The 576,716-nt window shown below is 42.9% G+C and overlaps 2 protein-coding genes across 2 annotated transcripts; one reads left to right on the top strand and one right to left on the bottom strand.

Annotated features, from left to right (window-relative positions):
- The first annotated feature begins 121,559 nt into the window (after nt 1-121,559).
- LOC119660509 (ichor) lies at nt 121,560-124,722 on the top strand. Its single transcript, XM_038069106.1, has one exon. It carries the CDS (start codon nt 121,651-121,653, stop codon nt 123,184-123,186), a length of 1,536 nt encoding a protein of 511 aa, XP_037925034.1. The 5' UTR covers nt 121,560-121,650; the 3' UTR covers nt 123,187-124,722.
- A 66,365-nt stretch (nt 124,723-191,087) lies between these two features.
- Nucleotides 191,088-552,624, bottom strand: LOC119658862. Its single transcript, XM_038066618.1, has 7 exons — nt 551,757-552,624; nt 470,464-470,516; nt 414,334-414,354; nt 320,949-320,979; nt 270,015-270,928; nt 203,333-203,634; nt 191,088-193,789 (listed from the first exon to the last, which is right to left on the bottom strand). The coding sequence occupies exons 5-7, from the start codon at nt 270,742-270,744 to the stop codon at nt 192,461-192,463; spliced, it is 2,361 nt and encodes a 786-aa protein (XP_037922546.1). The 5' UTR covers nt 270,745-270,928; nt 320,949-320,979; nt 414,334-414,354; nt 470,464-470,516; nt 551,757-552,624; the 3' UTR covers nt 191,088-192,460.
- Nucleotides 552,625-576,716: the final 24,092 nt, after the last annotated feature.

Raw genomic sequence — 576,716 nt, 5'->3', positions numbered from 1 at the left:
TGTAGGATGTGGATCATGGTGCTTGACTTTTTGCTTTCTCTAATTCATTTTTTAAGACCTGGGAACGCTCAGAACTAGGACCATGACCCACATCGTCTTCTGAAGACCACGGTCTTTGCACAGGACATAGTACTTTGCTAACTCACAAGTCTTTCGACCTATTCTGAAAATAGTCCACCCAATCTTTATTTTTCTGCAATAGAGAAGTTGGCTCGTTGTCTTCTCAGGGACAGGGACAATGACCAATTTTTGTCCTCTGGAGTTGACCTTGCTCACATCTGATTAATCAGTTTTTATCGTCTCCTCAACCTCTTCCGTATTAGTGAGGCAATGCACATGGGTTCTTAGCTGGAAACTACTGTTTCTGCGCCTATAACTTCTCTAAGAAGTTCCGTGGAAGATCTCGCTTAATTCGGCTTGATAAGAATGGTTTTCGGCCATGGTTTACCCCCCCCCCCTCTCTTTTTCTTTGGTGCTGATATACCGTCATCATCAACTTCACCTTTGCTGTAATGGAGCACTGTTGTGGCTACCCAAGTTAGGTTGTTGTTGCGGAATTTTCTCGTTTTTTGACGTTGCTTGGTCCACTTGGTTATTACCTTGCGGAATTCTTCTTGCTGAGTCCTCGTCGGCAGAACCACGCTGTTTTTCCCGCCGCCTCCTTTTGTCGATTATTTTTCCTCCTCTGGTGGGTAGAAGGCACTTTTTACGCAACTAGAGGCTGCACTAGCGATTTGCTTTTTTTCTCTGCTTCACTTCGCCTGACTTTCAGGAGCTGCCGTGCTATAAGGTTCAGCAGTTCTTCCATCTTGATTATGCGATTTTTGGCATCCATAGAGATTTATTTATTCATTTATCTCTTCCTCTTTCCTTCTCTTTCCGGTGAGGTCCATCCTCTCCAGGAGAGATGACTTGCATTTTTGCCTGATTGGGGAGTTCGTGACCTTTTTTTCCCGACAAGGGTCATGCAACTTGGACTTTCATCTTTTTTCTCCTTTTCCGAACTTGAATTCTATCTCGTCTCTCCGTTTTGGCCACCAGCATCTTCTACGGTGTCCCTCCCTTTTTCACTTCCAGCCGTCTTCACTAATAGGACAGGGGGTCTTTTTACTTTTTCAGTAGGTGACCATCGTAACTTCGAGCTTCTTGCAAAGGGATTTATAGTGGAATCTCTCATGATAACTGCCAGAAGCGGTAAGCGTGTTGTATTGTTGCATCTTCTGAAAATTTCGGCTTTTGCCGGTTCTGTCGTCATGTTTGTTGGTGCTGTTGTTGTTATTGGTGTTGTCATTTTAATTTGAGTCCTAGCCGCAACCCGCTATCTCCGCTAGAAAGTACAGTCACCTTAAATGATCAACATGATTGTCTATGCGAGCAGGGAGGTCACGCGTGGCTGACACAAATCTTTATCGAACTTTGTGTTCGGACCCGGAATTAGGCGCTATTCAGGAGTCCATCTTAACTGAGCCCACAACTTAATGGTGTCATAGCTTTGAACATACTTTCAGCCTTGCCAACGTTATAATCCGGACGGAGAGAACTGTAACATTACCCTTGAAAGTCGTTTCCACAAGATGCCATTTCCGCATACTAAGGAAAGGAAATGCCACAGCTGTCATATCATTTGCAAACTATTCCGAATCATTTGCCAAATCATAAATTAATGCCATCCTGGGTCGTCGTCGATGTTGCCGCTCACGTTAGTTCCTCACCAGGTTGACTGGGTGTTATCCGGGGCTACCAAGTGATGTACGTCGACTTGGTTCGAAAATAGCAAGGATCATTGGCATAATAAAGTTAACCATAGGAAATGGGATTTGACAGAAGTTATAAGGAATACCACATAATGGTACTCAATGTGACTGTTTTAATAAAGGGGAAAGTACAACAAGCGGCTTAACAAACTTGACGCGATTTCAATGCTTATCCTAAATACTTTTGATCTTCACATTCATTTCATTTTACGCACTTACTAATAAACACCCTTATCTCCTTAAGATTAAACTGTCATCCGTACAAACTATAGGCCCGATTCGAAAGTATGAAACATTTTCCATTGAAAAGTGGACAAGTGAACATGTATCCCACATAACTCGCAAGCTTAAGATTTTTTCCTCATTAAACGACAGTGAGAGGAGCCACTTTCTAGGAATTATCTGCTTTTTTACCAGCTTGCAAGTACAAGAGATACACATAGGCATATGTAACTGTCGTGAGCACAAAACTATTCTAACTATACTTGAGAAAAACGTATTTGAACTTGACAATTGATTGGAAACCATTGTGGGTAAAGTTACACACCGTGAATGCTTTTTCGAGTGTTCTTCTAGTCTTGGATCGAAATTTGAGGTCAAGCATGTTCACTGGAACGATTTGAGCATTCAGCCCTTGCTTTCAGCTGCCGAACAAACTTATCAAAACTAGCCCTACTTCCGAGCATGTGCGCTGTCTGGCAATTTTTCCATGTTGGCTTCAATTAAAGTAATACACGAGTAACATTGATATATGCCACACAGTCAGAGAGCGATTCATCATATGTTACGCGGAAAAATTAAATGAAGTTTATATAGCTCCACTTCTTAGAAATTATTTGAGTGACTAGAATGTGCAACACACGAAAATTGAAAATGTCTTTTGTTCTGAACAGTTTTGCTTAAATATTGGGGATAGTTCTATAGAATTATAGTTACGAAAGTCACGTTTGATTCAAACGTGATCGACTACCGTTGAATTTCATATTTCTATTAAAAGAGAGAAGTGATTTTTCAAAGAAAATTACATAAAAGAGCATGCAAGTCAACACCTGCCTATCTCTGCCCCAATAAACACATTCCTCAAGTCCGCACTCCCCAAGTCCCAGAGTTATATTTCCTTACTTAATCCACACTGCAATCCCTCGATCAAATTCCATACCTTAAAGAACAAATTCAAGTAAATTCTCCAAGCGCTCATTTCAGCGGATTGAATAACGATCTGCAATTTGGGGTGTTGAAGGACTTTTTGGACATCAACGTGATCCACACCGCAGTAGTCCCGACAAAACCAAATAAGAAACCATCAAAAGTTGAAGACCAAAAAGGATTACCCGGAGGATCCAGAATGATGCTGAAACCAGTCAATTTCATGTAAGCCACCGCATTTATTGCAGCGATTAGGAATGGTGCTCCGAGCTCGAATAACAATACCACCTAGAATCCCCTCTGACAATCAGGTGAGAGTTAACACTGAAGCCATCCACAACACAGCCCTCCGCGACACCTATAAGAGGGAAATGGATACCGCAAAAACCGCAGTCAACAGAAATGCTGGTGATGAAGCATCTACAAACGATCTTCACAACCACCTGAAGAATGTTATCATGGATACGGCCACAAACATACTTGGCCCCAGCCGCAAAAGGAGTCGGAACGGCTGGTTTGACGATGAATGTAAGCCAGCAACGGAACGGAAGAATGCTGCATTCTCTAAGAACGTGGGCACGCGCAGAGACTTATCACGAACTTCGTCGAGCGGAGAAGCGACTTCACAGACGTAAAAGGAAGCTTGGCAGAACCAACAAGTCTATGAACTAGAAAAGTACACCTCGATGCTCATCCTGCCGAGACAAAGAGGGAAATCTGATTTCCGAAAGAATGGGCGTATTGGAGCGATGGGTTGAGTGCTTTGATGAGCTATTGAACAACCAGAACATCGGAGAGTTGGAGGTCCCGCTAACTGAAGACAACGGACAAATACTACCAGCACCAAGTTTAGGAGAAACAGTCCGTGGAATTCATCGGCGAAAAAATCATAAGTCGCCAGGAGCCGATGGAATTACAGCCAAATTGGTTAAATATGGAGGCGACCAGTTACACCAAGGAGTTCATTAAATTGTGCTCAAGGTATGGGACAGCGAATCAATGCCTGACGATTGGCAACGAGGCATTATCTATCTCATACATAAAAAGGGAGATATCACACAGTGCAGCAATTATAGAGGTATCACGTTGCTGAGTACCATCTATAAGATATTCTCCTCTATCTTGCTAGGCCGGATAGCCCCATATGCCCAGAGCATCATTGGCCCATACCAAAGAGGCTTCACTCCAGACAAATCAGCAACAGATCAGATTTTCTCTGTGCGGCAAGCGATGGAAAAACTGTTGGAATATGGACAACAGTTCCACCATCTCTTGATCGACTTTAAAGCCGCCTATGATAGCATAGCCAGGGTAAAACTGTACACGGCCATGAGAGAATTCGGTATTCCGGCGAAACTAATGAGACTGACTAGGCTGACCCTGACCAATGTGCGAGGCCAGATAAAAGCAGCAGGATCACTCTCAAGACCATTCGACATCAACAACGGTCTACGACAAGGGGATGCCCTATGATGCGTCCTCTTTCACCTGCCCCCCGAGAAAGTGATCCGTTTTGCTGATGTAAATGCAAGAGGTACGATCCTCTCTAAGTCCACCCAACTAGTGGCCTATGCTGGCGATATCGACATCATGGGAAGAACCACCCGAGACGTACAAACTGCCTTCATCCAGATCGAGCAAGCAGCGAATAGCGCGAGATCTTGGGCTGCACATCAATGAAGGCAAGACAAAATATATGGTGGCAACTTCAGCACCGAAGATGAATCAACCAACAACATCAAACCGCACTGGTCAAACAGGTAGAATAAGGATAGGAGAATACAACTTTGAGACCGTTGACAATTTCTCCTATCTAGGGTCGAAAATCACAACCGATAACAGTTACGATGATGAACTCCGCGCACGGTTGTTGGCTGCCAACAGAGCCTATTACAGCAAACTGTTCCGCTCGAAATGTCTCACCATAGGGTCAAAGCTCTTACTGTACAAGACAATGATCTTGCCAGTCCTCATGTATTCCTCGGAGACTTGGGTTCTTAGCAAGAAGAATTGCGAACTCTTGACCGCGTTCGAAAGAAGAATCCTCCAAAGAATTTTTGGTCCCCTACATGAAGATGGACGATTGCGTAGCCTACACAATGACGAAATCTATTAGCGATACCGTGACCGGCTCAATAGGTTACGGTGGGCGGATCACTTAATCCGTATGGATGAGGATGATCCCACCCGGAAGGTCTATAAGGGCAATATCTATGGTAGGAAAAGAAGACGAGGCAGACCCTGCCTAAGATGGAGCGATTGCGTATTGCGTATTGCGTACACCAGACAGCTTTTAGGGATATCGAATTGGTGGACCTCGGCGCGAAAACGGGATGTCTGGAGTTCCTTATTAAGGCAGACCTAGACCGGATACCGGTTGTTGCGCCGTTGATGATGATGATGATGATTAGGAATTAGATTTGAATTTAAAATTTTTATAAAGAAAGTGATTCATTGTGTGATTTATTATGACCATTATCCAATCTGTATAGCAGGGGAAATTGTGTTTTTTAATTGTGCAACAATTTGGATTTCTGCCTTTTTTGAGAGTGTTTCGCTTAAAGTATTAAGCCCAAGCCAGTTTCTCCAATTCGGTTGCTATAACAACATTGGTGCAATTCATAGGTGCGGTTAATGCTCAAAGCAGAGCAAGTTAAGAAATTGGAGGCAAGATTAGGAATCATTGAAAATAAAACTGAGGGTTGTCTTCAGCAGATTACTCCCAAACGACAACCGACCCTACTACGCCCTAAAAGAGAACAGCTCAAAAAGCTCTCTGATTCTGTAAGAGACTTGCAAATCTTTGACGGCAACCCGGTCCAGTACCTGGCTTGGGTACACAGTGTGGAGGCAATATTAACTGACTATAGTTTTGTACGAGATGAACCCATTAGGCACATACGTCAAAAAAAAAGGGGATCAGCAGATGCTGCACTTACCTCCTATAGCATCTTTGACGATGATTGGCCTAGTATCAACAAATGCCTGTCGCTACACTACGCCGATAAACGCCATGTAAGAACTTTGGAGCATCAACTCCATGGCATGACTCAAGGAAGCATGAGTGTTGACATGGCGACCGTGAACCATCAACTCTCGCTTCTAATAAATAAAATAAAAAAACAGAAGATTATTTTTAAGAAACATTTATTTTCTTGGCAGAAAATTATCTTAACAGGGTTTTAGACGTGTTTAGCAGGGGACTTAATGGCGATTTGTTCAAAGTGCTGGTCATACAAAAACCAAAAACCTTGCCCGAAGAATATGCCTCTTGTCTTGAGTTCCAAAATCTGAAATCTGAAATATTTCTCTATACAACAGGAACTTCAAGAACACCATATCTTCGTCCATTAATCAGATATTTCCACCAAGCATCATTTCACCAATCGCCACCTATATTTTTCGGATAGAAATAAAATATAATATATAATGCCCAACGCAACACCCCGCGTCGTGATTTCCCTCTTGGTGACACGCCGCCACCAAAATCAACACCACCCAAACCACCAGTTCCAATGGATATAGAAAAGTCCATCCAAACGCGGCAGGTGGATTACATAAATAAATCATTTTTTCCCCAAACAAGCAAGCGACCAGACGGCTCCTTGCAATATCCTAGGAACCAGCAACAACTGTACAATCTTTAAACTCGTGAAGATTATGAGTATCTGAGTACCATTCGGAAGAATATTAACCCGAAACCGAGCATGTTGAAAATCTCCAAGACGAGTTCGACATAGATTTTATGACGAAAGCCTCTCTAGCGTTCCACACCTAGAGTATGACCACTAGAGATGCACAGGCGCTAAGATTCCTTATAGACGAGGGGGCTAACAAAAATTTCATTTCTTCCAAATAAGCTCTAAACGCAAAACAAATTGACCCCCCTTTTTATATTCAGTCTACAGCAGGAAGCATTAAAATCACCGCAAAAGTCAGTGGTCCCTTTTTTAAAAGCGTTGGCAATAATAAAATCTTGGATTTTTTCGTCCTCTCTGGACTAACGTCCTTCGACGGTATTATAGGTGATGATACTTTGAAATACCTAGAAGCTATTATATATAAGAAAGACAATGTTCTCAGAATAAAGCCTGGCATTAAGATTCCCCTAAAATCTCATTTATCAAGACAGATAAATATCATATAGATAAATATCATAGAGTTCAAATGCAATCACCTAAGCGAGGATATAAAAGAAAAGCTCCAAAGGTTGCTCAGCAAACACTCACAAATTTTTGACGCATTGGAGACAGCGAAATTGTCGAGACTAACTCTAAGCGGAGATTGGAACGTCAACACTGGAGCCGGAGAGAGATATACGAAATCGTATGCCTACCCTGTGAATTTAAGATCGAAAATCGACAATCAGATATCGAAGATGCTTCAGGACAGTATCATTCGTTCTTCTAAAAGCCCGTATAATTCACTCCTTTGGATAGTACCCAAAAAATCCAACTTAGCGGGCGAGAAGCAGTATTGACTGGTAATAGATTTCAAGAGACGCAACGCAGTAACCATCCCGGACACATATCCGATCCCGGACATAACGAACACTTTAGCAATTTTTGGAAAGTCGAAATATTTCGCGACCATCGATCTTACTTCTGGGTTTCATAAAATAAGATTGAAAAACGAAGAGATCCCAAAAACTGCGTTCTCCACATCTAATGGAAAATACGAATTTACGAGACGCCCTTTCGGTCTTAAAAATGCTCCAGCAATTTTCCAGCGGATGATTGACGATATCTTGAAACCGCTCATTGGCAAAATTTGCTACGTCTATATTGACGATATCATCATCCTTGGCAAAACGGAGGAGGAACATTTACGTAATCTTCCAACTATTTTAATCAAACTCGAGTAGGCAAACCTGAAAGGGAACCGACTTTCATGAAAACTCAAGTTGAATTTCTCGGCTACATCATCAACCAAAACGGAATCCTCCCAGATCCCCAAAAAGTTGCTGCGATTAGCAAAATTAAGGCTCCTGACAACTTAAAGGATCTAAAAGCATTTCTCAGATTGGCATCCTACTATCAGAAGTTCATCAAAGATTTCGCGAAAATTGTTAAACCGTTGACACAACTAACCCGAGAAGAAAATGCACAAATAAGAGCAAACCAATCCAAGAGGAAAAAAATCGAATTCGGAGAAAGGGAAATCAAGGCTTTCAACATTCTGAGGGAACTTGTAACATCTTTTGAAATCCTGGCATTTCCCGATTTTGAAAAACCTTTTATCCTAACGGCAGACACGTCCGATTATGCCATCGGTTGTGTCTTGTCGCAAGGAGAAATAGGGAAACTTTAAATCTGACCGAGGAAAATTATTCTCCGGGGGAGAAAGAAATACTTGCCATTGTGTGGGCTCTCGATAAGCTGCGGACGTACCTAAACGGTGCGAAAAAAGGAAGAATTCCTACCGATCATCAACCCTTGACTTTTGCTCTGAGCAACAAAAATCATAACGCCAAACTCAAGAGGTGGAAATCACGAATAGAAGATTTCAATTATGAACTCCTATATAAACCAGGCAAAGCTAATGTTGTTGCGGACGTTCTATCAAGGCTACCATTAGAGGTGTATACTCTCATAAACGCTTCTGAAACGGTGCATAGCGCAAATGAGGATAACAGCGACCTTATACCGTGCTGAGGAGCCCCGATCATTGGTTTTAGGAGGAAGTTGGTAATCTCATCGTGCGCGGGCTATCGCGAACAAAAGGACCTCGTTATACATGAGGAACCACACCCAAATTACCATAGGTACTATATTCGAATGCGAGAAATCACCAAGTACAAACTAATAAAGATGCCCGAACAATAAATCGATAGGACTGACTACGCGGACATTGACCAATGTGCGAGGCCAGATAAAAGCAGCAGGATCACTTTTAAGACCATTCGACATCAACAACGCTCTCAGACAAGGGGATGCCCTATCATACGTCCACTTTAACCTGGCCCTCGAGAAAGTGATTCGTGATGCTGAGGTAAATGCCAGGGCTACGATCTTCTTTAAGTTCACCATGACGACATCATGGCGTACAAACTGCCTTTATCCAGATCGAGCAGGCGGCGCGAGATCTTGGGCTGCACATCAATGAAGGAAAGAGAAAGTACATGGTGGCAACGTCAGCACCGAAAACTAACCAACCAACAACATCAAACCGCACTGGTCAAACGGGTTGTTGGTAGCAAACAGAGCCTATTTCAGCTTACAAAAACTATTCCGCTCGAAACGTCCCACCATAGGGTCAAAGCTCTTACTGTACAAGACAATGATCTTGCCAGTCCTCATGTATTCCTCGGATACTTGGTTTCTTAGCAAGAAAAATTGCGAACTCTTGGCGTCGTTCGAGAGAAGAATCCTCCGAAGAATTTTTGGCCCCCTACATGACGATGGACGATTCCGTAGCCTACATAACGACGAAATCTATGAGCGATAACATTACTGTCAGGTTGTGAATAAAATCCGGTTCAATAGGTTACGGTGGGCGGGTCACTTAATCCGTATGGATGAGGATGATCCCACCCGGAAAGTCTATAAGGGCAATATCAGACCGTACCTGAGATGGAGCGATGGCGTAGGTTAGGATGCCAGACAGCCTCGGCGCAAAACCGGGATGTCTGGAGTTCCTAATTAAGGCAGGCCTAGACCGGATACCGGTTGTTGCGCCGTTGATGATGATGATTATTTCCCACAAATAAACAGCCAAATAAAGAAGTACACCTCTGCATGCAATACGTGCAACACATGCAAAGACCAGACCTGCAGGAAACTCCAATACTGGATTACCCAACAGAAATTATGCACATGGACCTGCTAACGATAAATGGCGAGAAATTCCTCACCTACATCGACAAGATCAGAAAATTTGCTAAGTATTTTCGGATCAAAAGCAAATCCGCCTTACATCTCCGGGATAAAATAACAAAACTAGTTCATTACTTCACAGTTCCTAGAGTCTTAGTTTCAGGTAATGAAGGAGGTTTCATTAGTCCCATCATTCTGAACTACATCAAGTGGATGGGAATATCTGTATATTTGGTTCCTCCTCAAAAAAGTGAGGTAAACGGCCCGATTTAACGAGTCCATTCCACTGTGTTGGAGATAATTCGTTGCCTTCAGCGAGAAAATAAAAACTACTCTCTTATGGAAATCGTGGATATAGCTGTAGACAAATATAATAAAACATTCCACTCCGTCACCAAACGCAAACCGGTGGTGGTTTTTCTCGCAAGATCTCAACGAATCAATTATCAGGACATAGTTGATTTTAAATCAGAAGATCACGCAAATGTGAAGTGTGAGATCCTGTGGAAGCAAAAGAACCAGATAAAAATTCATAATGCCAAGAGGAAGACACCCAAGCGTTATAAGACAGATGATGTTGTCTATAAGAAGAATAAGCAAATTAAAAGTAAGGATAAACACTTATTTGAGAAGGAAACAGTTGCTAAAAATAACCGAATAACCATCACTACAACTTCAGGCAAAGGATTCATAACGAATGTCTCCTCTGTTGCAGTTTAACGCTTTTGCAAGTTACGGCTCTACTCAATATCTACGAACTCAATGGTCCGCTTATGACAATGCACCTAGGTCTTGGGAAAATCGTTAATGGAAATTTTAAAACCATACATTGGATCAATTTGAGCAACAATGACAAAATTCTAACTAACATCGACTCTGAGATCCAGCATCATAGTTTCCCAGCTGCTTCATCAAGTATCATAGTAAAAAAGTCTTCTAGCGAAACTTGAAGCAACTACAAACAAGCGGTCTATAAACTGACTAGGTTCCGCTTGGAAATGGATTGCGGGAAATCCAGACGCAACAGATTGGCATAACAACCAGCAGTACAAAATCAATAAACACCTTACAAGCGTAACAGCCCACCTCATCAACCACTACAACAGGATCGTTAACGACATCGACGTCCATAAAACCGGCAAGTATGAACAAATGCTCATCAACAAACTAACAATTCTGAAAGATGCGTTCTCGCGGTCAGCTCGCAAAACGCGGAATTGTTAATTCAAACCTACTCAGCGCTGAGAAAGTTAAAGAGGTTCATTCCCAGATCGATAACCTGCCCTATGAGATCGCCAAGCCATGGAGTATGCGAATCCAATAATGCTTATTAAGGACTCGTTACTCTTGTACGTGATCTGTTTACCAAAAACGGAGATGAAAATTTTAAGGGAGAAGTTCTGTATAAAAACACGTTTGAGATCCTTGCTGGAACTTTTATTATTGATTCCTCCAATGACACGATCCGCATAAACGATGCTGAGTATACAAGCAAGGAAATCCAAACACTTCAGCTTGTACCATTCGCCCTACAAGGTAACCTGATGGAAAGGGATATCAAACTCTACTTAGAATACTTGCATAAACTCCATTTGAACAATGTTAAAAAATTAGAATACGTCTCATTTCACAACATCGCATCAATCGCAACCGACGCAATAATTGTCATCCTTATTGCAACCCTCGTTTTGCTATTTCTTTACTTCCGGTTAGCAATCTTTTCTGTAAGGTAAAGTACTCCATCCTATACTTACCTAGACACATTCCTCAAGTCCGCACTCCCCAATTCCCAGAGTTATATTTCCTTACTTAATCCCCAGTACCATCATCATTATCATGAAGGGCTCAACAACCGGTATCTGGTCTAGGCCTGCCTTAATAAGTTTTCGGTGCTGACGTTGCCACCATGTATTTTGTCTTGCCTTTATTGATGTGCAGCGCAAGATCTCGCGCCAGTTGCCGCCTGCTCGATCTGGATGAAGGCAGTTTGTACGTCTCGGATCGTTCTTCCCATGATGTCGATATCGTCGACACAGACCAATAGTTGGGTGGACTTAAAGCGGATCGTACCTCTTGTATTTACCTCAGCATCACGGATCACTATCTCCAGGGCCAGGTTGAAGAGGACGCATGATAGGGCATCTCCTTGTCGTAGACCGTTGTTGATGTTGAATGGTCTTGAGAGTGATCCTGCTGCTTTTATCTGACCTCGCACATTGGTCAGGATCAGCCTAGTCAGTCTTATTAGTTTCGTCGGGATACCGAATTCTCTCATGGCCGTGTACATTTTTACCCTTGCTATGCTATCATAGGCGGCTTTAAAGTCGATGAATAGATGGTGCAACTGTTGTCCATATTCCTACAGTGTTCCATCGCTTGCGGCACAGAGAAAATCTGATCTGTTGCTGATTTACCTGGAGTGAAGCATCTTTGGCATTGACCAATGATGCTCTGGGCATATGGGTCTATCCGGCCTAGCAGGATAGCGGAGAATATCTTATAGATGGTACTCAGCAACGTGATACCTCTATAATTGCTGCACTGTGTGATATCCCCTTTTTTATGTATGAGACAGATAATGCATCGTTGCCAATCGTCAGGCATCGATTCGCTGTCCCATACCTTGAGCACAAGCTGATGAACTACTTGGTGTAACTGGTCGCTTCCATATTTAACCAATTTGGCTGTAATTCCGTCGGCTCCTGGCGACTTATGATTTTTTAGCCGATGAATTGGACGGACTGTTTCTCCTATACTTGGTGGTGGCAATATTTGTCTGTCGTCTTCAGTTGGCGGGACCTCCAGCTAGCCAATGTTCTGGTTGTTCAGTAGCTCATCAAAGTACTCAACCCATCGTTCCAATATGCCCATTCTGTCGGAAATCAGATTTCCCTCTTTGTCTCGGCAGGATGAGCATCGAGGTGTATAAGGCTTCATCCTGCTGACTTGTTGGTAAAACTTGCGGACCTGGTGCGGTTGCTCCCTGTACTTTTCTAGTTCACAGACTTGTTGGTTCTCCCAGGCTTCCTTTTTTCGTCTGTGAAGTCGCTTCTCCGCTCGACGGAGTTCGGGGTAAGTCTCTGCGCGTGCCCGCGTTGTTTGAGAAGGCAACATTACTCTGTATGCAGCATTCTTCCATTCCGTTGCTAGCTTACATTCATCGTCAAACCAGCTGTTCCGACTCCTTTGGCGGCTGGGGCCAAGTATGTTTGTGGCCGTATCCATGATAACGTTCTTGAGTTGATTGTGATGATCATTTGTTGATGCTCCATCTCCTGGTCCTTTGTGGACTGCGGTTATTGCGGCATCCATTTCCCTCTTATAGGTGTCGCGGAGGACTGTGTTGTGGATGGCTTCAGTGTTCACTCTCACCTGATTGTCAGAGGGGATTCTAGGTGGTATTGTTATTCGAGCTCGGAGCACCATACCAACGAGATAGTGATCCGAGTCTATATTGGCCCCCCTATATGATCTGACATTCATCAAGGCTGAGAGGTGGCGGCGTTCGATCAACACGTGGTCAATTTGGTTGAAAGTGGTCCCGTCTGGGGAGGCCCGCGTATGTTTGTGGACTGCTTTCCGCGCAAACCAGGTACTTCCAACAACCATTTCGTGTGACCCTGCTAATTGAATAATCTGCAGTCCGTTATCATTTGTTTTTTCGTGTAAGCTATGGGAGCCAACGTATCGCCTGAATACAGGCTCCTTCCCTACTTGACTGCTAAAATCCCCATGTATGATTTTAATATCATATCTGGGATAGGCTTCGAGGGTTCGTTCTACTGCCTCGTAGAAGGTATCCTTCTCCGACTCTGCAGTCTCCTCTGTAGGGGCGTGAACGTTAATGAGGCTTATATTTCTAAATTTGCCTCGCAAGCGCAGGGTGCATAGCCGTTCGCTTATGTTTCCAAAGCCGATAACAGCATGTTCCATTTTTTGGCTGACTAAGAAACCTACTCCGAGCACATGGTTTATTGGATGACCGCTATAATATGTGGTGTAACGCCTCTTCTCCAGGAAACCGGTTCCTGTCCATCGCATCTCTTGTAACGCTGTTATATTAGCCCTATATTGAGACAGGGTATCGGCTAGTTGCTCATCAGCTTTATCTCTGTACAGGGAACGCACGTTCCATGAGAAAATGTCGTTGCCGGGTTCGTCGTTGTAAAGTCCACCCTGTCGGAGGCTCCTTTCGTGGCTCCGTAACATCGGTTTTCCGTGTAAGGTTGTCAGCCCTACCCAACCCCCAACTTGGAGGACCAGTTGGTACAGTTTGTCCCGTTTTTAGGCGCGGGAGACTCGCCTTCAACCTTCTCCGTTTGCAGCTTTTCATTACGAAAGAGCTCCTAGCGGTCACCACGTGGAGGTGGAGATAGGGTTTGGTAGTAGAGCTGTTGGTGTTGGTTCAGCAGGCATTTCCCAGGTTTTATGGTCCATCGTGGGTACCAATCCACGTTTCGTCCTGGGACCTATACTACCCTGTGACCACCATACGTAAAATTATTCACTGCAAACATTCAAAACTTCACTAAGATTAAATAAAATTAATCGGGTTACTGGCTTAAGTCTTTTGTTTTGGTCCAAAATGTTTCCATGCTTGGAATTCCTATATATTCAGTGGCAAAGAGTTGATTCGCTGGAATTCTGGAATATTTGGAAACAAAGTCCAAGTAATGAAAATTCTCAAATCTGTCTATCTGCACTATTAATCAATCCTTACGGAAGAACGTAAGTATGAAAAGTCTCTTGAGCAAATCAGCACTTCGCTTACGCAAAATGTTTGCAGAAAGTATTGTTGGCTTGTATTTTCTTAATTCTTACATTTCACACCGTGACTAATAATATAACAAACCGTGTACGAATCGATGCAAAATATTTTGACCCGTCACTACATAGCCATGCGACCTTTCCCAATATCACAAACTGCAAATTGTTGTGATTTTTTACGCAACAATGTTCGCATGATACATTGCCGCCATAAATTCCACACTAAGAGCAAAAACCTGCCTGGATTTGCGAATATCGCCAAAAAATTTAATTCGTCAAGGTGCGTAAATCACCTGTCGCCGTCTCAGGTATGTTCCAGCAGCCGGAGCCGGAGTACGGAGGAACTAAAAAGAGACAGTTCCCACAGATTTTATATGGAGTGAAGTTGTCATAAAAGCGTTGTTACTTTTGGCCACCAGAAACGTTTAAAAGAGGTCCTTTGCCATTGCGTATTGCTATATTGGTAGGAAAATTTAGCGATGGCTCAAATGGTTGGGAAACGGAAGATAAGGGTCTTTTTTTTCGTTCCGACTTTTTGGTCTTATGTTTTGTGGAGCATTGATAACTTACCTAAGCTACGGACAATGGGAGGGAAGAATAATAGTTGCCCTTCATATTCTAATCTCGTCTGTCATCAGACAGACATAGATATTCCGAATTAGAGCTAAGAACCCAATGTACATATTTTAATTAGCCTGAAGCACCAACATGCTCTGAAACCATTCCCATACAACCGGTAACACTTGCAGCTATTTCGGTAACTAGGTAATCTCATGTGCTGCCGAATTCGGTGCTGTTACTATTTGTTTTTGCTTAATTTTTCTCCTCTGGTTACCGTGCGCCATTACAATTTGATAATGGTCAGTAGCACTAGTGGCCGCGTCCACTTGGCCAAAAACAATGTTACGATTCGCATTTATATTGAAAACTTAGGCTAGTTGGCGCAGATATTTCCCGCAAGTACGGGAGATGTAAACGGTACAAAGTGTTTAATGGACGGTACCGAAAGATTTTGCTGTCTGGGTCCATGTTAATGATGAGCGCTATTTTTATCGTCGCTTTGGTGCTTTGCTGATGACTGAGTAATGTAACCAAATTCGGAAATGCTCAAACTTTTTGCTTGGGCGGGGCAAACCATTTCTTGGGTTTTTTAATACCAGAAAGAGTTTTTAGGTGACAATGATTATTCAGAGATTTTATGAGTGATTTTGCTTTTTGAGGTTTTACATCGGCCACCGTTCTTTAACACCTCAACATTTTTTGGTGTCTTATTTATATAGCCGGGAATTTGGCAGGTTATCCGATTGAGAGCGTACTAGTTTCTGAAGCTGATTGTTTCAATGCACAGTTAATGTTCCACACAGATGTTTGGTCATGTCTTAAGTATTCCGTGGGTATGACTGGGTCTGATGATTGAGTGGCGTAAACTCACGCTCTATTGATTACATCAAAATGAATTAGAGGAAATGGTAAAACTGATAGCTGGATATTTCTTTTGCATAATTAATTTATAAATAATTTAAAATATGTAGCTTGAAAGCTCATCTACAGAAAGACAAACAAGTCTATTCACAATTATCGTATACTCCATCCAATTAAGGATCATTTGAACACTGTTGGGAAAATTTCCGACCTGACCACTGTACCATCACTCTCGAAGTTAGTCAACAATAATACTTAATGGGGAATTGAGGAAAATTCGCAATGTTATGCGTATAGCATGCTAGCCCCAAATCCAGAGGGAAGGATAGGAACAACTTATTACAATTTTCAGTGAAAAATAAACCTTAATGAGAAAAACTGAGAAAACCGTAGAGGACGATGTTCAGCTTAGTTAGGATAACTCCACCATATTGCGTTCAACATGATCACACCCTTTCGTCAAGGATTGTAATGTAAGTGACCTGTTCCTTCAGGCTTAGAATTGGGAGCGACGAGCTTACAAGCCGTCATCAACCAAAAACCATTCAATGATACCACGAGAAACACTGAAATTTTTGGATCCTGGAATGTTAGATTACTGAGCAAATCTGTCACTTGTAATAACCAAATGAAATGGGCGATGATCAATAGTCATTTGGGTGGCCGGAGACGACCAAGAGGGAAAAGCTATCCTATAACTGGCAAGATCTCCCCGTAAATATTGAAGCTTTGCTAGCCAGGCTCGGGAATGTGGAGCTGCATTTTGAGCATTTCGATCGTTTATACGTCATCATACAAAAATTCCGGTACATGCGTGTGCGGCGGATCCTAAAAAATATATGGACAAGGGGAGCCTACTTATCAACATGCGAGCTTAAACTGAAAGCCGAAGCTAAACAAAAAAAAATAACCGTTCGACCACGCGCGTGGAGCCGTAACACCCGAGTACCAAGATCAAAAAAATGATTCACGACGGATCGCCTCCTCAATCGGTAGTTCTCCTATATGTTGCCATTCATTCCTTGGTGGGGTATAGTATGTCCACCAGACTTACGCGCAGTTACCTGAAATGTGCTTCAGTTTCCCCCACGACATCCCAAAATACCCGCACTCGTCCTCTACTGTTCTACGTCAAGCGCTATTTGCAATGCAATTCTCGCCCCTTCTCAATACGTAACGTATCCACTGCCATTTCCGACCTCTTATCACATTGCGTACGAGTGCCAAGTCTGTACGCTGACCAAATTATTGGTTTAAAATATGTTCAGGTAAGTGTACTCCGGTGACACGACTGAGTTTGAGCGAGTCACGTCCGCCAACACTCGCAGTGATTAGTAGTGCTTCAACTAATTCCGTGCATTGATCCGCTTCCACAATTTCCCAGTCAGCCAGATCTTATAACGGCCCTTCCAGATTTGGCCGATGACCTGCACAACACCCGAGAAAAGAGGACTTTTGATGAGGGCCCAGTAGTCATTGATGTTCTCAAGCCGGTTACTCAGCATATCTACCGTTTGATCAGCGAGATAGCTCTCCACTGTCGAGCAACAACTGGGTCATACAAGCGGTCGATGTAGAACTTAGGGAGCCGTAGCTACGAAGGTCAACTCTGCGAGTAGTGGCGGATGCAGCACGCAAGCGAACGTAAGCGACCATCAGACATTGACCCCTTTCGATGCTAGTGCCTCTCTTGTTACACACATCCACATCGCGAACTGGACGATTTGATTACTCGTACGGAGTCAATCAGTTGAAACCGAACTGAACCTTAGGCGGTAGAAGCTGGAGCAATCCATGAACCGTTACAATCGCCAAAATTCCCCTAAACATGCCTGAGTAAGATGTTGTCAAATCTCACCTTGGCAGTCAGGTCACCCATCATGACCACGCTTAGGCTCAGAAAGTCCAGTTTTTGTCATTAGAATTCCCGCTCAAGTTGGAGAAAGCGCCCACCTCACAAGGCATCCGGGCCGGAAATGTAAGATTCGGTACAAATAGCCAGCGGGAGTCGTCTGGTTTGGTGACTGGGTGGGGATCCCGTAATGGGCAGCACGGCGTTGAAACTGCTAATCTTGAGGTGGTTCAACATCTAGGAGCTACGATGACCAGGAGCATTGCTCCGCCTGATGCAAATGTTTCGCCACAACCTGTGGCGACCAATTCAGTAGGTTCGCGTAGGCAGCGGATGAAATGGACTGAGGAAATGAACCACTTCATCCTTCACTACTACTATGAAATAACGGCGGGAGCAGGTATAACATCTCACCGCTCCTTGTTGCATCCGAGATTCGTCGAGCACTTCCCGCACTACGCGCAGACCTGTGCCGCTTCATTACTCGCAGCGACACAATTTCGGCTGCCATCAGGGAACTGGAGGTCATCGCGGAAACTGGTGACCGAGAGTCGATGGGAGCAGAGGCGGTGGCATAAATAATACCATGATGCACTGCAGGTAACAATTTCAGCACTCGCCGAAGCACTCTCCTTCGTCGTCCGGCTGAACTCTCGCAAAGGTTCGGGACGAATTCAAAGGAGCATGTATAGACTTCTCGAAAATGGATCCTTTTCATAGATCAGCTATTCCCAAGCTCTATCCATCTCCAGCAACTCCGATAATCAATGATGAGATTATATATCGACTGTGACAACTAAAATCACTTGTGTAGTCTGGTTCAGTGGCGGCTGTCAGAAAATTCGTCTGGAACGTCGGCGGGACTCGCTAAGGCACGACAATGCTGGCTGATTCAAATCAGCTCTAGCAATGCCAGCAGACAGCTGAGTAATAAAGTGCAGAGGGTTTATCTGAATTATGCCATCCCCAATGGAACACCGGTAGTTGAAATTCTTAACATACTAAAACTGAAACTTTCTGCCGTATGTAGTCGGTTGCGACGGTATGTGGGAGCCACTCAAGACGTGTCCAGAATACAAAGTACGCGAGGACCCAGTGAAGCTTTCTTAAATCTCTTAACGGATCCCAATATAATATCCAGACAGCGCAGCTTTCGGTAAGAGAAGGGACAGAATATTGGGGTGGACTTTGGGGGTTGGCGGCCAATAAGCTGCAAAGCATGCAAAGTAGATCAATTTTGCCGATTTTGACGAGCCGTAAGCAGCTTGAAAAACTGGAGAGACCTGGTCTGGATCGGGAGCATAATTTCTGATATAAAGAATTTACCATTATACACAGTCGGATGGCATGTAGCATAAATCAGGCCATTAGTCGGGCTGAAGAATTTCCACCCTTCCTCACTGCGGGAATTACCTACTTTGTCTCTACAAAGGACACGGTGCAGGACCCGCGACCCCTTTACAAATTCATAACTTTCACTATTAGTGCAAGGGTCAATGCGCACCTCGAGATCAACAACATTCTGTCCGAGTAGCAGAAGGGCTGCCGATTTGGGTAAAGTGTTTGGAAAGAGCAACTTGTTATCGACTGAGTAGTTGCAGGACAAGAAACTAGAGGCCAAAGAAACCTTTTTAGTTGCTATATCGATTATCCCAAGGCTTTCAACAACGCCCCCGATACCAGGCTAATCGATGTCCTATATCTGTGTCGCATTGACCTGAAAATAATAAAATTTTTGATGACAGTCATGGAAGAGTGGCATGCCATCTTATCAGTGTGTTAACCTGAGGGTCCCAATAGCCCATCCATATACGGAGAGGCATCTTCCAGAGGGACTCATGGCTACTGAATGTTGCTAGAGAATGTGGCTTCGCAATCAAATATGGCCTACATCCTAAGTGCGAGCTGACACATTTGATGTACTTAGATGGCATCAAGCTGTATGCTGGTACTGATGACCACCTGAGAAGTCTGTTGCGAATAGTAGATCTGGTTAGCCGTGATATTTGGATGGAATTCGGATTAGGCAATCCAATCCATCCATCCAAGCCATCCGCAAAGGTCGTCACGGGCCGCATGACGGACATAGCATAGGCAAACCTCTAAAGGCATATAGGAATTCTGCAAGGAACCTATGTTCGAGTTGGTTATCTAAAGGATGTTCTACTGTCCGAATTCCTGCGACGTTACAGGTCGATGGTAATGAAATCGGATCTCTTGGGAAAGAATAAAATAAACCCACCGAATGTATTCGCGATCTTTTCACTGGCATATCATCATCATCATCAACGGCGCAACAACCGGTATCCGGTCTAAGCCTGCCTTAATAAGGAACTCATCATGGTCACGGTATCGCTCATAGATTTCGTCGTTATATAGGTTACGGAATCGTCCATCCTCATGTAGGGGCCCAAAAATTCTTTGGAGGATTCTTCTCTCAAACGCGGCCAAGAGTTCGCAATTTTTCTTGCTAAGAACCCAAGTCTCCGAGGAATACATGAGGACTCGCAAGATCATTGTCTTGTACAATAAGAGCTTTGACCCTATGGTGAGACGTTTCGAGCGGAACAGTTTTTTTAAACTGAAATAGACTCAGTTGGCTGTGATTTTCAACCCTAGATAGGAGAAATTATCAACGGTCTCAAAGTTGTATTCTCCTATCCTTATTCTTCCTGTTTGACCAGTGCGGTTTGATGTTGTTGGTTGGTTCACTTTCGGTGTTGACGTTGCCACCATATATTTTGTCTTGCCTTCATTGATGTGCAGCCCAAGATCTCGCGCCAATAACCGCCTGCTCGATCTGGATGAATGCAGTTTGTACGTCTTGCGTGGTTCTTCCCATGATGTCGATATCGTCAGCATAGGCCAGTAGTTAGGTGGACTTAAAGAGGATCGTACCTCTTGCATTTACCTCAGCATCATTTTCTCAAGGACCAGGTTAAAAAGGACGCATGATAGTGCATCCTCTTGTCGTAGACCGTTGTCGATGTCGAATGGTCTTGAGAGTGATCCTGTTACTTTTATCTGGCCTCGCACATTGGTCAGGGTCAGCCTAGTCAGTCTTATTAGTTTCGTCGTGATACCGTGTCTCATGGTCGTGTACAGTTTTACCCTGGCTATGCTATCATAGGCGGCTTTAAAGTCGATGAATAGATGGTGCAACTGTTGCCCATATTACAACAGTTTTTCCATCGCTTGCCGCAGAGTAGAGAATCTGATCTGTTGCTGATTTGTCTGGAGTGAAGCCTCTTTGGTATTGGCCAATGGTGTTCTAGGCATATGGGGCTATCCGGCTGGCATATGCAATCGGAACATTGTCTTTGACGAAAACCGAACCTGGAAAATATCCCAAGGTAGGTACGGACAACTATGAGTAAATTTCGAATGCATCACTTCAATTGTGGCGTTGAGCGGGTAAACCTGCCTCGTGACATCGGAGGGAGGGGCGTGGTTGACGTGGCGGCACAACATCACCGCCAAGTTGACTCGCTCCGCGCTTATTTTTACAGAAAAGAGCAGACGAGTCCCTTACATGCGGCTGTTTGTAAAACAGACTTTTCTGATTCCACTTAATTTGAAGGATCGATCTTTCAGTCCTCTGAATGGAGTAAAGTTGGACCAAGAGCGGATTGATGAATAGAAGTCGGAGGCAATGCACGGTAAACATGTGAGTTGTTTTTGTCATTTGTCGATTTGCATATGTCGAACAGATAGCTGTGTGCTGGGGAGTTCTTTGCTGAGATGAAGGGATTCGTATGTGCCATTCACGACGACGTTATTGGGACCGGCAAGTTCCAATTGATTGCCACATTCCGCACAATGAAATACGTGAAGGAGAAGGTGAATTGTGAGCCACTGGCTCGGGCAAGAAAAAAATGGCGTTCTAATAGTGTGGTTGTAGTTCCCTAGGAAGTGAGTAAAGTGCAGGAATTTTACAGTGTACCCACTGAACATACCTGGCAGTTAGGTATACAATGGAAATCCATCGAATGAAAAGAAGGAGAAATTTGAGATCCAATACGGATAACTGGCGGAGTTGTCTGACTTGGTGACTGGGATGGGTTCGCGTAATTAGCAGCACGGCATGGAAACCGCTAGTTGTGGGCGGTTCGACATCTAGAGGCTCTGTGCTTCTTTAGTCACTCCGAGAATTCTATCTCAAATCAATGATGAGAATGCAACTCGATTATGTGCTGATATTTTACTGCTGCAACTGCGATCACTTGTGCATTGTGGTGCAGTTACGGCTGCCAGATTGCACGGTCAGGAGATTCATTTTCGGCTTATTGGTCTGGATGACCAAAGAGACCACCATGGAAAATTCGTCTGGAAAGGTGGCGTGACTTATTAAGGCATGACATAGCTAGGCTGATTCAAATTAGTTCTGCCAGTGCTAGCAGACGGTCGAAGAATAAAGTGCAGAAGGTTTACAGGAACTATGCCATCCCCAATGAGACACCCGTAGTTGAAATTGGGGACACAGTAAAGGAGAAAACTTCTATCGTATGCAGTCGGTTACAACGGTATGTCGTAAGTCACTCCAGACGTGTCCAGAATGCAACGCACACCAGCGGAGTTTTTTTCAGAACACTCAATGATTCCAAAAGAGAGCATCCAGATAGTGTAGCTTTCGGTCACGGAAGCGAAAGTGTATTCGGGTGGATTTTGCGGGTTACCAAGCATGCTGAGTGGATAACCGCAGTTCGACGAGCCATAAACAGTTTGAAGAAGGGTTCTGGTCTGGATGCGTGCGAAATTTCTGATAAAAAAGCTCTTCCAATATGCAATATATGCATGTCAATTGGCACATAGCATAAACAAAGTCATTAGTCGGCCTAAGGAATTTCTACCCTTCTTCACTGCGGGAATTACCAACCTTGTCCCTTAGAAGGATACGGTGCCGGACCCCGCAGGTGCAAGGTCGATTACTTGCTTATCGTCCATTATTAGTGAAAGAGGTAATGCGCACCTGAAGACCAATAACATTCTATCCAAAGAGCATATGTGTTGCCGAGTCGGATCAAGGAGTTGCAAAGAACAATTCATTATAGAGTCGGTAGTTGTAGAAAAAGCAACAGAGGCCAAAGAAATCTACATCCAGGACATCCTGTACACTTGACTAATCGATTTCAAACGTCTTTGTCGCACTGATTCCAAACTAATAAAGTTTCTGGCGACATTGATGGAAGGGTGGCATACTACTTTATCAGCGCATTCATCTGAGGGTGCCAACTCTTCAGAGAAAATCCACATACAGAGAGGCATTTTTAAGTGCCCTTTGGTTTTGTAGCACGCTGAAGGGTATGGTTTCGCAATAAAATAAGGTTTATATACCAAGTGCGAGCTGTCACATCTGAGGCACTTTGATAACATCAAGATGCTGGTACAAATGACCACTTTAGAAATTTGTTACGAATATTAGACATGTGTAGCCTTGATATTCGGATGGAATTTGGATTAGACAAGTGTCGAATTTAAGCTATCAGCAAAGATCATCATAAGCCGCATGCCGGACAGAATTCTACAAATACCTAGGAATTCTGCAAGGAACCCTGTGCTCCTGCTGGTGATGAAAAGGATGCTCTACTGTCCGAATTCCTGCGATGTGTGAAGCTGGTGCTGAAATTGCATCTCACGGGGAAGAATAAAATATGTGCATTGAATGTATTCGCTATCCTTCACTGCCTTATGCAATCGGAATATTGCGTGAATGAAAACCGATCTGGAAAATGTATCAAGGCAGGTACGGGCGCAAATTTCGAGCGCATCCTCCAAACTCTGGCATATGGCTATTTGTAAGGAAGATTGTGGGCTTACTCCGCTTCACTTGTCCGAGGGTGTTCATCCTATTTCTGTGCATGTTGCTTAATTTTTTCGTTTTAGGCTCATCGCTCCAAACCGCCAAGCGGGAGGATGACCTCCTTGGCGGAGGGTGTGATCAGGTAGAATGCAGTATGGAGAAGTTATTCCTACTAAGCTGGTCGTCCACCTTTACTTTTTACTGGTTTTTCCCGATCACTGGTTCTCTTACTGAGGATTGTACTAAATATTTTTCGCAAAACCCTGGCAAAACATTGGCGGATAATTCCTGTACCGAATGGAACAAAGTGTGGCGTACTTTACTGCATTTAAAATAGCGCACGTTACTATTGCTCAGAAGAAGATAGTATAACTTACCTATGAAAGGGCTCATTTTATTTCCCTTGACGGATTTTTTAAAGTGGCGTGTATGTGTGTTAATGGTGGGGGAGAAGCTACAGCTTCTGAGCACTCAGGCCGTGTTGGCCCATTGTACTCGCAACTGGCAGAGAGTCTTATGGTCAACTTTCCGCGTGATAATTTTGGACTATCATATTGGGGTCGCACTGAATTTCGTCTTGATGTCCTCTTGTACCGCTAAGTAGGGGTCTTCCGGGTGTAACAGGCGTTGCTGCTTCCGGCGATTTGCTCGAAAATTGCACACCACGTTTTCCAGATTGTGTGGTTTTTTTGCCAGATAGCGTGAGGACCTTCTCGCAGATTCATCCTTTCTTAAGTTTTCCTCAAAAGTTTCGGTGGTCTCCGTAATGTCGCTTTGTTCTTTCGGAATGGTTTCTGCCATCCTTTATCTGCTACGCTTGGAGGAGACTTGGAATTTATAGGAGATGGGAAGTAAGATTTCCTGGTTAGGAGGTGCAAAAGAGATTTGTTTCAACGGGCCAAATGCTAGACAAACTTCCGGTCAGACATCTCCACTTGGAGAGGCCGTTTTTTTAAGGATGGGCTAACTTTCGATGTTAATCAAGAATAATACCATATAAATGTCTTCTAGCCAAACAAATTTAGCGTAGAGAAGCCTCTTTGTTAAAGCATTTTAACAATACTAAAACAAGAGTGGCGATTTTGCTATGGTAAAAATGTTTACTACATATTCTCGCTTTTCCTCTAATTTCTAATCCATCCAAACCTTGAAAAGAAGTTATTTAGTATGGCTAATTTTTAATTTTTTAATCAAGAACTGCCTATACATAATAGCCCCATTCAAAAAGAAAAACTTTAGACCAGACTTCAAAATGTGCCCGAAATTACTTGGAATCTAAGACTTCTGCTGCACTATTGCCCAATATCTCTTAGTTATGTATGGTCTACCAGCTTCAGCATCCATATCTAATGGTTTAGCTGCAAGTCACTGACAAGAAAAGAACAGCAGAAATGATCAAAGGTCTTTTTGACCCATCTGACTATTGAATATTGGGAGCGTACTTAACCCAATCTGACTGTCAGCCTGCCATTATCTATTTTATCTCGACCTAAGTCATTCAGCGTCATCCAAACAAAGCAATAAAGTTCCGTTAATCGGAGTTACATATTGATTATGAATGCAAAGACGAATTTTAAGATACTTTTATGTGGAATGTTTATGTGTGCATCAGTTGTGAGGTGGCTTTGGATGGGTTTAATGGTCCAAGATGAGATTAGTAAGTAGTTGACGATTATGTTATTTTTTTCTCTTTGTATAGAAAAAGCGTACAAATATATTCTTGTATGCACTTTGAAGAAACCCGGATTAGGAAGGCTTGCTTGAATTTTAAAACAAGAGGTTTTCTGCAAGTATATTCATTAGACGAAGCCAAACAGTGGACTGCAACATAGATTCATGCGGAATATAGCTCTTTGGGAGCAAATTTACCTCTTTCCGATTGTATGTAGCTCTCCAAGGGTCAACCCTCTAGTCTGCCAAGACTGTAAGTGTGTACTATTTTACACCTCGCCATTGACAAAACGCTATTGATCTAGGCTACGGAATCAAAATACACCACCCCAATCCAGGGTAATATGCGAAACATGTCGATTGGACTGCATTCAAACGGCGACTCACGAATACCTAGACGCCTCAGTGAGTAAGCTTGACCTTATAGTGCTACGGGAGGTTATAGTATGGCGGACCTTCAAACTTCATACATGTGGGAACCAAATTAAAGAACAAATTAATTAAAACAAATAAATAATCCCGAATCCGTACCGCTTACAAATTAGTCTATTATGTAGGGGCACATCTCCGCAATACTGCTAACCAAGTAACTACACCCAAGGAGAGAGAAATTGGGAAGTTAGCTAGTGGAACCAAGGTCAACAATGGTCTACTGCGAAGACAGCAACCAACTAAGATCTTCGATCAGAAAGCAAGGATCAGCAAAAGTATGTGTGCGACCAGCATATCAGTCCTCAAAAAGGAAATTATTTGGATAACTTAAGAAGAGCTCCAAGCATTAATGGTACCAATGGCAAGCACTAGGAGAGTCCAAGTAAACCTCGAACATCTAAAAGCTTCAATTGCAGTAATTCCAAAGACAAATTTACAATAGCCTAGCTGAAAAACTATGAGTCTGTCGGAGCCACAAGTATGGTCTGCAGAAGGAAGCAGGTGATTTGCAATTCCCCCTGTTAAAAACCAAGAGCTAGCACCACTCTTAAACCTAATCTAAAATATATGTATATGTCTCTCAGAGTTCTTGACTAGAGACCTCGTACTTGTCAGGATTTCATTGGAAGCTGGGAGAAAGACTCAGGAGGCAGTCGTGGCATCAAGCTACTTACTATTATACAAAACGATACCCGGATCCCACCAGAGCAAATCGTTAGACTGGTGGAATTTTGCAAAATTAAATCAGTGCCACTTCTCCTCAGCTGCGATCCCAACGTCCATAATAAGATCTAGTGGAGTAGCGACACCAGTAGAAGTGAGTACCTTCTTCAATTTACCCTTAACCATAGTTTAGAGATATATGACGTTAGGATTACGCCAACATTCGTGACCAGTACCAGGCAAGAGATGCTAGATATAACTCTTAATCTCTGCTCTTAAAAATGGGTTGGGTTGAATTGGGGCAATGCTAAAGTAAAAAGAATAGGTAAGCATTGAGGAGATAGATTTCATATCATAGAATAGATGGAACTTCTATATAAGGCATTTAAGCAATAACGTCGCTAATCTAAAGGTGTGGGGTGATATTAGGAACGAACTGGTCCTAGAGATAGCAGTGTAATACATCAATAGAGTCACTTCATTAAGTCATGTACTCTGATAAAACAGCAATCATGACTAGAGCAGAGGTGCGAAGATTCTACACCCGGAGAAAATAAACCGGGAACTGACAGAGGTACAAAAAAGCACTGACCACGAATAGTAAAGCGATCAGAGAAGCAAAGTCAAACAGCTTCAGAAAATTTCGTGACAGGAATGAATAAACCACAAAAGCATCTAGGCAAAGATATGGCAAAATCCTCTGTCTGGCTGAATATAGGAGAAAAGAAAGATGGGACATTTGCCGAGAAGGAGGCGGATAGGGTATTCTTGCTTGTTAAAACTCATTTCCTGGAATATATGTGACATCCAAATAACAGATCGAAGAGAAAAGTGAACAATTGGTAACAAGCAAAAGTGTCAGAAGGTTGGTTAAGGTGGGAAATTATCCGAAATGGATGACATTTTCGCAACCTTACTTCAGAGGGGCCTAGAAATCATGTTAGGTTTACTTCTAAGTGTGGTAAGGGGCCGCATAGCCTTAGGATATACCAAGCGCATAGAGGCTCGTAACCTTCAAATTTCGAAATTTGACAACTGTCGAATCATCAACAACGCCTCGGATAAAAACTGACCTCACAGTTACGAACTTTAATTAATGAAAATTTCTTATAACTGAAATAAGCAATGTGCGCAAGCTCCTTGAAAATGGTATCAGAATGCCCTCTATAGCCAAGTCGAACGCGAATTCCAGAAAAATAGCTGGATACTTTGGGCTTAAGCGAAGTGAGATGGGGGGAGGGCACTTTGGGACTTTGGAGAGTACTCCTATCCCTCTTTGGGTTCAGACGTGAAGCTGGTATCTGACTGTTACTGATGGCTACTGTATGGCGTGTTCACTTGTCCTGCGAGCCGGTTTTTCTACAGGATCTTGACTGCAAGATTTCGGCTAAGAAGGTTTCTGACGAACTCCGTCATGCTATTAGGAGGAGGGTGTGAGGCAACCTACTTTATACTATCCCCAGTAAAATAAAAATAAAATGCTGAGATCAGGGAACCAGATAAATTAAATACAGTTGGAGTTATTTCACTATGCTAAATCCTACCTGATCTCTCTTGGTGACAGGTCCCGCGACAGGTCGACCAAGAAAATGCATTCAATGTCATTAGAAGCAAGTTGATCGGATCGAGTAACAAGCCACGATAAAATGCTAAGGCATCCACCTCAATCGACGTGTTGGGACGGGCTCTGGTTCTGTCGAGAAATGGGCAAGGATTCTTGACGCATGGACGGCGTCAGGACGTAAAAAAGTTAGTCTGAGCAAAACAAATATATGTCTGCACGCTAAATGTTGGCACCCTAACTGGAAAGACCGAGGAATTAGCAAGAGCCCTTCCGAAAAAGCGCATTGATATCTGCGCTCTGCAAGAAACCCGATGGTTTGGTGCTAAAAGCTGGGACATTGAACGTGAGCGCTGTAAAAATGGCTATAAACTTCTCTATTTTGGGAGCATATACACTCAATACGGTGTTGGCATTACCACCTCACAGGGTTTCCGTAAAATCGAACGATTTGATGACCGGCTGATGAAGCTCACCATTATATCAACTGATCGCACTTTTCACTTCTTCATCGCGTACGCTCCACAGACAGGTCGACCTGGTGCCGAGGAAGATGACTTCTGTCGAGGATGAGCGCTTCCCTTACCGTTTTCAATACCTGCTGTAGATGCGCCCTGTTTGCAATATTTATAGCACCGTAGATGAGATAGTTGATGGCCGATTGATTGTGTGTCTGCATTGAATTTAGGCTTATGGCCTAAATACAACAGCAGAGTGACTGGGTCCGTCTGCAGTGAGAAAGCTGTCAAATGAAGTTCATTACACGGACCTGTAAGAGGCAATATGCAACCGATCCGCAATGCGGCACGCAGAAAAGTTCGGAAAATCGAACCTTCGCGATGCATGAGAGAGAATTTGTTGCGTCATTTGAAATATGGCGGCACTTTTCGTTTTCGGCTGTTACATTTCAATGGGATTAATTAGCATCAATTCGTTTAGGAAACTGTCGTAGGCACCAATTAAATTGCAAATGCGAATTAGGAATGTCACTAGCATTATTTCCGAATCTTCTATTAATAAAAATTGAATTTAAGCCGGAGGTGAGTGCGCTCTTGGCGGTATCAATTGCATGATTTAATTAACATAAAAAAGCGTGCAGGTCGATTTTCCGCGCACAAATTCACGGCATTGCAAATAATATTCACGTTTATGCAATTACCAAATGCATCTTGCTACTGGTTTGTCTGCGCCGCTTCCGCAGTTCTTCTTGTCCTCTGCTTCAGTCAGCGAACATTCGGCTGCGGCATGGCCTTTCCCGCACTTTACACATAGCAAGGTCATTTGGCAGTTCACTGCCACAGGACTTCTTCGGTACTGGGCTATTTTGCCCCTCAGCAGGCGCCCAAAACCGTACCTGATAACTCATCGACCTGATGCCGATCAGATCGCTTTCCGACTCTCCGGGCTTATCTGCACGAGGAAGTACGGTAGAATTCGCTTTTCCAAAACGGATCTCCTCGTATTGAAAGGCCACACTGAGAGGAACTTGATCGCAGTTCCCGTCTCCCGGAGAATGTTGAGCATGGAACCGAGCTCTTCCTCCCTTTCTTCGGGTGCTACTTGTAGGCTCGGTCGGACCATTTTTTAAATTTTCAATCCCACTTGTGTTATTCTTTTCATCAGTTGCCATTTTTTCTTCATTTTCGTTTTTCTTTTTTAATTTTTTTGATACATGCAAAAACTCACCTAGTTTTGCCTCTTCAGGGCTACCGTTGTAGCACTTGTCACTACTGCAACCAGTCTGGTTAGCACCTTATTCTGAGACATTTCCACCACCATCGTTGTCACTGTCTCTCGTTCTGTCAGCTTGATGGTTTTCTATGTCCTCCATATGGACAGATTCTCTGCCGAAAACTTGTTTGCCCTCCATGGCTGCAGAAGTATTGGAAGAAAACTTCACTTTTTTCCTGGCTACCTTTGGAGACGGCGGACCCGCCTCCCCAGCCATTAGCTGGTCCGTGAACTTTCTATTTTTCTTCATCAATATTGACATTTTATTAATAAGATCTTCAAGTGTCTTCGCCAGCTCGCCATTTCTTCTTTCAAGGTTGGCTATCCTTACTTTGGCTCCTTTGAGGCCTGAATCCTCCTCGCTACGGGCTCCACGAGCGATCTGACTGCCCCTAGGCCTTATGGTGGGAGACCGGTCTAGCCCACCACCCGTCCGCAGCTCGCCGCTCATTCCCGTCAACAACACACAAGTAAAAAAATCCAATTTTTTGACAAACATTTTTGGGGAAAAAGTAACTTAAATATCAAATCAAAAGTAAGCTAGTTTAAATTAAGTTTCAAATTATATTGTATCAATTTAGTAAATATAAATATCTTTTTATATTATTAATAAAATTTTATTTAATTTAAATTTTAAATTCTTTATACAGTGTTAATAATATTAATTTGTAGAAACATCCGTTCTCTCCGAAACTGCCTCTGTAATGTGTTAGACTGTCATTTGTGCGGAGATCAAGTTTGGAATTGAAAATGCCTAACCCATCTTTGTCCAAAATCAAATGCCTCCCTGCGATTCATAGCCATGAAACCATTTCCGATTACACAGAAGGGTTCTGGCCCGTGTAAAGGCGTCCCTGCTCCCTTCTTGGCTAGTTCGTCCGCTGCCTCGTTGCCTTCCAACCCAGCATGGCTTGGAACCCAAAGTATCCAGACCTTGTCTCTCAACGCATTCCCATACCAGTTTTGAATTCACCTGGTTGGACCTAAGTGCCTTGATCGCTGTTTGGCTATCGGTGAGAATAGCTATGTTCTGCCCCCTGTAGTTCCTTTGCAGATTAAAGGAGGCACATTTGTCTATGGCGTATATTTCCGCCTGGAATATGCTAGTGTACCTGCCGATTGGCTCAAAGTACATTTTCCTTGGACCAATGACACCAAAACCCTCTGCTGTGAAGGATCAGTTAGTGTACCAAGTAATCAGTTGCAGTTTTAAGCCGTATGTCGCAGCCTCGTCCTCCCAGTTTGCCTTGTTACTCCAACGTGTTTCAAACTTCTTATCGAATTGAAACCTCGCTGTCATGTTATCCCTTGGTATCAGTAATTCTGGATACCGCCTAGAAAGAATATCAATCTTCCTTCGATTTAGGCAGCTCCCCGCCTCACTCATACTACCGGCCATCCTGACTATTGCTCTCCTTGCCTGCATCTGGATGTGCAGATTGAGAGGGGTTAATCCCAGAAGGACCTCCCGGGATGCCGTTGGGCATGTCCTCATTGCCCCACTGATACACACGCAAGCCAGCCTTTGGAGCTTATATAATTCCCTGGCTTGTGTGCTGAGTTCGGTTCTTTCTGTCCAGATTACCGCTCCATAGGTAATCATTGGCCTTACTATTGCAGTATATATCCAAAGTAGTATCTTCGGGCTGCAACCCTATTTTTTTCTGCTAGGGATCTACAAGTCATCAGAGCCCTCGTGGCTTTCCGGTAAGTATTTCCGACATGTGTCTTCCAGAATAATTTTTGGTCTAGCGTAATTTCCAAATATTTGACTTCTGTTTCTCGTTTCACCTCCATATCATGTAATGTTATGGCTCTCAGGTGATCAAGCTTACGCTTCCTAGTGAATGGTACTATGGTGATTTTGGCTGGGTTGATCCACAGTCCCACCTTCCCTTAGTCCAGTTTGGATTCTATCACATAGGGTATCTTCATATTTGCCCCTACAGATTAAAACAATGTCGTCCGCGTAACCCTGGACTTGTATTTCAGTATTTGTTAACACGTCCAGGAGTTCATCCAATACCATACTCAACATCAGCGGCGATAGTACCCCACCCTATGGAGAGCCTTGAGTGGTGTTCATGATAATAGAATTTCTACCTGTCGGTACTTCAATTTGCCTGCTTTCTAGTATTTTGCCTATCCAGAATGCCAGGGTGTTTCCCACTCCTTTGCGGCTCAGGGCATCTTGCATCTCTGTGTGCGATGTGTTGTCGAATGCTCCTTCGATATCCAAAAACGCGCACAGTGCAATTTCTTTTGTTTCTATGGCATCCCGTAGTATCTCTGTCAGCTGATACAGAGCAGTTTCAGTTGACCGTCCTGCCCGGTAAGCGTGTTGACAGTGATGTAGGGGATTACGCTTTAGAACGTTAGTTCTAATATAGTTGTCTATGATCTTCTCCACCGTTTCGAGTACGAACGATGTTAGGCAAATTGGTCTGAAAAATTTAGGGTGAAAAGGATCCTTTTTACTCGGTTTCGGAATAAAGACCAGTTTTGTCCGACTCCATGCCCTGAGTATGTTTCCCAGTGCTATGCTTCCCCTTACGACCCTCAGTAGAGACTCTCAGATAATTCCCAGGCCTCTATGGATTAGTGATGGGAAAATGCCATCTACTCCGGCAGATTTCAGTGGTTTAGAAGTTCCCACTGCCCATCGTAGTCTAGCTTCTGAGCATACCTCTTTTGCTAGTTTCCAGCTCTCCTTCCTTTCCCTTTTATTCGTTAGCAGAATGTTGTCCCCTGGCACCGTGGGGTAGGATCCCGGGAAATGAGTTCTGGGAAGCAGGTGTACCCTGTCCTCCTCATTCTCGATAAATGTCCCATCTTCCTTCTTCAAACAAAAAGAGGATATTCCCTCGTCTTTAGCTACAGCCTTGTACAACCTGGTTGCTTCTGTGGTCTCTTCGATCCCGTCACAGAATTCCCTGAAGGTGTTCCGTTTCGATTCCCTGATCAGTGTATTTTTGTACCTCTGCCAGTCCCCGGTTTGTTTTGCCCGGTTGAAGAGTTTTCGTGCCTTTGTTCTTATTCTGGCCAGCTTCTTGTCCCACCATGGTACATCCCTTGATGACTTAACTGTCTCAGCCGGACAGCTGGCCTCATATGCGTCAATGACGACTGTGCTGAAGATTTCCACCACTGCTTCTAGTTCCAGTTCGCTACTGATGTCCCCGCCCCCTTGAAGGTGTTGTTGTTGTTGTTCAAGTGCGTTGCGTTGGACTCCCAAGAGAACGGATTGGGAGTCCTTATTATTCTTTATATTTCGGAGTTACCCTCAATGTCGAATCTAATTATCCTGTGATCGGACATAGAGGGTTGATCCGACACCCTCCAATTCCTGATCATTTCGTTCATTAGAGTATTTCCTAGAGTTATGTCTAGTACCTCCTGTCTGGTGCTGATCACAAATGTTGGAGTGTTCTCTAAGTTATATATTTGTAACTTATTGCCAAGAATAAATTCAAGGGGGTAGTCACCTCTACGATTGGTTTCGCTGCTACCCCAGACTTCGTGGTGGGCGTTGGCATCGCAGCCGAGAAGAAGTGGTAACGCCCTCTTCTCGCAATACTTCGTCAGTTTTGCGACTTATTACGGTGGAGCTCGGATTTCGTCTCCTAGGAAGTATCCCGATGCCACAACTGCCTCTCGAGTGCTCCTCCCGGCTTCCAACGAGACTCGGATAGCCACAAGGTCCCCGGTTAAGAACTCTGAAAGACATATGTATTTTAAATTACGTTTAAGAATTATGCAAGCTCTTAGTTTTTCACAAGAGGAGTCCCAAATTACCTGCATGCTTCCTCTTTGCAGAACACGAATCTGCCCCCGGTACATCCAGGGCACGTGAGCCGGCACTATTCCAATGTTCTCCTTGGAACTTGCCCTTGCAATTACTGCAGATGCAGATTTCGCATGGTAGAGGTTTATCTGGGCTATCTTAGTGCTGGTCATTGGCTCCGTTATTGTTTGGAGCTCTTCTCCACTATCGGAGTGTCGCCTTCCTCCTCCGACATGGCGCTTTCCTGCGCGCCGCTGTCCACCCTGAGCCCTAGGAGTCCTAGATCGTCCAGTTTCTGCTCTTCACTGGGCAGCAGGTCTATTTTCCTGGTTGATCCAGTCCTTTCCGCCTCTATGGCTTTCGAGACTTCTTCGGGGACCTCGGTATGTTTTTCACCCGGTGTCTCCTCCGAGGTATCTTTCCTCGGCTTTTCTCTGTGCACATGCACGGGTATGTTGCCAAATCGGTAGTTGATATGGCAACTCCGACGTTTGATTGCCTCCAGGGATCGGTCATCTACCCCGATCGTGAGGAGTTTACTCTTGCCCACCACCTTGCGTCTGAAGACTCTCGATAGTCGGGTATGGAGATCTTCATTCTGCGCTATTAGGAGGCCCATAAGGTCTTCCGTTTCTATTGTTACGACTTTTTCCAGATAAACTATCACCATGTGGCCTCCTGGTATATCATCCCCAGCACTTGTTGACAGTTCCACCCCTTCCCAGCTTGGCAATCTATGGTTATAATCCATCCAGTATAAGGGCTGGTCGGAAGCGTATCCTGGTGAACACCAGTTTCAAAGTCCAACTCTTGATCATCTGCCTGACGACAAGGTCCTCAATAGTTTCTTGCTCCTCACGAGTAAGTATTTACTCGGGAAACATTTTTGGCAGTATGGCCAGTCGAATGCCCTTGACCGCACTAGCAAAGCTAATGGCGGGCTTCCTGGGCCCTGCCTTCACTCCGGACCTGCCCGGCTTTTCTCCCCCCTTGGGTCCAGGTTTGGATTCATGGGGGCTGATCTCTGCTGCTCCCCGCTTTCTCGGGTCCGGTAGAGATGGCTTAGGTATGTCCTGAGCCTTCTTAAGGGCCTCTTCTGGTTTCAGGCCTTCCTTCAGATAGCGCAAGTACCTGTCTCCTTCCTAACGTCTGTTATATTTATCTCAGACGTGCTTTTGCTGGTCCCTGCTTTTTGAGCAGTGGCGTTCGTTGGCTGTTGTCCGCGCAGTATACCAATGTTTACCTTTGATCCACTGCTTGAAGTCCCAACTTCTCTCTTCTTGGGTGTAATCACCTGGCTCGCCTGATTAACCAGTTTTTGTGCGGTAGGGGACCCCGCTTGGTTGGTTTTCGTTTTCTTTTCTTTTTTTGTACTCATTTGATTCCCATGAGTATGGGGGTTAGCAGGTCCGCCGTTCCACAGCCCCCCGTAGCACGGTAAAGTCTAACTTACTCACTGAGGTGACCAGGTATCAGTGAGGTTTTACATTTGGTCCCTATTCATTTCTTAGCGAGGTTTAAAATATCATTCTAGGTTCCGACTTGAAATATTCGCATTATTGCGGTTCATCCCAACATTACAAGGATGAATAAGATAGACTGCTGGCTGCCGTAGAGCCTCTACAGAATTGATGCCCTAGGATAGTCACCAGTAAAGTGTAATTAGCTTCAGGAGGCTAATTTCTTGCCATAGTAACATACTAATCAATATCGTTCCAAATTATGACTCCTATAAACCTTGCAATCGATAATAGTAGATTTTTGCTGGATTTTCCTTAGTAATTGAAATGAAAAATATGTTCTTTTGCAAGATTAATGCTGATGATGATTAAAGTAGAAGAGCTTCAGGAATTACCTTACTAACAAAAAGATATATATGCTGGCCAATAAATTTACAGTCCGTTCATTACCGCTCCGTTGCATTACGCTATGCCAGAATCTATCTTTCTTGTTGCGCCATACCGGAATTCTTAAGCATTCTCTTTCAAGGAGTTCCACAATGAATTTTTGCACATTAATAAAATCCACATTACTAGCTCATAAGTCTAAGAATAGCGGCTACATATGTGGGAACTGGGTTACGACTTATTATCCATCTCGTTATTCATCTCCCAGGTGATCCGGACGTTTCACAAACATAAAGAATTCTTATGGCAAACGAAAATGGCAAGAGTAGAAAATGAGCTGCCAAAACCTCATAGCAAACAGTGATCTCTTAACGCTAAAAGGTTCTAACAAATAATTTCCGTTAATTGTTATTTCATCATAATCGCCATCTTCGTGTGTAAAAGATTTGATCCCAGCAAAGATGCTTGTATCATCTCTATCGTCTGCACGGGTCCATAGCGCACCACAGAAAGGCCAAGACAAGTCAAAAGAGCATGTAAATGGTAAACAAAAAAAAGTTTTTTTTTTCATTTTAGGCTAGCGGACTCCAGACGAATGGGCCGCGAAACGAGATCAAATATAGTAAGTACAGTCTTTGGGTTAGATGCAGAGTGCCCAACTGACTCTGAGTACATGACTTGCGGTACTCCGCGTTTAAATTAAATTGAGACCCACAATAAAGCCCCGAAAACTGCCAGAGCATACATAAATCTGCTGTTACTTAGAAGCACTCGTAGTACCCCCAAGCCTACGTCGTTTCGAGTACTTACTGCAAGAAAGCCATAAAAGTACGAGATGGGAAGAAATGGGCAATTGCATATGACTTGGTTCACTTTGGCCTGGATAACTAGATTAAGCAAAGTATGTCGGTGGACCAAAGGCATGGGATGCTTTCAGCTAAATGTGAATAGTTGGGTGTCTCTGCAGGTAAACTTATGGAGACTGATAAAAGCCTTCAGTATGTACTACAAATCTGGGATCAACCCTATGTGGGCGGCTGCTGCAAGCCTCTAAGATAGTCCATCTTAATTAGTGTAAACGTGTTTATATATGTTGGAGTTTTGACACGAAAATATACTTTGGTCCAAAAGAAAATCTTAGAGGGTTAAAATTATTTTAATGTGAGATATGTTAACATAACTAAGAATCTTTTCTTTCTACCTTTTTAAGATTTTTTTTGCAAAACAAAACCTTATTAAAATCGGTTCAATGTCTGTCTGTCTGTCTTTTTTTTTCAGGAGGTAGAAATGTTCAAAAGACACTGGTCTGGACACACCAGCGTGTGGGATTTTTACCCACTAAAATCAACCCCGACTCCCTCCCTACCCCGCGGAACCACCATGAGGTATTGCATCACGGGGCGGAGTCAGCTCATTCTAGCTTAGTCACCTTTCTTCTATACGCGGAGCACGCGACCGCATACTAGCAGTGGACGATCTATCGCAAACATACTGCACGTGTTGCTTATAGCTGAGTTTCCTGTCTATCACTACCCCCAAGTATTTGATGGTTGGCTTGGAAGTGATGGTATCATTCCCGATACTTATACAAGCGTAATTTCTCTTCCGGCGCTTAGTGATGAGGACCGCTTCTGTTTTTTCCTCCGCCAGTGTCAGACCAGAGCTCTCTAGCCAACTTTTAACAGCACTGATTGCCTTGCTTGAGTATAACTCAGCATTTTCGAGATGCTTTGCGGCAACAACCAGTGCTATGTCGTTAGCGTAACCCACTACTGTGGCTTCCTCCGGAAGGGGAAAATTAAGAACATTGTTGTACATGATGTTCCACAGTAGTGGGCCCAATACGGAGCCCTGCGAGACATCCTCGGAAGCAATGTACTCCTGGGGTCCGTCATCAGTGTCGTACCAGAGCCTCCTTTCAGTTAAATAACTATCGACAATTGCAGCGAAATAGGCGGGAATATCAACCTTGGCTAGGGATTTGCGTATTAGATGCCAATTGGTCGAATTGAATGCATTTTTCACGTCCAGGGTTACTACCACGCAATATTTGCTGGTACTAGCCTTTCCGTGGATAGCATCTTCGGCGAAGCCAGTAACCAATTTGATGGCATCAATAGTTGATCTGGCTTCACGGAACCCATACTGCCGATCTAAAAGGCCGCCTTGGCTCTCAACAACCGGGAGTTATCTATTATAGATTACCCGCTCTAACATTTTCCCCACAGTATCCAAAAGACATATGGGTCGGTATGAGGATGGTTCACCTGGAGATTTACCAGGCTTAGGCAGAAGTACCAACTTCTGCCGCTTCCATGCCGCTGGAAATATTCCCTCGGACATGCACGCTTCGAGCAATTCAGCGAACATGTCCGGCCTGGATTTTACGGCAAGCTTAAGGGTCTTATTCGGTACTCCGTCCAGACCCAGTGCTTTATTGTCTCCTATTCTGCCGCAGATCTCCAGCAGTTCGTCTCTGGTGACCGACTCTACCTACCGTCCTCTGAGCGGCTTTTATGGCTCGGTGGCAGGTTGATCGAAGCCCGGTCAGTCCATCAGTTCACCAGTAGTTTGGTCTTCTACTGGGGAACGAGCAACTCCTATGCATGGACGCGTCACATGCTTTGGCGATGCATTGAACCAGATGGACGGCTCTTTCTGTAGAGGCGCCTACTTTATCAGGTTGATCTGACCATACCTCTTTGAAGGTCTGCTCATTTAAAGTTTTTGCAGACCAGCCTGAAATCTTTCTCTGTTTCGGGCATGATAGGTCCTTGCCCTGTGGCTTAACACATGTCTCAAGAAAGATTGCCTGGTGGTCGATGTGGGTGTAGCATTCGCGTAGCGCATCAGGACATACCACGCGCCAGCGCAGGGTTGACAAAGGTCAGGTCTACAACCGAGCTGGACCTCCCTTTCTGAAAGGTGTTTCCAGCACCTTCGTTAGCCAAAAATATGTCCATCTGCGCAAAAGCTTCTAATAAACTCCGCCCCCTAGCATTTGATTCTCTGCTACCCGGCTCTAGAGCCGAAGCATTGAAATCACCAGCAATCACCTTTGGACTTTGTCCCCTTGCGTCGAGAACAAGATTATCAAGCATTTGCTCGAATTCAGACAGTATCAAACTTGGTGGGGCGTAGCAGCTGTACACCACTTATTTGCGTCCATACAAAGCCACTGGCTGCCTGACTTGCAGTACATTGTATGGCCTGTCGACCGCAAGCCCATATCGCCGTTCCAGTGGAACCTGTGACCCATATTCCGCCGTGGCGGTTTCTATACGGTTCACTTATGATGGCAACTTCTATCTCAGATTCGAACGTGGTCTGCTCAGGTAAATCCTGAGCGAGCCTGCAATGATTGAGGTTTATTTGAATAAACCTCATTTTCTCATTGCAGTGAGCACCGTCCTCAATTTCGGACATTTGCCACTTCCGGCAATGTGCCGGTTTTCTTGTCCCTCTTTTACTTCGCACAATAGGCATTTGGGGTCCCTATTGCACTATTTGGCAATATGGCCTTTCTCCCCACACCTTCTGCATCGATCGGATCGATCAATGCTGCTGGTGCATACCTTGGCGAAGTGCCCAAACATGAGGCACTTAAAGCACCTCTTTAGTGAAGTTTGTTCTTTTAAACGGCAGACAACCCATCCAATCCTAACCCTTCCGACAGCTAACAACATTTGCGCTGCCTCCGCTGGAACTCGTTTTGTGGCCGTTTGAGTATCACCATAGGCTTTTCGTAAGCCCACAATAGACTCCTCTGTAAGTTCTTTCAACTTGAATTTCAGTGGTATAAATTTGTCACTTCATCGAGATCCTTACATTGTGTATAGATCTCATGCTTTTGGGCAAGCACTGCGGCATTCTCCCTAAGTGAGTTTTTCACTCGACTGCGAAAATCATCAGTTTTGCCCACGCTGGATCTTTTCAGCTCGAACATGAGATCTCCTTTCTGGGTTCTTCGGATTCTGTACACATTTCCGCTCAGATCTTTTAGGTCGGGATCAGCTTCGACCTTTCTGAGTATCTCCGCGTAGGACAGATTGCCCTGACTAGAGATAACAATCGCATCTGGACGAGTTCGCACTGTTGCTTTTCGTTTCGCTTTTTTGCTGGTAACTTTAGCCCAGTCATTGTTTTCCTTCGACTTGGGCTTCGCAGCGCTGGTCAAGATTCTTACATTCGCTATACGCTTTCCTCTTTCTGAGCTGTTGGTGCTGGTTTTCATAATGTACTCTCCATCTTTGTTTCTCTCAGGCGCCTGCTGATTATTTATAGGATCCCCATCTTTTTCACTTACTCTTTTATTTCGCTGTGATTCGATAATAGTACTGCTAGGCGTCACTTGAGTCGCTTGTGATACTGTTGGCACAGCGGGGTTCGGCGTATCCTTATTATTCTTTTCCTCCGTTTGCGATCTATTATAGAGGACTCTAATAGCCCTCACCATATTCTTTATGGCTTGGTGCACGTTGTGCTTGTCCTTGATGAACTCAGACAGCTCAATTATTTTTGCCCCAAGCTGGGTGAAGGGTAATTGCTTCGGATCGGGACTCTGTTCCCTATAAGCCCCGGCAGGGTTACTCCTTTTATACACTCCTTCACTCCTGGTGTGTATTGACCTTGCCTGTACTTTATCCTTCATCGTCTTTGGCATTGGTGGAGATCTCAAATTTGACGAGCTTCTTTTGAATGGATATTTTCCTTGTTCCTGGAGCACTTCCTGCTATCGCGCATCTTGAACATATGCGGTGGGTGTTATTGCGGTTTTTGCGGTGCAACAATCTGCCTTCAGTTGATCTTTGTTTGGTTTTGTTACTGGTGTTCTCGGTAAGGATCCAAATCACTTGTAACATTATATGCCAAGGTGGCCAAGTTGTCCACCACCGAGGCACTACGGTCGAGGGATATCGACAACCGGGAGCCCGCTTGCTCACTCCCAAAAGCCGCCTGTACTGGGATTCCGAGCCCCTGCACCGTAAGTTTCCTCCTTCTCTCGTCTTCCATGGTGGTTTTATGCTCTGGGTATCCTTCCCATAGCCATTTTGGTCCACGCACCAGAGATGAGCAAACACTACCCCATGCACAGTCAGAAAAGAAAAGTGCATGAACACATATTTACACATCAATAGGTATGCCCCAATCCGCCAGCTGGGGTCGCGCCTGATGGGAGATCTGGCCACTCCTCACAGGAATGTCTGTCTGTCTGTCTGTCCGTCTGTCTTTTTTTTTTGTTGTGCGTACACGGAGGTGGAAAATCTTAGAAAGACACGTCCGCCGCAGCTCCGCCGCCCGAACGGCGGAACTACAGCGGGCGCGTGTGGGATTCTCACCCACTAAAAACCACCCCCGGTCTCTCCAGCCTCAGCCCCGCGGGACCACCATTGAGGTATTACTTCGCGGGGTAGGTTTGCTCTTAGGCACTCATCCTTCTCCTATTTGCGGCTTTCCTCCTTCTTTGTTCCTTCAGCAACTCCTCCTGCATTTGGATGATTGCGGAGCCAACCGCAAGCCACTTCTCCTCGGACTCCAGCATCTCAGTAACCAAACTCTCCGGGGTCCCGCTCCTGCCGAGCACCTGGTTTAAGCTCCGTCTCTCCATCGCAAATCGTGGGCAGTGAAACATCACATGCTCTGGATCCTCCGGTATGCCATCGCATCTGGGACAGTTCGGAGAATCATCCAACCCAAAGCGGTGCAGATACTGTCTGTAGCAACCACCGTGTCCCGTGAGGAACTGGGTAATGTGGTAGTTGGTCTCCCCATGTTTTTGCTCAAGCCACACCCTAATGTTGGGAATGAGCCTGTGCGTCCACCGACCTTTCGTAGACTCGTCCCATCTGCGTTGCCAGAGATCAAGCGACTCTGACCTTGCCGCATTTCTACGCTGTGCATGCCCCTCCATATGTCTTGCATTGTACAGGACACTCATTTCTTTGGCCAGAGTGTCAACCGGGATCATGCCTGCCACCACCAATACTGCCTCATCTGATGCCATCTGATGCATCAAAGCCATCCGCCGGTAAACCGAGTTCACCTGCTTCCGTCTCTAAGAGCTTGCAAGCGCCTCTGCCCACACAGGCGACGAGTAGAGCAGGATGGGGCGCACCACTTCGGCTAGCACCAACCTCCGGCAATGTTTCGGTCCACCAATATTTTGCAACATTTTTGCAAGCGCCGTGGTGGCACTGGCTGCCTTTTGGCATGCATACTCTAGGTGTTCCCTAAACTCAATTTGGTATCAATTATTACCCCCAGGTATTTGATAGCCGGCTTTGATACGACCGTATGTCCACCGGCCTCCACTTTTACAGTGTTATTTTTTCTGCGTTTCGTTATTAAGACCGCTTCCGTTTTCGCGTCCGCCAAGGTCAGCCCGGCCTTTTCTAGCCAGGACTTTACCGCTATCACTGTTTCCGTTGCGTAAACCTCCACATCTTCTGGGTGTTTTGCTGCAACAACCACAGCTAGGTCATCAGCAAAGCCGACAATCGTAGTCCCCTCTGGGCCGGGAGAGCAACCACCCCATTATACATGATATTCCACAACAGGGGAGCAAGTACCGATCCCTGTGGTACCCCGGCCGTGACAATGTACTCTTTGGGGCCCTCATCCGTCCCGTACCAGAGAGTCCTCTCTGAGAGGTAGTTTTCCACCAAATTCGCTAAGTATCTGGGGACACCTATGTCAGCCAACGCCCCTTTAATTCTATTCCAGTTGGCCGAGTTGAATGCGCTTTTGACATCCAACGTCACCACGGCACAGCAGCCGCCAGAAATCAGTGCACCTTTTGCCAGGTTTACCACCATGCCAATTGCGTCCATCGTAGAGTGGGCGCGTCGGAAACCAAACCGGCGTTCCGACAAACCATTGCTGGCTTCGACGATGGGCAGGAGTCTGTTGTAGATGACTCTCTCCATAATCTTCCCCATTGTATCCAACAGGCAGATAGGACGATACGACGCTGGGTTTCCAGGTGGCTTGCCAGGCTTCGGAAGCAACACCAACTTTTGCTTTTTCCATTGGAATATTCCCTTCCTTCTTTTAGCCACGCCTCGAAGCTGTTGGCGAAAAGGTCGGGCCTAATCTTCACTGCCAGTTTCAAAGCTCGGTTGGGGATGCCATCCAAACCTGGGGCCTTGTTGTCACCGAACCTACCACATATTTCCCGCAGCGCCTCCACAGTTACAGGCGGTATTATGCCGTCATTTAGCTGGACAAAAATTTGTCCTCCCCTATTTTCGTGGTGAGGGAACAGAGTGGTAACAATCTGTTTCAGGAGGCGCGGACAGGTCACCTGGGGTGATTTCCGCAGCCTTTTCATCACCACTCTGTAAGCCTCGCCCCAAGGGTTTATGTCGGCATGGTCGCACAGCTGTTTCAAGCAGTTCTTTTTGCTAAGTTTCCTCCTTCCCTCGTCTTCCATGGTGGTTTTATGTTCTGGGTATCCTTTCCCTAGCCATTTTGGTCCGCGCACCAGAGATGAGCAAACACTAGCCCATGCACAATCAGAAAAGAAAAGTGCATGAACACATATTTACACATCAATAGGTATGCCCCAATCCGCCAGCTGGGGTCGCGCCTGATGGGAGATCTGGCCACTCCTCACAGGAATGTCTGTCTGTCCGTCTGTCTGTCTGTCTGTCACAGGCACTTTTCTCAGAAACGGCTATATCGATTGAAACGAAATTTGGTGAGAACGTGGGAACTGTGGACCCCCAGACATGCTGTGAGTAATATCCTCCTACGTTGAGATTTAGGGGGTCCCCATACATGTAAAAGGGGGGTGTAAAAATTTTTTTCACCAAATATAGTCATGTGGGGTATCAAATGAAAGGTCTCGATTAGTACGAAGCCGGTCTTAGTTTTGAGATTTGTTAAAAAGGCGGGGAGTGGGAGGGGTGCAAAGTGATGATTTCTTTAACGGAGCCATTCGCAGAAACTACCCAACCGAAAAATCTGAAAAAAATCATGAAGCTGCCTCGATATGGTACCCAGGCCTCAAAATACTCTCCATATCGATATCTGTTCAAATTAAGTTAATAATAGTATAGTATTTCCCCTATCTACGGTCAAAAATCGCAACCGATAACAGCTACGATGATGAAATCCGCGCACGGTTGTTGTCAGCCAACAGAGCCTATTTCAGCTTTACAAAAACTGTTCCGCTCGAAACGTCTCATCATAGGGTCAAAATTCTTACTGTACAAGACAATGATCTTGCCAGTCCTCATGTATTTCTCGGAGACTTGGGTTCTTAACAAGAAGAATTGCGAACGTTTGACCGCGTTCGAGAGAAGAATCCTTCGAAAAATTTTTGGCACCCTACATGAGGATGGACGATTCCGTAGCCTACATAACGACGAAATCTATTAGCGATACCATGATCGCCAGATTGTGGATAAAATCCGTCTCAATAGGCTACGGCGGGCGGGTCACTTAATCCGTATGGATGTGGATGATCCACCTGGAAAATCTATAAGGGCAATATCTATGCTAGAAAAAGAAGACGACGCAGTCCCTGCCTGAGATGGAGCGATTCCGTAGGTTAGGACGCCAGACAGCTTTTAGGGATATCGAATTGGTGACCTCGGCGCAAAACCGGGATGTCTGGAGTTCCTTATTAAGGCAGGCCTAGTCCGGATACCGATTATTGCGCCGTTGATGATGAATAGTATATTTCCTTATTTTTGGGAAAATTGAGTAAGATCCCCCTTAGGTTTATCCTAGAGTTATAAAAGTTTATAGCAGTATAAAATATGATGTAAAGCATATTATCCTCAAGTTTGATTAAAATCGTACTATTAGTAACAAAGTTACAGTAGCTCAAAGTCGTCTTTACCGTGTAAATGGACAACCCGAAGTACTAAATTTAACATGCTAAATGCATATACTAAAATATATACTGCTACGTACAAATAGGATAGTTCTACACTCAAATATACTTACAGAAGAAGCAAACAAAACCTTTCATACCTGAAGCGTCTAGCTTCCGGGTTACCGATTTGTTTAGCAAGCAGATGGTATGAAACTTTATGTTCGCCTGATTGATTTATCAAATTTTAAAATTACAAATGAAGAATCATCAATCCACATCTTTTCATCTCTTTTACATAAAACCAGAATGCATCGCACCACAAGCCGAACATGCATTTATTGCTAAAACCATTCACCACCCACCCGATGTACTCATCTTGGAAACCAGTAGACCCAAATAAAAGTGAGCTCCCACTGAACAAAAAACTCCAAAACGAAAAAAATGGTGAATTTGTTAAAGAAATGCTTTCGCGTGGCTATTCAAGCTGCACCCAACCAATTTTGAACACATCAGCGTAGTGTGTAATTTGGTTAGTGCCCAATATTTTCGAGTTTGTTTCTATGAAATTTAGTAATCATCCTCCTTTCAACGCTCATCTCAAACACTCTCTAATTTGTGTCAAAACATTCAAAAGCAATTTGTTGTAAATCAAATACAAGAAGTGCATACTGGGGAGGCCACAACAAGCGATTTAATCGTTAGCACGTTTCTCTAACTAAACAAAGGAGTGAACTTTACAACTGACATGATAGTGCCAAGAAAATGATAGACCGGGATCTACTAACATGATTAAGACTGAAAAGGGTCAGATAATTGCATGAGGAGCAAACTCAAAATAAACTTTTTAATTAAGTTTGATTGTGTTAAATATGGTGCGGTCTTTGATTCTATTTCTTTAGAGCCTCTAATGGAACTAAACTGCACCTCGAAAACAGATTGTCCATGAAGTGTAAGAGCCTGAACTCTGGAATATTAGAGTGCAATTCCCCTGATTTTTTTCCATAAGTTTGCTTATTAAAGCAATGCATTTTTCGAATTATCTGGCCTAGGCCCGCCTTAATAGGGAAATTCAGACATCCCAATTTGGCGTCGAGGTACACCAATTCGATATCCTCAAAAACTGGCTGGCGCTTCAACTCTTCATCTGGTTGCGGAGCCTCTCGCAACAGCATGCTGTCGGACTACCAACTAAGTACTCCCTGTCATCCGAGAACTAGCCAGGAACCGTTGGACACATTACTTCGAGCTAGCCCTAGCTTCGAACTAGCTTTGCACTTTGCAACGGGGAAAACTCCCGCGATCATCCTCACAGCCGTTTCGGAGACGGTGCGATAAGCAAACGCCACTCGCAAAGCTCCCTGCCTCTGCACTTGAGCAAGGCGTTTACGATGCACCTCCTTGTCTAGGACATCAGCACCATAGAGTAGAACCAACTGCATTGCTCTCATAAGGAGACGGCTCGTAGTTGATATAGGGCCCCCGACATTCGCCATTAGCCGACTTAAGGCCGCGATTCCAGCTGCAGCCCTGCCTGCTGCTGCTTTGATTTGTTCAAAGAAGCTCATCTTCGAGTAGGGCATTCAACCAAGGTATTTAACCGCTGTTTTTGACTCTATAGTCAACTGGCCGATCGATATGGGACGCAGGGTCGGGATTTTCCTTTTGGTCAAGATGACTACTTCGGTTTTTTCCAGCGTAAGGCTGAAACTATGAGCAGTCATCCATCCGCTTACCCGTCACATCAATATGCCAAGTCTGGTTTGCGCCTGTTCAGCAGTGCGTCGAGCAACAAGTGCCGCAACGTCGTCTGCATAAACGACCAGGCGCGACTCTTCGGGCATATCGAGTCTCAGCAGGCTATTGTAGGAAGCGTTCCAGAGGTTCGGCCCTAGGATGAATCCCTGTGCTTCTCCCGACGAGATTTCCATCCTCCTTTGGCCCTCTAGCGCCTCATAGAGCAGGGAGCGCAATTTCAGATAATCCCTCAATATTCGCTAGAGATAACTTGGCACGTGAAAGTGTGCCTAGCATATCTGTCCATCTTACGGAATTGAAGGCATTTCTGACATCAAGCGTTATGAGGAGCACTATCCGTCGAGGTCGGCGGCTGTGTGGCTCGGCTCGATGAACCGTATCTACGACCTCCATAACACCATCCACTGTAGACTTCCCTGTTCTGAAACCGAACTGCCTTGGAGATAGATCCCCAGCAGCGCGGTTCGCTGCAGCGAGTCTACTCCTGATGAGTTTCTCGAGCACTTTTCCTTCCCGTGTCAAGTATACACAGCGGTCGGTATGCAGACGGCAGCTCCGGGTCTGCTTTACCCTTACTGATCAGCGCGAGTCCTTGAGTGTTTCAGGTAAGCACCTGTCTGGACGACTTAATCCCACGTTCTTCTTAAGACAAGGATTGATTTTGTGACCACAATCAGAGCCCCGCTGAAACAGGCAACAACAGTACCAGTCTATATCAAGTGTATGGCTTAGCATTCATACTGGTGGATGCAAGACCTACCTAAATCTCTACCGCAGTAAGGAGTACGGCACCCGTGTTGAATCGCAACACCACGCCGCTTGCACATAACCAACAATCCCCATGAAGCTCCTACTAGGGGGCCAACCGCAAATAACCGAGCTGTACTCACATACAACCGGAGTTCACCCGAAGTATGAGAGTCCAGGGACTAGCTCGGTTCCCATGGTGCCAGTATACCCCTGGTGAGGTTTCGTGACAATTTGGCACCTCAGATGAGTCCCCGTGCAGACTCGGGTCTGATCGCCCTGATTAGGCTTTTGGAGCATTTACCTACTGCATCACGGCCGGCAAGCCAAAGGAAGTACAGCGTCTCATGGTATCACCACTATGGAGGTTCTTCTCGGCCACATGGTTTTGATTTGGCTGACAGGGTTGCCGCCCCGTCTACCTCACCGCCACCTATGAGCACCATTTTCCAGCGACAAGGAAAAATGCCCTCCTTCAAGTAAGCGTTGAACACTTCAAGCAGCAATTCGGGCCGTTGGCGGAACTCCAGCCTATAAGCTTCTGCCGGGATGTCATCAGGGCCTGGCGCCTTCTTGTTTTTCATAATGAGAACCGCTCCTTCGAGCTCTCTCATTGTGAAAAGGGGGGAATCTTCGACGTTTTCCGCGCTGTTTACATCAACCTATACTGGGCGTCTGGGGAACAATTCCCGTACAATCCGGTCCATCTGATCGGTACTTAGTATGCAGGGCCTCCGTTGAGCCCCAATTTTCCTAGTAACAAACTTATTGCCAAGTCCCCACGGGTCCTCATTCACCTCGTTAACAACGTTCTGCCAACCGCGAGCTTTGCTTTTATTTATAGTGCTGCGGAGTCCCCTTTTTGCTGATCTATACTGTGCCTTTATGGCACCTCGTTGGCGTACCTCCGTAGGTCGGCAATTTCTGCCGTCCACCAGTACATAGAAAACTTGTCGCGCCTGAGGCCTCCCCGGGGCCTCATTTGCCATCGTTATCAGGTTCATCACTGAATTTACGACGGTGTTAGCTGCGACACGACCACCCCCGGCTTTGACGAACTTCCTGATATTTACCCTCACAACATTCCACAGGCAGGGAGAGCATCGCGTTAGTGCTCGCCGGCAAGTAGCGTCAACCACTTCGAATACAATGTACTGGTGATCACTTGCCGAGAAGTCTTCTAGGACTCGCCACCCGTCCACCGATGATGCCAGAGATTCCGATGAAAAAGAGATGTCAGGAATGCTTCACAGCCTGGGCGTCAAAATGTTGACGTGGATTCGGTGTTTAAAACTACGAGCCCGGTTCTCGCCGCCATTTCCAGAATCCGTTTCCCTCTGGAGTCTGACTGAGGCATGCCCTATTCGAAAGCCCTGACATTAAAATCACATCCTGCCAGAATTCGTCCCTCCGTGCTTGAAACGGCGTCCCCCAGAGCATCAATCCAGAGCATCGTCTCGCTCAGCGTCAGGTAAACACTATTCCTAAACACCGGATCCAGACAAATCCGTTCCCCCGGCCTTCGGCAAGAACACGAAGTCGAACGTCGTCCCGAACCCAGATGGCAACGGTGCCGGATAAATCGAAATACCATGAGGACGGGTCCTTGTTTCGGTATTGCTCGCTAGTCAACAACAACATTTACTTCTGCAGCGAACTGTGCTAGCAACCGGTGATCGGTTGCACTCCGGTGCATGTTAATTTGTAAAATGCGCCTGCAGAGAACGCAACTCTCGCTTTCATTGCAGGTCTTTGTTTGATGACCCACTTGGCCGCATCTCCGGCATGCTGTATTTCTGTTCGGACCCTTGCAAGCTGCTGACATGTGTCCATAGCCCAGACACCTGTAGCACTTGGTGGGGATTATCCGCATTCGCACCCTGCATACTACCCATCCAACTTTTGATTCTCCCGCTGCTAAGGAGTTTCCTCGCATATTGCTCGGGGACTTCCACCACGGCGGGCTTTTAACCTCGAGCATTTACAGGGGAGATTGATGCCTCTCCACTCGCACATACGGGCAAGGAGGGCGATTTTCAGAATGGCTGGGAGTACCAGTGAGGGAAGGAACTGCCTAAGTCGATGCAAAATTGTTATTCTCTCTAGGAGGTACTTCGAATTAATGATATCCAGGGATAACATGACAACGAGGTTTCATTTCGATAAGAAAGAAACGTTGAGCAACAAGGCAAACTAGGAGAGCGTGGCGGTGACATACCGCTTAGACTAACAACTGATTACCCGGTACAGTGATAGATCCGTCACAGTAGTCAGTCACGTACTCTGAACCAAAAGGCAAGCTCACTGGTATATCCCAGCCGGAAATATACGTCGTAGACAGAATGCCTCTTTCAACCCCCAAAAGAACTATAGGGGGCAAAACATTGAAATTCCAACCGACAGCCACGATCAAGGCAATGCATTGAGAGACTGAACACGCTCGACTCGTGCAATAAGGTCTGAATACTCTGGGTTCCTGGCCATTTTGGGTTAGAAGGCGTCTCACTACCTGTGGACAAAGGAGCCAGAAAGCGCAGGGACAACTCCCAGAACCCTTCTATGGAATTGTAAACAGGTTCATAGCTATAACATTGAAGAATGAAGAGGAGCGGCTACTGGATGAACCTACCAGGGATGGAGCAGTCCAGGGGGTATACAAACCCAAGCGCTTAAAGGCCTGTTTAAACGTCACCAAGAAGAGCTTCCGAATTACAGTGGAAATACTCACTAGGACAGTTGTCACCAAAAATTTTTCAAAATACAAAAAAAGGAATTAGTCAGCTTGTGGAGCATATCACGTGGGAACTAACGTATTAAGTTGGACGGCATCTGTTAATTTTGGGCAGCTTCACAGCAGCGAAAATCCGGTCTGCAATGTTTTTATAATCATAAAAACTTTACAGCCATTTACTGAATATTTCCCTGAAGAACTTTATTCACGAAGTATAAAAGCATTTCCTTCCACTACAGACGGCCCCTGACTCACATTTTATCTCAAGAGTGCAGTGCCCCCGGACTATAAAGATTACTGACCTATCCCGTGAATCAAAAACATTTCAGCACTCGAGGTCGTTATGCAACTCCTTCATTTTATGAATCAAAGTGAATATGTTGCTGTTCGATTTGTGACTCACGGAACAGGTCGGTCATGTCACATAATCGAAAAAGACTTCGGTATTTTGAGTCAATGGAATTCAAGTAAACACATTTCGCAATTTTTGTTTTTGCGTTAATGGTTGACGTCAACGTCGGCGCCAAATTAAATGCGTGTAAGAAATCGAGACGGTTTGAGCAATTTCCTATGATTATTGTTAGTAATGTCTGCAAGTTTCAAGCGAGTGTTAATGTTGCTATTACGGGGATTCCCCTTATAGGACACATGCAAGCAGCGTTACAGTAATTGATTATCCCAATATGTGCGCAGATACAAAACGATGTCTTGGCGCTTATGAAAGCCCTAAAAGTAAACTGACCTACAGAAGCCCACAACACGCTTAAGACCCCAAAAAATCTAGGTTGCTTCGAATCATATTCTTGGTATAAATTTAATCGAATCAGGCAGGCAAATCCGACAAGAATAGTGTCCGTACGTGCGTCGCAACAATAAAATGGAACAATCGAATTCATTTGACCAAATTTTGGGTTCACGTTGATTTCAGATAGATGTAAATACCTGTTCGACCGAAACAATCCAATCTTACATCACTTTGTACTCGTCTAGTGCTCAAGAGTTCAAGATTTTTTGCACTACTGTCGCGAAAAACACTAAGCCCAAGCAGAGAATGGAACACAATCGGAATAAGAATGTGACCAAGGAGCAGCGAACCGAACAAGGTGCCAAGTTCACGTGACAACATCCACAATCTGCATACCACTCAGGAGTAGATAGTAGTAAGCATTACAAAGCGCCAGATACAGAACTTGTATCGGATTTACTGCACGTTTCCATATGCAAAAGACTTGGTCGTTTCATATTCATATAGGTTGAATTCGCTCAAATGGCCGGAATTGATAGAGTCTATAGATCCGAGTCACAAATTCATGCTTTAGATGTACATATGGTGATGCATGAGTTGACTCAACAAAAATACATCATAAGGAAATCTGTTACTAAACTGCTTTTAAAGTATCTATTACTTGTAACCACCGGCTTTACGTGAATTAATAGGTAACTCTTCAGTTAGGATACCAGTTTTTTATCGATGCTAGGTTGGTAAATTTTCTTTGACTTTCAGAATAATAATTTGCAAATTCGGTCATACAAATTGAGTTTATCAAACTACCATATGACCCGTGCTACTACGCATATATCACTGATAAACATGGACTTTGGCTTAAGGCTCCATAAAGCCGAAATGATGAATATCATGACGATTGTCACCAGTTTCGACTCCCCGCAAGCATTGGAGTGTCACTAATTTCGACTCCCCAAGAACGTAGGCGTGTACGGGATTCCCCCCTCTTTATCTAGCCCCAGCTCGAAGCATTACTTCTGTTTCTTTCAGGTTTGCTCCTTGTAACTTCTTTCAGCAGTTCGTTTTGAAGTTTTACGATTGCAGAGGAAACCATAAACTAGTCGACTGACTCCAGCATCTCCGCAAATGTATATTTCCCGACTATGGAAGAGTGCGTACTCTGGATCCCCCGCTATGCCACTACATCCAGGAAAGTTCGACAAATTAAAGACCACAAAGTGGTACGTGTACTACCTAAAGCAATCACCGTGTCCCGTGAGGAACTGGGCAACGTGGTAATTGGTTCCCCGGTTTTTTTGCACAAGCCATGTTGTCATTGAGCCTTTGCGTTCAGCGATTCTTCGTAAACTCGCCATACAGGGATTGCTAGAGATCATGCGACTCTGACCTTACCGTATTTCTGCGTTCTGTGTGCACCTTCATAGAATTTACATGGTGCAGAACACTCCTTTCTTTAATCGAAATATCGACTGGCATCACAGTCGCCACCACCAGTACCCTCTCATCTAATGTGCTTCTGAAAGCGTTGCAAACCCTCAAAGGCATCAGCCGGTAAAACTTATTCACCTGCTTCCGGCTGTGAGAGTTTGAAAGCGCCTCTACCCACACTGATTCGAAAGCCACAATGGATCACATAAATCCAGTTAGAAGTACTGTGTGACAGCGTGACAGGGCCGCCAACATTTGGCAACATTTTTGCAAGTACCACAGTGGTATAAGCTACTTTTTGACATGTGTACTCTAGGTGTTATTCATTTTTGCAACAATCGACAACCTCAGGTATTTGATAGCCGGCCGTAAGATGACTGTATTCCGTATGCCTTTCGTCTTAACACTGTTTTCGTTTCTACGGTTGGAGATTAGCGGATTTCTAGACAGGGCCGCTGCGTAGACCTTCATATCCTCTGGATGGTCTGCTGTAATAACTACTCCTAAGTCATCTGTACAGCTGACACTGCTAGCCTCTTCTGGGGCAAGGAAAGCAAGCCAATATACACTACATATCTCAAGAAGGACCCCACCCCGAGTCCTGTGGTATCCCCGTTGTGATGACCTCTTTGGACCCCTCATCCGTTCTGTACCAGAAAAATCCCGCTGGGAGTGAGTTCTCAACCAGATATGCCAAATATAGTATAGTAGCCAACATTCCCTTTGATTTAGTTGCTGTTGGCCGAGTGTAATGCCTTCTTAACATCCACATTTGCGCAAATTTCCCCGCTACACTTAGTACATCCACTGTAAAGTGGGAGTACCGAAAACCATACTAACACTCCGACAAGCCGTTGCCACTTTCGACGATGGGTAACAACCTATGACTCTCTCCATCTTCTTCCCCATCGTATCAAACAGTCAAATCGGGCGATAAGATGCTGAATTTCCAAATGGCTTATCGGGTTCGGCAAGCACCCAGCTTTTACGTTGTTCACTAAGCAGCGAATATTAGGTAAGTCTCGAAGATATCGACGAAAGGGTCGGGCCTAGCCTTCATTGACAGTTTCAACGCTTTGTTGAGGATACCATCCAAACCTTCTTATCACCGATCCTGCCACTTATTTACTGCGGCTCCTTCTTGGTTATTGGAAGTGCGCATTCGTTAAGCTGCATCACTGTTTGCCTTCCGATTTTTGGTAGTAAGGAAATTTTTACAACCATTTTACTACCACCGTGTAGGTTCCAACCGTAGGGGTTCATATCGACATAGACGTACAACTGTTTGAAGCAGTTCTGTTTGCGCTTCCAAATTGCTGCTTTTATTCGCCCTTGCAGTTGTCCGTGTGCCTCCTTTCGGTCGTTGCAACTTGCTTTCCGATAAGTCATTGATAAAGCTTCATTGCCCGAAAATATGCCCGCGTAAAGTTGCGATTACGTTGTCCCACCAAAGCATTGGTTGCCAATTGGGAAGCAGTCACATTTTGGGTATAGCAATATTATATGTTTCAGTTATCCATTGCGTAACTTGGGTGACTTTTTCTTTGGCCTTGCCATTCAGGCGTTCGCACAGGAATGCTGACGAGAATGAACAACCCTCAGAAGCTTCTGCCTTCCTAGAGTAACCCAATAAAGCTTTTTTTCAATTCAATTCGCTGCTGATTTGTATGCATGGTAGTCACTACGAGTGTAGTTCCCACTAACTTACCACGCAACTCTGCTGACTAAAGTGTCAGGTACACTATAGACCCCAGGCCAGTATGTGTAATGTAGTGTATGAGGTTTTAGCATTCACAGGTATCATGTCTGGCTGTACGATTGCTTCAATCAGAACATCCTCCCTCACCTTCACTATCTCACTGCCTCATTAAAGAGCCCATGCGTTAAAATTCCCTGCTATGATTATCGACCAACGCGTCTCGCGTCTAGAATCATAGTGTTCAACATCTACTCATAATTGCCAGTGTAGCGTTGGGGGGATCATAGCAGCTATATATGTGAATTCCTTCCACTTTCGCTTTACTGAATCCTTCCTCCTCGTGCTTCGTTAACATATATCCGGAAAGGTTTGCTCTATGCAGGCCCATAGCGCTGTTTAGCCCGCTTCGTCTTTGACCCAAATGCCACCACCGTGATTTTGATATGGCTCACCAATATCTTTCTCGCAGGTAGTCAGGGAGAGTAGGTCTTGGGCAGCTTGGCCTATTGCCATTAATTTGTCTGTTCATCATCTGCAGTCTGTTCATCATCTGCAGTTTGAGTTGACGGCTTTCCTTTACTTCGTTTACTTGCTACTGCCTGCAATGTACAGATGATCCAGACCATCCTCTCCTTTGCACAGTGGGCAGTTTGGATCAGTTTCACAGTCGATGCTAGTATAACTTTCCGCTCCGTATTGCTTGTATTGCTTTCACCTGCCATTCGAATTGGAACATGCCTTAATAATATGTACAAGGCGTAATATAGGCAAGGCATCTAAAGTACGGTTTTAGTGCTACCTGCTCTCTAAGCCATCGTATTATGCAGCCTATTCTTATTCTCAATGCTGGCCATAGTTTGAATGCTGCCTTCTTTGGTAGGCTAACGGTAGCAGTTTCCTTCGTGTTGATCTCATCTATATCCGTGCAGACTTAGTGAACGACTTCCTGTTTTCGATCCTAAGGACCCTCCGATTTGGTTTAAGAATCTGACCGTAGTTAAATCTTTGGATTTTTTGAATTCGAACATAGCGCTTCTCTCTGGCATAATTTAATGCGGCTAACATTTTCTCCCTCATTGTTGAGTTCTAGGTATACCTTCGCTTTCGTAGGAATATAAACACCCCACTTGGAGATGGTGGTAACATACAATTCCATCCTCCTCCGATATTTCTTTTCCGAAGTGCCACTTTTCACCGGGTTTTTACGTCCTCCAACATAAGAACTACGGACGCTTCGCTAAAAATTTCATCCGTCCTTCTTACCTGGTGACGATCTCTTTGCGGAACTATACCTTCTAGCCTTCGCAGCTTCGGCAGAGTTGTCACTAGCAAGGAGCGGAAGAAGAGATCATTGCGGAGCTTCCCAAGGAAACATCAGGTGCAAACCATAACCAAATCCCCGAAGAAATCGCGGAGATCACAGAGACCACATGAGAAAAATCGAGGAAGGAAGTGCACCTGTTGCCCCTTGATGTAGAGAAGTTGGGCGATCTAAAGCTGAATTTTCTAGGGCTCAAGATGGGAAGTGAATCAGGTGCAACGTCGGAGGAGGAATACGATACTCCGACATTGAAAAAGAATGCCGGGCGTTAATTAAGCCAATCGGTAGCACTAAGGTAACCCAGGTAATCCTGCACCACCAAGTGCTACAAATTGCAAGATAAATTTTCAAAGACAAAAATAGAATAGTGTCGACTTAAGAAGGGTTCACATCTCCTAAACAGGGATACCGCGGCTATTCAAGTTTTATTGGGAACCGATAAGAAAGCTCAGAGGTCAGAGGTAGCATCAGGCCAGGAGATAACACCTGAATCCCATTGGAATTAGGCGTTAGGAAATCCTGCGAAAGGACAACGCGACAATATGATCTGGAGAAGGCACCAATAGAAAAGATAAGTACCTTCTTGCATTTATCCTTAGCAATATCTTAGAGCAAGCCCTGTGAACTAGGGTTCAGTCGTAAAAGACGACTAAAGGAATAGCAAAAAGGCGGGCTAGCAATCTGCAAATTTCGAAACTTTAAGGCTACGGAAATTTTAACGACATATCGGGTAGAAGCTGAGACAGCTACCTTTGATTATTCAAACGTCTGGGTTTCTAAAATGTGTGTACGATCCTCAGCAACCGTGTCGAGGGTCTTCAGAATGCCAGCTTTCACCAATTTAAATCGCTCAGTTCGGGCAATGGCAGTAACCTGCCCTTCGAGATATTTAAATCGCTCAGTTCTGGCAATGGCAGTAACCTGCCCAGAACAGCGCCTGCAGTGGTAAATGTTAACTCTAGTCTGGCGACAGGTGTCGCAACGCCTACTATCTTAAGAAGCGTTCCAGAGGTCCGGCCTAGGATGAATCCCTGTACCATCCCTACGTGATCTCCATTCTCCTCTGACAACGTCTCATAAAGACGGGAACGGTCCCTCAGATAATCCTTAATATCCGCCGGAGGCAGCTCGGCATGTAGAATGAGTTTTCTGATGTACCTTACTTAATTGAAGGTATTTCTGACATTAAGTTTCAAGCTTCATCAAGTTTTCTCCCCAAGAAGAGGTTGTCGAGCATTTCCCCGGCCGTGTCCAGCAGATACTCCGTTTCCTTTACTGATTAGCGCAAACCAACAAGGAAGGCGACAAGGAAAACCTAGCGATGAGTTTATTAATTAGTTGTTTTTTTTTCTGGCTGATTTTAGGTGACTGTGATCAATACAAACATTGCAATGCCCTGTAGTGATGGATGCCAGGTGCGGACACTGCATATACATCGCTTCTCTTTTGCTATATACTATTTTACTAAGTATTAAAGTAGGTGCTGTGAACTTACCCTTTCGGTTTTTAAAAATTCTTTTGAATAACGAGAACTCAAAATTAACGCTAAGTAAGGTATTATAGTTTCTGAGAATGGCTCTTTAATTTAAGTGACCCATTTATGACTCCCTTACTCTTGCTATCGGCTTCAAAACTAAAACTTGATTTGGAAAGAACTAATCGAAACCTTTCATTTGTACCTCACATGACTATATTCGGTGAAAAAAAAAGGACAAAAATAACACGCCCCTTTTGCGTATATGAGAATCCCCTTAAATTCCACATAGAACAATATAACCACCTTCTGACAAAATTTGGTGTCAGTCGGTACAACCCTTTCTGAGAAAAGCACGTATGCCAGACAGGCAGTAAATCGAATCTAATAAGGTTTTGTTTTCAAGAGAACCATAAAAATGATTAGCCTATAGGAAGATATTTGGAGTCAAAGATATGTAAATAAATGTGACCTCCGCTGAGTGCAATCTATAGTTCGAGGCGTTATGCACGTCCGCAAACAATTTAGGAGGATTCCCCGTGCACTTGTCAAATGATTTAAACATGAGAAATGAAGCATTCCATGCAAGCAAAACGTATTAATAACAATAGCAATCCATGGCTCCACAAAAATGCTCATTACTATGCTATTACCCTACCATCTATAAATCGTTAACATTAGGTTTGACCCTTCCACATAACTACATAGATGCGTAATTGTACACCTCCTTATCTACATATGTAACTCAACTTGAATAAAACTTAACCGTAAATTTAGAATATGACCAGCAATTAATAGTCAACGGTCATAAATGGAATAGTTGCTGTGCAATTACCCTATCCCAAATTCGAAATTACCTTGCGCCGGCCCATATCGTCTCAAATGTCTGGAACTTATGGATTCTAATTGCGGTAAAGCATTTCTTGCTGTAGGTATACAGATACAGCAAAAAGATTGATAGCTTGGCAAACATAAAATGAAGTAATTATGAGTTTAGTATGCGCCCTAGTGTTTCGTAAGTGAAGAGTAATTGTTGCAGTGCATACTTCTCAGTGGGTCAACAAATAACAGATTTCCAGCGTATCTAGAACACATGTCCATCATGCAGAGGATAGAGGAGAAGGAGGAGGAGGAAAGCATCTGAGATACATTTGCGCTGTAGAAATATGTATTTTTCAGTAAGGGGCCAAAAGAACTGTTGAGGGAGGAAAAATTGCACCTTGCCTAGGGAAGCAGACACATAAAGTATCGTATCTGATAGTAAACTTCGGAGATTTTCTGCGTAAAAAAAGTCTAGGAATAATTTCTTTAATATTAGAATAAACTTAACAACAGACTCCCTTGATCACATCAGGAAAAACCAACATAAAGAAAATGTACGGGGAACGTTAAACATAAATCAACGCCAAATTATTCTATCTTTTAGATTCTTTTAAACACCATTTCCAGATTACAGCGCATGTCTTTGATTCAACAAGTTTACCACCTTTAACTAATCCATTAAGAATATCAAGAAATCATCATCACCGAACATTAACTTCTCGAAGATATGTGACCTACAACAACTTTCTATGCTTGCATTTGTAATGATGCTGCCGATGTCCGTTTTCGGGCAACCAGAAACAAATAAATTCGCATTTTTGAAGATGGCCCTAATTCGTATCATTAATTCCGTTCACTTCCATTGAGACGCATTTTCATTTGATCGGCCGCATAAGCTGGCCATTAGAAGTGCAGCAAATGCTGAAAGCTTGAAAAAATGTAGAACAAATCTGTTTAACTGCTGGAAATTTTGCCCCCATCTTGAATTTCCGAAAAATGTATTTGGGACTAATTAATTGAAATGCGTAAACGCCACTGAACGTCATAGTATAATATTTAGGAATTAATTAAATTATGGATTCGTTCTGGAAATAGTAAGACAATGAAAGCCACGAATTTATTATCAATATATCTATTTTTATTGATAATAAATAAAATAAATAGGAGCCATTGAAAAGTCTGCGCTTCAAATGTTTTGGCCAAAATGCATGAAAAAAGTTTATATTATATATATGTCCCATGATAGGTCCATAAGAGATGCATCTCAAGCAAATTATGCATTGGAAAGTTGTATTTTAAATATACGTACAGTTACCAAGACGATACTATGGCTAATCAGACATAACTAATGTGTATGCGGGTATGCATTCAGTTCGGGTTTCTGGCTTAAGTCTTTCGTTTCCCTTCTCAGTGTTGAAACCAAATGTTCCTGGTCAATTTTGGGCATTTTAAATAATGTCAATTTTATTGATTTCAATTCACTTCACTTCAAACCATAAGTTTTGAAATTTTCAATCAGAAACTACTTTCATCAAAAATTTCCCAGTTCATCGAAATACATATTTTCGATGACGGGTGTTTATAAGGTTTTCTAGGAAAGAAAAGCTTATTAAAAGTAGTTTCCTGTCTGTCTGCGTTTTTTCTCTGACGTTGGAATGTGGAACGGTTCAAAACTTACCGTTCGCTCCTGCCATATGTGAGATTTTTAGTCACAAAAACTTCCTTCCAATTCCTTCTCTTTCGAATTCCCCGTGGGGCTGACATTTTGGTATTACATCGTGAGGCAGGATCAATTTCGAACCGAAGTACCTCTTTCCTTAGCATATCGTGGATTACCTTCATTAATTTTTCTCAGCTGACAACTGCATCCAGGTGACAATTTTTCCCACCACCCTGTGTACGACAATTAAAACTAATGTGTTCCACATCCTCCTGAACCATATCACATATCAGGCAAAATGGGAAGTTATCACGCCTAAAGTGATAAAGATATCCTCTGTGTTCACTTAGTATTTTTGTTAGGTCATTGCTATCCTTTTCATCATCATCATCAAAGGCGCAACAACCGGTATCCGGTCTAGGCCTGCCTTATTTATAAGGAACACCAAGCATCCCGGTTTTACGCCGTGGTCCATCAATTCGATATCCCTAAAAGCTGCCTAACGTCCTGACCTACACCATCGCTCCATCTCAGGCAAGGTCTGCCTCTCATCTTCCTTTTCTACCATAGATATTGCCCTTATAGACTTTCCGGGTGGGATCATCCTCATCCATACGAATTAAGTGATCCGCCCACCGTAACCTGTTGAGCCGGATTTTATCCACAACCTAACGGTCATGGTATCGCTCATAGATTTCGTCGTTATGTAGGCTACGGAATCGTCCATCCTCATCTAGGGGGGCAAAGATTCGTCGGAGGATTCTTCTCTCGAACGCGGTCAAGAGTTCGCAATTCTTCTTGCTAAGAACCCAAGTCTCCGAACAGTACAGTAAGAGCTTTGACCCTATGGTCAGTCGTTTCGAACGGAACAGTTTTTATAAACTGAAATAGGCTCTGTTGGTTAACAACAACAGTGCGCGGATTTCATCATCGTAGCTGCTATCGGTTCTGATTTTCGACCCTAGATAGGAGAAATTATCAACGGTCTCAAATTTGTAGTCCCCTATCTTTATTCTTCCCGTTTGACCAGTGCGGTTTCATGTTGTTGGTCGATTGGTTTTTGGTGTCGACGTTGTTACCATATACTTTGTTTTGCCTTCATTGATGTGTAGCCCAAGATTTCGCGCCAGTCACCGCCTGCACGATCTGGATGAAGGCACGTCTCGGGTCGTTCTTCCCAAGATATCGTCAGCATAGGCCAGTAGTTCGGTGGAATTCAAGATGATCGTAACTCTTGCATTTACCTCATCATCACGGATCATTTTCTCGCGAGCCAGGTTAAAGAGGGCGCATGATAGGGAATGCCCTTGTCGTAGACCGTTGTTGATGTCGAATGGTCTTGAGAGTGATCCTGCTGCTTTTATCTGGCCTCGCACATTGTTCAGGGTCAGCCTTGTCGATCACATCAATTTCGTCGGTATTCCGAATTCTCTCATGGCCATGTACAGTTTTACCCTGGCTATGCTATCATAGGCGGCTTTAAGGTCGATGAATAGATGGTGCAACTGGTGTCCATATTCCAACAGTTTTTCCATCGCTTGCCGCACACAGAAAATCTGATCTGTTGCTGATTTGCTTAAGTGAAGCCTCTTTGGTATGCGCCAATGATATTCTGGGCGTATCGGGTTATCTGGCCTAGCAAGATAGCGGATAATATCTTATAGATGGTACTTAGCAACGTAATACCTCTATAATTGCTGCACTGTGTTATATCTCCCCTTTTATGTATGAGACCGATAATGCCTCGTTGCCAGTCGTTAGGCATTGATTCGCTGTCCCACACCTTGAGCACAAGTTGATGAACCACTTGGTGTAATTAGTCACCCCCATATTTAACCAATTCGGCTATAATTCTATAGGCTACTGGCGACTTATGATTTTTAAGTCGATGAATTGCACAGATTGTTTCTTCTACATTTGATGGTGGCAGTATTTGTCCGTCGTCTTCAGTTGGCGGGACCTCCAACTCGCCGATGTTCTGGTTGTCCAGTAGTCCATCAAAGTACTCAACCCATCGCTCCAATATACCCATTCTGTCGGAAATCAGATTTCCCTCTTTGTCTCGCCAGGATGAGCATCGAGGTGTATAAGGCTTCATCCTGCTGACTTATTGGGAAAACTTCCGCGCCTGTTTCGGTTGCGTTCTGCAATTTTTGAGTTCACAGACCTGTTGGTTCTCCCAGGCTTTCTTTTTCCGTCTGCGAAGTTGCTTCTCCGCTCGCCGTAGTTCGTGATAAGTCTCTGCGCGTGTCCGTGTTCTTTGAGAATGCAGCACTACCCGGTATGCAGCATTCTTCCGTTCCATTGCTAGCTTACATTCGTAGTCAAACCGGCCGTTCCGACTCTTTTAGCGGCTGGGGCCAAGTAAATTTGTGGCCGTATTTATGATAACGTTCTTCAGATGATTGTGAAGATCATTTGTTGATGTTTCATCTCCAGGATCTCTGTTGACTGCGATTATTGCGGCATCCATTTCCCTCTTATAGGTGTTGCGGATAGCTGTGTTGTAGATGGCTTCAGTGTTAACCCTCACCTGATTATCGGAGGGGATTCTGGGTGGTGTTGTTATTCGAGCCCGGAGCACCATTCCAACCAGATAGTGATCCGAGTCTATATAGGCCCCCCCTATATGTTCTGAAACACATCGAGCCTGAGAGGTGTCGGTGTTCGATCAACACGTGGTTAATTTGGTTGAAAGTGGTCCCATCTAGAGAGGCCCACGTATGCTTGTGGACCGCTTTCCGCGCAAACCAGGTACAACAACAACCACTTCGTGTGACACTGCTAATTGAATAATTCGCAGTCCGTTATCATTTGTATTTTGGTGTAAGCTATGGGAGCCAACGTATCGCCTGAATATGGGCTTCGTCCCTACTTGGCTGTTAAAATTCCAAAGTATGATTTTGATGTCGTATCTGGGACAGGCTTCAAGGGTTCATTCTACTGCCTCATAGAAGGCATCCTTCTCCGACTTTGCAGTCTTTTCTGTAGGGGCGCGAACGTTAATGAGGCTTATGTTTCTAAACTTGGCAGTTCGCTTTTGTTCTCAAAGTCGATAACGTCATTTTTAATTTTTTGGCTGTCTAAGAAATTTATTCCGAGCAGTGGTTTACTGGATGGCCATTATAATACATGATGTAGCGGCTCTTCTCCAGGGAACCGGTCTCTGTCCAACGCATCTCCTGTAACGCTGTTACATCAGCCCTATATTGGGACAGGGTACCGGCACGTTCCATGAGAAAATGCACAAATCGTTATTCCTTTGTCATTGCCGGCTTCGTGGTTGTGTAATCCGTCCAGTCCGAGGCTCCTTCTGTGGCTTCATAACAAGTTGTTTTCCATGTAGGATTGTCAGCCCTACACAACTCCCAACGTGGAGGACCAGTTGGTGCAATTTGTCCCGTCTGCAACTTTTCGTTAAGAAAGAGCTCCCAGTAGTCACCACGTGGAGGTGAAGATAAGGTTTGGTAGTAGAGCTGTTGGTGTTGGTTCAGGAGGCGTTTCCCAAGTTTTATGCTCCATCGTGGGTTCCAATCCACTTTTCGCCTTGGGACCTATACCACGCTTTGACCACCATCCTTTTCATGCCGTCTTTTGATCCACTTTGTGACATCTGGAATAATTCCGTGAGTCTAGCGTCCTTTAAGAGAAACATCCCATATTTTCTGTCACCCCAGGATTGTTTCAGTTCGTGCCAACTGTCGAAGACAGATGTAGGGTTCGCTGATCGGGTATGTTGGGTCGTCGAAGCATCGACCCTCATGCCGATCGGACCCATGCTTGCTATCACACGTGGTGTTTTTCAGATGTTGTACTGTAGGCGCACGATATCTGCAATGCTTGCAATCTTTTTACAATTTGCGGTTGCATGTTACAATGCTAAGGCTTAGACAGGAACAGCATAAACCAAAATGAAGTTAACAAGTCTGGTGCAAAGGATCCGACGGTTTTACCTTGAGCTACCTATATAAGGTAACATTTTTGCCCATAATATTGTAACTCCGGATGCCTTTGTAGCTAAACTTTCAAGATGTGCCTTGAAGTGTGTTTAGTCAATCATGACTCCCAAGTATTTGAGCGCTGGTTGTGAGTATATGGTTTGTTGGCCATTTCTAATCTTATTCAAAACTTACTACCTTCGTTTGATGATTAGAACTATCTCCGTTTTATGCTCTTCGAGGGTTAGATCAGCGCCTTCTAACAGTTTGTCAAAATCTCTATCTCCTTGAAATTTAGTTCCACGTTAGTCACTCAGATATCATTTGGGGAGCTGTAACCTCAAGGTTCCATCGTATATTATTAGCCACAGAAGAAGATCTAGGACTGCTGCTTGTGGAGGTCCATCGTCCGGATCGTAACAAAATATCCCGTCACAGAGAAACTTTATGACGATGTCCGCCAGGTATTTGGGAGTGTCTAATGTGACTAAAGCCTCAATTATTTTACAGAAATCCGCATTTTGCAGAAATGACGTTGAGAATAACTATCGCGCAGAATTGATTGGCTTTGATTTCTGATTCTGAAATGTTCGTTACCTTGCGGATCGCATTGACAGTAGATCTGGGAATGCAAGAGAACACCCTCCTTTTCTGTGATAGGGACAAGCTGGTTGTAAATGACCCGTTTAGAAAGCTGGCAGATGCCGTTTAATAGGCATCTTATTCTTCTTCTTTTACTTCAACCTTTGCCTCCTTTACAAGTCGGTCGGCTCGTCGTGGTCGGTGTCGCCATCTTGTTTTATCAAGATCCTGATAGAGATGCTATCGCGACGCTGTCAAATACCCATCTAGCGTATTAAGCCGAAGACGAAGGATAGCCAAAAGACTTATTTGGAGTTTTATAAAAAAAAATTTTTTGGTCTTTTCGGTTTTGATCGTAAGGTAGAGGTAGCATCACCAGACGCTGCCTCAGTGTCTCTGCTCCGCGGAGCAACGTGACCGAAAGCGGTGGCATTTAGCTCTTTTTGTTTCAATTCAAAACCCGACAGGGTTTCAATTATGTTGATCGAAACCTCCTGATTTATGTAGATGGAGAGCTAAGGAGAACTCATTCCTAAACAAAAAGTTTATAATAGTTTTATTTTTGACCTTATTTTTCACAGCATCAAGTAATACGGTTACCTCGGGAATTTCATCGGGATCTAGTTGAACAGTGGATATGTTCTATTCACTTGGGACTATGAGAAAAGAGTACTAATGATATCTCGGAGCAAATCAGGGTTTGTGATCGGTAGTGAGCGTTTATATGCTTCCTTGCATAACCTCTTGAAGTGTTCGATTTTCCTTCTTGTAGTTCTATCCGCCCTTATATATCAGTTGTGGAACTTTTTAGACTCAGGTCGGTTGCTGCTACGTTATCTATGCCTCTTGCCTTTAAGGAAGGCTTTACATCATTCATCAATTACGGGATTTAACCAGAAGTTGGCTATTCATTTCTTGAATACAGTGCGGCATGACATGGAAGCGTCACATGCTTTCTGTATCTTTTCAAAACCCCGCGTAACCTTTTTTTAGCGCGTTTCCCATGGGCATCGTTTCTTAAAATACTATTGCTGCAAACATTTGATTATTGAGTTTCTTGGGTGTCCAGTCTACCACCACAGTTTAATTGGGTTGTGATGACTTAAATCGGTAACACGGCTTTCAACCATTAGTATGAATTCATCTTGCGTGAGGTTAAGCGCAGCCTATCTCAGCTCGTGTGAATTTATCTTGAGGGGCTATTGACAGTCTTTCTTTGGCAATTTGACCCCCCTGTCGGCACAACGATATGTCCAAATTCTATACATTTGGAAGGGCTATTGTGGCAGTCTGAGTACCACCGTATGCATTTTTTAACGTTATCACATAGGACTTATCTACTTGATTTATACCAAGCTTTGTTTTTAGAGCGTGACAGATCTCTGCCTTGGTGGGGATCTCGTCCAGGTCTTTGCATTCAAGTACCATTGAATTTTCACTCATTTGCATCTCCACTGCTTCACCTAAGAGCCTTTCTATTTTCTTATGGAGACCTTGTGATTTACTTTCGCCAGGGTTGCGTTCAAGTAAAAGTTCGCTCTATTTTTCTAAGTGCTTAGGTAAAATTTCCCATTTCAAATTCACCGGTTGCATCGATGGTATTTTCCCCTTCTTCCGCTTTGAAGTTCGTTGGAGCCCCATGCCATTTGCGGGGATTTAATGCTTCCTCTAGATTTTGGCAATGCTTAAATTCTGCCCCTTCACCACTCCTTTTGTTTTTTTGTTATGAACACGATGATTCGAGAAATCCTAAGTCCTGCACGCTACACACTGCTTTATGCAGATGATGTTTTCCTGGAGTCTAATAGCAAAGATAATATCGGGTCAATGCTATCAGCCAATGGAGAACTGCGCTATGAAATTGCTTGACGCATTACAGCAACCTGCATGAAGTGGTGTTCCACAATTGGACGACTATAAAAGGCATTGAATGACTCCCTGTGGTAATGGCGACGAAAATGTTGCATTGAATCAGTGGTGTAACTATATCCGACATGAAGCTACTCGCAATTTATGTGCGGTTACACTGATCGTCGAAAAATTGCGAGAGGGCTAAATAGAAGTCACTTGTCATGCTGCCCCAGTTTGACCACCACTAGGTCGCTGGAACTTAAGTCCGGACACAGAAAAGCGTGCAAACTCTTCCTCGCGAGAGTACATATTCAAGGCCTATCCGATCAACGTCTTTTGTGCTGTGAAGTAAATTAAAATATTTGCTTTGGAGCCTTTCGATGGTTCGGTCGCCTCCGATTCAGTGCTCCTGCGCTAATGTGACGTCGATGTCTTCCTGTAGGATGAGAACAAGCGGATTAGCAAGGCGCACTTCGAGTGCTGAAGATTAATCTGCGCTACCCTCAGCACAATCTGCGGCGCCGACTGGATCTAGGTCGTCGTCCGATTTTACGGAGCGTAGTACTTTCACTTTTGCGTTCCTGACTCCGAACCGCACTATGTAGTCTACCCTTTCTTAGTACCTATAGACACTCTCTATTTATACGGGGACGGTTGGCTGTTTGCGTGGTTTTTCTCCTCGTTAATAACTAACCAGTCGTTGGTGGGAACACTGGGACTTTGAAGGGGCAGGGACTGAGCGAGCTTGTTCTTATCCTTGCGAATCCTCAACCGATCTCCTGGGACGACGTTGCTCAAGGGTTTCGCAGTTCGTTGCTCATCAGTAGTCCGCTGCAGCTTGACTGATTTCCGAGCCCTTGCACACTCTGCTCTGCTTGTGAGGTCGATTGCGTTTGAGAGAGGTGGGCTTCGCCTTCTGCTCGTCTGCCTGTTATATTCTTTATAAATCGTCCCGAAATGCCCCGGACTTTGACGTTTTGGGTTTGTCAGTACTATGTCTGGTAGTCGCTACACCCAGCTCGATGCAGTAGATTCCAAGCTGGAAACCACTAGTCCGTCCGCCGCTGGGAGATCCCTGCGCTTGGTTTCATCACAGCGGTGCTACGGCTATCACCAATTGTACTGCCGTCGACGGCTACTGTCCCATAGTTGGATGCCAGCAGCTCGTCTTTCGATGATGCACATGGGATCATCAACTCTTTCCCTATCGCCGGTTTTTAAGGCTGTGTGAAATTAAATTATTAAAATCGTATCAATGTCTCCCTGTCTATCACAACCGATTTACTCGGAAACGACTGAACCAATTGTCACGAAATTTGGTGACAAAATGTGGTCTTTGAATCCCTTTACATATAATAAGTGGCACGATTTTAAGAGAGATTAGGGGGGGGGGGGGCTACTCATGCACGCGAAAGAGGACTGTAGTCTTTTTCCACAGAATATGGTCACTTCGGGCATAAAATGAAAAGGCTTGTACTAATCAATTGAATGAATTGATTTTATTGCTGACTGACTGAGGACTCAGAATGTATGTACCAAGGAGTCAATCAGATTTTGTTCTCAGAACCCATCCGGTCGAAAAATCTGAAAAAATCACAATGGTGCATCTATATGAAATCCGGGCCCCAAAATTAATCTTATTCCGATATCTGTTCAAATAAAGTCAATAAAAGCATATTGCTATGTTTTAGAAATTTACCCGAAAACCAGCTTATTTTAATGCTAAAAGTACAAGATTTATCGTTGGCATAAGAGGTACCAAAGATTAGTATAGGTTCCAGGGCGAAACGTGGATTGGTACCCACGATGGAGCATAAAACCTGGGAAACGCCTGCTCAACCAACACCAACAGCTCTACTCTATTTCCACCTCCACGTGGGGACCACTGGGAGCTCTTTTTTAACGAAAAGCTGCAGACGGAGAAGGATGAAGACGCCTGAAAACGGGACAAATTGTATCAACTGGTCCTCCAAGTTAGGGGTTGTGTAGGTCTGACAACCCTACACGGAAAACAACTTGTTACGAAGCCACAACAGGAGCCTCGGCATGGTTGGATGTTACAACGACGAACCCGGCAACGGAAACGGTACAACGATTTCCGCATTTTCTCGTGGAACGTGCACTCCCCGTATAGAGATGGAGCTGCCAAGCAGCTAGCCGATACCCTGCTCCAATATAAGGCTGATGTAATAGCGTTACAGGAAATACCTTGGACAGGCACCGGTTTCCTGGAGAAGAGTCACGACAACATATATTATTGTGGCCATTCAGTAAACCATGTACTCGCAGTATGTTTCTTAGTCAGCCAAAAATTGAAATCTGCTGTTATCGGCTTTGAAAACATAAGCGAACGGCTATGCACTCTGCGCTTCCGAGGCAAATTTAAAAATATAAGCCTCATTAACGTTCACGCCCCTACAGAGGAGGCTGTAGAGTCGGAGAAGGGTATCTTCTACGAGGCAGTAGAACGAACCCTCCAAGCCTGCCCTATATATGATATCAAAATCATACTTGGGGATTTTAACAGCTAAGTAGGCAAGCAGCCGGTATTCAGGCGATTCGTTGGCTTCCATAGCTTACATTAAAATACAAATGATAAAGGATTGCAGATTATTCAATTAGCAGGGTCACACGAAATGGTTGTTGGGAGTACCTGGTCTGCGTGAAAAGCGGTCAACAAAAAAAAGTGGGCCTCTCCAGACGGGACCACTTTCAATAAAATTGACCACGTGCAGATTGAACGTCGCCACCTCTCAGCATTGATGATGGTCAGAACATATAGGGGGCCAATATAGACTTGGATCACTATATCGTTGGCATGGTGTTTCGGTCTCGAATTACAACACCACCTACCCTCTGACCATCAGGTGAGAGTTAACACTGAAGCCATCCACAAAGCAGCCCTCCTCAACAACTATAAGAGGGAAATGGATGTCGCAATAACAGCAGTCAACAGAGGACCTGGAGATGAAGCATCAACAAATGATCTTAACAATCACCTGAAGAACGTTATCATAAATACGGCCACAAACTTCCTTGGCCTCAGTTGCAAAAATAGTCGGAACGGCTGGTTTGACGATGAATGCAAGCTAGCAACGGAACGGAAGAATGCTGCATACCTAGTAGTGTTGCATTCTCAAAGAACGTGGGCACGCGCAGAGACTTATCACGAACTCCGTCGAGCGGAGAAGCGACTTTACAGACGGCAAAAGGAAGCCTGGGAGAACCAACAAGTCTGTGAACTTGAAAAGTATAGAGAGCAACCGCACCAGGCGCGGAAGTTTTACCAACAAGTCAGCAGGATGAAGCCTTACACACCTCGATGTTCATCCTCTCGAGACAAAGAGGGAAATCTGATTTCCAGTAGAATGGGCATATTGGAGCGCTGAGTTGAGTACTTTGATGAGCTACTGAACAACCAGAACATCGGCGAGTTCGAGGTTGGAGGTCCCGCCAACTGAAGACGACGGACAAATACTGCCACCACCAAGTATAGGAGAAACAGTCCGTGCAATTCGTCGGCTTAAAAATCATAAGTCGCTAGGAGCCGATGGAATTATAGCCGAACTAGTTAAATATACGCTATCTTGCTAGGCCGGATAACCCCATACGCCCAGGACATCATTGGCCCATACCAAAGAGGCTCCACTCCAGGCAAATCAGCAACAAATTAGATTTTCTCTGTGCGGCGAGCGATGGAAAACTGTTTGAATATGGACATCAATTCCAGCATATCTTCATCGACTTTAAAGACGCCTATGATAGCATAGCCAGGGTGAAACTGTACATGGCCATGAGAGAATTCGGTATCCCGACGTAATTGATAAGAATGACTAGGCTGACCTCACCAATGTGCGAGGCCAGATAAAAGCAGCAGGATCACTGTCGAGACCATTCGACATCAACAACGGTCTACGACAGGGGGATGCCCTATCATGCGTCCTCTTTAACCTGGCCCTCGAGAAAGTGATCCGTGATGCTGAGGTAAATGCAAGAGGTACGATCCTCTTTAAGTCCACCCAAATACTGCCTATGCCTACGATATCGACATCATTACAAGAACGATCCGAGACATACAAGCTGCCTTTATCCAAATCGAGCAGGTGGCGCGAGATCTTGGAGTGCATATCAATGAAGGTAAGACAAAATATATGGTGGCAACGTCAGCATCGAAAACCAACCAACCAACAACATCAAACCGCACTGGCCAAACGGGGAGAATAAAGATAGAAGACTACAACTTTGAGACCGTCAATAATTTCTCCTATCTAGGGTCGAAAATCACAATCGATTACAGCTACGATGATGAAATCCGCGCACGATTATTGTTAACCAACAGAACCTATATCAACTTACAAAAACTGTTCCGCTCGAAACGTCTCACCATAGGGTCAAAGCTCTTAATGTACAAGACTATGATCTTGCCATTCCTCATGCATTCCTCGGAAACTTGGGTTCTTAGCAAGAAGAATTGCGAACTCTTGGCCGCGTTCGAGAGAAGAATCCTCCGAAGAATTTTTGGTCCCCTACATGAGGATAGACGATTCCCTAGCCTACATAACGACGAAATCTGTGAGCGATAGGTCACCATCAGGTTGTGGATAAAATCCGGCTCAATAGGTTACGGTGGGCCGGTCACTTAATCCGTATGGATGAGGATGATCCCACCCGGAAAGTCTACAAGGGCAATATATGTGGTAGAAAAAGAAGACGAGGCAGACCCTGCCTAAGATGGAACGATGGCGTCGGTCAGGACGCCAGACAGCTTTTAGGGATATCGAATTGGTGGACCTCGGCGCAAAACCGGGATGTCTGGAGTTCCTTATTAAGGCAGGCCTAGAACGGATACGGGTTATTGCGCCATTGATGATGATGATGATTGTATGCCTTCTGTTTAGTAGATGCTAATTTTGCATGTAGGTTTTTTTTACACTAGATCTAATAAAGGTTTCCTCCACTGATCTTGTGAGGTTAGAGGGAAGACCTAAACCTGAGTTAATACTTATCAGTGTGAAAAAATAAATGCAAACTTAACATCTACCACGCTGAAGACATGACGGTATTTGCAAAGCCAATAAATAATACTAACGAATAGAAAAAAAAAGTTTTAATTATTTCAAACACTCTTGGTTCGTCCGAAAACGGTTCTCGGCGGCCAACGCGAGGAGGTCGTGTGAGGCCTTCCGGAATTTTGCATCCTTTACCTCAAGCATAGTCAGACCAGGCCGCCCTGCCAATGGGAGTCATCGTCAAATTTGCAAAAAGCTACTAACGCCGCAGGCGGTAGGCTGCTAAATAGGCGATTCTAGGGGACAGTAAAATGGGCCTAATGAAAGTCCTGAGTGCTTGAAACTGCGGCTTCCACCGCTACACTAACCAAATCTAATCTAATCTTCTCAGAAAGCTTTCCAAATAGTTGAACATTAAAATCGAAGATTAACATCAAATTCCTCTTCGTTAGAGATATGCATTGGCCTTATCTAAACTTCAAATAAGTAGAGATACAATGAAATTCATAAGGCCTGTTCGAACTAGCCGCTATTTATCTATTGTCCAAGGCATCTAAAATGCGAGTGTATAAATCTTATTTGCTTTTCATTGAATGCGATGGAAACATCTAATAAGGACTGCAGAGTTCTATGTTCCTGCCGGGAGCATAATTTCGATGTGTATATAGAGTGGATGCATAAATTACGGAGAGGTGCCATAGTCGTCCCTTTGGCCACCACTTTTATGGAATTTAATTTAATATTAGCGCCACTAGAGAGACTTTCGGAGCCCCAAATCCCAAAAATAACCCACCGAATCTTCTTAAATAATGGTCGCGTAATGTCTGATCCATTACCTACTGGCATGCGATAAAAATAATTGAAATGCTGATTAATACGAAACGGCTCCCAATGCCAGTGGGGCGAGCGATCGCTCCATCGCATACTTCTGAATAACGTATTCACTGAATTTGTTTATTATAAATTACAATATCGTAGCAGACAAGGAAAGAAGTCGAATTCAGGTTTTTTTGTATGTCAGGCACGATTCGCGATCGCTAAGTAATTTCTCTTTGATCGCGAACTGATCGCCAGCCTAGCTTCCAACCATCGCAGTCATCAGCATCAGCCAAGCATCCACGATCGTCTGTGGTGCCTAATGTTTACCACAAATACTCAGGCAGCTCCGGTGAGGCTGATGTGTATTCGCGAAGAGTATATACGTACAATAGATACAATAGATACGGCAGATACACAGGTATCTATATAGAAACGTCTATTAACACTGGCACACCTTAGCTCACTAGGTCAACATACCATTTGGTGGAGAGGTGGCTGCGAGCCAGTCATCATGCCAACGTTTTTAGCAAACAGTGCCGCACTGATGCTCTATCTCTTTCCATTTCTCCAGATTGTAGGCACGGAGGGAGGAGACGGGCTCCTCTTTAAGGCCGTACAACAGTCCTCCCCGTGCTGCTTGAACCACCGAAGAAAGATGGTGGAGGATGGTATGTTATTTGCATGGTTTTTAATGGCAACATGGTTTCGGCTCGGCATTTCTCTTTTATTACGTCGACTTTTCTTTAGCGTAGATGTGTTGGGTGGTTTGGGCTTGACGTCATCATATCTACCGTACGGATAACGATACTGTGCAGCGGTTTTGTGTGTATTTAGATTTTTGAGTCTTTTCGCTGTCTTCTTGGACTTCTTGGATTTCTTGCTTATCTGCCGACTTCTTGTTGGATGGTTCATGGTTCGGTGGTTTGCGAGAGACTTTTTCGAGTTTTATTTTATTGGAATCTTTATGGTTAGGCCCTACCTACTCAACGCTAGAGATACTAACATTGGCTTAGCTTAAGATTTTTACCGGAGGTCTTCCTGAGGTCGCAGATCATACTTTTCCGTCTCAGTTAGATTTGTGCCGTGGTCGTGCGCGGATTTTTCGTACGTTTTTCAGATCGTTTTCGCTGTTTTTGCATATACACGTTAGATATCGATCGTTTCAGCTGCTTTAATTCGTATTCGTGTTAATGGAAATTCTGATTTGGAACGTATGACATTGATTCCTTCGAGGGTCCGGATTATTTAATGGTTTAGTGTGACTTTGAAGGATATTAAGCGCATTTTGATAGTTCCAAACTTTTTGATGGAATACTAAACAAACTTGATTGCAGTGAATGCCACGGCTGTACTGTAGCGGCTCAGTCCTTACAAATTTGGATACTAAACAACATCAGTTTTGTGATAAGCTAGAAATATCCTTCGTAATTGTGTGAAACAATCAAAGTTCCCCTGAATAGTGTGTGCAAGTTTTAGGATACACTTTGGACTAGCAGAAACCTGAAAAGCGAAATTCATGCGGTTGACCTACTTTATCCCAAATGGTTCGAAAAAAGAAAATGTTGAATACAACTGGATTATTTGAATGACCCGGATATTGTTCGCCGCTGAAATGAATAAGTGAGTGATTGAATGGATCTAAAGTGCCAATAATAATATATCAAATTCGAAACATGAAATTCACCTGCATAGATTCTGTGAGTGCTGTTAGATGAATTGTAATTTAGTTAAACTATTTCTAATGGTTTTGATGCAATTTTAATTTTATGCACTAAACTGGAGCAGAAAAGATTGATTTTGGTGACAATATGAAGTTTAGTGAGATACCTTGGAAGATATATTGAAGAAAGTGGATAACATAACCTACTTTGGCTAAATTTAGTGATCCTGAATTAAATAAGTTCTTGGGAGAATTGACAGCGAATTCTTGAAATAATAAGGATATGCTTGAGGATTTGATTTCGTGATACTTTCAAACTGTTGTTGATGTGTGACTTATCCGTTTTCATAATTGTACTCTTGTGGATTATTCGCATAATTAACAGAAGCTCGCCTTTTGGATTACTGAACATATTGGATTAATATATAATCAAGGGTAAGTATATTTGAAAACTTAGTATCAGTTTCAGGTGCGAATAGTTTATCGAAAACCTTTGAATCCTTAACGGAAATGTGTCTATATTTGAAATAGTTGTGGATATCTGTCACAGTACACAGTGCCATATATAAGTAGTTCAGTGAACTCGTTGTTTCAAATCACCATCCACATATAATATTAATTCCAGAAAATTGCATTATGCATTGTGGAAAAATTTTGAAATTCAAATGAACAAGCTCCACCGCACCTCACCCTTTGTTAACACCATGTCTCTATCGAGAAGGTTCCGGAAAAATACCCACACTTTCAAGTGTGCGAGGTATAAAGCTGGAATTTTTCCGACCCCTAGAGATGACGTTGAGTGTAAACAACAAAATTTTGCAACATTGTCAAAGGGGATATATATCAAACAAGTGAATGCTATGCGGATTCATTAGTGAAGTTAAAATCTCAGCAACAAGTGATTACCACTATCGTTACCAAAATCATTCAGTTTAGTGATGAGAAAGATAGTGGTAGGAAAGTATTATCTGGAGAAAAAAAGTTTCCTGGAAGTTAAGGAACAATTACTGTGAGTAAAAATCGACAGCATATTCCAGAATTGCCCTAAATTCGTTGTCCTTTGCTCTTTATCCTGTGTTATCTGAATCGACACTAACCAGTGCACCTTCAGCTCCCTCTCTGTACTTCAGTTGGAAAGTTTTCAAAGGATCTAACAAATAACAGTTTTCTAAGGATTCATCGCCGTTGAGAATGGAGTGCATTTGCTAGCTAACCAGTAGAATATATTTCCGTTTTTGGCTTAATTAAGGTTTTTTGTAAAACAAAACCTTATTAAAATCGGTTTACTGTCTGTCTGTTCGTCTGCCTGTCTGTCTGTCCGTCACATTTTTCTCGGAAACCGTTGTAGCGATTGACACCAAATTTGGTGGAAAGGTGGGAACTGTGAACACTCACATATACAGTGAAATATGGTGTAATTCACACTATTCTAGGTCAAACTTAAGGAGGCCCCCATATATGCAAAGGGGGGTGTACATTTTTTTTCACCAAATATAGTCATGTGGGGTATCAAATGAAAGGTCTCGATTAGTACTTTCGGATGCCGGAGTTTTGGCATCTTTTGGAGAGGTGGGCAGTGCGGCGGGCCGTAATTGATCATTTCTTTCACGGACCCATTCTCAGAAACTAACCAACACAAAAATCTGAAAAAAATCGAAAGTTTATCCTTGAGTCACCAATGCAACAATATGCGCTATAAGATAGAGCATAACTCTACCATGTTTGGTGGAAATCGCACTATTACCAACAAAGTTATAATAGGTCAAATCTATCACTTCTGTGCAAATCCAAGACTTTGAGTGTCAGTATCACGCGAAAGTGGGTGTTCTCATATAATATATGCATATATTACGTGCTAAGTTCTAATCGGACAAATGTCCACTCAAATATTTTTATATAAGAACTATACAAAACCTTTCGTACCTAAAGCGTCCGGGTTCCGGTTTCTCGACTTGTTTTTCTATTAACTCTATGCATAACGATGCGATTATCGAATTGATTGACCATAATCGTCTCAAATTGAGAGAGCGAATGGCTCCCGAAATACTATAAACGAAGAAAATCTCTTATTTTTTTGGCAGAAGAAGGTCTCGGTCCAAATCTCATCGATAGCAGAGGGACTTTGTATCGTACTACTCATCTCGAACCACGCCGAACATAATACAGACCGCATTGCCCCCTACAAGTAATGTAATCCAGTAGTGTATCCTTACGGTCTTGAATAAAGTGCTCTAGCACACTTCAAGGCCCTAATCCAATTATTATTATCATTTATTCAATTCGTGAAATTAAAGAAGGTTTTTTACTTTTCTCCTAAAAAATGACTTATTAGAAAAACACTCTATTTCGGGAATCAGTTTTTGCCTCCATGAGAAAAACAGAAAAGATGAGAGCAACTGATTGAAAAAGTATGGTATTTTTTTAAAAAAAAAAACTGTCAGTTCCTCACCCTTCTGATCACGAATTGATAGACCTCAGCGCAAAACCGGGGTGTCAGTTCCTTATTAAGGCAGGCCTTGACCGGATAACGGTTGTTGCGTCGATGATGACGGCGATAATTTATTTAAATCACTATGTAACCAAAAAAGGAAAACCTATCTTTAATTTCGTTACCAAAATATAGTTGTTTTGACAGTTGAGTCTTGCAAATATTCATTGAAAAAATTTGACCACTCACCTGATAAGTGTAAGTAACCCGAAACGAAATACTACAAGGAAGAAATTCTTCGAAATTACCCAGGATTTCTGTGAAGTATTTCCATATATTTAGGAATTGTAACTGGTGCCGGGGATCATACATGCATGCTTTTAATGTTTTATTTTAAATTACAAAATAATAATCCTTATGGACGTTTCTTCAAAATTGTCATGCCAGGCAATCATTGGTATTTTTTTATAGAAAAGATACTGAACTATAACGATACGTTGTACATTAATGAATCCCCTCTCCCTACTCTGGAAGAGGTTATGGGGGATTCAATGCTGAAATTCTTTTGTTGGGCACACCATGGATACCTTCTCCTTATTCAGATAAGGAAGGGAAAAGTTATTCATTATTGACAACTCAGGTACAAAGACGCTCAACAAATTTGAATGTTTCATTTTCGGACGCTCAAATAATTGTTGATGCGATTTCTTCACGGTTGAATACCAGCATTTCGACTTTCATACTCATAGTCTTGAATATCTACTTTATGGATTGACGGAGTCCTGAATTTACAACCATTTAATAATGGATTAGACCAAATGAAGAGACAATTTCTCTGACTTTTTTTCGTCCACGGTCTTCTATGCTTCCAAATTTTTGGAAAAATACGGCCGAGGCTTGCTCCACCTTAGGAGCAGCGTATCCACAATGGTTTCAGATATTTATATGCATCCATAAAACCTAAATAAATGCGAATTATACCCAACGTCAAAATCGTTTAAAGATTGTATGGGTATGTATGTATGAGGGTATGAATGTAGTAGATGGTGGGCTAAGGACAAGCTCATCTCAAAACAAAATTCATTTTTAATTGAAGAGGAACTTTTTCTCAGCTTTGTTGTCTACAGACCCATCTTTCTGGGCAATACAACAAAATGTTTGAAAAAGGACAACTGACAATTTCATCCAGGGCAAAGGCAGGATAACTTGCCGCCACTCGTCCATACCATGATTCTTTACATTACGTGTGATGGTAATAAAACAGAAAATTAAACCAGAGAAAGTATGACAATTACAGGCTAGAAGATCTAGAAGGTCCCTAGCTAGATTTGTTAGAATATACAGAAGCCTTCGTTGACATTAATACAGCTCTGATTAGAGTTGCCTTTTTAATGACTTCCTCTAGGGCATCTTAGGTTAGAAGCTTTTATTACAGATATTAGTTACATCGAAAAGGATATACTAGAGGAGCTAAACTGGACAACTTTTGCAATTTTTCAGGTTTTTTGGAATAGTCAAACCCTCGTGATTGATCTGGACGACCATCTTTGCTATCTATCTTTTAGAATTTGCCTTTTGTTTAGATGATGTGTTTAAGATCTGGGCGGATATTGGCAGATTTGGATCGGTATCGGTACCAGCACAACGGTACTTCTGTTATGGCAGGAAGAATTTTTGACTCTGTTCAAATTCGTAAAGGCTCTAAAGTAAAGTTTCAGTTTCCAGTATTTGCTTCTCCGCCAACTTCAGCTCGTGATTTCAGTTGTGACGCTTTTGTTTCAATGTGCTTTTTCTATGTCCAACGTTTGTCACCTACATTCTCATAAATTCTTTGATCCGACGAATTTGAACGTTGCTTAGAATTATTGAAAGGCAAGCATCCTTATTTAGGCTAAACGTTATCTCAACTAAATGAAAAGATTCTTTTTCTGATTCAGATAACCCTATTGTTTTTATTAGCATATATCGATATTTCGGGAGCCAGTTGCTTCTTTTTCCAGTACTTACAGTCTAGGAAGTCCTAGTCACCATTTTTATTTGATAAATTGCCCAGATACTTAAATTATGCGGTAATCAGTCTGTCGGAGTTATTTAATTAACTGGGGATTAGCCCAGGTGATTCCTAAATCAGGCTGAAGAGCCATGATGGAGCGTTCCCAAGATCTGTGTTCATCATATTTGCCTCCGGTAGTTTGGAGATTTCTAGACTTTCTTATGATGTCCAAGGACCGTGTTCCTCTTAATGTTTGCAGCATCTTGTTCCTGCTTGCCATATGCTAGGATACTGACGACTTTGCTTCCCTTGCTGTTCGTCCGTTTTTCAATGTAACCCGTGCTTCCCCTAAATGTTTTCTGATGCTTTTGGTTTGTCCAACGTAGACCTGGTTGCATTCCGATTCTTTTCCAGGAAATCTTTTGGGGAACCCAGTTATCTGTTGTCTCTGGGATTAATTGACTTTGATACGCCAAAACGGTGTTGCTAGGAGTTTTTCAAAGTCGAGGGTAGTTGCTGTCCGGGTTTTGCGTTTGCTAACCACTGCCATATCAACCCTAAAGTTGTCATAGATGTCTGATTGGTTATTGGCATACCACAACTGCAGATCAAATGAGACAATTGAGCAAGAAAACTTCCTTGGGAAACTCCGGCTTGAATCCTATTCCGGTTGGAATAATAGGATTTTTCCTAAGCAGTCTTTTTCCCTGGCATTGATGGTATTGAGCTTAATAGTTGCTTTGGAAAAGAGTTATACGCATTACTTTTCTAACACTTGTCAAAAATTTAGTCATGTGTAGTCCAAAATTTTTAAAAGGAATTTACTTATTTATTTGGGTGCCTTTTTCTTCGATCTTCCTTCTTTTTGAAATTTTCCGCCGAACCTGGCATCGCATCACTTGCCCAAAAAAGATATGACCATGTTAAACACTCGCTATCTGTATTTAGCCGGAATATCAACCCCAAAGCTGAATTTTCAATGATTTTCAATTATGTTGTCATAAATCCCAAAACCATGACAGTTAAGGGTGGGGAAAACAAGGTGCGCAAACTAAATTTTGGCAAGTTTTATTTCTCAGGTCCAATCCGTAGAGTTAATCTAAAATATTATATCTATTACCATGTAGTTGGAGATTTTCTCAAAACTCAAAAAGCGATTTTCCTAGTGTTGATTTCCTGCCAGATGTAACTGAATTCTACAAGGGTCTTGCTTCCGTAGCCTCAACAACGCATATTATAAGGTATCATGAGTTTAGAGTCATTTTCTTCCCAATAGGAGTCAATACCAATACCCCGTGCAGATCTAAATGATCCTGTAACGGTTTGCATATCAGGTAACATGTTTGCATTTTATTTGGGGGAATTAAGTGCGTCAGTAAAAAAAATACAAATGATGATGACACCGAGACAATTTGGCCAATCGTTGGAGGAATTAATACTTCTCCTAAACAAACTTTTTCGTTCCTAGTCTAAGCTCCAGTTAGTAGTGACCACACCTCCAGTTCCTTGAATACAGTTGAGTTATTCCCTCCTACTTCAGACCACCGAGTAACAAAGTCGATTAATAATAATAATAGTTAGTTCGGGAATGTGGCTGTCTACCTTTTGCATCTGAGATTCGTAATGGGGTATGTACTGAATCCGGTACTACTGGGGACTGTGATCACATCATGAAAAAAATCCATCAATCAAATCGCGCTTAAAGAGCACAAAAAATCTGGGCAATATCTTAACTTCGTTTGAAGCCTCATTAACTTTAGATGTCATGAGATGGGGCTGTCGATACTTTTTAGTTTTGACGTCCACCGTTTTGTGCTCGAATGTCCTAGCCGGTTTCCTATTTGAAGTATGGCTTTGCCCACGTACCTTGATTTCAGGATCTTAGGGCTTTGTTCTAGAAGAAAGATTAAAATCAGAGAAGCTGTTATCTGCGAGCATTTATTATCACCACCAGCGGAGCAACAACCTGCGTCCCTTAATAAGGAACCCCAAATACCCCATACCCCCATACCCCATCGCATTATATATGCCACTTTTTTAGGCAACTCTGGACGACACTTATGGGTAGACTCCTGGTCCAGCCATTGGACGTGACCAATTTAATAAAAAAGTTTGTTTTTGGATCAGGGAAGCTTCGGTTAAATGTTCGCTTATATATTGCCAGGAAAAATAGCTTATTTTTAAATTGTTTACTACCCTTGCTTGTAAAAGCAATTAATGAGAAATATCAAGAAGCAATAGTTCCAAGGCAAAGACAAAAATCGAGTACGTTATTTTCTGTTCCGATACCTTCCGACAGCGAAACTAAAACAGGTCGCCTAAAATTTGTCAATTCTCAAGTGAGACATCAGTGAGTAAGACCAGAGTTGAAAAATAAAATTGATAATAGATGCCAAACAAGATATGCTAGCGGATGTTACAGAAGAAAAGCATGCTGTATACATTAGATTGAAACCACTGAGGGAAACTGTTTCAGATTTTTTTGGTCCAAGAATTTCTAATTTGTGCAAAACAGCTTGAGCCGATTCGTCCATCCTTTCACAGACACAGATCCAACATTCTTACTAAATTTCTTGTGAACAAGTGGAACGGTTTCAGAGAAAAATGCGTGTGACAGACAGTTGGCCGGAGAGGGATCGCATATTTCACTTTTCTGTTCAAAACTGTCCAAAGGTTGTTCCCTAATTATAGAAGGACGCTGACCACTTCTGAAGGTCTCTAGGAGCAATAAAACTCTAACCCTGGATGGTATACTGAATAAGACCCTTAATCTCGTGGCAAACCCTAAACGGGAAGTGTTTGTTGAGCTGTCCGAGGTATACATATCTGAGAAGATGTTTCTCGCATCATGAAAATGGCAGGATATGATTCTGGTTCCTAAGGCTGATAAACTTGAAGGCGCTTCATTCTCTTATGGGCACAAAATCTTGTAGACACTATTTAACACTATGTGACACTATGGAGTGGATAATCTACAACATACGAGTATAGCTCGAAACTCTTGAAAGCCTTGTCGCTATAAAACTGATTACCAGATTTTTCAGTAATGTCATACACTGAAAGGGTGGTACCAGCGTAGTTGTAACCCTAGACGTGAGTAATGCATTAAATTCGACCAGTATACAGAAGTCCTTGGAGATTAGTGTTTCTACCTGTCTCACTGCTATTGTCGATAGCTACCTAGATAAATGAACATTCTGGTATAACACCAGTAATGGGCCCACCGATAGCTGTTTCCATGAATGTCGCACAGGACATCGTTCACGCTTAATGGTCCACTTAAGTTTCCGGTTTCGTGAAAGGCCACAGCTGCAGTTACGTCGACAACATAATGCTGGTTGTGGCAACAAAGTATCTCGAGAATGTTGAGTGTTAGGGAACGGCTAGAGAGAGCCGAGAGAAAGCGCGGGTGGCTCTTACCACCAACGAGAGGGAAATTAATCTCGAACCAGAATTGGGAATCAATCATCACCTCTAAGCCGCTTATCAGATATTTTGGAATGATTATAGGCGCAAAGGTAAGCTGTTGACAACATGTGCAGTATGCTTGCGACAACGCTTCCACAGTCCCAGTTTGGAAGACGGCTTCAATTTGAAAACATAACAATGCACATAAGTTGAGTATGCTCTACAAAAGGATAGTCTTAAAGGTGTATTCTGCATCTCGCAGATAATGCTGATTGACATTTCGGCAGACAAGGTGGGGAACATATATAATGTCCAAATTGCGATGGAGTCTCGAAGGACTGCGAGTACGTATTTTTCTCTGTACGAGATTCATAGATGAGAGGAAATATCTAGAAATAACTTCAGGTGAATGCTGATAAGTCAGGAGGGTTAGGATGCGATTAGCTAATAATGTAGCAGGCTAATGTTGTTAAATTTTCTAAACCCTATCTGAAATCTAATCTATCATACTGACCAGCTTCCGAAGACAATGATGCATTCAATCAGTGAGGTCAAAGCTATGATCACGTCCGAAATAAGGACATCTGCAATGTATTTGTAGAGTAGTAGTAGAGTTGCACTAATAGTCAAAATTTGGAGGGGGGTATCCTCGACGGTATATTTATATAATACGAGTTAATAAACTCACTAGTTTAGAATGGTCTCAATATGAAAATGATGGGCAACGATTAGAAGGCCCAACGAAATAGTAATGGTTTCATAAGTTGGACGTTGATTTGAGAACCCCTCGACTCTACTCGAATTACGTTTACGATAGAGAAAACAGGGTGAACCCTATCTAAACTAGCCGACGCTATTACCGAACGAGGCCGAAACTAAAGACAAAAGAGTTTTTTACTACTACAACCTACACATTAAAGTAATAGAGGATAATTTAAGGAGGATTTCAGCCTTCAATATTTAAAATAAAAACTTTTGTAGTTGATGTAAGTTCTCAAATTATTATAATTATAATGCTTGGATAATGGTACTTCTGCAATGAAATTGCGATGATCAAATGACCATCCTGAGTGGCCAATAAGGACCTAGAGGGAAGAGCTAATCCAAAAACCTAAAAAGTTGGCGAAATTGACCGTGAAGGTCCTCTCGCAAATACTGAAGCTCCATCGGAGCGCTCGGTTAACACGTGCTTGCACGCTTCTATGCTTCTGCTAGGGATTCGCGTAAGCCTAACGAGTTAAACCAAAACGCGAGCTAAAACGTGAAAAATGAAAATAAAAAAAAACGACGGCTCAACCGCAAAAATACGTGGTGACAATAAAGAAAATGAAAAAAAGTCCAAATAAATCCTTCTCCCACAACTCTGGTGAACATGCATTTTGTGTACCATTTGGTATTCTCGAATATGATTACACCTAATCGTTTTTAACCAAAATTATCAAAACACTGCTTCTTTCCTTTTTTACATATCCACAATATTAATAATAAAAAAAATATATAGTCCACAGATATTTCACGTTTTATGTGCTAGCATGAGCACAAATCAGGAATTCCGACCCCTCATTTGATATTTCAATTATCTGTCATTTCAATGGTTTTTCTCATTCACCCTTCTTAGTCCTTTCGCGTATTCTCTTCCATTTTTGGTACGCATTTTCAACACAAAACTTTTTCTATGACAAAAAAATCGAATCACCAGCAACCAGTTTTTCTTTCAAGCAAAAATCGCGTGCACCTCCAAGAAAAATCATCGAGATACTACCCGCATTTTTGTCAACACCCAACAATTTATATCAACTCGTGTCTCCCATCTTGTCGACCAACTTCATACCATCCGACCTTTCGGGTTTCCTCAAGCTCTTCCGCGCTCCAAAACCAACACCGATTCCCCTTTTTCTCACTGAAAAAGAAATTACTCTATATCTTGGAAAGCAGATTGTAACAAGAAAACTTTTACAACCTCATGACTCCTTGTTCAACTAAACAATTTCAAGCCAAACTGTAAGTGACCCTTTTGCGATTCAAATTTTCCACTCGACAAGGACAAAATTTGGTATTTTCAGTTTTCAGGCTATCAAATGCACAAAATTCTGAGAAAACTACAGGAAACAATGAACTACGGAAATCCGACGAGCTACAATGCCTCTAGATCAATTCTCCTTGATTGAAGAGGAAAACCGCAGAAAACAAAAGCACTCCTCCCGTTAGATCTGACTCCGTTGCCAAAAACTCGGGTTCTCCTAGTTTCTTTGTTCTCCCCTGCCCATCAGCCGCCTCTCGATCAGCCGGTCTCGCTAAACCTGGCCTTGAACTTCTTGAGTTCATGTTGTCAGCAACGTACGCAGTAGCGTTGACGAATGTGGCAGATCATTCTCCTCTCACAAGATCAATTGTCCCGAATGCATTTAATGATGTGCAATACGCGGCGAAACTTAAGGTAATTGCACACTATAGAATGCATTATTTGGTCAAATTAATCCCGAAAAGGCGAATAAAATCCCGCTCCCGTAGTGAAGCCGCGGCCACTTCTAATGACGACACTTAAACGTAGTAAGGCCATTGAGCTTGACGGTATCCCTGTAGAGTTGTTTATCGCTACACCTGCTGAGCTACTGATACTTTCACTCGTACAGAAATCTTGGGAATCCTGGACCTTTCCCAGAGACGGGGAAGAAGATCGTTAATATTCTGAAAAAGGGCACCTGTTTTGAGTGTGACATTTGAAGGGGTATCTGCGTGCTCCTTGTCGACGCAAAGATAATAGCTAAAATAATATTGTAACGCTTCAAAAAACATCTCGGAAGGTTGATCCACAGAGAGCAGGCTAATTTGCTCCGGATCTTCCTGTATTCACCACATCAAGACCCTGCGGATCATTTGGGAACAATGCAGGGAATTTAGTTGTTCACTGCAGCTGCTCTTCATCGATTTCTTGAGAGCTTTCGATAGCGTGAACAGGAAGTATATATGGAGTGCTCTACGCAGAAGGGGCATTGTAGAGAAACTAACAACTATTATCAGAGCAACATACACGTACTACACCGAGTTCAAATCTCGGAGGATTTTCGGATCCAAAGTCGAGTCCGCCAGGGCTGCATCTTGTCACCGATATTATTTCTTCATGCTGCCTTATCCGGAGTGGAGGAGTTCAATGGACAATGATATCTTTCCTCAAACACCTCGATTACGCTGAAGACATTTACTTGCTCTCACCCCGAGTCATGGACCTTGGCTCTGGATTTGAAAGGAGAGGCAAGTAAATACCGACAAAACCAAGATTCTTAGTCTGACGGGTCATCGCACTCTCCCTATCTGTGTTAATGAGCAGGGCATCGAAAGCGTTGATCAATTTGTATATCTAGAAAGCGTGGCTTCTGCTGACGGTCGCACCGAACTGAATGTTGCCCGACGTATAAAAAGCGCTAAATTCGCTTTCGCTCTCCAGTTTAACAATGCAATTGTTTCAACACTAGAACCAAGTTGAGACTGTTTTTGCTCTCTGCTTCTCTCTGAGTTGCTATATGGGAGTAGTATATGGAAAGTGAAATCCACTGTTACCCAAAAGCTCCAAGCTTTCGTCAATACCTAACTGCGTTCTATCATCGGAGTGCGCTGGCCTGACATTATCGCAAACGAAGAACTTGGTTGGTGCACAGGTCAGCCACTCGTACGGACTGTGATCGGAAGACGGAAGTGGCTGTGGATAGGTCACACTTTAGGAAGGGGCAACAATTGCATTCCAGGCTGCGCCATGCCGTGAAATCTACTCTTGTAAGATAGCTGACGAATGGGTCGCCCCAAGAGCACTTGGCGCAGAACAGCAGAGGAGGAGTGTTTGCGTTTTGGGAAGTCATGTGGGGAGCTGAGGCGCATTTCAGTTAACCGTCAGCAGTGGCGCGCAGGTGTGGTTAACGTGTTATACTCCACCAAGGAGCGAATAGATGCCATATACAAATATAATAACGGCTTTTTTTATATATGAATACAACTCCGGATTGAGCCAGATATACCCATTCTGGAGTACTTGTAACCTCCAATACTCATCTCCTCCTCAGATATTCTTGGGGGATCTCTTTGAAAAAAAGTTATGAAGGTGCAAAACAGTAATTATACAAAAGTGATTTTAAAATAATAAATTTTAGTTTTATAACCCTGATCTCCTGCCCGGAAAGCTAGCTCAGATAATTATATGCAAACACCGAAACACATAATATTTGTGTAAACAATTTTCCGAACAAGTGGACAACAAAAAATTAGGATTAACATTTAACTCCATGAACCCATAAGCCATAATTACCCTATCCTTCCGAGAATCTTTTGAACATCTTGAAGATATTTTACTGGACTGTCATAAAAGTATATTTTCCGGTTTTCAGACAACAGCATTACTATGTATGAATTGCGTAACCTTGTGGAAGGAAGTAATATTTCTGACCGTGGAGTCGTAAACTTTATGGCAGGCAACACAAGGACCTTCTCTTCTAACTATTCAGGATAATGGCTTCATTTAATATATGTAGCTACAGTGGTAGGGTGAGCGCAAGTAACGCCCAATCCAAGGTTTAGTAAAACCACTCTTTGGAATTCAATTACGCATTTCTTATCTTTTTGAAAACTAGTTCAAGCTACCACCATAATAAATAGTAACACTCGCTCCCTTCAGTTGACTGAAGCTTATAGTGTTCGAATTATACTGTCGGAATCCGCGGGTAATTTTTCATTCCACACGTTTCTCTCTCCAACTTATAAACAGTTGGCTGATATCTAACTAATTTCATTAATAAGGCCAGTCAGGTTACACACTTCTGCGTGCTTACCCATCTGAAGGCTGTCGATTATGTCTAGCGGAGACCGCTACTTTTTATGTGACCATTTATTAATTTATATGTAGATATGCCCAAATTAACATGGAATCATGCTCACCATTTATTCGGAATCATCTACCTACATAACTGTCTAGATAGTTTTTGGCTTTATTCTGCTGATTTTATGACGTTTTTAGTAACGCCTTCAGATAGAACTAAGTTTCGGGAAAAAGTACTTTAGTGACCGGTGAGCAAAGTAACTGAAATGTACCGAGATGAGAACAGACTACCAATAGGGTAATATCTTAATTACGGATTCCATTTAGTTACCGCCTTCAATTTTAACTCAACGGCCAGGGTTTAGGTCAAACTGCAACAAGATATGTACATCTTCAGATCACGTTTAGATAAATTTCACACGTGCCCGAAAGGAGATGCTGGAAAATCAGTCTTGAGATGCGCAAGATAGATTTCTGGTTAAGCAGCATCTATTCGGCATCATTTCTTTTCTATCCATGCCTGGTGATGAGATACTACCTCTGCATCTGCGAGTATGTACCTCACCTGAATATCTATGCCTGCTTCAATGTTCCGTGCTGCGATGGTTTTTCAGAAAGCGGAAACAGCGGAAGCAAAGAAAGGAGAATCTCTACCATTGCCGAAGATTGATTCTGCAGCGAAAAAAATTGCAGTGGGGAGGGTAAATTGGGCAAAATAATGTTGATTGGCCGCGTACATACAGGTATGCGTGTATAGAACATGCTGAGAGACTCATTTACCTGGACAACAGGTATGCAGCCAGTGCGAGTGTATTTGTGGTAACACAAGAGCTGAGTCTCCGTTGCGTCTTTCTTCTTCTGATCCATGGAGTACAACACGAGTCCGCGAACACTCTTCTATGCCCGCGATCTGGTGCTTGGAAGTGTGTCAGCAGGTCTCCAAAATAACGGTGAATTTGTTTAATGATGCCGCCTCATGTTAGTTTACAGCGGTGTGATTGGAAGCGCAGTGATCCAGGTAAAATTATTTTTATTATGAACTGAAAGCGAAACTTTTTAGCGTATTTTTATGTTTCTCTATTTATTTTTTTTCTTGAATGAGGTTTTCGTTACTCAGTAAAAACAGCACATTAAGTATGGTCTCTGGTCTGGTTAGCGTAGTGGAAATGATTCTTCTTTTAAAAAAAATGTTTGCCAGTCAAATTAGTGTCAGGAATGATAAAATATTTTTTGTCGAATGTCATCAATGTGCGAATAGATTAGATGGATTTTATAACGGCGATACACTCTAGATAATACGTGTTTAGGCCGGAGAGATGATAATCGTAACCAATAGCGATGTCATTGATTTCCTACTGCACATACATATATTAAATAAACCCATATCAAGTTTTCCACTTCGCTGTCACAGATATTTATTTTGGGCAAAGCTAGAATTCCACCGAAACTTTCCCACAGAGTTTCTTGTTAAACATGGTTTCATTTTTAATTCAGCATGAACATTTGTAGGACAAAATGTGAATATGTAACTTCACTAATAAACATGTACATATATCATTCAACCTTTACCTTTATCGCAGGAAAGAACTGACCAACAAAATATGTGTCATTTGATGAATTCTCACTTGTGAGGCAAATTTCGACCCCGTTGAGTGGAACGATTGACTGATCTGGATAACAAGGTCAATAAATTTTGTAAAATCTCATTCCATTGTAGAAAACTTAGACCTCATAGAATCGGATGAAATCAAAACTGTTTTGATTACGAACTGATACAATGAAAACTCCCTCTCTCACTCTCTCTGGGCGGACAATTTTTCTCTGATTATGAGTTTTCTTGTATATGTCCGAACAATTTGCCTCTCCTGAGTGAACACTCCTTTTGACTGGACGCGGACAGTAGATTTTATAATTTAAAAAAAGCACCCCTCATAGCCGGACACAAACCCCTTAAAAGCGTACACGATGCACAAAATTGTGCGTAGGAATTCAAACATAAAAGTCCACAAATTATTAGGTTGTTGCACATGAAATAGCCGATTTGGCAATAAAGTGAAGTTAGTTGCGATTTTGCCGTATCAAACCACCACCAGTTGGCGCTGTTGGTGTCGGATAATAAAGTACAAATACTCCTACATTTAATAAAGGAGGGATTTCAGTTGTGACCATCGTTGCGATAACAGTGATTAAAAAGGAAAAAAGGATGGAAAAGAGCCAAGAACGTATACTTTTTCTGTATGAGTTCAAACTCGATCATAAAGCAGCGGAGGCGACCAGGAATATTAACAGCGCATTTGGAGTTGATACGGTAAGCGAACGAGCCACACGGCGGTGGTTCGAAAAATTCCGGTAAGGCGACATAAACCTTGAAAGAGAACTACGTGGACATCTAGGACCATCGATTGACAACGGCGAGCTGCGTTTGTTAGCGGAATCCGACACACGTCAATCTGTGGGAGACATTGCAGAGAAACTGGGCGTACACTATTCCATAGCTTCCCGGCACTTGCGACAACTTGAAAAGGTGAAAAAGCTCGACAAATGGGTTCCGTATGCCCTTACGGAAAAAAACATGGCACTTCGAATGGAAATTTGCAGTTTTTTGCTCTCCCGCAATAGAAGCGATCTTTTTTTGCACAGAATAGTGACATGTGATGAAAATTGGAGATTATACGATAATCGTCGCGGATCAGTACAACGGCTAGATGCTGATGAGCCACCGAAGCATATGCCGAAACCGAGCCTCCATCCGAAGAAAGTAATGGTGACTGTTTGGTGAACTACAGCTAGCGTTATCCACTATTCTTTTTTGACACCTGGAGAAACGATAAATGCACAGAAATACTTTGCCCAACTCGAGGAAATGCACCAAAAATTGAGTATTCAACGGCCGAGATTAATCAACAGAGATGGTGTGATACTCCTTCACGACAATGCACGACCTCATGCATCCAGAACAACGGTTCAAAAGTTGAACGAATTGCAGTATGAGACGCAGTCTCATCCACCATATTCACCGGACCTTTCGCCAAACGCCTACCTCTTTTTTAAGCATAAGGATCATTTTTTGGCGGAAAAACAATTTAGGAACGGAGAGTCTGTCAAAATTGCCTTCGACGAATTTATCAACACACAACAGTTGGACTTCTTCGAAACTGGCATACCTGCTTTTGAATCTCGCTGCGAGAAGTGTTTAGAATCGACTGGCACCGACTTCAATTGTATCTAGATATAATGTAGAATATATGGGCAAAGTGATTTTTTGATATTTGGAGTCGTTCGGAAATTATAGTTTTAAACAAGTGATAAGTTACATGCCAGATTTATGTCGATGGCCGTAATAAAAGGTTTATTTCTCGGTCCGAATGACTTCGCTAAAAGGACAAAAATTGAAGTCAAGGCTGTACATATGTTCCTTAAAGAAGCCTACGATTTATAGACTAGGTATATAAGATTAATGGCCAGTTAAGGTTTTATGGCTAAAAATCGCATTCTACTTTTTAAATGCTTTTTTTTCGAAACTGTATGTTGAAAATCGGCTGCCACCAAAGCCAAAATCTGTCTAACGAAATTCTTTGAAATTTTCACCATTTATTCAGAACATATTTCTGTGGTCCGCATACTAGGATAATTGCGATTCATTTAGTAGTTTTTTTTATTCATTGAAGAAGCCGTGAAAAAACAACAAAGTTCACAAAAAAAAAGTTTAACACGCCACCAAAAATTTAGCTTTTAATACTTTTTAGTAATCCTAGTTTGCGGACTGTAGTTAAGTCTGTACGTTAAAATGCAGTTTACTTTTTTTCTTTAAGATAATCGCAGCGCCCTCTAGCGTGGTAGCAGAAAAACACCTTTTTTGGAGATGGGTGTATAAATTGCTCTGTATTTCAATAACAGACTCTGCGATCCGGCTAGAAAAATTACTATACACGCTCAAGATATTAATAAATATCTCTTGGAAAATTCGTATTTATATCTTTATCCAGTTCTTCACAAAAACTTCTAAAAAAAGCCAAAAAAACGGCCTTCACACGCGATGACCCCCTTAATTGCTGAAGTAGTTTGTGCACACCCCTCTGATCACTGCACGCAGGTCTCCCGCATTTTGTGCAGGCAGTTTTGACTTTTCTATCTTGATTTCTGGGACAAATGTGGCATCTGATCTGTTTCTACAATTTCGCAGGGAATTTCTGCATTTCTGCTTCTTCTAGTGACCATTTCTTCCCGAGATATTGCGTAATATCTTCAGTGGGTTTATGTGGCAAATTCTTGCTGAGGTTTGAAAAGCTCCAGAGCTAAACTTTTCAAAAAATTTTTCCTTGTGTTTTTTCTCAGGATACGGAAGCTTGTACAGGATTAACGCATTTGTGCTTGCCTGATCAAAAATACCATGCAACATACGAAGAGGCCAGCGCCTAGTACATCGTGAACCATTTTGTCGAAAGTATCTACTCCACCTTTGGTAGAATTGTAAAAGTCAATTATCTCTAGCTTCTTGGTGACCTTATTTACATCTTTCTGGTCATGCATTGTAGATATCAACATAACAGATTTGTTCTTCTTTGGGGTGAAAGAGACAATGGTAGTCTTCCCATCAAAAGCGAATTGACATGATAGGACTGGTTTATTTTTGTTCGGAAGAAAAAAAGGTGGAATTTCTCCCTTATTTTTGCGCATTGTTCCAACAAGTGTCCGACCAAATTTTTTTTGCATTTATTCTTCCAAGGGAACCGAAGTGAACCAGCTGCCACAAGTTATGTTCCGGTTGCTTCAAGGCACACACACCCTGAAAGGGCATTCCCCTTGAAAACCAAGAAGTTGTTCGTCAATCGTCAAATATGTACATGTGAGGGGTGTAGTTTATGCGACAGTTATTAATAAAAACAGACCAAAATTCACGAATGGGTGCAAACTTGTCAGACCTGTCACGTGTATTTCTGTCATCAAATCTCAAACAAACAACCAAAAATTTGAATCGCATTTCGCTCCTAACAAGTCTATATTCAGAAGATCCTGACCACATTTCTTCAGTGCTCATGAACGAATCGTTGGCCAGAATACTTTGCAGCCCGAATATCTATTTCAATGTTTGTGTACTGAACAATTATTTCAATTATGGTTTGGTCAATAAGCCAGCTTAGAAATCTGAGTTTGGATGAAACATTCAAAGTCGTCTTGGCTTTCGGTATTTTCACAAGGTTGCCAGCCTGTGTTCTGGATCATTTAGGTGGTAATAGTGACCATTTATAATCATTCTTACCTTTCACAATATTCGAAGCATATTCCGTTCCATCCTCATCATCATAACATTCCCCTTTAATTTCGTCTGAAGTTTCACTATCTGTCATCACTATGTCCTCTTCATCACCTGACGAATGTTCATCAGAGGGTTCATTTTGATCATCATCAAAACAACTTCTCACATAATCCACAAATTCCAGATCATTTACATTGATGGAACACAATGCAAACAAAAGCAATCAGGCAAATATCAATAGTATCAGGGGTGATGCGCCACCCCAAAGAGTATAATTCAAAGGACTGGCAGGTCGAGCACGCAAGTCAAGGTTATAAACAAACTACAGCTGATCTGATAAAAGATTAGCAGCAGCAACGTGAGTTTCAAGTCAAACATACCACACCAGTTACCAGCGGAAGGTTAAGGTCCAGATGAATTGCTGGAGAAAATATGAACAATAAAAGAAATCTGAGTATAATTACGCGGTATTTCTAGTGATTAATTATTTTAAATAATAAAACTCGTTTTTACTATTCGCTGGTGTTGACTTTTATTTTGCAAAACCGATATTTTGGGAACCACTTGTTCCCTTCATCAGTGCTAACAAGTAAAAGGGATTGTTGTGTAAGGTATCAAATGTAAGGCCTCAATTAGTACTGGTATTCATTTTGGTGTGAACTGCAAAGTCCGTGAGTGACGAGCCAAAATGTACGCCTTTAAAGTGAGGCGGCACTTATTTTCGGAAATTATCTAAACAGGAAATCCGAAAAAAATCAGGAAAGTGCGCTTCGATGAAATCTAGGCCTCAAAATATGTCCCATTCCGATATCTGCTCAAATAAACTTACCAATAGTATATTTCCAACTTTTAGAAATTGATGGAAAACTCCCCTTAAGTTCATCCTAGGAGAACTAAATTTTGCACCGGCATAGAGGGCAGAATCGTGCATGCCAAGTTTCATGAAAATCCAACTATTAGTGTCAAAGTTATAGCAGTTCAAACTTATCAATTTCGTGCCAATTAACAGCATCCTAAGCCATACATATAACGAGAATAATTGACATTTGAGTGAAATTTTAAAATTCCATTCATGAAGTTCTAGCCAGCCCTTTTTAAGGTTTTGTGTAAAACAAAACCTTATTAAAATCGATTCAATGTCTGTCTGTCTGTCTGTCACACGCATTTTTCTCCAAAACGGCTAAACCGATCCGAACGAAATTTGGTGGACAGATGGGAACTATGAAATCCCACGCATACAGTGAGTGGCATAAATTTAGGTGGAGTTTAAAGGGGGGCTCCCCATACATGCAAAGGGGGAATTCAAAAATTTTTTTCACCGGATATAGTTGTTTAGGGTATCAAATGAAAGGTCTCGATTTGTACTTTCCGAAACTGATATTAGTTTGTGCGTGAGTAATGAGTCAAAATGTACGCACTTGAAGTGAGACAGGACCCTTTTTCGGAAACTACCCAACCTAAAAATCCGGAAAAAATCGGAGTGGTGCGCCTAGATGAAATCTGCACCGACATAGAGGACAGCTTCGTGCATACACATGCCAACTTTCATGAAAATCCAACTATTATTGGGAAAGTTATAGCAGTTCAAACTCATCAATTTCGTGCTAATTAACAGCATCCTAAGCCATACATACATATGATGCTGACGTCATAATTAACGAGAATAATTGAAATTCGAGTGAAATATTAAAATTCCATTCAAGAAGAATCTAATTCTCCCTAGCCCTTTTTTATATTTGATGTTGGTTAAATTGTTGGCATTTGCTAATAATATTAAACTCAGAGCGTGAAGCGTATGATGTTGACCATTATCAATACGGAGCTTTCCATAACATGATTTATTTAAATCGCTTTCTAGAGAATTGAGGACAATGGAATTTTTCGCTATATTACAGGGAGCTGTCGTGCACTCGTCGTTCCTCACATCTTTTTCTTTTTCTTCAGCCTTCAGTTCGTCATTTTATTTTATCAAATGCCTGATCAGGGTATAATCGCGAGACCTTTAAATCCCCGTCCAGCGTATCAAGCCACCATTGTTTTGGCCGGCTTTTTGGTTGCTCACCATTGCTTTCGATGTTCTGACCAATACTGGTTGTTGAATTCTCGTTAGCGTGAATTACGTGACCACACCATCGGTAAACGCCTCTCTTGCAGTTTTTCCACGATCGATGCAAACCCATATCGATCGCGGATATTCTCACTTCAGACGTAATCAAAACGTGTCACGCCACCAGTGCAATGCAACATCTTCGTCCCCATTACCGCAAGACGCCGTTCATTCTCCTTTATAGTTGGCCAACATTCAGAACTATAGAGAGCGGCAGACAGACGCCATTGCAGGAACTTTTAGATTTGAGACGTGCGCTGATACGTCGATCACAAAGAACACCAGTTGGGGATGCCACTTCATCCAGGTTGCATTAATGCGTGAAACAATTTCATTACGCAGTTCTCCATTGGCTGATAGCATTGACTCGAGATATTTAAATCGCTGAGTTCTGGCAATGGCCAGAACCTGCCCTTCGAGATAGTTAAATCGCTCGACTCGAGATATTTAAATCGTTCAGTTCTGGCATGGCAGTAACCTGCCCTTCGAGATATTTAAATCGCTCAGTTCTGGAAATGGCAGTAACCTGCCCAGAACTGAGCGATTTCAATATCTCGGGTCAATGCTATAAGCCAATGGAGAACTACGTTATGCTCCTCACATAGGGAAACACAAAACCTTTTATACCTGAAGCGTCAAGCTTCCGGTTTCCCGACTTGTTTGTATCTGTTGTAGGTTAAGTTCTTCATATTTGCTAATAATATTAAATCCCGAGTGTGAAACGTATGAGGCTGACTATAATCAATACAGTGCTTTCCATCAAATGATTTATTTAAATCGCTTTCTAAAAAATGCAGACCAATAGAATTTTTTGCCACGGACACGGAACTGTCATGCACTCATCGCTTCTCAGATCTTCTTCTTTCTCGTCAGGCTTTGTCCCGTTTACAAGCGGAGTCAGTTCGTTGTGATCGGTTTCGCCATTTTATTTTATCAAATGCCTGACTTGGATGTAATGGCGAGGCTTTTAAATCCCCGTCCAGCGTATCAAGCCACCGTTGTTTCGGTCGGACTTTTGGTCGCTTCGATGTTCAAACCAATATTGGTAAGTGAATTCTCGTTAGCGCGAATTACGTGACCACACCATCGAAAACGCCTTACTCGCAGTTTTTCCACGATCGGTGCAACCCAATATCGATCGCGGATATCCTCATTTCCGATGTGATCAAAACGTGTTACGCCACTAGTCGAATGCAACATCTTAGTCTCCATTACTGTAAGACTCCGTTCATTGTTTTTTATAGTCGGCCAACACTCAGAACTATAGAGAGCGGCAGATGGACGACATTACGGTAAATTTTAGATTTGAGACGTTCACTGAAATGTTGATCACAAAGAACATCAGTTTTAGAATGCCACTTCAACCAGGTTGCGTTAATGCGTGAAGCAAGCTCATTATGTATAATAGTTATTTTAATTGCTCAGTTCTGGGCAGGTTACTGCCATTGAGCGATTTAAATATCTCGAGTCAATGCTATCAGCCAGGAGAACTGCGTTATACTCCTCACATAGGGAAACACAAAACCTTTTTTACCCGAAGCGTCAAGCTTCCAGTTTCCCGACTTGTTTTATTTCATGAGGGACATAGGTTTATATTTTGGTTTTTCTTCGACTAATCTTGAGTCCCTATTTTTTGAAAGTTGTATTGAAGTGAGAATAAAATATAACTGGCTGTTATCTGAATAAGGCATTGAATCAATTAAAATAATCTTTTAAATCTAGCTCTCTGGACACAACTGATCAGCCATGAGAATGTAGCTTTTTTTAAAACGAAATGCACTTTTCGGCATCATATTTTTTAATATTATTACACACAAAAAGATTTTTTTAAGTAGGACTAAATGCAGGAAGCCATCAGTCACAAAAAAAGTATCTACAATTTCGAAAAAAGGGCTCTTGGAAGAAGCTCCTTTTTTCCCTTAACTTGCAGCCATGGATGTAATGGCCAAGAGGCTGATTGTCCATGAGCATTAGGCTGGAAACGGGAAACTAGAGATAGGAGATAATGACAGGTTGACTGGAAAAGCAACAATGTAGCCTGAGGCGATCCCCGACTGTTCTCATTACTTCTGTAGCTTACAACTAACTGTTCGGCGACATATAATAAATTTTTGGTCGGATGATATGTAGAATCTCTGCAAAGTTCCAAAGTAGGTGCTTTTTCTGGCTTAACCCTCATTAAATTTTTTTCATTATTGCGTATTTCAATCTTGGTCATTACCCCAGCCTTTTCAGCGGTAATTCTTAGCAGCTCTTTTAGTACTTATGCTGTGGTAGGGTTATAGCCAGAATCCTTTTTGGAATTCATGTTCAATTTCATTTCATTCTTCAGTTTATTCAAACTAATTCGACATATTGCAAGTTGGCCTACACTACTTTTAAAAGAGACTTTTGGCTTTTTCCTTGGGCATTTAACTCATATTTCGTCACCTGCTTAATGGGTGGGATTGGTCACCTTGCGCTTTGCAGATCTTTTACATTTTTGCACAAGAACTATTCAGTGTCCTTTTGTGGAGTAAGACCAGTTCTGTATTCGCTGAATGCGTTGTTCCTAATTAGTATAATTAGAAATTTAGCTTTTTTATATATTTTAGCTTATTAGAACCTTCTGACACGAGTTGACTGCTGAAAAGCTAATAATGGTCTTTCGCACGCACCTAGGGTTGGAGATGAGCCTCGACGGGTTTTCTATTTGACAAGAGGTATTGATCTAGCCACCCGTATTAAAGTATGAAATTGTTAAAACATTCAAACCCAGGGAACTAGGAACATGCATAAGGTAAAGAGAAGACGAAAGCCCCAAATTTCAGTGAGCTAACTATGGAAATTGTAAAAGAATGCGTGAGAGGCCATCCTACATTAGATAGGCCATGAGACGTAAAGGTTGTGCGGGGATTCCGCAAAGCGCACTATCGCACGAGACAGAATAAGTATCCTTTTTTTGGGGTAGGGTAGGTGAATGCATTTACGCACACAGTATTGGACTCCCGATTTGGTATGTCGTCGGACTACCAACTAAACACCTCCCCATCGTCAGAGAGCTAGCCTGGAATGACGTGAGAGCAGAGGAAGTACTATCTATTCGAAGTGGCTACCTAAAATGAAAGCAAGTTCATGTCGTTGGTTGGTTCACTGCAGCTAGACTAAAGTGCTGACAGGCTTGAGAGGTTCAAATTTCCTACTTCTCCGATTTGTTAATAGTTCTGCCCTTGTGGCTGTCAATAATCAACTTAGGTTTTTTGTTTCGACATCGACAAATCTCTGGTCCGCTGCACATATCCTTGATCATCGAACAAAATCATCTTCAACGTCGAAGTGAGTTTTACACTGGGAGATTTCCTAATTTATGAATTTCGTCAGACGATTCATTAGCTGCAAAAAAACGGTAAAAATTTATTCCAGTGCTTCAGTGGAATTCGAGCTTGCCTACCCACATTGTCTTTTCCTTTTTAATTTATGCTATCAATAAATAAAATTCAAATTAATAGATGCTCAGTTGTTCCCTGTATTTGGTCCTATGCTCCTAAATAGTAGCTTTTTATGATTCTTCGGAAAACCTTTCTTTCGAACTGGGCCAAGAGCTAAATTGGGCTGGAATAGCACCTCGGTAAGGCATATGATAGGAAAGCATAGTTTTGGAGGTTTTTAAATTTCTGCAACGTACTGCGTTGTCATTGTTGTACCATCATCAGAGTCTGCCCTAAAATCAGATGGATTTCTACTGACCGGGGAAAAATATTTAGTCGGTTTGACAGAATTATGATCATTAGTCTTCTAAATGTGTATAACAAAAGAGGTGGTGATGCTGGCCACCATCTGATGGTCGCTTAACTTTATTTGGGAGTGTTAGCTCCATCTATTGGCAGTGAACAAGAGCGCTAGACCCCCAAATTTAATAAGGACCGTTTATGCGATTCCACTTGTCATCTAGTGGTGAAAAAACTTTACACCCCGAATGGCAAAAACTTTGACCAATTCGCCCGAGAATATTGTTGAACATCACACTGCTGTCAAAAGTGCGTTCATATTTGGCGCAGCTAAAGTGGTCGTCCAAGTCTAAAAATGGTGTCAAAAGAAGACTGACTACAGAAAGTAGCTAAGAGCTCTGTCGATCACTACAAGTGGAAAAATGGGATCATGGTTAAGATTCGGAAAGAGCCTCCGTCTTGAAGTCCTTTCTATTGTAGCAAAGATAATAGATAAAATACCTCTCGAAGGTATCAAAGAGCACATCATTGCCATGTATTGTGCGGAATACAAATAACCCCTTGACTAAATGGCTCCGGATTTGTAGATAAAGCCGAGCAGAGTCGGATTAAAGATAAAGATAAAAACAAGGTTCTGAGTCTGACAAATCATCGTACTCTTCTTGGCCAAAATATTGATTGCGTGAATATACAGGTAGTGTTGCTGTTGCTTATGGTGGGATGTGGTTGACGGGTTTTGACGTACATAGAGTTTTGTGGCAACCATACATGTATATACCAATGGTGTCGAATTTCGGCTGTATATTCGCCTACCAATTGGTGGTAGCAAGCACGTCGAAATAGGGGGAATGTTCTGTCGTCTGAGTTTGCATATGCCCAAAAAGTTTTCCAATGGAATATTAAGGATATTGTTTCCTAAAAACAAATAAAACATTATGTATATGAGTATATAAGCCTTTCTGTCTATGTAAACGGGGAGAATATGATTGTTATTTAATTTATTTCATATATCCTTCATTCCGCTAGTTGCGTCCCATTTCTTACAACTTGGGGACAGGGTTATCTAGTCTCTTAAACCCATTTTGAGCTTATCTGAAAACTTGGGCTCTTTGTCCAATTACTCAATAAATAATTCGAAGTGTCTCTAACATTCATTCGGTTTAAATGTGCTTCTCTCTGTAACTATTATAAAAGTTTGGATCAGCGTGTGTGTTAACAGTTCATATGGTTATCCTTTCCCATAGGGATGAAAATTGGTTTTAGGGGTCTTCCTATCGAAACTTTTTACATCTTCATGATTGTGTGACCATGCCCCGACATATACCATATATATAAGTTTATAGGCTAATCAAATAGGCACATATTCCAAGTAACTAATAAAGAAATAATGTTGAGAAGAGTGTTTATGGAGTCCTACCTATGTTTACTTGTAAAAGTGAGCAATCACTTAGGAAGTTTAGTGGATTGCTTACCGTTATTAACAAATTTGGAACTCTCATCGAGAAATTGATTTTCGATGTTTTCGGTCCCAGACTAACTCAAGTTGATATTTTATAATATAAAATCTAAATCTCAGGGTTCAATTGCAATTACAGAGTCCTCTTTTCATCTAACTTATTTTATTTTTGTTCCGAATAAGTTAGAGATATTTAGATGTAAATTACTATCAATATTTTCATATTTCATAAGTGTTACATTTGTGTCTTTTAACGTTTTCCAGGTATCTCTTGATATTGCCATGTTTTCCGAGGCTCTACAATTAGGTATATGTAGTTTATTATGATTATGCTTTGAAAGTATATTTCATGTTCCTCCAAATATCTATATTGTTATTTATTCTGGTACATGTACCTCTAATTAGAGCTGATATTTTTTGCTATATTCAACCTTCTCTCACAATGTTTTTCTTCTTCTTCCAATTCTTAATGAAGTCATTGGTTTTTAACTTTTTTCTGATATTCCAAAAATGTATCGATAGTTGTCTATTTTCGTCAATAATCTTATGGGAAATTATTACTTTCATTTGGCTTCCCTGTTACTCTTTAATTCTTTCCTTTTGATTTCCATGTGAATACTGTATGGTTTGTTTGGCTTAATATTAGTAGTTTCATTGCAATATTCACCTAAAACTTAAAGTTAAGTTAGATAGTAGGTTACTATATTTTTTTTTGAATATTCATTCTTAAAGTCTCTTAGTTCTCTATTCATTCTTCTTGCTAGCTACTCCACAGAAAAGTTATTGACTGCTTAAGCAGCAGAGCAGTTTCTCCAAGAAGTCCCCAGAAAAATTTGGATGGCTCTTCGTTTACATTAGGTCATTATTACATGCGACCTACATAAAAGTGACTTTTCACTTGCCTCCCGGCATTTATTTCATCGTAGGTGGCAATTATACATAAGGTGCCCAATGGCTAAGCCTTACATCTAGTTGACTATAATGCTAGCAATAGCAATAGTAAATGAGATGTAAACATTTAACTTTTACACACTTTTTAAATCGATCGTTGGAATGATAGGACCTTTTAATAACTGGGGATTGAAGTACGGAATAGCTAGACATTTGGGCTAAAATGTCTCAGAATAATGCTAGATTGTAGTTAAAGATCACTGTATGTGTGTTTCGAAAAAGAATCCTGAATACCATAGATTTACTGGACATACTGGTTTTGCATCGAGGACCACCTATCTAATATCGATAACTGCTCTTTGGCTTCCTAGTCTACACCATTGGTCTATCTGAGGCAGGGTCTACGTAGGTATTTCCAGGCTAGATCGTCCTCTCCCTTATGAATTAGCTCTCCTGCTCACGGCAGCTTGTTCATTATTAATCCACAACCATATGGTGGTATTATCGCCTATAAATTTGTGATTTATATAAATAATCAAAACAAAAAAAATTAACCGCCCAAATAACTTAGCGCAGCTTTTAACTAGTAACATGAATTTTATCAGCTCCTCGGGTAAGGATGAGCATTTCGGTTATGACCTTTGGTTATCGTCGACCAAAGAAAGGTTGCCTTTTGGACTGTCACTATTAGTCCATCGATTACATTTTGTATTCCTCTTGAACGAAACAGTTCAGCGAGGGACGGTTAGACGCCTCCTGACCTGCCTTGTCGTACTGTAAGAAGCCAGTGTGCGTTGAAAATCGTAATAATAACAACATCCGCGCAATTGTTTTGTCATTGTGATATTGCATATTAACAGAAAGTTCCGATATAGAGGATAAATAAGGGATTTCGCCATATCATCTTGGGGTGGCATGGAGGATCTGAATCCTAAACAATTAAAGACGAATTGTGCGAGTACAGAACCTGCTATAAGGTAAATTGGATTTAAAGTGACTAATACTGACGAGCGAGGCTCAGCTGAGTGGTTAGAGCACAAGGCTGTCGTACGGAAGGTCGCGGTTCAAATCTCTCTGGTGGCAGTAGGATTAGTATCGTGATTTGACGTCGGATACCAGTCGAATCAACTGTGAATGAGTACCTGAGTCAAATCAGGGTAATAATCTCAGGCGAGCGCAATGCTGACCACATTGCCTCCTGTAGGGTACTATAATCCTGTAGTGCCGCTGCCATTGGCGCCAAAAAGGACCACCACTTGGTGCTCAACCTCACTATTGTGCGGTGTTCGCATTTTCTCGCAAAACGGGAAAGCTTTAGCCAATCAAGTTTAATCTGAACCATTTTCATGATCCAACTTTAATATAGCAGTAGGAAACTTTTCCTGCTGTCCAGAAAGCAGAAATTTGGATCAAATTGGTGAAAATTAGATCGCTATCTAAATCGGTTTTATCTACAATTGAAGTGAAGTTATTGACCATGATCTGAAAAAGAACCATTAAACCTGGCACTACTCCCAGAGTAGTACGTAACCGTGAAGGCGGATTAACGAGTATAGGTAACTGAAGGTTTTGATTATCGCCAGGCTGTACTGCAAGACTCTTAAATAGTGACAAACCTCGTGAAATGAAGCTTACTCTGTGTGGTAAGAAATAATAATTTACTATTACTTTAGTTGCCGCAAATAACAATGATTTCGGTATGATATACCACATCAGGAAGGAGTTTCTAGGTGGTCCTAAATATTTCAGTAAAGATGGGTATCAATAAGATCTAAGGTTTAAGGAGAACTTCACCATGATTCTTAATTGTGTAATATCTGGTGAAGCGTGGCATAACATCCTCGTAAAATTGAACCTACTTATTCAAAAATATACTTTCAAGGAGTAAAGCCACCGCTCTACCTTTAAATTAATTATTAATTAAAGAAAATATCAAGAAGATATAACCATAGAGAGAGGAAACAATTGTTACAATAGCTATGGCGGTAAAAGACTAATAAATTAGAGAAGTATCATTAGGCATGCAGACAGAGCAAAGTGCTAAGGACCCAGCCAAACTTCCAGAACGGGCTAACACAGGTTTCCATAAATACATGCTGCAAGACGCGCTCATATTGACCATTTGATTTTCTTATCAGATCTTGACGTAGAATTTCAAAATGGTAAACGCTCGAAGGAATTGTCGAGTCAGCAAAGCGATATTTTGTTATCTTCTTGTAGTCAGTGATGTACTCCCACCGCATTTACTTCACAGAATGGCGGACAAGATTGCCTAAAACTACCTGCGGCAGCAAAATAGAGAAGTTCAAGGACATATTCAGAAACTGTCAAAGATAGGATCTAGATGCGTTTGTTGGTATATTTAAAGGGAACTAGAAGTTTCGATAGTAATAGAAGTAGTCAAAGCCGAACTGCAGATTCGGAAAAAATTTTTAGCTAATTCCTAACTACTGGGTGTATGCATAAGTTTTTTTTTTTGGTTTCCCCAAGTCTTGGAAGCAAAGAATTGTTGAGGTCATTGTAGGTTGAGAATAAATTAATTGCTGATGAGCTATCAGAGAGGTTCAAGGTACAACCATAAAAAAAGAATCAAATTCCTGGGTCATATTGTGGAACTTCATTCTTGGGCTCCTCACAAGTTATTCCTCAGGGAACCGCCTAAACAATTGCGTTTCACACCTGATAAACCCAAAAGATAGACAGGGGTTCCATTACATTTGGTCATTGAGGTTGGAAAGTGTATTCCTTACAAAACTGTAAAATCCCGAGGAACCATTTGCAAGGACGAAACACCGCTATCGACATCAAGAGGAGCATTTCACCACCGTAAGGTCTTATTAAGTATTTACTGGGATATGCGAAAGATTATTACCACGTAAAAAATTCCTAAGAAAAGATGAAACTCCGTGTCGTCCAGCTAGGAAGTAAAATTACCGGTGACAAGATGCAACCCTGGTGGACTCCGCTTTGGACTCACACTGCCCAAAATCCTTCTAATCGAAGAAGAGCGTATGGAGTGATGATCTAAACTACGTACAATATTCCACAGTAAAGAGTGTTGATATCAGAGCGCAAACCAATCTGTATCTGTCGATCATGCAATCGAGCGGTTCCATTATGCATTCGGCGAGTATTTCCTAATATTTTCCCGATAGCACGAAACACGCAACTACTCCCCAGTTGGAGCACTCTAATCCTTCTTCGAAATATTAATTATCGCTGTCGGGAAAAAACCCCAAATTCGCAGCGTTTACGTCTGAGTGAAAGTAACAGCTCCTCAGTGACTGAAGAGGATACCCGGAAAAGTTCGGCAGAGAGGCCTTACTTGGTGTGAGTGCATTGATGGTAACAATAATTTCGCTTCTAGAGCAGTCCGTATCAGCATGTTACGATGGATTGCCATACCGTACAGAAAAGGAGAACTTCACCAGATGCGACACAGTAGGTAGTGAAGTGCAGCTTCCCATCATTGGGGAGGAGAAGGCTATCCTTAATGTCCTTCATGGCACCATTGGAAGACTTTAAATTAAATGTAAGCTCTTTCTTGATGCGGGTTGTTTATAGTTTGTGTTGTGTCTGCCGCAAGACAGTTTTTCTACTGCAGGACGAAAGTCGGATTGCAGAGATAGCCCATATAAGAGCGACTCCAGATCAGAAGATTGCGTGTTCAGATCACGTCGGGATCACCACGTTGGTCGTAATTTCCAAAATATCCTTCCTGAACCTTTACGGTTAATGCTAGGCAGAACAAAGTTTCACGTTGTCTGCTTAGTTATAGTTGGGATCAATTGCTATACAATTTCAATTTAGTTCTAAGTCTGTTTATTTTCTCAGTTTAAATAAAACGGTACACCGAATTTAGCTAGTCACTAACTTTAATTGAATTTTATTTAGTTACACGGTGAAGGTTGAAAGTTATTTTAATTAATCGACGGCTTGAGAAAACGCCTATACTTCTTGGTGGTTGAGACTGAAGAGACCGGCTTATTTCCATGCGGTCTTTTCCTGTCCCAACCAACGGCACTTTCTCACCGCTAGTCCTCCACTCCCGTGGCGAGTTCTAAAAAGTGGAGAGTTCCGCGCCATCTATTTGTTCGCATTCGCAACATTCGAAATAAATTTCGAATGCTGCGAATCCTGCCACGCCACAGATATAGCAGCGATAAGCAAACGATGCCAGCACTTCTCTTGTTACGAAGATTCGGCAGACAAATAAACCCAAATCTACCGCTGATCGCAATATGGTTGATATGTTTTGACTTTCGTTACCAATTAGCCAAAACCCAAGTAACCTCGCATCAGGCACAGCGCTTGAATAGTATGTCGCAGATGACGAGGCGGTGAAAACTGTGAAAATATATCACTCTTTCACACGCTGTTATTCCATTCACTAGACCTGTGTCTCTCCACCATATTCAATTCTCCGAGTTTACCTTGGAATTTACGTCACCCATCACTATCGTAATGTCATATCTAGGCTACCTTACTTAAACTGCATGTAATTGCTTGTAGAAAGAATCCTTCGCTACTATATCGAGGATCTCTATTAGTGCATAGCGCTGCTCAAATTTTGATGTTTCTTGACCTGGACTGGTGTCTTGCTGTCAAGATTTTGTCAGAAATTGTTAGCGAGACTTCGTCACCTGGTGCGTGTGTGTTATTATTTGGCTTTCCTGAGTAGAAAAGCGAAGTGGCGCAAGCGGGAGAGGAGTACTCTTTAGGGTCCCAATATTTCAGTTCGCTTAAGGACAGAATATCCAGCTCATACCGCTGGAATTCTCGTTTGAGTTGGGAAAAGTTGTATCGTTGTCAAGGAGGGTGCGAACATTCTTGAAATATTTTAAATCATTTGCGGTTTTCGATAGACAAAGATCGTAGTGTAGAGATTAGCCCCAACCTAGTCACAATAAAAGTTTATAATTTAGAGGTTTCCATCGTTTTTAGTCGCCTTTTACGACAAGCAGGGGATAATTTGATTGAATGCTTAAACCACAACTTAAACGGTCAAGTTCAAGAAAGATTATCGTCTAATTAACTAGATTTTTTGAATCTCCGGAATATTTCTAGTTTCTCCTCAGGTAAGACTCTAGCATGTCCAGAATTATTTGACATCCCTTTACGCTCTGAATGCGATGGGTTTGGTACCCTGAAGCCTCATTAACTACAATTCGCTTTGCTTACTGGGGGCGGGGGGTCCTAATTTGTATCTTATCAATAGTTTGGTAAGCAGTTTTGGTTAAGGATTGCTAACCCATATTTCAACCAATTGTTTCAATTGTACCAGAAACCCTGGAATTTAGATGAAAAGAATTAATGTACTTGACACTTTTGGAACAGAGTTTGTGTACATATATATCATCAAATGAAATTGTACAATTAACAATAGTTAAATAAACAACACCATGGACGTCTACAGACTATTGAAAATTGGCAAGACATCGGTGTTGTAGATACATATCTCAAGTATTCTCAAATATAAACAAGTGTTATCAGTGCGGTCACATTTTATACTGGAGCAAATTCATTGTAGTGTAAAGTCTATTGGAAACAGTGGCATATTCTTAAGTATTCTAATTATGTGTATTCACGGGGACTATCTAAAGACCTATGGCATACATTAGCAGACTTGTTTGCTAAAAAATTTATGGAATCGATGACCATCCTCTCCCAGCATGACTAGATGTATTTGTTACCTAGCGGCAGAAGTAGAGCACGGGATTAATACAATGTGTGGATCGTTTTGATATATACATAAGTAAATCGATCAAAAGCATAAAATAAGTAGATTTTGTGTAGTTCCAGATGGAATATTCATAAGTGTGAAGATATAAAATGTTAATGTTAACAGTAAAATGTACTCTATGGTATATTTCAGCTGCGGATGTATGGATTTCACTCCAAACTTGGATATATATATACGAGCATAGCTTACTGTGCTTTTGCCTTCGGGAGAGGTTAACTGCATGGTTCTTAGCCATTGAGTTTGATGTAAGAACGTGGTAGGGTTAGTATAATTCCGAAAAGAGTAAAATTAAATCATTAACATTCCTGAAATTAATGTTGATCCACACTCACCCGCCTGTAGAATTCTGCAATACCTTGCACTTTCCAACTTCTAATTGCAGGTTGTTTTTATAAACTTCTGAAACCAATTTTGATGTGAAGGTACTCAATGAAGTGCGAAGGCGTTTAGTATTTCATGGATATCTGCTCATGGACTATTCACGTCTTAAGACTTATTCTAATACTTTTACGCTTGAGTTTGCTTCCAGGTTAATATTCACTTTTACAATATTAATCAAGAGTCATTAGAGGGCATTTTCAAAGTTTGTTGCATTAACTTCCTTCAAACAATTGAAGCGTTAAGTCAGCTTGAGTAAAAACTCATTGCGTTTTTTTTGTATGTCATTATTTCTCCAAAGAGCAAAAGTCGATCAAAGATATATTCTCCGTTTTATTTGACGTCCCTTTGTCATCTTTCGGAGAACTTTTCCCTTCGTTGAATCACCTGTCTTTATTGCCGAAAAACTTAAGAAGGTCCTGGTCTACCAGATCATCTCAGCTCAGTTAGATCATAGCCTTCCTTTGATGATGTTGCACTTTTGAAGTCGGGAAAGGACCATTTACTTTGCACATTCTTCAAAAAGATTCAATTTCAATCTTCTTTTGGACTTGTTTCTGCAATTTCTGGCATCGTGTAACGTGGGTTTGACTTTATTACTACCACAGTCTTGTCGTTATCAATCACGGTGGGTCTTTTTGACCGAGGAGCGTCTTTAAAATCAAATTCACATAGTGGCTTTTGTAACCAGCTTTTTTACTGACGTCTTTTTGAAACATTATCATGGTAAAGCTATTATGAAATCTTTGAAACTGAACTAAATTGATCAACTTTTTCTAAAGAATGAAGCTTAAACCGTCATCTATCAAACGACATATGGCAAGCATATATATGAAGGATCTCTGTAGTGCTATAACCATGATACTTTCTACTCAATCCACGAATACCAGCAAGTTTCCAACTTTGCGGTACTCTTTTGTGAACAGTGACTGAAGTGAATTTACATCATGGTGTCCTGATGAGCATGTACCTTGGTGATATCAGTCTACAGACTTTTGCTATCCAAGAACTGCACTCCAATATATAAGAAAATAATAAGTAAATAACATAATATACTATAAAAATATTGTTACTCATGCTTCTAGAAGATCTCTGCTCGGAATGGCTAATAAAAAGTGGAGGGTTGTCCTCAGAAAGCGGTCTACTTCTGCAGCCAGGTCAACCTTTGACTCCACATTTATACTATTTTATAGTGAACTAGACTGACTTTGAAAAATTATTAATAATAGTTCCGTGTTAGCTTATTAAGACGAAATAATGCTCGACATCAAGCATCCCATACCAATGGAGTTTCTCAACTCAAGCGATAGGACTGTAAATGTGACGAAGATTTTAAAAGTCACCTTTATCGAAGTTTTTCATTCCTTCCGGAAACAGGAAGAGATCTGGATATTCATAGAGGCCACGTTGTATTATACCACAGTTTAAAATGATTCAATCATTCCCTTCATGCCCGCCTATTTGCTTGTTGTGTTCCCAGTGAAGCAAATGTAGAAAGTTAGAGAGACGCCACCAAAGTTAACCCCTTGCTTTGTTGGAGCTCTCTGGATGATACTTTGGTTTCTTAGAATCAGGGTGTATGGTTATTATGCACAAAGTAATGCAACGGCTTTTGTTTCCAATTTCTTGCTTTACACAAATTAAAAACGGTTTGCTACATTTTTTAAGGAAAGTGGAAATCTTCAAAAAATGTTGGACTAAATACAGTGGTATATGAGGTTTTTATCCGCTAAAACAATGTCTTACTTTCTGCTTCTTCTGTGGAACCTAATAATACATCTTGGAATGAGTTACCTTGTTCTAGGTAAGTTCGCTATCTTCTATTCTCCCCTCGTATCTCTCCTTTCTTCTATTTGTGTACCAGCGCTTCCTTCCGTTTCTCCCAGTTTTCGTTGGATAGACCCAATGATAGAGTCGAGTTGGGCATCTAAATCTTTCTAATATGCTGGCAAATTCCCTAGATCTCCCACAATAGAAGGATTCTCTTTCTGCTTCCACTACGCCTTTATCGCCGCTTGGACAATCAGGTGAAGTATCTAATTTAAACCTGCAAAGGATGTTCCTTCTGTTATCTTCTTACATATCGCCATCAGTTTATTTGAGTTTCATTAGTTATATTGTATCCATTCCCACATGTGGTTGCAAAAAGCATAAAGAATTTCGTCTGCTTAATTGTAGGTATCCTACAGGTGTACCGAGGCCGAGTCTCTCTTAGATGATGCTTAGCCTAGAGGTTCACTAACCTGGAGTAGCAGTACCAACTGTCATAGTGCAGGAAATATATCTTCAAACATTCAACCTTTTGACTAACCCAGTGAATATGTACGGTCTAGACGGAGACGGAGCTTTGTTGTTCCCATTTTTAAAAAGCCATCATTGGTTCTCTTTTGGTGGTACACTAACTTCTAAATTCTTCCCAATAAAAAAGGGCACGTGAATTGCGAAGGGAAATGGCCTCTGAGTAATCCCATCACAATTTTATTGGCATTCCTCTATCTAAAATGGATTTCTTGAAATAATTTTCTCTTGCATCGCCAGATAATCCGCTTAAAGTTTCTAAGGGTTTTCTCACAGACCTACTCATTTTCCTCCTGATTGACCTTATCTTTCGCCTCCTGAGCTAGACGTCACCTAGGTGAGGTGCCAATCCGAGGTTAGACAGCACTATGGGTGTGCAGTAGATGGTTACCGGTGCATTATATGGGCTTGTGGATGTTTGTCTATATTAGCTCATTGCAAACCCGGTCGCAAGTGAACATCGAAGCTTCTGTAGGCTCCAGTTTTATTGAAAATTGGTACCACGGATTCGTAAGGGATTTGTGAAAGCAAATCATGAGTGACCCTGCAATGATTGGGGTTTATATGAGTTAATCTTATTTTCTCACTGTCGACTCCTGGCAATATGAACCGCGATTCTTCCTTCCCTTCATATAATATGACTTATCGTTTATTTGTCTTTTGTTGCGAACCCTTAGAAAATTTTTTGCAATTGAATCTTCTATGGTTTGCCCACATCAGATTATCTCCTTTTCGCATTCGAGTGCTGGCTGGCAAGTATGTCCTCAACTTTAACCAAAGAGAGACTTTGAGGAGTTAACTATATACCTAGAAAAACCAACCTACACATTGTTGCTAAGGATTTCAAGAGTAAAATTTGCGGATTGACTCAAAAATGGTCTCTAAGAACTACTCTTCCGCGATTCTATAGTGTTTGAAGTTAACATGAATTACTGCCGATAACTCCCTTTTTTAGTTTGGTGTCCTTGGGGTGTTTATCACAATCCCAAATAATATGAGGCTTTTCTCCGAACCTTCTGCATCGGTCAAATCAATCAATTGGTGGAGAGGCGGGGATTTTCTTTAGTTTTTCTGAGTCCTTTGAATATGTTATTCGGAACAGGATTTATTTCGCCTTTTGCAAATATATCTGCATGAAGCATTCATGTGGGGTATCAAATGAAAGGCCTCGGTTAGTACTTTTCGAAGCCGGTCTTAGTTTTGACATTTATTGGAGAGATGGAGAGTGCGGGGTCGAAAGTGATCATTTGTTAAACGGACTCATTCTCAGAAACTACCCAACCGAAAAATCTTAAAAAATCAAGAGGCTGCCATTATATGGTGTCTAAAACAAAACCTTATTAGAATCGATTCAGTGTCAGTTTTAATGGTATATTCTTCTCAATCTGTTCTCCCCACGGGATTACCATATGGTATTACGTCATGGAGCTGGATCAGTAGTTGACTGTTATTCGTGATGGTGTTCCTCTCTTTTTCTTTCTTCATTCTAAACTCCTCCTGGCGTAGTATTCCGTGGCTATTCTTTATTGTTTGTTTCATCGCTTATCACATCCCAATCGAACTCAACATATTCCCCATGATGTTTTACGCTGATAAGTGTATATTGGCTACCGTCTCCATTTGGTATGATGCGAACTTCGAGCAGTGGAAAAGTACCTGTTCCGTATCCTCTGTTACGAGATTAAATGGGACAGTTCGGAGAATCATCACAACCAAAACGGTGAAGATATCCTCGATAATCACCATGTCCGGCTTAAAACTGTGTTAAATCCTAACCCATATTACCATGCCTCCGTTTAGTCCAACTTTCGATATCAAATTATGAGTTCAGCGTCCTTTCTTGATCACGTCCCATCGTTTCTGCCATTCTACCAGTGACAGATCCCTTGCTGACTGGCGTGGAGCGGCGTTAGTTTCACCAGTTTCGTAAATCCGTAAGGTTTCAATTGTTTTGGCTTGGGCCTCCTATATTCGGTAGAGTTCTAGCAATCAACGATGTTAGATGCCTTATATTGCAGATGCTTCATGTGTTGTTCATACTCTGTAGTACATTATGTTCTACAATAAAGGGCCGAGAACTGATCCTTGTGGAAGGTTGCTCGGTATTCTTTTGGGCCCTTATCTGAGTCGCAACAAAACCGCCTTTCTATCAAAAATTCGTACGTATAAGGTACGTCGCGGCATCCAGCCCGGCAGCTACCTTCAATGATTTGTTTCCACCTCGCTGAGTTGAAGGCAGTTTTTACGTCGATGGTTAGCATCGCACGATAGCGGTTTGGAGTTTTTTTTTCTAGCAACCTTGTGTAATTGATGTAGCTCCTCATATTTTTTTCGCAGAACATGTGGGATATCTTATGAAAGGGCTCGATTAGTACTTTTCGAAACTGGTTTTGTTTTTCTCACTGGCTGAAACATAGAGGAGTGCGAAGTGCACATCAGGACCTGTATTGTAATATTTTTTCTAAATAGTATTCAAGGAGACTGTACTTGAGCTTCATTATTATTAAGCCAGTCATAAACTCACAGCAGCGGGACAACACAAAGCAAATCACAAACATCTGTGATCAACTGAGCCTCGAATACGGGATATTCAGATCGAGAGGCTGAAGCTCAACCTATTCGGCCATCGAACTATCCAGATAACAAATAACTATGAGAAGACTGAATCAGGGCGTAATGAATTTTTGGCCGCCAATTCAAAAGAATAGTACTTAAAGCACCCATTTTCAGAAACTATCCCCGTAAAAGTCTGAAAAAATATGGTTATCCATGCTCAAATGAAGTTAATAATTGTATATTATTATACTTTGAAAATTTACTGCAAACCACCCTTAAGGTTATCGTAGATTTGTCAATTGCAATAATATAGTTTTAATATGAGGCGTCATAATGGAAAGTTTTGTGGAAGTCTTACTATTATTAACAAAGTTATTGTAGGTTAAATTTGCCGAGCTTCTAGTTTTCGATTTGTTTTCTTTAATTTTAAGGCCAAAAAGCATATAATGATTAGATATTGTAAACTGAATCCCTTTTTTCGACAAAGTGGAAAGAACCAATTAGTCAGTACACCTCGGTTAAAAGTGGGTTCAGATTTTTTAATCTTCAATTTGTTCAATTTGTTGAATTACAATTTTCTGTGGAAAATGCTACTACACGATCATTGGCTAGAGTGGTGATCCTTATTGCCAATTCTATCTTATGCAGATGAAACTTGAAAAAGTAAAAGGAGACTAGTATCGAGTTCTTATTTTTTTACTGTATCTAAGACACTTTGTATATTCAACGCATGCAGGTTTTCTTAATAAAGATACTAAATAATTAGTTGCAAATATATTTGCAATGACACCGTCGTGTTGGGAAGCAAATTCAATCATGGTCCAGACGTAGCATCCAGTAGAATTTATAGGTTTATAGGCACACAAATTGCAAAGACTGTTGAATAAACGATAAACAGGGGTTGCCCTTCACTAACATACATAAGTCAGAGCAGCAGTTTCCTAGATATCTTATTGCCCAGAACGCTATTTAGTACAAGATCAACCCATTATTTTGAATTTGTACAATTTTTGTTCTGCTGAAAATTAAAAACAAATTCCATTGATTGGGTACACAGGTTACCTCCAATCAACATCTAACAAGATAAGAAAATCACGGTGACCTACAAACAGCCACTCCATTCCATCGAATACAACCTAACAAGCACTTTATGGAAATAAAATTACAGATAATCACCTCTTTACCTCAATTTACATCAAAAACTTAATTTCCGACTCTTGAGTAGGTAAAGAGGAAAAGAAAAGACCTACTTGCAAGAGATTAATATATTCATAAGAAGAAAATTCGGTGGGCGCCCATTGTTCGCCAGACTAGATAGAATATAATAATATCTTATGGAAAATCAGGGTAATTATTAACAAGTGTATTGTTGCCTCATTAGCATTCCCTTTAATGAAGTTGGGCTCGCTTGTGAATTTATCTGATAAGTGGGTACTTGTTATGAGGTCAGGCACAGACTGAAATTGTAGATTTATTGGAGTTTTTGGAAAATATCTTTTATCTTTGGTCAATATTGGTAAGAAAAGACAAGAGCAAATTAGTCCCGAATTGAAACATTCCTTCAGTGATGGAAGCCCACCTGAAAATTCAGCGATCATTTTCCAACTCAAAGGGACGAGAATCATCCAGGAGCCAATCTTGCAAAAGCTATCTTGGGAAACTGATCATAAAATACGTTACATTCGCGAAACGCTTTTTATGTTCTGCGCATCGTTTCACCTGTCAGTCGGGATGGAGTTAGACGGAACATTCATTATTACAAGGGTCGTTTGAAAAGTCCGTGCAAAGTCAAAGATCGAGGTCATGTTTAGCTAGTTGCATATCTTATAAGAAAATACACGTAGTTTTTGCCAGATTGCTCTATTTCGTTGTGTTTGGCATTCGTTTGAATCGAGGAAGTCGAGTGATCTTCAAGAAATGGATGAAAAAGAATTTCGTGTGGTGATAAAACATTACTTTAAGAAAGGCAAAATGCCTCAGGAGACTAAAGAGAAGCTAGATAAACGTTATCGTAACTCTGCACGTTTCATTAGAACAGTTTATAAGTGGTTTCAAAATTTTCGGAGTGGTCATACGGGCACAAGTGATGCTAAACGTTCTGAACACTCTGTTGGGGTTACTACTCAAGAAATCATTGATAAAATCCATTATATGGCGATGGATGACAGAAGAGTCAAGTTGCGTGAGATTGCTAATGTTGTGCGTATATCGAATGAATGGGTATATCATATTTTGCATATACATTTGGACATGAAAAACTAGCCACAAAATAGGTGCCGCGATTGCTCACGCTTCACTAAAAACGAAATTGTGCGAAGTGTTGCAAGTACGGCTTCCAGCTATTCCAGAGGAATCTGCAGGACTTTGAGTATCCTTTCACTGTGAATGATACTTGGATCTACCAGTACACTTTTAAGACCAAGGAGTAATCTAAACAATGAGTTGTCCAGGGAGAATCTGCGTCAAAAAATTCGAAAATCACCCTTCATAGCTTATTTCAAGGAGTCTTCTATGGGGCAATTTGACATATTCGCTTAATGGGCAGGCGTTGGAGGCATACGCGGTGATTATGTGTTGTTCATGATCCTTTAAATTGTTTTTTTGTCAGTCACATAGCTTGATTTGATCACTTGTTCATTATGTTTCGCTGCGACCGTTTCACCAGATCCAAATACTGGTATTCCTTCATATCCCAGAAGATGAAAAAAAATTTGCATCCAGGACCAACTCATGATTTTTTGTGCTTCGGGTTTTTGTAAAAGAAAACATTTGCCATCACTAAAAAAAATCCTGGTTTTTTAATTGAGAAAGCTAGGGGAAACTGTAATTGCTTGATAGATTCAATCAATTCGTATGGAACCCATTTTCTTCCCTTTCGCATTTTCTCAATGGAAATAAAAGCACGGGAAATGTTTGTGGGATAATATAACGTATGCATATCGTTAATATCAGCTCTGCGCTTAACACCGAAAAGCATAGCGAGTCCCAAAATTTAAATTAGAGTGGCATTCCACAGCTGGCCCTCTTTGTTATCGACGTTTCAACAAACGTCCCAAGCCGAAAATTTACTGCAGTGTTGCCTGCGCTACCGCCCTTTATGGTTCTGGGTGTTTGCCGACTATAAAAGACAATGAACGGTATCTCGCGGTAACGGAGACGAAGATGTTACTTTGATCCTGTGGCGTAACACATCATGATTACGTTCGAAATGAGGGTATTCGCACAACGAATATGGGGTTGCACCGATTGTGGAAAAATTTAACCTACTACTTTGCTAGTAATGTTAGAATTTCCACCAGACTTTTCAGTATTGCACCCTATGTTATAGCCTACATTACTGCAAAACTATCCACTTCTACACTGAATTTTATGGGGTTGGTTTTCAGTAAATTTCTAAAATTTAATAATATGTTATTAATTTTATTTGAGCAAGTATTGATATGGAAGTGTATTGAGAGCAGTGTTGTCGGACGGGAAAAAATTGTGCTATTATAAAATGTGACAACAAGGTACAAAATGGTAGTTTCATATGAGCCCAAAAGAAAAGATTTCCACTTCCGCTGTTGGTGCACTTTGTATCATGCCCATCTATATGCGCATTGTGACTGCTAAATGTGGTTGGTACACTGCAAAAAAAATGGTTTTAGAAGGGAGAAAGTTGAAGACCGTACATCTAAACAACAGATTACAATGCATCGAATTTGAAGGGTATTGGATCGCATAGAAAGAAATTTCGCTCCTAGCATTTTTTAATGAGATTTACCATTTATGGACCTAAAGTTCGAGCAAATGCTACAGACGTTCAATCAGGCTAAGCTATACCGATTGGTAAGGCATATAGAGTCAGCGGTGGATATTATGCAATAACTATTTTCATGTCGAAAAGGAAATGCGCTAAGCATTGTTGTCCTACGAGAAAACAAAGGATTGTTTAATACCTGTAATGAAATTTTGTCAAATAGCATAGCATAGCACAGCACAATAGAGTATACTTATGTTTCATATTTTAGTTAATAAATATCAGTGTGTTCACTCTGGTCGCATTGAAGCCCCAATTCTACTGATTTCCGTCACCAAGATTGACGGTAGCATGTATGTTGAGAGTTTTAAGCGCCATGACTTTTGTTTTTCTTTTCCTAGTTTTCTTTCTGGGGTCCTCACAGCGACGCACTCGCGGGGGGGGGGGGGTGTCTCGCAAACATTTCGACTAGAAATTCATTCATTCAATTCTACAAATGCGATATTCTATGTATGTCGCACACTCAATGGGGAAAGTCTCCCGCAGTTTGAAATTAAAACTTCACCACAAAATCACTACACGTTTGTGCCAGCGGGAAACTGAGAAAATTCACATTAGCGGCAGCAAAGCAAGCTGCTCTTTGACAAACATTTTGATGTTCGTTAATCACGTCCTCTTGGCAGACTAAGCTTTCTGTTGCTTTTCATCCTGCCGCCTCACTCTCATGCACAAATTTAACAAAACTTGATTAACGTCGTTACAACATCGAAAACTATGCACCGCTAGCTCTTCAAACTAATTCCCTGATTTTCCGACTACACGTCCACGGCACCGATCCCTTTGCTCGTCAACTTCCTTTCCGAATCCCAGCGTTTTTCAATTTCCGTCTTACAAAAAAAATCCACTGGGATCCACCTTTAACGAGGATGGCATGCATTCTTCAAGCCAGTATATTACTTGAAATGAAAACTTATCTTACTTAATGCCCGAAGCTGAAATTCCGGAGACCAAGAATCCAGCCAACTCCACCTTTCACGGCTCTAGCAAAAACGATGAAATTTGTTAAATCCCACCGGCCGTTGATCAGCTGTCCACCCACGAACCGGTCCCCATGCCGCTACGCTCGCCTTGAACTCAACTGAACTCTGAGAGCTTATGTTCCAGCCACATGCGCGTGCACCTACGGATGCGACAAATCATTCCCCTCTGTCAAGATCAATTCGCCCGAATGCATTCAATAATGCGCAATCTGCAAGCAGGGTCGGCTCGTCGTGATCGGTTGCTCCGTTGTATTCCATCAAAGGTCTGATCTGGATGCAGTTGCGAGGATTTTAAATCAGCATCCAACATATCAACCCACTATTCTTTCGGCCAATTTTTCGGTCGTTTCCCGTCGACTTCGATGGTCACACGATCTTGGCAAGTGAATTGTTACTAACGCAAATTACGTGACTATTCCATTGAATACGACTTTCTCGCAATTTTTCCACAATCGATGTAATCCCATATTGATCGCGCATATCCTCACTTCGGTTGTGATCAAGGCATGCTACGCGACTGCACCAGCGTACAACATTCGTCTCCATTACCAAGAGGCGCCGTTCATTGTCTGTTATATTTGACCAACACTCTAAATCATAAAAGGCAGCAGGGCGGACAAAACTGCAGTAAATTTTAAATTTGAAACGTTCGTTTATACGTCGGTTTGTAGAAATTCGTTACCTTAGTTGAACCTTCTTTAAAGTGAATAGAGCAAAAAATCTGCTTTGTCAATATCTAACGAGTGGAACTCCATCCTTAATACACGAATGGTGAATAAACTTTGTACCACTACGCACCAAATTGATAGAAGAGCAGCCACTGAGAAGATCTGTAGGATCTCCATACTAAAAGGAGTCATGACTAGGAGCGGGGTGGACTGGAAGTAGGAGGAAGTGGAATTGGTCTCTCTACTGACCAGTTGCTTTTTCAGCAAAAACGGCTGGAACTAAAAACTGTAAACAACTTTTTTGCGTAAATAAAAATATTCCTATATTCGCAAAATCGTCACATATATCTTCTCCTTCTTCAATGGCTTGTCAGAAAAAAATCGTTCAACGTTTACATTATCGCGTACATTTTAGGTCTGCTCAATACATAAAATGGATAACCACAAGGAGGTAAACTTTGCTAAGAAGGCACGACTGTTGGAAATACAAGCGCCTTTCAAATACATTCAGTTCCTCGACTAATTTTTACTCCACGGGAGTATTTTTAAGCGTTCTAGTAGGGTGATTTACTATAATACTCTGCTATTTATTAATACTTACTTATATTAACACTTACTATTTACTCTGGGGGAAAGAGTGGGGTCAAGTTTTTGAAGATATTTTATTTGTAAAATCAAGCCAAAAATGTTGAATGAAATTTTGAAAGAATGTCACTGTTAATATTGTAGATGCTGAGAGGGCTGTTGCAAATATGGAATGAAAAACTATGTGATACAAAAACAAGAAAGCTTTAAACAATTAAGTGCACTCCTCGTGCCAATCTGAGGCTAACACCGACGTTTTGCATGTCATGGGATCAGCGAACAGTACACGTCCTTAACTTTATCATAATAAATACGACCACTAATTAGGTTCGGATGATCCTGTCCATTAACATCGGCATTGCTGGTATACTCTATGGAGCTTATCATAAGACCCCGCAGCCTTGAACCCGTTTGTTGGATGATGTATTTGTGAAAGGTGATTTAAAACTTGCGAGTTTAGGGACATCTAGGGAAATTGCAACGGATTTTATTACAACCAAGGTACTGCCAATGTTACGTCAAAATTATTCATCCTTTCGAGTATCCAAATTCATAAGATGATAAAAAAAAGTTAGACAGATGGTTTTGTCCAGGACAGAGGCTACTCATCAGACGCTGCCTCACATCTGCCCTGGGAGCAGCTTGACAGACAGTGGCAACAGGTGGAAAACGCTCCTTTATATAATCGCATCGGTGTGAATTATGTCCAAGTTTGAGCCTAAGCTGGACTAAAGCTAGATTTTTATTTAAAATATGAGATATTCTAAGTCCACATCCACTGAATGTTAGACCGGACCAAATGGAGAGCAACTTACTCTCCCCCCGGCCCTTATCAGCCTTTTTTTTGTATACTAGGGTGCTATGGCCCAAACAAGGGGTCCGTGAACCAAAAAACGTGAGGGTAAGTTGCTCCTATCCAACATCAAATGGATGTGGACTTAGGATCCCTCATATTCCAAAGAAAATTCATTTGATGATATTCTGGGTCGCTTCATCACATATTTCTTTTCGATGTTGTTTTCTTGAAAAGGCTGGGTTTCGAGGTGTTTGCTTCCTTGACTTCATCGTCCTCAAAAGATTATTATAAAATATATTTATATGTATGCAGAGGATGCACTATCTCCATAATGTGAAAATAAGCATGTTTCGAGTCGACCTGAAGGTTGCAGTACCAGTTGCGCTTCTACTTATAATGTCAGTTGAAAGGCCATCCTATCCACTGCAGCTGGTGCATTTGAAACTTACACATATTAGTCTATTCCCGTCTACGATAATATTTGGAACGAATATGCTAGTGAAAAGCTGTCGAACTCTTCAATCCATTTGTTTTATTCTTCTTCCTCAGGAGGTGCGATTTTAGCATTAGCCTAAGACTTTTCTGGACTTCTTTCTGCATTGTTATCTGCACAACTTCTTCTTTTTCAGCCGCTGTTCCCTTCAGAAGCGAGGTCAACTCCTCTTGATCAGTTGTTAGTCAATGCGACATTAAAGGCGTTTTCTTGGTCGGTCTGTCGAGGGACCTATTGCCAAAAGTGATCAGGTAGAATTCAGTTGAATGGAGTGAATCCAATTATACTTTATTTATCTCTTTCCTTGATTTCTTGATGTTTTATTGAGGACAGTACAAAGTATATTGCCACAAGTCCCCTCTTTTATCAGAACTTGGGACCAGTATGCTATATATATATATAACATAGCAGAGTATATTATCTGTAAGAATCTTTGATGCATATAGTGGTGACATCATTTGGGAATTTCACCAAGCATCAAAGCGAAACATACCAATCATAAGAAGACGATATTTAATTGCTAGGTGATGCTCTCTACCTATCAGTAAACATGAAAGAAGGTTCATCATCATTGCAAGCCAAGGAAAATACCTCTTCATGTGCGAATAAGGTTTGGAAGGTTGCTACACTAAGATTAACGTAAAGCAGTACTATACGCCTTTTTTGCCTGAAGGCAGAAACTTGATTGAAGTCTAACCTGTAAGATATTCTTATTCTCAATTCAGAACTATACCCCTTACTAATAAGTGGCAAAAGGATTTGGTATTATCGTCAATGGTAGTTTATCGTTTTTTGAGCTGAGACTTTGCGAGAGTTCCATGAGTTTTAGCAAGCCCCTAAAGAATTCTGACATAATACCGTTTATTTCAAGTAAATTTTTCTGGCCTCTCTTCCATTGCGTTCAGAAGTCATAAGGCTAACTCTCTACTCTTCAACTAGGTTTGGTAGCCTAACCAGCCTTTGCTTATTCAGTTACTCTTTGCTATCTAGTTAGTTCTTAATCGCTAATACGAAAAATCATTTAATAACTGTGGATATCCAAAATACATTTATCAATATTTTAGACAGCTAGCTGGGCTGGCTGGGTGGGGTGCTATATTTCCGCGTAAGGCTAAATCAACATAAGTTTTTTCGTTTGTTTTCTTTTGCACTTTTTTTAGAATAAATTTTCACTTCGTAGCATTGTTTTCTAGCACCAGCCACTTCTTTACTCGGCTTCCGGCATCGAAGGTATTTGTGTTTTCTTTACAACCCAAGGCTTGTCGATTGCCCTCGCTAACGTGACTTCTCCGTTATCGTATTTTTGAAATAATTCCCAACTCTTGTCGCCAGCTGAAATGTCTTAAGGTTTTTTTTATTGCTGGAACGAAAACGTGGAAAATCGGAAGCTCGAAGCTTCAGGCATGAAAGGTTTTGTGTATTTCTTGTGTAGGTATAGTGGAGTGCAGAACCGTTCCATTTGTACGTATTCACTGTAGTCTGATATTGGTACAACTTTGATCTACCGTAACTTTGTCAGCAATAGTATGATTTCGATCAAACTTAGGGATATTATGCTACATCAAACTTGGGGATATCATGCCACAATTTCTCAAAGACAAAGTAGCATACTATTGATTAGTAAATATCGGCATGAAGGAGCTGGAGACCCTATAGCGGCACCTTTGTGATTTCGGTTGGATAGTTTCTGGGAATGGGTCCGTGAAAAGAATGATTACGCCGCATTTACCGCCTTTCCAACAAATGTCAAAACTAAGACCGGTTTCCCAAAGTACCAATTGGGATATTTGATATCCCTCGCGAGTATATTTGCTGAAAACAAATTTTACCCTCCTTACGCCCCTCAAATTCAGCGTAGAAGGATGCAATGCCCATCATATTTTCTACCAATCGGTGGAACCGTTTCTGATGGAAGAGCGTGTGACAGACAGACGGACAGATGGACAGACTCACACAGCCAGATATTGAACCGATTTTAAAAAGATTTTTCTCTATACAAAACCTCAAAATGACCACATTTTGTACAAGAATTGAGGGAGTTATCGACTTGATAGTGGACGGATTAAACTGACATCGTACATTTTGCAAATCGCAAAAAGCGGAAGTAACTTGCTTCAAAACTGGTCCGCTCCACAATCGAATGAATGACGGACTCAGGACCCTCTCAATTCTGAAACAAAATATAATTCATACCCACATCGTGTTCATCGATTTATATAAGGGAGCAAACACTACTTTGTAGCTATTTCCGCCACGTTGGTCTGATGGCAGAATTAAGGAATTGAGATTGCGGTGAACTTACCCTTGTGATTTTTAAAGCTTCTTGAAAATGAAAACTGCAGATAAGCTAGTGAACACTATTGTCTGATGCTTGGCTCGCGGCGGTGCTAAATGGTCAACAGTAGCTATGTTACATAGGTCGTTGCTTGGATGGTCTTTTCCCTCGAGTGTGAAAATGCATACCCATAAGAAGTTTGTGATCTGTCAATATCCAATTGCATATCCAATTTCTAAGATGCTGAGTGATTGAACAAGTCTGTGAATCTTGTAAAATTCATAAGAAATACAACTCTATCTTTGTTTAGGGATCGAATAGTCCTGAGTCGACCATCTACTTCCGATCTTCGCATCGAATTTCGTGTTTATGTATAAACGATTTCCGCGTAAAGTGTGTATGAGAGACATACAGACTGGAAGGCACACAGATAGACAGTGAGTCGATTTTAAGATGCTTATATTTTCACCGAAATCCTAAAAAGCCAATTCTGAAAGCAGAAAACTAAGCGCATTCCAAAAATATAGGGACAAACGGTTTCGTCCAGGGCAGAGGCAACTCGTCAGACGCTGCCTCACTCCTGCCCTAGGAGCAGCGTGACTGTGAGTGGCAACATATGGAAAATGCTTTTTGAAATCCTTGGGTGCCATGCCCCAAACGAAGGAACCGTGGACCAATAAACGTGAGAGTAAGTGGCTCTCCATTTGGTCCGGTCCAACATCAAGTGGATGTGGACTTAGGATCCCTCACTTATCCTATACAATAAGGGCATTTGTTTATAACCACAGGAACAGGAACTTCAGAATGCAATTTTTTTGTCCAACATTAGAGGCTAATGTATGATGGCTTGATGATGTGGACGCTTCATTGGAAAAGAATATATGCTACTTCTGTTCTTATAAAAGAACAGTTGAACCGTTTCGAGCAATGATGAATTACTTTCTCCTTGGCAAACAAAAAAAAAATGCTTAACGCCGTGCGTCATTTGCGAATAGTTGGACTCTTTAGGTTGCAGATCTCAGAGGTAACTGACAAGCACGAGGAACCTTGCGAAAATGATAGGGGCCAAGCTTAATGGTTACTCTTATGGTTGACGAAAGTCAACTCCAAGGTTGTATACCGTTCGTCGTTTTTTGGCTTTTTTTAGAATTTTTTGTGAAGAACTGGAGAAAGATACAAATACGAACTTTTCACCATAGATTTATTAATATCTTGAGCGTGAATAGTAATTTCTCCCGCCCGATCACATAGTTGGTTATTGAAATACAGGGCAATTTATACACCCATCTCCAAAAAAGTGTTTTTCTTTTGCCACGCCAGAGGGCGCTGTGATCATTTTAAAGAAAAAAGTACACGGCATTTTAATGTACAGACTTGACTACTGTCCGCAAACTAGGATTATTAAAAAATATTAAAAACTATAATAAATATTTTGTGCCGTGTTAAACTTTTTTTTTTGGATTTTGGGTGTTTTTTTACGGCTTCTTCAATTAATAAAAAAAACTACTGAATAAATCGCAATTATCCCAGTTTGCGGACCGTAGAAATATGTTCTGAATAAGTTTTGAAAATTTCAAAGAATTTCGTTTGATAGATTTTGCGCTATGATGGCAGCCGATTTTCAACATGCAATTTCGAGAAAAACGCATTTAAAAAGTAGAATGCAATTTTTAGCCATAAAGCCTTAACTGACCATTAATCTACTATACCTAGTCCATAAACCTTAGGTTTCCTGAAGAAACGCATGTACGGCCTTAAGAGAGAGAGCTTAATTAGATTGACTGAGCTATTCGTCCTTTGCTTCCTATGACTGGCATAGCGGCATCATCGTGTGTGATACCAATAGGTGCAAAAGAGCTTCCAATTGAAGTTTTCAAGCTAGCCTTTCTTTGAAGATCATTGCAACATTTGCGAATAATTTGGAATCGAAGTGATTTTACCCAACTCAAAAATGTTTAAAAAAAAATATATTGAAGCCATTTTATAAAATTACGGCTCGAAATCTATTGAATCTCTATTCAAGTGAAATTAGTAACAGTCTTTCATTGAATTTCCAAAATTTACTGTGGAACACTCTTTAAGTTCATTCTGTACACATAAATTTATACCTTATTACATACCACAATACTAGAAAATTTAGTGCGAACCTCACTACTATTAACAAAGATATAGTAAATCCTCTGCTATGCTGGCTAACATTATACAATGTTATAGCAACAACATTAGCTGATGATATCTACTATACTTGGCATATTGGCTACATAGAAACACCACGAAATTTATCTGCTTGAACCGATCAGCTTATTATCTCTGACTTGTTTTTAGATATTCTTAAAGTTTCAGTTATGCTGCCAATTTGAATATAAAAGAAAAAAATTCGGAACTATTGTAATTTTTCTTGCATCTATCACTTTTATGGGGTTGACTTATTTTTATATCTTTTGTCTTTATCTTTACAGATCGGAAAATGCCACCGCCAGTTCAAACGTTTACAAGAAAAGATAGTCAAATATTTTACATCGACTGACACAAGTTCCACTCACAATAGAATCCAAAATTTGAGTAAATAAAAAAGGGTGACAACACATCCCCAACAATCATCATAAGAAGCACAAAGTCAAGAAAAAGGAAAAAATTTTAAAACTTTTTGAAAAAAATTTAATTAATAAAATTTTCATATATAAGGTACAAGAGACTAAACACACACATTATCATAAAATGAAGTATTGCGGGTCAACAGCCACCATGAGCGCACAAAACGAATCAGAAGTTGAAAGCTTACTGATGAGTCCATGTTGGAATCAAGGAACAAATGGCGTTCAAGATCAATACCTACTGGACGGTCATAAGCTACTTCTGGAACACGACCTGGACTCACTTCCAAGTGATTCAGAACAGAAAAGTTCTATGGATGTACTGGATAATCTTCTAATGAATTCATCGTCGATTCCATCAAGTTTAGCTGACCTGAAGCCTTTGCCGCCATTTACAGGCTACACAGGACACTTATCAATTAATGGGATTTCAGGACATCACTATCATGCAATTGCTCAAAGGCTTCCTGAAGAAAACAATAATTATACTACACAGAACTCCTTTCAAAATGCTCAGTCAGCCGCACAACAATCTCAGCAAGGATCAGGGGATCATAATATAGTGTCTTCGTCCACATGCATACCAGATTCTGTGTTAAATCCAGATGGATCGACAGATGCATGCCTGCAAGATGTAAAACTTTTCTCAGATAGCGCCTTAGATAGTAAACTTTATTCAGTAGCCGATAGTTGTGTGATGAATGGACAAGGTCCTGACTCTATATCCGGCGTCCGGATCCTCGCTGATGCTAAAGAACTCAACGAATATGTCGATATGAGCTCAATTGAAGACATAGCCGCAATAATTGGGTCAGCTATAGCAGACACAACAGTTCCAAATCAGATAGACAACGAAGATGGAAACGATACAAGAGATTCATGGATGGATCTTGATGCGTGGATCGATGGTAACTGCATTCAGCAAGATGGAAAACTAATAGTGTCTCAGCAAGATGCAATCAACGAATTCATTCTTCCTCATTCACCTGCCCACACAAATAGTTCCACGCTTCAGAGTCTCCTCACCCATGGCTACATGCCTCTCCTTCAAAACAGACTGCAAAATGGACCGCCAATAAAGAGCGAAACTCCTAGTTCAACTTCATTCTGTGGCGAATTAAGTTCCACGTCCACCAGTCCACCGGGATCGGTAGTCTCAACAACAGATAACATCATGATAAGCGGTCGATATCTAACAAACCCTCACCACTACCAAGTGTCAATGTCTGGTCTGAAAGCAGATGGACTATGCAGTCCCGAGTTGATGGGGAACTTCCCCCACACCACCACAGTCACCCCAACTGCTTCGAAAAATAAACGCTCGCGGTCGCAAAAGAAGTCATCAATGGGATCTCAGCAACAGCACCAGCAACAACATCAACAGCAATCTGTCCAGATCAATGTGTCCAACTCGATTTCACCAACAGCGGTAAGTTTCAACGCAGCAAACGATCTAAGCAACCTGCTGGGCAAGGAGAAACCTGTACATCGGTGTAGCATCTGCAACCGGGGATTCCTCAATAAGAGTAATATAAAAGTACATCTAAGGACTCATACTGGTGAGAAACCATTTCGTTGTGATGTTTGCTCGAAAGCTTTCCGTCAGAAGGCACATTTGCTGAAACATCAACAGATACATAAGAGAATTGGGCGTGATTGACGATCATGCTTTTGATACATGACTATTTGTCATCACACCATTGGTGACGGGTGGTGATTTCAGTGATGTTTGCTCAGCGTCGCTGGGAAGTTCGCTTGAATTGTTGATATGCACTTCAGTTGCGTATTTAACGATTCGAATGGTTATTATCACTCGTGATTAATGGTCATTGAAGCATGACATCCTATCGGCGCTAGTGGCTCATTAAAATCATCAATGAAGTCATCATTGGTGTCTTACAAATTCCCAACAGATGAAAGTATCAACATAATCGCCGCGTATTGTTGTTCTTGGTTGCTTCTATCCACAAATATCGAACCAGCAAAGTGCTCCTCGTAAGTGGTCAATGAGGTAATTACTCTGAAACGGTTGTGGTGAACTCTTAGTCCCCCGCAACATTTCGGGTAATTACTCCGAGCACATACTATAGTGAATGCTTTCGTCTTCTACTGGCACAATTTGTATTCCTTCGGCATGTCAGGGTGCGAGTCTAGACACTGTGACTATGCCTCGAATGCAGAATGTACCATTAGAAGGCCAACTGAAATGAATCGATCGACAAGAGTGCGATAATGCTCTTCCGATAGAAGCAATCAAATAACAACGATTAGTCCAATTGTCTATTTGCATCTGTTTGCTTGTCGGATGCAACGTGCTATAAGAAAGGTACCTCAGAATGTAATCAAGAGTTTATAAATAGTAGTACGATGTATAGTAAATTTACATGAAATGGAATATTTATGCTGGACTGGGGCTGAAATTCTGAATGATGACAACAATTTCTTAGTAAAAATAAACAAATTCCCTTTACCGCGCCTAATTCTTGAAGGGTTTCCTCGTTGTTTTCGGCTTTCAGCGGAGGTTGTCAGCTAAATATTTTTACTTCTACTACAGTAAACATTCAGGACTCATTCCTCAGTGCAGCAGAAGTCGACAGTACTTCGTTTTTAAGGAAGACACCCCTTGTCCTTGTAAATATTGTGAATCGCCTGAGTATCGATGCAGGCGATCCACAAACCCCAGAACCAACCAGACATGAAACTGCCTTTTAAATATACGAAATAAACATTTTAATGTTCATTGCAAACAATACTTACGCTAAGTCCAGTTTGTTTATTTATATTTATATTTATTTATTCTATTGTTTATATTGAACTAATTTTTACTATTACATACTTCTACTATTTTGTTTTCTGAACCAGATGCAAATATCGCAATGATTGGAAATTCAATAAAATTAAAAATTTCATCGACTCCTTTCTTGTACAATTAAAAATTAAGTGAGACATTTTAAAATTTATTGGAATGTAGGAAAATTATGAGTAAATTTTGTCCTAAATTAAGACACGTGCAATTTCTTTCAAGTCCTGTAAATAATTATTTTCTAACATTTAAATAATTTCTAATTTTTGTATAATTTCTTATTTTGCTTTTTTACAAACACATTTAGATTTAAGTAAGTTAAGTGAGTTGCGTTAATTCTTAGTTAATTTATGTAATTTTTGTTTGACTTGTAAGTAAAGTGAGATATTAGCTAGTTAGATGTTTAATTTGAAACACAAAGAAAATAAAAATTAATTATTGTTGAAAATTTAAGACAGATTTTTTTTAGTCTCAAAAAGATACCATTTGAAGATTTTAATTGAGGAATCTATAAAACAGTCGTAATCTCCCCCAAGGGTGCAAAGAACAAACTAGTAAGTGTGCGACATGTGACTAGAAGTGCCGCCCCTTCATTGGATTTAAGGAGTTTAAGGAACAGTGTCCCGCTAAAAGTTGTGCTAAGGTTTTCTCATGAGTTTGTAAATCCAGGTAAGTAGAAGTGTCTGCCCCTCATTGCCTAATTCCCACCAGGTGTTATTAAGGAGTCAACTTGCGGTTCATTAGGTTAAAATCTTCGAGCTTATTATTACTATTCTGTTAAAGGGAAGTCTCACCGCGTCCTTCAAAAAAATGTATGCCCCTTTTGCTGGTTATAGTCTACCTATTAATCATAGTATCTCAAACAAGTCTATAACTGCAAGAAATTTTAGAATATTCCCTACTTCCAGATCTTTCAACTTTGCATCTGGTATTAAGTGATGCCACGACCTTTGTGGGCTTGGCTTTGTATCCCCCAATAAGCACCCTGGACTACTCCATTCTTGGTAGGCCCAACCAGTATAGTTCTCTCAACCTGTTTCCGATTCCACAAAAGAGTTCTGGTCCATGTAATGGCGTCCCTGCTTCCTTCTTGGCCAGTCCGCTGCCTCATTGCCTTCCAACCCAACATGGCCTGGAACCCAAAGTATCCAGACCTTGTTGAACGAATCGAGCATATTTAGTCTCTCAAAGCATTCCCATAACAGTTTAGAGTTCGCCTGGTTGGATCTAAGTGCCTTGATCGCTGCTTGGCTGTCGGTGGGAATATCGATGTTCTGCCCAATGTAGTTTGGAGGTTAAAGGAGGCATATATGTCTACGGCGTATATATGCAAGTGCACTTACCCATTGGCTCGAAGTACATTTTCCTTGGACCAAAGACATCGGCACCCGCTCCCTCTGTTGTGAGAGATTCGTCAGTATACCAAGTAATCAGTTGTCGGTTTAAGCCGTATGTCACAGCCACGCTCTCTCAATTTGCCTTGTTACTTCAACGTGTTTCAAACTTCTTACCGAAGTGAAACGTCGTTGTCATGGTACCCCTTTTTTAAGGTTTTGTGTAAACACAAAACCTTATTAAAATCGGTTTACTGTCTGTCTGTCTGTCTGTCTGTCTGTCTGTCCGTCACATGCATTTTTCTCGGAGACGGTTATAGCGATTGAGACCAAATTTGGTAGAAAGGTGGGAACTGTGAACGCTCACGCATATAGTGAGTTACATCCCTTTACGATGAATTTAAGGGGGGGTCCCCATACATGCAAAAGTGGGGTGTAAATTTTTTTTTCATCAAATATAGCCATGTGGGGTATCAGATTAAAGGTCTCGGTTAGTACTTTTCGAAGCCAGCCTTAGTTTTGAATTTCGTTGCAAAGGTGGGGAGTGCGGGGGGTTGAAAGTGGTCATTTTTTTAACGAACCCATTCTCAGGAACTGCCAAACCGAAAAATCTGAAAAAAATCAGGGGGCTGCTACTATATAGTGCCTAGGCTCCGAAATACCCTCCATACCGATACCTGTTCAAATAAATTTAATAATAGTATATTAGTATAAATTTTAGTTATTGACAGCAAAACCCCCCTTAAGTTCACCTCAGAATCGCAAAATTTTGCAGCAATATAGGCTACAGTATAGAGCATGATCTTACCAAATTTGGTGAAAATCGCAGTATTATTAACAAAGTCATACTAGGTCAAAGCTGTCGCTCCTCTGCAAATTCAAGACTATGAATGTCAATATCACTTGAAAGTGACTATTTTCACATAATATATGCATATTTTACGTGCTACATGCTAATGGGACAAATGCATACTCAAATCTCTTTATAAAAGAAATAAACAAAACCTTTCATACCTGAAGCATCTAGCTTCCGGTGTCCCGACTTGTTTTGCTTTTTTTGGGGTAAGGTAAGTGAATGCATTTACGCACACAGTGTTAGACTCCCGATTCGGTACGTCGTCGCACTACCAACTAAACACCTCCCCATCGTCAGAGAGCTAGCCTGGAACCGTTTGGCACATTACTTCGGGCTAGTCCCTGAACTCTCCCGCGTTGCGGAGCCTTCAAATCATGGAATTCCTTTCACCGACGGGAGGGGAGAGGAGGAAGGGAACTGTCAGTTCAAGGAACCCCCTGCCATCCGGCTCCACCGGTCGAGTTCTATCTTCTTAGCAACGAGAAGGGCCCGAACGTAATGGGCAACACGGTTCCACCTGTTAGCAGTCCTCAGCATCTCTTCGGTATCCCTTGGTATCAATAATTCGGGATACCGCCTAGAAAGAATATCAATTTTCCTTCGATTTAGACAGCTTCCCGCCTCACTGATACTCCCGCCATCCTGAATATTGCCCTCCTTGCCTGCATCTGAATGTGCAGATGAAGACGAGTTAATTCCAGAAGGACCTCATTGTCCTCATTGTCCCACTGATACACACGCAAGCCAGTCTTTTGAGTTTGTGTAATTCCCTGGCTTGTGTGCTGAGTTCAGTTCTTTCTGCCCGGATTACCGCCCCATAGGTAATCATCGACGTTACTACTGCAGTGTATATCCAAGTAGTATCTTCGTGCTGCAACTCCATTTTTTTGCAGCTATGGACCCACAAGTCATCAGAGCCCTCTTAGCTTTCCGACAAGTGTTTCCGACATGCATCTTCCAGAGCAATTTTTGGTCTAGCGTACTTCCCAAATATTTTACCTCTGCTTCCTGCTTCACCTCCATGTCATGTAACCTTATGGCTAGCAGGTGATCAAGCTTACATCACCTAGTGAATGGTACTATGGTGGTTTTGGCTGGATTGATACGCAGTCCCATCTTCCTGCATCAGGCACAAGTAACCCTTAGTCCAGTTTGGATTCTATCACATAGGGTATCCTCATATTTGTCCCTACAGATTAAAACAATGTCGTCCGCGTAACCCTGGACTTCCAGCATTTGTTAGCACGTCGACGAGTTCGTCCACTACAATACTCCACATAAGCGACGATAGTAAGCGGGGTAAGCATGTTGACACTAATGTAGGGGACTATTACATTTTAGAACTTTAGTTCTAATATAGTTGTCTATGATCTTCTCCACCGTTTTGAGTACGAACGATGTTAGTCAAATTGGTCTGAAAGATTTAAGGTGAAAAGTATCCTTTTGCCCCCCTTTGCCCTTCTCCACGCCCTTGGTATATATCCCAGTACTATGCTCGCCCTTATCACCCTCAGAAGAGATTCTAAGATGATTCCTAGGCCTCCCTGGGAAATGGCGGATTACTTCTGTGATTTGTTCGATCCCTTCACAGAATTCTCTGAAGTTAAAACGTTTTGCTTCCCTGATAATGTTCCTATATGCAATCAGTGCATTTTTGCACCTCACCCGTCCCCGGTTTGTTTTGATCGGTTAGAGAGTTTTCGTACCTCTATTCTCATTTTGGTTAGGTTCCTGTTCCACCATGATACATCCCTTGATGAAATAACTGTCTTAGCCTCACAGCTGGCCTCAAGTCTGTCAATGACAACTATGTTGAGGTTTTCCACCACTTTTTCTAGTTCCGGTTTGTTCCTAATGTCACCACCCCTTCACGGTAAGCCATGGAGGAATATTAATCCGTTCTCCTGGGATTCCTTATTATTCTTTTTATTTCGGAGTTACCATCAATGTTGAATCTGATTATTCTGTAATGAGACATAGAGGGCTCACCCGACACCCTCCAATTCCTGACTGATGAGTACGCGATCTGGGGTGTTCGTGGACATTGAAGGGGCGTTTAACTGTGCGCTTTTCAAAAACTTTGTGATGTCACCAGAACGTATCGTGCTGATGATGCTTTAATTAAGTGGATCCATGCTATGCTAACGCTGTGCGCTGAGGTGATGTCGATCGCTATCTAACAGCAGAAGCAACGAAAAGCTGCCCCCAAGGAGATGTGCTTTCGCTATTTCTGTGGAGTAAGCTGATCGACTCACTACAATGCGAACTGCAAAATTTGCCAATACACGCTCAAGCTTATGCTGATGTCGTGGCTGTGCTTGCTGTTGGTCGGGATCTTGGAACGGTGTGTAGAAATATACAACGTGCCGTTGATTTGATAGCCAGTTGGTGCCTCAGACATGGTGTTTCAGTAAATCAAAATGAAACCTCAATGGTATTATTCACAAAAGGGAGAAAGTTGGATGGACTTTCCCTCCTTGAGATGTGGGGTAGAAGAAATTAAATATATGGGAGTCACTCTAGATAAAAAATTTTTTTGGAACAAACATTTAGAGGTTTTCACCGTAAACTAGCTGGACTGCAAAGAACTGTGTGTCTGGGTATCACCGGTGCCATGAGCACGACATCCGGTGCAGTTTTAAATGCATTACCCAATTTGCAGTCCCTGGACATATTTATTCAAAGCACTGCAATGAGACCAGCTCATAGACTAATTCGATTAGATTAGAAACAACGGATGTGGGGAGCACAGAGCACCTGCCTTCCGATTCTCGCTTCCCCATACATCTGTTTGGTAAAAGACATGAAGTTACCCAGAAGCGTAGAGCGAACTGGAAAGTACCAGGCGTGGTGGGAATACGGAAGTCTTCTACACCGATGGCTCAAAAACAGAACAGGGTTCTGGAACCGGAGTCTATCTCTCGTATAAAAACGAGAAGTGGACTTTCCCTTTTGGGACAATATGCAACGGTTTTTCAAGCCGAAGTTTATGCAATCTAAGGGCGGCAGTCTGGGTGAGTGAGGAGCGGGTGAAGGGCAGGCGCATCGCCATTTGCAGTGATAGCCAGGCGTCGAGTAGTCCTTTGATCACCTCGAAAATCGTTCCGAAATGCAGAAACCCTTTGAACTCTATCTCTAGATTCAATACGGTGGAACTACTCAGGATACCTGGTCACTATGGCGTAGAGGAAGATGAAATCTCGGATGCCTTAGCGAAAGAGGGGTTAATCTCCCCCATGCCGGGACCAGAACCAGCAATTGGAGTATCAGTAGCATTGGGTAAGTTTATCTTAAAAAACTGGGAACAAGCTTCCCACAATGACAGGTGGCGGAGCCTAAATACTGCTCGACCCATAACTTTCCCTGTCACAATCGAATATGCATACTGCAAACTTAATACTGTCGAAAAGCAGGAGGACTTGCAGGAGTATTGTGGGCATTCTGACAGGCCATAATTGACTAGCTGGGCATATGTTCAGAATAGGAATTATTCAAGATGATACATGTCCCTCCGGTTATGAGGAAGCGGACTCCACGGAGCATTTCCTATGTGATATGGAGGCATCAGATCTTTGTTGCCGATGTTCTCCAGTTGCGACGGGTGGCATCGGAAATCTTGCGATACCTTAACGAATATTCAGTTAGATGGGGGTGGCGAGTACAATAGGCCAACACGGCCTGAGCGTTCAGAAGCTGTAGCTTCTCCCTCACCACAAACACAACACAGGGGATGAATTCTTCTCTTTCGTTTCTGGTGCCGGCGAAAACTTTGAACCCGGGGCTATTCACCTCTTCCCCTCTCTTCTCACAAACATGTGCCCAAATCACTAGTTCTTCGTCATGGCGTCGCGTGGCATCAGATACAAATATCATTAGACACGTTAACTGAAAACTTTGAATGGCCCGGAAATTTTTAGTTAATAGTATTATGGGGAAATATGAATATTGCAGATAAATTCGGAAATCAGTTATAGCGAATTCTTGAAGACTTTCGCTATGGAAATTAACACTCTTTATTATTTATTACTTACAATTTCATTTGAAATGAGACCAAGTTTGACATATTTCGTCATTCCATGCATCATGCATAACCTACAGTAGCAGGACAAGTACAGGGCCATATGCCCATGATGAAATCAGAATCCAAGGACAATCAAGAAACTGAAACTCAACCCCGGCAACAGTTGTACTGAACAATTTACATACAAAATGGCGGCGCGGTCTTATTATGCTTCAGGTTAAAGTTGCATAATTCACGTGGTGGCCGCTGGAAACCGTCTTCGGGCGGGACAAGAGTGTGGAGGCCCGGGCTGGGAGTAGGCTCATCCAACTGACGAGGATCTGCTTGTCTGATGATCATGTGTTAGGGACAAGTAGATCTGGTGGGGGGATGGGCTGAAGCAACAGCTCCGGGATCGTCCTCCCTGCACTGGTGAAGGTGCTAATAGGAACCCAAGCTAAGGTAGAACAGCATACGCTGAGGGCTGCGTGGCCAATGGGGAGCTTGGGCCTAAGTATGCGAACTCTGGATATCTTGGGCACCTTCAGTTTCAGATAGGGTGGACATTCTTCCCGGACTACTCGTGGGACCAAGACATAGACTCAATTATCAAAAAAACAAAAAACGACAATAGAAGAGGAGGCGATGATGCCAGGCGCATCACTCGGTGCCAGCCGTAGCACCGTTGTGCTGAAACCAACCGCAGGGACCTCCCGGAGCGAGGCGTCAGACGGACTAGTGGCTTCCAGCCTGGAACCCACTGCCGCCAAGCTGGGTGTAGCGAGTACCAGACATAGTACTCCTGACCCGAAGCGCTCAGCCTCGGGGATCCCTCGAAAGCGAAGACCGACAAGAATGGCGGTCGCTGGAAACCGGTCAAGAAGCAAGGGTTCACGGGTGTCCTGCTCAAGAGCCAGTACCAGAAGGCCATGCATATTCTCATCAAGATTGCTAAGAATAAGGAGGCCGGTACTGTCGACGAACGGGATGAAAAAGAACTCGCTAAATACCAGGCGATTGTTGATGAATACAATAGCAAACGCCTAGCTGACAGGCAGAAGGCGAAGCCCATCGCTCTCAAGACGAGGTCGAATAAGATAAGAAGCGGAGCAGATTGGGCAAGAGCGCACACGCTAAGCAACATCCGAAGGAAATCGTATAGCAACCGTCAGCCGGCAGTCCACGTACTGCGAAGCCCTTCAGGAGTCACTTACGTGAGGCGCTGGCGGATGGCAATTCTATAATAATAATAATAATCGTTGGCGCAACAATCCAATTGGATCAGGGCCTTGAAGTGTGTTAGAGCACTTCATTCAAGACCTTAACGGTACACTACAGTACGTCTGTAGGAGGCAATGTGGTCAACATTGCGCTCGCCCGAGATTATTACCCTGATTTGACTCAGCTGAGTCGACTGGTATCCGTCGTCAAATCACGATTCAAATTCCACTGCCACCAGTGAGATTTGAACCGCGACCTTCCGTATGATTGCCTTGTGCTCTAACCACTCGGCTATCCGGACACATGGCAATTCTGCTAGCGGAAAACTAGCGCTGGAGGTGTGAACCAGTGTTGAGGCTAGGCTGTCGGGCATGGTCTATGAGCATTTCCTGGACACCGGAGGCAAACACCCGGGACTCACCCTCCACTTTGATTCATCTCAGGTGGTCCGTGGGTTCCACCTAATAGCTTCCATGGACCAGTTCTCTAAGGACTTTCCCGGTTCGTGTGTCGCTAAGATCAGCGACGCCTGGGAGGGCGTTAAGCTCAAGACCAGCCCTTACGACGAGATTCCCAGTAGACCGGTCGCTCGCATCTGTTTGCCGAAGATCCGCATGGAGAAGGACAAACTCGTGGACGACTGGGTTGTTATCAAGGAGCTGGAACCTCAGATAAACAGCCAGCCTGTACTACTCCGCATAAACGAGGAGTCCCTGGAGGCACTGAAAAAGGCCGATTACAAAGTGTGCTTCGGAGTCAGGAATACCAAAGTAAAAGTGTTCCGCTTTGCAAAACCGGACGACGACCTAGACCCAATCGACGCCGCCAACGAGCTGTTGGAGGAGATGACGATCGACGGTCCGACGGGGGCTGACAAACCCCCCACGCAAGCAGATCATGCTCAGGGTAACGCAGATAAATCTGCAGTACTCGAAGTTCGCCTCGGCTAATCTGCTCGTCTTCCTCTTAGAGGAAGACATCGACATCGCATTAATACAGGAGCCCTGGGTCGGAAGCGACCGAACCATCAAAGGGCTCCAAAGCAAATATTTTAATTTATTCCACAGCACAGGAGACGCTGATCAGAATAGACCTAGAGCATGTATTCTTGCGAGGAAGAGTCTGCACGCTTTCCTGTGCCCGAACTTGAGTTCCACTGACCTAGTTGTGGTCAAGCTGGAACAGGCGGGGGCAGAGAAAGTGTATATTTCCTCGGCTTACATGGCTTATGACCGATCACCTCCGCCAGAAGAACTACAACATCTGCCGAACACCATAACAACAAAGAAAGCCAACCTGCTGATAGGCTGCGACGCGAATGCAAGGCATACGCTTTGGGGCAGCTCCGAAATCAACGAAAGAGGTGAGTCATTCTTTGATTTTATTATTACTTCAAATCTATCGGTGTGTAACAGGGGCAGTACACCAACCTTCCATTTCCCCTGCTCGGAGAACTGTGACGGTTGGGAGAAGGTCCTTGATATCACCCTAATAATCGACAATGGGATTCTTAGGGTGGAGGACTGGAGAGTGTCTGACCAGAGATCCTTCTCTGATCACGGTTGGATACTCTTCAGTCTAGATCTCGCCGCAGAGGTCTCAAAGCCCTTTAGAGATACCGCCTTTAAAGTCTCGTGCCCTACTAAGTACAGCAAAAAGACCCTGCGACCGGGGTGGAACGAAGATCTCTCTGGTCTCAGGAAACTGACCAGAGAAATCTTCAACATCTGCAGCAGCCAAAAATACTGGCAGCCATACAAGGACTGCCTGAAGAAGTACAAGTTGGCGCCTCTTGGCGGTCCTGATCGCCAAGAGGCGGTCTTGGCTGGACTATTGTCAGAACATCGAAAGCACTAGGGAATTCGCGAGGCTCAGCAAGATTTTGTCAAAGGAACATAATAGCCCATCCTTCCTTAAAAAGTCGGAAGGCTCCTGGACGGAATCTTCTAGCGAAACCTTGGAGCTGCTGGTTCAAACCCACTTTCCCTCCAGCGAGGAGGACTGTGAGTCAGAACCTTGCTTGGAGGGTTTACGGCAACCCCAGCTATGCGAGACTATCAAATCGGTAATTACCGAGGATAGCATCGGCTGGGCTATAAACAGGTTCCCCGCATAGAAATCCCCAGGCCTAGATGGCATTATGCCAGTCATGCTACAGAAGCAGCAGGAAAGGGTTGTGCCGTGGTTTGTTGAGATTTACCGGAGCTGCATGTCTTTAGCAGACGTACCGCAGTCCTGGAGGCGCGCACGAGTGGTTTTTATACCGAAAACGGGCAGGCGCGGTCATGAGTCCGCGAAGGACTTTCGACCAATCAGCCTCACCTCTTTCGTGCTGAAGACGCTAGACCGCATCCTGGACATTCACTTAAGGGCGATTATGGAGAGAACGCCTTTCTCTAAATCTTAGCATGCCTACCTCAAAGTAAAGTCCACTGAAACCGTCCTCCACGAGGTAATTGGCACGGTTGAGCGGTCGCTGCAGTACAAGCAGTATACCCTTGCTGCCTTCTTGGATATAGATGGAGCTTTCAACAACGTCAGTACCAACGCCAGCGGTCTTGATCGGTATTGGATTGGAGAGGTATCCCACGCATTGGATTATATCCACGCTAAGTACTAGGATAATCCAGCAGGATCTGGGAGGCAACCACTTGACCAGAGCTGTGAACAAAGGCACGCCCCAGGGTGGCGCCATCTCACCGGTGCTCTTACTATTAGTAAGGGACAAATTTTTACGTACATTGGACAGCAGTGGGGTGAAGGTGGTGGCGTATGCCGACGACTAGGTGATATTAGTATCAGGGATGTTTCTGTCTATTATGAGCGACATCATGGAAGAAGTGTCGCGAAAGGTGTGCCTGTGGACCGCAAGATGCGGACTCAGCATAAACCCAACCAAAACGCAACTGATGCTATTCACCACCAAGACAAGGATACCTGAATTCCATCTACCACGGCTGAATGAACAAAGATTGGTTCTTTCCTCTAATTTAAAGTATCGGGGTGTAACCCTGGATCCTAAGCTAAATTGGAGGTTGAACATAGAACTGAGGGTTAAGAGGACCTGTATAGCCTTCAATGCCTGTAAGAGAACCTTTCCAAAGAAATGGGGTATCCAGCCGAGGATGGTCCTCTGGATGTATACCGCTGTACCCGCTGCACCGATCCTGACGTACGGCTCTATTGTATGGTGGCAGGCTTTGAAGAAGAAATACAATAGAACGAAGCTTAATAGGATTCAAAGAACCGCGTGTCCAGGTGCTACGGGGGCTCTGCAGTCCTTCCCGGCAGATGCTCTCAATGTACACTTGCATCTCCTCCCCCTAGACCTCAAATATGTTGCAGCGTGCAGTGCCGTCCGACTACGTGAGTCCGGATGTTGGACAGCGAAGTCCTACGGCCACAGCAACATCCTAGATGAAATACCTCGATAAATCTGGGCATCCCCCACGGACTATGTCACACGTAAGCTGAACTTCACCAGAAACTTTGCTGTGGACCTTCCAACCAGGGCAAAGTGGAAGGCGGCGTGTTGCAAGACTATGACACATTATTCTTTACGGACGGATCAAAGATGGCCTATGGAGTCGGCGTGGGGGTTTTCTCGAATGCACACAGTGTATCCAAATTGTATGGTTTCCCAGGTTTCGCCAGTGTATTCTAGGCGGAAGTAATGGCGATATTGGAAGTCTGTCGATGGCTGGAGCGTGATTCGAGCCCCAAGCGTAACATAGCCATTCTGACCGACAGCCAAGCGGCCATCAAGGCCTTGTACTCTACGACGACATCTTCCTCGCTGGTGGAGCAGTGCAGAGACGCGCTCAACCATCTGGGCGGGCGTAGGAACATAGAGGGGAATGAGCGGGCTGACGGATTGGCCAGGCAAGGCTCTGCTCTTGGCAGTCCCTCGGCGAATGCAGTCGGTGTTCCGCTGGCGGCTGTCGAGTCTACTCGCACTACCTAGCAGCCGCGGGCCTGAGATGGCGAAGGCTTACAAGCTGCGCCAAGTCAAGGAAAATTTGACCCGCTTATAACATAGCCCGATCACGGGAGCTTCTGTGCCAGACGCGTGTAAATGCATTCAAGATTACGGCGGTCTGCACGGGGCATTGGCCCATAGAGGACCATGCCGCTAGGCTGGGCATACCCTACAACTCGCATTGCCGAAGCTGCGGAGAAGGAAGGGAAACCGTCATGCACTTTCTCTGCGATTGCCCAGCTCTGGCTAGAGTCAGGCTGCGGACACTGGGTAAACCATTCTTTGGGGACCTCAGATAGATTTCTAGCTGCAGGGTGGGAGAGCTGCTTTCCTTCGTGAATGCTGCGGGCTGGCTCTGAAGATCCGAGCCGGCTGGACTATGCATCCCTGCTCCCATAACAACAGTCACGGTCTTAGGAGTTTGTGGCATCAAAACGGTGCACCAAAGCGCTAATTAGGCTCCTCGGAGCGGCCACTGATACCTACCTACCTATCCTACATACAAAATGAAATGAAGCCCAATATGCGTGTCATCATACGGCTCAACTTTTTGGACTCACGCAGTCAAAATTCACTGGCATCTGCGAAAATGTGTATTTCATGATGTGGTCATATCTTTTTCCCTAAACATGTAATTACCTTGTCTTTAAAAAAGCATGCATAAATTCATATGATCCGGATCGCATATGAGAGTATCTTCAAGACTGCATTGAAATCTCAACATTTTACCTTTTGAAATATGCACCCATTTCCACTATAAAATTGGCTTCATTCCACCAACTGTTCCAAGTCTCGCAGGCATTCAGACCTACTACACTTCAGCCATCCCACTTTGTATGCAAAAGACATGACCGTTGCTGAAGGCCGATTTTTATAAGAAATAAGAGAATTCATTTCAACATTTCATCTGAAAATTCAAGTTCAATTTTTCACCATGCAATCGTTCAATGTCAGGGTGAAATGACTTTGATGAGATCACTTGTGAAAGAAGATAAAATTAAATTTTTTAAAATCTTTTTTTTGGATTCGAGGAAGCAATTATCGTGAATTAAATGAGAGATTACGGGGTGAGTACTGTTATATTTTAAATTTATCTGTGTTACAATCAGTTGATAATTTAGATACAGTATCAGATGTTTAAACAGATTCAGATGAATCTTTGAGTTGAAAATCTGTTTGAAAAGTAGTAAGTTGCTGGGATAATTCGATGTTTGTGCTCTAAAGACGATCCTTAGAAATTGTCACATTTACTCGATAATTACAAAAGTTTTTCCTATTTGGATTCTTATAAATTTTTTTCATATCTTCCAAGAATTTTCAATATTTCATATTAAATACTGACCGCTAGGAAGTCATTTATGAAAATAATTTCGAAAGCGCCGAGTGACCTTAATCATGATGTATAAATTCCACACATCTGGTCGAAATTCAATTAGATTCATTTGCACTGATTTCAAATTTTATCGTGAATAATCAAACACTTCAAATGTTACATTCCGTTCTTCTCTAAATGCGATTCCTCGATTCATCTAATTACGCCAAAGAACTAATTTAACATTTGTATTAATGGATTGTGCGTACACAAACGGAAGACGAGGTTGTGGCTTCGGAGCACATGTACCTAACGCTTCCCCATTAAGATACTGGGTTAAAGATCGCATTAATCACTTCTCAGTCAAAAAGAGATGTATGGCCGCCCAGTATCATTAGAGAATATGACTAATGATGTGGCATTTAAACCATAATTCTATTGATTAGAAGGGAATTATGTTATGTGAACAAGTAATTGAGATTTGATTAATTTGAGAAAAGTATCTAATATTACGAATTATACTCCATGCAAGCGTGAAATTCTGAACTTGGTGGAATACATGGGAATGTTATATTTTACTACGCTCAAAATTGAGAAAGTCTTTCAATGGCAATTCGCAGACGTACTATCAAAATCTTAGTAGTTTAGCTAACAAAAAATTTGTATCTAAGCTTACTTTTGTGAAAATATCTAGTTTTGGATAACCAACTTTTATCCGGCGATCAAAGGGTGCTCAAAGGGTAGTATGGGTCCCAGGGCGAAAGTTGGATTGCTACGAACGATGGAGCATAAAACCTGAGAAAGACCTGCTGAACCAACTCCAACAATTCTACTACCAAACCCTGTCTCCACCTCCACGTGGTGACCACTGGGAGCTCTTTCATAAGGAAAAACTGCAGACGGGGAAGGACGGCGGCGAGTCTCCCGCGCCCAAAACCGGGACAAACTGTACCAACTGGTCCTCCAGGTTGGGGGTTGGGACGGATAATACAACGACGAACCCGGCAACGACAAAGGAATAACGATTTGCGCATGGAACGGACGATCCCTGTACGAAGATAAAGCTGCTGAGCAGCTAGCCGATACCCTGTCCCAATATACGGCTGATGTTACAGCGTTACAGGAGATGCATTGGACAGGGACCGGTTTCCTGGAGAAGAGTCACTACACCATATATTATAGTGGCCATCCAGCAAACCATGTGCTCGGAGTAGGTCTCTTAGTCAACCAAAAAATAAAACCTGCTGTTATCGGCTTTGAAAACATAAGCGGCTCGCATAGCTTACACCAAAACACAAACGATAACGGACTGCGGATCATTCAATTAGCAGTGTCACATGAAATGGTTGTTGGAAGTACCCGGTATGCACGGTAAGCGGGTCAGAAACATACATGGGCCTCTCCAGACGGGACCACAACATATAGGGGGCCAATACAGACTTGGATCACTATCTCGTTGGTATGGTGCTCCGAGCTCGAATAACAACACCACCAAGAATCCCCTCTCACATTCAGGTGTGAGTTAACACTGAAGCCAACCACAACACAACCCTCCGCAACACCTATAAGAGGGAAATGGATGCCGCATTAACCGCAGTCAACAGAGATCCTGGAGATGAAGCTTCAACAAATGATCTTCGCAATCACCTGAAGAACGTTATCATAAATACGGCCACAAAGATACTTGACTCCAGCCGCAAAAAGAGTCGGAACGGGCGATTTGACGATGAATGTAAGCTACCAACGGAATGGAAGAATGCTGCATACCGAGTAATGTTGCATTCTAAAAGAACGCAGGCACGCGCAGAGACTTATCACGAATTCCGGCGAGCGAAGAAGCGACTTCACAGAAGGAAAAAGGAAGTCTGTGAGAACCAACAAGTCTGTGAACTCCAAAATTATAGGTAGCAACCGCACCAGGCACGGAAGTTTTGCCAATAAGTCAGCAGGTTGAAGCCTTATACACCCCGATGTTCACCCTGCCGAGACAAAGAGGGAAATCTGATTTCCTGCAGAATGGGCATATTGGAGTGATGGGTTGAATAGTTTGATGAGCTACTGAACAACCAGAACATCAACGAGTTGGAGGCCCCGCCAACTGAAGACAACGGGCAAATACTGCACCACCAAGTATAGAAGAAACAGTCAATTCATCGGCTTAAAAATCATAAGTCGCCAGGAGCCGATGGAATTACAGCCGAATTGGTTAAATATGGAGGCGACCAGTTACACCAAGTGGTTCATCAACTTGTGCTCAAGGTATGGGACATGCGAATCAATGCCTGACGATTGGCAATAAGGCATTATCTGTCTCATACATAAAAAGGAAGATATCACACAGTGCAGCAATTATAGAGGTATCACATTTCTAAGTATCATCAATAAGATATTCTCCTCTATATTGCTGGGCCGGATAGCCCCTTACGCCCTGAACATCATTGGCCCATGCCAAAGATGCTTCACTTCAGGCAAATCAGGAACATATCAGATTTTCTCTGTGCGGCAAGCGATGAAAAAGCTGTTGGAATATGGACATCATTTGCACCATCTATTCATCGACTTTAAAGCCACCTATGATAGCATAGCCAGGGTAAAACTGTACACGGCCACGGAATTCGGTATCCCGACGAAATTGATAAGGCTGACTAGGCTGACCCTGACCAATGTGCGAGCCCAGATAAAAGCAGCAGGATCACTCTCAAGACCATTCGACATCAACAACGGTCTACGACAAGGGGATGCCCTATTATGCGTCCTCTTTAACCTGGCCCTCGAGAAAGTGATCCGTGATGCTGAGGTAAATGCAAGAGGTACGATCCTCTTCAAGTCCACCCAACTAGTAGCCTATGCTGACGACGTCAAGGGAAGAACCACCCGAGACGTACAAACTGCCTTCAACCAGATCGAGCAAGCGGCGCAAGATCTTAGGCTGCATATCAATGAAGGCAAGACAAAGCATATGGTGGTAACGACAGCACAAACAATAATCTTGCCAGTCCTCATGTATTCCTCGGAGACTTGGGTTCTTAGCAAGAAGAATTGCGAAGTCTTGGCCGGGTTCGAGAGAAGAATCCCCCAAAGAATTTTTGGCCCCCTACATGAGGATGCACGATTCCCTAGCCTACATAACGACGAAATCTATGAGCGATGACCGTCCGGTTGTGGATAAAATCCGGCTCAATAGGTTACGGTGGGCGGGTCAGTTAATCCGTATGGTTGAAAATGATCACACCCGGAAAGTCTATAAGGCCAATATCTATGGTAGAAAAAGAAGACGAGGCTGACCCTGCCTAAGATGGAGCGATAGCGTAGGTCAGGATGCCAGACAGCTTTTAGGGATATGAAATTGGTGGACCTCGTCGCAAAAGCGGGATGTCAGGAGTTCCTTATTAAGGCAGGCCTAGACCGGATACCGGCTGTTGCGCCTTTGAAGATGATGATGAAGTATGTTTGACTAGCTGTCAAAAACGACGTTACTATTGCGAGAGGTACCATTTCTTCCTACCATGTTACACTGTTTTCATCTTGGCTGAAGGTACCACCTCCCCTCTATCAAGAAGCTATCACAGGTTTCCAAATTCGGCACCCCACCGGGAGTTGCAAGTGTACTATATTCCACTAGCAAAGCAAAATAGTTTGTGTCGTTTCTGAACCACTCTGCTTAACCCTATCTCATCCTCGATCCTTATTTTCAGTTCTTTTCGATCTCCCAAAACAAACAATAACGATTGAAGGAGTTATTACTACGCTGATATGGTTGCTGAATACTCATCAGTTTATATTAGGTGAGATTCACTATGTTTAACTTTTGATTAAATCTACTGTTGACGTTTCTCATAGCCTAAGTATCTTGGTAAATGCGATACACCATGTTTATAAACAAAATGTTATTTGAAAACATATGTAAGAAATATACCCTAAAAGGAGAATGGAGCGCGCATAGCGCCTAGACGCCATCGTTGCCGATCCAATGAAATGGCTTTAAGGTCTGTCCAGATCCTCTCGAGAAACTTACCCGTACCCCTTTCTAAGGCGACAGAGTCGTCCACTACTCTAGAATAGACAAGGCACCAATTCAGTTAACGTCAATTCTTAAAGTGTAACCTATCCATTGCTACTTTCGACCTCTACTTAACACGTCTACCGGCACATGCCCACACTTCGTTCACGATTTTCGCAGGCCATTGTAGATCAATGACAAGGAGGGGAAATGTTTTGACGACGGCTTGGAACCTTTGGACAACAGCGGTGATCCCTTTCCTTGTGCTTATAACAGCACAAAGAGAACATTGGCCTGGAACGACCTGATCTTGATGTTGGTGCTATGGTATCCGCATTTATAGATTATAAACAAAACGTCAAAGGCGTATCTAGCACTGTTAATGCGTCTGATGACATGAAGCTCGGCGCCACAAGCAGCGATACCATAATAGGCAAATTGGTCAACTGATCGGCACCCACCATGTTCTGCTGTTTAGAAGGATCGCGGTGACTAGCCTGACTGAGAACCTTAATTTTATTGGTCAAGCTCAATGACTCAGCTAGAGAGCAAACAAATTCCATCAACCTACTCGGAGTATTTGAGAATTGATGTAAAAAAAGAAATTTCATCGGTGATAGAGGCGACCTGGTCTGATTATGCTTGAAGTTAAGGTTCTATAATTTGCGATGCCCACTGGAAATCGTCTTCGGACGAACCAAAAGTCTGTAGGGCTGGGCTGGGAGTAGGCTTATCTAAGTGGCGAGGATCTGTTTACCTACTGGTCATGTGTTAGGGGTAAGTGGAAGCAACAGCCCGAGGATCGTCCTCCCTGCAAGAGGTCCTTCCTGGAGGAGGTGCTCACAGGATCCCAAGCCAAGGTAGGACAGCATACGCCGGGAGCTGTGTGGGCTTGGTCTTTAGTATGTAAACTCTGAATACCTTAGGCACTTTCTGTTTCAAATAACACCTTTACCCTGACGGTAGGACTAACCATGGTGGGCATTCTTCCCGGATTAGTTGGGGGACAAAGACATGGACTCCCAAAGTGAGGCGGCAGACAGACTAGTGGCTTTCATCTTGGAAACCATTGCCGCCGAGCAGGGTGTAGCGAATACCAGCCATAGTACTCCTAACCCCAAACCGTCGACATCGGGGTCCGCCTCGAAAGCAAGGATTGATAAGAATGTCCGTCAGCGGAAACCAGCTAAGGAGCGGACGTCCATTGGAATCCTCCTTAAGAGTCAGTACGAGAACCCCATACATATTCTGAACAAAACTGCAAAGAAAGAACCTCGTTAAATACCAGATGATCGTTGAAAAATATAACAACAAACGCCTGGCAAGCGAATTTAACGCCTTGGCTTCGCCAAGCCACCGCGCTCAAAGGCAATCGATCTCAAGACAAAGTCTTGAGATCGATTGATAGTGGAGCAGAGCATGTACGGGTTCAGCGATGTACGCAGAAGTCACTAGAGTGTAGCACAAAAATGAGGAGAAGTTTGTTTAATCCTTGCGCCTCCAAAACTCCAGGACTCCCATGGACGACTGGGTAGTTATCAAGGAGGTAGAACCGCAGGCGAACAGCCAACCTTTCATGATTTCTATAAACAGAGAGTGCTTATAGGAGCCAAGAACTCAAAACCCGCCGACCACCTGGATCCAGTCAACGTCAACAACGAGCTGTCGGAGTAGATGAGGATTGACGGTCCGAACTGACTGATCAACTAAGGTGAGGAAAGAATTGCAAGCAGCCATCTCTAGAAGTAAAACTGAACAATTCCAAAGGTTATGCAAGGAAGCGGACTTCGACCTATGGGGAGGTGCATATATAGCGTGAATCAAGAGTATGATCACCACCGATCACCAACCCTGATTTGCTGGGGGATATTATTAGCACTTTCTTCCCACAAGTTTCAAGTGAATCGAACCTGCCCCCTGTCCAGATACCAAATGTAGGCGAAGCCGTCGGCTCCTGATCTCGGGAGTTGCCAGCTCAATCTTGTTTTATGCAGCTCTAGCCTGGGCACCGTCTTTTAAGTTGGAAGCAAATAGAAGAAAAATTGCAGCCCCATACCGATTGAGCGTATTACAACATCAGAGGAAGCAGCATATATGATAGCAGGCATGATCCCCATCAATATCTTGGCGAACGAGGGTCATATCAAATCGGCGAGTCCTACACCTATCGTCGGTAATTAGCACGAAGTGAATCTATTTTGGAATAGGAATTGATAACAATAATAATCGTTGGCGTAACAATCCATATTGGTTCAGAGTCTTGAAACAGTCCAAGTTAGAACACTTCATTCAAAACCGTAACGGTACACTACAGGATTACAGTACCCTGTGGTAATCAATGCGGTCAGCATTGCCCACATCATCATCATCATCAACGGGGCAACAACCAGTATCCGGTCTAGGCCTACCTTAATAAGGAACTCCAGACATCCCGGTTTTGCGCCGAGGTCCACCAATTCGATATCCCCAAAAGCTGTCTGGCGTCCTGACCTACGCCAGGGCAGGGTCTGCCTCGTCTTCTTTTGCTACCATAGATATTGCCCTTATAGACTTTCCGGGCTGGATTATCCTCATCCATACGGATTAAGTAAATACATGAGGACTGGCGAGATCATTATCTTGTACAGCTTTGATCCTATGGTGATACGTTTCGAGCGGAACAGTTTTTGTAAGCTGAAATAGGCTCCATTGGCTGACAACAACCGTGCGCGGATTTCATCATCGTAGCTGTTATCGGTTGTGATTTTCGACCCTAAGTAGGATAAATTATCAACGGTACCAAATTTTTATTCTTCCCGTTTGACCAGTGCGGTTTGATGTTGTTGGTTGGTTGGTTGGTTTTCGGTGCTAACGTTACCACCATATATTTTGTTTTGCCTTCATTGGTGTGTAGCCCAAGATCTCGCACCACAAGCCTCGATCTGGATGAAGGCAGTTTGTACGTCTCGGGTGGTTCTTCCCATGATGTCGATATCGTCAGTATAGGCCAGTAGTTGCCTGGAGTGAAGCCTCTGGACCAATGATCTTCTGGGCGTATGGGGCTATCTGGCCTAGCCAGATAGTGGAAAATATCTTATAGATGGTACTCAGTAACGTGATACCTCTATAATTGTTGCACTGTGTGATATCTTCCTTTTTATGTATGACAGATATGACAGATAATACCTCTTTGCCAATCGTCAGGTATTGATTCGCTGTCCTATACCTTGAGCATAAGTTGATGAACCACTCGGTGTAACTGATCGCCTCCATATTTAACCAATTCGGCTGTAATCCCGTCGGCTCCTGGCGACTTATGATTTTTTAGCCGATGAATTGCACGGACTGTTTCTCCTAAACTTTGTGGTGGCAGTATTTGTCCATCGTCTTCAGTTGGCGGGACCTTCAACTCGCCGATGTTCTGATTGTTCAGTAGCTCATCAAAGTACTCAATCCATCGCTCCAATATGCCGATTCTGTCGTAAATCAGATTTCCCTCTTTGTCTCGGCAGGATGAGCATCGAGGTGTATAAGACTTCATCCTGCTGACTTATTGGTAAGCCTTCCGCAGCTGGTGCGGTCGTTTCCTGTACTTTTCGAGCTCACAGACTTGCTGGTTCTCCCAGGCTTCCTTTTTCCGTCTGTGAAGTCGCTTCTCCGCACAACGGAGTTTGTGATAAGTTTCCGCGTGTGTCCGTGTTCTTTGAGAATGCAACATTACTCGGTATGTGGCATTCTTCCGTTCCGTTGCTAGCTTACATTCATCGTCAAACCAGCCGTTCCGGCTCCTTTTAAGGTTGGAGCCAAGCATGTTTGTGGCCGAATTTATGATAACGTTCTTCAGGTGATTGTGAAGATCATTTGTTGGTGCTTCATCTTCAGGACCTCTGTTGACTGCGGTTATTGCGTCATCCATTTCGGTCTTATAGGTGGAGGGCTGTATTGTGGATGGCTTCAGTTTTAACTCTCACCTGATTGTCGGAGGGGATTCTTGGTGGTATTGTCATTCGAGCTCAGAGCACCATACCAACGAGATAGTGATCCGAGTCTATATTGGCCCCCCCCCTATATATTCTGACATTCATCAAGGCTGAGAGATGGCGGCGTTCGATCAACACGTGTGTATTTTGGTGCAAGCTATGGGAGCCAACGTATCGCTTGAATACGGGCTCCTTCCCTACTTGGCTATTAAAATCCTCAAGTATGATTTTGATATCATATCTGGGACAAGCTTCGAGAGTTCGTTCTATTGCCTCGTAGAAGGTATCCTTCTCCGACTCTGCAGTCTCCTCTGTAAGGGCGTGAACGTTAATGAGGTTTATATTTCTAAACTTGCCGCGCAAGCGCAGAGTGCATAGCCGTTCGCTTATGTTTTCAAAGCCGATAACAGCAGGTTTCATTGTTTGGCTGAATAAGAAACCTACTCCGAGAACATGGTTTACTGGATGGCCACTATAATATATGGTTTAGCGGCTCGTCTCCAGGTAACTGGTCCCTGTCCAACGCATCGCCTGTAACGCTGTTACATCAGCCCTATATTCGAACAGGGGTATCGGCCAGCTGCACATCAGCTTCATCTCTGTACAGGGAGTGCACGTTCCTTGAGAAAATGTGCAAATCGTTGGCAATCCGTTGGCGTTGTCAGATTCGTCGTTGTGTAATCCGTCCATTCCGAGGCTCCTGTTGTAGCTTTGTAACAAGTTGTTTTCCTTGTGGGGTTGTCAGCCTTACACAACCCCAACCTGGAGGACCAGTTGGTACAGTTTGTCTCGTTTTTAGGCGCGGGAGACTCGCCTTCATGCTTCTCCGTCTGCGGCTTTTCGTTAAAAAAGAGCTTCCAGCGGTCACCACGTGGAGGTAGAGATAGGGTTTGGTAGTAGAGCTGTTGGTTCAACAGGCATTCCTAGGTTTTGTACCCCATCGTGGGTACCAATCCACTTTTCGCCCTGGGACGTATACTACTCTTTGACCAGCATTGTTACCCCGGCTTGACTCAGGTACTCATTCACAGCTGAGTCGGCTTGTATCTAACGTCAAATCGCGATACAAATTGCACCAGTGAGATTTGAACCGCGACCTTGCATATGACGGCCTTGCGCTCTAGCCACTCAGCTTTCCGAACACTCAAAACACGCACCAAAAAGATAGGATAGGATTCACCTAAAGGACGCTGGACACACAGGATTATCCCAGATGTCTCTAAATGGTTCAAACGAAGGCACTGTGAGGTTAGTTACCATCTAACTCAATTTCTAAGCGGACACAGAACGTAGCATGCATACCTTTATCGCTTGGGGCGTGACGGCTCCCCGTATTGCCCGACATGCGCCCGACATCGCCGCACAAAGAGCGGAGACGGAAATTGACGTCGGGGCACGGCTGACACCCCAGAATATCGTGGACCACATGCTAGCCTCTGAAATATCTCGGAGGGCGGTGGGAAAATTAATGAAGGCGATCCACAATCTGCTGAGAGGGAGGAAAAGTTACAAATAACGACACGAGCCGCAGTTCGCAACTGATCCTGCCTCGCAACGTAATACCGAAATGGCAGTCCTGCAGGGTAAGCGAAGGAGAACGAGGTGGTTTTAGTGTGTAAAATTCTCACATAAGCGTTTGGTAAGAGCCAGCGGTAGGTTTTGAACCTTTTTCACCTTCCAACGTATAAAAAACAAAGACTTTAGTGACTCCACGCTCCTCCTTGGTTTGTCAAATATTGTTTGAGAAAATAGGACGCCAAATACATCAGAAAATTTGAATTTTGTTGGTTATGTTTTTAAAGATGAATTCAAACTGTCATTCTACAAAATTATTTGCTGATTTATAATTTGGGCTCAAAGAAAGACTAATTTAATTCAGGTTGCTGGCTTAAATCTTTTGTTTCGTCCAAATATTGTATTAATAATTTTTTAACTGCCAAGAGTGCAAGAGCGGTTTTCTGCGCTTACAGATAAAAACGTGATTTTCTTGAGATATGATACTTGGTAGATTTCCAGACAATTTGTAGATCCTGGTTGAATGTAGAGAAGCACGGGGGTAATGGTACATACATACATATTTCTATCAGGCTAAGGGAAACGAGCAAGTAGAGACGATCTTGTCTTGCGATTCCTTAGCTTTATACTTTGAAATTACCATAAACTTGCTAGATGGTACGCTAAATAATATAAAAAGACTTGCTGGCATCCTCTTTCGCACGTTGTAATTCCCATGAGCAGTTTGCCTATTGTTCGAATAGTTTCTTGCCCATGCAGCTCATAATATCATTCATCTTGACATGCCGGCGTAAATGGTTTATTTATGTTGATTTTTCAATAAAGCAAGTGTTCCACTTTCGGTTTCCAGTCAATCCGACAACAACGTTATTTCCACAGATCCGTAACAGTATATTGGCTACAAGTTCCGTTGAAATATATTTTCACTGCCAATGACTAAGATGCAACAAAAGCGACCAAGTAGCTTTGGAGAACAATTCTAGCTAATTTGCAAAATTTGCTTTCACTTGACCACAAACCATTTCCCCTGACGACGAAGTAAACAAAACCAAAACTACCGCTGCATTACTCATCGAATGTCCGAATAACGGCAGCCATGACTTGCTAATTAAAGAAAAGTGAATGAGATATGCTTTGCTAATTCCCCAAAAAAGATGCTGTGATTAGGATTTTCCTTCAATAGGTCTGAAAGTGCCAAAATATATCTTTTGAAGATGCGATTACCGTCAGTTCAGCCGCTCCTCGAGTATCATCCTCAGCATCACTAGCCTATCAGGGTGAACTCCGTCAAAAAATTCTTGCCTCAAATCCGGAGATGTTGTATTCCATCAAAAATGGCCGCAAGCCAAACATCGTTCTCAAATCTCAACTTGAAACCTGAATCTCTTGAATGTGGAGCCTTATGAAGACCTATACCTGTGCAAGCAGGTATGCATGAATGGGGGGCGAAAGCGGATTGAGTGCGTGAGTGTGCAGAAATGGGAGGACGAGGCAAAAAACATGCTGGCTGTTTGCGGCGGTCTTAAAGTAGCTCGAAATAGACACAGCCGCAACAACAACAAAAACAACAAGATAATAAAAGAAAAAAATCACGCAAGAAACCGAACCATCGCGGTATGGAGCAGCATAACTTAAGCTCCTCAAGATAGCCAAGTAGGTCACTGGCCCACTTTTGAGCGGCTTTCTTTTGCATTTCTCGTTTTTCCTTTCTTCGCGCCTCATTCCATCGGTTCCATGCTCATTATGCAGTTCTCGTACAATTGTGCTTTTCTTTCTGAGTGTTGTGAGTGTGGTGCTGTTGGTCTTCTTGTGTATGCTTGAATTTCTTGTTTTTCAAATGCTTCAGCTTCGTGGTCGCGCTGTCTTGATCGCATCTCGTTTTCATTTCTTTCTCGCTGGTCTTGGAGCCGCTTCCATGCCAAATGCTCATGTAAAGATATAAAGCCATTTTCAATGACAAAGTGTCAAAAGAAAAATTGTCCACTAGACTCAATGAGTCTTCTCCCATTGCAATTTAGGCCAACTCGTTATACACGAGTTGATTCTGACTCTACGAAAATTTGCGCTCAAAGGCTTCAAGATGGGGACGACAATAGTAATGGGCCTTTCTATGAAATCTGGAAATCTTTAAATTCTGTAAAATTTTCAGTGATGTCAGGTATGTCTATGAGATCAGGGGGTAAAGTCTGATATCATGGAATCAAAATACCAGCTCAGAATTCCTCTTAATATCTTAGCTGCACCGTTAGTAAGCGTACTAACAATTGCTTTCCTTTACAAAAGGAATTTTAATTCGAAAGGGTAGTAAGGTGATACTTGTTTTTGTTATGCTTGTCTATATTTAGGGACAAAAAATTGTATACTGACTCCAGTGGCGTTTACCATGTCGCAAATTCTCTATATTTCACCACCTAGGATACCTTAGATTATTGTAGTTGTCCATTGCGAATGGAAATAAATATTTTCCGATGAAAGTTATTTCGGCTTGTGGCGGGGTGGGGTCTCAAGAACACGTTATAATCCTTTTACTGTTTGTGGCAAACTGCCTAACTCGAATGATAAGAAAGCCATGGTATTTTGAAAATGCAGTTGAAATTAGTTACCATTTATTTTACTTAATTACTTGCTTTAATTTCCTCTCGCCTGCGGGGGAACATATTTTTCATTGAAATTAAGAGGGTGTCTCCATACATGCGAAAGGAGGGTGAACATTTTTTTTTCAGCGAATATAGTGATGTGGGGTAGCAAATTAAAGACCTCGATTAGTACTTTACGAATTCTATGTTAGCTTTGGCATCGTTTGCTAATGAGAGGATTGCGGGGGTCCGAAAAGGGTAAGTTATTTTAAAGGTCCTTTCTCAGAAACTTCTTCTTCTTCTTCAGCCTTTGTCCCGTTCACAAGCGGGGTCGACTCGTCGTGATCGGTTTCGCCATTTGGCCCTATTAAATGCCTGATCTAGATGCAATATCGAGGCTTTTAAATCCCCATCCAGCGTATCAAGCCACCGTTGTTTCGGTCGGACTTTTGGTCGTTTACCATCGACTTCTATGTTGAAATCAATCTTGGCAAGTGAATCCTTGTTAACACGAATTACGTGACCATAACATCGAAGATGCCCTTTCGCAATTTTTCCACGATCGGTGCAACCCCATTTCAATCGCAGATATCCTCATTTCAGATGTGATCAAAACGTGTCACGCCACTACTCCAACGCAACATCTGCGTCTTCATTACAGCAAGACGCTGGTCATCGTCTTTTACAGTCGGCCAACACTCAGAACCATAGAGAGCGACTGAACGGACGACATTGTGGTAAATTTTAAATTTGAGACGTTCGTTGATACGTCGATCACAAAGAACACCAATTGTGGAACGCCACTTCATCCAGGTTGCGTTAATGCGTGAAGCAATTTCATAATGCAGTTCTCCATTGACTGATAGCGTTGACCCGAGGTATTTAAATCGCTGAGTTCAGTGCAGATCACTGCCGCTGACAGTGATTGTGCCTGTTTCATAGGGATCGGTCGTCAAAAACTCAGTTTTATTTAGATTCAATCTGAGACCGTGTTGCATGAGTTGATCATTCCATTTTTAGACAAGTTGCTCGAAATCATTTTTGCTATTAGTTGCTAGGAAACCATCATCTGCATAAAGCAGTGTGTAGGGCGCTGGACGTTGGATGTCCCGTGTAACGGTGTCCATAACAAGGACAAAGAGGAGTGGTGAGAGAGCGCTTCCTTGATGAAAACCAACAGAGACAAGAAACTGTTTTGATACACCCGCCACACTTCGAACTTTACTTTTCGGATCGTGGTAGAGCAATTGAACCCAGCACACGAGTTCTTCTGGCACGAAGTGTTGTCGTAAAGCATACCAGATGAGTTCGTGTGGCACACGGTCAAACGCTTTCTCTAGATCCGGAAATGCAATTTATAGTGGGCGATGCTTCTCACGGTGTTTCTCCATGAGTAACCGCGCAGCGTGTATTACCTCAGTAGTTCCGCAGTTTTTGACAAATCCGGCTTGATTCACGGTTATTTCAACGATTTTGCTTATACAGTTGGCAAGTCGATACAGATCTTTCTCACTATCCTGAGTGTCTAGTTTATCGTAAAGATTTTTGTAATGGACCGCTTTCTTTGCTTCCGGGTTGGCATTCTTATAAATTTGCTAATTGGCCGGTGTTTCATCGTCGAGAAATTTGTGGTAGAGGCGTTTCTTTTCACGGACCTTCATTTCACCATCGTCGTTCCAAAGCCAAGTATCTCGGTTGATGTACTGCTAATCAGGCTTAGTGACCCCGAAGGTTGCAGAGACCGCTTTGTGGATCGTGTCTTTCATTTGGTTCCACGATTCTTCCACACTCGTAATGGTTGATAATAATTTTTTCTTTTTTCCCACGAAATCGCCATCATTTGATGCGTGGCGGGCCAGTGCGTTCCCCACGCTGTTTTATCGGTAGTTTGTGAAAATGGTAAAATGTCGGCATCTTATGAGAATATAATCGATTTGCGTTTTACTGTTCCCACTAAAAAAATGTAGGAAGATGAGACAATCGTTTGATGAACCATGTATTCATAAGTGCAAGGCCATGGGTGTCCGTAAATCGATTATACGCTCGCCATCCTCATTGCGCACTCCGAACCCCTTTCCCCCATGGCACCTGTTATCGTCTGCCTTTTCACCCACATGACCATTAAGGTCGCCGGCAATGATAATATAATCGTCAGCAGGCACGTGACAAGTCGTTTCATCGATAAATTGCCAGAAGACATCTTTCTCGGCATTAGGCCGACCTGTCTGTGTTGCGTACGCGATGAAGAAGTGAATAGTACGATTAACTGATATAATGATGAGCTTCATCAGCCAATCATCAAATCGTTCGACTTCTTTAATGGCATCACGGAAACCCTCCAAGATGGCAATGCTAACACTGTATTTAGTTTGTGAGCTACCAAAATAGAGAAGTTTATAGCCAATTTGATCGCGCATTCAATGTCCCAGCTTTTGGCACCAGACCATCGGGGTTCTTGCCGAGCGTAGATATCAATGCGTCTTTACCGAAGGGCCCCTGCGAGTTCCTCGGTCTTTCCAGTTAGGGTGCCAACATTTAGCGTGCAGACACGTATTTGTTTTGCTCGTATTAACTTGCTTACGTCCTGACGCCGTCCATGCCTCAAGAACCCTTGCCCATTTCTCGACATGACCGGGGCCCGTCCCGCCGCGTCGACTGGGGTGGACGCCCTAGCATTTTTCCGAGGCTTGTGGCTACAAACCAACTCAAAAATCTAAAATAAAATTTTGTCTGTATCACCTAATAAGTAACCTACCTAATACGTATATTTTTTTCAAAATTGAATGGGAGCTCCCCTTAAGCTTATTCTAAAATCATAAAATAATATAGGCTATACTACAGAGCATGACACTACCAAGTTTGGTGGAAATCGCCTTATTGTTAACGGAGGTCAAACATCATCAATTGTCACTTTTATGCAAGTTTATTGCATTCTAAGACTTTCATCACTGTTGACCATCATCATCAACGGCGCTACAACCGGTATGCAGTCTACGCCTGCCTTAGCAACTCCAGACACACCGATTTTGCGCCGAGGTACGCCAAGCTATTATCCGCCTTACCTTCTTTTCCTACCATATATATTGTCCTTATAGACTTTCCGAACTGGATCATCCCCATGCATACGGGTTAGCTGACCCTCCCATCGCAGCTTGTTGAGCCAGCTATGTAGGGGGGCAAAAATTCTTCGGATCTGTTATCTGTGATTTTCGACCCTAGATAGGAGAAATTTTCAACGGTCTCAAAGTTGTACTCTCCTATCTTTATTGTCTTTGTTTGATCAATGCAATTTGATGTTGTTCATTCTTTCGTTTTTGGCGCTGACGTTGTCACCATGTACTTCATACTGCTAAGAAATCGGACTGATTCAACCGTCCAGTTTTCCAGAGAGTACAGCTTAGCGAACTGATTCCGTTTCCATGTTATCAAGCCTGCTCTGAGAAAATCAATTATGCGAACCGATACAGGTGTGCATACACCGAAAAAATATATTTCCAAAGATATTTCATCAGGCAGTGTCAAGTGATAACGAACATCGCTCATCGAAAATCTCAACCTCGTTTCCATGCTATCCCATCAGCTCCAAATGACGATATATAATATGCATATGTAAATTGACAGAATTTACCAATCGAGAATCCGAAAGTGACCATAACTCAAACAGGAAATGCATATCGACTTGGGCTAAATTAATAATTGGCCGACATTTTTGTTTTCATTCATAGTAAGTTTGGGTACAAGATTGATCCGGTTTTTGGTCCACTGCCGTTAATTGACCCTTTTCCCATTGCTACTTTGGTGCTGACGCTTGTAGTCTCAGATCAATATGATCGGTTGTGAATTTATGACATTAAGGTCTTCTCAGGTTTCAGCTGGGAGATTCTTGTAGGTCGATTTAATGCATAGATTGATATCTTATGACACAGTTAATGACCTCATAGTTAGTGGAATCTGTTGTTCCGAAAAATATTGGTTCAGTAAAAGCGGTAGTACCGGGAGGTGTATAATTTATATTCGGATTTTTAGTTTTTGAGTTTCATGGTATACAAGTTTCCATGCTATTCTCAATAAAATAAAAATCGCAGATTACCAATATTTGGTTCTGTCAAATGCCTGACCTGGATGCAATCGCGGGGCTTTTAAATCCCCATCCAGCGTATCAAGCCACCGTTGTTTCGACCAGCCTTTTGGTCGTTCACAATCAACTTCGATGTTCAGGGCCTTTTTCTACGATCGGTGCAACCCTATATCGATCGTGGATATCCTCATTTCAAACGTGATGTAAGTGCTTCACGCCACTTGTCCTGCGGAACATCTTTGCCTCCATTACCGCAAGACGCTATTCATTGTCCTATGTAGTTGGTCAACACTCGCATTTGAAGCGTTCGTTGGTAAGTCGATCAAAAAGAACACCAGTTGAAAAACACCACTTCATCCAGGTTGCTTTAATGCGTGAAGCAATTTCATAATGATAAGGGTGGACTTCCTTATAAACCCCCTGCAGAATTCGCTGAATTGGAGTCGGAATCATGAACGTATCTACTAAAGAGTGATATTTCATAGATATTTCATTGAAGCTTCGTGTGCTCCTACGGAAAATGGAATTCCTAGCATCAATATGGCTAAACGGAAGGGCAAAGCTTGGATCTTCGACCATATCTCCGGGAGTGTTGGTAGGGGGTGGATGAAGGAAAAAGGTATATCTCTCAACGCGCTTTGCAAATCTCGACAAATTGCTTTCCCAATAAGTCTGTTGGTGGCATAAAAATATTTAGAGTTTCAAACTTTCCGAAGGAGATCTAGAGCCATCTGTTCATGCATACCTTCCTAAGCCTCTCCTTCCGAGAATATTTCCCAACCACACCAAATCATGTTCATATTAAAATAGCTCCCTTTTTAGGTACTATAACCTCTCACCTATACCGCCCACGTATAGGGCTTCAAAATTAAACTACACAATTGTTTTGTCATAAAAGAAGTATCACTTTGAGGTGCTACAGATAAATGGAGTGACCGCCGCAGTTCTTCAGCAGGATTAGAGGGAGCCTTGCTCGTCCTCTTGCATATCCTCTCCCTTCGTAGTTAATGCTGAAAATTCCACCTTCACCACGATGATGCAAAAAAAAAAAACACTTTAAGCCGCAATGTTTTTTCAAGGGTCACGAATTTTCATCCGGGCTGTAGGGAGGGAATCGTCCCCTTCCCCCATAACATCCCCATAGTCAGAAGGTTACCTACATACTAGAATAGAGGAAGATATATTTCATTGCCGGCAGGAAGTCAATTTAGTGTGTTAGGCGCCATTCGCAAATAGAATTTCTTCTACCATCATTGTGGCCACTGAAGACCTTACTATGGGTTTTGAGAAATGAGAGCGCCTTTGCGCAAGCACTTTCGGATGACATCATAATTTTATTTAACGAATATGAAAGTAGGAACTAGTGGCTTAGGCAGTACTGCTCCTCTTTCAACAATGTGTAGAAAGGTGCGCGACTGACTCCGTAGAGAGTTTCCGAGCTACCATCGTTTAGAAAATGCTTTCCCTGGCTTCCAGAAGAGTAGGGTAATTGTAGTGTGGTCTTGGAATAACCTGGAGTCCAGAATAACGTCGATACCTCCACCTGGATGCTACTAAGTTGCAAAGCAGGGAGAAGAGCCGATAGTCCGGGAACTTTCCTCACTATTGGCGTTTCTGGACCGGATTGAGAAAGTTCGAGAACAAACAGGGTACCGGCTCTACTGCGGGCTTGGAACCGTTACCTTACAAGTGTCGGCTCCTAAAATTAGAGAGAGGGGAGGTGCAGCCCACGGCACGTAAACGATAAATTTGCGGCATTGTAAAGCGGCGACTGCATTTATCAGTCTTCGGATCAATAGCTGCAAGACATGTATATACCTCATACAAGAACCATGGGTTGCTAGTAAAGAAATTAGGGGCATGCTGACTTGCTGTGAATGGAAGTGGAAGACTCTGCTCCTGCATGGTGGTTTCAAAAGACCTCCAAGCTATCTTGGTCAACGACCTTTGTGATTACGACACCACAACGATCAAATTGACCATAAAAAGCCAAGAGGAAGGTAAGGAGATTCTATGGTGCTGTGCCTATTTCCCTTATGACATAGACGAAGTTCCCGGTGGAACGTTCATCAGAGCTAATCAATATCCCAAGAGTAAAAGCATGGGAATAATAGGAGGATGTGATGATAACGCCTATCATATATGCTGGGGAATTTCCAACATCAACGTGAGAGGATCGAGACTACTGGAGTATCTTCTTCTTTTGTATCTGGTAGGAACTAAATTGCAGATCCTCAATTTGGGTAATGAATCTACTTTCCTCAACGTAGTCAAGCAAGAGGTCCTCTATATCACGATGGCATCCCCTGACATTGCGCCTTTTGTCTGAGAGTGGAGAGTATCAAACGATATCATGCTCTCGAATCACAGAAGCATTCATTTCGTAATGAGCATGGATCCACCTCCACTTCGGAATCCACGTAAGACAGCTTGGTCGACGTACAAAACAGTACTGAGCGCCCGAGTCACGATTCCTGCGAGATGCATTAAAAACATTGCTGGAATTGAGAAAACAATCCAGATGATCACTATCGGCATGAGAGAAGGTTTCGAGGAGAGCTGTTCACTCATGTTGCCAAAGAAGGGTAAAACTCCATGGTGGAATTCGGATTTTGCGAAACAGAGGAGAACGATCTTTTATTTCTACATACTTACATACTTACAAGGACAAATATCATCATAAAAATTATTCCTTCTACAATGACAGGTGAAATATTCATTTTCCCTTATCAATCTCAAACATCAATGTCAACTCAATTCAAAAGTGGAAAAACTGAAAAGCGGTCAGCGGCTGCTTGGAAGTCAATCTTTTTCTGAGTTGAAAATCCCAAATGAGATCCTAAATGGTTTGCTTTTCAGAAGAAAGGTAAGTATCAGTGGCCACTCCGAGGCACCCAATTAGCGCTGTGGTGCCCCGTTTTGATGCCACAAACTCCTAAGACTGTGACTGCTGTTATGAGACAGAATCTAGCCGGCTCGGATCTTCAGAGCCAGCCCGAAGGAAAGCAGAAATCCCAAAGAATGGTTTGTCCAGTGTCCGTGGCCTGAATCTAGCTAGAGCTGGGCAATCGCGGCGAAATTGCATGATGATTTCCCTTCCTTCTCCGCAGCTTCGCCAAAGCGAATTGTAGGGCATACCGGGCCTTGCGCCATGGTCCCCTATGGACCAGTGCCCTGTGCAGACCGCCGTAATCTTGAATGCATTTGCACGCATCTGGCACAGGAGCTCTTGTAATTGGGCTATATTATAAGCGGACCAAATTCTCCTTGACTTGGCACAGCTCGTAATCCTTCGCCATCTAAGGCGCGTGGCTGCCAGGTAGTGCGAGTAGACTGCGCCCCTGACAGCCGCCAACGAAACACCGACTGTATTCACCGAAGGACTGCTAAGAGCAGAGCAGAGGCTGGCCAATCCGTCAGCCCGCTCATTCCCCTCTATGTTCCTATGCCCGGGTACCTAGAGTAGGGTGACTTTGAGCGTGCACCCAGATGGTTCAGCGCGTCTCTGCATTGCCCCACCAGCCTAGAAGTTCTCGTTGCTGTGTACAAGGCATAAATGGCCGCTTGGCTGTCGGTCAGAATGACTATGTTACGCTTGGGGTTCGAATCTCGCTCTAGCTATCAACAGACTTCCAATATCGCCAGTACTTCCGTTTGGAACACACTGGCGAAACCTGGCAGACCATACGACTTGGATACACAGTATATATTCGAGAAAACCCCCGCGCCGACTCCATAGGCCATCTTTGATCCATCGGTAAAGAATACTGTGTCATAACCCTGCAACACCCCGCCGGCGCCGGTCTTCCACTTTGGTTGGAAAGTCCACAGAAAAATTTCTCATGAAGTTCAGTTTGTGTGTGGCATAGTCCGTGAGAAGTGCCCAGATTTCCCGAGATATTTCGTCTAGGATGTTACTGTGGCCGTAGGATTTCGCTACCCAGCATCCGGACTCATGTAGTCTGACGGCACTGCACGCTACAACGTATTTAATGTGGAGGTCTAGGGGGAGGAGGTGCAGGAGTACATTGAAACAATCTGCCAGGCGGGACTGCAGCGCTTCGGTAGCACGTGCGCACGAGGTTTTTTGAATCCTATTAAGCTTCATCCTATTGTATTTTTTGCTCAAAGCCTGCGACCATACACAGCTTTATTCGGTTGTATTTTTTGCTTAAAGCCTGCCACCATACAATAGAGCCGTATATTAGGATCGGGCGCACTGCAGCGGTGTACATCCAGAGAACCATCCTCGGCCGTAGACCCCATTTCTTTGCAAAGGTTCTGTTGCAGGCATAGAAGGCTATACAGCTTCTTAATCCTCAGTTCTATGTTCAATCTCCAATTTAACTTTGGATCCAGGATAACATCCAGATACTTTACATTAGTGGAATGAACCAATCTTTGTTGATTCAGCCGTGGTAGGTGGAATTCAGTTATCCTTGTCTTGGTGGTAAATAGCATCAGTTCCGTTTATGCTGAGTCCGCATCTTGCAGCCCACAGGCATACTTTTCGTAGTGCTCCTTCCATGATGTCGCTCATAATGGAGTGAAACATCCCTGATACCAATATCACCTAGTCGTCGGCATACGCCACCACCTTCACCCCGCTGCTATCCAATGTTCGTAAAATTTCGTCCATTACTATTAACCAGAGCACCGAAGAGATGGCGCCATCTTGAGGCGTACCTCTGTTTACAGCTCTGGTCAAGTGGTTGCCTCCCAGATCCGACTGGATTATCCTGGTACTTAGCATGGCTATAATCCAATGGGTAAGACACCCCTCCAATCCAATACTGGTCAAGGCTTCTTGATGGCGTTGGTATTAACGTTGTTGAAAGCTCCCTCTATATCCAAGGAGACAGCTAAAGTATACTGCTTGTACTGCAGCGACCGCTCAACCGTGCCAATTACCTCGTGAAGAGCGCTTTCTGTGGATTTGCCTTTGAGGTAGGCATGCTGGGACTTAGAGAAAGGTGTTCTCTCCATAACCGTTCTTAAGTGTATGTCCAGGACGCACTCTAGGATCTTCAGCATGAAAGAAATCGGGCTGATTGGTCGAAAGTCTTTCGCAGACTCATGACCCGCTATCGGTATGAAAACGACGCGAGCGCGTCTCCAGGACTGTGGTACGTATCCTAAAGAGACGCAGCCCCGGTAAATCTCAACAACCCACGGCACAACCCTTTCCTGCTGCTTCTGAAGCATGACTGGTATTATGCCATCTGGGCCTGGAGATTTATATGCAAAGAAACTGTTTACAGCCCAATCAACCTTATTTTCGGTAATAACCGATTTGATAGTCTCGCACAGCTGAGATGGCAGCAAACCCTCATAGTCCTCCTCGCTGGTGGGAAAGTAGGTTTGAACCAGCAGTTCCAAAGTTTCACTAAAATATTCCGTCCAGGAGCTTTTCAGAAAAAAGATGTGATTTTCCTAGGAAGGGGCTTTTGTGGTAACCAACTGAGGTGAGGGAGAAATTAAACCAACGAACTAATGGGATATTTCCAGATCAGTTCAAATAAACTTAGATTTCCTCCAACCTTCAATCTTTACTCACGCAAAAAGATCAATGAAAAATCAATTATACATTCTGCCCTCCTTTCAAGACTGATGACTGTGGTGACCCAGGGCAAGGAACTGAGTGTACATTACGATTTTGATATTAATTAAACGTTGTTTGATTAGCATCACTAATTGATAGTGCGAACATGCTCATCCGGTCCGTATTGCCTGCCTTACCCCGGAGCATACGTAGACCAAAGTTGCGAAACACATCCTCATTGGGGCGTTTGATTCGCGCAACACATGCACATTTATCAAGCTCGCTAATAACATTTTTAATAATTTATCAAGCTTTGCATGCACTAAAAACAATTGATTTCGTAACAAAGCACTTGGTGTAAAGTCTTGTACTCGCGCGATCACTTCTGCAATTTTATGGTGCAAAAGACGCGCAATCTTTTGCTGAGCACTCGAACGGGGCAGGATAAGTATATCATGTTGTGTTTCTTGGGTCTGGGATCTAACACCAAGCTATCGTGCTGATAGATATAGATCGTGGCGATCATAGTAATTATAAACTTGCAGTTTAAGTCGCATAATGTCTCGGCGTCCGTATCGGTACCAAGTTGTGCCATAGTTTTTTTTTGCGTGACCAACCTCGGATCCAGCAACCGAATCCAAGGAATGTTTTACGTTAGTGTTTATTTTGCAACGGAATTTATTGAAGTTTTGTGAGAAAGATGTTTACGTATCGCACTTAACCAGCAATGAGCTTGAAACACTTTTGAGTCATCCAATTCGCATGGTAGAAGGCTAATAACGCGCATGTACCCAGCCGGCTTATGCTGGAAAATCAGGATAGTGATTACCAACAGGATGCTATTCAATCTATCTTCTTTTCAGATTAATAATAATAATCCTCACTGAGGAAGCTATCCCAACACCTGGCAGTTAGGTATAAAATGCAAATCCATCCAATCAAAAGAAGGAGAAATTTGAGGTCCGGTACGGATAACTGGCGGGAGTCGTCTGACTTGGTGACTGGGTCGCACTCTCGTAATGGACAGCACGGCGTCGAAACCGCTAGTCGTGGGGCGGTTCGACGTCTAGGCGCCACGACGACCAGGAGCACAGCTCCGCTTGCTGCAGCTGTTTCGCAATCTGTGGCGACCACTTCAGTAGGTTCGTGTAGGCAGTGGATGAAAGGGAGTGAAAAAATGAACCTCTTCATCATCCGCTCCTACTACGAAATAACAGCGGGGACGGGTACAACATCTTACCGCCCCTTATTGTAACAGAGATTCGTCGAGCGTTTCCTGCAATTCCTGCACGTGACTGTGCAGCGAGTCGCAGACCAGTACCGCTTTATTACTCGCAGCGACACAATCCCAGCCACCATCAGGGAGCGTGTTCGACTTGAGGTCATCGGGGATACTGGTGACGAGAGTCGATGGGGGCAGAGGCGGCGGCATCAACAACACCACGCCGCACTGCAGGCAACAGGTTCAGTACTCACCGAAGCACTCTTCTCCATCGGGGATTCGTTGAGTCCCCTTTGGTGGCAATAAAGTATGGCCTACGTGCTAAGTGCGAACTGACACACTTGATGTACTTAGATGACATCAAGCTGTATACTGGGACTGATGACCATCTTAGAAGTCTGTTGCGGTGGTTCGGATGGAGTTTGGATTAGACAAGTGTCGAATCCAAGCCATCCGCAAAGGTCATCACGAGCCGCATGCCGGACATAGTATTGGTGACCTCCACATAGAAGCTATGACCGAGACAGAGTTCTACAAGTACCTAGGAATTCTGCAAGGAACCCATGCTCGGGTTGGTGATCTGAAGGATGCTCTGCTGTCCGAATTCCTACGACGTGTAAAGCTGGTGCTGAAATCGCATCTCTCGGGGAAGAATTAAATAAGCGCCTTGAATGTATTCGCTATCCCTTCACTGGCTTGTGCATTCGGAATATTGCCGTGGACGAAGACCGATCTGGAAAACGTCCAGCGGCGGATACGGACAACTATGACCAAATTCCGAATGGATCGTCCAAAGTCTGCCGTGTAGCGGATGAGCCTGCCACGTGACATCGGAGGTAGGGGCGTGGTTGACGTGGCGGCACAACACCATCGCCAAGTCGACTCGCTGCGCGCTTATTTTTAAAGCAAAGAGCAAGCGAGTCCCCTGCATGCGGCTGTCTGTAAGGCAGACTGTGGGGTGACTCCACTTAACTTGAAGGATCGATCTTTCAATCCTCTGAGTGGGGTGAAGTCGGACGGGGACGGAGCGGTTCATGTGTGCCATTCAGGATGGCGTGGTCGTGGTCCATCAAAACCTTGCATACAAGTATGGGCTGATCACGGGAACATGTCCGGTTTACCGATATGAGCCGCAAGCAGTACTTGATAGTTCTGCTTACAGCATGTATTGGGACCGGCAAGTTCTGACTGATCGCCACACTCTAAACAACAAACCTGACGTACTGTTAGTTGACAAGACGGGTCGCTCCGCGTATATTATTGATGTTGCTATCCCCCTTAATAGCAACATTCAACCGAAATACGTGGAGAAGGTGGTGAACTATGAGCCATTGGCTCGGGAAATCAATGAAATTTGGCATCTCGAGCGGGTGGTTGTAGTTCCCATAATATTTTCAGCTACAAGTATTGTACCTAAATCTCTCACGGCTTCCCTTGATGTCCTGGGGACTTTCGCACAGTCTGGTTCAAACCATGCAGAAGTACACCATTCTGCATACGTGCTCGATGTTGCGGGGAGTACTCGACGGATTCTCCCATTGACCTACCACTGGCCACCACCACCAGTGCCCCTTTAGTTTTTAAGTAGGTAGGATCGTCCGAGCCTAAATACTTGGCACCTAGTGCTAGTATTAGGTAAAATCCGGCATCTGCCGAGATTGTGATAACTCGGAAATAATAGTTGGCGCAACAATCCAATTGGATCAGGGGCTTAAAGTGTATTAGAGAACTTCATTTAAGATTGTAACGGTACACTACAGAATTACTGTACCCTGTAGTAATCAATGTGGTCAGCATTGCGCTCGCCCGAGATTATTACCCTGATTTCACCCAAGTACTCAATCACGACACAAATTCCACTGCCACAAGAACAGTGAACTTTTGCGCGACAGACTGTCCTTTTCCGATAAAAAGTCTTCTTCTTTTTCTTCAGCCTTTGTCCCGTTCTGATAAAAAGTGAGTGTCAGTATATCGTCGTACTTATTTCAGAAATGAGGAAACTTACATTTTAACATCCTATTTTACTTAGAGAGGCTACCGGCGTAGTAATCAGAGTGATATACTCGATGTCATTCCAGGGTTATATGGTTTCGTTTCACATATCTTGAACTGTTTCTTCACTCTAAAATTAGGATTAAAATGTTGGCTATGATCTCACACCTCTGGACATCTCCATCCATCTCACACGGAGTGGACATAGCTCTAGCCTCTCCCTTCACCCATCCGTTGCATACGCAACCGCGCCTTTCTCACCTCCTCTGCTTCTCTCAAGCACTGAATCGGCCCTATCATATCATTCACTGCATTCCAGTTCTCGTGGCACGCAAACATTTTCCCGATTATATTTTCCGGCACTACTGTTTCTCCCAATGTCTCCTCTAGACTCTTCCTTTCCTCTGTAAATCTAGGGCAACGGAAGAAAACATGCTCCGGGTCCTCCGGAATACCGTCGTAGCCGTCTAGTTTAAATCTGTAGAGATATTTACGGTAACTGCCATGTCCCGTGAGAAACTGCATGAGATCACAGTTTAGCTTAAAATGCGTTCTCTGTGTCCACACCTTGATCCTCGGAGTAAATCTGTGGGTCCATCGACCCTTTTTTGCCCGTTGTTGCCACCTGGTAAACGATTCCTCCTTTCGGCGTTTTTCACGTGACGATCAAAGGAAGAATCGGGTCCATCCATAGATACGTGCCATTTCATAAGCCAAAATGTTGATCCGCATCATTCCGACTACTGCATAGGTCGCTTCGGCTGAGATGGTTCTATAGCCACATCTCATCTTTTGAACATTGCATGCGGTATGCAATATAGTTGACGCTGCTTTGAGCCACGCTAGCTATAAGCAGTCTACGAGGGCGTCGCTGACCCGCAACATTTGGCATCATCCTTACCATTGCTGATTTTGAAGTGAGCGCAATGCTGACCACATTCCCTCCTACAGTGTACTGTAATCCTGTAGTGTACCGCTATGGTCTTGAATGAAGTGCTCTAACACACTTCAAGGCCCTGATTCAATTGAATTGTTGTGCCAACGATTATTATATTTGAGGTGATGATTTGCTTCCCCATTCTGGTATGGGCAGTGGTTTCCTTACCCCGCTTCGTGATAAGCACCGCTTCTATTTTATCCTCCTCGAGTGCCAGACCTGCATCTCTCAGCCACTTCTTTATAGCAGTAATTGATTCGGATGAATATAATTCCACATCTGCCAGAGCTTTTGCAACAACAATCACCGCAGTTAAGTAACTGGGTACACGAATCGCTCCCAATAACCTTATTATGAGGTTCCAATTGGCCGAGTTAAATACATTTTGCATGTCAAGGGTAATTACAGCACAATACTTGCTAGTGCCACTCCTTTCATGCATAGCATTTTCAGTTAAGCCATTGACCAGTTTGATGGCGTCGACGGTTAACTCTCTCCAGCCAAGAGCTATCTGTCGTAAATTATTCGCTCCAACATTTTCCCCATAGTGTCCAGTAGACAGATAGGTCTGCAGGAATATGATTCACCAGGAGGCTTACCAAGTTTAGGCAGCAAAGCACTAACCTTTGTCATTTCCATATCTCGCGAAAGATCCCATCCTCCAAGCGTGCTTCAAACGACTCCACGAATATGTCGACTTAATGGCCTTGACTTAATGGCCTCGACTTAATGGCCAGCTTAAGGGGAGTATTAGAGCCACATCTAAAGAGGTCTGTAGATAGACTGCAATCGCTTGTACTCTCCTAAGGGAATGAACCCTGAACGATTTTCAGTAGGAGAACGGAACATGTAATTTGTGGAACTGCCCGACCTCTAAATCTCCCCATCACAACCCTGTTGACGCTTCTCCATGAATCTATATTCGCCTCCGCGCAGAGTCGCTGGAAGCAGTCCTTCTTGCTTCGCTGTATCGCCAGCTTCAGGTTTCTTCGAACTTCCTTGTAAGCACCCTGCTTCACCACCTGGTCAATCTTACCCATAGCTCTCTGGGCCGCTCGCCTGGCCCGATGACAGACCCACCAAAGATCAGACAATTCACTATTCCACCATCTTTTGGGCCTTCTACTGGGGAAAGTATAACGTCTCGGCATCGATGCGTCACATGCCGTCGCGATACACTACGTGGTATGGAGGGATCTTTCCGAGGGTTTACCTGGTATAGTGTCCTGGTTCAACCACACATCTATGAATGTTTGTTCATCAATTGCTTTTGAAGACCAACCTGGCGTGCTTCTCATGCTTGGGTGAGCATATTTCCAACCACTTGTCTTACAGTTCACATCAAAGACTATTGCCTGGTGATCACTGTGGGTGTAGTGTCGCTGACGTTCCAGGACATATCGCGAGTTAGTGAAGGACTAACAAAAGTCAGATCCGCAACCGAACCAGATTCCCCTTTATAAATTCCTCTATGGCTGGTCCCCGCATACTCACAAGACCTCCGCACCTGTTGGATCGGCCACCCACACATTATTGTTAGGGTTTCTACAGGGTTCACCTATTATAGCCACTTGGACCTCTGATTCGTGGGTGGTCTACGAGAGCAGGTCTTGAGCGATTCTACAATGAATGATTTTGATTTGGATCAACCTCATTTTTTCACTACATTTAGCGCTGTCCAGGCCATCCTTTTCCTCACACAACATGCATTTGGGATCCTTGTTACATTCCCGGGCAATATGATCTATTTCTCTACAACCTCTGCATCGATCAGACCGATCAACCGTACTTCTGAATGCCCTCGCCAGATGTCCGTACAAGAGATAGTTGACGCATCTCTTCAATGAGATTTGCTCTCTAAATCGACAGACTACCCACTGAATATGGACGCGCCTACTGGTGGAATGGGTAAACTAGCGAAGAATAGGAGACAACAAAGCCCCGTCCTGGACGGAGTACTGAATAATGCCGTTACGCTTGGTATGAAATCCAGACCGGGTATGTTCGGTGTTTCCAGCGGCATGGAAATGACAGTATTAGTACTTCTGCCTAACTCTGGTAAGCATATACATATGAACCATCATCATACAGACTCATATGTTTTCTCGACACTGTGTTAGAGCGGGTAATCTGTAATAGATTACTTCTAGTTGTTGAGAGCCAAGGAGGCCTTTCAGATCGGCAGTATAGGTTCCGTAAAGCCAGATCAACCACTGATGCCATCGAATTGGTTACTGGCTTGGTCAAAGATGCAAATCACAAAAAGGTAGTACCAACAAATATTGCATAGTAGTATATATATCTCGCTGCTGTTGTCGATATTTATTCAGCTGCAAGGAGCCTCTAGTATGACACCAATGACGGAGTCCAGGAGTACGACGTTTCTGCGGATGTTGGACATTATGTACAATGATGTACCAAATCTTCCCCTTCTAGAGAAAGCCGCGGTGGTGGGTTACAAGCCAACCATCAAATACTTAGGAGTGATGACAGACAGGAAGCTCAGTTATAGACAACACCCACAGTATGTTTGCGAAAAATCATCCCTGGCGAGGATAGTGTCAAACGTGGAAGGGCCACAGAATACCTCTAGGTTGCTTACAGCCAAGGTGGTGGGCTCAATCATGCTCTATGTGACCCCGGTTTGGAGAATGGCATTGCGGATGTTAGTTATCGACTCGATGGACTTGCTGCCGAGCAAGTTGAATGGCTCAGCGAGTGATTGGTGGGTTTGATCAAGAGCAAATGCAGCATGTTTTTAAGGAAGCCCTCAAAAATCTCACTCTGGCTACCAAACGGAACAAGGGACAATGTTTTAACCAGTTTCGTTTGGAGGCAAACGTAAAATCGTAGAAGAACGCCTACATAATTGTAAAGGGGCGGTTCGGAGACCTCATACCTTTCCATCCTTTTGAAGATCATCTAGCGGTAGGACACTGACTGATTGATTGATGATAGATGCAAAACACAGAACAGTGGTAAACTTCCTGTATGGAGTCTCACTTTGGGGATGGGCATTGCAGATCTTACTATATTTTATTTAATGCCAATAAACTAAGTGCGGTCTTCAGAAGAACAGCCCTAAGGGTACGTTAAGCCTTCAGATCTGCTCCAGATGATGCGACATTCTTATCTCGGGAATGATGACGGTTGACATCTTAACAGAAGAGTTGGTGAACATTTATTACATAAATAAATTACGTAAAAGGAAAGAGCGGCTGCGAGCGCCATATAAAGACCGAGCTATTTAGAATGAGCGAACTCTGCCCTCTGGTGTAATGCCCGATGGTAGGCCCACAAGGGTAAAATCCCACTGACCAGTTCGAACCAGTGTGTTCCCAACTCCTAGAAAATGAACCTAGCGAAATCCTAGTGCCCTGGATTGAACAGCACAACTAAATGAAATAACATGTGAAAAACCGTAATTAAAAGACCATATCCTTTAGATACCTTGGATTTAATAGATAAAAAATGCACCTACGAAGCCGCACCATCCCCACTATAGCAAAAACCATTTCGAAGCTCCACATGCGAATTATAAACGAAAGCTCCATATCGGCCCAACTGGTGTTATGCATCTCTCCCTTAACCGTTCTCAAATGATCCTTGCTTTCCCCCTAATATCTATAATATTCACATCCGGCAATCAACAATCTTCCTGCTTCCTTTTCACATACAATTTCCGTAAAATCCTCATTCCCAATTGAAACCGAACCATCCGAATAATGGCTATTGAAAGAAAATAAGATAGTTCTTCACTGGTATCCAACTCAGATACAATGCTCAGAAATTACTTGATTACTTTGCGGCTCGAAATGAGTATCTTAATGAGTTCAAATTACGGTCATCAAAACAAATGTTTGCCGGAGCCAGCAATCAGGTTTACAAAGTACCGCGCCAACGCCACGCCACTGAGCCAAGAGCAGAAGAAAGTAAAAAACCCATCATGATTTCAAGTTGTAACGGTTTCGAGCAACTTTTACTTTTGCTGACACCCCAGACACCGAAAAACCTCAAGAAGATACACTGATAAAAAAGCGGAATTAGGTCTTCTCCTCAGCTAATTACGGTGGTTTTGGGAGACATCTTGATTGCCACTCGAAGCACTGATCTAGATCAGTCCTACGAAGATCCAGTGGGCGGGAGCCGCATGAAGCTACCAGACCCCCGATCTGGCTTGTTATTAGATACGTAATAAGAAAGGCCTAGATCTTTGGAAAGACCCATGACTAATTCATGGTTTTAATTGTGTGTCTAATTGGAGCCGCACACATGACAGTGATAAGAGTACCACAAGGTTTCCTGGCTAATTCGGAGCAGACGAATTTGAAACTGACGATAATATTGTCAGCAATTCGGTGCTCACACTGCACTGCAGGGGTACCTGCACAATGTATTCTTTCGCTAATTGCTGGCAAATTGCGTCGTCATCGCGCTTGCGGAGGTTTAAGTTGTACTTAATGACCAGGTAAGCGGAAACTTTCTTTTTCCAAAAGGCTGCACTGATCATAAATTGCACAGACTTGCTCAGTCCGCCTGCTATTTTTGACGCAGCCTGAGGTTGACGTGATTACCGGTCGCCAATCCAACTCCCAAACAACCCGAGCCCCAAGTGCATCAGGCCCATATGGTACTTGCGTCGTGCTGTCTTTTCCTCTTCAATTTGCAGTGCATGCTTGCAATTCCCATTGCGTCTTTTACAGCCAAAAGAGGAATTTCAAGTGTGAGGCCGTTCGTAAGAAAAGTGTGACTAAACCGAGAGCGGCTCAAAGAAATCCAGATTTATTTTGGGGTATGCGAGCTGTAGACGATTGCAAGTAGCACTCGGCTAAGGTTTTGATATCCCGTCGCAGGTAAATGACCCGGAGCTTATGATCTTGTTGAATATGACGATTTAATCTCAAAGTCTAGGAGGCAGGCAATGAATCATCTGAATATAGAAATTCTCAAGGTCCGTAGGTAACGCGAACAATATTAGTGTCGCCAGTTAATCTCATATAAATAGACCGCATATAAGCTGTAACGGATGCAATTTGGTTGAATGCTACAAGATATCAAATGAATCTTCTATCAGGTCTCTTTTTCAGGACTCCAAGATTAGTCTGCCTACAACCTTTCATCATCATCAACAGCACAACAACCGGTATTCGGTCCAAACCTGCCTATTATTATTATTCTGTTAAGGGAAATTCGCACCGCGTCCCTGAAGAACTATTGTGCCCCTTTTATTGGTTTTAGTGTACCTATTGATCATAGTATTTCAAGCAGGCCTATAACCGTTAGGAACTTTAGTATGTTCTCTACTTCTAGATCTTTCAGCCTTGCATCTGGTAGTAAGTGTTCTCCCAAATGCCTCGACCTACTTTGCACAAGCGCCGGACACTGTCCCAGGACGTGTATAGAGGTTTCGTCCTTCTCCTCACAAAACCTGCAGGCAGTGTCCGTAGATATCCCTAGCTTCCCTAGGTGATAGCTCAGCCGACAATGACCAGTGAGAATTCCCACTATGGAGGAGGAGGTTCTTTTTGGTGAGGTTTAAGCAATCCTTTGTGCGTATGGGTTCGTATCCCCCAATAAACACCCTGGACTGCTCCATCCTCGGTAGGCCCGCCCAGTATAGTTCCCTCAACCGTTCCTCTTCATTTCTTAGATTCATAGCCATGAAACCGTTTCCGATTCCACAGAAGGGTTCTGGCCCGTGTAAAGGCGTCCCTGCTCCCTTCTTGGCTAGTTCATCCGCTGCCTCGTTGCCTTCCCACCCAGCATGGCCTGGAACCCAAAGTATCCAGACCTTGTTGGACGAGCCGAATATATTCAGTCTCTCAACGCATTCCCATGCCAGTTTAGAGTTCACCTGGTTGGATCTAAGTGCCTTGATCGCTACTTGGCTATCAGTGAGAATAGCTATGTTCTTTCCCATATAGTTCCTTTCCAGATTAAAAGAGACACATTTGTCTATTGCGTATATTTCCGCCTGGAATATACTAGTGTGCCTGCCCATCGCTCAAAGTACATTTTCCTTGGACCAATGACACCGACACCCGCTCCCTCTGCTGTGAGGGATCCGTCAGTGTACCAAGTAATCAGTTGCTGGTTTAAGCCGTATGTCGCAGCCACGCTCTCCCAGTTTGCCTTGTTACTCCAACGTGTTTCAAACTTCGTATCGAAGTGAAACCTCGTTGTCATGTTGTCCCTCAGTATCAGTAATTCGGGATACCGCCCTAGAAAGGATATCAATCTTCCTTCGATTTAGGCAGCTCCCCGCCTCTGTATGTGCAGATGGAGAGGGGTTAATCCCAGAAGGACCTCCAGGGATGCCGTTGGGCATGTCCTCATTGCCCCACTGATACACACGCAAGCTAGCCTTTCGAGCTTATGTAATTCCCTGGCTTGTGTGCTGAGTTGGGTTCTTTCTGCCCAGATAACCGCTCCATAGGTAATCATAGGCCTTACTATTGCAGTATATATCCAAAGTAGTACCTTCGGACTGCAACCCCATTTTTTTCCTGCTATGGATCTGCAAGTCATCAGAGCCCTCGTAGCTTTCCGACAAGTGTTTCCGACATGTATCTTCCAGAGTAATTTTTAATCTAGCGTAATTCCCAAATATTAGACCTCTGTTTCTCGTTTCACCTCCATATCATGTAATGTAATGGCTCTCAGGTGATCAAGCTTACGCTTCCTAGTGAATGGTACTATGGTGGTTTTGGCAGGGTTGATCTGCAGTCCCACCTTCCTGCACCAAGAACTAGTAATCCTTAGTCCAGTTTGGATTCTACCACATAGGGTATCTTCATATTTGCCCCTACATATTAAAACAATGTCGTCCGCGTAACCCTGGATTTGTATGCCAGTATTTGTTAGCACGTCCAGGAGTTCATCCGCTACCATACTCCACATCAGCGGCGATAATACCCCACCCTGTGGACAGCCTTGAGTGGTATTCATGATAATAGAATCTGTGCCTGTCGGTACCTCTATTTGCCTACTTTCTAGCATTTTGCCCATCCAGAATGCCAGGATGTTTCCCACTACTTTGCGGCTCAGGACATCTTGCATCTCTGTGTGCGATGTGTTGTCGAATGCTCCTTCGATATCCAAAAATCCATAAAGCGCTATTTCTTTTGTTTCTATGGCATCCTGTAGTACCTCTGTCAGCTGATACAGAGCAGTTTCAGTTGACCGTCCTGCCCGGTAAGCGTGTTGACAGTAATGTAGGGGATTACGCTTTAGAACATTAGTTCTAATATAGTTGTCTACGACCTTCTCCACCCTTGGTGTGTATCCCAGTGCTATGCTCCCCCTTACCACCCTCAGAAGAGACTCTAAGATAATTCCTAGGCCTCTCTGGATAAGTACTGGGAAAATGCATCTACTCCGGGAGATTTCAGTGGTTTAAAAGTTCCCATTGCCCATCTTAGCCTAGTTTCTGAGCATACCTCTTTTGCTAGTTTCCAGCTCTCCTTCCTTCTCCTTCTATTCGTTGTTGGCGTGTCGGGCAGAATGTTGTCGCCTGCCACCGTGGGGTAGGACCCCGGGAAATGAGTTCTAAGAATCAGGTGCACCCTGTCCTCCTCATTGTCGGTAAATGTCCCATCTTCCTTTTTCAAGCAGATAGAGGAGATTCCCCCGTCTTTGGCTACAGGCTTGTACAGCCTGGTTGCTTCTGTGATCTGTTCGATCCCTTCACAGAATTCCCTGAAGCTGTTCCGTTTCGCTTCCCTAATCGCGTTGCTATACGCATTCTGGCTAGGTTCTTGTTCCACCATGGTATATCCCTTGACGACTTGACTGTCTTAGCGGGACAGCTGGCCTTACATGCGTCAATGACGATTGTGTTGAGGTTTTCCACCACCATTTCTAATTCCAGTTCGCTCCTGATGTCACCACCCCCTCGAAGGTGGGCAATGTTGTTGCTCAAGTGCGCTGCGTAGGATTCCCAATCCGTTCTTCTGGGATTCCTTATTATTCTTTCTATTTCGGAGTTACCCTCAATGTCGAATCTGATTATCCTGTGATCAGACATAGAGGGTTCATCCGACACCCTCCAATTCCTGACCATTCCGTTCATTAGGGTATTTCATGGAGTTATATCTAGTACCTCCTGGCTGGTGCTGGTCACAAATGTTGGAGTGTTCCCTACGTTGTATATTTCTAACTTATTGCTAAGAATAAATTCAAGAAGGTACTCATCTCTACGATTGGTGTCGCTGCTTCCCCAGACTTCGTGGTGGGCGTTGGCATCGCAGCCGAGAAGAAGTGGTAACGCCCTCTGCTCGCAATACTTCGTCAGGTTTGCGACTTGTTCCGGTGGCGCCCGGTTTTCGTCTCCTGGAAAGTATCCCAATGCCACAACTGCCTCTCGAGTGCTCCTCCCGGCTTCCAATGAGACTTGGATAGCCACAAGGTCCCCGGTTAAGAACTCTGAAAGACATATGTATTTTAAATTATCTTTGAGAATTATGCAAGCTCTTGGTTTTTCACAAGAGGAGTCCCAAATTACCTGCATGCTTCCTCCTTGCGGACCGCGAATCTGCCCCCGGTACACCCAGGGCTCCTGAGTCAGCACTATTCCAATGTTCTCCTTCGAACATGCCCTTGCAATCACTGCAGATGCAGCTCTCGCATGGTGGAGGTTTATCTGGGTTATCTTAGTGCTGGCCATTGGTTCCGTTAGTGTTTGGAGCTCTTCTCCACTGTCGGGGTGTCACCCTGCTCCTCCAACATGGCGCTTTGCTGCGCATCGCTCTCCACCCTAAGCCCTAGGAGTTCTAGGTCTAGGTCGTCCAGCTTCTGCTCTTCACTGGGCAGCAGGTCTATTTCCCTGGTCTTTTCCGCCTCTATGGCTTTCGAGACTTCTTCAGGGACCTCGGTATGTTTTCCACCCGGTGCCTCCTCCGAGGTACCTTTCCTCGGCTTTTCCCTGTGCACATGCACGGGTATGTTGCCAAATTGCCTCCAAGGATCGGTCATCTGCCCCGATCGTGAGGAGTTTACCCTTGCCCTCCATAGTCGGGTATGGAGATCTTCATTCTGAGCAATTAGGAGGCTCATGAGGTCTTCTGTTACTATTGCCGCGGCCTTTGGGAGAAAAACTGTCACCATGTGGGCTCCTGGTATATCATCTCCAGCACATGTTGACAGTTCCGCCCCTTCCCAGCCTGGCAATCTAGGAATTATGGTTCTGACCCATTCTGCGGTACCTTCCGTCGCGCAGTCCACCAGTATAAGGCCTGGTCGAAAGCGTATCCCGGTGAACACCAGTTTCGATGTCCATCCCTTGATCATCTGCTTGACGACCAGTTCTTCAATGGTTTCCTGTTCCTCCCGAGTGAGTATTTGCTCGGGAAACCTTTTTGGCAGTATGGCCAGCCGAATGCCCTTGACCGCACTAGCATAGCTAATGCCGGGCTTCCTGGGTCCTGCCTTCACTCCTGACCTGCCCGGGTTTTCTCCTCCCGTGGGTTCAGGTCTGGGTTTTTTGGGGGCATTCCCTTCATGCGGGCTGATCTCTGCTGCTCCCAGCTTTCTCGGCTCCGGTTGAGATGGCTTAGGTGTGTCCTGAGCCTTCTTAAGGGCCTCTTCTGGTTTCAGGCCTTCCTTCAAGTAGCGCAGGTACCATTTAACACCAGCGCCACTGAGACCTGTCTTCTTCCTGACGTCTGTTATATTTATCTCAAACGTGCTTTTGCTGGTCCCTGCTCATTGAGCAGTGGTGTTCGTTGGCTGTTGTCCACGCAGTATACCAATGTTGACCTTGGATCCACTGCTTGACGTCCCAATTTTTCCCTTCTTGGGTGTAATCACCTGGCTCTCAGTAATTCGGAGATGTGCCTCCGCCTGATTAACCAGTTTTTGTGCGGTACGGGGTCCCGCTTATTTGGCTTTCGTTTTCTTTTTTTTTTGTACTCATTTGATTCCCACGGATATGTGGGTTAAGTGGTCCGCCGTGCCATAGCCCCCCCGTAGCACGATAAGGTCTAACTTACTCACTGAGGCGACCAGGTATCAGTGAGGCTCCGTTCGAATACAGTCAGTTACCCCCGACTGCAAACTATCCAATGGGCACGGTTCGCATAACACCGTGGATTGGGGAGGTGTTTTTCGACTTGCCAGTCTAGATCCGTAGCGTTTTGTTAATAGTAGGGTCACCTCGTACAGGGTGTGGCTATCACCACTCGGTAACGGTCTTGGTAGACGAGAGGCTTAGCCCGTGAAAAGCTACGTACCGTCCCAGAGGAGAGACAGCTCATCCACAGAGAGAGATAGGTTAACCTCAGGGAGCTATGTTTCGCGTCAGTCTATCCTGCAGTACATTGCTTGACCCCTAATGTCTGGATGTCTTCCGTTACGTTGCTTGTATACTTTCATTCACGAACCCGTCATTCCAACATGTAGAGCATGTATTCTCGCGAGGAAGGGCCTGCACGCTTTTCTGTGTCCGGACCTGACCTCCAGCGACCTAGTCGTGATCAAGCTGCAGCAGGCGGGGGCAGAAAGCGTGTATATTTCCTCGGCTTACATGGCTCACGACCGATCAGCTCCGCCAGAAGAACTACAGGCTGCGACGCTAATGCAAGGCATACACTTTGGGGCAGCTCCGAAATCAACGAGAGACGTGAATCATTCTTTGATTTTATTATTACTTCAAACCTATCGGTGTATAACAGGTGCTCGGAGAACTGTAACGGTTGGGAGGAGGTCCTTGATATCACTCCAATAACCGACAATGGGATTCTTAGGGTGGAGAACTGAAGAGTGTCTGACCAGAGATCCTTCTCTGATCACACTTGGATACTTTTCTGTCTAGATCTCGCCGCAGAGGTCTCCAAACCCTTTAGAGACCGCAGGAGGATCGACTGAAAAAAGTTTGGTCAAGTAATTAAAAACAAACTCTCTGGTGCGCAAATTGGTAAGATTGACACGGCAGACGAACAGGAGTCAAAGGTCGGGGCTCTGGAAAAGGCATTCGATGTCGCCTTTAAAGTCTCGTGCCCTGCTAAGTACAGCAAAAACACCCTGCCCCCGTAGTGGAATGAAGATCTCTCTAGCCTCAGGAAGCTGACCACAGAAATCTTCCACATCTGCTACAGGCAAAAATACTGGCATACAAGGATTGCCTGAAGAAATACAAGTCGGCCATCAGGACCGCCAAGAGCCGGTCTTGGTTGGACTATTGTCAGAACATCGAAAGCACCAGTGAATCTGCGAGGCTCAGTAAGATTCTGTCCAGGGATCAAAAGAGGCCATCCTTTCTTAAAAAGTCCGAAGGTTCCTGGACGGGGGTAGAAAAGTGCTCGAGAAACTCATCAGGAGTAGACTTACTGAAGCGATCCGCGCTTCCAGGGACTTATCTACAAGGCCGTTCGGGTTCAGAACAAAGAGATTCACAGTGGATACTATTATGGCGGTCGTAGATGCGATTCATCGAGTCAAGGCACACAGCCGCCAATCTCGACGGATAGTGCTCCTCATAACGCTTGATGTCAGAAATGCCTTCAATTCCGTAAGATGGACAGATATGCTAGGCACATTAGAAAACTCATTCCACGTACCAAACTATCTCTTGCGGATATTGAAGGATTATCTGATAGACCGTTCCTTGCTCAATGAAGCGCTAGAGGGTCAGAGGAGGATGCAAATCATCTAGTGCCGGACTTGAGGAACGCTTCCTACAATAGTCTGCTGAGACTCGATATGCCCGAAGAGTTGCGCCTGGTCGGTTACGGAGACAACGTTGCCGCACTTGTTATATTACATACATATTGTTATACAGGGTGCGGCAGCGTAACTTCCTTTTTTAAAATGCACGCCACTCAGTTAGTTGATGTCATAGCGGAGGGCTAGTGGTCTCGTTCAAGAGGGGATACTGTAAAGTTGTGTCCCGACACGGTTCAGTCGCCATCATGCGTTGGAATAGTGAGGAGTGTGCCTTTGCCGTTGAGGTTTACTTTTCAAGCGAATGTTCGGTTATTACAACACAGCGTGCATTTCGGAATCATGCGCTACTGGGCTGACACCAACCCTCGAGAATTGCATCAAAAACCTTTGCATTCACCCAAAGTCACAGTGTGGTGTGCAATTTCCTCAGCTGGAATTATTCGTCCCTGGTTTTTTGAGGAAAATGACAGTGAATTCGGACCGGTATGTAAACATGCTACAGAATTTTTTTTCCCACGGCTAGAAAATTTGGATTTGGGGGACACTTGGTTCCAACAAGACGGTGCAACAGCACACACTTCAAGAGCATCGATGGCTGTTTTGAGGGAACACTTTCCAGAGCGCCTTATCTCAATTAGAGACGATTTGGAATGGCCGGCACGCTCTCCCGATCTGTCCCCTTGTGATTTTTTTCTATGGGGTTTTTTGAAATCCTGTGTTTATGTGAACCGTCCAAGAACCCTACAAGATTTGAAGACCAACATCCAAGAAGAAATTGCCAACATAACACCTGTTATGCTAACAAGAGTCATGACAAACGCCAGAAATCGGTTTACGCAATGTATGGAGAATGGGGGACGTCACCTAACAGATTTGATCTCCAAAACAATGTAAATAAAAACTTTAGACATGTACCTTCATTATAAAAAAAAAAATATTTTCCGATGCATACAATAGTTTTTATTGAGTTTTGAAAAAAGAAAGTTATGCTGCCGCACCCTGTATACATATTGATGCGATGGGTAAGCATTGCGTTGAAAAAAACTGAAGTAGTCATCTTGACCAGAAAGACAACCCCGACCCTGCGTCCCATATCGATGGGCGAATTGCCTATAGAGTCAAAATCAGCTGTTAAATATCTTAGTTTAATGCTCGACGCGAAGATGAGCTTTTCCGAGCAAATCAAAGCAGCAGCAGACAGGGCTGCAGCTGGAGTCTCGGCTTTGAGACACCTAATGGCGAATGTTGAGGACCCTATATCTACAAGGAGACGTCTCCTTATGAGACCAACACAGCCGGTTCTGCTCTATGGCGTGAAGATATGGGCTAATGCCCTTGACCAGGAGTCGTAAGCGTCGTAAGCGCCTTGCTCAAGTACAGAGACGGGAAGCTTTGCGAGCGACGTTTGTTTTTCACAGTGTCTCAGAACCGGCCCTGATGGTGATGAATGAAAGTCAACGCGCCGTTACCGAGTGGCAACTCTCTTAGCAAAATGAGCCAAGGGGCAAATGGACTGTGCGGTTCATCGAACCCGAACGCACGGTAAGATTGATTACTTTCTTACCCAAATAGGAACGGCAGACGACGAACACACATTTTTCTCCTGCGAGAGGTGGGACGGCTTTCGTCAGCAGCTTTATACAGATACAGGGGAGCTCTCTCAAGACAATATTGCCATAGAGATGCTGAAGAACGCTGGCTGCAGAAGTCGTGTTGCGTATTATATTCGGGCTCTTCTTATGGCGGAGTAGATTTAACTCGACCGGCGGAAGGACCGGAGAGCAAGGGGTTTCCTGATCTAAAATCTCCCTTCCTCCCCTCCCCTCTCGTTGATGAAAGGGATTCGCTAACTTGAATGCTCCCAAAGCCGGGGGCGGGCGGGCTAGCCCTAAGTAATGTGTCAAACGGTTCCAGGCTAGTTCTCTGATGACAAGGAGATGTTGAGTTGGTAGTCCGACAGCGTACTGTTGCGGGAGTCCAACACTCTGTGCGTAAACCTCGGATGTATATTAGACGCGGTTCCCTTTGCCTGCCTTGACATCCTTAGGTCATCATCTTGTTAGGTTCTTCGGGTAGTTCTTCCCTCTTGGTCGTTTCCGACCACTTAAAATGGCCTTCTGACTATCTCATTTTGATATTACACATTTACGCATGTATAACAAGACTTCTTCAAACATAACGCAAAATGATACTATTTGTTATATGTAAAAGACCACATGTTCTCACTTAAATTCGTGAAAATAGCTTCGGCCATTTGCAAGTAAATGCAACGTGACCGACAGTTTTAGATCTGAGAAAAGGGTGTTCAGACAAAGCAAGACCTTGCCAAAAACATCGATAACGAAGGCGAAAACTGATGGGCTGAATGGAAATCGCTGGCCCATGAAGGTGGTTTCGATACCCAGCAAAGGATGACCGCAGAATCTACTCCAAGATCAAGAGATTGACCCCTTCAAACTCCACCAATGCAAAAGATGCCAAAAAGTTTGGAAAGCACATTAAATGTTAAAAACGACGGAGTGTTTAAAAAGAGTGATTCAGTCAGGGCTCGTAAAGAACAAAGCCCTGACATGGACGAACTATCCTTCTTACAGGTTAAGAAAAAAGTAGTTGAGCTGTCCAAGTTTATCAGGCATAAGCTCAAACATGGTGAAAATCGTTAGGGTTCCCTATAATAGGTCTCAAGAGATGGAAACAGCACCCAGCAAAAACCTGAAGCCAGCCGTCCAAACAGTTTCACAGGCGACATCTAAACATAGTGGCATCGACTTGCTACCAAATAGATCGGCGCCAGAGAAAGATGGGGGTCCTTTGGGAAATCAGCAGGCGTCTAAGAGGAAAAAGAAGCACACTAGTAGTTCCGAAAAACGGAATTGAAAGTATGGAAAGCCGGAAGCCTGAGACCTTACTGTATCGTCGGCAACCGAACTGAAACCCGAATGAACCAAAAATGGTGAATGAACCAAGGTCATTCCAAGCTACGAATACACCCAGACACAAATTTTATCTCCAGCAAGGACAGTCTGGCTTACACGGAGATACTAAAAAAGGTGAAATCTGACGCCAAGCTTAAACTTCTAGGCTCATGCTAACGAAGTTTGAATGGCCCAGAAAGGGAATCTCATGTTTGCATTGGAAAAATCTAGCTTCGGCAAAACTAACGGCTTTCGTTACCAAATTAAGAACTCATATGGGGAGAATCTCACAGTACGGGCCCAAAAATATCAGATCTATATAGAGTGCAAGAATCTCGACGAAGTAACATGCAAAGAAGAAATTTACGCTGGTTGAAGAGCAATTTAAGCTGGCGGGACTGAGTGAAAAATCCATTATGACTCTCAGAAAGCCTATGATAGTACTCAAACGGATATTAGCGGCAGGGAAACACCGAATCGGATATGCCATCTGAGAGAGCAGACTTCATTAAAGCGGTGCTCCAAGCGCCTCATGTTAGAACATTTCGCGAAGGCATCCCCAAAGGAATCGATCGGTCCGATCGATGCAGAACTTGCGGGGAGAAAGGCTATATTGGCTAGGAATGGAATAGACACCCCATTGCCAGAAGTGCTTTTGGGAATTGCCAGGTTAGGTAGATAGCAGAAGTTGAATGAAAGCGGTGTTTATATACGTAATATGTTTATTTAAATCCAATTGATCCTGCTTATCATTGTGCTATCCACTACTACTGAGTAACCGTTCTACTAAACCCTCTAACAACTAGGTTAATTAACAGTTCTAATTCCAGATAAGAAACTGAAGTCATCCACAACACAGCCCTCCGCGACACCTATAAGAGGGAAATGGATACTGCAATGGCTGCAGTCAACAGAGATCCCGGAGATGAAGCATCAACAAATGATCTTCACAATCAGAAGAACGTTATCATAAATACAGCCATAAACATACTTAGCCCTAGCCGCAAAAAGAGTCGGAGCGGCTGGTTTGACGATGAATGTAAGCTAGCAACGGAACGGAACAATACTGCATACCGAGTAATGCTGCATCTCAAATGACGCGAGCACCTGCGGAAACTTATCATGAACTCCGGGGAGCGGAGAAGCGACTTCACAGACGGAAAAAGGGATCCTGGGAGGTCTAACAGGTCTGTGAACTCGAAAAGTACAGGGAGCAACCGTACCAGGTGCGGAAGTTTTACCAACAAGTCAGCAGGATGAAGCCTTATACACGTCGATGTCCATCCTGCCAAGACAAAGAAGGCAATTTGATTTCCGACAGAATGGACATATTGGAACGATGGGTTGAGTACTTTGATGAACTTCTGAACAACCAGAACATCGGCGAGTTGGAGGTCCCGCAAACTGAAGACGACGGACAAATACTGCCACCATCAAGTAAAGAAGAAACAGTCCGTGCAATTGATCGGCTTAAAACCCATAAGTCGCCAAGAGCCAATGGAATTACAGCCGAATTGGCTAAATATGGAGGCAACCAATTATATCAAGTTGTTCATCAACTGGTGCTCAAGGTATGGGACAGTGAATCAATGCCTGGCGACTGGCAAAGAGGCATTATCAGAACATCATTGGCCCATACCAAAGAGGCTTCACTCCAGGCAAATCCGCAACAGATCGGATTTTCTCTCTACGGCAAGCGATGGAAAAAATGTTGGAATATGGACATCAGTTGCATCATCTGTTCATCGACTTTAAAGCCGCCTATGATAGCATAGCCAGCGTAAAACTGTACATGGCCATGAGAGAATTCGGTATCTCGACGAAATTGATAAGACTGACTAGGCCGACCCTGACCAATGTGCGATGCCAGTTAAAAACAGCAGGATGCTTCTCAAGACCATTCGACATCAACAACGGTCTACGACAAGGGGATGCCCTATCATGCGTCCTCTTTAACCTGGCCCTCGAGAAAGTGATCCGTGATGCTGAGGTAAATGCAAGAAGTACGATACTCTTTAAGTCCACCAAAGTACTGGCCTATGCTGACGATATCGACATCATAGGAAGAACACCCGGAACGTACAAACTGCCTTTATCCAGATCAAGCAAGCGGCAATTGGCGCGAGATCTCGGGCTGCACATCAATGAAGGCAAGACAAACGTCAGCACAAAAAACCAACCAACCAACAAATCAAACTGCACTGGTCAAACGGGAAGAATAAAGATAGGAGACTACAACGTTAAGACCGTTGGTAATGTCTCCTAACTAGGGTCGGAAATCACAACCGATAACAGCTACGATGATGAAATCCGCCCACGGCTGTTGGCAGCCAACAGAGTCTATTTCACTTAACCCGTATGGATGAGGATGATCCAGCCCAGAAAGTCTATAAGGGCAATATCTATGGTAGAAAAAGAAGACGAGGCAGACCCTGCCTGAGATGGAACGATGACATAGGTTAGGACGCCAGAAATTAGGATGGTTCAGCTGGGCGTGACGCCAGCTGTGAGTCTGAGGTCTTGTTATTGTTAAATTATTGAAGGCCTGCCTGGTAACGATCAGGAAATGTAACCTGTTGCCAGATTTCGTTGAGTTTGCCACTTCAGGTTGTTGAACGAGAACTCGAACAATTTTTCGGATGTCCCTCTCGGGAGTGGGCATTGCCACAGAGGCTTCCTGTTGTTGATCTGCTCGTTGTTGGACTGTAAGTCAAAAAATTCGCCTGGGAGGCGTAATGACTGTCGATACACCATTTCTACTGCAGTTGCGCCGAGGTCTTCCTTCCAAACTGTGCGAATGCCTAGGAGCACAACAGGCAATGCTTCCATCCAGCGGCGATTGTGACATCTTATTGCTGCTTTGAGCTGACGATGAAAACGCTCGACCATGTCAGTAGCTGCCGGATGGTATGATGTAGTTCTGATGTGGGTAGCGTCGGTCAGGTGGCTGAGTTCTTGAAACAACCTCGATTCAAACTGTCTTCCTTGATCTGTGGTGATCCGAAGTGGTTTGCCGAACCCTAGAGATCCATGTGTCAAGGAACGCTCTGGCAACTGTGATGGCTTCTTGATTGGGGTTGGTGTTACTTCCGGGCAACGTGAAAACGGTCTACCATTGTTAGGCTGTAGCGTTGCCCCTCGCAATAAGGCATAACGATAAGATCCAGATGAACGTGCTCGAATCTAGATGATGATGGCGCAAAGGTCCCGGCTGGTGCAATCACATGGCGAGTCACTTTTGATCACTAAATGGAAACAACGCCAGCTGCCAATGCTGTGCTTATTTTTTCTTTAATGCTTGACCCTTGTTCTGTTCGGTGATTCCAAACGGGAGGATTCTATTCTTCACAAATTAATATTTTATTTATTTTATATTCTGCTGCGAACCCAACTCGGTATGTGCACGATACGTGAAGTTTGGTATATGACGCAAAGGAATTGATTTGCACGATCAATGCTCACCACTTTTTCTGCTCTTGGGATCTAACCGTCCCCGTGTTTGGCTGTATTGTATTCAGATGATCAAAATATGCAATCGTCTACCAACATGAACTTGCCAGGCTTACGATCCTCGAATTTTACATAACAACGCGGATATCGGCGTTCAAAGTTTTTCAACGGATTTCCCACTTTCCATCAAATCAACCAAATCCTGGAGTCCGAACCTACATAAGCTTTTCATCCTTTTCTTCTCCAAACTGATGAGCTTGAATTCGCATGAATACTCTGGAAAATTTTCCAAATTAAGTAAATCTTGTCTAGGAAATTATTCTGGTGCCATCTATGATTCCGTTCCAAGGAATGTATACATTTTACGACCATTCGACCACTACTCTCTGCCTCTGCTCAACACTGGATCGTGTACGTACTAAGAATACCAGATCCGTGTACCTAAAAAATTGGGTCGTATCTCCGCTAACTATTCACACCGAAACAGCGAGTGCCATCTGTACGTGGACTGCAATCACTTTCTTCAAACCTGGTATCTGAACAACTAGTTAAGCCCATTAAATTGTATTTGCTCAATATAAATACGTTTTCTTCCAATTTATTGCTTGTAATAATATGATCAGTTTTTGGTATTCGTGGAAGGGAATATGGATGGGAATATATATATCCATATACAGAAAATCCGATACCAAGTCTGAGAAATTAAGTGTTCGTCAAGATGCACCAAGACAATGGCCTGAAAAATAAATAACCAAAACACACATTTGGTTATTGTTGTTTAATTGTCCGATAGAGGAAACCCTTCCACAATCTTCAGATTGCAATATTATTGAGAACGGGAGGATTACGTCGACAATTGACATCGAAAAACAATTTTTGACAGAGTTATCGCTGCGTGAGATGCAGCAGTTGGGTGATGATAAAGTCGGCACCGAGCTGCTACTGTCTTTGTGGCTGCAGATGCTTCCGGAGAGCACAGAGGCCATCTTGATCTTTGCGGATTTGGGTTGTCTGGATATGTTATGTCTCCCGCGACAACTTTGATCAGGTGGCTTAGCTGCAGCCGATAGTAGCGGCATTAACAGCTACCGCCTCGGCAGAGGCCGTCGGTGCTTTGCACTCGAGGAGTTGGACTAGATCAAGGTCTATATGCGCTTCCCCAAACGGGCGATCGATTAGCAAGTCGTCGGGATCTTCGGAAAGTACCGGGGCATGATGGGACCACCAATCCAAATAAATCAGACTTGTCGGGAGTTCTGGCGGCTGCCACCCGAAACGTAGCAACACGTCGCCTCACAATCTATGACCCCTTGAGCCGGCGCAACTACCTGGTCGATACAAGCGCTGAAGTTTCGGTTCTTTCCGAATCCCGGCATAACAATTTAATACCACAAGCATTGAAACTCGCTGCAGCAAATTCTTCGTCGTTACGCACGTATGGCTATAGGCAAGTAGACAGCGCTTCATAATCGCGGACATCAGTATACCCATCTCAGGCGCGGATTTCCTGTGTCCCTATGGTTTGCTAGTGGATATTTAGAACAGGTCCCCCATTGACCCCACAGCTTCCCTTAAGTCATTAGGAAAAATTTCGTCCACTTCACCCAGCACTCTTTCCACCTTTTTGTAGAGTTTGCTGACGCACTTCTTCAAAAATATCTCAACATCACTACCGAGCGTAGTCTCTCTGAGCCCGTTAAGCACGATGTTCAGCACCACATCAACAATACTGGCTCCCCATTTTTCTCTAAGGCGCGTCTATTACCACCGCAGAAGCTCGCAATTGTGCGGAAAGAGTCCGAAGAACTTCTTAAGCAGGGTATTTGCAGACCTTCAGACAGTTGTTGGTCTTGGCTACTTCACACGGTCCGTAAACCTAATGGCGAATGCTCAGATCATTCCAGACCGCTATACCATACCACTCATTCACGACTTTGCGTGATTTACCGCAAACTGCGGTATTTTCTCGACCTTGGACCATACCATCAAATCCTTGTAACTTCCGAAGACATTCCGAAACCGGCAGTATGCATACCTTTCGGACTCTTTGCGTTCACTAGGATGATTTTTGAACTGTGCACGCGGCGGAAAACTTTCAGATTCATCCACTCTGTGCCACGAAACCTCAACTTTTGTTTCGTATATTTGGATGATGTTCTGGTCGTGCTTTCCTCTGAGCTCTAGAATCTACAACACTTCGAGTGCATTTTTCAACGTCTCCTTCAGGCCGGTCTAGTTCTTAATGTTGAGAAATGCAAATTTCTACAATCGCAGGTGAGATTCCTCGGCCACCTGAACACCCATGAAGGCATCCAACTGGACCCAGTCAAGGTGCAAACGATTTCGAGCTTCCCGCTTCCGAAAACCGTTAAAGCTCTCAGAATGTTCTTGGACATGTTCAACTTCTATGGTCGTTTCTTGTCCAAGGCCGCCCATCATCAATCAATCCTTAACGCCTTGTCTGGGCCGAAAACCAGAGGCAGCCCAGGCGTTTGAGACCACCAAGCAACAGCTGATGGACGCTACACTTTTGGCATTCCTCAGCAAGATGCACCACTAGTCGTATTGCTGCTCCTCTTTATCAAAAAATGAATCAAACCTGGCAGCCGTTGAGTTTCTTCTCCAAACAGCTCAATCCCGCTCAACGGAGCTACAGCACCTATGATCGTCAGTTCAATTAAATACTTCCGGTATTGCCCTGAAGGCAGGCATTCACATTTTTCACGAGCCACTCACTTTTGCTTTGAAGCCAATTTCGGCACTTGAGTTTTATCAGCCAGTTCACTTTCGACATTCAGGAAAAGATAACCTGATTGTTCACGCTTTATCACGTGTTGCAAAGGTCAAGATCTCCGCCAACGCCGATTTTCCGGCAACTGCCGAGGCTCAGAAGGCCGACGCAGTTCTTCAGAGCTTGAGGACCAACTCCAGATACACTTTTAGGGAGTTTCGGCTCAACATGCAGTATATACTGCGAGGCCTCATACAAAGGACCAAGACCGAATATTCTGGTCGATTTCCAAAAGGAAGTATTTCACGCCGTTCACGATCTGGCGCACCCAAGCAATCTGACATGGAATCGGTTAGTCATCGCAAAGTATCTCTGGCCATCCATGCCATGGCATCGCATGCTAGAAGTGCAAAACAACAAAGCATGTGACAACAGAGGTAGGAGTGTTCTGTCGGTTCACCAAGCGTTTCCACGCAATCCACCTCGAGATCATTGGCCCTTTGCCAGACTAGCACGGCTTCAGGTATTGCCGCACAATCATCGATAGGTTCACGCGGTCTCCTGAGGCAATACCTCTGAAAGACATTACTGCACAATCCTGTGCAGAGGGCCTCTGTCGAGAATGGATTCTACGCTTTGGTGTGCCAGCAATCACCGATCAGGGAATGCAGTTTGAGTCCCCTCTTTTCTCAGAATTGGGCAAACTCTTTGGCTTCAAACAGCATAGGACAACCGCTCACCACTCGCAGTCCAATGGGATGCTAGAAAGGTGCTGAAGGCCTCTATAATGGATCAAGACAGCCCCACTTGATCGCAGGTTCTGCCACTCGTTTTTCTTGGCCTCCGAATAGCCAATCGCGAAGACTTTGCTGCAATTCCCGCAAAGCTGGTATACGGTGAGTATCTGAGAGGAAACCTACTTCACTTTTAAAGTTGAGTGTCATAAACCACTAAAAGGAGCTCCCATGGGGAACCTCCTTTTCCCGTTCATTAGCGAAATATTCCGGAGCAGCCTGGAAGCAAAGTTTACTTAGGCAAATCGGATGCCAAGATTCTGGAGGAGATAATGTGGACGATATGTGGGCGATCATCAGGAAAAATGGTGGGAAAATAATGCACGACTTTCTTAATAAACTACACTCCAGTACCGAGTTCACTGTGGAGATGGAAAAGGAAGGTCAATTACCTTTCTTGGACATGCTGTTGAAGAGGAAGGAAAAGAAAGTAGACCGATAAATCTGCAGAAAACCGACGGATACCGAGCGTCCCAGCACATTCACGGCCTCGGCAAATGTACATAGTGAGAACAGCCGCTTCCAAATCTTTTATAGAGAAAGGTGGGGGATCCTCGGCTACTAGAGATAAATACAATGTCTTCAGCGTAACACTGGACCTGTATTCCAGTGTTCGCTATCTCTCCTAGGAGTTCATCAACTATCATACTCCATATTAACGGTGATTGTACCCCACCCTATGAAAAACCTTGAGTAGTGTTCATGGCAATAGAGTTTTGTACCTCTGAGCACTTCTATAATACTTGCTTCCTCTCTAACATCCTTCCCAGCCAGAAATCAGGGTATTTGCCATTATCTGACAAATTAGGGCGTTTAGTATCTCTGCATGTGATTTGTTTTCGAAACCTCATTCGACGTCCAAAAATTAGGACGCTAGTTACTTGAAGCTACAACCCGGTCCCCGAACAACGAAAGAGCAGAGGCTATACATGTACCTGTCTCACCACCTACATTCAATGAAATCAACGATGCCCTGGAGGTGCTCCGAAACAACAAAGAGTCGGTTGTGGATGGAATACTTACGCAGCAACTAAGGAGAAGAAATGTGGAGATGGCGATCAGCTTCATGAGTTCAGAAGTACTGGTCTGACGGAGTTGTGTCCAAACATTGACCCAAAACTTTAATTAATTATAAACAAGTCGGAAACCGGAAACTCGGCGCTTCAGGTATTACAGGTTTTGTTGATCTTTTACCTAAGAATATTCGGGTACACGATGGTTTGCACCTGACAGTCCAATGTGGTCCTGACATTTAATCTCTTAGGGCGCAGTGATTTGACACGACACAGGCAACCTTGTCTTGATTTGATTGATGTGCAACCGTCGGGATACCGTATATAGTTTTACCCTGACTATACTATCATAAGCGGCCTTAAAGTCGGTGAAAAGATGGTGCAATTGATGTCCATATTCCAACAGTTCCATCCCTTGCTGTAGAGAGAAAATCTGATCTGTTGCTGATTTGCCTGGAGTGAAGCCTCTTTGGTATGGGCCAACAATATTCTGGGCGAATGGGGCTATCCGTTCTAGCAAGATAGTGGAAAGTATCAGCAACGTGATATATCTATAATTGCTGCTCTGTGTGACATATCCCTTTCTATGTATGAGACAGATAATGCCTTGTTGCCAGCAATAGTTGATGAACCGCTTGATGTAATTGGTCGCCTCCATATTTAACCAATTCGGCTGTAATTCCATCGGGTCCTAGCGACTTATCATTTTAAGCCGGTAGATTGCACGGACTGTTTCTTCTATAGTTGGTGGTGGCAATATTTCTGCCTAGTCTTTAGTTGGCGGGACCCCCGATTCGCCGGTGTTCTGGCTGTTGAGCAGTTCATCAACATACTCAAACCATCGCTTCAATATGCCCATTTTATTGGAAATCTGATTTCTCCCTGTGTCTCGGCAGGGTGAACAGGTAGGCGGTTCATCAAGCAATATACTTGGCTTTGGAATGACGGTGTCCAAACGAAGGCCAGAAAAAAACTGCTTCCATAAGTTTCTCAACGATAAAACGCCTTATCTATAACAATGTGAATTAGGAAGCAAAAAAGCGAACGCTGTTACCCGAGCAGTCTATCAAAAAGATCCTTACGGTAAACTGGACACTGGATACTTGTCAAAAGTCGACCCTCACAAACAGACGGGATGTCGAACGCTTCTGACGCTTCTGAATGACAAGAAAGGTACTTTGGTTACTGGCCAGCAAGCTGCAACGCATAGGTGATGAGAAAGATTCGAGCAGGTTTCAATGGAAAAATTTCTCCATCCTCCACTTCATCAAGCACTGTTGACATTTAGAGCAATTCCACTTGTCGGCGCCGCTGAAGTCGAGGAAACAATCAAACGAATGAAATTGGGGAAAGCAATAGAACCTGGCGAGACGGCAGCTGAGCTCTGGACAGCGAAGAGCTGGGAGCTAACACTGTGGTTCAGTGAGTTCTACAATTGAGTTGAACGGGAAGATAGAACACCAGTTGACACAAGATTGCGCCGTAATGTTCTTCAGCGGTATTGCCTCAGGCCACCGCGTAAACCTGTCGATGATTGTGAGGCAATGCTTGAAACCGTGCGAGTCTCGAAAAGGGCCTACGATGTCGACGTGTACAGTGTGGAACCGAAATAGTTTTCGGTGACTAGCCGATTGTCTGTCGATTGAATGTCGTGAACCGCGTGGAACACTTCCTTGCGAAAGGTGGCCGGTATGTATGGCCGGGGTCCCTTTTCCGAGTCTTCGCAGCAGAGATAGCGGTTCGAGCCGAAGATGGTCACCTCCCGAAATTTATATTTGGGGTTGGATTTGAGGCTCTGAAGTTCTGCGTCATCATTCAGCGCCTTGGCGATAGCCGAGAAGTCGAGTGGGGTGGGGATGTTTACCTCGGAGACAAATGACAAAGCGTCAGCAACTATATTGTCCTTGCCGGACACGTACTGTATGTCGGACGTGAACTGGCTTATAAAGCTCAGGTATCGAAGCTGACGAGGGAACGCTTTGACGGGCTTTTGTTTCAAAGCATACGTTAAAAGCTTATGGTCCGCGAACACTGACAACGCCCTGCCTTCTAAGAAAAAACGGAATTATTTAATGCTCAAGTACGCGAAGAGCAGTTCTCGATTTTAGGTGCTGTAATTTCGTTGAGCGGGGTTCAACTGTTTAGAGAAGAAGCTCAACTGCTGCCAGACTTGGTTCATCTTTTGGTAGCATCTACTGCGATGTCAGAGGCGTCAACAAAAACGGCTAGGGGTGCATCTTGTAGAGGAAATGCCAAGAGTGTAGCGTCAGCCAGTTGTTGTCGGGATTTATCAAACGCGCGTACACCCTCTTCAGACCACACAATCTCTCGTGTGTCTTTTGTTTTGGGGCCAGACAAGTACGCGTTCAAAATGAACTGGTGTTGGGGGTCCTTGGGCAGAAAACGACGATAGAAGTTGCGCATGCCCAAGAACCTCCTCAACTCCTTCACTGTCTTCGGACGCGGGAAGCTTGTAATTGCTTTCACCTTGTCTGGGTTGGGCTGTATTCCTTCAGGGGAAATGAAGTGGCCGAGGAATCTCAGCTGTGTGTGAAGGAATTTGCATTTCTCAACGTTTAGGACTATCCCGGCCTCAAGAAGACGTTGAAAAATGCACTCGAGATGGGCTAAGTGCTCAGACTCTGAGGAAGAAGCGACCAAAACATCATCCAAATACACGAAATAGAAGTCGAGGTTTCGCAGGACCGAGTGAATGAACCTTTGAAAGGTTTGCGCCGCATTCCACAACCCGAAAGTCATCCGCGTGAACTCGAAGAGTCCAAAGGGTGTGCATATTGCCGTGTTTGGAATGTCTTCTGGAGCTCCAGGGATTTGGTTAAATCCAAGGTCAAAAATATAACGCCGTTTGCGAGATCATGCGCAAAGTCGTGGGTGAGTGGGATGGGATATCGGTCAGGAACAGTCTGTACGTTTAGCCTTCTATAATCCTCACACGGGCGCCATTCGCCATTTGGCTTAGGGACCAAATGGAATGGGGAAGACCAACAGCTGTCTGAAGATCTGTAGATACCCTGTTGCATAAGTTGTTCGAATTCTTTTCGTGCAATAGCCAGCTTCTGCAATGATAGTGAATGCACCTTTGAGAAGATAGGGGAACCAGTGGTGTTAATGTGGTGCTGCACATTGTGGTTCACTGGTTTAGAGAGACTACATTCGGTAGTAATCTGGCTGAACTTTTGGAGGAGTGCCCGAACACGAGAATCATTAATGTCCTCCAAAAGTACCGAAAGATTGTTGTTGGGGTGAGAGGAGACTAGCCGTGGTGTCTATAAGGGATCTGTTCTGCAAGTCTACTAGCACCGCGTAGTGACACCAGAAGCCTGCGCCTAAAATGGGGAAGCTGACATCCGCCAGGATGAATCGCCACGGGAACGTCCTAGGCAAGTAAAGAATCACGTCAACTTGCCTATAACCGTATGTATTAATACGCGAGGAGTTCGCCGCCACGAGTTTTAAGGGTTGCGGGAATAGTGGATGGAGCCGGGGTACGGGAAGAACTGAAACCTCCGCACCAGTATCAAACAGGTAACTGCGCCTGCTGAGAGGGTCATAAATTGTTAGGCGTCTTGGCGCTGCGTTCTGGACCCCCGCGGACCTAGTTTTTTTAGCAGACGCGAATTTACACGGGAGCGTACATCTGGTAGCAGTAGACACGAGCGAACTCGAGACCTGCCGCCCGAACGCTGCGCGTCCAGCGTCGCTCTCATCTCCGCCATGCTGGCCACAAAAGCGGCCATCACACACTTCAGCTCGCCTAATTCATCTGAAAGCTGCTGAACGGCCGCTATCGTGGGACGCGCGTGCAGCTCATGCACCTTTCAGCCGCAGCTGTCAGCGCCTCCAAAGAACCGGAGACGCCTGGTGCTCTCGGGAAGTCGTCGCAGCCACATCTGGAATTGCGCCTCCAGATGGACGAACCACAGCTCAGGGTTTCCTCACCAAAATGGGGGGACGCGTACAGCGAGGGCGGTCACCTGAGGGTCCGATGGACCTGCCGCGTCTTTGCTGACATGACAAAAGTTAAGTTTAACGATCTGAGTTGTGTCGAGGACGCGAATTTTATCAGACCCTAATTTAAGACAGCAGAGCGCACCCCCAAATGCCCGTACGAACGAGAAAAGAGAAACCACCGACGCCCCTCGGAGTGGAGGCCTGACACGCAAACCAAAATAAATAAAAAAAAACTCGCCAAGAGGGCGAAACTCCAACGATGAATTTTTAAAAAAGAATATCGTCGCCGTCTCTTGCGGCGGTTCTATAATGATTATTAATGTTAACAAAAAGTTACAAAAAGAATAATGACTTAACCTATTTAATAATATAAGTTGTTGTTGATGAGGCCCTTGTTGATTATGTTGCTGCTGGTGGTGTTGTTGGATGATACCTCGTTGTGGCCTTATTTCAGTTTTCCCTGCGGCGGCTTCCACTGATAAAGTTTTTTTAAAGGTTGGTGCTTCTTGACGGCGGCTCCAGCTCCCTGCGGCGACGTCGTCGAAGTCAGCTTCCGCTTCTTAGAGGCTGGCGGCTCAACGGTCTGGTTAATGTTTTCAGCACTAGACATCGGGGGCACACAATAACCAACGGAATTTTTCGCGTCTCTCCCAGCGAAATAAACGGCACGAACCTTCCAATCGGTGCTGATACGGAGCGTCCTCGGCAGAATTCCTTGCATTCACTCAATCGAAGCCACGTTCGGGGTTCTGCGTGTGGCTTCTTCTGGCGCAAGTTTTCGCTTATGGCCACTGTCAGACGGAACATCGAACGTCCACCGCCCTATACACTGTTTTGTTCAGATGACGTTTCCTGTCTAATAGTAAAGCTTATCTAGAGCAATTTGTTCAAAAATGAAATAATCGTCTTATGCAACATGGTCTCAGAATGAATCTAAATAAAACAGAATTTTTGACGACCGATCCTAATGAAACAGACACTACCATTGTCAGTGCCGGTAAACTACCTATGCTTACTGCGTTATGAAATTTTCTGATACCTTAGTACAACCTGGATGAAGTGGTGTTCCACAACTGCTGCTCTTTGTCTCGACGTATCAACGAAGTCCTCAAATCCAAAATTTACCTCGGTGTCGTTCGCGCTGTCAGCCTCTATGGTTCTGAGTATTGGACGACTAAAAAAGACAATGAACCGCGCCTCGTAGTAATGCAAATGAAAATGTTGCTTTGGATTAGTATTTTAACACGTTGCCGTCGATATGAGGTGCAAAAAAGCGAGTGAGGCGTTTTTGATGATATGGTCACGCATTTCAGGCTACCGAGAATTCGCTTGCCAAGATTGGTCTGAATAGCGACGTCGAGAAACAACCAAAAGGCCGGCCGAAACTGCGGTAGCTTGATACGCCGGATGGTAATTTGAAAGCCTCGTGATTGTGCATGCAGATCAACCCTTCAAGAGAACAAATTGGCGCAACCGATCAAGACGGGCCAACCCCGCTTCTGCGCGAGAGAAAGACTGACGAAGAGAAAGGAAATGTATTTACTCACTAAACGGGTGATCAGGAAATGCAAGAGCTTTTAAGCAACGCTTTTAGGAAAGGAAAATATCTCCGCGGAACCTCGCGGCCAATTGAAAATTGTCATCCTTCTGATTCCCTTGAGGGAGTTATCGTAAAAATTATGATAAAAATTCAGTCCTATTTATTTCAACATAATTTTATTTATATCTCTTGCAAGTAACTACACAATAGTGTACCATACAATGTAATTTATCTATTACATTTCTAATCAATAATAAATTTCAATAAAAAAGAAATACAATTTAGTCAACACAACACTTGCTTGCTTCTCTCTTTACCAAGTATTTAACAAATAAATACAACTTGAAAGTGTAACTTGTTTCCAGTTTTCTGGAATTAAACACGAATTACAACGAATAACATTTGCATTTAGTTTATAGTATGTAATCCAAGTTTAGCAAGTAAATAGTTTTATGGGTTCGTCTCAGCTATAAACAACACAATTATTAAATAGAACTAATTACAACATTCTAATTATCTGTGACTCAAGTTGGATATGTAGTACATGAACAAGTAAATAGTAGACAACAAGTTATATTCTCTAAGGGGGGTCCTATCATTTCTGCTAAATTTTCGATCACCGCCAATAAGGTGAACATTTTCACGAAACTGGATGAGTATCTGAGCTGAAATCCTGTCTGGAAAATTTGAATTTTTCGCTCCTGTAAACGTGGAATTCCAAATAAATATGGGTTTGTCTGTTTGATATATCTTGTAGGGCTCCTGGGGGTCGCTTTCTTGCTGCTGGTTCAGTGTTAAGTAATTTCTATTTTAATACTAAATTGGTTTCCTCTTTGGCTACGAGTAACGGTTAGTCTATTACTGGGGACGGAACTATCTAATGAAAACCGATTCTGAAAATTTACTTGTAATGACTTGCGGTGCAAAATGTTGACTTTGTTAAGAATCTTATTGTAAGGTCAATCCAGCGGGACATTGCCACCTGATGACACTGAATATCCAAAAATAGAAGTTTCCTTCTATCTCCTTTTACTATAGAACTAAGATTCCTGTGAAGATACTCCTCTTTCGCAACCTCGTTTGTACTTGTCTCACATGAGCTCATGTGTACGGGCCAGGGGACTTTATGAGTGTTTGCGGTAACCATTATTGGGACGGTTCAAAATATTTACTCGCACTCGCGTCAAACAATCAAATATCCAATTTATTATTCGCTTGCGTTCTTCACGATATACTTTAATACATATTCAATGTTGGTCATTTAAAATTCTTATTAACTCAACTCGCCTCGTCTTGCTCAATTATGGTATGGAAGTTGGTCCTCTTCACTTAGTTGGTCTCACGTGCCTAAATTCATTTGCATATTTCTCGTATGAGATCATAGAGCCATAAGTTCATAGTTTTAGGTCAATTGAGATGAGTTTTTCAATAGGTAGTCTCCATTTTCGAGTGTTACGACAATGGAGCCCATGTTAACTAAAATAATCACCTACAGTGAAAGCGTTCAACCAAGATAACATTAGGTTTATAGTTTACACAGCAACACTCTTGTGACGTAATAGTATGTTATCCTGGAATTCCACGTAGCCCGATTCGTCGCTGAACTCAGAGTCAGAGACTTCTTCTCCGTCTTTGCTTCTTTGATTGCGATTATGGCTCCTACCGTTACAATGCTTTGCATTAGAGTTTGGTAACTTGAAGGCGACGGTAGATTGTCGAACATTGCTCTGAATACTTAGCTTTTCTTGATTTTGGTCACCCTCTTTGAAAACAAGTTCTGCTCCTTTCTCGCTTAGACATTGGGTTCGACTTGGCTGTTGCTGCTGCGCTTCTTGGTCCTGACTTTGTATGTACCTCAAGGAGCTGTCGTCAACATTAGCTGTTACAGTACTTGCCGTTTCGCAGCCGCTTGAAATTGACCCTTCATCGCTATCAAAAAGAGGGCCCGAAACAGAGTTCCCGCCGACCGCAGACATTCCTCCCGATTTGAGAATAGACTCATTATGGAGCAAGTTTAGGATTGCTGTTTGGCGGAAGTAAGTATCATCACTTTCCTCGTCTTCGTCATCGTATTCATCTTCATTCTCTTCATCACTATAGCTGTCCAAATTGTCCAAACTCAAGGTAGCTCTCCGCCGAGCCTTGTCATTGGGTGTTGGTGTTGGCTCGAACATGATGTTTATGTCCTGCAAGTTTGTAAGACTTGCGGTCCTTGGTCTCATTTTCATGTCGAAATAGGAGAGCAATTCATTTGATAGTGGGGAATTGGTATCATAGTCGTTCCTGCTTAGTAATTTATCTACCTCGTCTTCTTCCGAAACCAAACTGGATACAGATTTTGCTCTGCAACATTCACTTAAAGTTTTACTTGGTTCCTCTTCCACATCTGTGATTTCACATCGCCTTTCGCAACACTGAGGTGATTCCAGGAATTCTGGTGATGTAGTCTCCTCTTCAGGACTTGTTTCTTTGGTTTCCACAATCCCCGCTTCAAAGCTTGGCATTTGTGGTTTCGATGGATACTTTCCGGTTCTTCGAATTGAATGTCCTCGTCGACACCTTCGCCGACCCAGAGTCATCGCGGGGTATAGAGAGTCCTTTACACAGCACGATGGCATCTCTGGCTCATTCGTTTCCTCCTCTTCACCTTCTTCTCCGATAGCCTCCTCAATAGCCATTAGTTTTGGTGCAGATTTAGATCTTTCCAGGGGTGGTCTGTAGTTGTTTCCTCCAACGCTGAGTAAGATTTTGCGACGAGGAAGACTGGGATTTTCATAAACAGCATTCGCCAAGCTCAGACGTGCATTCTGCTTGGATATTTTCTCACGCTTGAAGTCTCTTAAAGCACGATCCAGATTTTCCTAAAATGAAAATGAAATATTTTTTTAATGCCTTTTCATGATTGAAATTACGAATTGAATAAAATTCAAAAAAAGATAAAAGGGAAAGACAGAAGTAGATAAGATTTATTTTTAAGTTCAATATAGTCAAAAACTTCGTTGTTCGGGAAACACTTTTTTCTTCTATGAAAATTATTTGAAGGATCTTATAAGAGCAATTGCTATATCTATATATAAGGTTTTATGTAACATTCAGGGGTCAGGAAGGGATCAATAATTTCAAGGACTGATTCTCAGAAAGTACACAACCGAAAAATTGAAGAAAAGAAAATTATGATGACCGGTTCCCACCCCATCCGGGCCCCCAAAACACTCTACCCCCAAACGGGTTTCAACGAAGAACAAGAAGCACGGCTCCCTCAACTCGGCTGTCGCAAATCAAAATAGACCCGTCACGCGCCTCTCCTCCTTGTTGCGTTTTCTTTCTGAAAGAAGGGCTTTAGTCGAGCCAAGAAGACCCTCTTGGCTGTGCCCCGACGTTGAGGCTATAATCGTGTGAGCCTCGCTCGACAACTTCTAAGGGGCCCTCGTAAGGTGGTTTCCAAGAGTTCTAATTAGGACATGAGTGCAGGATTCAAGATACCTGGGCACGTCAGCGTCGGTTTTCGCGTGGTTGATGGGTGGTGGTGGCTTCAGGTCCGATACTGCGTCCCTGAGTACACGCAACAAACTGGTAGTGTTGAGTCCCGAAAAGTGAGGACTCAAACTGCATTCCCTGGTCGGTGATTATAATTGCTGGCACACTAAAATGTTGGAATCCATTCTCGACAGAGGGCCTCAGGACAAGATTATGCAGTAATGTCTTTCAGAGGTACCATCTCAGGCCACCGTGTGAGCCTATCGATGATTGTGCGACAATACATGAAGCCGTGTCTCGCAAAGGGCCAATTATGTCGAAGCGGATGCTGTGGAAACGCTTGCTGGCCCGAGAGAACACTCCTACCTCTTTTCTCACATGCTTTGTTGTTTTGTACTTCTGGCATGCGATGACCCAAGAATTAATGTGCTTGTTCATGGACGGCCAGAAATCGATTCGTTGTCTAAATGGCTAGCTGCGTTAGTTCGTGAACGCCGTGAAATATTTCTTTTCGCAAATCGGTTGGAATATATGGCATTGGTCGCTTGTCTGAGGTCTGATATAGGAAACTCGCTATATGTGTATTTGGAGTTGGTCCTCAAGCTCTGAAGAATTGCGGGGCGGAGATCTTGGCCTCTGCAACATGGGACAGCAACTACGTCATCTTTTCCAGAATCGTGTTGAATCGGAAGTGACTGGCCGTTTGCGATAGAGCGCGCAAAATCGTCAATGAGTTTGGTGTGGTATCCGTTTGGAATCGTCTGAGAATTTATAAATCTGTAGTCGCCACAAGGTCTCCATTCGCTATTTGGTTTAGGGATCATGAAAAACGACGAAGACCCACAGCTGTCTGAAAGTCTACAATTATCCTGCCTAAGAAGTTCTTTGAATTCTTTCCGCACAACTGCGAGCTTCTGCGGTGGTAATGGACGCACAAAAAATTGGGGAGCCGGTACTATTGATGTGGAAATCCGCGCCTAAGATGGGAATACTGTGATTTCCGCAATAACGAAGCGCGAAGAAAACGCTCGTCGAAGTCCTAAAGTCAAGTCTACCTACCTTCAGCCATATGTGCGGATCGAAGAAGAATTTGCTAATATAATGATGGCGACACCAGGATTCGGGAACATCCGAAACTTCAGCACCTGTATCGATTAGGTAGTTGCGTCAGCTTAAGGGGTTGTAGATTATGAGGCGACATGGTGCTACATTTCAGCTAGCAGTCCAAAGAGTTGTCTCGAGACACTTCGCCAACCAACGGGATGGTCGCTCACGTGTTCAGATACTCCGAATCTGCACATACCAGGATGGCCTGTGTACTCTCCAGGAGCCTCTGCAGCCTCAAAGATTGCAGTAGCTCGGTGCCGACTGTGTCACCCAACTGCTTCATATCGCACAGCGTTAGCTCTGCTAATTAGTGGTTAAGTTTAGCGGTCTCACTTACTGACAGGGGCTATATGAGCTGCTCATTTAGTCTCTTCTAAGAGCAGTCCTCCAGAATGTAGGAGACAAGCTGAACTGTCTCCCACGCTGCTGGATCCCTACGTCAAAACAGCGGCACCCGTACGGTCACGGCATTTACCAATGATCTTACCTCTATTCTGGAAGACATCGTGAGCGGAAACGACCAACCTTTAAGAGATAAAAAACAGCCAAGCGGATCGGCTGCAGAAAAGAACAGAACGAGAGAGTGAAAAAAAAATGATCCTGGGCAGTCTCTTGCGGCATTTTAAGTTGTATTTGAACAAAAACTAAAGAAAACTAAATTTAAGATTCGGCTCGTTCTTTCTCTTGTATCCTTTAGCTTTGCGAAGGTGAAGCAGATGTCCAAGGTTATTTGCGAGCTGTAGTTGGTTAGAGATTCTGTAGAAGTACGAAGTCCTATCGGTGATTGAGACGACGTAAAAGCCCAAGTGCCAACCGCTGCCAATTATTATAGTTCCAGATAACGCGGATATTCCGTTATTAAAAACAATTTTCGCTGTCAAAAATTGTGTTTTGATGTCATGGCCATAACGATTCGCACTTGCATGCGTCCGCTGCAAAGCCCTTCAAATTAAGGAAACAATTACATCATCATGTAAATCTTCCGGAGGCTAGACAAAAATCAGTCCATAACTCTAGAGTATTAAATTGAGCGATACCATGACCGTCAGGTTGTGGATAAAATCCGGCTCAATAGGTTACGGTGGGCGGGTCACTTAATCCATATGGATGAGGATAATCCAGCCCAGAAAGTCTATAAGGGCAATATCTATGGTAGGAAAAGAAGACGAGGCAGACGCTGCGTAAGATGGAGCGATGGCGTAGGTCAGGGCGCCAGACAGCTTTTAGGGATATCGAATTGGTGGACCTCGGCGCAAAACCGGGATGTTCCTTATTAAGGCAGGCCTAGACCGGATACCGATTGTTGCGCTGTTGGTGATGATGATGATGATTAAATTGAAATAATGACTCATTTCACGAAAAAAAATAAAACAAAATAATGCACAACTAGCCCAGCGATCACCTCGTACCACCGCTTTCTAAAAACTTTCTATCCTGTTTAAGTTTATCTTGTTTAGCAGGTATCTTTTTAAAGGCACTATCAATCTCATCTTTTTCAACGTGCTGCGCTCAAGTAACGCCCATTTTTCCGTAATTTTACTGAACTCTTATCCAATTTAGTTAACTCCAGAAACCCAGAAAATGGTGATTTCAAAGCACCGCGCTCTTTCGTGATTTTGATGGTGAATAAAGCCACTAAGTGGTGCGGAATAATAGTTAAAGGCACTGTAGAGAGAGGTAATTTTAATCTTTTCCAGTCTTACATTCATAGATCTCGCAAATCTGCCCAGTTTTTCTCCACCTTAGTCAAATTTCGTGGTTTTACTGTCAACTCCTTCTTCTCACTTCCAACTGGAAAACAAATCCCTTCCTGCCCGCTATCTGCGTGTAAATTATTTTGAATTGCTCTCCTTTTTCTCCCCCTCCCTTGGGTGAGTTCTTTATTGGCAAAATTATTACCAATATCGGTGTCAGTTCAGGCGGGCTTCCTAATGCTTTCCTCCTAAACACTAAACAGTACGTTTATCTGACTTTAAGTATCTATCCACTATATATAAGCCTTTTTCATGTTCACAAAAGCTCCTGAAAAATATCGCTCTTCTTCTCCTCCTACTCCAAAATCCTCGAGAGATGTGGCAATGACCGGCTGGCCGTGCTCTTTAGTCAACTCTTAGCGAAATGACAATATGGCTTTATAAGTTTACTGTCTCGAATCTAATCGAATCCACTGTTCTGAGTGTTCAACGGATGTTAGTTTGGGTGTTACGCGCTTAAATCTTTCTGAACTTCTCCTCCATCAATAAGATATTCTCCGCTATCTTGCTAGGTCGGATAACCCCATACGCCCAAAACATCACTGGCCCATCCCCCACCCATCAGCAACAGATCAGATTTTCTCTCTGCGGCAAGCGACGGAAAAACTGTTGGAATGGGCTCAGCTATGACGATGAAATCTGCGCACGGTTGTTGGCTGCCAACAGAGCCTATTTCAACTGTTTCGCTCGAAACGTCAAAGCTCTTACTGTACAAAACTTCGATCTTGCCCGTCCTTATGTACTCCTCGGAAACCTGGGTTTTTAACAAAAAAAAAACTGCGATACATGAGGATGGACGATTCCGTACCCAACATAACGACGAAATCTTTGAGCGGTACCACGGCCGTCCGGTTTTGAATAAAATTCGCCCAAGGAGTCTATAAGGGCAATATTTATGGTAGAAAAGAAGACGAGGCAGACTCTGCCTGAAATGAAACAATAGTGTAGGCCAGAACGCGAGAAGTCGATAGAGAATTGGTGGACCTCGGCGGAAAAACGGGGTGTCTGGGGTTCCGTATTAAGGCAGGCCTAGACCGGATACCGATTGTTGCGCCGCTGATAATTATGAAAAGCGAACCGGAGTTGTTTTCCGTAGTGTACCGTCTTCTCATGTTAGATAAAACGGAAAACTTTTCGAGAAGCTTTCAAGTTTCGCTAATGCGATAAGTACTGAAGGCCAGTCGCAAAGAGAACATAGTCCTTTAATAGAACGATTCAGGATTCATACAACTAAGGAAGTGGTTCAGATTTCTACATGAACTCCCCTTCGGACACCACCTTGTCGTAGTGGGGAGCCTCTGGTAGTTTACTACTACACTAAGGGTTTCTGAAAACATATGAAGATAGAAACAAAGTATTGTATTTTTATAAGTGGTAGGAAGTCACAGACTTCAAATCCACTTGCGATTTGAGAAATTAGTCATGGTCAAGGCACGGATTTTGGAAGCCTCACCAGATTCATGTTCCCCCAGGGCAAAATCTGTGGAAGACATGTTCTCCCATTCAGTGGAAAATCTACATCCGGCATCTACGGCGCGGTCAGTTAGAAAGGATAGTAAAGGAACTCCTTAATGAGAGGAACTGGACGGTGACGCTGTTGCCTAACTCTTCCTAAATCGGAAGAGGGAGGCGCGGCAAAAGCAAACTTTAGCCACAAAGAAGGAGGGACTACAGGCCCTGTCAGAACCTTCTTTTCCGCTACTACACCTGGAAAAGTTTCTTAGGAATGAGAACATGGGCATTGCTACACTATTGGGTATGGCGATATCCAGAGAAATTGGGCCAAAGGAAGCGGACCTTTCGGGTGAAAGTGAGAACAAGCTGGTAACCTCACTGGACGCAGCAAACTTCTCGACGGTTTTCATATTAGACTACACTTATGTCTTCAAACACAAGAGATCGACAAAGTAACTTACAGCATGCCAAAGCGTCTTCCTATCTACTGGTAGCAAGGCTGGCAAAGGTTAAGGGAACTAGCATCTTCTTCGATGGGAGATCCTCGAGACCGAGGGCCTGCGCGCTGATGTAAAAATTGTTAGAGGCAAACATGCTGAGATAATTTTGTTCCCAGAGCCTTATTGCGGTCAACTTACAATACCAAGTTAGTGGTAAGAGGAGAAACGTGATAGTTGCCTCTGCTTACTTACGATATGATTCTTTGTGTCCTCCACCAATGCAAGAACTAAAGTATCTGGTAGAGTATACAGAATCAAGTGGGCTTGGACTTTTAATAGGCTGTGATGCAAACGCTCAGCACATTTGTGGGGACTGTAGCAAATGCAATCTTAGAAGAGCGAAGCTGTTTGATTTGATCACGTCAGCTGCCCTGATGGCCGCGAGTGTAGTGTGCATCCCCGCGTTCGTGGGACCAAGGAGACGTTGGCTTCATAATCAACACTCCAAAGTTGTTAGATTTGCTTATAGACTGACGAATGCTAGATGAAGTCTCACTCTCAGATTACCATTCCTTAGAATTTAGTTTGACTATTGCAGGCGAACAGTGTGTAATCCAAAGGTGGAACCCTGGCAAAGCGGATTTCACAAAGTTCAATGAACTTCTTGGCAACACAGTGAAGCTCCCTAGTGGCCCAAGGACTACTTTGGCAATAGAAGATCAATTGGAAACTCTGAATAGCACACTTTCAGAGTGCTTTGAAGAGACTTGTGCAATTTTCCGAGACCAAAGCGGTAAAACGGTTCCATGGTGGAACTGAGAACTGCAAAGAGTTAGGAAATTAACCAGACGACTTCTAAATCATACTTACAAAAGTAATAAAAATGAAGATGGGTTAAACTTCGGGAACTCGCAGCGTGAATAAAAGAGGCTCGTAAAAAGTTCGAAACGAGCCTCTTTTAGAGCATACTGTGAAGAACTGGAAGGTGAAAGGGAGATTTCCAGGCTGTGAAGAGTCGTCAATAATGATGAGTCGGCCAAGTTGGACTCTCTTAGAAAACCCGATGGTACTTTCACGAGCTCAAAATTGAGTCTGTGCAGACTCCTTTGGAAGTACACAACCCGGGAGAACAGGGAGCAAGAAAATTGGCGATTTCTGCGAACCTTTCAACACGAAGGTGTTGCAACAGAACTTAGGACATAGCGAGTTGTTGTTACAAATAAAATAACGAGAGCTCCTATCTTATGCTTTGAACACTTTAAAGCACCTGGCATGGATGGAAGGAGGGTATGGAGCACTTAGAGCAATTTCTAAGAAATATTTTTCGAGGATGTCTTGCTCTGGGTTACATGGCTTCTTCTTGGCAGAAAGTCAAGGTAGTTTTCATACCTAAGCTTGGAAAAGATGACTATTCTACCCCAAAGAACTTCAGGCAAACCAGCTTAACATCATTTTCGCTGAAATGTCTGGAGAGACTGGTTGAGTGTCACATTCGTGGGAAAGTCGCACCAACTATGATAAATGGAAACCAACATCCTTACCAACGTAGAAAGTGAGTTGTGAGCCTGCCCTTCACTCTTTGGTTTTAAAGATAGAGGACGCAACTCTGGAGGGTGAGTATGACAGGAGGTGTTCGTGGACATTGAAGGGGCGTTTGACTGTGCGTCCTTCCAAAAGTTCTGTGATGCTGGCGAAGAGCATGGCGTTGATGAAACTTTAATTTAAAGATTTTACCCTATGCTAACGCAGAGATTGCTGTGTGCTGAAGTACATGTTGATCGCTACCTAACAACGGAAGTGACGAAAGGCTGCCCTCAAGAGGTGTGCTTTCGCCACTTCTGTGGAGTATCTTGATCGTCTCACTACAATACACATTCACGCTTATGCGGATGACCAGTTGTTGCTCGAGATCTCGGAATGGTGTGTAAAAATATACAACGCGACGCGATTTGATTGACGGTTGGTGTTTCAGGCATGGACTTTCAATAAATCCAAAGACTTTGTCTTTTAGAGATGAAGGATACAACCCCTTCAACTGTTCAAAGAAGTGAAATATCTGGGAGTTATCCTAGGCAAGAAGCTGCTTAGGAACGGACATGTAGAGGTAAAGATGAAACAGGCTCTCACAACTTATGGATTCTGTTGGCGGATGTTTGCCTCAACATGGGGACTTAGGCCTCAGGTAGTAATGTGGATATATATTGCTACCATTAGGCCAATGTTCGCTTATACATCCGTAGTGTGGTAGGTTAAGGTGGAACAAAAGGTTTTCGCTGTAAACTAGCCATACTACAAAGGACTATTTGTGTAAGTATAACCGGTGCCATGAACAGGACATCCGGCGCAGCTCTGAATCCATTACTCAATTTGCAGCCTTTGGATTTGCTTATTCAAACCACTCCAAGATGATACGTGACCATCCTGTAATGCGTCGTCTATGGACGCATCAGTCATCAGATTTTTGGTGTTGATGTGCTACAGCTGCAACGGGTAGCATCACATCCACTAACGGACATCCTGCGATACATAAACGAAACTGGGATCTTCTGTTACAAGGGAAAATCGAGTACAATGGACCACTAGAGTCTGAGTGCTCAGAGACTTTGCCTCTCCCCACCTCAAAAACACATACATATTCACATGAAAACAAACTCGCGAAGCAATACTCATCATTACCAAGTTCTGTAAGTTGAATTATGTTTTCATTAACATTGTCCAACATATAAGAGTGGTGTAAGTGCAACATTAAATTTTAATCAGCTTCTGTAGTATACTCGTTACAAAATATCCAACGACATGGGTCCGGAATTTCCTTATGGAACAGAAACAGAGACACACAACGAAATGGTTAAACCTAAAGAGATAAAAGTCCGGCCCCATAATTTTCACCCCAGGTCCAGATATTAACAATTAATTGTAAACCCTCATGTCCAAGGATGAGCTATTTCCGTATTTAAGGGGGTCATCCGGTGTGTCGGATCCGCGGATTCGAATTTTTTTTAGCATCAATTGTATCTAAATATAGTGTAAAATATATGAGCCAAATGATTTTTTACTATCCGGAGTCGTTCGGAAATTATAGTGTTAAAAATGTAATAAGTCACATGCCAGATTTATGTCGATAGCCGTAATAAAGCGCGTATTTATCGGTCCGAATGACATTCGAATGACTTCGCTAAAAGGACAAGAATTGAAGCTAAAGTTGTACATGTCTTTCTTGAAGAAACCGAAGCTTTATGGACCAAGTATAGCAGATTAATTATCAGTCAAGATTAATAATAATAATCGTTGGCGCAACAATCCATATTGGATCAGGGCCTTGAAGTGTGTTAGAGCACTTCATTCAAGACCGTAACGGTACACCACAGTACACTGTGGGAGGTAATGTGGTCAGCATTGCGCTCGCCCGAGATTATTACCCTGATTTGACTCAGGTACTCATTCACAGCTGAGTCGACTGGTGTCCGACATCCAATCACGATAACAAATTCCTCTGCCCCCAGCGAGATTTGAACCGCGACCTTCCGCTGCGACAGTCCAGCGCTCTAACCACTTGAGCCATCCGGATCAGTCAAGATTGTATGGTTAAAAATCACATTCTACCGTTTAAATGCGTTTTTCTCGAAACTGCATGTTCAAAATCGGCTGCCACCATAGCCCAAAATCTATCCAACGAAATTCTTTGAAATTTTCATGACTTATTCCGCAAACTAGGATAATTGTGATTTATTAAGTAGTTTTTTTGTTCATTGAAGCAGCCTCGAAAAAACACCAAAATTAAAAAAAAAAAGTGTTTAACACGGCACCAAAAATTTGGCTTTTAACATAGGATTATTAAATCCTAGTTTGCGGACTGTGTTAAGTCTGCACGTTAAAATGCCGTTTACTTCTTTTTCTTTAAGGCGGTCGCAACGTCCTCTAGCGTAGCAGCAGAAGAGCACCTTGTTTTGGAGATGGGTGTACAAATTGTCCTGTCTTTCAATAACGAACTATGCTATCGGGCTGGAAAAATTATTACGCATGCTCAAAATATTAATAAATATACGGTGAAAAATTCGTCTCTGTATCTTTATCCAGTTCTTCACAAAAAAAAAATCTAAAAAAAGCGAAAAAACGCCTTTCACACAGGATAGCCCCCTTAAGACTTAAATAACCAAAGATTACAACTCACCCTAAGCGTATTGCAAATCGCTTTTGCTATTGACTCCTTAGCGCATAGTACAGCATGACATCGCATCTCATGCTTCATTTTTCGTCCTTCATGCCTGTAGACCCAACAGAAGAGCCTTGGATAATTTTTCGGAGCACAACAATGCGTTATCCTATGAGCCCAGTATTCCGTGAGCCCGTGCTGTCGTGTCGTTGCCTTCAACCCCGAAGCGCATACTCGCATTCGCATAATAATGTCTGGCTTATGATTTTGTGTGTAATTTCTCCAAAGTGAGCTTAAAGGTTTCTCCACGCATCCGTCACCTGAAAAATAAGCAGAAAAGAAGAAAATCAATAAAAATAACGAAGAAAATTTAGAATAATCAGTTGCAAATCTAGATTTACATAGTCAAAGCTTGAAGCTTACATTTGTTGACAAAAGCTTGGATTAGGAAATGAATTCGAAATGATTGGATAAATATTTGAGATATTTTCAAATAAATGCGAGTGCAAAAGATATATTAAGTTGGCACTTTATTTATAGCTGGTAGACTTGTTGGAATGTTTGCCTTACCAATTGTCAAAGGCTGAACGGAGTTCTTTACCAACAAATTTGTATTTATTTTGAAATGTGGTCTTGGTATTTTTGGAATTTTCCCCCGATAAGAGAATCACACTAGGAATTAAATTAGCGGAACGTAAATACTCGTGCTTCAGTGGGAACCTACAGATCCAAGGTAGTTTGATATTGAAGTATTAATTACGGTTTGACTGTTTGCTGTATTCATACTGGTGGATGCAAGATCTACCTAAATCTCTACCGAACTAAGAAGTACGCCACCCGTGTTGAAACGCAACACCACGCCGAGGCCCGAAGGTATCTTCTCGCTTGAGCATAACCACAACCCCCATGAAACTCCCACTAGGGGGCCAACCGCAAACAACCGACCTGTACTCACATACAACGGGAATTCACCCGAAGTATGAGAGTCCAGGGGCTATCTTGGTTCCCAGTATACCCCTGGTAAGGTTTCGTGACCAAATTGCGACTTCAGATGAGTTACCGTGCAGACTCGGGTCTGATCGCCCTGATTAGGTCTTTGGAGCATTCGCCTACTGCATAACGGCCGGCAAGCCAAAGTGAATACAGCGTCTCCCGGTGCCAGCACTATGGAGGTTCTTCTCGGCCACTTGGTTTTGGTTTGGCCGGCAGGGTTGTCTTTCTCACCGCCACCTCTGAGCACCTCATTTCGGATGTGATCAAAACGTGTCACGCCACTAGTCCAACGCAACATTTTCGTTTCCATTAACGCAAGACGCCGTTCATTGTCTTTTATAGTCAGCCAACACACAGAACCATAGAGAGCGACAAGATATTCCGGTAAATTTCAGATTTGAGGTGTTCGTTGATACGTCATTCACAAAGAAGACCAGTTGTGGAACGCCACTTCATCCAGGTGGCGTTAATGCACGAAGCAATTTCATAACGCAGTTCTCCATTAGCTGATAGCGTTGACCCGAGGTATTTAAATAGCTCAGTTCTGGGCAGATCACTGCCGCTGACAGTGATTGTGCCTGTTTCATGGGGATCGATCGGTAAAAATTCAGTTTTGTTTAGATTCAATCTGAGACCGTGTTGCTCGAGACCATTTTTACTATTAGATCCTAGGAAAACATCATCTGCATAAAACAGTGCATAGGGCGCTGGACTTTGGATGTCCCGTGTGACAGTATCCATAACAAGAACAAAGAGGAGTGGTGAGAGGGCGCTTCCTTGATGAACACCAACAGAGACACGAAGCGGTTTTGATACAGCTGCCACATTTCGAACTTTACTTTTCGGATCGTGGTAGAGAAATTGAACCCAGCACACGAGTTCTTCTGGCACTAAGGGTTGTCGTAGAGCATGCCAGACGAGCTCGTGTGGCACACGGTCAAACGCTTTCTCTAGATCCAGAAATACAATGTAAAGAGGGCGATGCTTCTCACGGACTTTCTCCATGAATAACCGCGTAGCGTGCATTGCGTCAGTAGTTCCGCAGTTTTTTATAAATCCGGCTTGATTCACGGTTATTTGAACGATTTCGGGAATACGGTTGTCAAGAATCCAATCAAAAATCTTCATGGCATGGGAAAGTAACCGGATCGGATGGTAATTTGAACATTATGCTGGACTACCTTTCTTTTCTCATATTAGAACAGTGGTACTTCCTTGCCAGTCAGATGGTGTTCTTCCTTCCTGAATAGCCCGATTAAAGAAAGCACTGAGCCACAGTGTTGGGTCTCAGCTCTTCGCTTTCCAGAGCTCAGATGCAATGTGGTCAGGTCATGTGGCTTTCCCTGATTTCATTCGTTTTATTGCCTCCTCGCCTTCAGTTGCGCTGACAAGTGGAACTGCTCCAAATGTCGGCAATGAATGTGGAAGTGGAGGACGAACAAATTCTTCAGTTGAAATCTGCTCGAAGTATTCTCGTCATCTATCCGTTGCGGGTTGACAGTTGGCAAGGAAAGTATCGTTCTTGTCATTAACGCAACCGAAGCGTTCGATATCCTGTGTGCGTTCCTTTCGGCTTTTGCTAAGTCGATACAAATCTCTCTCGCCATCCCGAGTGTTCAGTTTATCATAAAGATTTTTGAAACGGTCCACCGGGGTGATGGCGATCGCTTTCTTTGCTTCCCGGTTGGCATTCTTATAAATTTGCCAAGTGGGGAGCGTTTTATCGTCGAGAAATTTGTGGTAGAGGCATTTCGTTTCACTGACCTTCATTTCAACATCGTCATTCGAAAGCCAAGTATCTCGGTTGATGTACCTCTTTCCTGGCTTAGTGACCTCGAGGGTTGCAGAGGTCGCTTTGTGGATAGTGTCTTTCATTTGGTAATCTCGTAAGTGAGATCATTTCTTCTTTCTTCTCACGAAATTTCCACCATTTAGTGCGCAGCGGGTCAGTGCGTTCCTCACGCTGTTTGTTGGCTTAATTCGCAGGATGCCGATGTTGAGGTGCAATGGTCTCATAGGGGACGGGTTTGCAATCAGTGACGGTGGTAAAATGTCGGCATATTATAAGAATATAGGCGATTTTCGTTTTACTGTTTCGACTATAAAATGTAGGAAGATGAGACCATCATTTGATGAACCATGTATTCATAAGTACAAGGTCATGGATGTCTGCAAAATCGATTATACGCTCGCCACCCTCATTGCGTGCTCTAAACCCCTTTCCCCCATGGCACATGTTAACGTCTGCCATTTCACCCACATGACAATTAAGGTCGCCGACAATGATGATATAGTCGTCAGCACGCACGTGACAAGTCTTTTCCTCGAGAAGTTGCCAAAAGGTATTTTGCTTGGCATCAGGTCGACCTGTCTGTGGTGCGTACGTGGTGAAGAAGTGAATAGTGCGATCAGCTGATATAATGGTGAGCTTCATCTCACTTTAATGGCATCACGGAAACCCTCTGTGATGACAATGCCAACACCATATTGAGTGTGTGGGCTACCAAAATAGAGAAGTTTATAACCATTTTTACCGCGTTTGCGTTCAATGTCGCAGCTTTTGGCACCAGATCATCGGATTTTTTTGCAGAGCGCAGATATCAATGCGCCTTTTCCGAAGGGCTCCTGCGAGCCCTCGGATTTTCCAGTTAGGGTGCCAAGATTTAGCGTGCAGAAACGCATTTGTTTTGTTCGGACTAACTTGCTTATGTGCTGATGCCGTCCATGCGTCAAGAACCCTTGCCCATTTCTCGACAGGACCGGGGCCCGTCCTGCGCGTCGATTAAGGTGGATGCCCTAGCATTTTTCCCAGGCGTATTACTCGATCCAATTATCTTGTTTCTAATGACAACGGCCTGTCGCGGGACCTACCACCAAGAGAGATCAGGTAGAGTTTAGCATAGTGGAATAACTCCAACTATACTTTATTTATCTCTTTCGCTGGTCTCAGGATTTTATTTTTGTTTTACTGAGGATAGTACAAAGTACGTTGCAGCAAACACTTCTGGGCTTGTTAATAGCATGGCGGAGTTAATCGTCGGCATCTATATACTAAAGTATCTATTGAGTAATTTAGAACGAAGGCCCACGATGTCCCTCCTACACTGCAAACTGCATAAGAATAGAAACCGCAGTACCAGCAAAAATTGTCACTTAGCCATAATTGAATTAATCACTCTAACATGCAGTCAGCTCCTCCTGTTCGGGTTGGCTTCACGCTAGTTAAAGAGTCGCCGCAAATCTAATTAAATTATATTAGCAACCTCCAGGCAAGCATTCCATTTATCTGTTTACATGCATCCACAAAATAATTAAGCATGAACAGAGTAACAACAATGTAAGAACTCATATTTATCTCGAAAAGTCGCCAACACACTGCCCTGGTACCTGTACCCCGACATATTGTGTGCAAAATCAGGTTAAAATTTGCATAACATGTTGCGAGGCTTTTCATACTTGGTCGGCTGAAAAGCTAATACGAATTACATCGCTTACAGCATTTTTACGAGCTAAGGAATATGCATGCACCCGTAATCATAATAAATACGTGCAGATATGTTGTGGCGATTTTCATATGATACATTGTTTGCGCGGCATTCCGCAGTCAGGTACCTCAGGTGTCTCAGGTGCAGACATGGAATGCGAGGTGGTTTTCGGTTGAATGGATAACTCAACTCAACAAGTGTAGATTTCATGGCTGTTGGTAAATATGGCGAAGTAATCGTAACCCAAAAATCAACAGGTGAAAAATTGAATTGCTAGTGGTTCACTATTTGCCAAATTAACGGATAATTGCTGTGGGTACGAGAAAATATTTTGGAGAATTGCCAATAATTTCGATGGCGGTAGAGACTAATCAATCGATTCGATTCGAGCAATTCACTAGAGAAAGCGGAAAATAATGATAATTATAAGATATAAAAAATGACATCAATCACGTAAGATATATAATTTTTCTGGGTCACAGATCATTGGACGGAGTAATTATAGTCATGGTGTCCTTTATCCAAAATTGTTTCAACTGTTAGTGTCCTATTTCCGAAAGAAGGCTTTCAATATTGTAGAGCTTTCCAAAGTACGTATCATTCAGCAATGTATAGGCCTCAAAACACTCTAATCAATTTACTATATGATTCGGTTTCACTTCAAACTTTGCGAATAGGGGTGGGAGGTCAAAGGATAGTATTGGTCCCAGGAAAACGTGGAGCATTAAACCTGAGAAACGCTTGCTGAACCAATACCAGGTCTACTACTAAACCTTATTTCCACCTCCACGTGGTGAACGTGGTAGTTCTTCCTTAATGCAAAACTGCAGACGAAGAAGGATGAACAGGAGTCTCCCACGCGTAAAAATAAGATAAATTGCACCAACTCCACACGGACAATCGAACTTACGAAGCCAAAAGAGGAGCCTAGGACTGGACAGATTTTACATCGGCAAACTCGGCAACCAAAACAGCCCAACGATTGGTGTATTTTCTGATGGAACGTGCGCTCCCTGTACAGAAAAGGAGCTGCCAAGGAGCTAGGCTATACCAAGTCCCAATATGAGGCTGATGTAACGCTAATAACGAACTGCGGAGTATTTCATTAGCAGTATCGCCCATTTGCGAAAATTAGCAAGCCATTCGTGCAGAATGCGATCTACAAAGATAAATGGCTTTTCCTAGTGTCGACCAAATTTACCAAATTTGAATTGAACGCCGAATCATCCTGAACCCTCCCTGGCAATCAAGTGAGAGTGAATACTGAAGACATACACAACAATCCTCCGTAACAGCGATAAGACGGAAAAGGATGTCCCAATAACAGCAGACAACAGAGGTCCTGGAGATGAAGCATCGACAAATGACCCTTACAATCACCTGAAGAACGTTATCTTTGATATGGCCACAAACATATGTTACTTGGCTCCAGTTGCAAAAACGGGTCAGAAAGACTGGTTCAACGATTAATGCAAGCTAGCAACGGAACGGAAGAATACTACATACCGGACAATCCTGCATTCTCAAAGAAAACGGACACGCACAGAGACCTACTATTAACTTTGTTGAGTGGAACAACAGAAAAAGGAAACCTGGCTGGGAGGGAGGGGGTACAGGAAGTAACCACACCATGCGCAGAAGTTTTACCAACAAATCAGCAGGATGAAGCCATACACCTTCATGCTTTTCCTGACGAGACAAAGAGGGAAATCTGATTTCCGACTGAATGGGCATATTGGCGAGCTGGGTTTAGTGCTTTGATGAACTGCTCAACAACCCAAATATCCGCAAATTGGAGGTTCCGCCAATTGAAGACGACAGACAAATGCTGCTACCACTAAGCAAGGAAGAAACAGTCCGTACAATTAATCAGCTGAAAAATTGTAAATATAGAGACGACCAACTACATCAACTGATGTCCAAGCTGTGGACCAGCGAATGAATGCCTGGCGATTGGGGCAATGAGGCATTATCTGTCCCATATATGCAAAAAGTGTCACGTTGCTAATTACCATATATAAGATACTCATTGCTCTCTTACAAGGCCAGATACTTTCGCTCAGAACATCTTCGGCCCATACCAAAGAGGCTTCACTCCAGGCAAATCAACAACAAATCAGACTTGTGGTTTCATTCAAGACAATAAAATCAGATTTACTCTCTACGAAAGGTGACTGAAATCCGTTCGAATATGGCCATCACATTAACAATTTTCATCGCATATTATAGCAAAGCCAGGGTAAAGTTGTGCACAGCCATGAGAGAATTCGGTGTCCCGGAAAAATTGATGGAACTGCTTAGGAGCACCCTAACCAAGTTTAGTTTAGTTTAGTTAATTGGGGGGAGCCGCAGCTCCGAGCACTCAGGCCATTATTAGGCCCATTGTACTATCCCCGTAAGTTGCCTATTCAATGGCTTCCCGCCTACGGTGTTCGCAGGCTTTAGCGAATCTGAGAACATTCTCAAGAGGCAGAGAGTGTGCAGATTCTTCATTGAAGAAAACCTTGCCAAGGTGTCTTCGTCTGAGATCTGAGGATGCCGGGCAGCTGCATAAAAAGTGCAGGGCAGTCTCCTCCTCCTCCTCACATTGGCTGCACACAGCCGAAACCACTACCCCAATCTTTTCCATATGGTAGTTTAAGGGGCAGTGTCCCGTCGAAAGCCCTACTAGGGTTTTCATGTCCCACTTCTTAAGGGACAACAGAAATGCCGCTCTGGTGTCCCTAGGCTCCTTCACAAGGATTTTCGCTTGGCGGCAGGTGTCCAAATTTCTCCACTCGGTTGCGTGAATCCTTGCAATTTCACCCTTCAAAGTAGACTTGACACTAGATGGTCGGATTCCAAGAGCTGGTTCTGGCCCCACCATTGTGGATTCAGACCCTCGGTGAGCCGGTCTATCAGCCTCCTCATTACCGGCGATGTTAGAGTGCCCCGGCACCCACATCAGGAATGTTTCGTTCAGTCGGCCAAGTTTCAGCAGCACCTGATGACAACTCCACACCAACTGACTTGATATGTTGTTGCCATTTAGTGCTGATAATGCCGCCCGACTGTCAGAACAGATTCGAATGGTGCGACCCCTCCAGTTTTGTCGCAGACATTCTTCTGTTGCCAATGAAATGGCATATATCTCCTTGGGCTGCATATTAATGAAAGTAAAACGAAGTACATGTTGGCAACTTCAGAACCAAAAACCAAAGAACTAGCAGTATCAAATGACACTGGTCAAACGAGAACAACAAAGATAGGAGAATATAACACTAAGGCCATTGCTAATTTCTCCTATCTAGGGTCGAAAATCATAACCGATAGCACCTGCGATGATGAAATCTGCGCTCGGTTCTCAGCCGAAAACTGTTTCGCTCGAAACGTCTCATCATAGGGTCAGAGCTCTTAATATGCAAGACAATGATTTTGCCAGGCTCTTGGCAGCTTTCGAGAGAAAAATCCCCCGAAGAATTTTTGGCCTCCTCCATGAGGAGGGACAATTCTGTCACCTCTGTAACGACGAAATTTATGAGCAATACTACGATTATGCTGTAGATAAAATCCGGCTCAATAGATTGCGGTGGATAAGTTACTTAATGTCTAGGGTGAGGATGAATCCATCCCGAAAGTCTATATAGGCAATATCTATGGTAGAAAAAGAAGACGTGGTAGACCTTTAGAGATATCGATATCGATATCGGTGGATCTCCGGGCAAAACTGGGATCTCTAGAGTCCCTTACTAAGGCAAGCCTAGCCCAGTTACCGGTTAGTGCGCCGAGTGCCGTTGATAATGATGATAGTCCAGTGAAATTCGAATAAATAAGGACTGATGGAAGAAGAATCAATACTTTCACACGATGTTTATGCTTGTATATACTGGCCAGTAACCAAGGCCACGTAATGCTCCCTACGTAATGCTTTACTTCGTTAACTAGTTCCGGAAATCAACAAGGGTCGTGAACGTTACGTTTCTTATTCAGTATATCAATTCAGCTTGTACAAAATATCTTCTTCTTTTTCTTCTTCAGTCTTTGTTCTGTTTAACAGTCTGATCTGGATGAAAGTCGAGATGCTTTCAAATCACCGTCCACCGTGTCAATCCGTCATTGTCTCTGCCGGCCTTTTGACCCTTCGAAGTTCAGACTGATCTTGGCAAGTGAATTCTCGTTAGCGTGAATTACGTGACCATACCATCGATCGCGGATATCCCCATTTTGGATGCCAACATGGAGTGTTACGCCACTGGTCCAACGCAACATCTTCGTTTCCATCACCGCGAGGCGTCCTGCGTTGTTTTTATAGTTGGCCAACACTCAAAACAATAGAGCGTGACAGGGCGGGCGGCACTGCGGTAAAGTTTGAATTTGAGACGTTCGTTAATTGGGATTAAACTGGAAGATGGGTCAACCCTAACCCCAACCTATACAACTAGAACTATACAACTTGCCTTCCATGATGTCAAGATATTGTTCGGTTATTTCAATGCCAAAGTTAGGAACGAAGAACGACTGGGATTCAGAGTCTCCATGAATATCAAATGACAACGGCTAACGTCTCATTGACTTTGTAAGAAGCAGAAATTTAATTATAAAATCGACCTCCTTCTCACAACAGCGTATTCACAAAAGGGCATGTGCGTCCCTAGATGGTATTGCCTCCTACCAGGTAGACAAGTTTCCCATAAAAAATGGTTCTCTAGCATCTACGAAGTGAGATGTAAAGAACAAACTTTGGTTCCGATATAGTAAAAAACATCTCCAGACCTGCGGACTAAAAACAAACCCATTTCGAAAATTTGAGGTAGAAAAGACCGAACGGTCCTATTGTCCAGAATCTAACGGGCAAGTCTAAAGATGACACCTGGTATGACCGATAGTAAATCGCCCTATCAAAACAGCGGAAGAAGTGGTTGGATATGAATTCCCTCGACGAAAAAATGATTAGCTTGATGAGGAATGCCAAGAGTCACTTCACAAGAAAAACGAGTCATTCAGATAATAGATAGAGCGAAATACAAGGGCAACATGAGAAAATAATGACAATCTCCAACGAGCGAAAACATTTTGACGAGGAATTAAAGAAAATTGTCGACAATATTGCGAACAAAAAGACGAGGCAAGTCTATAAAGTAGTGAAGAGCCTGAAACGTGGATATCCATTCAAAACCCTTTTTATTAAAGTGCGATGTAACTCGCCCCTCCCTCCCCTCCCGCATAGCTTTGTTAATAATAGTTGCAACAGTGGTAATTCAAATTATATGTAAGGGTTAGAATTAATAATAATTTCGTTGCCCAATTTTATACTTCTAGGCTGAACTTTAGGAATGCTTTCGGATAAATACGCACATACTGGTATACAGCTGACGAAACATGGGAATAAAATCAACGAAATAAAACGCTAAAATCAGCTCCCAAACAAAGCGTTGTGTTCTGTCTTGCGGATTTTAGCAGTCAGCTGCTTTTACAGGAAAGCAAACTTCGAGTACACGAAACCATAACTAAGGTCTGTACTAAGCTATGGCTACGAAACGTGGACCCTAACACACACTTCCGAAAAACTGCTCAAAACTTCGACAGGAGGCTTCTGAGCAGAATAGAAGGAACTAAGAGAGAACGACCAATGGCGAATGAGATTGAATAAAATTTTCGGTAACCGCGAAGTTTCCAAAGTACTCAAACTTTGAAAGCTAAAATCGGCTGGTCACGTTCAACGCATGGACGAAACTCGGATACCTAAAAGGATCTTCGAAGCAAGAACAGAAGGACGAAGACAAGTGGAAAGCAATGGATAGATTCTTTTGATCACTGCTCGGATTTCTAAATTGGAAAGCGCGATCGATTTTCGGATTGAAAACATCCTGAAGGCCAAAACCCGAAATAGCCTGTGGAGTCTCTACGATAACCAGATAATAGATAAGCTTCTTTAATTAATAAGTGGGGTTAAATGTCACGCTTGATTTAAGGCATGGCTTCTGACCTAACCTTTCGAAGGCTCCGTGATACCTTAAGCTTTAGATTCTAATGTAATCAGAGATAGTCGCCCTGCCTGCCCTTGTTCTAATGAACGCTTTTTCAATTTTGGGACTACGCAAAATGAACATCCGAATTGACTAATGGGAATCACGAGAACAGAGCTGTAAACAACTTAACATAATGAGGAAATCTTACCGCTCAAATCCGTCGAAACCTACGAGCAGCTCTACTTTACTACCCGTCGATACACGCTTGTATGCTTCTGAGCTAGCCAGTTCGGCAGCGAGAATAAGTCCTATCTCACTTCCATTTTCCGTTTTGTAATCCCTCACCTCCTATTTGGTAACCGCTGTTGAATCAATCAATATCTTTCATTTGATACCCCACGTGGTTATATTCGGAAACTTTCCGAGAAAAGTGCGCTTCGCAAACAAACAGACAAACTCCTAAATTGTGTTTAAACCAGACCTGACTGTTTCTTTGCTCGGTGGAAGAGGCGGAAAATAGTTTTGCTGGCGGTGCCAAACAAAGAATCGAGTGGTCCATCACTATACTTAATAGTCCGCCTTTTGGACACGAAAGGGTCATTTGTAACAAACTTTTCCCGATCGTAGAATATAGGGATGGTCTATCGGAGTAATTGAATTCAACTAGTTACTTGTCTAAGCTGATCGAAAGTTGACTCTTTATAAGGACATTTTGGAAGAGACACGGAAGCTGTGCACTCTCACGGCAGGAACACCACCAGGTTCAGCGTGAAAAAAAGCAGAAGACGTTAAATGTGTGCTAATAAGACCAGTACCACCAAAGCGTGGCCAGAGATGGCTAAACTTCTCCAAGGCGAGAGTTACTGAAAAAGTGACAACAATCGTGAGATTATTCGCTAGATCACCACCAGTTCTATACACTGGATTCAGCGAAACTAACTACCATGTGATGCAATTCCTGTCAAGACTTGGTGGTTAGAGGGAACACCGAGATCAAGTTGGATGATTCTACCATTTGTCTTCAGTGTGTCCGCATATCTGAGGACCCAGAGCATGTTATGTTCTCGAAAGATTCTCTGAAAGTCAGTAAAACATTGTAGGGGGAGTTGTTACTGGTGCACAGTAAACTCCGTAATAAGGAAGATTCAGGTGCTCGCAAGGCAAGTGTGGAGGGTAGAAAGCGTGGTTGTTTGAGAGCTGTCCCCCTCCGGAAATAATTTTTTGCGGAGTTCCGGGCGGAATAGGGGAGGCAAAAGTTGGTAACGATTGCATGTGAGAATCCTGGACTTTTAGCCGGAAGAAAAGATAGATTTGTGAAATCTATTTTTCCGTTCAGTCAAGTAAGACAAGTGAGCGTGAGTTTTCATAAAAGTTTGTTTTCTCAAGCTAGGAGCGGTAGCATTCAATTGTATATCAGTAGAAAGCTGGCAACGGTAAATATAGATTGCAATGAATTTGAATGAGAATAGCATTAGAATTCTAGCTTACATCGAAAATGTTTAACCTGAATTGTTTCAAGTTTCAGTGTAAAATGAATAACATTTTAGCCCAGATATTACTCTAAATTGAATAAACATTAATAAATAAATCTTAATAATAAATAACTCGGCAAACTAAAACAAACTTTCAGCCTAACTTATAAATTGAAAAAAAAATCTCAGCATAAATTTATTGAGATTCAGAATATTGAATAAAGATTTTTTGGCATGAATAAATATGAATTTAAACTATATTCAAGCTAACGATGGAGCTATCTAAACGGAAGCTCCAAAAGACTCGAATAAAAGTTTTAGCGTCTACTCATTAACATGGTATCTTTTGTACATAGATACTCGTATACGGTATGTGGGAACTTTTGCATAACATATCGGTTAAATCAAATTAGGGCAAATCGTACACAATATGTATGTCTTCGGTTTGTACATTGGTGCAGTAAAGAATACCCACACAATCTCTTCTTTCTCGACAACGGAGTAGAATCTATCTCAACACAGAAGCAGTTAAGTTCTAACTGGTGACGAAGCAAGAGGCTGACTCTGCGCACAAACAGAGAAGGTTACTGAACTCTTCTTTGATTTTGATTTTATTCCGATCTTGTCTTTCCTCAAATTCAATTCAGAAATCAAAAACATGAAAAATTACTAGGTGTAGTGATCGAAAAATTCACCCTTCCAAACGACAATTCAGAGGCGATAGAATTATCCAACAACGTTTCGAAAATAGAGATTGATATTTTTTCGCTTGGGTTGAGAGAATTGGTGATTAATCTCTTCCTGATAAAATAATATTAATTAGAGGATGAGTAACACACGAGCTTTTCTTGTCTCAATGAGAAGAACTCGCGAATTTCCACCTACCAGAATAAACTTGTGGTGCTGGATTTCAATCGCGACCAACGACTCCAAATATAATTGCCTTTCACCCCTTCGTGGGATATAGTGCACACCTCCACCCCACACGACTTCCCGAGACACGCGCACTCATCCTTAACTGTTCTGCGCCAAGTGTCCTTGGGGCACTGCCACTTCCGTCTTTCTATGGCATCGCATAGGAGTGCCCAGCCTGTGCGACAACCAAGTTCTTCGTTTGATATAGTCTTAGGCCAGCGAACTATGTGGATACACGTAGACAGGTGTTGACGGAAGCTTGGAGCTTTTGCGTAACAGGGGAGTTAATTTTCCATGTGCTACTCCCATATAGTAACACAGAAAGAACACTAGCAAAGAAGAGTCTCAATTTAATCTTAGTTTTGAGATAACTGCATTTTAAGATTTTAGACATGGCAGCGAAAGCGGATCTAGCGCTGTTAATGCGTCGGGAAAAATCCAGTTCGGTGCTATCGTCGGCAGTACTCTTCCTAAATATATACATTGATCGACCCCTTAGATGCTCTGCCCATTAATGCAGATAGGGAGAATGCGATAGCCTGTCCGATTGAGAACCTTGGGTTTATTGAGTTAATCTTCAGTCCAACTCTACTTGCCTGTCTTTCCAAATCCAGAGCCATTGGGCCAAGGTCTATAACCTGGTGAGAACGGCGAAAGAGCAAATAGATGCTATCAGCGTAGTCGCTGCGTTTGAGGAATGATGTCATCGTCCATTGAATTCCTCCACATCCTCCGGGCAAGGCAGCATGAAGAACGTCACTGATAACAAGAAGAAATAAAATCGGTGACGAGATGCAATCCTGGCGGACTTCGCTTTGGACCTCAAATTCCTCCGAAATTTACCTCACGTTTTGCGTCATCATATGTCGCTCTAATAATACGCCCATCCTGGGTAGAGCACTCCTAGTATACTCCGTGTTAACGCTATCGAAAGCTTCTTCAAAATCGATGAAGAGCAGGTGCAGCGAAGACCTAAATTCCGTGGACTGTTCCAAAATTATCAGTAGGGTGCTGATGTGGTCAATGCAGAAGCATTTGGAGCGGAAACCAGCCTTTTCTTTGTCGATCACCCTTTCGAGATGTTCTTTAATGCGTTCCAGAATAAACGAAAGCCTCTTTAAATCGATAAATAATAAATAATTTTCCTGGTTGATAATTGTGCTATAAAAGAGGTAGATTTGGAACACTTCAAGTTGGTTTTTCTGTTGTCAGAACAGCTGATGGAGTAGCAATCTATGGTTACCGTCAGAGACAGAGAAGCTCCTTATTTACCACGGGAAAAAGCTTTAGTGCATTATAACTCCGACATAATCTCAGGATCGGGAAATAGACTTCGGGTTCCGCGTAGGGCACACCGGAAATGTCAGCGTTACGTGTGTTATATGACGCGTTACGAGCAACGACATCACCAGAGGTGGAGCAGTTCATTAGTCCGCGTAGAGAGTTTAAAGAGGGTGCAAAGATCGAGGCAGATTCTACGTTGTTGGAGATAAGGGAGACGGAAGGTACGGAGGCGGGTGGGGTAGGCAACATGGGGGAGGTTCATCTTAAAAAAGAGCGAGCGATTGGATTTACGTTATATCTTCTCTAGGGGAAGACAATCACAATTACGGAAGGGGGACCAAATCACTAAACAATACTCAAGGATACCTCTCACTAGGGAGTTAAAAAACATTATGGAGGGTTGGGCCGAGGTGAAATCAGTACACGAATACAGTATGAAACCTGACATTTTGGAAGCACGGATATCAAAGTAGTAGCTGTCAAAACGAAGTTTATCGTCGAAGGTTATACCCAGGCCGATGATAAAGTTCAGATAGGACAGAGAGGAAATAGGAGAAAGGAGTGGGAGAGGTTCTAAGCGAGTAACACATCGAGTGGCATTTGCTGACATTAAGAGCTAACTTATTAACTATGCACCAATGGACCAAAGTATTCAGATTCACCTGCAGGGAAGCGCAATCCATTGGAGACGAAGCAGAGGAAAACAAATTGAGGTCATCGGTGTATAGCAAGCAAAGGTCTTTAATAAAGAATAGAAATAGAAGAGGTTCTAGAGTGGACCTTTATGGCCCACCAGAAGGGGGGGGGAGGACTAGGAGGACAACCATAAAAGGAAACGCTACAGAATCGGAATGAGGTATAAATGATGAAGGAATGTTGAGAAAGACTAGTTTGGACAATAGTATCTCGTGGTTAACGGACTCGAAGACCTTAGAAAAGTCCGTGTAAATGACATGGACTTCCTGCCGAAAGTTGAGGCATTTGGCCACAAAATTATTGATGTCCAGAAGATTAGTAACAGTGGATCGACGTTTTATCAAGTCGTGTTGCTCCTTAGCTATAAGGTGGCCGAAGCGGGTGGCCAGCAAGTCATTGACTTAGCTCTCGAGGAACTTGGAGCAAGATAAGAGGAGCGAAATAGGGCGGTAATTTTCAGCAAGAGTATGGTCACCGTCTTTGTGTATATTATCAGTAAGGGCTGGGAAAATGACACTCTTCGAGGCTCTTATTGAAAATAATGCAGAGAGCAAGAGAAATGAAAAGACCATCGGGGCAGTGTCCGGCATTGGCATCAAAGTTGTCAAAGAGGTACTCCACCAAAGAGGGAGTAAGGAGGGGAATGGCAGGAGAAACGGAGGAAGCTGTACTCAGAAGGGGGGAGAGGAGTTTTGCACCGAGGAGAAGTAACTGCAACGTAAATTACAGAATAGCTGAGGAGAAGTAGCAATGGAGCCAGAAAATTTGACGAAAGGGGGAAGATGTGAGACCAGAAAGGCTTCATGTTACCACGCGCCAATTTGATTCCAACACTGTCCAGATAATCCTTCCTGAACTTAACTGAAGTTCGCAGAGCGCTGCAATGGTCAAAGTCTGCACGGCTTCCGGTAGAGAAAAACTTTTTCCTCGCAGCTTGCTTGAGACGAAGTTTTTTATGGATTTCAGTGGTGAACCATAATGGGAGCTCAGGGATTTGGGGGAGGACGGAACGTAACTAGGAAGGAGGTGAGACAGAATGGAATAAAAGGAGAAGAGGACTTGGTCACAGATTACTGATGAGAGAATGGGAGTCTCGTTGATTGACAGCAGAGCTAAGTTCAAACCTTCAAAGTTGCCGTCACGAAAGTTGAGCTTAGAGGGCTTGCGCATAGTATGGGAGTTGAGGCGTAGCAGTTGCAGCTCGAACTCAAGAGCAGGATGATGGGCATCAGGAGCAACATAGAGAACAGCAAGAGAAGATTGAGAAAGGAGCCGTCCAGGTATGTTGGAGGGTATTAAATCGAGAGTGCGATTTAGATGATTTGAGGTGTAGTTGCACTGAAGAGCAGCACAGGTGTTCATGAAAGTCTATAAAGGTAGAGACAGATGAGAGGAACAATTTGGAAGTTGTGGCGGGCCGGGAATGTTAGGCCAGGAGAGCAAAGGGAGGTTGAAGTCACCACAGACAATGAAGGGAAGAGAGGGGAAGTTACAGCAAGGACTTCTGAAAGAGTGTTGAAGAATTCATCGTACACATAGGAAGGACTGAGGCAAGGGAAGTATATTCAACATATAATAAAAGCAGCTGTGTTGGGAGAGAAAGCACGTAAGGTAATACAATCATAGGGGTTAGAAGATGAAGAAAAAATGGAGTGGAGGAAAGGAACCAAACTATAGTGCGAGGATTTTGCTATTTAAGCGTCAAGCGTTTCAGTTCCTATGCATGAAGTAAGGATTTATGTACATAAAAAAGTAAACTGAACCATAGGAAGATGACCCGAAACATTCTGCGACTTATTTTGAAAACAGACAGGTGTAGACCTAATAAACGAACACTACACAAGATAACTGATACTTGCTCCCAAATTCTAGCAAGACATGCAAAACAATTCATAAATCTGAAAGTATAATTATTCGCAACATGAAACTCTTAACAACCAACCAACTGTTCTCATGCACAAGCGTTTTAGGTAAAAATTTAGGTCAAACAGTTTGTTCCGCATCTTAACCATACAAAATCTTATAACTTTCAATTTCGTTGAGTTAACAGCCGCAATTAACCTGAAGAGATTATACCTGAAGCCATCTCGAATCTGTATTTTGGATAAATGCTCGTAGCGAAAATGCGAAGTATCTTGCAGGGTAATCTAACGTAATAGATACGATTCAAGAGACGTTGAAAGAGTTCAAATCAAATTAATTAATTTCAACATATCCTCATAATTTACCACAATTGACTTCATGCGCGTTGAAGAACGGGAAATCTACCATGTCGAGATATAAATTTTATTGTAACTGGTGGAAACATTTTATATCTTAGGTATGGGTAATACTCGTATATTGAGGGTTGAGAGTTTAGTATTTTGTCCAAACCAACCGCAGACAAACTATTACTTGATAATATTCGTATGCTAAAAAGCATCGCGAAGGTACCTGTAAATCTGCAACTATAAAGATACATTTGCAAATTATCATTCCATGTGAACCAAATTGGTTCTAAGTTTTACGATTGGTATGGTTGGTTGGAGTTAATTATTTTAATTTTACTAGAAACTTTTTGTGTCAGTGGAAAGTTTGGTATTTGGTGTTGCGTCACTTGAAATACTTAGTTGTCGTCTGACAATGTATATAAATTTATGAATTCATATCTAAAGTATTTCCAGATTTTATTTACTTATTTTATTTATTGATTTACCAGCTAATTATTACATAAGTAGTGGTAATAGTAATTCCTACAGAGGCATAGTAATACCTGTGTGAAGGACTTGGTGTCTTACAAGTTAAAAAATTACTTATAAACTAAAAAATTATAAAATGTCATTTGATAAGAAAACATTTTCAAATTTCCACATAATTTCTACAATCCAGGATTTCATTTTACTCTTTTTATACTTGCTGTTCGATTTTTTCTTTAATATAACTATTTTTACTATTTTTTTACTATAATAGTTTTACAAATTTTTGGTAATGATGCTTATTTCCAGTTCTACTTGTTGATACTTCATAAATTATTTTAAGTGCATTATCGTGGTATAAATTTGCTTCTAAACAAAAGTACTGTGAATGCGCACATTTTACTAAATTACATTTGTTTACAATTTTTAATAATTTATTCTAAAGCCTTTGTAATAAATTAAGATGATTTAAATACTCCAAGCATTTATACCATAATTTATAATACTTTGAAAAATAGCATAATAAATTACTAAAAAAATTGTTCTTCCATAATTTTAGAAAGTTTGTAAAAAACAAACGTAAGATATTTGGTTTTATTTATTATGTCGTCAATATGTTTATTTCACTTGGAATTAACTATAATTTACAGTATTTACAGCTTTCAACCCTCTTTAGTGATTTACCCTTAATTTTTATTTCAATATTAGAAGGTACGCTAGTAGAATAATTACCAAGTGCCATGTAGACGGTTTTATCAACATTCAAACTAAGTTTATTAGCTGGAAGCCATGTATCTATCTTAGCCAGTAGTTTGTTAATTTTGTTGTTGGTTTTTTCTCAGGTCGCACCTTCAGTTATGGCTGCCGCATCGTTGGCATATGATATAATATCATTATCAGTTATTTCTGTAGATCATTTATTTTCAAGTGAAAAGTAAAGGACCTAATGTAGTACCTTTACTTCCTACTGTCTATTTGTTAGATAACTACATAGTAGTTTCAGGGCATTACCTCTTATTCCATAACAATAGATTTTATCTAATAATATTTCATGATTTACAGTATCAAACGCTTTTGCTAAATCAAGGAAAGCTACTATAATTGGTTTACTTCTATCCAAACAATTATATAAAATATTTATATTGTGAGCTAAGGCGTCTTTGGTTCCTACTCCTTTAATAAAACCAAATTGTTTTCTAGACAATATAGTATGTTGCTTTTTTTCAGACATTCATAAATGAGTTTTTTAAATATCTTTGCATTGTTAGAAATTAAAGAAATCCGCCTGTTGTTTTTAGCTTTGCTGCTATCATTGTCTTTAGAAATTGGAACTACTTCGGTTTTTTTCACAACATTTGGCCACACAGAAACTTCTACATATAAATTAAAAATGTTTGCTGAAGGTTCCGCTATAGATGCAGTTCAATTCTCACCAGCTTTATCTTTTAAATTATCAATCATATGTTGAATTTCATCTTTAGATGTTGGATTAAAGAAAATACCCATGTTGATTTGTAATTGGTCTTTTAACAACGTAATTGCGAGTAAAAATTATTTTATTACTTAAATTTATTCCAATTGACAGAAACATTTATTTAAGAATTCCACAACATCATTTAGATTATCAGTTTTTACATCGTCATCAGTTATTAGGTAGTCAATTACTTTACATTTTCTTGTATTTTTACCCAATTTTTTTTAATAATAATCTATAACTTTTTATTATTATTACTGTTTCGTTATATTAAATCTTTATGGTATTTTATCTTTGCATCTGGAATCACATCATCTAATATTTTGACATATTTTTTTTTATTTATTCTTTCCTCTGTCATTACTTGGGTTTAATTTTCAGATTTTATATAATTGTTCCTTACTTGGACATGGCATTATAATACCCTTAGTAATCCATAATATTCTAGGTATATTCTCAGAATTTGGAATCGAAAATGCAACATTTAATTTAATTTATTCAAATTCAATTGATATATTGAGATTACAAAGCAGAAATTAATTCCATTTGCTTTTATTTACAATTGTTCTTAGCTTTTTATAGTTAATATTATACCAAGAATTATTGACTTTCTCATCAATTCGTTCTTTAATTGCAACAGGAAGAGGATAATGATCAGAAAAAACAGTACTTTTTCTAATGGATTCAAGGACAACGATATCAGTTTTAACAAAAATATTATCAATGCAAGACCCTCCATTTTCATTATCAGAAGGTCTTGTTATATCTTGGAAACAGAGTATATAACCTTTTTACTAAAAGATTACTTAGATGTTCCTGGCTTATCAGATTTAATTCTAATTAATCGTTGTTGAAATTTCCAATAATAAAGTGATTTTCAAATACTCGTTTAGGTATTGTACAAATTCAGTTTTAGGTAAATCATGTGATCTATACAAAGCAGAGATGTTAACATAAATTTTATTGCACAGTTTAATTTTTGAATAAACAATCTTTAATCTGCCCGTTTCCCCGTTTCTTGTAGTCCCCGTTTTTTGTAGTCTCTTTTAAATTTTCTTTGATATATAATACAACACCGCCAGCTTGATTTATTTTACTACTATTATAAAAAAATTAAAACCAGGTAATTAGTAGTAATTATAGCATTTCAAATTCCAAGTTGTAATGAACTTAGAGGAAATGCTCTAAATAATGGTGCCCAAAGTGGGTTCAAACATTTCCTGGATTCAGGCCTAATTTCTTATTTACAGGTTTTCTGAATCAGTGGAAGATAGCCTATTCCGGCTCGCAACTTCGTTTGGTGGTGTCGAATAGAGAATCAACAGATTCTCAACATTGCTCCCGGCTAGGTTCCACGTACACTTGCCATCCATTTCTAGTTTTAGGTTTCACGCCTTTTTCCCCGGAAGCAAGTATTCCTAAGCCTCAATTTCCTTTCCCACCTTGTAACGTAGAGTTTCCTTCCCCATCCTTGGCAGAATACCACAAGAGCTAGTCGTTTGTTGCGTTTGTCTTTGAGACTTAACGTCTCGTAGGTGATTGCCTTCCAGAAGTCTCTTTCTCAACGAGCTGAAAGATATTGCTGTCCGAGCTTCTGAGGAATGTCCTTCCTTACCTTTATGTGAAACGGCTATCTCTTCGTTCCGGAATTTGAAAAACTAAATATTCTTTCTTCTTCGTAGGGATGAAGTGACGATCCTTGATGGAATACGGGGGTAGTCGGCTTACCTTTACTTTCTTCTTTGACTTCAGACGAGGAAGATTGAATTCTCGCGATCCCTTTTGTTTGTTTTCTTTTATTTAATACTCTGCGACGGGGAGAACATAAATGTTGAGTGTGAATTTTTAGTCGACAATTTAGGAAAGGAAAAGTCCTCGTAATTTATCATTATTTTTTTTTTTTTCTTTTCTCGAATGTCTGATTAGTTGATTGTCACTTTGGATTATTACATTATTTTATTTTTAAGGTTTTGTGTAAAACCTTATTAAAATCGATTCAATGTTTGTCTGTCTGTCTGTCTGTCACACGCTTTTTTCTCCAAAACGGCTAAAGCGATCCGAACGAAATTTGGTGGACAGATGGGAACTATGAAATCCCACGCATACAGTGAGTGGCATAAATTTAGGTGGAGTTTAAAGGGGGGCTCCCCATACATGCAAAGGGGGGATTCAAAAAATTTTTTCACCAGATATAGTTGTGTAGGGTATCAAATGAAAGGTCTCGATTTGTACTTTCCGAAACTGATATGAGTTTTGGCATAAATTGCAAAGTACGTGAGTAAGGAGTCAAAATATACGCACTTGAAGTGAGACAGGACTCATTTTTGGAAACTACCCAACCTAAAAATCCGAAAAAAATCAGGGTGGTGCGCCTAGATGAAATCTAGGCCTCAAAATATGTCCCATTCCGATATCTGCTCAAATAAACTTACTAATAGTATATTACTACTTTTTAGAAATTTACTGAAAAACCCCCCTTTAATTCATCCTAGGCCTTCCGAATTTTGTATCAGCATAGGGCTAAATTGTATGCATGCTAAATTTCATGGAAATCAGGCAATTAACGGCAAAGTTATAGCAGTTCAAACTTAGCAATTCCGCGCGAGTTTACTGCTTGCAAAGCCATGCAAATCAGATCCTGACGTCATAATTACCCGGAATAATTGACATTCGCGTGGAATGTTAAAGTCACATTTATGAAGAATCTATTTATCTGCAGCCCTTTTTAAGGTTTTGTGTAAAACACTTATGTGAAATCTAATCTTCGAGAGATGTCCCATTCCGGTATCTGCTCAAAAAATTTACTAATAGTATACTATCAACTTTTAGAAATAGACTAAAAAACTCTCCTTAAGTTCATCCTAAGTGTACTAAATTTTGCACCGACATAGAGGACAGCCTTGTGCATACACATGCCAGGTTTCATGAAAATCCAACTATTAGTGGGAAAGTTATAGCAGTTCAAACTTATCAATTTCGTGCTAATCAACAGCATTCTAAGCCATACAAATAAGATGCTGACGTCAAAATTAACGAGAATAATTGAAATTCGAGTGAAATATTAAAATTCCATTCAAGAAGAATCTAATTCTGCCTAGCCCTTTTGTTTTGTGTAAACACAAAACCTTATTAAAATCGGTTTACTGTCTGTCTGTCTGTCTGTCTGTCCGTCTGTCTGTCTGTCTGTCTGTCCGTCACACGCATTTTTCTCGGAGACGGTTATAGCGATTGACACCAAATTTGGTAGAAAGGTGGGAACTGTGAACGGTCACGCATACAGTGAATTACATTCTTTTACGTCGAATTTAAGGGGGGGGGTCCCCATACATGCAAAAGGGGGGTGTACAATTTTTTTTCATCAGATATAGTCATGTGGGGTATCAAATTAAAGATCTCGATTAGTACTTTTCAAAGCCGATCTTAGTTTTGACATTCGTTGGCAGGATGGGGAGCGCGGGGGGTTGAAAGTGATCACTTCTTTAAGGGGGCCATTCTCAGAAACTACCAAACCGAAAAATCTGAAAAAAAATCAGGAGGCTGCCACTATATGGTGCCTGGGCTCCGAAATACCTTCCATGCCGATATCTGTTTAAATAAAGTTAATAATAGTATATTACTACAATTTTTTGTAATTAGCTAGAAACCCCCCTTAAGTTCATGCTAGTACCATGCAATTGCAGTGATATAATATATAATATAGAGCATGATCTTACCAAGTTTGGTGGAAATCGCACTATTACTAACAAAGTTATAATACCTCAAATTTGCTGCTTCTTTGAAAATTGAAGACTATGAATGTCAATATCACCCGAAAGTGGATACTCTTGCATAATATATGGATATATTACGTGCTACGTACTAAGAAATGCACAAAACCTTTCGTACCTGAAGCGTCCAGCTTCCGGTTTCCCGACTTGTTTTTTAGTTATTTTCATCATTTTCTTTTCGCTTTATTCGAACATTATACCTTTTCTTTTATATACTTCGCTTCTGTTTTCTACTTTGATCCAATTTATCAGTTCTTTTTGCTTTAACTATTATCTTGATTTTTGTACCTTGGAATTTCGCTTCGTTTTCTCAGACTTCCTTTTGGTCGTTTCCAACTTTATTTAGTTAACCACATGTCACTTCATCGAGGTAACTTTTCACGCTACCTCCAGGTCGATGGAGCTCTGCTGAGCTTGATCCGCCAGCACACCGTGCCTTCAAGATATTGGCGTTGTCCAAAGACAAACGGTGTCCCTGCTCTATTATACGTCTGGCAGCCGCGGATCTTATGTGTGGGCTATTCTTATTTTTAGCGGATTCGGCCTCCTTTAAGTGTTCTAACACCCTGGTGTGAACTAGCCGTTTTGTGTGCCCTACGTAAATTTTGTCGCAATATGGGCAGAAAATCTTATAAATGCCGCTTTTTTCTGTGCACTCCTTTTTGTCCTTGATTGATTGTAACCAGGTCCTAAGTAGGTACCGTCTGCTGGTCTAGGTGACCCGAAATCCACGTTTATGTAGCCGGCTGTTGATGCTCTGCGTCCGACCTGAGTTGATTAATCTTATCCGTTGCATAGGTTCTGTGGTCACCTCCTGGAAGACTGTTGAAAGTTGTTGTCTTGAGGCCTGGCGTAGTTTCTTTTTGATCAGATTTTCGATGAGGTTCCTGTTATATCAGTTTTTCTTGGCTGTTTCCAGGATGTAATTCATTTCTTTGTTACTTCTCTCCTCATTGAGCGGTGCTGTGACCATCCTGTGTATCATAAAGCCGTATGCCGTCATCTTGGTTTGATGTGATGGTTCCTTGTGTCTGGGTTGGTTTCCTGTAGCTGTCGAAATCAAAATCCGCCCCTTCCCAGACTATTTTTGAATCTAAGAACGGTATCTCGCCTTCCTTTTCGATCTCCATAGTGAAATCGATGTTCCCGTGTGCCCGGTTGAGCTTCTCGAGGATTGTTCCTGCTTCTTCCCTTTTGATAATTACTAATACATCATCCACGTATTTGATCCAAAATCTCGGGAGTGCCCCAGCTTCCTCGAGTTCGTTCTCCAGGGTGTCCATAAATACCTCGCATAGCAGGGGTGAAAAGGGATTGCCTATTACTACCCCGCAGGTCGTTTTATAAAATTTATTCCTGAATGTGAAATAGGATTCACCCATGCACGTGAAAGCCTGTTTGTTATACAGTTTACCCTTCTTCCTGCATTCAGGTGAGTTTTCGTGTGTCATGATCCATTCCTCGAACAAGTGTAGGGCTTCCATCATCGGTACGCTCAGGAACAGCGCTTTTACGTCGAAGGATACTAGCATTTCATCACTTTGTATCCCCCCGGCCTTGTTGAGTATGGCAATGACTTCTCTGTCGTTTCCCACTGCTCGTTTTCCTATTTTTAGGTCTTACCTTTTGACCTCTTCCAAGAGCCACTTCGCAATATTTTGGGTAAATTTGTTGCTGCGATCATCTCTCTGACCTAGTTGCCTTCTTTTTGTATTTTGGAGAGGCATTTGATGAGATGGGGAGATGGGTTGGGTATTCCCAATTCGGCTGCTTTCTTAATAATGGGTTCGCATTCAGCCAGAATCTTTTCCACTCTTTTAACGGAGACTGGCAGAGGGTCCTCCCGGATGACGTGAAACTTACCTTCCTCTAATTTTTTACGTACTAAGTCGTCGTATGCTCCCTTGTCCATGACGACCACTGCGTTTCCTTTGCCTGCTGATAAGTAGAAAACGGGTTTTTCTTTCAATTCTTTAATGGTTTTGTGGTGGTTGGGCGATGCTCTTTTCCTTGTGGCCTTCGCTCGGTGGGGGTCACTAGTTGCCTCATTTCTTCTCGAGTGCCAGTTATTTCTTCTTGTGTTGTATATATATTTAATTCCTGCCACGATGTCCTTTTTGGGAAATGCGGGGTCTCGTATGATGAAGTTTAAGCCTTTATTGAGAAGTGAAAGCTGTTCCTGGGTAAAGTGTTCGTTGTATCTGTTGAAGACATAGTTGGGTATGAATTGTTCCTCCGGTTTCTCCACTGCACCCTGACCCGCTTATGTTGTGGCGAGCGCCTATAATTTCTTGTCCAGTATGCTCCTCTTTTTGGCCTTTTCGCAGGTGTAGGCCCTACTGATTTTCTTCCATATGTTGGTCATGTCACCCTTTCTTCCATGGATGTTCTTGCTGATTTTTAAGTGTGCAGAGTAAGCATGGAATGTGTTATCTTTTAGCCTCGTGTAAAGAAACACAAACAAATTATCATCGTAACTTTCTGTTTAGGATGATATTTAAAAGTTTTTGCACCATCCTTATCCGAAGGCATTCGATCCCGACGATATTGTTTGGGGATCTCCATAGATCCGCGTAGTAGTCCAAAGACATTCCAAATTCTTTACACTCAAAATTAAATAATACTTTTTAGAACTTTGCATTTCCAAAAATATGTTTTCTCATAAATTGTCGTCTAACTTATTTCACTTTTGTATAACTGCATTCAAGTACCAAATTCAATCCATATTCAAATGTAATTTCAAAACTATAGCAAATATTTGATAGTGATAGCGAATAATAGAATAATGCATAGGTTCAGCACGTTAGGTCTTATTTCAAGAACTGCCGAATCATTTGAAACTTGAAAACAAAGAAGTTCCATATTTAGAACCGAGCGTGGGAAAGACGCTTGGAAAATTGTAAAGCAAGAACTTCTGCGGAACGAGTTGCAATCCATCAAATATCATCTTAAATAGCCACTGTAATCCTAGACTTGATAGATAGATAGATACTGTTTAAGTCTTGCAACTTACTATCAAATTTTGGGATTTGTAAATTGTTATATTGCTGAATGATGATTAGAAGAAAAATTAGGCTCCTCAGCCCTCTTATCTTCTAGTGGAGGAGTGCAAGTTTGTAGTAGATGATTGCATCCTAGTCATAATCAGAATCATGATGGCGATGGATCTGGCATTCAGACAAAAAATAGATCAATTATGGTGACATTCATGTTTTTCCTCTCAGGCGGCTTCACTGTAAACACTTGCATCGGGAAACGTAGTGGGTGTTGGAACAATAACAAGCTCAGACTAAGTCCCAACTTAAGGCGCCTTGAAGACATCGCATTTACAAGAGAACTCAGTCAAATGGACAAATTAATTGTTAGTGGGCTTCTCCCGACTGGTAAAGTTGTCAATACAAGTCTTCAATTAATTCACGTGGAGGTGGACGTGTTCTTTGACGTTGATTGCAAAATAGTTCTTTGTTCATTTTGAATGTAAATAGATGGTTACATGCGGGGGGTACATGCGTTTGTTCTATGAAATAATTATTATGGGTTGCTTTTCGAAGCAGCGTTTTGAATGTGAAGAGAAAAAAGGTATAACATCCATCTATCCAAGCCATCAGAGTAATTATCTATAATAATAATCAGAAGGTATTATAAAGCGTTTTCCATTAGGAACGACATAATTTTTAAATATCATGGCAACCATTTTTGTCGGATAATGAATGGCAAATGGAAAAGCTATTAGCATATGAGCAAGCACATATGGTAATTCACTGCAACATTTGATAATTATTCAAAGATTTTATGAGAGTTAATTCTGCAGGGAGAGCTTAACAGGCACTTCGAAAATTTTATGATCCAGACAGTCGTACTTGCACTTGCTACTTGAGGAATTATTCAAAAATTCGAAAGTACCTAAAAATTTCATGGGACAGATCTGGAGGTAAGAAGGTCGATGCGCTTAAAATCTGTGCCAGAGAAGATATGAATATTTACATAAATTGCTACTCGTGTATAGTAAACTTTATTTGACCTTCACAAACGATAAAATGGGGAATTTGGGGTGAAACTTTATGTTCACAGTCAACCAATTATGTGTTTCCTTAAGAATTTACTTTATCATTGCTCAGTGTTGAGACACGAGCACCTGTTGCACCCACAAAAGATGGTCGCTTACTTTCTTGAGGACATCCTGAGATAAGAAGATATATTGTATTTCGGAATTCCACAACAAAAATTGTGTTTTATGGCCTCCTTGATAGTTTCTCCGATCTCGTTAAATTATGGTGTTAGGACCGTATTTTTGAAAACAGACCTGTAACACTGGAGGATGCTTCTCAAATATATATTGTACATTAAGGTGTGTGCAGCCAAACCATATGAAGTTCGATTCAATTTGTCTGTCTCCCTTTTTATAGAAAGGAGATGGAAACCTTCACAAGACATTGGTTCAGACATTCAAACATGTGAACTTTTTACCCATCAAAAACCACCACCGATTTGACCTCTTCCGTTTTTCACATCATCGAGGTAAACGTATTCCAAATTTAATGGCAGGCTAGCATTCCTCCCACAGAATTCTCCGATGACAGCATTCCACCTGGAGTTTCTTTTAGGCTTTGCCATTCTTCCACAAATTTTTGACAGTGAACGGATACGTGCGCTGAACCCTCCAGGATCCCATCTTAGTTAGGACAATCAAGTGAGGGGCCCAATTGACGACCCGTTCTCGAGTGGTCTCATTGCTGTAATATATATATGGTTGCCATTCACCCCTTGGTAAGGTATAGCGCGTCTGCCACACCTACGCGTCATCGCTCCCGGTTACCCGAAATGCACTTCAGTTCCTCCCACGGCTTCCCAAGACGGCCGCACTTCTCCTCTACTGTTCTGCGCCAAGCGTCAAGGGGCGACTCACTTGGCAGCCATCTTGGGAAAGTCGATTCTACTGCATGGCATAGCCCGCAATGCAATTGTCGCCCCTCTTTAAAGTGTGACTTATCCACTGTCACTTCCGCCTTCCGATCACAGTGCGTACGAGTGGCAGGCCTCTGCGCCGACCAAGTTCTTCGATTGAGATAGTGTCAGACCAGCGTATTCCGATGGCACAATGCAGACAGGTATGGATGAAAGCTTGAAGTTTTTGGGTAACAGTGGTGTTTAGAATAGAATAAGTCTTTAGGAAAAGAAATACAACTCATTGTGATCAATTTAACGGCATCTATATCTGAAGTATAATGTTAAGTAATTTAAAATTATTTACGAACTGGGCAATGACGCAAGGTTGACTTAGCGCTGATCTTTGTACTTTGCCTTTCTTTTCTTTGTACTTTCTGAATATCAGTCTACTACTACTAGCCCGTAACCAAAACTTGTGTATAAAATAAGTGTTCAATATAATAAACATTCAATATGGTTCAAGCACACAAGTCTTTTATTTCGTTTCAAGCTTAGGTGAGACTGTCTAAGCATTAGGCCACATTCGGTTTACACCTGGTTGATTTCAATAAGTGGAGCATGTGCTACTCCCATATAGCAACTTAAAAAGAAAGCTAGCACAGAACAGTCAACATAATCTTAGTGCTGAGATAACTGCATTTCCAGATTTTAGGCAGGCAGCGAAAGCGGATCTAGCGCTGTTAATGCGTCGGGCAACATCCAGTTCGGTGCCGCAGTCGGCAGAAACTACGTTTCCTACATATATATGCTGATCGACTCCTTCGATGCTCTGCCCATTAATGCAGGTAGAGAGAGTGCAATGACCTACCAGATTGAGAACCCTGGTTTTGTTGGTGTTTATCTTCAATCAAACTCTATTTGCCTCTCTTTCCAAATACAAAACGAAATCGAAGAAGAGCAAGTGCAGCGAAGAAATAAACTCCGCGCGCTGTACCAAAATGATCCGTCGGGTGTTGATGTAATCAATGCAGGACGATCTCGAACGGAAACCAGCCTGCTCTCTACCGATCAAACTTTTTAGATGTTCTTTGATGCGCTCCAGAATTATGTTAGTTATTAACTTTGCAACGGCAGGGATCCCGCAGATACCCCTCCAATTTTCACACTCAAAATCGGTTCCCTTCTTTGGGATTTTGACCATGGTCCTCTTCTTCCACTCTCTGGGAAAGGATTCGAATTCCCAAAATTTCTGTACGAGCGGAAGGAGCGGATCAGCCGTAACTGCAGGTACAGCGATAATTAACTCTGCGGGGAGACCGTCAAGCCCAGCCGCTTTACTCCATTTGAGTTCGTTGATGGCCGAAATTATTTCTTTCCTGCTTACGGCAACAGTCCGTATCTACATGTTCCGGTGACTAGCCAATTCAGGGGAAGGGGGAACTTCACCAAATGTGATACGGTTAAGAACCGCAGTAAAGTGTTCTTTCCACCTCTTCAGTTGTTCATCATCGTGGATGAGAAGCCGACCGTTAACATCCCTCACAGGACTATCGAAAGATTTGCGGGCACATGCAAGCTCTTTCGTGATATGCTATACATTCTTAAAATCATCGCGATCGGCGCATCTTTCGCTTCTTTGACCTTCCATCCATCGATTTGCTTCCAACATTCCGCAGTCAGCCAGGTCTTAAGACGCCCCTTCGGGATGTGGCCGACGACCTATGTAGTACCTGAGAAAAGAGCATTTTTGATTATGGCCCAATGCTCACCGATATTCTCAGGTGGGTTATTTAGTATATGTGCTCCTTGATCAGCAAAGTATCCCACTGTCGAGTACAGCTGGGCCATACAAGCGGTCGATGTTGAGCTTAGGGAGTCTCTCTGCAACCCTGTGAGGAGTGGCGAAAGCAACACGCAAGCGAACGTAAACGACCATCATATAGTAATCCCTTTCAAGGCCAATGTCAGCACCTCACTTGTTTCGCACATCTAGAAGACATCTCCTAAATCTACAGATCAGCCAAAAGGTGACTCCGCAGTGCAATAATCAGGAACAAAACTCGCTGCTGGCAGGACCCATGGGGATTCGATTACAAACTGCAAACCTGAAAAGTCAGGGCGCTGCGGAAACCCAGCGCTGAGAGCGCCGAGGACTGCCAACTTTTCCCTATAAAAGAGTTGGAAGAGGCAGTCCTCTCTATGAAAAACAAGAGGTCACCAGGGGCCAATGGATTCCCATGAGAGGCATACAAACTGGTGCTCTAACATCGGCCAGACTTACTGCTCGGCGTATTATCGCTTGCCTAAAAGAGGCGCGAATAAAGGAAAAGACGATCTTGAGTTGCAGTCTTCTTGCCGACCACTTTTTATGCGTTAGGAATGGGCTTTGAAAACTCATCAGAAGTAGATTTTCGGAAGCGATATGTGCTACTGGAGACTTATCCCAAAGGTTGTTCGGCTTTATAACGGGGAGATCCACAAGTGATGGTGTCATGCAAGTCCTGGATGCTTAATGCTTGACGTCAAAAATGCTTTTAATTCCGTAAGATGAAAAGACATTTTAGGCACACTAAGCAATACTTTCCACGTGCCGAGCTATCTCTTACGGATATTGAAGGATTATCTGAGAAACCGTTCCCTCCTCTATGAGACACTAGAGGGTCAAAGGAGAATGGCGGCGATGTTGGGATCCATCCGCTTCGTCACTTATGTGAATGTTGTCGTAGTGCTTGTTGCTGGATGCATTGTCCAACAGGTGCAAAGCAGACTTGGCGTATTGATGTGACAGGTAATCGAATAGGTGATTGCTCATGGTTTCAAACTTGTACTGGAAAACGCTCAAGTAGTCATCCTGACTAAAAACAGAATTCCGACACTGTAGGAGATATTGATGGGCGAGTCGATAATCTAGTCAAAACTTGCGGTAAAGTATCTCGGGCTGAATTTTGACTCAAAGATGTGCTTTTTCGGGGAAATTAAAGCAGTAGCAAACAAGACTGCAGCTGGAGGTTAATGGGAAATATTGGGAGCCCTACGTCTAGCAGATGACATTTCCTGATGAGTTAAACGCCGTCTATCCTGCTGTACGGTGCAAAAGTATGGGCTGACGCTCTTGGCGAGGAGGTGTATCGTAACTGTCTCTCGCAAGTGTTGAGGCGTAGAGCTTTGCGACTGCCGTCTACGTACTGCACTGTTCCTGAACCGGCGGTTATGGTGAGGGTAATGGAGGAGTAATGTCCGTTGACCTTCTTGCTAAGCAGCGTAAAGCTATATACAAGCGCAAGGAAGTAGAGTCAAGGGAGCTTGTTGCCCGTGAAGAACGCAACGTACACTAGATGAAGAAGAGGCAGACGGACTACGCAACTCATCGGCAACTTATGTGCGTCGCTAAATCGGAAGCATGGTGAGACTGATTTCCTTACCGAACTCTAAAGTTGGTATAGAGGTTTTCAGTCTTACACAACATTGTCGAGGAGATGCTGGGGAGCGCCGACATGTGGTGCTGTATTACATTCGGATTTTTTTCGTTGCGAAGCAGATAGACCTCGACCGACAAAGGGGCCGGATGGCGGAGGGTTCCTTGAACTAACAAACATTTCTTGATTTGAAGGCTCCGGAAGGCGAGAAAGCTCGGGGCTAGCCTGAAAGAATGTGACAAACGGTTCCAGGCTTGCTCTCTGGCGATAGGGAGGTATTGTGTTGGTTGGTAGTCCGACCACGTATCATTGCGGGAGTCCAACACCCCGCGTGTGTATTCGCCTACCCTTCTTCAAAACAGAACGTAGCCTTCTCTCGGAAAAGGAATCTTCTAAAAAAAAAATGTTCAAAAATTTGAGACAGAAGAACGAATATACATGAAAGCAAATATTTTTATTTACGATTGACGCAAACCAATGAAATAGGGGAGCAGCCTCACAAGTTTACTAACAAGCAGGTGACCCGTTCAAAATCTGTAAATCAAATATTCGGTCACGCTTTTCCATATTTCATACTCCATACCTAATTGAGACTACTTCATATTCAACTCTAATCACATTCATGCCATTAGCAAATTTTTTGAAAACTACCTCTAACCACCCCCATGGATTTGCCAAATCCTCTTCTGTTAATATCTATTCACTCCAATATTTACTCAAGAAATGACTTGCTCTTCTCGCTCCTTCAATAATTTACTACCTTATCACCCTCACGCTGGCCAGATTATGGAATTTTCCCAACAATTATTATTATTGATTCGGTTTTCGCCTCTCTAACCAGCATTTGGGTTGTGTATGCGTTCTTAGTTGGCACATTCGTTGTTGACGCGTTGATAACCACCAAATGAAAAGGTGGAGCCGACTAATCGCCCCTAATAAGATGGGTTGACTGTGAATGGGAGAAGTATGGAATGTCGAGTCATTCGTATGTATGAATTAGCAGTGAAAATAGGATTTGGCGGATTAGAGCATCCTTAACAAGTGGGAAATGGCTACGTCGACAAGAGGGATGTAACAGATATTTCTAGCTTATTTTAGGTTTTCACAAGAAATTTTTATATTTTCAATGATCTTTCTTTTCTGTGAGGCGTAGTTTCCATTCATTTTTTAGAATACAACCCTTGTTACATGCATAGCAAAAGGAGTTTGAGATATCTAAAGTTCCAAGCGAAAACAGGAAGAAATAATTGCTATAATATACCGTCTAGGCACATTCACTTCACTTATTGATTCAATCGAGCAGTCATGCATGTCCTTTCTGCATTGCAAAAACCTGACCTTAAACATAAATAAGATAATACAAAGTCATCACTTCTAATTGCATATTGCTATCATGCAAAGATGCCATTATTTTGAAAATACGATATCTAATCAGTTGTTTACTCTGGAATGAATGTGCTCAGAACTTGCCAGATTCTAAAAAGTGATTTCATAGCTAGCAACAAAGATAACACGCAATGAACATATCGAGTAGGAAAAATGCATATCTTTTCCATTTCAATTTTTCAATAGTACTTGGGGCGAAATTTCTGGGATTTATGTTCTCTAAACTAGAAAACAGAGAAAATGGGTGGACGTTAACCTGTCAAATTGTCGTTTGAGAGGAATCTTCTTCTGCCTTCCAAGTGGAGTCGAAAGGCTTTTAAGCATAAGAACTCATTGCTCATGCGTCTTTCCTATGCATAGGCTTAGATAGTAAAGTCCATCTTAGTTACTGAGGTATTATCACAACGGATGCATCATTGAAAACGCTTTCCTTACAACAACTCCATGATTGGGGCAATACCGTGCTAGTTGTGAGTGCCTTCTTTTCGTTTATCCAATTCTATTGCATGAGAAATGCTACTTTCCTCACTTCTTTAAGTGATGACTGCATTCACTATGATAACAATGGATGCCTCACTTCCTTGCTTTCTCTAATTTGACATACCGCCTCAAATCGAGAATCTCTTAGCATGAAAAGGAATCATAAACGATAGATATAAAATGAAGAGAGCAGGACCAAAGGAAGCTAGTACTACCTAGTACTAAATGGAGAACTATTTATAATGACAGAATCTGAATGGTGATGACCGATCCTTACTGGCCAGCGAAGGCCAAAATGGGAGTTGGTGAAGGTTTGCCCACAAATACTAAAGTTACAAAAACTTCAAGTGTCTCTAATGAATGCATGGGCCCACAACGGAACCTGAAAAACAAAGAAACAAAGGCCATCGCGCGATCCTAACGAAAGATCAACATGCGAGCTAAACCTGGAAATGAAAAACAAACAAGTCGCCATATCGAAAATTGGACGCTTCGAGTATAATGGTTTTGTGTTCATCCTGTGTGAGAAATTTCCTATTCCCATTTGCATATACGTCCGATTCAAAATATTCTTCGATATACATATGTATTACCAAACTCCAACTACGGTGTTCATATGAGTTCACTTTATACGATGATTATGTTATAACTTGTAATTTCTTTCAAACACCAGAAACTACAAATCCAGAATTATGCATTATATTATTGTTTATAACTGTACCAAATTTTGTACTTCTATGATGGACTTAAGGGGGGTTTGACAGTTCCCTTCCTCCTCTCCCCTCCCGTTGGTGAAAGGAATTCCCTGATTTGAAGGCTCCGCAAAGCGGGAGAGTTCGGGGGCTGGCCCGAAGTAATGTGACAAACGGTTCCAGGCTAGCTCTCTGACGATGGGGAGGTGTTTAGTTGGTAGTCCGATGACGTACCGAATCGGGAGTCCAACACTGTGTGCGTCAATGCATTCACCTACCCTACCCAAAAAAAAAAAAGGGGGGGTTTCCGGGTAAATTTTGTAAATTATAGTCACACACTATCCTTCTTTTTATTCAGTCTTTGTCCCGTTTGCAAGCGGAGTCGGCTCGTCGTGATCAGTTTCGCTATTTGGTTCTATTGAATGCTTGATCTGGGTGCAATCTCGAGGCTTTTAAATCCCCATCCAGCGTATCAAGCCACCGTTGTTTCGGCTTGCCTTTTGGTCGTTTACCATCGACTTCGATGTTCAGACCAATCTTGGCAAGTGAATTCTCGTTTGCACGAATTGCGTGACCATACCATTGAAGACGCCTCTCTCGCAACTTTTCCACGATCGGTGCAACGCCATAACGATCGAGGATATCCTCATTTCGGATGTGATCTAAATGTGTGACGCCACTAGTCCAACGTAGCATCTTCGTCTCCATTACCGCAAGACGCCGTTCATTGTCTTTTATAGTCGGCCAACACTCAGAACCATAGAGAGCGACAGGACGGATAACATTGCGGTAAATTTTCGATTTGAGACGTTCGTTCATAAGTCGATCACAAAGAACACCAGTTGTGGAACATCACTTCATCCACGTTGCGTTAATGCGTGAACGAAATTTACAACGCAGTTCTCCATTGGCTGATAGCGTTAACCCGAGGCTCGAGATCATTTTTGCTATCAGATGCTGGGAAAACATCATCAGGTAAAACACTATTGTTAACTTTTTATCTTTTTACCTCTCGGTTCAGTGCTAGAAATTCAACCGACATTGCCTCACCTCTCTTCTGCACGGATTCGCAAATCTTCTATTTTTGTAAATTTGGATTCTAGCCCAGAATAGAGTAGTGCGTAGACCAAAAATCGAGGAGGGAAGTTTATGGTCCAGTCCGCCATCAAGTAGATGGTGGACTTATGACTGCCTTATATCCTTAGGCTTAGCCCTGAACTTACTAGACGGTTTAAACATAAATATAGTCATTCATACCTATGGCGTCTTATGAATTATATATTAGGGCGCAAGCAACAGCAATAACCACTTCGGTCACACTGTTCTCTGGGCAAAAATGACGCAGGGTCTGTTGCCTCTGCCGTGCACGGAAGAGCAAGTCGTCTATTTCTGAAATGAACTTGTTATCTAAGACTATACCCAGGTCATGAAAGAATTGCAAACGTAATGGGAGTTGTTCCAAGAAAGTAGGAAAAGGATGTTGGGAGGATTAGATTGAATAACACATCGACTGGCATTTGTTGACATTTGGTGTCATTTTGTTCATGGAGCACTAACGCAATAGAGTTTCTAGGTTAGATTGTAAAGGAGCACATTCCAGTGGAGGCAAAACAGAGGCAAACAATTTAAGGGCAGGTGAGAAAAATGAAAAATTGGAATAGTTAGAACCTAGTGAAGAGCCTTGGGCGAATCCAGAAGAAGGAAAGTAGAAGTGTGGTGAGTAATCATGGAAAGGAACTCTGCATACTCTCTCGGTTAAAAATGTGGGAAATCAGCCATGAAATAATCAAGGAGAGGAAGCTGATTAGGAAGGGTTTAAAGGAAGAGTATATTATGCTTGATGGAATCAAAGCCTTATCATAAAATCGATATAAAAGATGCCTTGAGTTAAGGCATTTATAATAGTATCGAAGTTGGTAATGCCGAGAATCGTTCACGTATTTCTAGAATTTAGGAAAAAGGGGAGTGAATCAGGGGAGAATAGGGATAATAAGGCCATCTTCCAAAAGTGAGGAAAGTAACATGCTTCGAGATTTTTGTTGAAAATGATGCACAGAGGGAGAGGGATGGTTTGTTTACAGTTAACTAGGAAAAAGTTGAAAGGGTCGTAAGGTCTTTTTATTGGTGGTAAATTTAGCAATGATCCTATCAAGAAATGAGTTAGGAGAGGAACGTCGAGCAACTCAGAACAGTCTGCACAGCAAAATGGGCGTAGAGGGGACAGAGGCGAAGAGAAGTGAGAACAGAATAGGTTTTAGAGAGAATTGGCGGTAGAGCCACTAAAATTGATTGAAATCGAGAAGATTAATTGGAGTTGCGTTGTGTTGAGAAGGTGGGGCCAAAATGGATTGAAATCACCGCTAGTTAGGGCTGAACGTTTATAAGGTATCGCAGATGGGCTATTTTCATCATTAGGCGAATGTTTTTACAGGTATCTGTGGTGAATCAAGTGGGATAAGAATACAGCTATGAGGGATAGAAGATCGGAAAAGATATTGAACAAATTCCATTAACTTAGATAATATGCGATGATTAATGCTAAAGCTAAACTAAGAGGGAGTCTGCTTTTATGGAAATTGAGATTAACAGATTTGTATGGGGGGTTAGAGTTGGATCGATATGGAGAGGTAACTCTCGGGGAGGTTTGAAAGGAAGAAACCAAGAGTGCGGTCTAACGGGTTTTTGATGGTTTTCAATTGCAGATCAGAAGAAACATTCATAATGGACAGGGTAATGAAAGAAAAATGGGGGGGGGGGGGTATAAAATCGTCGAGGAGGAAGAAAGGGAAAGAAAGGAACGTAATAGTAAGTAGCTCACAAAAATTGTCAAACAATTCTCCATAAAAGGGAGGGGGACCATCACAGAGGAATTACATACAAGATACATTAAACGGACTGGATGTAGGCGTGGAGACACATAAGGCAACATAAACATATGCAGAGCTAGAGGGGGAAATGTTTTCGAAGCGAATGTTTAACTGCAGTTGTGACTCCACCGCAATTGAACTTAGAGGCGTTACTGCTTTGCGATCCTGTGGTTTATTGCAGGCAGAGATAGCAAAGAAGGGCGAAGTGCGCGAATATTCTCGCTTACTTTTTCAATGCTACGTGATGGATGGAAATATTCTGATTCTTATGACATGCACCAATCATTTTCATGAAATCGGCGATGTTCCTACTCTGAGAGTTTAGAGTGGGAAATAGCAAGCATAGTAAGAAATTCAAATTATGGAAACAATCCAAATTCATTAGCAAACTTCGTTCGTTTCGATTACGTCACTTCTAAAAAGTCAGTCAATGGAATTTGTGACTATCGCATCTGAAGCGTGACATATATATATAGTATATAGATATGCACATGCATCTCTCAGAATAGCTGTTACTCTGTACATTATCCTTAGGTCTTTCTCCTTAAGCTTTCTTATAGCAAATAACAACGTATTTCTCCTAAAGAAGTCAAACTTGGATAGAACAACTAAAGTTTTTTATCAAATACTGGTACCAGCAACAACCGGTAAAATCTGCAGTAATCTAATCTTTAACTTCAATTATATCAAGTTGAATCATGACTAGATGGTCTAAGTGGAAAGTCAGAGTTCATACTTATGAAACCAATGACAAATGCTTGGTAATTCCGATGTCAAGAAAACATCTTATATGGCTGATGAATTAACTGAATTGATCAAGATACTAATTGTCTTATTCAATGTTATTTTGTTGTTACTGTCTGCAATGCATACCGTCACCAAAAACATAGCCTCATTCATTAAAGAGCTCAGTTTTCAATCAATCACGCTACATATAAACTTCAGTCAGATCGAATACTTTGATTAATCTATATTCCAAATTGTAAATTACATATTTAGATCCTCGCACGGTTCATTCTTTTTACGACTATGTATAGTATATTTATAGGTTTAGATAAAATTGCTTGTGAAATCTAAGAAATTGGTAGTAAAAAGTATCCAAACGTTTCTTGCTGACCATGGGTAGTTATGTACGTATTGCTGCAGTTGGTGTATTGCACGTTCTCATAAAACTTGATATTTTTATATCGGAAACTGATATTTTGGCTAAGATAGATGACTGCGTGTGCCCATAAATAAACAACATGGCTTTCTTAGGATGACTATTGCATCATTCACCATTTAGAAGATGTTTAGGCTTGGGAATAAAATTTAATTATTGCAGGCGGCTTTACGCCCTGGAAGCATAATTAGCAATAATCAAGAAAGTTTTGATTCGTCACTTCAACATCTGGCAATTTAATATCCTTGAAACCATTAGTTTTTGAAAGAATGAGGAGGAAAACCCTTTCCTATAAATTTAATTTGTTGTTTCCTCCAAAGTTAACTATAATCGAGCAAGATTTTTTATACTTCTTCAACATTAGATTAGTAAGTTGCTAAGTCTAATGGAAAATGGCAATTACAACTCTGGGTACAAAGGTTGGGAATCAGATTTGACATTATTCAGAAGAAGGATATTTAGAAAAGTCGTCAGTAAAGTACGTGGGCGGTTATTCAGGACAAATACAACGAATGCCAAACTTGCAGAATAAATCAATAATGCGAAGCGCAACCAAATTATATCCCGGCTAAACTCTAATATTCATTCTACGAGGAATGGTGTGGTGACTGAAGTCGTTGAATGTCAGCTTCTGTGTCCTCTCGTCCCGAGGTTGCCTCCTAGACCTAGTTAATGATGCTTATGATAATTTTGTTGGTTCCTTTCCTGGATCTGAAGAGTATTAAATATCATAGTAATGATTTTCAATTTCGTACGTTATGATGATGAAGTCAGAACAAAAGGATGCTACAGGGATGCCCAGGCTCCATAAAAGAATGAGCAGGACCCGTCTGTCTAGCTTGATACTAATAAAGAAAGGTGAGGTGCCAGAAGATTTTTTGATGTTACATCTTTAATTTAACACTTTAATGATTGTATGGATTGAGTACCGCCCAGAGCAAAAGCAGCTCAACAATTGCAAATTCACTTTTGCTTTGAGAGTAGCATGACCGAAAGAAGTCGCTGTCTGTCAATAATGTTGTTTATGATTCTGAGCAGTTTTGTTTAAATAAAGGGTCCATGGACAAGTAAAAGACGAGGCTAGCTCCTCCCAGTCTGTCATCAAGACTCCTTCAATAACAAAGAAAAATTGACTCTGCTTCCCCTAGATTAGGTCTAAACCAGGTTGCTCATGTTTGAGATATAGGGCTATTCGAGTAAGAAAGTACTTTTAACGTCAAAAACCAAGTTCATGTATAAGAAGTTGGCTAATACTGTATTAGTAATAGTGGAATCCAAAAACCACAAGTTTGGACGATTCAACGTGGCTCTAAGGAGACTGTCAAATATACAAGCGGACATACTCCCCTTTGGGCAAAACTGACTCTCTTTTACCTACCATTGAGCGAGCAAGTCGAAGAAGATCATTATCTTATTACGGCCCCTAAATAAAATTAAAGCTGCAGTAACAGTAATTGACAAACATTATAATAAATTCGTCGAAAAAGGAAGCCTTGGGTTCCATATCGGTTACTAATGAAAACCAACGGAAACATCTCATAGTTATTAGCTTTATGATGGTGGCACTATCTTCAACGCAATCATGGCTTTGGCCATTTTCAGTTATAAGGTCTAGCGGGTGCTACCCTTGATTCAAGAACCCAAACATCGCCCCTTTCTTCAGACAGTTCTTTAAATACCATTATCCTCGACATCCAACTCCCCATCGGGCCATTCGCGCTCCGTCGCTGAGAGCTCCGGACTTTAGAAATGCCAACTGGGGGCTCGTAACCCCATCCCTCAAAGCCATGCTCTCCCAGTTCCAACTTCCTCTGAATCAGAGAGTTTCTAACGATACCATTAACAGTGAAGCTCGTCAATATGCTGAAGCAACTCAGATGGTATGTAACTAATTCATATCAACACGCTCCCTCAACTATCTTCCTCCCAGTCGACCTCCTTCAAGACATCCACTACAATAAAACCTTACGGCGGAGACGATTTAGGAATAGATATTATGCATAAAAGTTATGCCAAAATACTCACTTTATCGTGATACTGACATTCAAAGTCTTAAAAATTACACCGAAGCGACAACTTTGCCTACTATAACTTTGTCAATAATAGTGCAATTTCCACCAAACTTGGTAGTATTGTGCCCTATATCATAGCCTATATCAGATAGATCATGATCCTAGGAAGAACTTAATGGGGGATCTGCATCATAAACTTGGCAGCTTGGTGACTTTTTTTAAGGTTCTTCGGTTGGATAAGTTCTAAGAATAGGTCTGGGAAAGAAATGGCCCCTTTCCAGTCCCTGCCCTCCCCCATTTGCATTGAATGTCAGAACCAAGATGAGCATTGAAAACTACTAATCGAGACCTTTCATTTGATGACTCCCCATGAGTTACGTCACAGAACTAACTAACAGGTTCCCAGAACAAAGCTGCAACATTAAAATGATATTTCCACAGTATCTCTGCGTAGATATGTTACCAAATTCTGCATCAACAAACCAGCATTTGTATCATCTTTCAACATTAAACTCGAGACAAAACAATATCATCTCCTAAAACACTAAATTCCAGAACATCAATTTAAATGTCCTTTATTGTGTACATTTGTTTAGAACATAATCAAAACAAAACGATCATATTGCAAAAATTCAAACGTTCACGTCTTTTGTTTGGACAATCGCTAATTATGTGTTACTTCAATTAGAATTAGACAAAGTTAAAGAAGAATAATTATGCTTTAATTGAATATTTAACTCGCGACTATCTTGGGAAAAAAAACTTGTACATCCCCGTTTTGCATGTATGAAGACCCTCTCTTAAGTTCCATTTAGAACAAAATTTAGTGTCAATCGATAAAACCGCCTCTGAGAAAAGTGCATGTGACAGACAGACTGACAGACAGTAAATCGATTTTAATAAGGTTTTGTTTTACACAAAATCTTAAAAAGGCTCTGTCTCCATCAGGACCCTTCCAGGCAACATTATTTAGCCATTGCTTGATGAACGCTCCTTTCCCTTCGAGCTGGAACTTTGCTCAGATCACACCCATCTCAAAGAAATAGGAAAATCCTATCATCCCGGATAGTTACAAACCTATCTCAATCTTTTCAGTCTCCACCAAAATCTTCGGAGGTTAAGTTATGGATAGATGAGCACCGCGGTAGAAACAACTCTTTTCTGAATTGTCAGTTCGTCAACCGAACAACATTCGGTTGAACATGCTTCCTTCTTCCTGAAAACCGACGTCTTGCTCGGAATTAGTCTCAAGACACCTACAATAGCCTGTCTCGTTGACTCGTTTATAAGGTAGACTACATTCTGCATTTTCATCCGCATCTCAATAAACTAATATTTAGCTTTCTTGAAGGTCGGAAATCCCAAATAAAAGTTCTGCCTCAACTTTCATCCCCTTATACCAATTCAGCTGGGACCACATAAGGCTCAGTCCTCTCCGCGATCCTTCTCTCATTCTTTACCGCGGATATCTCTAAACCTGCTTCCACATCCAATCCTATTAGGAGCCTTCAATACGTTGACGACCCTGTCATCTACACCACCACGAACGACATAGTACGTGGTGGAGCTCTTCTACCGATGCTTCCCTAAGTGGAAAATAGCCCTCAACTCGCAGAAATGCCAACCAATCTTCTTGAAGAGAAAAATGAAGATGACTCATTGTCAAATGTCCTTAAAATTCCATACATCGCTCATTCCCACAGTGAACCAAATTATCTAGCATGGCGTCACTATAAAACCAATCGTATCTAACATTCCTCATATCAATAAAGTTCTGAAGAGTGCAAACGGCGCCTTCAGATCATTATACCCCATCCTCCACTTTAAGCAGTTCACCCCACCAACAGTCAAGATTTTCAGTTACAAACATTTAATCCGAACCCTAATCACTTTCGGCTTCATCTTTTGGACCTACACCTCTCCTTACCAGATGGGGAGGCTGCGCCTCAAGGAGAGGCAAATCCTCCGCCATTATTCTTTTTCTTCAGCCTTTGTCCCGTTCACAAGCGGGGTCAAGCTCGTCGTGATCGGATTCGCCATTTTGTTTTATCAATAGCCTGATCTGATTGCATCCAGATGCAAGCGAGGCTTTCAAATCCCCCATGTCAATCGCAGATATCCTCACTTCGGATGTGATCAACATATGTCACGCCACTATTCCAACGCCACATCCAACACACAGAACCATATAGGGCGACAGGACGGACGATATTCCGGTAAATTTTAGAGTTGAGGCGTCCGTTGATACGTCTATCAAAAGGAACACCAGATGTGGAACGCAAATTCATCCAGCTTGCGTTAATGCGTGAAGCAATTTCATAAAGCATCTCCATTGGTTGATAGCATTGACTCAAGATATGTAAATCGTTCAGTTCTGAGCAGGTCACTGTCATTGACAGTGATTGTGCCTGTTTCAAGTAGATAGGTCGTCAAAAATTCAGTTTTTCTTCAAATTTAATCTGAGACCGTGTATCATGAGGCGATCATTCCATTTTTGGGTAAGTTGCTCGAGATCATTTTTGTTATGGAACGCTAGGAAAACATCATATGCATAAAGCAGTGTACAGCGCGTTGCACGTTGGATATCCCTTGCGCCAGTTTCCATAACAAGAAGAAAAAGAAGCGATGATAGGGCGCTTCCTTAATGAACACCAATAGAGACACTAAGCGGTTTTAATACACCCGTCACATTTCGAAGTTTACTTTTCGGGTCGCTGGACCCAGCGGACAAGTTCTTTTGGGACTGTGTTGCCCTAGAGCATACCAGATGACTTCGTGTGGCAAATACAATGTAAAGAGGGCGATGCTTCTCACGATGTGTCCCCATGACTAAGCGCGTAGCGTGTATTGCGTCAGTAGATCCGCAGTTTTTAACAAATCCGGCATGGTTCACGGTTACTTCAACGATTTCTCAAATACGGTTGTCAAGAATGAGCTCAAAAATCTTCACGTTATGGGAAAGTAACCGGAACGGACTGTAATTTGTACATTCTGCTTTCCCTAATTTCATTCGTTTTATTGCTTGCTCGGCTTCAGATGCCCTGACAGTTAAGTCCTTGAGGGTTTAACGTGAGCATCTGTCTGGAAGACTTAACCCCACCGTCTTCCTAAGACACGGCTTGATTTTGTGACCACAATCAGAGCCCCGCTGAAACAAACAACAACGGTACCAGTCTATACCAAGCGCATGGCTTAGCATTCATACTGGCGGATGCAAGACCTACCTAAATCTCTACCAAAGTAAGGAGTACGGCACCCGTGTTGAAACGCAACATCACGCCGAGGCCCGAAGGCTTCTTCTCGCTTGAGCATCACCACAACCCCCATGAAGCTCCCACTAGGGGGCCAACCGCAAACAACCGAGCTGTACTCACATACAACGGGAGTTCACTCGAAGTATGGGAGTCCAGGGGCTATCCCGGTTCTCATGGTACCAGTATACCCCTGATAAGGTTTCGTGACGAAATTGCCACTTCAGATGAGTCCCCGTGCAGACTCGGCTCTGCCCGCCTGATTAGGCCTTTGGAGCATTCGCCTACTGCATTACGGCCGGCAAGCCAAAGTGAGTACAGCGTCTCCCGGTGCCACTATTATGGAGGTTCCCCTCGGCCACTTGGTTTTGGTTTGGCCGACAGGGTTGCTGCCCCGTCTTCCTTACCGCCACCTCTGACCACCAGTTGCCCTGATAAGTGGAATTACTCCAAATGTCGGCAATGATTGTAGAAGTAGAGGATGAGCAAATTCTTTAGTTGAAATCAGCTCGAAATTTTATCGCCATCTATCCGCCGAGACTCGGTGGTTGGTAAACAAAGTATAGTTCTTGTCATTAATGCATCAGAAGTGTTCGACATCCTGTGTGCGTTCGTGTGGGATTTTGGCAAGCCGATACAGATTTTTATCGCCCGAATGTCCAGTTTATTATAAAGACTTTTGTAATGGGCCGCTCGGGTGACAACGATCGCTTTCTTTGCTTCCCGGTTGGCATTCTTATAAATTTACTAATTGGCAGCCGTTTATCGTCGAGAAACTTATGGTAGAGGCATTTCTTTTCACCGACCTCCATTGGAACATCGAGATATCTGGGTTGATGACCCGCTTACCCAGCTTGGTCACCCCGAGGGTTGCACAGGCCGCTTTGTGGATCGCGCCTTAAATTTGGTTCTACGATTCTTCGACATTTATAATATAATGGTTAGTAATCGCGTAAGTGAGATCATTTCTTCTTTCTCCTCACGAGGTTGCCACCATTTGGTGGGCCAGTGCGTTCCTCATGCTGTTTTATCGGTGGCTTGATTCGTAAAACGCAATCAACGGCCGATGTTGAAATGCGGTGGTCTTATAGGAGATGGTTTTGCAATCAGTGACGTTGGCAAAATATCAACATCTTATGAGGATATACTCGATTTGATTTTACTATTCTCACTATAAATTGTCCTACATTTTGAAATGAGACAATTATTTGGTGAACCATGTATTCATAAGTACAAGGTCATGAGTGTCCGCAAAACCGATCATACGCTCATCACCCTCTTTATGCGCTTCAAACCCCTTTTCTCCATGGCACCTGTTAGCGCCTGCCATTTCACCCACATGACCATTAAGGTCGCCGGCAATGATAATATAGTCATCAGCAGGCACGTGACAAGTCTTTTCATCGAGAAGTTGCCAGAAGGCATCTTTCTCGGCATCAGGTCGACCTATCTGTAGTGCGTACGCGGTGAAAAAGTGAATAGTGCGATCAGCTGATATAACGGTGAGCTTCATCAACCGATCATCAAATCGTTCGACTTTTTTAATGGCGTCAGGGAAATCATCTGAGATAGCAATATCAACACCGTATTGAGTATGTGGGATACTAAAATAGAGATAAATTTCGCTCCATTTTTACCACGTTCGTTTTTTATGTCGCAACTTTTGGCACCAGACTATCGGGTTTTTATAGAACGCATATATGAATGCGCCTTTTCCGAAGGGATGTTGAGAGTTCCTCGGTCTTTCCAGTCAGTGTGCCAATATTTAACGTGCAGACACGTATTTATTTTGCACAGACTAACTTATTATATTTACGTCCTGATGACGTCCATGCGTCAAGAACCCTTGCTCATTTCTTAACAGGGCCGGGGCTCATGCCGCATCGACTGAAGGTGACACCCTAGCATTTCTCCAAGGCTCATTGCTACTCAATCTGACCATTTTCTCTTTAACGACATTTAATGCATTTTCTTCGTCGAACTGTCGGGAGACATGTGACCTACTGGCTTGTGATTTAAATTGTGATGTCCTTATTTATTAATAAAAAAAAGTTGTTTCAAGGACCCCACATAAAAAAAAATTTCTCTCTGAAGAGACAAAGGATTTTTGAAATTTGGTATGAATATAACCGACGGCGATAAGTTCCAAGAGCCTGTCTTACTTCTTTGACTAGGAGAGGGAGGTAAACATTCGCTGACCATATATTATGTATGTGTGGAGAACAAGTGGGCGAAGGCTACCTCTGATTCTGTAGTCTCAGTAGATTGTATTGTTAAGATCAACCCAGATTGTTGGCTCCAGGACGCCTGCTTCCAGATAATCATACGTCCTTCAGCGCAATAACATATAGTTGCTCCACAACAATTACTAAATTCTTGGGACTCCCAGTTCCAAATCAGCCATTATTTCTATTTCTTCTGAACTGAAATCCACCATTAATGTGTGACGTAAATATGCAAATAAGATTTATTCAAAAGAAAATCATAACTTATAAAGAATGAAAGCCGTAAATATTTTAGTATCCAATAAGGAACACATTTGGAATAGCATTGACTTCTTTTTGCAGACAATGCAAACGTAAAGAGCAATAAATAAATCAAAAATGCAAAATATTAATTCGCGAGCATACATTTCAAGATGCTCCGTATTTGGCTCTTATTGACAATATAGAAGGTCAGTGGACTTGAGTAATCCACCCACGTCTCAAGGCACAAAAGCTTTCCGATGTTTTTGTAAGATTGCAATGTGGAATTTTGCATAATCTGATCTTGGTAAAAGTTAGAAAACATTGGCCAAGTTTGGAAGCAAGTTATCTGTGTATCTAAACTATGTGTATGAGTATCTTTTCGTTTCCGTTCTTCGGGAGCTGCGTATCTTTTTGAAGTTCGTTGGCACATTGCGTTTCCATTAACGTGCGAGGCTGGTTTTTCCATCGGTTGAAGGAAAATAAAAATATTTCCCTTGGTTATTTCCCATTCACTTACAACTTTCACTCAGTTGTTTTGCGGTTCTTACTTCTTCCAATTGCGACCTGAAGGGTATTTCGCTTTTGCACAAGTCGCGATAACTGTGATAATCTCGTTATTCCGCCACTTGGAATAAATATTTTCTTTTTATTTCACTTAGAAAACAAGCTAGTTATATTTCACGCAAGCAGGTTCGCGAAACCTGTCTGTGTTTTAGCATATTCGCGGTTTAAGCGAAAAAGGCTCATATGGGAGTCTCTGCGGTTGTTCCTGTAGAGACTTGCGGCAATACCGCCGTGAGGAGCCGCGACTGCCCACTTGAAAATGATCAATCCTAAAAGTCATTTAATTCAATTTCAAGAAATTGATTTATATCTTGGCTTTCATGCAGAAATCAAGTTATTTCCACGAGGCTTGGAAAAATACATTCATGTATAGACTGTGGGCAACAGACTGCATTAATTACATGAGAGCACCGCAATCAGTCTTTTTATCCAATGACTAGTATCTATTTATGGTGATGATGAGAATTGGGCATGGACAAGATACAAACAACTGGAAAAACTTCAAGTTGAATAATTATTTCTGGTCTTATGCAATTGGGATTCACTGAAACAATGTCTGCACGTGAGTCATTGATGTGCGGCATCTTGTTTGAGAGAGTTGCGCTTATTTGTCAAGCCAAATCCATCAAAACCCGTGCAAAGACTGCTACCGCTATCATAAAATGAATATTCATTTTCCATTTGTATCTACATAATTCCGCTATTTAAATGCAGAAAATTCTTTTGGTGGATTATGTGATGAATAGCTATACATGTAAGTACACACATGGCGTACAAAAAAGCTAGTTTGTATATATGGATTCCAATTTGGATAAGAATTTCCTGCAAAATATGTTGACCAGGAAATTCGTACCGTTTCGTATTGGTAAGGATTACCACCCTCATACCTCGAACCTTGTTATAAAAATGGGTGTTGGGGTTTAACCCAAATTCCCTTTCGAGGTCACACTTGTCAACCTTGAGGGCAAGGCTATACTGCATTCTGGGAAAGTTAGCCGCTATCAATTGTTCAGGACAGGCCACATCATGCTCAGCCCAGTGAGCTTTTAAATAATGGCGACCAACATGGGTTTATGGCCGTTGAATCACTTCCACCTCATTTTTTCCCCAGATTATATATTCCAGACAAGCAAAACCCGCAAATTACCTGAGAAACGACGATTTGTTGACGACAATAATGGCGCAGATATAGACTGATTGTTTATTGTTTCAGGTAGAAAAAGATAAATCTATAAAAAAAAGTAATAATTTCCACGAAAACTTGTTTAACAAGCTTAGATTATGTTTACTAAAAATAACATTGTGTCTATCAAGTAGAGAATTGATTCCTTGTTATCAGAAGTCGGGTGAGCTGTGTTATCTTCAGAGGGTTTGAATTGCTTTTCGACAAGAAAGATAATGCATGGGTCAGAAAAGATGTTTGTTTGCTAAGCAACTTTTGGTGCGTGGGCTTATAAAATAGAATTTTTACATTTCCGTTTTTATTTGAAACCTCATATAGAAAATATTCCGTGGATTCCACTTCCTCATTACAGGATGAACACGTATCATCTTGGATAATTCCTATTTTGAAGGTATGCCCTAGTGCTAGTGAATTATGGCCTGTCAGAATGCCCACAATACTTCTGCAAGTCCTCCTGCTTTTCGATAGGATAAACTTTGCAGTATCTTTGTTTGGTTTTGACAGGAAAAATTTGGTGTGTCTAGCAGCATCAAGGCTTCGCCACCTGTCATTATGGGAAGCTTGCTCCCAGTTTTTAATAGCAGCATTAGCCAATGCTACTGACACAGCAATTGCTGGTTTCAATCCGGCCATGTGCGAAGTTGAAGCCTGTTTTGCTAAGGCATCCGAGATTTCATTTCCCTCTACACCACAATTACTATATCCCGAGAGTAATTCTACCGTATTGAATCTAGAAATAGAGTTCAATCGATCTGTAGCGATAGTCAGGCTGCATTGAGGGCGTTGAATAGTACTTTGATCACTTCAAAAATCGTTCTTACATTCCTGAACGATTTTTGAAGTGATCAAAGTACTACTCAACGCCCTCTATGCAGCCTGACTATCGCTACAGATGGCGATGCGCCTGCCCTTCAACCGCTTGTCAATCATCCAGGTTGTCGCCCTTAGGATCGCGTACACTGCAGCCTGAAAAACCGTTGTATATTGTTCCCAGAGAAAAGCCCACTTCTCGTTTTTATTCGAGAGGTAGACTCCTGCTCCAGAATCATTTTCTTTTTTTGAGCCATCTTCGTTCAAGATAACATCATATCTTCTACCAAACAGATATATGGACATCCGGGAATCCGAGGAGGAGGACTGGATTCAGTTCCCCTAATAACTCTTCCAATGCTCTGTGACCCACCCCGACATCGAACATCGGCCTTATGATATCAACATATATCCACATTACTACATGCGGCCTAAGTCCCCACGTGGAGATAAAGGTCCGCCTACACAGTCTATTAGCATCTCTTCATGTTTTTTCCAAAGAAGCGTCTTGTCTAGAGTAACTCTCAGATCACAGTTAGATACTAGACAGCTACCACACTCCCCCTTGTCCCTGAAGGGGGGAAATCGGTGCGAGTACGCACGATTTCAAATTGTTCTGCCCTTGAGCATGAGCAAGATGTAACGAAACTCCGATCAGCTGTGTTTGACATATCGCCCGGACTTGCCAATGTATTGGTGAGATCGGCAAGTTTTTGCTTATGTATAAGTGAATACGTGAAACAACTTTTTGCTATATGGCAGTAGCACGGCAGTAGTAGGACTCTACGTTCGCGGTCATCAGACCAGCTGAACTGATAAAATCAAACAGTTACTGCCCCAACCAAAATGCTGAGCGTTCGCATCACAACCTATTAAAAGTTCAACGCAACTAGATTCTTCATACACTACCAGATTCTTTATTTCTTGTGTCCGCAGAGGACACAAAGAATCATACGGTAAGTAAGCAGAGGCAACTATGACGTTTCCCCTCTTACTATTAAGCTGGTATTGTAAGTTGACCGCAATAAGGTCCTGGAAACAGAACTGTCTCAGCATGGTTCGGACTCGAAGATCTTTCATCGAAGAAGATCATAGTCCCCTTGACTGATCCAATACTACAGATTCTGTTAAAACGAACTCAGGGCTCCTGAATCAGTAATATATAAGGACAGTCCTGCAACTTTGCCAACCTTGCAGTTAGGTTAGGCTAATTTGACTAACTCTTATCTTTGTAGCCAAAATTCTGCTGTATTCAGCGCAGATCTCACCGGGATTACCAGCTTGTCTTCACCTTCTGCCGAAAGTCGCGCTTTCTTGCATCCGATTTCACTGGATATCGCCACATTTGGTGGTGTAGCAACGTCCATGTTCTCACTCTTAAGAAACTTCGCCTCCTTTCGCAGTGTCTTCCGTTGTCGTCGACTAGGAGCTCTCCCAGGTACACGCTGTCCGGGCTGCATGGATCTGTTTTGACATAAAGGAATTAGACCCTATCATCGAAAGGGCCATTGAGGTTATTTTTCGAGAGAAGGAATAACAGCCCGTTTGAAATATACATATTTCCAAAATTCTTCCCGATTAAACTTTTCTCCAGCATCGGAATCATTGTATTATCCCGCCGATCTATCCTCTCTGATAGTAGGAATCAAGGATTCATGAATATTTAGTGTCAGTCTCGATATCTCTACTCCAGGCTCAAATCTCGGTGTGTCATAGTTATTTGTTTTTGGCTTTGTGTTGTCCCGCTTCTGTGTGGATCACTTGGACAATCTCATTGGAAAACAAAATATGAGAAAAATATAAATAGAAATAAAAAATACTGACGACCTGTACTCCACAAAGGAAAACAGGTGATATACTAGGCTAAAATATTGAACCAATCTCCTTGCTTTCCGGAGTTCAGTTGTGAATATTGTCAGGACACTTCTCCAATTTCATTAATTTGATCACAAACGGTCCAGTTGTCAACCACAACCCTCCAGTTAGCCATTGCATAATGGACATGAGTATATACTTCAGAGTAATTCTGGAATTACCCCGCGTTGAGAGGCCGGGCATATCAATATTAAACATCAGAAGTAATTCGTCGAATTCTGCTATATAATCCTGCTTACAACCTGTTTTCCCACCTTCTATGTTTTCCTTCTTGAAATGGTGTTTATATTTCACCTTGACAAGCAGTAATAGTAGTGAACAGAATTGTTTAGAATCAATTTGGAAACTAAATATTAGCTGTGAAAAATAATGAAAGCGCTAATATCAAATATGGGATTAGACGCGGAATTGTCAAAAGTTGAAATCAACAAAATCTGAATATGCAACCATTACCAGCAAAGGAAATATACTAAAAGTCACAAAGACTTTTCAAACCAAAGGAAAAAGAAAACAGAACTTGAGATTTCGGTGCAACTTCGCTAGCAGGGTAGTGTTTCTAGAGAATTACTATAATAACGTGAAGTGTAGCTTTTAAAATTTTTGGCATTGCTTGGGACTGCGGTCCTAATCACTATATTGTCAAGCGTTTGTGTGCTTGCAATCCGCATCCTTAAGATACTACAAAATTTCCTTGGCGTCACTCATAATCCATAGAGCTTTTTCTTCCATGTTGCTAGAATCGGAAGACGGCTCTTAGTCGCCTGGAGTTCACACCTCCATTCTCTTCGATCGAACCAGAGTGTGCTAATTTCTAAAAAACTAGAATTCACATTATGCACCGCTCTTTCCATCTGATCTGAATCTATCCAGATATGCCTTCCAAATTCTGCTACGCCCTTTGGGTCTTTTGGTTTGATGTGTAAAAGAGGTAACCCTGAGTTGGGCCTAATTTGACCTACCCCGTCTTCTCTTATTGGGCCTAAGATTCGTTGGAGGACTTGATGTTGCAATGTGCAATAAACTCATATTATTCTTCATTTATTCAACAATGGAAGTCTTTTCCAGACCCATTCCCTGATCCTCAGAAATTAAACCAGGGGATTAGTCCACATAACTAATGACGCAACAACCAGTGTGTGGTCTAGGCCTGATTTAAAGAGGAACTTTAAACATTCCAGCTTTGCTCCGGCCGGCTTTGCTCCAATTCGATATCGCTATTCCTATAGTCATGGAGTGAAGCGTCAGGCATTCATAGTCCAAATCTTCAGCAGAAGTTGATAATTCCATCGGATCCTGGAGACTTATAACTCTAAAGCCGATGGATTGCATTGATAATTTCTACCGTTGTTTGTTCCGGTGCTGTTATTTTGAATTAGGTGAACTTCTAGCTCACCGATATTCTGGTTGTTGAGTAATTCGTGAAAATACTCAACCTATCTCACCAATATGTCCATAACGTCGGAGACAAGTTTTTCCACTTTGTCTCGGCAGGATAAGCATCGAGGTGTAGTTGCTCCCTGCATTTCTCGATTTCACAGACCTGCCGGGTTTCTGAGGCTTGTTTTTTTTCTGGGAGATCGCTTCTCCCCTCCACGGAATTTTAAGCTTATTTGGAAGCCTTGAATCAGTTTCACTACCACTAAACCAATTTTCTCGATTTGCTTTTCTGTTTCTTCGATACTACTTACTACAAATGGAGCTTTACACATGGAACCTTTAATAAGGAACCATTAGAAATTCATATTTCAGAAAGAATCCTTCATTCCATCAGTAAATTCCATTTCATTTAGAGTGGCAAATGAACCAGGTGTTTCCAGTTTTTTGTAATAGGAGGATCTTTACTACTTGAGAACTTTTACAATATTTGAAGCAATTTTCATGGGCTTTCGTAGTATCATAATACCCAACGTGCCAGTTGTGTAAAGAACATATTCGGTGAATTCAGCACCACGACAACAAGACTGCAACAGCCCCAGCATCAATTGATAAGAAAAACGTAAGCACTAAAATTCCTCCGACCGTCGAACCCGTAGAGAATTTCAGAGAAACACAAAACCATATAACCAAATCCTTTACCAATGACTTGCGGCAAAGAACCTTTTCATGGAGAACAAGGCGAAGTTCTTCCTTGGGAGAAGACATTTCAACAGCCTGATCCTAATGGCCCAACGTCCTGCGATAGCATCATTCTTGTTCACTCGGTCGTCCATGTCATTCCCTGATACTCTAGGCTTTCGTACGGAGAGTCACGGTAATAATAATGGTCGTGCGCGATGCTGACCACATTGCCTCCTACAGGGTACCGTAATCTTGTAGTCTACCGTTGGGGTAGAGCCGGGCTCGAAGACAACAGGATGCACCATTGGCGACGGCCGAACCCAGCACTTAGCTGCGATTGGTCTGATCCAACAAAATGCATGACGAAATCCACGTCAATCTAATCTTCGCATTTTAAAGTCGGAAAATTGACCGGAGGCGTAGTACTTAGGACAGCCAAGCACAGCCTCATGCTATATACTTCTGTTTGCAACCGAATACCTGCCACCAATCAACATCCTTTGAAATAATGAAAAACTTGTTTTTTTCATTTTCCCTGGTGTAGATATTTATTCTTGCAAATACGGATGTTTCGGGAACCACTTGTTCCCTTCATCACTGGTAACAAGAACTTGTTATCTACACCAGCGAAAAAGAAAACAACAAGTTATTTATTATTTCAAATAATTAATCGCTGGAAACACCGCATAATTACACTCAGGTAAATCAACATCCTTCCCCCGGTAACGAAGAAAAGGCGTATCTCCACCGTGAGTATCGAAACGCGAACATTTCTATTTCCATGTATGAAAGCATCCTTCTTCCTTGCTTCGATCCTATATCATGCATAGTATTGGGGACAGCCGGGCATAGAGCCTAAATATAGTCGTATCCAATCAAATACCCGTTGACCATCAGCAGGGTGGACACGTCTGTTTTTATCATTATCGTTTTGGTGGCAAAGCCCGCAAATGTGAATCACCGTGTCTTTGGAACAGTCATCAGGAGAAGGAAAACTACAAAGGTAGCCTCGCATTCAGAGATGCGGTGTCGACTTTTCCAACAAAACTCCCCTGATTGTAGTCATTTCTAGTAGATATAGGAGTCGACGTCTCGTCATACCCAAATGCAGAATTATCACTCTACGCTGCACTTCTGCACCCATTGACACGTTGGGCGAAAGACCACTCACGCTGAACCTGGGTTTACGACAGTAATTCAGATCGAATTTTATGGTTGTAGATATTGAACGCATTTTCTCAAACATTATCGTAAACATAAGAGACGACAAATTATTGACGAAGCAATAAAACTTGACGACTCGGTTCATCAATTTTTACCGTCGTATCGACAGAGTACTACCAACAGTACCACCATTTATTGCGGGAATTCATCAATATTGCCATCCCCGCCAGCCTAGCGAAGATAGAGGACCGAGGAGTATTTCACTATATCACCACGACAAGTTGACCAGTGTCACTGGGAACGTTCAGATCAAATCCAGAAAAAATTCAGGTAGCCAAGACAGAGTTTGCATCGCCTGTCGCCCGTATAATAACCAGTGGGCTAGTCCGCTCCACTTCGTGTCCAAGAAAAATGGTACTTGGCGTCCGTGTGGTAACTACCGCCGATTAATGTCACCATACCCGATATGTATCCGATCCCCTACCTGCAGGACTTTTCATATAAATTACAAGGTTTTAAAATATTTGCAACGTTAGATCTCACCAGGGCGTATTAGCAAATACCAATAGGACCAGAGAACGTACCTAAGACAGCTGTTATCACTCCTTTCGGGTCATTTGAATTCCGGGTAATGAAATTTGACCTAAAAAAACGCGACATTGATTTTTCAGCAGTCTAGTCTCGACATCAACGTCGCCAAATGCGGTTTTGGGGCTCCTATGGCGAATTATCTGAAATACCAGATAGACGAGCACGGATCAAGACTGCTGTCGGAAAAAGTGACTACGAAAAGCACTTTTGGAGCCCAAGCAGAGGCGCCTCTACACCCTCTGTTAGTCGAAGCCAAAAAGGGGGACAAGACCCCAATTTCTTGGACTCTAGAGTAAAAGCAAGTGTTCTTAGGGACGAAAAGTCGGTTAGCCGACGCTGCTTGATTGAAACATCCATGCAAAAACACAATCCGGGCCATACATAGTGGCGCTTCAGACACAGCAGTGGGTGCCATGTTGGAGCAATACTGTGGCAAAACGTGGAAACTACTAGGTGTTTTTTTTAAGGAAATTTATTGAGGTACAGATTCGGTACAATACTTACGATCGTGAACTACGAGCACACTACTGCAGCTTAAAATATTTTCGAGACTTGATAGAAGGTATTAAACTGCCAGAAATCAGAGAAAGCTTCACCTAGACAATTGCCACAATTAGACTTCATAAGTCAATTCACGACGGAAATTTATAACGGTTCAGACGTGGATAACGTCGTGGCAGATGCCTTGCCTCGAATTGCTAGAAATCGACGCAGCTCAGCGAGTAGATTATGAATTATCAAAGATTCCGAAATCTAAGGAGCTCTGGCTGCATAAATTCTACGTAGTTAGATAGCGGAATCTCTATGTACTGTGATACGAAGACCAGCGTCCGTATATCCCTGCTCGTTTGAGAGAGCAAATTTTCCGTACAACCCACACCATCGCATATCCAAGCGGTAGTTCTACGAGGAAGCACATCTAGAAAAAGTATGTTTGCCCATTTACGTCGAAGGACATAAAACAGTGGCAAACAAAATTGGAAGGCGTACGAAATTGCATCCTAAACAAGGATTCGGGATATTAGATTTCAGCACATTCACATTGACATAGTGCTAAATTCGTAAGGTTACGCCCATGTACCATATTGACAATGATAGCCCATTGGCTGATGGCAATTAAGGACATTACAGCTCAAACATTCACAGACACATTTTTCTCTATTTGGTTCTCGTGCTCTGGCTCCCCAGCGATAGTTGCAATTTGAAGCGTCGCTTTGCAAAGCGTAACACCGTAACATTCTCAAACAGGATCTCGGAACATCTGCTGCAGAGTTGGTATACGCTACTCCGCTTCGGTGACCCAGAAAATTTGCCGGATCCGCAAATATCCTTTAAGAAATTCAGGGAGCAGATGGAACGTTTTCGTCCAACATCGACGGCGCACACCCACCACCGAAAGATCTTTGTCTGAAAGGACTTAGCAATGTGCTGATATGTGTTCATCAGGGTTGACTGTGTGATGAAGCCTTTGGAGCTTCCCTATGATGGACCATTCAAAGTTACTTCAAGATTGTCGGACCGAGTTTTCTTTATGGAGGTGAATGAATGAGAAGGAAATCTCAGCATCGAACGGTTGAACGATCCTTTGATCAGGAGTCCGAATATCAGAGTCGACAGCCACATGAAACAACAATTAAAACATATCCAGGCCCCAAGTTAAAGAGAGTTACATTCGCAACACAACCACTAAAACAGCCGAATCGTCACCATCAGCAATACTCCCATTCTCAAACTTGCTCATTCGGAGGGGAGTGATGTAGCGGGTGAACTATTTAAAGTTCATCATGTTGCAAGGTGGCAGCCTTGCTTGCGAAATTATTTTCAGTCCAGTGGATCGTTAACCATCGTCAGAAGAACAAAAAAGAGCGATGCAATCATCAACAGCGACACGCGTACCTTTGACTACCGGCCGTCATTTGTATAAATACATATGAAGTAAAATCTATTATTAATATTTTTACGAATCATATCACAAGTCCTTTCCTGCCTTTCATTCCCACAAGCTCCCCAGTACACTGCCATCTGTTCGACAAAGGCAAATCGACAAATGGCTGCCAAAGGCAACTCATGTGTTTACCGGGAATTGTCTTCGACTTCCATGCATCGATCCGGTCCTGCTCTTCATTCACCTCGCTCAAAGGATTGAAAGATCGATCCTTCAAATTAAGTGGAGTCAGTCTGTAGTCCACCTTAGAAACAGCGCATGCAAGGGACTCAGCTGCTCTTTGATGTAAAAATAAGGGCGTAGCGAATCGACTTGACGTTGATGCTGCGCCGTTACGTTAACCACGTCCCTACCTTTGATGTCATCAGGTAGGTTCATTGGCTCCAAGGCGGAGTTTAGGTGATGTAACCGGGTTAGCGAATACTTTCATTGCGCTTATTTTATTCTTCTCCGAGAGATGCGATTGCAGTACCACCTTTACACGGCGTAGAAATTCAGATAGCAGAGCTTCCTTCAGATTAGCAACCCGAGCATGGGTTCCTTGCTGAATTCCTATATACTTTCTTCGTCATAGTTTGGATGTGTTGGTCACCAATGCGATGTCTGGCATGTGGCTTATTATGACCCTTACAGATGGTTTGGATTCGACACTTGTCTAATCTAAATTCAATCTATGTCTACTAACCCTAACAGATTTCTAAGGTGGTTGTCAGCACCAGCATACGACATTATGAAGTCGTTTAAGTACATCAAGTATATCAGCTCGTACTTAGTACGCAGGCCATACTTTAATGCGAAACCATGCCCTCTAGCATAATTCAGTAGCCATTGAAAGGGTTTTCATGTAAAACCAACGAATGCTCCTTGAAAATGCCCCTCTGTAAAGGGATAGGCTCGGAGGTGTTGGTAGCCTCAGATGAAGGCACTCGTATGTCACCCTTCCAGGAAGGTCGCCAAAAACTTTATTAGTTTCTGATCAATTCAATACAAACTTATTAAATGATATGAATTATCAAATTGTTTATGTTGATGTTTCTAGCTTCTGGCTCTTTTTGGACTACACTTAGTAGATGAAATGAAAGCTTTTTTAAGTTGCCATTCAATGTTAGCAATGGCGCCCAATGTGGGAGAAACAATTACAAAGACACCTCTGGAGACCTGCCTGATAAACAGTGGCATCCCTTGAAGGACATTTTTTCAATTCTGTTTGCTATTTCACTTATCATCTAAAACCTGTGTCAGAGTCAAAAGGGCAAACTCTGTAGTGCTACGTTAAAACACTGTGCTCCGCACTATTAAAAGATGAGGTTGTACCAATAACATTCCCAGTACTCTGCTCCAAATTTAATTTCAAAGAAGCCGCCTTCTTGCAAAAATTATAAATTCGCGTCACAACTAACCAATAGCTCACAAATGACCATTAATGACAATGCATTAAGTCCAGCAAACATAAGATTACTCTTCAGCCGTTAAAAATACTCAAGGTGCATGGAATTTCAAATATTTTGGAATTCAACTAAATAAACCGCGACTATTCGCTAGAAATACATTTATGTGCCAATGAAATCGATAAATTCCTACCAAATAGTTCCTTTCAATGGCCACGCATACCATTGAAGTCTCGTTTGAGCGCTGAAACCAACCTATACCCATTGAATTCTTTCGGCTTCCTTTCCCATTCCCAATATGGTCATTGAGTACCCCATTAGTGTTCACTGCATGTTCCCTGGCATAAAGCACTATCCAAAAAAAAGATGTAAGTACTTAGTGACGCACTACTGTCTTAATTATCGCATTGATTGCCTTCTCCTGGTAGACAGGGTGATGAAAATTGTAGCGAACACTGTGACTCTTCTTATTATGGGCCAGATGGGATAACGAGGTAGACGGACCGTAATTGGTTGGATCACTATTAAGATGGGGCTGAAAAGGCACTTGTACAGATTTTCAAAATTGTCTTCCAAAGAGATTTCACAGAAAGGCCTCATGGAGCATTGGTAACAGTGTAGGTCCTCATAAAATAAGTCCACCCTATCCTAAATCATGTTCCTAAACCTATATTGAATAGATAATGCGACGAACAATGCACTTGCGTGTCAGATATCTTTTATATCAGATAGCCACGATTCCCATCCGATTAATTGCAGTGCAATTAGTCACGGATTGGTCTATTGTTCCACTAAATGATATCATGGCTGCGGCACGATAGTTTTATACGTAATCTATCGATAACACCCCTAACTTGGGCTCCTTAATTATGCAACGTCAATATAATAATTTATTTAATTGGAATCATATGGGCATGAATGAGATTTAAACATTTATTTGTAAGCTCGCTACGTACATTCGAATTTCAATTGGATTGTTCGGCATTGCTTCCTCCTCATGAAATTACTCAATTGAAACCATTTGCGCATTTATTATCGAATCATTGCACTTTGGTTATGGAATCAACATCTAAAAAGATAGATAAAGTCAACGTAAAGTTGCAATTCATTTTTGAATTAATGAATATCAACATTAAATTGTCCAGCTCTCTACGTTTATTCCGAGAGATTACAGGTTGATATTACGCCGCATAATAAAATAGGAATTTACAGCAAAATATGGACATTTGAAAAACATGTTTTTATATTCTTTTGATTGAATGCACTTTGCAAATCAATATTTATAAACACATTGCATCATTTTCAATTCATACCATATGAAAGTGTAAGTTTTATTTATCAAAATAACGGAAACGATTGATTCGAATTGAATAGGAACAAACGGGAAGAGAGGTCAAAGAGTAGTTATAGATCCCAGGGAGAAACGCGGATTGATACCCTCGATGGAGCCTAAAACCTTCGAAATGCCTGCTGAACCACGAAAAACAGATCTACTACCAAAAACTATCTTCACCGCCACATGATGATCGCTGGGAGTTCTGGGAGTCTCCTGGGTCAAATTCTACCAACTGGCCCTCCAAATTGGGGGTTGGGTAAGGCTGACAACCCTGCACGGAAAACCAAAGTTACGAAGCCACGAAAGGAACCTCGATCTGGATTGACACCGTAACGATGAACCCAGCAACGAAACAGAAACCATGTGCTCGGAGTAGGTTTCCTAGTCAGTGAAAAAATCAAACCTGCTGTTAAAATATAAACGAAAAGCTATGCATTCTGCGCTTGCGAGGAAAATTTGGAAATCGACTCCTCACTAAGGTTCATACCTCTACAGAGGAGGCTACAGAGTCGGAGAAGGATAATTTTTACGAGGCAGTATAACGAACCCTCGAAGCTTACCCCAGGTATGATATTAAAACCATGCTTGGAGATTTCAACAGCCAAGTAAGGGCGGAGCCCGTATTCAGGTGATTCTTTGGCTTCCATAGCTTACACAAAGCTATCAATGACAACTGACTGCGGACTATCCAACTAGCAGTGTCACACAAAATGATTGCGGGAAGTAGCTGGTTTGCGCGAAAGCGATACACAAATAAACGTGGGCTTCTCTAGACGGGACCACTTTCACCCAAATTGACAACGTGCTACTCGAACGCCGTCACCTCTCAGCTTTGATGAATGGCAGAATGCACAGGTGAGACCAATATAGACTCAGAACTCTATCTCCTTGGCATGAATTCCCTCTAACAATCAGGTTAGGGTGAACCCTGAAGCTATCCATAACAGTGCTCTCCGTAACACCAATAAGGGGTAAATGCATATCGCAATAACCGCCGCTAACAGAGATCCTGGAGATGAACCATCAACAACTGATCTTCACAACCACCTGAAGAAAGTTATGGTTGATATGGCCACAAACATACTTGATCCCAGCCGCAAAATGGCCGAAACGACTGGGGCGACTGAATGTAAGCTAGTAACGGAACGGAAGAATGCCGTATACCAAGCAAGGGTACACTCTCAAAGAACGGAGGCATGCGCAGAGATCAATCAAGAACTTCGTCGAGTGGAGAAGCGGCTTCACAAAAAGAAAGGAAGGAAGTACACGGTCATCGGAGAATTCAGTATCCTGACGAAATTGATAAGACTGACTTAGCTGACCTTGAACAATGTGCGAGGCCAAATAAAAGCAGCAGAATCACTCTCGAGACTATTCGATATCAACGATGGTCTACCACAAGGGGATGCCTTATAATGCTTCCTCTTTAACTTAGCCCTGGAAAAAGTGATCCGTGATGCTGAGGTAAATGTGAGGTGTATGATCCCGTTTTAGTCCACCCAACTACTGGGTTATGCTGACGATATCGGAAAGAACAACCAGAGACGTACAAACTGCCTTCATCCAGATCGAGCAGGCGGCGCGATATCTTGAGCTACACATTAATGAAGGCAAGGCGAAATATATGGTGGTAACGTCAGCACCAAAAATCAACCAATCAACAACAACAAACCACACTGGTCCAACGGGAAGAATAAAGATAGAAGACTACAACTTTGAGATTGTTGATAATTTCTCCTATCTAGGTTCGAAAATCACAACCGATAACAGCTACGACGATGAAATCCGAACACGGTTGTTGGTAACCAACAGAGCCTATTTTAGCTTACAACAACTGTTCCGGTCGAAAAGTCTCACCATAGGGTCAAAGTTCTTACTGCACAAGACAACGATCTTCCCAGTCCTTATGTATTCCTCGGGGGCTTGGGCTCTTAGCAAGAAAAATTGTGAACTTTTGCCCGTTTCCAGAGAGAAGAATCCTCCGAAGTATTTTTGGCCACCTACATGAGGATGGACGATTCTAAAGGCTACATAATGAAGAAATCTATAAGCGATACCATGACCGTCAGGTTGTCCATAAGGACGACGATGATCCAATCCGGAAAGTCTTTAAGGGGTAATATCAATGGTAGAAAAAGAAGACGAGGCAGACCCTGCCTGAGATGGTACGATGGTCTAGGTCAGGGCGCCAGATAGCTTTTAGGGATATCGAATTGGTGGACCTCGTCGCAAAACCGGGCTATTAAGGCAAGCCTAGACCGGATACCGGTTGTTACGTCGTTAATGATGAATGATGATGATTCCAAGCGGAGGTATAGCCGATAGCTATTCTGACAGACAGCCAACCGGCCATAAATACATGGTTGGATACTACAGGTAAGCGCTGAATTGACTGGACGGCACATTGAAAATCACCCTTCTTTGGATTTCTGATGATAGGAACATAGAAGCAAATGAACAGCCCGGCAGACTGCAGATGTGCGGCTCTGCTGGGTTCAGTCTGCGTTCCGCTGTCCACTGTCAAGTGTAGAAGTTACTCATACTGCCACTGACTTCAGAGCGGAAAAGCTCATCACTTGTGTTAGGTTGAGGAAGATTTGGCTATCTTACAACCAAACTTGATGCTGGAGCTTCTGGGCCAGAGGATACATACAGGTTTAAGGGTGATTTACACGGGACACTGGCCCCATCAATTGACATTGCCTAAAGTGCGGAGACGAGCTAGAAACTCTCAGGAATTTTTTTTGTGGGTGTCTAGCTCTAGCTAGGGTCTGCCGTGAAAACTAGGTACATAATTCAATAATAAACCCAAATAGATCTCGATAGATAGATATGTCAAAGGCATAGCTAAACATTGAACTATCCTTAGAGGGAAATTAGCCTCGGAAGTTAGGAAATTAATTAGTAACGGTGAATTAAGAGAAGTTGAAAGATGTGGGAGCTAGATTATTGCTGCTGCCAAATTTCGAGACTGATGTATAGAGATTTGAATAATTTAACGGAAAACTAGCCATTTTCTACAAAGAAAATATTTCCGAAGATGACGGAGAAAAATTGCATTCTAGAAAATAGAAGTAAGAATAGTAATCAAGCGACTTCCGTCCTCCGCAAGCATTAGACTAATTTTAATTACAGATGTTTCTGTTATGTCCAAATGTAAAAAAACTGATGATGAAAATTTCAATTCTGGTGATGGGCAACCTTAGAGTCCACACGAGATGTATACTCAAGGAATAAAGAATACTTAGGGGAAAGCCATGATTCCTTACATATTGCTTAATATTCTTCTGGGGTATAGTCTTTCGCAATTTAAGTTAAGGATCAGTAAAAGACCAAAAGATAACGATCAGGCTCTTTCCAAAACTGGAGAGTGGAAACTTCTTCGAATTGCGGAACAGCCCGCTTCCCGAATCTATCAAAAGGGTCGATCGAGCGTTTAAGGAAACTGGTGCTGCATTCCCGAACATTGGGCGCCTAATGCCTAATCCTGCGCTTCCAAGAATCAGACGTCCACCGAAAATCCACAAGGAGGGGGACGAGATGTGAGAAATCATTGCGAACGAACTCAATGAGTGCTAGGTCCTTGGGACGACGAATAGTAAGAATTCAGTGGCTTACTTCCACTAATTAATACAGAAGCTGCAACGCATTGAGAGGATGGGTGAGAACGAGGTGATGATGTCGTTCGACGTGAAGGCATCGTTTTCCAATAAGCCAGTGAAAGAGAGGTGGCTGAGCCAGTTTGGATCAGGCCCGGAATGGAGAAGTTCCAATCTATACAAACCTTGCCAGGCTGTGCATGAACAAAAACTATTTTATGTTTCGGAATAGACTCTACAAAACTACTTCGGGAGTAGCGACGAGGAACCCCCTCTCATCGTTACTCACTGAAAGGTTCATGTCATCAATCAAAGAAGAAATTAATTCCAGGAGAATAATGCCTAAAGTATGGTTTAGGTATGTAGACCACGTATTTGCGATTGTTAGAAGAGACGATATCGACATGGTCATCTCCTCTATAAACAAGATTCATCATAAAATCGTGTTTACACTAGAGGTAGAGAAGGATTGTGCTCTACCCTTCCTAGATCTGAATATCGTCAACTTTAGCGAGAAGCTTAAGTTCGAGATATACCGCGACCCTACCACTACGCAAAAAACCGTACCAGCAACTTCATACCATACGCTTTCCCAAAAAATGGCCGCCTATAATTGCATGATTCACCGACTTATAACATACCCGCTTTCAGAAAACGGCTTTAGTAAGGAACAACAGCATATTATTGACACCGCTATTAACAATGGATATAATCCTCAGACTGTTGAGAAGATTATCTTAAGGAAAATCAAGGAACACAATAGGCATGCCTATACAACACTATTCTCGCAGCATAAAGAGGCAACCACGAGACGGATAAGTATCCCATATTCCTTCCTATTTAACAATGTCAGGAATTGGATAAAAAGTTCCAACTGGAGATCGTAGGTTAGAGTGCATCGTCCACCTTGCGGAATTTACTGGGAAGCGTCAAGGATCCTTTGGCAGCGTTGGAAAAAAGCGGGATCTACCGAGTAACGCCTGATAGCGACTAGATTTAATAAACGCATCAAGGAAGTGGTAAGTAGTGTTCGGAAACAAAAGTCGTGCTTAAGATCATCAGTTGCAGCGCACATAGTCGAAGAAGGTCATACCATTCAACAAGAAAATCATTAGCTCTTGCGTCATGAAAACGGAATTACACGTGACGCGATGATTAAACACAGATTCAGGTAACTGCCCCCCGAAATTATTAAGACATTCCGCGGTGTAAATCATTTAAAAGCAATTTAAGTAATTAGTGAATAAGTATAAAAGAACCTTATTCTCGCAATTGTTTTTAGTAGCTTTGTATTGATGAAGGGTGTAAGTCGCTCCCGAAATATATATTTACATTTATAACTAAAAACGGATTAACGGATTGGGAATCCTACGCAACGCACTTGAGCAACAATATTGCCCACCTTCAAGGGGGCGGTGACATCAGGAGCGAACTGGAATTAGAAACGGTGGTGGAAAGCTTCAACACAATCGTCATTGACGCATATGAGGCCAGCTGTCCGGCTAAGACAGTCAAGTCATCAATGGATGTACCATGGTGGAACAAGAACCTAGCCAGAATGAGAACAGAGGCACGAACACTCTTTAACCGGGCAAAACAAACCGGGGACTGGTAGAGGTATCAAAATGCACTGACTACGTATAGCAACGCGATCAAGGAAGCGAAACGGAACAGCTTCAGGGAATTCTCTGAAGGAATCGAATAGATCACAGAAGCAGCCAGGCTGCACAAGGGTGTAGCCAAAGACGGGGGAATATCCTCTGTCTGCTTGAAAAAGAAAGGTGAGACATTTATCGAGAATGAGAACACCTGCTTCTGAGAACCCATTTCCTGGGGTCCTACCCCACGGTGGCAGGCGACAACATTCTGCCTGACACCCTAACAACGAATAAAAGAGGAAGGAAAGAGAGCTGGAAACTAGCAAAAGAGGTATGATCAGAAGCTTGGCTAAGATGGGCAGTGGGAACTTTTAAACCAATGAAATCTCCCGGAGTAGATGGCATTTTCCCAGCACTTATCCAGAGAAGCCTAGGAATTACCTTAGAGTCTCTTATGAGAGTGATAAGGGGGAGCATAGCACTGGGATACATACCAAGGGCATGGAGACGGCCAAAAGGGGTCTTTATTCCGAAAGCGCCCACCCTAAATCTTTCAGACCAATTTGCCTAACATCGTTCGTACTCAAAACGGTGGAGAAGGTCATAGACAACTATATTAGAGCTAACGTTCTAAAGCGTAATCCCCTAAATCACTGTCAGCACGCTTACGGGGCAGGACGGTCAACTGAAACTGCTCTGTATCAGCTGACAGAGGTACTACGGGATGCCAAAGAAACAAAAATTGCACTGTGCGCGTTTTTGGATATCGAAGGACCATTCGACAACACATCGCTCACAGAGATACAAGATGCCCTGAGCCGCAAAGGAGTGGGAAACACCCTGGCAGAGGTACCGATAGGTACAAATTCCATTATCATGAACACGACTCAAGGGTGTCCCCAGGGTGGGGTACTATCGCCGCTGATGTGGAGCATGGTAGTGGATGAACTCTTAACAAATACTGGAATATAAGTCCAGGGTTACGCGGACGACATTATTTTAATCTGTAGGGACAAATATGAAGATACCCTATGTGATAGAATCCAAACTGGACTAAGGATTACTAGTGCCTGGTGCAAGAAGGTGGGACTGCGGATCAACCCAGCCAAAATCACCATAGTACCATTCACTAGGAGGCGTAAGCGAGTGTGAGAGCCATAATATTATATGACATGGAGGTGAAACGGGAAACAGAGGTCAAATATTTGGGAATTACGCTATACCAAAAATTACTCTGGAAGACACATGTCGGAAACACTTGTCGAAGAGCCACGAGGGCTCTGATGACTTGCAGATCCATAGCAGGAAAAAAATGGGGTTGCAGCCCGAAGATACTACTTTGGATATATACTGCAATAGTAATGCCAATTATTACCTATGGAGCGGTAATCTGGGCAGAAAGAACCGAACTGAGCACACAAGTCAGGTAATTACATAAGCTCCAAAGGCTGGCTTGCGTGTGTATCAGTGGGGCAATGAGGACATGCCCAACGGCATCCCTGGAAGTCTTTCTGGGATTAACCACTCTCCATCTGCACATACGGATGTAGGCAAGGAGATCAATATTCCGGATGGCCGGTAGTATGAGTGAGGCGGGGAGCTGCCTAAATCGAAGGAAGATTGATATTCTTTCTAGGTGGTATCCCGAATTACTGATACCAAAGGATAACATGACAACGAGGTTTCACTTCGATAAGAAGGTATAAACACGTTGGAGTGACAAGGCACACTGGGAGAGCGTGGCTGCGACATACGGCTTAAACCAGCAACTGATTACTTGGTACACTGACGGATCCCTCACAGCAGAGGGAGCGGGTTCCGGTGTCATTAGTCCAAGGAAAATGTACTTGAGCCAATGGGCACTAGCATATTCCAGGCGGAAATATACGCGATAGACAAATATGGCTCCTTTAATCTGCAAAGGAACTATAGGGGGCAGAACATAGCTATTCTCAGCGGTAGCCAAGCAGCGATTAAGGCACTTAGGTCCAACCAGGCGAACTCTAAACTGGTATGGGAATGCCTTGAGAGATTGAATACACTCGGCTCGTCCAACAAGGTCTGGATACTTTGGGTTCCAGGGCATGCTGGGTTGGAAGGCAACGAGGCAGCGGACGAACTAGCCAAGAAGGGAGCAGGGACGCAGTTACACGGACCAGAACCCTTCTGTGGACTCGGAAAGGGTTCCATAGCCATGAATGAGCGGGCCTACCAGGGATGGAGCAGTCCAGGGTGCTTATTGGTGGATATGAACCCATACGCACAAAGGATTGCTAAAACTTCACCAAAAAGAGCCTCCGAATCATAGTGGGAATTACAAGTAGCAGACCAAAATGTAATCTCTCCACTACCATTAATTTCTTTAGCTTTATTTATTATCGAATTATCCACTAGGAACATTGTTTAATTTATTATAATAAGGAAGTATTCAGAAGCTGTCCACCAACCGCAAAACTGCCGGAAAAGTGGTTGCATCGACCTGACCTCATCGTCTGAAAAACTTGCTTTTCGACTTTTGCCTAAATAAGTGAACACTTTATAAACTGCAGTCCAGCTCTCTCCCTTATTAGGCGAAGAGTTCTATTAAATTCGCGTCATCGGGCCAGAAAGTCGTAATCTTTACTAGGTGACAGGAACGGAGCTTCCACGAATTATCAACCCTTCTATTATTTCCTGAAATCGGACTACTGAGGTTTGACTCCGTGAAACAGCTCTGACGGTGGATGAAGTAGCATGAGTAGACGATGTGTTTTTTAAGTAATTAGTATAAGCAACAAGCACTTCACTTTTTAGTTACGATAGAAAAACTCGAAGCCTATCCACTATAAGTTCCCCCTTGAAAATCCCACGTTCCTAGCTCTAGTTGAACCTGGTTACAAAAACCTAGTTCTTCTGCCGAAGATTAAAGTTCCTAAAGCCTATGTTTAAAAAAATTTCACAATTTTCATCTAAACTTCCTGCCAAGTTGCGAACAGCGAACCATATTTATCATTAAATTCATATTAAAAACTCCCAAACTTGAATTTAAACCAAAGTTTCATAATCGCTACTTTTGATAGAAAGGCCAAGGTTCGTAGTATTTTACCCTAGCACTACGTCTAGAAAAGGATAAAAACCACCTATTTGCCTGCAGAAAATAAAGGTAATTCGCTTTATGCATTGCAACATCTCAATTGGCATAAAAGTACCAAACCAAGATAAAACTTCAACACAACACACTATCAATCTTTGAAAACTACAATAAACTAGTAACACTCACCTTTAGCCCATCCGGTCAACACATTTCCTAAATAAGATACTTTAAATTCCGGATCCGGAGCACTAATATTAACACTATGCGTTCTCTTCCACCACAATTTCCCCAAACCACGGGAAATCGTACGAAGAGCTTTTGCACTTATATCTTTTTCACTGACATTTTGAATATCCTTTTCACTGAAATCACTGAAAATTTCTTCAAGTTTCGAACATTTCTGGAAGCGCTCCTGCGGACCGAATGTGTGTAACGCGCGATTATTCGCCCTCGTACAATTACCGCTAGAATTATCATCATTTTTACTATTTACACTATTGCATCCTGTGGACGAGCTAGATCCACCACTATTCACACTATCCGCCGCGGTCTCACTTTCAGACTTTCTCATGCTGTAGTTGTTGCCGAGAAGACGAGCTATTGATGCACTTTTCGTAAATTTTGGTTTTTCCTTTGGTGATGAGTTTTCCGATTTTCCCGATTTATCCAATTTCTTGCGGGAATTAGATCGGAACAAGGAGAATTTCTCCAAGGTCGACAGGGAAGATTTGATGTTGGTTTTAATTTCACAATCACCGTAGAGTGGTCCACTAATGCATTTCCTGTTAGTGATTGGACACTGGAAGGTGCCATTGGACAACTCTTTGGGGTCGCGCCGGATAAAATCCACCTCGTCCTTGGACCCCATCTCATCCGGTTTCTTTTTCTGTTGATCACCTGCACTGCCACCACTCATATTCTCCTGAAAACTTATATCACTTCACTCTCCCACTGTGAGAATTTTTCAAGCCACCATTTCGATTCGATAGTGTTCGTACTACTAAATCTGTAGATTAACCCTCGCGATATCACCGCGGAGTTTCACAACCGCTCATTGACGCTTTTCGATCGCAAATGATCGCCGCACCTCACGAACAAATCTGCAAAATGAAAAACACATGAAAGATATTCAAACAATGTCTCACTTAGAATTGTTTTATGTGCTTAATTTGAATACTAGCTTTTAGTGTAGTTGGACTAATGGATCTAGACAAATCGATATTGCAAAGGCTGAGTGTTTATTTTCATTAAGGGGGCGCCCATGGCCGTGGAGCGAATGACTGATATGAGTTTATGTATAATACATACGTATGTGCTCTTAGATATTGCGTAACTTCCATTATCGTTTAAGTAGCTCCTACATATATTCTGGGGGGACCGAGAACTGTGTGCGGAGATACTTATCACTTTATCAATAGTAAAGCGGTCTTGAGTCATTGAGAAAATTAGATTGGAAATTTTAGTCATAAGATTGAACTGAGTTCCTGTTGACTAGGTAAATCACTTCTGGCTTACTAAGTTTCTAATCTGGAATCATACGAAAATGCCAAAACAATCTGAAACAACACTCTAAATCAGTAGTAATAAGGTGATAAGGCACCAGATAAATGTCTAGCTTTCATTGTACAAACGACGCCTCGGCGGAAGTCTTTTGAATGCATCCCTAAGTACTTAACAACTTGGAAAGCAAAGGATGTGTGTGGCTTATACAGAAGAAATCGTCGTCTTCTAATAGAAAGAATGAATGTTTGCACTGCACTGTACTCTGGTAACGAGGAAACCAAACCCCTATAGATTTATAATGTAAAATTAAAGATATAGTACTCTGTTAATCCCACTTAACTAAAAGTTCTTTTCAATATTTTGTCAAACCATGAACATAGCCTTCCTAGCAGGTTTATACTCCATGTGATTAGCTAGAAGCTTGTGTCGCAGCTCGTAACTCTCTGCAGATTGTGTCCTCCAACATTCGTCAAATAAACTTTTGAGCCTGCTCTAGCAAAACTAGGTTTACATATAGATTGAGATTTCATACTTAGATACCCATAGATCAGTCTTCATGTTGATAAAGGTTAAAATCAGGGTGCTTCACTTATTACTTTTTAGCTTGGGGTTTCATTATAGGCCTGACATAAGACCTTTAACGGAAGTAAAGTCAATTATCCTTAAATTAAATATATTAAATCCGAGGTTCTATTGCGAAAATGAGTTATACGTTTATGACGTGAGTGTTAATCTACGAATCGATTCAATTTTTAACTTCTTAAATGATTCTGAAACCTTTACACTGTTTTATCAAAATGTCTAAGGACCAAGCTGTCGGATTTCAAACTGTCTGCCTTAGCATTCCAACATCATGTCGTCTGCATTTCCAAAACCTGGTTGGATGGCAGGATTTTAGATTCCGAGCACCTCGAAGGTTACTCTGTCTTTCGTTGTGACGGAGACTGCGCTGCGCTTGGCAAGACTACCGGCGGAGGTACCCTAATGGCTGTTAAGTCTCTCTCCGTGCCAAAATCATTTTTTTCCTCCTCCTCCTTCACCTATTATTCTGGGTATATTTTCCCTGCCTCTCTGTACGAGGATTTCTTCGACAGATTATCAGAAGTCCTAATCGTTTTGTTCCCCTCAATTTCTTTCATCCTCTGTGGTGACTTTAAACTTCCCATGCTATTCTGGGTCGTTACTCCCAACCCTCCCTCCCTCCCTAATAACTCCACCCACTCTTCCCTTCCTCTATCCACTTTCATGTACACCTGTGCCGCCCTCCAGTTTAACATTTCTAGAAACAACTTACATCGCACCCTTGACTTTATCGTCTCTAACCTTCCTGTGTGTTGTCTTTCCCAATCCCCTCATGCCCCGTCTTACGTTGCCCCTGACTCTCATCATCCTGCTCTCAAGTTCGATGGTCAGATATCCCAATTCCACTCTCCAATCGCTCACAACCCTACCAAGTTCAACTTTCGTAAGGCGAATTTCGAAGGTCTGAACTCAGCCCTTGCGCAATCAACTGGGTTCCCCTCCTCTCTCCGTTAACGTATGACCAAGCACTCAACGCCTTCTATACTATTTTATCTGATCTTCTTCCTTGATACGTTCCCTCCTCTCCTAAGTGCTTATGCCCTTACCCTGTCTAGTTCACCACTAAAGTCCACAAGAAACATCGCCAAAAACACACACAGCAAAGAAGAAGTTCCTGTAGAACCTACGATGACTTAGTTTTTTTTCCAAATCTCTACGTTCCTCGATCAACGTAGTTAGTGATCTTAGTTTAGTTAACTGGGGAGAGCCGCAGCTCCGAATAATCAGGCCATTTTTAGACCCATTGTACTATCCCCGTGAGTTGCCTATTCAATGGCTTCCCGCCTACGGTGTTCGCAGGTTTTAGCGAATCTTAGAACATCCTCCAGAGGCAGAGAGTGTGCAGATTCTTTATTGAAGAAAACCTCACCAAGGTGTCTTCGTCTGAGATCTGAGGATGCTGGGCAGCTGCACAAAAAGTGCAGGGCCTTCTCCTCCTCTTCACATTGGCGGTCAACGTAAGTTCAGAAACGAATATTTGACCAGTGTTGAAGACTGACTAAATCTCGCAACTCCCGCTGTCCTGCCCACCTTCCCCTCCGTCCATTAAATTCTCTAGCTCCTCAGCTAACTCCCCCCACCTCTCTTGTGATTTACGCTGCCGTTCCTTTTCCTCAGTCTATGTTCCCCTTCCTTCCTCTGAATCCCTCCCGCTAATGAATGTAGCCTGCCCCGCATCACCTACCATTCCCCTTTTTACCCCTCTACTTGTCGTGTACCTCATTGGGAAACTTGATGCCAATGTCGGACCTGGCTACAATGGTCTTCCAAACCTCTTTTTGCTCAAAACTGGTCCATCTCCCTTCCCTATCTCTCATTTCCAACACAAGCCTCGAAGGGAATCATTTTCCCGGCTTTTGGAAAGAGGCTCTCATCATCCCCATACGCAAAAGTGACGATCGTACACGTGCCGAGAATGACCGTCCCATTTCCCTCCTCTCCTCCTGTTGAAAAGAAAGATATGTCAGCGACTGGTTGTCCGCCCACTTTGCCCATCGCATAGTGAAAGAGCAACATGGCTTTGTTAAGCGTAAGTCAACTGCCTCCAACCTGCTTAACTTTACCAACTTTGTCGCCAAATGTCTCAATTCACGGCAAGAAGTGCACACCATTTACATTGATTTCACTAAGACTTTCGACACTGTAAATCACAAGATACTTCTATCCAAACTCTCGTCACTAAGCGTTCCCATACCACTTATTTTATGGCTTGCTTCTTACCTTTCCAACCGATCTTTTGATCTTGACGGCCGCACTTCCTGCTCCTTCCTGCTAAATTCCACTCAAAACCTCGGAGTCACTTTCGACAATAAGCTCCGCTTTGACACCCATTGCCTCGAAGTCACCAATCGCGCAGCAAAGTTGTCAGGCTTTATACTTCGTCCCTCCTCTGATTTTGACTCCATCCAATCCTTCTTAGCTCTCTTCAATTCCCTCGTGAGGAATACTCTCGAGTACTGCTCCGTGATCTGGTCACCTTCCCGTAACTGTGATTGTCTTGCCCTTGAAAATGTGAAGCGTAAATTCACCCCTTCCCTCTTCTTTAAAGCTTAAAGCTTCCTTCGTGTAGACTAGCCCTCCGGCCTCCGCTTTCTGAACCTTCACTTCCTACAACAGCGTAGATCCTTTCTGGATCTATGCACATTTTTTAAACTTCCCTTGGGTCTCATGGACTGCTCCGCCGTAAACGGCATCACCTGCCGTCCTGCGTCTTATAACACATGTAACGCAGACATTCAACATGCCCTTCGCAGAGCTTGAAGTCTGCTCCCATTCCCCGATTTCTAGGCTTTGCCGAAATTACAACGCACAACAGCTTGATCCTTTTAACTTCTCTATTTTAAGTAGTCTTACGCATAGGATAAGATTTTTCCTCCTCCTGAGGACAATGAGTAATTGGAGCTTACTCTGTTTATTGTCCTTTAACTAAATAAATAAATAAAATAAAGAAATAAAAGAATTGGTTTGAAGTTTACTTTTGGTTCCTTGCCTGAGAGACGACCCTCCCTTTTCGTGATCAGGGTAAGTCTATTATAGATGGTGTTTACTAGACATATTGACCTATGAGATGAAGGGTCGCGCGGAGGCTTATTCGGCTGTTGCTTCCGCTTTGCGGGAAAACCCTTTCTTTCAAGCGCGACGTACATGCTTGGCGGCCACTAAGAAAGCTTTATTTGGGATGCTGTCTAGGCATGATGGTTGAGAGGGTTGAGCGTCAACCTTTCAATCTCGCTGCTCTGGGTTCGAATCTCAGCCATCATGAGCGGCTGTGTTCGTCTTGTGTTTGTCTTGTTGCGGTGAGGTTATCACTTGCAAAACGTTAAGTGTGATGATAGTGATATGATAATATACTCCACTAAGGAGTGAAAAGGAAAGACTAATCTTCTTCCCGGCCTCAACGATTTTTTCTGTAGTTACCTCGTGAATTTTATTGGGTGTAGCGGTAGGTTCCGTTCACTTGGAACTTACGGGAAAAAAATAATGACTGCCTTGAACGAACCTCTTCATGTGTCGAAGTCCGCTTTCATAAGCTCTTGACGTGTTTAACTCTACCTCACCAAATAGCTGCTTGGGAGCCTTTTCTCGCCTTTCTATGTTGATTCTCTGCTTGGATACACTGCAACGTGTCATCTGCATCATTTCAATAATCATTGAGATATTTTCTTCTGCGTTTCCCGTTAGCATCGTATTGTGCAACAATACGTCCTCGAATATCTGCTTGTCAAATTTCCTGGATGTTCAAATCGTTATTACAGTTTTATTGGTTTGGATTATTGTCGTCCCAAAACGGTTCACATTGAAAATTATATATACTCCCTACTCCCGCTACGAAGAGTGTTAACCCCACCGGCATTTGCCAAAACAATATTCAGGTAATTTGACACTCCTTTCATTTACCAGTTATAATTATTGAGTTATGGGTACTTGCTTCGGAAACTGGTCTTTTCACCATCAATACGAATCCGTCTTTTGGGTTATAGATCGTATTTTCGATTGCTTAGTTTCCGGAGATCCATTTTGCTGCTCTACCGCCGATATTCAAACACCACTGTGGAGGTCTTCCTAATGCTGAGCTGCTTGATAATGATGTGAATTACCTTCTAGAACTTCCTTCTGTTTTCAGCATAGCAAACATTTGGGACTCTCATTGCACTCTTCGACAAAACGCTCTTCTTACCCGCGTCTTCAGCACAAGTTAGACCTATTATGCGTCCAAATTCCGACCATATGAAACATCTTCGGGAATATCTGCTTTCGCGGTCGACAGCCGGCTCGAAACAACAGCAATAAAGTATTCGCTGATTAGACGCATTAAGTGATCCTACCACAAAAGACTCAAAAATTGAATGTGTCTTTAAGGCCTTTGTGACGATCCCATTCAAGTTCTTGCACGGAATCACCACTAAACCCTGACCACATTTACATCCGCTGCTTCGCCTAGTGACGACGCAATCTTAGTACGTGTGACAGACAGATGGTAGCATCATCCTCCGTTGAGTTTAAGGGGCTCGCCACGTATGCAAAAAAGGGTTGTAAATTTTTTCATGGAATATATTGTTCCGATTATTACTTTCCTAACGTAGATAAACCTAACCCCATTTTCGTTCTAAACCGCCTGCATGGGAACATCGACAATGCATAAATGGAAGACACGTATATGGCTACGACCCTACGCACCTTACCTCAGCAGTCACGCCTTCTATAAACATAGAACGGATGCTCGAAAATTCATTCAATCATAGTAACCCTTCTATACACCGGCTGGTTAGTTAAGGTGCAGTTAGAGCTGTTTTGTTTTTGATTCAATGTTTCCTTGCCTACCTGTCTGTGGTCGGCCTGTTTGCCAGTCACATGGAGTTTTCTCGGTCCTGATGGTCGCGCCGGAGAGGGAATTCTGCCTGTGATTGTTACGATATCGAGGAGAGCATGGCGAGATTCAGGTCTCGGAAATCACCTGACTAGGATGAGCGAGACAGCGGCAGGCCATCCCATATCGTGCGCACAGACAAGTGTTGTCTACGTGAGGGCTAATTCCCAGCTTTCTGCTATGATCCAGTGACTTGGAGGGGCAGCACCCCATCTGGCATTGTACAAACAGCACGGCTTCCGAACTGGCAGGTCCGACAAAGCGAAAAATGTGAAAAACTTTGAGGTCCCTTGTTGTAGCAAATACGTGTTCCTGATCTCGGTAATTTTCAAAGGCGCATTTGATTGTCTAGGCTAGTTTTCTGTGTTGTCAAAACTTTGTTAATATGACTGCGAGGAATTAGCTCTGTGGAAGAGCCACTTCCATGGTTGGAAAGTATTCATCCCAGGTGCTAACGAACTTGTGTGGGCTAATGAATAGATTGAAGGAAGGTGTGGGCTAATGAATAGATTGTGAGCCGACTTGAGTTTGAGCAACTGGGTACTGGGTTCGTGCGCATCGTCAATGCGTGATCCTTTAAAGTGAGTGTTATGATCTCAATGGAAAAACTGTCGCGATATTGCTGAAAAGCAACCTTCGTCGTCCTTGATTGGTTAAACTGCTCCACGGCTGTCAGCGAGTAGCGTTGTTGACGTGTCTTTCTACATTTCGTACGGTATCAACGGACAGCATGCAGGTATTGTTGGGTTTTCATCCTCTTGATCTAGAGGAAGTTAGTAGTAATTAACTGATGGGGTTACGACCGCTTGCGGTCAAAAGATTTGTTAAATGAGAGTGTAACATCCAAGTATCAGCTTAGATGAAACGAAAGTAGGGACGATGGGATCACATACGAATACGTAAAATGCTAAAGGGAATTCTGTCGTCGACTTTAGGTCTAGATGGGCTTCATTCTGGCATACAGTGCATGGTAGCTTAAATGGGTTTCTCTTCTCGTGGAAGGGGCAGATTTAAGAGACTAGTTTCATATCCATCTGAACTCCTTGTGACCTCAAGCTTGGAGTCGCTCTGTATAACTCGGGCTATCCTTTAGTTCCGGCAGAGGTATTAGATTGGCTTCGCATTGACTGTTGTGACTGCTTGTCATAGTGAGGACAGGATGAGAATGTGATCAGTCATTTCAGGGACGCGTTCTCAGAAACAAGCCAGCCGAAAATCTACATAGATTCGTAGTGATATCTCTATATGGCATCTGGGCTTAAAAATACTAATACTGATATTGGCTCAAATAAAGGAAATAATAGTATATTATTATTTTACGAAATTTACTAGGAAATCCCCCAAAAATTTCAACATAGACCCATAGCTCACAATAGTCTAGGCCGTAATATGTAGTACCATAGTGAAAAATTTGGTGGAAATGATGCTATTACTACTACCCCTTCAGATATAAAATGTTGTTGTTGGATAAGATAGGCGAGTGCGTTTATGCACTGAGTGTTGAACTCCAGCAACGATAAGTCGTCAGACTACCAAACAAAGAGTTTCCTGTCATTACTAGCTAAAGCACTTGAAAGGAGACTAAATACCTATCTACATCGAATAAAAACTGTTTAGGGGAAAAAGCTAAGTGCTTTTATCATTTGAGAAGACTACATTTATCAGAAACCAAAACTGTTTGACACGTTGCTTCTGGTTAACTCGCTCCCTTTTTCGCCTTAGGGACCCATCAAGGAATTCCTTTCAAAGGGAAGGAAAAGTGGAAAGGGAATTTGATATTACAAAGAACCCATGTCATCCGGACATTCCACCGATTAAGCTCAATCTTCCTCGTAATAGAAAGAACTCGAATGTAGTGCGCAACATAACTCCATCTGTCCGCGCTCCTCAGCGTCTGTGATAATATTGTCCACAGAGAGTTCATATGTGCTGCATTACACTTTCAACGAAAAAGTTGTAGGCGGCGTCGTCCATCATCACATTGCAGTAGAACGTATATTCCCAATTCTATGCAGATAAAAGTCACAATCTCCATGCCTGCTTATAAGATGAGTAAGATAATAATCACTCTCACCATCGACCTAGTGTTTGCTCCCGTTTTTGAAGTTACTACCTCCCTTGCGTTCCATAGCAAGAAGGTTGACGGAATCATTTCCGCGATCAGTAACACACCTGACTTTGAGACAATACAACAGGCAAACCCCAACCGCAAAGGTCCTAACCTCTGTACTTGCGCAAGGCGTTTACTAGACACCTCCTTTTCAGGAGCATCAGTGGATAACTTTGCAGTGTAGAACAGAATTCTTCAGGAGATGTCTCCTGATAGAGAGAGGAAACCAAAAGTTTACTATTAACCGACTTAAGTCGGTTAATCGGTCAATCGACTGTAACCATGAGCAGTTATCCATCCGGTTACCGATACTGTGAGTTTCCCTGTTTACGACGTAAGTGCCCGGGCGCGTAGAGAGAGGGATCAGAAGAAGGGCTGGGAAGTGATTTGATTTTACAATCCTTGAGAGTGGAGGGGAGGATTTTCATCCCGAGCCCTGATTTTCTCCTAACGAGGCTGTAGTGTTTTTCACGAATTCTCGTTGATCTTTGGCGGAAGCTCAAATGCAGATTCGTAACTCACCACCCATTAGAGTTAAACTCCATTCTACTTTCGATTGTTCTACTATTCTTATTCTTCTGTGATGTGGAGTTTTTGCAGCGATAATGCAGCCCCTGCTTAAATACTAATATCACTGGTATCTATGCAATTTAGAATACATACAGTACTGTTCTAGTCCTCCTGGGGAACAACCAAATCGACGGAATCCAATCAATAACAAAACAAAATTCTTTTCAAACGAAATTTTCTCGTCCGACCACTTGCGGAATTTCCTCGTTCAATATAACCCTCACCTTAAGACATTACGGTAGAACTACATTAAAACAATAATATTCGCTTATGATCGACATGACTGTGAACGCACGATCGATTAATTAAGTATTCTAAGCGAATTCAAGACTTCGCTAGAAACTCCTCCCCTTGTTAAGGTTACTTCGTGACATTACTCACAATACTCTTTACATGAAATATCTGCCTCGGGGACGTTAGTAAGTCTTGTACCTAAGACCTCTAAAGTGATCACAATTCCCACTTAAGTACACGCGATCGCACGATCAATTGGTTTATAGAAAAGCCAGCAAGATTGGTCATGGAGTCCAAGATACCATCATTGTGTCTATCACACATGCTTGGACCGTAAATGAATGGTGGTTGCCAAACAAATCTACAACGGAAAGAGCTTTCGATTGTTTAAAGGGTTTTGAGGTTGCTCAAGCAAACAATGGATGACAAGTTGGTGACTTCAAGATATTTTGCGTCACAGATACAAGTGGTCGTCCAAACTGCTAATTGGCAAGAGTGAGGTGATGAAGTTGGGGAGTAATAGTGCAAGAGATCTTTGGGGTCAATAACAACTTTCTTAGTTTCACTTTCTACATAGAATAGTTAACTCGATTTGGTCTAGGAAAGTTGGGTGCAGATTCCTAGTTTATGTTTCTGTTATGAATAGGGTGACGATTGGATGCATACTCATAAGTTAGTAACAAGCCTAAACACCGGAAATTATTCCCAATCACTTTGGTATGCCTTTCTAATGTAAATGGAATTAATCAGCATAAATCGGAAGGGCAATAGTTTCTTGACAGTAATGGATTCGGTTAACGAGGTAAACGAGATCCGCTTTCTAGCCAAAACATACCATCGAAGCCAGGCGGAACAAGTAGTAAACGATGGGGTTAGATCTAATTTTTGTCAGTTGAAATACTGTAACCGCCTAAGGCAAACATTTCTTTTTCTATATCAGCTTCCCTAACGACTTTCTGACAAGCTATTCTATGCTGGGATACCTTGACGATATTATTAGTAGTGCATATCCACTAATCGAATGATAATATAAGTAAGCTATAGCATGTAGCACCTCGAAAGAGCAAAGAGAAAGCTGAGAAAAACCATAAAGGAGGGCCAACGTTGTTGCTATATGCAATTATGTGATGAGGGGCAAATCGGGGGAGAGACTCTATGAGATAATTTTGACTAAATTCAGAGCAAAAAGATCGCCCCCAACTGGCGGTATATTATGTGAGAATATCCACCTCCGGGCGATCTTGATATTCAAACTCTTGAATTTCCAAAGAAGTGACAAGTTTGACCTATTATTATTTATTTATTTATTAGTAATAGTGCGATTTCCCCTTACCACTTGGTAGAATCAAGCTCTATATTATAGCCTACATTACTGCAAAATTTCCGTGGATCAAAATGGCTATGGGAAGGATACCCAGAACATAGAACCACCATGGAAAACGAGAGAAGGATGAAACTTACGGTGCAGGGGCTGGGGACCCCAGTACCGGCGCCTTTTGGAAGTGAGCAAGCGGGCTCCCGGTCGTCGAAATACCTGTAGCATATAATGTTATAACTGATTTGGATCTGGAGAAGGAAGTGTTCAAGCGAAGTACGACCTTACCGAGAACACCAGTAACAAGACCAAACAAAGATGAACTGAAGGCAGATTGTTGGAGGACCAAAACCGTGATAACACCCACCGCATAGGTTCAAGGTGCGCGACAGCAAGAGGTACTCCAGGAACAAGGAAGGGATCCATTCAAAGAAGCTCGTCAACTTTGAGATCTCCACCAATCCCAAAACGATGAAGGATATAGTACAGGCAAGGTCAGTAAACGCCAAAAGTGAAGGAGCGTATAATAGGAGTAACCCTGCCGGGGCTTAAAGGGAGCAGAGTCCCGATCCGGACGAATTACCCTTCACCCAGCTTGGGGTAAAAATATTTGAGCTATCCGAGTTTATAAAGGACAAGCACAACGTGCACCAAACCATAAAGAATATGGTTAGGGCTAATAGAGTCCTCTATAATAGATCGCAGATAGAGGAAATGAATTATAAGGATACGCCGAACCCCGCTGTTCCAACAGTATCACAACCCACCCAAGTGATGCCTAACCGTACTACCATCGAGTCCGTGAGAAAGAGGAGGATCCTCTAAATAATCAGCAGGCTCTTAGGACGACAGGACATTCTAAAAACCAGTACCCACAGCTCAGAAGGAGGAAAGCGTACAGCGAAAGTAGGAATCTCGACCAACTTTGCGATGCCCTAGATGAACGAAAACGATGGATGGACTAAAGTTACCAACAAAAAAGCGAAACGAAAAGCAAAAGTGCGAACTCGTGCAGATGCGATTGTTATCTCCAGTAAGGGCAATTTGTCCTAAGCGGAGATACTCAAAAAGGTCAAAGCTAATCCCGACCTAAAAGATCTGAACGGAAATATGAAAAGAATCCGAAGAACCCAGAAAAGGGATCTCATGTTCAAGCTGAAAAGATCCAGCGTAGGCAAAACTAATGACTTTTGCGCTCAAGTCAAAAACTCACTTGGGGAGAATACCGCAGTGCGTGCCCAAAAGCATGAGATCTATAGACAATGTAAGGATCTCGACGAAGTGACATCGAAAGGAGGTGCTTTAAATGCCTCTTGTTTGAGCACGTCGCGAAGGCATGCATCCGATCGATGCAGAAGGTGTGGAGAGAAAGGCCATATAGCCAGAGAGTGCAATAGGGACCCTAAATGCCTATTGTGTGAAGTAAAAGAGGGACAGGATAACCGGCACATTGCCGGAAGTAGCAAATGTCCGGAATTTAGGAAGGCGCTCACTTCAATGAGAAAATGAGGTTTATTCAAATAAACCTGAATCATTGCGGGGTCGATCATAATTTACTTGAGGAGATCACATTCGAATCTGAGATGGAAATTGCCATCATAAGTGAACCGTATAGAAACCGCCACGGAGGCATATGGGTCCCACATTCGACTGTTGGAGCGGCGATAAGTGCTTGCGGTCGACAGGCCATACAATGTACTGGAAGTCAGGCAGCCAGTGGCTTTGTATGGGCGGAAATAAGTGGTGTATAAGTATACAGCTGCTGCGCCCCACCAAGTTTGACACTGTTTGAATTCGAGCAAATGCTTGTTCTCAACGCAAGGGGACGAAATCCAAAGGTGATTGCTGGGGGCGCAGTTTATTATAAGGTTTTGTGCAGATGGATATAGTTTTAGCTAACGAAGGTGCTGTAAACACCTTTCAGAAAGGGAGGTCAGGTTCGGTTGTAGACCTGTCCTCTGTTAGCCTTGCGCTGGCGCGTGGTATGCCCTGGTGCGCCAGCGAACGCTATACCCACAGGCAATCTCCCTTAAGACATGTGTCGAGCCACAGGGCAAAGAGCTATCATGCCGAAACAGAAAAAGATTTCAGGCTGGTCTGCAAGATCTTTGGATGAGCAGACTTTCATAGAAGTGTAGTTACTTCAACCTGATAAAGCAGGCCCCTCTACGGAAAGAGCCGACCATCTGGCTCAATGCATCGCCAAAGCATGTGACACGTCCATGCCTAGGAGCTGCTCATTCCCCAGTAGAAGACCAAACTGTTGGAAGGACCGACCTTCGATCAGCCTGCCACCGAGTGAGAAGAACGGCTCAGAGGGCGGTAGGTAGAGTCGATCAGGGGCAGAAAGAGTGCGTCTATAAGGAAGTCCGCAAAACCCTCAAGCTCGCCATTCAGCGAAGCAAGAGAAAATGCTGTAAGGAGCTCTGCTCAGAAGCGGACGTAAACCCGTGGAGGAGTGCTTATAGAATCGTGATGGGACGATTCAGAGGCCGTTCATCTCCGCAGATCACGTGTCCCACCTTCTTGCTCCAATCATCCAGGGGTTATTCCCCCAGCAAGAGTAGGGTACCGACACATTTCAACCACCTCTGAATATGACGGCAATTCCGCCAGTCACCAGAGACGAGCTGCTGGAGATCTGCGGTAGAATAGAAGGCAATAAAGTACCGAGCTTGGACGGAGTACCGAATAAGGCCCTTGAGTTTGCTGTGAAATACAGGCCAGACATGTTCGGTGAGTTATTCGAAGCGTGCATGTCTGAGGGAATATTTCCAGTGGTATGGAAGCGGCAGAAGTTGGTACTTCTGCCGAAGCCTGGTAAACCTCCAGGTGAACAATTCTCATACCGACTTGAACATTGTGAGAAAAATGTTAGAACGGATAATCTATAATAGATTACTCCCGGTTGTTGAGAGCCAAGGTGGCCTTTCAGATCGATAGTTCTGGGTTCCGTAAAGCCAGATCAACTATTGATGGCATCAAATTGGTTACTGGCTTGGCCGAAGATGCAATCCACGGAATGGGTAGTACCAGCAAATATTGCGTGGTAGTAACCCTGGACGTGAAAAATGCATTCAATTCGGCCAATTGAAATCTAATACGCAAATCCCTAGCGAAAGTTGGTATTCCCCCCTATCTCGTTGCTATCGTTGATAGTTATTTAATTGAATGGAGGCTCTGGTATGACACTGATGACCGACATCAGGAGTACGCTGTAACCGAAGGTGTCCCGCAGGGCTCCCTATTAGGTCCACTGCTGTTGAACACCATGTACAACGATGAACCTAGTGACACTTGCGGAGGAAAAAACAGAAGCGGTCCTCATCACTAAACGTCGGAAGAGAAATTACGCCTGTACTAAAATCGGGAATTATATCATCACTTCCAAGCCGACCATCAAATACTTGGGAGTGGTGATAGACAGGAAGCTCAGCTATAAGCAACACGTACAGTATGTTTGCGATAAATCATCCACTGCTGACTCTGGCGAGGATGATGCCGATCATGGGAGGGCCACGGCATACCTCTAGGTTGCGACCCCAGTTTGGAGGGAGGCGTTGCGGATGTCAGTTAACACTAACAAACTGAGTGCAGTCTACAGGAGGACAGCCCTGAGGATCTTAACTCTTTGAGTTTAAAGTGGTGATATTTGGCCTATGTTACACTACGAAAGGCAAAAAGAGGATCCTGTGGAACCCTCCAGAGGGTGCTGTTTTCCAAAAATGCAAGGAGATTATTGGCAATTTAGCATCACTGGCATATCTCATTGAAAACACAACAATCCAATGCATGTGGCACGGCGATAGAAGTATTTAATAGTAGTTACTGCGAACCACTTAGGACTTACTGCGACCACTTATCTTTTTAAGAAATTCATTGAAATGCAGCGACAATGTAGCATCTATGATTGAGAGCAAACAATCTACAGCGACGTCAAATTCATTCGTTACATGATTGAAGGATGTCCATTAGCCGTCAAAATGGACCACCACAGGTGGTTGTGAAGATCATTTTTTGATGCTTCATCTCCAGGCACCCATTTCCCCCATATAGGCGTTACGGAGGGCTGTGTTGTGAAAGCTTCAGTATTTACTCTAGGTGGGGTTGTAATTCGAGCTCGGAGCAACATGCCAACGAGGTAGTGATCCGAGTCTATATTGACCCCCCTATATGTTCTAACATTCATCAAGGCTGAGATGTGGCGGCGTTCAATCAGCGCATGGTCAATTTGGTTGAAAGTGGTTCCATCTCTAGAAGCCAATGTATGTTTGTGGACCGCTTTCCGCGCAAACCAGGTACTTCTAACAACCATTTCATGCGATACTGCTAACTGAATAGTCTGCAGTCCGTTATCATTCCTATGTAAGCTATGGAAATCGGCGTATCGCCAGAATACGGGCTCCGTGCCTACTTGACTGTTGAAATCTCCAAGTATGAGACAGGCTTCGAGGGTCCGCTCAATGCTTCATAGAAGGTATCCTTCTCCGATTCTGCCGTCTCCTCTATGGGGGCGTGAACGTTTATCAGGCTTATATTTCTAAATTTGCCTCGGAAAAGCAGACTGCATAGTCGTTCGCTTATATTTTCAAAGCCGGTAACATCAGGTTTCATTTTTTGGCTGACTAAGAAACCTACTCACGTTCCATGAGAAAATGCGCAAATCGTTATTCCGTTGTCGTTGCCGGGTTCATCGTTTTAAATTCCATCCTGTCCAAGGCTCTTTCTGTGGCTTCGTGGGTTTTCCATGTAGGGTTGTCAACCCTACCCAACCCCCAACCTGGAGCACCAGCGCCTTTATCCTTCTCCGTCTGCAGCTTTTCGTTAAAGAGCTCCCAGTGGTCACCACGTGGAGGTGGAGATAGGGTTTGCTAGTAGAGCTGTTGTAGAGCGCGATCTTACATATCCAAAAGTTTGCAGGGAGTGAATCTTCGAGATCATCCTGTGACCTTCTCATCTCAATCGCGATGAGAGTGCTACGAAGAGGCTGAAATTCTACAAATGTGTTTGGCCTACCATGTCCAAACACATTCTTGACTGTACTAACAACCCCAGTTTAAGGCCTCAATTTTTCAAACGTTGACATATTTAATGGGTTGTCAGAAGATTCGAACGACTATGAGTCCCGAAAGATGTTTTTCTTAATGAAGATGCCACCAGATCGGAAATGATTTCCAACATATGAAGAGAGGCTGATAGCTCATCACAACACCAGGAAGGTATTCGTCCACAAGACCCTTTCTATGTAGTTGTTACCACTTTTTTGTCTGTGTCGATCGAGTGAACAAACTATTAGAATATCCATGTAAAGAACCGAACAAAGTGTATGCGATAGTCAGATACACATGAAACATGGGAAAATACCTGTATCTTTCCTGTTTCGTGTTCGTACCCATTTAAATCTGAAGAGTTGGAGTAACTGCATCCTGCCGTGAAGGTGGCCAAAATGCCGATAGTGCATGATGAAGCTCTTCATAATACCACTTACGACTAGGAAGGTCCGTTCCGTTTTGTGAATTATTATCTAAAATTTGAAGTAACACGGATGAGTTAAACCTCGTTAGTACAGATTTGCAATACACTACACTTCCCAAAAAAGCCGGCCAGTTTATTTCCGGTACACGATTTGAAAATTAATATCAACATGTTAACACCAATCTATGCACATATTTCCCTAAAAAAGATTTCCGAACAATGTGACAATGGCCACTACAGTGGGACAAAATATTACTATGCACCAGCACACCTACTTCAATGAAAAACTCACTGCCGGTGGCCTCAGTTGTAACTCAAAACTCATTCAAGTATGTATTCACCTGTGTATTTGTAAACAACATTCATTCAGTTTCAACCGGCGAGTTAAATAGTTTTTACGCAGATACATCGCCGCTTTATAGATGCTTTTCCCACAAAATATTTCTTTTGAAAAGTTCAAGGATATTAATCAATCTTCATCTGCAGTTTCCCAAACGTACCGTAGCATCTGAATCTATGTAAGTATATACTCTGGAATTTAGACTTACATTAAGCCAAAGATATGTAGGAAGAATGCTGTCAGCATGCATTCCGCAATATAAATGCGTACTTGTGGCATTCAGTATCTAATTGTTTTGTATCTTTTTTTTTAATTTACGTAATCACAAGCAGCCATAGAAATTTTCACATTAACTGTTTGTAGTGTTCGTTTGTATGACTAAATTATGTTTTTCTAAGAGCGCATGATTATAGTATACGCGTTGTGGTGTACTCATTTATCTGATTCATTTTAAGATTCTAACAAAAAAGATATTTCCTTCGTGGCCTAGTTTAATGGTTTGCTGCAGTTGGGCAAGTGGCATTTATGTAAGAGGAAGAAAGACACTATGTATGATAGAACTATGGCAAAACTATCAATGAGGAGCGACATACGGTGTCGTCCAGGGCAACTAATCAGACGCTTCTTCCTGGGAGAAGCGTGACAAGACTGAGGGGCGGGTGGATCACAAAAACTAGAAGTAAGTTACTTTTAAGTGGTCTGGCCCGCCACCAAATAGATGCCGAACTCAGGACTCAATTTTCTAAACCAAATCTACCCCCAAGGAGGCTCACCGGCTGGCTCTTCAAGGGCCTACCTTTACGAAGATGACACCAGAACCAGCACTTGGAATTAAGACAAGAGTTCACGCTCCCGAATGCAGAAGTTTGAATAATGGACGGTAGAAGGAGAACATGAAAACCCTAACAAGTCGAGCAACCGGAAGCTAGACGCTTCAGGTATGAAAGGTTTTCTGTATTTCTTTTAATAAGAAATTTGAGTGTGCATGTGCTCCATTAGTACGTAGCACGTAATGTATGCATATATTACGTGAAAATATCCACTTTTAAGTGATATTGACATTCAAAGTCTTAAATTTCCAAAGAAGCGACAACTTTGATCTATTATAACTTTGTTAGTAATAGTGCGATTTTCACCAAACTTAGTAAGATCATGCTCTATGCTATAGCCCACATTGCTGCTTCGTGATCCTAGGAAGAACTTAAGGGGGGTTTTCCTGTCGATTACTAAAAATTATAAATGCACTATTATTAACTTTATTTGAACATATATCGGTATGTAGGATATTTCATATATAGGTATGTAGGATATGTCGGAGCCTAGGCACCATATAGTGGCAACCTCCTGATTTTTTTCAGATTTTTCGGTTGAGTAGTTTCTGAAAATGGGTCCGTTAAACAAATGATCACTTTCAACCCCTCGCACTCCTCACGTTCCCAGCAAATGTCAAAACTAAGACCGGCTTTGGAAAGTACTAACCAATACCTGTTATACCCTACATGACTATATTTGATGAAAAAAAAGTTTACACCCCCCTTTGCATGTATGGGGACCCCCCGGTAAATTCGACGTAAAAGAATGTAACTCACTGCATGCGTGAGCGTTCACGCTTCCCACCTTTCCACCAAATTTGGTGTCAATCGTTGTAGCCGTCTCCGAGAAAAATGCTTGTGACGGACAGACAGATAGATAGCTAGCTATCACGAAGAGCAAATCCGAACATTTCAAGCGGATGTGTACTGAAGCTAACTCTGACCCATGGGGTGGCGCCTACATGTCTGTAATGTCATCACTGAAAGGCAAGCGCTCCCCACCGATTACCTGTCCTAAATTAATACAAAACATAGTGGACACTCTCTTCCCAAAGGATGTGAACTACACAAATCTGCCTAAAGTCCATGTAAACCTCGACGAAGTTCCTGTACTGGTAGAAGAGGAAATTTTTGATGCAGCAAGGAAATTCGCTGAAAATAAGACCCCAGACCCAAATGGAATCCCGAATATCGCCCTGAAAGTACAAGCCAGGACAGCACCAGGTTTGTTTGCCAAAGTTTTTCCGGCATGCCTTAGAGAAGGAGAATTCCCCGAGCAATGGAAGCTGCAAAAGTTGATATTTATTCCGAAGGTAAACCATTGGGTGATCCCTCCTCATATCGACCGATATGTTTGGTCAGTACCAATGGTAAACTATTTGAACTATTTGCTCGTTGTTGCGGAAAAGGAAGGAGGCCTATAAGCAATTCGGGTTTCGTGTCTCTGTTGGTGTTCATCAAGGAAGCGCCCTCTCCCCACTCCTCTTTGTTCTTGTTATGGACACCGTCACACGGAATATCCAACGTCCAGCAAATAAAAAAAAAGACACCTTACACACTGCTTTATGCAGGTGATGTTTTCATAGCATCTGATAGCAAAAATGATCTCAAGCAAGATGGAATGATCGCCTCATGCAACACGGTCTCAGATTGAATCTAAACAAAACTGAATTTTTGACGATCGATCCCCATGAAACAGGCACAATCACTGTCAGCGGCAGTGATCTGCCCAGAACTGAGCGATTTAAATACTTCGGGTCAACGCTATCAGCCAATGGAGAGATGTGTTATGAAATTGCTTCACGCATTAACGGGATCTGGATGAAGTGGCGTTCCACAGCTGGTGTTCTTTGTGATCGACGTATCAACGAACGTCTCAAATCTAAAATTTACCGCCATGTTGTCCGTCTGGTTGCTCTCTATGGTTCTACGTGTTGGCAAACTATAAAAGACAATGAATGGCGTCTTGCGGTAATGGAGACGAAGATGTTACGTTGAACTAGTGGCGTGACACGTTTTGATCACATTTGAAATGAGGATATCTGCGATCGTCATGGGGTTGCACCGATCGTGGAAAAGTTGCGAAAGAGGCGTTTTCGATGGTATGGTCACGCAATTCGTGCTAACGACAATTCACGTGCCAAGATTGGTCTGAACATCGAAGTCGATGGTAAACGACCAAAAGGCAGGTCTAAACAACGGTGGCTTGATACGCTGGATGAGGACTTAAAAGCTCAGGCATTCGGTAGAGTCAAATGGCGAAACTGATCACGACGAGCCGACCCCACTTGTCAACAGGACGAAGGCTGAAGAATTCGGGTTTCGTAAGGGGAGATCAACCGTCGATGCAATCAACATGGTGACTGGCCTGGCTCGCACTGCAATACAAGATAACAAATGCTGCGCAGTGGTGACATTCGATGTAAAAAATGCATTCAACATCGCAAAGTGGACGAAAATCGTAGAGGTTCTAACCAAACTACAGGCTCCGAAGTACATTGTACGCATCATTGTTGCATTTCTTATTGGAAGAAGATTATATTGCGACTCGGAGGATGGACAGAAATTATTCCCAGTGACGTGCGGTGTACTACAGGGGTCTGTCTTAGGTCCCTTACTGTGGTTAATTATGTACAATGAACGACGCTACGAAAAAGTCCTGTCTATCACTTGCTGAACGTAAGACGGAATTAGTGCTAATCAGCAAAAGAAGGTAAGGCACGACCGTAAAAATTAAAAATTACTCCCAAGAGTCGCTTAAATATTTGGGATTAATGATTGATAAAAGGCGCAACTTTAAAAACACATTGAGTGCGCTGCAACTAAAGCGCCTTCCATAGCTGTAACGATCTCGAGGATACTACCGAACATCGGTGGACCAAGACAAAGTCGACGTCGTTTTATTTCAAGGGTGGTTAATATCGTGCTACTCTACGCAGCTCCAGTTTGGGCAACCGTTCTGGAAAACAAATCAAACTACGGAAAACTAGGAACAGCGTATCAACTAAGTCCACTCCGGGTATCCAGTGCTTATCGAACAACATCAGGAGAAGCAGCATATGTACAGGCAGGGACAATCCCCATAGACTTCTTAGCGGATGAAGGTCGGCGTCTCTACGACAAAATGTATGCAATGGGGGTGTCTATCGTACTTCGACGGCAACTAGCAAGGCGGGAATCCATCGCAGAATGGTAGAAGAGATGGAATGAGGCACAAACTGGTCGTTGGACCTACCATATCATTCCACGCATTCGTAGATGGATTGAAAGGAACCACGGGGAACTAAGCTAAGAGCTAACACAGTTTTTAAGTGGACATGGAGGGGGCTTATCTACATCGATTTGCACACGACGAGTCACCATGCTGCCCAAGATGTGGTAACATGGCTGAGAATACGGAGCATGTTGTATTTGAGTGCCCAAGCTTTACAACACACCAAAGTAGGCTGGAGGCGATCGATGTTAGGTAGTAGCAAAAAGAAAAATGTTGGGTCCAGGATAATAGCGAAATAAAATGCGAAACTGAACATACTATATACTGATATACCGGAATGTTTTCCTAGTAAATTCTTCACTTCTTCATGTCCTCCTCACTTCTTGTGACTTAGATACCCAAGTGCAACATTCTTTTCGCTTTTCCCCATGGTTTGGGTTGGAATTCCTGGAAAGGCATTTCAATTCTTTCTAACTATTGAAGTCTCCATTTTGAGATCCCAACGAAACTTCTGTAATTTAAAGCTATGATTTGATTTTCCTGTAGGCAGGAATCCGCATATCACTTAGAGTGTTTAGGCTCCAGATCTCACTTCCCAGGCAATTTCTTGAAACCTCTGTTCCAGCTTTGGGATAGGAAAGGGTCACTGGATGGTTTTCGAGGCTGCATATTCAAGCTTATGGTTTCACTAGCATATTCTTATCGAAGAAAAATGTTGAGCAAGATAAGTAGGGGGAAGCTATGAGGCACGATCCCACCACAAAAATACCATCTTCATTGTGGAATGCTATATTATGCGGAGTGAAGTGGTGACATTATACTCTGGATAATTTTAGGCATTCCTACAGTGATAAGGTTAATGGCGTAATGCTATGGGCTAGTTCTATAGCTAGTGTTTACGTCTAGAGTGGTACGACATTGTTTTTCTGTTTCGGTTGATTTCTAGATTTGTGTGATAGAGGGCGCCATTCTCCAGGTGCTCAGTTGGTGTGTCACGATAAACCCTCCTCAGCAAAAATCACGACCTTACCATATAGCGGGGAAGGTAACCAAAAGTCAGCACCGGCAACGTGGACGTGGCTATTGAGGTTGGACTCGCATAGGTTATGGTTGACGCCCAAGTTGGCAAATGCACTAAAAGCATATAGATAAGCATATAGGGTCTTATCATGGGTTGGTACAACCAACATATCACATACATACAGTCCTTCTTGTGTTCTTTGCTTTTCTTTTTCAAACAGTAATTATGCCAATTGAGTTTTGTATCCAGTTCAGCCTGAAAGATTTGGCCTTTGTTAGTTGAAGCTAGTCTTCAAAAAAGTACACTGCTCTCATAAGTATATCCCTGGGTTTCGACCCTCACAATTTTGACAAAACCCGCTAGCTGATCTGCTGCAAAGTCCTGTGGTAATTATGATTAAGATTGTCCATGCCGACATTCCCTGTGTATAATGGAACACACGGTTTCAATACACCCCTGTGCTGGAGTCGGCGTACCTTCCAGCAAAGATCGTAGTAATGTACTCATAGTATCCTTTCAATCGTTCTTCTGACAATTAACGGAGGAGATATTATTGAAATTTATCCCTCGCTATTGAATCTCCGGACAGCTTCGATTCAGATGAGGCTATATACAAGATTTAAATCTTCTCTCCTTCTTTGGCCTTTGTCCCGTTCACAAGCGGGTTCGGCTCGTCGTGATCGGTTTTACCATTTCACCAGCCTGATCTGGATGCAATCACGAGGTTTTCAAATCCGCATCCAGCGTATGAAGCCACTATTATTTCGGCCGGCATTTTGGTCGCTTACCTTCGAATAACCCGTTCAGATAAATCTTTGCAAGTGAATTCTCGTTAGCGCGAATTACGTGGCTATACCATAGAAGACGCCTCCTTCATAATCGGTGCAACCCCATGTCGATCTCGGATATCCTCATTTCAGATGTGATCTAATCCAATTCCAGTGGAATTTTTACGGACGTCGGATACCAGTCGACTCAGCTGTGAATGCGTACCTGAGCCAAATCATGGCAATAATCTCGTGCGAGCGCAATGCTGTCCACATTGCCTCTTACATGGTATTCTAATCCTGTAATGCACCACTACGGTCTTGAATGAAGTGCACTAACACACTTCAAGGCCCTGATCCATAATGGATTGATGCGCCAACGATTATTATTATTATTACTAGTCCAACGCAACACCTTCGTCTCCATTACCGCAAGACGTCGTTCATTGTTTTTTAGAGTCGACCAATACTCAGAACCATAGAGGGCGATAGGGTGGACGGCACTAAGGAAAATTTTAGATTTGAGATGTTCGTTGACATGACGATCACAAGGAATACTAGTTATGGAACGCCACTTCATCCAGCTTACGTTAATAAGTGCAGTAATTTCATAACGTAGCTCTCCATTGAATTATTGCATTGACCCAAGATATTTAAATCGCTCAGTTCTGGGCAGTAATTGCCGCTGACAGTGTTATGCCTGTTTCATAGGGTTCGGTCATCAAAAATTCAGTTTTAATTAGACTCAATGTGATACCATGCTGCATGAAGCGATCATTTCACTTTCGGATAAGTTGCTCGAGATCATTTTTGCTATTAGATGCTAGGAAAATATCATCTGCATATATCGTTGGATGTCCAGTGTGCCAGTATCCACAACAAGAACAAAGAGGAGGGGTAAGAGGGCGCTTGCTCGATGAACACCAACAGAGACATGAAGCGGTTTTGATACCCCCGCCACACTTCAAACTTTATTTTTAGGATCGTGGTAGAGCAATTGAAACCAGTGCACGAGTTCTTCTGGCACTAAGTGCTGTCGTAGAGCATACCAGATGAGTTTGTGCGGCATACGGCCAAACGCTTTCTCTAGATCCAGAAAAGCAATGTAAAGAGGGCGATGCTTCAAACGGTGTTTCTCTATGAGTAACCGCACAGAGTATATTACGTCAGAAGTTCCGCAGTTCTTGAGAAATCTGGCTTGATTTCGCGAATACGGTTGTCAAGAATGCATCAAAAATCTTCATGGTATGGGAAAATAACTGTAGGACTACCATTCTTTTTCCATATTGGAACAGTGATACTTTCTTGCCAGTGAGATGGTGTTCTACCTTCCAGAATAACCCGATTGAAGAATTCATTTACTCCTCAGTGTTGGGTCCTACTTCTTTCCCCGATTTCATTCGTTCCTCCATTGCTTCCTCGACTTGGGCTGACAAGTGGAACTGCCCCAAATGTCGGCAGTACTTGTGGAAGCAGAGGATAAACAAATTCTTCAGTTGAAGTCTGGTCGAAATCTTCTCGGCATCTCTCCGTCGTGGCTCGACGGTCGGTAAGCAAATTACCGTTCTTGTCATTAACGCAACAGAAGTGTTCGATATCATGTGTGCGTTCTTGTCGACTTTTGGTAAGTCTATATAGATCTCCCTCGCCATCCCGTCTGATCAGTTTATCATAAATAGCTTTGTAATGGACCGCTCGGGTGCCAGCGATGGCTTTCGTTGCTTCCCGGTTGCCGTTCTTATGAATTTTTCAATTGGTCGAGAAACTTGTGTTAGAGGTGTTTCTTCTCACGGACGTTCATTTCAGCATCGTCATTCCAAAGCCTAGTATCTCGGTTAATGAACCATTTACCTGGCTTGGTAATCCCGAGGGTTGTAGAGGCCGCTTTGTGGATCATGTCTTTGATTTGGTTCTACGATTCTTCAATATTCGTAACGGTTGGTAATCCCGTAAATGAGATCATTTCTTCTTTCTTCTCATAAAATCGCCACCATTTAATGCTCGGCGGGGTAGGGTGTTCCTCACGTTGTTTTGTCGGTGGCTTGCTTCGCGAGGCGACAATCAACGACCAACGTTCAGGTACAATGGTCTGATAGGGAACGACTTTGCAATGAGTGGCGGTGATAAAATGCGTCTTATCAAAATATGGTCGATTTGTGGTTTACTATTCCGACTATAAAATTTATTAAGATCAGACAATCGTTTAATGAACCATGTATTCATACGTACAAGGTCATGGGTACACGTAAAATTCCTTTCCACCATGGGACCTAACACCGCCTGCCTTTTCACTCACATGACCATTACGATCGCCTATAATAATGGTATAATCATCCGCAGGCAGGTTGCAAGTCTTCAGTTGATATAATAGTGAGCTTCATCAGCCGGTTATCAAATCATCGTCGTATTAAGTGTGTGGGCTACCAAAGTAAGTTTATATCCATTTTTACCACATTTGCGTTCTATGTTGCAACTTTTGGCACCACACTATCGGATTTCTTGTCGAGCACAGATATCAATGCGCCTTTTTCAACGGGCTCTTGCGATTTCCTGGGTCCTTCTAGTCAGGATGCCAATATTTTGCGTGCAGACACGTAGCTATTTCGCTCGAACTAACTATTTACGTCCTGACACCGTCCATGCGTCAAGAATCCTTACCCATTTCTCGAGGAGATTGGGGCCCGTCCTGCAACGTCGACTGAGGTGGATCCCCTGGATTTAGCGTAGTGGAATAACTCCAACTATACTTTATTTATCTCTTTTCCCTGATCTCAGCTTTTTATTTTTGTTTTACTGAAGATAGTACAAAGTACGTTGCCTCAAATTCTCCTCCTTTACCTGGGCTTGGGACCAGCATGCTATGTAAATAGCAGGGTGGAGTCCTTATTTGCCCTGTTGAACAGGATCAATTCACCCAACTGGATTTCACCAGTCGTTATTATCATATTTCAAAAGATGAGAAGTAGATCTCTAGAATACCTTCTAGAATTTCTCTGTGCGGCAACAGATTCGACCGCTCCTTTAGTTGGGATCATTTAACCAAATCGATATACATTAACTTCACTAGTAAGAAAGTGAAGCCACCTTGCGCTGGAAAAAACCGAAGTAGTCATCCTGACCAGAAGGAGAATCCCGACCTTGCGTCCCATATCGATCGGCGAGTTGACTATAGAGTCAAAACCAGTGATTAAATACCTTGGTTTAATGCTCGACTCGAAGATGAGCTTCTTCGAGCAAATCAAAGCAGCCGCGGACAGGGCTGCAGCAGGAGTCGCGGCCTTGAGTCGGCTAATGGCGAATGTCGGGGGCCCTATATCAACTAGGAGACGTCTCCTCATGGGAGCAACGCAGTCCGTCCTTCTCTATGGTGCGGAGGTATGGGCTGATGCCCTTGACAAGGAGGTGTATCGTAAACGCCTCGCTCAAGTGCAGAGGCGGGGAGCTTTGCGAGTGGCGTCTGCTTATCGCACCGTCTCCTTGCCAAGGAGCGCAAAGCTATCTATCGCCGTAAGGGCGAAAACTTAAGAGAAGTGGTTGCCCGTGAAGAACGTCAACGCACCCTTAACGAGTGGCAACTTTCTTGGCAGAATGAGCCAAGGGGCAAGTGGACTGCGCGGCTCATCGACAAATTAGACCCGTGGTTGAACAGAACGCACGGTGAGATTGATTACTTCCTTACCCAACTTCTAAGTGGGCATGGAGGTTTTCAGTCTTACCTGCACAGGGTTGGGAAGGCGCGATCTCCTGATTGTGTGTTCTGCAATAAAGTGGCGGATGACGCTGAACACACCTTTTTCTCTTGCGAGAGGTGGGACGGCCTCCGCCAGCAGCTTTATGCAGACACAGGGGAGCTCTCTCCAGATAACATTGTGCGAGAGATGCTGAAGAGCGCTGGCAGCTGGAATCGTATTGCGCATTATGTTCGGGCTCTTCTTACTACGAAGAAGATTGAACTCGACCGGCAGAGGGATCGGACGGTAAGGGGTTCCCTGAACTAACAGTCCCTTCCTCCCCTCCCCTCCCGTTGGTAAAGGGAATTCCCTGACTTGAAGGCTCCCAAAGCCGGGAGAGCGGGAGGGCTAGCCCGAAGTAATGTGTCAAACGGTTCCAGGCTAGTTCTCTGATGACAGGGAGGTGTTTAGTTGGTAGTCCGCCAGCGTGCTGTTGCGGGAGTCCAACACTCTGTGTGTAAACGCATCCAGCTACCCTACTCCCAAAAAAAAAGAAAGTGAAGCCAGCTAAAGTTATCATCAACGGGCAAGTCGTACCATAGGCGAATCAAGTTAGATAATTACGTATGACACTCGATGCTAAGCTCAGCCGGAAAAGACATCTTCTAGAAAAAGAACGAAGAGTGAAATGCTGGATACAGACAGATATACTGGCTGTTGGGGAGGACTTTCCAACTCACCGTCGACAACAAAATCGTAATTGACAAGCAAATCCTAAAATCGATATGGACGTACGCCATATAGCTCCTGGGCTGTGCCAAAGAAACAAATTCGTCATACAAACGTTTCAAAATAAAGTGCTTAGAAGCATAATAGATACTTTCTGGTTCATTCGCAAGGCTTGTGAATTCAGATGGTAAGTGAATTCATTAAATAACATGCAATTGAGCATAGCCAGCGATTACGTTCACATGAAAATAATGAAATCCAAAAAATGGCAGATATCTCAAGTATAACGTACTAACATAAAAGACATCCTGCCTAAGATCATAAGCTTTTGAGGAACAACCACTTCTTAAACGAAGCCAACCAAGGAGCTGGTGTTGAACACAGGTTCTTCTCCCTAAGAATGCAACACTGAAATTTCCAAAGAAATCTCCCAGAGTACGTGAACTCTTGGATTATTTTGAAAATTTCCAGCTCTTAAAAAAATATGACGGCGTCAATGATTGCCAATTTCCTAACAGAATATCTTCCCCGCGTACCTCTTAACTTATAGTCCCCGTCATTACACTAGATTGGAGTTTAATTTTATTCCTCCCTCTTGCGCCGCTTATATAATATAACCGGCGTGTTTCTGCAGTAGGTTAGCAGGATTGCGGTTCGACCAACTACATTTAGTTTAATGATGCTCCCTAGTAAAACTAAAATTTATTTAGAGTTACTTTAATGTTACGTTTGGTTTCAACCTCTTTCATTAATGAAGAATGCATCACAATTTTAAGGTTCGGCTGACACTTGTCAAATTCATGTTGCGGTGTCACCTCTTTTCGTCGCTTTATTGAGTATTGCCAAATTATGTTTGAACAATAGCTAGAATAACAGCCAGACTATATAGCTATAGCTAGTTACCTAGTAGGCGGAAATGTACGCCATAGACAGATGTACCTCCTTTAATATCCAAAGGAACTACCGGCGCATTGCTATTCTGACTGACAGTCAAGCGGGGATCAAAGCACTTAGGTCCAACCAGGTGAACCCCCAGCGGGTATGAGAATGCCTTGAGAGACTCGCTCGGCTCGCATAGTAAAGTCTGGTTACTCTGGGTTCCAGACCATGATGGGTTGGATGGTAATGAGGCAGTGGCCGAACTGGTCAAGAAAAGAGCAGGGGTGCCTTTGCATGGCCAGAACCCTTCTGTGGATTGGGAAACGGGTTCATATGGCTATGACACTAAAAAATGAAGAGGAATGATTGAGGGGACTATACTGGGCAAGCCTACCAGGAATGCAGCAGTCTAGGGTGCTTATTGGGGGATACGAAGCCAAACGCATAAAGGACAGTTTAACTCTCACCAACCCTCCGAATCAGAGTACAGGTTTATAGATACCACCCCACTGAGCTTTGAAATAAAAACAAAGTCAACAAAAAGATATATTTCCGCTAAAGGGTTTGCACGGAGATTCCTTTTAGTAAAATTTCAATATAAACAATAATCATTTTACCAAAATTCCCTTTGTCCCTTTCAATAACTTTCAAATTTTCCTCATGAAAACTCCACCGCAATCAATCTTGCAATATTATTGCGTGTATCCATTTTTCCCGTATAAATCATTCAACTGGATTGTGTAAGACCATGGCCTCTGATCCGCGGCTGCTGTTTGCTGTTTGGTACTTAACAAATTAACAGCCCGTAAATATGGTCTCAACTAGCTGCTAGATGAACTCCATTGTTTGCTGTTCGATAACAACAATGAGCCATGAAAATGCAACAATTGGACACGGTTAGATTGGACAACATTCCATGCTTGAAGTGCTTTCATGTTGCATATCTACAAAAGAGTTATTTGCCTTCAGGCGGTCAAACTTAAGATTTGTAATGAATTTGGCAATTTGTGTACGGCTTGGTAGATACTTAATAATCATTATCGGACCAGTGGCTGACGCTTTAATCTATTCAACCCGACTTGCGAGTACGTGTGTATGAGTACATGCGATTAATATAGGTCAGCGCTGATCATAACACCTAACAGTATAATAATGGATGATACTGCTGAAGCCAGAAATGGAGAATTCAAAGAACAGTCTAGACCCGTGCTGCTGTCCTTATATCAGAAACTTTGAGTGCATGCTTCAGTCATATGTTGATTACGCGTATTAACAGCCCCCAAATTCAATTGCGTATTATCAAGAGATTCTACCAACATTGAATGTTATTTAAATTTCTGCTGTGAAAGGGAGCAGTCCTAATTCGGAAATGGAGACTTATGGACAAGACCATTCGCTTTCAAGATAAGAGTTGATTAAATACTCGTATAAGCATAAAAAGAAAAAACAAAAGTGAGAATGGAGTTATTTGATCTTTATTTTATTATACAACTGCCGCAGCTCCAAGCACTAAGGCCATTGTTAGGTCCATTGTACTATCCCCGTAAATCGCCTATTCAATGGCGTCTCGCCTAAGGCGTTCGCAGGCTTTAGCGAATCTGAGAACATTCTCCAGAGGCAGAGTGTGTAGATTCTTCATTGAAGAAAACCTTACCAAAGCGTCTTCGTCTGAGATCTGAGGCGGCAGGGCAGCTGCATAAAAAGTGCAGGTCGATCTTCTCCTCCTCCTCACATTGGCTACACATAGCCGAAACCGGGGTGGTGGTTTCTATAATATATGGTAGTTTAAGGAGCAGTGTTAAAAACCCTACTAGGGTTTTCATGTCCCACTTCTTAGCGGACAACAAAAATACCGCTCTGGTGAGCCCAGCTTCTTTCACAAGGATTTTCACCTGCCAGCAAGAGCTTGAATTTCTCCATTCGGCTGCGTTAATCATTGCAATTTCACCTTTCAGACTTAACAGTGGATGGCCGTTTGCCAAAAGCTGGTTTTGGCTCCACCATTGTGAATCCAGCCCTCGACGAACCAGTCAGTCAGCCTCCTCATTACCAACGATGTTTGAGTGCCCCGTTCATTCAGTCGAACTCATGGCCATTTATTGACCATTCTTCTCTTTTGGTGATTACGACAGTGTATGTCTTCTCCAAAGACGAATCTGGAAAACATGTGATTGGCGGGCATCAGAGCTACCGGATGTTTGTCAATGAATTTCCAGATAGATCCATGACTGCCTTTCCACGCTCCAATGGTATCGAGTCTATATGCGTCATTGGCTGCTTTCCGTTTTACCTCCAAGTGGATGGGAGTAGATTTAGGATAGTTTCAAGTGCCGCAGTTGGTCTAGTACTCATTGCACCAGTAATACTTATGCAGTCTCTGAATCTGTTCCTACTGTTAGCAAAGTTCAGTCTTGGCCACCAGACGATGCATACATCAAAATGGATTGTTCCAGTGTATCCGTTTTGGTGATCTTACCTATCGTTCCTATGGCACCAGAGAAATCTGCATGATTTCTGATATTGTTCCTGGATAGGATGCTTCCACATTAACTTGGAATCGAAATGTATTCCTAAATACTTGACTGTTTGTGCCAGCTGGATTTCCGCCCCTGCTAAGGTGGAGAACGTATAGCTGTCCCACCTGACGTTCTTAGTGAACATAACCCCGTCCATTGCGGAAGCACCATCTGAGGATTTCATGCAGAGTTGCATTCAAGCGGCCACATACTCTGTCCGCAACTTTGCGGGTAATTATTATGGCTAGGTCGTCCGCAAATACTTGCACCAAAACTTTTTTGTTCTCCAGGAGCCATAGCAGGGTATCCATTACCAAGAGCCATAACAGCGGAGAGAGAACCCTCCCTGTGGGCTGCCGCCAAGACATCCTGCCTCACTAGGCCGACTGATACGTGGATTTTTCTCCATTCTAACATGTGAAGGATCCAACCGATTAACAGCGGTTCGATTCCATGCTGTCTTGCCGCATCACAAATTGCCGCGAATGAGGCTTAATTGAAGTCACCTTCGATGTCTATGAATCCGCCTAAGGCGTATTCTTTTTCGGACATCGCCTTTTCCATTTTTGTCGTGAGTTCATGGAGTGCTGTCTCCGTGGATTTCCCTTTCTTGTAGGTGTGTTGCCTACAGTGAAGTGACCATTTAGGAATGTGTGTATCCCTTATGAACCGATCTACTAGTCTTTCTAGTTCTTTTAGTAGAAAAGACTGATCGACCGGAACCTTTTTGTGTCTCTGTAGGTGGGTTTCCCTGATTTGATCCCTTCACATCACGCCAGTTAATTGGAATATAAACCTGTGCTAGGCATGCACGATATATATTCCGAATATGTAGACCCACCCCCTCGTTTGGAGGCTGTATGCACCTGTCAATCCCGAGCTTATCTTTTGGATGCTGCCTGAGAAGCCCACTTCAAGCAAATGGTTTGCCGTTTCTTCACCGCTTTCTGTGTACCTCCCGCTCTGTAAACGTAAATAACCTAGCTTTTGGCTGCGTTCTTTAATAAGAATCCGCTTCAGCTTTGAGGTTGCCTCAAGAGAGTTAGTCTCTTCGCAAAAATGTCTCCATGATGATCGTTTAGTCGATCTTATGCTCTTCTTTAGAATTTTCTATGCCCTTTTACAGCGGTTCCAGCTAGCAGCTGAATCACGCTTAAGAGCACGATGGAGGAGCATCCTTGTTGTTCTCCTCTGCTTTGCCAAATCCGAGTTCCACCATGATCTTTTATCCTTCTTTGGTATCTTGAGTGGACAGCTTTCGCCGACAGCTTCTCTCAAGCTGGTTGTGATCATCTGGCTTGTCTTTTCAATTTGAGCAATGGATTTGATGCGCGTCCCAGGGATCGTGACTCGGGCGCTCAATTCTAATTTATACATCGCCCAATCTGTCCTCCGTGAATTCCGAAATGGAGCGGGTGAAGGTGGATTCATGCCCATTACGAAATCGATGCGTCTGTGATCCGAGAGTGTGATATCATTTGATACTCTTCACTCTCCGATCAGAACTGCGATGTCAGGAGATGCCACCGTGATGTCGATGACCTCTCGCCTGATCATGTTGAAGAAAGTGGGTTCATTACCCAAATTAAGGATCTGCAAATCGGTTTCTACTAGGTACTCCAGTATATCCAGCATAAGTGGTGAGCGTTGACAATACATCCTGCTATTACCCTCATGCCGTTACTGTTGGCATATTGGATAGCTCTGATGAATGTTCCACTGGGAGCTTGTTCTACGTCATAGGGGAAATATGCAGAGCACCATAGTATCTCTTTATATCCCTGTTAATCTTTCATGGTTAGTTGAGTCGATGTGGTGTCGCCATCACATAGGTCGTTAACCAAATTAGAATCGAAGTCTTTTGAGACTACCATGCAGGAACGGGATCGATCACTTCCACTGGCATACAACATGTTGGAAGTTTAGGCCCCTAATGTTTTGCAGCTTTTGATCTGACGACTGATAGGTGCAGTCTTTACAATACTGCAAATTTATTTGGGAAACGTGGCACCTCATCTACGCTTGAGATGAAGCTGCCAAGGGCTGCACGTCCCCTTCAATGGTTTTAGGAGCCAACACTTGTAACGTGACGGTCCCTAGCCTGTTGTAGAGCCGGCAGCCCGACTGACACTTTCTAGCGGCCCCTGAATGTTATGCCGAATTCGGTAGTCATCAGGAACGAGCTGCTGGATATCTGCGGTCGAATAGATGACAGAAAAGCCCCGGTACTAGACGGCATACCGAATAAGGCCTTCAAGATTGCCGTGAAGTGTAGACCGGATATGTTCGTAGAATTATTCGAAGCGTGCATGTCTAAGGGTATCTTTCCTGTAGCATGGAAGCGACAGAAGCTGGTGCTGCTACCTAAGGCTGGTAAACCTCCAAAGGAACCGTTCTCCTATAGACCCATATATCTTCTAGACACTATGGAGAAAATGTTGGATCGAATAGTTTACAACAGATTACTCCCGATCATCGAAAACCGAAAAGGCCTTTCAGTTTGGCAGTATGGGTTCCATAAAGTTAAATCAACCATTGATGCCATTTCACTACCAAATATTATGCAGTGGTGACTCTGGATATGGAATGGATTCAACCCGACCAATTGGAACATTGTACGAAAATCTCTGACGACGATTGATGTTCTCATCTATCTCGCTGCTATTGTCGATAACCACTGCTGAGAACGAACGCTCGAGTATGATACTGATGACCTAAGGAGTACGTTCTCTCTGCGGGTGTTCCACAGGGCTACGTACTGATCCCGCTACTATGGAACATCATGTACAATGATGTACTTAACCTTCCGGTTCCTAAGGGGAGTCGGAAATGCTTTTAGTGGGTAAAAATCGCAAACTGGCGTCTCCAGACCAGAGTCCTTTGAAGATTTCCACCTCCTTAAAAAAAAAGAAAAAAATCGACAGACAGACAGTAAACCGATTTAAATAAGGTTTTGTTTCACACAAGACCTTAGAAGGAGCCCATGTATACGATTATACGTATAGAAATAAGGTCTAATGAATAGCGCCCAATGTGGGCAATATTTAATCGAACGCAACGGAACTGGAAACATGCAGCCTTTGTTAGATATTAGATTCAGAATTGCAACTATAATTTGCACCTGTGCGTGATGCTAGCTTAGCACATTAACTTTGGTGAAGGTGTGGGCTTCTAATGTTATAGTCCACTGAGAACAATGGTCAGCTTTTTAAGCACTGTGTGAAATTCTGGCATCTGATTAACTGAATATCATTCAACTAAATTTTCGCACATTCGTACGCATAACAGTTTCTTATGTGACTTTTCCTGGTGGAGTACGAAACAATTCACACTGACTAAATGCCTGAATCTATTGTTAAGTGTTTACAAATACACAAGCAGAGAGTGGTGCGTGGGGCTGCTAAGATACCGAGGTTGAACGTACGCAAAACTAGATGAAGGTCACAAGATAGAAGCACCGAATGGCAATTTTTGTATTGATTCTGCAGTGAAAATACATTATGCATTCCATGTTACTGCGGAAGATATGATTTGAAATCTCAGATAACAGTGGGGCTGATGGTTTGAGGGCGCTTAGTCAAATCTCTATCGTTTACTGTCAAGGGAAAGATACAAATATATATAATTTGGGAAAAATACTACACAATCCAATGGCAAATTTTCGAAATCCTTTTCGAGCTACCCTTTGTCCGCATAAGTGTGAATTCTTCTCTTCGTGTCCGGTTAAGTGAATCGGACAAGTTCAGATGGAGCTAGAAAACCTTCACCTTAGAATTGTTTAAAGTGTCGCACCTGCACATTGTTCCGTTCAGCGGTGAGTGTCAATAAGTAAATGTATGCATGTTTGTGTACAATGCGCAGTTGTATTCCTCGAGTCTGATTAAAATAATGGTCACATTCCGTTGCTGGTCAACGTGAGTTGTGCGAATTCCTTCTTTACCTCCACCTGAGTAGGAAGTGTCCATGCAATACGACATCGTCGTTAACTGGTTTATATGGACGCCGTAATGGCTTGATGAGTCCACTGCTAAACGTTGGAAGTTGTATAATGTGCATTAGATACATTGAAGGTGGTAAATCTTTTGTCGAGTTGATTGTTTCTTCGAAAAAATTGAAATGATAAAGTAAGATAAAGGTTAAGAGGTGACCATCTGGATATCTTGAAAATACACTTCATTTCCCTGCGAGATTGTCATCTAGCCTATATTCTAGACTCCGGCAACGTAAATCGGAAACCAAGATGAATTCCTCAGAAACATATCCTCTAGAATATGTCACCGTTAAACATGTTAATAAATTTGCAATAAAATAAAAGCACCTCAAAAGTCTTTAAACTCTTTCCTCCTACACCCGGGAAATGGTAATAGATTCAGATAGTTCCGAAACTGAACTATACCATGACAATCTGTGCAATCTTTTTTACGTAGTAGCGTTAGAGATACTTCCTCACGTTCGCACAACCGCTTGCTACATCCACTCTTTGTCGTGTTCCCCATGAAACCAGATACTCGCGAGAAAGGTGAAAGAACCGTTTTACAGTCGCTGCTCTGCTTCATATAAAGCAGCACCTGGCCAGGTAATGTGCCTACCTTGGGCTCTAAGTGGTTACCTGAGCACAATAGGTAGCACTGTGTACTCACTGCAGCAAGAAGTACTTTTTCTTGTTTTCACGCTCTTCAGATGGACACGGCCTTTTCTTGTCGACCCCCAAGTTCATGCCTGCCATCCCGAGAGCATGTAAATAATTCGCATCCGTACCTTGCGGTCAGGTGAGTTAAGAGGCAGACACTCCAGGTTGCGATATTTCAATTCAATTTGATTGACATTAAAATAGAGAGGGAGATGAAAAACATATACATTGTAGGAATTAATAGTGAGATCGCATTACTTTTTGCAATAAGCCCCATGACAATGGCACCAGCCGCAACTGCGTCTGGAGATTTTCATTATTCGTGGTTTAATGAATTCATCAAGGATGCACGCCAGCAGCTTATGGTGGCATGGCATCCATTGAATTTAAACATTTGCGAAAGGTCATTTGTTCAATTTAAGCCAATTTCACCAGCTAAATTAGTGATGATGGCGGAGATAACGATAATCGTGGCTTTTATGTTCAATGCGCAACTTCTATTTATAGTCTTATTTGCATTATCTTGGTTTTCGGTTGGCGATAAGACAATTTATTGGCATTTGCTGATGACAAGAAGGCTAATATAGTACGTGAGGTGTATTTTAATAAGGGAATGACTTATCGCCTTCTAAGACTCATTTGAAGTAGATTTTTGTGGCTACCATATCCGTGATTATCAAAAATAGAGCAAAAAAGTACAGAGATCCCAAATCAGAGTCCAAGATGCATGGAGTTATATATCACATTTTTAAAATGACCCTCGAGGGAACATGGGATTAAAGACTTATCGTAACCACCGAGCATAAAATCAACTGGCCTATAAACAGCTTCTCAGACGGCATGTTGCCAGTCATGTTCCTGAAACAGCAAGAAAGGGCTGTAGCGTGACTTGTCCAGATTTATCGGAACTGTGGTTCATTCGGGTATGTACCGCATTTTTAGAAATGCAGGCAAAATGGGCAGGCACGATCATCAGTTTGTGAAGGACTTTTAACGTCACGTCATTCGTGTTTAAGACCCTAGAGCGTGTTCTGCATCTCCAATAATCGTGTCCCCTTCTCTAAATTTCTCTACCCCTCCCTCAAAAGAAAACCGACAGAGAACTGTCTTCTCGAACACTGGGTAAGGATTTAATAGTAGTATGCATATTAAGACCAATCCAATCTGACATCTAGCCACCTGATTCGATCTGTCAGTAGAGGGTTGCCCTAACGAGGTATTACCTGCACGTCTTGGATGAAATTTTAGGTATACTGGTTAGGAGCGTGATGAAGAAGGTGGCATATTCCGACGATTTGTGTTTCTGGCGGTCAAAAGGTATGGCGAAACGTGATCTGGTACCCACGATGGAGCACAAAACCTAGGAAGCGCCTGCTGAACCAACACCAACAACTCTACTACCAAACCCTATCTCCACTTCCACGTGGGAGTTCTTCCTTAATGAAAAACCGCAGACGGAGAAAGATGAACGCGAGTCTCCCGCGCATAAAAACGGGACAAATTGTACCAACTGGTCCTGCAGGTAGGCGGTTGGGTAGAACTGACAACCCTACACGTGCATTTTCTCATGGAATGTGCGCTTCCTGTACAGACCCAATCCTGCTCAGCAGCCAGCTTGCCGATACTCTAGCCCAATATAAGGCGGATGTAACAGCATTGCAAGAGAATCATTGGACAGGGACCGGTTTCCTTCACTATATTATAGTGAGCATCCAGTAAACCATATGCTCCATCTTGGTTTCCTAGTCAGTCAAATATGAAACCTCCCGTCATCGGCTTTGAAAACATAAGCGAAAGGCGCATTCTGCGTTTCCGAGGCAAATTTAGAAATGTAAGCTTCATTAACATCCACGCCTCTACAGAGGAGACTGCAGAGCCGGAGAAGGATACCTTCTACGAAGTAGTTGAGCGGATCCTCGAAGCCTCTCCCAGAAATGATATCAAAATCATACTTGGAGATTTCAACAGTCAAAATGGGGCGGGGCCCGTAATCAGGCGATCCGTCGGCTCCCATACATAGTGATACCAATGATACCGGACCGCTGATTATTCAGTTAACAGTATCGCACGAAATGGTTGTTGAAAGTGCCTGGTTTGCGCGGAAAGCGGTCCACAAATATAGGTGGTTTCTCCAGACGGGACCACTTTCAACCAAATTGACCACGGGTTGATCGAACGCCACCACTTCTCAGCCTTGATGAATGTAAGAACATATAGGGGGGGGGGGCAATATAGACTCGGACCACTATCTCGTTGGCATAGTGCTCCGAGCTCGAATTCCCACACCACCTGCAATCCCCTTGACAATCAGGTGAGAGTGAATACTGAAGCCATTCACAACACAGCCTTGCGCAACACTAAGAGGCAAGTGGATGCCGCTGCTGGAGATGAAGCATCAACAAATAATCTTCACAATCACCTGAAGAATGTTATCACTGATACGGCCACAAGCATACTTGGCCCCAGCCGCAAAAGGAGTCGGAACGGCTGGTTCGACAATGAATGCAAGCTAGCTACGGAAAGGAAGAATGCTGCATACCGAGTAATGTTGCATTCTCAAAGAATGCGGTCATCCGCGGAGACTTATTACGAACTCCGGCAAGTAGAGAAACAACTGAAGTCGGAAAACAGAGGCCTATGCAAACTAACAAGTCTGTGAACTAGAAAATAAGACAGTAGGATGAAGCCTTATACACCTCGATGCTCACCCTGCCGAGACAAAGAGGGAAGTTTGATTTCCGAGAGAATGGGCACGTTGGAGCGATAGGTCGAGTATTTGGATGAACTGCTCAACAACCAAAATATCAGCGAGTTAGAGGTCCCGCCAACTGAAGGCGACGGACAAATACTGCTACCACCAAGCATAGAAAAAACAGTCCGTGCAATCCACCGGCTTAAAAACCATAAGTTGCCAGGAAGTAAAGCAATTTCAACCGAATTGGTTAAATATGGAGGCAACCTATTACACCAAGTGGTTCATTAGCTAGGCCGAAAAGCTTCATATGCCCAGAACATCATTGGCCCATAAGAAAGGGGCTTCAATCCAGGCAAATCAGCAACCGATCAGATTTTCTCTGTGCGGCAAGCGATGGAAAATCGTTTGGAATATAGACATCAGTTTCACCATCTTGTCATCGACTTTAAAGCCGCCTATAATAGCATAGCCAGGGCGAAACTGTACACGGCCATGAGAGAATTCGGTATCCCGACGAAATTGATAAGACTGACTAGGCTGACCCTGACCAATGTGCGAGGCCAGATAAAAACAGCAGAATCACTCTCAAGACCATTTGACATCAACAACGGTTTAAGACAAGGGAATGCCCTCCTTAACCTGGTCCTGGAGAAAGTGATTCGCGATGCAGATCTAAATGCGAAAGACACCATCATCTTCAAGTTCACCCAACAACTAGTCTACGCTGACGATCTTGATATCATGGGAAAAACAACCCGAGATCTACAGTCTACCTTCATCCAGACCGAGTAGGCGGCGCGAGATCTTGAGCTGGACATTAATGAAGGCAACGTCAGCGCCAAAAAAAAAAGAACGAATAACATCGAATCGCACTGCTCAAACGAAAACCATGAAGATAGGAGACTCCAACTTTGAGACCGTTGAAAATTTCTCCTATCTAGGGTCGAAAATCACAACCGATGACAACTATGACGATAAAGTCCGCACACGGTTGTTGGCTGCTAACAAAGCCTTTTTGAGCTTACCAAACCTGTTTCGCTCGAAACGTCTCACCTTAGAGTTAAAGCTCTTACTGTACAAGACTATGATCTTGCCAGTCCTCATGTATTCCTCGGAGACCCTCAGGTTGTTAGCAAAAAACACAGCGAATTCTTTGCTGCGTTCGAAGAATTTTTGGCCCCCTATATAAGGATGGACGATTCCGCAGCCTTCATAATGACGAAACCTATGAGTGACACCATGACCGTCAGATTGTGGATAAAATCCGGCTCAATAGGTTACGGTGGGCGGGTCACTTAATCGGTATGGATGAGGATGATCCCACCTGGAAAGTTTATAAGGGGAATATCTATGGTAGAAAAGAAGACTAGGCAGACCCTGCCTGAGATGGAGCGATGGCATAGGTCAGCACGCCAGACAGCTTTTAGGGATATCGAATTGGCGGACCTCGGCGCAAACCCGGGGTGTTTGGAGTTCCTTATTAAAGCAGGCCTAGACCAGATACCGGTTGTTGCGCCGTTGATGATGATGATTTAGCCAATAAAAATTAAATGACTCTTGTTGTGCTCCCACGAAAGTTATCAATCTTATCAAAATTTTCCCATAATTATCAATATATCATTAAAAAAATAATAAATAGTTGAGAGCACCATAATTTTATTATTGATTTCCCATCATTTTTACTACAATTTTCCTACTTTTGGACTTTATGACACCACTCAAATTTACTATAAGATTAATTATCTGATTTATTTGTCGTGTGAACCGCCGGAATATTGAGCTTCAGTAGTGTAATTTGAATCAATTTTTTAGAGTCTTGATATCAGCTACAGGCTTGAGATTTGAAATGAATTGGTTTTCCTTTGATTTTCCTATTTAATGTCGTTTCCCTCTTTCCTTAAATAACCTCGTTTAAGGTGAATAAAAGGTGAGTGTTGTTATCATAATAACATTATAAGATTAATTTAAGAATTTAGGTATTTATGATTGCCATTTCTACTGGGAATTATAAAATATCTTCAATTAGAAATGATTAATTGTTGATTGATTGGAACGTCAAAGTGCATAGTGCGTGAGGTTATATTTCGATAAGAGTAATTAACAAAGACACCAAATGAAAAGACATTGTAGTTTTATCATTAATAATAAGCTCGACATAATTGGGAAGAATGATGGATCTAGTGAGATTCCGCTGGGGGCCTTTATCGTTCATGAAGTGTTTCGTCAAGGTAGGACTCGCAAACGATAAGTTGCATGAAAGTGTGAATAATGGAAATATTCAATTCAGGCGCAAACTTCTGACCAAACTATCTTTCGCAAGTTATTATTATTCGTTAAAGGGCCCATACACTGTCAAACAAATTGCATAAAGCAGACTGTTACCCAATAATTTCCAAACGTATGGGCGTGTTTGATGCGTTGTGCAAATGTTTGACGAAATTCAAATAATGTTTGAAATCTTTTCAGCAAAGTAAGCGTTTGCGCACCGCATATTGAACTTCGTTGCGCAATATACTTTAGTAGACTGTTGTATTATAATTTTGGTAAAGATTGAATTTTCAACCACATCCCGGCAGGGGGCGGAAAATTCATGGAGGGGATGGGGGAGGTGACCCCTTAAAAAAAACTTTTAAACTTTGGTTTCTTTGATATCATCATGATTAGGTTTGAATTTTCAACCCTATATAGGAGTAGGATAGGATGGGAAAGATATATTATGTAGAAGAAATACCAAGGCCCCCCTCACTGGTCCCGTTAAAGAATTACGGCGATAGCCTCCCCCCTTAAAATGCCATGACCTCTCAAAAGAGGCTATTTTCATGGGAAAACTTTAGCGTCTGATTTTAAAACCAATCCTCACAGGGGTAGAGGACAATCTCTCTCAAATCTCGTTTGAAAATCATGGTGATCAGCCCCCTTAAGAAGTGATGGTGCTGCAAATTGGGGGGGGGGGGGGGGGGGGTGGATGTTATCAGTATAGTTGGATTTGCCAACCCAGCCAGCGTAGGTAATTTTTGTGTTCTTCTTCGAATTTGGTTGTAGAACGAAGTGGCTTTTGAAAGCTCGCTGCTTCGCAGTTTGACCAAAATTTCCCAGAAAATGCGTTTTGCGTTGGTATCCTCACTGACTCAGTTGAACTGAAAACACTTACTGTAGTCTACCTTTTGATGGCGTCTAGGTGTCTTCATGAATCATTTTACCCTAAAAGCATATAAACTTTATAACCATTTTATAACGGGAAATCGGAAGCTGGACGTTGCAGGAATGAAAGGTTCTGTGTATTTCTTTTATAAAAACAATTGAGTGGACATTTTCCCCATTAATACCTAGCACGTAATGTACATGCATATATTAAGTGAGAATATCCACTTTCGCGTGATACTTACATTTAAAGTCATGAATTTGAACAGCTTTAACTTATTATAGCTTTCTTGGGAATAGTACGATTTTCACCAAAGTTGGTAGGATCATGCTCTACGTTATAGCCTATATTGGTGCTCATCATTCAAAAATGAGCTTAAGGCAGGAGGGAGGTTCTGCAGATATCCGTATGAAAAGTATTTCATAGCCTAGGCACCATATAATGGCAGCGTCTTGATTTCCTTCAGACTTTTCAGTTGGGTAGTTTCTGAAAATGGATTCGTGAAAGAAATGATCACTTTCGACCCCCGCACTCCACTCCTTTCCTATCAGAACTAACACCGACTTCATAAAGTACTAACCGAGACCTTTCCTTTGGTACCCCACATGGCATTATTTGGTGAAAAAAGATGTACACCCCCTTCTGCGTGTATGGAAGCCCTTCTTAAATTCGTAGAATGACGTAACTCGCTATATGCATTAGCGTTCCCGGTTTCCACATTTCTCTTCCCCCCCCCCCCCCATTTTGGTGTCAATCGCTATAACTGTTTCCGAGAAAAATGCGTGTGACAGACTGACAGACGGACAGACACAAAACCTTAAAAGATAGGCAACTCTTAGCCATTCCACTAAGCGGACAATGGCGAACCAGTCTCTTCGCGCACTATTAACCCTGCATTCTTCTTATATCGAACCACCAGCAAATAGACGCTTGAATTGAATTTGGATTTTTTTAATACAATTCAGAAAAAATCGAATTGATATTGAATTTCCGGTTTTCTTGGATTTTTTGTGCTCCATACATGCCCAAGTAAAGGAACGAATTCTAACGAAACCATAATACGGGATACCTTAACATATGTAAACTCTAAAAGAAGGTTGAGTATAACCACTGGACTTCTCTAGATCCTGCTATCGCCTGTTAAAACAAAAAATTATGACAACATTTCCCACGAACAAGATGGTAAGAACAAAATCTTATATAGCAAAATTAAGAAAGTACACATCCACGACGTTTAGCAATACGAAGGTATTAAAAATTCACAAGCATTCAAGCATACACTGTTTCTTACTTTCCATGAAAAATATCCCAAGCTTCAGATTTCTCAAATTTTCAACCCTACCTAGCGGGTAGGGCAGGGCGAGAAAGATATATTATGAAGATAAAACAATTATTCCGTTGAAGAATTACGGCAATAGGCTCCCCCCTTAAAATGCCATAACCCCTCAAAGGAGGCTTTTTTCATGGGGGAAACGTTAGCGTTTAATTTTCAGATCTCTCAAATACATGATATTTTGCCAAACGATGGCAATACCAGATACCAAAGAGAGTTCGAGCAACTTACGCAATTACGTCTTTCCTCCTACTAGAGCGAAAGTAGATATCGCCAAGGTAGGGTTTGTGCTTCGGTCCACACCATTACTAAAAAACAAAAATGTGACGCGTTTGCAATCTACTATCTTATTTCCTGCCTTATCTAATTATCCTTTCTTATTTCCTTTAACAGCTTGCCAACTTTGGAAGATGTCAACTCCAGGATGCTAAGGCCTTTTTCATAAAACAGCTAGCGATAGACGAAGGCATCAACCTAGATATCAGCCCCAAAATGCCCGATCGCCTAAATTTCCTGTCCTGCGTTAGTAACAACATAAAAATGCAGGAATGCAGAAGGGATGCTAGGGTGTCACAGTGGGAAAGTTTAAATGATAACACTCATCAGTAATATAAAATCATTCTACAGTCGATTCTATAAAAAGGCCAGAAACTACACCAAGCCATCAGTGTGGTTATCGACATCAGCCTTGTCATATCAGTTACATCTCCAGCCAGTAGGACGGTAGTCATCTACAAATTCGCAACTATACATTGCGAGGAACACCTACAATAGAAAAAAATTGACGTCGAGCCCAGATTTTGTCTTAATATTCTGGATGGATCAGTGGATAGAGTGCTAGGCGGTCGTACGGATAGTCTGGGTTCCAATCTCACAAGTGGCAATGGGATCAATATTGTGACTGGAAGTTGAATACCAGTCGACTCAGCTGTGAATGAGTACCTAAGTGAAAGTCAGGATAATAATCACGGGCGAGCACAATGCTGACCACATTGCCTCCTACATGGTACCGCAATCCTGTAGTGTACCGTTATGGTCTTGAATGAAGTGCTTTAATACACTTCAAACCGCAGATTCAATTGGATTATCCCGCCAACGATTATTATTCTTTGGACTTCGGAGAAAAGCTTCATCGATCACACGATGAAACCCTCCTCTCCGACTTCAATCGCCAGGGAACCATTCCCAGACATTTTATCTGTACGTAAACAAAATTAATCCCTGGGGCTTTTAAATGAACCCTTGTACTTTAGCCTCCTCAGGATATCACACTGAGTGTGTCCAGGGAACATCTATCTGTATATCTACCCACACCTATCCTAATCGAACCCGATCTACTAAAGTGCGTCTCAACTCCTCACTGAACTTCTTAAGATGCCCGCACGCTTCCTCTACTGTTTTGTGCCAGGTGATTTTGTGGGTGACCCATTCGCTGGCCACCGTCTGAGAATGGTTTCCACCGTTAGCGTAGCCAACAAGTCAGACCAAGTTCTTTGTTTGATATAACAGCATTTCAGCGTATTCCAATGATCATTCCACTCTCTGAGAAAGGACTCGGATTCCCATGAAAATAACTCTTCGGGAGTGAACTGAGGCCGAGATGATTTCTATTCTGTTTCGAAGAATCATTTCATCCACAAGAGCCAGAACTTTATCGGATGTGGTACGGCAACAGTTTAAGCCAACTAATTACGTTAGTCCGGATGCCAGATCACTCAGTGTTCGAAGCATATTTCATTTGCAATCAACCATCCCGCTGCTGAAAAGCCATGAGTTAATCAATAAAAGACTATTACCACCAACTGAAATAAACAAACACTTCTTAAACGAAGCTGCTCTAAGAGGTCCGGGAGAAAGAGTCTAACCAGACCAATTGAATTTTGCTTCAATTTCTATTCCACAAATGCCGAACTTTACGTAGTACTAACGCGAAGTACCAAGCCGAACGAGCCTACTTAAAATATACAAGGGCTTTGTTGGTCGTTCCCGGCCGTAAGTTAGTGGCAAAATCTGTCGGGAAATCCCTGATCACTTTTGCGAAATGGTGTATTTCTGCATTGTTTGAACCAGACTGTATAAGAATCCCAGGACATGAAGGGGTCGTAATGGATTTAGGTGCAAAACCAGTAGCAGACGAGACACCACGTACTTCCGTTCAGGATTATGAGGGATAGAAACATCAAAAGTGACATCCTGCTTGTTGTGCGGTATATTGCGTCAGTGGAAACTTGCCGGTCGTAATACATGCCGTAAGCAGAAGTATCAAGTACTGCCTGGGATTCATATATACAGCATTACACCTGTCAGTGTTTACGCCAGTGGACTTATTTTATTCTTCCCCGGGAGATGCAATTTAAAAACTTTAAAAGCTTCATACGTCGCAGGAATTTGGACAACAGATAGTCCTTAAAATCACCAAGTCGAGCATGCGTTCCTTGCGCCAATGCTATATCTGGGATGCGGTTTGCAATGACCTCTGCGGATGTTTTAGATCCGACCCTTGCCTAAACCAAACTCAATCCAAATATGACTTGTTAAATGCAGTATATATAGTAATTTGATATCATCTAAGTAAATCAAGTGCGCCAGTTCACGCTTAGCTGGTAAGTGATATTTGATCGAAAACCCATGACTTCTAGCATCATTCAGTAGCCATGAAAGAGGTTTGAATGCAACACAAAACTAAAGAAGGCGCAATGAAAATACTTCTCTGTATACTGGTGGGCTCATTCGTCTTCCATCCATCATTTTCGCCAAAAATTTTATTATTTTGAAATCAATGCGTCAGAACATCAATTAGCCAGATATGCAGGATGCTGTCGAAAGCAATGGGTTGATCGAGATAGTAAATAGAGAGATTTCTTTGGCCTCTAGTTGCCCGCCCCGCACCCTAAGTCTCAACGTAGAAGGATATCACTCACTGCATATCTGGGCGTTCCCAGTTCCAACCTTCTCACCAAATTTCGTGTCAATTGGTATAGTGGTTTCTGAGAAAAGTGTGTGTGACAGACGGACACTTACCGGAAAGGGGGAACTGGTTCAATTATAGATCTGACTTTTGTCAGCCCTTCGTTAGCACGTGAGATGTCCTGGCAAGTTAGCAAGGACTTGCGTACAGTGACCGCCAGGCAATCACCTTTGAACTAAGGACGGAGCCACATGGCAGGAGACCTGCGCCCCGGAAGCCGAAATCAAAAAGGACACCAGGATGGTCTGCCAAAGCAATGGATGAGCAAACATTCATGGAGGTGTGGCTAGACTTGCCTAGCAAAGCAGGCACCTCAACGGATGAAACTCTGCATGTCACACAGAGCATCTCTAAAGCATGTGACGCGTCGATGTCTAGGAGATGCTCATTCCCCACTAGAAGACCCAATTATTGGTGGAATAGTGAACTTGCCAGCCTTCGATAGATTTCCCACAAAGCCAGACGAACGGCTCAGAGATCGATCAGGGGCGAAAGAGCATGCCTATAGGGAAGCACGCAAGAACTCAAGCTCGCCATCCAGCGGAGTAAGAGGGAACGTTTTAAGGAGCTCTCTTTGGAAGCGGACATAAATCCGTGGGGTAGCGCCTATAAAATCGTGACAGGACGATCCAGAGGACGATCGTCTCCGCAGATCACGTGTTCTATACTCTTGTTGAAAATAATCCAGCGAAGGGGTTGTACCAGAAAATATTGTGTGGTGACCCTGGATGTGAGGAATGCATTTAACTCGGCCAATTGGAACCTTATACGAAGGTCCCTGGCGAAGATTGGTGTTCCTACCTACCTCGCCGCCATTTTCGATAGCTACTTAAAAGAGCGGACACTCTGCTATAATACCGATGATGGACCCAAAGAGCACGTTGTCTCCGCGAGTGTCCCACAGGGTTCTGTACCTGGCCCACTACTGTGAAACATCATGTATAATGATGTACTTAACCTTCCTGTTCCGGAGGAGGCCACGGTGGTGGGTTACGCCACGCAAGGATGCTGAGTTGTACTCAAGCGTATGGCTCTGGCAAGGATGATGCCTAACGTAGGAGGCCCGCGACATGTTTGCAGGCTTCTCATAGCCAGGGTGGTGAGCTCTATCATGCTGTATGCAGTTCCAGTTTGGGGAATTGTCCAAACTGCGACGGGGTCCCAGAGGACCCAGCTCACGTATTCTTCCAGTGTCCTAGGTTCGTGAAAGAAAAGAGGAACCTAAAGGAAACTCTAGGTGAAGTACTATCACCGGAAAATTTTGTCCGGAGAATGGTAGCCAGTCAGGAAGACTGGGATGCGATCAATTCCACGATTGCTGTAATCCAGGATAAACTGCGAAAAGCAGAAGAAGTGAGGAAGGCCGGGTTTCGAACCCCGCGGGTAAACAGAAGGAGACCTAGCTAAAGAAAACTAACTCCGCCTCGTGATATAATACCTAAAGGTGTTACATCACAAGGTGGGGGGGGGGGAGGCGTCGGGGTTGGTTTTAGTGGGTAAAAATCCGACATTTTGGCGTACCCAGGCCAGAGTCTTTTGAAGATTTGAAGATTTCCACCTCCTCAACAAAAAAAAAGACAGGCGGACAGACAGACAAGCAGACATTGAACCGATTTTAATAAGGTTTTGTTTTGCAAGTAAAACCTTTAAAAATAATTATACCTCCACTTCACATTAAGCTGGGCCTTTTTAAACAATTTGTTAAGGCTCTAAATAAAGAAGGTAAAGGATTTTGATACATCAAACAAAAATTTCTGTACATAAGTGATGCTAAAACCAAAGAAGGCATATTTGTGGGACCTCTGTGGGCCATGTGAAGAGCGTAGTTCTCCAATGGCTGAAAGAATTGACTCGAGATATTTAAATTGTTCAGCGCTGTCAGCTGCAGTAACCTGCCCAGAACTGGGCGAATTAAATATCTGGGGTCAACGCTATCAACCAATGGAGAACTGCGTTATGAAATCGCTTCACGCATTAACGCAACCTGGATGAAGTGGTGTTCTTTGTGATCAACGAACGTCTCAGATCTAAAATTTACCGCAATATCGTCCGTCCTATCGCCCTCTATGGTTCTGAGTGTTGGCCGACTATAAAAGACAATTAACAGCGTCTTGCGGTAATGGAGACGAAGATGTTGCATTCGACTGGTGGTGTGACACGTTTTCATTACTTTCTCATTTCGGAGGATATCCGCGATCGATATGGGATTGCACCGATCGTGGAGAAACTCCTATCTTCGATCGTATGGTCACGTAATTCGCGAATTCACTCACCAAGATTGCTCTAAAGATCGAAGTCAATGGAAAGCAACCAAAACAACGGTGGTTTGATACGCTGGATGGCGATTTGAAAGCCTCGAAATTGCATCCAGATCAGGCATTTGATAAAATAAAATGGCGAAATCGATCATGACGAGCCGATCCCGCTTATGAACGGGACAAAGGCTGGAAAAGAAGATGTAAGAAGTGGCGAATGCATGACAGCTCCGCGTGACATAGTCAAAAATTCCATTGCCCTCTAGTTTTTAGAAAGCGATTTGAATAAATCATTTGATGGAAAGCCCTGCATTGATAATAGTCAACCTCATACGCTTTACACTCTGAGTCTAATATTATTAGCAAATGTGAAGAATTTAACCCAAAACAGATACAAAAAAGGGCTAGGGAGAAGTAGATTCTTCATGAATGAAATTTTAATATTTAATTCGATTAGGATCGCAGGAAATTGATAAGCTTGAACTCTTATAACTTTGACACTAGTAGTCGGATTTCCATAAGATGTGGCATGTGTATGCACGAGACAGTCCTCTATATCGGTGTAGGATGATCTTAAGGGGGGTTTTTCAGTAAATTTCTAAAAGTTGGTAATATACTATTAGTAAGTTTAATTGAGCAGATATCGGAATGGGACACATTTTGAGGCCTAGATTTCATCTAAGCACACCGCCCTAATTTTTTTTTGGATTTTTGGGTTGGGTAGTTTCCGAAAATGAGTCCTGCCTCAATTTAAGTCCGTACATTTTAACCCCTTACTCTACTGCAAAGAGTCAGTTTCGAAAAGTACTAATCGAGACCTTTCATTTGATACCCTACACGACTATATTCATATGGGGAGCTCCCCTTTAAACTCCACCTAAATTTATGTCACTCACTGTATGCATGGGATTTCATAGTTCCCATCTATCCACCAAATTTCTTTCGGATCGGTTTAGCTGTTTTGGAGAAAAGTCCGTGTAACAGACAGACAGACAGTGAATCACTTTGAATAAGGTTTTGTTTTACACAAGGCCTTAAAAATCATGATAAAGTTCCACTTCTTAAGACGGTATATGGAATCCGAAGATTCAATTAGCATTTTGCGACGCGAGACTAACTTTTAATATCAGTTGTAAGGGAAGTTATATTACCATGTTCATCGATCGACATTCAACTACTTTTTTTTCGTTTTTTGTCAAAACTAGGATAGTGTTGTTTAACCTGGTATGAATGCGTTGTCAAATAGATGATCTTAGTCGCACACGCAGAAGATATGAATATGAAGGCCTTACCAGTACTTTTACGTAAGGGGTGTACCGAAAAATAGAGTAAGGAACTAGTGAAGTGCGACTCAGAAGCGAATAAGTGGGAACAAATATAGCGAACTCTATATAGCCATTTTTTTTTTTTTGGGGTAGGGTAGGTGAATGCATTTACGCATACAGTGTTGGACTCCCGATTCGGTACGTCGTCGGACTACCAACTAAACACCTCCCCATCGTCAGAGAGCTAGCCTGGAACCGTTTGTCGCATTACTTCGGGCTAGTCCCCGAACTCTCCCGCCTTGCGGAGCCTTCAAATCAGGGAATTCCTTTCACCAACGGGAGTTGAGAGGAGGAAGGGAACTGTCAGTTCAAAGAACCCCCTGCCATCCGGCTCCTCCACCGGTCGAGTTCTATCTTCTTAGCAACGAGAAGGGCCCGAACGTAATGGGCAACACGGTTCCACCTGTCAGCAGTCCTCAGCATCTCTTCGACAATGTTGTCTGGAGAGAGATCCCCTGTGTTTAAATAGAGCTGCTGACGATCCCCATCCCACCTTCCACAAGAAAAAAAAGTGTGGTGGGCGTCGTCCACAACTCCATGGCAAAACACACAATCCGGAGAACGCGCCTTTCCAATCTTGTACAGGTCAGACTGAAAACTTCCATGCCCACTTAAAAATTGGGTAAGGAAATAATCAGTCTCACCATGCTTCCGATTCAGCCATGCACCTAAGTTGCCGATGAGCCGCGCAGTCCATCTGCCTCTAGTTTCATTTTACCAAGAGAGCTGCCACTCGTCTAGAGTGTGTTGCCGTTCTTCACGAGCAACCACCTCCCTTGGCTCATCTCCCTTGCGCTTGTATATGGCCTGACGCTCCCTAGCAAGAAGGGCAACGGGAATAACTCCCGCGATCACCATCACAGCCGGTTCAGAGACAGTGCGGTACGCAGACGCCACCCGCAAAGCTCCCCGTCTCTGTACTTGCGCGAGGCGTTTACGATATACCTCCTTTTTAAGAGCGCCAGCCCATACCTCTGCGCCGTAGAGCAGGACAGACTTGGTTGAGCTCATCAGGAGACGTCGCCTACTAGACGTAAGACCCCCAATGTTTGCCATTAGCCTACTTAACGCTGAAACTCCAGCCGCAGCCTTGTTCGCTGCTGCTTGGATTTGCTCAGAAAAGCTCATATTTGAGTCAAGAGTCAACCCGAGGTACTTTACCGCTGATTTTGACTCGATTATCGACTCGCCGAACGATATGGGACGCAGGGTCGGAATTCTCTTTTTAGTCAGGATGACTACTTCGGTTTTTTCCAATGCAAGGTTGAAACCATGAGTAGTCATCCATCCGCTTACCCGTCGCATCAATATGCCGAGTCTGCTTTGCGCCTGTTCGACAGTGCGTTCAGCAACAAGCGCTGCGACATCATCTGCGTAGCCGACCAGGCGCGACTCTTCTGGCATGTCGAGTTTAAACAGACTGTCATAGGTAGCGTTCCAGAGGTCCGGCCCTAGGATAGATCCCTGTGCTACCCCCGACGTGACCTCCATCCACCTTTGACCCTCTAGTGTTTCATAGAGCAGGGAGCGGTTCCCCAGATAGTCCCTCAAAATCCGTAAGAGATAGTTCAGCACGTTGAAGGTATTGTCTAGTGTGCCTAGAATGTCTTTCCACCTTACGGAATTGAAGGCGTTTCTGACGCCAAATGTTACGAGGAGCGCCACCCGTCGAGTTCGGCGGCTATGTGCCTCTGCAAAAATATAGCCATTAGTTGTATCCTTTGCTGACCAGCATCCTCTGTAATTAAATTTCACCAAAATGCAGTAGGTCAGCTATGTATAATAGTCAAATACCCGGTGAGCTTTTAAAGACAGGACTTAATTTTAAACCGATCAAGAGGCACCCATAGAAAAGGTAGGAAAACTCAAGCAGAAAAGATAGCAGATTGATTCTAAGATTTGGGTTCGGATTTGGTAGACCTAGATAGTTGCAAGAGCCAGGGGTGGATACAAGGTGTAGTATCATTGCAATAGCAGAAACCCTGACTCTTTTGGGTTCATAATCCCGGAAGCGTTTGCCTCGCAGAATAAATGTATTCGATTTGGTTTTTAATGACGAATTTATTTTTTTAAATTTTAGATAGCGTGAGTGGGAAGGTATATGAGAAATCCCATCAACAACAATTCGACTAAAAGCAAATTAATTTACATAAATTATTTAACTTACCAGAAAACTTAAAGAAGTTTCGTTTCCAGGTCTGAAACGAGAAAAAAACACAAAATATACCATTAAAATTATTGTACGATAAAAAGTGAATCCACAAATTTCCATAAAGATTATTCCAAATATGTACTGCGCATACCTAACACATCCACTGAGAATTATAGCAAGAGCGGCCAAAGATATTTAATTTAATTTCATTTTGGATGTGGAGTATTTCGAGGTAAATTAAAATTTCTTTGAACTCATGTAATATTCATGGAGAAGGAAAAGTAAATGTTTATTACCCCGATAACGACGTATTACGTGTTCCTCTCGCTTGTTACTCGAAGCAATTACTTTCAGTGGAGAAATGCCAATCACCAAGAAGCAGCTCATAAATCACACAAAAGTTGACTTGAATATGCACTCGTGCCAATTAGCATTGCACCACCAACCATCCACCATCGATGATTATTCGTGGAATGTTAAATTTTATTGTCTACATCGTTTTATTTGCATAATTTTCTTAAAAAATGTTTGCATAATTAACAAAGGTTCAGTGAGAAATACTTTTACCCTTATCAGGGAACATTTACTGTTTTTTGTGAATGAAGAAAGTTCGTTCCCCGAAACTAATGCACATACGTAAGCGTAATTAAACGTTAAGGAAATTAAGCATTCAACCAATTAAACATGAATGGAACCAAATATACGTTTGTAGGATCTTTTGATTTTCCTCTAAGGAAAAGCCTTGATTACATTATGTAAATCTAAAAGAAAATTATATTCATTTTGAAGCAACATTTTAGAGATATTTTCAAATAACAAAGAATTAGTGGGAGGAGGAATCAACACCGAGTTAGGGGTCATTATTATCAGCAGCAGCAGTATGGGCATCACAAATGATTCCTTTTCCATTTGGCGTTAAGTTGTCAATAATTTGTCAGTCCATGTCGCAAATCTTCTACCATATCAACGTTATTCAATAGAATGTCAAGACGCATTCGATTGGGACGCACCAGTATGAAAGGGGAGTGAAGGCATCACGAGAAAAGTGAGCCAGGCAATGATGCCCATTTAAAATATGGAAAAGGAGAAACAGCGGAAGAGGCTACGCGAATAGTTGAATACACCAATGGTGTAAAAAATCCTCAAGACAAAGGAGAACTCAACTCTCACGAAAGTGCAACATCTAAGATGGATGCCTGAAGTAGGCGGCAAAAGACACTTGGTGGCGATTCCAGAAAACGGAATTTAACACCACAATAAGAATGTACCTTATCGGCCCTTCCCTCCCTTTCTTCCTTTGCGGCGAATTTAACCTCCCCATGCTCCACCATCCTTCCCCTCTACTTCCTTCCTTTATAAACACTTGCTCTGCCCTCAATTCCAATACCAACAAAAAATCTTTGGGCCGCACTCTCGATTTCTTCCTTTCCAACCTCCATGAGCGCCATCCCTCTTTATTTCGTTGCACATCCTCGTATCTGAAACTGACGCTCACCACCCCACACTTGAATTTGAAGCAGAGCCCCGTTCAGACTCCAAAACTGCGCGCAAATCTACTAAGGTCTACTAAGGCCAACTGTGCGTCCAAGCCGCCCTCGGCCGCGGTGACTTAAAATCCTTTTGGTCCCACAAAATTCTCGTCATCTCAGCCCATCTCTCCCTTTTTCTATCAGTTTTGCTGACTCCACTACCAACTCCCCACATAAAACCTGCGACCTTCTCTGCACCTATTTCTCTTCCGTGGTTCCTCCCTCGACCACTCCACCATCTACGCCTCTTCTAATTGCAAACTCCTCCGAATTTCGGGCCATTCCTCTCATTGGCTGAGTTCCTTTTTCTAACTGCAGACTGCTCCGAATTTCTGACCATTCATTCCCTTGGTTCAGTTACTCATTGGTAACCTTGACCCTATTGTCGGCCCTTGCCTCGACGAACTTCCTAACCTCTTCCTTCCCAACTGTAGAAGACACATTTCTCTCCCCCTGTGTACAATCTGCAACAAAATCCTAAAAGGATACTACTTTCCTATCTCTGGGAAGAGGTCCTTATCATCTCTATCCTCAAGAGCGGAGACCCTTCTCTAGTTTTGAACTATCGGCCCACCTCTCTTTTCTTCTCTTGCTCCAAAATCCTCGAAAGATACGCCAACGACTGGTTGACCGCGCACTTCGGTCACCTCATTGTCAAAGAGCAAACTTGGTTTCGTGAAACATAGATCTACTGCTAAAAACTTTACATGCTATTTATACTAATTTCTCCAAAGCTTTCCTTCTATCTTTCATACCGTTCCTGCTGGGTTTCTTTTCATGGTTACTCATCTCGTTTCTTCTCTCCTTCCCTGGTGTTCCCCAAAGCTCTATACTTGTCCCCTACTCTTCCTGTTTTTCATCGATGGTTTACACAGACGACCTTAAATTATTTGCTTCTGTTTCGTCTCCGCTAGTCCAACCTTGATACTCTGTTCCGTTGGTGTTCGGTCAACAAGCTGACACCGAATGTCAGCAAATGCCACTGGATGTGTCATTCGCTTAAACCCTCCCCAACATTCTATTCTTATTCTCTGAGTGGACACTCCCTTCCACTCCTGGGTGTAATATTCGATGACAAACTTCGCAGCAATTCCCACTTCGTTGACATCATCAACAGGGCTTCCAAAATATCTGGTTTTATCAAACGTTCCTCCTCCAACTTTACCTCAATTCAGCCCTCTTCAAGACTCTTCAACTTCCTTGTCAGAAACATCTTTGAATATTGCTGTGTTATGTCCCTCTTCCGCGTCTGTGACTGTCGCGCTCTTGAAATTGTACAACGCAAAGTTACCCGGAACCTCTTTTGCAAAAAGAACGTTTCACGGGTTGACTATCCGTCACAACGTACTCTCAATCTCTCTTCCCTGCAGCAACGCTGCATCTTCCTTGAAATGTGTACTCTTATCAAACTGCCGACTCGGATATTACTTTCCGCACCGCCTATCATAGCACACATAATACGGACATTTTTGAAATACCCTTCGGGGAGCTCGAGATTTACTTTCACTCCACGATCCCGAGGCTATGCCGGTCGTACAACGCCTTACAGCTTGGGTCCTTTGACTCTGTCCCCTTCTTTAGCTTTAGGCGTAAGGTAAGCCATTTACTTACTCCTCCCTCTGAGGGCAATATTTAACAAGGAATTTGTTTTCTGTGTATTGTCTTAACTAAATAAATAACATTTCGTGGTGGGTACGGAAAACCTTTGGCATTATCAGTCTATCGTTGGAGGCATCACTGAAACAGTTTGCCAGTCTGCAAAGTAAGGATAGGCTAGGTTATGTGTCAGCAGGTGGCCCTGAAACGGAGCTTCATGCCTTGACTTCGGTCACATGGCGAAGTGCAACATAAACAAGGACTGTGGAGCTAGGAAGGAGGCTATGAACCAGTAGATGCCCAGAATAGAGGAGAGCCCTCAACAGCCACTGCGCAAGACTAACTCTCGCAAAGCATCTGCCAGAAAGATATCGGCGTAACCATAATTAATGAGCCATATCAAAATTACGGTGTTGGCATTAGGATCAAGGGACAAAGCGCCAAAAAGCCATATAAACTTATGCAGAACAAGCTTCGCAGGAAAGAATGGAATACCCGGAGGAAGGATTGGTCAATGCAAAAGTGAAAGAAATCAATATGTATAGTTGCTATACTCTACCCATTGTTACAAAAGCCGATGATGAGCATTTTGATTCTCGACATAGTATTTCCAAGGAGAAAAATATGAATTTTGCATCCGAACTTGGCTATGTTCCGATGGCATATTTAAAAGAGCATTGAAGCTGTCATTAAAAGTTTTCAACCCGGACTTTCCAGACGTGTTTAAAAGAAGGAATACTCAATGTTCAGTGGAAAAAGCAAAAGTTAATGTTGCTTCCTAAGCCCAATAAGCCAACTGAAGATCCAGCATCATATCCACTGATCCGCCTGTTGGATACCATGGAAAAGATAGTGGAGCGAAATTGGCAGTGGCTTGTCCGAGCATCAGGATGAGTTTCGACGCTTACTCTAGGATGTATGCAGCCTGGCAAAAGATGTTCCACTCGTAGAGAGTGCACCGAGTTGTCGCATACCGACAAATAGCATGAAACACTTTGAACTTGATATAGTGGTGGCCACTTCCCGACAAGTCTTCCACAGTTCGCCGGCCGTCCACCGGCAAGATGATTCGGGCCGAGAGGTTACGTCAGGAATGCATCCATAACAGTCTGGGATGATGATAAAAACTATGAGCTCTGTTCTCCCCGCAATTTCCAGGATTCCATTCACTCTGGAGACTGGGAGTGGCATGCCTCATTTACTGGCCCTAATATTGAAGTCTCCCCCGACCAGGATTCACCTTTCATCATCATCATCAACGGCGCAACAACCGGTATCCGGTCTAGGCCTGCCTTAATAAGGAACTCCAGACATCCCGGTTTTGCGCCGAGGTCCACCAATTCCATATTCTCAGGCAGGGTCTGCCTCGTCTTCTTTTTCTACCATAGATATTGCCCTTATAGACTTTCTTGGCTAGATCATCCTCATCCGGATTAAGTGACCCGCCCACCGTAGTCTATTGAGCCGGATCTCCACAAGTTGACGGTCATGGTATCGCTCATAAATTTCGTCGTTATATAGACTACGGAATCGTCCATCCTCATGTAGAGGCCAAAAATTCTTCGGAGGATTCTTGTCTCGAACGCGGCCAAGAGTTCGCAATTTCTCGTCCTAAGAACCCAAGTTTCCGAAGAATACATGAGGACTGGCAAGATCATTGTCTTGTACAGTAAGAGGCAACACGCCTACCAGAAAGGCAAATCCACGGAGATTCCATGAATTCACGACAAAAGTTTAAAAGGCGATGTCAGAAAAAGAATACGCCTTACGTGCATTCATAGACATCGAAGGTGCATTTAATTATGCCTCATTCACTGCGACAATACAACATGAAATCGAACCGCTGTTAATCAGTTGGATCCTTCATATGCTAGAGTGGATAAAAATCCACATATTGGTCGGCCAGAAATCTATTGAAGCAGGATGTCTTAGGGACTGCCACAGGCATGTTCTCTCTCCTCTGTTATGGCTGCTGGTAATGGATACCCTGCTATGGCTCCTGGAGGACAAAATATATTCGCACAAGTATTTGCGGACGATCTAGCCGTAAAAATTACCGGCAAGTTTGCGGACACGGTATGTGACCGCTTAAGTGCAACCTTGCATGAAATCCACGGTTGATGTCTCCGCAATAGACTCACGGTGAACGCTAGGAAGACTGGACTAGTTATGTTCACTAGGAGCGTCAGCGAGACATACGCTACCCACCTTAGCGGGAGCGGAAACCCAACTGACATAAACAGTCAAATACTTAGAAGTACATTCCGACTCCAAGTTAATGTGGAAGCACCATTTCCAGAAACAATATCGGAAATCCTGCAACTTGCTCTGGTGCTGTAAGGCTGCGATAGATAAGACCTGGAAACTTTCACTAAAACGGATACATTAGATGTATGCATCTATAACATAAACCTATTTTGATGTATGCATACATCTTCTGGTGTCCGAGACTGAACTTTGCTAACAGTAGAAACTTCTAACGCAGATTCAAAGGCTCCCTTGCCTAAATATTGCTGGAGCAATGAGTACTACGCCGACTGTTGCACCTGAAGCGAAGTGTCAATGGCGGTAGCATTCACTTGGAGGTGAAACAGAAGCAGCCAACGACGCATATAGAGTCGATATAATTGGAGGCTGGAAAGGCATCTGGAAATTTCTTGTCAAACATCCGATAGCTCTGATGCCGGCCAATCATATGGTTTCCAGATTCGTCTTGGAAAAGACATACACTGTCGTAATCACCAAAAGGAAAGAATGGTCGAGAAATAGCCATGAGTCTTTTCCGATTACAGACTTAATAATCTTCACCGAGGGGTCAGTCATGGAAGGCGGATCGGGGGCAGGGTTATTCTCGGGAAATCCGATTTGGGGACTGTTCCGACCCCTTGGAAAAATGACGACCATATTCCAGGCGGTGATATGTGCCATGCTAATGATGCGGCAGAAAAATGTCTACGACAAAAATGGAGGGGTCGCGCCATTCGAATCTGTTCCGGCAGTCAAGCAGCATTATCAGCGCTAACCAGCAAGGGCATATCAAGCAGTTGATGAGGAGTTGTCATCAGGTGCTGCTGAAATTTGGCCGACTGAACGAAACATTCCTGATGTGAGTGCTGGAACACTCAAACATCGCTAGTTATGAAGAGGTTGACAGACTGGCTCGCCTATCCACAATGGTGGGGCCAGAACCAGCTTTTGACATCCGGCCATCCACTGTCAAGTCTATTCTGAAGGGTGAAATTGCATAGATTCACGCAACCGGGAGGAGAAATTTGAACTCTTACCGGCAGGCGAAAATCTTTGTGAAAGAACCTGGGGTCGCCAGAGCGGCATTTTTGTTGTCCCTTAAGAAGTGAGACATGAAGGTCCTAATAGGGCTTTTAACGGAACACTGCTCGTTAAACTACCATATGGAGAAGATTGGGCTATGTACAGCCAATATGAGGAGGAGACGGCACTGCAATTTATATGCAGCTGCCCGCCCTCCTCAGATCTCAGACGAAGACACATGGGTAGTGTTTCCTTCGATGAAGAATCTGCGCACTCTCTACTTCTGAAGAATGTTCTCAGATCCGCCTGTGAACGCCGTAAAATTCCTAGCAACTATAATATGAGTCACTGGATATAAAGGGTCTAATAATTTACCGAACAATTGGATTCAAATCAAGAAGTTATTCGCCACCCACCACACTTTAGATAAGTTCTATTAACTTATCTAAAGAATCAGTCTTCCATAGTGTCGCTTAATATACACAAAAATCTGAGCTTATCAGTTAATATCGGAAATGGTGATAGAGATAAAACAAAAACGACAAATGGGATCTAATTCTAGGAAATATGAATCAAAGGAAAACTACATTTTCACGTTGGAAACAGTCTGGGAAATACACAATATCTGAGCCACTTCGTAAATACAAATATCTTTTTCTCCACAGTGCAATCGAATAATGGCTGTAGATGCAATTAGGCCAATGATACCATTGTTCAAACTTTATCATTGTTTGCTTAACACTCAAACGATCTGAGCGTGAAAAGCGACAAATGGATTTTTATAATGCCTGAGTGTAAATCGATATTTGCTATCAACATTCCGGTCAAATAGAAGCAATCCATGCTACACTACAATGGGAGCTCCCACCAACCGGGTACAGTTTTCGCCTACTAGATTCCCATCGAAAAGTTGTGCTTCAAGGCTGCAATCGATGTCTATGTGGACGATGTGGCATCTTAGATACATCGTGGCAACTCAATACGGTGACTATTATGACAGAGTTCAGCTAGCAACATTATGTTGTGTCAATTAATATGTCGAATGTGTCAGCGAATATGCAGAACGAAATCGATTGAGATGTCCTGCTTACATGATTTGTTTACTTTATTATTGTTATTCTTGTAAGAAACCTCGCGAATATCGGTACCTCAACATATTTCACCGTTTCATATCTGAACTGACTATCATATACGGTTTGGGTTGGTCATCTGGTTACTACACTTTGGCATCTGCAGTTCCCTCTTTCTTCACTTCGATGTTATATATGTGTAGATACTCGTATCTTTTGTTGGGTATGTGATTGGCGACGATAATTATATTTGCATATGATGAATTGGCGAGAGTTGCTGTCATCAGAGAACTCATTTGTAACAAGGTAGATAATCTGGAACTTTTTAGATAAAATTCACAGATATAGGGCTACAGGATAAGTCGACCTACATCCGTTAAAGGCGTATAGTATCCATCATTTCTGAATGATTTCACTATGAAAACTCCTACCCCAAACTGAACCGTTTTTGAGATACTCGAGTTTTAATTTTTTTTATACAAGTGGCCGATTTTTTGGCTGATTTAGATATTTTGAAATATGTGACTCTCATAATTATTATTATTTAATTTTTACATGTAGAATAAGATGCTTTATGACTTCAATAACCATAATTGTACGTAAGTTAACTAAATAGGTCGCTGTAGACGATTGAAAGTTAAAAAAAATAGGACAAATTTAAAAAAATTCAAAAATTCAATTCAAATTTCTTTAAAGAGTGTCTCAAAAAAACATATGGCACCTGCATTGCACATGTGCCTACAAATATTAGGTTGTTGCCGATTTGATAGTCAAGTGAAGTTAGTTGCGATTTTGCTGTATCAAACCACCACCAGCTGGCGCTGTTGGTGTCGGATAATGAAGTATAAATACTCCTATATTTAATCGAGAAGTCAATTAAGTTTTGACCGTCGTTGTGATAACAGTGAATAAAAAGGAAAAAAGGCTGGAAAAGAGCCAAGAACGTATACTTTTTCTGTATGAGTTCAAACTCGGTCATAAAGCAGCGGAGGCGACCAGGAACATTAACAGCGCATTTGGAGCTGATACGGTAAGCGAACGAACCACACGCCGGTAGTTCGAAAAATTCCGGTCAGACGACATAAACCTTCAAAGTGAGCGACGTGGACATCCAGGACCATAGATTGACAACGACGAGCTGCGTTTGTTAATCGAATCCGATACACGTTGGTCTATGAGAGACATTACAGAGAAACTGGGCGTACACTATTCGACAGTTTCCCGGTATTTGCAAAAACTTGGAAAGGTAAAAAAGCTGGACAAATGGGTCCCGCATGCAACAGAAGCGATCCCTTTTTGCACAGAATAGTTCCATGTGATGAAAACTGGATATTATACGTCAATTGTCGCCGATCAGCGCAATGGCTAGATGTTGCCGAGCCACCGAAGCATATGCCGAAACCGCGCCTTCATCCGAAGAAGGTAATGGTAACTGTTTGGTGGTGTAGAGCTGGAGTTATCCACTATTCTTTTTTGGCGCTTGGAGAAACGATAAATGCACAGAAATACTGTGCCCAACTCGAGGAAATACACCAAAAATTGAGTATTCAACGGCCGAGATCAGTCAACAAAGATGGTGTGATACTTCTTCACGACAATGCACGACCTCATGTTTCCAGAACAACGGTTCAAAAGTTGAACGAATTGCAGTATGAGACTCTGCCTCATCCACCATATTCACCGGACCTTTCGCCAACCGACTACCATTTTTTTAAGCATTTGGATCATTTTTTTGGCGGAATAACAATTGAGGAATGAAGAGGTCATCAAACTGCCATACATTCTCTTGTATCTCGCTGGGAGAAGTGTTATGAACCCTATTACCTATTTACCTATTTTAATTAATTAAATAAATTTTTGTAAGCTTTACAGTCGTTTCAAATTTTAGTACCAAATCGGCCATTTCAAGTGCAACAACCTAATATATATGTTTTATCAACTATCCTACGAGGTATAAAGATCTAGGGCTTTATTTAAACTCATAGAAAAAACTGAGTTTTTAACGCTACATGGGATTTAAAAATAATGGCACTTATTTAATATAATTTATTCTTTGAAGTTAGATAACTAAATAAAACAATAGATGAGTACAAAATAACATTTATTTAACTGTTATATTCGAATAAAATACCTCTAAATTTCATGTGCAACATATCCACCTCTGTTTTGCCCACATTTTCGTATTCTTTTGCGACGCCCCCTTCAAACTACACCAATAGAAAGTCCTTCTTATTTCATTCGCCGCGATAATTACTCTTTCTTTCAGAACTTCAACTGATGAAATTGGGTTGGGCACACTATACACGAGGCTCTCCATAAAAATCCACGGGGATTAGGTCTGGACTGGGGAAAGGCCCACCTCGTCCAATCCATTTGTTGGGATAATTTGTGTCCAGCAATTCTCTAACAGGGCAGCCATCATGCTGAAACCACATGTCTCGAAGTATTATAGATGGAATGGGAGATCTTCCAGTAAGCTGCCTAGGACACCTCTCAGGAAAGTTTCGTAGTCGTCGTCATTCAAATTATCAGGGAGAAAGTAAGGCCCAATCAAATGATTAGAAATGATGCCTATCCACGTTGTGACCCTTTTACTCTCTTCTTATTGGGATTTCTTTGTTCTTCTGGGGTCCAATAGTGAGTGTTGTGGTAAGTCGTAATCCCATCTTTATCAAATTTTAATTCATTGGTCCAAAATATTAATTTAAAAAAATTCCGATCTTACACATCAATCCAACAACGGCCAGAACTACTCCGCGGCGCATTCAACGCTTGTCTAAAAGAGGGCACTTTCCCTGCTCTTTGGAAAATTGCGAGGAGGGTGGTGCTCCTCGTAACGCTTAACGTCAGATGCGCCTTGAATTCCGTAAGATGGATAGACATTCTAGGCACACTAGACAATACTTTCCACGTGTCTATCTATTACGGATATTGAGGGAATATCTGAGAACCGCTCCCTGCTCTATGAAACACTAGAGGGTCAAAGGAGGATGGAGGTGACGTCGGGGGTAGCACAGGGATCCATCCTAGGGCCGGACATCTGGAACGCTACCTATGATAGTTTTCTTAAACTCGACATGCCAGAAGAGTGGCGCCTGGTCGGCTATGCAGATGATGTCGCAGCGCTAGTTGCTGGACGCACCGTCGAACAGGCGCAAAGCAGACTCGGCATATTGATGCGACGGGTAAGCGGATGGATGACTACTCATGGTTTCGGCCTTACACTGGAAGAAACCGAAGTAGTCATCCTGTCTAAAAAGAGAATTCCGACCCTGCGTCACATATCGTTCGGCGAGTCGATAATCGAGTCAAAATCAGCGGTAAAATGCCACACGTTGACTCTTGAGTCAAAGATGAGCTTTTTTGAGCAAATTAAAGCAACAGCGAACAGGCTGCAGCTGTAGTTTCGGCGTTAAGTAGGCTAATGGGAAACATAGGGGATCCTACGTCTAGCAAGCGACATCTCCTGATGAGTTCAACGCAGTCTATCCGCTCTACGGCGCAGAGATATGGGCTGACGCTCTTAACAAGGAGGTATATCGTAAACGTCTCGCACAAGTACAGAGACGGGAAGCTTTGCGGGTGGCATCTGCGTTCCGCACTGTCTCTGAACCGGCCGTGATGGTGGTCGCGGGAGTGATCCCCGTTGAACTTCTTGCTAAGCAGAGTCAAGCCATATAGAAGCGCAAGGGAAATGAACCAAGGAAGGTTGTTGCTCGTGAAGAACGACAACTCACTCTAAACGGGTGGCAGCTCTCTTGGCCAAATGAAGCTAGAGGCAGATGGGATGCGCGGCTCATCGGCAACTTAGCTGTGTGGCTAAAACGGAAGCATGGTGAGACTGACTATTTCCTTACCTAATTTTTAAGTGGGCAGTAAGGTTTTCAGTCTTACTTGCACAAGATTGGAAAGGCGCGATCTCCGGATTGTGTGTTTTGCAATGGAATTGTGGACGACGCCCATCACACTTTTTTTTCTTGTGGAAGGTGGGATGGAAGTCGTCAGCAACTCTATTTAAACACAGAGGATCTCTCTCCAAACAACATTGTCGAAGAGATGCTGAGTAGTGCTGGCAGGTGGAGCCGTGTTGCCCATTACGTTCGGGTCCTTCTCGTTGCTAAGAAGATAGAGCTCGACCAATGGAGGAGCCGGATAGCAGGGGGTTCTTTGAACTCCCCTTCCCCCCCCCCCTCCCGTTGGTGCAAGGAATTCCCTGATTTGAAGGCTCCGCAAGGCGGGAGAGTTCGGGAACTAGCCCGAAGTAATATGACAAATGGTTCCAGGCTAGCGCTTTGACAATGGGGAGGTGTTTAGTTGGTAGTTCGACGACGTAACGAACCAGGAGTTCAACATTGTGTGTGTAGATGCGCTCACCTACCCTACTCTAAAAAAACCCACACTTTCCATTGAGAGAGTCCCAGTTCACGGGCAACAATATTAGTGGAAGTGGTTGGATCTAATTTAAATCAGTCCACTATCTCATTATCTTGTTCTTCGTCGTCATCAATGACACGTGGTCTTCCCAAGTCTGTACGTCGTCTTGAAACAGAGCCAGTTTCCCCAAGTCTTCGATAAACTCCGTCGAATATGCTCACATCGACGGCCGGGATGGCGTGTTATGTATTCATTACCTAAGTTTAAAGAATAAATTAGATTAAATAAGCGCCATTATTTTTAAATCCCATGTGGCATAAGAAGCTAAGTTTTTTCTATGAGTTTAAAACCCTATTTTGTTATACCGCGTTGGATAATTAAAACTCGAGTATCTGGAAAAGGGTTATGTTTGAGGTAGGATGTTTCATAGTGAAATCATTCAGAAATGATGGATTATACACGCCCTGAACGGATATAGGTCGACCTATCCTGTATCCCTGGACATAGTATAGTAGTATAGTAAGTTCTGTCAGTTGATGCGTATAGCGAGAAATGTAAGGCCGCCAAAACTGGTAATACTGCGCAAGGAGGATATCTAATCATACCCCACTTCCGTTAGACTTTCACGTTCCGAAGGTCAGTAGCGCGTGAAGGACAACACGATGAAGTTTGGTAACTACGAAAAAAGAATCGCGATTATTGCATTGCACTGTGGGAATATGCCGAAAAAGATTCATAGTTTGTTAAAAAATCTGTCGGTAAACGAACGATTAATTTTTAGAATATTGGCTCGATATCGCGACCAAGCTGATATGGTTAACGGGCCGCGGGAGGGCCGCCCGAATGTCGTGCATGCTGTGCGTGAGCGTGTTCGTCACAAGCAGAAACGAACGTCGGCAGAAATGGGCATTTCAACTCGAAGTATGAGTCGTATTTTACGAGAAGATCTCGGTCTCGGTGCATACCGCCAAAACTGCAGGAAATACGGCGAAATCGGTGTGCTGCTTTTCTGCAACGATTTCCCGGTAAAAAAATATCGCAAAATTCTATTTTCGGATGGAAAAATTTTTATCATCCAGGAAAAATTCAACCGACAAAATTATCGAGTATATGCTCACAATTGTTATGAAGCCAAAGAAAATGCTCCGCGAGTCCAACGTCGTCACCATCTGACTTCTGTCATGGTATGGTGGAGCGTCTCAAATCACGGAGTAACTAATATTCATTTCTGCGAGGCCGGTGTCGAGATCAATGCGAGCGTGTACCAAAAGCTGTTAGGAGATGTAGTGGAGCTATTGAGCGAATGTCCATTCGCTGGAAAGCCGTGGCGCTCCCAGCAGGACTCGGCCCCGCTCACAAAGCCAAAATAATTCAGCAGTGGTGAGCGGCGCATGTCCCTGACTTCATAACCGCGGATGAATAGGCCTCAGGCAGCCCAGATTTGAATCCTCTGGATTACAGCCTTTGGGCTAAGTTAGAGGAGACTGCCTGTGATCGAACTTACACCGATTTGAAGAGTTTGGAGGCCAGCATCGTACATGCAGCGCGAGAAATGACGTTTCATACCGTGCGTGAAGTAATCGATGCATGGTCTCACAGACTTCGGGCCCGTATAGCTGCTAGCGGCGGCCATTTTGAATTATATTCCCCTTTTCTAATGGTGTACTTTTCGGTTGATTTGGTTTCTTACTTCATGAGAAATAAAGATTTGTTTGACTGACAGAACTTATGGCTATACCATCTATATATACATTTTTTTCAGGAGACTATAAGAATGATTATAAAAGAACTGGAAGGATATGAAATGGTTCCGTGTTATTAGCATTGCGAGCCAGGTGTTTACATAATATCTACAGAAACTCATAAAGGAATGACTTAGGTAATTACGTAATTACCCTGAAAAGTTAGAAAAGATGCGATTTCTATACTAATAATTACTAAAAGGCAAATAACTGCGCACGGAGAGCTCAGGTTGCATACAAACCAAATCTTTTACTAGGCAACCCTTCCTTTTACCCATCACCTTCTTCAGTTATAAACCTATTGCACAATAATGTGGATTACTCCGAACCAGATTAGATTCGCAAGACTTCATTGAAATTGGTATTGCCTTCGAAAAGCAAAGACAACTAACGACTACTGCCAAAGATCGCGATAGCAATAAGTATAAGACTCGAATCAAAAGAAGGTTCTACGCAGAGTTATTTATGCACCAGCCAACGGTTCGGGTTCACAGTTTGTGATCATACGGTTTATGTGGGACTTGCTCAGGTGATATCTAGGCTAATTGCAAATATTCGCATAGTAAAGCAAAATTAAAGAAAAAGATACAAGAAATGGGTTCCGCACTATAAGGAGAAGTGCACACGATGGGCATAATGCGCTACGTTGGAGAATGTGCTCTTCGTAAGTAAATTAAAGACGACCCACATTGCAATCATCCAAATACCAAATTATTTTCGGTATATTAATCTTGTTCCATCGGATGCAAAGATATTTATCTTAGATTTTAGATTGCGCGAGTTTCTTTTTCAGGTTTGAGTCGTTTATGTATGATCGTATGGGATCATGTTTCTGATTATAATCGTTTTAATTTATATCACTGAGAATTGTAATGAAAGGTGAAAGCAATTCGACCCAACAGTGTGAAATTGATGGGGTAATTTAGAGATGATGGAGAGATGAGGAATGATTTAAATTTGGAACTGCAGCGGTGTTGTATGGTTTGATTATAGAAAATTGAACCCGTCTAGACTAGATACTAAATGAAGCTAATCACCGTGGGTTTATGTACCGATCGAAGCATTTTATATAAAACATTAGAACTCTCGCCTTTTAAGGTGATCAAAATTTGTTGCCAATCCTTTGTTTGTATTTTTATTTCAGATCTACGAGGACACGCTCAGTGTATCAGGATTGTAATCTTACCCAAGGAGAAATTAGTAGTGAAGAATTGGTCCCAGCATACTTGAGCCAAATTCAGTCTCAATCTCGATTGAGAACGGGGAGACGATGAATCACTATAGTCTCAATTGCCGGGACACTTGGGTGTTGTCTTAAGGAACAAAAGGGATTTTATTAATTGTATCCACTACTCACTTAATACATCTCATATCACACTGAGATAGGCGCCCCTTTGAGATGCTTGTCGTAAAAGGCGACCAAAAGGGCTAGAGCTATTGGGTTGCAATTTTCCAAAAATGTTTCCCACCAAAATGTTATCCATGTCTTGCGAAAGGACGAACATATCGGTTAGAATATTCGGTTATGGTATACGAATTTAAGCATATATACCCCCCGGATAAGGATGTTAATGGCCCCTAGAATGCTTACTTTCCCCCACTTGAGCGCAAGTTCGAGAGTTAAAAGCTGGGTATTCTAGGTTTAAATGAAGCTAGATAACGAGACTTTGAACAGCACTCCCCTTTATATTATGGTACTGTCCTTATGTACTCTGAAAAGTCTGAAGTCCAGAACGAGAAACATTTATTAGTATAGTGCTTTGATCCCCTTCGGACACCACCTTGTTGTGGTGAGGGAACCTATAGTGGTTTCCTACTACGCTAAGGGTGTCCAAAAACACATCAAGATGGAAACAAAGAATTGTAACTCTCACAGACTTCGAATCCATCCGCGACTTTGAGAAATCGGGTCGTGGCACGAATTTTGGAGGCCTCACCAGATTCATGGTTCTCCACGGAAGGGAAGGCAGACTCTCCACTTCAGTGGGAAACCTGCACGCGGTGTACAGCAACTCCCTTAATGAAAGAAACTGGAAACCTGACTACAGCCGACCTGCCGATAACGCTGTTGTCTAACTCTTCCAAAAAACGGGGGAGGAAGGCACGGCAGAAAGAAACTTCTGCCGCAAAGAAGAAGGGATTACAGACTTGACTGTCAGAATCTTCTCCACCGCCTCTACCAGAAAAAGTGAAAGAAAGTAAAGCTGGTGATGTGGGCGCAACTAGTCCAATTTCGGTATGTCGAAATAGATCCATGCAGCCAGACACCGCGAACCTGCGAGGGCTCCCAGCCGATGACAACGAAGGCACTGCGAAAAAAGGCGAATTTTGTTCGGAATGAGTGTGCCGATGTCCAGAGATATCAGACGTAAGAAAGTGAAGCTTTCGGAGGTAAGTGAGCACAAGCTGGTAACCCCGGTGAGATTTACACTGAATGCAACATACTTTTCAGTTAGCGACGGTTTTCGTATTAGACTACACTTATGTCTACAAACATAAGAGTTAGTCAAATTAATCTGCAGCATGCCAAAGCTTCTTTCTATGTACTGGCGGCAAGGCTGGCAAAGTTGCAGGACTGTCCACATGTATTTCACGTTCGAGAGCCACAGGTTCGTTTTAACAAAATCTGTGGCATTGGATCAGTCAAGGGACTGGTATCTTCTTCGATGAAAGATCATTGAGACCGGAGGCCTGCGTTCTGATGTCAAAATTGTTAGAGGCAACCATGCCGGAGACAATTTTGTTCCCATGACCTTGTTGCCGTTAACTTACAATTTCAGCTTAATAAGAGGAGCAACGAACTCCGCGATTCTATTAACATATTATGCTGGTCCCAAGCCCAGGTAAAGGAGGATGGTTTGAGGCAACGCACTCTGTACTATCCTCAGTTGAACAAAAATAAAATGCTGAGATCAGGGAAAGATATAAATAGAGTATAGTTGGAGTTATTCCTTTATACTAAATCCTACCCGATCTCTCTTGGTGACAGATCCTACGACAGGACGACCAAGGAAATGCATACAATGTCGTTACGAACATGATGGTCGGATTGAGTCACAAGCCTCGAAGAAATGCTAGGGCATCCACCTCAGTCGACGAGGCCGGACGGGCCCCGGTCATGTCAAGAAATGGGTAAGAGTTCTTGACGCATAGACGGCGTCAGGACGTAAGCAAGTTAGTCCGAACAATACAAATACGTGTTTGCACGCTAAATGTTGGTACCCTAATTGGAAAGACCGAGGAACTCGCAAGAGCCGTTTGCAAAAGGCGCATTGATATCTGCGGTCTGCAAGAAACCCGATGGTCCGGTGCTAATAGCTGCGACATTGCACGCAAGCGCGGTAAAAATGGCTATAAACTTCTCTATTTTGGAAAACCACACACTCAATATGTGTTGGTATTGCTATCTCAGAGGGTTTCCGTGATGCCATTAAAGAAGTCGAACGATTTGATGATCGGCTGATACATCACAGACAGGTCGACCTGATGCCGAGAAAGATGCGTTCTGACAACTTCTCGATGAAAAGACTTGTCATGTGCCTGCTGACGACTATATTATCATTGCCGGCGACCTTAATGGTCATGTGGGTGAAAAGGCAGACAGTAACAGGTGCCATGGGGGAAAGGAGGTTTGGAGCGCGCAATGAGAGTGGCGACTGTATAATCGATTTTGTGGACACCCATGACCTTGTACTTATGAATACATGGTTCATCAAACGATTGTCCACATTTTATAGTGGGAACAGTAAAGACCATTACGAATGTGGAAGAATCATGGAACTAAATGAAAGACACGATCCACAAAGTGGTCCCTGCAACCCTCGAGGTCACCAAGCCGGGTTAGCGGTACATCAACCGAGATACTTGGCTTTGGAATGATGATGTTGAAATGAAGGTCCGTGAAAAGAAACGCCTCTACCATAAACGTCCAGCGCCCTACACACTGATTTCGAGCAACTTGTCCAAAAATGCAATGATCGGTCTCAGATTGACTCTAAACAAAACTAAATTTTTGACGACCGATCCCCACAAAGCCATCAATGAAGGCAAGACAAAGTATATGGTGGCAACGTCAGCACCGAAGACGAACCAACCAACAACATCAAACCGCACTGGCCAAACGGGAAGAATTAAAATAGGAGACTACAACTTCGAGACCGTTGATAATTTCTCCTATCTAGGGTCGAAAATCATAACCGATAACAGCTACGATGATGCTTACAAATACTGTACCACCCGAAACGTCTCACCATAGGGTCATTGCCCTTACTGCACAAGACAATGATCTTGCCAGTCCTCATGTATTCCTCGGAGACTTGGGTTCTTAGCAAGAAAAATTGCGAACTCTTGGCCGAGTTCGAGAGAAGAATCCTCCGAGGAATTTTTGGCCTCCTACATGAGGATGGACGATTCCGTAGCCTACATAACAATGAAATCTATGAGCGATACCATGACCGTCCGGTTGTGAATAAAATCCGGCTCAATAAGTTACGGTGGGCGGGTCACTTAATCCGTTTGGATGAGTTGATCCAGCTCGGAAAGTCTATAAGGGTAATAGCGCGCTATGGCGTAGGTCAGGACGCCAGAGAGCTTTTCGGGATATCGAATTGGTGGACCTCGGCGCAAAACCGGGATGTCTGGAGTTCTTTATTAAGGCAGGCCTAGACCGGATACCGGTTGTTGCACCGTTGGTGATGATGATGATCCCTACGAAAGAGGCACAATCGCTGTCAGCGGCAGTGATCTGTCAGAACTGAGCCATTTAAATACCTAGGGTCGACGCGATCAGCCAATGCAGAACTGTGATATGAAGTTGCTTCACGCATTAATGCAACTTGGATGAAGTGGCGTTCCACAACTGGTGTTCTTTGTAACCAACGTCTTAACGAATGTCTCAAATTTCAAATTTACCGCAATGTCGTCCGTTTTGCCACCCTCTATGGTTCTGAGTGTCAGCCAACTATAAAAGATAATGAACGCGTCTTGCGGTAATGGAGACGAAGATGTTGCGTTGAACTAGTGGCGTGACACTTTTTGATCACATCCGAAATGAGGCTTACTTCCCTTATGATTCCCTGTGCCCTCCGCCAACGCAAGAACTAATAGATCTAATAGTGCATGCAGAATTAAGTGGGCTTGAACTGTTAATATTTTGTGACGCGAACGCTCAGCATATTTGTTGGGAACTAGTGATTGCACTCCGAGAGGAGAGAAGTTGTTTGGTTTTATCACTGTAGCTAGACTGATGACCGCGAACGAAGCGCGCGTGGGTTCAAGAAGAAGTGAAGTAATTGACCTAACAATCTGCACTTCAAAGTTGTTAGAGTTGATTAGAGACTAACGAGTGCTAAATGACGACTCATTCTCAGATCAGCATTAGCCAGTCTGTAATACAAAGATGGAATCCTAGGAAAACCAATTGGACAAAGTTCAATGAGCTTTTTAGCGAGAAAGGGGAGTTCCCTAAGAGACTAAGGACTCCTGTGGCAATAGAAGATTCGAAACTTTGAATCTGAAACGCGTAAAACCACTTCGAAATAATGTTTGCAAAAGCAATAAGAAAGAAGATTTGTTAAACTTTCGGAATTCACAGAATATAGGAGGCTCGTAAAACATTTGAAGCGTAAAGAGTATACTGTGAAGAGCTAGAAGGTGAAAGGAAGACTTCCAGGCTGTGAAGAGTCCTTAATAAGGATTAGTGGCCCAGGTTGGACTCCCTTAGAAAACTAGATTGTACTTTCACAAACTCCAAAGTTAAGTAAGTCTATATAGACTCTCTTGGAAGTACACCACCGGGGAGAACAGATCTCAGAAGTGGGAGGAAGAGAATTGGCAGTTTCTGCAAACCATTCAACATGAAGGTTTTTCAAGTGGAATTGAGACACTACGGAAGCGGTTACCAATGAAAAGGCGACAGCTGCTACATTTTCATTTGAGCACTTTAAAGCGCCTGACATGGATGGCATCTACTCAACCATGCCAAAAGAGGATATGGAGCAGTTAGAGCGAATTCTAAGAAATATTTTTCGTGGATGTCAGGACAATTTACCTTTCTTTTGGCAGAAGGTTAAGGTGTCTTCATACCTAAGCCTGGGAGAGATAATTATTCAAATCCAAAAAACTGCAGACAAAAGAGCTTAGCATAATTTTCGTTAAAATGTGCGGAGAGACTGGTTGAGCGTTAGATTCACGAGAAGACGCTAAGGTTGCACCCACTAAGTAGAAACCAACATGCTTACCAACGTACAAAGTCCTGTGAGTCTGATCTTCACTCTATGGGGGTGTTCGTGGACATTGTAGGGGTTTTCGACTGTGCGCCCTTCCAAAAACTCTGTGATGCTAGCGGAGACTATGGTGTTGATGAAACTTTAATTAAGTGGATCTACGCTATGCTAACGCAGAGATTATTGTGTGCTGAAGTGGGTGTTGATGGTTTCCTAACAACGGAAGCGACAAATGGTTACTCTCAAGGAGATGTGCTCTCGCCACTTCTGTGGAGTATGTTGATCGACTCACTAGTATACGAACTGTAAAATATGCCAATACACGCTCAAGCTTACGAAGATGACGTGGGTATGCCAACTGTTGGTCGAGATCTCGGAACGGTGTTTAGAAATACACAATGCGACGTTGATTTGATAGACAATTGGCGCCAGAGGCATGAACTTTCAGTAAATCCAAATAAAACCACGATGGTTAATTTACAAAAAAGGGAAAACTGAATTGTCTTTGCCTTCCAGAGATGAGGTGAACTCTCCGAAAAGTGAAATATCTTGAAGTTATTCTAGACAAGAAGCTTCTTTGGGAGAGATAAAGAAGAAACGAGTTCTCGCAGCTTTTGGGCTCGGTAGGCGGATCTTTGCCTCAACATGGGGACTTAGGACTCAGGTAGTAATGTGGATATATGTTGCTATCATAAGGCCGATTAGATCTATGGGGAAACAATGGACATTGGGGCACAAAGCATTGGAAGAGTTATTGGGAGAACTGAATTCAGTTTTCGCAATGCTTTCTGATTCTCGGAAAATATGAAGTTATCTTGAAACGACGAGAAAACTGAGACGAACCAGAAGGATGCGTCTCACGCTGTACTGAAGTCTTCTACACCAATGGCTCAAACACAGAACCGGGTTCTGGAGTTGGAGTCAACCTCGCGAATAAAAACAAGAAGTGGGCTTTTCCCTTGGAACAATATACAACGGTTTTTCAGGCTGAAGTGTATGCGATCTTGCAACCTGGATGATTGGCGAGTGGTTAAAGGGCAAGCGCATCGCAATCTCTAGCGATAGTCAAGCTGCATTGAGGGCAATGAGAAGTCCTTTTTATAATGAGGAAGCGTAATCCACGGAACATTTTCTCTGTGATTGCCCCGCCTATTGACGCATCAGATATCAGATTTTTTATGTGCTACAACTGCAGCGGGTAGTATCACATCCACTAACAGAAATCCTGCGATACATAAACGAATCCGGGGTATTCTATTAAACGGGAGAGTCGAGTACACCACCAGGGTATGATTGTTCAGAGGCTTTGCCTCTGCTCCACCTCAAACACACACACAAACATAGTACAATGCACCAACGGAGATTTATGTAAATTATAGAGAAGGATAAGGCATTCAAAGACCAACGCAGTCCAGAGGACACTTCTTGAACGTGAGTTTGGGATTGCGATGCATGATCTGAATGACAAATTAGATTCTGATAGTGTTATCAGATTTGTGTAACCGGCATTGAAGAAGGGAGCAGGTTGTTCCCGAGATATCGGTATTTGTCACATAAAAACATCGATCACGTATAATGCGTATAATATTATTTGTTGAGGATGCTGGGAGTCCTGATTTCGCACCCACTTGGTGACGGACCAGACCACTTGGGAAGCAACTTACTTCCTTTTTGGAGTCCCCGGACACCTCTTTTTTGAGTGAAACAGCCAAGTTTTCAAAAAAGAACAGAAGAGTTGGTTGACAGTTTCGTCCAGGGCAGAGGCAACTCATCAACTCATCACCTCTGCCCTGGGAGCAGCTGACCGAAATTAATGACAGATGGTAATTGCTCTGATGCTGCTGATCTATTTGTGATATCCAAAAGCGAAAAAAGAGAATAGGTAGGAGTCTCACTTTTCTATATCATAATTTTCATGACACACATTGGGCGCCTTTCGGAAAAAAAATTGGTGCCTCCTTTCCAGGAGACTATTAAAATGTCTACCTTTCCGTTAATACACTGAAAGGCTTTTCTTCAATTCAAGCTCAACGGAGATCTCCCTCTTTGTCCTTATAGTATATGGCAATTGCATTCGATTTTAGTGAACTTTTGCTATTCGTCTTATCTATGGAATAGAGAGAGAACTCGATTCTTATCTGATTTTCGGCTTTGAGTAGAAAAGTAATAGATCCTTACAGTATCCTTTTTGATGTTTACTTTACATTAGCTCATATGCCCCGACAAAAAGGAGTTAATTTTTTTTGCCTTTTTTTGTGAATTTTTGCTTTTGCGAGTTACTTGGATATTTTTAATATATGAGTCACACCCGATAACTTGAGATTATTGTATTTTATGGTACAGCATATTTTTAAGTCATTAAATAAGAATTTATTCCCTTCCAATCTATACCAGAGTTATTTGATCTCTATTCTTTCGGTTTTGGGAATTTCTCTCATGATTTCTTACCCTTGCTATCTTGGTATTGGATTGTTTTTTCCTAAATTGTTACTTTTGACATCCACACCTTCACCTAGCAGGCGTTGAGTGATTCAATATTTCAAACCACAACAGGTAACAGGTAAGGTGATTTTTTCCTTAGTAGCCGCATTACTTCATCTTAATCCTTCCCCTATATGTGGATTTCATGTGCCTTATTTTCGGGAGCCTCCGATTTTCAGACCTTTTCAACTATAAAGCTAGTCCCCTTTTCTATTTTATTCGTCTTTTGTTTTTTTTTTTTGACATTGCCTCCTTTTGTATCGTAACACGTTTTCGCCTTTGTGTACTATCATCTATGATGTAACCGAAGCTGGGCAAATTTTGGCTTCAGCTCTGAGCTTATCGTAGACCACTCACTACAAACCCTCTTAATGCAGGCTTGATTCATATTTTATCGGTGCTGCACCCACCATACCACTGTGTGTAGTAGCCCTGTTGTGAAACAAGCATAAAAGTCCAATATTACTTTGAATAATATTAAACATTTGTAGTGAACAAATGCTTTGAAAAAATGTATTACCGTCCAGGTATTCTCGCTGTAATTCCTTTCGGCGGGAATCCTTGGTCTTAGGACAGACAGGAAGGCGTTAGGTAACATCTGGTAGTAAGTGGTTTTGCGCAAGAAACGACGGTAGAAGTTGTCCATGCCGAAGAAGGAAGGTTTTTGATCATCTCTGACAACGGAAAGCTCGCGATCGCCTGAACCTTGTCGGGATTGGGTTGAATGCTGTCAAGGGTGATGGAATGGGCTGCTTTTGGAAAAAATTGCATTTGTTAATGTTGACAATTAGGCCATTTTAAAGGAGGCGTTGAAAAATGCAGTCGATGTGTACTAAATGCTCGGACTCGATAGAAGAAGCGTCCAGAACGTCATCCAAATAGACGAAACACAAGTGCAAGTTTCGTAGTACAGAGGGGATGAATCTCTGGAAGGTTTGCGCCGCATTGCGCAGGCTAAAAGTCATTCATGTGAACTCGAAGAGTCCATAAGGTGTCCAAATAGCTATCTTTGGAATATCTTCGGGAGCCACAAGGATTTGATGATAGGCCTTGGCGAGGCTTGGAAGATCTGCATATACCCTGCTTAAGCAGTCTTTCAAACTCTTTTACCGCAACAGTAAGTTTCTGGGGTGAGAGAGGACACACCTTCGAGAAGATTGGAGAACCAGTAGTGTTAATATGGTCATACTTAACTGCCTGAGAGACTACATTTTTTTGAAGGAGTGCGTAAATGCGTGGATCGGCAATGTTCCGAAAAATGATAGAAAGACTGTTGATGTTACAGCAGGTTGAAATTTTCGCTGACAACCGAAGGGAGGTTCAGAGATCTATCAGGGACCTTTGCTGCATATCTACCAGCAACCCATAGTGACACAGGAAGTCTGCGCCTAATATGGGAACACTGATGTCAGCCAAAATGAAACGGTACAGAAAGATCCTATGTAAACCAAGACTGACGTCTACTTACTTGTAGCCGTAAGTTGCGATGAATGTGGAGCTTGCGGCCGCTAATTTTAGCCGCTGGGGAAATAGTTTGTTAGGTCTGGAGACGGGGAGGACCGACACTTCCGCGCCTATGGCACTGCACCTACTAACGGGATCGTACTCTGTAAAGATACTGTTGCTGCACTTCGGTTAGACGTTGCCCTACCCCCCAGCGAATTCAGTTTTTTTGGGGTCGCATGAAAGTGCATGGGCTGGTACATTTCGTGGCTTGATCCGCAAACTTAAAGTGGTAGCAGTACACGTTGGAGTTTGATGGACACCCATTTCTAGAGGCGGAAGGAGTCCGAGACCGCTCTGTCGAACGCAAAAAGCCACCGCCGCCGCCATTGTGGCCACATTGGTCGTAATCGCGGTCAATTGAAATAGTTGAAATGAAGTTGATGGGCCATCTTATTTCTTGTTCCTTTTCTTCTTGGCTGATGTCAAGTTGATGTCAAATAAGGGTCGCCACTTTAGCTCCGTTATCTTGAATGTGAAGACGTGAAAAACTTTTTGTGGAAAGTCCTGGATGACTGAAAAGGGTCCTTGGGAACTGCTTGTCGCTCGCGTGTTTACCCTTGAAAGTCCTTTTTTGATTATTAATGGCGGACTTCTCGGATTTGCTGTTTTGATTCCCTTTCTCACGGGGTTATGTACTTCTATTCTATTGTAGGCAGCAATCTGATCCAAAGTCAACGCCAAATCCGTTTGCACGTTGAAAAACGGCCCATCTAAAAACTGCGCGGGTGACTAGTAAAAAATTAGGACGCTTTTCAGATCAAAGATTCTTCTTAAAAACGGCTGTATATCCTGCAATCTTCGTTTTCTGATTCCTTCCTTTTTTTTCTATTGAAAAAGTTGGAATTGCATGGAGAAGTATCACTTATGATTTTAACAACATCAGAATTCTTCTATAGCTCTGACAGTTTTAAGCAGTAAAACTTTCAGCCTTCGATGTAACTTCCTGGGGACAATTGCTCCATTATATCAACTCAGGTCTTATAAATTGTGGTCATTTTTCACTTGTCTGTATGTCTTCGCGGCTTTTTTTGGATCAACCCTGGTCCAACTTTCAGACGCTTTGTATTTACACATTGGTTGATTTCGTGGCATTTACGGCTTGGACACTACTTTGCTTATAACATTCTTTCTTAGAATGCATGGCATGCCCTTTTTCGTAGGTACCTTTGGGTAACCAGAAAGTTCCTCCTCCTTTCCTCTTACGATTTTGTCCATAATAGAATATTGACTTAACGAATAAATTTATTTTTAAGCCAGTTTTTTTTCTGGAAACTCATATATAGTGTCATTGTAATAATCTGATCCTGTAAAAGTCCATTAATCTTGTGAACCTGTTGTAATGAAGTCGATTTTATCTCCATGTAAGTGAGTTCATACGGAAAGTGTGACCACTATTCACATGTCAGTTACCTGTAGGCATTTTCGGACACTAGCAAGTAAGACAGTAGAACATCTTACAATGTAACCGAAGTTGTAGATTATACACTCAACTTGGGAAACGAATGAGTTCCAAATACATATTACGCTGCCTCCACTATCCATTGATTGACATTCCGCAGAATGTTACATATGCAACCTTGCCTGTGTTTGCCAGCATATATGCCGAGCAAACCGCTTTATGGTGGATTTCCACATCATCTTAGCAAACAATCCAATACAAATCGCCTGAGAATATAATTGCCAGCTTCGCGTACACTTCCACTATGTGCCTTCACCGCGTTGACTGTTTCTATGATAGTTCATTCCCATTACAACGTCCGTCCATTCTTAGGAGATCTTGAGTATTCGAAATACATATTTTCTTGGAATTCGCAATGGATGCGAGCTTACTTGGTATGCAATTTTCTAAACTGGGAAATGGCGCAATAAAACTGGAAGCCTTGCAAACTAGCATGTTGAAGGTGAGTTTGGGAAATGCTGGTACGAAACGAAAAAGAGCTCTCTGAATTGGTATCTTCTCGAGGTTGAAATGTCCTTTTGGGCCTGCCTTCTGAATGTCATGAATGTCATGTTCAATATTCTTCAAGTTGAAGTGTTTTTTATGACGACTCGAATTTAATTATCATTTCAAAATATTCAAGAATAATCCAAGACATCCTCCAACCCAAACCTCTCCTATCTCAAGACATCTGCATACGTTCAGAAATATCCTGAGGAAGTTTCCCAATGAGCTAGGAACTGGGAAAATAAAAACGATTAATGGAAAAATCTCAATCAAACATAAAAGTTAGGAAATGTTTTCAGAGGGTGTTTACCAATTGAGAACTAAATTACCCCTAAATCTTTGAACCACTTATCCAAACGTTACTCATCTCCCACCCACACTCATCTTCGTTAAAAAGATAGAGGAGTTAAATTGCAATCTTAAAACGATTTTTCTTCCCAAATTTTCCATTATCACGCAATCTAAAAATATCCCACCAGCTCCATATTATCATATATTTTATTCTCTCCTACGCTAATTTTAGATATTTACTGTGTTTACAGAGTGCACGTTCATTGTACAGGTGGTTCCACATTAGTAACTTTGTCGGCGGCAAAAATATCCGCAAAAGCCGTTCTATTACTATTTCATAAGAAATTCGCCGCAAGATAGTTAAGATATTGGCTATAAGATAGATGCACGGTTGCTGTGTACATTCATTAAAGTTGTTTTGTTGTGGCTTCCGAAGCACAGAGAACGGTCATATGGAATTTTACATGTTAGAATCATACAAATATGTCGCAATGAGTTAGCAACAAGATTCATGGATGGATGTCGTAGATTTTATGATTTTAATGCAATATGTTTCATGTTTAGATTCAGGAAAAAGATTTAATTTCCTTATGATATTGGTTAGATTGTTTGGAATTATTAAATTGGAATTGGAATTTTGTGATCTCAGCACAAGTAGAATTTGGGAAAGTTGTTCGACCGACCTCCAAAGTTTAGCTTCAATGCTAATATCTATTCATAACCCTAATCAATATTGTTCCCAGGATAATCTTCGAATATCTTTCAATCTACGTCTCAATAATATCATCCTAAATGGGGAGGCTGAAATGGTGCGTTATTATTGCCAGGACTGAGAGGAAAGTCACCTTCTCAGATTACAACAACTGAAACCCATTTCGAGCACTGAAAGGATAGTCATCTTCTCAACGTAGTGGAACCTTGTTTCAAAAACCTTAAAATCTAGAAAGACAGAAGAAGAAGATATACCTGGAAATGGCCAGTAATGGTTGAAAACTCTGTCGAGTGAACCGATCCATCGAAACAGCCCCAGAAGGATCTACTGCATCACATTTCACAATCCGACTAAACTCCAGGTCACAATCTTGTCCTGTTTTCCTGTTCGGCACCTCCAACTTAATTCATTTAATCCTAGAAGCGCAATCTACGTCCTTTTTACCTCAACGCAAATAAATATTTGCTTTCTCTTTCGCATACTTCTTTTGATTTCCGCAATTGATCGAACCAACATAATAGCCGCCAAGAGCTTACAGGAGACGGCTGTGTTGGGTTGGTAACTACCTCCATATTCTTTTTCTGTTTTGTTCGTACACGGAGGTGGAAAATCTTACAAAAACACGTCCGCCGCCGCCCAAACGGCGGAGCTACAGCGGCTGCGTGTGGGATTCGCACCCACTAAAAACCACCCCCCGTCTCTCCAGCCCCACAGAACTTCGCGGGGTAGGTTTGCCCCTAGGCACTCGTCCTTCTCCTACTTACGGCTTTCCTCCTTCTTTGCTCCTTCAGCAACTTCTCCTGAATTTGCATGATTCCGAAGCAAACCCTAAGCCACTTCTCCTCGGACTCCAGCATCTCCGCAACCAAGCTCTCCGGGGTCACGCTCCTGCCCAGCACCTGGTTTAAGCTCTTCCTCTCCATCGCAAATCTTGGGCAGTGAAACATCAAATGCTCTGGATCCTCATGTCATCGCATCTGGGACAATTGGGAAAATCATCCAACCCAAAGCGGTGTTGATACTGCCGGTAGCAACCACCGTGTTCCGTGAGGAACTGGATAATGTGGTAGTTGGTCTCCCCATGTTTCCGTTCAAGCCACACCCTAATGTTGGGAACGAGCCTATGCGTCCACTGACCTTTCGTAGACGCGTCCCATCTGCACTGCCATAGATCACGCGACTCTGACCTTGCCATATTTCTACGCTCTGCGTGCCCCTCCATACGTCTTGCATGGTACAGCACACTCATTCCTTTAGCCAGAATGTCAACAGGGATCATGCCTGCCATCACCAAAACTGCCTCATCTGATGTGGTTCTAAAAGCACTGCAAACCCTCAAAGTCATCAGCCGGTAAATCGAATTCACCTGCTCGAGCCTCTGAGAATTTGCAAACGCCTCTGCCCACACAGGTGACGAGTAGAGCAGGATGGAGCGCACCACTCCGACTAGCACCAACCTCCAGCGGTGTTTCGGCCCACCAACATTTGGCAAAATTTTTACAAGTCCCGTGGTGGCACTGGCTTCCTTTTGGAATGCATACTCTAGGCGTTCCCTAATACTCAATTTGGTGTCAATTATTACCCCCAGGTATTTGACAGCCAGCTCTCATACGACGATATGTCCACCGGCCTCCACTTTATTAAGACCGCACGCCGTCAACCCGACCCTTTCTAGACAGGACTTTACCGCTCTCACTGTTTCCGTCGCGTGGACTTCTACATCTTCTCAGTGTTTTGCTGCAACAACCACAGGTAGGTCATCAGCAAAGCCGACAATCGTAGTCCCCCCTAGGGCAGGAAAACCAGGCACCCCATTATGCATGATATTCCACAACAGGGAACCAAGTGCCGATTCCTGTGGTACCCCGGCTGTAACAATGTATTCTTTGCGGCCCTCATCTGTCCCGTACCAGAGAGTCCACCAAATTTGCTAAGTATCCGGGGATACTTATGTCAGCCAACGCCCCTTTAATTCTATTCCAGTTGTCCAAGTTGAACGCGTTTTTGACATCCAGCGCAAACACGCACACGCAGTGCACCTTTTGCGTGGTTTACTGCCATGCTAATTGCGTCCACCATAGAGCGGGCACATCGGCAACCAAACTGGCGTTCTGACAAACCATTGCTGGCTTCGACGATGGGGAGGAGTCTGTTTATAGATGACTCTCTCCATCATCTTCCCCATTGTATCTAGCAGGCAGATAGGACGATATGACGCTGGGTTTCCAGGTGCTTGCCAAGCTTCGAAAGCAACACCAATTTTAGCTTTTTCCCACTGCACGGGGAATATTCCTTCTTTTAGGCATACCTCCTCCTCAAAGCTCCATCCAAACCTAGGGCCTTGCTGTCACCGATCCTACCACATATTTCCCGCAGCTCCTCCACAGTTACTGGAGGTATTATGCCTTCATTAAGCTGGACAACCGTTTGCCTTCCCATCTTTTCGTGGTGAGGGAACAGAGTGGTAACGATCTGTTTCAAGAGGCGCGGACAGGTCACCTGGGGTGATCTCCGCAGCCTTTTCATTACCACTCTGTAGGCCTCGCCCAAGGGTTTATGTCGGAATGGTGGCACAGCTGTCTGAAGCAATTATTTTTGCTCCTCCGAATGGCTTCGTTTACGCGGCCACTCAATTGCCTGTGCGCCTCCTCTCGACCTTCGTCACCCGGTTTTCCCCTGAGTCTCTGGCAAAGGCTCCTTGCCCGGAAACATGCGACTCGCAGGTTTGCGATTTCATTGTTCCACCAGTAGTTGGGTTGAATACTGGGGAGCAATCGCCTTCTGGGCATGGTAGCATCGCATGCTTCCGTCACCCATCGACTGATTTGAGTAGCCTTTTCTCTAGCCGTAACGTCGGGTTTGAGCACCACGGAAAACGTACCCCCCTCGAAAGCTTTCGCTGTCCAGCCGATCATACCACCCGGCATTCTGTGAGAACTCTTTTTTGAGTTCAATTCGCCCTTGATTTCTAGGCAAATTGCCTGGTGGTCACTGTGAGTATAGTCCTCATTGACATGCCAAGCGACTCTACCAGCTAAAGTGGCACTCACGTATATTAGGTCCACTATAGACTCCAGGCCCCTTCCCGGAAAGTGTACGAGGTCCCAACATTCGCCAGTACCACGTCTAGCTCCGAGGATGCTTCGAGGAGAACACGTCTCCTCACATTAGTTGTCCGGCTGCCCCATTCAAGTGCCCACGCATTGAAATCGCCTGCTATTATGGTCGGTCAAAGTCCTGTGGCATCCAAAACCAGAGCGACAACATTTGCTCATACTCGGCGAATGTAGCGCTGGGTGGAGCATAGCGGTTCAACGCTACCTCTTCCGTAAGACGACACATAACCCACCCTATTCCCACTCTCCCTGCTGCTAACAGTTTCAGTGCGTTCTCTACTGGTAGGCTTATGATGTCGATTTGTATTCCTCCGTAGGCTTTCCTCAGCGTTTTCGCCGCTGACTCTTGTACTCCGGCAAGATCGAACTGCTTCTCCAACGCTTCGCGAACTTCCTCCTTCTTCGTGATTCCATCTTTATCTTTTCAGATTATAGTGATCTCCGGCCTGCTAGCCCTTATGTCGGCTTCCTGTCCTAACGACTTTCCGATTTGACTAAAGAATTTGTCCGCGGTTACATCCTTGGATTTCTTAAGCTCCAACATAAGGTCTCCCTTCTGGGACCCTCTAATGCGGCTGACATTGTCTCCCAAATTGATGAGTTCGGGGTCTGCCTTCACTCTCCTAGGAATGTCGGCCTATGACCTCGCCTCGCCTCATTTGGAAATTATAATCACCTCCGGTCTTATCTTCCTTCGATCATTTCTTTTCCGCGGTTGCACTTTCCTCCAAGTTTCCGCATCTGCCGTTGAAGATCCGGACTCTTTTCTAAAGGTCGCCGCAGCAATAGTTTCCCTGGTAGTTTCAGTCGTAGTTCTCATGTGCTCCGCCTTTTTGGGTGTTGAATCCTTTTCTACCTCCATCTTGAATATATACAAACTGCCTTCAACCAGATCGAGCAGGCAGCGCGAGATCTTGGGCTGCACATCAATAAAGGCAAGATAAAATATATGGTGGCAACGTCAGCACCGAAGACGAATCAACCAACAACATCAAACCGCACTGGTCAAACACAACACGAAGAAGAATAAGGATAGGAGAATACAACTTTGAGACCGTTTACAATTTCTCCTATCTAGGGTCGAAAATCACAACCGATAACAACTACGATGATGAAATCCGCGCACGGTTGTTGTCAGCCAACAGAGCCTATTTCAGCTTACAAAGACTGTTCCGCTCGAAACGTCTCACCATAGGGTCAAAGCTCTTACTGTACAAGACTATGATCTTGCCAGTCCTCATGTATTCCTCGGAAACTTGGGTTCTTAGCAAGAAAAATTGCGAACTCTTGGCCCCGTTCGAGAGAAGAATCCTCCGAAGAATTTTTGGCCCCCTACATGAGGATGGACGATTCCATAGCCTACACAATGACGAAATCTATGAGCGATACCATGACCGTCAGGTTGTGGATAAAATCCGGCTCAATAGGTTACGGTGGGCGGGTCACTTAATCCGTATGGATGAGGATGATCCCACCCGGAAAGTCTATAAGGGCAATATCTATGGTAGAAAAAGAAGACGAGGCAGACCCTGCCTAAGATGGAGCGATGGCGTAGGTCAGGACGCCAGACAGCTTTTAGGGATATCGAATTGTTGGACCTCGGCGCAAAACCAGGATGTCTGGAGTTCCTTATTAAGGCAGGCCTAGACCGGATACCGGTTGTTGCGCCGTTGATGATGATGATGATGATGATGATCTTGTATATATCGTAATGTTGTAGGTCAATTTGACCTATGTGTACGCTTTGTGTAACTTTTACACTTGTTCTAAGTATTTAGAGGTAGCTATTTTTAAGAAAATTTAACGTTGTATTTTATTTCGTTATTAACAAACCAATGTTATTTGACGTATAAACCAAGCTGGCGTCCTCTAGACAACTGAGAACTGAGAACTGTTTTAGAAAATAGCAGTGACTCGGAGATATGTAATGCCGACTCGGAAGAAGAAGATTGCGTGACTCTAGCCAAAGTCAGAAGTGACGTGGTAGACAAGGTAGTGGACTACATTAATTGTTCAAACCAGTCAGCTCGCCAAGAAACTCTTGAAAATGATGGTACATCTACTGAATCAATTAATACATATAAACCAGAATCATCATCAAATAGAATCATTGTATTACCACAACGTACATTACGCTCAAAAAAAGAACCATATTTGGAGCACGTGAAGGGTAGATCTTCTTGAACCAATATAGTGCGTACAAATAGAGGACCGGCTTGAAAGAACTGGAATATTTGTAATGCATTACTTCGTTTTCAACTTTTCATCACAGATGAAATTATAGAAGAGATTGTGAAATGGACTACTGAAGAAATGGTACGGAAGTGTATAAACATAAAAGAGATTTCGGATTATCATACTACATACACAGAGATTTGGGCGCTTATAGGCATACTCACATTAACGGCTATTATGAAAGATAATCACCTGTCTACCGATGAGTTATTCGATGTGTCATCGAGTACCAGATACGTTAGTGTAATGAGTCCGGTAGGATCTTCTATATTTTGCTACAATGGACCATTGACCTTAGTACCTTATAAACCTAAGCCATCTAAGATGGCTTACCTCTTATTATCATATCATGAGGATGCTGTAGTCAACCACACTAATGGAAACCCAAACATGATCTTATTTTGTAATCAGACAAAAGGAGGTGTAGATTCCTTCGATTAAATGTGTTCCTCTACGTCTACTAATAGAAAAACGAATAGGTCGCCCATGGCTACTTTTTAGTGCATGCTCAATAAGTCCATTGTGAATTGATATATTATACACTACTATAACAAGCTATCTAACAAAGAAAAACCGTTAAGTCGTAAAAACTTTATGAAAAAATGGAATACCGATATGACCTGCCCATGGACGCAACAACGGCTAAAAGCCCCTACACGCGGTGCTTTAAATTATCGCCTTGTCAAAGTAAAAGAAATGATGGCACTTACGCGATTACCAATCATTTGGAATGTGGAAGAATCGTGGAACCCTCGGCCTCTGCAACCCTCGGGGTCACCAAGCCAGGTAAGCGGTACATCAAACGAGATACTTGGCTTTGGAATGACGGTGTTGAAATGAAGGTCCTTGAAAATAAACGCCTCTACCACAAGCTTCGCGGCAATCAAACGCTCGCGAATTAGTAAATTTATGAGAATGCCCTCATCTAGATCGAGCAGGAGGTGATCGACGCGGGATCTTGGGCTGCACATCAATGAAGGCAAGACAAAGTATATGGTGGCAACGTCAGCACCGAAAACCAACCAACCAACAACATCAAACCGCACTGGTCAAACGGGAAGAATTAAGATAGGAGACTACAACTTCGAGATCGTTGATAATTTCTCCTGTCTAGGGTTGCTTTTTTCAGCTTACAAACGTGCTTCTTGATCTTGGCCGCGTTCGAGAGAAGAATTTTTGGCCCCTACATAAGGATGGACGTTTCCGTAGCCTACATAACGACGAAATCTATGAGCGATACCATGACCGTCAGGTTGTGGATAAAATTCGGCTCAATAGTTTACGGTGGGCGGGTCACTTAAACCATATGGATGAGGATGATCCCACCCAGAAAGTCTATAAGGTCAATATCTATGTAGAAAAAGAAGACAACGCAGACCCTGCCTAAGATGGAGCGATGGCGTAGGTCAGGACGCCAGACAGCTTTTAGGGATATCGAATTGGTGGACCTCGGCGCAAAACCGGGATGTATGGAGTTCCTTATTAAGGCAGGCCTAGACCGGATACCGGTTGTTGCGCCGTTGATGATGATGATACATTAATGCAATAATTATAAAATATAAACCAAATCTTAATTATTCGAAAAACTTACGTCCAATCTGATATGGGGCTTTTTGTCAAACTAAGTATCCTCAATTTCTGCAGTAAAGTGTAGATATCCTGAGTTCCAAGACACATTGAGATGGGAGGTAACGAAGCGCAGCTCGATGAATGCCGCTTTCCAGCGTTGGAGAGAGGCTCATAGTAGCGAGGCTCAAGGAGGAGAACAGTTGAGGAAATGGCAGTTACCGAGGCTAGCAGGGATGGAACCATCTTGGATGCTTCTGAGGGCGTATAAAAGTGTCTTATATTCCTATTGGGTATACCCAGGTTAATGAATGAACAATTTGTAGCAGATTTTGTGGGGTGACAATAAAACCTCCATAAACGTCATGTAGTAATGTACGCCAATCATGCATTACAGAAAAATACATGTTAAATGACAAGCTGAAGGTCTTAGAACTGGGTAACCTTATAAAATATTTATTTACTAAGATTATAATAAGGACATTACTATAACCAGCAAAAGAATAATGGATGGACCGAATTACAGCTCCATTTCTTCAGTAAACCCTCTACATCAAATCTTACCCAGAAATTTTCATCGGGAGCACCTAAGATATAAGGTCAGCCTGAAGCCATAAACAAATTAAAAGTATGCAAAACATGTTGGTAACCTAGCCTAAACCTATCTTTTCTTCACAATCACAGCGTAACAGATAATTTAATTTGCTTACTTAAATCACTCAGATGTTTTTCAATCACCCAGTAAGAATTATTTCTTTTCAAATTAAACGTTTTCACGTGTGTTCTTATTAAAATGCAAAGAAAATAGATTAATTGCTGGTCATTATGCATAAAAAAAATTTGGAACCTTTTTGCAAGTCGTAGTGCTTTCTTTTCTTCATTATGTACTGCACTAGTTTTTGAAAGACGAATATATGCTTCGTGGTTTTTATCTGCTAGTAAACATCTTTTAAACTTTTTAAATAACAGACATACTTATCTCTGTGTTCATTTAAATTTGTATTCGTATCCATGATTTTATTCATACTTACCTATATGTTTTGGATAAAAAACCCTTCTTCAGAAGTTCAGTTCAGTTCAGTTCACTTAGAAATTTAGAATGCCATTTAATGCTTCTCAATTTTGAGTATCTCAAAAGATTTTAAACTAATCTTAATAAAGCTCAATTTACATTTGAAATTGATAGGTGCGATTGCTTTTGGTTTACCAAAAAGACGTTTGAAACATTTCGAAAGTAGGAAATAGGTACCTATCTATATATCTATACTACAAATCTGCATCTATCTTCATATACACATATGTATCTCTGTGCAACTAAGGCAAAACGGTGGTAACAAGGTAATGAATGCTGAAAATACCTGACTTACTACGTGAAACTCCACCATTATTTCGATATTTTTCTTCAAGTATCTTTTTCATGGAAAGATAAATAATACAATTATATTCTGTGTGCTTGGATTGTTTAATTAGATATTTTTACCCATAAGTCTAGCAAGGGAATTTCTATTAAGGAAAATCCAATCTATGCTGGCCGATGAACTTGTACAAGCGGATATGCGTTTAGAATTTTAAATGATAAAGGCAATTTCTATAAATTGCGTTTCGTTCTTTTCATTTTTGTATTTGGATTTTAAAATGTGTCCGACGCTTGACTATGAAATAATTTAAGTGATTTAACAAAATAACACGGATGCGAGGTTAATCGGTTCAAACTACAACGAAAAACAATAAATTTTGATAGGAGGGGTGTAAAAAGTGTGGCTTTTTATTTATACACATTTTTAAACGTGGTAGCTATTATTTAATTTTGATGTAATTGCTTAAGATATGGAGTTAACAGCAGTAATTTGTCGCAAACACAATTTACTCAACTTAAGGGGGTCATCCCGTGTGTCGGACCCACGGAATCGAATTTTTTTTTTGGCATCAATTGTATCTAGATCTAGTGTAGAATATATGGGTAAAGTGATTTTTTTATATTCGGAGCCATTCGGAAACTATAGTGTTAAACACGTGATAAGTCACATGCCAGATTTATGTCGACCGCCGTAATAAAGCTCGTATTTATCGGTCCGAATAACGTTCGAATGACTTCGCTAAAAGGACAAGAATTGAAGCCAAGGCCGTACATGTGTTTCTTCAAGAAACCTAAGGGTTATGAAGCCGTAAAACTGGACTGTAGTTAAGTCTGTACGTTAAGATGACGTTTACTTTTTTTCTCTAAGATGATCGCAGCGACTTTAGCGTGGCAGCAGAAAAACACCCTTTTTTTGGAGATAGGTGTATAAATTGCTCTGTATTTCAATAACGAACTATGCTATCGGGCTAGAAAAATTACTATGCACGCTCAAGATGTTAATAAATCTACGGTGAAAAACACGTATTTGCACCTTTCTCTAGTTCTTCACAAAAAATTCCTAAAAAAAAGCGGCCTTCACACGGGATGACCCCCTTAAAGAATATGGAACGCATTTTGATCTGCTTATTGGATTTCATTGATGACGTTTGAGTTAAAAAAAAAAGGTTTCGAAAACCCAAACTAATATAAAAATCTTTCTAACCAAAGTTTGTAATCTTTATTTTGTTTGATTTCAGCTGTCATTTCTTGCTGCCTCGAGTTGAGCCACCGGAGGAATTTATTTGCCTTTGCCTACTACATAGCATTTCTATAGTCCCCATTATCCCGCGTCTCATTTTCTAAATCTTATCCTTGATGATGATATTAAAGTATTTATGTGTCTCATATTGTGAAACTGCGAATACGATTGGCAATACTTGTAAGAAGCCCAGAACTGAGCGATTTAAGTACCTGGGATCAACGCTATCAGCCAATGGAGAACTGCGTTATGAAATTGCTTCACGCATTAACGCAACCTGGATGAAGTGGCGTTCAACAACTGGTGGTGTTTGTGATCGACATATCAACGAACGTCTCAAATCTAACATCAACCGCAATGTCGTCCTTCCTGTCGCTCGCTATGGTTCTGAGTGTTGGCCAACTAGAAAAGACAATCAACGACGTCTTGCGGTAATGGAGACGAAAATGGTGCGTTGGACTAGTGGCGTGACACGGTTTGATCACGTCCAAAATGAGGATAACAGCGATCGTTATGGGGTTGTACCGATCGTGGAAAAACTGTGAGAGAGGCGTCTTCGATGGTATGGCCACGCAATTCGTGCTAACGAGAATTCACTTGTCAAGATTGGTCTGAACATCGAATTCAATGTTAAAAGACCAAAAGACAGGCCGAAACAACGGTGGCTCGATACGCTGGATGGGGATTTAAATGCCTCGAGATTGCACCCAGATCAGGCATTCGATAGAGCTTAATGGCGAAACCGATCACGACGAGCCGACCCCGCTTGTGAACGGTACAAAGGCTGAAGAAAAAGAAAAAGAGAACTTGCAAGAAGCTGAAATCAATTCGAAGTTGTTTTTGTGACCGAGTTGCTTCATGTGGTTTAACAAATGTTATAGAAACCTATGTAAGTGCTGATAGGAATTTCAATTTTCCGACTGACTTGTCCAAAATATATAAAAAATGCGCTCCCTGAGCACTTCGTCCTACTTTCATTGCAAATAAATGTTCTGGATAAGTTTTCCTGTTGTGATACCGTCTAGCTACCTTTCTTGATTTTACATACAGTAGATCATTTTTGAATAACGTTTCACGCACCGAACGATACCGGATAAATCCAACCACTCCCCATCACAAGTGACCCCTTTCCATGCTATGATCCACGATTGTTCATCGTGCCCCTCAGTTCTGAGATATTTAGGAAAGAACAGGAATATATAATCGGCACCGGAGTGAAGAACAGCTTCTAACGGTCAATTATTGAAAACCTCATGTGGAAAAAATCGAAATGGCAAGAAATAAGGACAATGACATCCCCCTCTTTAATAACTTGGAAGGGAAAAAAAGAATAGGGGTCACACACTCTACGGCTTTACTGAAACTTAGAAAAACGATGAAAGGGCTTAACATCGACATGGTGACATCGAGTAGAATTTGCCAGCTCAAAAGCAGCCTGGGTCCCCCAAGGACCGCCAATTAAAACATGAATCCAGTGGGATACATAAAGTGTCATGTCCAGATTGTGAGAAGTGTTACATCGGACAAACTAGAAGACTGGTTTCGGTACATTGGGGAGAGCATGAGAGAGAAGCGGAAATGGCCAGGAGAAAGAATAAGAAGGCATGGCACATGATTGAAAAGAGGCGTAGCATCATATGGGATAACGTATAAGACATCAAGAATTGCGGGAACAAAAGGAAGTTGGACTCTCTTGTGCGTCCAACTTGGTGATCCTAAGGGAACCTGAAGGGAACAGATTGAACCACGAGACGAGCAACGCGCAATCGAAGGTTCTAAGAGAGGTGGCAAATGAGACACTGGGCAACATTAATGTCACCATGATCTCTCACTAAGAAATCTGTTAACAATTATCATCATCAATTTAATATTTATAAAGCCGAATAGAAATTATTATCTTAATTGATCAGGTACTGAACAAGGACACAACTTGTGCCTGAAATAGGTACCTACAAATAAATAATATTTCTCTTTTCAGAAAAAAATCAATAGTATTTTATTTTATTTAGATTCTATTAAATATTGAACGCAACCGAGGAAAGCTTTTGTGGACCGGTTAGAGAAAAGACGGCCAGATCTTAGATCCCCGGAAGATACCATCAAAGTCGTCTATGAATTCCAACTCCTGAGCTAATAGGCACTAATGAGAAAGTTTGACAGTCAGAAAAGGAGAATCAAAATTCACGCTGAAAGAAAGGGGTTTCACTTTTCCCGCTGCTATCCTCTAGGTGACAATTTGTTTCATTTGCGCTTTTGTTCATTTTTGCACGAGTGCTGGACTGAATTTCCAGAAAAATATTAATAAGGAGCTCCCTGAACACTTCGTCCTGCTTTCATTACGGCTAAATATTCTGCATAAATTTTCCTGTTGTGATATCGTCAAGCTGAAATTCTTGATTTTGAGGAAGGTAATTTGTGAATAACGTTTCGTGGCGAGGACTATAAAGTGCTCAATTACCAGCAAGACGGCCTCAGACATCTGCAGAAAGGGTAAAGTACCCATTTAAGGATATGGTCTGAGTACAATAGATAAATCATAACAGACAGTACAGGATATGCACCACGCCATCAAATTCAGTTTTGGGCCATCGAAACTTACTACATACAACAGAGCCCACGAGGAACATGCGAATTGGCATATGATAATGACGTCATATACGTTGTAGAATGGACGAAATTCACAAAAAAGGCAAAGTTTCACCCTCTATAACTTTGTTAATAATAGTTCGATTTTTTAGAGATGCACCACTGTGGTTTTTTAAAATTTTTTGTTTGGACAGGTTTTGAGCCCTCGCTCCTCTATGTTTCACCCAACGTCAGTAGCAAGATCATTTTCGAAAAGTACCAATGGAACCCTTTTATTTGATACTCCACATGATCATATTTGGTGAAAAAAAAAATACACCCCCCTCAAACTCAGCATAAAATGACTGTATATGGTCCCGGTGCCCAGGACGCTGTGGACGATTATTACTGCTGGGAGTTGTTAGCTCATTTCTTTTATATGCTCCACTGGTGGGAAGGGTTATATGGGCTAGGGGTTCTCCAAACGGCCGCATACGTAATTACAGGGATAATTCCAGTATATATTTTAGCCCATAAAATGAGCAGCTGGACGCATATCAGAAGCAACAAACAAGGGCAAGTAAACAAGCTGAAGGAACAAGCTCTTTGGCTGTGGGGCAAACGGCATAGGATCAGAGAAAAAATGGCCTATAAAAAAAACAAGCTCATCACGCGAAATCATAGCAGCACGAACTATGATTCCACACAATTTTTCTTCTTCAGTCTTTGTTCCGTTCAAAAACGGGGTTCGGTTTTCGTTGCGCTCTTTTGTTCTGTCAATTAAGTGATCTGGATGCAGTCGCGGGGCTTTCAGATCCCAATCCAGCGTATCAAGAAACCGTTGCTGCGTCCAGCTTTTTAGTGGTTTCCCATCAACTGGGATGTTCGAACCAATCTAGGCAAGTGAATCCCCGTTAGCAAGAATCACATGATCATACCATCGAAGGCGCGTCTCCCGCAAATTTTTCCACAATAGATGCAACCCCATGACGATTGCGGATTCTGATGTGATCATGGCATGTTATGTCATTGGCCCAACGCAGCATTTTCGCCTCCATTACCTTTTTTTGTAGTCAGATCCCTAGAGGGCGACAGGGTGGACGACACTGCAATTCTCAAGTGGATACAGTGAGTACATGAAACACCTCTACAGCTTCACTTTGGACGGACGATCGAATTGCAGTGAAAGCACAAAAAGAAACCTTGAAACTAAACTAGGGTCCAATTTGACGCCGGAAAATTTTATAGGGTACATGGTGGGATCGAATACATCCTGGACGGTGGAACTTGTAATGGAAGCTGAACGAAGACTAGAAGAAAAATTACCGCAAATAGCAGCAATGAATGTCACTAGCAAGCACTGCATAGCCCCGCGAATAGGTGGTTCGGAGGGAAAAGTGGGATGAGTTTCGTGGTATCTATAATACTTCAGATGTTTATCCATGATGGTTTTCTTCCACCGGAAAAAAGACAGACAAATAGTGGCAGGCAGACAGACCGTGTCAACCGTATCAGGCGAACGCTTTTCCGCGTACCTTACATCACCTTGCCGCGTTCGATGTAAGGTGTCTTACCACAAAGGAGAAAACTTGTCAACTTTAATGACCTAACGAGAAATATAATCAATACAGGTGTCAAATATTGTGCAGGTAAGAATGGCAGCATGCAAACTACGTCAATATGTTCAATGCTTGAGGCGGCGAAAAGAGCTATCACTACAAGCAAGTCCGGACCGATTGGTTGAAAAATATGAAATAATGCTTTAAGTATTTGAAATTTAGCCACATGATAAAAAGCTGCGAATTCGAACGAAAATGATTAAGGACTGTGTAGAAAGACCCAACTGTATTCCTCGTAGGAAAGTCAGTGATATATATAGTATTCACATCACAGGCAGTAGCATATGTCTTGTGTTTAGAAAGGCGATTAATCAACTGTAATATGGACATGTAGAAATCGAGAGAAAATCGAGAAAAGTCAATAAAAATTTACGAGAGCGGTTTATTAGAATCTACAGTTGTTATACGATACTAAGTCTTACGAGACAGGAGTTCAAATCATTGGCGACGATATTAGCGATAGATGGAAACGATCATAAATCTAGGATATTAGTTGGCCCTGTTTGTCAACAACTGTGGAACTACTGACGCAATACATGCTGCGCGGTTACTCATGGAGAAACACCGCAAAAAGCATTGCCCTCTTTACATTACATTTCTCGATCTGGAGAAACCGTTTGACAGTGTGCCTCACCAGCTTTAACAGTGTGTCACGTTTGACAGTGTGCCATATCTGGTATGTGCAATGACAAGAATTAATACCAGGTGAACTCGTGTGCTGCTCTACCGCGATCCGAAAATAAAGTTCGAAGTGTGGCGGGTGTACCAAAACCACTGCACGCCTCTGTCGGTGTACATCAAGAAAGCGTCCTCTTACCAATCTCCTTTGTTCTTGTTATGGACACTGTCACAATAGGTATCCAAAGTCGAACGCCCTATAAACTGCTTTAAGCAGATGATGTTTCCCTGATCCCGTGAAATAATAATAATAATCGTAGGCGCAACAATCCATATTGGATCAGGGCCTTGGAGTGTGTTAGAGCACTTCATTCAAGACCGAGAAACCTCTCAAAAAATGAAATGATAGCCTCATACAATACGGTCTCAGATTGAATCTGAATAAAACAGAAATATTAGACGATCGATCCCCATGAAATGATTTGAGCGACTTAAATATTTGGAGCGATGCAATCAGTCAATGGAAACCTGTGTTATGAAATTACTTCACGCATTAACACAACCTGAATGAAGTGGCGTTCCACTACTAGTATTCTTTGTGATTGACATATCAACCAACGTCTCAAATCTAAAATTTACCGTAATGTCCTTGGCCCTGTCGCCCCCTATGGTTCTGAGTGTTAGCCGACTATAAAAGACAATGATCGGCATCTTGCGCTAATGGGAACGAGCGGTGGACTAGTGACGTAACACGGCTTGATCAATCCCGAAACGAGGATATCTGCGATCGATATGGATGATTTGAAAGCTCCGTGACTGCGTCCAGATCAAACCTGATTGATAAAACAAAATGGCGCAACCGATCACGATAAGTCAACTCCGCTTTTGGAAGGGAAATGGCTAAAGAAAAAGAAGAAGTTGGCGATTTTAACAGATGGGGTGAAGAACGGAGCAGTCGAGAAATGAAAGCAAATACTGAAAGCACTAAAACTTTCAAAAGGGGGGAAATGGGGTTTGTGATCGATATCACATTTGGTAGCGGCACTATAACTAAGGACCTCCTTTAACACACACCGCGATCACTGAGCCACAAAAATAGCTGTGGAGCGATGAGCTAACAATTTTGACAAGGAAACGTCCAAAGAGGTTTTACTGCAAAATACAAAGCGGAAGAAAAACATCAATGATGATGATGAGCGATAAAGAAGCCGCCGTTCTGGATGCGAACAGCTACATATCTAATAGGTAATTAGGGTGCGATGGTGGTGCATAAAGGCGGTAATGTTAGTAAAATCAAAAGTCAACGGCCAGCGTCGATTACTTATCCTACTTTTGTTCTAACATGGTTATGAAATTTTTCCTGGAATTATGAGTGCTTCTAACCTTCATAATGCCGTGTAGGCCATTTTGAAGTTCCAGTGATAACGCAGAAACAGGCCCTAGAACTTGCGATTAAAATAACCAAAAGTAAGGCACAAGACTTGGATAGTATTATCAACAATGATCTTAAGACAACAGTTAACATTACACTAAATATGTTTCGCTAAGCATTTAGCGCATGCCTTATAGGAGAGTATTTCACACACAATGGACGGCTAATATAAACTTATAGTTAAATCTCCGCCTTGTAAGTCGATATGCTTCCTTAATAGTATAGGCAATTAACATATTTGCGTCCGGATAGCTGAGTGGTTAGAGCACAAGGCTGTCGTACGGAAGGTCTCGGTTCAAATCTCGCTGGTGGCAGAGGGATTTGTATCGTGATTTGACGTCGGATACCAGTCGACTCAGCTGTGAATGAGTACCTGAGTCAAATCAGGGTAATAATCTCGGGCGAGCGCAATGCTGACCACATTGCCTCCTACAGGCTATTCTGTAGTGCACCGTTACGGTCTTGAATGAAGTGCTCTAACACACTTCAAGGCCCTGATCCAATATGGATTGTTGTGCCAACGATTATTATTAATTAACATATTGAAATGAATAATCTGTGCCTCTAAAAATCAGTTAGAATTTTGAAGTACGAGATCCAAGGCCACTGCAATAAACCTGGCGACCAACAGAGCAAACAATAAATGATAAAATTCGATGAGAAGATTGCCTTCAATTCCACGAGATAGGGTAAAATACGTGCAGTCATAATCAAATTAGGCGAGCCAAATTGATAATCAATAGACTTCCGTCCTGACAGCCGGATGGAGGTCCGGATATATATCGAACCATATATGGCGTGAGCGCAATGCTGACCACATTGCCTCCTACAGGGTACTGTAATCCTCTAGTGTACCGTCACGGTGCTAAATGAAGTGCTCTAACATACTTCAAGGCGTACCGCAATGGCCCATCCTCTTTTGAATAATTATGTATAGCAGAGTACCGACGTTAGATCTCCCTGCTGATGTAGCTACCATGGGTTTGGTGGAAGATGCTGAACTGACAGCTGTTTGACGGCTCTCAAAGATGACGTTAAATTTTTGTTAGAAAATGCTGATCTGTCGCTCAAAGAACATAAGAAATAGTTGGCTGACGGTTTTGTCCAGGGCAGAGGTAACTCATCAGATGCTTCCTTACCCCCGCCCTGAGAACAGCGTGAGCGTCACTTTTTTGAAAAACCCCAAAACCCAAAAAAGAGGAGTCCGTGGACCACAAGAGAGGAAGTAAGTTGCTTCTCAATTGGTTCGGTCCGTCGTCAAGTGGGTGAGGACTAAGGACTCCCATCATCCTCATGTATAAATCAACCATTCATATCATGCCGTCTAGTAATTAGGCGCCGCATTTCATCACTACCAAATATATGGAGGTGATCTAAGGCCAAGCCAAGACTTGCTTATTTCAAGGTTAGTTGGATCTTACTACCATATGTGCGGACCGAGCTCAGAGAAAAACACAGAAAAGAAAAACAGAATAAGGGATCATGGGGCTGCATATCGACATGACAAATTCAAAAATTTATCAAGTTAATGATATTTTAGCCACACAAATTCAATTCTGCAAATCTATACTGTAACTTCCCCGATAGACCCTTCTATATTTTCGATTCTGACAGTATGATTTGTTCTTTCTTCTTTCCAATGATCTGTAAAACCATGAATTAGGCATGTCTTTTCCAAAATAATCGAAAAGTACCCGTGTTAACTACAATCTAAAAATCTTCCATTCCATCTACAAAATCTGAGTTATTCGGGCTTTCCGGTTCCAACCGCCTCCCATAACCAAACTACTTTAGTTCAAATGAAAAAAAAAAAACAGAAAATTTGTCAAGTCACGAAATGTACTTATTCCATCCAAAGAAACTCGGACAAACAACCATTAAAATTAATTAGTTGAACTTTACCCAGCGTCATCAATAAAAAGATACATTCTTCGTACAAAACATGCGACTTGTTTTTGAAGCTATACAGATTGCTAACGTTTTCATTACCCTTAAATAGCTGCCTAATATTACTTAAATTTCAGATGAAATGAACAATTTTCAGTTCCATGTAATTTGATCATCATTAACCTTCAGATTTTAAATGTGAATTGAATTTTCTGTCCTTTGCACGAACTTTATCTGTTTTCATTGAACTAGTAGTTCTGTCAAGATTTAGTATGATAGGTTTGTAATTTTCATGTGCGAAGCTTTGCTTATAAGTTATGGGGATGTTTGATAGTTAGCTATGCAATGAGGTATTCCGAAAAATATCACTCCTGCTCGCTCTCTCACAAAATTCCCTACTTGTCACCTGTCAAAATGGATCCTACTTATCAAGCGAACAGCAGCAAAATGTGATGACAGTTTCTCAGATTTTAAAACTTCCAGGGCGAGAAGAAACTCAGCATACTCCATATGCACATGTAGGGTCTCCGCTCAGCACTGTATGTCAATTACCAATGGTTACTCATATGATCTTCTTCTCTCCAAAAAGCGACACCTACCACCTTGTAACTGCACCCAAATGAGAGCGCTTCCGAATTACAGACGCTAAATCCGGGAAATCGACTGTAACTGTCCATGTCTAAAGAAGCCAAACGCCCTTCTCAGCTACGATATCACAGCCACCGCAGATATCAACCTTCAAAGTAATGGTACCTATGAAGCAGTAGCTTCCTGACTCGTAGATGATATCTTTCTACCAAACCGTTAGTTAGTTTAGTGGAGGAAGCCGCAGCTCCAAGGACTCAGACCTTTGCTAAGCCAATTGTACTATCCCCGGAGACTGCCTATTCATCGGCCTCCGAACCTTTGAATCAACGTCAGCAGTTTCCTGCTGTTAACAAAGTCCATTCGCGGTCAACAGACGATGCATGCTTACATCCAAATGGGTTTTATTAAGGGTGTATGTATCCAACGAATCCATTTTGGTGAAGCTGAGTCCCCAGGTCTTACCTATCGCACTCCTGCAGCACTAGAAGAATCTGTAGGATTTCTGGTATGGTGCTTCCACGTTAACTTGCAGTCGAGATATACTCCTAAATATTTGACTGCTTGTACCAGCTGCATTTCCGCCCTGCGGTGGTTGGCGTGCAGCTTCCGTACCTGACGTTCCTAATGAACTTAACTAATCCAGTCTTCCTGGCGTTCACCGTAGATCCATTATGGAGGCACCAACTGTGGACTACATGCAGTGTTACATTAAGGCAGTCACATATTGTGCCCACAAACTTGCGAAAATTATTACCGCTAGATTGTCCGCAAATGCTTATGCCAAGACCTTTGTGTCCTCCAGGAACCATAGTAAGGTCTCCATTACCAGGAACCATAACAGAGGGGAGAGAACCAGTTAAATACCCATTTAACTCATTTCAGTGAAACTACTTTGCATGCCAGAGTCCAATCTTCCGGTAGAGGGCTGTGGGTGTCTTTCGGCCACGGGATGAGATTTTGGATGCTGCCTGGGAAGTGCACTCCAAGCAGATAATTTGCAGTTTCCTCATCGCTTTCCGTATACCTCTCGCTCAGTAAACGTGGATAACCCTACTGCGGGTTACGTTCTTTGACAAAGATCCACTTTTGCTTTGAGATTACCTGAAGAGAGTTCTTCTCTTCGTAAAAGCGCGTCCATAATGATCGTTTGCCCGACCTTATGCCTTATGCCGAATGCCTTTAGAGCTCCGTTGAGGAGCAACCTTGTCGTTCTCCTCTGTTTCATCAAATCCGAGCTCCACAATGATGTTTTACACTTCTTTGGCATCATGAGTTAACAGCTCTCTTCGAGAGCTTCTGGGTTGTTTTGCCAATTACAGTAATGGGTTTGATGCGTCTCGCAGGGATTGTAACGCGGCCGCTCAGTTCTCTCTGACGTGGGTTCCGAAATGAAGTGGGTGGAGGTGGATCCATGCTCAATACGAAATCAATGCGGATGTGATCAAAGAGCGTGATTTCGAGAATCTGCAATTCGGTTTCTACCAGATACTCCAGTAGTCTCCACACTCTCGCATTGATGTTGTAACTTCGCCAGCATATATGATGGGCGTTAATATCACATCCTCTTCCCAGCCAATCGGCTCTTCCTCCTGTTTTGCTATCTACTGACATCCAGGTGGAGGTTGTTATGGACTCACAATTGTTCCAGGACCTCAGCACCATTACGATCCTCTTCTGAAAACCAGGGAAAGCACCGATGATAGCACGAAAACCCTCTTCAAGGTCAGTTGCGCACCCTCCCACACATCGTTGAAGGAGGTGCAGTACTGTATGAGCCACTCATTCGTGCTTTCGTCGGCAAAGTTCATCCGTAACATTTTAAATATACACCTACCGACTCAAAGCGTAGCGTAATTGCTTGCAAGGATGTAGTCCTTATACCTTGGAAAAAACTGCTCATACTGTTCTGTATCGTAACCGGACGGATGGGTGTGTTGGCGTTGCTGCCGAGCCATTTGAGCCGAAGAGTTGGGACCGTCAGAAGACCGCTACCGCTTTGGCTTGCTCTTAGCCGCAGATGCCAGAAACAATCCTTTCTCTTCAACATTGGCACAATCTGGGGGTGTGTTTTGGCCGAAGGTGGTTTACCTGCAGGCAGCTGAGTCGAGACTGATGTTCTCCAATGAAGAGCTCAGGGTTGCTCCTTCGCTCAGGGTTCCATGTTCATGATCAAAGTGCTGTTATTTTCTCTTTGTATTTTAGGTTTTAATTTTCTTCATAGTTGGCTGCTGCCTGTACTGTAGTATCTTAACCGATTTTAAAGAACGCCATCTTCCTAACATGTCCTAACTTCTCGCGGCGATTAAGCGAGACAAAATTCGTTTAAATTTCACCTTGCCTGGGAACAACAGATTCGAAGGAAATAATTATCATGGAAGTACAAAAGTTACGGTAGGGACTTGTGTTAAAGATCACATCCAACACATCATCTAGCTCGCATTCAATCTTTCTAAGCCGATCATATAGCGTTTCCTTTGCTGTTTGCAAATTGTTCCTTTTCTCTTCCTCACTTGCCCTTCATTGCTTCAGGAGAATCACCTTAAGCTCCGCTTCTCCTGTAGCTTCCCCAATAGACTGTGTCTCTACAGCCAAACTTAGACACTCTGGTTCGCTGATGCTCAGTTAATAAATTGGCACTAAAAGTCTGTCGTGAGTCAACTCTGCTGGTGTGCTCTTCCCTTAAATTCGCTTTACCCCTTCAATTTACCTGAATGTCAGTCAGTATCTGGGTCTAATTTTCGGATCATAAGCTCCGCTTCGACGGTTAAAACCTTGATGTCCCAGTGCATCCAGAATGTCTAGTTCTCTTCAAATCCTTCATATAAAGCACCCACGAGGATTATTTTATCATCTCTCCTCGCGTGCGACTGCCTTTTTCTTATTATTATTATTCTGTTAAGGGAAAGTCGCACCGCTTCCCTGAAGAACTATTGTGCCCCTTTTACTGGTTGTAGTGTACCTATTGGTCATAGTATCTCAAGCAGGCCTATAACCGTTAGGAACTTTAGTATGTTCCCTACTTCCACATCTTTCAATTTTGCATCTGGTATTAAGTGTTCTCCCAGATGCCTCGACCTACTTTCCACAAGTGTCGGACACTGTCCCAGGATGTGTATAGAGATTTCGTCATTCTCCTCACCTTCCAACCTAGCATTACCTGGAACCCAAAGTATCCAGACCTTGTTGGACGAGCCGAGTGTAGTCAGTCTCTCAAGGCATTCTCATACCAGTTTAGAGTTCATCTGGTCGGACCTAAATGCCTTGATCGTTGCTTGGCTATCGGTGAGAATAACTATGTTCTGCCCCCTATAGTTCCTTTGCAGATTAAAGGAAGCACATTTGTTTATGGCGTATATTTCCGTCTGGAATATGCTAGCGTAGCTGCCCATTGGTTCAAAGTACATTTTCCTTGGACCAATGACACCGGCACCCGCTCCCTCTGCTGTGATAGATCCATCAGTGTCCCAAGTAATCAGTTGCTGGTTTAAGTCGTATGTCGCAGCCACGCTCTCCCAGTTTCCCTTGTTACTCCAACGTGTTTCAAACTTTTTATCGAAGTAAAACCTTGTTGTCATGTTATCTTTTGGTATCAGTAATTCGGGATACCGCCTAGAAAAAATATTAATCTTCCTTCGATTTAGGCAGCTCCCCGCCTCACTCATACTACCGGCCATCCTGAATATTGTCCTCCTTACCTGCATCTGTATGTGCAGATGGAGAGGGGGTTAATCCCAGAAGGACCTCCAGGGATGCCGTTGAGCATGTCCTCATTGCCCCACTGATACACACGCAAGCCAGCCTTTTGAGCTTATGTAATTCCCTGGCTTGTGTGTAGAGCTCCATAGGTAATCATTGGCCTTACTATTGCAGTATATATCCAAAGTAATATCTTCGGGATGCAACCCCATTTTTTTCCTGCTAAGGATCTGCAAGTCATCAGAGCCCTCGTGGCTTTCCGACAAGTGTTTCCGACATATGTCTTCCAGAGTAATTTTTGGTCTAGCGTAATTCCCAAATATTTGACCTCTGTTTCTCGTTTCACCTCTATATCATGTAATGTTATGGCTCTCAGGTGATCAAGCTTACGCCTCCTAGTGAATAGTACTATGGTGGTTTTGGCTGGGTTGATCCGCAGTTCCACCTTCCTGCACCAGGCACTAGTAACCCTCCAGTCCAGTTTGGATTCTATCACATAGGGTGCCATTTTCTTAAAAAGTTCTAAACAAATTTAACTGTTCTGTCTTCTTTAAGATGAACTTCCATCGTGTGGACTATTCTATCCATTTCCACTCTTTTAATCTTTCTTATCTTGTAAAATGTAGAACCTTCTCTAAATTCTCTACCGGCCTAATGTACTGCTCGGCTTCTACTGACATTACCTACGATGCGGTTTCCGGGCAAGTCAGGCATTTTCCTAACGTCTTTCCCGAACCCCGAACTCTCATTGCACTCCACGATTCCCAGGCTATGTTGATGTTATAATGAACTCAACTCGGTCCGGTAGACGCCTATTAATAATATAGCTTTTACTTTGAAAAAATTTCGGGCGATGACGGCTTTACGGTTTCTTTCAAGGGCAGTGGCAAATCATCAGACGCTGTCTCACCTCAGCCATGAGAGCAACGCGAACGAAGCGGCTCGCAGATGTTATGTGCTGCTTTATATAATTCGCAGAACACAATATGACTACGAATTATATTGAGCGCAAATCCGCCTTGTTGACCAGAGCTTGGCCAGAGCTGAAAATATTTTTCTGAGAATTGTGAGGTCCTAAGTCCGCCGGACCGGACCAAATGGAGAGCAATTAAGTTGATGCGGACTTAGGACCTCACAATTCTCAAAAAAATATTTTCAGCTCTGGCCAAGCTCTGGTCAACAAGGCGGATTTGCGCCTCATCAACTTAATTGCTCTCCATTTGGTCCGGTCCGACGGACTTCTCGGACGGATTCTCAATAAAATATATCTTTTACTATCTCCTACTATTGGAGTCAATATTTACCTATATTCACTCTGCACTCTGCACTCTGTCTTCTATAAATAAATAAATAAATAATGCTCTCCAGGCTGTCATTTCCTTTGACACTATCATTAGTAATTACGTCGTGGGTTGAACTACTTTTCTCGAATACATCACGAAGAAGGAACACTACTACACTATGTCTACTTAATGATAAGCCTGACTACAATAAAGTATTATTAATTTAGATATCATAGGGATGTATCTTTATACTGTATTGCCAATTCTAATACATTCATTCTTTAATAAATCAACAATTGTAACCTATTCATCCTACATTCAATTTAATTCACTTTCCGATACTAAAAGAAACCAAAAAATTCCAGTTTCAATTTAAACTTAATCTTTAATAAAATCGATCAACAGAAATGGAAAAAGCCATTTCAAACGCAATCAAGCAAAAATTTATAGGAAATAAAACTGTGTACCTAACGACTTAGTAGTATGTCGTAAATGTACTATGTGCAAAATATCACTTGATAATTTTGATCGCAAATTTGATAATGATACAGTACACATACCAAAATTAAGGGAAAATTCCAGATACTTTTCCATACAGAAGAAAGTGCTAATAGACAGATAAATGATATAAGCGGCAATTTGTACAGTATAATTATATGCCCTTATCAAATAGAGGAGTTAAATTGCAGTCATTTGGAGAATGTAACTTTATGGATGTTGCAAAGTTGTAAATGGAAAATTTATTGAGAAGCTGACTAATCTAAAAGGTGTTGTTTATTTTAGAGAGAACATGAGGCTAACTGAGCTCTTTAAAAAAAATACACGGGGGCTAAATGGAAAATACATTAAATATGTTGCCCAATAACAATTGAGTACGTTGGCCAGGAGCAATAATATTATTATACCTTAAAAAGCGACTGCCAAATAAAATATCCTGGCGGAAAACGTAGGAAGTCGTCTTTTCCTGCATATTGCTGTACTATCACTCCGTTTTTCCTGACTGGCTGACTTTCAATAACCTTTTGATTCTTACTATAAGCCAGCCTCCCTTCGAAGCTTTTTCTTAAATTTCCATTACCAAGCTACAACTTTGGTTCAACTACTTATTTACAATAGCAACTAAGATCAACAAAACCCTCATATATTATATAATGCCCCTATTTTAGAAATAGGCGCACTCAATGAGCATATACATGTACAAACCATATCCCCATTAATAGAGATGAGTAGGAGATGCATATAACATCACTAAAGTAATATCACCATAAAGTGTAATATCACATTACCATCAGTGAGCGTGATTCAAACTTCACCAAATATCATATCATCACTTAACGTCACAATATCACATGTTCACATCACCACATTTTAAAGAACTATGGTAATGATGATAATATTTTTGTGATTAGTAATGTTTTGAATAGTCTGTGTCGATATAATATCACATTACGAAAGATTACCGAACATTATCCTTCTTTCCAGGACAAGTGGCGATAGCGAATGTTCTTTTGGCTGACTTTGGCGTATAAAAATGATTTGAAATTATTGTGTGACATGCGAATGTTTATTATGAGGATTCTTTGCAATACTGAGCAAGCCTAGTGTATATCATCATCATCACCATCAACGGCGGAACAAGCGGTATCCAGTCTAGGCCTGCCTTAATAAGGAACTCCAGACATCCCAGTTTTATGCCGAGGTCCACCAAAAGCCCAGTATATATATTTTGAATACATATATATACATATTCAATACGATGTGGCACTGACATTTCATCTCTTAGCGAATAGTTATTAGAAGCGAAAAGAACAAATTTGACCTACTATCACTTTGTTAATAATAGCAGGATTAGCACCAAACTTTCACGATACTTCCTACTAAATTCTGCCTTATTGCAAAATTTTACAGATCTAGGATCTTCAAAGTTTTAAAATACACTATTATTAACTTTATTTGAATAGATATTGTAACGGAAAGTATTATGAGGACTAGATACTAGGGCTCTTGAAGGAATTATCCCCTTTCGGACCCTGGCCTCCTCCTTTTTGCAATAAATGTCAAAACTAACATCTGCTTTGGAAAGTACTAACCGGGAAACCGGGACCTTTCATTTGATACCCCACATGACTACACTCGGTGAAAACAATTTAGCACTCCTTCTTTACATCTATGGGAACCCCCTCAAATTGAACATGTAATAATGTAATTCACAGCATGCTTGGAGGATCACAATTCCCACTTTTCCACAAAATTTCATGTGAATCGGCGCAGATAGACAATCGAACAGACAGATAGCCAGACAGACAGCATGCGCGATTGCGAGGATGATCCTAGTGGATATTTTAGTCGATGAGGCACGCCATTTGTACAAGACTTAGAAAGTGAACCTAAATAAGCAAAGTCGGCGAATAAAGTCTTTGACTCTGTGTGGGGTGGGATCAGGCGAAAAATGGTCTGTGGACACACAGACTTATTCTAAACATATGTAAGTATGGGAAATATGCGAAACCAGAGTAAGACCAGTTGCTTCTTAACCGGACAAGGTGGGCGCAGGAAGTACCTCTTTAGATACATTTCGATGTATCGCCCAAAATTTGAAAGCTCAACGAGAGGAGGAGGAGAGAAGAAACTTGGAAACAGAGTTAAATATATGTTTAACGGTGGAAAGTCTGGTAAAGCACATGGTGCAATCAAATATAGCATGAACGTGGTAGTTGCAATGGATCCACCAGTAGCTAAAAAAGCAATGCAATTAACACCATGCATGGCGATAGCTGACTTATTTAGAGTCAGAGTTAAGAACTGAACAGCCCCGCCAAGTAATACCTGAACGCGAAGCAACAGTAAGGGAATTGCGACTACATTTTGTAATCATAATTGATATTCTCATCTCATCATAAGACCAGCCGGGTGTGAGGACAAACTCCATTTCGGGCCCCAATATTTATGATCAACTCTAACCACCATTATTTATCGCCACTTTCGAACCCACTCCAACTATCATTGTTACAACTGCTGCTAAACCAGCAACTGACAAGGGTATCTGAATTGTAATACCAGTCACAGACGGATTGAATTTACGGAAATTAAAACAAATCTCAAAAACCATTATGACCACGAATGTTCTAATTATACAACCTGTGTAATTCATTAGAATAATACATGGCATCACTTCCATCTGCTACTAACAATGAACAACCAACCTCCAAGTGATATTCCCCGAAAACCTGATTCAAAGGTAGAAAAAGGATATTTAGGGAAAAAAGGCCGCTGTCCTGGTTATCGGCAGAAATCTAATAACAAGTCGCAAAATCGGAAGCTGGACGCTTCAGGTATGAAAGGTTTTGTGTATTTCTTTTATAAAGACATTTCAGTGTGCATTTACATCGGAAAGTACTGACCGAAACCTTTTTTTTGATACTCCACATGACTATCATTTGTTGAAAAAAATGTACACCCCCCTTTTGTATATGTGGAGACCCCCCTCCGAGCAAAATGCGTCTGATGAACAGACAGACAGACGGACAGACAGTAAACCGATTTTAATGAGGTTTTGTTTTACACAAAATCCTTAAAACGAGTCAAATACCGTCTCCGTTGATGACACACGGCCTAGCTTAGCAATACTCCGAGTTTTATATTGTTGCAGAACTTTGAATAGTCGTGCCGCCAATATAAAAGCAAATTATTCTCACTATAGGCACCAGAGGACCTATGAATTTGGAAGCGAAAATAGTAGGAAATCAATGATAGCTGTAAGACTTTAGTAAAAGTCAAGTAAAAGTAAAGTAATTTTAAAAGCGCCTCAATATCCAATGAAGTACGAATGTAAACTAGTTCGAAATAAAAACCGCGCAACAATAGAAATGTTTTCCTAAGAAATCAGATTGTCAGCGTTGCTTCCCAAAGGTGCTCGGAGAACGTCATTAAGAGTGTACGAGCCAAAATTAACGACTATCAAGACGACGTCCGAGGAAATCCAGTCCCAAAAGGACAACGCTCACGCTAATCAGCCACCCTTCGGAAGCAACCACTGTAACGCCAACCATCTCAGTGACTACACCCATCACACCAAACCCGACTGTATGCAAAACCTTTCGCTCCAAGCTTGACCAACAAAAACACTCGATCGGGACTCAGAAGATTTTGGTAAGTACCATCCCGTATAAAAAAAATCAGGGCCACTAAAAACTCCCCTAGGATAAGGAAGACTATACAATTACCAACATACCCTCCCCCTCGGAGAAAACCACATCCGTCATTATTCATATTGTAGACTACACTTACTCCGAACACACAACATGTCCAGCATCCTCTCCGTGAAATCTTTGTTACAACGAAGGTAAATAAAGGGTTCCGCGGAATGAGCCTATGCCTCTTTCGAAATCATGCTGGCGGGACGATTGTGCGACACCGAACTGCCATTTTCAGCACCTTTTCGTCTAATGCGACACATGGCACAAAGTCGTATGAAATTCTTAAGTGTCAGAACTGAAAAGCAAGTAACCCGGCCAACTAGAAGAAGTTTCTTAACTTCGTCGCGTGGAGGAACGCTCAAAAACAATCCTCTCCATTCCGAACTAATCCAAGCCAACCAAACACATAAATTTATCAGCAATCCAAATCCACCGAACCAGCGCTCACTTGCTAACCAAGCCAAGGTCGCCGAACAATCCAGGAACTATGTTTATTCCTGTTCATTTCTTTGGGAAGTATAGGACACCCACACAGTGAAAATATGCTAATTTCACTATCATCAGATATAATACTCTGCTAGTAACTGCTAGTAACTAGCTCACTGCAGCAATAAAAACACAAGAAGAACACAAACATTTACAGGGATTAAGAGGCCGGGGCTGTAACCACCCAACCATCACGCCGTCAGTTTGCCAAACAACCCAGAAAATTTCTACTGATGTTCAATGCAATTATCAATCTTATGGCAATCAACCATTGAGTTCAGCATCAGCCCTGTAGCAACTCGAGCTTGTAAAGATGAGTTCAAATTAACCCCCGGTGAATATCCTGAAATGGTATTGCTTTGCGAAACCAGGTTGCATAACCGTCATAAGCCCTCATTTACCAATTTCAACCTATTTCGTTCGACAGACTAAATCCAATAAACCTTGCCCGCAATACTAGTCTCCGGGAGCTCCCTTAAAGCTGTCGTACATGAAATCATGTCGTTAATAATACGATTCGGCAGGATACTGTGAGTATGTGACTAACTGCTCAAACAGCATTCTCAATTACCGAAACCTTATTCCCCTCCCGGGCAACATCTTTCAAGATATCCAGTACAAAAGGATACAAAAAGAGATACTCTCCGCAGTATTCCTTCTTAAAAACAAGATCCACAACGTGAACGCTTCATTCATAGGATCTTTCACCCTGTATGCCTATCACCACTGTAGTCGCCTATCGAATATACAGGGTGCGGCAGCATAACTTCCTTTTTTAAAATGCGCGCCACTCAGTTAGTTGATATCATAGCGGAGCGCTAGTGGTCTCGTTCAAGAGGGGATACTGTAAAGTTTTGTCCCGACACGGTTCAGTCGCCATCATGCATTGGAATAGTGAGGAGCGTGCCTTTGCCGTTGAGGTTTACTTTTCAAGCGGATGTTCGGTTATTGCAACACAGGGTGCATTTCGGAATCGCTTTAATTTATCCCCGTTGGTTCCCGTCCCAGACCGCAAATCAATTGTTACATGGGTTACTACATTCAGACAAACTGCAAGTGCGACAAAAGGAAGAACTGGAGTCCCTCGGCCCGTTAGATCACCTGAGAACATTGAAGCAGTGAGAGCGTTAATGTTGCGATCGCCACGGCGTTCTGCGCGCAAACACGCATCTGCCCTTGGACTATCCGATCGTTCTGTGAGAAGAATTCTTCGTGATAATCTTCATTTTCATCTCTATAAGATGGCGATAGTGCAGGAACTTTCAGAACGTGACTTCAATTCTCGGATGAACGCGCGTGAGCTTCTTCTTGATGTTGTTCCCGAAGGTGCTATTGTTTTTTTTAGCGATGAAGCCCATTTTCATTTGTGTGGGTCGGTTAACAAACAAAACATGCGCTACTGGGCTGACACCAACCCTCGAGAATTGCATCAAAAGCCTTTGCATTTACCCAAAGTCACAGTGTGGTGTGCAATTTCCTCAGCTGGAATTGTTGGTCCCTGGTTTTTTGAGGAAAATGAGGTTACAGTGACAGTGAATTCGGACCGGTATGTAAACATGCCACAGAATTTTTTTTTCCCACGGCTAGAAAATTTGGATTTCGGTGACACTTGGTTCCAACAAGATGGTGCAACAGCACACACTTCAAGAGCATCGATGGCTGTTTTGAGGGAACACTTTCCAGAGCGCCTTATCTCAATTAGAGGCGATTTGGAATGGCCGGCACGCTCTCCCGATGTGTCCCCTTGTGATTTTTTTCTATGGGGTTTTTTGAAATCCCGTGTTTATGTGAACCGTCCAAGAACCATACAAGATTTGAAGACCAACATCCAAGAAGAAATTGCCAACATAACACCTGCTATGCTAACAAGAGTCATGACAAACGCCAGAAATCGGTTTACGTAATGTATGGAGAATGGGGGACGTCACCTAACAGATTTGATCTTCAAAACAATGTAAATAAAAACTTTAGACATGAACCTTCATTATAAAAAATAAATAAATATTTTCCGATGCATACAATAGTTTTTATTTAGTTTTGAAAAGGAAAGGAAAAAAGGAAGTTATGCTGCCGCACACAGTAGAACTCAACTCAACTTGGCAGAGCTACCAGTTAGAATATTATCCAGCCGAAAAAGCACACATTCTTGTGAACCTGCATCAATTACCTCCGGTCTATTTCAGCAATAACTTCTCCTATCCAAACACCCTGGCTCAATGTCAACTGTCGAAAAGTCCATTAAGTAGAGCAAAAGTAAAAAGTCCCCTGAGGTTGACAAAATCCCTGTCATTACTATAGAAAAAAAAATAGCCGGCAATCATTAGTCCTTTTCAGCCCTTTTTGATTAATCGTCACTCCCCGCTAACTGAAAATATGCTCAAATCAGTCCTATCCCTAAAAAGAATGAAAAGTCAGATACTTACAGGCCAAGAATACTGTATACAGGAGACTCAATTTCCAGCGCATTATTTGAAATTGTATGGCAAAGAAAAATCATTGCGCATTTTCTACCGTCAACGGTAAAAGTGGGCGAAAAATTCCGCGCATAAAGTCAGGTGTTAGTGTTAGTATGGGATGGTCACGTTGTTGCGAGCATATGACCTAGCTACCTCATTCCTACCCCAAAAATACACAATGATATTCCGTGGCCCTATGCCACGGGATTTGCTCCTCCTGTATATAGTCTTCTTGCTAGAGACCTATCTCTATCCTCTCAACCTGCGTCAAAATCTTCTAATTGCGGCAGAGTTGCCTTCGTATTAATGTTGAACCTGTACTCAGAGAAACCAGTACTGCTGTGCTGGTCACAGAGTGACTCTAATTGGGGTCGCCAAACCGATCCGCGCTCGGAAAGGGCCGTGGAATTATGACTTCATGGCAGGTGAGTACCTGAACCCCCGGACCTGCTTAACCACTAATCTGAAGGAGAAAAAATCTGGAAAATGGTATGTAGATTCGAAGGTCTAAGAGCTGGGTCTCAACGTTAACTCAACTCTCATTGCTACCATTAAACAAGTCATATATCTTGGCGTTTAAGATCCTTATAATTTATGAAATCTTCCAAGACTTGGGATACTAGACAAAGTGTAGAACTGCGTTGAATATGTGGGTAGCGTGGGTGGTTGCGATCACTGTAGATTCCTTCAACACTTTTCCCATCATGAGGTCATGAGTCCACTTGCTCGGTAATGGTTCGAAAAACTCGTTTGAGTTGAAAACGGAGGCCTCTCCTTGACGTCACTGTAGATAATTTGGAAATCTTATCTCCACCTGCGGTAAATGGGGGAAGAATGCCTTTTGCAGGTACTTTGCTAACGCCGCCCATTCTTTGGAATCACTTCGTGCCCAGCTGTACTGCGCTGTTAAGAAACAAATACGAAATTTTCACAATTATGAGGCTACTATTCAGATTCTACCATCTTAATTACAAATCTCAGGAGTACATTGTAATGCAGATAATTTGAAGCAAATCCTCTAATAGTATCATTAAAGCATTCAAAATGAAGGTGCTGTAGACGTGCTATAAATATAAACATAAATTACCCAAGTGACTTAATAGATATTACGCCTACGTTCAATAAAAACTTGAATAAATTTTTGACCTTTAGACGAATGGTTCTTACTTAACCTATTAAGCACCATTCAAATTGCTTAGGTGAACAACAGTATTTTACTTGCACGCAATTGAACATTGGAGACGTCGACATATTGCAATTAGAATTCCAAACTTCATTCCGTAACCTCTGCAATGTGACGCTCAAATGCCCACACAATTGAACTTAAAATATCTTAGAGCATTTTAAATACCAGTCACTCAGCATCTTCACCAATTATTGGCTAATTAAGGTGAAGACAGATGAGAGCTCTTAGGATTTAACATTTGATTTTGCATTGTAAATTGGTGGCCCCAGACAATTGTGTTTGCCACTAAGTGCTGAAGGGTTCCCAATAATCGGTCATGCGGTTTAGAAGGAAGACTGGGTCGCTTTACGGGTTTAATTGTAAACGTATCATTAGCCCGGTTTGGCATTAAAACCGTATTTTCCCCAATTTAACGCGACTCATCAATCCTCTCCTAATGTTTTAATTTTCAACACTTTCCTAATATCAGGGTCTCACTATCCAAGATTGCTATTTTTCCTACACAGTGCGTCCGGTAACAAGTGCCGCAACGTCGTCTGCATAACCGACCAGGCGCCACTCTTCGGGCATATCAAGTCTCAGCAGACTATCGTAGGAAGCGTTCCAGAGGTCCGGCCCTAGGATGGATCCCTGTGCTACTCCCGACATGATTTCCATCCTCCTTCGGCCCTCTAGCGTTTCATAGAGCAGGGAGTGGTCTTTCAGATAATCCCTCAATATCCGCAAGAGATAGCTTGGCACGTAAAAGGAGTTCTTTAGTGTGCCTAGCAGGTCTGTCCATCTTACGGAATTGAAGGCATTTCTGACATCAAGCGTTATGAGGAGCACTATCCGTCGAGATCGGTGGCTGTGTGCCTCGGCTCGATTAACCGCATCTACGACCTCCATAACAGCATCCACTGTAGATTTCCCTGTTCTAAACCCGAACTGCCTTGCGGATAAGTCCCCGGCAGCACGGATCGCTTTAGCGAGTCTACCCCTGATGAGTTTCTCGAGCACTTTTGCGGCCGTGTCAAGCATACACCGCGGTCGGTATGCAGACGGGAACTCCGGGTCTCCTTTACCCTTACTGATCAACGCGAGTCTGGCCACTTTCCAGCAACCAGGAAAAATGCCCTCCTTCAAGCAGGCGTTGAACACTTCAAGCAGCAATTCTGGCCGTTGGTGGAACACCAGTTTGTAAACTTCCACCGAGATGCCATTAGGACCTGGCGCCTTCCTTTTTTCATAGTGAAAACCGCTTCTTCGAGCTCTCATTGTGTCCATCTGGTCGGTGCTCAGTATGCAGGACTTCCGCAGAGCCTCGATTTTCCGGGTGGCAAGCTTATAGCCACGTCCTCACGGGTCCTCATTCACCTCGTTAACAAGATTCTGCCAGCCGTGAGCTTTGCTTTTATTTATAGCGCTGCGGAGTCTTCTTTTTGCTGATCTATATTCTGCCTTTATGACACATGCCTCCTCGTTGGCGTGCAAACGTTGTGCCAAACGGCAGAGTTTATGACACTTCCTCTGTAGGTCGGCGATTTCATCCGTCCATCAGTCCACCAGTGGTGCCTCTCCGGGGCATAGAAGCCTCACACGCCATCGTTATCAGGTTCATCACTGAATTTACGACGGTGTCATCTGCGACACTACCACCCCCGGAGCGCCCTCCAGCGCGACCCTGTTTGCTCCAAGAGCTTCGACGAATTTCCCGATGTTCACCGTCGCAACATTACACAGGCAGGGGCAGCATCGCGTTGGTGCTCGCCGGCAAGTAGCATCAAGCACTTCGAAGGTAATGTACTGATGATGACTTGCCGAGAAATCTTCTAGGACTCACCAGCCGTCCACCGATGATGCCAGAGATTCCGACGCAAAAGTGATGTCAGGAATACTTCTTTCACAGGCTGGGCGCCGAAATGTTGGCATGGATCCGGTGTTTAAAACTACGAGCCCGGTTCTCGCCGCCATTTCTAGAATTCGTTTCCCTCTAGAGTCTGACTGAGGCATGCCCCATTCAAGAGCCCTGGCATTAAAATCAGCGCCAACCAGGATTCGTCCCTCCGTGTTCGAAACGGCGTCGTCCAGAGCATCAAGCCGGTGCCGAAAGTCCGGCATCGTCTCATTCGGCGTCAGGTAAACGCTGAAAATCGTTATCCCTAAACACCGGATCCAGACAAACCCGTTCCCCCGGCCTTCGGCAAGAACACGAAGTCGAACGTTGTCCCGAACCCAGATGGCAGCGGTACCCGATAAACCAAGATGCCATGAGGACGGGTCCTTGTTTCGGTATTGCTCACTAATCAGCACTAGATCAGCATTTACTTCCGCAGCGAACTTAACATTAAGCACATTAACAATAGTGGCGATCGCACTCTTACTGAGCATCATCCCCTTTTTTCTCCCCTCACTTTCTGTTCCAAAATCTTGGAATGGAATGCCACTGATTGGCCGACTGATTGTCACCCTTCTTTGTCCATCCCATAGTGAAACACCAACGGGGTTTTGTTAAACGTAGATCCACTGCTTCAAACTTGTTCGTCATTGCTAACTTTGTGGTCAAATATCTAAATGCTCGGCAAGAAGTGCATACTATTTACACTGAGTTTTCTATATCCTTCCACACTAGAAAACACAAGATACTTTTGGCCAAACTCAAATATCTCAGTGTTAAAATATAACTTGTAACATTTCCTGGCGAGTCTCTTTTGATACCTGCACACGCACACGCCCCTTTTCCCCTCCTCCCACTAGACTCATTATTTTTATTCTTTATCAGCGCCCACATGAGTAGAAAACCTATACCCGATTTCAACGGCACGGTCAGCCAGAAAGGATGGTGTAAGAACTCTCTTAATGAGAGGAACTGGAAACCTAACAACCGCCAACCTGTCTAAGTCCCCCAGAAAACGGGAGAGGGAGGCTCGTCAGAATGCAACCTCGGCCGCAAATGTGTGGAAACTACAGGCTAAATCTTGCCTGTCGGAATCTTCTCATCCGCCTCTACTAGGAAAACGGAATTCCGATATGTGGAGATACATTCAGTCATGACATCGCGAGCCTGAGAGGACTGCTAGCCGACGACAACGAACGACTCCGCGAAAGGGGGCGAAGTTTCTTGGGAATGGAGACTTGGGCGTTGCTAGACCACCAAGTGTGGTGATATCTAGGACGCAAGAAAGCAGAAAGTGAGGAAAAGATGGTACCCCCAGTGAAATCCACACTGGACGCAGAAGACTTTTCAGTTACCAGCAGCTTTCACATAAGATTCCACTTATATCTACTAACATAAAGATTAGTCAAATTAAACTGCAGTATGGGAAAGCCCCTTCCTATCTACTGAGCAAAGCTGGCAAAGCTGCAGAGTTATCTATAAATATCTCTGGTACAAGAGCTATGGGTTCGTTGCAACAAAGGACAACAACATCAGTAATATTTGATCGGTGAAGAGGATCAGGATCTTCTTTAATGAAAGATCTTCGGGGCCGAAAGCTTGCGTCCTAATATCAAAATTGTTAGAGGCAATTTCTGAGACAATTCTGTTCCCTGGACCTAGTTGCGGTCAACTTGCAATACCAGGCTAATGGCAAGAGGAGAAACGTCATAGGCATTCCTTCTTACTTACTCTATGATTCTTTCTGTACTCCGCCGATTCAAGGACTAAATAACTAAGAATCTGATAGTGGATGTAGAATCAAGTGAAATTGAACTCTTAATAGGTTCTGATTCTAAGCATATTTGTTCGCAAGCTGCTTCATTTCATCTCTTCAGCTGGACTGATGACCGCGAACGTAGCGTGCGGCTTAGAATTCAGTCTGGCTATTGCAGGCGGGTGTTCGGACAGCTGAATAGGTAGAGCACAAGGCTATCGTACTACAAGACTACAAGACTATCGTAGCTGCGAATGTGTACCTGAGTCAAATTAAGGTAATAATCTCGCGCGAGTGCAATGCTGATCACATTGTCTCCTACAGACTATTCTGTAGTGTTCTGTTACGGTCTTGAATGAAGTGCTCTAACACACTTCAAGGCCCTGATTCAATATGGATTGTTGCGCCAACGATTATGATTATTATTATTGCAGGCGAACAGTCTACAATACAAAGGCGGGTTCCTAGGAAAACGGATTGGACAAAGTGCAATGAACGTCTTGGCAACAAAGTGAAGCTCCCTAAGCGACTAACGAGGCTTGCTCTATTTATCGAGACCAACGCGGTAAAAGAACTGCAAAAACTCAGAAAATCAACCAGACGATGCTTGCAAAAGCAATAAGAATGAAGACCGGCTAACCTTCCAGGACTTACAGCGCGAATACAAGTGGCTCGTAAAACGTTCGGAACGAGACTCGTTTAGAGCATACTGTGAGGAACTGGAAGGAAAAAGGAAGACTTCCAGACTATGCAAAACGCTTAAAAAGAATGAGTCAGCCAGGTTGGGCTCGATTAGAAAACAGGATGGAACTTTCAAGAACTCCACAGCAGAGTCCAAGAGAATCTGGAAGTACACCATCCGGAAGAAAATGCAGCGGAATCGGGAGGGGGAGAACTGGCAATATCTGCAAACCTTTCAACACAAAGGTGTTGTAAGGGGAGTTGGGACAGTGCGAAAGCGGTTGTCAACAATGAAAAGGAGAAAGCTGCTCTACAGTCCTTTGAACACTTCAAAGCACCTGGCATGGATGGCATCTATCCAGCGATCTTAGAGTAGGCCCTCGAGCAATTAAAGCAACTTCTAAGAAATATTTTCAAGGATGTTTTTCACTGGGCTACGTGCCTCTCTCTTGGCAGAAAGCGAAGGTAGTCTTCATATCTAAGCCTGATAAAGATGACTATTCAAATTCAAAGAACTCCAGACAAACCAAATTAACTAAATACATTTTAGCTGAAATGTCTGGAAAGACTGGTTGAGCGTCACATTCACGAGAAAGCGCTAAACACATACCCACTAAATGAAAACCAACACGCTTACCAGCGTGAAAACTTCTGTGCGTCTTCTCTTTCTTCGGTTTCAGATAGTGAACGCTGCAGTTTCTATAACCGGAGGGGCCTCCGGCGTGACACGCCTTCTGTGCACTGGTAGATGGCGGAAATTGCTGAACATAAGCTTTGCCGTTTAGCACAAGGTTTAAACATCCGAGAAGAGATGTGCACCACAATGGTAAACTACAGAACAGCCAAAAAAGCAAGCAAGCAAAAGCGAAGTTCGCCGCTGGCAGGACCTAGTCTACTAGGTAAGGATCCGTGGTAACTCGGTTCAAAATTTTTAAACCGAAAAATCGGAGCTGAGCATACTTAATTCGGACCGTGCGAGCATTGTTCCCTGAATAATCCATACGGGTTGATGACAATAATGAAGTATGCGTCGAGTACTGCCGGTTTTTCGCCAGGAAATAGCTTGCAGTTACAGTTCTCACTATGAAAAATAAGAAAGCGCCAGGTCCGGATATGAGTCTGGAACAGGTGTTCCAAGAACAGTCAGACCTACCGCTCAACGTGTGCCAGAAGGAGGACAGTTTTCCTTGCTGCTGAAAGGTGGTGAGGCTCAGAAAAGAGAGAAAAGACCCTGAGCTGGCGATTGCATACCGACCATTCTGTATGCTTGACAGAGCCGTAAAAGTGCTCGAAGAACTCATCAATAACATCCCTGTTCGCAACCATGTTACCGGGGAGTTATTCACAAGGTAGTTCGCGTTCAAAAAGGTAGTTTGGGTTCGTAAACGCGGCTGATCGAGCTGCCGCCCATTTCGACGGATAGTGATTCTCGTCATTCCGCAAGGTGGACAGATATGTTAGGCAAATATTCATTCTACGTTCTGAGCTCTCTCTTGCAGATATTGAGGGATTATCCGCGAGACCACTCTCTCCTCTATGAGATATTAAAGGGCCACAGGGGGATAGAGGTCAGGTTGGAGGTGGCACAGTCATCCATCCTTGAGCTGGGCCCCCGGAACGCTTCCTATAATAATCTTCTCTTGCCGTGCTGAGCAAGCGCTAAGCCGGCTTGACATATTAATTTGATGGGTAAGCGGACGGATAACTGCTCATGGTTTCAGCCTTGCGCTGGAAAAAACTGAAGAGGTCACCTTGACCAGAAAGAGAATTCCGACCCTGTGTCTCATATCAGTCGGCTAGTTGACTATAGAGTCAAAACCAAAAGTAAAGTACCTCGGGTCGACTAAAAGATGATAAAAGTACAAGGACAAAGCTTCGACTGGTGTCTCGCCCTTAAGCCGGTTAATTATAAATGTTAAAGGAGACATCTTATGGGTGCAACCAGCCGGCATCTTATGGGTCAGTCCGTTTTGCTCTAAAGCACAGAGATCTGGATGATGCCCTAGCAAGGAAGTGTATCGAAAGTCCTTTGCCCAAGTCTAGAGACGAAGAGCCTTGCAGCTGGCGTCTGGCTATCACATTGCCTCAGAACTGCCCGTGATCGTGATCACGGGAATGGTCCCCATTACCCTCCTTGCAAAGAGGAAATAAGTGGTTCCTCATGAGTCAAGAGGCAGATGGGTGGTGCAGCAATTTAAATCCGTAGTTAAATCGGAAGCTTCCTGAAATTGATTATTTCCTTACCAAACTTCTATGTGGGCATGGAAATTTTCAGTTTTATCTGCACAAGATTGTGAAGGCACGATCCCCTGCACGTTCTGCAATCGCTGTTCACACCTTTTTCTGTTGTGGAAAGTGTTAACAACGTCAACAACTTTATGTAGACACAATGGAGCTCGCTTCAGAAGCGCTGGCAGATGGAACCATGATGCGCATTACACGCGGGTTCTTCTTGTTCCGAACAAAAGTGAGCACGAGCTGGAGGAACCGGATAGGAAGCGCCTCCCTGAACTGACACCCCAGAACAGGTACGGTACCCTACCCACCAGAAAAAATAAGCACTTTTACACAAAGATGGGACGACCGCACAGACGCATATGCTTTTTGGATACTTCAAAGAAAAGCCCAGAGCGAATAATTTACAGTAAATTAACTCCGCTATGGAGAACACATGAAGCTTATTGGATTGGCAATTTGGTTCTCGTAAAGCGAGAATGACTATAGACCCAATTCCAGGAAGTACTATACAGCAATTATAAGTATTAAATAAATTCATCAAATTTAAAAAATGCATTCAATTCGATATAGATGTTCCTGGTAGCAGTCGATACATCCAGTGACTTAGCTGCCCTTCACGAATGCTATGCCTGATCGAAAGCTTTGATACGACGTCTCCGCAGAATCAGTTATCTCCACGAATGTTTCAAAAGATTGCTCCAGTGCTATGGAATACTATACATCTCTTTCATCAAAATCAATGACCAAACATTATAAAAAGTTTCGATTTATTCTCAGGCTGAAAAATTAGTGCTATAAAGCAGTAGTTAGCGAAAACAGGACAGGACAGGCTGATGTTGTCAAGGACGATCATCATCATCATCAACGGCGCAACAACCGATATCCGGTCTAGGCCTGCCTTAATAAGGAACTCCAGACATCCCGGTTTTGCGAGGAGGTCCACCAATTCGATATTTCTAGAAGCTGTCTGGCGTCCTGACCTACGCCATAGTTCCATCTTAGGCAGGGTCTGCCTCGTCTTCTTTTTCTACCATAGATATTGCCCTTATAGACTTTCCGGGCTGGACCATCCTCATCCATACGGATTAAGTGACCCACCCACCGTAAACTATTGAGCCGGATTTTATCCACAGCCAGACGGTCATGGTATCGCTCATAGATTTCGTCGTTATGTAGGCTACGGAATTGTCCATCCTCATGTAGGGGGCCAACAATTCTTCGGAGGATTCTTCTCTCGAACGCGGCCAAGGATTGGCGATTTTTCTTGCTGAGAATCCAAGTCTCCGAAGAATACATGAGGACTGGCAAGATCATTGTCTTTTACAGTAAGAGCTTTGACCCTATGGTGAGACGTTTCGAGCGGAACAGTTTTTGTAAGGTGAAATAGGCTTTGTTGGCTACCAACAACCGTGTGCGAACTTTATCATAGTAGCTGTTATCGATTGTGACTTTCGACCCTAGATAGGAGAAATTATCAACGGTCTTAAAGTTATAGTCTCCAATCTTTATTCTTCCTGTTTAACCAGTGCAATTTGATGTTGTTGGTTGGTTGGCTTTTGGTGCTGACGTCGCCACCATGTACTTCGTCTTCCCTTCATTGATGTGCAGCCCGCGATCTCGCGCCGCCTGTTCGATCTGTATGAAGGTAGACTATATATCACGGGTTGCTCTTCCCATGATGTCGATATCTTCAGCGTAAGCTAGTAGTTGGGTGGTCTTAAAGGGGATGGTGTCTCTCGCATTGAACTCAGCATCACAGATCACTTTCTCCAGCGCCAGATTAAAGAGGACGCATGGTGGAGCATCCCCTTGTCGTAGGCCATTGTTGATGTCGAATAATCTCGAGATCCTGCTGCTTTTATCTGACCTCGCACATTGATCAGGGTCAGCCTAGTCAGTCTTATTAATTTTGTCAGGATAACGACCGATACCGAATTCTCTCATGGCCGTGTACAGTTTTACCCTGGTTGCTATCCTAGGCGGCCTTCAAGTCGATAAAAAGATAATGCAACTGATGCCCATATTCCAACAGTTTTTCCATCCCTTGCCACAGAGGCAAAATATGATCTGTCGCTATTTTGCTTGGAGTGAAGCCTCCTTGGTATGGACTAATGATATTCTGGGCGTGTGGGCTATCCGATCTGACAAGATAGCGGAAAATATCTTGTAGATGGTACTCACCAATGTGATACTTCTATAATTACTGCACGGCGTCATATCTCCTTCTCTATGTGTGGGACAGATAACGCTTCGTTGCCAATCGTCAGGCCCTGATTCGCTCCCCATACTTTGAGCATAAGATGATGAATCGCCTGGTGTAATTCATCATCATCATCAACGGCGCAACAACCGGTATCCGGTCTAGGCCTGCCTTAATAAGGAACTCCAGACATCCCGGTTTTGCGCCGAGGTCCACCAATTCGATATCCCTAAAAGCTGTCTGGCGTCCTGGCCCACGCCATCGCTCCATCTTAGACAGGGTCTGCCTCGTCTTCTTTTTCTACCATAGATATTGCCCTTATAGACTTTCCGGGTGGGATCATCCTCATCCATACGGATTAAGTGACCCGCCCACCGTAACTTATTGAGCCGGATTTTATCCACAACCGGACGGTCATGGTATCGCTCATAGATTTCGTCATTGTGTAGGCTACGGAATCGTCCATCCTCATGTAGGGGGCCAAAAATTCTTCGGAGGATTCTTCTCTCGAACGCGGCCAAGAGTTCGCAATTTTTCTTGCTAAGAACCCAAGTTTCCGAGGAATACATGAGGACTGGCAAGATCATCTTGTACAGTAAGAGCTTTGACCCTATGGTGAGACGTTTCGAGCGGAACAGTCTTTGTAAGCTGAAATAGGCTCTGTTGGCTGACAACAACCGTGCGCGGATTTCATCATCGTAGTTGTTATCGGTTGTGATTTTCGACCCTAGATAGGAGAAATTGTCAACGGTCTCAAAGTTGTATTCTCCTATCCTTATTCTTCTTCGTGTTTGTGTTTGACCAGTGCGATTTGATGTTGTTGGTTGATTCGTCTTCGGTGCTGACGTTGCCACCATATATTTTGCCTTGCCTTCATTGATGTGCAGCCCAAGATCTCGCGTCGCCTGCTCGATCTGGATGAAGGCAGTTTGTACATCTCGGGTGGTTCTTCCCATGATGTCGATATCGTCAGCATAGGCCAGTAGTTGGGTGGACTTGAAGAGGATCGTACCTCTTGCATTCACCTCAGCATCACGGATCACTTTCTCGAAGGCCAGGTTAAAGAGGACGCATGATAGCGCATCCCCTTGTCGTAGACCGTTGTTAATGTCGAATGGTCTTGTGAGTGATCCTGCTGCTTTTATCTGGCCTCGCACATTGGTCAGGGTCAGCCTAGTCAGTCTTATTAATTTCGTCGGGATACCGAATTCTCTCATGGCCGTGTACAGTTTTACCCTGGCTATGCTACCATAGGCGGCTTTAAAGTCGATGAATAGATGGTGCAACTGTTGTCCATATTCCAACAGTTTTTCCATCGCCTGCCGCAGAGAGAAAATCTTATCTGTCGCTGATTTGCCTGGAGTGAAGCCTCTTTGGTATGGGCCAATGATGTTCTGGGCGTATGGGGCTATCCGGCCTAGCAAGATAGTGGAGAATATCTTATAGATGGTACTCAGCAACGTAATACCTCTATAATTGCTGCACTGTGTGATATCTCCCTTTTTATGTATGAGACAGATAATGCCTCGTTGCCAATCGTCAGGCGTTGATTCGCTGTCCCATACCTTGAGCACAAGTTGATGAACCACTTGGTGTAACTGGTCACCTCCATATTTAACCAATTCGGCTGTAATTCCATCGGCTCCTGGCGACTTATGATTTCTTAGCCGATGAATTGCACGGATTGTTTCTCCTAAACTTGGTGGTGGCAGTATTTGTCCGTCGTCTTCAGTTGGCGGGACCTCCAACTCGCCGATGTTCTGGTTGTTCAGTAGCTCATCAAAGTACTCAACCCATCGCTCTAATATGCCCGTTCTGTCGGAAATCAGATTTCCCTCTTTGTCTCGGCAGGATGAGCATCGAGGTGTATAAGGCTTCATCCTGCTGACTTGTTGGTAAAACTTGGGCGCCTGGTGCGGTTGCTCCCTGTACTTTTCTAGTTCACAGACTTGTTGGTTCTCCCAGGCTTCCTTTTTCCGTCTGTGAAGTCGCTTCTCCGCTCGACGGAGTTCGTGATAAGTCTCTGCGCGTGCCCGCGTTCTTTGAGAATGCAACATTACTCGGTATGCGGCATTCTTCCGTTCCGTTGCTAGCTTACATTCATCGTCAAACCAGCCGTTCCGACTCCTTTTACGGCTGGAGCCAAGTATATTTGTGGCCGTATCCATGATAACGTTCTTCAGGTGGTTGTGAAGATCATTTGTTGATGCTTCATCTCCAGGTCCTCTGTTGACTGCGGTTATTGCGGCATCCATTTCCCTCTTATAGGTGTCGCGGAGGGTTGTGTTGTGGATGGCTTCAGTGTTCACTCTCACCTGATTGTCAGAGGGGATTCTAGGTGGTATTGTTATTCGGGCTCGGAGCACCATGCCAACGAGAAAGTGGTCCGAGTCTATATTGGCCCCCCTATATGTTCTGACATTCATCAAGGCTAAGAGGTGGCGGCGTTCGATCAACACGTGGTCAATTTGGTTGAAAGTGGTCCCGTCTGGAGAGGCCCACGTATGTTTGTGGACCGCTTTCCGCGCAAACCAGGTACTTCCAACAACCATTTCGTGTGACCCTGCTAATTGAATAGTCCGCAGTCCGTTATCATTTGTGTTTTCGTGTAAGCTATTGGAGCCAACGTATCGCCTGAATACGGGCTCCTTCCCTACTTGGCTGTTAAAATCCCCAAGTATGATTTTGATATCATATCTGGGACAGGCTTCGAGGGTTCGTTCTACTGCCTCGTAGAAGGTATCCTTCTCCGACTCTACAGTCTCCTCTGTAGGGGCGTGAACGTTTATGAGGCTTATATTTCTAAACTTGCCTCGCAAGCGCAGAGTGCATAGCCGTTCGCTTATGTTTTCAAAGCCGATAACAGCAGGTTTCATTTTTTGGCTGACTAAGAAACCTACTCCGAGCACATGGTTTACTGGATGACCGCTATAATATATGGTGTAGTGGCTCTTCTCCAGGAAACCGGTCCCTGTCCATCGCATCTCTTGCAACGCTGTTATATCAGCCCTATATTGGGACAGGGTATCGGCTAGCTGCTCATCAGCTTCATCTCTGTACAGGGAGCGCACGTTCCATGAGAAAATACGCAAATCGTTGTTCCTTTGTCGTTGCCGGGTCCGTCGTTTTAAAATCCGTCCTGACCGAGGCTCCTGTTGTGGCTTCGTAACGAGTTGTTTTCCGTGTAGGGTTGTCAGCCCTACCCAACCCCCAACCTGGAGGACCAGTTGGTACAATTTGTCCCGTTTTTAGGCGCGGGAGACTCGCCTTCATCCTTCTCCGTCTGCAGCTTTTCGTCAAGAAAGAGCTCCCAGCGGTCACCACGTGGAGGTGGAGATAGGATTTGGTAGTAGAGCTGTTGGTGTTGGTTCAGCAGGCATTTCCCAGGTTTTATGCTCCATCGTGGGTACCAATCCACGTTTCGCCCCGGGACCTATACTACCCTTTGACCTTTGGTGTAATTGGCCGCCACAATATTTAACCAACTTCAGCGGCTCCTGGCGACTTATGATTTTTAAGCCGATGAATTGCACGGACTGTTTCTTCTATACTTGGTGGTGGTAGTGTTTGTCCGTCGTCTTTAGTTGGAGAGACATCCAACTCGCCGATGTTCTGGTTGCTGAGCAGTTCAACAAAATACTCAACCCATCGCTCCAACATGCCCATTCTGTCAGAAATCAGATTTCCCTCTTTGCCTCGGTAGGATGAGCATCGAAGTGTATAAGGCTTCATTCTGCTGACTTGTTGGTAAAACTTGGGCGCCTGGTGCTGTTGCTCCCTGTAGTTTTCGAGTTGACAAACCTGTTGGTTCTTCCAGGCTTTGTTTTTCCGTCTGTGAATTCGATTCTCCGCTCGCCGGAGTTCGTGAGAAGTCTTCGCGTTTGCCCGCGTCCTTTGAAAATGCAACATAACTCAGTAAGTGGCAGTCATACGTTTCGTTGCTAGCTTTCATTCACCGTCGAACCAGCGGTTCCAGGTATTTTTGCTGCTAACTGCGAGTTATTGCGACATCTATTTCCCCCATTATAGGTTTGGGGAGGGCAGTGATATCCATGGCTTCAGTGTTAACTCTTGCCTGATTGTCAGAGGGGATTCTTTGTGGTGTTGTTATTCAAGTCCAGACCACCATGCCAACGAGATAGTGATCCGAGTCTATATTGGCCCCCTATATGTTCTGGCATTCATTAAGGCTGAAAAGTGGCGCCGTTCAATCAACACGTGGTCAATTTGGTTGAAAGTGGTTCTGTTTGCAGAAGCCCACGTTTGCTTGTGCGCCGCTTTCCGCGCAAACGAGGTACTTCCAACAACCATTTCGTGTGACACTGCTAATTAAATAATCCGCAGTCCGTTATCATTTGTATTTTGATGTAAGATATGGAAGTCAACGTGTCGATTGAATATGGGTTGAAGTATGATTTTGATATCATACCTGGGACAGGCTTCGAGGGTTCGCGCTACTGCCTCGTAGAAGGTATCCTTTCCCAAATCGGCAGTCTCCTCTATAGGTTCGCTTATGTTTTCAAAGCCGATAACAGCATATTTTATTTTTTTGGCTGACTAAGAAACCTATTGCGAGCCCATGATTTACTGGATGGCCACAATAACAGATGGTGTAGTGGCTCTTCTTCAGTAAATCGGTCCCTGTCCAACGTATCTCCTGCAACGCTGTTACGTCAGGCCTATATTGGGACGGGGTATCGTCTAACTGCTTAGCAGCTCCATCTCTGTATAAGGAGCGCAGCTTTGCCAGTCCTACCCAGTCCCCAAACTGGGGTACCAGTTGGTACAGATTTTGTTTGTTGTTTTTGTTTGTTGTGTGTTGTTGTTTTGTTTGTTTTTAGGCGCGGGAGGCTCGCCTTCATTCTTCGCCGTCTGCAGCTTTTCGTTAAGAAAGAGCTCCCAGCGGTAACCAGTTGGAGGTGGAGGTAAGGTTTGGTAGTAGAGCTGTTGGTGGTGGTTCAGCAGGCGTTTCCCAGGTTTTATCCTCCATCGTGGGTACCAATCCGTGTTTCACCCTGGGACCTATACCACCCTTGGTCAAGGACGATGATGAAAGTAAAATGTTCCCGATGCACTCATAGACTTACAGTTAGAGTAGCGACTTCTAATATGAAACTTTCTGACTGATTGAACTAAATTCGTGTAGGAAACCCATTTTCTCTGATCCCAGTGAAAAGAAAGGTAAAAAGAAGCAATCGCTAACTAGGTGATAACAGCAATCGTAAAAAACCCCGGAATCACCTACTAAGGAAGAGAATACACTGAGAAGTTAGGTTTAATCTCGCCCAACTTCTCGCATAGCATAGGGGGTACTGAAAATATCTGCATAACTTTAAATTAGACAGTTCTACTAGCTGACCCAGCAGCGATTATATCCTGGGACCAGGGTTATTTCGAAAAGTTTACACCTTTGGGAAAAAATGACCCGGTTATGTGATTATTATGCAATGAAGAACCCATAAAACGTTTTATAAAATAAATAATTCGAAAAGATGGTAGGCATCTGTGCCCGCATCCAACACCTAATAAATCTTAATATTGAAAGACGTTTCCAAGAAACCTGGGCTTAAATAAGACTCAGCAACAAGATTATTCGGTAATACCTAATCAAACCATAATTACCATCCAAAAATCCGTCTAATCGCGACTATAATTGGGTGAATTTAACGGTGGCATTATTCAACAATTCGAAAGTAGTGACTAAAGCCATTATCGTCGTCCAATATTTCATCGAATCGCTGGAAATGCGTGCAAATCAAATGACGCCATAATGATTAGTTTATGCGCTAAAACCGGACCTTACAATAATTTTATCGTGTTATTGCTGGTTAAGTTAGCTGGGCCTGCGACTGGCTATGTAAGCGGTCCAAACCAGCATTCCCATACACATAGTATTCGCCGATTATGATATGGGGAAAACTAGGAAACTTTTTATTGGCACTTTCTTTTCTCCTAGTCAAGATATTTGACCAGGCATGACTCTTTCTTGGTACGACTTTGTTTTTATCTTTTCCTTCACGTTGGACATTTAAAAATCTTGTACTTGTACATAGATATGCATAATATCCGGCTGGGCTACCATGTTTTGCCTTTTGAATGTTAAGTATCTATTCCGTGTTGTTATTTTAATTATATGTACATGCATGCATTTATGCACGTATTTCGGATACTCTTGGTGCATGCAAAAAGATGGAATGAAGCTACTTTGATTGTTCAGTGACTTGTGACGTCAAGACATATCTCCTTTAAAAGGGAAACAATCCATCGCCAATTATGGTTGATTTGAATTGGCAACAAAAACGTGTGGGTATACTCTGAACTTGGATATCTGATGCCATATCTGAAGGTTTATTTAAAATATGAGAATGATCTAAAGATATGATAAATATTTAGGTTTTGCGCAAACCGTGCAGCAATTCACCCAAAAATATACTCACATGGATAACTGGGGAGTGGTTTTGTTTTTATGTTTATTCTACGTGGAGTTTTCTAAAAACAAAAACTCACCAAAGTTACATAATATTCCACAAGTACTACAATAACAACCGAAGATAAACTTTAACTTTATCTGACTGTTGTCTTTTGACCATAAAATTAGCATTTCAAATATTTAGTTGAAGACTTTGGAAGCTGCCTATTTCAATAGTGAAACACAGAGAAGGCCCCGCTGTCACTCAGTATGCTAAAATATTGTTGACCTTCAGTGGTTTGGTGGGAGAACATTCTTTGGCAACTGAATAATAGAAAAATATGACTTTGAGTTGAGTGACACCTAATAAGAAAATTGGCGAACTACCAGAATTTTGAAAAATCCAGAAACCGACCACCTGATTAGAGACTGGAACCCTGTTTCAGGTTATTGCTTACGGACAATATAATGGAGGCTTGAATGCTGCTGTCCTAAATAATGAGCCACAAGACCTTAAAAAAAAAGTAAAACTTTCAAAGGAAGTTTAGGTCTTTGGCAAAGCCTTGCCTTTCTCGGTACGATAGTAAGAGGAAGATGGCTATCTAGGTTTCAGCCATGGACCGCAGTTCCGAATTTTCTCGTATTGTCCCAGACTAACGGTGTGGGTACATCGATTCCTCTTTGAAAAGCAGAGCTAATTAGCACTGCGGTCTATGGCAATGATGTAATCTCATAGATCCCCTCTGGGGAGTATACTTATAAAATGGATGTTAATTTTCAAAGCAAGGATTTGGTGGGAAATCTTGTAGAAGCAGTTATGACGTTGGGTATAGTCGACACCGCTTAAAATCCTACGCGAAAAAGTTATGTGCAGGTTGCTCTCCCTTTCGCAATACCATAGCCTACAACTGGAGTTGGAAATTGAAGAGCCATGATGGAGGTACCATCGATAGTTGTTTTCACCAATCGACATGTCCTGAATTGAAGTTAGGAAAGTTTCTGCCTCATGAAACTCACACTCAATTTGGATATCATTTTAGCTCTATCCTTCCTTTCGGCGTATTCTCTCTGAATTTCACTCCGCAATCCTCCAAACTACCGATAACCCTATTGAACTGGATGATGACGTCTAGCAAGGAACTAGGTTGGTTTCTTCTTTGGTATACAATACCCATGGTTGACATTGAACCGGTATCTGCTTCCACACAAAAGATGGGACAGCGGATTCAAGGCCAAACAAAACCACAGCGGGCTAAGAAAGTGACATTGATAGATTCCGCACTTGACTGGTATTTTTCTTCTCACACCGAGAAGTTTGTACTCCAATTCTTCATCACTGTTCTCAGTATCACATTCGGATTCATTTGACAGTTATCGTATCGATAATAGGCCGTTCTTTGCACCAACTTACTCTTGAATCATGTTAGCCATAAATTGTATATCTCATCTACTCCTGGCGCCTTCCAATTACCTGTCTATTTAAGGGTTACTTTTCTAATAATGACATTATTAGAAATATTAGGCGTCGCCACTTCCGGAGCATCCTCGCATTAATGTATTAAGTTGTGGGAGCAACACCGCTTCTAAATTGAAGTGCCAAAAACTTGTCCAGCTTCCGCGGCCTGAGTTGGTGAGATTTTTCCGTTTTGATTTTACAAGAAGGTATCAGCCAATGGAGAACTGCATTATGAAATTGCTTCACGCATTAACGCAACCTGTATGAAGTGGCGTTCTACAACTGGTAGTGGATGTATCCACAAATGTCTCAAATCTAAAATTTACCGCAATGTCCCACCGTCCTGTCGCTCTCTATGGTTCTGAGTGTTGGCCGACTATAAAAAACATTGAACGGCGTCTTGCAGTAATAGAGGCGACGTGTTGCCTTGGACTAGTGCGTGACACACCTTGATCTATTCCGAAATGAGGATATCCGCACTCGATATGGGATTGCTCCGATCGTGGAAAAATTGCAAGAGAGGCGTCTTCGATGGTATGGTCACTTAATTCGCGCCAATTCACTTACCAAGATTGGTCCGAACATCAAAGGTAAACGACCAAAAGGCCGGCCGAAACAACGCTGAATCAGGATTTAAAAGCCTCGAGATTGCATCCAAATCATTTGATAGAACCAAATAGCGAAACCGATCACGACGACACGACCCCGCTTGTGAACGGGAGAAAGGTTGAAGAAAAAGAAGAAGTGTTAGACAATAATGTAGGTTCTATTGGGACAAATATCAGATAAGGAATACAAAACACCTTTCACACCTAAAACATCCAGCTTTTGATTTCTCGGCTTGTTTGTCCTTTGCTGAAAGTTCTTCTGGTTCGTGCGCATGGGATTCGAACAAACATACATACCCCTTTTTTGAAGGATTTTCAAGGCGCCCTTGAGTGATGAAACCAATCTCTTCCCTTAACTTGTCAACTTCTTTCTTCAATTCAATACCCAGAACGACAAAAAGGTCCTACGCACACTTTGTTATTTCCTCTAAGATATTGATTGAGAAAACGAAATCAGTGCCAGTCGCAATATAGATCAAGCTATAAACTTGTTTTGCCGTAAGCTTTCTAGTCAAACCATAATCCAAAATTCGGCCAAAGGCAACAGTAAAGTTGCAGGTTGCCAAAGCAAATTTTAGTTTTGAAATCTTTGGTCAAACTTCTGAGAGAATATCAGCATATTCTTTTAACGGGATGCGAAATACCATTAGGTCGCGATGCGCAATTACTAAGCTTCTACTTATTACTAGGACCATGGGAGCTGTTTTAGGTGGAGTATTCAAGTTCTCGGTTAATTAATCCAGTTACTAGATAACTTCACAGTGAGCTCCAATGAAACGTCTCCCCAAAATTGAATATTATTTTTACCGTCCTGGTTATCAGTTTTCTATCTCAGAATCAGACGGCATCGCCGGACTTCTTTAAGGAGGTTTAATCATCCAGAAAGCAAGAATAAGTTGAGGGCAATAAACACAAAGGAGAAAAATTTTGGCGGTGCATATGTCCACCGACCTTTTTCTAGCCGTTGATATCATTGTCGTCCCCTGCTTTTGACGTTTCTCAGGTGTACAAATCGGAAGAAGATTCAAGCCTATCATAGATACAATTCATCTCATCGGCCAGAATGTCGATTGGCAGCATTTCAGCTCACAGTTACGTCACACCAGCTGAGACGGTTCTCAAGAGGCAGCGTCATCTTAAGGTGGGTCCCCTATAAACCGCACTCATGTTTTAAATAACGCATACGGCATGCTGTTTAGTTACGCAAACTGACACTTCATCGTTCAGTATAGAGCTCACTTTTTCAATTATAGGCTGCTTAATTTTGGAGTGCAGCGCGGGCCACACTTCCAGCAGTTTCCTCAAAAATCTGTATGGGAAGGGTTCTCCAACAGGTTTACCAGCTTCAGATAACAATATTAGCCTTTAGCGTTTCTATAGCTCAAGGAAAATTCCATCCAGCAATCATGCTCTCAAACTGCTCCCCAAATATAATACTTCGATTATTTAATATCTGCCTCTGCGCAGAGTTATTTGAAGAAGTCCCTATTGTTTCGCCGTATAGCTTGCTTGAGATTTCTTCGAACTTCCTTGCAGTCACGCTGCTTTACTGCCTTGTTGGTAATACCAATTGCAAGGCCGGTAGTCTGGCACGATGGATACCGACTGGAGATTAGGCAGGCCATTGCTCTACCAGCAATTAGGTTTCAGCATCGTTGAATCTTATGCAATTGCAATGCATTCAGTAATATGAAAAGCTCTTTTCGTGAGCGTACACATCCTGTAGCCCACAAATTGAGGTCACCGTCAATAACTTTTGGTTTCCTTCTCTTCGCGTCTAAGATCATCATGGCCTACGAGAGGAGGAATTGGGCGACTCTAGAGTAATTGCGGTCGATATGAATTAGGGTCATTTTCTTAGCACAGTTACCTTCTTTTTGAAGCGAAGACACTTACCGCTTCCCTATGGGTGCCTTCTGTTCAGACCCCCCCCCCCCCCCCACCCCTCCATCGCACAGCATACATTTGGAAGAAATAGAACTTGTGCAAATCCTAACCAGATGAAACTGCGTTCATACAGTCAATGACATCGTTCTGCGAAAAGAGGGAATGTCCAATTTTTTTCACCATGCGGCGTATCAAATGAAGGGTCTAAATTAAGCTTACTCTAGAGCGAAGAAATAATATAGAGCGTGGTATTGAGAACGATATAGAAAGTTTGGTGGAACACTTTCATTGTATCGTAAGGTTATTTGCAGATGCTGTCTTGAATTTTTTGGGAAGGCACTGGCTATCACAGATAAAATCCTCTCCACTGCAGTAACTTAGATGAAAAAGGCTTGTTTTAACTTGAATGTGTGTCAGATAGAATAGTTTTAAAGTACGGCATTAATGATAATATAATGGATACTGAAATTAAGAAGAGGAAAAATTAATTCGGGAATAGGCATAGGAGCAAATTGAGACTCAATTGAGTCTTGTTAAAATAGTACCTCAGTGAAAATGGAAACACATGAACCTGAAACGTGAAACCACAATTATCAGGATAATACAGCATTAACGGAAATCTTACCCAGAATCATATGACCTATAGCTCCTGGGATGACTGCATTTGTGATTGTTTTAGGCTGAAGAAATGTATAATATGTTGTCCTTCTTCTGAACTACCCATAGCTTGTTCACTTGCATTAGGGTTCTAATTGCACCTTATGATTGTGTTGCCTTACGTGCATCTGCGCCCAGCTCCCGCCCGTTCATTGAATATGCATCTTCTGTGCTTACTCCTCTCACCTGTACGAAAAATTGTTTGACCAATCGTTAGAACACCGCACTGTCAAATTTGCTTCGCTCACTTTTTTCTCTGCGGAGATTTTAACGTCCCCATGCTTTCCTGTGCTAATCATTCTAACCATTCGCATCTTTTATGACCACTTGTTCAGCTCTGAATTTCAACACCTTCAAAAACTTCTTGAGCGGCACTCCCGATCTCTTCCTTCCCACTTACCCGAGCGCCACTTTTTTTCTATTTCCTTGCCTTCCCTTCCCTTTCTCTGCCCCATTTTAATTTGAATGGAGCTCCTCGGTTCAAACTCCAAAACTACGCGTAAATATATATATATATAGTTCAACTTCCGCAAAGCCAACTCAACCTTAGCGTCAATCAACTGGGACTCAACGTGTGATCAAGTTCTTGGCACCTTTTTTAATATCCTCTCCGATCTTCTCTCCTATTATGTCCCTTCTTCTTCTACTTGTCTTTTTTATTACCGAACTTGGTTCAACCCCGGGGTCCTTTATAACATCTACCTGAAAAATGCATTTTAAAAAAAGTTTCGTGTCTCTACGACTGAACACGATCTTGCTCATTGCATGGCTATGCGCTCCACTGTGGAAGCGATGATTAAAAAAGCGCATAAGAGATACTTGTTGAGTGTCGAGGTCTCCTTGCCGGCCGTAACTTGAAACCCATTTGGTCCCACACTTGCTCCGTTACCCCACCCAATCATCTTCTTCCCACCGCGTCCTCTACGTCTCATGTAGATCCAGACTACTCAGAATCTCTTGTCCTCTCCTCACGCCTTTCGTAGTTGAGTTCCTCATTGCTAATCTTAACAACAATGTCGGACCTGATCCCAATGGGCTTCCTAATTTCTTCCTTGTTGACTGCAAACAACACATTCCCCTTCCCCTGTATATAATCTTTAACAAATATTTGAAAAGAGGCCCTTATCGTTCCAATCCTCAAGAGCGGAGACCTTTTCTAGCTGTGAAGTGCGTTCCATCTTCCTTGTCTCCTTTTGCTCCAAAATCTTCGAGGGATTCGTGAACGACTGGCTGACTGCACACTTCGATCATGTCATTGTGAGAGAACAGTATGATTTCGTGAAACATCGATTTACTGCCTAAACCTTCTGTCCTTTACCAACTTTATCGCTAAATGCCTTAATTCACTAGACCCGGCACACGCTATTTATACCGATTTCCCCAAATCCTTTGATACTGTTGATCATAATATTCTCCTCATGAAACTGTCTATATTCAACTTCCCACCTCGATAAGTTCTTGACTTTCTTCCTACCTCTCACACCGTTCCTGTAGAGTTTTTTTTTATGGATGCTCATACCGTTCCTCCTCTCCTTCCTCTGGTGTTCCATAAGACTCTATACTTGGTCCTCTACTATTTCTGTTTTTTTATCCTCCATCGTAACCTACTCGTGTTTGCTTGATGGTGACGACCTTAAATTAGTTACCTCTTTTTCGTCCCCACAGGGCTGAGCTCCAGTCCAATCTCGATACTTTGTGCCGTAGGCGTTCGGTTTACAAGTTGACACTAAATTTCAACAAATGCCACACTCTAAACCCTCCTCAACATTATTTACCCATTCTTTTCGCGGATTACCCCTTTCACTACTAATCTCCTTTCAAAACTTGAGTGTAATCTTCGATGACAGACTTCGTTTCAGTTCCCACTTCATTTACATCATCAATCGACCATTCAAAAGGTCTGTCAAAAGATCTGCCCTACGGTCCTCCTAAGACTTAACCTCAATTCAGCTGTCCTTAACACTTCTCAATTCCGTTGTCAGAAATATCCTTCAATAGCTTGGTCCCCCTTCCGCCATTGCGACGCGTGCGGGTAGCTGTCAAATATAAATTCACCTGGATTCACCCGGCATTAGTTCATAATGCGAACCGTTATATTATCGCCAAAAATTGGTCTTTTTCGAGACTGGACTACCTATTTGCAGGTTGCTCGTACACTTCAGACTAGCAATTCATCCATTTCTTCAATCAATTATTGCTGATTGTTTCACGAAAGTAAAGGCCACTAAAATTTGTCCTAAATTCACTCAAATTGCACTCAAGTGGGGGAGCTTAAAAACGGCCAAAAGATTAAGGTAAATAAAAGTAGTCTATTCTATAGAAGTCTTCTTGTGGAAGGTGGGATGGGGTTCGTCAGCAGCTCTATTTAAACACAGGGGATCTCTCCCCAGACAACATTGTCGAAGAGATGCTGAGGACTACTGACAGGTGGAACCGTGTTGCCCATTACGTTCGGACCCGTCTAGTTGCTAAGAAGATAGAACTCGACCGGTGGAGGAGTCGGATGGCAGGGGTTCCTTGAACTGACAGTTCCCTTCCTCCTCTCCCCTTCCGTTGGTGAAACGAATTCCCTGATTTGAAGGCTCCGCAAGGCGGGAGAGTTCGGGGACTAGCCAGAAGTAATGTGACAAACGGTTCCAGGCTAGCTCTCTGACGATGGGGAGGTGTTTAGTTGGTAGTCCGACGACGTACCGAATCGGGAGTCCAACATCGTGTGCATAAATGCATTCACCTACCCTACCCCAAAAAAAAAATCTATACAGGTAATTAATCAAAACATCATTCCCGATTTGGCTCCTTGGGTCAGCCAATATGTCCAAAGATTTCATGCCTGATCAATGGCTCAACTCAATTAGCGCACTTTAGATTTATTTTGAGTTAGTCTAGGCATCACCTCAAATTTCGAGTTTTCGACAAACAACTCAAATTATTGTCTTTTCCACAGAGAACTTTTTATTGGAACACATTAAATTAAAAAGAAAGTTGTTAACAACTGACCCTGATGAAACTAATACAACCACTGTCTGTCAATGGCAGTCACCTACGTAGAAATCCCTCCTTAAATTTAACACTTCGGACTAGTACTACCAGAAAATGGTGACTGGGTCGTTAAATGTCGCTGCAAACTGGAAAAAATAACAACCCCTAAATGAAGGCCCTTTGGATCTATGTATTAACACATACCTCAAATGCAGAAGCAACCGCAATAAAGTTGGCCTTGTCCTCTCAAGATTCAAACATTACGCCGAATGAGGTATCTCGGTTATGCAGATGGAAATATTGTGCTAGATTAGAAAGATAACTCCTAACCATGCCCAAAATTATGATACTCCGCCAATGATATGGCGTTGTACACCTAAAAGTGACATGAAAAGCGCCTTGGATTATATGGATACGTTTTTCGGCAATGAGAACTTGATTATGAAGATTGACCTGACCCTCCAAGTCGTCCACTTTGTTGTTTGTTATGATTCTAAGTGCTGGCTGACTGCCAATGATAATGAACTCCGCCTCGCCGCTATTACGTAAGATCAGTGGCGTAACACGCTGTGGTCATATCAGATATGAGAGCAGCCAGGATCTATATCAGGTTGCAGCCCCTCAGATGGTAAGATCACGCTAACGAGAACTCACTAGCAAAGTCTGAACATCAATGCAAAAAGATCTAAATCCTGACCGCTGCTCGGTAATGCCTAACTTATGGTCGAGAAAAATGACAAATTCGATCCAGGCGGGGCCGATCTCACTACCGAAAAGTACAACGGTTGAAGAAGAAGAAAAATGGTCATCAGCGTAGTTTCGAATAAAACCTCAACTTAAATAATAAACGTAGTTCTAGATATGACTCAAATGATAATTATATCCCTGTTAAACAATTCCATGCATTACATATTTACCCACACTTGACCTTTTACATAATTCTCTCCATACCCAATCAAACGAGCAACTTTAATTCCACAGATTATACGCTCACTAGCTGCTGTGTAACCGCCAATCTCTAGATATAAAAGATTTAAAAATCGACATAGTTCCATCTGCAAATATATACAAACTGCAATCACATAATAATCAAACAAGGTGAATTTAATTGAACCTGCACGCGGGAAGACCGTTGACTCACGTTATGCACCGAGTGCATCGTAACGCATTAACGGCCATGACTGCTTGCATCAACTAGTTGGTAACCTTTTTGTATGTAGCCTGGCTTAGTTTGAGTATCAAGAAGTGAATTGCATTCACGGTGGTGAATGCAGTTTCCAATATTCAATACTGGTTCTCTCGTAATACTGCAATATGCGCTTAAGGGGGAGTTCGTGGCAGTTGTTCCATGACAGTCGCTAATTGAGGAATACACTCTTGAACGCAGTAAAGTGAAAGTGAGATTCGAACAACCGTAACTGACTTTGATTGCGTGCAGAGGGCAAGAGATGTGAAGTTACGCAGGAAAAAGTGTTAGGTAAGACAGCGAAAAGGCGGGGCTGTTTTGGCTTCGTTGATTCGACTTTCCAGAAAATAACAGCCAGTGAACCAATTCATGGTAATTTCTTGCATTTTTTCACATTAGAATTATTCGTTTATTTAACTTAGGGTATTGAACTTAGGTCATGCACCCCCTTTTAAAATTCACCCATTGATATCAAACAACTAAGGACCCTGTAGGAAGTGCTCCTTAGTATGGAAAGCTTTTCAGCTCTTAGTTCTAAGCTCCTAAATTTCGATTCGAAAATTTAATCCTGAGTTTCTGAAAACGAGTGACTTTAACGAACGTAGGTAATGCGGGGCAGAATGTACATCTAGGTCGATTGGAGTTAACTACAAGGGCAGCGCGGACATTGAAATTGGGAGATAAAACCTACAATTCGGAGGGGCGCGAGAAACTTATTTCTCGTCGATCACAGTGACCGGTAGAGGAAAACTCACGACAGATTGCAGCTTGAAACTGATTTTCCATCGGGCCTCAGGTGTCTATGGGGTAGGTTGCGTCTCATAGCACCAACCTTGATATCTCTTGGCCATCATATGCCGGATTTACCTTTTTTACCCATAGATAACGGAGACTTTTTTTTCCACGTTTTCCGCAGATATTAAGGAACTTCCCGGATCCTTCCAGGATATTTCTAAGTAGTCTCCACTAATTCGTTGAAAAGTGTACAGGTTACACTTCCAAATCATGAATTTTTCCTGAGGAGAACTCATTGGATAGTCCACTAAATGCAACGAATCACCAAAAGCATCGAAGAAGGTTTTAAAGGTATAAAGAACTGCTGTAGGAATGCGATAAGTAAGACCTGGGGACATTCACCCAAACGGATATACTGGATGTATACATCCATAATAAAACCCATTTTGATGTATGCATGCACCGTCTGGTGGCCAAGAATGAACTTTGCTAACAGCAGAAAGCTGCTAACGCAGATTCAGAGACCTGGTTGCCTAAGTATTACTGGAGCAATGAGTACTACACCGACTGCGGCCCTTGAAGCTATCCTAAATTTACTCCCCATTCACTTGGAGGTGAAACGGAAAGCAGCCAACGACGCATATAGGCTCGATACCATTGAGGCGTGGAAAGGCGGCCAATCAAACGGTCATGCGTCTATCTGGAAATTCCTTCAAAAACATTTGGTAGCCCTGATGCCGACCGATCATATGGTTTCCAAATTCGTCTTTGAAAAGACATACACTGTCTTAATCACCGAAAGAGAAGAATGGTCAACAAGTGGCCATGAGTCTTTTCAGATTACAGACTTAATAATCTTCACCGACGGGTCAGTCATGGAGGATGGATCGGGCGCAGGGGTGTTCTCGGAGAATCCGATTATAGAACTGGCCCGACCCCTCGGAAAAATGACGACCATATTCCAGGCGGAGATATATGCCATTTCATTGGCAGCAGAAGAATGTCTGCGACAAAAATGGAGGGGTCGCACCATTCGAATCTGTTCCGACAGTCGGGCGGCATTATCAGCACTAAATGGTAACGGCATATCAAGCCAGTTGGTGTGGAGTTGTCATCAGGTGCTGCTGAAACTTGGCCGACTGAACGAAACATTCCTGATGTGGGTGCCGGGGCACTCTAAAATCGCTGGTAATGAGGAGGCTGACAGACTGGCTTGCCAAGGGTCTAGATCCCCAATGGTGGGGCCAGAACCAGCTCTTGGAATCCGACCATCTACTGTCAAGTCTACTTTGAAGGGTAAAATTACAAGGATCCAGCAGCCGATTGAATAAATTTGGACTCTTGCTGGCAAGCGAAAATCCTTGTGAAAGAGCCTAGGGTCACTAGAACGGCATTTTTGTTGTCCCTTAAGAAGTGGGACATGAAAACCCTAGTAGGGCTTTCGACGGGACACTGCCCCTTAAACTACCATATGGAAAAGATTGGGGTAGTGGTTTCGGCTATGTGCAGCCAATGTGAGGAGGAGGAGGAGACGGCCCTGCACTTTTTATGCAGCTGCCCTGCATCCTCAGGTCTCAGACGAAGACACCTTGGCAAGGTTTTCTTCAATGAAGAATCTGCACGCTCTCTGCCTCTGGAGAATGTTCTCAGATTCGCTAAAGCCTACGAACACCGTAGGCAGGAAGCCATTGAATAGGCAACTTACGGGGATAGTAAAATGGGCCTAACAATGGCCTGAGTGGTCGGACCTGCGGCTCCCCCCAGTCAAATAAACTAACTAAAGGTATAAAGATATGTTTCACCTTTTTTTCAACGTCACACGTGATTTTGACATGGTTTGATTATGAATTGAAACCATATACTCGTATGTCGTCTGTCTTGTGCAGAACTGCTAAATCTCCTACCAAGCGAGTCCCTTCGTGCGAATAAACAAACGCTCGTCGGACATGTATCCATCCATGCATGGGGCCAGTAGGTGGGAATAAAAGGCCTACCTGGGGATAAGAATTAGCTACGGGAGGAATAGTCAGAGCCCGCTAGGTTACAGCTTGAAAAAAGGAAGCACCTCGGAAAAAAGTACGGCCGGAGGTAATCATCATCTCCAAACTAGGGGAACGGTCATAAACTCACCAGTTTGGGAGATAATATTAGCCGCATCAGACGGTCCTAAAAAAGAGCTTTGGCAGCGAGCCGAGTGCGCAGCCCGACATAACCCTGAATGGTACTTCCACAAAAAAAGACACCCAGATCACTTAGGGATGGAAGCATGCTACTATGGCCTGCTGAAAGGAGCTATCTCTGACAACTGTGCGAGGATATAGATGTAAGCTCTTGATGTGGAACTTCTAAGGTAGTAATGATAAATTTACGAACATTACTCTAGTTGACCTGTCCACGAGTTCAGAAACAGTTTATTTCCATTCGGTTTCCTCTCCACCAAAAGCAGTGAAAGGAAACGGGGGTCCAGTTCAACAAGCAAGTGTTATCTGCAGTTACGAAGAAAAAACTGTGGCAAACATATGGTAGAACCGGCGACAATAAGACCCCAGGTTTGGATGGTATCTAAACCTTATTCAAAGATTTACTTTATCGGGTATGTATATTTCGGCGGTAACATACTCTCTTCATCTGTACAAACCTACTTTGTACTGATGAAGGGAGTAAGTTGCTCCCAAAATATATATATATACGCTGTAAAATAAAATTGTAGTTTGGAGTGAGCTGCTGGTCTATCAATATTAGCAATTGCCCCCCTGGTGGAAATTTCGTGGGGGTTGTGGTTATCCCCAAGCGGATAAGAAACCTTCGAGCCTCAAGAGTGAATATATCCTTACAACTGAGGTTTACCTTTGGGTATGTGTTGCATGCACGAATATGAATGCCAAGCACTTAGTACAGCCTGGTGCCGCTATTGTTTGTCTCACCGGAGCTATGATTTGTGTCACAAAGTCAGTCTGTGTGATAAGAAGACTGTGGGGTTAAGTCTAAACGATGCGTACTTAGACACCAACTACAGAGACGGCGGTTGGAGTGCATTGTAAAGTTTTACCACCCAAGGTTTACTATGGAAAACAAACTGAGATAAATAGTGAGAAATAGCGTGAGCCCGGAGAGTCTAGTTACTGGGATCGAACAAGAATTGACTTTCGGTTCCTCCGCAATTATAAAAATACAAAACGAGCTGCTGACCTAGGGAGAAGGAAGGCTCAAAAGACGCGAAGCGCCAATGGCAAACTCGATCCGGGAAATAATTCTTAAATGGTAGCTGTGGTGCTGGAGTGAAGAAAATGGGGTGGTCTCTAAAAGGAATAAATCCCATACGCGTCCTCTCCAACTCAGCCACTGGGGCAACTGAACTAGAAAGCGGAGTATAGGGCACGGTCTGATATCAATAAGAGTATGCTTCAGTTGTATTATCAGGGGCTCATTCGTGCTTCTCTAATATTCTATTCCTTTCTAATCTGACTATCCTTGAATATGACAACACCCTGATTATTGACATGTACATTTTTGAAAATATGTCGAAATCTGTCAAAATCAGCCTTATAATCTTGAACATTAGCTACCCTAGATAGGTTATGAGGCATATAGAAAAGGCTTTCAGAATATTTGCATCAGTAAATGAAATCGATTATTATTCTCAAAATACAATCCCCTGAAGCAGGTATAGTAAATCCCCGCCCCCCCCCACTGTTCTTCGTCTTCTTCTTTAGTTTTTGTAACATTCGATTATGTCGGTGCTTGTAGATTGCACTGATTTGAGTGATGTATTGGTATGCTAGATGGCCATTTGAGAGCATCTCAACTCCAAAGAAGCAGTGACTTTGGAGTCGAGAATACATCACTCAAAACAGTGTTCCAATTGTCCTTTAGATCGTATCCTATTGACTTATAGGTTCACACCCATTTTAGCTAGCGAGCTGCCATCAACGCAGATGATATGACCATACCACGAATATCCTCGTTCTGGAATAGAAAATAGCGTGTTATGCGACCACGAGGCTGAGTTTATCATCTTTGGTACCTGCTCGGCACTCGGAGCGGTGCCAGTTGTGGACCGTCTTTATCCCGAATGACAATGAAGAGGCAAAACCCTGACCATATCGTATAAATCCTAACGAAAACTAGCTCAACTAGGAAAGTTTGGCTATATTTCATTGAAATTGATTTTTGTAGATAAATATCCACCAAACCCAGCATATTTAGGTCCTCAATTAGTGAGAAAACCCCTTTTTTTGTGCCGCTTTCAAATATAATGCAATCGCAATTATTCTGAATAAAGAGCTACATGCCTTAATAAATGAAAGTACAGAGAAGCATCTCCGTTGCCCGCAAAGGCCCCCAGAGGTGGCAGTAAACAACTACAAAACAGGTTCTTGCGAATCATTTGACGAAAGCCTGTCACTCTCCACATAAGACACGCACTGAAGTTATGAAACAGGAGAAAATGAATTAATTATCGCTCTACAATCGTGACCATTCTACTTATAAACAGTGCACAAGACGGGGGAATAATCGAGCTTCCATTACCCCAAACAAATAAACGAATTTAACGAGGCTTAAGCCAATAACCAGAAACCGGGAATATTAGTCTAAAGAAACGTACTTTGAACCAATTGGTAAGCACACTAGTATATTCCAGATGGAAACATACGCCATAGACAGATATGCCTCCTTCAACCTCCAAAGGAACTATAAAGAGCAGAACATTGCTATTCTAACCAACAGTCTAGCAACAGTTAAGGCACTTAGATCCAACCAGGTGAATTTTAAACTTAAAATGTCTTGAGAGATTGAAGACGTTCGGCTGGCACAATAAGGTCTCAATACTCCAGGTTCCAGGGCATGTTGGATTAAAAGTCAATGAAGCCGCGGATAAGCTGGGCAAAAAATGGGTCACGTATTTGGAATCAGATAGATTTTCATAACTTATGCGTGAAGGACAGAAGAGGGAGAGGGATACGAAACCAAATGCCCAGAGGATTGATTAAACCTAACTAAGAAGAACCTCCAGATCATAGTAGGAATCCTCACTAGTCATTGCAGGCTAAATTATCACCTGGCGAAGCTAACGGTATCTCCGGACCCTGTTTGCAGATTTTGTGAGGAGAGTGAAGAAACTCCCTTTCATGTTCTGGGATAGTGTCCGACACTTGTGCAACAAGCCAACCACCCCAAAATTTTATTAATTTACCAAGTAATGAACACTAATCACTATCAATATTCTCTTCTAAGTCGATACCTACCCCCGTCTAATAAGGAGACAACACCTTCAAGACAGACATATTCTCCGATTCGTTAAAAATCAACGATAATGAATGTGTTCCTTCACTGTGACTCCCAACACGTAAGCTAATCCTTTTCTACTTTGACGCGCGAAAATTTCAAGTCAACATTTAGAACCTTATATGTCCAAAAGATATCCCTCAAGGCTCAGTCCCTTTAGCTATCCTATTTTCTCTATTCACCGCTAACCTTTCCAAATTGAGCGCTTACGTTTTCACCATTAGCGTTTTTTTTGTTTGTGCCAAGCTCGTCTGAATTTCTATTTGGATGAGCTTCATCAATACTTTATTCGTTGGAAATTAACCCTTAATCCGCAGAAATGTGAAACGATTGTGTTCCATAAGGACCGAGATAACGGTGTCCTTCCAATGAAAATCCATGATGCGCCAAATGAACACACGTCTATCCTACGTATCCCATATTTAGAAAGCATTGAACCATGTCAGCGGTGCCTGCAAATCACTAAACCACATCCTAAAATACAGGGCTCCAACACCCTTGAAAATAAAGCTATTCTATTAGATCAGACCTCTTCTAATTTTTGGCTTCGTGTTCTGGCTCCGTCTGATCCTTCGAAGACCATGCCGAATAAATTTCCAACCAAACTCCAAAACTCCTTGTATAGACGCTGTCCTTAAAACCCATTCAGTTAGCTTCCTAGCCAAATACCAGACACATCGCAACCCGCTAATCATCCAGGTCATGCAGGCTGGGAATGTCGAAAAAAACCTTCCTGGTACCCATCTGTTCACTCAACTTCTCTTGTCCCGACAATCTCAAAACCAAATCTTCGATCCGCGAGGTAGAGTACGCTAGTAACTACTCCCAGCCCCAATTTTCAAAATCTACCCATTCTTAGCACCAATCCCTAGCTTTTAGTTTGCTCCTTTCTACCTTCCCAACAAAAACCCGTCCACCATTTCCCTCACCCGCTGCCTTTCATTCACCCCCTTGTGTTTTTAACTCTCTTCCAGGTGCCCGTCAGGACAGCAAATATCAGAAGCTTAGAGTAAGCTACGTGTCAAGCTTTCTATTAGCGTTAGTATTTTGAACTTACCAGATGTACTCCTAATTAATTTCCGGATTTTTTTGTGAATAAAACACCCAATTCCAAGGGAACCGTAGTAGTTATTTTATTCGAAATATTTCCCATGGCTTTCTACATCTTTTCCCATCTTTCTGGTAATTTCTGAATACCACGCCTGTAGAATTGACTATCTTTGGAGGTGAACCACCCAGTGAGCCATTTCCGCAAATTTTCGTAGGAGTCGAAAGTGCGTGGCCCAACGAGGCAAAGAGATGGTAATCCGATGGGACCAGGTCTGGTGAGTAAACCGCATGGTTAAGCACCTCCCACTTGAGTTTTTCAAGCGTGTCGCGAACGACTTTCGACTTATGCGATAGTGCATTGTCGTGGATCAAAATCACCTTCTTCTGTCTTTCTTGATATTCTAGTCGGTTCTCTCCGTATTCGCTCGGCTTAAATCTTTCATTTGTTGTTTGTAGCGAACGGCGTTCACAGTTTCACTAGGTTTCAGCAGTTCAAAGTAAATCACACCGGTCTGATCCCACCATACATACAGGATGACCTTCCGACCGTAACGATTTGGTTGTGCCATCGATTTCGATGCTTCACCTGGACTCATCCACGATTTGTTGCGTTTAGGGTTCTCCAAGACAATGCACTTTTCGTCGCCCGTAACAATACGATGGGGAAAAGACTTTCTTTTGTACTGTTGAAGCAGCATTTCACACATCACTTTCGGTTCTCCATTTGTCTCTCGGTCAGCTCATGCGGCACCCTCTTTCCACACTTCTGAATTTGTCCCATGGCTCGCAGACGCTTCGAAATTGCTTGCTATTGAACTCCCAACTTATCTGCAAGCTGTCGTTGCGTTTGTGTGTTGTCTTCATCCATCCAATGCTTGCAATTCGGCATCGTCAAACGATTTTCGTTTGCCGGAGCGTGCGGCGTCGTTCAGGTCGAAATCTCCATTTTTGAATTGAAGCCACGTTTTACATGTTCGAAGTGTTAATGCACGATCACCATAAACTTCCACTAGTGCACAGTGGCTCGCGGACACTTTTTTCCTTGATTGAACATGAAAAGCAATGCATGGCGCATATGCTCGAAATTCGGTATGAACGCCGACATTTTAGACGCGCAATAAAAACTTGCTGAAGGGACTTTTTGGTGAAACGTCAACGCGTTTAGACACTCGACAACAACTAAACAAAATGACAGGTATGTGTGACCAACATCGGCAAAAAGCATAGAACGCCATGCATCGAAAAAAACCGGAAATTAATTAGAAGTGCACCTGATATGTATTGAAACTGGAGCATTGAAGTGGTGCAAGTTTGGCGTCTGAATATGAAACAATCAGGCAAAAACCCGACCAGCTCACATCAAAAGTAAGAGGGCTTGAAAAACTACCTTCATAAAAATAGTATTGTACCCTCAGGTTTTCAAGATTTCAAACGTTTGTTGCTACTAAAATCGGTGATCGCACGAGACAGACGAGAAGAAGTTGGGGGGGGGGGGGGCATTATCCTGTCCTCCTGGAGTTACGTCGTGGCGAGAACCTTGATTAAAATTAGATCAATCGCATTGAATCTATAAACCCCTATACGAGGCGTACCCCGTCAATCGTTATCATGCTGTGGTAATGTATGGTCATGGTAATTAAGCCACACCTTCATCCCCGCACAACTTGAGAAAGAGACAGGCTAGCATTATTCTTCCACTGTTCTTTGCCACATAGTTCCAGGGCGATCCACTCGCCAGAAATCCTTGGATAATTAGTTGAATTTCATGACAACCTACAACGGACTTGCCACCATTTCTTAATATGTGACCTATCCACTGCATCTCCCTCCTTTTCCCTTCATCAACATACGATGTCAACTTCTGCGCCGCAGTTAGGAGAAACACGGGTTCCTACATATACACACTGTTCAATGGAGTAATGCGATGAACAGTTATACTGAGAAACTTGGTTTTGTCTGGGTTCATCTTCAATTCGCCTCTTCTTGTCTTTCTTTCTAAATCTAGAGCCATTTGGCGAAGGCTCAGGAGTCTACATAGGAGCAAGTAGATATCATCAACATAGTCAAGATGTTTGAAGGAAGTGGAAGTGGATATAGGAATATCTAGAACAGAAAACAGCTTGCTTACTTACTCAGTGCTCTTTGATACGTTCCAGGATAATTAGAAGCTATTTTCGCGGCAACAGGATATACGAGAATCCCTCTCCAGTAGTTATTTTCAAAGCGAGTATTCTTCTTCAGAATATTAATGTATTAAAGAATCGCGTTAAGTTTCATGATTTTCAGGATAAGTAGTTAGATTAAATGGATTCGTTTCGAATCATTCATTCCAATTAGTGTTCCTTGGCATATTCTATGTAGAAATGGTCAACAGGCGGTTTTTACACAGAAAGCAGACGGAACTGCACTTATACGGTTTCTGTGCGTTCTTTTACTTCAGTAATCATGCTACATGAATAAATATCCTCCGATGAGCCGCTGCTGAGATTTTTTAAACCTTTAATTTTGAAATGATTCGCACCAAATTTACCATATTCAGTCTTTACCAACCAATAGATAGATTCTTAAATTCTTAAATACGAACCTAATTTTTTCCCTAAAGTAAAAATAAAAATAAATTTTTTATACCCGTCTACCAAATACCTGCCCTTAATCTAATAGATCTCAACATTAACCTGGTATCCTCGTCAAAGCTATCGGCAAGCGTACGCCTAAACAAGAAAACCGCTGGCGCATGGAATTCTTTTTATTTTGTTCAGTTTGCATTCTAAAGCAATGCAAATGTGCATCGAAGCATTACGGATTCATGCTACCAATAGATGTTTCACGTATGGGAAAGTGAACGGTAAATTGTTTATTCCGAATATATATCTGCATTAGATACTTTCTAACTAAAGATACTATTGTCTGAGTGAAGGTCTTGCATGGCTTGACTCTGAAATTCCCCGAACGACCCACATTTATGCAGTGAGTTATAAATGACGGTATTTTACTTGGATAACAAAGAAGAGCTTTAGGAATAGTGAGGAAAATTTTAATTAGGACATTTAACTCCTTTTATTTCATAAATATGTCACAGTTGCTCTGGAGATTCTATTAGGGTCACTACTTAGTTCGGCATCCCGTACTGCAGAACCAGACACATGAAATTTTTATAAAATGAAACAAGGTTAAAGCATGAACAAGAAGTATGAATCCCCTTCTCTTATTTTTGTGAAGTAACTACAATTAGATCCGGTATATTGACCAGATCACTACTTATTACGGAAATTAAGGACTAATTTTCCACTTTCAAGTGGTCCTGCATGGTTCATTTGGGCTGCATTATTTCCCAAATCATTTTATAAGCAAGTACAGTCTTTTTTATACGGAATAGTTTACATAACATTTCATCCATGAAACAGATTCAATCACAATATTTCCACTGTAATATGTGCATTTCCATGATCCGTGAAAACTTGGCATTTTGAGGCCTGATTCAGCTTTTTTCAGCTCCCATAGCTGAAGTTGTTATTTCTAGTTTTAATCATTATGGATAAATATTTTTCTTCTACTGAATACGCATGAAACTCCCAGTTTCAATATGAAACGAACAACAGGTTCACCCAATGCCCTTGGTTAGTTTTTTTTTTATCTTATAAGGACAGACAAACAGACAAAACCCAGACAGGTTTCATGTAGTTCTTGCGATATGGGAGTGATTCTACCTATTCCCCGGACAGTCAAGTAAACAAAAACTATATCTGAAACAAGCAGTTAAAGAGGAATTTTCTGATTGCAAAAAGATATTTTACTACATTTTAATCACATAGAGGAGACTTATCGTGGGAATTATCAGAATACTTTAAACTGAGGAGACTTGGTGACCTTCATCGGAGAGCAAAAAGTTTAAGGAAATTGCAGGCTAGCGAAGTAATACGAGTCATTCTCTTTCGAGGTCCCTATCTATTTTCTTATGTAGCTCTCATCACTTAAATTATGAACTAAATATACCAATATGTATCCTAATATTCCTATTAATTTCGTTTTTCCGAACTTAATTAGTTTACCCTCATTTAAAGAAGTGGAAAATTATAATCCAGTTCAGTACGGAGCTTATGAACTCAAAAAGCATATATTTAAATATTTACCTGAATATCCACCAGAAAAATCTGAAAAAAAAAAATAATAATAAATAATATTTCAAACACTCTTTTATATATAAAATATCGTAAATAGCCTTCAATATAATAAACATAATTAGTCCCACGCTTCCTAAATTTTTGAAAACCTTCATTCGCGGTTACCTGAAATCTGTTTCAGCTTCCCCCACGACTTTCTGAGACGGCCGCACTACTTCTTTACTCTTCATGGGGCGGCCCACTATTTTGCGAGAGTGGTTTCCACGGCGGTCAAAGGGTAGTATAGATCCCAGAGCGAAACATGGATTGGTACCCACGATGGAGCATAATACCTGGGAAATGCCTGCTCAACCAACATCAGCAGCTCTACTACCAAACCCTATCTCCACCTCCACGTAATGATCGCTGAGAGTTCTTTTTTCATGAAAGACTGCAGACGGAGAAGGATGAAAGCGAATCTCCCACACCTAAAAAGAGACAAAATGGGGTTGGGGGTTGGGTAGGGTTGACCCTACACGGAAAATCGATGTTACGAAGCCACGGATGAAGCCCCGGACTAGATGGATTTCAAAACGCCGAACCCGGCAACGACAACGGATTAACGATTTACGCATTTTCTCATGGAACGTGCGTTCCCTGTACAGATCGAATGCCGCTGAGCAGCTAGCCGATACCCAGTTCCAATATAAGGCTGACGTAACAGCGTTGCAAGAGATGCGATGGACAGGGACCAGTTTCCTGAAGAAAAGCCGCTACACCGTATATTATAGCGGCCATCCAGTAAACCATGTGCCCGCAGTAAGTTTCCTAGTCAGCCAAAAAATGAAAACTGCTGTTATCGGCTTTGAAAATATAAGCGAAAGGCACTCTGCGTTTGCGAGGCAAATTTACAAATAAAAGCCTCATAAATATTCACGTCCCTACAGAGGAGATTGCAGAGTCGGAGAAGAGTACCTTCTACAAGGCAATTGAGCGGACCCTCGCTGTCTCAAGTATGATAGCAAAATCGTACTGGGAGATTACAACAGCCAAGTAGAGACGGAGCTCGTATTCAGGCGATACGTCGGCTCCCAAGCTTACATAGGGATACCAATGACAACGGACTGTGAATTATTCAGTTAACAGTATCGCACGAAATGGTTGTTGGAAGTACCTGGTCTGCGCGGAAAACGGTCCACAAACATATGTGAACCCCTCCAGACGGGACCACTTTCAACCAAATTGACCACGTCTTGATCGAACGCCGCCACCTCTCAGCCTCGATGAATGTCAGAACATATAGGAGGGCCAATTTAGACTCGGATCAGTATCTCGTTGGCATAGTGCTCCGACCTCGAATTACGACACCACCTACAATCCCCTCTGACAATCAGGTGAGAGTGAATACTGAAGCCATCCACAACACAGCCCTCCGCGACACCTATAAGAGGGAAATCGATGCCGCAATAACCGCAGTCAACAGAGATCCTGGAGATGAAGCATCAACAAATTATCTTCACAACCACCTGAAGAACATTATCATTGATACGGCCACAAACATACTTGGCCCCAACTGCAAAAAAAGTTGGAACGGCTGGTTTGACGATGAATGTAAGCTAGCAACGGAACGGAAAAATGCCGCATACCGGGTAATGTTGCATTCTCGAAGAACGCGGGCATGCGCGGAAACTTATCACGAACGACCTCACAGACGGAAAAAGGAAACCTGAGAAAACCAACAGGCCTATGAACTAGAAAAGTACAGGGAGGAACCGCACCAGCGCGAAAGTTTTACCAACAAGTCACCAGGATGAAGCCTTATACACTTCGATGCTCATCCTGCCGAGACAAAGAAGGAAATCTGACTTCTGACAGAATGGGCATATTGGAGCGATGGGTTCGGTATTTTGATGAACTACTCGACAACCAAAATATCGACGAGTTTGAGGTCCCACCAAAGGAAGATGACGGACAAATGCTGACACCACCAAGCATAGAAGAAACAGTCCGTGCAATTCATCAACTTAAAAATAATAAGTCGCCAGGAGTCGATGGAATTACAGCCGAATTCGCTAAATATGGAGGCGACCAATTACACCAAGTGGTTCATCAACTGATGCTCAAAGTATGGGAAAGCGAATCAATGTCTGACGAATGGCAAAGAGACAGATAATGCGTCTCATACATAAAAAGGGGGATACCACGCAGCAATTATAGAGGTATCACGTTGCTGAGTACCATCTATAAGATATTCTCCGCTATCTTGCTAGGTCGGATAGCCCCATACGCCCAGAACATCATTGACCCATACCAAAAAGGCTTCATTCCAGGCAAATCAGCAACAGATCAGATTTTTTCGCTGCGGCAAGAGATGGAAAAACGGTTGGAATATGGACACCAGTTGCACCATCTGTTCATCGACTTTAAAGCCGCCTATGATAGCATAGCCAGGCTAAAACTGTACACGGCCATGAGAGAATTCGATATTCCAACGAAATTGATAAGACTGACTAGGGTGACCCCGACCAATGTGCGAGGCCAGATAAAAGCAGCAGGATCACTCTCGAGACCATTCAACATGAACAACGGTCTTAAACAAGGGATGCCCTGTCATGCGTCCTCTTTAAACTCGCCCTGGAGAAACTGATTCGCGATGCCGCTGTAAATGCGAAAGGCACCATCCTCTTCAAGCCCACTCAACTACTGGCTTACGCTGCCGATATTCACATCATGGGGAGAACAACCCGAGATCATCCAGATCGAGGAGGCGGCGCGAGATTTTCAGCTGCACATTAATGAAGGCAAGACGAAATACATGGCGGCAACGTAAGCACCAAAACCGAAACCAAAAGAACGAACAACATCGAATCGAACTGGTGAAACGAAAACAATGAAGATAGGAGTCTACAACTTTGAGACCGTTGAAAATTTCTCCTATTTGGTGTCGAAAATCACAACCGATAACAGCTACGACGAACAAATCCACGCACGGTCGTTGGCTGCCAACAGAGCCTATTTCAGCTTACAAAAACTGTTCCGCTCGAAACGTCTCACCATAGGGTCAAAGCTCTTACTGTACAAGACTATGATCTTGCCAGTCCTGTATCTTGTATTCCGCGGAGACTTGGGTTCTTAGAAAGAAGAATTGCGAACTCTTGGCCACGTTCGAGAGAAGAATACTCCGAAGAATTTTTGGCCCCCTTTATGAAGATGGACGATTCCGTAGCCTACATAACGACGAAATCTATAAGCGATACCATGACCTTCTGGTTGTGGATAAAATCCGGCTCAACAGGTTGCGGTGGGCGGGTCACTTAATCCGTATGGGTGAGGATGATCCCGCCGGGAAAGTCTATAAGGGCAATATCTATGGTCGAAAAAAGACGAGGCAGAACTGCCTGAGATGGATGGCGTAGGTCAGGACGCCAGACAACTTTTAGACATATCGAATTGGTGGACCTCGGCGCACAACCGGGATGTCTGGAGTTCCTTGTTAAGGCAGACCTAGACCGAATACCGGTTTTTGTGCCGTTGATGACTGCACTCATTTATGTGTGACCTATCCACTGCCACTTCCGATTATAGAGTGTATGAATATGCGCCGTTGTGACGTCCAAAAGGTTCGTTTGAAATAGTATTATGTCAGCGTACTCCCTTGACCAGAGGTAGACAGGTAGTTACAAAGGCGTTCACTTTTCATGTGCTACTCCCATATAGCAACACTAAAAGAACACTAGAACAGAGCAATCTCAACTTGATCTTGGTGTTGTGATAACAGATTTTAAACAAGGCAGCAAAAGCGGATCCAGCGCTATTAATGCATCGCGCAACATCCGTTTCGTCGCCAGAAACCAAGCTTCCTAAATATATAAATTGAACGCCACCTTCGATGTTCTACTCATTAATGCAGATATCTATCACATTGAAGACCTTAGGTTTGTTGGTGTAAATCTACTGCCCTCTTTTCGAAACCATGAGCCATTTGGCCAAAGTCTATGACCCGTTGAAAGAGTAAACAGATGTCATCTGCGTAATCCAGGAGTCTGGAGAAAAATGTCATAGTCCATTAAACTTATCCATGTCCTCCGGCCAAGGCAGCATGAGAAACGTCAAAAACGAAGAAATAACATCGGTGATAAAATACAACCCTGGCGGGCTCTTTTAACCTTAAATTCCTGTGGGATTTGACCTTAGTGCAACATGTGGCATAACTATTAGTTTCTCCGGAATGCCCCTTTCCCCTCCAGATACACTCCGTGTTCATGCTATTGAAAGTTTCCTCGAAATCAATGAAAAACAATTGAGGTGAAGATCAAAACTTCACTGTATGATTCAAGCGTTAACATCCATAAAAAGACCATCGAAAGATTTGCGACCACATACAAGTTCTTTCATAATGCAATATACAGTTCTAAAACCATTGAGAAATAGCAAATTCCCTTTTGGGACGGCGCAAATTATACTGAACATTTTGAGATTTCACTCGGTGTCGAAGATCGAGCGCGTCGCCGCCATCACTCGCAGCGGTCAATAGACTTTTCAACCCCTTTGGTTAATCGATCCGTTTTCAACATTCCGCAGTCCGCAAGATGTTATGACGCGCTTTAAGGACCAAGCCGTAGCACGCAAGAAAAAGAATTTTTAATAGCAGCCTAATGCTCATCAATATTCTCAGGCGACTTACTTAGTATAGCTGCCGCCCTATCAGCTCTCCCATTGTCGAGCGACAATTGAATCATACAAACGGTCGATGTTAAATTTGTGGGAGTCGCATCTCTCCAACCCTGTGAGAAGTGACCAACACAACACACAAGGGAATATAAACTACCATCAGATGATGATCCCCTTCTTGACCGACTTCAGGGTTGAAAACCAACTGACCTTTGGATGTGCCACTATTGACGAGGCCGCAGAAGCTACGGAAATCCACACACTTCCCACCATTTACAGTACGCGCGCCAAGACCGCGTTTCTCCATCACATGTCCAAACAGGATGTTGTCAGAGTCCACCTTGACATTCAAAACCCCCTCCTGAACTCTTTCTTAAGTATATCGGAAGTCTTCAGCAGATAAGAGTACAGCTCGGAAAAGAAATTTCCAAAAAAAGGGATATTCCAGATAATTTTACCTCAGGTTGGCTTTTTCGATACAATTTTCACCCCCGGCCAAAATTTTCTCTTTGCACTCTCTGTTATCTTACCGCTTCCAATGTTAAGTCCACACCGAATACAATCTTGCACGTGCACATGAAAAGTGTTCACCAAATCTTTTTCAACAAATGGAAAACCGCAAGGCTATCATAGACGTTCTCGTAGAGAAAATTATAGGCTCTTCGAAGTCATTCTTGACCGCACCCATTCGCCATTGGATAGCGAAAAAACCCTAAACGTCCAAGGAATTGTCAACGGAGTGCCCTTCAAAACTGACATAATAAGAAAGACAAAGCTAGAAGATGAGGGATTGAATCTCTTTCTAATGGATCCGAGACATAAAACGACTCACTCAAGGCTGTCAACCGCACCTCGGTCCGAGGTCTTAAATAGTAGTAGTGCAAGTGAGAACCTGCTAACGACCCCAGATGCGTTGTGGTGTAAAAGGGTACCCAGAAAAAACCTCTCCTTCACCGACCAACTTGATACGCCGCACGGTTGTTGGCAACCAACAGAGCCTATTTCAGCTTACAAAAACTGTTCCGCTCGAAACGTCTCTCCATAGGGTCAAAGCTCTTACTGTACAGGACAATGATCCTGCCAGTCCTAATGTATTCTTCGGAGACCTGGGTTTTTAGAAAGAAAAATTGCGAACTCTTGGCCACGTTCGAGAGAAGAATCCTCCGAAGAATTTTTGACCCCTACATGAGGATGGACTATTCCGTAGCCTACATAACGATGAAATATATGAGCGATACCATGACCGTCAGGTTGTGGATAAAATCCGGCTCAATAGGTTACGGTGGGCGGGTCACTTAATCCGTATGAATGAGGAAGATCCAGTCCAGAAAGTCTATAAGGGCAATATCTATGGTAGAAAAAGAAGACGAGGCAGACCCTGCCTGAGATGGAGCGATGGAGTAGACGCCAGACAACTTTTAGGGATATCGAATTGGTGGACCTCGGCGCAAAACCGGGATGTCTGGAGTTCCTTATTACGATTTGGTACGAAATATCGGGGTTACCAATTCGGGAGTGCAAAATAAAGAAAATTAGCGCTAAGGATCGGCAAATTTGTACGAATTATCAGGATTCCACTGTATAGTGTTTAAGTTAGGTTTAAAGAGAGAGGATAGGATATGTTTTTGACTGGATTTGAAGGTAAAACTTGGATAACCTTCCGAACCGCTGTTTTGCAAAAGAAATGACAAACGGATAATGGACTAATTGTAGATATCTAAATCTGCACGAGCACAGGGTTGAACAACTACGTAATGAAGTAACACGTGCGCACATATCAAATCGTTGGAGTCAGCTTTCACATTCGTTCTATCCAGTCCACTTTATTGTTGTTTCCCTATTTGCACAATGACAACAGAAATTGTCCCCATAAAAACAACAACCCCCAACCAAGAACTTGACAATACAATTCGCTGTAATTGACATGAACATGCAATAAAGCAACAAATGTTGGCAACGTATGCGACAGACATGCGACATACTTGTGACGGCGTCAATAACAAAGTCCACCTACAACCGGTACACCCATCATCATTATGTGGTTTCATTATGCAATTTCTAGTTTGCTCACGTGTTTTATTTATTGAGCTTTAAAATGTTGGCTTCCGTGGTCTAATGGACATTATTCGTCATTTGTAAATAAATAATTAAAGACATGAGTTGGGGGAAGAAAGAAATTTCATCGCGTGATTTTGTTGGGAAATAAATTGGAAATAGAAATCACAATTGGATCTGAATTAAAATTATATTTAATGAAATAATTGGTAAGCATTAATACCAAATGTCAACAAGATAATTAAAAGAACAACCTTCTATGTCACCTAAAACTTAAAAACATCATTAGCAATTCTTACTTCCGACAATTAGTACTTTTAGGAAAGCTATGCTAAAATACAACCGAAAGTAATAGAAATATCACTAATATTACTAGCAAGTGGGGTAACCGGAAGCTATGCGCTTCAGATATGAAAGGCTTTGGGTATTTCTTATATTGGGTTGGGGAAAAAGAAATGTATTTATGATCGAAATTTGAGGCTTTATTTAATATACTTAGAATTAACCGATTTAAGTCAAATATGCGCCGTTTTGTTCGCAAACTTGTTGCCATTTAGAAGGCAATTTCATTATTCCTTCCCCCCCCCCCTTATAAAACCCCCCTTCCTTATTTGCAAAAAACTCAGACAGCCAGTTTTCGCAAGCCTCTTTTGAGGCTAGCTTAGTAGCACCAAGAGCGTTTTGCATGTACCGGAAGAGATGGTAATCACTTGGTGCCAGGTGGTCTATACGTCTATACGGTGGGTGCGATAGGACATCCCATCCGAGCTCCCGTTGCTTCTGGCAGGTCACCAAAAATGTGTGAAGCCGAGCGTTGTCCTAGTGGAACACAACACCATTTCTATTGACCAATTCTGGCCGCTTCTGGTCAATCGCCTGTTTCAAACGGTCGAGTTGCTCACAGTAGAGGACCAAATTGAGGGACTGGCCGTATTTGAGCAGCTCATAGTGGATAATTCCCTTCCATTCCCACCAAACACTCAGCAAAACCTTCCTGGCCGTCAATCCGGGCTTGGCGATGGTTTGGGCCGGCTCGCCGTGCTTCGACCACGATCCTTTTCGCTTCAGGTTTTCGTAAGTGATCCACTTTTCATCACCATTCAACATCCGCTTCAAAACTGGGTGGAATTCGTTCCGTTTCAGCAGTGCAACGCAGGCGTTGATTCGGTCCAAGAGATTTTTTTCCGTCAACTCGTATGGCACCCAAACATCCAGCTTTTTTTGGAATCCAATCTTCTGCAAATGGTTCCAAATGATTTTGTGGTCTATACCCAGTTCCTGGCCAATCGAGCGAATGTTCACATGCCGGTCTACTTGGATGATTTCGACGATTTTATCGGTTTCTACGACGATTGGCCTACCAGTACGGGGTGTATCTTCGACATTTACTACACTAGAACGAAATCGATCAAACAAACACTGTGCTATACGAATCGTTACAGTATCGGACCCATAAACTTTACAATTTTTTTCGGCTGCCTTCGTTGGATTTTTACCTCTCAGGTAGTAAAAACGTAAAATATGACGAATTTCTTGCTTTGTGGACGCTATCTTTGACGCGCTATAACTTGAGACTGAAACGTACGATCACAACACTGTCAAAGAGGCGCTTGTAGCACAGGTTATTGTCTTCAAATCGCCGTATAGAATGACCCGCTGTACAACACAAGATATGTTTAAGTGTCGCCATCTATTGACAAAATTTAAGGGGGTCATCCCGTGTGAATTCCATTTTTTTTTCGCTGTTTTTAGAATTTTTTTGTGAAGAATTGGATGAAGATACAAATATGAATTTTTCACCATATATTTGGTAATATTTCGAGCAAGCGTAATAATTTTCCAGTCCAATCACATAATTCATTATTGAAATACAGAGCAATTTATACACCCATCTCCAAAAAAAGGTGTTTTTCTGCTGCCACGCTAGAGGGCGCTGCCATCATCTTAAAGAGAAAAAAAAGTAAATGGCATTTTAACGCGCGGACTTAACTACAGTCCGCAAACTAGGAATATTAAAAAATATTGAAGCAACATTTTTGGAGTGTTGTTAAGCTTTTTTTTCTGAATTTTGGTGTTTTTTCAAGACTTCTTTTATGAATAAAAAGAAAACTACTGAATCAATCGCAATTATCCTAGTTTGAGTACCGTAGAAATATGTTCTGAATAAGTCATAAAAATTTTAAAGAATTTCGTTGGATAGATTTTGGGCTATGGTGGCAGCTGATTTTTCGAGAAAAACGCATTTAAAAAGTAGAATGCGATCTTTAAGCATAAAATCTTAACTAACCATTAATCTGCTGTATCTAGTCTATAAAGCTTAGGTTTCTTGATGAAACACGTATGAAGCCTTGACTTCAATTCTTATGATTTTAACAAAGTCATTCGGACCGATAAATACGCGCTTTATTACGGCGATTGACATGAACCTGGCATGTAACATTTTACCTGTTTAACACTGTAAATTCCCAACCGCCCCCAAATATGAAAAAATCATTTTGCCCACATATTCTACACTATATCAGGATACAATTGATCCAAAAAAAAAATTGATTCCGCGGATCCGACACACGGGATGACCCCCTTAATTGGCCATTTGCCCCATTAGCTCGTAATGTTTATGCGTTCAGTTTCTCAAACCATTCACTTTAGTATGATACTGACATTCATAGTTTAGAATGCTAGTATCATACTTCATAGTATAGCCTATATTAGTGTAAAAGATGTTGATACTAAAATAAACTTAAGGGGGTTCCCAAACAATTTCTAGCCAAAATACTTATAATAAATATGGGAATATAAAGTTATTAACTTTAACTAAATCTGAGTTACAGTTCATCGACTTCAAAGCCGCCTATGATAACATAGCCAGGGTAAAACTATACACGGCCATGAGAGAATTCGGTATCCCGACGAAATTAATAAAACTGAATAGGCTGACCCTGACCAATGTACGAGGTCAGATAAAAGCAGCAGGATCACTCTCAACACCATTCGAGATCAACAACGGTCTACGACAAGGGGATGCGCTATCATGCGTCCTCTTTAACCTGGCCCTCGAGAAAGTGATCCGTGATGCTGAGGTAAATGCAAGAGGTACGATCCTCTTCAAGTCCACCCAACTACTGGCCTATGCTGACGATATCGACATCATGGGAAGAACCACCCAAGATGTACAAACTGCCTTCATCCAGATCGAGCAGGCGGCGCGAGATCTTGGGCTGCACATCAATGAAGGCAAGACAAAATATATAGTGGCAACGTCAGCACCGAAGACGAATCAACCAACAACATCATACCGCACTGGTCAAACACAAACACGAAGAAGAATAAGGACAGGAGAATACAACTTTGAGACCGTTGACAATTTCTCCTATCTAGGGTCGAAAATCACAATCGATAACAACTACGATGATGAAATCCGCGCACGGTTGTTGTCAGCCAACAGAGCCTATTTCAGCTTATAAAGACTGTTCCGCTCGAAACGTCTCACCATAGGGTCAAAGCTCTTACTGTACAAGACTATGATCTTGCCAGTCCTCATGTATTCCTCGGAAACTTGGGTTCTTAGCAAGAAAAATTGCGAACTTTTGGCCGCGTTCGAGAGAAGAATCCTCCGAAGAATTGTTTGGCAATGACGAAATCTATGAGCGATACCATGACCATCCGGTTGTGGATAAAATCCGGCTCAACAGGTTGCGGTGGGCGGGTCACTTAATCCGTGTGGATGAGGATGATCCCACCCGGAAAGTCTATAAGGGCAATATCTATGATAGAAAAAGAAAACGAGGCAGACCCTGCCTAAGATGAGCGATGGCGTATGGAGTATGAATAATAATAATAATAATAATAATCGTTGGCGCAACAATCCATATTGGATCAAGGCCTTGAAGTGTGTTAGAGCACTTCATTCAAGACCGTAACGGTACACCACAGTACACTGTGGGAGGCAATGTGATCAGCATTGCGCAAGCCCGAGATTATTACCCTGATTTGACTCAGGTACTCATTCACAGCTGAGTCGACTGGTGTCCGACATCCAATCACGATAACAAATTTCTCTGCCCCCAGCGAGATTTGAACCGCGACCTTCCGCTACGATAGCCCAGCGCTCTAACCACTTGAGCCATCCGGACACTGTAGTATGAATAGAAGCTAAAAACAGCAATGCGAAAAAACATCCAGAGGACGGATTTACACGTGCCCAGATAGGGATATATATATCTGCAGCTGTTACCCAGCACCGAGGCTCACGTTAGAGGAATTTATTTCATTGCCAGGGAAACTACCCAAGACACTACAATCCCAAAGTAATAGCCGGCGATTTCAACGCATTGACAGAAGAATGGGTAAGCCGAAAAACAAATGCGAAGGGATGAATACTGCTAGATACATTCTCGCGGCTTAATGTGGTACTTGCGAACTCAGGGGGAGTCAAAACATATCGGAGAGGAGAATTACAATCGGTTCTAAACCTTACCTTCGCCAGTGACACCCTTATCAAAGACTTACAGTGGCAAATCAGTGGGGAGTACACACACAGCAATCATCAGGCTATCATCTTCAAAACCTCGCATAAGAATTATATGACACCATCAAACAGAATAACGATGAGCTGGGTAACTAGCAAATTTGACACATAAATGTTCAATGAGGTACTTCTTGATGACACATTATTATCGGGAAGTGCACAAGAAATTTCTTCTTATTTATAGGTCGCGGAATAACTGCAGCAGGCATGCAATGCCTCAATGGCTCGGCGTAGCCCTTTCAGAAGACGAAATTCCAATTTCTGGTGGAATTCAGAAATCGAAGAAAAACTGCCTCAAAACTAAGAGATGCTCCCTGTGCTGAAGAAATCGACATGATTTCGTGGAGCTATACAGACAATACAAAAACTTGAGAAAAAAATTGCAAATAGTTATCATGAAGAGCAAATCCGAAAACTTCAAGCGTATGTGTACTGAAGCTGACTATGATCCATGAAATGGTGCCTACAGGTCGGTAATATCATCACTGAAAGGTAAACGCTCCTCATCGATTACCTGTCCTCAACTATTACAAAATATAGTGGACACTCTCTTCTCAGAGGATGCAAACTATCAAAATCTGCCTGCGGTCCATGAAAACCCCGACGAATTTTGTGTGTAGAACAAAAAGTTCTAGATGCAGCAAAGAAATTCGCTGCAAATAACACCCCAGGGTCGGATGGAATCTCGAATACCGCTCTAAAAGTGGCAGCCAAGACAGCACCAAGCATGCCTGCCAAACTTTTTAAGGCATACCTTAAAGAAGGAAAACTCTCCGAGCAATGGAAGCTGGGTGAGCTCTGCTCATATCGAACAATATGTTTGGCCAATACCATTGACAAACTATCTGGAAGTGTATTATACAATAGATTGGTCGCTATTGCGAAAAAGGAAGCCGAGATTTCTGACAAGCAATCCGGGTTTCGTAAGGGGAGATCAACCGTTGCCGCAATCAACATGGTGACTGGCCTGGGTCAATATGAAAAATGCCACGCAATGATTGACAAAAGACTTAACTTTGAAAAAAAAACACATGGAATGCGCCACAACTAAAGAGTCTTCCATCGCTGTAATGATCTCGAACATTGGTGAACCAAGATAAAGTCAATATCGTCTTTCTCTGGGCAAAAGGAGAAATTGATAAAGCCTTTTCGATCCCGCGTCATAATGCTTTGCGGCAGTTCCTCGAAAAAAACGGAAAACTGTTCCGGGGTAATTTTTGTGGGTCAAAATCTCACGCACTGGAACATATCTACCAGTTTCTTTTTAAGATGTCGCCTCCTGAACCGATAAACCGATTTTTCACAAAACCTTAAGAAGCTATGAGGAAAGCTGTCAAATTGGGGTAAATGCCAATGTCGTTTCCGTCTACAACGTAGCAGCTCGAAGAAGTAGCAGCATTAGCGTTCGACTACCAGGAGATTGGTGCTCACTTAGCAGAAAAGACAGTGTTCAGGTCACATGTAAAGGGAAAGCTATGATTTTATTCCTGATAATGTTGAGCGGTAGAAACCAAGACTGCCAGTTAGATGGCCTCAGCCCTTATCGTGCAGTTTAGGAGTTATACCGTAGGAACTTCTCGGAATATTCTAGCGAGAATAAAACGAGTTACAAACTGACTGCGTCAATTAATTCCTTAAAAATTCACCTGTTATTTTATTTAATTATTTCTACGTCTACTGACGTATTGATGTTATTTCATTTCATCGAATTAGTTAATGAAATTTGACGTATTCCTTCTTCCTTTTTATTTAATTTCATGAAATCACTTAGTAATTTTTATAGAATTTTAATTATATTTAATTTTATCGACTTGAACTTGGCTTCACTTCACTAACATACGATACCACTGTGACCCTCGGAAACAAACTATCTGAGAGAGATTCATGTAAACACTGAAGCGAAATCTCCCTGCATATACTTCCTAGGAATCTACATAGTCGAAAACGGAACATACGAATAAGTAAATAAGGCGTTGTGGTATATAAACACTCATACTCTATGTAGGCCATATCAAAACATACTATATTTTGCAAACATCATACTTTGTACAGAATTATATCGCCAGAAAGTATAAACGACGAACATTACAAGTTCCCACAAAAATACCCCTAAGAATCCTCATGTCCTTTTCATACCTTCCAGCGAGTACCAAGAATTCTCATAGAAAATTCCATCCGAGTGTGCGGGAGTTTACTCTCCAGCTCAAAAGCATTCTTGAAATGTACATATATATGTACATATGTATGTCTACGATTGCGAGATGCTGTAATGCACCTTTTCTGCCGACATTCAAGATGCTCTTAAAGTCTCCTGGAGCTTAAAAACTAGGTAAAGGCGAAAACATTCCGTAATCACAATGGCAAAAACGAAACCAAATCCATAAACATTGTAAACCTTACACCTCTGAAGGTGCAAGGTCAATGTGAAAGTCAAGTCGACTTCAGGAAGTGCATTTCCCAAGGATGTACTTTGGAATACAAAACACAAACAAACCCACGTTTACGAAATTCAAAATTGTACCCTGGAAATGTAAATGGTCACTTATTGCACCTTTCTCAATGGGTTTTAATTACAATCGAGGGAAGCTGTAATGAGTCCCGGTAAAGCTTGCGAAAATAATCATGGAAATGAACCTAACAATAATGCAAGCATGTGATTTATAAACAAAAACGTACATTGTTCTGTGATAGATGTTTGCCAACAAATTGGTAATTAAAAAACAAAGCAATTACAAAACACTACGCTAATTAAGGAAATGATCAATGGGGCAAACCAATAATTTCAGCCAATCATTTCCTTTTTGTATTCGCAGTGTGAAAATGCAAATTTTATTTAGATTTTAATTATTTGGAAAAGCTTTGAAAATTTTACGTATGGAAGCAATGATCACGGTACTCTCCACAGGCGAGCAGATTTCTAGATAATATAATAAGTACCGGCATTAGCTTCCCTAAATAAGAGACACCTCAAGTCTGACTCAGAAAGTCGCGAAGTAGGGAGGATGTTCCAAGACTACACCTGGCAGGATCCGAGGCTAGGATAAATTGCATTAATCCACGTTTTCGATTTCGTTTCTGCTGTGTGATAGCAAATTGCTTTTCATTTTATCCTTTACAAGCTGAATCCGGCAGACGTTGTTCTGCTTAATTAATTAATTCTCCGGCTCACGCTCCTGCCCAACACTTGTTTTACGCTCCTCCTCTCCATTACAAATCTTGGACACTGAAACATCACATGATCTGGATCCTCCGGAATGCCATCGCATCTAGGACAATTTGGAAAATCATCCAACCCAAAGCGGTGCAGATACTTCCTGTAGCATCCAACGTGTCCCGCGAGGAACTGGGTAATGTGGTAACTGGTCTCCCCATGTTTCCTCTCAAGCCACACCCTAATGTTGGGAATGAGCCTGTGCGTCCACTGACCCTTCGTAGACTCGTCCCATCTGCGTTGCCAGAAATCATGCGACTCTGATCTTGCCGCATTTCTACGATCTGTGTGTCCCTCTATACGTCTTGCATGGTACAGCAGACCCTGCCTAAGATGGCGTAGGCCAGGACGCCAGACAGCTTTTAGGGATATCGAATTGGTGGACCTCGGCGCAAAACCGGGATGTCTGGAGTTCCTTATTAAGACAGGCCTAGACCGGATACCGGTTGTTGCGCCGTTGATGATGATGATGATGATGGTACAGCATACTCATTTCTTTAGCCAGAATATCGAGAGGGATCATGCCTGCCACCACCAATATTGCCTCATCTGAAGTGGTTCGAAAAGCACTGCAAACCCTCAAACCCATCAGGCGGTAAACCGAGTTCACTTGCTTTCGCCTCTGAGAATTTGCAAGCGCCTCTGCCCATACAGGTAACGAATAAAGCAATATGGAACGTACCACTCCCGCTAGAAGTAACCTTCGACAGTGTTTCGGCCCACCAATATTAGGCAACATTTTTGAAAGTGCCGCAGTGGCACTGGCTGCCTTTTGGCATGCATATTATAGGTGTTCTATAAAGCTCAATTTCGATACGACCGTATTTCCATCGACTTCCACTTTCTCAGTGTTATTTTTCCTGGGGTTGGTTATTAAGACCACTTCCGTTTTCGCGTCGGCCAAGGCCAGCCCGGCTCTTTCTAGTCAGGGCTTTACCGTTCTTATTGTTTCCGTCGCATACACCTCCACATCTTCTCGGTGTTTTGCGGTAACAACCACAGTTGGGTCATCAGCAATTCCGACAATCGAGGTTCCCTCTGGGACGGGAAGAGCAAATACTCCATTATACATAATATACCACAACAGGGGACTAAGAACCGATCCCTATGATACCCCGACTATGACAATGTATTCTTTGGGCCCTCATCCATCGCGTACCAAATTCGCTAAATACCCGGGGACACCTATATCAACCAACGCCCCTTTAATTCTGTTCCATTTCGGTAAGTTGAATGCGTTTTTAACGTCGAACGCCAACACGGCACAGAAATCAATGCCTCTTTTTGCCTGATTCACCATCATGCTAATTGCGTCCACCGTAGAGTGGACACGCCGGAAACCAAACTGACGTTCCGACAAACCATTGCTGACTTCGACGATGGGTAGGAGTCTGTTGTAGGTGACTCTCTCCATCATCTTCCCCATTGTATCCAGCAAGCAGATCGGACGATATGATACTGGGTTTCCAGGTGGCTTGCCAGATTTCGGAAGTAACATCAACTTTTGTTTTTTTCACTGACAGGGAATACTCGCTTTTTTTAGCACGTCTCGAAGGTATTGGGGAAAAGGTTGGGCCTAGTCTTCGCTGCCAGTTTCAAAACTCGTTGGGGATACCATTCAAACCTGGGGCCCTGTTGTCACCGATTCTACCGCATAATTCATACAGCTCCTCCACAGTTACTGGAGGTATAATGCCCTCATTTAACTGGAGAACCATTTGCCTTCCCCTATTTTCATGGTGACGGAACAGAGTGGTAACAATCTGTTCCAGGAGGCGCGGACAAGTCACCTGGGGTGATCTCCGCAGCCTTTTCAGTACCACTTTGTAGGGCTCGCCCCAAGGTTTTATGTCGGCATGGTCACACAGCTGTCTAAAGCATTTCTTTTTGATACTCCGAATGGCTTCTTTTAGGCGGCCACGCAGTTGCCTCTGTGCCTCCTTTCGACCATCGCCACCAAGTTTTCCTGTGACTCTGGCGAAGCTCTCCTTCCTGGGATACATGCGGCTACAAACTTGCGATTTCATTGTTCCACCAGTGGTTGGGTTGCCTACTGCGGAGCAATCACCTTCTGGACATAGTAGCATCGCATGCTTCCGTCACTCATCGGATGATTTGGGTGGCTTTCTCTCTAGCCGTACCATTCAGGGATATACCGGATTTCAGCGCCACAGAAAATGTGTCCCCCTAAAAAGCTTTTGCCGTCCAGCCGAGCATACCATCCGGCATTCTGCTGGGTGGAGCATAGCAGCTACAGATGTGGACGCCTTCCACCTTCGCTCTGATGAAGCCCTCCTCCGGGTACTCCATTATTTCCTTGACGGCTTGTTTTCCACAAGCCCATAGCGCTGCTTGGCCCGTTTAGTCATTGACCCAAATGCTACTACCGTGGTTTCGATACGGTTCACTAATGATGGCCACATGTTTTTCTCGCGGATGGTTTGGGAGAGTAGATCCTACGCCGCCTGGCAGTGGTTGAGATTGTGCCGATGGTTCACCCCCTCATTGCCTTTGCACATTAAGCAATTCGGGTCTGCTGCACAGTCCTTGCTGATGTGGTCCTCCGCTCTACACCTCCGGCATAGCTTCGACCTGTCATCGGCACTGGACGCGTTATGACCGAAGCCAAGGCATCTAAAGCAGCGCTTCAGCGACACTTGCTCTCTGAGGCGACACATAACCCAGCATATTTTAACTCTCCCTGCTGCCAACGGTTTGAGTGCTGCCTCCACTGATAGACTGATGATGGCGATTTGTGTCCAACCGTAGGCTTTTCGTAGCGTCTTTGCCGCTGACTCTTGAAGTCCACTCTTTCTCCAAAGCCTCATGAACCTCTTCTTTCGTAGTGACCTCATCTATATCCTTAGACCTCTTGAGCTACAGCATAAGGCCTGCTTTATCAGAAAGTTTAATGCGGCTAACAATATATCCCAGAGTGGTAAGTTCTGGAACTGCCTTCACTCTCTTGAGAATGTCAGCATTTGACTCTTCACCATGCTTGATGATGATGATAACATCCGGTCGTATCTTCCTCCTATCTCTCTTTTTCCGAGTAGCCACCTTTCTTCCACATCCTCGCTATAGTGATATGATTTGGACGATGGAACTAAGACGCATAGAACAACTCTCCTTTGAATAATAATGCTCCATGGAATTTTAAAGTTGCAATTGCTCAAAGGAATGACAATCACAAAATATTGAAGAGATCGAGGTCCTCAAAAATAAGGCAATCTTTTAAATAAGATCATGGCTAGAAGACACTGGTCTGACTATCCCAGAGGATAAAACCCAAGTAGTTTTGATCACCAAGCAAAGGAAGTAAACGCCAATAAAGATAAAAATTGGCGAACAAATAATACATTCGCAACAAACGCTAAAAAACCTATGAGTCATGGTTGACCATTGACTGAAACTCTAGCCCCATTTTAAGAATTTAGGGTTACCACATTGTTGGCAAGAATGTTACCGAATATAGATGGTCCTAGCCAAAGCCATCGACTCCTTATCTGGAGAGTTGTCAGCTCAGTCTTGCTTTATGCAGCTCCAATCTGGACATCGGCATTGAAGCCATAAGCAAATAGAAGAAAAATTGCAACCCCATATCGATTGAGTGCATGGCGAACGTCGTGCCCTTACCGTACAACATCAGACGAAGCAGCATGTGTGATAACAGGCATGGTCCTCATCGATCAAAATTAATGTAGGCGACCCACAATCTACGGCAGAAGGAGCTTCGAAGGAAAGAAGCAAATAATGTTACGAGCCGCAGCTCATAACTAATCCTACCCCGCGACGTAATACCGAAATGGCAGTCCAAAGGGTAAGCGAAGGAGGAGACTTGGTTTTACTGAGTAAAAGTCCCACATAACTGTATGACAGGAGCCAGTTTTAAACCTTCCCACCTTCCACCGCCAAAAACAGGCAGACAGATAGTAAACCAATTTTAGTAAAGTTTACACAAAACCTTAAAAAGGTTGAAATATAGAGCGTCACATAGGAAAACCCCCTTAAGCCCTTAATTTCCTGACCAACAACCCCTGGTTCTTATATGAGATCAAAGATATGCTTGATGACCATTTCAGTAAGCTTCGTCTACAAGCTGTTTCTTATATACAGCGACAGTGTTTTTTGTAATACACAGAAGTATTAAAAAATCTTAGAAAGACAAATCCATTCCAGCTCTCCCGTGTGAAGGTCAAAGCTAGCATGGATGTAGTGTAGGATTCGCAACCACTAAAAAAGCATACCCACCTTTCTCCTGCCTTTGCTCCACGGAACTGGCATTATTTCGCGGGGCGGGCTTGCCTTTCGTTGGCATTCATGTTTCTAACTCTGCAGTCTTCCGCTTTTTTGCTTCCTCCAGCAACTCCATTCTGTCTTTATGGTACAGCCCCTCCATTTCTTTGCGCTCTTCTTGCGCGGGCTTCTCTCAGGAGTTGGGTTGCTATCCGCACAATTGTGTGAATGACGGAAGTCCAGTTTGCCTCTGACCTGAGCATTTCCCGGATTAAGTTTTGAGGATTCACACCGACTCCCAGGGCCTTGCTCAGGCTTCTTCTCTCCTCTCGGAATCTTGGGCACTCAAGCAGCACATGGTCCGGGTCCTCTGGGATCACACGGTATCTGTAACTATTGGAGAAATCATCCACACCAATATGATGCAGATACGTTCGGTAGCAACCACCGTGTTCAGTGAGAAACTGCGTGAGGTGATAGTCCACCTCCCCGTGTCGTCGGTCAAGCCATTCCCAAATATCAGGAATAAGCTTTTATGTCATCAACTCTTCGACGATTCGTCCCACAGTCGTTGCCAGAGTCTATGCGACTCCTCTCTTGCCGTTCGCCAGTGATCTGCTTCCGTTCCTGATGGACCCGCCCGCCTTCGTCCATACAGGCATCGCATCTCTCTCGCTAACAGGTCAATAGGGACCATCCCGCGATTACAAATACCGCATCATCCGAACTAGTTCGAAATGTGCTGCATACCCTTAGCGCAATCAGACGATAGGCAGAATTTATCTTCCTCCAGTTCTGTACATTGTCCAAAGCCTCCGCCCACACAGGCGACGTGCACAACAATATGGACCGCACGACCCCAGCTACCAGCAGCCTGCTAGACTGTTTTGGCCCACTTACGTTCGGCATCATCCTGGCAAGGGCCGTGGTCGCCTTTGTAGCTTTTTAACAGGCGTACGATATATATCCTTTGAAACTCAGCATGGCATCGAGAGTCACCCCAAGGTATTCGATGGTCGGCTTTAAAACGATCATTTGGCTTCCATCCCGTAAACTGATCGTATTTCTTTTCCGCCGAATTTCCAGTGAGGATTGCCTCCCTCTTTTCCGCAACACCGAACCTTGTGGTTCCATCGACTGTGATGATGTATTCATTGGACCCGTCGTCCGTCTCGTACCAGAGAGCTCTGCCCGACAGATAACTCTCGACTAGCTTAGCCATTAATGCATTAATTCTGGCCAATGACACCTTAATGCAAAGCACTTGCCAGAAAGCATTGCCTCTCGAGCCAAGTCTGCCACTCTTCCCACCACGCCAACAATAGATCAAGCTTTCCGGAACCCATTTTGTTCATCCGCAAGACCATTCCCGTCTTCCACGATTGGGAGCAATATATTGTAGATGATGCGGTCGAACATCTTCACCATGGTGTCAAACAAACAGATAGGCCGATAGAGTGGTGGGTCCCCCCGTTTGCTTGCCGGGTTTGGGCAACAACACCAGTTTTTGGTTCTTCTATTGTGGAGGAAATACGCTTTCCTCCTCCTTCAGTGTGCCACGCCAGCTATAGGTGGTTTCTGGCTACCTGATTTGCCTGGCCTTCAAACTTTGCTTCTTGCACTTGAAAGATCGTCCTCCTAATGAAATGGGTTAATTTTGGCTCCAAAAGGCTGCCGTACTAGACATTAGCCTCGTTCTTTTCCCTATATTTATCGACAATAATTATTTTTCGCAATTTTGTTCAATATATTTGCATTTAAAGAAGATCCCCGTTCCTATCCGCAGTTTAGGATAGAAACAAATGGGATCCTTTTCTCCCCACTGTTGTCAGATAATGCATCATCAGCAGTCCCTGGATAATTCATAGAGAGAGCAGAATTCGCAAAAGCTCGCCCCTCATTAGTGTACCATTATTACCCACCTAAATATCCATTTGAAATTATAAAACTGATTAATTAAGCAAATGAAGATGATAATTCATCCATGGCCATATTTTTCAAAAATAAGTTAAACCTTGAAAAGCTGGACTAATCGAGTTAATCGACGAACACCGCAGTAACGTAGTGTCTTCTAGTCTGACTCAATACTAGCGCTAATGATAATATATTATCCGAAAATTTGTTGTCAATGCGACTAATCGGCGAAGGAAAAACTTGTTTAACCTGTCACCAGATAATGTCGCAAAAGCTGACTGACATGTAAATTAATTTTCTAATCAGAAATCCAATAAAATGGGTATTAAAAAAACACAGAGAAATAGTCGCAAAAGGTTATCTACATACGTTAGCTGCAGCTAGTTTCGCGTTTATCTGATAAATGAACTTTATCGAAGCTTTTTATCAATATTTCATACAAATCGTGGGCGGAATATGATTCGAATTAACGCACGCAAATGCTATCAACTATGTATTCACAGATACTTTGAAATTGACGAGTTGATGCGTGCCTGTGTCAAGTAAAGAGTAATTCGGCTTCAAAGAAAATTCCCAATAATAGCCGAAAACAAGATCATTAAAAGTGAAATTGTTCGAAGCAAATTCGAATTATTGTATTTTGGAAATAACCGCAAATTGTATGGCCTAGAAACTGGAAGATGAGGAATAATAGATTTTGCCGATCAATGGAAAATCATTGAAAAACGGTGTCAGTGAAATCAGATAGTAATATACAAAAACAATGATAAAGATCTGAGTGAAATTGTTTGAGCCTAAATTCAATGATATTGCGAATACATATCTTTCTAATTATAGAACATTGACAATGGCAATTTGTGTGACTTTAACAAGGAACAAAGTTTTTATCTTTACTGAAAACGGTTTGGAATGGAAATCCCTTCAAATAGAAGTAATATAAATAGTATAATCCACATTTTGAAAACAAAACAGTTACTTGAAAATAATTCAAATATTCCCCACTTACTTCTATGTTACAAGAAGTTCATTAGATGCTATTCACAATTCACTAACTATTCAAATTCTGTAGATAACTAAAGCAGCCGTAAATAGATATTCATTGACGTGAAGAGAAAAAATGCATATTGACGTAAGTAAAACTGTTAACACGAAAACATAAGCTCGGAATCTACCTAATCTCCCACAAATACCCATACTAAAGGAGATGTCAAGGCCAGATATCATCCTTAGATACAGCTGTTTAAAAAATAATCAATCAAATAATTACTACTGACTCAAAAATCGTCGCTATTTTTTCAGAACAGAATAGGTTACCGTTGCACTAATGTCGCACATATTTTTTCAGCGCCCACCCCTCAGTATTCCGATCTTTACCAACAGCTGCAAAAAATGCTAATTAAGACCTTTCACCTAATACTCCACTTGCCTATATTGATGGAAAAATTTCCTATCCAATTGCAACAGTCAAGTCATCTCCTATCCACAGGGTTTTAAAAAATGCATATATATGGTTGCCTTCCAGCCCTTGGTGGGGTATAGCGCGTCAACCATACTTACGCGCCATCGTTAGCAGTTACCTAAAATGCGGTTCAGTTCTCCCCACGACTTCACGAAACACTCGCACTCGCCCACTCGTCGGCCATCTTGAAAGAGTAGATTCAACTGCATAGCATAGCCCGCAATACAATTGTCACCCCTCCTTGTGGCCTATCCACTGCCGCCGTCGGCAGAGACTACGCTTCCTAGATATATACATTAATCGACGCCTTTGATGCACTGCCCATTAATGCAGATAGGAAGAGTCCAATGACACGTCATACTGAGAACCTTAGTTTTGTTGATATTGTCTATTTGCCTCTCTTTCCAAATCCAGAGCCATTTGGCCAAGGTCCATGACCCGGAGAGAGAGCAAACAGATGCCATGAGTGAATTCCAGGTGTTTGAAGAAAGATACCATCGCCCATTGAATTCCTCTACGTCCTCCGGACATGATGAACGTCGCAGATGACAAGGGGACATAATAGCAGTGACTGGATGACCCCCTGGCGGACGCCGCTTTATCCCTCAAAATCCTCAGAGATTTGACCTCGACATTAATATGTCGCTATGATACTACCTATTAATTTCTCGGAAAAGCACTCTAGATACACTCCCTATTCACGCTATCGAAAGCTTTCTCGAAATCGATCAAGAGCAGGTGCAGCGAAAATGTACATTCCGCGCACTGTTCCAAAATAATCCGTAGGGTGTTGATGTGATCAATGCATGGGGATCCGGAGCGAAAACCAGCCTGCTCTCTGCCGATCAAGTTTTCTAGATGCTCTTTAATGCGTTTCAGTATTATCCTAGATATTATCTTTACAGCAGCAGGGAGCACGCAGATACCCCTCCAATTGTCCCACTCAAAACGTGTGCCCTTTTTTGCAAACTTAACGATCATCCCCTTCTTCCACTCTCTGGGAAAGGTCTCGGATTCGAAACATTTCCGTGCGCTGGTTCCGAGCAGACCTCTAGTAGCTGCAGGTGCAGCGACAAATAATTCTGCGGAGAGACCATCAAGCCCAGCAGCTTTACTCCGTTTGAGTGCATTGAATTGATTTCTCTTCTGCTTGGAGTAACAGCCTGTATCCGCATGCTACGCTGACGAGTCATTCCACAAGCAGAGGAACCTCGCCGGATGTAATGCGGTTAAGAACCATGGTTAAGAGCCGTGGTGAAGTGTGGTCGACAGTTGACGTTCTCCACAGCACCATAAACAAATTTGCGACCACATGCAAGCTACTTCTTGATGCGGTATACAGTTCTGAAATCATTGCGATCTGCGGCATCTTCCGCTTCCCTGACCAGCACAATTGCAAATTCTCTCTTGCCGCGGCGTACACTCCGCTAAATTTCTCGGGACTTCGCTTGGTATCAGAGTTCGAGCGCCATATGCCCGCCATCATTCGCAGTGGTCAGTAGAGCCCTCAACCTCTTTCGTTCATCGATCTGCTTCCACGACTCGAGAGTCAGTCAGATTTTATAACGCCCCTCGGAACGCGGCCGACGACCTGAATAGCACCCGAGAAAAGAGCATTCTTGATGGCAGCTCATGGATATTCTCAGGCGGGTTACCCAGTATATCTGCCGCTCCATTAGCAACATAACTCTCCCGCTATCTAGCGACAGCTGGATCGTACAAGTGGTCGATGTTAAACTTAGGGGTAGCAGCTCCCCTCTGAGAAGTGGCGAACGTAAGCGACCATCAGATAGTGATCCCTTTCAAGGACGATATCACCATCTCCTTTGTTACACATATCCAGAAGACAACTCTTAAATCTACTGCTGATCACCAAGTGGTCGATCTGATTGTTCGTACGGTATTGGTCCGTTGAAACGCAACTGACCTTATGACAGGTTTCGTGCTCGTACAATGTGCCACGAATGACGAAGCGGTGGAAATTGCCGAAATTCAAGAACCTCCCACCATTACGTCTTTGACCGAATCAACGCCTGCGACGCACTGCTGAAACGGAACGAATTCGACCCATTTTTTGTGAAGCAGATAGTGACTGGTGATGAAAAGTGGATCCCGTTGGACAACCTCAAGCGAAAAAGATCGTGGTCGAAGCGCGGCGAGCCAGCCCAAACCATCTCCAAGCCCGGATTGACGGCCAGGAAAGTTTTGCTGTATGTTTGGTGAGATTGGAAGGGAGTCATCCACTATGAGCTGTTGGTGCTCAGAGGTGGCGGCGAGGAAGATGGGGCGAAAAGCCTAGCGGCCAAACCAAAACCATGTGGCCGAGGAGAACCTCCATAGTGGTGGCACCGGGAGACGCTGTAATCACTTTGGTTTGCCGGCCGTGATTCAGTAGGCGAATGCTCCAAAGGCCTAATCAGGGCGATCAGACCCGAGTCTGCACGGGGATTCATATGAAGTGGCAAATTGGTCACGAAACCTTACCAGGGGTATACTGGTACCATGGAAACCGGGAAAGCCCCTGGACTCACATACTTCGTGTGAACTCCTGTTGTATATGAGGACAGCTCGGTTATTTGCGGTTGGCCCCCCTAGTGGGAGTTTCATGGGGGTTGTGGTTATGCTCAAGCGAGAAAAGACCTTCGGGCCTCAACGTGGTGTTGCGTATCAACACGGGTGCCGTACTCCATAGTTCGGTAGAGATTTAGGTAATTCTTCCATCCACCAGTGTGAATGCTAAGCCATGCACTTGGTATAGACTGGTACCGTTGTTGCTTGTCTCAGCGGGGCTCTGATTGTGGTCACAAAATCAATCCGTGTCTTAAGAGGACCGTGGGATTAAGTCTCACGACAGGTACCTACGTTAAACACCGAGGACTTCACTATGAGCTGCTCAACTATGGCCAGACCCTCAATTCGGTCGTCTACTGTGAGCAACTCGACCGCTTGAAGCAGGCGATTGACCAGAAGCGGCCAGAATTGGTCAATAGGAATGGTGTTGTGTTCCACCAGAACAACGTCCGACCTCACACATCTTTGATGACCCACCAGAAGCTACGGGAGCTCGGACGGGATGTCCTATCGCACCCACCGTATAGGCCGGACCTGGGACCAAGTGATTACCATCTCATCCGGTCCATGCAAAACGCTCTTGGTGCTACTAATTTGGCCTTAAAAGAGGGTTGTGAAAACTGACTGTCTGAGTTTTTTGCAAATAAGGAGGGGGGGTTTGAATAGGAGGGGGAGGATACTGAAGTTACCTTCTAAATGGCAACAAGTTTGCAAACAAAACGGCGCATATTTTATCTAAATCGGATAATTCTAAGTATGTTAAATAACGCGTCAAATTTCGATCACAAATACGACATTTCTTTTTCCCCAACCCAATACAAAGAAAAGAAATCCATCTGGAATATTCCATGTTAAGGTGAAAGCATTCGACCATATCTCCAGCTTAATCACACGGCTTTTTATTTAGGCAACATAGCTAATGTCAATAAACGTCAATAAAGCCTTCAATCCTTCCCGTTCATCGACCCGCTTCCACAATTCTATAGGCAACCAGTTCTTATGACACTCCATCAGGACTTGACCGAGGATCTGCGTAGCACCTAAGGAAATAGAATTTTCGATGACAGCCCAAAGCTTATCGACTAACACAGCCGAGTGACGGTTGGATCATACAAGTGGTCAATGTTGAATTTGGTGACCGCAGTTGTCCAATCTTGCTAGAAGTGGCTGACACAACACGCAAGCGACCATCAAATGGTGATCCCTTTCGAGGCAGTTAAATCTACTGTTGATCCCAAAGTGGTCAGTCTGATTGGTAGTACGGTATCGGTCTGTTTAATATAAATCCAACAGCCTTATGGCAGGCAATGTGCTCGAACAATGTGTCATCAATGACGAGGGGGTGAAAGTTGCAGAAATCCACAAGCCTCCCACTATTGTCGTTACGGTCGCCAAAAGTGCGGTAGCCGTCGAAAACAACCCAACACAGGATTCGAATCTGCTACCATTTAGCTTTCCACAGTACAAAAGCACATTGCCACAAGAGGAAAAGGGGTAGTCTCCAGAATCCCACCAGCTAACCCTAGGGTTAGGCCCACAATTTTCAGCTTATACCGTTGGAACTCTCGCTCTAGTTGAAGAAAATTACCCTTGTTGTGTTGTGACCCTTGTTATCGTTGTCGAGCACTTTGGGAGACAACCATTAGTCTGTTTCCGTAGATCGTAAGTGAATCCCTACACGAACCATTGTTGACGTTTTAGTCGGTTCTTACGACAAGCAGGGAAGCCGTTGGGTGTATTTGGAAGCCCAACTCACCGACAATAGACATATCGCATGGCAGTTCTTTGATAACTGGAAAACTCAATTTCATAGCAAAGCTTCCACGCTTTTAATATTATATTTAATTGACCAACTAATGCTAGATTAGTTGTAGCTGACGCGGAGTCGATAAATATGCCCGATTTGACGAAACAATTTTATTGGTTTTAATGACAGAAGGGGGACAAATCACAGAGACATAGTTAATATCGGTAAAAGCGCTCTTAAACTACCTACCTAACCCTATTCTTTGGTAGCATATTTTTCTGCCTTTAATCCATAAAAAAGCAGTTCTTAATACATCCACTGAGAGCTGGAACCATTGTAATTGAATTGGCCCCCCTCGCTGATTCAATTAGTACCACAACCACATTATCCAGGCTATAGCGTGCACATATCTAATGACCCCAGTTGGATAGAATAAGGGATGATTACCCACTTGTTGCTTGATTATTGATAATTTCATTAGACCATTGTTAGCGTGTCGAATATTTATACCAACATTCGAGTAGATACCTTAATCCATAACATGTTCAATCGAACCACCGAAAAAAGACCACAGTTTATAGTATGTACATGTATAACTGCCAAAGACCTTCATCCATTGATTAATTTCACGTTATTGGCGTGAATTTCGCGGATATTTTATATATTTTTCACAGAAATTTGTATATTTAGATATGTAGATTAATCGGTTGCAGTTCACATGAGCCACGCTAAATTATCTGATACACAACCTTCCCGTAATTGTTATCTAACTTTATTATGGATATTTTTAGAGGGTAGCATTGAATGTGGAGAAATTTGAATATTTTCAAAAACTAGTTTACCTAATTTCCACTGGAATAGTATTTGCACATATCATTCAATGGAATACTGTTTGTGGAGCAGTTTTATGTTGTGAATGCTGGTAATTTGCATTTTAGAAATTGATGGAAAGATTTTATTTATTGGAAGTAGACAAGATAGGGACGTCAAAACAACAGCAAACCCGTTTGATTGCAAATTAAAAACAATTAAAACTCCAGCGACATCCAACAATACTTTTTATAAATAAAGATATACGGGACTTTAGAGATACAGAAACTGACGATCCCCCTACGAAAGCACATCATGCTGAGGGTAGCACTAAATCTGCAGCTCTCAAAACATGTATCCTCGCCAGAAAAAGTCTGCACAGATTTCTGTGTCCGGACCTGAGATCCCGTGACCTAACCGTGGTAAAACTGCAACATTGGGGTGCAGAAAACGTGTATATGTCCTAGGTTTGCTTACCTTAGGACCTATCAACTCCACCAGAAGAGCATAACATTTGATATCCACCATCGCACCACGAAAGGCCAACCTGTTAATACGCTGCAACTCCACTCAGAAATCAACAAAACGGGTGGGTCTTTTTTGGACTCTATTATTAACGCAAACTTGTCGGTGTTTACAAAGGTACTATACCAGCCTTCTCTTTACCTACCTCGGGAAATTATGGTGGCATACCCCATGGTGGTGGTATCTCTCCGGTACTATGGTTGACACCAATGGAAGGACTTTCAGGGTAGAGAATTAAAAAGTGTCTGATCAGAGCTTCTTCTCGGATCACACAAAACCGCCTCGGAAAATACAGAAAAATTTTATGACCGCCATAAGCTGACCAGAAAGGTCAGGCACAAACACCGGTGGTCATACAAGAACTTCGTGAAGAAATACAAGTCGGCCATTACGACTGCCAAGTGCGAACAGGGCTGCGGTGGCTTACACGGGGTACTCGTCTCTAGGAAATCTCTAGGACTCGGCACCCTGCAGCACGCATCCCTTTGTGGAAAGGAAGGTCAAAGGGTAGTATAGGTCCCGGGGCGAAACGTGGATTGGAACCCACGATGAAGCATAAAACCTGGGAAATGCCTGCTGAACCAACGCCAACAGCTCTACTACCAAACCCTATCTCCACCTCCACGTGGTGACCGCTGGGAGCTCTTTCTTGACGAAAGGCTGCAGACGGAGAAGGATGAAGGCGAGTCTCCCGCGCCTAAAAACGGGACAAATTGTACCAACTGGTCCTCCAGGTTGGGGGTTGGATAGGGCTGACAACCCTACACGGAAAACAACTCGTTACGAAGCCACAACAGGAGCCTCGGACAGGACGGATTTTAAAACGACGGACCCGGCAACGACAAAGGAACAACGATTTGCGCATTTTCTCATGGAACGTGCGCCCCCTGTACAGAGATGAAGCTGATGAGCAGCTAGCCGATACCCTGTCCCAATATAGGGCTGATATAACAGCCAAGACAAGAGATGCGATGGACAGGGACCGGTTTCCTGGAGAAAAGCCACTACACCATATATTATAGCGGTCATCCAGTAAACCATGTGCTCGGAGTAGGTTTCTTAGTCAGCCAAAAAATGAAACCTGCTGTTATCGGCTTTGAAAACATAAGCGAACGGCTATGCACTCTGCGCTTGCGAGGCAAATTTAGAAATATAAGCCTCATAAACGTTCACACCCCTACAGAGGAGACTGTAGAGTCGGAGAAGGATACCTTCTACGAGGCAGTAGAACGAACCCTCGAAGCCTGTCCCAGATATGATATCAAAATCATACTTGGGGATTTTAACAGCCAAGTAGGGAAGGAGCCCGTATTCAGGCGATACGTTGGCTCCCATAACTTACACGAAAAAACAAATGATAACAGACTGCGGACTATTCAATTAGCAGGGTCACACGAAATGGTTGTTGGAAGTACATGGTTTGCGCGGAAAGCGGTCCACAAACATACGTGGACCTCTCCAGACGGGACCACTTTCAACCAAATGATGAATGTCAGAACATATAGGGGGGCCAATATAGACTCGGACCACTTTCTCGTTGGCATGGTGCTCTGAGCCCGAATAACAATACCACCTAGAATCCCCTCTGACAATCAGGTGAGAGTGAACACTGAAGCCATCCACAACACAACCCTCCGCGACACCTATAAGAGGGAAATGGATGCCGCAATAACTGCAGTCAACAGAGGACCTGGAGATGAAGCATCAACTAATGATCTTCACAACCACCTGAAGAACGTTATCATGGATACGGCCACAAATGTACTTGGCCCCAGCCGTAAAAGGAGTCGGAACGGCTGGTTTGACGATGAATGTAAGCTAGCAACGGAACGGAAGAATGCCGCATACCGAGTAATGTTGCATTCTCAAAGAACGCGGGCACGCGCAGACTCACCCACGAACTCCGTCGAGCGGAGAAGCGACTTCACAGACGGAAAAAGGAAGCCTGGGAGAACAAACAAGTCTGTGAACTAGAAAAGTACAGGGAGCAACCGCACGGGGCGCGGAAGTTTTACCAATAAGTCAGCAGGATGAAGCCTTATACACTTCGATGTTCATCCTGCCGAGACAAAGAGGGAAATCTGATTTCCGACAGAATGGGCATATTAGAGCAATGGGTTGAGTACTTTGATGAGCTACTGAACAACCAGAACATCGGCGAGTTGGAGGTCCCGCCAACTGAAGACGACGGATAAATACTGCCACCACCAAGTTTAGGAGAAACAGTCCGTGCAATTCATAGGCTAAAAAATCATAAGTCGCCAGGAGCCGATGGAATTACAGCCGAATTGGTTAAATATGGAGGCGACCAGTTACACCAAGTGGTTCATCAACTTGTGCTCAAGGTATGGGACAGCGAATCAATGCCTGACGATTGGCAACGAGGCATTATCTGTCTCATACATAAAAAGGGAGATATCACACAGTGCAGCAATTATAGAGGTATCACGTTGCTGAGTACCATCTATAAGATATTCTCCACTATCTTGCTAGGCCGGATAGCCCGATACGCCCAAAACATCATTGGCCAATACCAAAGAGGCTTCACTCCAGGCAAATCAGCAACAGATCAGATTTTCTCTCTGCGGCAGGCGATGGAAAAACTGTTGGAATATGGACAACAGTTGCACCATCCGTTCATCGACTTTAAAGCCACCTATGATAGCATAGTCAGGGTAAAACTGTACACGGCCATGAGAGAATTCGGTATCCCGACGAAATTAATAAGACTGACTAGGCTCACCCTGACCAATGTGCGAGGCCAATTAAAAGCAGCAGGATCACTCTCAAGACCATTCGACATCAACAACGGTCTACGACAAGGGGATGCGCTATCATGCGTCCTCTTTAACCTGGCCCTCGAGAAAGTGATCCGTGATGCTGAGGTGAATGCAAGAGGTACGATCCTCTTCAAGTCCACCCAACTACTGGCCTATGCTGACGATATCGACATCATGGGAAGAACCACCCGGGACGTACAAACTGCTTTCATCCAGATCGAGCAGGCGGCGCGATATCTTGGGCTGCACATCAATGAAGGCAAGACAAAATATATGGTGGCAACGTCAGCACCGAAGACGAATCAACCAACAACATCAAACCGCACTGGTCAAACACAAACACGAAGAAGAATAAGGATAGGAGAATACAACTTTGAGACCGTTGACAATTTCTCCTATCTAGGGTCGAAAATCACAACCGATAACAACTACGATGATGAAATCCGCGCACGGTTGTTGTCAGCCAACAGAGCCTATTTCAGCTTACATAGACTGTTCCGCTCGAAACGTCTCACCATAGGGTCAAAGCTCTTACTGTACAAGACTATGATCTTGCCAGTCCTCATGTATTCCTCGGAAACTTGGGTTCTTAGCAAGAAAAATTGCGAACTCTTGGCCGCGTTCGAGAGAAGAATCCTCCGAAGAATTTTTGGCCCCCTACATGAGGATGGACGATTGCGTCGTCGAAATCTATGAGCGATACCATGACCGTCCGGTTGTGGATAAAATCCGGCTCAATAGGTTACGGTGGGAGGGTCACTTAATCCGTATGGATGAGGATGATCCCACCCGGAAAGTCTATAAGGGCAATATCTATGGTAGAAAAAGAAGACGAGGCAGACCCTGCCTAAGATGGAGCGATGGCGTGGGCCAGGACGCCAGACAGCTTTTAGGGATATCGAATTGGTGGACCTCGGCGCAAAACCGGGATGTCTGGAGTTCCTTATTAAGGCAGGCCTAGACCGGATACCGGTTGTTGCGCCGTTGATGATGAAGGAGAAATTCTCAGGAACTTCCCAGTTCAAGGTAGAACCAAGCTGTGGCCTCAAAAAGATCTTTGGTTGCAAGGTGTGGGAGCCGGTATCCTGCGTAAATGCTCCGGATTGTCTCTGAAGATATGAGCCGTCCGGATACTGCTTGCGTTGCCCATACCGCAACAACCATGATCTTAAGAGTTTGTAGCATTGAAATGACGCACCACAGCGCTGACTTACTTACCCACCTATCTCAACCGAAGTGAAATAAAAGCTAAAGAAAGAAAATAGTTCAAAATGAAAACAAATCTATCTACTTCGGCATGGACAGATAAGCGCTACTGCTCACAAGTGTGCTACTTCCAAATGAAATTTAGAAGTTGTGCGCACCCTATATAACCGAAATTGTGGTTAATCAAAATTCCACGAGCCGTCGGAATGAACAGTGCTTTCACGTGATTGGATAGTTCAATACTACACTGACAGTAGGAAAAACATGTCAACGCCGGAGACTTCGAATCCGCCCTCGATCTTCAGCAATAAAAGCGTGGTTCAGTTAGAGACCTTGAATACCTTACTAAGTTTATATCCCCTACAATCGACGGAAAGCACACTCTCCACTTAGATGCAAAATCTCCACTTGGTGCTCACTCCACAACGAACCAAAGAGGAGCGGACAGTAGAACCCTTAAAGGGAAAAATGCGAAACTCGACTACACGGGGTAATGGGCAGCAATATCTGTAAACCGCAGAAGATTAAATGTTACATCTCAAAAACAGTTCCTCGGCCTCTGTCAGAGAAAATCCGAGAGAGAGAAATTTGTTATTTCAACACAAATAGGTTGACACTGGTAAGGAAAGCAAAAATACTGACTCTGGAAAGGCTCTCTGGTGACGACAAAGCAAGGTATTATGAAAGAACGCGAAACATCTTGGGAGTGACGGCAAGGGCGCTAGTGCAATATCCAGAAAACGCCGCTGAGGGTCATACTGTAGCAGAGTCTTCAGCCAGCGGCAACACACATGAAAGCACAGGGTGAATACACCAATTATGGTAAACGCTTTGACATATCCGCATTTCGTTTGACGTACCTGATTTCTTAGGAACTTTAGCAAAAAAGCGGGAAGGGTATACACAAGAGGCAAACTCTTTTTCTACCGCTGTTGTAAAAGTTTTCACTAAGAATGGTAAAATTATCCATTTGAAATGCAATGATGAAATACCTCAAGATGGTTCCAACTGACTATTCTAGCGATAATTTCTAACGGTCAACCTAGATATATGCAAGAAGGAGGAGGGTTAGTTTGGTATTTTAATTGCATCAAAACAGTTTAAGGGCACCTTTTTCTGAAAAATTGAATTTCGAGCATATTAGGAAAGTATAGAGGAACCTGCTTATTAGGGAGTGAAGAACCATCATAAATTTTGACTCAAAGAAAACAAAAACAGACAGTTCTTGACAAGGCACAGCAATCCAGAGAAAGCCCTTAGTCGAAAGCAGAAGAAAGCATTGGGTAGGAAGATGACACACCTTGTAAATAAGCCAAAGCAATTCTGCACGACTGAATGCTGCAAATATCAGCGAAAGCCAACAAATTGATAGAATCTTTGGCAATAGATCATGAGGAAAATGTGATAACCTTGATGGAACCCACCCTGAACGCAGTATACTTTTGTAGTTCCATCATACGCTTCTATACAAAAAAAATAACTTTCACCATGCCCAAGCCTGTTTCTAAAATACCGCAAGAACAGTGGTTACCAATAGAAAAACAATACCTAACACGGTTGATACCACTTCTGCCATGCTACATGGATTCTAGAGTGCCTAAAACGAAGCCTAGGAACTATGCTTCTAGCTCTCTAGCTCTAGACTAGATACCTCCTTCTTGGCAGAATTTCAACGTGGAGAGGAAATATGCACATCCAAACAATTCCATACGAATCGACTAGACAATTTTTCTACGGAAATATCTGGGGAAACCAAAGAGAGACAAGAGCGTGCTAACATATCTATCAATTTGAAAAGCCCTAAGGGTTTTCTCTTCATTACTTGGTTTCCAAAATGTAAGATTAGAGACACAACTTTGTAAAGGAAGTACGAACAATCATTGAAAAGGATTTTGACTAGGTGAAATACCAAAGAGCACAGTATCGATGATATCTTCATCAAAAGGATATATGATATATAATACTAAAGCATGACAGCTGAAGCAGGTGCTACCTGGCAAAAGAAGCAATATAAACCTGTCTTTGAGCAGGTTTAGAGTATACTGGTCGACGGGCTGCTGCGCGAACTGCAAGGACAACCGATACATTCCCAAACAGGGCCGACGAAGACAGTGGAAGCCCAAAGTTTCCCCTGAGGAATGATGGATAAGCCATTAGAGGGCAGGTGTATTGATAGCCAAACAGCGTTGAAAAAATCATTTAAGAATCCATAATTTGTTTGAACTCTATATCTACATCGAATTCTTTGCGCAATCTGGGTATCTGAACGCCAGGATCGGAACAAACAGGTGGAACTATCGACACTCTGCTGGCAAATACTGCTATCAACAATTGGAAATAGGTTTCCCATGGGAACAAGCGGTTGAAAATAAAATTAAACGAACTTTTTGCTGTCAAAACCAAAATATAAATATTGTTCGCCTTCTGACAGACCACTGCGTTTTGAGTTGTTGTTGTTTTGAGTTGAGTACGGTAAACGCAAATCAGGGATCGAAAGTTATGAAATTGATCGTGACGGTTTTAATTGGTCGCAACTCACTAACTAGACACGTATTTAGAAAAGGGGTATCTCAAAATGATACGGAGTTCTCCCAATGTAAATGCCTACATCCACATTTTTCATCAGATAATATTGGAATTTGCAAATGTATTTGTTCCATCACCTTGAATCACATCCGCCTCCAAATATCCCCACAACCCATTGAGTTGACGATAATGCCACCAATATCACAAGAACAATAATAATGAAGATGGAGAAGAAAATGAAAAGTTAACAAGCAATATTTAGATTAATATATTTAAGGAAGTAATAAACTCGAAGCAGCAAGCATAACAGCGAACCCTATCTTGCTGTCACTCAATACATATTTCGAAACACTGAAAGAAGCCGATTCGGGAAATAAATTGGGAGACCAGATGAGGGCTATTAAACTTGCGAATATGCTTAAAATATTGCAAGATTCACATCCCTTAAATCAAGCCACCCTTGCATAGTCACGCATGTCCTCATCACATACTCACATAGTCATGGCAGTATCAATTTAATTAAACTAATGACATCCACCATTGTCTACTTAGTTACGGTGTCTCTAGAAATACTGACGCAATTCCCTATCGAATTCCTAATGCAAGCTGGTAAAGCCGGAGCTTTTTTGCTAACGTAACATTGAATTTTCCATGGCAAAGTTAGCAAGAAAAAGGCAATCCCTATCAAGTCTGATAAATATAGTGTGAAGAAGAACGTCTAAATTGTAGTAGATAATAGCATTAAGTAATTAGTGGAGGCTACCAAATTTGATTCTTACTTAATGTATAGATTACGTCCTCGGTGGAATCTAGGTGTGACGGTCATCGTGAAAGCTAAAGTCAGTTGGCTTAGGAATCGGTTGAAATTATTAAAGTGAAAGAAATAAAATATGAATAAATGTTGACAGAGTTATTGCTTTAAAAATAACGAGACTACAGAAACTATATAAGATTAGTGCCCTTGGGGCTGTTATGCAAAACAACCCTAACCTTTCCACAGCAATCAAATTAATGCATAGTCAAACACGCCGCAGTACAGAATATACAACAACATCTCATGGTGAACCATGCATTTATTCGTTATTTACACATTTAAGTAATCATTTAAGCTTATTTTCGCCAATTTAAGAATTTAAGTTTTGAGCAAATAAATCGGAATGAGATCTTAAGAAGGTTTTGCTTTTGTGCACTTAGCGGCATGACTATGAGAGTCTTTCCGACTTTAATTTGATTATTCCGGTAAGTGAGGCGAATTTACACATGAAAAGATGATTGTTGGTTGCTTCTATTAAAGATATTCACTTGAGGTGATAAGATGGTTTGGCTCAAAAATGTTATACTTAAAAGGAAACTGGAATTATACATCCTGTCTGAGGCACTCGCAACGGTGTTGATATTTTGTTTAAGGGGGTCACCCGGTGTTTCGGATCCGAGGAATCGATTTTTTTTCCATCAATGATATCTAGATATAGTGTATAAAGGCAAAGTGTTTTTAAGGTTTTGTATAAAACAAAACCTTATTAAAATCGATTAACTGTCTGTCTGTCTATCTGTCATACGCATTATTCTCCCAAACGGCTAAACCGATCCGAACAAAATTTGGTGGACAGATGGGAACTATGAAATCCAATGCATACAGCGAGTGGCATAAATTTAGGTGGAGTTTAAAGGGGGGCTCCCCATACATGCAAAGGGGGGATTCAAAATTTTTTTTCACCGGATATAGCCGTGTGGGGTATCAAATAAAAGGTATCGATTAGTACTTTCCGCAACTGACATTAGTTTAGTCGTAAATTGAAAAATGCGCGAGTGAGGGGTCAAAATGTACGCACTTAAAGTGAGACAGGACCCGTTTTTCGGAAACTACCCATCCTAAAAATCCGAAAAAAAAATCAGGCTGGTGCGCTTAGATGAAATCTAGGCCTCAAAATATGTCCTATTCCGATATCAGCTCAAGTAAACTTACTAACAGTATATCACCAACTTTTAGAAATTTACTAGAAAACCCCCCTTAAATTCATTCTGGCACTTCCGACTTTTGTACCACCATAGAGGACAATATTTTGTATATATGTGCTAAATTTCATGGAAACTGGCCATTAACGCCAAAGTTATAGCAGTACAAACTTAGCGATTTCGCCCGAATTAATTGCTTCCAAAGTCATGCAAATAAGATGCTGACATCATAATTAACGAGAATAATTGACATTTGCGTGAAATATTAAAGTCGCATTTATGAAGAATCTACTTCTCCCCAGCCCTCTTTAAGGTTTTGTGTAAAACACTTATGTGAAATCTAATCTTCGAGAGATGTTCCATTCCAGTATCTACTCAAGTAAATTTACTAATAATATATTATCAACTTTTAGAAATTGACTAAAAAACTCCCCTTAAGTTCATCCTAGGTGTACTAAATTTTGCACCGACATAGAGGACAGCATACACATGCCAAGTTTCATAAAAATCCAACTATTAGCGTTAAAGTTAAAGCAGTTCAAACTTATCAATTTCCTGCGAATTAACAGGATCCTAAGCTATACAAATAAGATGCTGACGTCATAATTAACGAGAATAATTGACATTCGAGTGAAATATTAAAATTCCATTCACGAAAAATCTAATTCTCCCCAGGCCTTTTTTATATTTGATGTAGGTTATATTCTTCGTATCGGCTGATAATATTAATTAGAGTGTGAAGCGTATGAGGTTGACTATTACCAATACAGAGCTTTCGATCAAATAATTTATTTAAATACAAAATAGAGGGCAATGGAATTTTAGCTATGCGACACGGAGCTATCGTGCACTCGCCACTCCTCACATCCTTTTCTTTTTCTTCAGCCTTTGTCCCATTCACAAGCGGGGTCGACTCGTCGTGATCGGTTTCGTCATTTTATTTTATCAAATGCCTGAGCAGGATGCAATCGCGAGGCCTTTAAAACCCCATCCAGCGTATCAAATCACCGTTGTTTCGGCCGGCTTTTTGGTTGCTTACCATTGACTTCGTTGTTCAGACCAACATTGGTAAGTGAATTCTCATTAGCGTGAATTACGTGACCACACCCATATCGATTGCGGATATTCTCATTTCAGACGTGCTCAAAAGCGTGTCACGCCACCAATGCAATATCTTCGTCTCCATTATCGCAAAACACCGTTCATTGTCTTTTATAGTCGGTCAACACTCAGAACTATAGCGAGCGGCAGAAGGACGACATTACAGTGAATTTTAGGTTTGTGACATGCGCTGATACGTCGATCACAAAGAACACCAGTTGTGGAATGCCACTTCATCCAGGTTGCGTTAATGCGTGACGCAATTTCATTACGCAGTTCTCCATTGGCTGATAGCATTGACTCGAGATATTTTAATCGCTGAGTTCTGGCAATGGCAGTAACCTGCCCTTCGAGATATTTAAATCGCTCAGTTCTGGCAATGGCAGTAACCTTCCCAGAACTGAGCGATTTAAATATCTCGAAGGGCAGGTTACTGCCATTGCCAGAACTCAGCGATTAAAATATCTCGAGTCAATGCTATCAGCCAATGGAGAACTGCGTAATGAAATTGCGTCACGCATTAACGCAACCTGGATGAAGTGGCATTCCACAACTGGTGTTCTTTGTGATCGACGTATCAGCGCATGTCACAAACCTAAAATTCACTGTAATGTCGTCCTTCTGCCGCTCGCTATAGTTCTGAGTGTTGACCGACTATAAAAGACAATGAACGGTGTTTTGCGATAATGGAGACGAAGATATTGCATTGGTGGCGTGACACGCTTTTGAGCACGTCTGAAATGAGAATATCCGCAATCGATATGGGTGTGGTCACGTAATTCACGCTAATGAGAATTCACTTACCAATGTTGGTCTGAACAACGAAGTCAATGGTAAGCAACCAAAAAGCCGGCCGAAACAACGGTGATTTGATACGCTGGATGGGGTTTTAAAGGCCTCGCGATTGCATCCTGCTCAGGCATTTGATAAAATAAAATGACGAAACCGATCACGACGAGTCGACCCCGCTTGTGAATGGGACAAAGGCTGAAGAAAAAGAAAAGGATGTGAGGAGTGGCGAGTGCACGATAGCTCCGTGTCGCATAGCTAAAATTCCATTGCCCTCTATTTTGTATTTAAATAAATTATTTGATCGAAAGCTCTGTATTGGTAATAGTCAACCTCATACGCTTCACACTCTAATTAATATTATCAGCCGATACGAAGAATATAACCTACATCAAATATAAAAAAGGCCTGGGGAGAATTAGATTTTTCGTGAATGGAATTTTAATATTTCACTCGAATGTCAATTATTCTCGTTAATTATGACGTCAGCATCTTATTTGTATAGCTTAGGATCCTGTTAATTCGCAGGAAATTGATAAGTTTGAACTGCTTTAACTTTAACGCTAATAGTTGGATTTTTATGAAACTTGGCATGTGTATGCTGTCCTCTATGTCGGTGCAAAATTTAGTACACCTAGGATGAACTTAAGGGGAGTTTTTTAGTCAATTTCTAAAAGTTGATAATATATTATTAGTAAATTTACTTGAGTAGATACTGGAATGGAACATCTCTCGAAGATTAGATTTCACATAAGTGTTTTACACAAAACCTTAAAGAGGGCTGGGGAGAAGTAGATTCTTCATAAATGCGACTTTAATATTTCACGCAAATGTCAATTATTCTCGTTAATTATGATGTCAGCATCTTATTTGCATGACTTTGGAAGCAATTAATTCGGGCGAAATCGCTAAGTTTGTACTGCTATAACTTTGGCGTTAATGGCCAGTTTCCATGAAATTTAGCACATATATACAAAATATTGTCCTCTATGGTGGTACAAAAGTCGGAAGTGCCAGAATGAATTTAAGGGGGGTTTTCTAGTAAATTTCTAAAAGTTGGTGATATACTGTTAGTAAGTTTACTTGAGCTGATATCGGAATAGGACATATTTTGAGGCCTAGATTTCATCTAAGCGCACCAGCCTGATTTTTTTTTCGGATTTTTAGGATGGGTAGTTTCCGAAAAACGGGTCCTGTCTCACTTTAAGTGCGTACATTTTGACCCCTCACTCGCGCATTTTTCAATTTACGACTAAACTAATGTCAGTTGCGGAAAGTACTAATCGATACCTTTTATTTGATACCCCACACGGCTATATCCGGTGAAAAAAAATTTTGAATCCCCCCTTTGCATGTATGGGGAGCCCCCCTTTAAACTCCACCTAAATTTATGCCACTCGCTGTATGCATTGGATTTCATAGTTCCCATCTGTCCACCAAATTTTGTTCGGATCGGTTTAGCCGTTTGGGAGAATAATGCGTATGACAGATAGACAGACAGACAGTTAATCGATTTTAATAAGGTTTTGTTTTATACAAAACCTTAAAAACACTTTGCCTTTATACACTATATCTAGATATCATTGATGGAAAAAAAATCGATTCCTCGGATCCGAAACACCGGGTGACCCCCTTAAACAAAATATCAACACCGTTGCGAGTGCCTCAGACAGGATGTATAATTCCAGTTTCCTTTTAAGTATAACATTTTTGAGCCAAACCATCTTATCACCTCAAGTGAATATCTTTAATAGAAGCAACCAACAATCATCTTTTCATGTGTAAATTCGCCTCACTTACCGGAATAATCAAATTAAAGTCGGAAAGACTCTCATAGTCATGCCGCTAAGTGCACAAAAGCAAAACCTTCTTAAGATCTCATTCCGATTTATTTGCTCAAAACTTAAATTCTTAAATTGGCGAAAATAAGCTTAAATGATTACTTAAATGTGTAAATAACGAATAAATGCATGGTTCACCATGAGATGTTGTTGTATATTCTGTACTGCGGCGTGTTTGACTATGCATTAATTTGATTGCTGTGGAAAGGTTAGGGTTGTTTTGCATAACAGCCCCAAGGGCACTAATCTTATATAGTTTCTGTAGTCTCGTTATTTTTAAAGCAATAACTCTGTCAACATTTATTCATATTTTATTTCTTTCACTTTAATAATTTCAACCGATTCCTAAGCCAACTGACTTTAGCTTTCACGATGACCGTCACACCTAGATTCCACCGAGGACGTAATCTATACATTAAGTAAGAATCAAATTTGGTAGCCTCCACTAATTACTTAATGCTATTATCTACTACAATTTAGACGTTCTTCTTCACACTATATTTATCAGACTTGATAGGGATTGCCTTTTTCTTGCTAACTTTGCCATGGAAAATTCAATGTTACGTTAGCAAAAAAGCTCCGGCTTTACCAGCTTGCATTAGGAATTCGATAGGGAATTGCGTCAGTATTTCTAGAGACACCGTAACTAAGTAGACAATGGTGGATGTCATTAGTTTAATTAAATTGATACTGCCATGACTATGTGAGTATGTGATGAGGACATGCGTGACTATGCAAGGGTGGCTTGATTTAAGGGATGTGAATCTTGCAATATTTTAAGCATATTCGCAAGTTTAATAGCCCTCATCTGGTCTCCCAATTTATTTCCCGAATCGGCTTCTTTCAGTGTTTCGAAATATGTATTGAGTGACAGCAAGATAGGGTTCGCTGTTATGCTTGCTGCTTCGAGTTTATTACTTCCTTAAATATATTAATCTAAATATTGCTTGTTAACTTTTCATTTTCTTCTCCATCTTCATTATTATTGTTCTTGTGATATTGGTGGCATTATCGTCAACTCAATGGGTTGTGGGGATATTTGGAGGCGGATGTGATTCAAGGTGATGGAACAAATACATTTGCAAATTCCAATATTATCTGATGAAAAATGTGGATGTAGGCATTTACATTGGGAGAACTCCGTATCATTTTGAGATACCCCTTTTCTAAATACGTGTCTAGTTAGTGAGTTGCGACCAATTAAAACCGTCACGATCAATTTCATAACTTTCGATCCCTGATTTGCGTTTACCGTACTCAACTCAAAACAACAACAACTCAAAACGCAGTGGTCTGTCAGAAGGCGAACAATATTTATATTTTGGTTTTGACAGCAAAAAGTTCGTTTAATTTTATTTTCAACCGCTTGTTCCCATGGGAAACCTATTTCCAATTGTTGATAGCAGTATTTGCCAGCAGAGTGTCGATAGTTCCACCTGTTTGTTCCGATCCTGGCGTTCAGATACCCAGATTGCGCAAAGAATTCGATGTAGATATAGAGTTCAAACAAATTATGGATTCTTAAATGATTTTTTCAACGCTGTTTGGCTATCAATACACCTGCCCTCTAATGGCTTATCCATCATTCCTCAGGGGAAACTTTGGGCTTCCACTGTCTTCGTCGGCCCTGTTTGGGAATGTATCGGTTGTCCTTGCAGTTCGCGCAGCAGCCCGTCGACCAGTATACTCTAAACCTGCTCAAAGACAGGTTTATATTGCTTCTTTTGCCAGGTAGCACCTGCTTCAGCTGTCATGCTTTAGTATTATATATCATATATCCTTTTGATGAAGATATCATCGATACTGTGCTCTTTGGTATTTCACCTAGTCAAAATCCTTTTCAATGATTGTTCGTACTTCCTTTACAAAGTTGTGTCTCTAATCTTACATTTTGGAAACCAAGTAATGAAGAGAAAACCCTTAGGGCTTTTCAAATTGATAGATATGTTAGCACGCTCTTGTCTCTCTTTGGTTTCCCCAGATATTTCCGTAGAAAAATTGTCTAGTCGATTCGTATGGAATTGTTTGGATGTGCATATTTCCTCTCCACGTTGAAATTCTGCCAAGAAGGAGGTATCTAGTCTAGAGCTAGAGAGCTAGAAGCATAGTTCCTAGGCTTCGTTTTAGGCACTCTAGAATCCATGTAGCATGGCAGAAGTGGTATCAACCGTGTTAGGTATTGTTTTTCTATTGGTAACCACTGTTCTTGCGGTATTTTAGAAACAGGCTTGGGCATGGTGAAAGTTATTTTTTTTGTATAGAAGCGTATGATGGAACTACAAAAGTATACTGCGTTCAGGGTGGGTTCCATCAAGGTTATCACATTTTCCTCATGATCTATTGCCAAAGATTCTATCAATTTGTTGGCTTTCGCTGATATTTGCAGCATTCAGTCGTGCAGAATTGCTTTGGCTTATTTACAAGGTGTGTCATCTTCCTACCCAATGCTTTCTTCTGCTTTCGACTAAGGGCTTTCTCTGGATTGCTGTGCCTTGTCAAGAACTGTCTGTTTTTGTTTTCTTTGAGTCAAAATTTATGATGGTTCTTCACTCCCTAATAAGCAGGTTCCTATGACTATGACTCGAGATATTTTAATCGCTGAGTTCTGGCAATGGCAGTAACCTGCCCTTCGAGATATTTAAATCGCTCAGTTCTGGCAATGGCAGTAACCTTCCCAGAACTGAGCGATTTAAATATCTCGGGTCAATGCCATCAGCCAATGGAGAACTATGTTATGCTCCTCACATAGGGAAACACAAAACCTTTTATACCTGAAGCGTCAAGCTTACGGTTTCCCGAGTTGTTTTGATATTCGGCGTCTTTCGGAGATTACAGTGTTAAACAGGTAAAATGTCACATGCCAGGTTTATGTCGATCGACGTTCCGAATGACGTTCGAATGACTTCGCCAAAATCGTAAGATTGAAGCCAAGGCTTTACTTGTGTTTCATCAAGAAGGTTAAATTCAGGTTTATGGACTAGCCTAGATCTCACTAGCTTCAAAATCACATTCTACTTTTTAAATACGTTCATCTCGAGTCTGCATGTTGAAAATCTGCTGCCACCATAGCCCAAAATCTATCCAACGAAATTCCATGAAATTTTCAGGACTTATTTAGAACATATTTCTACGGTCCGCAAACTAGGATAATTGCAATTCATTCAGTAGTTTTTTTTTATTCATCAAAGAAGCCTTGAAAAAACGACAAAACTCACAAAAACAAGTTTAACAAGGCACCAAAAATTTTACTTTCAATATTTTTTAATAATCCTAGTTTGCCGACTGCAAGTAAGTCCACGCGTTAAAACCCCGTTTACTTTTTTTTCTTTAAGATGATCACAGCACCCTCCAGCGTGGCAGCAGAAAAGCACCTTTTCTTAGAGATGAGTGTATAAGTTGCTTGAAAAATTACCACGCGAGTTCAAGATATTAAAAAACATGTGGCGAAAAATTCACATTTGTACCTTTATCCAATTCTTCACAAAAATTTTCTAAAAAAAGCGAAGAAAAACAGCCTTCACACGGGATGACCCCCTTAATGTGATATGAATCCAATTCGCCCTTTGTGAGGCATAAGTCATCGAGGCAGTCTCTTTACCTCGATGACGCTCGTTCGGCTCAGATGATGCTACTATGAAAACGGAGCTTTGGTGATAAGACTGGTAGCAATTTATTGAGGAGGCCCACCATCAGGTCGCTACAACATAAAAAACTTTTCAGTATAACGTATTGTGTTTTTGTATCGTTTAAAGAAAGCTGTGAGAAAGTTATATAAAATCTAAGAAAGGTGCAAGAAATTTAGCAAAATGCAAACATCTATTCTTTTTATTCTCCCAACGGTTCTTTAGCCCGTCTTCTCAACTAACAGAACGTCAGGTTTCATATAATAATTTCATAGTTTTTTTCTGACACGGCACCCTAAACCACGTCAACCCTATAACTGCTGACAGGCTGTTGACAAATGACAACAAGTAAAGAAGTTCACGAAATGATGTAATAGGGCCACGCAGACAAATGAGAGATACAACTACTTTAAAATTGGCTACCTAATAATGGACACCAAACATGGATAGGCGATGTACATGGTACCATAAAAGTGATATGGCCTTAAACTTTAATATTACATTACCATCACCGAGCGGGATCCAAACATCACTTAACATCACAGTATCACTATCACCATCAACCCGTGTGATAACTTTTAACAATGGGAATTCCTTCGAATGTCGAGCAAACTAATAGAACATGCATATGCTTCTAATTGACAAGTAATGCTGTTTTCCTCTTACATTTATTTTATGCTACGTATTTTATAAATGCAAGGCAAATATCAATCTAGCAGTAAATAATACTTGGCATACAGACTGACCCTGACCAATGCGCGACGCCAGATAAAAGCAACAGGATCACTCTCAAGACCATTCGACTTTAACAGCGGTCTAAGACAAGAGGATGCCCTATCATGCGTTCTCTCTAACCTGGCTCTCGAGAAAGTGATTGATCCGTGATGCTGAGGTGAATGCAAGAAGTACGATGCTTTTTAAGCCCACGGGCCTACGCTGACGAAATTGGCATCATGAGAAGAACAACACGAGATGTACAAACTAGCTCCATGCAGATCGAGTAGGCAGTGCGAGATCTTGGGCTACACATGAAAGCAAGACAAAATATATAGTGGCAACGTCAGCACCAATAGCCAACCAATCAACAACATCAAACCGCACTGGCCAAACAGGAAGAATAAAGACAGGAGACTACAACTTTGAGACCGTTGATAATTTCTCCTATCAAGGGTCGAAAATCACAACCGATAACAGCTAGGATGATGAAACCCGCGCGCGGTTGTTGTCAGCCAACAGAGCCTATTTCAGCTTACAAAAACTGTTCTGCTCGAAATTTCTGACCATAGGGTCAAATCTTTTACTGTACAAGACAATGATCTTGCCAGTCCTCATATATTCCTCCGGACCTTTGGACTGCTTCCTACGATAATCTGCTGAGACTCGTTATACCCGAAGAGTTGTGCTTGGTCGGTTATGTAGACGACGTTGCAGCACTTGTTGCCGGACGCACGGAGCAGGCGCAACGCAGACTTAGCATATTGATGCGACGGGTAAGCGGAGGGATAACTGCTCACGGTTTCAGCCTTGCGCTGGAAAAACCGAAGTAATCATCTTGACCAGAAAGAGAGTCCCGACCCTGCGTCCCATATCGATCGGCCAGTTGACTATAGAGCCAAAACTAGTGGTTAAATACCTTGGCTTAATGCTTGACTCGAAGATGAGCTTCTTCGAGCAAATCAAAGCAGCAGCAGACAGGGCGGCAGCTGGAATCGCATCCTGTAGTTGGCTAATGGCGAATGTTGGGGCCCTATATCAACTAGGAGACGTCGCAGTCGGTTCTGCTCTATGGTGAGGAGGTATGGGCTGATGCTTTTGACAAGAAGGTGCATCGTAAACGCCTTGCTCAAGTGCAAAGGCGAGGAGCTTTGCGAGTGGCGTCTGCTTATCGCACCGTCTCCGAATCGGCTGTGATGGTGATCGCGGGAGTGATCGCCGTTGCTTTCCTTGCCAAGGAGCGCAAAACAGCTTTATGCAGACACAGGGGAGCTCTCTCCAGACAACATTGTCAGAGAGATGCTGACGAGCACTGGCAGCTGGAATCGTATTGTGCATTATGTTCGGGCTCTTCTTATGGCAAAGAAGATTGAACTCGACCGGCGGAGGGATCGGCCGGTAAGGGATTCCCTGAACTCACAACAACTTCCTTCCTCACTTCCCCTCCCGTCGGTGAAAGGAATTCCCTGACTTGAAGGCTCCCAAAGCCGGGAGAGCGGGAGAGCTAGCCCGAAGTAATGTGTCAAACGGGTCCAGGCTAGTTCTCTGATGACAGGGAGGTGTTTAGTTGGTAGTCCAACAGCGTACTGTTGCGGGAGTCCAACACTCTGTGCATAAACGCATTTACCTACCCTACTCCCAAAAAAGACATCCGGGAGGCCAAGGCTCGATTTGGACTGTAGCTCCATCGAAGAAGATTGTGAGATTGGTCTGTTAGATCCTTCCTTTCTCAAAACTCATATCAAAACCAAAAAAACTTTCTACTTGAAACAAGTGTTCCATCACATCGATTGACGCAAATACAGAATTCTCACCTGCTGAGCTAACAAATTTTCCCATGAACACCAGTAACACATGTCGGCTGCGTTTAAGATTGTAATTAGGCATAAATTACACATCATCAAGCCAGTCATCCACCATAGCGATATGTCAATATCTTTGCATACGAAACATGTAACTCCAGAAAGTTAATTTTCATGCGTGTGCACTTTCTTCGCCCCCCTGAGAATATTGTCCGAGGTAAGGCGTTAAATTCGAAACTGTCACTTCCACATAAGCTAATTATCTTTTTTCGTATCTATTTCATTTCGCTGGCACACTTGACTCATATTGCATTTCGAATTAGTACACACCAAAGGAAACCTGACCAAATCTCATTGCACCCCGTGTAACCGCGTCTTGCATAATTAACGAACGGAAATATGAGCCCAATTATGGCGTGGCCAATAAAGTATGGTTCGGGGCGAAAATTGGGCAGATGGGTCAGTAATAATTGTGTTGTCATTGTTGATGGAAAAAGTTTCACCACAATACGTACAATCACCATCGATTACGATCGCTTGCAACTTTGCAATTAGTACATAATTCATCGATGAGAATCGATTGGCGCAACAAAAAGTGGTTTTGGGGTCATACAAGAAAGTATAAGTACGCCTGGCTCTAACTGGAGTAGTTATGGAGCTTGAGCGCACTCTCCACAAAATGCTTGTAACAGTTTGAGTACTGTTTCTGTCTACCCAATATAGCGATTGAGATTCGCACCGAGTATAAAACAACCTTTTTTAGATTTTTAGAAAATTTCGGAACTAATGCACTTTCCCGACCAGCGTGAATCTGTTTCATCCATCACGTCTAATTATTCTCCTCATTGCTCGATTACACTACTCAGCATTTCATCACTATTAACTAATTAAGCATTTTTGATTCAATATTGAATTTGATTTGATTTATGATTTCCCCAAGAAGCCGCTTTGAGATTTCAATGGGAATTTGCTGGTTTGAAAGGAGGAAAATCAATTGGAATTTTACTTTCATCTTAAATCACAGACAAATTGTAGATATTGAACGTGAGGAATTTTAATTAGAGCATCTCATTTTGCATTGGACGTTGATGGTCCCAATAGCAAAAGTGAAATTCTCTATGAAACCATCTTTTTAGATACAAAATTAAAAAGTAAAACTTGAGCGAAAGTCTGCGTTTGATGCGAACAATTATGTTGTTAGAATTTTCAAAAAATTATTTATGCATTTTCAAAAAAAACTCTTTTATTGGTGACTGCGTTGATTAAATTAACTGATAATAAATGGAATCATTTCAAAGCTTCTTTTTAAAATTCTGTCCGCGAATTTCGACATAGATTTATCTATCTTTGTCATGCTTTTGTTTTCCACTTCATCTTTTATTCATACAATAGGACATAGTTTCGGTTTTGCTTATAATAGTTTGCGTTGCTACACAGAAATGTATGGTATGAGGTCGACCCGGAAACCGTCTCTTGCACTACATCCCGAGTTTTCATTAGCCAAGACAGCAGCTCTATTTTTGTGGTCCTGAATACGTGGTTCCATTGTCTTAGTTCAAACCAGGCAAGGACTCAAACCGACGGCTTTCGGCTATTATAATTCATAATTCATTATGCGGTTTCTAAATTTATATATTCGGAGCAATAGTACCATTAGGCGCTTTCATTCAAGCTGCTCCGCAAGGCAGCGATGGGGCGTTGTTTGATGGGTTTACCGCCGTTATATTTATATTTACTCAAACAGAAGTGATCCTTGCACTAGAACGAAGGAGTAAGTAACTCCTTAAAAAAGGTCCGGTCCCCTAGCAAGTAGATCGCTGATTCAAGAACACTTAACCTCTATACAAAAATAACAATGCGCATATGTAGTTACACTACACATCGAATCCATTTGCGCCGACTTCGCTCCTTTTGAGCATCCAACTTATTGCGGACCGACCGTTGCCCATCTTAACGATTTCGGAGAAACTCCATGAAAGATACGATTTCAGCTGAACCTTGCTACCAACTGCCATTGGATCATTCTCCTGCGACGCCGTAGAGAGAAAATCCGGCCTCGGGGTGAAAATTATGTGGTCCTCTATTATCCTTTGCGTACAGGTTAAGTTGATGGCAGAAACTGAATGAAGGCCGTTTTTTTATATTTGCTTTATTTGTTTCAATCCAATATCTATCCTTCTTCTCTTTGTTGTGAGTAGGCGGTCCCTTCTACCGAGTGACTGTTCTACTTAACCGTCTAGCAATTAGCCAACTTTTAGGGAGTAGATCACTTCGGTAGAAAAGAAAGATAATTAATAGTGTCTGGAAGTAATCAGTACCACAACGGCACTCCCTCGCCAGTGATTAAGTCATCATCATCAACGGCGTAACAACCGGTATCCGGTCTAGGCCTGCCTTAATAAGGAACTCCAGACATCCCGGTTTTGCGCCGAGGTCCACCAATTCGATATCCCTAAAAGCTGTCTGGCCTGGTCTGACCTGCGCCATCGCTCCATCTTAGGCAGGGTCTGCCTCGTCTTCTTTTTCTACCATAGATATTGACCTTATAGACTTTCTGGGTGGGATAATCCTCATCCATACGGATTAAGTGACCCGCCCACCATAAACTATTGAGCCGGATTTTATCCACAACCGGACGATCATGGTATCGCTCATAGACTTCGCCATTGTGTAGGCTACGGAATCATCCATCCCCATGTAGGGGGCCAAAAATTCTTTGCAGTATTCTTCTCTCAAACGCGGCCAAGAGTTCGCAATTTTTGTTCTTAAGAACCCAAGTTTCCGAGGAATACATGAGGACTGGCAAAATCATAGTCTTGTACAGTAGGAGCTTTGACCCTATGATGAGACATTTCGAGCGGAACAGTCTTTGTAAGCTGAAATAGGCTCTGTTGGCTGTCAATAACCGTGCGCGGATTTCATCATTGCAACTGTTATCAGCAGTGATTTTCGACCCCAGATAGGAGAAATTGTCAACGGTCTCAAAGTTGCATTCTCCTACCCTTATTCTTCTTCGTGTTTGACCAGTGCGGTTTGATGTTGTTGGTTGATTCGTCTTCGGTGCTGACATTGCCACCATATATTTTGTTTTGCCTTCATTGATGTGCAGCCCGAGATCTCGCGCCAGTAGCCGCCTGCTCGATCTGGATGAAGGCAGTTTGTAAGTCTCGGGTGGTTCTTCCCATGATGTCGATATCGTCAACATAGGCCAGTAATTGGGTGGACTTCAAGAGGATCGTACCTCTTGCATTTACCTCAGCATCACGAATCACTTTCTCGAGGGCGAGATAAAGAGGACGCATGATAGGGCATCCCCTTGCCGTAGACAGTTGTTGATGTCGAATGGTCTTGAGAGTGATCTTGCTGCTTTTATCTGGCCTCGCACATTGGTCAGGGTCAGCCTAGTCAATCTTATTAATTTCGTCGGGATACCGAATTCTCTTATGGCCGTGTACAGTTTTACCCTGGCTATGCTATCATAGGCGGCTTTAAAGTCGATGAATATATGGTGCAACTGTTGTCCATTTCCATCTCTTGCCGCAGAGAGAAAATCTGATCTGTTGCTGATTTGCCTGGAGTGGAGCCTCTTTGGTATGGGCCAATGATGTTCTGGGCGTATGGGACTATCCGGCCTAGCAAGATAGCGGACAATATCTTATAGATGGTACTCAGCAACGTGATACCTCTATGATTGCTGCACTGTATGATATCTCCCTTTTTATGTATGAGACAGATAATGCATCGTTGCCAATCGTCAGGCATTGATCCGCTGTCCCATACCTTGAGCACAAATTGATGAACCACTTGGTGTAACTGATTGCCTCCATATTTAACCAGTTCAGCTGTAATTCCATCGGCTCCTGGCGACTTATGCTTTTAGCCGATGAATTGCACGGACTCTTTCTCCTAAACTTGGTGGTGGCAGTATTTGTCCGTCGTCTTCAGTTGGTGGGACCTCCAACTCGCCGATGTTCTGGTTGTTCAGTAGATCAACAAAGTACTCAACCCATCGCTCCAATATGCCCATTCTGTCGGAATTCAGATTTCCCTCTTTGTCCCGGCAGGATGAGCATCGAGGTGTATAAGGCTTCATCCTGCTGACTTGTTGGTAAAACTTCCGCGCCTCGTGCGGTTGCTCCCTGTACTTTTCTAGTTCACAGACTTGTTGGTTCTCCCAGGCTTCCTTTTTCCGTCTGTGAAGTCGCTTCTCCGCTCGACGGAATTCGTGAGTGACCCTGCGCGTGCCCGCGTTCTTTGAGAATGCAACATTACTCGGTGATTAAGTACAAGGAAATTAAGATAGTTCAGCTGGCCATGTCGTGACGCCAGCTGTGGATCTGTGATCTTGTTATTGTCAAATCATTAAAGGCCGGCCTACTAACAATCAGGAAATCTAAGCTGTCTGCCAAATTTCGTTCAAGTTGTTGATCGGAAACTTGAACGCTTTTTCGGATGTCTCTCTCAGGAGTGGACATTGCCACGAAGGCTTCTTGTTTTTAGTCAGGGATCGGGTTCTCTTCAATATCGCCGCCCCTCACGTAAGCCGGTTTAAATGCTCGGCAACTTCAACTTTAAAGAACTTATCAGTTGTACTAAGCACTCGATATGGGCCTTCGTATGGATGTTAGAGTATTTTCTTTAGGCGGATGAAGACATGACTTCTTACTGCCAGGTCTTTAAATAGGAAGATTCTTTTGTCTCAACTCGTTGACGAAATTAGGCGTTTATACCTTCTCGTTGTTGGACTGTAATTCGAAAAATTCGCCTGGGAGGCGTAATGGCTGGCCATACACCATTTTTGCTGCAGTTGCGCCAAGCTGTGCGATTGCCGAGCAGCACAACAGACAGCGGCTATTGTGACATCTTATTGCTGCTTTGAGCTGACGGAGAAAACGCTCGCTCATGTCATTAGCTGCCGAATGGTATGATGTAGTTCTGATGTGGGTTGCACCGTTCAGGTGGCTGACCTCTTGAAACAACCTCTACTCAAGCTATCTTCCTGGATCTGCGGTGATCCGAAGTGGTATGCCGAACCTGGAAATCCATCTGTCAAGTAACGTTCTATAAACTGTGATAGCTTCTTGATCGGTGATTAGTGCTACTTTTGGTCAACGTGAGAAACGGTCTTCCGTAGCGTCGGGCAGAAGCGTTGCCCCTCGCAATAAGGCATAACAAAAAGGTAGAGATTAACATTCTCGAATCTTGATAATGGTGGCGTAAAGATCCCGACGTTGCAATCACGTGACGAGTCACTTTTGGTCGCCGACAATTATTGCAACTGCACGTTCAAACATACCTCTGTGTTACTAGCTTAACAGTGGCGTTTATTCCTGGGTGGAATAAGTAGTGTAGCATTTTGAGTTCTTCCTCCGAAGACTGAGATGCTTCAAGCTTTGCGTAATCGATAATTGAATGCAACCGCTCACATTGTGCTTGATATCGATGGTAAACTGCCCAATATAATCTAGATGGCGAAATTGACGTGGTAAGCACTCGTTATTTTTGTGGAAGGCAAAGGTTAGCACCTTGTGATCCGCAAAGACAGTGAACTCCCTTACCTCAACCCTATGGCTGAAGTGTTTTATCGCTAGGTGCATGGCCAGTAAGTCGTACGCTCTGTATTTACGTTCCACTGGACCGAGTTTTTTTAAAAAGAAAGCCAATGGTTGCCAGCAACAATTGATTCGCTGTTGGAGCACTATTCCAATTGCGAAGTCAGATGTACCGCAGAAAATTACCAAAGGCGCGTAGGATTTTGGATGTTCAAGCAGCATCGCCTGTTCCAGTGCGAAAGCTTCACAAGCTTTCCTTCAATTTTGGCGTGAAGAATCTCGTTGATTGGTTCCCGTACTGCTGCTGCTCTCAGTATGAACCTTCTGTAAAAATTTAACATACCCAAGAATGCTTTAGGCTGCTTCACGTTGGTTGGTTGTGGCTATGACTGGATCGCTTTGACTTTGATTGGCAAAGGGCGTGTCCCCTCCTATAAAACTGATCTCGTGCTGAACAAAAGCGCTTTTGCTTGGATTCCGACTACTCCATATTGTTTCAACATTGGGAACAGAGTTCTTAAGTGGCTGGCATGCTCTTTACGTGAAGATGAACCGACTAATATGTGTTCGATGTAGGTATATCGTCGAATTGAAGGGTACATACACGCAAAAGGGAGGTGTACATTTTTTTCACCGAATATAGTCATGTTAGGTATCAAAAGAATGGTCTCGGTTAGTACTTTCAGTAGTCTTGACATTTGTTGGAAAGATGGAAAATGTGAGGGGTCGAAAATGATCATTTCTTTAACGGACTACTCAACCGAAAAATCCAAACAATATCAAGAAACTGCCATTATATGCTGCCGAAATACCTCCACGTCAATATCTATTCAATTAAATTGAATAATGGGATATTACTATAATTTTTAGTAAGGCTCCAAAACCCCCCTTAAGTTCATCCTAGAACTACAAAATTTTGCTGCAATGCAAACATGGAGCATGATCCTACCATGTTTGTCGTAAATTTAGTTATGAATTTGATAACGACGGCCTGCGGAGCCTCCATGCCCAGGAGGCAATCGAGATGTGGCAAACCTTCTATGTATTGGTAAACAGTGGAAATCGCAGAGCTCCGAAAAGAGTGTACCATAATAACGTAGTACAAATCAGCCAAAAGGAGACTCCGCAGCGCAATAAACAAGAACAAAGCTCCCTGCTGGCAGGATCTGGTCAACGAGGTGAATGGGGACCCGTGGTGACTCGGTTACAAACTGGTAACCCGAAAAATCGGGGCTCTGCGGAAATCCTGTTCACTTCAGGCCGAGCAGATGGGCCGCATTGTAAGGGCACTATTCCCTGCGCACTCCGTATGGGATGATGACGTTGGCGCGGAGAGCGCAGAGGACTAACCACTTTTCTCTATAAAAGAGTTAGAACAGGAAGTCCTCTCTATGAAAAGTAAGAAGGTGCCAGGACCCGATGGTATTCCAGCAGAGGTAAACAAACTGGTATTCCAATACCGGCCAGACCTACTGCTCGGCGTATTCAACGCATTCCTGAAAGAGGACATTTTCCTTGCTCATTGGAAGCTGGCGCGACTTGCACTGATCAACAAAGGGAAACGCGATACCATGTTGCCATCTTCATACCGCCCACTATGTATGCTTGACACTGCTGCAAAAGTGCTCATCAGAAGTAGACTCGCTGAAGCGATACACGCTGCCGGAGATTTATCACCCCGGCAGTTTGGTTTTAGTTGATACTGTCATGCAAGTCGTGGATGCCGTTCGACGAGTTGCTGGTGGTGTTGTTCCTCGTGGTGCCTGACGTCAGAAACGCCTTTAATTCCGTAAGATGGAAAGACATTCTAGGCATACTAGACAATACTTTCCACGTGCCGAACTATCTTTTACGGATATCCAGGGACTATCTGAGGAACCGCTCCCTGTTCAATGAAACACTAGAGGGTGAAAGGAGGATGGAGGTCACATCGGGATTAGCACAGGGATCCATCCTAGGGCCGGACCTATGGAACGCTCCCTATGATAATCTAACTTAAACTCGGCATGTCAGAAGAGTCGCGCCTGGTCGGCTATGCAGATGATGCCGCGGCGCTTGTTGCTGGACGCACTGTTGAACAGGCGCAAAGCAGAATCGGCATATTTATGCGACGGGTAAGCGAATCGAACCTTGGATGGGGAAAACCGAAGTAGTCATCCTGACCAAAAAGAGAATTTCGACCCTGCGTCCCATATCGTTCGGCGAGTCGGCAATCGAGTCAAAACCAGCGGTAAAGTACCTCTTGTTGACTCTTCACTCAAAGATGAGCTTTTTGAGCAAATCAAAGCAGCAGCGAACAAGGCTGCGGCTGGATTTTCGGCGTTAAGTAGGCTAATGGCAAACAGTAGGGGTCCTACGTCTAGCAGCCGACGTCTCCTGATGAGTTCAACGCAGTCTGTCCTGCTTTACGGCACATACGTATGGACTGACGCTCTTGACAAGGAGGTATATCGTAAACGTCTCGCGCAAGTACAAAAACGGGGAACTTTGCGGGTGGCGTCTGCGTACCGCACTGTCTCTGAACCGGCCGTGATAGTGAATGCGGAAATGATCCCCGTTGCCCTTTTTGGTAAAGAGATTCAAGCCATATACAAGCGCAAGGGAGAAGAGCCAAGGGAGGTGGTTGCTCGTGAAGAACGGCACCGCACTCTGGACGAGTGACAGCCCCCTTGGCAAAATGAAACTAAAGGTAGATGGACTGCACGGCTCATCGGCAACAGGTACGTGGCTGAATCGGAAGCATAGTGAGATTGACTACTCCCTTACCCAATTTTTAAATAGGCACGGGCGTTTTCAGTCTTACCTGCACAAGATTGGAAAGGCGCGATTTTCGGATTGTGTGTTTTGAATGGAGTTGCGGACGACGCCCACCACACTTTTTTTTTCTTGTGGATGGTGGAATAGTGTCCGTCAGCAGCTTTATTTAAACACAGAGGATCTCTCTCCAGACGACATTGTCGAAGAGATGCTGAGGAGTGCTGATAGGTGGAGTCATGTTGCCCATTACGTTCGGGTCCTTCTCGTTGTCAAGAAGATAGAGCTCGACTGATGGAGGAGCCGGATGGCAGGGGGTTCCTTGAACTGACAGTTCCTTCCTCCTCTCCCCTCCCGTTGGTGAAAGGAATTCCCTGATTTGAAGGCCCCGCAAGGCGGGAAAGTTCGGGGACTAGCCCGAAGTAATGTGACAAACGGTTCCAGGCTAGCTCTCTGACGATGGGGAGATGTTTAGTTGGTAGTTCGACGACGTACCGAACCGGGAGTCCAACACTATATGCGTAAATGCATTAACCTGCCCTAGCCCAAAAAAATTACCATGTTTGATGGAAATCATACCATTACTAATAAAGTTATAATAGGTCAAAGGTGTCGCTTCTGTGCAAATTCAAGACTTTGAATGTCAGTATAACGCGAAGGTGATATTCTCACAAAATATATGCATATATTAGGTGCTAGGCATACTCAAATGGTTTTATAAAAGAAATTCAGAAAACCTTTCATACCTGAAATTTCCCGACTTGTCTTTGCACATTTTTCGATTCTTCATTCGATTCTTATTTGATTTTTGGTTTGAATATATAAAGAACATGAATTTCAAATAAATTCATTATGATTTGAGGACTTCTCTTTATTGAGGGGCATCCTCCACTATGATGGCACTGAGGATGCCAAGGCAGGGTGGGAATCGCCAAGGCCGCGCCTCACCATACATCTTAGGCAGGAGGATGTGGTCCGTCATAGATCATCGCTTTCGATAGCGACACTCGGGTTCAAAGTTTTACGGCTTCACGTGCATGGTCGAACCGTTCTTTTTTTACTTTAGGCTTAGCTCGCGTTTTTTTCGTTCGGTAGGCTCGCACGAATCGCCGTGTTTGCAAGATCCGGTGCGGACCCACACATCGGACACGTTAATTTTTGTAAAGTGACGCATGAGCGATCGAATTGGTCGGATAACCCCCTCCCCCCACCATCACGGTCATTTTCGCCATCTTTTTAGATTTTTGGGATAGTTCTCTCCTCTTGGTCGTCTCCGGCCACTTAAGATGGTCTTTAGACCATCGCAATTCCATTTGGTCATAACTGACTGAGAGGCCCATTGGAACCGGAACCGCCCTATGACAACTGGGTTTAATAGGCTGCACTTTTCGAAAACCTTGAACGAGTCACAGAGCGAACTCATTATCTATGGCACTGCTTTCATAATCTGCTAGAAGCAATTCCCGATATTTACCAAATGTGGCGCTACTACGCTCCTGAATTACTAACCGGAATAAAGAAAGTAAGACTCAATGAAAAAACGTCAAACCGGAATCTGAAACACTTAGTAACTAGGCCATGAATTCTTACAACGGAATATATTACTAGTCTGTGAGCCGATTGACAGTTACCTGGACCTCTCCTAAACCGAGTAAGATAAATCCAGACCAAGTACATCCCTTACAGGAGAGGGTTATTTTCAAAAACGTTCATTTACATGTCTTTGCTACTGTTTTGATATAAGACTTCAGTGGAAACTTATCGATTATTTGATGTTAAACATACTTACTTGGAAAAGTGAATGGCTCATTCATGCACCCATATCGGAAGAAACAGGCGTGTCTGGAAGAAGAGAAAATATTGCGTTACTAAATAGTAAGGAAGTGAATACACAGAGCATTTGAGTATGTAATAAGAATTCAAAACTAATAGTACGCATCAATATGTACCTAAGTTTACTACGTAGTTTATATTATCACCAATGTAAACGGAAGTCACTTGCTAGGCCATCAAATCAAACCCGAACTTTTTGAAAATATTGACGACAGTTAAATCAATCTTTTCTACACTATCCTCAATACTGAATCATAAAAAAAAACCGGAAAAACTTGCCTGAATTCTAACCATTCTCTTCAGAAATTGAAAAAGAAAAAAAACAATCTAATATCGACAAATACCTTAAGATTGACCTTCGCATTATGGTCGCTCATTACGCAGAAGTTATTAAAACCTAATATAATTAAAAAACATCACAATATTTTCACATGGGTAATATAACGTGGAATCTATACATATTTTAACGGAACTTTAGTTTTTACACGGATTTAAATTTTTCCCAAGGCTTTTCTTCACAGTAACAGAACCTAACAGTGGTAAACTGCTTATCATGTTTGACATAATTGATTGATGCTGTGATAAAAGATACATATGTAGTATTTACGTATGTAAATGCCAAGGTTAAGAATTTGTTTTTGAAAGAGTATCTTACAGGTACTATCTACGATACATTGGCTCAAGAATTTCAATCTAAGCAATCACAACAAGATATAGTTACGTTAAAAGTTACTGCTGTTAAGATTTCTTAAGTGGATGTACACCGACAAGTTACTCTTCCCTCAATATTTGATGCTATACGCTACTTGTCAGTCACTGTTAGCTGTTGTCAAAAAAAAATATTACGAACTGGCAACCGGATCTTGCAAGCATAAGATAAGCAAGGAAAATATAAGGCAAAATTTTGATCTTATTGGATTGTATATGCACATAGCCAAGATGCAATTGGATGCAATTTGTTAGTCAATAGTGAATAAAATAAAACATCATCAACGGCGCAACAACCGGTATCCCGTCTAAGCCTGCCTTAATAAAGAACTCCAGATATACCGGTTTTACGCCGAGGTCCACCAACTCAAAATCCCTAAGAACTGTCTGGCGTCCTAACCTACGCTCGATCTCAGGCGAGATCTGTCTCGTCTTCTTTCTCTACCAAAAATATTGTCCTTATAGACTTTCTGCGTTGGATCATCCTCATCCTTACGGATTAAGTCACCCGCCCACCGTAATCTATTGAGCCGAATTTTATCCATAACCTGACGGTCATGTGGATTTCGTCGTTATGCAGGCAACGGAATCGTCCATCCTCATATAGGGCCCATACATTCGTCGGAGGATTCTTCTCTCGAACGCGACCAAGAGTTCGCAATTTTTATTACTAAGAGCCCGAGTCTCCTAGGAGTACATGAAGACTGGCAAGATCATTGTCTTGTACACACCAAGGTCCCCGTCTTCCTTTTCTACGATGGATATTGCCCTTACAGAATTTCCGAATTGGATCATCCTCATCCAAGTGATCAACCCATCGCAACCTATTGAACTGGATTTTATCCACAAACAAACCGTCACGGTATCGCTCATTTCGTCACTCTTGTAGGGGGCCAAAAATTCTTCGGAGGCCAAGAGATCGCAATTTTTCCAGCTAAGAAGCAAAGACGAGGCAGACCCTGCCTAAGATAGAGCGATGGCGTAGGCCAGGACGCCAGCCAGCTTTTAGGCCTAGACCGGATATCGGTTGCTGCGCCGCTGATGATGATGAAGAACCCAAGTATCAGAAGAAAATATAAGCACTGACAAGATCATTGTCTTGTACAGTAAGCCCTTTGACCCTAACTTTTCGAGCAAAACAGTTTTTGTAAGCTGAAATAAGCTCTGTTGTTACCAACAACGTGCGCGGATTTCATCATCGGTTGTGATTTTCGACCCTAGATAGGAAAAATTATCAACGGTCTCAAAGTTGTAGTCTCCTATCTTTATTCTTCCCGTTTGCCTAGTGCGGTTTGATGTTGTTGGTTGGTGGGTTTTTGGTGCTGACGTTGCCACCATATACTTTGTCTTGCCTCCATTGGTGTGCAGCCCAAGATCTCGCGCAACCTGCTCGATCTGGATGAAGGCAGTTTGTGTGTCTCGGGTCGTTCTTCCCATGATGTCGAATCGTCAACATAGGCCAGCAGTTCAGTGGACTTAAAGAGGATCGTACCCCTCGCATTTACCTCAGCATCACGGATCACTTTCTCGAGGGCCAGGTTAAAGAGGACACGTCTTAAGTCATCCCCTTGTCTTAGATCGGTTGTTGATGTTGAATGGTCTAGAGAGTGATCCTGCTACTTTTATCTGGCCTCGCACATTGGTCAAGGTCAGCCTAGTCATTTGCTTTTGAAAATTTAATTTTTTCTGCGGGGGGGAGAGGGGATGGTAACAACTTCTGAATGTCTGAAAATGGCTAGGATGTTTCGGAGGGAAAAATAAAGATGTTTAGACATTCATTGACATCACTCTCCGGCATCAATACTTCGTCTTCCAAAATGGTTGCTTCAGTTTTTCGCGTCAAAGGACAGCAATCTCCAATTGATTAAACTAAACAGTGTGTAGCTCGGGTTGTTCAAGATTCTAAGATTTTGCCTTTGCTTAGTCCACTTGGAATCATCTATTCCCTTTTCTCATCTATTCTCTTGACCCTGCCCCTGAAACAATCGGTTCTTGATATGGATGGCGAGTTCTGATTCATTGTTTAACAAGTTCAGCAGACCGTTGTAACTTATTTATCATTTGCTGCTTTCCCCACTCTCCCTGAAAAGTCGAGGCCTAAAGTTACAGAATAGCTGCCGTCTGGTCAACTTCGACTTCCCTATCTCATTACCGTAACACAAAGTTAACGAAGTCAGCTCATAGAGAAGAGCAGGGAGGGATTACCCCAAAGCTGGATATAAAGACACTTTTAAAAAATTTAAGGAATAAAACAATTTCAAGGGGATTCGCACGATTTTCACCTTGGGGCTGATTTTGCCTTCCTGCGACCTTCTGGACATACTTTTTTTAATTTTCGACAACACAAACAGAATGTTCTATTCGCTGGTATGGTCGTTTTTTGATTTCAGTTTTTTTCTTTGTAATTGCTGTCTTTAAAGACACATCGATTTGTTTGAAGTTGTAATCGGTCCATGTCACATTTTCTTTGATTAGCGCATTTGTCAGTTCCTTATGAAGCAACACTTCAATCAATTCGGTTCACTATTACTATTATTATTGACTGCATTCCACTTTTCTACGGGCTCTAGGTTTTCAAGCTTGAATACCTCCAGCAATCGCGCAGTGTGCTCTGGACCTTCTCAAGTACCCTTATTCGTTTCACAAAGGAACTGTGACACATCTTATTCTATATAAATAGCTCCTGTATATACCGGGTCTAACGATCAACTAAGTTAGGTAGTGATTTATTTCATCAGAGATGCGCTTCAACCAAATTTCTTTGGAATCAGCCGATGTTTTCACCCTCCTCTATGTGAAGTACCCGAAATACTCCGCCAGATTGCCAAACAGATAGAAAGTTCCATCCACAAACTGTTTATCCCGTTCTCTGGCTTGATGCAAGCGCTTCATCCCCTCTGCAAGAAGATCGATCGGTATCATCCCTACTGACACATAGACGTCCTGTAAGCGACTAGAGCTATAAAGACACTCCGATGGTATATGGTTATCACCCCTCTGTGACATGATCTCTGTGTTGTTTCTGACCAGCCAAGCACCACATACAACAATATTGAGGTAGCCATATTAGAGAGCAGTAGCCTTCTTGATTCTTTTGACCTACCAATGTTTGACATGATACACAATTGTGCGATAATGGAATGGTTTTTGAATGCCACCCTTTTGTCTATTAAGCACTGTTTCGAATCCTTTTTGTCTCCAACAATTGGCAACTCAGAGTTCTTCTTCGGCAGTGCCTACATTTTCGCATTTCCCGAATATCACAATCGCTATGCCTTCCGTTATCTCATCAAAGCTAATAATGATTCTGCAGTACTAACTTTTCACAGAGTTCCCATTATATGATCCCAGTTAACTGAAGGCGTTTTTTACATCAAGAATACTAAATGACCAGTACCTCCTACCATTCTCTCCTCGCCCTTCAATAATATCTCTGGTGAAGACCACGACCTACGTAATAATGAATATGATGTGATAATAGTCTACGCATCTGGTTTCTCTCCGACCGTAACTTTCACCGCTGCATTAGGAATTCCATAGAAATCTGATGCTTTATTATTTCTCATTCGCTAACATGCACAACAGGGTTTCACAGCGAATATCGAAGGAACCTTCACCACTAACGATTCATCCTGTCTCAGAGCAACAGCATACTTACTATTTTCTACAGCAATAGGGTAGTTTATCAGTGACCTGCTTTCCTCCCAACTTAGCCTTTACTACCCTATAAGCTCTCTCCTCTTCACTTGATCTTCACTTAACTTTCCCTTTAAGGCTTTAAATATTGCATCGTTGCTCTTAAGGATCTGTCTATTGGTGCACTGATATCTCCTTCCTGCTTTTAGGCATTCAGCTCATAGTCTTCTATACTTTTTACTTCTTCATCTAGTCATGGAAGCATAACATGATCTGCTTAGGATTTCCATTACATCTGCGTTCCTAATTTGTTACAGCTCCGTTTGGGGGGCTTTCCTCATCAAACGTTTTTGAGCTCCAAAATTTTCTTCTGACTTTACTTCATTATCTTGAGTTGTGGCTCTATTTTACCAGTTTATATCTCTCGCAGCTCCTCACTTGGGGATCTCTGAACATAGACTGCTGCTAATAAAAGTGATGTTCACAATTGCAATTTATCGCTTTACTCTCTAATTCGTTTTATAGCAGAGTCCTTCAGTTCCAGTGGATCGGACTGACTCACCGACCCTTAACGAAAATCGTCTTTGGTTGTGGCCTCGTTTAGATTTTTACACTCCAGTCTTGGTAGTTATCTTCTCTCCAAAAGCATTTCCAAGTCGGGTTTGCTTATCTAACTCCCACTGTTTTGTAATCATTCACTTCTGTGTCTTTCTTATTCTATTAGCAGTAGCCTATATATCCCCTAATTGCGCATCAGTCTTAACTTTCATTAGGTTATCCACATAGGTAAGCATACCTTTCTTTGAAGGATCATGGGGGGACTTTTTAGGGTTCAGCCTGTCCGCATTTGCTTGGCGATTGTCCGCTTTTTTCTGTCTTCCTGTGATCGTGCTTCTTCAAATTTCTCAAATTCACAAAAAACCCCAGCGAAACGGGATTGCGCAACATTCTTCGCTCCCTACCGGTATTGTTTAAATATTTCTTTGGGACGAGTTTATATCTTCTATCTACTTCTATCTACTTTTCCACCATCGGATTTGAATATAGAGCTCATTCGTTTGTGTGGTTTCTTACCAATAATCGCTGGAGTCCTAAGTAGGTAGCTTAACTAGCTCCATCGCCTCTCGACAGGATCCCTTAAAAAAGTAAATCATGTTTTCTATATTTTTTTGTATGGTTCCTGCTTTATGTCAAATAACTCACAGGGAGCTTCGAGCTAACACTCATCTTCCTTAGTTGCTCCTCCAGCCTGCTTATTTTTACACATTAGCGGTGAATTTCATCATCACTCTCCTCTGCAGGTCCGGCTTTTGTCCAGATCCTGCATTCGGTTTCTTTTCTGGAAGTATTTTTCGTCTGGGTACCTAATGGTAATGTTCTTATGATACTGAAACCCCGCTTAAAGGGCGCTACGATTACCATCTTATCCATCACCAAGGCACATGCGCGGAAGGATATTGGCCACGCAGGGTTCCGATCCCAATAGAGACTGCAGACTCATCAAGATAAATTTTCCTCAAAAGAACATGTGCCTGACCAGATCGGCGTATCCTCAACTAAATTAACCTCATTCACGCCTCAGAAAGATAAGCGTTGAGTATCGTCGGCGTAGGTTCCTTTCTAGATATTAAAATCGACACGGATCACTACCCGGTGTGCAATGAAACCTTTTTAAAATTTCAAAAATGTACCACTCGAATCGGCCTGTAGGAGACCATACCACCAGACTCGGCATAGCCTACAATTCACAATGCCAAAGCCGCGATTACGCAGTTCTAGTTCTTCCAGGCTACGGACACTAGGTAAATCATTTTTTGAGCACCTCAGAGTGATCTCGAGCTACAGGGTAGGAGAGCTGCTTTCCTTCGAAAATGCTACGGGCTAGCTGTCAAGATCTGAGCCAACTGGGCTCTGCCTCCTTCTTTACATCACAGTAATCATGAGCTCCTCGGAGCGGCCACAGGGACCTACCTTCCTGCCTATCACTCGAACACCGGATTTTTTTTTCAAATTCGGAAGTGGTAAATTGAAGAACCGAGCTATGGTTCAGCAGCATATGCAACTCTTCAAAGAATAGCTACAACACTTTCTGAACAACGTGAATAACACAGTAATGTAGACAACATACAAAGTAAGGGAAAAAATATTACAGGATGTCAACAGATATAGGGAGGGTAGCACTCTGACAGAACAGTAAAAAATTAATGAAATCTAAGTATTTTACTTTGAAAATTTCCTGAAACCGTGACCTCTAGTTAAACCGGAATGAATTAGCGAAAATCAAACTACGGCAATAAGGGGCTAATTTTCAACCCCTATACTTCACCCCTTTGCCAGTGATACGACAACTGATATTCTTCTTCCAAAGTGCCAATTGAAACCTTTGATTTGATACCCCGCACGGTTATATTTTGCTCTCCCGTTTGCATGTATGAGGCCTCCCTCGTCTTTAAACTCAACGTTGGAGGATGGATTTACTACATGCGTCCATAGCTCCAACCATTTTACTAAATTTTGTGTCAACAGGTATTACCGTTTCTGAAAAAAGGCGACAGTGAGCCTGAGGCCTAGCCAGATCTCCTATCAAGTGCTTCGCGTATTGAGGAACTCTTGGTGGCTTATGAATACGTACTTGTTCGCATCGACGGTGTATAAGCATGTTTATACGCAATCGGGTAGGTGGGAAGAAGGCGCCCATCCGTGGGAAAAACATACTATGCGAAGGATGCCCAGCACTGAACGTCCAAAAGACGTTTGTATGTGAAGACTGGGTGTCTGTAATTGCGTCTCAGGCTCACTTTTGCATGTAAGTTCCTAACGTAAGCTGGTAGAACCATCTGTCACGCCTTATTGGCAGACTTCCCACCGACCGTCCCATTGTCGTACGTGTCAATGAGATGCCCACTCCCCCACCCCCCTCCCTGCGTTCGCATTATGGGTAAAATAAGAACTGTTCGTTTGAGGTGGAAATTCCCGCAGGTTTCGGAAGTAAAAACGCCACTTTGATGCAATCCTCAAATAGGTGAATCGCGGTTTAGCGGAGGTAGCACGCCCTATGCAAGTGAAAATACCTGAGTTAGTACAACTAACTTTTCAAAAAACTACGAAGCGTTAGGCGGTTGTCGCCTGTCTGTTAAGTAAGCAACTCAAAGAGAGAGAAAAGATGACAAGAGAAAGACGATTTTCTATGGAGCACAAGGATAGTGGGAAGCGAAAAGCTAATCATACTTTTATCGTGAGCGGTAGCCTGTACCTGAATTTGGTGTGAATATCCGGACAAAAATATAAATGTAAGAAACCCAATTACAGTTAACATTGAAGAGCAGAGAAAAATGTTAAATGTTCTTTTTCATTATTATTTGGCAGGAGATAACTGAACGGCCGATAAAGAAAGAGTGATGAACCTAGACCCCTTTTGGCGAAGTAATAAAATGCTAGCTCTCCATCTAGATCTATGCAGACGGATGGAAGACGAGATACTGAGAGTGACAGCGACTGTACCGGGCGCAGGAGGGAAGCAAAGTTACGTGTCAACGATGAAAGAATTGATGAAGTGAGGAAATACCCTGAATACGCTCTACGAAAGTGTCGAACCAATGCACAACATCCACCGTTACATTAAGGTAGGGCTTAAAGAGTCCTTCAAAAAGGCAATGGGCCAACCGAGTTTGAAGGCCAATGTACACCGAGTGCAAAGCTGTTACAAACTACGAAAGTGTTCCCATCGTAGCCAGGTTTTATTATTCATAAGAGGGTCAAGCGGGTCAAACAAGCCCAAAATGGAAAACTGTAGAGGACATAAAAAGGAGCATAAAGTGACGGAAAGAAGCGAAGGAAGACATGTGAAGTGTATGGGGGCGGTAATATCAAATTCTAGACGGGAGTATTGATCCAATGAAGAACCAGGGTTGCACGCAAACGGCAATTATCAGCTGGCCAGCTCTTCGGGCCAAACCAGTTACTGAAAGCTGGTAAGGTTAGGATCAGATTGGTCGTTTGTAGGATTCGAGTGAAAATATCTCCTGCTACCTGTTTCATATGTCTGAAATACGGTAATATACCCAAAACTTAACAGGCACTGGCGATAGATCTCACCATGCAGAGGATGCACCGAAAAAGAGCACTTGGAAAGGAATTGCGCTAATGAACTTGGAATGTACGTTATGCAAGAATGTGGGTTTTGATGGAAAGGATAACACCGCAAAGAATGGAAAATGCAGGCTGCCTGAAAGAGATCCAAGGGCAAAGAACACATGAGGTTTATTCAGATAAATCTCAACTACTGTAAGGCCGAACATGATCTTCTGGGTCAGTTAATCTAAGAGCTCAATTGGTACTTGGCAATTAATAGAGCAGAAGGCAATGCCGTATGGACCACCGCCAAAAACAGAAAGTGCACAGTTTAGATGGAAGGAACCATTCGAAGAAATAACCGCAACAACCTGTAGTGGATTTGTAAGAGCCAAAAATAGCAAAGACTATAGTTGCTATGATGCCTCAAGCACGAAATGCGAGCGCATGTTGCATGAAATAGTATTAGACGCATTGTTATCTCAGGGAACTTCACCGTATGGTATACAGAGGAAAGCAAAACTTCCAGTCACAGAGAGCTGATATTGCTGGAAGCCTTTTCCTCGACGAACATTGTCCTTGCTATTATCGGAAGTACCAATATCTTCTCCAAAGCGAGAATAGGCTCGGGGAAAGTAAGCACCTTCGTTAGCAGTACCTTGATGAAGGAAGCTACATGACGAGTTATGCGAACTTTACGCACATCGCGACCATTGAGCTATAGTGTTCGTTATAATAGAGAGCAGGAGAATTGAGTATCTGAAATTCGAAAATCTTTGACGTGAAAATGTCCACTGACATACCAAAGGAAAGGAAAGTGCTAAACCCATTTGCGAGGCAGAAAAAAAATGGGTAAATTATCAGCAATGTGGTCGCACCCTATGATGTTTCTATGCCAAGGCGCGGCAACTAAGGCCACAGATTACCGGAACCCCGGTGGAATGACGAAATCAGGAACAGCGCGCCGAATACTTGCAAACAACAAGTAATTATCGAGACGTAAGTGATGCACAGAAAATTGGTCAAAGAACGGCGACATGCAAAGTTTGCTGGAAAGAGTTGCGGAACGAGAGCAACCAAGATTCGCTTATAAAACTGTACGGAAAGGTCAACATCGACCCGTGGGGAGGAGTCTACAGGGCGATTATAGCTAAGCTGAATACAGGCAAAGCCCCTCAGCTCAGGTGCCTAATTTTATTACAAACAAAAATTGACCATTCTGCAATAGAGCGATTGGAGAAGAGCATCCCCAAAAGGATATTCCAGCTGAAGCAGAAGCCGAACTTACTATTGTCTACGAAAAGGTAAGTGCTACCAAAGCACCCAGTCTGGACGGAGTACCAAACAAAACTTTGAAGTCGGCGACAACAGCAAGGTCGGAGTGGTTTATTTCCACATTTAATGCCTATTTGGAAAAGGGCCTCTTCTCTCAGATGTGTGTACTGCTATCCAAGAGTGATATACCAGGGCAGTATGGGCAAGCTGCTGGATCACATTATATGCGGTAGCCTGATCCAATTGCAGAGGAAGCAGAAGGTACATCAACACAGAGGCGCGGTTTTCACTTTGCCTGACCAAGAGCGGATCCCATCAACGCAGTGGTCAATTTAGCAGAGGAAGCAATCGCAGTCATAATGTGGCAGGGGATACAAAAAAAAAATCTTAATGTCCCACCAGGTGCCGCAAACTCTCGTAAAAAAATACTCTTAAGACGTAGTAGACAAAAGTCATGTTGTTATTATCTGGGCATGTGAGACTAGCTTAGGCTTATAAGGAATAGCTGGCATCACTTAAGTTAGAGTTAGCCAAACACAAGACCTAGGCTATACTAATAAGCAATTGCAAATTGAAAGGAATTCTAACTTCTTGCAAGGCAGTATGTGATAGAGTTCAAGCCATTCATCTAATACCATGGTATAATCCAGGATTATAGTATAATCGTGTCTTAAGCAAGCGAAAAAGCGGAAAATCCCTCCGCCGATATTTATATCGTTTTGGACATGATAATTCCCCCTTTGTCTTTAATGTATAAATGAATGTGTAGACCCGGAACACGTACACTATGTACGCCCGAGGTGTTGACAGGGAACAGCTTGAACTTCTTTTGAAAAGACCCTAAGAAGCGGAGACGATCTCTCCACAAATGCTCAAATCTCAAGAAATATAATATATAGTTAGTGATATAAGACGTATTCAAAAGAAACGCCGGTTGGAGCGCCTACGAGAAAGTAGCAAGGAGGGGATAATTTTCACTGCACGGGTAAGCCGCTGCACGCCCCACCTCCCAAGAAAGAGCTTACTTAAAGAGTCTATCCACGTAAGTAGCGCATTACTTTCAGAAGTAAAATGAATCCCTGATTCAAGTGTGGGTAAGCCTGAACCAGAAGAGCAAGGTCCCTGACTCAAGTATTCTCAAATCTCATGCGAGAACATAACTGTGACAGATGTCAGTTTCCGGCCGCTATCTCGCCCCTGCTACCTTCAACTTTGAGTTACGCTAACTCTTCCATTCCCAAATGCCAATAACATTCACCGAAGGACATATCCTTTAGTGAAATCCAACACATTTAAAAAATTTCGCAGATTTCTGCAGAAAGTAGTAATAAATTTAACAGACACGAACAACTTTATAAAAGTGTCAACTCCCCCAGCTCAAATTCCAGAATAATGACCAAAGTAAAATATCACATCCCAAAATGATTTATCGTTCCTTTAACTTTAAACAACAATTTATCAAGCTTTCCATCACAAATTTTCCATTAATTTTTGGTACCAATACACCGTTAAGTGCACTTGCAACATTGTATCATACCCATGATATCACTACAATGTATGCCTGACTTCAAGTACTTTTTCTTCATTTTTCTCCAGTAGACCTCGAACATCTTTCATAGCAACATTTTATCTTCAATTAAAGTCGTGATTTCAATGTAATCTGGTCGGTCTGTAATTGAATCATAATTGAGTGCGGTCCTTTATCGCAGGCGGTGTATATCTTACAAGTAGAAATGCCAAGTTTACAACGGCTTTAATGGTGGTGCTGAAAAACATAGGGTCCATAGAATTTCTAGCCATTCTTATTGAAAGCGAAGATCTTATCTCGATGTTTGTGGCATGCGGAAGAAATTTTTTGGCTTTGGTTCGTATTCGAAGCGTTCATTGGAATAGTCATGGGTCCGGAATTTGCAGTTGCAAAATCGATTTGATTATTGGAAGTCATAGTGGTCACGACAAGGTACATGGTATGTAGCGGTCTGGATCAATATCGAAAAGTGTTCCGATAGGTAGAAGCAAGCAAAGGTATATGAAGAATGCCATCTTTTACGTTTGGTACTTTTCACTCGGTGTAGTCTTTATCCGAGGGAAGGTAGGTTAGAGGCTGAGCTAATGTACGGTTAAAAGAAACCTTTTGAAATCAGCGAAATAGGGGGGCTTTAGCTTATCGAGAAATAAACGCTAAACAGACGGACAGATGGGCAGACGGACCTATGAGGAGTTGCCAGATCTCCCATCGGGTGTAACCCCAGGTGGCGGATAGGGTCATATCAATTAATGTGTAAATATGTGTTAATGCACGTCTCTGGTGCGTGGGCCAAAATGGTTATGGCAAGAATACCCAGAAAATAAAACCAACGTGGACCAATTGAGAATAAAGTTACGGTGCAGGGGCTGGGAACTCAAATATCCATCGACCGCAGTGCCTCGGTGGTGGACAACTTCGCAGCCGTGGCAACTAATGCTACAAGTGTTTTAGATTTGGAGAAGGAGGTCTTCAAACGAAGCGCAACTGTGCCTAGAACATCAATTGCAAAGGCAAAGAATGATGGGTTGAAAGGAGATAGCTGCCCAAAAAAGCGATTTCGACAGCCATTGGATCTGGTCAAGTGGTACTCCAGCAGCAGCAAATAGATCCATTCAGGAGAAGCTCATCAATTTTACGATTTCCTCCAATAGCAAAGGCGGCGAAAGACAAAGCTCATGGGAGCTTAGCAACTGAAAAAGAAGAAGTCCGTAAAAGAAGTAATCTGACCAAAACTCACAGAGAACAGAGCCTTGGCTAAGAAGAATTACCTTTTATGAAGCTTGGGGCTAAAGTAGTTGAGCTGTTCAAATTAATCAAGGACAAGCCCAACGTGCACAAAGTCATTAAGAACTTGGTGGGAGCCATCAGGGTACTTTACATTAGGCCACGGAGGAAGAAATAAAACCTAAGGAAAAGCCGAGTATTCCAGCCCCAACAGTGTCACAGTCGACCCAAGTGACACCAAAGCACAAGGTCATCAACCTTCCATCAAGTAAAAGAGTGTGAGACAAAGATGGAGAAGCTTTGGGGAATCAACAGGCACCGAAAAGGAAAAAAGGCGTCTTCACCAGCCCACCGAACGGAACTAACAGTTCAGAAGGAGGAAAACATGTGTCCAAAGTTGGAACCCCGGCTAGCGAAGCGAAACTGAAGTAATATAAAAACGGTAGTTGGACTGAGGTCGTAAACAAAGAAAAAAACAAGAAAGAAAAGGTTTCGCACCTTCCAACAAAGGAAATTTATCATATGGGGAGATGGTGAAAAAGTGAAATCTGACCCCGACCTAAAAGACGAGGCGGAAATGTCAGTAAAATCCGGAGGACCCAGAAAGAGGATCACATGTTTGAGCTGAAAAAATTCATCATGGGAATTTCGCTTTCGTAACCAAGCTATAAACTCACTTGGAGAGAATGTCGCGGTTCGTTCCCAAAAACATGAGATCTATATACAGTGCAAGGATCTCGATGAGGTAACATCCAGAGAAGAGATCTGCATTGCCTTGAAGCAACAATTCGAATTGGCCCGATTCGGGGAAGAATCTATCGTGAGCCCAAAAAAAGCTTATGGTGGCACTCAAATGGCCACAATGTGACTGCCAGTGGAGGCAGTATAGAAGTTGTTGGCCATGGGGAAGGTTCCGATTGGATGGGTTGTTTGCCGACTAAGGGAACAGATCTCCCTAAAGATGTGCTTCAAATGAATAGCCTTCGATCGATTTGCCATCGAGTCAGACATAAGGCTCAGAGGGCAATAGGTAGGATCGACCAAAGGCAAAAGGAACATACCTATGGAGAGGCTTGCAAAAACCTCAAGCTTGCCATCCAGAATAAGAGGGAATGCTTAAAGGACCTCTGTTCGGAAGCGAATATAAATCCGTGGGGTAGCACCTATAAAATCGTGACAGGACGATTCAGAAGCCGTTCATCTCTGCAGATCACATGCCCTACGCTCTTGTTGAAAATAATCTAGGGGTTGTTTCCACAGCAAGAGGGGGCGGGGGTGCTGAAACCTTCCAGCGCACCCTGAAATGAAGAAATGCGCTGCTAGAGATCTGCAGTCGAATAGGCGACAGCAAAGCCGCGGGTCTGAACGACATTACCGTATAAGGCCCTCAAACTTGCTATCAAATCTAGGCCAGATATGATCGCGGAACTGTTCGAAGCGTACATGTCCGAGGATATCTTTCGTGCACTATGCTGCTACCTAAGGCTGGAAAACTTCTAGGAGAACCTATAGACCCATATGTCCTCTAGACACTATGGAGAAAATGTTGGAGCCGGTATTTTACAATAGATTACTCCCGGTCGTCGAGAGCCAAACAGGCATTTCACAATATGGGTTCCGTAAAGCCAGATCAACCATTGATGCCATAAAAACGGTTACTGGCTTGACCGAAAATGCAATTCACGGAAGTGGTTGTACTAGCAAATATTGCATGGTGGTGACCCTGGATGTGAGGAATGCATTCAACTCGGCCAATTGGAACCTCATATAGAAGTCTCTAGCGACGATTGGTGTTCCCACCTACCACGCTGCTATTGTTGATAGCTGCTTGGAAGAGCGGACGCTCTGCTATAAGACCGATGATGGACCTAAAGAATACATTGTCTCCGCTGGTGGTGCCCAGGGCTCTGTACTGAGCCCACTACTATGGAACACCATGTATAATGATGTGCTTAACCTTCCTGTTCCGGGAGAGGCTACGGTGGTGAGTTACACCAACGACATAGCGGTGGCTGTAGTCGCAAAGCATCTCGAAGATGATGAGTTGTACTTAAGCGAGCAATCAGTGTTGTTAAGGCTTGGTTGGAGAGCTCTGGTATGACACTTGCGGTGGAAAAAAACGGAAGCGATCCTCATGACTAAGCGCCGGAAGAGAAATTACGCCTTCCTTAGAATCGGGAATATCATCACTTCCAAGCCGGTTATCAAATACTTGGGAGTGATGATGGACGGAAAACTCAATTTTAAGCAGCGCATAGAGCATATTTGCGAAAAAGCATCGACCACGACTATTGCGCTGGCAAGGATGGTGCCGAACGTAGGAGGGCCGCGGCATACTTCCAGGCTGCTCGTAGCCAAGGTGATGAGTTCTATCTTGTTGTATGCAGTGCCAGTTTAGGGAAAAGCGCTGTATGTTTTAAGCAATGCACATAAACTGAGTATGGTTTTCAGAAGAACAGTCTTAAGGGTCTGTTTTGCCTTCAGGACCGCCTCAGATGACGCAGCGTTCGTCAGCTCAGGAATGATGCCGATTGACATCCTGGGAACCGAGATGATGAACATATATAACACCAGGTCCATCTTTTCTTTATCGCAGGTGAAAAAAGCCGAAAGGAAGAATCGATAAGCAGATGGCAACAGCGATGGGACCAGTCAGGAAAGGGTTATTGGACTTACAGGTTGATATATTCCATCGGGAAGTGGCTGGAGAGAAAGCATCGGGAGATCATTTATAATCTCATCCGGTTTCTCACCAGCCATGGATACTGTAAATACCTGTGCAGGTCTAAATCGGACTCCTCACCTTATTTTCCAAACTGCGCACGTATTCTTCCAATGTCCTAGGTTCATGGAAGAAAGGAGGAATCCAGAGGAAACTCTAAGTGAAGTGCTATCACCAGAAAATGTTGTCCGGAGAATCGTAGTTTGCCCGGAGGATTGGAATGCGATCAATTCCATAATCACTGCAATCCAGGATAAACTGCACGAAGCAGAAGAAGTGAAGAAGGCGCGGTTATGAACCCCGCAAGTGGATGGAAGGAGACCTAGTTAGAGTAAGCTAACTCCGCCCCGTAAGGTAATACCTAAAGGTGGTTCCACGGGACAGGAGGAATCGAGGGTGGTTTTAGTGGGTAAAAATCAAACACTCTGGCGTGCCCAGGCCAGAGACTTTTGAAGATTTCCTTCCCTCCACTTTAAAAAAGAAACAAAAAAGACAGACACACAGATAGGCGGACATACGGACCAAGGGACAGATGAACAGATGAACAGATGGACAGATGAACAGATGAACAGATGAACAGATGAACAGATAAACAGATGAACAGATGAACAGATGAACAGATGAACAGATGAACAGATGAACAGATGAACAGATGAACAGATGAACAGATGAACAGATGAACAGATGAACAGATGAACAGATGAACAGATGAACAGATGAACAGATGAACAGATGAACAGATGAACAGATGAACAGATGAACAGATGAACAGATGAACAGATGAACAGATGAACAGATGAACAGATGAACAGATGAACAGATGAACAGATGAACAGACAGACGGATAGAGAGACCGAAAGACGGACAGACGAACAAACGAACAGACAGACAAACGGACAGACAAACAGACGAGCAAACAAAAAGGACGAACAGAAGGACAGACAGACAGACATCGAATCGATTTTAATAGGGTTTTGTTTCACACTTACTTACTTCCACACTTAGTGAAGACACCAAATTTCTCAAACTATGTTTGAAGTATGGTGTCACGCCTAAGTCCCATGCAGTTAATAATAAGTTAAGTATAAATTTGCCCTATAACCTTACTAGATCAGTGGAGGAAACCACAATTAGGTCTGGTTTAAAAAAGCCACATGAAAAATTAGCATCTGCAACTGAAGGCATATAATGCTCACTTGCAATTAGTTGCAACAGAAGACCGTATAGAATGTACCTTCTTCAAAATTCAACGGAGCTACGAATGTGAAAAGGAACGCAAACGGATATTGCTAAGAAAGGAGCTCAACTTGTTCACTAGAAACTGGCCGCGCACTAGAACTGACGGTAAGTAATATTCCCAATCAAGTAATTAATAAGTCATTTATCAGGTTCACCAAAGAAGAAATGGCTCTACTAAACTAGGGTTGGAATTACGCCGTAAAGACAGACCTGCCAATTGAACATGTTATGTAGATGTGGAAAGAGCAGTAAAATTCGTGCGCAGCGAAGCAAAGGAAGAAATCCGACAGAAATATCAAAAGCCATTGCATACCAAAAAAAAATCTAAAGTCTGCTAACCGACGGGAAACTAATTGGGGACTAGCAATGGGAAGCAATCGGTCAAAAACTCGAAGGAAGGGATTGAAACATTGAGAGTAGCGGGAGCTTTAGCGGGGACTGACCGCCTAATGTCATTTGACGTCCAATCTTTATTTCCCAGCAGAATGGCTACTACGGTTTAAATCGACATCAGAACAAAGGAAAAACCCAAACCAATATTCGAAGTTCGCCTCCCTCTTTATGAATGAAAATTGTTTCCATTTTGGAGAAAATATTTTAAGATCCTAAGTAGAATTTTTATAGCATCATTGGAGAAGCAAATGGAACAGAATGGGGCACTGCCAAATTCATATGATACATGGCTAAGATACGTGGATAACATATTGGTCATTATCTCAGAAACAAGTGTCAATAATATGTTGAATAACCTCAACGCACTACACCCAAAAATAACCATCACTCATAGAGTTAAAGTTAATAACCAGTTACCTTTCTTGGATATACTAATCAAACGTTATAACGGACAGCTTTCTTTTTCTATTTACAGGAAACCCACCGGCACTCAGCAAACAATCGCGACCACTTCATTCCATAGTTATCAACATAAATTGGCAGCATATGGCACAATGATCCACCGGTTGGAGACTTTCAGTAGCTTCCCACGTCAATCTCATAATGGACACCAAACATAGTTACATAAATGTAAAAGAGAATAAGGCTATATTTGAAAAAAGGCAGTAAAGTCAGAAAATGAAATCAAGTATATGTGAAGTGAAGGTTAAAGTTGAAAACTGATGTCATCTTCAGCCGACATTCAAAAAACCTTGTTTGAAACTGGAATAGACTATTACCTATAGCATTCGTGTCTGAACTTAATGATTTCTCCCCCCACGTTGGACACCATTGGTAATATTTCACATTTCTAAAATAAAGTAATTGGTAAGGATATGCACAATCCATCATGAATCTTCACCCCATGGATTTTGGTACCGAAAATATCCAGCTTAAGGAACCCACATTGGGTGCCACTTGACAATTGATTCAAGAGGGACGATTCCTTGGATTTAGACCAAGATACATCAAGAAAAACAAGTCGAAAATCCTGTCTCCATTACATCTGACATGAAAGGGAGTGGAATCCAAAAAGGGCGCTTCAAGAAGCTTATTCTGGTTCTCGTGCTGTCACATCAAAGCTGCGTTCTACGGTTTGACTGACATTTCTTGATCAAGACACTCAGCACTTTTATGGTTTTGAAAAATAACTATACAAGATACTCAACTTTTACAAGATTCGCCAAACCTTCTAAAAAGGATTAACTACTTAGGCTTTCTATACTAAAAGTCTCTAATCCAATCTTCAGCAGAAGCTTGACCAATAAACGACATCAAGGGAGCCGTGGTGGAATTCCGAAGTAATGACACAGATTCAAAGCAGAAACTTGTTCATTATTTGGACAGACAGAGAAAAGTGTTTTACTGGGCACCTACCGAAGGCAGCTAATTCTACCGTTCATGAAAAAATCAAAACTAGAGTTTAAAGTATGGATGCCAAGTTCACAGTCTAAGGTGACCCCGTTGTTAATACGCTTCTCCTTCCACTAATGGATTAGCCGCCAAGAGGGAGATGTCAGCAAACCATGACTTTCAGCAGATGATGACCAGCAAAAACACCAATGCTTCTCAAGATAGCATCTATGTCTTAAACACTAAGAGCATCCATCTCCAACGAAACTTTGATTGAAATACAAAGCTCAACCGCGAAACCGTGAAACTAAGGAAACACGAAATTTTAGAGAATCTCCGGTGAATCCCAAAAATCTCTAAGACGAAGTATTTTCACAGGCAATTGTTTCTAACACACGTTGTTATTAGAATCGCTGGAACACGCCTAATTACAAAATACGGAATGTTTATTAATCTGAGACACCGTTGACTTACAGACCCTATATTATGTTTTACGTCCAAGAGATAGAGAGAAGCGCTATCAGCAACATATCCGCAGTAAATAAACTCGCCCCTTTGGTTACACCTATTTACTCGATTCTCTTAGCAGAATTTAAGGACACTATTCGCCCCGAGGATGTCCAGATAGTTCAGTGGTTAGAGCACTAAGCTGTTGTATGGAAGGTACCTGCGCAAAATCTCATTGGTGGTACTAAGATTTGTATCGTGACTTGACCTCGGATACCAGTTGACTTAGCTGTGATTGAGTACTTCAGGCAAATCAGAGTAATGGTTTTGGGCGAAGACCACATTGCCTTCTACAGTGTACTGACATGATCAGACACACCTCAAGGCCATGATACATTTGGATTGTCGCGGCAACGATTATTATTATTATTATTGGCCCTCAAGGCTAACAGCCATCTCACCAGACAGCAAACTTAGTATTCCGCGAACCAGTTTCAGAGCAAGTAGGAAAATTAGTGGAACTCAAGCTGGAGGCAGCAAAAATCGAATTCTAAACGACGTTTATTCTAGAATCATCGCAGCGTATCCCATTGCAAAATACAAACTGTTTGTCGATTTGAAGCACCGCTGAAAGTAGATTCTATAACCAGCCTTATGCCCAAAAACAATTATTATAGCAATCGACTACCAGCAGCAAATAAAGACGCCCCTGCGGTGCCATCCGTCTACGCAATTCTGTTACTAAAATTTGAGGGAATTATTCTCTCTAAAAGCCAACGATCATCTCATCAAACAACACGACAATAATTCGCATAATCACCCAATAACCAATTTCAGAGCGTATAAGAAAACTTGCAAGATCAATATCTATGGCTTTCTCTGAAGATGCAGAAAACAGGATATGCAGAAATTATCTGGAACGGCGAGCAGAGTAACCTTCGAAAGGAGCTTAGACCAATTCCTTATGGAAAACTTTCTCTTCCCAGATAGAAAATTAGTCCTTGCTACAATTTTTCCAACTAGGTGTGGTCCTCAAATAGAAAATTAACAACCAATGTGATTCGGTCACTAATTTCCTTCCCATTCCTATTTTCCTAGATTGAAATCAAATGTTCAAAGATTGCATGCTTCAGGCAAAAGCCAGAGCAAACCTCACCAAGGTCACGATTGTCACACCTAGAAGGGCGAACGCTAATTCAACTTCTGAAACAAAAACACATCCGGATTGAAACAAATCAGACACCCAACAATAGACCACGGAACGTATAGGATCCCGAAGAGCAAAGCTTCGCAAAAACACAGAAGAAAACTTCCCACGACATTGGATTCCTTCATCCGGAATTCAAACACGTTAAGTTACACATAATGAATTTATCCCACGTCACACTAATATCTCACATTCCCCGATCAATTTGCAAGAACAACAGCGCTATTTGAGAATTGGATCCTCTCTTTGGCACGGCAACTAAAATGGACCAGGGAACACAATCCGAAACAACTTATTCAAAGAAATAGCCAGCGCCGCAACATCACGCGTCACTTGGCATGGTATAACAATAGCACAAGTTTTTGAAAATGACGTTGCTGTGCAATCCCTATACGATCTGAACCAGTTTCTATCACTTGGTATTCCGGATATGCCTAAAGAATCCTGCATACAAGGTGTCATACAAAACCCCTCCCCGAGTACCAGTAAAACTTTTCGGAAACAGCAGAAACAGGAGGCAACTTTGTGCGGCGCTGTAAGCAAAACATTAGACTGTCACCATACAAACCCTCATCAAATCGGACACAAGGATAATTGTTGAAATGTATGCGCTCACTTGGAGCACTTCAGGTAAAGGCACTTTACATGGACCCCTACAGCATCATAAAACAAGTCGGGAAACCGGAAGCTTGACGTTTCAGGTATAAACGATTTTGTGTTTCCCTATGTGAGGAGCATAACGTAGTTCTCCATTGGCTTATAGCAGTGACCGGAGATATTTAAATCGCTCAGTTCTGGGCAGGTTACCACCATCGCCAGAACTCAGCGATTTAAATATCTGGAGGGGCAGATTACTGCCATTGAAAGAACTGAGCGATTTAAATATCTCGAGTCAATGTTGTGGCGCGGCAGGATTCGCAGCATTCGAAATTTATTTCGAATGTTGCGAATGCGAACAAATAGATGGCGCGGAATTGTCCACTTTGTAGACCTCGCCACGGGAGTTGAAGACTAGCGAGGAAAGTATGCCATGAGTTAGGGGCAGAAAAGAAACAGATGAAGTGAGAGGATTCCCTTCTGCCTCTAACGAGTCGTTCGCTCTTACATTCATTAAAATTAATAAATTATAATAATTTCGTCTATCGAGTATTGATTGTAAGAACCTAGTCTATGTTCCGGTGTACCTAAAAATTGTGGTTTGCAAAGAAATGGACTATTTAAGTTAAAATGCTACCAGCCAATGGAGAACTGCGTAATGAAATGTTTCAAGCATTAACGCCAGCTGGATGAAGTGACATTCCGCAAATGGTGTTCTTTGTGATCGACATATCAGCGCACGTCCCAAATCTAAAATTTACTGCAATGTCGTCCGTCTGTTGCTCTCTATAGTTTGAGTGTTGACTATAAAGGACAATGAACGGCGTCTTGCGGTAATGGGGACGAAGATGTTGTTGCATTGCACTGGTGACGTGACACGTTTTGATCACGTCTGAAATGAGAATATCCGCGATCGATATGGGTTTGCACCGATCGTGGAAAAACTGCAAGAGGGGCGTTTTCGATGGTGTGGTCACGTAATTCACGCTAACGAGAATTCAACAACCAGTATTCGTGAGAACATCGAAGTCAATGGTAAGCAACCAAAAAGCCGGCCAAAACAATGGCCGCATGATACACTGGATGGAGATTTGAAGGTCTCCCGATTACATCCTGATCACGCATTTGATAAAATAAAATGACGAAACCGATCACGACGAGCCGACCCCGCTTGTGAACTGAAGAAAAGAAGAAGATGTGAGGAGCGGTGAGCCTGACAGTTCCGTGTCACATAGTTAAAAATTCTATTGGCATCTATTTTTTAAAAAGTAATTTAAATAAATCATTTGATGGAAGGCCCTGTATTGAAATAGTCAACCTCATACGCTTCACACTCTCAGTTTAATATTATTAGCAAATGTCAACAATTTAACCAACATGAAATGACGTCAGCATCTTATTTGTATGACTTAGGATGCTGTTAATTAGCACGAAATTGATAAGTTTGAACTTCTATAACTTTCCCAATAATAGTTGGATTTTCATGAAACTTGGCATGTGTATGCACGAGACTGTCCTCTATGACGTTGCACACCTAGGATGAGCTTAAGAGGAGTTTTTTAGTCAATTTCTAAAAGTTGATAATATACTATTAGATAGAACATCTCTCGAAGATTAGATTTCACATAAGTGTTTTACACAAAATCTTAAAAAGTGCTGCAGATAAGTAGATTCTTCATAAATGCGACTTTAATATTCCACGCGAATGTCAATTATTCCGGGTAATTATGACGTCAGCATCTGATTTGCATGGCTTTGGAAGCGGTAAATTCGTGCGAAATTGCTAAGTTTGAACTGCTATAACTTTGACGTTAATTGCCAGATTTCTACGAAAATTCGGAAGTCCTAGGATGAATTGAAGGGGGGTTTTTCAGTAAATTTCTATAAAATAGTAATATACTATCAGTAAGTTTATTTGAGCAGATATCGGAATGGGACATATTTTGAGGCCTAGATTTCATCTAGGCGCACCACTCCGATTTTTTCCGGATTTTTAGGTTGGGTAGTTTTCAAAAATGAATCCTGTCTCACTTCAAGTGCGTACATTTTGACTCATTACTCACGCGCTTTGCAATTTATGTCAAAACTAATATCAGTTTCGAAAAGTAAAAATCGAGACCTTTGATGCCCTACATAACTATATCGGGTGAAAAAAATTTTTGAATCCCCCCTTTGCATGTATGGGGAGCCCCCCTTTAAACTCCACCTAAATTTATGCCACTCACTGTATGCGTGGGATTTCATAGTTCAACGAATAAATGATCATATTTGCCCCAACAATAAATTTATCAGAGACAACGGTGGTGAAAGGGTAGTATAGGTCCAAGGACGAAACGTGGATTGGTACCAACGATGGAACATAAAACCTGGAAAACGCCTGCTCAACCAACACCAACAGCTCTACTACCAAACCAAGCAAACGCACTAGGCGCACAAGTTTTTCCAACATGTCAGCAGGATGAAGCCTTACACACCTCGATGCTCCTCCTTCCAAGACAAAGAGGGAAATCTGATTTCCGACAGAATGGGCATATTGGAGCGATGAATTGAGTAGTTTGATGAGTTACTGAACAACTAGAACATTGGCGAGTTGGAGGTCCCGCCAACTGAAGACGACGAACAAATACTGCCACCACCAAGCATAGAAGAAATAGTCCGAGCAATTCATCGGCTTAAAATCATAAGTCGGCAGGAGCCGATGAAATTACAGCCGAATTGGTTGAATATGGAGGCGACCAATCACACCAAGCTCAAGGTGTGGGACAGCGAACCAATCCCCGACAACTGGCAACGAGGCATTAGCTGTCCCATACATAAAAAAGGAGAAATCACGTAGTGCAGCAATTATAGAAGTATCACGTTGCTGAGTATCATCTATAAGATATTCTCCGCTTTCTTGCTAGATCGGTTTGACCCATACGCCCAGAACATCATTGGCCCGTACCAAAGACGCTTCACTCCAGGTAAATCAGCAACAGATCAGATTTTCGCTTTGCAGCAAGCGATGGAAAAACTGTTGGAATATGGACATCAGCTGTACCATCTCACCACCGTAATCAGAGTAAAACTGTACACGCCATGAGAGAATTCGGTATCCCAATAAAATTTATAAGACTGACTAGGCTGATCCAGCAGGATCACTCTCGAGCCCATCCAAATTAACAACGGTCTAAGACAAGGAAATGCCCTATCATGCGCTCTCTTTAATCTGGCCCAGGAAAAGTGATCCGTAATGCTGAGGTAAATGTGAGGAGTACGATCCTCTTTAAGTCCACCCAACTACTGGCCTATGCTGACGATATCGACACTATGGGATGAACGACTCGAAATATACAAACTGCCTTCAATAGAACCTATTTCAACTTACAAAAACTGTTTCGCTCGAAACGTCTCATCATAGGGACAAAGCTCTTACTGTAGAAGACAATGATCTTGCCAGTCCTTATGTGTTCCTCGGAGACTTGGGTTCTTAACAAGAAAAATTGTCTTAGCCCTACAAGAGGATGGACGATTCCGTAGCCTACATAACGACGAAATCTATGAGCGATACTATGACCGTCCGGTTGTGGAAAAAATCCGGCTCAATAGGTTGCTGTGCGTGGGTCCCTTAATACCTACGAATAAGGATGATCCAGCCCGAAAAGTCTATAAAGACACTATCTATGGTAGAAAAAGGAGGCAGACCCCGACTGAGATGGAGCGATGGTTTAGGTCAGGACGCAAGACAGCTTTTATCGAATTGGATGTCTGGAGTTCCTTATTAAGGCAGGCCTAGACCGGATACCGATTGTTACGCCGTTGCTGATGGTGAACCTTTCGTAACAGCCCGGCACGTCTAATTCAACTGCCAAAAAAGTCGACACACAAGCCACTCTCCTCAACAATGAGAAGCTATTATAATAAGTTGGTCATACATAGTTTTTTAAAAAAAAATTTAGATTAGACGTCCTAATATAGATCTGTCAAACTGATGGGAATTGCACGAAGATATAAATGAAATATCATACCTTATTTAAAGCACCCTGATTCCTACGGGTTATAGGATACCAAATTATTGAAACAGTGAAAGGACCTCTGAATAAATGGCAAAGAATTGTTAAAAATTTTAAACGTCAAATATGGAATTAATGTAACTTGCGATTTCGTCCAACTAATCAGATGCGGCCTCAACTCTGCCCCGAGAGCAGCGTGATCGAAGTGGCTACAAGATAATATTTGCTCCCCTATATAACTTCAAAAACACGACATATGTATGAATGATAACGAGGATAAACCCGCTTAGAAAAATTCAGGTCTATGTAGGTCAAAGCTAAACTAGATTTTTCCTTAAGAAATTAAGGGAGTCCTAAATCTGTCATCCACTTGATGGGGCCCCGGACTAATTGGAAGGAAATTTCCTTCTACAGTTGTAATACCCCTGTATCTTGGGCAAGGACCCAAGTTGCAAATTTATGTGACTTGCGGTTTTGTCAAGGCCAGAGGCAACTCATCAGATGCTGCATTACTTCTGCGCTAGGAGGAGCGTCACACAATTTTGTAACTTGGGTCCTTGTTCTAGACTGAGGGGGCGGTGGACCACATTCGTGGAAGTAAGCTGCTTCCGAACTGGTCCTGCCCACCATCAATTGGGTGGCGGACTGAGGACTCCCTCAATTTCCCGAACAAAAATGAAATTAATAATTACTAGTGAGTCCTTGAAGACGACCACCAGTTTTACGTTTTCTTCGTCGCTTATTCGCCACCGGCACTTTATCCTCTAAAGCTAAATTAATAACAAAATGATCCATAGTACTCATCGAGACCTTTAATCAACCACGATGGAATCTCTATTATTGTAATCAAAGAATAGATAAATCAAAGATTGCAATGGACAAAAGAAGCAGTTACAAAACCGCGTTCATTGAGATGCTCGAATGGTTTGAGGATGTTTGGATAATGCATAAGAACGCCCTTGAAGAAATTTCCGATCGTGCTGTTCACCTGTTTCGGTATTCTCTTGATGCCTTTATTTTTCAATGCTTTAGTGGTTCAGATACCATCAAGACAAAAAAGATAAAAAAAAAAACTTACGAAGGATTATTAGCTTCGTGAATCTGCCAGCGGGAATTGTGTCTTGCACAACCTTTAGAAATAGAAATTGACGAATTTGCACTTGATCTAGCTGAATATCTCAATTTGACGTTCTCCAATGACTTACATATACTTTTTCTTGATTTGATATTGAATCTCAAAGATTTTCTCAAAAACTTTTGCAATATTAAAGTTTTCGGATAAAATCTCTTCGGAAGGTTAGGTTTATCCAGAGTCAAATGAACAATGGCAAATTATTTGTTTATACCCGACGTATTGTCAGATATTCAAATTTACTTCGAACGAGGTGATTCGAGGTTCACCTGCGACATATCTTGATATCTCGCGCAAGCATCTGACCTCTCTGAAGCATATTAGCATATTAATATGCATGGATCATGCAAATTACCCAAATTCAATGTTAATTTAAATATTTTATGACCACGAAGAAAAGACTCCAAAGTTGCATCACAAACCCCTGGATCTGGATCACATCATTATTATGCATCCATTCATAGACCGCGGCAACGCTTCCAATATGTTAACTCTGTTGACCAAGCTAACGGCTCCACATTAAGCTTATGAGGTCAACATGCATTGTTTCAAGTTCCATTTCGCGATTTGTTTCTGTTTTTGTTTTTATTCATAATCTCCATTCGTTTTATTTATTTTATCGAAAACCGCAGCGGTCAATCATGGTTGCCGGCCTTACGAGTTCCAGTTGCCCAATTTTCGGTATGCGCCACATACTCCAGCAACGCAATGGGGCTAACTGTGCACATCAGCCATTGTGCCCCAACTACTGCAAAAGTTTACTCATATGGCCTAGTACACAATTAGATCGACAAAAAAACGTATTAATGATGAAAAGCAAAGAAAAAAGCCCAAAGACAGCAAAACATGAAAATGTCAACTGGAGTATAAAATGCCATGTTTCCAAAAGAGGCTTTCTGTAATTTACACGTATAATTGCGATAAGACCTTTTCAATTGACCTCAATCGAGAAGACAACCTTCGCGAGGCCGGTGACGGCGAAAAGATGACGACCGATGGGTACGAAAATCTTATTTTAGATGTTATTTATGACATTGCTGGGATGGTGGTGATTCCAGTTTTTCGGGTGTCAATCTTTTCCGATGTCTTGTCAAGGCAACACAACCATTTGGTGAACTTCAAGTTCAACAATCAATTTTTTGGCTCATAATTCATGTTTGGGAGACGCTGGGATAAGATCCAGTTTATTCGGAAAAGTGACCTCTTTGGATGTTCTAGAAAGTAACCAGTCAATCATTAACACGATTCATTGCTTAGGTTGCTTGCATTTTCGTACTTTCTCATAATATTTTGGATCCTAAGGTAGATTGTGAACGGTTTCATCATTGAATGGCAATATTTTACGACAAAAATCAATTTCATGCTAGCGCCCAACGTGGGATAAATGTGTAATAACTCCAGCTAACCTCACTTCAGGTGCCAAAAACTCTCACCACCAGGGGCGCTTATTCATTTAGCAACATAACAGTCGAATTATAGCAGCCACCGGCTGACGTCGTTATTGCATACTTTATTGTATTTGGAATTGTAACGGAGTTGGTATTCCTTTTTATGCTATTTCCAAAACTAAGTCATTTTATTTAACCGAATTCAGCGAAACTCCTACTTTAGCCACCTCCCAACGAGGGAAACAAGGCAGATCAAACGCAGCTGCATATTCATGCACAATTCGCCACGGATTCTCTACATCCGCCTTGGTCGCTCTACATGCGGCGCAATTCAACATGGCGGAGGAGAAGTTCGATGACGCCCGCAGCTCTCCAAAGGACCAGCAGGAGAGCGAAATCAACAGCCTGACTGCTTTTCGGGTGCCCCCGTTTTAGAAAGCGCGACCAGCTCTGTGGTTTGGGTGTGCGGAAGCGCAATTCCACACACACCGGGTGACAAAGGACGACGCCCAGTTCGACAAAGTAGTGAGCCAAGTGGCCGACATCATTGAATCACCGCCACTCACTGATAGGTATCGAACAATCAAAACCAGGATTACTAATGCTTATGCCGTTTCGAAGGAGGTTGAATAAGCATGAGCTGCTTACGGATCTGCAAATCGGAAATCAAAAATCGTTACAGCTTTTCCGCGGGATCAGATAAAAATGGGCAACAAGGTTACCGACGCCGTCCTCAAATCGTTGTGGCTTCAACGCCTACCAGGCGTCCAGACTATCCACAGCATTTCTGAAGCTACGGATATATCATAGTTGTCGGAAATGGCCAACAGGATCTTAGGAGTTTCGTGAGCCACTGCACATGTCCACGGTGGTTGCATTTTCCTCCCCGTGGTCTCCAGCGGAAGAAAGTTTACGAAAGGAGCTGGCAGAAATCAGCAGTCGCCTCGATTGAATGGATGCGAACTGATTCTCAAGCAGTCGCGATACCACCCAGGCTAAACGCGCGGATTCCAAAAAACTTCGGGACTCACATTTCAGCTCATTGTGCTATTTCCACTGGAAATTCCGCATCTCTTAATAAAATCGGCACCAATGATTGGACGCTGGACGTCGGCGACGAAAAACTTCCCGCAGAATTCGCTGCGCAGGCCAAAGTTGGATCCGTTGGAGGCGAAAAATTTGGTATCGCTGGTTTTGGGTTTGAGAATATTTCGCGGTGGCGGCATAACTGATACATCCGCGCCCGTATTTATTACAAACTTCAGTCCGGTATGTTCGTGAAGGATATGGAGCGGACTTTGTTTGGCGACGCTCCCATCCGCCGAATCTGCAAGCGTCTTAAGTAGTTTTAAGATGACTCGCTCCTGGAAATCCAAGAACAAGGTTTTCGACACTTCCGTGCGTATTCTCGGAAAAATAATCGACATCAGAATTCAACGAATCATTGACCCGCACACTAAGTTGTCATCGCATGGCTTCTTGACCTGCGTGTAGTATCGACACGTTTTTACAGTGGCAGATAACTCACCGTACCATTAGCTGCTCAAACCATTTCCCAACATAACGAACCCCTTCCTCCAAACCAATTGCCAACATGGAGTCCAACACCACATTGTTACCATCGGACCGCCCGTTACAGAGAGACCTCGATGTCTGAAACTCAATCGACTGGAGGTAGCGAGAAAGGAGTTTAAGTATAATGTCAAGATGGGTTATTGTCGCCCGTCGAACAGCCCTTGGGCCAGTCCCCCGTATTTGGCCGCCCAAACAGGACGAAACTTAATGGCCATGTGGGAATTTTCAGAGATTGAATGCGGTAACAGGCCCGGATCGATGTCCACTGCGGCACATTCAGGATATCGTCCCCGGACTAAACGAAAAACGCGTTTTCTCCAAGATTGACCTTCACAGAGCATTCCACCAAATACCAATCGCATAGGCAGATATCCCTAAAACCGCCATGACAACACCATTTGGCCTTTATAAAATCACCGTAATGACGTTCGGCCTACGAAACGCCGCACAGACATTTTAACGCTTCATGGACGAAGTGCCGCAAGGACTGGATTTTTCTCTAAGCTACGTCGGCGATATCCTGGTCGCATCCAAAATCCCGTAACAACACACCGAATACTTGCACAAGGTTTTTCAGCGTCTAACTGATTACGGTCTCGTGGTGAACATGTCGAAATGTGTATTCGGAACCAAGGAAATCAAGTTCCTGGGACATACGATTAACGAACGTGGAATCTTACCACCATGGTCCCGTGTCGAGGCAATCCAGAAGTACAAACGTCCAACCACTGTCAGAAAACTACCGATTTTTAGGTAGTCCTTAATTTTTACAGATATTTTGTTCCCAACGCCGCTATGCTTCAAGCACCATTGAACGACCTAGCGAAGAACGCGAAAAAAGGGGACAGAACACCCATTAGGTCCAGGCCTTCAATGCTTGTATAAACAGCCTAGCGAATGCAACACTGCTGGTGCACTTCCAACCGAACACACCAATTGCATTGGTAACCGACGCATCGGAAGTGGCGGTAGGTGCCATCTTGGAACAGCAACGCGGTGACAGGTGACTTACAGTAGCATTTTTCCAGCGGAAGCTTTCAACCTCCAAAGTTGAATACAGCACGTTCGATAGAGAGCTGTAGGCCATCTACTGCAGCGCTCGGCTTTTTCTGTCTTTTTTTCAAGGGCGTGCAATTTGTTATCAAAACGGATCATAAGCCGTTGATCCACGTGTTCAGGGAAAAGGCGGATAACGCATCGCCTCGTTAGGTACGCTACCTGGCGTACATAGCCGACTTTTCAACCAATATCGTTCACGTCAGGGGAGAAGCGATCGTGGTGATTAACGCACTCTCACACACGACGAGCCGATAGGAAGCGGAACAGGAGAAAGACGAACAGCTCCAACAGATACCTGCTGACAATTCAACTTCACTCAAAGTGGAACCAGTGGACGTTGGTGATGGGAAGACGTTGTTTTGCGACACTTCGCGCTCGTATATCGACCACTCGCTCCAGCCGCATTTCGAAGGCGCATATTCGGCACAGCGCACGGTGCTTCGCACTGTACCACGCTCAACGCGATAAACAGAAAGTCCGTGTGAACAGGCATGCGAAAAGACGTGATGCAATGGAATTGTAACTGCCTACGTTGTCAGCATACCACACATTGTGGGTCCCCTTCCCCCTTGATTGTTTGACATTGCTGGATAGATTTTCCCATTGGCTGGAAACCACACCATTGTCAGACCAGTCTGCCGAATCCGTTGCTGAAGCATTCGTCACGACGTGGATGTCGCGCTACTGAACGCCTAGGATTATAACCACGGATCAGGGCACTCAATTTGAATCGTCACCTTTCACTTCCTTAGCCAAAACTTTTGGAACGCAAGCGAAACAGAACATCCCCATGTTATCCGGCATCAAACGGCGCAATCCAACGGTGGCACCATTCTCTCAAGGCCGCCATCATGTGCTTGGAAGACAATCGTAGTTGGGTAGACGTCTTGCCTATGGTTCTCCTCCGCCTCCTGGCAAATGTCAAACAAGACCTGAACGCATGATCAGCAGAGCTGTTATGCGGACAATCCGATGTCGCAGTCGGAATACAGTCAGCCAACAACACGGCCTTTCGAAATAAGGCCCAGCCCAGCACGGATTTCGGATGCGGATTTTTCCGTGCAACAACAGAAACGGCACATGCAGCTCCTCGACCAGCGGCTGAGTTTCGGCCTAAAAAGAAGACGCCCTCATTCATCTCAAGGGCAGCCACACCAGTCAACAAACCAAGTTCTTCATCACCGAGTCAGGCCAAACCTTTGATTCCAGCTCGAGCAGAGGCAGTGCCGACTGCAGTTGCAGAACACTTGACCCAGCACCAGTTACCTGCTATGTTAAGTCCATTCAACCCGCGTCCGCAGCAAATCCGACATGTGTACCAACCGAATTCCCAAACGTCAACGCAGCGAAAAGTGACGTTCCTAATATCACGTGACTCCATCACTCGAGGGGTAGTAGCTACTCACCTCACTTCAGGTGCCAAAAACTCTCACCACCAGGGCCTTATTCTCATTTAATTGCTAAAGCATGTTATGGACTAGCCCAGCATTAAGCTGTAAGGTTTACCCCCTAAGTGACTCTTTAATGGACTGTAGAGGCTGAATTACAGTTATTTTGGTTCGCTTCCAGCACTCCACTTGTCATCCGCTTCTTCACTTAAGTGGATTAAGAAGGGGATTAAATCACCTTCTGAAAAGGTTTTGCGTGCTTTTGGCATATTCAGCAGAAATATTGGACAGTTTGTATGCAGTGTATTGTTGGTTGGCTAAACAATTCCCTAACCAAATGCGCCCAAGGATGTCTGCAATGTTTTTCCGATGGGAATCTCTTCAAGACAATATGATCACTTGCTGAGATCCCTTTCTGTAAGTCGTACAGTGTCAAAGTCGGATGTTAATTTAGAGACTCCAAATACATAACACATCATCTTAAAAATTAATAAATAAAATTTGTCCAGAGTCGTATTACACTTCCGCTACCCTACCCTATTTCTCTTCTTTCGCCCTTTTACCACTAACGATTAATCCCTACAACAACTCCGCCAGTATTCTCATTATTGATTTCCTCTTATCAGCTTATCCCATGCATGTACATTGGAAAATTTTCTCTCCTTTTGCTCACATTAATGTCCTCGTTGCCACAAGCACCACTTGTCTCAAGCAGTGCATTTTTTCATCTAAAATCATTTAAAGGACGCATTTTCAAAACGCACCCAAATGCTGACAATATAAGAGATTGCGAAGTGTGTGCATAGATTTTTGGTATAATAAATTCTTAGTGAAAAATCAATCAATCTTGACTAACAGCTCGCCCACACAGCCACATCCCTCCCTTCAATGAGGCTACGCTTCAGTTTCATTGCTTTCATTATCAACATCAACGGCGTAACAACGGGTATCCGGTCTAGGATTGCCTTAGTAAGGAACTCCAGACATCCCCGTTTCGCACCGAGTTCCACCAATTCGATATCTTCAAAAGCTGTCTGGCATCCTGACCGATACCATCGCTCCATCTCGAACAGGATCTGCCTCATCTTCTTTTTCTACCATAGATATTGCCCTTATAGCCTTTCCGGGGTGGATCATTCATACGGACTAGGTGATCCGCCAACCGCAACCTGTTGAGCCGGATTTGATCAAGAACCAGACGGTCATGGTATCGCCCATAGAGTTCGTCGTTATAGAGGCTGCGAAATCATCTATCCTCATGTATGGGGCCAAAAATTCTTCGGAAGATTCTTCTCTCGAACGCGGCCAAGAGTTCGCAATTTTTCTTGTTAGGAACCCAGGTTTCCAAGGAATACATAAGGACTAGCAAGATTATTCTCTTGTACAGTAAGAACTTTGACCCTGTGGTGAGACGTTCCGAGCGAAACAGTTTTTGTAAGCTGAAATAAACGCTGTTTTTAGTCAACAACCGTGCACGAATTTCATCGCCATAGCTGTTATCAGTCGTGATTTTCAACCCTAGGTAGGAGAAATTTTCAACGGTATTTAACCAATTCGGTTTAATTCATCGGCTCCTGGCGACTTATAGTTTTCAAGCAGATGAATCGCATGACCTTTTTCTTCCACGCTTGGTGGTGGCTGCATTTGTGCGTTGTCCTCAGTTGGCAGGACCTCCAACTCGCCGTCATTCTGGTTGTTGAGCAATTCATCAAAATACTCAACCCATAGCTCCAATATACCCATTCAGTAGAAAATCAGATTTCCATCTTTGTCTCGGCAGAATGAGCATCAAGAGAAACAAGGTTTCATCTTGCTGATTTATTGGTAAAACTTCGTTGCCTGGTGTGGTTGCTCACTGTACTTCCCGAGTTCACAATCATTGTCATCACACTTACATAATACTGTGCGTAGAGGCAAAAGAAACCTCCATGACGAACGGAAATTCGGACCCGGAGGAACCGAGATTGAAAGACCTCCGTCTACTGCATCGTCAAACATCCATGCCTGAATTGCAATACCAATTTGGCGAGGTCTAGTCTAAGCGGAGATCTTAAGGACGCCGTTAGGAATAACATTCTCGCGATTCTCATAGAGCTCCCCGCGTTTCCTCGTACAGTCGCTACAGGTAAGACGAACTTCTTATATGTTCTTGCTTTCTTTTCTGGAGTGAAACAGCCTTTGTTAGTATATTCAGTTACTATGATGGAAATAATGAGTCAATTCTCAAATAAAATAATTAAACTTTTATTAAAGTGATAATATAATTCCTGTGAAACATTTTAATATCATCCTCAGAAGAACTTTTTTGGCATACAGGCGTGTGTATGGTGGGGGAGAAGCTACAGCTTCTGAGCACTCAGGCCGTGTTGGCCCATTGTACTCGCAATCAGGCAGTGGTAGATCTGATGATCAAAAGGCCGAATAGACAGTGGGTATGTCAATCTATATGAAACCACAACAAAAATGGCGCAAATCAGAGCAAAGGGATTTTCCAGTAACTAGCTTGGACAGCAAGTAAGTACGGTTGAAACACTAAGCCTCAAAGGTTCGGACAGAACAGTTTTTTTTTCTAAAGAGACACTTGCAAACGGGAAAAGGAAAGTACCGTGCAACAAAGTTGTGCAAGTGCCAAAGAGTTGGACGAATTGATGAAACAGGGTATCTGAGATTATAGGCGTCTGAATGCTCAGACAGTTCCAGACCGATATCCCATTCCCCTCATCCACTAACGAACTGAAGTATTTTCACGACCTTGGATCTAGCCAAGACGTATTGTCAAATCACTGTCACTCCCGAAGACATTCCGAATTCACTTGACTTTCGGCTTGTCCCATGTTGAGCAGACTTTCCAGAGGTTCATCTACTCTGTCTTACGAAACTTGAACTTTGGTTTCGTCTACATGAATGATGTTTTGGTCGCTTTCTCTTCAGAATCTGCACACATCTCGAGTGCATTTTTCAACGCCTCTTTGAGACCGAACTTGTACTCAACGTTGAAAAATGCAGATTCCTCCAGAGGCAGTTGAAATTTCTCGGTCACTTGGTAGCCCCTAACGATATCCAAATTGACCCAGATAAGGTTGACACGATTAAGAGTTTTCCAACTACCAACCGCGGTGGACAATCTGCGAAGGTTCTTGGGCATGTTAAATTTCTATCGTCGTTTCTTGCCCAGGGCCACTCATCACCAAGCGATCTTGAATGCTTACTTATCTGGGCCCAAAACTAAAGACTCCCGCAAGGTTACATGGTCTTCTGAGGCCGTCCATACGTATGAGACAGTCAAACAACAACTTATTGATGCAACACAGCTGGCATTTCTTCAGCCAAATGCACCCCTAGCCGTGTTCGTCGATGCCTCTGACACAGCGGCGAATCAAATGTGGCAACCATTGAGCTTCTTTCCGAAGCAGCTCAACCCAGCTCAACGCAATTACATCGCCTACGATCGTGAACTACTCGCCACGTACCCTGCAATTAAATACTTCCGTTTCCCCCTTGAGGGCAGGCCGGTTCACCGTATTCACAGACCACAAACCCCTTACGCTCGTTCTTCGACAAAAATCCGACAAAGCGTTCCCTCGCCAACTTGGGCACTTGAGTCATGTCAGCCAGTTTACTTCTGATATCCAACGCGTGTCTGGAAAAGAGAACGTGGTTGCTGACCCTTTGTCTCGAATCTCGGAGGTCACAGTCCCTGCCGCGGTTGATTATACGGCAATCACCGAGGCACAAGAAGACAACGTACAGCTTTAGAGCCTGATTCCCTCGGTCAACCAAATACTTCCACACCATCCATCTCGACATTATCGGCCCGATTATAGCACGGATTTAAGAATTGCCTCATAATCATCGACAGGTTTACGCGGTGGCCTAAAGCAATACCTCTATCTGACATTACGACACAATCATGTGCCGAAGCCGTCTGTCGAGAATAGATTCCGGGCTTTGGTGTTCCAGCCATTATAATCACGGACCAGGGGATGCAATTCGAATCTGCTCTTTTCGCGGAGTTAGATAAGCTCCTTGGCTTCAAACGGCATAGAACTACTGCATACTAGTCCAATGGTATGCTAGAACGTTGGCACCGGATGCTGAAGGCTGCTCTAATGGCTCGCGACGATCCGTCGTGGTTGCGGTCTTTGCCTTTCGTACCCCTCGACCTCCGCACTGTGCAGCGAGAGAAGTTCGCGGCCACCCCCGCGTTTACGGGGAGATTCTACGCCTCACCGCCGACCCTGTACTGGACATCAGAGCAGGGTTAAACGACTCGGGAATGCTGCGTCTGCTCAGGGATGCGATTTCGAAGATGCAGCCGACTCCACGCGACAGCAGTGGTCAACACCCCCAGGGATCTTGCGACAAGTGACCAGGTCCTCATTAGGGTGGATGCCCCTCGGAGGCCGCTGCAACCACTATACGAGGACCCCTTTAAAGTGCTAGAACGAGGCGAGCACTCATTCAAGCTTTACGTTCGAGGCAGGCCCAAGTGGGTCTCCCTGTCGAAACTGAATGCCTTCATCGAACGTGCTACCGTTCCGAAAAAACGACCTTTTAATTTGTGGGGAAAAACGGTTTTTCCAAAAATTAACGATCTTTGGAAACCTTTCAACATGGAAGTGTCACCAGAGAAACTGGAACACTGCGTAAAAGCTTCTATACTATCTTTTGAAGTTACTAAAGAGGTTAATAGAGCACCTTGAACAGTAAGTGTGAAAAATAAATATCTGTAACGTTATCGACGAGATTTCAACTTTCACACCAATCTTGGCAAGTGAACTCCCGTCAGTGCCAATTACATGACCATACCATCGAAGACGCCTCCATCCCATTTTTTCCACGATCGATGCAACCCTATATCAATGACGGATATCCTAATTTCGTGTCATGGTGTATTCCGCCACAGGACCAACGCAGCATCTTCGCGTCCATTACCGCGAGGCGCCGTTCATTGTCTTTTGCAGTCAGCCAACACTCAGAACCATAGTGGACGACAGGGCAGACAACGCTGGGGTAAATTCTGCATTTGAGACGTTCGTTTATACACCGATCGATAGCATTAATACGAGATATTTAAATCGCTCAGTACTGAGCAGATCAGTGCCACTGACAGTGATGGTGCCAATTTCATTAGGAGCGGTCATCAAAAACCCTGTTGTTTTTTAAATTCAATCTGATACCGAGTTGCATGAGGCGATCACTTTATTTTTTAACAAGTTGTTCGGGATCATCTTTGCTATGAGACGCTAGGAAAACATCATCTACATAAAAAAGTAAAATATCTAAGACGTATTTTAGATATCCCCGATGACTAAGCTATCGGAACAGAAGGTCGAGGTTCAAATCTCACTGATGGCAAGGTGATTTGTATCATCATGTCTTCATAGGGCATTTAACAAATATGGCGGACAAAGGAATCAGCACATATGTAGAAATGGGACTTGGTCCAAAATACATGTAACTGCGTACTAAGATTGTTTGCTATGTTCACTACATGCTGTTTATAGTATCCCAATTTTTAACTGAAAGCAGAAAACTAGCAACGGTAAAAAAGAGTTAAACTACTCAAAGCTAATCAATTGTAAATCGTTTGATTGGAAATTAATTAAACAATTTGGGCTTGTGGTTCAACTAACTACGGTACTGTTAGACGATAATCAATTTCATCGAGGAATGAGGAAGTTACAGCGTCTGAAGAACTAATTTAGATAGAATTCCCATAAGATTGTACAAAATGCTTCACCAATCACTTGATTAGCCAAACTCTTGCTCCCTCGTTACTGCATCCAGCGGTTTACAGTGGTTTTTTCTTTGAATCACGATACGTAAATAAACCATTGTCTGGTGGTGCGACTTTTTGACCAAGCATTTCGGACACTCAAATATTATGATAGATTTGCATTATTTCGCAATGAGATTGACCTTCTAAAATCAATCGATCGATTCAGTTGATTTTTCCATTAGCATATCAGAGTTTCAACCTCAGCTGTTTGAACAAAAAACTGAATAAGATACTGCTGATTCAGCGCCTATCGAAAGAGTTCAATCTATGAGATCTAGGAAACTATTTCCGGAGTACGAATCTGAAAAAAATCATAAAACAGAATCGATGACTTATTTATTCAGGCTTGATAGATTGGAGATATTTTCCCATAGCAAAATGAACGATCAAGAGCGTGATTGTACACTTAACCAGATTTCCAATTAAGATACCAAAAAATTATTGTAATCAAGTGATCTTTTTAGTGCTTCGTACTGTAAGTGATGCCGGTTTTCTTGAGAAATCGATGGGTTAAAAACTTTCTACCTTCAAGCAATCAAGTACCTGTGCTCATGCCTTAGTACGCATAACGCAATTATTCACGGGCAGATACAGATACACGTACTCCATACATATTACTATGCAATGCAGGAAGAGAACGGGAGCACCCGACCATGAATATTTTTTTAGGATAAAAATCAAGATAAAATATATACAACCAGGGAAATGACTGACAAAATTTTATAGTGTTCCAAAGGGGTCGATAATGGGGCCTAGATTTCTCCCTTTGTAATGTAGTTTATCTTCTGGTTGTATAAGAACCGATGCACTTTCCTGTAGAACTGATTCTTTGTGACTTGGAAGTGGTACTCGTACGACATACGTTCAAGAAGGTACATATATCGATATGAATCTGTCTGGCTATACATAGGAGTGAATCCAGACGGTGCATGGAGCTACTTTTGCTCTTCCATCATTTTTTTCCAAAGTAACAGACGAAAACGCTGGTGTCTTGTTATGATCTTGTTCCTGCCTTCAGTTCTGTGTGGGGCAAATTGGTCCAAAACTCGTCTTCTTCGTTTTGTAGAGATGATAGAACTAAGATCTTCAAACATAAAGGAACAGGTTTTCATATGTTTGACGCACATATACATAGTATTTATGGACGGAGACACAAAGTTCCGAGATGGTATACCAAAACTGCCTTCTTGTATGGTTTGTATGATTCTCAAGTCATCATCTTAGTCATCACCTTTTCTAATTTTGAGTGTGATGCTATTGCCATGCAAGCAAATATGAAGTGGATATGGATGAAAGACGACACATGAGTTAATAAAAACCATCACTTTGATTATAAAAATAATAGACTTCAAGATTCAAGCCTCTACCTTTGAAATATAGAGGAGTATTACAAAGTGTTTAGGTGTAACTATTTAAGCTGCCCTTGGAAAAAGGATCAATGAAAAGATTGTTCAATTTGCCTCCGAATCATAGGAATCGTTTCCTTAAAACCTCAACTTTAAATTACCCTTCGCTATATAGATTTATGTAAAAAATGTGCCTGTGCGCTCTGATGTGAATAACGTGCAAATTAAAAGTACGTAGATGAGGTACTATTTCAATAGTTTCCTTCTCAATGTTATTGGCGAGTATCGATGCACTCATTGAAGAACACAGAAGAGGGCTTGTGATTGCTCCAATTTTAAGTCGCCTACAAGAGAATGAATGATTCCAAAATCGCATACAATGAAGAAGAAGGCTGTGTTGAAAACGATCCAGCTCGGAAAATCTATGAGGCCATATCTGTGGTAGAAAATGAAAACATCCAGGACCAGGCACAAAAGGGGCGACGACGTAGGCTCGGACGACGGGCAATTGCTAGCACGAGGGCTTTAGAATTCCTTATTAAAGCAAGTTTAGACCCAACTCCGGCTATAGATGCTGATGAATTTCTTTAAAGTGACCTGAACAGAATAGGTGATCATTCAAGAAACCAGTATTCAACGCCATAAAAGAAAGCGTAACGTGAGTGGCATTTTGGTCCCAGTTTCTCCCCACCATTTCTCTTTCAACAGATAACTTCAAAAAACTCTTGGTTTGAAAAATACTACCGGGAAACGATTTCAAAAATTCAGAATTTTCGGAGATCTTTATGTCTTTATGTCAAACTTTCATTGGAAGGGTTTGTAAATTATATTTGGTCGACAAGCAGGCATCAATGAAGCCAATGGAGCCCAAATCTGCTCAATTCTACTTTCTTAAAATTTTCTGTGCCTACCGATAATTCTTTCCAATTATCTCATGATTCACAGAATGTTTTTTATCCTCCTACTACTCCTCTTCTCCCTCCTCCTCCTCCCCCCAAACCAGCGCTTTTTGTAGTCCTCATGATCTTTGGAAAAGGCATGAAATACATACCTATATATCTTTGACGCAGTCACTTACATTGAGCTAGTTTCTAAATGCTTAGGAATTCAGTTTTCGCCGCCTACTTTGAAAAGAGCGCCTACTATCTTTTTGAGTTTTGTGCAAAATAACATATTGTTAAAATTGGTCTATTGTCTGTTTATTACACACACTTTGCTCACGTCATGTCTACAAGATGTCACGTTCTACCTACCATTCCATTCTAACCTGGCGTCCGTTTTCATAGCCTTTCGCTATTTTTCTTGCTTTTTTTGTACGTGCACAGAGGTAGAAGATCTTAGACAAGTCAGCTCCAGCTCCGCCGCACAAACGTCAGAGGTAGAGCATGTCTGTGCGATTCGCCCCCACTTAAAGTCACCCCGGTCTCTCCAGCCAACTGGATATTCAATACTTCGCGAGCTTCGCGGTTTGCCTTTAGGCACTCGTCCCCCTCCTCGTTTCGGCTTTAATCCTTCTTCCCTCCTCTACCTCAGCAACTCCTCCTGTATTTTCACGATTATGGAGGAAACCGTCAGTCATTTCTCCTTCGAGTAGTTCCGCAACGCTCCTGCCCAACGCTTGGTTCAAGTTTCTCCTCTCCATTACAAAACCAAGGCAGTTAAACATCACATGGTTTGGATACTCCGGTATACTACCACATCTAGGACAATTCGACGATCATTGCAAATTGGTGCAAATACACGCCTGCTATAACCATTGTATGCCGTGAGGAACTGTGTGATAGCTAGTTTCCCAATATTTCTACTCAAGCAAGCCCTCATGTTGGGAATGATCAGACCTTTCGTAGACTGGTTCCTTCTGGACATTTCTACGTTCTTTGTACCCATGCGTCTCGCATGGTACAGTACTTTCATTTCTTTCGCCAGAATATTATCAGGAATTATTACTGCGTCCACCAGGACAATCTCATCTGATATGGTTATAAAAGGGCTATAAACCCTAAAAAGCACCAACCGATAAACCGAATTCCCCTATTTCCATCTCTGAGAGTTCGCAGTCGCCTCTGCATATACGCATGACGAATAAAACAGAATGTAACCCATCATTTGGGCTAGAAGCAACATCCGACAGTATTTCGGCCCACTAATATTCGGCAACATTTTTGCTAGTACCACGGTGACATTGGCTGTTTTTTAGCATGCTTACTCTAGGTTCTCCGTAAAGTTCATTTGATAGTTTTGATAGCTGCCTTTGACATGACCGTATACCCATCGACTTCCACTTTCACAGTGTTCCTTTCTCAACGGTTTGTAATTAAGACCGCTTCCACCTTCTCGTCCACCAAGGTTAGCCCGGCTCATTCTAGCCAGGACATTAACACTCTCACTGTTTCCGTTGCGTAAACCCCCACATCCTCTGGGTGCTTCGCTTTAACAACTACAGCTAGATCATCCATAAAGCCGACAACCTTAGTCCCCTCGAGGACGGGAAGAGCAAGCAATCTATTATACCCCCTTCCCTGTAGAAAGCTAGCTTACCATTCATTAAGGATACGATAAGTTTTCTGCATGGCCTGAGAGGAACTGTAATGTCCAAAGCTTTCAACTCATCTTCCCAAACCTGGTTCGCGTAGAGCGAGGTACACGTAGGTGCTGGCGAACCTTCATCGTTAACTTTCACTACTTTTCTAGTTTTGGCCACAATCCGGATGGTCATTTGTACCATTAACAATATTCAAAGCCACTATATTCCTTATAAGTAGACTGCAAACATAATGAAGGGAAGGAATTTCGGATGAGAGTTCTTTGGTTGACTCTAACTATCTAGCAAAGAAAACCCGTTGGGTGCCGGAAAATAAAGGAATATCCCCGCCTCATTCATTTTTAATGTGATATTCCATTCTGTTTGGCAAATCCTTAATGCTAGAGATATATAGAAACAATAGAACACAACTTTTGCTACATTTGTAATGGGCATTTTTGATGCTACTGATGCAGGAGATCAAATTGAAAATCTAGCTATAACTATCACTCGAAAACCATGAGTAGCTATCCGCACTATTCTACTTTACCGGCATTTAAAGAGGGGATAAGAAGGTTGACAAAAATGCCTGCCATGGCTCAAATTTTGAACCGTATGAACTCTCTGCTTTTTGAAGACACTTCCTATCATCGTCTATGGCATTAGAACCATTAGATAGTAGGTAAAATCAAGCCACCTTCCAATTGAAACAAAGGCACCTCAGGGCTCGAAAAAGAGAATGAATAATATTCAAGAAAGCGCGCATCCTGATGAGCGAGGTCTAAAAGGAGTCCCAATTAGAATACCTATAGGTAGTCAAGTAATCCCAAGGCCGTGAGCATGGTATTATATATCACATTGAACAACATGGCTGCTGAAAGTAGACCGCTGATTACATATTAGATTAGACGCGGGAACTGGGAATGAAAAGGCAGGGACTGAAGGTCCTGGGGTTTTAACGTGAGTAGCTGCCGTGTAGGCATAATCCCACGGCGCTCTTCGGATACGGATTGATGTGGAGACTACAATCAGAGCCACGCTGTGAGCGGTACGAAGGTTCTATTATAGTTTATACTGATGGTATACTCAGTATTCATACCGGTGGATACTAGGTCTACCTAAACCCTGTACCGCAACTAAGAAGTACGGCATACGAGTTGTACAACGCAACTCCACGCTTGAGCTGATAAGAACCTCTGTTCGCAATATGGGCATGTACAATGGAACTTACAAAAGGGGCAAATAACCAGGAATTTTCTTGAAGCAGAGAGCGGTTTGCATGATACCAGATAACCTTCGGTGATGCTTCTTATCAAGGGCCACTTCAGATGAATCCCTTGCAAAATCGGCTTTGATTGTCCTCCTCGAATACGTGAGGACGGCACTCCCCAATGGGTTGAAGCCAAAACAAGGACTGAAGCGACACCCCCACATTAAGTGGGGCATACTATGCAAACTACGCGTCGTTGGTGTCGGTTTGTTCAAATGCGTTGGGCACTAACTTTGATCAAGTTTTAGTAGGTCAAATTTGTCCCTCTCTCTCTTATGCTACATCTTGACATCGTTTGACATACTTCGCACCTATACATCGCTCTGTGATGTTCAGGCCGACTTTTTTTTGGCTTTTGCAAGATATATCCAATCTAATCATAGACGAATACTCATATCGTAATCAAAATGTGTGCCGTTACGATCTTGAACATTCCATAAACCAAAGCATTTTAGCTCTATTAGAGAAGGAGTCAGATCGCTTTCACTAAATTAACCTGTATTGGATTACAACTTTATAGTAAGCTGAGGCAAACTACTCCGAACTTCATTAAGAAATAAGAGAAGGACGAATCTGAAGCGAATTAAAAGTGATGGATGGGAGGCCGAAACCTGACTATTTAATGAGATGACTAGCAACTCAATCATTGGCAAAATCACTTATTAGCTCTTTCTACTACAGAAGTTAACCTAAAAGCAATACCCATTCCTTTCCAAAATGAAACTTGCATAAAACCAGTAACGGAGATAAACAGATTGGTCAGGGCTGACTAACATACAAACCGTCGGCAAAGGACCTAACTCGGCAGAGAACCTAACGATTCATTGGCGCTGCGAATTGAATATCCTTTCAAAAAAAAAGTTAACAATGGTGACCAACGTCGCACTCTATGAATAGCCTAGCACTTTTCTCAATCGGAGGCGGGATCCGAGTAAAGTTGAAAAGTTCCTAAATATTTGTTTAACGTACTACGCCATCACTGTTTCTCTCAACCTGATAACATTGAGGCCTATTGAGCTACATAATTCCCTCGTAAAAACTGAGACAAGGTACTGTTCCTGGATATTAAAAATTTGAATTTGGCAACGAGTTTATTGCTCGCAGAATGCAGAAGTGGTTTCTACTCACCAAATAATTATAGTCAAATAGGCGGTGCGACAAAAAACGATATTGGCGTTGCAAGTATAGTGCTGAGTTCTCTATAGGCATCAGAGAAAATTAATTGGGTAAATTCACTGTGGACAGTTAGATGGGCAAAATCGCTCTAGAAATTTGGGCTTCAAAAACAAACTGAACAATAATTTTGCTCAAGTTCCAATTTAAGACATGCTCCAAGCGGGTGGAAAGGAAGTCACTGCGGAAAAAGGTGAAGCACCTTAGGATTATGGACATGGATGTGGTTGTACCATCAGGTGCGGTAATATCTAGAGAAATCGATCGGCAGACAAACTGGTAACCCCCATGAGATCCACACTGAACGCAACACACTCTTCTGAGAATAACAGCAAATCTCTGGTGGGCAATACTTTATTGTGCTCCGCACCAGAGCCTACAACCACGCGACCCGTGAGGATTAGGACCGGTATGCCGAGAGCAAAAGAGATCTCAACAAAGCTGGTCCTTTTCGTGGGAATACGGACACGAAGTCGGAAAGGAGAAGATGTATCCGCAAACTGCACCCTCATTTCTGACAGTTACCGTGCGATTTTCCTCCAAAGTTCACTATTGTAAATATACTGCTCAGAGGGGACATTATCCACATGCTGGATGAACAGAACCCGGTCATGGGCTTCAGACTGCAGGGTAAAATTCATGAATGCCAAGAAAAACCAATCTACAAACGTGGAGGGTTTAAGCTTGAGGTTCGAACCAAAAGAGCGCCAAGGTGCTCAGGAATAGTCACCGTTTCATCACTTTTTTCCTAAAGAGGTTAAATTTTAATAATATCAAGAAACTCTTCATTTTAAAAGCAAAGAGCATCTTTAAACCACACTAAATAGAAGAAGAACTGGCTTGATGCTAGTATGTGTGATCGAATCTAATCAAACTGGACACTGCAAATCAATGAAGGTATTCAGTGAAAAACAGAAAAATGCGCTACGCAATGAGGTGAGAGCCCTTATGGACACTGCTGCATCCCCAAATACGGGAATTCTCAAAGACATCAAACATTAGGGGGTTTTTTCCCTGACAGTGTGGAGTGTGGGAAACTTGATCGCATGCCGACCATGGCATACAATTTTAACTGCTTTCTATTACACATTAGATAAAGCTTATGCCGAGAACATAAAGGTTGGTCAAATTAGCCTGCATCATTTTATGCTCAATATAATTCGCAAACACTTTACGTTCAATATAATTCGCAGTCATGTCGTATTCTGCGAATTAGGTAAAGGGGCGTTTAACATTTGCGAGCCGTTTCGGTCACGCTACTCCCAGCGTAGAAGTGAGGCAGCGTCTGATGATTTACCACTGCCCTGGTAAGAAACCCTAAAGCCTCATATTTTTGGAAGTTTGGGTGCTAACGTCCTAAACGAGGGGTCTGTGGACCAAAAAAAAGAGGAAGCAAGCTGGTCTCCATTTGGTCCAGTCCAACATCAGATTGTAACTATCTAACAAAAACACGTTGGGTGCAGAAAAGTAAAGAAATATCTCCACCTACTCCCCTCGCTTGCCCTTATAAAATTTCATTTCCAATGTTATGTTCCATCCTAGTTAGCAAATCCTTAATGCTGGAGACAAATAGAAACAATATTTGATCCGGTCCGACATCAGATAGATGCGGATCTAGGACCCCTCAATCCTTAAACAAAATATTTTCAAGGCCAAATGAGACACTGGACAAACCGGACAAACCGGATGGTCACGAACTTCAGGCAAGAGTAAGTACAGACCTCCTTGAAAGTATACCATCCAGGAGAATTGGTAAGTCAAGTGGCAGTGGGAGAGACGGTTCCTGCGAACCCTTGAACAAGTAAATGTTGCAAGGGGAATTAGAACCGTGCGAGAGCGAATATTACCAATGAAAAAGTGAGAGCTGCCAAACTGTCCATTGAACACTTCCAAGTACCTGGCATCACTCCAGCAATGCTAAAGGAGGGTATAGAGCACTTATAGCGACTGCTTAGAAATATTTTTCTAGCATTGCTTTAGGTTACGTGCCTACTCGTGGCAGAAGGTTAAGCTAGTCTTCATACCAAAGTCACGGAAAGATGGCCATTCAAACTCAAAAAACCTCAGACAGATCAGCTTGACATCATTCTTGCTGAAAATTTTGGAAACACACGCTCACATTGTTGGGAAGACGCACCCACTAAATGAAAACATTCTTTGGCTTGAAAGAGAGGATACAACTCTGAAAGTTGAGTACGCGATGGGGGTGTTCGGAGTCATTTGACTCTACACCATTCCAAAAACTTTGGTACAGAACATTGGAAGAGCTATTTTTCTTCTTTTTCTTCAGCCTTTGTCCCGGTCACAAGCGGAGTCGGCTCGTCGTGATCGGCTTCGCCATTTGGCTCTGTCGAATGCCTGATCTGGGTGCAATCTCGAGGCTTTCAAATCCCCATCCAGCGTAAGAACATTGGAAGAGCTATTGGGAGAACTGAATCCAGTTCTTACCGATCCGATTCTCGGGTCTCAATATAACTATTTGGGAAAAAAAAATATGAAATTATCCTGAAACGTAGAGAAAACTTTGATGTTCTGGAGCAATACGAGATATAGTTTTCTCACCCATGGCGAAAAAAACGAACAGGGTTCTGGAGCTGGAATCTACCTCTGCCTCTAACGGGGCAATATGTAGCAGTTTCAAGCTGAAGTATATGTGATCCTAAGACCGGAAACATGGATGACTGACGAGCGGTTGAAGTACAGACGCATCGAAATCCTCACCGAAAGTTAAGCTGCACTGACGGCATTGAATAGACCTTTGATCAGCTTGAAAATCGGGAATGTAGATACCGAATAAACTCTAGACTCTTCTAGATTCAATACGGTGAAATTACGCTGCGTACCTGGTCACTGTCATGTAGAGCGAAATGAAATCTCGGATGTCTTGACAAACGTGGGTTCAGTTTCCCCTCTTCCGGATCGGAACCAGCAATTTGAGTAGCAGTGACTAATTTTGCTGTCAAAAACTGGCATCAATGGGCCATTACGGTCTGAGTGCTCAGAAGCTAGCAAGTAATTCCTAAGAAAATTTCCCTATGGCAGAGTAGACTGCTCTTGGGGATTTTAGTCGACTAGATTCAACGATTTTCATAGGGACAAAAAGGAAATAGAAAATTTATCTCGTGGGATTTCACAATTAATAGAGAACTTCAAGTTCCTAGAATTGCATTACTTCTGAAATGAGTTTTTCATTTTTGCTCCTGAACGAATAAATTTGTATGATTATTATTCGAATATATGCACCTCAACAAAATAAAGAGAATACCCTCCTGAAATTCATCCAGTTTCAACAGGAAGATTAATGATATTCTTTTTAAATTTTGATGGGAGATGTTTTTGAACTTATTCCAGGAAACTTTTCTTTTAATTCGACTCGAAAATCTTATGAAGATTGAACTCTAGAAAGTTTGGTTTGGCTCGTGCTACTTTTAGCAAAAGTAAGTAAACAGTGTATTCAAGAAGGAATTTAATCACATATATACAGCATAAAGCAAGAAATCATAATGCAATGAAGTTTTTTAAGAATACATTTTTTAGGATACCACACGAAGTTTCATTGAAATGAGTGCAAATCTATCCAAATGAAGTTTTTATGCCACAGAAACATTATTTGTGGTTTAATTATATCTATAATCCATTTCATGAGTAAATTACATTTTATTACGACGATGACTCAACTTGGTCGTTCTGTTTTGTAGATTTTCAAGGTAGAAAGACTTTACAGACCACAACCATAATATCCAGTGCACTTGATTACAATAGTAATACTTCCTAACAACAAACGAACGTTGAAAAACTTTAGAAACTATGCATAGGAAAAGAACTATATATTTTTATGGAATGGAATGGATTATCTTAGCTAAGAAATAGATGCAAAATAATTACTGCCAACAAATCACCAAATTTAGATAAACTTGATACGTTACCCTTTATTTATATCCTCTAATGCTTAACATCACAATGTTTGAATATTCGGAAAAATGCATCAACATAAATCAAATTTTTTTGAACCCATGTTACATGACTGCAATCGGAATATCTATTTTTCAGCCAGCTTAGGGCTTTTCTGCTTCTTTTTCCCATTAATTTTCTCTATAAAATGCGATAAATATTAGATAAACGATCTCAACTGATTTTTGTTGCCTCCAATTAGACTATGGTTGTACTTATGCAATCGGCGCTCATATTTTAGTAAATGAGCTGAACGAATTCATAAAGGCATCTAAATATGTATCAAATGGTCCTAGAGTGGAACAGAAAAGTAATAATAGTAAAAAAAGTATCTTTTGGAGTGAGCTGCGATAAGAAACTCCCATAGTTTGTAACTTGTTAGCATTCCTTTCACCTGGCCAGGTAGAGTTGCGCATCAGGCAAAAAAATAATAATACTTTTGTATCACGTAGATCATCATCATGTTGTTAGATAGATATTGACGTTAAGGCCTGAAATGCTTTCATTTGTTTGAACTTTCTTTCTGTTTTAGTTTTATTACTTTTTTATATAATGTGATTGTCTGGTAAGATTGGAACCTGCTTAATTTTAGAAGGGAACTGTTTGGGTTATGTAAATATACATAAAAAACAATTAAGAAGTTGACTTTCCCTGATTTCGTGATATCTCCCCCAAATCATTGATATGCGAACAAATGAATATCTTGACGTAAACTGGACATAAAAGCGCTAACCAGAGATAATTCCAGGGCCAAAGCAAGAAAAACTACTCTTTTCAGAATATTACTGGCGCAAAAAATCTGACTAGGAATCGACATTTAAGAAAAAATACAAAAGATAATGACAAACTCGAAAACAAATGTATACAAACAAAATATCTCAAAAAACTAACTCCTCCTACGAAGCAGGACAGAATTACGAAAAATAAACTAAAAACAATTTTCCTTACCATCAAAACCTCAGCTGAAGTAAATATGTAACAAGCCATGCATGTGAGAAATGACTATTCATCTCTCCTAAGGCGGTGCAAGTTGTCTTTCCTGCTCGGACTCTTCCACATTAGATCTCACGCACAGCTTGTATTGAAGACTAACCAAAGTCCGACATAACATATGCATAGAAGAACTGCAATGAGCACCACCAAGTCGGTATTGACACCTTGATCTTTTACATGCACTTTGTAATAAACGTATTTATTGGGATTAGCCGGAATGACTTTCCGAAAAAGAAAAGAAGAAAAATAAAAGTGACGAACGTTAATCAATCCTCCAGCAGCTAGGGGCAGTTTGACAACCTCACATACAAACATATTTCTCCATTACCCGTACCGATCCGTTAGGCAAAAATGTATATAATTTTGCCTGGCATGCAAAGGACACACAACTCTGTAATATTTTTTATCAAGAAAAGAAAAGGTCAACCACCATGTTGGCTTCGAAAAGTATGTAATTGTGCGATAATTAAATTGAGTTGAAGAGAATTTTAAGGTTGATGTGTTTTGGATGAAAATTTTGAAGTAAGCTATCACTGAAAAATAATATTTAAAGAACCTTAATTATTATTAATGTGAAATTGGAATAGCATTTAGCAAGTTAAAAATGCAATTATGGAAATGATAAATTAAAATTCCGCAACAGTGACCAGCAACCGCCAGAAGTTCTCCGCAGCTAAACATCTGATAAAGTAAATATTACTTCAGGCATAGTCACAAGCACTTCACTCACTATGGTGTGAACAAATTTAAGTCGGAACTCCTGAAGTATCGAAATCAGGAACTGCACAACATCCTTTAATATTTTAATGAGTATCGAACACTAAGCCAGTTCAGATGCAGTGCAGTGCAGAATGCCAAGACCGGTCCCCAACAGACGCCATATTTACCATGCGTCGAGTATATTTAGTCAGGGTACAAAATGACTTCATAAGGTATCCCCTTTTTATCTCCAGCATTCGTTAATGTAGTAAAAGATGCATTAATCATACCAGTGGAAACTATGAAACCTCGTTGCATATATATAGTATATCCGAAAAACCCGTGGACTTCGAATAAGAGAGGCCCAAATGTAAGCAACTTCAGAATTCAGCCACCTCCATGTTAAACTTTAGTTTAGTTTAGTTAACTGGGGGGAAGCCGCAGCTCCGAGCACTCAGGCCATTGTTAGGCCCATTGTACGATCCCCGTAAGTTGCCTATTCAATTTCTTCCCGCCTACGGTGTTCGCAGACTTTAGCGAATCTTAGAACATTCTCCAGAGGCAGAGAGTGTGCGGATTCTTCCTTGAAGAAAACCTTGCCAAGGTGTCTTCGTCTGAGATCTGAGGATGCCGGGCAGCTGCATAAAAAGTACAGGGCCGTATCCTCCGCCTCCTCACATTGGCTGCACATAGCCGAAACCACTACCCCAATCTTTTCCATGTGGTAGTTTAAGAAGCAGTGTCCCGTCAAAAGCCCTACTAGGGTTTTCATGTCCCACTTCTTAAGGGACAACAAAAATGCCGCTCTAGTGGCCCTAGGCTCTTTCACAAGGATTTTCGCTTGCCGGCAAGAGTCCAAATTTCTCCACTCGGTTGCGTGAATCCTTGCAATTTCACCCTTCAGAGTAGACTTGACAGTAGATGGTCGGATTCCAAGAGCTGGTTCTGACCCCACCACCACCATGCAGACCCCCGGCGAGCCAGTCTGTCAATCTCCTCATTACCAGCGATATTAGAGTACCCCGGCACCCACATCAGGAATGTTTCGTTCAGTCGACCAAGTTTCAGTAGCACCTGATGACAACTCCACACCAACTGGCTTGATATGTCGTTGCCATTTAGTGCTGATAATGCCGCCCGACTGTCGGAACAGATTCGAATGATGCGACCCACTCCCCGCCTTTCTAACAAATGTCAAAACTAAGAACAGCTTCGGAAAGTACTACCGAGGCCTTTCGTTTGATACCCCACATGACTATATTTGATGAAAAAGAAATGTACACCCCCCTTTTGCATGTATGGGGACCCCCCCCCCCTTAAGTTCAATGTAAAAGGATGTAACTCACTGTACGTGTGAACGTTCACAGTACCCACCTTTCCACCAAATTTGGTGTCAATTGCTGCTACAGTCTCCGAGAAAAATTCGTGTGGCGGACAGACAGACAGGCAAACAGACGGACAGATGATCCCACCCTCTTGCTGAAAATCATCCAGGGGTTATTCCCCCAGTAAGAGGAGAGCTCCAATACAATTCAACCACCTCTGAATGTGCGGCAATCCCCCCAGTCACCAGGGACGCGCTGCAGGAGATCTGCGGTAGAATAGGCGACAATAAAGCGCCGGGCCTGGACGGAGTACCGTATAAGGCCCTTAAGCTTGCCTTGAAATCCAGACCAGACATATTTGCTGAATTGCTCGAAGCGTGCATGTCCAAGGGAATATTTCCAGCGGCATGCCTAAGTCTAGTAAATCTCCAGGTGAACCATCCTCATACCGACCCATATGTCTTCTGGGGAAAATGTTAGAGCGGGTAATCTATAATAGATTACTCCCGGTTTGTCAGAGCCAAGGCGGCCTTTCAGATCGGCAGTATGGGTTCCATAAAGCCAGATCAACCACTGATGCCATCAAATTGGTTGCTGGCTTGGCCGGAGATACAATCCACGGAAAGAGTAGTACCAGCAAATACTGCGTGGTAGCAACCATGGTCGTGAGAAATGCATTCAATTCGGCCAATTGGAATCTAATACGCAAATCCCTAGCGAAGGTTGGTATTCCCGCCTATCTGACTGCTATCGTCGATAGTTATTTAACTGAAAGGAGGCTCTGGTATGACACTGATGACGGACCCCAGGGGTACGTTGTTTCCGGGGGTGTCCCGCAGGGCTCCGTATTGGGCCCACTACTGTGGAACATCATGTACAACGATGTACTTAATCTTCCCCTTCCGGAGGAAGCCACAGTGGTGAGTTACGCTGATCTGGTCGGACACTGGGGGAGGGAAAAACAGAAGCGGTCCTCATCACTAAATGCCGGAAGAGAAATTATGCCTGCATTAAAATCGGGAATCATATCATCACTTTCAAGCCGACCATCAAATACTATGGTGGTTCCGCGGGGCAGGGAGGGAGTCGGGGGTGGTTTTAGTAGGTAAAAATCCTCCCGAAAAAAAACGGACAGATGGACAGACGGACACACCATAAACCGATTTTAATAAGGTTTTGTTTTACATAAAACTTTAGAAATGGAACTAGCCCAATCCCCCCCGAAATCTAATTATTATATTATTCGATTCCCGGCAGAGTGGTATATTATACAAGTGCCGATCAAAGAAAATGCATAAAAACTATCGCGATCTGACAAAATACTGTACTGATTGAATGAAAAGTAGGGTCTCATATTTTCTGTTTTTCAATGTAATTTCCCTCAAGTAAAATACGCTTTTCACATTTTGAATATAATGCTTGCCGAAATGCTGAAAAAAAGACTTCTCTTCGAAATCATTTTATGGCCCCTTCATCTCACTATCCATCCAAAAAAAACCTTCATCCCCATAATGCCTTTTTATGGTTTTATAAAAACCAAACCCTTATTATAATCCGTTTCATCCAAAGGACTTCTGTCTGTCTGTAGCACCCACTTTTCTTCCAAATGACTCCACCGATTGAGACGAAATTTGATAGACATATAAAAACTATGAAATACCAGGCACACAGTGAGGAATATAAATTTACGTGAAGTAGATACCCAGAAGTATTGAAGATATTATCCCTCATAATAATGGAAAGTTTAATGAAGATCCGCCTTCAAAGTTATACCACGTCAAATTTCTCCATTTCACGGGAATTTACTGCCAAGCCAAGGAAATAAGATGTTTACATCATATGACGAGTGCCACTGACATGCGAGTGAAATACTAAGGCTCCTCCCCTCTGCATGCTCAAAGCTGAAAACCAAAAAAAAATTTACTGGGAGCCGGTTCCGGATTGTAAATTGGTAGAGAGGTATTCTTCCAAATCGATCAGTGTGAACGGGTACCTTGTACTACAGACTCGGAACTCCATATGCCACGCCCCTTTTGTACGATGTCAATGTAAATTAACGTAGAACTGGCCGTTCATTATAGTCCCTTTAAACGAGCAATCGATTAATAAAATTCTCTCGCTATACCACAAAATTGTCAACATAATCTTTTACAAAGATTTGCCAACTTCAAATTTCTTTGCTACTATTTTCCCCCCTTTCGAATCTTGATAAGACTCCGAGTCATATTAACGAGCCCAGGTTTCATCAACAGTCAAAATAAAGTTTCAAATTTCATCCAAATCAGTGCTGTCGAGTGGTATGATCTTACTTGGTACCCAACGGGCACAAATTTTGTAGTTCTATTACTATCTGCCATAATTTAATTCTTCGATCGGTCAGTACTAATTTTTCTACTTTTTGGACACTTTCTTCGGTCAGTATCATCGTAAGGTGCTCCGAATGAGGGTCTCCCTTCCTTATTTAAATAATCGAGCCTATATTTTATTATAGCATGTGGAGGTTCAATATTTGTAAACTTTCTGTAGGCGTGGTGCTCTTGCTTTTTCCAGGAAAAACTGGTATGGACGCTAGTAAACTGACGGACAACTCGTCGAAACTGACAAGTGCAAGCAATTAGCGCAGCGTACAATGGCACTCGCTCGCCAGCCGCTCATTCAAAAAAGTGAGGAAAATCGAACTCTGGCGTAGAGGAAGCGTGATAACAGTTCACGTTATTGGTAATCTGACCGCACTTTCGACCATTCGATTTTCAATTCATTGGGTTGTTTCGGAGAATGAGGTATGTTATTTCTCAGTGGCATTTGTTAATTAATTTCCAAAAGTGGACGTGAAAGGTTTGTTGGACATTGGAGTCGCGAGCGCACCGAAGGACTATGTGCGCATCCACTCGCTTGCGTTCACTATAGGCCATTAATGAACCAAATAAAAAACGGGTTGTCATATATACTAACAATGAATCACGCAGTTAGTTTTATCAATTAGAAGATATCTTGAGGAAGTCCTTTTCCGCAAAGGATTTCGAAAAGGCAGCAAGACATCCCAACAAAAAACTAGGCTGTAGTACAGTAAGCCTGCTTGCTTAAAGTTCAACCCCACATCCTTAATATCTGTAAACAGTGGCAAGTAGTTTTCGGCAATAAACTCAGTATTTAGTCTTAGTTTTGGGTCCAATTCGTTGATACTGTGCCCTGTATAGTGAATATAGTGAAAGCAAAGATGCTTCTCCCACAAAAAAAGGCAAAAAGAAGTAAAGAAAAAGTCGATTATAGCTTTTTTCCACAAAATCTTAAAAAGTGCGGTCAATATGCGCTTCATAACTATAAAAAGCTGTTTTAACTTGCTGGGGTTATGATAATCAATAATCTGAATAATTTTGATCAACACCGAGTGTACTGAATCCTTAAGGCATAGATTTCCAATAGTAAATACTATCTCAGAAACACCCACCCTTTTACAGACATATTCTAATTTGTGTAAAATTTCCCGCTAATCCTGTAATTTTTTCCCAGAAAACCAAAGGTTTCAGCAAGGTATACATACGTCTCTGGTACAAGTGGAAGATATTGTTCCGACTGCTTCGATAGCAGTTACAGGACCCTTGCATGCTTACCAAAACGAGGAAACTGACTCACTTACAAATCACTGCAAATAGAGAAGAAGTGGGAATGACGTACAATAGATTATGGCAGACATTCCTTGAACTTGTCGGATGGTAAAGGGCGAATGATTCTAGAGACCCCCCAAGCTCATTGAATTCGTCATCCACCACCACACACCACAGGATAAAAAGCCTCGGGCAAGATTAATACCACAGAAAGGACCGTGCAAAAGAATGAATGACTACCCTTGGACAATGAAATATTAGATCGCTGAACAAACCTGGTGCTGTCAAACCTACCTAATTCAATAAGCCAACAAGCACAAGGTTGGGGTTCTAGCAGTCCAGAAAACGAATTGGGATGGTGGCGAGATATCCAACATGATATCGCATTCAATTTTTAAAAGTGGAAAGTTATCATGGAATCGTTTAGAGTCGCTTTCAGCGTAGATAAGGACTTTAAAGCCCATCTTATCGACTTCAAACCTATACACGAAAGATTCTGTTCTGTCTCTGGTTTCTAAATATATGACTTGTCAACATACACGCCCCAACTTCGAATTTAAAAGGCCCGCGGGATGAAAACCAACCCATTTTGAAAATTTGAAATGGGAAAACTCAAAATTGATTTATAAGCAAGGCAAAGCCTGAAGAACGGTTAGGTTCCATCCTCCAGAATGTCACAGCAAAACCTATAGATGACACCTGATATGACCTAGGTTTTGTTTGCTTCTTCTGTGAGCATATTTGAATGCAGAACTATTCCATTTGTACGTAGCCCGTTATGAATATGCATTTAGCATGTCAGACTACTCACTTTAGTGTTATATTGATATTTAGTTCTAGTAAATTTACAGGCTAAAGTCAACTTTGAGCTACTGTAACTTTGTTAGTAATAGTATGACTTTGATCAAACTTGGGGATAATATGCTTCATATTATATTCTACACTGCTATCAACTTTTATAACTCTGGGATAAACAAAAGGGGGGGTTTTTACTCGATTTCCCCAAAACTATGGAAATACACTATTATTAACTTAATTTGAGAAGATATCGATATGGAGAGTATTTTGAGGGCACCATATAGAGGCAGCTTCTTGATTTTTTTCAGATTTTTCGGTTGAGTAGTTTCTGAGAATGGGTCCGTTAAAGAAATCATCACTTTCAACCCTTCTCCCCCCCGCCTTTTTACAAATCTCAAAACTAACACCGGGTTCGAAAAGGTTAATCGAAACCTTTCATTTGATACCCCACATGACTATATTCGATAAAAAAATGTTTACTTCTCCTTTTTACATGTATGAGGATCCCTCCCCGCTAATTCTCAACGTAGAAGGATATCACTCACTGCATGTCTGGACGTTCACAGTTCCCAACTTCTCACCAAATTTCGTGTCAATCGGTATAGCGGTTTCTGAGAAAAGTGCGTGTGACAGACAGACAGATATGTAAACGCCTTTCAGAAAGGGGGGCCTGTCTCAATCGTAGATCTAACTTTTGTCAGCCCTGCACTGCCATGTCGTATGTCCTGGTGCGTCAGGAAGGACATGTGGCTCAATGCATCGCCAAAGTGTATGACGCGTCCATGCCTAGAAGGTGCTCATTCTCCAGTAGAAGGCCAAACTACTGGTGGAATATTGAGCTGGCCAGCCTTCGTTCAGCCTGTCACCGAGCCAGAAGAGCGGTTCAGAGAGCGATAGGCAGAATCGACCAAGGGCAAAAGAGAGCTCGCCATCCAACGGAGCAAGTCCCTCTTGCTCCGTTGGATGGCGAGCTCTGTTCGGAAGCGGACGTAATCCCGTGGGGGAGCGCCTGTAGAATCGTGATGGGGCGATTCAGAGGACGATCATTTCCGCAGATCACGTACCCTTTACTCTTGTTAAAAATTATCCAGGGGTTATTCCCACAGCAAGAGGAAGGCATAGGCAGGTTCCAGCGACCTCTGAACGAGACGGCAATACCGCCAGTCGCCAGTGACGAGCTGCTGGAGATCTGCGCTAGATTAGAAGATAACAAAGCTCCGGGGCTGGATGGCGTTCCGAATGGGGCCCTTAAGCTTGTTGTGAAATCCAAACCGGACATGTTCGCTAAGTTGTTCGAAGCGTGCATGTCCGAGGGGATATTTCCTGCATTATGGAAACGATAGAAGTTGGTGCTACTGCCTAACACTGGCAAACCTCCAGGTGAGCCAACCTCATACGGACCCATATGTCTTCTGGACACTGTCGGAAAAATATTAGAGCGGGTAATCTATAATAGATTACTCCTGGTTGTGGAGAGCCAAGGCAGCCTTTCAGATCGGCAGTATGAGTTCCGTAAAGCCAGATCAACCATTGATGCCATCAAATTGGTTACTGGTTTGGCCGAAGATGCAATTCACGGAAAGGGTAGTACCAGCAGATATTGCGTATTAGTAACCCTGGATGGGGATTCAATTCGGCCAATTGGAATCTAATACGCAAATCCCTAGCGAAGGTTGGTATTCCCGCCTATCTCGCTGCTATCGTCGATAGTTACTTAACTGAAAGGAGGCTCTGGTATGACGCCGATGACGGACCCAGGAGTACGTTGTCTCCGCGGGTGTCCCACAGGGCTCCGTACTGGGCCCACTGCTGTGGAACATCATGTACAACCATGTACTTAATCTTCTCCTTCCGGAGGAAGCCACGGTGGTGGGCTACGCCGACGATATAGCGTTAGTTGTGGTCGCAAAGCACCTCGAAGATGCTGAGTTATACTCATGTGAAGCGATCAGTGCTGTTAAGGGTTGGCTAGAGAATTCTAGTCTGACACTTGCGGTAGAAAAACCAGAAGCGGTCCTCATCACCAAGCGTCGTAAAAGAAATTTTGCCGGTGTTCAAATTGGGAACCATATCATCACTTCTAAGCCTGCCATCAAATACTTGGGAGTGATTGTAGACGAAAAGCTTAGCTATAAGCAACACGTGCAGTATGTTTATGATAAAGCATCCACTGCAAGTGTGGCCCTGGCAAAGATGATGCCGAACGTGGGTGGGCCACGGCATGCTTCCAGGTTGCTTATAGCTTGGATAGTGTGTTCGATCCTGCTCTATGCAGCTCCAGTTTGGGGAAAGGCATCGCAGAATGCATTTAATGCTAACAAACTGAATTCAGTCTACAGAAGAACAGCCTTAAGGGTATGCTCGGCATTCAGGACTGTCTCAGATGATGCAGCATTCGTCATCTCTGGAATGCTGCCGATTGACATCTTGGCAGACAAGATGACGAATATATATAATGCGAAGTCTATCTCTCCTTTATCGCAGACGAAGAACGCCGAAAAGAAGAGATCTCTAAATAGATGGCAACAGCGTTGGGAACGCTTGGGGAAGGGTCGATGGACACACAGGCTCATACCTGCCATCAAGGAGCGGTTGGAGAGACGGCCCGGTGAGATTAATTATAATCTTACCCAGTTTCTCACGGGGCATGGAGGATATCGCCAGTACCTCACCCGATTGTCCAGACTGCGGTGTATTTTTCCACTGTCCAAGGCTTGTGGAGGAAAGGAAGAACCTAGAAGAGTCTCTAGGAGAGGTGCTCGTACCACAGAATCTCGTGCGAAGAATGTTAACATGCGAGGAAGACTGGGATGCGATCAACTCCATGGTCGTATCTATCCAGAGCAAACTACGAAAAGCAGAGGAGAATAGAAAACCTCGGTTACGTACGCCGCGTAGAGACGAAAGGCGACCAAGCTAAAATGACTCCGGCCCGTGATGTAATACCGTACGGTGGTTCCACGGGGCTTGGGGGGAGTCGGGGGTGGTTTTAGTAGGTAAGAATTCCACACGCTGGCGTGTCCAGGCCAATGTGTTTTGAAGATTTCCAGCTCCTCAAAAAAAAATACAGAAAGACAGACGGACGGACAGACAGACAGACGAACAGACATTGAACCGATTTTAATAAAGTTTTGTTTTTCTTTGCAAACAAAACTTTAAAAATGTAAATATATCGACAGGCAATTAAAAAAAAACAACAACATTGCGAGCAACAATACTCAATCAAATGTCAGAAAATAAATAAGACGCCAGACGTAGATGACATCCCCGCAGAGCTATCTAAATCAAGCGATTCATGGACCATAAAAGCTATCCATAATTTGGCTCTCGCCATTTGGAACCACGAACAGACCCCCCCCCCCCCCCCCCGTCCCCCCAAAAGGTTAAAAAGTGCGATATCCCTTACCCGCAAAAAGGTGATAAGTTGACATATGGCAAATAAAAAGGCATCTACTAGGCACTACTTTGTAGATTCTATAAAATCTTCACAAAAATATCAGAGAGAAGAATCGTCGCCAAAAAGACAATTGGTGAATACCAAAGAGGTTTTCGGACTGGAAGATCCACAGTTGACCATTTTACGATATTTACGATTAAACAGGTGCTAGAAAAATGCTGCGAATTCAATATTGACATCCACCAAATATTCGTTGACTTCAAGCAGGTATATGACAGTATTGACCGAAATGTAGTAGTACACAAAGAAATGGTTGATTCGGAAATTTCAGGAAAATTGGTAAGCCTTAGCAGAATGCAATGTCTCATCCAACAGCATAGATCAGAGTCAATAATATTCTGACAGATGCATTTGAGCCAAACGTCGGATTAGAACAAGGAGATATAGTTATACCAAAGTTACCTGTGAACACAAAAGGCACGCTGCTCTGTAAGTCTTGCCAAATCATTACAAACATAAACATCAAACGAAGTTGAGCACAATACGAAAATTATGCAAGAAAACAAGTCGGGAAACCGGAAGCTAGACGCTTCAGGTATGAAAGATTTTGTGTATTTCTTTATAAAGAGATTGGAGTGTGCATTTGTCCCATTAGTATGTAGCACGTAATATTGTATATGCATATACTACGTGAGAAAATCCACTTTCAAGTCATATTGACATTCAAAGTCTTGAATTTGCACAGAAGCAACCGCTTTGGCCTATTATAACTTTGTTAGTAATAGTGCGATTTTCACCAAATTTGGTAGGATCGTGCTCCAGGCCATAGCCTACGTTGCCGCAATTTCGTGATTCTACAAGGAACTTAAAGGGAGTTTTCCTGCCAATTACTAAAAATTATAGTATTGTAGTATGTGTGTGTGTGTATGGAGGGTATTTCGAAGCCTAGGCATCATATAGTGGCAGCCTCTTAACTTTTTTCAAATTTTCCGATGAAACAGCTCCTGAGAGCTAAAATCATTAAATAAATCATCACTTTCAACCCCCCGCACTCCCAACCTTTTCAACAAATGTCAAAACTAAGACCAGCTTCGAAAAGTACTAACCGAGACCTTTAATTTGATACCCCGCCCCCCCCCCCTTTTGCATGTATAGGGACCCCCCCTTAAATTTGACTTAAAAGGATGTAACTCACTACATGCGCGAACGTTCATAGTTCCCACCCTTCTACCAAATTTGGTGTCATTCACTACAACCGGCTCCAAGGAAATGTGTGTGACGGACAGACAGACAGACAGTAAACCAATTTTAATAAGGTTTTGTGCTTAGACAAAATTTTAAAAAACCGGAAAAATAACGCCCACTAGACAAACTATTACGATTTACGAATACAACTTAGAAAATGTAGTCAACTTTATATACTTGCGCGTGCAACTAACGATAAATGGAAATAAAATTGACGGAATAAAACGCCGAATTAAGCTCGCAAATAGAGAATTCTACTCGGTCCGATTTTAAAGACCAGCTTTAAAGCATAAGCAAAATACGGAGTATACAAAACTATAGTAAGACTTGTGGTATACTATGGATGTGAAACATGGACCCTAACGCAAACATCCAAAAACCTGTTCAATACCTTCGAGAGGACGATTCTGAGGATAATAATTGGAACTAAACGAGAGGACGACCAATGGCGAATCAGATACACCCAAGAGTTGTACCAAACCTTGACGAAGCTTCCAAATTAATAAATCTTTGGAAAATTGAATGGACCCAACCCATGATCTGCGTATGGACGACACTCGGATACCTAAAAGGGTATATGAAGACCGGTGGGAAAACCCCGAAAACACTGGGCAGATTCTGTTGATTCTGTTGGAGGACGCGATCGGTGGATGGAGATGATTGAAGGAAGGACATCCCGAACCAAGCACTCTGAGAAAAGCGACTTTAACTTCCAGGTTTTGACAAGCGTGATCGCCACCGGGGATCAGGTATTTTAAAGTTTATTATTCATATATAGTTTTCATTGAATATAAAACGCCACCAGAACCCTCCCACAATAAATGGATGGTTACCAAAAGCTACCCCATGCGGACATGGTAAATAGTTATATCAAATATAGAAGAGAATGAAGTTTTAATCAATTTTCTATTTCTAAAAAGTTCCACAAATTCATATTGCCAAAAATTCGCTACGATCCAGGAACATCTAAATAAATCAAAGCATCCAGATTATGTCCTTCGAATCTACGCCATTTTTGAGTACACTTCAGGTGATTAACTTTTGCGTTTTTTCTTAACACCATGGTTTTGCTCGGAAATAATTCAAGAATAAATCTTCATTTTCATCAAATCATCTTAATTTCAAATTGCAAGTAAAACGCAAAATTAGGTTGAAATGACGCAAATGGTTGTTTCTTGAATAATGAGCATATGTTCGTGAGAAAACATTTAAATAACAATAATTCATTGTTATCTATTTGTATAAGGCACATGACTGTGTTCTTAGCAAACTTTGAAAGTGTTTTGAAATACAATTGAGATGCAAATTTTCAAGGATACTTTTCACCGAGTATTACGCCTTAGGGGAGTGTAAATAAATCGAACCCAATGATGGATCTCATTGAAACTTTTTAAATTGAAGGTTCTTATCACTAAACATGGCACGGTCGATCCTGATCAATTATTCGATTTTTGTCAAGGAAATTAGACCCGAATATGTTGAAATCTCCTTTCGAAAGCTTTTTGGAATTGTTTTTGAATATCGCAATACATCTTCTAAATATTTCAGTAAAAGATACGCTGTTAAAACTCAAACCTTGCATACTATCTGAACTCTGTTTCCAACACGAAATTCGGTTTTTCGAGTTTTATTCAGCTGAACCTCAATAATTTGCAAAATTAATGCAGAAAAGGCAATCAAGGGATATCTTCAACCCTCAACTTTAGATTTAACTTCTCCAAAATGTTGGCGAAAGGACTCAGGGATGAGCGATCTACAACCAATCATCCATTTACGATGAAGCAGATTTTGGAAAAATGCAGGGAGGATAGTGTTGGCTTGGATCATCACAATATGGCTGCAATGTGACATTCCAGCGAAACTAATCCGGCTTATAATATCGTCAACGATTAAAATTTACTACTCAGTTCTTCCCATTTTAATGTTAAAATGCATATTTATTATTATTCTGTTAATGGAAGGTCGCACCGCGTCCTTAAAGAGCTATTGTGCCTCTTTTACTGGGTATAGTGTACCTATTGATCATAGTATCTCAAGCAGGCCTATAACCGTTAGGAACTTTAGTATGTTCCCCACTTCCAGATCTTTCAGCTTTGCATCTGGTATTAAGTGTTCTCCCAGATGCCTCAACCTACTTTGCACAAGTGCTGGACACTGTCCCAGGACGTGTATAGAAGTTTCGTCATCCTCCTCACAAAACCTTTCATAACCATGAAACCCTTTCCGATTCCACAGAACGGTTCTGGCCCGTGTAAAGGCGTCCCTGCTCCCTTCTTGGCTAGTTCGTCCGCTGCTTCGTTGCCTTCCAACGCAGCATGGCCTGCAACCCAAAGTATCCAGACCTTGTTGGACGGGCCGAGTGTATTCAGTCTCTCAAGACATTCCCATACCAGTTTAGAGTTCACCTGGTTGGACCTAAGTGCCTTGATCGCTGCTTGGATATCGGTGAGAATAGCTATGTTCTGCCCCCTGTAGTTCCTTTGCAGATTAAAGGAGGCACATTTGTCAATATTTCCCCCTGGAATATGCTAGTGTACCTGCCCATTGGCTCAAAGTACATTTTCCTTGGACCAATAACACCGGCACCCGCTCCCTCTGCTATGAGGGATCCGTCAGTGTACCAAGTAATCACGCTCTCCCAGTTTGAGTTATTACTCCAACGTGTTTCAAACTTCTTATCGAAGTGAAATCTCGTTGTCATGTTATCCCTTGGTATCAGTAATTCAGGATACCGCCTAGAGAGAATATCAATTTTCCTTCGATTTAGGCAGCTTTCCGCCTCACTCATACTACCGGCCATCCTGAATATTGCCCTCCTTGCCTGCATCTGTATGTGCAGATGGAGAAGGATTAATCCCAGAAGGACCTCCAGGGATGCCGTTGGGCATGTCCTCGTTGCCCCACCGATACACACGCAAGCCAGCTCTTGGATGCATACACAGACAGGTAAAGCTGCGCTTCTATAGAATGATCAGAAAACCTGTACTGGTACTCTGAGGTGGCGATGAGGAAGACTGGGCGGCAACCCTGTCGGTCGAACCAAAACCAAGTGGGCGAAGAAAACCACCACAAGGTGACACCGGGAAACACTGTACTCACTTTGACTTGCTAGTCGTGATGCAGTAGGCGAATGAAGATTTGGGTAGGTCTTGCATCCAACAGTATGAATAATGAGCCATGCACTCAATATAGAGAGGTGCTGACGTTGCTTGTCTAAATAACGCGTACTCACGTAAAACCACCACAACATAATCAGAGATCTATTCTATATTATAACAGCGAAGCATAGATTGTAACTCAAGAAGCAACAAAAATACGGAATACCTTTGAGTCGAAATCTCTACGCAGAATATTGGGAGCAGTTCGCGTGTGAGATGAATGGCACATCCAGAATAACAATGATTTCTTTGAAATCTATGGTGAACCAGAAGTGTTGACCATGATACGACTACAAAGACTAAGGTGGTCATCTACAATGTATGGACGGCGCGGGCATACCCAAAAGGGAATTCAAGGGAAAAATTTACGGAAGAAGGTCAGTCAGAAAGACAAGGAAAAGATGGAAAGATACAGGTTACGCCGACGCTGCAATACTATTAAGTGTAAAAGATTGGAGGACGCGGTTACCGAGACAGTTGGAGGCAAACGATGAAGAAAGTTAAAGCATTGGCCAAACTAATCATCACCATCATCATCAACGGCGCAACAACCGGTATCCGGTCTAGGCCTGCCTTAATAAGGAACTCCAGACATCCCGGTTACGCCGGGATCCACCAATTCGATATCCCTAAAAGCTGTCTGGCGTCCTGACCTACGCCATCGCTCCATCTCAGGCAGGGTCTTTCTCGTCTTCTTTTTCTACCATTGATATTGCCTTCATAGACTTTCCAGGCTGGATCATCCTCATCCATACGGATTAAGTGATCCGCCCACCGCAACCTATTGAGTCGGATTTTATCCACAACCAGACGGCCATGGTATCGCTCGTTATGTAGGCTACGGAATCGTCCATCCTCATTTAGGGACCTAAAAATTCTTCAGAGGATTCTTCTCTCGAAAGCGGCCAAGAGTTTGCAATTCTTCTTGCTAAGAACCCAAGTTTCCGAGGAATACATGAGGACTGGCAAGATCATTGTCTTGTACAGTAAGAGCTTTGGCCCTTTGACGTTTCGAGCGCAACAGTTTTTGTAAGCTGAAATAGGCTCCGTTGGCTGACAACAACCGATTTCATCATCGTAACTGTTATCAGTTGTGATTTTCGACCCTAGATAGGAGAAATTATCAACGGTCTCAAAGTTGTATTCTCATATATATATTCTTTCCGTTTGACCAGTGCGGTTTGATGTTCTTGATTGGTTGGTTTTCTGTGCTGATGTTGCCACCATATATTTGCCTTTATTGATGTGCAGCCCAAGATCTCGCTCCGATTGCCGCCTGCTTGATCTGGATGAAGGCAGTTTGTACGTCTCGGGTGGTTCTTCCCATGATGTCGATATCATCAGCATAGGCCAATCGTTGGGTGGACTTAAAGAGGATCGTACCTCTTGCATTTACGTCAGCATCACGGATCACTTTTTCGAGAGCCAGGTTAAAGAGGACGCATGATAGGGCATCCCCTTGTCGTAGACCGTTGTTGATGTCGAATGGTCTTGAGAGTGATCCTGCTGCTTTTATCTGGCCTCGCACATTGGTCAGGGTCAACCTAGTCAGTCTTATCAATTTCGTCGGGATATCAAATTCTCTCACGTCCGTGTACAGTTTTTGACCTTGGCTATGCTAACATAGGCAGATTTAAAGTCGATGAATAGATGGTGCAACTGTTGTCCATATTCCATGGCCAAACTAATACTAATTTAAACTTGTAGTCCCTTATATTTAACTTATCAATATCATGCCCTGGGTTCGAATCTCAGCCGGCATCAATGTTTGTGTTTATCTTGTATTTGTGCCGCTGCCGTGAGGCACTAAGGATGGTGAAAATGAAACTGAAGTCCAGTCTCACTGAAAATTGAGAGCAAAAACAGGAACATAGAAACTGAGTGGGAGCCGTATACTTCACAAAATAGTTAACAGGAAACATATTATACATATAATACTTAACGACCATTCGAACATAGCCTCAGTGACCTTAGTGAAATTATGATTCCTAGAATTCAAAAGGAAGAGCTCTTTGTTTCTGCATCAATATTGCTTTCAAAGCAGAGCAAGAAGCTGTACTGCCATAAAAGTGCTACAGAGACATATCCACTGTGAGCAGAATCAAATGTTTAGTATCAGTTGTGTGTAATCGACAGCTTCATGGGTCCCTTCCGCACATGTTAGTGCCTGGAACTCGCCGTCAGACCTTCTTTCTGATCACCCACTTCCGAATACTCTCTTTCCATTGTTACATTTTTCTTTCTTCTCCCTCTCTCATCTTCCATTCTCAGATTTGATAGCTGTCATCGCGCTGATATAAACTGTGTGGTCGGAACTTTGACAGCGCGGCTATACACAGATAAGCGCCTACTCTACAGTTTGAACACACAGGTCAGGGACTGCCTTTAAATAGATCCAAATAAAACCACAATGCTATTATTTACGAAAGGTATAAGAGGCGAAGATCTTTGCCTTTAAAAGATGAGCAATAAAATTTCAGCTTTTCCAAAAAGTAAAATGTCACGACGTTATTTTAGATGAGAAAATTCTTTGGCGCGATCATGTAAAGGCAAAGATTTAATAAGATTCCCAACGTAACCATAAACGGCAACTCTTTTGATTGGTGAACGAAAGAAAGCAGGTATGAGGATAGAAACAATGCAGGAATGTAAAATACATTTGAACTCCATATCTGTGTAGATGAACAAGAAAACTCGAATATATGGTTGTCGTAGCAACGCGTTAACCATGCCTTCGCGCCGTCGTTTACGGGTAACTGAAACGTGAGCCTCCTCCTTCATGGAATTCCCGAGACACCTGCGCTACTCCACTACTGTTCTGTGCCAAGCGCTCTTGGAGCGACTCAGTCATTGGCCTTTTGGGAAAAAGTGGGTTCCGTTGCATCCCTCCTTAATGTGTGACCTATCCACTGCCATTTCCGCCTTATGATCACATCGTGTACAGGTGCCAACCTTGTACGCCAAACAAGTTCTTCGTTTGTAATAATATCAGGCCAGAGTATTCCAATGATGCGAAGCAGACAGTTGTTCATGAACGCTTGGAGCTTTTAAATAACAGTAGGGATCGCTTTCCATGTGCTGCTCCCATATAGCAACACAGGAAGTACGCTAGCCCAAACCAGTCGCAACTTGATCTTGATGTTGAGATAACTGCATTTCCAAATATTGGACAAGATAGCGAAGGCGTCTGTAGTGCTGTTAATGGGCATCTAGTTCGGTGCCACCATCGGCAGAAAGCCCGCTTCCTAGATATACAAATTGATCAATGCCGTCGATGCTCTGCATCAGACTGACAACCTCGGTTTTGTTGGTGTTTATCTTCAATCTAATTCTACTTGCCTCTCTTTCCAAATCCACAGCCGTTTGACGAAGGTCCTTGAGCCAGTGAACGCGCAAACAGATGACATCGGGGTAGTTGAGATGAGGACATGTCAGCATGAAAAACATCACCGATAACAAGAAGAAATAATGTCGGTGAGAAGATGCAGCCCTAGCGAACTCCACTTTGAACCTGAAATTCCTCGGAGATTTTACTTCGCTGAGGCACGTGATATTTTGTGCAATCAAATGTCGCTCCGATAATAGCTATTAGTTTCTCAGGAATGTCCCTGCTACGTAGAGTGCGCCAGAGGCACTCCCAATTCACACTATCGAAAGCCTTCTCAAAATCGATGAAGAACTATGTTGAACTCTTCAAGCATAAACAGAAGAGTTTGAATGCCGCTAGGCACACAAAACCTTCCTGTCAGAATTAAAACAGACATACTGTAAAGGGGGGGGGAGAAGTATTGTGGCCATTTTGGCTGGACATATTTCACTAGCTAGACATATAGAATAGGAATCATGCAAGATGATACGTCCCCATCCTATAATGAGAAAGTGGAATCTTCGAATCATTTTCTATGAACGCATCCCACATAAGATTTTTGGTGCTGATACACTCCAGTTGCAGCGAGAAGCATCACATCGACTACGATATATAATCGAATCTGTTCTGCATTCCATTAGATCGGACCGGCAAATACAATTGACAACTATGGTCTGAGTGCCGCGGAGCTGACCCCTCCCGACCCTACACTGATCTATTCCTTTTTGAAGCATTGAATATAAGAATTGGAATCGAAAAGTATATGACTGATAGGTAATCAAAGGGAAGTATTTAAGTGCAGACTGATCATTCGTCCGCGGGTGGGGCCTAATTCTTTTGACTTGGAAATTCTGTTCCTGCTTCCCCCCCTCTTCCCCGCTCCCGGTCCTGAGGATAGGTAGGGAGGTGTAATAACAATCTTACAGAAGAGGGTTTAAGGCAACGTACTTTACACTATCTTCATTAAAACAGAAATAAAAAACATGAAGATAAATTAAATATATGTGGAGTTACTCCACTCTACCAAATCCTACCTAATCAAAACAATGCCTTCAATGTCCCGTCAATATGGGGTTGAACGGATCGTGGTAAAATTGCGAGAGAGGCTTCTTCGATGATATGGTCATGTAATTCGCACTGACGAGAATTCACTTGCCAAGATTGGCCTGAACATTGAAGTCGATGAGGAACGGACTTCTGGCTCACCAAAAGAACGATGGCTTTATACGCTTGATGGTGATTTGATTTGACTGCCTTGCGACTCCATCCAGATCAGACCTTTGAATGAACAAAATGGCACTATAGATCGAGACGAGCGAACCTCGCTACTGAACTGGAGAAAGGCTGAAGAAGAAGCAGAGGATGAGCTACTATTTGAGGTTGAAGAGAAACGAGTCTGGATTCCCTGGAGGAATTCAGCACCAGTTTCATTTTTATTTTCAGTGTCCTTCCTTAGATTGTTTCACAAAATGTTTGATAGGTGACTTTAAGTTGGGTGCTACCAAAAGTACCTTGTATCGAGGCAGGTAGTTTTTGCACTAAAGATGTGAGTTCAAAGGTGTGCTCCTTTGAAGCATTACAATCGAACTTAACTGCAGGTGAATCTGCGTGACCAAATTTCCAGCTATTCAAGTTCCTGAGATATGTAGGTATTCCCTCGTGGACAAAGTGGACAGTCATTTTCGCCCTCCCCATCTGCAGAGTAATAGAAGTGCTGACCTGATGGCTCTTGAATTTTCAAAATATCCAAAAGGTTTAAACATAAACTACTACTGAAAGTAAAAGAAACCATCAAAAGAGTTTTTAAACCTTATCTATCTAATCATGTTAGACATATATTTTTGAAGTCCCTCTACAAACCAGAAGAAAAATCAGAGCAAACCTCCACAAATGCATTCTAGTGTCCTATTTAATTAGAACTTTTGAATAGAAAAGACAAGCACACAAAGTTACTTATATAAGTAAAACTAAAAATTGAAAAAGTTCTGGTTTATTCGGTTTACTGTTTGTACGTCTTTCTGTCTGTGACACATACTTTTCTCTAAAACAGCTGTGTGTCTAGGAGGCCTGGAAATCCCCGAAAAATGGAGGTTCCTTATAGAAAATTTTAAATACCGATGCCTCCTTTATTTTTGTCAATTGACATTCCATTCAATTGGCATTCAAACCGGTGAAAATTTATATTTCTTGCCTGAATATACGTGTCACTAGTTGGTATGACAAATTTCAACTTATTCCTGGAAATATTTTCATTAAATACCATTTACTAATAAAATTGCTCCAATCAAAGGGTAGTATAGGTCCCAGGGCGAAACGTGGATTGGTGGATTGGTGAGCACAAAACCTGGGAAACGCCTGCTGAACCAACACCAATAGTTCTACTACCAAACCGTGATCGCTGGGAGTTCTTTCTTAATAAGAAACAGCAGACGAGAAAGAATGAAAGCGAGTCTCCCGCACCTAAAAGCGGGGCAAATTGTACCAACTGATCTTTCGGTTTGGGGGTTGGGTGAAGCTGATAACCCTACATGGAAAATCAAAGTTATAAAGCCACGCAAGGAGCCTCGGACTGGATTGACAACACAACGACAAACCCGGCAAATAAAACGGACGAACGATTTACGCATTTTCTCATGGAACGTGCGGTCGCTCCACAGAAAGGGAGCTACCAAGCAGCTAGTGGATTCCCTGTACCAGAATAGGGTTAATGTAACAGCGTTACAAGAAACGCGGTGGACAGGGAGCAGTTTCCCTGAGAAGAACCGCTACACCATATACTATATTATAGTTTCCACCCAGTAAACCATGTGCTTGGAGTAGGTTTTCAAGTCAGCCAACAAATGAAACCTGCGGTTATCGGTTTTGAAAGCATAAGTGAATGGCTATGCCTTCTACGTTTGAGAGGCAAATTTCAGAATATAAACCTCATTCGAAGAGGAATACCTTTTACAGACAGTAGAACGAACCCTCGAAGTCTGTGCCAGGAATAATATCAAAATCATACTTGCAGATTTTAAACGCTAAGTGGGGTCTACGGTCCAGGACAAGGAAATGTCCTGCCATGCGTCCTCTTTGACAGCGCCAAAAACCAAAGGAGACTACAACTTTCAGACCAAGAGAAGAATCGTCCAAAGAATTTTTCACTACCTCCATGTAGGTGGACGATTATGAGAGATACCACGACCACCGACCAACATAAAATCCGGCTTAACTGGGTGCGGTGGTTGAGTCACCTAATCCGTATGGGTAATAGGATGGGACATGACAACTTTTAGGGATATCGAATTGGTGGACCTTGGCACAAAGCCGGGATGTCTGGAAATCCTTACTAAACCAGGCCTAACCCGCCGTTGATGACGATGAAAGGTGTGTTTTGAGAAGCGAAAGGGATCCTGTTAATTAGTAACCTTGAAAAAAACCAGAACAATTACGGACGAATATTACTGCAGCTGACCAGCTTGATGCCTGAATTTGCGATAAGGGATCTAGCTTGAAAAAAAAAATCTTTCACCAGGAGTACAGATTTCACAGATATGTGGTGACGGTATTTGGGCCAAATTTTTTTGGTTTCCCGAACCAGTGGCGCATTACTCACCTTCTTCTCCGTCTCGTCTGTTCGAAAAATGCAAATGAACAAATGGCTGCCAAATATATTCTCGTGCTTACCATGTGTTGCCTTCGACTTCCATTCATCGATCCGATGGCTGTGATATTATGTCTCAACGGTAACCACGCCCCAGCTTCCGATATCATGAGACAGATTCATCCGCTCCACGGCAAAATTTTGTTTGACGCGTTCGGACTTTGGACGTAGTAGTCCCTAACGGCCGCTGGACGTTTTCTAGATCGGTCTTCGTCCAGGACAATAATCCAAATGCATAAGTCATTGATAGGATAACGAACACATTCAGTGCGCTTATTTTATTCTTCCCTTCCCCCCACACTTCACAAGAATTCGGACGGCAAAGTATCCTTCAAATGACCAACTCAAGACAGTACCAGCCTGCAAAATTCCTAGATATGTTTAGAAGCCTGTTTAGGTCATGGATGTGGACGGAAGGATATTCTGATGACTTTTACGAATGGCTTGGAATCGACTAATCCAAATTCCAACCGAATCCAACCATCGCTAAACATGTATAATCTCCGCAATAGACTTCTGAGATGGGCTTCACACACAACTTGATGTCTTCTACAAAGTACATTAAATTTATCAGCTCACACTTAGCACGCAGACCAAATTTGATTGTGAAAGCTTGCCCTCGAGCATCATTCAGTAGTCATGAAAGGGGTTCAGTGCCGTACAGAACCAAAGAGGTACGGATAGGTAGATATCAGTGGCTGCTCCGAGGAGCCCAGTTAGCGCTTTGGTGCGCCGTTTTGATGCCACAAACTCCTAAGACCGGGACTGTTATTATGGGAGCAGGGAGACAGAGTCCAGCCAGCTTGGATCTTCGGAGCCAGCCCATAGCATTCACGAAAGAAAGCAGCTCTCCGACCCTGCAGCTAGAAATCTCTCTGAGGTCCCCAAAGAATGGTTTACCCAATGTCCGTAGCCTGACTCTAGCCAGAGCTGGGCAATCGCAGAAAAAGTGCATGAGGGTTTCCCTTCCTTCTCCGCAGCTTCGGCAATGCGAATTGTAGGATATGCCGAGCCTAGCCCATGTTCGCCTATGGGCTAGTGCCCCGTGCAGGTCGCCGTAATCTTGAATGCATTTGCACGCGTTTGGCACAGGAGCTCTCGAGATCGGGCTATGTTATAAGCGAGCCAAATTTTCCTTGACTTGACACAGCTCGTAAGCCTTCGCCATCTTAGGCGCTTAGGCGCGGCTGCTAGGTAGTGCAAGTAAACTCGGCCCCCGACAGCCGCCAGCGGAACACCGACTGTATTCGCCGAGGGACTGCCAAGAGCAGAGCCTCGCCTGGGCAATCCGTCAGCCCGCTCATTCCCCTCTATATTCGTATGCCAGGGAACCCAGAGGAGAGTGATCTTGACGGTTCAGCGCGTTTCTGCACTGCCCCACCCCCATGGAAGATATCGTCGCTGAATACAAGGCCTCGATGGCCTGTCGGTTATAATGGCTATGTTACGCTTGGGACACGAATCTCGCTCCAGCCATCGACAGACTTCCAATATCGCCAATAGTTCCGCCTGGAATACACTGGCGAAACCTAGGAGACCATGCGACTTGGATGGAGACCATGCGACTTGGATTCGAGAAAACCCCCGCGCCGACTCCTCAGGCCATCTTTGATCCGACTCAACAAATCTTCCTGCATTTTGCATATACGAATAGGCTATGAGGTGTTATCTTGTTATCATTGTGAAACTGGGAAAGGGGATCGAAATTGGTGATCAAATGATTGGAAGAGAAAAATGCCTGTAAAGCGGTAGTCAGAAGTTTAGGACGCCGGAAAATAGCCGAAAAGAAGAATCTTTTAGAAACATCTATATCTCCCTTGTTACTGAGAATTCGAAGAAAAAAAATGAACAACCATATTTCATTATACTATGTTCGAGTCATTTCCCATGCTATTTCAAAGAAACAGGTTCCTTAACATCGCAAATTTTTAGAAAGTGGTTGGTTGTCAAGATAGAAGTTAAACAACATATCTATAGAATTTGTCCCCTTACCCTCTAACTAACTCAAAAGCTGAACAAATGTCGACGCACTCAATATTCAACTCCAATTAGTGTCTCATTTCCCTTTCGAGGAGACAAAATAAACGAAAATGTCAACTTGGAAAATAGGCTAATCACATTTATGTTCTCAGTATCAATCATTTTAGCAATTTCCTAATGTAATCGTATCGCCGAGGAGAGTTTGCGACCCCCTCAAAAGTCTATCTTTCTTTCCATCTCCAATATCATACCAGCTAACCTGAATACCCTCCATACATCGTCTACCATTTAATCTAAAACAAAACAAAGTATTGCATGGTGTCGTCATCAAGGCTAACAAGAAATTATTTCTTGATAAAGCTTGAAATCCAACTTTTTATCAAAGTATCTTCGATTCCACCGAATACCAGATTGAATTCAATTGTGAATTCTGGAGACAAGAAAACCTGTAATCGCGGGAAAAAGTTATGTCCTCAACGGAGTTTATTGATTTTTCGTGGCATATAAAAATGAAACTTGTTTTTATAACACTTCTGTATATGCACAAACGTAGCTAGGTTTGATTGTATCTGTTAATTGAAATTAATAGGATCTTTTATAGATAATGGTCTATTGTATGTTTACTGAATATGATAGAGGTAGAAAGTCAGAAAAATGTGCTGACGCTCTTGATGAATAATGAATGCTGCAGCTTTCCTGGAAACGAAGGGCTGTTAAATGTGGTTGCCCCAACAATTTTATTGTTTTATCATACCTGGGATATCGTTTTACATGAGCAGGTGGTACTGACTTATCTATGTATCTACATAAAAGCAATCGAAATCTACTCGATTCTAAGGCTATTTGATAGTGCACAATTTCACAGCACCCTAACTCCTCGTGAATATTTATTTGACTTAAAACACTGATAGATATCAAACTTCGATTATGTAAAAGTTTTTCTTTTCAACCCAAACTTTCTCTTTAGGTCTTCCCAATAATAAACTCGTGGAAATATTTTAAGATGAAGTGGCACTGGCCTAAGGTCATTATCTGCCAGCATAAAATTCGCTTATAAACTCTTAAGGCTGGAAACAGCTCTTCTTTGTTTAGCAGATTCTCCAATAAAGGTTTTTTTATAGCTTTGGGACATAGTTATTATATGTTAACTGAAGTGATCCCGTCTTCAACAAGTGGTATTCAGAAGCCACTTTGAAAATGACGAAAATATCAATGTTAAAATCCTCATATTTCATTTAGTGTAGCGCCGGCCAGTTGTTGACGGGATTTGTCAAACGCGTGAACAGCCTCTTCAGACCACACAATCTCTCGTTCAAAACGGAAACGACGATAGAAGTTTAGCATGCCCAAGAACCTCCTCAACTCCTTCACTGTCTTCGGACGCGGGAAGCTTGTAATTGCTTGCACCTTGTCTGGGTCGGGCTGTGTTTGAAGGAATTTGCATTTCTCAACGTTTAGGACTAACCCAGCCTCAAGGAGACGTTGAAAAATGCAGTCGAGATGGGCTAAGTGCTCAGACTCAGTGGAAGAAGCGACCAAAACATCATCCAAATATTCGAAACAGAAGTCGAGGGGGTTAGATATTTTCTTCTATTTGTTGTTGAGTCTAAAATTGATAAACCAGTAGCTTACTCCAAACTACAATTTTTATTTTATTGGGTATATATATTTCGGGAGCAACTTACTCCCTTTATCAGTACAAAGTTACCTGGTAGGTATATCAATTTTAGAAGTCGAGGTTTCGCAGGACTGAGTGAATGAACCTTTGAAAGGTTTGCGCCGCATTCCACAATCCGAAAGTCATCCGGGTGAACTCGAAGAGTCCAAAGGGTGTGCATATTGCCGTCCTTGGTATGTCTTCTGGAGCTACAGGGATTTAATGATATGCCTTGGCTAAATCCATGGTCGAAAAGATACGGCATTTTGCGAGATGATGCGCAAAGTTGTGGATGAGCGGAATTGGATATCGGTCTGGAACAGCCTGGGATCTCCACAGGGGCGCCACTCGCCGTTTGGCTTAGGCATCATATGCAGTGGGGAAGACCAACAGCTGTTTAAAGGTCTACAGATACCCTGTTGAACAAGTTACTTAAATTCTTTCCGCACAATAGCCAGTTTCTGGATTGGTAGAGGACGCATCTTCGAGAAGATCGGGGAACCAGTGGTGTTAATGTGGTGCTACACACTGTGCTTCACTGGTTTAGAGAGGCTACACTCGGTAGTAATCTAGCTGAACTTTTAGAAAAGTGCCCGAACACGAGATTTGGTAATATCTTCTAAAAGTACGAAAAGATTGTTACTTAGGTAAGTTGCCATTTGGCCCGACGGATTAAGGTTGGTCGTGGAATCTGTAAGAAACTTGTTTTCCAAGTCCACCAGCAAGCCATAGTGATACAAGAACACAAGAAGACACAAGAAGTCTGCGCCTAGTATGGGGAAACTGACATCCAAGACTCACGTCCACTTGTCTATACCCGTAGGTGTTGATTCGGGAGGAATTTGCTGCAGTCAGTTTCAACGGTTGCAGAAATAGCCGATGGTGCCGGGGTACGGGAAGAACCGAAACCTCCGCACCAGTATCTACGAAGTAGTTGCGCCTGCTAAGGGAATCAAAAATCGTTAGGCGACGTGGCGCTGCGTTCTGGGTGGCCGTCCCCAGGACCCCCGCGGAGCTATTTTTTGTGGTAGGCGCGAATTTACACGGGAGCGTATATCTGGTAGCTTTATCGCCGAATCTACGATGGTACCAACAAATGCTTCGGTCCGTAAGCTGTCCTGATGACCTGCTAGCCGATCCCCCTTTTCAAGCACCAGACCGCGAGCGAGCTCGTGACCTGCCACCCGAACGCTGAGCCTGCAACGTCGCCCTCACTTCAGCCATGCTGACTACTAACGCAGCTATTTCGCGTTTCAGCTCGCCAATTTCGTCCGAGGGCTGCTAAACGGCCGCTACGATCGGGCGTGCGTGCATCTCGTGCACCTTGTCTGCCGCAGTTGCCAGTGCCTCCAACGAACCGGAGACGCACGCGAGAACCACCTGGGTGCCCTACGGGAGTCGACGCAGCCAAAGCGACTTCATCAAGTCATCGTCGATCTTGCTCCCAATCAATTACCTCATTTCGCGAAGCAATTGGCTGGGAGTTCAAACGCCCAATGTTAAATCTGCCAGTAAGTGATCCAGTTTAGGTGGCTCATTTACCGATAGGCGCTCGGTCTTTACTATGTCGGCCACCAGGAGGATGGACTCCTCATCTAGAACCTACTATCGCGTAATTGAACCTAGTCGCGTCCGCCGTTATTCCGGACATCTGGAACTGTGCTTCCAGATGGACGAACCACAGCTCCGGTTTCCGCCGCCAAAATGGAGGGACACGCACAGCGAGGGCGGTCACCTGAGGGTCCGATAGGCCTGCCGCGTCTGTATTGTCAACCAACATCTCCAAAAACTGATTTTACGATGCGAGTTTCTGTCGAAGATGCGGATACCGAATTCTGCAAGGCCCTACTTTGACCACGGCTGGCCACACCCAGAAATGTCCACACGAGCGAGCTTGCTTTCGAGGAAATACCTAGCTGCGCCACATCACCCGGTCCCCAGATGTAACCTAGGGGTCTCAGCGACCGAACGACGGTGCTTTGGGGCGCACCCGGGCTTCAGCCTAGATAAAAAGACCGTCTTTTTGTGTTCTCCGATCTCGAGTTGGAAGAAATGCTCTCCCCGCTCGAGAGCACGGTACAGGTCTTCATATGGAGGTTTCAGCGACTTCCGAGCGGCATCCATCCAAGCGCTCCGCTTTGGAGAACCTCAAATTCATCGGTATCGTCCAAACCGCCGCCGACAAAATGGCATTCATGGGACTACTCAAGAAGGATCGTATCAAAGAGAAAAAAAGCCCAAGCTGCGGCCGCAAAGGCTTTGGTGTAAATGCTGGTCAGCCGAGGTTGATCAAAGATTTTGTATTTTCACAAACTCCTGTTTTATGGTTTTAATAAAATTGGACTAAAAGGGGGGAAAAAGGGCCGGGGTGATGTGGCGCAGCAGGATTAGAAAAATTATTTCGAATGTTGCTAATCCGAGCTGCGCCACAGACCCTTGAAATGATTCCAATATTTCATTAGGAAATAAAGCGATTCAAGTGAAACTGACTTACTCACCCAGGGAAGGACATTGCACTTTGTGATAATAATTCAAGTCAGAATCGAATGTAATTCTTTCGTTTCTACTTTATGTGTTGATAGTCTCTTCCAGCCAATCGTTTTATAATACTTCCTATGTCCAAATTGCCTCAACTTAAAAATTTGTCCCACAGTTGATCGGAGTCTATTAACATATTGCGCTCGTGAACCTTGGGAAATCCATGAAGTTATGTTCTTAGAGCAAAGTGAGTTGAATTCTCAGAGTAAGATACTAGGACCGATTAAATTTCTAGAACTAGAAAAACTTGGAAAAGTTGTATTTTCAACGACAAATAGATTGTAACGTTAGCACTTAAGAAGGGGAAGCGAAATTACCATTAACTCTGACGCTACATCTTACTGAGCAATTCGACAACAAAGAAGTCGTTGCTATTATGTAAGAACTCCTGGTTACTGCAAACGCGGCGAACGGCAATTTCAACGCTATGCTTGATCAAAGGGAATCTCTTGGAATTTTACAGCCTCAGCCTCGACAAGGTCAAATGTTTCTGACAGTGCTAGGAGTAGAAATCTCGTACTACCAACCGCGTGAGTCAATCAATTTCAGAGAAAGCAATTCGGAAAAGTTCACGGATGCTTACGCTAGACACTAGTCCCTTTGCTTGTTGCTCGATGATACGCTAATCAAAATGCAAGCGAACAAACACGCTGATATTCCAAGAATCATATTTTGTCGAAATCCGCACCGTCGTCACTGGAAACGAATTAAAATTTTTAAAATGGGAACTAACAGTTTCATCCAGAATAGTGGAATGCAACGTACGTAACGAACCAGCGGAGCTTTCTCAGATCACTCAACGAATTCCAACAGAGCGTCGAGACAAAGCAGTTTTCGGTAAAAGAAGCGAAAGAATATTGAGGTGGACTTTGGGGGCTACCTGCCCAGCATCATGATTACCGCCAAAGGCACCCGCCATACTATGTCCGGCATGAATTTTGCGGATGTTACCGAAGAGGAGGTACTATGAACCATAAATAGTTCGAAGAATTGGAGAGACCTAAATAGGAATCGCATCTTTCAAGGAAGATTTTTTTAAGTACACTGAATGTGTATGCGTTATCCCTTCACTGGCTTATGCTTTCCAAATATTGCCGTGGACGAAAATTGATTTGAAAAACGTCCAGCGACGGATACACCTTTATCCCGTTCACAAGCGGGGTCAGCTCGTCGTGATCGGTTTCGCCATTTCGCTCTATCGACTGCTTGATCTTGGTGCAATCTCGAGGCTTTTAAATCCCCATCCAGCGTATCAAGCCACTATTGTTTCGGACGGCCTTTTGGTCGTTTACCATCGACTTCGATGTTCAGACCAATCATGGCAAGTGAATTCTCGTTAGCACGGATTGCGTGACCATACCATCGAAGACGCCTCTATCGCATTTTTTCCACGATCAATGGAACTTCATAACGATCGCGGATATTCTCATTTCGGATGTGATCAAAACGTGCCACGCCACTAGTCCAACGCAACATCTTCATCTCCATTAACGCAAAATCCCATTCATTGTCTTTTATAGTTGGCCAACACTTAGAACCATAGAGAACGATATGGCGGACGAAACTGCGGTAAATTTTAGATTTGAGATATTCGTTGATACGTCGGTCACAAAGAACACCAGTTGTCAAACGCCACTTCATCCAGGATGCATTAATGCCTTAAGCAATTTCATAATGAAGTTCTCGATTGGCTGATAGCGTTGACCTAAGGTATTTAAATATGGCAATTCTCAAGCGACCATATTGCGATTACCAGCGGACGCAGCGCAGAAGTTATTAGTGGTCGAGAAGGTTCGAATTGGATGGGTTGTTTGCCGTCTGAGAGAGCAGATTTCTCTAAAGAGGTACTTCAAGTGCCTCGCAGTTTGGTCATTTCGCAAAGGCATGAACCAGCGGCATTGATCAGTCCGATCGATGCAGAAGGTGTGGGGAGAAAAGCCATATTGCCAAAGCATGCAATAGGGACCCGAAATGGCTATTATGCTAAGGAAGTGAGGAACGAGATTACTGGCATATTACCGGAAGTGGTAAATTCCCGGAATTTAGGAAGGCGCTGACTTCAATGAAAAAATGAGGTTTATTCAAATAAACCTCAATCATTGTGGAGTCGCTCAAGATTTACTCGAGCAGACCATCTACGAATCCGAGGTGGGGATTAGGGAACCCTATAGAAACCGTCCGGATAGCTGAGTGGTTAGAGAACAAGGCTGTCGTACAGAAGATCGCGGCTCAAATCTCACTGGTGGCAGTGGAAGTTGCATCGTGATTTGACGTCGAATACCAGTCGGCTCAGCTGTGAATGAGTACCTGAATCAAATCAGGGTAATAATCTCGGGCAAGCGCAATGCTGACTACATTGCCTCCAATAGTGTCCTGTAGTGTACCGTTACGGTCTTGAATGAAGTGCTCTAACACACATCAAGGCCCTGATCCAACGTGGATTGTTGCGCCAACGATTATTATATTATTATTATTATTATAGAAACTGTCACGGTGGGGTTATGGGTTACAGATTCGACTGGTGGAGTGGCGATATAGGCATGCAGTCGACAAACCATACAATGTACAAAAATAAACGGGATATATGTGTAAAGCTGTTACGCCCCACCAAGTCTGACACTGTCCGAATTCGAGGAAAAGCTTGACAGTTTTGTTCTCGACGCAAGGAGTCGTAGTCCAAGGGTGATTGCTGGTGACTTCAATGCTTGGGCCCGTGAGTGGGGTAGCAGAGAGACAAATGCAAGAGCCGCAGTTTATTAGACGCTTTCGCATAGTTGGATATTATTCTGGCCAACGAATGATACGTAAACGCCTCAATCGTAAACCTAACTTTTTTCTGCCCTGCACTGGCACATGGTATGTTCTGGTGCGTCAATAAGGACTACAACCACAGCGACAATCCTCTTTGGGCCATGAGTGGAGTCAGCGGCCAGAATACCAACATGCCCGAAACCGAGAAAGATATCAGGCTGGTCTGCTAAAGCTCTGGATGAGCAGACTTTCATAAAAGTATGGTTAGATCAAGCTAATAAAGTAGGCGCCTCTATGCAAAGAGCTGTCCATGTGGCCCAATGCATCGCCAAAGTCTGTGACACGTCCATGCCTAGGAGGTGCTCATTCCCCAGTAGAAGACCAAACTACTGGTGGAATACTGAACTAGCCAGCCTTCGATCAACCTGTCACCGAGCCGGAAGAGCGGCTCAGAGGGCGGTAGGCAGAATCGACCAAAGTCAAAAAGAGCGCGCCTATAAGAAAGCCCGCAAAACTCTCAAACTCGGCATCCAACGAAGCAATAGGGAATGCTTTAAGCAGCTCTGTTTGGAAGCGGACGTAAATCCGTGGGGGAGCGCCTATAGAATCCTGATGGGGCGATTCAGACGCCGATCATCTCCGCAGGTCGCATGCCCTTCACTCTTGTTAAAAATTATTCAGGGATTATTCCCTCAGCAAGAGGAGGGCATAGACAGCTTTCAGCGGCCTCTGAACGTGATGGCAATACCGCCAGTCACCCGAGACGAGCCGCTGGAGATCTGCGCTAGGATAGGAGATAGCAGAGCTCTGGGTCTGAATGGCGTGCCGAATAGGACCCATAAGCTTGCCATGAAATCCAGACCAGACATGTTCGCTGAGTTGTTCGAAGCGTGCATATCCGAGGGGATATTTCCTGCATCATGGAAGCGGCAGAAGTTAGTGCTACTGCCTAAGGCTGGCAAACCTTGAGTTGAGCCAACCTCCTACAGACCTATTTGTCTTTTCGACACACTGGGCAAAATGCTAGAGCGAATAATCTATAATAGATTACTCCCGGTTGGTGAGAGCCAGGGAGGCCTCTCAGATTGACAGGATGGGTTGCGTAAAGCCAGATCAAACATTGATGCCATCAAAATGGTTACTGGCTTGGCCAAAATTGCAATCTACGGAAAGGACACTACTAGCAAATATTGCGTGGTAGTGACGCTGGATGTGAGAAACGCACTCCATTCGTTCCAATTTAAACCTAATACGGGAATCTCTGGCGAAGATCGGTATTCCCGCTTATCACTGATGACGGACCCCAGGAGTACGTTACCTCTGCAGGTATCCCACAGGGCTCTGTACTGGGCCCACCGCGTTAATATCATGCGAAGCGATGAGTGCGTTTAAGGGTTGAGCCTGACACTTGCGTAGAAAAAAACGGAAGCGGTCTTCATCACCAAGCGCCGTAAAAGAAATTTTGCCCCTATTCAAATTGGGAATCATATCATCACTTCTAAGCACGGCATGCTTCCAGGTTGCTTATAGCTAGGGTAGTGAGTTCGGACCTGCTGTATGCAACTCCAGTTTAGAGAAAGGCATTTCAGGATACATTTAACGTTAACAAACTGAGTTCAGTCTACAGACTGTCTCAGATGAAGCAGTATTCGTCGTCTCTGAAATGATGTCCAATGACATCTTGGCAGACGAAATGACGAATATATATAATGCGAAGTCTATCTCTACGTTATCGCAGGCGGAGAACGCCGAAGAAGAAGGGAGAGATCTCTAAATAGATGGCAAGGCTGTTGGGAACGCTCGGGAAAGGGTCGGTGAACACACAGGCTCATCCTTGCCATCAAGGAGTGGTTGGAGAGACGGCACAGGGAAGTTAATTATAATCTTACCCAGTTTCCCACGGGGCATGGAGGATATCGCCAGTACCTGTTCAGGTTTAAACTAGATACCGCACCCGATTGTCCAAACTGCGATGGAATGCCAGAGGACCCAGAGCATGTATTCTTCTACTGCCCGAGACTTGTGGAGGAAAGGAAGAACCTAAAGGAGGGGGGAGTCGGGGGTGGTTTTAGTGGGTAAGAATCCCGCACGCTGGCGTGTCCAGGCCAGCGTCTTTTGAAGATTTCCACCTCAAAAAAAAAGACAGACAGGCAGACATTGAACCTTGAAAAGGCCGGTCGACATATATTATACCCTTTTAAAACAAACACCCATGTCTTTCTGTAATAACTATGGCAGTTGAAGTGACGAGGATGTCTATCCGGGTTGGCTGAAATCCTCCTGCTAATAATTTTCACTCGTTTACTGTAAAATAAGATCCCGACTTACGTTGGGAATCCGACCCATTTTATATTCATATATCAATCCACATACCAGATATTATCGTTGGGTTTTGCTTATTTTAGAAACACTACCAACTTTCAACAAGCATTTCCGCTGATTGAGCGTCTTTTATCCAGATGTCATGGAAGAAATAAGATATGAAATTTCCTTTCTTCAAGCAAGTCGAATTTGGAACTTAGTTAATTGACTCCTTTACTGCTGTTAATTTAACTTCCCAGGAGTTCCCTATCGTTTTCATGAGAACTTATACAAAAGGAGTTGATAACCAAACTCATAACTCAGTGAACATTTAATTTTCTTCCAACTATATCCTGGCATTGGCGACCTAAATGGAAACTAGAATTTGGGTTGTCGGTGGTCTGAACTGTAGCCACATTTTCTATGTTAAGGCACTTCAAGGAAGAAGCACTATCCTAATTAAATTTACTTGAAAGCCTTATAAAATCTAGTCGAGCAAGGTATTAGCTTACTCACAGTAAACAGAAGCCGCTGAGCATAGTGACAAAAAGCCTGTTTGATATTCATATGTCCATATGATCTACCTTCTAAATATTTGAGGAGCATGGGAAGTATATAGGAATATCCACCGATGTAGAATGGAACCCAGTATGACAGTATGAAATCCAATACCCCCTAGCCATGTTTCCACAAGATAGCAGGCCAGACGTCCAGCGGCACTAACAACCACGACATAGGAATAGTAAAAAAATGTTAATCATATCCATATCACTTACATTTCGATAGAGGCGTGTGTAATAAAGGAGAGAGCTTAATCCTTATTGTTGTTGCTGGTATTACACATCGAATTCCATGAAGTGTATGTACAGTATCTGATGTCGGAGTCACCACACCTGGACTGCAGGTAAACAGAGAATTACGATTTCTATGGACGCGGCCACTTTATTTCACCATAAAACAAATTTTTTTCTATTCACTCAGCTTTTTTCCGAATTCTTGCTCAATTTTTTATTACCAGCTTTTACTCAATTTTTTATTATATCGTTAACAATTATCACTTTTTCGAATTTTTATATTTTTTTCTTTAATTTCTTTATTTGCCTCTCGCTCACACACGAAATATGCACGACCTTATAAGATTTTTACCTTTAGAAATTCTTGTTTGGTATTTCGTTAACATCGACTCTGAGTCGACGTTGCGGTCGTCGCCGTCTACCTGTTACACACACCACAGAGAGGTCGTCCACAGGTAAGAGATACAGCAACAACAACCAACCCAAGAAACAGAACTCCGAGAGGGAAGCGATAGAGGCGAGGAAACAACAAAATACCTCCGGGCAGGTGGCTTTCTTTCACACAAATTCACACAACGCACTTAATGTCCACCGACGCCGCGCCAATGGGACCTAAACTGAGTCGAAATCCAAATAAGATACCGGAGAGTCCTTACAAAGGTATTTAGCGGATGCGTCTCTAAAGCGAAAAGGAAATCCTGAATGACTCACACTATCCACGTTTAATATCTAGTTAAAGAGTGCACTGAAGCTAGCATTGAGATGTTCGAGAGACGGGACCTAACCCGCAGATACTTCTCAGAAGACGTCTTGCGAACGTACTTGCTAAGTCGAGAGTTTCGAGACAACTAATATCCATTCACAGAATGGATATCGATGGGGCGTTAGTGCGGCTACAACTTGGATAAAACGTGGCCCCAGCCGTTCCAGCTTGGCTACGGTTTACTAAGTTGGGCTAGAGTAGCTCTTCGTAACCTGCAGATAGCGAGCTTTGGGAAAAATCAGATACTTGATGGAAGTATCTGTGGTGTTGACGGTAGGCCTTCGAACATGCCAGAGAAATTGTTTCCAAGCATGTGGAATTATCGAGGATTTATCCATTTCGATATGCACCTTTTGTCTTAGTGCAATCACATGTAAATACCTAAACGATGTAAAAATTGGATTCTAATTAGTTCCAGCAGGGGATTTAGATTATGTAGCGAAAAAGCGGAAATTGAACATTACGTTTCACTGTGTTACACAGATAAGTAATTAGATAAGCATGCATACCTTGAGAAAACTGTGGAAAAAGCGTTAAATGACCATCCCAAGGAACAATTTCGTTGCATAGTTTCCCTTTTCATGGATTGAACCCGACTAAAACGTCTTTGGAAAACTAGCTGCATTCTCGACTATTTTGAAACACAAAAAAATGCAGCGTCGAAACCTTGCTGCCAGGGTCATTGAGACGCAAGAAAACATTAAGAACTCGAAAGTGAGAACCCTCCCGTGATTTTTAAACTGATAAATGGTGGTGGTGGCTGATGAGCAGCTAGCCGATACCCTGTCCAAATATAGGACTGATGTAACAGCGTTACAGGAGATGCGTTGGATAGGGACCGGTTTGCTAGAGAAGAGCCGCTACACCATATATTATGGTGGCCATCCAGTAAACCATGTGCTCGGAGTAGGTTTCTTAGTCAGCCAAAAAATGAAACCTTCTGTTATCGGCTTTGAAAACATAAGCGAACCGCTATGCACTCTGCGCTTGCGAGGCAAGTTTAAAAATATAAGCCTCATTAACGTTCACGCCCCTACAGAGGAGACTGCAGAGTCGGAGAAGGATACCTTCTACCAGGCAGTAGAACGAACCCTGCAAGCCATCAAAATCATACTTGGGGATTTTAACAGCCAAGTAGGGAAGGAGCCCGTATTCAGGCGATACGTTGGCTCCCATAGCTTATACGAAAATACAAATGATAACGGACTGCGGATTATTCAATTAGCAGGGTGACACGAAATGGTTGTTGGAAGTACCTGGTTTGCGCGGAAAGCGGTCCACAAACTTACGTGGGCCTCTCCAGACAGGACCACTTTCAACCAAATTGACCACGTGTTAATTTAACGCCACCACCTTTCAGCCTTGATGAATGTCAGAACATATAGAGGGGCCAATATAGACTCGGATCACTATCTCGTTGGCATGATGTTCCGAGCTCGAATAACAACATCACCCAGAATCCCCTCTGACAATCAGGGGAGAGTTAACACTGAAGCCATCCACAACACAACCCTCCACGACACCTATAAGAGGGAAATGGATGCCGCAGTCAACAGAGGTCCTGGAGATGAAGCATCAACAAATGATCTTCACAACCATCTGAAGAACGTTATCATTGATACGGCCACAAACATACTTGGCCCCAGCCACAAAAGGAGTCAGAACGGCTGGTTTGACAATAAATGTAAGCTAGCTACGGAACAGAAGAATGCCACGCCACATACCGAGTAATGTTGCATTCTCAAAGAACGCGGGCAGGCGCAGAGACTTATCACGAACTCCGTCGAGCGGAGAAACGTCTTCACTGACGAAAAAAGGAAGCCTGGGAGAACCAACAAGTCTGTGAACTAGAAAAGTACAGGGAGCAACCGCACCAGGCGCGGAAGTTTTACCAACAAGTTAGCAGGATGAAGCCTTATACACCACGATGCTCATCCTGCCGAGACAAAGAGGTAAATCTGATTTCCGACAGAATGGGCATATTAGAGCGATGGGTTGAGTACTTTGATGAGTTACTGAACAACCAGAAGATCGGCGAGTTCGAGGTCCCGCCAACTGAAGACGACGGACAAATACCGCCCCCACCAAGTACAAGAGAAACAGTCCGTCCAATTCATCGGCTAAAAAATTATAAGTCGCCTGGGGCCGATGGAATTACAGCCGAATTGATTAAATATGGAGGCGACCAGTTACACCAAGTAGTTCATCAACTTGTGCTCAAGGTATGGGACAGCGAATCAATGCCTGACGGTTGGCATCTGGGCATTATCTGTCTCATACATAAAAAGGAGATATCACACAGTGCAGCAATTATAGAGGTATCATGTTGCTGAGTACCATCTATAAGATATTCTCCACTATCTTGCTAGACCGGATAGCCCCATATGTCCAGAACATCGTTGGCCCATACCAAAGAGGCTTCACTCCAGGCAAATCAGCAACAAATCAGATTTTCTCTCTGCGGCTAGCGATGGAAAAACGGTTGGAATATGGACAACAGTTGCACCATCTATTCATCGACTTTAAAGCCGTCTATGATAGCATAGCCAGGGTAAAACTGTACACGGCCATGAGAGAATTCGGTATCCCGAAGAAATTAATAAGACTGACTAGGCTGACCCTCACCAATGTTCGAGGCCAGATAAAAGCAGCAGAATCACTCTCAAGACCATTCGACATCAACAACGGTCTACGACAAGGGGATGCCCTATCATGGGAAGAACCACCCGAGACGTACAAATTGCGTTCATCCAGCCATCGGCGCGAGATCTTGGGCTGCATATCAATGAGGGCAAGACAAAGTATATGGTGGCAACGTCAGCACCGAAAACCAACCAACCAACAACATCAAACTGCACTGGTCAAACAGGAAGAATAAGGATAGGAGAATACAACTTTGAGACCGTTAACAATTTCTCCTATCTAGGGTCGAAAATCACAACCGATAACAACTACGATGATGAAATCCGTGCACGGTTGTTGTCAGCCAACAGAGCCTATTTCAGCTTACAAAAACTGTTCCGCTCGAAAGATCTCACCATAAGGTCAAAGCTCTTACTGAACAAGACAATAATCTTGCCAGTCCTCATGTATTCCTCGCAAACTTGGGTTTTAGCAAGAAAAATTGCGAACTCTTGGCCGCGTTCGAGAGAAGAATCCTCTGAAGAATTTTTGGCCCCCTACATGAGGATGGACGATTCCGTAGCCTACATAATGCCAAAATCTATGAACGATACCATGACCGTCAGGTTGTGGATAAAATCCGGCTCAATAGGTTATGGTGGGCGGGTCACTTAATTCGTATGGATGAAGATGATCACGCCCGGAAAGTCTATAAGGGCAACATCTATGGTAGAAAAAGAGGACGAGGCAGACCCTGCCTAACATGAAGCGATGGCGTAGGCCAGGACTCCAGACAACTTTAGGCATATCAAATTGGTGGACCTCGGCGCAAAACCGGGATGTCTGGAGTTCCTTATTAAGGGAAGCCTAGACCGGATACCGGTTGTTGCGCCGTTGATGATGATGATGAAATAAAACCCATTAAAAATTCACATTTTACCAGTGCAGAGAACAAATTCATAACTATACATAATTCGTGCATATGCGTTGTTCTCGTCTTCTCTGCCTTTCACAATTTAATCTCCTCTAATTTAAACCTCTGCAGGTATTGGCGATATCCTGCATACCCCGTGAGAAACTGGGTGAGATTATAATTAATCTCACCGTGTTGTCTCTCCAACCTTGATGGCAGGAATGAGCCTGTGAATCCACCGACCCTTTGGCAGGCGCTCCCACCGCTCCTATGGATTTATGGATCTCTCCCTCTCAGCCTCTTCGTCTGCAATGGGGGATAGATTGGCTTCGCATTGTATATGTTCGCCATCTCAGAAGAATGCTGCATCATCTGAGACAGTCCTGAAAGCAGAGCATACTCTCAAGGCTGTCCTCCTGTAGACTGCACTCAGTTTGTTAGCGTTAACTGACATCTGCAATCATCCCAACAAACTGGGATCGCTTGAAGCATGATTGAGGTCACCACCCTGGCTATATGCCACCTAGAGGTATAACGTAGTCCTCCCACGTTCGGCATCATCCTTGCCATACTTGCAGTACACGATTTGTCCCAAACATACTGCACAGGTTGCCTATAACTGAGTTTCCTGTCTATCACCACTCCCAAGTATTTTATGGTCGGCATGGAAGTGATGATATGACTTCCGATTCTAATACAGGCGTAATTTCTCTTCCGGCGCTTAGTGATGAGGACTGCTTCCGTTTTTTCCTCTTAGCATCTTCGAGATGCTTTGCGACAGCAACCAGCGCTACGTCGTCAGCGTAACCCACCCCCGTGGCCGGGAAAATTAAGTACATCGCTGTACATTTTGTTCCACAGTCACGGGTCAAATACGAAACACTGCGGATCACCCGCGGAAGCAACGAGCTCCTGGGATCCATCATCGGACACCGGAGCCTCCTTTCAGCTAAATAACTATCAACGATAGTAGCGAGATATTAACCTTCCTCCTTCCTTCCTATTAACCTTCGTTAGTATTAGATTCCAGTTAGCCGAATTGAATGCATTTTTCACGTCCATGGTTACTACTACGCAATATTTGCTGGTACTACACTTTCCATGAATTGCATCTTCGGCCAAACCAGTATCCAATTTCATGGCATCAACGGTTGATCTGGCTTTACGGAACCGGAGTAATCTATTATAAATTAGCCGCTCTAACATTTTCCCCGCAGTATGGAAAAAGGCATATGGGTCTGTATGAGAATGGTTCACCTGGAAGTTTACCAGGCTTAGGCAGTATCAACTTCTGCCGATTGCATGCCACTGGAAATATTCCCTCGGCCATGCACGCTTCGAACAGCTCAGCGAACATGTCCGGTCTGGATTTCATGGCAAGCTTAAGGGCCTTATTCGGTACTCCATCCAGGCCGGCGCTCTACTGTCTCCTATTCTACCGCAAATCTCCAGCAGCTCGTCTCTGGTGACTGGCGGAATTGCTGTCACATTCAGAGGTGGTTGGAATGTGTCGAAGCCTGGATGATTTTCAGCAAGAGGGTAGGACACATGATCTGCGGAGATGAACAGCCTCTAAACCGTCCCATCACGATTCTATAAGTACCCCCCATGGGTTCACGTCCGCTTCTGAGCAGAGCTCCTTAGAGCATTTCCTATTGCTTCGTTGAATGAACCCTGAAGCTTGAGGGTTTTGCGGGCTACCTTATAGAGGCACTCTTTCTGTCCCTGATCGACTCTACCTACCGTCTTCTGAGCCGCTCTTCTGGCTCAGTAGCAGGGTGATCGAAAGCTGATTAGTTCACCATTCCACCAGTAGTATGGTCTTCTACTGGGGAATGAGGACCACTGAAGCATAGACGCGTCACCTGCTTTGGCGATGCATTGTGCCAAATGGACGGCTCTTTCCGTAGAGGCGCCTGCTTTACCACCTTGATCTAACCACACCTCTATGAAGGTCTGCTCATCCAAAATTTTTGAAGACCAGACTGAAATCCTTCTCGGTTTTGAGCATGATGGATCTTTACCCTGTAGCTCGACACATACCTCAAAAAAGATCGCTGTCAGTGTAGCTGATACATCATACATACCACGCGCCAGTGCAGGGCTGACAAAAGTCAGGTCTACCACCGAACCTGACCCTCCTTTCTAAAAGGTGTTTACAGCGCCTTCGTTAGCCAAAGCTATGACCATCGCCGCAAAAGCTTCTAATAAACTGTGCCACACTTTTTTTGGGGTAGGGTAGGTGAATACATTTACGCACACAGTGTTGGACTCCCGATTCGGTACGTCGTCGGACTACCAACTAAACACCTCCCCATCGTCAGAGAGCTAGCCTGGAACCGTTTGTCACATCACTTCGGGCTAGTCCCCGAATTCTCCCGCCTTGCGGAGCCTTCAAATCAGGGAATTCGTTTCACCAACGGGAGGGGAGAGGAAGAAGGGAACTGTCAATTCAAGGAAACCCCTGCCATCCGGCTCCTCCACCGGTCGAGTTCTATCTTCTTAGCAACGGGAAGGGCCCGAACGTAATGGGCACCACGGTCTCACCTGTCAGCAGTCCTGTGTTTAAATAGAGCTGCTGACGAACCCCATCCCACCTTCCACAAGAAAAAAAAAGTGTGGTGGGCGTTGTCCACAACTCCATTGCAAAATACACAATCCGAAGAACGCGCCTTTCCAATCTTGTGCAGGTAAGACTGGAAACTTCCATGCCCATTTAAAAATTGAGTAAGAAAATAGTCAGTCTCACCATGCTTCCGATTCAGCCATGCACCTAAGTTGACGATGAGCTGCGCACTCTATCTGCCTCTAGCTTCATTTTGCCACGAGAGCTGCCACTCGTCTAGAGTGCGTTGCCGTTCTTCGCGAGCAACCACCTCCCTCGGCTCATCTCCCTTGCGCTTGTATATGGCCTGACGCTCCCTAGCAAAAAGGGCAACGGGGATCACTCCCGCGATCACCATCACGGCCAGTTCAGAGACAGTGCGGTACGCAGACGCCACCCGCAAAGCTTCCCGTCTCTGTACTTGCGCGAGGCGTTTACGATATACCTCCTTGTTAAGAGCGTCAGCCCATACCTCTGCGCCGTAGAACAGGACAGACTGCGCTGAACTCATCAGGAGACGTCGCCTACTAGACATAGGACCCCCAATGTTTGCCATTACCCTACTTAACGCCGAAACTCCAGCTGCAGCCTTGTTCGCTGCTGCTTTGATTTGCTCAGAAAAGCTCATCTTTGAGTCAAGAGTCAACCCGAGGTATTTTACAGCTGATTTTGACTCGATTATCGACTCGCCGAACGTCAGGATGACTACTTCGGTTTTTTCCAGTGCTAGATTGAAACCATGAGTAGTTATCCATCCGCTTACCCGTTGCATCAATATGCCAAATCTGCTTTGCGCCTGTTCGACAACACGCGCTGCGACATCATCTGCAAAGCCGACCAGGCGCGACTCCTCCGGCATGTCGAGTTTAAGAAGCCTGTCATAGGTAGCGTTCCAGAGGTCCGGCCCTAGGATGGATCCCTGTGCTACCCCCGACGCACACTGGGACGAATCGTTATTTTAGCATGACAAAATTATTTGCTCATTGTTTATGAGAGCGATTTTGGTAAAACATAGAATTCAAGGGTAACAGAGTTTGCTAGTTACAAATTCGAGTAAAATTTCAAAATGGCGGATCCAATATGACATTTGAAGATACGAGATTTCATTCACATTAGTGGTTTTAACGATTCAATATACCCAATTTGACATTAGATTTATTAAAAAATGTACACGGGAATTAACAGACAGCGGAAATATTAATAAAACAAAAAATTAAATAAAAATTTGTATTTCAAAAGGACTTATTCCATCTAAACCCCATTTGTAATAAATTTCGATGATATTAGAGTTCTCCGAAATATTCTGAAGAATTACTTCAGCCTGTACTTGTGTCAAACGTTCTGCTGTATGTGTAAGAAGATCTTGCAAGGGCACAAAAGCTTCTTTTTCAGAAACGGTAATGTTTGGAGGATAACACATCTTTTTTGCCTCTACTATTAAATGATACGAAGGGTAAATGTCAGCCCCTTTTCCTTCGCTCCAACTCGCATGGTTATATAATATAATCCTCCTTGGTTAGGCCAAGATCAACTACAAGACCTAAAGTCTCTTCAGGGCTGTATGCTCTCATAGAACCAGAGGATTGTGTATCGTGAGCAGTCTTCATTTTTAAGGTTTTGTGTAAACACAAAACCTTATTAAAATCGGTTTACTGTCTGTCTGTCTGTCTTTTTTTTTTTTTTTTTTTTCGGCGTTGGAAGGTGGAAAGGTTCAAAACCTACTGCTGGCTCCTGCCACGCAGTTATGTGAGACTTCTACTCACTAAAACCACCTCCTTCTCATTCCACTCTCCCCACGGAACTCCTATCAAGTATTGCATCGCGGGGCTGGATCAGCTTTTAACTGCGGCTCATTATGGTTCTCTCCCTTCCTTGTTTTCGTCGTAGTTCTTCCTGCCTAAGCTGTTGGTGAATAGCTTGCAGTTCCCTTACAACCTGGTTCCAGGCATCCGTTGACTCCAGCATAAACTCCACAATGTTTTCGGGTGTTAAACGCCTGTCTGCGACCGCTTCCATTCTTGCTCGGTGCGCGGTGAACCTGGGGCAATCAAATATGACATGCTCCGCATTCTCAGCCACGTTACCACATCTTGGGCAGCATGGTGATTCGTCGTGACCAAATCGATGTAAATAGGCACGATAACCTCCATGTCCACTCAAGAATTGTGTTAACTCGTGGCTTAATTCCCCATGGTTTCGTTCAAACCATCTCCGAATATCCGGAATGATGCGGTATGTCCAACGACCAGTTTGGGACTCGTCCCATCGCTGTTGCCACCGTTCGATAGATTCCCACCGTGCCAGCTGCCGTCGAAATGCGCTAGACTCTCCAGCTGCATACGTTTTGTCGTAGAGTCGCCGGCTTTCCTTCGCCAAGATGTCTATGGGGAGCATCCCTGCTAGTACATATGCCGCTTCTCCTGATGTTGTCCGATATGCACTGCATACCCGGAGTGCACTTAATCGATATGTCATTCCCAATTTTCGGCAGTTCACTTTGTTATTCAGAGCAGTTGCCCAAACTGGAGCTGCGTAGAGTAGCACGAAGCTGACTACCCTGGAGAGCAGAAGACGTCGACTTTGTCTTGGCCCACCAATGTTCGGTAGTATCCTCGAGATCGTTGTAGCGATGGAAGACGCTTTAGTTGCGGCGTACTCAATGTGTCTTTTGAAGTTGAGTCTTCTGTCAATAATTACTCCCAAGTATTTGAGCGATGGTTGGGAGTAAATTGTTTTTCCGCCAACTTTGATTTTCACAGTTGTGTTCTTTCTTCTCTTGCTAATGAGAACTACTTCTGTTTTATGCTCGGCAAGTGAAAGGCCAGAATTTCTCAACCAGGAATTGATCTCCCATATCGCTTCATTTGCATAGATCTCGATCTCGTCTTGGTGCTTTGCGACCACCGTTATTCCGATATCATCGGCGAAGCCAATAGTTGTCACGTTGTCCGGTAGGCGTAGCGTCAACACTCCATCGTACATAACTAGCCACAGCAAGGGACCCAGGACAGAACCCTGTGGCACTCCGCAAGTTGTCGGGAATATTTTTAGCCCATCGTCCGAGTCGCAGTAAAGTCTTCTCCCAAGGAGAAACTCGACCACAATGCGTACAATGTACTTCGGGGCTTGTATCTTTTCGAGTGCCTCGATGATTTTATTCCATTTTGCACTATTGAACGCATTTTTTACGTCGAGGGTTATTACTGCACAGCATTTTCCTTCTTCTATTGCAGCCTGAGCCAAGCCGGTCAGCATGCTGATTGCGTCGACAGTTGATTTTGCCTTACGAAATCCGAGTTGTTTGTCGGAAAGGCCTCCTTCCTTTTCCGCAACAGCGAGCAGTCTGTTATATATTACTCGTTCAAAAAGTTTGCCAATGGTATTGACCAGACATATCGGCCTATATGAGGAGGGGTCACCCAATGGTTTACCTGCCTTCGGAATGAGTATTAGCTTATGTACCTTCCATTGCTCGGGGAATTCTCCTTCCCTAAGGCATGCCGTGAAAACTTGGGCAAACATACCTGGTGCTGTCCTGGCGGCTACCTTCAGGGCAATGTTAGGGATTCCATCCGGTCCTGGAGTCTTTTTTTCAATCAATCTTTTTGCTGCGTCTAGAACCTCCTCATTTTCCACTATCGGAACTTCGTCGGGATTTAACTGTACTGCAGGCAAACTTGTACCATTCAGATCCACTGGGAATAGAGTGTTCACTATATTCTGCAACAACTCTGGGCAAGTAATCGGTGGGGAGCGCTCGCCTTTTAGTGATGACATCACTGACCTATATGCGCCACCCCATGGGTCAGAATCAGCTTCAGTACACATCCGCTTGAAATGTTCGGATTTGCTCCTTGCGATAGCTACTTGCAATTTTTTCCTCGCATCTTTATATTGCACGTGTAGCTCCTCGAACTCAGGTCGGTTTCTTCTGCGCTGGGAGCGTCTCCTAGCTTTGAGACACTTTTTCCGGCATTCCTCAATTTCGGAATTCCACCAAAAATTAGGATTTCGTCCTCGGAAAGTGCTACGTCGAGGCATAGCGGCATCGCATGCCCGCTGCAATTTTTCCACGACCTGTGAAACTTTGTTTTGTGCGCTTCCCGATAGCGATGTATCTTCCAGAAGTACCTCCTTGAACATTTCTACGTCGAATTTCTTAGTTACCCAGCTCATCGTTATTCGTGTTAATGGCTTCAAATTCTTCCTTTGCGAGGTTTGAAAGATGATAGCCTGATGATCGCTGTGTGTGTACTCCTCGCTGACACGCCACTCCAAGTCTCTGATTAAGGTATCACTGACGAAGGTGAGGTCTACCACCGATTGCAATTCTCCCCTTCGGAATGTGTTGGCTCCCCCAGAGTTGGCAAGTACCACGTTCAAGCGCGAGAATGTCTCCAGCAATATTCGTCCTCTTGCGTTGGTTTCTCTGCTACCCCATTCTTCTGCCCATGCGTTGAAGTCGCCGGCTATTACTTTGGGGTTGTAGCGACTTGCATTGAAGGATAGTTTCTCCAGCAATGACGTGAATTCCTCTATTGTGAGGCTCGGTGCTGCGTAGCAGCTATAGATATATATCCCTCCAATCTTGGCACGGGTGAACCCGTCTTCTGGATGTCTTTTCGCATCTACTATAGCTTGGCTTCCGCAGCTCCATATCGCCGCCTTACTGGTTTTGTCTGCTATCCATACTCCGCTATGCAGATTTTCGTATTGTTCAGATACAATCGCAACGTCGACGTTGTTCTCGAATACGCTTTGGGAAAGTAGGTCTTGGGCCGCTCGACAGTGATTCAGATTGAGTTGCATAAACTTCATTTGGCTTTATTTATGCACGCCTTTCTGAACGCTGGGCATTTACTGCTTCCTGCAATGTGGGCGCTGTCATTACTTTTTGCTTCCACACAGAGTACGCACTTGGGCATTCCGTTGCAGTCCTTTGCCAAATGGCCTTGTTCTCCACATTTGCGGCACAGATTTGATCTGTCTTGGGAGCTAGTGCAAGCTTTCGCTATATGACCAACCTGCCAGCACTTATAGCATTTATGTACTGGACTCTGTTCCCGTAACCGACAGACCACCCATCCAATACGTACCTTGCCCACTGCAATCGCCTTTTTCGCTGCTTCAATAGGAAGACTTATCGACGCTATCTGCGTGTCACCGTACGCTTTTCTAAGTCGTAGCACATTAGACTCGCTCAATGTTTGCAATCCCAATTGGGTTTGCAAGGCCTCGCAGATCTCAGATTTTGTGGTGACTTCATCCAAATCCTTGCATTCGATCACCACCGAATCCTTACTCATTTTGACCGCCGCAGCCTCACCTAGTGATGCTTCAATTTTCTTCCGTAGGTTTTCGCCTCCGTCATCACCGGTTTTAAGTTCGAACAACAGGTCGCCTTTCTGTGTTCGTCTTATCCGCGTGACATTTGCACTCAGATCCGTCAAGGAGGCATCTGCTTTAACCTTGCGTAGGATTTCCGCGTACGTCAACTCGCTGGTTTTTGTTATTATCAGCGCGTCCGGCCTGGCTCTTTTTTGCAGCTTCTTCTTAGGTCCTACCTTAGTCCACGTGTCTTCGGCGCTGTTAGTGGCCTTTTCCGTATGCCCAGATAATCTTCCGTCATTCCCAGGTTGCACCGGCATCTGTTTCTCCTTTTTCCTTTTTGCTGTTCGTTGGGGAGATAGCACTTCTTCATTTGGGTCTCTTAATCGTTTGTTCCGAATTTCCGAGATATCCTTTTCACTTTGGAAGAGCTTTTTAGGAAGAGATGTCTTCTGCGTGGTTTGGGTTGCTACGGCAACCATCGCTTTTTGTTGGCTTATCGGCACTGTTGCTTCTGCCCGTGCTTTCATGTCCTCTTTGACCTTAAAGTATGTGGCCCTAATAGAACGCACCTGATCCTTTATCGCGTGGTGTACATTATTGCGTTGGTTAACGTACTCCATTAGATTATTAATCATCGATCCCAGCTTCGTAAATGCGTCACCCTCGGCTTCAGCAGTAACTACACTGCTGCTACTCTTAGGGCCCAACATGCGCTTTTCCGTCGAATTCGCTGCTGGTGATCTCACTAATTTTGCGCTCCGCTTGAAGGGATCACTCGCGCTAGAAGGTAACAGTGGAGACTCCCCACTAGCCATTTTGCTAGTGGGAAGCCCACCGGAGTCCTCCGCTTCCTCCACTGCTTACAGTAATTTAACTCAAAAAAGTGAAATTATAATAGTGTAGTTTATAAAAACTTGTCCGCTTTAAGTGGGGATGGAACTCGGGCTTCACTCACCAACCGCTTAATTGGAAATTTAAAAATTTATTTGTTATAGTATAATATATAAAAGCAAAACCTCCCGCGCTCGAAACGAGAATCGACCCCAGATCACGAGTAACGCGAAGCAAGCGTGCTGTCAGCAAGCTACACACTCTTGCCTCAAAATTGCACTTTATGTGGATTAGTCCAGACAATAATTGCACTTTCTACTCGCATTCAGTACGAGCGCCTTGAATGTCCAATTCAGCATTCAGCGAGAGAAATAAATAAAGGGGAAGAGCCAAACTCCAACCTGTTCCCACTTCGATCAGCAAACATCAACCATTAAGCGCTCCGCCGTGTTGGTTCGGTTAAATTGAAAACAATTTTTTTTTTTCTTTGCTTTTATTATTTTTTGAATATAAAAAGAAAAAATAGAAAAAAAAAAAAAAAAAAAAAAAAAAAAAGATCTCCCTTACGTGATTGAACCAAGGCCGCCCGGTCCGCGAGCACGCGCGCTCCCACTAGTCTGTCCTCGACGCCCTATGTCCTTGTTCAATATTAGTTACTGGACATTACCAGCTAACACCCGCCCATATATTTCATAAACGGCAATTCAAATGACCGGTTCAGCGGAGAAGAGAACAAAGGGAAGATAAAACTTATTTAAATAAGTTTCACGTAAGAAACGCCACCGATCTCACTTCACCTTTAACTACTCCCGCACTTTTCACCTTCGGGCAGTTTAATTCACAATTTTCACTGAGTTCCTTTGCCTTTTTTTCCTTCTTGATTTGCGAGCGTTCGCAATACACTTCCGCTCCAGTCAACGATTAATGTTGCTGTCTGTCTGTCTGTCTGTCTGTCTGTCTGTCTGTCTGTCCGTCTGTCTGTCTGTCTGTCTGTCTGTCTGTCTGTCTGTCTGTCCGTCACATGCATTTTTCTCGGAGACGGTTATAGCGATTGAGACCAAATTTGGTAGAACGGTGGGAACTGTGAACGCTCACGCATATAGTGAATTACATCCTTTTACATCGAATTTAAGGGGGGGTCCCCATACATGCAAAAGGGGGGTGTAAAATTTGTTTTCATCAAATATAGTCATGTGGGGTATCAAATTAAAGGTCTCGATTAGTACTTTTCAAAGCCGATCTTAGTTTTGAAATTCGTTGGAAGGGTGGGGAGCGCGGGGGGTTGAAAGTGATCACTTCTTTAAGGGGGCATTCTCAGAAACTAGCAAACCGAAAAATCTGAAAAAAATCAAGAGGCTGCCACTATATGGTGCCTGGGCTCCGAAATACCTTCCATACCGATAAATGTTTAAATAAAGTTAATAATAGTATATTACTACAATTTTTTGTAATTGGTTAGAAACCCCCCTTAAGTTTATCCTAGTACCATGAGATTTTGCAGTGATATAGGCTATAATATAGAGCATGATCTTACCAAGTTTGGTGGAAATCGCACTATTACTAACAAAGTTATAGTACCTCAAATTTGTTGCTTCTTTGAAAATTGAAGACTATGAATGTCAATATCACCCGAAAGTGGATACTCTCACATAGTATGTGGATATATTACGTGCTACGTACTAAGAAATACACAAAACCTTTCGTAGCTGAAGCGTCCAGCTTCCGGTTTCCCGACTTGTTTTTATTCTGTTGGGTGAAGATTGGATGGCTAATTTTACAACCTTAGCTACACTTCTCTTTCCAGATTTGACTAAGCTTGATTCTGTGGCCATGTACAATTTGTCTGTGCTTATGCTTGATGTTAATTCACTGATCTGCCTTTGCTTAGTACGTAGAGAACTTTCTTCAAAGTCCTTTTTTGGCCTTCCGGATAGCCGTAGCGGCTCTAATTCAAATATCTCTGGAAGTTTTAAATCTTCATAAAGCCATTTCATGTTGTTGTTCCGAAACCGCTCATACGTGTAACGAGAATTGCGCCATTTTATAAATAATTTTGCAACAAACGTTTTTACTATATTTTTCAGTTGCTTTGAGCAATTTTCTGAAAGTTCGTTTATGGCAAATTTTTCCGTTATGTAGCCAATCAATTGTTGATTACATTTGGCTGATGACATTTTGTTGAATTGGCTGTTTCTTAGCACTGTAAAAAGTTTCCCTTTCTTAATTCGAATTTCATTAGGAACAGGGTCAAGTCGACTACCTGAAAGAAATTTAGCGATTTTAAGAAAAGGGGGAAACGGGGGGACATGAGTATTACATGCCTTTATCAGCTATACGTTGTGCTACAAAACAAGTAAAAAAAAGTCATGGAACTTTTTGGAACTTTTTTTGTAACACAAGCAAAAGTCAAAATTTCAATTTCTTTTAAACATCAAGTAGTAGTATTTTGTGATACGCATACTAAGTAATTACTTCGTACACAGTAATGATATTAATAACTGCAAATTAAAGTACCTACCTGACGATTCTAAATTCATGATACAAAACTTTAATTTTTCTTACTAACAAAAGTGTAACGACCGTATAGTAACTGTCAACAATTTGTTGTAACTCACCAGTATCAACGAATAGAAACAATGACTCAACTTTGCGCGCATGGGATGAGCGCTGTGTCGCAGAAAAAAGGAAATTTTTTCTAGTTCACAATAAAGGGACTTATAGTGTAAATTTCTGGCGCATTTTTTTTAAATTTGGAAAAATATTTAAAATCGATTTTGTCGTCGTAATATGGTCGTTTGTCCTTATGTGCGACGTGACCTCCATTCACCTTTGACCCTCTAGTGTTTCATAGAGCAGGGAGCGGTTCCTCAGATAGTCCCTCAATATCCGTAAGAGATACAGGGTGCAGCAGCATAACTTCCTTTTTTCCAAACTCAATAAAAACTATTGTATGCATCGGAAAATATTTATTTATTTTTTATAATGTAGGTACATGTCTAAAGTTTTTATTTACATTGTTTTGAAGATCAAATCTGTTAGGTGGCGTCCCCCATTCTCCATAAATTGCGTAAACCGATTTCTGGAGTTTGTCATGACTCTTGTTAGCATAGCAGGTGTTATGTTGGCAATTTCTTCTTGGATGTTGGTCTTCAAATCTTGTAGGGTTCTTGGACGGTTCACATAAACACGGGATTTCAAAAAACCCCATAGAAAAAAATCAGAAGGGGACAGATCGGGAGAGCGTGCCGGCCATTCCAAATCGCCTCTAATTGAGATAAGGCGCTCTGGAAAGTGTTCCCTCAAAACAGCCATCGATGCTCTTGAAGTGTGTACTGTTGCACCGTCTTGTTGAAACCAAGTGTCCCCCAAATCCAAATTTTCTAGCCGTGGGAAAAAAAAATTCTGTAGCATGTTTACATACCGGTCCGAATTCACTGTCACTGTAACCTCATTTTCCTCAAAAAACCAGGGACCAATAATTCCAGCTGAGAAAATTGCACACCACACTGTGACTTTGGGTGAATGCAAAGGTTTTTATGCAATTCTCGAGGGTTGGTGTCAGCCCAGTAGCTCATGTTTTGTTTGTTAACCGAGCCACACAAATGAAAATGGGCTACATCGCTAAAAAAAACAATAACACCCTCGGGAACGACATCAAGAAGAAGCTCACACACGTTCATCCGAGAATTGAAGTCACGTTCTGAAAGTTCATGCACTATCGCCATCTTATAGGGATGAAAATGAAGATCATCACGAAGAATTCTTCTCACAGAACGATTGGATAGTCCAAGGGCAGATGCGTGTTTGCGCGCAGAACGCCGTGGCGATCGCAACATTGATGCTCTCACTGCTTCAATGTTCTCAGATGATCTAACGGGCCGAGGGACTCCAGTTCTTCCTTTTGTCGCACTTGCAGTTTGTCTGAATGTAGTGACCCATGTAACAATTGATTTGCGGTCTGGGACGGGAGCGATTCCGAAATGCACGCTGTGTTGCAATAACCGAAAATCCGCTTGAAAAGTAAACCTCAACGGCAAAGGCACGCTCCTCACTATTCCAACGCATGATATCGACTGAACCGTGTCGGGACAAAACTTTACAGTATCCCCTCTTGAACGAGACCACTAGCGCTCCGCTATGACATCAACTAACTGAGTGGCGCGCATTTTAAAAAAGGAAGTTATGCTGCCGCACCCTGTAGTTCGGCACGTGGAAAGTATTGTCTAGTATGCCTAGAATGTCTTTCCATCTTACGGAATTCAAGGTATTTCTGACGTCAAGCGTCACGAGGAGAAATACCAGCCGAGTTCGGCGGCTATGTGCCTCCGCTACCGGGGAGATAAATCTCGCTTCAGCGAGTCTACTTCTGATGAGCTTTTCGAGCACTTTCCCAGCGGTGTCAAGCATACTTAGTGGGCGGTATGAAGACGGCAATTCGGGGTTGCCTTTCTCCTTATGGATCAGCGCAAGTCTCGCAACCTTCTAACGAGCAGGGAAAATGCCCTCTTTCAGACAAGCGTTGAATGCGCCGAGCAGTAGGTCTGGCCGGTGTTGGAATACCAGTGATTCCTCTGCTGGAATACCATCTGGTCCTGGCGCCTTCTTGTTTATCATAGAGAGGACTGCTTGTTCCAACTCTCTTATAGAAAAAAGTGGACAGTCCTCTGCGCTCTCCGCGCCGACGTCATCATCCCATACGGGGTGCGCAGGGAAGAGTGTCCTTAAAATGCAGTGCATCTGCTCGGCCTTAAGTGAACAGGGTTTCCGCAAAGCCCCGATTTTCCAGGTTACCAGTTTGTAACCGAGTCCCCACGGATCCTCATTCACCTCGTCGACCAGATCTTGCCAGCAGCGAGCTTTGTACTTTATTGCGCTGCGGGGTCTCCTTTTGGCTGATTTGTACTCCGTCATTATGGTACATGCCTTCTCTCGGTCGCCTAGACGTTGTGTTAAGCTGCGCAGCCTGTGACACCCCTTCCGGAGCTCTGCGATTTCCACTGTCCCCCAATACATGGAAGATTTACCGCGCCTCGATGTTTTCCTGGGCATGGAGGTTCCGCAGACCGTCGTTATCAGGTTCATAACTGAATTTACGACAGTGTCTGCTGCGGCACCACCGCCCCCAGGGGTACCCTCCAGCGTGGCCCCACCTGCTCCCAGAGTTTCGACAACTTCGCGGTGTTCGCTTTCGCGACGTTCCATGCACAGAAAGATCGCCGGGGTGGCGCACACCGAGAGTTTGTGTTCACCACTTCGAAAGCAATGTATTGGTGGTCACTTGGCGAGAAGTCTCCCAGCACTCGCCACCCGTCCACCAGCGACATCAGTGATTCCGACACGAAGGTTACGTCTGGAATGCTTCCCTCGCAGCCCGGGCGCCGGAAAGTTGGGGTGGATCCGATGTTTAGAACTACCAGTCCTGTTCTCGCCACCATCTACAGAATTCGTTTCCCTCTGGAATCTGTGTGAGGCATGCCCCATTCAACTGCCCTAGCATTGAAGTCACCCCCGACCAGGATCCGCCCATCCGTGCTTAAGATAGCGTCCTCTAAAGCATCAAGCCTCCGACAAAAGTCCGGCATCGTCTCATTCAGCGTAAGATAGACACTAAAAAACGTTATTCCTGAACACCGAATCCAAACAAAGCCGTCCCCTTGACCTTGGGCAAGAACACTAAGGAGGGTGCCGTCCCGAACCCAGATGGCAGCGGTACCTGATATGTCTGGGTGCCATGAAACTGGGCCCTTGTTTTGGTACTGCTCACTGATGAGTACTAAATCAGCTTTGGTCTCCACAGCGAACTGCGCTAGCAACTCGTGAGCGGTTGCACTCCGGTGCATATTAATTTGTGGGATGCGAGTCATGTTGACCGTGTCCTAGCTCTTTCCAGTTCTGCTCTGAAAACTGGACACCGCCCCGATCCTGCAGTGCGCGCAACGCTCTCATCAGTCGCGCCACGGTCCCGGCATAGGACGCAGCTTTCCTTTTCATTACAGGTGTTCGCTTTATGACCTGCCTGGCCGCATTTACGGCGTGTTGCCCTTCTGTCAGGTCCCCGACAGTTTGCAGATGTGTGCCCAAAATCCAAACATCTGTAACATTTGGTTGGTGCGGCCCGGATTCGTATCCTACACACTACCCAACCAATTCTTATTTTCCCGCTGTTTAGAAGCTTCCTAGCGGATTGCCCAGCAACTTCCACCACAGCGAGTTTTTGGCCTCGGGAGTTCGCGGAGGTGATACCAATCCGGACATTGGTTACCTTTCGGACATTCGCGTTTGATGGATTCTACCTCCTTCTTTTCCATGAGACAGTCAAGGTCTCGGATTTCTCCCTTGACTGCTTCACAGAACGTGACTTTATTTATAGTCTCCGGGCCTAGTTCGACTAACATTCCACCACCCTTCGTTTTACGAATGGAAGACACTTCTGCTCCGTTATCTTCGGGTTTAATCTTGTAACGGATTTCGCTGAAGACTGCCGCAAAAGTCTTGCCTTCCGTCGGCTTAATAAGCAAAGCTGGCGGTCTAGTGCTCCTTCGTCTCCCCACCTTTTCTTTTGGTGCTCCGTCCTTCCAGAGGTTTTTCTGATGGTGTGACGTGTTATTGTCTTTTGTTCCTCTTCGCCTTCTTCTTTTCTTGGGAGTAGAGTTTTTCGTTGGGAGTAGAGTTTACGCACAGAGTGTTGGACTCCCGGAACAGCACGCTGGCGGACTACCAACTAAACACCTCCCTGTCATCAGAGAACTAGCCTGGAACCGTTTGACACATTACTTCGGCCTAGCCCTCCCGCTCTCCCGGCTTTGGGAGCCTTCAAGTCAGGCGGGTCCTTTCACCAACGGGAGGGGAGGAAGGGAGTTGTTGTTAGTTCAGGAAACCCCTTACCGTCCGATCCGTCCCCCGGTCGGGTTCAATCTTCTTCGCAATAAGAAGAGCCCGAACATAATGCGCAATACGATTCCAGCTGCCAGCGCTCTTTAGCATCTATCTGACAATGTTGTCTGAAGAGAGCTCCCCTGTATATGCATAAAACTGCTGACTAAAGCCGTCCCACCTCTCGCAAGAGAAAAAGGTGTGTTCAGCGCCACTCCATTGCAGAACACACATTCAGGAGATCGCGCCTTCACCATTCTGTGCAGCTAAGACTGAAAACCTCTTCTACAGAAAAATCTGTGTTTTCCTCACAAATTTTAGTACCTTGATCCAATTTTTATTTTAAAAAAATCCTCAAAATGTTTACGTTCCCTCCTCATCAACCTTTCTTTACGATTTGTGACAAAGTACGCACTTGTGTATTGTATCTAATAGCGATAATAAAGCACCTAAACACCTGATCAACCCAGATGATAAGATATTAAGAAATCAATCAGCTTACACGCCATTTAATGCTTGAAAGTAATCGAAACTCTGAGCTTCATTTACCGCCGAAGCGGCAGCTTTACTATCATAAATCTGAATTGTATGGCAGATAATAAAGCGTTCACTTGTGCCCAATCTATTGAACAATAAAAAATCTGATCAAACCATCTCATCTTATTGCCAAACTCTAAACGCTTATCATTTGATATAAAAGAAATAATTGTTTATTTTACTTCACAGCAAAAATGATCGAACTTTTTAACTCGGCTTATGTATCTAAGATAATAGGCACCATAAAACATGGTCACTTGGGTTATATTAATAGATTTTTGAAGCATTGTTTCTGCACGCAGTGAATTATATCATTTTGCAATGAATTTAAGGAGGTCCCACAGGTAAAGGGCAATGTAAGCATTTGTTTTTCGAAAAAAGAGGCTAATTAATCCTAAACATATCTTAACTAGTAATAAAATAGGTCGTGGTTGTCACGTTAGTTCCCAACGAGACAAGTAACGAATCAAAGTAACGAATGAAAAAGGAGGACCTTCTTTTTGAAGTCTAGAGCATCCATATAGTCTACTCCTTCTTACTAACCTTTTCTTGAACATCTTATTTTCAATAAGATTGTGCTTTAAAGCCAAACACGAAGATACTAAACCAGAAATCAAACCACCAATCCAACCTTCGCAAAGTCCAGGAGCAATTAATTTGGATCGCATCCTAGCTAACTCACATAGAAGCTCTCGACAATCTACCTCTTTCTCCTCCAATTGCCAACACCTTTATCCAATTTGATTTACCCAAAGCAAAAACTTCGCGTGAAAATGCATTCAGAATGAATGATGCAGTGAGTATTGCTACTATGATCCGAAGGCTTTTCTTGGCGAGGTTCAAACATTCTTTCGAGCGCTTGGGTTCGTCTCGCACTATGAGCACCCCGGAATGCTCATTCAGGGTAAGTTTGCCCAGTACAGTTTCTTCAGCTCCCTCAGCTCTTCCTTTTTAGCATAGTAACCATGCCTCATTACCTTCTAACCCATTGTGACCTGGAACCCCCCTGGCATTATTAAGTGAGCCGAGAGTGTTCAATCTGTTACCAATTCACCTGGTTGGAAGTAAGTGCCTTAATAGCCGCTTGGTTGTCGGTTAGTACAATGATGTTCTGCCCCCTACAATTCCTCTCGAGGTTGAAAAAGGCACATCTATCTATGACGTATATTTCCGCCTAGAATATCGTAGATTTAAAGTATGATTTCTTTGGATCAATGACCCCGTCGCCCACTCCCTATGCTGTAAGATACCACGTAATCAGTTCCTGGTTTAAGCCGTACGTCAATAGCACGCTCTCCCAGTTCACCCTATTTCCTCAGCGAGTTTCAAACGTCTTGTAAAAAAGAAACGTTCTTGTTGTTATGTTATCCCTCAGTATCAATAATTCTGGATGCCACCTAGAAAGAATATAAATCTTCCTTCGATTTAGGTAGCTCTCCACCTCACTGGTACTCCTAGCTATTCTGAAGATAGTCCTCCTTGCCAATATCAAATTAATCCAGGAAGGATCTGTAAGGATACCGTTGAGCATGTCCTGATTGATCCATTGATACACAAGCAAGCCAGTTTTTGCAAAGTTTCCTGGCTGTTGTGCTGAGTTCAGTTCTCCCTGCCCATATTACCGCCCCACGGGTAATCATTAACCTTTCTATTGTAATATGGTATAGGACCCAGGGCGAAACGTGAATTGGTAATAAAACCTCGGAAACGCTTGCTACGGGGCAGTAGAACGAACCCTCGAAGCCTGTCCCAGACATGATATTAAAATCATACTTGGGCATTTTAGCAGCCAAGTAGGGAAGGAGCTCGTATTCAGGTGATACGTTGGCTTCCATAGCTTACACCAAAATACAAATGATAACGGACTGCGGATTATTCAATTAGCAGAGTCACACGTAATGGTCCACAAACATACAGGGGCCTCTCCAGACGGGACCACTTTAAACCAAATTGACCACGTGTTGATCGAACGCCGCCACCCCTCAACCTTGATGAATGTCAGAACATATAGGGGGACCAATATAGACTCGGATCATTATCTCGTTGGCATGGTGTTCCGAGTCCGAATAACAACACCACCCAGAATCCCCTCTGACAATCAGGTGAGAGTTAACACTCAGCCATCCACAACACAGCCCTCCGCGACACCTACAAGAGGGAAATGGATGCCGCAATAACCGCAGTCAACAGAGATCCTGGAGATGAAGCATCAACAAATGATCTTCACAACCGCCTGAAGAACCTTATCATTGATTTGACGATGAATGTAAGCTACCAACGGAACGGAAGAATGCCGCATGCCGAGTAATGTTGAATTCTCAAAAAACTCGGACACGCGCAGAAACTTATCACGAACTCCGTCGAGCGGAGGGAGAAACGACTTCACAGACGGAAAAAGGAACCCTGGGAGAACCAACAAGTCTGTGAACTAGAAAAGTACAGGGAGCAACCGCACCAGGCGCGGAAGTTTTACCAACAAGTCAGCAGGATGATGCCTTATACACCTCGATGCTCATCCTGCCGAGACAAAGAGGGAAATCTGATTTCCGACAGAATGGGCATATTGGAGCGATGGGTTAAGTACTTTGATGAGCTACTGAACATCCAGAACATCGGCGAGTTTGAGGTTCCACCAACTGAAAACGGCTGACAAATACTGCCACCACCAAGTATAGGAGAAACAGTGCGTGCAATTCATCGGCTAAAAAGCATAAGTCATTAGGAGCCGATGGAATTACAACCGAATTGGTTAAATATGGAGGCGACCAATTACACCAAGTGGTTCATCAACTTGTGCTCACGGTATCATCATCATCAACGGCGCAACAACCGGTATCCGGTCTAGGCCTGCCTTAATAAGGAACTCCAGACATCCCGGTTTTGCGCCGAGGTCCACCAATTCGACATCCCTAAAAGCTGTCTGGCGTCCTGGCCTACGCTATCGCTCCATCTTAGGCAGGGTCTGCCTCGTCTTCTTTTTCTACCATAGATATTGCCCTTATAGACTTTCCGGGAGGGATCATTCTCATCGGTACGGATTAAGTGACCCGCCCACCGTAACCTATTGAGCCGGATTTTATCCACAACCGGACGGTCATGGTATCGCTCATAGATTTCGTCATTGTGTAGGTTACGGAATTGTCTATCCTCATGCAGGGGCCAAAAATTCTCCGGAGGATGCTTCTCTCGAACGCGGCCAAGAGTTCATAATTTTTCTTGCTAAGAACCCAAGTTTCCGAGGAATACATGAGGACTGGCAAGATCATAGTCATGTACAGTAAGAGCTTTGATCCTATGGTGTGACGTTTCGAGCGGAACAGTCTTTGTAAGCTGAAATAGGCTCTGTTGGCTGACAACAACCGTGCGCGGATTTCATCATCGTAGTTGTTATCGGTTGTGATTTTCGACCCTAGATAGGAGTAATTGTCAACGGTCTCGAAGTTGTATTCTCCTATCCTTATTCTTCTTCGTGTTTGTGTTTGACCAGTGCGGTTTGATGTTGTTGGTTGATTCGTTTTCGGTGCTGACGTTGCCACCATATATTTTGACTTGCCTTCATTGATGTACAGCCCAAGATCTCGCGCCGCCTGCTCGATCTGGATGAAGGCAGTTTGTACGTCTCGGGTGGTTCTTCCCATGATGTCGATATCGTCAGCATAGGCCAGTAGTTGGGTGGACTTGAAGAGGATCGTACCTCTTGCATTTATCTCAGCATCACGGATCACTTTCTCGAGGGCCAGGTTAAAGAGGACGCATGATAGCACATCCCCTTGTCGTAGACCGTTGTTGACGTCGAATGGTCTTGAGAGTGATCCTGCTGCTTTTATCTGGCCTCGCACATTGGTCAGGGTCAGCCTAGTCAGTCTTATTAATTTCGTCGGGATACCGAATTCTCTCATGGCCGTGTACAGTTTTACCCTGGCAATTTTTCTTGCTAAGAACCCAAGTCTCTAAGGAACACATGAGGACTGGCAAGATCATAGTCTTGTACAACAAGAGCTTTGACCCTATGGTGTGACGTTTCGAGCGGAACAGTTTTTGTAAGCTGAAATAGGCTCTGTTGGCTGACAACAACTAGACTGACCCAGACCGATGTCCGAGGTCAGATAAAAGCAGTAGGATAACTCTGAAGCCCATTCAACATCAACAACGGTCTAAGACAAGGAGATGCCCTAGTATGCGTCCTCTTTTACCTGGCCCTGGAAAAGTGATCCGCGCGTGAAGGCAAAACAAAATATATGGTGGCAACGTCAGCACCAAAAACCAACCAACCAACAACATCAAACCGCACTGATCAAACGGGCAGAATAAAGATAGGAGAATGCATCTTTGAAACCGTTGATAATTTCTCCCATCTAGGGTCGAAAATCGCAACCGGTCACAGCTACGATGATGAAACCCGTGCACGGTTGTTGTCAGCCAACAGAGCCTATTTCAGCTTATAAAGACTGTTCCGCTCGAAACGTC

The sequence above is a fragment of the Hermetia illucens genome, chromosome 6 (genome assembly GCF_905115235.1).
Source record: "Hermetia illucens chromosome 6, iHerIll2.2.curated.20191125, whole genome shotgun sequence".
Classification (NCBI taxonomy): domain Eukaryota; kingdom Metazoa; phylum Arthropoda; class Insecta; order Diptera; family Stratiomyidae; genus Hermetia; species Hermetia illucens.
This window is presented reverse-complemented; position numbering and strand designations above follow the sequence as displayed.

Bases quoted from the DNA above. Each gene is read 5' to 3' on its own strand.
- LOC119660509 (XM_038069106.1), top strand. From the start codon at position 121,651: ATGAAGTATTGCGGGTCAACAGCCACCATGAGCGCACAAAACGAATCA.
- LOC119658862 (XM_038066618.1), bottom strand. From the start codon at position 270,744: ATGAGTGGTGGCAGTGCAGGTGATCAACAGAAAAAGAAACCGGATGAG. The intron at 203,635-270,014 runs GTGAGTGTTACT...CTTATTTTTCAG, and splicing joins GTTGACCGGATGGGCTAAAG to GTGACGGATGCGTGGAGAAA. The intron at 193,790-203,332 runs GTGAGTTGTAAT...TTTTCATTTTAG, and splicing joins CGATTTGCAATACGCTTAGG to GAAAATCTGGATCGTGCTTT.